Source organism: Pongo pygmaeus, chromosome 10 (genome assembly GCF_028885625.2).
Source record: "Pongo pygmaeus isolate AG05252 chromosome 10, NHGRI_mPonPyg2-v2.0_pri, whole genome shotgun sequence".
Taxonomy (NCBI): Eukaryota; Metazoa; Chordata; class Mammalia; order Primates; family Hominidae; genus Pongo; species Pongo pygmaeus.
In genome coordinates this window covers 19,427,501-19,900,000 of record NC_072383.2, presented here as the reverse complement: position 1 = coordinate 19,900,000, position 472,500 = coordinate 19,427,501, and the positions used below count along the sequence as shown (strand labels likewise).

The window sequence follows — 472,500 nt, the reverse complement described above, 5'->3', positions numbered from 1 at the left end:
TCTTTCTGAGCACACAACCCTTCTTTCATAGCTCTTGGTCAAATGAGAGGAGGGAAAGGGAAATAACCTATTTTGAAAGCATACCTCAGGGCCAGGTTCAGGATCAGGTAACTCTATTTCCTCTTTTTGTTTGTTTGTTTGTTTAAACAGGGTCTCACTCTGTCGCACAGGCTGGAGTGCAGTGGCGTGATCTTGGCTCACTGCAACCTCCCCCTCCTGGGTTCAAGCAATTCTCCTGCCTCAGCCTCCCGAGTAGCTGGGATTACAGGCACGTGCCATCATGCCCAGCTAATTTTTGCATTTTTTGGTAAAGACAGGGTTTCATTGTGTTGGCCAGGCTGGTCTTGAACTCCTGGCCTCAAGTGATCCTTCCACTTTGGCCTCCCAAAGTGCTGGGATTACAGGCATGAGCTACCACGCCCAGCCCCTATTTCCTTTTTATACAGATGAGAAAACTCATCTAGGATATCTGAGGATGATGGCTAAGTAAACCGTAAGCAGGGTCTCTAGTCTGGCTCATGCTGTTATCCCCAGCACCTCACTGAAGAATTGGTCCCTGGTAGGAAGAGAGAAACAAAAGAAGTGGAGGGATCATTGTTGCACAACTGGAGCAGGGAGGAGAGAAAAGTGATGAAGTTGTGGGTGACCCCATTGCTTGAGCAGTGCTAGTGCAGGATCCTTCTGTGTTGTAACTGTGTCTTATGCAACTTAAACCACATGGAACACAATACTGGAAACATGGTGGGTGCTCAAAGGAGGTTTTTCTAATTAATTAATCCAGATTAGCAGCATTTAAAACATAAGTCTAGGCCGGATGCAGTGGCTCATGCCTGTAATCCCAGCACTTTGGGAGGCCGAGGCAGGCAGATCACAAGGTCAGGAGTTTGAGACCAGCCTGGCCAATATGGTGAAACCTTGTCTGTACTAAAAATACAAAAATTAGCCAGGCGTGGTGGCGGGCACCTGTGGTCTCAACTACTCGGGAGGCTGAGGCAGGAGAATGGCGTGAACCCAGGAGGCGGAGGTTGCAGTGAGCCGAGATGGCACCACTGCACTCCAGCCTGGATGACAGAGTGAGATTCTGTCTCAAAAAAACAAAAACAAAAAGAGTCTGTTATTACTGTCGCATTAACAGCTCAGAATTTGGTTAATTTTTTTTTTTTTTTTTTTTTTTTTAGACAAGGTCTCATCACTCTGTTGCCCAGGCTGAATTGCAGTGGCCCAATGCTTGCTCACTGCAGCCTTGATCTCCTGGGCTCAAGTGATCCTCCCATCTCAGCCTCCTAAAGTGATGGGATTACAGGCATGCGTCATAATGTCCAGCCCTATTCTCTCCTCCTCTCTGTGAGATTCCAGATCCTTGTAATCTTGGGAGACAGAGAGATAATAATCTTTTTTATTAAAAAACAAGATATTTATTACATATGTTTTCACTCAGCAAAGATTTACTACGTGCATAACACTCTGCTAAGTCGTGAGATGCCATGGGGATACAGTGGGGGACTCACAAGTTTATTAATGCTACAATAGGGAAGAAGCTAAAGCTGTGAAGTACACGATAAAGGGATGTTTTGTCCCAAGAGGCATAAGGCAGTCAGGAAAGTATTTCTTGAAGTAGTGAGGTTTTAGCTGAAAGGTAGGTAAGATTTCCTAAAACAAGGGAAAGGGTGTGTGGGTGTGAGTTCATGTGTGCCTGAAGGGAGATTGTCTCAAGCAGAGAGAACACCATGTCTTTTTGATCAACTTGGATCTCCACATTCTTTTTTTTCTTTGTTTTTTGAGACGGAGTCTCGCTCTGTCGCCCAGGGTGGAGTGCAGTGGCGTGATCTCGGCTCACTGCAAGCTCCGCCTCCCGGGTTCACACCATTCTCCTGCCTCAGCCTCCCGAGTAGCTGGGACTACAGGTGCCTGCCACCACGCCCAGCTAATTTTTTGTATTTTGTTTAGTAGAGACGGGGTTTCAGCGTGTTAGCCAGGATGGTCTCGATCTCCTGACCTCGTGATCCGCCCGCCTCAGCCTCCCAAAGTGCTGGGATTACAGGCGTGAGCCACTGCGCCCGGCTCCACATTCTTTTTATGTTTTATTTTTTAATTTTATTTGTTCATTTTTGAGACACAGTCTGTAATTTTATTTTTTATTTATTTATTTTTTTGAGATGGAGTCTTGCTCTGTTGCCCAGACTGGAGTGTAGTGGTGTGACCTCAGCTCACTGTAACCTCCACCTCCCAGGTTCAAGTGACTCTCGTGCCTCAGCCTCCCTAGTAGCTGGGATTACATGTGCCCGCCACCACGCCCAGCTAATTTTTGTATTTTTAGTAGAGATGGGGTTTCACCATGTTGGCCAGGCTGGTCTCAAACTCCCAACCTAAGGTGATCCATCCACCTCAGCCTCCCAAAATGCTGGGATTACAGGCGTGAGCCATCGTGCCTGGCCTGGATCTCTACATTCTGTGAAGCATGAGCAAGTACATAAAGTCAGATGACTGGTATGGTTAAGTTCACAAACTGAGCCTCCTCATTTTCTTTCCCTTTAAATTGTGGTAAAACGCACATAACATAAAATTTACCATTTTAACAATTTGAAAGTGTACAATTCGGTGGCATTAAGTACATGTATTCATAATGTGCAGACATTCATTCATAGTGTGCAGACATCATGACCTCGTTAACAAAACCTTTTCTTCATCTCAAATGGAAACCCCATACCCATCAAGTAGTCACTTCTCATTTCCCTCTTTCCAAGCACCTGGCAACTACTAATCAGCTTTCTGTCTTTATGAACTTGCCTATGGTGGATATTTCATATCAATGGAATCATACAATATGTGGCCTTTTGTAAATTCGTTCTTCACTTAGCATAATCCTTCCTTCCTTCCCCCTTCCCCTTCCCCTTCCCCTTCTGCTTCCCTTCCCCTTCCCCTTCCTTCCCTCCCTCCCTCCCTCCCTCCTTCCTTCCTTTTGATGGAGTCTCACTCTGTCACCCAGGCTGGAGTGCAGTGGCACGATCTCGGCTCACTGCAACCTCCACCTCTTGGGTTCGAGTGATCCTCCTGCCTCAGCCTCCTGAGTAGCTGGGACTACAGGCATGAGCCCCACATTGGGCTAATTTTTGTATTTTTAGTAGAGACAGGGTTTTGCCATGTTGGCCAGGCTGGTCTCGAACTCCTGACCTCAGGTGATCCACCTGCCTCAGCCTCCCAAAGTGCTGGGATTACAGGCGTGAGCAACCTTGCCCGGCCTAGCATTCCAGAGATAACTATATCCTGATTTTGCCATTTATCCTTTTCCACAGGTCTTTATATTTTTACAATGTTTATGTGTCCATATATGTGTGTGTGTATTTTCATGAATATTTTATGCTTATATAGATAAAATTACATTGTATGTATCCTTCTGTCACTTGCTTCCTACCCCTAGCCCACTAATCTCACATCTGTGTGAAATTTTCATGCTGAGACATGTCACCCAAGTCTGTTTATTTTCAGTGCAGCATAACCTTTTCATTGCATGAATATACAAAAGTGACACAGTTATCTATTCAAAAGGCAAATCTGGTCCTGTCAATCTCCTACTTAAAATACCTCAGGGCCGGGCGTGGTGGCTTAAGTCTGTAATCCCAGCGCTGTGGGAGGCCGAGGCAGGTGGATCACCTGAGGTTGGGAGTTCGAGACCAGCCTGACCAACGTGGAGAAACCCCATCTTTACTAAAAATACAAAATTAGCCAGGCGTGGTGGCACATGTCTGTAATCCCAGCTACTCGGGAGGCTAAGGCAGGAGAATCGCTTGAACCCAGGAGGCAGAGGTTGCGGTGAGCTAAGATCATGCCATTGCGCTCCAGTCTGGGCAACAAGAGCAAAACTCTGTCTCAAAAAAAAAAAAACAAAAACAGGCCGGGCCTGTAATCCCAGCACTTTCGGAGGCTGAGGTGGGCCGATCATGAGGTCAGGGGATCGAGACCATCCTGGCTAACACAGTGAAACCCCATCTCTACTAAAAATAAAAAAAATTAGCTGGGTGTGGAGGCAGGCTTCTGTAATTCCAGCTACTTAGGAGGCTGAGGCAGGAGAATTGTTTGAACCCGGGAGGCAGACATTGCTGTGAGCTGAGATCACGCCATTGCACTCCAGCCTGGGCAACAAGAGCAAAACATATACATATTTTTTCCAGCTGGAGCTGGAAGATTGCTTGAGTTTAGGAGTTTGAGACCAGCCTGGGCAACATAGTGAGACCTTGTCTCTACAAAAAAATTTAAAAATTACCCGGGTGTAGTGGTGTGAGCCTATAGTCCCAGTTACTCAGTAGGCTGAGGTGGGAGGATTGCTTGATCCCAGGAGGTTGAGGCTGAAGTAAGAAGTCAGCCAGGATCATGCTACTGCACTCCAGCCTGGGTGACTCAATGAGACCCTGTTCACAAAAAAAGAGAGAGAGAGAGACGGCTGGGTGCGGTGGCTCATGCCTGTAATCCCAGCACTTTGGGAGGCTGAGGTGGGTGGATCACCTGATGTTGGGAGTTTGAGACCAGCCTGACCAACGTGGAGAAACCCCGTCTCTACTAAAAATACAAAATTAGCCGAGCGTGGTGGTGCTTGCCTGTTATCCCAGCTACTCGGGGAGCTGAGGCAGGGGGATTGCTTGAATGCAGGAGCCGGAGGTTGCAGTGAGCCGAGATGGCGCCATTGCACTCCAGTGTGGGCAACAAGAGCAAAACTCCTTCTCAAAAAAAACAAAAAAGGAGATACAAACATTAGCTGGGTGTGGTGGCACATGCCTGTAATCCCAGCTACTCAGGAGGCTGAGGCATGAGAATCACTTGAACCGAGGAGGCAGAGGTTGCAGTGAGCTGAGATCGTACCACTGCACTCCCGCCTGGGCGACAGAGCACGATTCTGTCTCAAAAATAAAGTAAAATAAAAGAAAATAAAAATAGATTTTAAACAATATATTCTTTGAGGGTTTCATCAGACATTTATGAAGATTCTCAGTGAGTTCTATTGCTGGCTGTGACCTTCATTGTTCTCTTCCGTTCAACCTGATGCCTGATGCACCTTCTGATCCTTGCTCCCTTCTGCCTCCAATCCTCAAGCTTACAGCCTTTTTACTGCTTCCAGATTTCCACTTTCTTTTCTTCCTTTAAATTTTTATTTCTTTTACTTTTGTAAAAGGAGGCAGATGTGCCACGGATTATATGTTGTTTCCACAAAATGTATCTGCTGAGTCTACTTTTGGTCCATCCACAGGAATCTTAGGAGAACTGGTTATTGTCTCTCTGAAAGCAATCACAGTCCTTCCTTGAGTCTCCCAGAACATTTTAGCCCAGATGGTGTTAAGAACCAAAGCCTAGGTGTTCTCTTCAGATCAAGATAGTAGACAAGATAATAGACTTATGCTATGCTGGTATTATGTTTTTAGGGCTAGGTTTGATTTTAAAATGTAACTGTGGCCAGGCGTGGTGGCTCAAGCCTGTAATCCCAGCACTTTGGGAGGCTGAGGCAGGTGAATCACAAGGTCAGGAGATGGAGACCATCCTGGCTAACACTGTGAAACCCCGTCTCTACTAAAAATACAAAAAAATTAGCCGGGCATGGTGGCGGGCACCTGTAGTCCCAGCTACTCGGGAGGCTGAGGCAGGAGAACGGCATGAACCCGGGAGACAGAGCTTGCAGTGAGCCGAGATCGCGCCACTGCACTCCAGCCTGGGCGACAGAGTGAGACTCCGTCTCAGGAAAAAAAAAACAAGAAAAAAATAAAATAACTGTGTAAGTTGTCTATTACAATGTTTTAAATCAACTATGAGTCATTCCAAAAAAACAAGCAAACAAACCAAATCACTAGAAACTCAAAGGAGAGCCTGTTTTATGTTGATGTTCCTGAGATTTCCTCAGAGATGATACATTCACACTATCAAATTCTTCCAGACCATTTCACAATAAGTTTTTACTTAGCATCCTGACCCATGACTTTCTTTTTGGCATGCCGATCAGTCTTCCTTCAAAAACAGGTTCTACATGATTGTGTGCTGAGCCTATTCCTGAAATAATTATCACTTTGTTTTACCAAGTGAGCTTTAGTCAGGCAACTGGGGATGTGCTGGAGTGTGTCCTCTTAGAAATACAAGTGAAATGTAACAGATTGCCAATAGCTATATTTTCCAGAATGGCTTATTTATGGTTTTCCCTTTAAACTTGGCTTTGACTCAACTCAGAAGGTTTTACAGCTAACATTTAGAGGTCACTTGCGGGGCAGAAGGCATCATCAGGTTGATTTTAACTGACTAGTTTATCTCCAGTTTCTGGCCCAATGGGAAACTAAAAATGGAAATTTACTTTCTGCTCTTTATTCTAAAACAAAGACGTGATTGCTTGCCAAAAATAAATCATAGAATGTGGAAGTGTTTAAAGAAGATCCAGAATGAACATTATCGTGTATATCCAGGCTTTTCTGTGAATGAATAGTATACATGTCTCTTTAACAAAATGGGATCCTGCAGGACATATTGTTTTATAAACTGCCCTGTTTGCTACATATACAGTGAACAGCTTTTCATAGATTAACCACACCATACAATAAGGGACAACATGCACCAGATAGTCTCTGGTTTATTTAACCAGTTCCCTGCAGGTGACATTTACTTTGTGAGGTGGATGTTAGTTTGTGGGATATTTTTTGCAGCTTGGCTCACTCAACACCCATTTCAACTCTTTTCTCCTTGCCTTTCTCTATTCTAAAGTCTGGGAAGAGAAACACTTGTTTTCCCAGACACCCCGATGGCTAGGGTGGCCATGTCATTTGGTTCTGGCCAGTGAGAATATAAGACTGTGTTGAGACCACTCAATATGACATAGCACACCTGCTCACCAAAATGTGTGTGGATTTCTCCCCACCAGCCCACCAAGCAAACCTCCAGCAGATTCTCCAGCGCATACCAGCTAGGTGTCCTCTAATTCAATTCTGACACTACATACCTGGAGATAGTGTCCGTTCCCATGGGTGGAAGGATCAGCCCCACTAAAACTGCCTCCACTTTAGATGCCAATCACAAGTCCGTGCCACCCCAGACTTTCTGACTGGCTACAAACCAGGACTACCATGACCCTCTCCTTGGGTTTGATTAATTTGCTAGGAGGGCTCACAGAACTCAGGGAAACACTTACGCTGATGGTTTATAATAAAGGATACAGATGAAGAGATGCATAGGGAGAGGTATGGGGTAAGGGGTGCGGAGCTTCCACACTGTCTCCAGGAACCTCCACACATTCAGTCATCTGGAAGCTCATCAGAACCGTGTCTTTTATGGAGGCTTCATGGCATAGGCAAGATTGATTCAATCATTGACCATTGCTGATCAACTTAACTTTCGGGCTTTCTCCCTTCCCCACAGGTCTACGGGTGGGGCTGAGAGGTCCAACCCTTTAGTCATCCAGTTGGTTCCCCTGACAACAAATCCCCAACTAGAGCCTATCTAGGAGCCCCAGCTACGAGTCTTCTCATTAGCAGACAAAATACACTCTTTGGCTAAAAGTGGTTGCTCATTCCTGTAATCCAGCACTGTGGGAGGCTGAGGCGGGAAGATTGCTTGAGCTCAGGAGTTCGAGACCCACCTGGGTAACATCACAAGACCTCGTCCCTATAAAACAAACAAACAAACAAAATAAAACCACATGAAGAAGAAGAAGAAGAAAAGGAAGGAGGAGGAGGAGGAGGAGGAGGAGAAGAAGAAGAAGAAGAAGAAGATGAAGAAGAGAAAGAGGAAGAGGAAGAAGAAGAAGAAGAAGAAGAAGGAGGAGGAGGAGGAGGAGAAGAAGAAGAAGAAGAAGATGAAGAAGAGGAAGAGGAAGAGGAAGAGGAAGAGGAAGAAGAAGAAGAAGAAGAAGAAGAAGAAGAAGAAGAAGAAGAAGAAGAAGAAGAAGAAGAAGAAGAAGAAGAAGAAGAAGAAGAAGAAGAAGAAGAAGGAAAAAAAGAGAAAAGAAAAAAGTAAAAAAATAAACAACAACAACAGCAACAAAAAAACAACAAAAGAAACAAAAACCTAACTAGGTGAGGCATCATTCACCTATGGTCCCAGCTACTCAGGAGGCTGAGGTAGGAGGATTGCTTGGACCCAGGAAGTCAGGAAGTCAAGGCTGTAGTCTGCTGTAATTGCTTCACTGCACTCCAGCCTGGGTGATGGAGCAAGATCCTGTCTCAAAAAACACTCATCACTATGGAGATTCCAAGAATTTTAGGAGCAGGAAACCAGATGAAGACCTAATATATATTTCACAACAGCACAGAGACATAAAAGGAGACAGCTGATAATGCCTCTTCGGCTTCCCGTTCTGCACAGGTGGCAATGCCTGAGTTGGGGCAATCGCTGCTGATAGAACAGGGAGAGAGGAGCTTGGCTTCTTCATAGCACCCTGGAGTCTCCAGCAAGCCCTGCACTCCCTCCCCACGTTGGACTTCTTATGGCATGAGATAAGTAGGCCCTGCATTTATTTATTTACTTACTTATTTTATTTTATTTTATTTTTTGAGGCAGAGTCTCGCTCTGTCACCCAGGCTGGAGTGCAGTGGTGCAATCTTGGCTCACTGCAGCCTCCTGAGTAGCTGAGACTACAGGCGTGTGCCACCATGCCTGGCTAATTTTTGTATTTTCTGATAGAGACGGGGTTTCGCCATGTTGCCTAGGCTGGTCTTGAACTCCTGACCTCAGGTGATCTGCCCGCCTTGGCCTCCCAAAGTGCTGGGATTACTACAGGCGTCAGCCACCGCACCTGCCAGGCCAGAGATAAGTAGACCCTGTATTTAAACCACATCTAAAACAAACTGCAAAATGCCTCTGGGTACTCACCAGGTGATTTCTTGGAGATATATTCCCAGAAGTAGAATTGCTGGGTCAAAGAAGATACATTTGTAAGGCTTTGGAAAGGTTTTATCAATTACACTCCCACCATTCCCATATGAGTACACCCCTTTCGCTACATCCTGCTAACTCTGTACATTATCACTCTTCTTAATCTTTTCCAATCTGATGGGTAAAAAAGGATATCTCATCATTTTAATTTGCATATCTTTGATTACCACAGATACTGAGCATCTGTTCATATGTGTATCCAATGCTTGTATTTCTTCTTTTGTAAACTTCAATTTAGGGAATTTGACTAGAAGCAGCTGCTTCCCTCATCTTTGCTTGTGGACAGTTTGAGGGGATATGGCTAGAAGCCAAGGGGTTTGAAATGTTAGCAACTCCATTATGTCCCTGCTATTTTCCAGAGGGTATTACAGGCATTAACTCTGTCTCAGGCCTGCTCTTTGGCCTGCTTTCAGATGCTGCACAACCCCCAAAACACTTGGCAAAAATCTAGGTGAGAAAAAAAAAAGCTGGGGTTCCTTCAGCATCTGCTACTTAAGGCATATATGCTGAACAAGTTTCTGGACAGCTTTGGTTGCTACTTCAAACACAGTGTGACGAATCTTTCATTTTCTTATGTTGGGTAGACCCAGATAGCCTAATAAGGCAAAGAACAGTAATTTCTTTATAAGCAACACAAATGCCTCCACATAAATCACACATTTCAAGTAATATGATAATTTGGATAGATAACATGGATTTTTTTCGTGGGCGCTACTCCATTTTGACGTGGAATAACAAGTCAAGTCTTCATCGATCTTTTTTTTTTCTTCTTGAGATGGAGTCTCGCTCTGTCGCCCAGGCTGGAGTGCAGTGGCGCGATCTCCGCTCACTGCAAGCTCCGCCTCCCGGATTCACGCCATTCTCATGCCTCAGCCTCCCGAGTAGCTGGGACTGCAGGCGCCACCACCACACCCGGCTAATTTTTTGTATTTTCAGTAGAGATGGGGTTTCACCACGTTAGCCAGGATGGTCTCGATCTCCTGACCTTGTGATCCGCCCGCCTCGGCCTCTCAAAGTGCTGGGATTACAGGCGTGAGCCACCGCGCCCGGTCGATCCATTTTTAACTCACGCTTTTGTAATCACCCAGGGCTAATAAAAATAAGTTTTGACTGGATATAAGGGCTAGATTCTAAGTCCGTTACACCTGGGGACAGAGGCAGGGCCAAAAGTATGTGCTGAAGCTGACACAGAAAAAAGAGAACAGAGAATCTAGAGAGACTCTGGCTGTCTATACCTTTGCATGTATAGTCTCTGCCTTTCCAAATGATTTTCCGTGAGTGATTCTCAGCCTGCAGGGCCCAGGGGGAACCTACAGGCTCAGGCTAGCATTCTTAGACACTGGGGCTTTCACTTCAGGAAGCAGACTACCGGCCGGGCGCGGTGGCTCACGCCTGTAATCCCAGCACTTTGGGGGGCCGAGGCGGGCGGATCATGAGGTCAGGAGATCGAGACCATCCTGGCTAACGTGGTGAGACGCCGTCCCTACTAAAAATACAAAAAATTAACCGGGCGTGGTGGTGGGCGCCTGTGGTCCCACCTACTCGGGAGGCTGAGGCAGGAGAATGGCGTGAACCCGGGAGGCGGAGGTTGCAGTGAGCCGAGATGGCGCCACTGTACTCCAGCCTGGGCCACAGAGCGAGACTCCATCTCGAAAAAAAAAAAAAAAAAAAAAAAAGAAGCAGACTACCGCCGGGCGTGGTGGCTCACGCCTGTAATTCCAGCACTTTGGGAGGCCGAGGCGGGCGGATCACCTGAGGTCAGAAATTTGAGACCAGCCTGGCCAACGTGGTGAAATCCCATCTCTACTAAAAATACAAAAATTAGCCGGGCATGGTGTGGGGCGCCTGTAATCCCAGCTACTTGGCAGGCTGAGGTAGGAGAATCGCTTGAAACCGGGAGGCAGAGGTTGCAGTGAGCGGAGATCATGCCGTGGCACTCCAGCCTGGGCGACAAGAGCAAAATTCCGTCACACACACACACACACACACACGCAGACTACCGCTGATTTGGAAGTGGCAACAGCGATTGGCATCTTCCTTGGGAAGATGGGCTAATAAATTTTTGTTTTTTGAGACAGGGTCTCACTTTGTCACCCAGGCTGGAGTGCAGTGATGCAATCATGGCTCACTGCAGCCTTGACCTCCCACGCCCAAGCAATCCTCCTACCTCAGCCTCCCAAGTAAGTGGGACCACAGGCGTGCCCCACTACGCCCGGCTAGGTTTTTTTTTTTTTAATTATTTATGTTGTGTTGTAGAGACAGAGTCTCTGTATGTTGCCCAGGCTGGGATGAGCTGATATCTTCTATTTGCACCTCCAGATCTCACATTTTTCAGCTGTGCCCTGTCACAGGAAGCCAACCTGTATGGACTATATGGGTGGTTCTCAAACTTTTGGGGTCTCAGGATTCTCACATGCTTAACAACTATTGAGTATCCCAGATAGCTTGTTTGTGTAGGTTACATCTATGTGTATTCACTGCAGTGGAAGTGAAAACTGAGAAATGTTTAAAATATTTACTCATTCATCTAAAATAACAATAAACCTGCTATAACTTAATACAAATAACATATTTTTAATAAAAAAAACCTCTATGTTCCAAAACAAAACTGAGAAGACAGACACTGTTTTTCACTTTTATAACTTTCTTTAATATCTGGGTTAATAGAAGACAGATATTCACTTCTGCTTCTGCATTCAATCTGCTGAGATATCACAGGCCATGCAGCCTTTTGGAAACTCCACTGTTCACTATTGAGAGAATGAGTAAAAAAGGCAAATAACATCTTACCATTACTATGAAAACAGTTGTGACTTCATGGGATTTCCTGAAAAGGCCTTGGAGATCCCCAGGAGTTCCTGGCAACACCCAGCAGAACTCCTGTGACCTGTGAATCCTGTTGGGTTCAGCCAGTGGGAGCCCCATTAAGAAATTGTGACAAGGGGCCCGGCGCGGTGGCTCACGCCTGTAATCCCAGCACTTTGGGAGGCCAAGGCGGGCGGATCACGAGGTCAGGAGATCAAGACCATCCTGGCTAACACGGTGAAACCCCGTCTCTACTAAAAATACAAAAAATTAGCCAGGCATGGTGGCAGGTGCCTGTAGTCCCAGCTACTCGGGAGGCTGAGGCAGGAGAATGACATGAACCTGGGAGGTAGAGCTTGCAGTGAGCTGAGACTGCGCCACTGCACTCCAGCCTGGGCGACAGGGCGAGACTCTGTCTCAAAAAAAAAAAAAAAAAAAAAAAAGAAATTGTGTCAAGGAAGCATGCCATCAGAATATTTATTCTCTTGGCTCAATCCTTGTAGAGACTGCTCACACCGAGGCTGGCTGTGTCTCTTGAAAAGAGTGTAAGGGCTTCTCTCAAATGATTGTTTCCTATGGATTCCAGTTACTCCTCCTCTCTTCCCTTTGGGCCTAGGAGTGAAAACAGCTCTTGGATTATCAATCTTCAGTCCTTCTATACTCTGTGCATACCTTTGGTAAATAACCACTCCTGAGTTTATCCCCACAAATAAAACAAAAATCCAATAAACAACACAGAGACTTACTATATGCCAATTCTCAAAGTGACTAGAACTCAAAGTGATGTTAGACTATCAGCATTAGTATTACCTGGGAATTTATTAGAAGGTAAATTCTTGGATCTCCCTCCAGATTGACTGAATAAGGTATTTTAGGAACGAGGCCCAGCAATAGCAAAGTTTTAAAAGGCCCTTCCGGTGAGTCTGATGCCTTCTAAATTGTGACCAGTTTTGTTTGTTTTTTGAGATGGAGTTTTGCTCTTGTTGCCCAGGTTGGAGTGCAATGGCGCGATCTCGGCTCACTGCAACCTCCGCCTCCTGGGTTCAAGCAATTCTCCTGCCTCAGACTCCCAAGTAGCTGGGAATACAGGTGTCTGCCACCATGCCCAGCTAATTTTGTATTTTTAGTAGAGACGGGGTTTCGCCATGTTGGTCAGGCTGGTCTCGAACTCCTGACCTCAGGTGATCTGCCCGCCTTGGCCTCCCAAAGTGCTGCGATTACAGGTGTGAGCCACGGCTCCTGGCATGTGACCCAGTTTTAAAATGCTGATTAACGGCTGGGCGCGGTGGCTCACTCCTGTAATCCCCGCACTTTGGGAGGCCAAGGCGGGCAGATCACGAGGTCAGGAGATCGAGACCATCCTGGCTAACACGGTGAAACCCCGTCACTACTAAAAAGACAAAAAAATTAGCCGGGCGTGGTGGCAGGCGCCTGTAGTCCAGCTACTCGGGAGGCTGAGGCAGGAGAATGGCGTGAACCCAGGAGGCGGAGCTTGCAGTGAGCTGAGATTGTGCCACCGCACTCCAGCCTGGGTGACAGAGCGAGACTCTGTCTCAAAATAAATAAATAAATAAATAAAAATTAAATGCTGATTAACTAAGATGATTAATAACGGTGACCTGGTAAACTTAGAAACAATTACAGTTAGATGAGGTTAGCCTTAGTGAATAACGGCTAATGGTAGCAAGTATTTATATGCTGCTAGACACTATTCTACACTTGATGTGTTAACGTATTTAGTCTTTACAACCACATGTTGTAATAACTCTTAGTAGGCTGTTATGGTTTGAGTATTAGTCCACTCCAAAACTCATGTAGAAATTTAATTCTCAATGTGGCAGGGGACTTTGAGAGAGATGACTGGATCATGAGGCCAGGGATTCATTTATTCGTGGGTTGATGAATGAATGGGTTATCACTGGAGAACTGTCAGCTTTGTAAGTGGAAGACAGACCTGAGCTAGCGTGTCAGCATGGTGACACGCTCTGCCTCTCATTGTGCATGATGCCCTGAGCCTCCCTGGGACTCTGTAGCGTACCCACCAGCAACAAAGCCCTCGCCAGACATGGCCTCTTGACTTTGGACTTCTGTCTCCAGAACTGTAAGAAATATATTCCTTTTCTTTATAAGATACCATTTTAGGTGTTCTGTTATAAGCAACAGAAAACAAACTAAGACACAGACCAATTTCGTGGAAAAACTTAGGTTTAGGAAGGATGAATACCTTGGCCTGAGGACACACAGTAAAAGTGGCAAAGCTCAGTTCCAACTCAGGTAGCCTAGCACCAGCCTCTGTGCTCCTCCCCACTATACAGTGAGGCCGCATGGCAGCAACAAGGGCGTTCTGGAGGAACTCAGGCTTCCTGGCAACAGAGTTGGTGGAGGGTCCCTCCTGCCAAGCTAGAATAATCGCCTATACTGTTTCCCACACCAGAAGAATGAAGATGAAGCTTCTTCTAGGGAAGGGCTGGAATGAGTGAGCCTTCACTCAAAGAGATTGGGTAGGCTTTTCTGAATCTAGTTAATAGAGGACTCGAGGGACTTTCCAGTAAGCTGGTGAGTCACTGAGTGCAGGGACATAGCTGGGGGTTCTATCTCCTGTTCTTAAATGTGTTGTCTCAGGCTTGAATTACATAAACTAGTCCTGCTGTATTTTCTCCATGCCCTTCACCCAGCCTTTTTTAAATTTTTTTTATTTTTTATTATTTATTTATTTATTTTATTTATTTATTTATTATTATTATACTTTAGGTTTTATGCTACATGTGCGCAATGTGCAGGTTAGTTACATATGTATACATGTGCCATGCTGGTGCACTGCAACCACCAACTCGTCATCTAGCATTAGGTATAACTCCCAATGCTATCCCTCCCCCCTCCCTCCACCCCACAACAGTCCCCAAAGTGTGATGTTCCCCTTCCTGTGTCCATGTGTTCTCATTGTTCAATTCCCACCTATGAGTGAGAACATGTGGTGTTTGGTTTTTTGTTCTTGCGATAGTTTACTGAGAATGATGATTTCCAATTTCATCCATGTCCCTACAAAGGACATGAACTCATCATTTTTTATGGCTGCATAGTATTCCATGGTGTATATGTGCCACATTTTCTTAATCCAGTCTATCATTGTTGGACATTTGGGTTGGTTCCAAGTCTTTGCTATTGTGAATAATGCTGCAATAAACATACGTGTGCATGTGTCTTTATAGCAGCATAATTTATAGTCCTTTGGGTATATACCCAGTAATGGGATGGTTGCGTCAAATGGAATTTCTAGTTCTAGATCCCTGAGGAATCGCCACACTGACTTCCACAAGGGTTGAACTAGTTTAAAGTCCCAACAGCAGTGTAAAAGTGTTCCTATTTCTCCACATCCTCTCCAGCACCTGTTGTTTCCTGACTTTTTAATGATTGCCATGCTAACTGGTGTGAGATGGTATCTCATTGTGGTTTTGATTTGCATTTCTCTGATGGCCAGTGATGGTGAGCATTTTTTCATGTGTCTTTTGGCTGCATAAATGTCTTCTTTTGAGAAGTGTCTGTTCATGTCCTTTGCCCACTTTTTGATGGGGTTGTTTGTTTTTTTCTTGTAAATTTGTTTGAGTTCATTGTGGATTCTGGATATTAGCCCTTTGTCAGATGAGTAGGTTGCAAAAATTTTCTCCCATTTTGTAGGTTTCCTGTTCACTCTGATGGTAGTTTCTTTTGGTGTGCAGAAGCTCTTTAGTTTAATTAGATCCCATTTGTCAATTTTGTCTTTTGTTGCCATTGCTTTTGGTGTTTTAGACATGAAGTCCTTGCCCATGCCTATGTCCTGAATGGTAATGCCTAGGTTTTCTTCTAGGGTTTTTATGGTTTTAGGTCTAACGTTTAAGTCTTTAATCCATCTTGAATTGATTTTTGTATAAGGTGTAAGGAAGGGATCCAGTTTCAGCTTTCTACATATGGCTAGCTAGTTTTCCCAGCACCATTTATTAAATAGGGAATCCTTTCCCCATTGCTTGTTTTTCTCAGGTTTGTCAAAGATCAGATAGTTGTAGATATGCGACGTTATTTCTGAGGGCTCTGTTCTGTTCCATTGATCTATATCTCTGTTTTGGTGCCAGTACCATGCTGTTTTGGTTATTGTAGCCTTGTAGTATAGTTTGAAGTCAGGTAGCGTGATGCCTCCAGCTTTGTTCTTTTGGCTTAGGATTGACTTGGCGATGTGGGCTCTTTTTTGGTTCCATATGAACTTTAAAGTAGTTTTTTCCAATTCTGTGAAGAAAGTCATTGGTAGCTTGATGGGGATGGCATTGAATCTGTAAATTACCTTGGGAAGGATGGCCATTTTCACGATATTGATTCTTCCTACCCATGAGCATGGAATGTTCTTCCATTTGTTTGTATCCTCTTTTATTTCCTTGAGCAGTGGTTTGTAGTTCTCCTTGAAGAGGTCCTTCACATCCCTTGTAAGTTGGATTCCTAGGTATTTTATTCTCTTTGAAGCAATTGTGAATGGGAATTCACTCATGATTTGGCTCTCTGTTTGTCTGTTATTGGTGTATAAGAATGCTTGTGATTTTTGTACATTGATTTTGTATCCTGAGACTTTGCTGAAGTTGCTTATCAGCTTAAGGAGATTTTGGACTGAGACAATGGGGTTTTCTAGATATACAATCGTGTCATCTGTAACAGGGACAATTTGACTTCCTCTTTTCCTAATTGAATACCCTTTATTTCCTTCTCCTGCCTAATTGCCCTGGCCAGAACTTCCAACACTATGTTGAATAGAAGTGGTGAGAGAGGGCATCCCTGTCTTGTGCCAGTTTTCAAAGGGAATGCTTCCAGTTTTTGCCCATTCAGTATGATATTGGCTGTGGGTTTGTCATAGATAGCTCTTATTATTTTGAGATACGTCCCATCAATACCTAATTTAGAGTTTTTAGCATGAAGGGTTGTTGAATTTTGTCCAAGGCCTTTTCTGCATCTATTGAGATAATCATGTGGTTTTTGTCTTTGGTTCTGTTTATATGCTGGATTACATTTATTGACTTGCATATATTGAACCAGCCTTGCATCCCAGGGATGAAGCCCACTTGATCATGGTGGATAAGCTTTTTGATGTGCTGCTGGATTCTGTTTGCCAGTATTTTATTGAGGATTTTTGCATCAATGTTCATCAAGGATATTGGTCTAAAATTCTCTTTTTTGGTTGTGTCTCTGCCTGGCTTTGGTATCAGGATGATGCTGGCCTCACAAAATGAATTACGGAGGATTCCCTCTTTTTCTATTGATTGGAATAATTTCAGAAGGAATGGTACCAGTTCCTCCTTGTACCTCTGGTAGAATTTGGCTGTGAATCCATCTGGTCCTGGACTTTTTTTGGTTGGTAAGCTATTGATTATTGCCACAATTTCAGAGCCTGTTATTGGTCTATTCAGAGGTTCAACTTCTTCCTGGTTTAGTCTTGGGAGGGTGTATGTGTTGAGGAAATTATCCATTTCTTCTAGATTTTCTAGTTTATTTACGTAGAGGTGTTTGTAGTATTCTCTGATGGTAGTTTGTATTTCTGTGGGATCGGTGGTGATATCCCCTTTATCATTTTTTATTGCATCTATTTGATTCTTCTCTCTTTTTTTGTTTATTAATCTTGCTAGCGGTCTATCAATTTTGTTGATCCTTTCAAAAAACCAGCTCTTGGATTCATTAATTTTTTGAAGGGTTTTTTGTGTCTCTATTTCCTTCAGTTCTGCTCTGATTTTAGTTATTTCTTGCCTTCTGCTAGCTTTTGAATGTGTTTGCTCTTGCTTTTCTAGTTCTTTTAATTGTGATGTTAGGGTGTCAATTTTGGATCTTTCCTGCTTTCTCTTGTGGGCATTTAGTGCTATAAATTTCCCTCTACACACTGCTTTGAATGCATCCCAGAGATTCTGGTATGTTGTGTCTTGGTTCTCGTTGGTTTCAAAGAACATCTTTATTTCTGCCTTCATTTCGTTATGTACCCAGTAGTCATTCAGGAGCAGGTTGTTCAGTTTCCATGTAGTTGAGCGGTTTTGAGTGAGATTCTTAATCCTGAGTTCTAGCTTGATTGCACTGTGATCTGAGAGATAGTTTGTTATAATTTCTGTTCTTTTACATTTACTGAGGAGAGCTTTACTTCCAAGTATGTGGTCAATTTTGGAATAGGTGTGGTGTGGTGCTGAAAAAAATATATATTCTGTTGATTTGGGGTGGAAAGTTCTGTAGATGTCTATTAGGTCGGCTTGGTGCAGAGCTGAGTTCAATTCCTGGGTATCCTTGTTGACTTTCTGTCTCGTTGATCTGTCTAATGTTGACAGTGGGGTGTTAAAGTCTCCCATTATTATTGTGTGGCAGTCTAAGTCTCTTTGTAGGTCACTCAGGACTTGCTTTATGAATCTGGGTGCTCCTGTATTGGGTGCATATATATTTAGGATAGTTAGCTCTTCTTGTTGAATTGATCCCTTTACCATTATGTAATGGCCTTCTTTGTCTCTTTTGATCTTTGTTGGTTTAAAGTCCGTTTTATCAGAGACTAGGATTGCAACCCCTGCCTTTTTTTGTTTTCCATTTGCTTGGTAGATCTTCCTCCATCCTTTTATTTTGAGCCTATGTGTGTCTCTGCATGTGAGATGGGTTTCCTGAATACAGCACACTGATGGGTCTTGAGTCTTTATCCAATTTGCCAGTCTGTGTCTTTTAATTGGAGCATTTAGTCCATTTACATTTAAAGTTAATATTGTTATGTGTGAATTTGATCCTGTCATTATGATGTTAGCTGGTTATTTTGCTCGTTAGTTGATGCAGTCTCTTCCTAGTCTCGATGGTCTTTACATTTTGGCATGATTTTGCAGTGGCTGGTATCGGTTGTGCCTTTCCATGTTTAGCGCTTCCTTCAGGAGCTCTTTTAGGGCAGGCCTGGTGGTGACAAAATCTCTCAGCATTTGCTTGTCTGTAAAGTATTTTATTTCTCCTTCACTTATGAAGCTTAGTTTGGCTGGATATGAAATTCTGGATTGAAAATTCTTTTCTTTAAGAATGTTGAATATTGGCCCCCACTCTCTTCTGGCTTGTAGGGTTTCTGCCGAGAGATCTGCTGTTAGTCTGATGGGCTTCCCTTTGAGGGTAACCTGACCTTTCTCTCTGGCTGCCCTTAACATTTTTTCCTTCATTTCAACTTTGGTGAATCTGACAATTATGTGTCTTGGAGTTGCTCTTCTCGAGGAGTCTTTGTGGCGTTCTCTGTATTTCCTGAATCTGAATGTTGGCCTGCCTTGCTAGATTGGGGAAGTTCTCCTGGATAATATCCTGCAGAGTGTTTTCCAACTTGGTTCCATTCTCCCCGTCACTTTCAGGTACACCAATCAGACGTAGATTTGGTCTTTTCACATAGTCCCACATTTCTTGGAGGCTTTGCTCGTTTCTTTTTATTCTTTTTTCTCTAAACTTCCCTTCTCGCTTCATTTCATTCATTTCATCTTCCATTGCTGATACCCTTTCTTCCAGTTGATCGCATCGGCTCCTGAGGCTTCTGCATTCTTCACGTAGTTCTTGAGCCTTGGTTTTCAGCTCCATCAGCTCCTTTAAGCACTTCTCTGTATTGGTTATTCTAGTTACACATTCTTCTAAATTTTTTTCAAAGTTTTCAACTTCTTTGCCTTTAGTATGAATATCCTCCCGTAGCTCGGAGTAATTTGATCGTCTGAAGCCTTCTTCTCTCAGCTCGTCAAAGTCATTCTCCATCCAGCTTTGTTCCGTTGCTGGTGAGGAACTGCGTTCCTTTGGAGGAGGAGAGGCATTCTGCTTTTTAGAGTTTCCAGTTTTTCTGCTCTGTTTTTTCCCCATCTTTGTGGTTTTATCTACTTTTGGTCTTTGATGATGGTGATGTACAGATGGGTTGTTGGTGTGGATGTCCTTTCTGTTTGTTAGTTTTCCTTCTAACAGACAGAACCCTCAGCTGCAGGTCTGTTGGAGTACCTGGCCGGCCGTGTGAGGTGTCAGTCTGCCCCTGCTGGGGGGTGCCTCCCAGTTAGGCTGCTCGGGGGTCAGGGGTCAGGGACCCACTTGAGGAGGCAGTCAGCCGGTTCTCAGATCTCCAGCTGCGTGCTGGGAGAACCACTGCTTTCCTCAAAGCTGTCAGACAGGGACATTTAAGTCTGCAGAGGTTACTGCCGTCTTTTTGTTTTTCTGTGCCCTGCCCCCAGAGGTGGAGCCTACAGAGGCAGGCAGGCCTCCTTGAGCTGTGGTGGGCTCCACCCAGTTCAAGCTTCCCGGCTGCTTTGTTTACCTAAGCGAGCCTGGGCAATGGCGGGCGCCCCTCCCCCAGCCTCGCTGCCGACTTGCTGTTTGATCTCAGACTGCTGTGCTAGCAATCAGCGAGACTCCGTGGGCGTAGGACCCTCTGAGCCAGGTGCGGGCTATACTCTCCTGGGGCACCGTTTCCTAAGCCCGTCGGAAAAGCACAGTATTCGGGTGGGAGTGGCCCAGTTTTCCAGGTGTCGTCTGTCACCCCTGGAAAGGGAACTCCCTGACCCCTTGCGCTTCCCGAGTGAGGCAATGCCTCACCCCTGCTTCGGCTGGCGCACGGTGCGCTCACCCACTGACCTGCGCCCACTGTCTGGCACTCCCTAGTGAGATGAACACGGTACCTCAGATGGAAATGCAGAAATCACCCGTCTTCTGCTTCGCTGCGCTGGGAGCTGTAGACCGGAGCTCTTCCTATTTGGCCATCTTGGCTCCTCCCCTCACCCAGCCTTTTACTTTGTTTTAGGTTGACTTTTCACTGTAAATAATTTTAAAATTAAATAAAAAATTTAAATTTTCTGCTTTTAAAATACCAGTCATACGCTGTAAAGATTTATTTTCAACCTATCCATGAAGGATTTGATCCATTTTTCAGAAACAGTTCTGGGAAAACTCCTTCCAAATTAGCATAACAAAAAAATCATTTGTTCCTGCATTAAGTGAATCAGTTTATTCCTTACACATTCACACAGTTGCTCAAAAGTGAGTCTCTCTGCCATATGCCAAATCTATATAAAACTGTTTTGGGCTAGGCACAGTGGCTCATGCCTGTAATCCCAGCACTTTGGGAGGCTGACGTGAGAAGCTCGCTTGAGCCCACGAGTTTGAGACCTGCCTGGGCAACTTGGTGAAACCCATCTCTACAAGAAGTACAAAAATTAGCTGGGTGTGGTGGCGCGTGCCTGTAGTCCCGGCTACTCGGAAGGCTGAGGTAAGAGGATCGCTTGGGCCTGGGAGGCAAAGGTTGCAGTGAGACAATATTGCGCCACTGCACTCCAGCCTGGGTGACAGAGCAAAACCGTCTCAAAAAACAAAACAAAACAAAACCTTTTTATGGGTAAAGTGAGAAGTATGCACAAATCAATAAACTAACAAATATTTTAGAGGCCAAATAGTCTGGGACAGCTTTCTTCAAATCAGTACACAGAAACATCTCAAGGGTTTGTGAACAAGAATAATTTTCATAATTTTCTTGAACTCAGTATCTAGTTACCTTCTCTCTGATTTCCTGCCCCAAGGCTCCAGAGGTCGTGTGATGAGTTGTTTTTTTTTTTTTGAGACGGAGCTGAAGTGCAATGGCATTATCTCGGCTCACGACAACCTCCACCTCCCAGGTTCAAGCGATTCTCCTGCCTCAGCCTCCCGAGTAGCTGAGATTACAGGCACGTGCCACCACGCACGTCTAATTTTGTATTTTTAGTAGAGGTGGGGTTTTACCATGTTAGTCAGGTTGGTCTCGAACTCCTGACATCAGGTGATCCACCTGCCTCAGCCTCCCAAAGTGCTGGGATTACCAGCATGAGCCACTGGGTCCGGCCCCACATGAGCTCTTCTTTACACATGAAAAACTTACTTCTCTGAATCATACTTACCTCAGGGTGTAAAATCCTCCAGGGTGGTGACAAGTGAATGACTGTAATGTCCAAGGAACAAGATTTCACAGAAATGGATGGATGGAATTAGAAATAACTAAAGTCATTAAATTTAACATATCATAATTTATTGTGACAAAGTATAAGAAAAATAAAGTAAAAATAAAAGTTCAAGAAGAAAAAGGAATGATGTAAAATCCCTATTAAAAAAGGTATAGGGCCGAGTGTGGTGGCTCACGCCTGTAATCCCAGCGCTTTGGGAGGCTGAGGCGGGTAGATCACCTGAGGTCAGGGGTTCAAGACCAGCCTGGACAACACGGTGAAAGCCCATCTCTACTAACAATACAAAAAAATTAGCCAGGAGTGGTGGCAGGTGCCTGTACTCTCAGCTACTCAGGAGGCTGAGGCAGGAGAATCACTTAAACCCGGGAGGCAGAGGTTGCAGTGAGTTGAGACTGCACCATTGTACTCCAGCCTGGGCAACAACAGTGAAACTCTGTCTCAAAATAAAATAAAATAAAGACCGATGTAACAATTTATTTAAAAAGTCAGTATTGGGCCAGGCACGGCGGCCAATGCCTGTAATTTCAGCATTTTGGGAGGCCGAGGCGGGCAGATCACTTGAGGTCAGGAGTTAGAGAACAGCCTGGCTGACATGATGAAACCCCGTCTCTACTAAAAATACAAAAATTAGCTGGGCGCGGTGGGCAGGCACCTGTAATCCCAGCTTCTCGGGAGGCTGAGACAGGAGAGTCGCTTGAACCCTGGAGGCAGAGGTTGCAGTAAGCTGGGATTTTGCCATTGCACTCCAGTCTGGGGAACAGAGCAAAACTTCATCTCAAAAAAAAAAAAAAAAAAAGGCAGTATTGACAGTATGACAGAACTTGCATCCTTTTCTTCTGTTTTTTTTTTGTTTTTTGTTTTTTTGAGGCTGAGTTTTGCTGTATTGCCCAGGCTGGAGTGCAGTGATATGATCCTGGCTCACTGCAACCTCCGCCTCCCGGGTTCAAGCAATTCTCCTGCCACAGCCTCCCGAGTAGCTGGGATTACAGGCACCCCAACCATGCCTGCCTGAATTTTGCAGTTTTAGTAGAGACGAGGTTTCATCATGTTGGCCAGGCTGGTCTTGAACTCCTGACCTCAAGTGATCTGCCCACCTTGGCCTCTCAAAGTGCTGGGATTACAGGCGTGAGCCACTGCGCTTGGCCCTTTTCTTCTATTTGAATTTACGAAAAGTTGTAGATGTCAACTTGAAAATGTACAAGGAGGTACGGAGTTGGTTTTTTTTTGCTTTTTTTAGAGACAGGGTCTTACTCTGTCACCCAGGCTGAAGTATAGCGGTGCAATCACACCTCACTGCAGCCTTCATCTCCCAGGCTCAAGTGATCCTCCTGCTTTGGCCTCCTGAGTAGCTAGGACTACAGGCATACACCACTGTACCCAGCTAACTTTTTTATTTTTGTAGAGACGGGTTCTCACTACGTCAGCCAGGCTGGTCTTGAACTCCTGGCCTCAAGTGATCCTCCCATCCCAGCCTCCCAAAGTGCTGGGATTACAGGTGTGAGACACTGCACCCAGCTGAGTTTTTAAAAACAATTTAGAGGGTATGCCAGCAAAAAAGGTTATGTTTCATTTTTGATCACCACAGCAGTATGAATGTCATCTTTCTATAAACTGGGGGTAGGTAGGTATGAGGGACTTGTAAAGCCATCAACCCCACGGGATACTGAGCACTAACACAGCCATCAACTCACCAGGATAGTGAGCACTAAGAACTTCAGAGCAGGCTTCCAAGCCTCTGGGAAGTAGCTCCCTCATGCTGATTTCCCCACCTGAAGTAAAGGCCATGCCAACCTGTCTGCCTTCCTTTCTATTAGTCTCTACGCTTCCAGGACTGTGTGTGCACCACTCCAGTAAGGGGGAGTTAGATAAGGTGAACTCTAAGTAACATGAAAGGTACTGATCTAATTAAAAATTTTGAAGAACTAGTATTCCTTTTTGTTATGGCATGTAATAAGCATCTGTGCTGACTTACTGTTTTTGTGTTTTTTTTTGAGACAGAGTTTCGTTATGTTGCCCAAGCTAGAGTGCAGTGAGTGATGCGATCTCGTCTCACCACAACCTCGGGTTCAAGCGATTCTCCTGCCTCAGCCTCCCAAGTACCTGGGATTACAGGCACGCGCCACCATGCCCGGCTGCTTTTTGTATTATTAGTAGAGACAGGATTTCACCAGTTTGGCCAGGCTGGTCTCGAATTCCTGACCTCAGGTGATCCACCCGCCTCAGCCTCCCAGAGTGCTGGGATTATAGGCATAAGCCACCATGCCAGATGGACTTACTGTTTTTGAATAAACGATATTCATCTGGCTTTCTGAAATGTTGACAAGAATCACAACTAGTTCATGCTGTTTCTCCATATTTCCTAGGCTTCTAGGGATCCCAGCAAGGAACATTTTCCCTTCTTGGAATAGTTAAAAAATGTTGTGCTTAATAAAACCAAAGAGACACACACACACATATACTCCCTTCCCACAAAAACCCAAACAAGGCTGGGCGCGGTGGCTCACGCTTGTAATCCCAGCACTTTGGGAGGCCAAGGCAGGCGAATCACGAGGTCAGGAGATCGAGACCATCCTGGCTAACATGGTGAAACCCCGTCTCTATTAAAAATATAAAAATTAGGCCAGGCTCGGTGTAATCCCAGCACTGAGAGGCTGCGGTGGGTGGATCACGAGGTCAAGAGATCGAGACCATCCTGGCCAACATGGTGAAACCCCATCTCTACTAAAAATACAAAAATTGGCCGGGCATGGTGGCTCACGCCTGTAATCCCAGCACTTTGGGAGGCCAAGGTGGGCGGATCACGAGGTCAGGGGATCGAGACCATCCTGGCTAACATGGTGAAACCCCGTCTCTACTAAAGAATACAAAAAATCACCCAGGCATAGCGGTGGGTGCCTGTAGTCCCAGCTACTCAGGAGGCTGAGGCAGGAGAATGGCGTGAACCTGGGAGGTGGAGCTTGCAGTGAGCAGAGATCGTGCCACTGCACTCCAGCCTGGGTGACAGAGCGAGACTCCGTCTCAAAAAAACAAAACAAAAAAATACAAAAATCAGCTGGGCGTGGTGGCGGGCTCCTGTAGTCCCAGCTACTTGGGAGGCTGAGGCAGGAGAATCCCTTGAACCCAGGAGGCGGAGGCTGCAGTGAGCTGAGATCAGGCCTCTGCATTCCAGCCTGGCAACAGAGCGAGACTCCATCTCAAAAAATCCCCCAAAAAACCCCCAAAATGAGCCTGTAATCCCAGCTACTCAGGAGGCTGAGGCAGGAGAATTGCTTGAACCCAGGAGGCAGAGGTTGCAGTGAGCCGAGATCACGCCACTACACTCCAGCCTGTGCGACAGAGCAAGACTCCATCTCAAAAAAAAAATAAATAAATAAATAAATAAAAATAAAAAAAAAACCCCCAAACAAAACCCGAATAATAGCAATTGTTCCCCAACACACTGACAAAAGATCTGAAACAATCATTGTATCATGACTAAAGGGAAATAATAATTTGGTGACTATTTCTTTTGAGAATTTTCTGTGTCAGCTTTAGAGAGAGGTAGTATGTGTAAACATGTTACACATATGTGCATCGACACAGAGAGGTGTCCATTTTAACTTCTGTTTTCTTTCATCTCCCAATATACATTGTATCTATTTTCATTTCATTGTGTTTGGAGAAGAATTTTTATACATTTGCATTTTGAATTAAATCTAAATCCTCTTTAACATAGGATGCGGAGGAAAAAAAGACTGACTAATGCCAATTTAGTTTCAGCCATTTTATGCAGGAATCCAAAAGCATCAAATTTCCGTGTACTCTGGGAACAATACATAGCATGAACAAAAGGTTACAGAGGGAAGAAAATGTAATTGATTCTGAAGAGCGTGAACATCTGCAAAGAATGTATTGTAAGAGAAAACGATCTCTGAGGGTCCTACTTACGATGAAACGGTTTCTAGCTACCCATGTCAGACAAATAGCTGCCTTACACACCTCTCTCAAAGTCCAATCCCTAAACAGAGCAGGACTACTGATGCTTGAAGTTACTTTCTGAAATATGGAAGCAAATAGAAACGTGGTAAAAGACTTCACAAAACTAAACTCCTCTAGTGGTAATGAGCTAATGTAATGTACTTACAGAAAAAGTCAGAAAAAACTATAGTCTGGTCAAAATTCTGTCATTGAATTGTGGCCAAGTCAATTGATCTCTTTGAGCCTCAAGGTCCTCAACTTTGAAATGGGAGGGTTGGACCGACAAGGATCTTTTAAGATGTTGTCTAGGATTATTAATTTTATAATAATAATCTGCTAATTTTACAGAGTACCTTTTCTTCTAAAGGGCTCTTGAGTCTTAAGACTTTCAATTTTGGATGGAAAGAACAAAAATTCTAACACTGATTTAAGAACATCAACATTTATTTAACATGATAAAAAAGAAATGAGATATGAACATTTGCATTTAAACAACAGTAAGTAGCCTTTAATACATTACATGTGCTCATTGTATAATATATACACAATGAACATAATTACATTTGTACACAAACTAAGTACTGGATTTGAAAACCTGCTTATTGCTGTACACATGTATTCCAATGAAATATAAGCCCAGTACTTCAAAATACCTACATTTTGTTTTTTTTTTTTAAGAAAAGATAAGCAGTAACATTTGTGTTTAAGCTGACAGGAGTGTGGCAGTAACTGCTGACATTGCAATCTGACCAAGAAAGAATTATAGCAGAAAACAGGACATACTTCACTTAGCAATAAAATGGCACATTTTAAATATATATATATAAAATTTTTACAAATCAAGTGTGAAACAAAAGCACTGCAGTAGCTAAAATGGGAAAAAAAAAAGAAAACAAGCTTCATTGGAAATAATAACTAACTTTAGAAAATGAAAAGCAAAAAAATATATATATAAATTCACCTAGACTTAAGAAACATCGACATCTGGAAATCAGCAACTAAGTAAGCTCTGGCAATAGACTGCACATTAAAAAGCACCTTTACTTATGTGCTCTGAAATCATAGCAGCAAGCTGGTGTCAGAATAATAACCTTGAGATTACGAAGTGTACATATGGGCCATTAAAGCTGTTTTGGAATAAACATTTTCCAGAAGTGATAAAATGATGCTCTGTGACCAAAAGCATCAGAACTATGAATTTCATAGATTTAAAATATACTGTACAATATCTTCTTACACTGCTGAAGTTCCATGTCTTTAGCTTTGAATGGTTTCAACAGAAGTCAGTATAGCTGAAAAATAAGAGAGAGGAAATTACTTTGACACCTGCAACGTTAATTAATTACCATTTCCCAAAAGTAACTCAGGGTGACATTCTATAAGAACAGAACTGACAAGCATGGCCATGAAAATCCTAAAATACAACACAATCAAAGGATATTTTTCTTCATTCCCATAGCTTAATTCACAAAGCAAAGAAACATAATGCAATTTTTTTTTTTTGAGACAGGGTCTCACTATTGCCCAGGCTGGGGTACAGTGGTGTGATCCTGGCTCTCTGAAACCTCTGCGTCCTGGGTTCAAGTGATTCTCCTGTCTCAGTCTCCCAACTAGCTGGGATTACAGGCATATATCACCATGCCTGGCTAATTTTTGTATTTTTAGTAGAGATGGGATTTCACCATGTTGGCCAGGCTGGTCTCGAACCCCTGGCCTCAAGTGATCTGCCTGCCTTTGCCTCCCAAAGTGCTAGGATTACAGGCATGAGCCACTATACCCGGCCTCACAAGGAAACATAATGTAATGCAATTCTTCTTCCTTCCTCCTCCTCCTCCTTCTCTTCATTATTATTATTATCATCATTTTGGAAACAGAGTCTCGCTCTGTTGCCCAGGGTGGAGTGCAGTGGCATTATCTCAGCTCACTGCAACCTCCGCCTCCCAGGTTCCAGCAATTCTCCTGCCTCAGCCTCCTGAGTAGCTGGGACTACAGGTGCCCATCACCACACCCAGCTAATTTTTTGTATTTTAGTAGAGATGGGGTTTCACCGTGTTGCCCAGGCTGGTCTCAAACTCCTGAACTCAGGCAATCTGCCCGCCTCAGCCTCTCAAAGTGCTAGGATTCCAGGTGTGAGCCACTGCACCTGGCCTTCTTATTATTTTTGAGACTGAGTCTCGCTCTGTCACCTGGCTGGAGTGCAGTGCCGCAATCTTGGCTCACTGCAACCTCCACCTCCCGGGTTCAAGTGATTTTCCTGCCTCAGCCTCTAGAGTAGCTGAGAGTACAGGTGCATGCCACCATGCCCAGCTAATTTTTGTATTTTCAGTAGAGATGGAGTTTCAACCACGTTGGCCACAATGGTCTCGATCTCCTGACCTCGTGTTCTGCCTGCCTCGGCCTCACAAAGTGTTGGGATTACAGCCGTGAGCCACTATGCCTGGCCAACATAATGCAATTATAAATAGCAATACAGAATAAAAAATGTACCGCTGGCAACGGCAACCCCCTTTGGGTCCCCTCCCATTTTAGGGGAGCTCTGTTTTCACTCTATTAAATCTTGCAACTGCAAAAAAAAAAAAAAAAAGTACCAAACATAGAATCCAAAACATCAACAAAACGAACAAACATTTGCATAACTCCACTAAAATATGTAATAATTATTGAGCTGCCTACATAGTAGTGTCATTTGTAAAGGTTTCCTAAATCCTGCCAAAACCACTAGTTCAGAAAGATGGCATATGTGTAATAGGAAGATATAAAATAATACAAGTTTTCATGCCTTTAGTTATTTGTGGTGGTTGCATACCATGAGACTACAAAATATCCGACAATAATCATACCTCATTAAAGTATGCCACTGCTCTTGGAATAAGAGGAAAACAAAATAAAATCCTATAACAATTTAAAGAACCCGGAAATATACTTGAGTTTTAACTCTGAATATCCTTTATTATTGGAAGGATATAAACAGTCATAATCTGTTTATTGAATCAAAATATTATGTGAATGGCTCTTAATGTATACATTTTTCTACTAAGAGGTCATCAACTCTTTACACAGATGAAATCAAATGAGTTCAATGTTTATTTTTCCTATGTTTTGTGTTATTATGTCACCAGTAGCAACAGTCACCATTTTTTTTTTTTTTTTTGAGACAGAGTTTCGTTCTTGTTGCCCAGGCTGGAGTGCAATGGCACGACCTTGGCTCACTGCAACCACTGCCTCTGGGTTTAAGCGATTCTCCTGCCTCAGCCTCCCAAGTAGCTGGGATTACATGCATGTGCCACCACACTCAGCTAATTTTGTAATTTTAGTAGAGACTGGGTTTCTCCATGTTGGTCATGCTGGTCTTGAACTCTTGACCTCAGGTGATGTGCCTGCCTCGGCCTCCCGAAGTGCTGGGATTACAGGTATGAGCCACCACACCCAGATTTTTTTTTTTTTTTTTGAGACAAACTCTTGTTCTGTCACCCAGGCTAGAGTGCAATGGTGTGATCTTGGCTCACTGCAACCTCTGCCTCCCAGGTTCAAGCCATTCTCCTGTCTCAGCCTCCCAGGTAGCTGGGATTACAGGCGTCTGACACCATGCCCAGCTAATTTTTGTATTTTTAAGTAGAGATGGGGTTTTACCATGTTGGCCAGGCTGGTCCTGAACTCCTGACCTCAAGTGATCCACCAGCCTTGGCCTTCCAAAGTGCTGGCATTACCGCACCTGGCCTCAACAGTCACTTCTAAACATATTAAATTAAAAGGTTAAACACAGCCAGGCGTGGTGGCTCAATCTTATAATCTCAGCACTTTGGGAGATTGAGGCGGGCAGAGCGCTTGAGCTCAGGAGTTTATGAGACCAGCCTGGGCAACATGGCGAAACCCCTACTCTACAAAAAATACAAAAAATCAGCCAGGCTTGGTGGCACAGGCCTGTGGTCCCAGCTACTTGGGAGGCTGTCGTGGGAGGATCACTTAAGCCCAGGAGGGCAAGGCTCCAAGATCTCACCATTGCACTCCAGCGTGGGTGACAGGGTGAGACCTGGTCTCAAAAAAAAACAGAAAAAAGGCTTAAACACAAGTGACAAAGGCAAAACACAGGTAAGACTATAACAATTAGGTTATTTGTAACTCTCCAGCAAGCACTTCAATCCTGCACAGATACCAACCGACAAAAACAGAAGCCTCTTTGAGGTTCCAGGTAGACATAATCTCAAATAAAAGTTACAAATATGGGCTGGGCGCGGTGGCTCACACCTGTAATACCAGGACTTTGGGAGGCCGAGGCTGGTGGATCACGAGGTCAGGAGATCGAGACCATCCTGGCTAACACAGTGAAACCCCGTCTCTACTAAAAATACAAAAAATTAGCTGGGCGTGGTGGTAGGCGCCTGTAGTCCCAGCTGCTAGGGAGGCTGAGGCAGGAGAATGGCATGAACCCGGGAGGCAGAGGTTGCAGTGAGCTGAGATCGTGCCACTGCACTCCAGCCTGGGCGACAGAGCAAGACTCCATCTCAAAAAAAAAAAAAAAAAAAAGTTACAAATATGAAAAGACAACAAAAAACTTTGGGCTGAAAAAAAGGGCACAGATTATAGTTCCTACAAAAAGGTGTGAAAACAAGTAGATTCCAGAAAACAGGATGGGAGGAAATATTTGCAAACTATGCATCCAACAAAGGACTAATATCCAGAATCTGGAAGGAACTCAAAACAAATCAGCAAGAAAAAAAAAACACCAAATAATCCCATCAAAAAGTGGGCAAATGACACGAATAGGCACTTCTCAAAAGAAGGTACACAACAATGAGATGCCTCCTTATTCCTGCAAGAATGGCCATAATTGGCCGGGTGCAGTGGGTCATGCCAGCACTTTGGGAGGCGGAGGCGGGCGGATCACAAGGTCAAGAGATCGAGACCATACTGGCCAACATGGTGAAACCCCATCTCTACTAAAAATACAAAAATTAGCTGGGTGTGGTGGCACACGCCTGTAGTCCCAGCTACTCGGGATGCTGAGGCAGGAGGATCGCTTGAACCCTGGAGGAGGAGGTTGCAGTGAGCCAAGATCACGCCACTGCACTCCAGCCTGGTGACAGAGCAAGACTCCATCTCAAAAAAAAAAAAAAAAAAAAAAAAAAAGCTATATTTTAAAAGTCAAAAAACAACAGATGTTGGTATGGATGTGGTGAGAGGGAAACACTTCTACACTGCTGGTAGAAATGTAAACTAGTACAACCACTATGGAAAACAGTGTGGAGATTCCTTAAAGAACTAAAAGTAGATCCACCATTTGATCCAGTAATCCCACTACTGGGTATCTACCCAAAAGAAAACAAGTCATTACGTGAAAAAGATACACGCACATGCATGTTTATAGCAGCACAATTTGCAATTCCAAGGGTATGGAACCAACCTAAGTGTCCACCAACCAAGGAGTGGATAAAGAAAATGTGGTTTACATACACCATGGAATACTACTCAGCAATAAAAAGCAACAAAATAATGTATTTTGCAGCAACTTGGATGGAGCTGGAGGCTATTATTCTAAGTAAAGTAAGTCAGGAAAGGAAAACCAAGTATCATATGTTCTCACTTATAAGCTGGAGCTACACTATGGGTATGCAAAGGCATACAGTGTGGTATAATGGACTTTGGAGACTCAGAAGGGAGAGGGTGGAAGGTCGGTGAAGGATTGGGTACAACATACACTACTCGGGTAATGGGTGCACTAAAATCTCAGACTTCACCACTATACAATTCTTCCATGTAACCCCAAACCACTTGTACCCAAAGCTAGTGAAATTTAAAAAATACTTGAAAAGAAAGAAAAAAAGGCTGGGTGTGGTGGCTCACACCTGTAATCTCAACACTTTGGGAGGCTGAGGCGGACAGATCACTTGAGCTCAGGAGCTCGAGACCAGCCTGGGCAACATGGTGAAAACTCCATCTCTGCAAAACAATTAGCCTGGCATGGTGGCATACACCTGTAGTCCCAGCTACTCAGGGGGCTGAGGTGGGAGGATTGCCTGAGCCTGGGAGGTCAGTCTGCAGTGAGCCATTGAGCCATGATCGTGCACCACTGCACTCCAGCCTGGGTGACAGAGTAAGACCTTGTCTCGGGGAAAAAAAAAAAAAAAAAAAGGAAAGAAAATAAAAGGAATATTTTGAGAATGTAAAAATCAAAGAGGCTAGGCACAGTGGCTCATGCAGTGTTCAGGAGTAGCTTGAGTTCAGGAGTTTGAGACCAGCGTGGACAACTTAGTAAGACTGTCTCTACAAGAAAATCAAAATATCAGCCGGGTGTGGTGGCGTGCACTTGTGATCCCAGCTACTTGTGAAGCTGAGGCAGGACGACTGCTTGAGCCCAGGAGGTCAAGGCTGCAGTGAGCTGTGATTATGCCACTACACTCCAGCATGGGTGACATCTCTGAAAAAAGAAATAACATTTAAAAAAAATTAAAATTAAAAAAAAAAAAGCTGTTAGTACTAATGCTTATAATGTCTCTATATGTTTTTGCTGCTTATAATTTTCTGTTCAGCAAAAAATGGTGGTAATCCTAAAGCACCAAACTTTACTAGATATGGTAGATGCTGTGAGAAAGAAAATGTAGAAAAAGGCATAACATTCTTACTCTATACCAGAGCTTTTATAAAAAGTTAAAAAACTTTTAGAGTATGCTATAAGTACTAAATTATAGGTTAAAATTAGCAATTGTCTAGAAAGTTTAAAAGTAAGAATTCAGGAAATTATTCTCAATTATAAATCTGTGCTCTAAGGAACATTGTTCAAGAAAGGATTCCTTCTTCTCCCTGATACCATCCATGGTTTTAGTAACTACCTCCCTGACTTAATAGAATTCAATTACTTAGAAATAATATCAGATAGACATTAAAGATTTTAATATTCCATCAAGTTGGCTGTACCATAAACATTTCATTGTCATTTACAATAATTAGCAAATTCCCAGTGGGCAGACATGTCACCCTAACTGTAAAAAGCATTACATAGTCAACGTGTAATGACTTAAACAGAATTCTCAAGTCAGGCTATGGAAAGGAACATTAAGTAGAAGCACAGCTGCACAACACTGCAAGTCTTGGCACAGGCCATACCCTCCAAATTTTGTTGTTTTTCTGGATGATGAAATGAGACAAAGAAAATGCTGTCACACAGCAAATCATCGGAGGAGCCAATGTTAGCAATCTGTTACCGACCCTGGTTCCAAGATATGCCTACTTGTTCTGCCAACTATCTCTATGTACAGTCCAGAACTAATCTCAGTTTTGATTCACTAAACCAACAGATGAGTCATAAAATTCAAGTAAAAAACTAAAGCACAAACGCAAAGGGAAATGACGTACTTCTTCTGAGACTACACACACATGAAATGTGATCCTTCTGTGAGCTGCGGCTGAGTGGATGGAACTGGCGATGCCGAGGACTCAGGAGATGGGGACAGACTTTTCACTAAAACACACAAAGAAAATGAGAGAAGATAAAAATCTTTAAGACACATTTGGAGAAGTAAATCCTGATGCTGTAATCCCACAAAAATTAGAACATGTTTTGAGAAGGAAGTAATAGATACATTTGGTTCTATTGTGATTTTCTTTTTCTTTTTAAATAATTAAAAACAAATTTTTATTAATTGAGATGGGGTCTCCCCATGTTGACCAGGCTGGTCTTGAACTCCTGGCATCATGAGATCCTCCCATCTCGGTCTCCCAAAGTGTTGGGATTATGTGCCCAGCCTGTCATTTTCTAATCTGCAATCTAATTATTCAGTATAAAATGTTTCCTGATGACTATTTAATTTTTTTTTTTTTTTTTTGGCTGGGCGTGGTGGTTCATGTCTGTAATCCCACCACTTTGGGAGGCCGAGGCAGGCGGATCATTTGAGGTCAGGAGTTCGAGACCAGCCAGGCCAACATGGTGAAACCCCAACTCTACTAAAAATACAAAAATTAGTCAGACGTGGTAGCTCATGCCTGTAGTCCTAGCTACTCAGGAGGCCCGGGTAGGAGAAGTGCTTGAACCCAGGAGCCAGAGGCTGCAATGAGCTGAGATTGTACCACTGTACTCTAGCCTGGTCAAGAGAGCAAGACTTTGTCTCAAACAACAACAACAACAACAAAACAAAAAAAACCAAAAAAATACAATTTTTTTTTTGCTTTGAGGTTAATTTTCTGTTGGAACTTTTCTAGTTCTATGCAGCTAAATACTACGGATGATTTAAATGTTGTGGTTTTAATACTATCATAACACTTTGATGCAGACCTGCTGCATAACAACCAGAACTGGCCAGTGACAATTTTTTTTTTTTTAACAAGTGAGACCTCCTGTGCACACTACCTTATTTATTTATTTAGAGACAGAGTTTCATTCTTTATTGCCCAGGCTGGAGTGCAGTGGCGTGATCTCAGCTCATTGCACCTCCACCTCCCGAGTTCAAGCGATTCTCCTGCCTCAGCCTCCTGAGTAGCTGGGATTACAGGCATGGCCACCATGCCTGGCTAATTTTGTATTTTTAGTAGAGAGGGGGTTTCTCCATGTTGGTCAGGCTGGTCTTGAACTCCAAACCTCAGGTGATCCACCTGCCTCAGCCTCCCAAAGTGCTAGGATTACAGGTGTGAGCCACTGTGCCTGGCTATTTATTTATTTTTTGAGACAGGGTCTTGCTCTGTCACTCAGGCTGGAAAGCAGTAGTGCAATCACACAGCTCATTGTAGCCTCAACCTCCTGGGCTCAGGTGATCTTCCTACCTCAGCCTCCTGAGAAGCTGGGTCTATAGTGCCATCCCGTCTGGCTAATTTTTTAAAAGTATTATTTTTAGTAGAAATGTTGTCTTGTTATATTGCCTAGGCTGGTCTTGAACTCCTGAGCTCAAGCAATACTCCTGCCTTGGCCTCCCAAAGTGCTGAGATTATAGGCGTGAGCCACTGCACCCGGCTCATACTGCCTTGTAAGTGATAGAGGCAAAGGAAAAGGCAGTGCTTAGTATTTGTTACAAGGGAACATGACTGATAACATAAATTTATAATTTATTTTAAATAAAATTTATTTTATTTAAACTTATAACATATACATGTTATATTTATATAAGATACGGAAGATGTTCTACCCAGAACCCCATGCTTTTCCTAAGAAGAATGGTCCTGAATACTTGAATTTCATCGTTTCTTACTCTTCTGCAAAAGGGCAGGAGTGGTGGCGGGGTTTTGTAGGAATGGCTTTTTACTTATGGACTACAAGAAGCAAAGCTGGGCAGGGCGTGGTGGCTCACGCCTATAATCTCAGCACTTTGGGAGGCTGAGGCGGGCGGATCACGAGGTCAGGAGATCGAGACCATCCTGGCTAACATGGTGAAACCCTATCTCTATTAAAAAAAAAAAAAAAAAAATACAAAAAATTAGCCAGCCGTGGTGACGGGTGCCTACAGTCCCAGCTACTCAGGAGGCTGAGGCAGGAGAATGGCATTAACCCAGGAGGCGGAGCTTGCAGTGAGTGGAGATCGCGCCACTGCACTCCAGCCTGGGCAACAGAGCAAGACTCCATCTGAAAAAAAAAAAAAAAAAAAAAAAAAAAAAGCAAAGCTGGCTAGGCATGGTGGCTCACACCTGTAATCCTAGCACTTTGGGAAGCTGAGGTGGGTGGATCACCTGAGGTCAGGAGTTCAAGACCAGCCTGGCCAACATGGCGAGATCCTGCCTCCACAAAAATACAAAAATTAGCTGGGCGTGGTGGTGGACACCTATAATCCCAGCTACTTGGGAGGCTGAGGCAGGAGAATTGCTTGAACCTGGGAGGTGGAGATTGCAGTGAGCTGAGATCACACCACATCACTCCAGCCTGGGTGAAAGAGCGAAACTCTGCCTCCAAAAAAAAAAAAAAAAAAAAAAAAAAAAAAAAAAAAAAAAAAAGAAGCAAAGCTGATAATATGCACTAATTCCCATCCCCGCCCCCAAAAAATCATAAAGAAAAAGAGTAAAAGGGCCGGGCACGGTGGCTTATGCCTGTAATCCCAGCACTTTGGGAGGTCGAGGCGGGCTGATCACTGGAGGTCAGGAGTTCCAGACCAGCCTGGCCAACATAGTAACCCCCATCTGTACTACAAATACAAAAAATTAGCCGGGCGTGGTGGCACACACCTGTAATCCCAGCTACTAGTGAGGCAGAGGTTGCAATGAGCCAAGATAGCGCCATTGCACTCCAGCGCTGGCAACAGAGGGAGACTCTGCCTCCAGGAAAAAAAAAAAAAAAAAAAAGAAAAGATTTGTGAAGAGTCCAAAAAAATATGAGAGAATAGAGCACAGAACAACTTGTTTTTTTAAAATGCCATGGATAATAATTTTCTACAATTAAAGGAACAGCCAGATATGGATTACAGCAATGCTGGAGTAAACAAACCCATTCTATTAGTTTAGATATTAAATCCTCCACAGTTCCCAATGTGGCAGGCTTGTGAATACTCTGAGAATCTAGCCCTGAGAACAGATAGATTTTCCAAGTACTGAAAGATTTTCTTTTCTTTTCTGAGATGCAGTCTCACTCTGTCACCCAGGCTGGAGTGCAGTGGCGCAATCTTGGCTCACTGCAACCTCTGCCTCCGGGGTTCAAGCAATTCTCTGCCTCCTGAGTAGCTGGGATTGGAGGTGCCTGCCACCATGCCTGGCTAATTTTTTGTATTTTTAGTAGAGACGGGGTTTCGCCATCTTGGCCAGGCTGGTCTTGAACTCCTGACCTTGTGATCCACCTGCCTCGGCCTCCCAAAATGCTGGAATACAGGTGTGAGCCACTGCGCCTGGCCAAAAGATTTTATTAGAAAAAGTTTACTCTATGTGTTAAAATTGAAAGGAAAAAGCAAAACCAAAGCCAATGTGTTGGTCCCTCTGCCAGGGTAGACTCTGTGGCAGGGGCTGCATCCCTCCTGAAGGTACACTTGGGGAGGCAAACGTTGACTCATCTGTAGTCAAGGTACTTAAGTGATTCCCTTCTTAGAATCTCCCCATGGAAAATAAATTTAGAAGTTCAGAGGAAGCACCAGGTAGAAAATTATGAAGTGTATACTATTTACCTGCCATTGTTTGATTTCCTCTAGAAACCTCAGGAGTTGATTCGTAAGAAATAACAGTTTCTTCCTGTTCGTCAACACTGTTCTTTGTATTTTCTTCAGGATGCTCTTCTGGTTTATGATTTGTGATCTGTGTTTCATCTTGAGGGCTGATGAAAATAGATTGGTATTTAAAAATTTGTCACTATAGAATACAAGTAATTTTTCTTCTTTTTTTTGTTATAAAAGATGCCACCACCTATGTTTAACAACTAACATTTTCTTACAATTAATCTTTTCTTTTGAAAGTTTCAAACAAAAGAATTAGAGCAAATAATAAACCTGTATATTCATTTCAATAATTACTTGGTTTGCCAATCTTGCTTCATCTAAGCCCTAAAATCCTTGCTCCCTAAACCATTTAAAGCAGATTCTACATATGATATTTAATTTGTAAGTACTTCGGTACATATTTTTAATATATTAATGCCATCAAATATCCAGTCAGTGCTTAAATTTTCCTGGTGCCTCATAATGTCATTTTAGAATTAGAATCAGGATCCAAACAAGATCCATATATTGCCCGACAAATTCCTTAAAGTTTACTTTAATCCAAAACAAACTGCCCCAGATTCCTTTTATTCTTTGCCATTTATATGTAAAAGAACTTGGTCTATCTGTCCTATATAATTTATCACATTCTGGATTCTGATGATTGTATCCCTCAAGACTTTCTATAAAGTTATATGATTTTTTTTTTTTTTTGAGACGGAGTCTCACTCTGTCGCCCATGCTGGAGTGCAGTGGCGTGATCTAGGCTCACTGCAAGCTCCGCCTCCCAGGTTCACACCATTCTCCTGCCTCTCAGCCTCCCGAGTAGCAGGGACTACGGGCGCCTGCCACCATGTCCGGCTAACTTTTTGTATTTTTAGTACAGACAGGGTTTCACCGTGTTAGCCAGGATGGTCTCGATCTCCTGACCTCGTGATCTGCCCACCTCAGCCTCCCAAAGTGCTGGGATTACAGGCGTGACCTACCGTGCCTGGCCAAAGTTATATGATTTTAGGGCTTATTCAAATTTAGGTTTTGGAGGGGCAAGTAACACTTCATTAGGTGGGTGTCATGAACTATTGCATTAACAGATTGTTTCTTCTTGTGATGTTAAAAATGATCAGTGTGGCTTGGTGCGGTGGTTCACGACTGTAATCCCAGCACTTTGAGAGGCCAAAGCGGGCTGATCATGAGGTCAGGAGATCGAGACCATCCCGGCTAACACGGTGAAACCCTGTCTCTACTAAAAATACAAAAAAAAAAAAAAAAAAAAAATTAGCTGTGCGTGGTGGCATGCGCCTGTAGTCTGAGCTACTCGGGAGGCTGAGACAGAATTGCTTGAAGCCAGGAGGCGGAGGTTCCCTCCGGGAATCGAGTGCAGTGGACCGAGATTGCGCCATTGCACTCAGCCAGGGCGACAGAGCAAGAATCTGTCTCAAAAAAAAAAAAAAAAAAAAAAAAAAAAAAAAAAAAAAAGAAATATAGCTAAAAGTAAAAAGAAAATCACCATAATTTCTGGAACTCTTATGAGACAGCTTAGAATTTTGACCAATGTCAATCATTACCTGGGAAGACTGATTTCAGGACCCCCCCGACAGATAGCAAAATCTGCAGATGCTCCAGTCCCTTATATCAAATGGCATAATACAGTTGGCCCTCCAGATCCATGGGTTCTGAATCCATGGATATGGAGGGCCGACTGCATAGGCAGCGCTGAATTGTTTACTCTGCTACAGCTTTTTGACTTTTTTTTTTTTTTAAGGTATTTATCTCTCTTTTTAAAATTTTTTTGAGACAGGGTCTTGCTCTGTTGCCCAGGCTGGAGTGTAGTGATATGAACATGGCTCACTGCAGCCTTGACCTCCCATGTTCAAGCAATCCTCCCATCTCAGTCTCCTGAGTAGCTGGAACTACAGGCATGCACCTGGAGTAAGGTATCATTTATTGAATACTTCCTAGGTGCTAAGCACAGTGTAAAGTGCTGTACATGTATTTTCTTTTTTTTTTTTTTCCTTTTCTTTTGAGATGGAGTCTCACTCTGTCGCCCAGGCTGGAGTGTAGTGGTGTGATCTTGGCTCACTGCAACTTCTGCCTCCTGGGTTCAAGCATTTCTCCTGCCTCAGCCTCCCAAGTGGCTGGGACCACAGACATGCACCACCATGTCTGGCTAATTTTTGTACTTTTAGTAGAGACAGGGTTTTACCATGTTGGCCAGGCTGGTCTCAAACTCCTGACTTCTAGTGATCTGCCCCCGTTGGCCTCCCAAAGTGCTGGGATCACAGGCATAAGCTACTGCTCCCAGACACATGTGTTTTTGTGTTAATCTTTACAACACACCTGTCAGATACATACTGTTATTATGCCTTCTTTTTTTTTTTTTTTTTGAGATAGAGTCTCACTCTGTTGCCCAGGCTGGAGTGTACTGGCACAATCATGGGTCACTGCAGCCTTGAGCTCTTGGACTCAAGTGATCTTCTCACCTCAGCCTCCGAGTAGCTAGGACTACAGGCACATGCCACCATGCCTGGCTAATTATTTTTTTTCAGAGATGAGGTCTCATTATGTTGCCCAGGCTGGTCTTGAATTCCTGGGCTCAGGTGATCCTCCTGCCTTGGCCTTTCAAAGTGCTGGAATTTAGATGTGCACCAGTGTGTCCAGCCCAATTGCCATTTTTACAAGTGAGGAATGTGTGGTTTAAGAGGTTATATAACTTGCTCAAGATTCTATAGCTCCTAGGTAGCTAAGCTGGGGTTGAAATCCAGTACTTTTGACTCCGAAGTTCACCATTTTTAAGCAGTTACACAGTTTTGTGAATGATTCATTTGCTTTTCTTAAATATTACCTGAATGTAACATCCTCAGGCATTTTTTCTTTGTTTCTTTCTTTATCCATCATTTCCACAGAATTTACTCCATTTGGCTCAGGTTCAAAAAGCATTTCATATGCAATGTTTTCAGTTTTTTTTAACTGTAGAATAAAAAGAAAAATTTTCAAAGAATTCTTATCACATTAGATTAGCATATCTAAAATAATTCCAAAATAAAGTTTATTAAACAATCACGGCCGGGCGTGGTGGCTCACGCCTGTAATCCCAGCACTTTAGGAGGCCGAGAAGGGCAGATCATGATGGTCAGGAGATCGAGACCACCCTGGCTAACACGGTGAAACCCCGTCTCTACTAAACATACAACAAAATTAGCGGGGCGTGGTGGTGGGTGCCTGTAGTCCCAGCTACTCGGGAAGCTGAGGCAGGAGAATGGCGTGAACCCGGGAGGTGGAGCGTGCAGTGAGTGGAGATCGCGCCACTGCACTCCAGCCTGGGTGACAGAGCGAGACTCCGTCTCAAAACAAAACAAAACAAAACAAATAAACAAACAATCACACTCTATCAAATATTTCCTGATAATAAATTTAGGTTCAAGTATATTAATAATATTAACATTCTTTACTACTAGGATGCAAAAAGTTATTTGTCTAAAGAGATGACGCAGGCCGGGCACAATGGCTCACACCTGTAATCCCAGCACTTTGGGGAGGCCGAGACAGGCAGATCACGAGGTCAGGAGTTTGAGACCAGCCTGGTTAACATGGTGAAACCCTGTCTCTACTAAAGACACAAAAAATTAGCTAGGCGTGGTGGCACATGCCTGTAATCCTAGCTACTTGGGAGGCTAAGACAGGAGAATCGCTTGAACCTGGGAGGCAGAGGTTGCAGTGAGCCAAGATCGTGCCACTGTACTCCAGCCTGGGCGACAGGGTGAGATTCTGTCTCAAAAAAAAGAGATGGTGCATATTGCTAAGACCTAGCTGTTGGGATATAAGATTCCTTAACTGGGATTAATGATAATTTAATCTAGCTGTGATTGATTATGTTTTAAATTTTCAGTTAATGCATTTTTTTAAATTTTTCTTTTTTTCTTTTTCTTTTTTCTTTTTTTTGAGACCGAATCTCACTCTGTCCTCCAGACTGCAGGGCAGTGGCACGATCTCAGCTCATTGCAACCTCTGACTCCTGGGTTCAAGCGATTCTCCTGCTTCAGCCTCCCGAGTGGTGATTACAGGCGTGTGTCACCATGCCCAGCTAACTTTTGTATTTTTTAGTAGAGATGGGGTTTCACTATGTTGGCAAGGCTGATCTCGAACTCCGGGGCTCAAGTGATCCACTCGCCTAGGCCTCCAAAGTGCTGGGATTACAGGTGTGAGCCACTGTGCCCAGTCGCATTTTTTTTTTTTTTTTTTTTTTTTGAAACAGGATCTCACTCTGTGGCCCATCTCTACTCACTGCAACTTGGGCTCAGGTGATCCTCCCACCTCAGCTTCCCCAGTAGCAGTTGGGACTACAGGTGCATGCCACCACACGTGGCTAATTTTTGTATTCAGTAGAGGCAGGGTTTCACCATGTTGCCCAGGCTGGTCTCAAACTCCTGGGCTCAAGTGATCCGCCTGCCTCAGCTTCTCAAAGTGCTGGGATTACACACACGAGCCACCGTGTCTGGTCAATTAATGCATATTTTGATGTGGCTGAATACATCAATCAAACTAAAGAAAGCTTCTTTTTTCTTTTGTCTTTTCTTTTGAGATGGAGTCTCCCTCTGTCGCCCAGGCTGGAGTGCATTGGCACGATCTCGGCTCACTGCAAGCTCCGCCTCCCAGGTTCACGCCATTCTCCTGCCTCAGCCTCCCCAGTAGCTGGGACTACAGGCGCCTGCCACCAAGCCTGGCTAATTTTTTTTTTGCATTTTTAGTAGAGACGGGGTTTCACCGTGTTGCCAGGATGGTCTCGATCTCCTGACCTCGTGATTCGCCTGCCTCGGCCTCCCAAAGTGCTGGGATTACAGATGTGAGCCACCGCGCCCGGCCAGAAAGCTTAGTTTTTCATTTAGCTCTGTGGTCTCTGTGACTGAAAGAAACATACTTTATTTTCAACCTTACCACTTGATTTAATCTTCACAAATCTATTCCTTTGGAATACCTTTCATAAAATAATCTCGCTACCTCTTTGCTGAAGTCCACATTTTGGGGTTCGGTTTCTTTTAGTTGAACAATTTCTGCTGCAGGAGTTTCATGGTCTGGCTTTACATCATTTTCTCTAATGACAGTGTCCAGTTCCTTAACATTATCATCCCTCCTTCGAGTCTGCTCAAAAGACATATAGCATTTTTATACTTATACTGTGCATGCATGTATATTTTATAAATAGTGCCTGTTAATTCTGAAAATAGAACAAAGCTGGATCTTCACTCATGAAGAAGTTTTCCTATGAAAACAAAGAAAATTTATATATATAGCACTATTATTCCACACATTTTTCTCAACTCTTTTAAAAAAAAACCATTCATTTTGTAATTTGTAGAATGTGCCACAATTCAAACTGTTGCTTTGTTTAGTCTCCATTAGCAATGCCTGCACTTGATTAGGTGCAAAGAGGGGATGTTCATTAGGACAGGAAAGCATGTTCAGCTGATGCATTCAGTTTATGCCATTATAGACAAACTTTTAAGATACTATTGCTAGGTGACAAGTGTCTACAAACAGGGAAAGACCAGACAGAAGCTACTGAACAGGCTGGCTAGGCTGCTGTCTCTGAATTTATAAAGAGGGGCAAAAAACAAAAAGAAACAAAATGGCATCCCTTTATAAGCCTGAAGTTGAGAGGTGATGGACAGCACACTTGGAACTTTATTTAGAAGCTCTCTCTCCTGCTACAATTTAGGTCATGTTAAATCAGGACACAGAGCAAGACACATTTTATTGAGAGGGGAATTGGGGACTATCTTGGTAACCTGCATAGCATTTTACATTTGTTGAAAACCCTTTTATTTTCTTAGTGTCTCTAAGGAGTCGAGGCAGCTGTATCATCACTGTACAGTTGAAGACATTAAGTCCACAACTGGTCCACGGGCATCCAACATGTAGTTTAGCTCTGGTCTCTTGAACTCAGGGTTATTTACATTTTACTTAGCTGTCTTAGCTTATTATTAGGAGAATTAAATAATATAAAATAACTATCCATACTGCAGACCTTTTAAGATCTATCAATCATGTAACTCTGATTTCCAAAATTCAGTGATATTAGATTTACACAAAAGAATAATCAAATGCAATTCATATACCTGAGTAGTCCTAAATGGATTATCCCTTAAATTTGAAGGGCTTTGTAAGGGTGACTGGTCTGAAGCACCAATAACATTTAATCCTTTTTTCTTCTCCCTCAGGCACGCTTGTTGATGTCTTCTTATTCTTTCCATTTGCTCTTCCACAGTCATCCTAGGTCGAGTACTTTCAGCCAAACAGAGCTGCTCCACTGCACTTCTTGGTCTTTCCTTCAATGTAAAAATGAACATATCAATATATAAATGAAAACTTCTGAAAAGTATGATGGAATAAAAAATGTTGTAAAGTGCATTTATTTATTTTGTTTTCAAAATCACAAGAGGTTTTGAATGTCATTTAGATATCACCAGAAAGGCACATGAAATTGCTATTTGATCCTTAACTAGTAATTGGTGATGTATGGTCAATGACAGAAACAAAAAGAGACGATATTATAAGGGAGGAGAGAGAAAAGAGGAACAAAAGGTATTTTTTTGGCTTAAAAAAAAATATGGGCCAGGAGTGGCGGCTCACACCTATAATCCCAGCACTTTGGGAGCCTGAGGTGGATTACTTGAGCCCAGGAGTTTGAGACCAGCCTGGGCAACATGGTGAAAATCCGTCTCTACCAAAAATACAAAAATTAGCCAGGCAGGTGTGGTGGTATATGCCTATAGTCCCAGCTACTTGGGAGGCTGAGGTAGGAGGATGGTTTGAGCCCAGGAGGTGGAGGTTGCAGTGAGCTGAGATCACGCTATTGCACTCCAGCATGGGTGACAGAGCCAGACTCCATCTCAAACAAACAAACAAACCCCCATAATTCAGTTCCAGTAAATCTGGGTAAAACAAAAACCACCACCACCACCACCACCATAAAAGGGCAGGGCAGGCTGGGTGCAGTGGCTCACGCTTATAATCCCAGCACTTTGGGAGGCTGAGGCAGGTGGATCACTTGAGGTCAGGAGCTCAAGACCAGCCTGGCCAACATGGCGAAACCCTGTCTCTACAAAAGTACAAAAAAATTAGTCAGGCATGGTGGCTCATGCCGGTAGTCCCAGCTACTCAGGAGGCTGAGGTGGAAGAATTGCTTGAACCCAGGAGGCAGAGGTTGCAGTGAACTGAGATTGTGCCAACCTGGGCAATGAGTGAGAGTCTGTCTTAAAAAAAAAAAAAAAAAGAATATAAAGAATATGGCAGCTCTGGAGCAAGCCAGTCCCATGACCCTGAAACAGAAAATTGCATAAAACTTGACCCTGAAACAGAAAACTGAATAAAACTCAAATGAGGAGAAAAGCAGGGGCACAGTGTCTAAATATTAGAGATTTCTTTTATTTTGATGAAAACATAATGTTTTAAGTTGTACATTTACCGTGAAAAGACTAATAAAACAAACACCTCTAGATATTTTCTTTCTCATCAGTAATAAAACTATGAAAACACTTATTTTCTATAAATCAGTCATATTTGAAAATGCTTAGGCCGGGCGCGGTGGCTCACGCCTGTAATCCCAACACTTTGGGAGGCCGAGGCAGGAGGATCACGAGGTCAGGAGTTAGAGACCAGCCTGGCCAACATGGTGAAACCCTATGTCTACTAAAAATACAGAAATTAGCTGTGCAAGATGGCAAGCGCCTGTAGTCCCAGCTACTCGGGAGGCCGAGGCAGGAGAATCGTTTGAACCCGGGAGGCAGAGGTTGCAGTGAGCTGAGATCGCGCCATTGCACCTGGGCGACAGGGAGAGACTGTCTCAAAAAAAAAAAAAAAAAAAAGAACAACTTCCTGTTCTTCCACCCAGTCAATGTGAAGATGATGAGGATGAAGATCTTTATGATGAACTATTTCCACTTAATAAGTGGTAAAATATATTTTCCCTTATGATTTTAATTAATTTTATTTATTTATGTATTTATTTTTTGAGACAGGCTGTCACTCTGCTGCCCAGGCTGGGGTGCAGTGGAGCAATCATGGCTCACCTTGACCTCCTGGGCTCAAGTGATCCACCCTATCTCAGCTTCTTGAGTAGGTGAGACCACAGGCACAGGTCACCATGCCTGGCTAATTTTTTTTGGTAATTTTTGTAGAGATGGGGTCTCCTTATGTTGCTCAGGCTAGTCTTGAATTCCTGAGCTCAAGCAATCCTACAGACCTGGCCTCCCAAAGTGCTGGAATTATAGGTATGAGCTACTATGCCTGGCTTAAACCTGCTAGTATCTTTCTGCTTGATTTTATATTTGTGTGTGTGTTGTTTTTGTTTTTGAGACAGAGTCTCACTCTGTTGCCCAGGCTGGAGTGCAGTGGTACAATCTCGACTCACTGCGACCTCTGCCTCCTGGGTTCAAGCGATTCTTATGCCTCAGCCTCCTGAGTAGCTGAGACTACAGGTGCCTGCCACCATTCCCGGCTAATTTTTGGATTTTTAGTAGAGACAGGGTTTCACCATGTTGGCCAGGCTGGTCTTGAACACCTGACTTCAAATGATCTGCCTGCCAGCCTTGGCCTCTCAAAGTGCTCGGATGACAGGTGTGAGCTACAGCACCTGGCCTCTGCTTGATTTTAACATGCACTTTTTGTAGTCCTTTTTCTGTAGACTTGTTATTTTAGCTTTACCATTTCCAATGAAATCTTCCAATCTATAAACAATGCCTAACTCTCTGAATAAACAATAGTATTACAGAATCATGACCATTAATGTTAATGCTGATATATTATCTTTATTCCATGATAATTATTTCTATAGATCTTTATAATTTCGTACTAATTGAAAACATTACATTTCCTATATATAAATGCAGCTGAGTTTTTTTTGGCATATACTTTGTAGTTGTACTTTAATATCTTTGAAGAACAGCTAGCCTGGGCAACAGAGAGAGACCCCGTCACTACTAATAAAAAAGAAAAAAAAAATTAGCCGAGTATGGTGGTACATGCTTATTGTCCCAGCTAGCCAGGAGGCTGGGGTGAGAGGATCCCTTGAGTCCAGGAGTTGGAGGCTGCAGTGAGCTATGATCATGCCACTGCACTTCAGCCCAGGCAACAGAGTGAAACCCTATCCATTAAAAAAAAAAAAAAGACTAGCTATATATCTTATATGTAGTTTCGGTCTTGTCTTATAGCTTAAAATCATCTCATACCAAATAGGTAGAGTATTGATAAAGATAAAAAGTAGAAGCATTTTTGCAGCCCAAATTTCTAGAGAATACTTGAAGAAAGGGAGTTAAGTGTTCTCAGCATTTTCCAAAGAACAAAACTAGACTGGTTTGGAGTTTGAATTAAATGAATCTCAGATGAAAATGTAAAATATAGGATTTATTTTCTAGTTCCAACTCACATTTCTCAGAGTAACCAGAGGACTGGCAAACTCTAAAGCTATTAATACCATAGCTAAAAGGCCCTGCAACCTCATGATAGCTAGAAAATCCACTAACTTTTGGGAGGCCACAGGACACATCTATACCTCTCATCGAGAAAATTCTTAAGAGGCATCAAGGAGTGTAGTACAGTGATGAGAGAATAGATTCTACAAATTGTGGACTACGACTATGACTCCATGTCTAGGCTGATCAAAAGAAACTTAAATTAGGTGTTGACTAGGTCTGTCCTCTGACATGCTAATTCTTTAAACAAAATTTTAAGGCCGGGCGCGGTGGCTCATGCCTGTAATCCCAGCACTTTGGGAGGCTGAGGTGGGCGGATCACAAGGTTAGGAGATCGAGACCATCCTGGCTAACATGGTGAAACCCTGTCTCTAATAAAAATACAAAAAAAATTAGCCGGGCGTGGTGGTGGGCGCCTGTAGTCCCAGCTACTTGGGAGGCTGAGGCAGGAGGATGGCGTGAACCTGGGAGGCGGAGTTTGCAGTGAGCTGAGATCACGCCACTGCACTCCAGCCTGGGCGACAGAGCGAGCCTCCATCTCAAAAAAAAAAAAAAAAAAAAAAAAAAAATTTTTAAGAATAACTAAGATCGGGCTGGGGGTGGTGGCTCATGCCTGTAATCCCAGCACTTTGGGAGGCTGAGGCAGGTGGATCACGAGGTCAGGAGATCGAGACCATCCTGGCTCACACGGTGAAACCCCGTCTCTACTAAAAATACAAAAAAAATTAGCCGGGTGTGGTGGTGGGTGCCTGTAGTCCCAGCTACTCCGGAGGCTGAGGCAGGAGAATGGCGTGAACCCAGGAGGCAGAGCTTGCAGTGAGCCGAGATCATGCCACTGCACTCCAGCCTGGGCGACAGAGCGAGACTCCGTCTCAAAACAAAACAAAACAAAACAAAACAAACAAACAAAAAGAATAAAGAATAACTAAGATTACTAAGTTTTTCTTTGAGTATGCAAAAATAATTTTGATAAGACACTGAAAATGAAAACATGTAAGAAAGCAATAAATAGGTGTGAGAATCTTCCTAGAAGTTAATTTCCAGTTAAATACCGTTCTTAGATCCATCATCTTCTTAGTTTTCCTCAAGGTTACATAGGAAGCTATTGTTGAAGATTCGGGTGTTGGTGATTTTGCTCTTGGAGGGACTACTCCAACAGGAAAGTGGGAACCTAAAAATTAAAACAGCAGTAAGTTTTACAAAACATCTTTTATACAGCATTGCTTTCTTTTAGCTTACTTAATTTCTGACACTTTAAAATCAGAAAGCAAATTTACTTAAAAAGAGTCAGGCTGGCCTGGTGCGGTGGCTCACGCCTGGAATCCCAGCATTTTGGGAGGCCGACGCAGGCGGACGACCTGAGGTCAGGAGTTCGAGACCAGCCTGACCAACATGGAGAAACCCCATCTCCACTAAAAACACAAAATTAGCCGGGCGTGGTGGTGCATGCCTGTAATCCCAACTACTCGGCAGGCTGAGGCAGGAGAATCACTTGAACCCGGCAGTCGGAGGTTGCAGTGAGCCAAGATCGTACCATTGCACTCCAACCTGGGCAACAAAGAACGAAACTCTGTCTAAAAATAAAAAAAAAGAGTCAGGCTGGGGGTGGTGACTCACGCCTGTAATCCCAGCACTTTGGGAGGCTGAGGCGGGTGAATCACCTGAAGTCAGGAGTTTAAGACCAGCTTAGCCAACATGGTGAAACCGTATCTCTACTATAAAAAATACAAAAATTAGCAAGGCATGGTGTCAGGCGCCTGTAATCCCAGCAACTCAGGAGGCTGAGGCAGAAGAACTGCTTGAACCCAGGAGGTGCAGGTTGCAGTGAGCTGAGATTGCGCCACTGCACTCCAGCCTGGGTGACAGAGAAGACTCTGTCTCAAAAATAAATAAATAAATAAAAATAAAAGAGTCAAAGTCAGTCAATGATACCCAGATAAATTTACGATTATATTTAAAAATAAAATTCTGTTCACGTCTGTAATCCTAGCACTTTGGGAGCCTGAGGCGGGACGATCACTTGAGCTCAGGATTTTCAGACCAGCCTGGGTAATATAGTGAGACCCTGTCTCCACAAAAATTGAAAAAAAAAAAAAAAAAATTAGCTGGGTGTGGTGGTGCACACCTATAGTCCCGGCTACTCAAGAGGCTGAGGTGAGAGGATCACTGCAGAGGTTGCAGTGAGCTGAGATCGCACCACTGCACTCCAGCCTGGGCAACAGAGCAAGTGAGAACTTGTCTCCTTAAAACAAAAAAAAGAAAAAAGAGAAGAAAAAATTGTACAGATTAACTGATGACATTTTTAAGAACATTAATTATAAAATGCCCTCTTTTGGCCAGGTGCTGTGGCTCATTGCCTATAATCCTAGCACTTTGGGAGGCTGAGATGGGAGGATTGCTTGAGGCCAGGAGTTTGAGACCAGCCTGCTCAACACAGACCCATCTCTATTAAAAAAAAAAAAAAAAAGCCTTCTTTGTCATACTGATACATCTCTATCGTCATCCTAACAAGTTAGCTCAACCTAAATGTTCTTAATTTCTGCTTGGCTTTAAGAAATCATACAATATTGCCTCAAAGTATCCACTAACAACGTTAACAATAGCTAACTATAGGTTCTCATTTTCACTTTACCTTCTGTATTTTTCTTTTTTTTTTTTTGAAATGGAGTCTTGCTCTGTCACCCAGGCTGGAGTGCAATGGCACGATCTCGGCTCACTGCAACCTCTGCCTCCTGGGCTCAAGCGATCCTCCCACCTCAGCCTCCTGAGTAGGTGGGACTACAGGCATGTGCTACCACGCCTGGCTAATTTATTTTTTTGTAGAGACAGGATCTTGCCACATTGCCCAGGCTGGTGTCGAACTCCTGGGCTCAAACCATCCTCCCGCCTCAGCTTCCCAAAGTGCTGGGATTACAAGAGCATGCCACTAGGCCCAGCCAGTCTTTTTTTTTTTGAGATGGAGTTTCGCTCTTGTTGCCCAGGCTGGAGTGCAATGGCGTGATCTCGGCTCACTGTAATCTCTGCTTCCTGCATTCAAGCGATTCTCCTGCCTCAGCCTCCTGAGTAACTGGGATTACAGGCAAACTATACCACCACACCTGGCTAATTTTGTATTTTTAGTAGAGACAGAGTTTCACCGTGTTGGTCAGGCTGGTCTGGAACTCCTGACCTCAGGTGATTTGCCTGTCTCGGACTCCTAAAGTGCTGAGATTACAGGTGTGAGCCACTGCGCCCTGCCTCGGCCAATCTTTTTAAGTGAAGCATTCAGTCCAATTATATTTGTTGTAATTGCCAATGTATTTAGATTTATTTGTAACAATGTATTTTTTTGCTTTGCATTTTCTCCAGCTTCTTTTCTTTTCTGGATTATCTTTCTCTCCTTCCAGAGTCCTGCTGTGTTGTTCAGGTTGAAGTGTAAGTGGCACGATCACAGCTCTCTGCAGCCTTGACAATTTCTTTTATCTTATACCCTAGCATGCATACTTAAACTTATGAAAGTCTAAATAAAGTTAATCAAGATTATTACCATGATTCAGAACAAAACAAAGATGTTAAAGCATATTAATATCAATAAACTTCCTCCTCATTTATATGCTATTGTTGTCAAATAGTTGTATATGCTTAAAAAAAAGCTAAACACATTTTTTACTTTATAAAATAGAGATGAGGTCTGGTTATGTTGCCCAGGCTGGTCTTGAACTCCTGGACTCAAGCAATCCATCTGCTTCGGCCTCCCAAAATGCTGAGATTACAGGAATGAGCCATCATTACCAGCCCATTTAAAGTCTTTGTTGTGGCCAGGTGTGGTGGCTCACGCCTGTAATCCCAACACTCTGGGAGGCTGAGGCAGGCAGATTGCTTGAGCCTAGAAGTTTGAGACAAGCCTGGGCAACATGGTGAAACCCTGTCTCTACAATAAATACAAAAATTAGCCAGGTGTGGTGGCACAAGTGTGTAGTCTCAGCTACCTGGCAGGCTGAGGAGGAAGGAGGCTACAGTGAGCCATGATCGCACCACTGTACTCCAGCCTGGGCCGACGGTGAGATCCTGTCTCAAAAACAAAAAAGACTTTGAATAAGGAGACAGGATTAGGATGAGAAAGAAAACGTGTATACATATTAAAATTTTAAGATGCCAGTATTTTTAAATTAAAAAAATGACATTAGATAACCTAGAAAAATATTCTGACAATGAAAAAAGCTACGTGAACATTACTATCACTTAGGTGTTTCTTGTTTGTTTGCTTTCGTTTTTTTTTTTTGAGATGGAGTCACTGTCTAGGCTGAAGTGCAGTGGCGCAATCTTGGCTCACTGTAACCTCCGCCTCCCAGTTCAAGTGATTCTCCTGCCTCTGCCTCCCGAGTAGCTGGAATTACAGGTGCCCGCCACCACACCTGGCTAGTTTTTGTATTTTTAGTAGAGACGGGGCTTTGCCATGTTGGCCAGGCTGGTCTTGAACTCCTGACTTTGTGATCCGCCCGCCTCTGCCTTCCAAAATGCTGGGATTATAGGTGTGAGCCACCACGCTAGGCCTCGCTTAGATGTTTTTCAAACTTTACTTAGTGATCCTTTAATAGATTACAAAAATCAGTCCAGTGGGTTATGATAAGCACTTACTTTTCTAAAAAGTTTTACATTTTGTCACACTTGCATTATCTCTGCATAAATACATACACATTCTTTCTGGCGAATCCTTTAAAAGTGGCAGATGCTTTTGTCCTACGTGTTTCAGAATTCACATACTACATTCTACTACACAACCACAATATCACAATCACACTGTTAGCTAATATCTAGACCATGTTTAAATTTCCACTAATTGTCCTACTTTAGAGATTCTTCTTTTAAACCATGGTCCAATCAAGTTTCAAACAGTGCGATGTATCTATCTGTTATTTTTGTGTATGTGACGGAGTCTCACTCTGTTACCCAGGCTGGAGTGCAGTGGCACAATCTTGGCTCACTGCAACCTCCAACTCCCGGGTTCAAGCGATTCTCCTGTCAGCCTCCTGAGTAGCTGGGACTACAGGTGTGTGCTACCATGCATGGCTAATTTTTTGTATTTTTAGTAGAGACAGGGTTTCATGTTAGCCAGGATGGTCTCGATCTCCTGACCTTGCGATCTGCCTGCCTCCACCTCCCAAAGTGCTGGGATTACAGGCGTGAGCCACCGTGCCCAGCCAAACTTTTGTATTTTTAGTAGAGACGGGGTTTCACCATGTTGGCCAGGCTGGTAGAGTTTCCATTTCTTGGGAGAGTTTTTTTTTTTCTGTTTTTGGTTGTTGTTGTTGCTGTTGTTGTTGATTTCCTGACCTCAGGTGATCTGCCCGCCTCGGCCTCCCGAAGTGCTGGGATTACAGGCGTTAGCCACCTCCCCCCAGCCTATCTATCTTTTTAATCTAGGATAGTTCTCTCTCTACTCTTTTCTTTAAGCAACTGCCTTCTAGAAAAATGACCAGCATTAAGAAAAAAATCAGAGTATACATTACAGAAATATTATTTCAGAATTTACTTTGTAGAAATTGTGTGAACATTTATTTCAGCCATTAATATCTTATGCATAATTTTAAACATACACACAGAAAAGACCCTGTCCAGGTGTGGTGGCACATGTTTGTAATCCCAACACCTTGGGAGGCTGAGGTGGAAGGAATGCTTGATCCCCAGAGTTCAAGACCAGCTTGGGCAACACAGCAACACCTTGTCTCTACAAACACTTAAAAAATTAGTTGGGTATGGTGGTGTGTGCCTGTAGTCCCAGCTACTCGGAAGGCTGAAGTGGGAGGATCACCGAGTCTGGGAGGTTGAGGCTACAGTGAGCCATGTTTGCTCCAGTACAGCAGCAGCTCAGGTGACAGAGCCAGACCACATCACAAACAACAAAAACAACAAAAACCACCAGAAACAGAAAAAAAAAAAAAGAAAACTCTCCCAGGAAATGGGAAACTTTAAAGTTTGACACAAACTTATTTCTCAGTAAAACCTAATCTGATGTGATGTCTTTTATTTTTATTTTTATTTATGAGACGAAGTCTTGCTCTGTTGCCCAGGCTGGAGTGCAGTGGTGCGATCTTGGCTCACTGCAGCCTCCACCTCCTGGGTTCCAGTGATTCTCCTGCCTCAGCCTCCCGGGTAACTGGGATTACAGGCACGCGCCACCATGCCCAGCTAATGTCTTTTATTTTTAGCATTTATTTGTGCCACTCGGAATGGAATATTGTAGAAATAGTGTTAAAAAAAAAAAGGGTGCTGCCTCATACTAGCTGAGATGACATATATCATTTATGGGCCATTTTATCTTTTAATATCTGAAAATTTCTTAATTTAGAAACTCATCAGAGTCCAAAGGTTTCAGATAAAGGGTTGGACTCATATATGAGTCAACATGTAAATGGAATCTACTACTATTTTAGCAGTAAATTGTCTTCAAAAACAAAAAACAAGAGGTAAAACATATTACAAATGCTGACCTTTAACAACTGAAGTTTCTATCTCTGAAACAGGTTCTGATTTTTCTTCTCCATTAGATTCATCAACTTCTGCCACTGTTGTTAACTCTGGTTCACTCTTGTAGAGTCTATAATCTGGACCCTTGAAAGGAAGACATGTAATTACCCTAAAAAACTGCTAAAAGTTTCTTTTAGAATGTTTACCGCTAAAGACACAAATCAAACTCTAAAAATTAGTAGCTCTAGTGAGCCATCTGGGATATAACGCAAATAATACCTATGTCACAACTACATGGAAAGAAGAAATTTGAGAAATTTTTGAGTGGCAAAACTTTGTTTTAATATTAAGAATATTTCTGGCCGGGTGCAGTGGCTCACACCTGTAATCTCAGCACTTTGGGAGGCCAAGGTGGGTGTATCACCTGAGGCCAGGAGTTTGAGACCAGCCCAGCCAACATGGTGAAACCCTGTCTCTACTAAAAATACAAAAATTAGCTGGGCATGGTGGTGTGTGCCTATAATCCCAGCCATTCAGAAGGCTGAGGCAGGAGAATCACTTGAACCTGGGAGGTGGAGCTTGCAGTGAGCTGAGATTGCTCCACTGCACTCCAGCCTGGGAACGAGTGAGACCCTGTCTCAAAAAAAAGAAAGAATATTTCTGTTCCTCTTAGGAACAAAGTCACATTTTTATGATGGAATAATTGAGGGCTAAAAATAACTATATTAATTCAATAAATTTTCATTCACAAGGTAGTCTTAGGCCCATCCAAGCACTAAAATTCCTGTCACAGACATTTTGTTGTTCTCAAATTAGCTCAATTCTAATTTCCTTTTTCTCTTTGCTTATTATATCCTATATTATTTGCTTAACCCTAAACGTATTTCCCATTTTCAGGGGTGACATCTCTCCTTAGCAACATCCACATCTTTGAGTAGTTTTCCTAGACCAAAATGCCCACATCCCAGCCCCTTTACCATCCCTAGTAACGGTCTTTTTCTTTCTCACTTCTTTCTGATATGAAGGTATAATTTTGCCTCCAATACCCTAAAATGGTATATCTAAAATATGGCTGCTTCATCATGGGAAAAGTTACCACTTTATGAAAGTATGAAAAGTGCTATGAAATTATAAAATATTAAAATTATAAAAATATTAAAAATGAGAATAGCAAAACCAAAACAGGAAAGACACAAATTATAAAGTCATATATAAACCAAAAACTGCTGGCTAAAAATGAGGTTATAAAGGTTATAATAAAAAAAAAGTTTGAGTGTAAAATAAATTAATTTTCAAAAATGAGAGGACATGTACGATTGATTATTCTGTGGCTATTCCAGCCACTTACACAGTGAGATCCATTTCTTGGATATCCTTGAACTTGATACATCTTCTTTTCTTCAGGCAGATGAACTGGGCCCCTGCTATAACAGAGCAAGGAGCTGCTATCACTGGGCAGAGGGGGGATTATGGGAGGCTGCTCTGTAAAGTCATAGGACCGAGGAAGTGGAGGACGAGGTGGGACTACTTCCTCTTCCTAAAGATTGTAGAACAGTCACCTTATTTAGATAAGCAGATTGAATTAAGCATATCTAAATTATTTGCAATGGTATATTAACTTAAATTTACTTTAAGATACTAAAAGGGACACTGCCAAGCCAAAAGTCTAATAATGAAAAGTAAAATCAAAAATTTTTATCATAGCCAATAATTGGAATTTAACATATAATTACATCTGATTCTTTCCTGTAACATATAGGTTAGCTTCACACTGAAACTCAACATTGAAAGAGATTACTATTTAAAACTAATTACTGGGTTTCATTTTAATACTAGAAGGAAAGAACTGATTTTAAAATCCTATTCTTATATTTTCACAATTTATCTTATTTATTTATTTATTTGGTAGAGATGGGGTCTCGCTATAGTGCAGTGATTTGATCAAACATAGCTCATTGCACCTTTGAACTCCTGGACTCAAGGGATCCTCCTGGCTCAGCCTCCCGAGTAGCTGGGACCACAGGCACACCATGCCTGTCTAATTTTTCAATGTTTTATAGAGATGGGGGTCTTGCTATGTTTACCAGGCTGGTCTCAAACTCCTGGGCTCAAGACATCCTCCTGCCTTGGCCTCCTAAAGTGCTGGGATTACAGGCATGAGCCACTGTACCTGGCCCCCCAATTTTTAAGAGAGGAAAAAAAAAAGTTATCTCTTTGACTGGTTTTTATACGAAATTCAAAATAACAGATTCTTTTGGTTAGGTTGACAGTATCTCTTTGTAGTTGTAATTTCTTTATGCTATGCATGACACACAGCCAACTTAACTATCGATCATCCTATAAATTTTACATAGTATAACAAACAATGATAACCATTCAAACATTACTTAGATTAGAAAAAGTATGACAATGTTAAAATTCTAACATAGATAAAAAGCAGAGATTCCATTTTTTTTGCATTAAAAAAGGGAAGAAAAATCACATATTAGAAGCACCAAATTACCGATCCAATAAAATTTCAAGATTAAAACAATATCTGTTCAATATATTTAAAAAATATTTTTGTTATTAAGATTAGAGAAGACAATTACTTCTAGTTAATCTCTTAAGCATTAAAAGTAATTTATAATTAGAAAAACAATCCAAACTTACCTCATTTTTGTACTTAACTGTTGAGAAAGGCTTTGATCCTATCATACCTAGGAATATTAGAAAACGTAACTGTATTAAACATATCTTTCTAATACTATAAAAAAAGAACAATTTCTTTTGTTTTTTTGAAATGAAGTCTTGCTCTGTTTGCCCAAGCTGGAGTGTAGTGGCATGATCTCAGCTCACTGCATCCTCCGCCTCCTGGGTTCAAGCAATTCTTGTGCCTCAGCCTCTCGTAGCTGGGACTACAGGCGTGCGCCACCACGCCCAACTGATTTTTTTTATTTTTAGTAGAGATGGGGTTTCACCATGTTGCTCAGGCTGGTCTTGAACTCCTGACCTCAAGTCAGGCCACCTGCCTTGGCCTCCCAAAGTGTTGGGATTACAGGCGTGAGCCATCGCGTCCAGCCAAAAAAAGAACAATTTCATGTATCTTTTTTAAATTTATTTTTATTTTTATTTTTTGAGACAGAGTTTCACTCTGTCGCCCAGGCTGGAGTGCAGTGGCAAGATATCAGCTCACTGCAACCTCTGTCTCCCAGGTTCAAGCGATTCTTCTGCCTCAGCCTCCTGAGCAGCTGGGACTATAGGTGCACGCCACCATGCCTGGCTAATTTTTGTATTTTTAGTAGAGACGGGGTTTCACCATATTGACCAGGTTGGTCTCGAACTCCTGACCTTATGATCCGCCCGCCTTGGCCTCCCAAAGTGCTCGGATTACAGGGGTGAGCCACTGCGCCCGGCTTATTTTTTTTTTTTTTATTGTTTTTCACTCTGTTGCCCAGGTTGGAGTGCAGTGGCGTAATCTCTGCCTCCTGGGTTCAAGCGATTCTCTTGCCTCAGCCTTCCAAGTAGCTGGGACCACAGGTGCGTACCACCACACCTGACCAATTTTTGCTTTTTTTTTCAGTAGAGCCGGGGTTTCACCGGGGTTTCAACATGTTGCCATGTTGGCCAGGCTGGTCTTGAACTCCTGACCTCAAGTGATCCGCCTGCCTCGGCCTCCCAAAGTGCTGGGATTACAGGCGTGAGCCACCATGCCTGGCCCATTTCACATATTTTAAATGAAGTCTTCAGTTTCTAATCATTCACTTACTGTTTTCAGAATCGGAAAGCAATTACATTAAAAAAGCAACAAATATTTAAACAAGAGTATGGGGAAATGGGTTTTCTCAAACATTACTGGTATTAACATAATTTGAAATAATCCTTCAGGAGGGCAATTTGGCTGCAGCTATCAAAATGGAAAATATGTGCTTATTTCTCACCTTTTAAAATCCATTAAGTACTAACATGTGTTTAGTTGTATGTATTAATAATGTTCATTATGGCATGGCTTATGACAGCAAAAATAAAAAACTCTGGAAACAACATACATTATCCATCAATATGGAAATGGATAAATATATTACAGTTCCCTTATACAATGGATTCTTATACTGTATTGTTACGGAGAAAAAAAGAAAATTATTGAAAAATAGATATAGGATGATCCCAGTTCTTGTTGTGGGGATAAAACTTCTAAAGTGTAAACATTGTGGGTATTTATGATTATACACACAAGACAGTAATTATTTTTGTTTAGGTGTGGCTGACAGAGCTTTCGCTTTTTACTTTATAAATCTGTGCTCTGATTCAATGTTAAGAGTGCCTGTTCAGAAAAATGCATTAAAATAACAAAAGAAACTCAATTATATATGTCATTCCATTTAGACATTCAGTCATGTGCCACATACCAATGTTTTGGTCAGCAACAGACTACATATATGACAGTGGTCCCATAAGATTATAATGCAGCTGAGAAATTTCTTTTTTTTTTTGAGACAGTTTCCCTCTGCTGCCCATGCTGGAGCACACTGGCATGATCTTGGCTCACTGCAACCTCCACCTCCCGGGTTCAAGCGATTCTCCTGTCTAAGCTTCCTGAGTATTTGGGACTACAGGCATGCGCCACCATGCCTGGCTTTTTTTGTATTTTTAGTAGAGACAGGGTTTCACCATGTTGGCCAAGCTGGTCTTGAACTCCTGACCTCAGGTGATCTGCCCGCCTCAGCCTCCCATAATGCTGGGATTACAGGTGTGAGCCACTGTGCCCAGCCAGAGCTGAGAAATATCTATTGCCTAGTTGTTGCCCTCATGTCAGAGTGTAACACATTACCTTTTCTATGTTTAGATATACAAATAACATTGTGTTACAACTGTCTACAGTATTCAGTACAGTCACATGCTGTGCAGGTTTGCAACCTGGGAGCAATAAGCTATATACCACATAGCCTAGGTGTGTAGTAGACCATACAACTAGATTTGTTTAAGTACACTCTGATTGCACAACACAATCACCTAACAATGCATTTCTCAGAATGTAATCTGTCACCAAGTGACACATGACTGTAATACTGTGGTCAGTCACAAAATAAAATGCAAAGCTAATTTACCTATTTCTGTAGTACCTCTTTGCTGCTTATGTTTACTCAGCCCTTCCATGACATCTTGAATTCGCCAAAGTTCTTTCTGAATCTGTGCACGCTGAATTCCTGCTGATTCCGTCTATCAGTAAAAATGGATAGACCATATATAAGAAAAAAAATCATTCACTGAAGTTAAATGATTATATATTAATTATATAAATTATATTTAAAAATGCAAATTGCAGTGAATTAAGTGTTATGAATATTTAATATGATTGATGTGACTCTCCCAATTTTGCAATTCCAGTGGCAAATATAAAAGACTGAGCAGAGCAAGAAAAATATTTAATTTTCATACTTAAATATACTATTTTAAATCTTTCCAATAAGCTTTGTCTTGCGTTATTTATGATACCAGGAAGGCATATTGATTGAAAGGGACCAAAAATGGAAAATACAAACAGAGAGAATGAAAACAGAGCAGAAACAAACCCCAAAAGAAAAAATAATTTCTGGGAGGGGGAGATGTGGCAGGGCATTGGGGAATGGGTGAGAAATGGAAGGTGTACTAACTTCCTAGGTTCTAGAACATAAAAACAACAACAAAGGGACAGCTAACAAAATATATCAAGATGAATTTTGACTGACAGAGTTTAAATGTATTTTTTTATTTTTATTTTTTTTGAGACAGAGTCTTGCTCTGTTGCCCAGGCTGGAGTGCAGTGGCAAGCTCTCAGTTCACTGCAGCCTCTGCCTCCTGGGCGCAGGTGATTCTGCTGCCTCAGCTTCCTGAGTAGCTGGGATTACGGTGCGTGCCGTGCCATAATTTTTGTATTTTGTGCAATGGCACAATCTCAGCTCACTGCAACCTCTACCTCCCCGGTTCAAGCAATTGCCCTGCCTCAGCCTCCCGAGTAGCTACGATTACAGGCATGTGCCACCACACCTGGCTAATTTTGTATTTTTAGTAGAGACGGGGTTTCACCATGTTGGCCAGGCTGGTCTTGAACTCCTGACCTCAGGTGATCCGCTCTCCTTGGCCTCCCAAAGTACTGGGATTACAGGCGTGAGCCACCGCGCCCGGCCAATTTTCTTACTTTTAAAATTCCACATCATGCCCTCAGGTTAAATACACTAACTGAAACCAAAATAAGATTACATTGGTTTTCTCCGAGATTCTATTAGAAATCTATGACTCTTATTCATAAATAGGGTAATAATAACACCATTCTGGATAATAGTAAACACTATTCTAGGAACGTAACTTTATTTTTAAAAACAGGCAATGACATACAAAAACTGTCACATTGCCTAGAACAATATTTTCTTTGGCTGAGTATCAGTTATTAATGACTATAGATATTAGAATATAATCAGTATTGCATCAATATGCTAAAAAAGTCTTCTAAGGAGTAGAAATATGTTTTCAGCCAGGCACAGTGGCTCACACCTATAATCCCAGCACTTTGGGAGGCTGAAGTGGGCGGATTGCTTAAGCTCAGGAGTTCAAGACCTGCCTGGGCAACACAGAAAAACCCCACCTCTGCCAAAAATACAAAAACTTAGCTGGGCGGGGTGGTGTATGTCTGTGGTCCCAGCTACTTGGGAGGCTGAGGTGAGAGGATCACTTGAGCCTGGGGGAAGAGGTTGCAGTGAGCCAAGATCGTGCCACTGTCCTCCAGCCTAAGTGACAGAATGAGACTCTGTCACAGGGAAAAAAAAAAAGCAATGTTTTCAAAGTCTTCCAAGCACTTGGGAGTTGATCAAAAGATTAAAAAAAGAAAAAGAAAATGAAAAAGAAAAAACTCAAGAAAAAAAAGTCTATAAGCCTAAAGACTATGAATTAATGCTGCTCCAAAAAGGCACTACATAACCTAAGTTATCTAGTTTTCCAAGCTACAGCCTGGAAGCATCAAAAAGTAAAAAAAAAGAAAGTACTCATGCAAGAGCCAAACACAACGACAGCCCAGAGATGTAAATACTGACACAGAGGATGGGAAGATCACTATAAATAACAGATCCTTGCACATCTATATACAACATGTATTACTTTTATAAAATTTAAAAGATATATATATGTATAGACACATTTTTGCCAATCTGAAAGGGTATACAATGCAAATCTAATTTTTATTTTATTTGCATTTCTCTGGTTACTACTGACTTTGAACTATTTTTCTTTTTCTTTCATTTTTTTTGAGGCTGAGTCTCACTCAGCCACCCAGGCTGGAGTGCAGCAATGTGATCTTGGCTCACTGCAACCTCTGTCTCCTGGGTTTAAGCAATCCTCCTGCCTCAGCCTCCCAAGTAGCTGGAATTACAGGCGTGTGACACCATGCCCAGCTCTCCTTTTTTTTTTGTATTTTAGTAGAGATGAGGTTTCGCCATGTTGGCCAGGCTGGTCTCGAACTCCCGACCCTCAAGTGATCTGTCTGACTTGGCCTCCCAAAGTGCTGGGATTACAGGCATACGCCACTGTGCCCAGCCAACTCTGAACTATTTTTCAAACACCTGTTAGTAATTTGAGTTTTCCTATGATTAGTTACTCATGTTCTTTGTATGTTTTTCTAATGGACTATTTCTCCAAATCAAAAAGAAAAACTTCCTTGCAAATCTAGATAGTTATCCCTTGTTGAATTTTTGAGGTCAAACATACATCCTCCCAGTAGGTCATCTTTTTAGTTTGTCTATGTTGCCTTCATTAAGGGTAAATCTTTAACTTTGATAAAACCAAATGTTGTTCAACAATGCTCTCTTTCTTTCTCTCTCTGCTTTGTGGATATTTATGGTCTGCTGCTAAATTCTCTATTCTGTTCCATTGGTCTATTTTTTCCTGTACCATGTTTAACACTATAGTTTTGCATTATGTTTCCTTGTTTATTTATTTAACAAACACTTATATAGTGTGTTTTATATGCCTGGTTTTATTCTACATGCTGCAAAAATATAAACATATTTATCCTCATAATAATCTAGCAGGAGTAGGTATTATTTTATTTTATAGTTGTGGAAACTGAGACCCAGAGTTGTTATGTAACTGGTCTAAGGCTGTATATGCAATGTTATCATTCATAGAGTATGACTTCTCGTTCTTTTATTTTTTTTTGAAATGTCTTAACTACTTGTGGTTTTTATTATACCTTAAAAATATTAGAGCCATTTCAGAAATGTCTTTAGAAAATTCTACTGGAAATTTGGTTGGAATAAAATTGCATTTACAGGAAGAATTTTCATAGTGATAATGTTAAATCAGACCATCCATGAATATGGTATACCAATTACACCTCTCCATTAATTCAGGTCTTCTCTTATATCCTATAAGGTTACTAAATTTTCATAATAAATATATTTTTTGGCAGGTTAAATCTGGGATTGGCAAATTTCTGTGGCCTGCAGCCTCTTTTGGTATGGCCTGTGAGTTACGAACAAATTTTACAATTTTTAAGAAGTTATAGCTGGGCACGGTGGCTCATGCCTGTAATCCTAGCACTCTGGGAGGCCGAGGCGGGCAGATCACCTGAGGTCAGGTGTTCAAGACCAGCCTGGCTAACATGGTGAAACCTTGTCTCTACTAAAAATATAAAAATTAGCCAGGTATGGTGGCACATGCCTGTAATCCCAGCTACTAGGAAGGCTGAGGCAGGAGAATCACTTCAACATGAGAGGCGGAGGTTGCAGTGAGCAGAGATCACACCACTGCACGCCAGCTTGGGCAACAAGAGTGAAACTCTGTCTCAAAAAAAAAAAAAAAAAAGAAGTTATAAAATAACAAAAAACATTAAATAATATGTCACAGATCTGGCCTTTCACAGAAAGTTTGCTGACCTCTAGTTATATCTTAGGTATTTAAAGCTATTTTTCTAGTGTATTTAGCATCTCATTTTTGTAGCTGATTTCTTTTTTTTTTTTTTTTTTTTTTTTGAGATGGACTTTTGCCCATCACTCAGGCCGGAGTGCAATGGTGTGATCTCCGATCACTGCAACCTCTGCCTCCCAGGTTGAAGTGATTCTCCTGTCACACCTCCCGAGTAGCTGGGATTACAGGTGCCTGTAGCTGATTATTGTAGCTGATTACTGACAGTGTAACTTCAGTGTCCAATACAGAAGTCCCAGCCACATGTGGCCATTTAAATTTAGATAAACTGGGCTTGGTGACTCATGCCTGTAATCCCAGCACTTTGTTTTTTTTTTTTTTTGAGACAGAGTCTCCCTTTGTCGCCCAGGCTGGCATACAGCTGCGTAATCTCCACTCCACTGCAACCTCTGCCTCCCAGGCTCACGCGATTCTCCTGCCTCAGCCTTCCAAGCAGCTGGGAACACAGGTGCCCAGCTAATTTTTGTATTTTTGTAGAGGTGGGGTTTCACTGTGTTGGCCAGGCTGGTCTCAAACTTCTGGCCTCAAGTGATCCTCCCACCATGGCCTCCCAAAGTGCTGGGATTATAGGCATGAGCCACTGTGCCCAGCCGATCCCAGAACTTTGGAAGGCTGAGGTGGGAGGATCACTTGGGCCCAGGAATTCAAGGTTTCATCTACGATCATGCTACTGCACTCCAGCCTGGGTGACAGAACAAAACCCTGATTCAATAAACAAGTAAATAAATTTAGATAGTTAACATGAATACAACTAAAAGTTCAGTTTTAGTTGTATAGTCACAATAGTCACATTTCATATGCCCAACAACTACATGTGGCCAGTACTATGCTGGACAGCACAGATGGAGGGCAGCTGAATTTCTGATTCACCTTACTAATCTTTTTTTTTTTTTTTTTGAGATGGAGCTTCGCCCTTGTTGCCCAGGGTGGAGTACAATGGTGCGATCTCGGCTCCCTGCAACCTCCACCTCCCAGGTTCAAGCGATTCTCCTGCCTCAGCCTCCAGAGTAGCTGGGATTACAGGTGCCCGCCACCAAGCTCGACTAATTTTGTATTTTTAGTAGAGATGGGGTTTCACAATCTTGGCCAGGCTGGTCTTGAGCTCCTGACCTCGTGATCCTGGCTAATTTTGTATTTTTTAGTAGAGATGGGGTTTCCCCATGTTGGTCAGGCTGGTTGGTCTCGAACTTAACTAATTTTTCATTCATTGTATTGATCTGTCTGTTAAGTCCATGCATTTCCAACTAAAATATTCAAATTTACATTGGGTCATAAGCATGACGTAACTTTTATTATTTTCTTAAACATATATTATCTGCGTTCCTCAGAGCAACATTTTAAGACAAGTATTATTATTTCTTTTTCTTTCTTTTTTTTTTGAGATAGAGTCTCGCTCTGTCGCTCAGGCTGGAGTACAGTGGTGCGATCTCAGCTCACTGCAACCTCCACCTTGTGGGTTCAAGTGATTCTCCTGCCTCAGCCTCCCAAGTAGCTGGGATTATAGATGCCTGCCACTACACCTAATTTTTGTATTTATAGTAGAGACAGGGTTTCGCCATGTTGGCCAGGCTGGTCTCGAACTCCTGACCTCAGGTGATCTACCCACTTCAGCCTCCGAAAGTGCTGGGACTATAGGCGTGAGCCATTATGCCCGGCCAAGTATTATTATTTCTATTTTATAGATAAGAAAACTAACCCTTGGAACTAGGTCTCAGATCTGTTTGCTTATTACCTGGATTCTTTATAACAAATGGTGCTGTATCTTCCCCTATTCTAATATGTCAGTCAACTCAACAGGCCAAATGTAATTTCACAAAATGAGAGACATTTAATACAGAAAGGATTAGAATAATTTTATTAAGAAGATAAAATATTGGCTGGGTGCAGTGGCTCACGCCTGTAATCCCAGCACTTTGGGAGGCCGAGGCAGACGGATCACCTGAGGTCAGGAGTTTGAGACCAGCCTAATTAACATGGAGAAACCCCGTCTCTAAAAAAAAAAAAAAAAAAAAAAAAAAAATTAGCCGGGCTTGGTGGTGCATGCCTGTGATCCCAGCTACTCGGGAGGCTGAGGCAGGAGAATCGCTTAAACCCGGGAGGCAGAGGTTGCGGTGAGCCAAGATCACACCATTGCACTCCAGCCTGGGCAACAAGAGCAAAACTCTGTCTCAAAAAAAAAAAAAAAGATAAAAAATTCATTATTTGATAAATCCATATATTTCAACATCTCAATACCAAGTGACACAGATGGACCTGTGAAAGGATATTTAGGAAACTGTAGAGCTGAGACCGATAGGAGCACAGAACACTCCAGGGCTCACCATGTGCCCAACAGAACAAAGAACTCTTAAACAAGAGGGGATGGTCTACTTTGTGAGATAGTAAGATTCCTGTCATTAAAAGTATTCAAATCCAGGTCTCAGCTAGCCAATAATGTAAAAACTGTTATGGGTATGCGTAAATCTAACAAGGTGGATTGTACAGTACCAGTAAAAACAGTTAAAACAATATAAAGAATATTATACTTTTGTACCTGAACTTCACCAAGGTGATCCAGCTGCTCTTGCATCTGGTTCCTGGTAACAGTTACATCGTATTCTAACTTATCATATTCTCTCCATGCTCGTTCCAATTCCTAAAACCAAAAAGTGTTAATTACTTTAATGGGGAAAATGTGCTTTTATGGTGTTATCACTCCAATTGTAACTTTCTAGATTGTAGAAAGTCATATAGTTTATACTTAGCAAAACAGGAATTTTTATAACCATTTTTGTCCCTTTTTAAAACTCAATTCAACAAAAATTTACTAAGCAATGTAAGTATTATTGTGCTGCTGTTTATTTCCTAAAATGTAGAAGAGGCATAAATAAAGCATTTTCTTATCTGTCTTCATTAAAAGTTCTCCATGAATGAAAATACTTTGTATTTTAGCATATTGGAATTTCAACAACATCAGAGGCTTGACATGACTTTACTTACAATAAGCTTATAGTAATACAATAAAACAAATGAATTTAGCTAGCTATTTAAACAATTCAGTGAATCCTGTTTGTGAAGACTCAATACAGACACTATTATCCATCTGTACTTTTCTCCTGTGGAAAAAAAATCACCCCAAACCAATAATATCACAGAGAAGATTTTGATGTTTGGTCTTTAACAGCTTGTCATTTGTTGAATATAGAATAATTCTAGAGGTGCTTAAAAATACATCATCTGTGAGACGCAGTGGCTCACATCTGTAATCTCAGCACTTTGGGAGGCTGACGGGGGCAGATCACTTGAGCTCAGCAGTTTGAGACCAGCCTGGCCAACATGGGGAAACCCTGTCTCTACTGAAAACACAAAAATTAGCTGGGCCGGATGACTTGTGCCTGTGGTCCTAGCTACTTGGGAGCCTGAGGAGGGAGGATCGCTTGAACCTAGGAAGCAGAGGTTGCAGTGAGCCGAGACTACGCCTCAGGAGGCTGAGGCAGGCAGATCACGCGGTCAGGAGTTTGAAACTACCTGACCAACATAACGAAACCCTGTCTCTACTAAAAATACAAAACAAAACAAAACAAAAAAAAATTAGCCAGGCGCAGTGGCAGGCGCCTGTAATCCCAGCTGCTTGGGAGGCGGTGGCAGGAGAATCGCTTGAACCTGGGAGGCGGAGGTTGCAGTGAGCCGAGATTGCGCCATTGCACTCCACCCTGGGTGACAGTGCGAGACTCCAACTCAAAAAAATAAATGAATAAAGTAAAAGAAAAAAAATAAAGAGCTATCTTATTTTGTATATTCTGTAACTAACTTAAAATGACTTTAGAAAATTTAGGTGATTGGCTTGGTGTGGTGGTTCTCGCCTGTAATCCCAGCACTTTGGGAGGCTGAGGCAGGTGGATCACTTGAGCCCAGGAGCTCGAGACCAGCCTGGGCAACATAGAGAGACCCTATCTCTATGAAAAAATACAAAAATTATCTGGGTGCGGTGGCGCTTGCCTGTGGTCCCAGCTACTTGGGGCAGGGCTGAGGTGGGAGGATCGCTTGAGCCCAGAGGCGGAGGTTGCAGTAAGCCAAAATTGTGCTACTGCACTCCAGCCTGGGTGACAGATGAAGACCATGTCTCCAAAAAGAAAAAAAAAAAAATTGAAGCTATCTTGCCAGTCTTTTTTTTTTTAATAAAAAAAAAATCTTAGGTGAAGAAAAATTATTCAAAATGTACTGGGAAAACAGATGTGTGCCATCACCCCTATGCCCGGCTAATATTTTGTGTGTGTGTGTGTGTGTGTGTGTGTGTGTATATATATAAAATATATATATATTATATATATATATATATTATATATCATATATATTATCTATATTATATATAGATATATATTATCTATATTATATATAGATATATATTATCTATATTATATATAGATATATATTATCTATATTATATATAATATATTATCTATATTATATATAATATATTATCTATATTATATATAGATATATTATCTATATTATATATAGATATATATTATCTATATTATATATAGATATATATTATCTATATTATATATAGATATAGATATATACTATATATATTATATATAGATATAGATATAGATATATACATATATTTTTGGTAGAAACAGGATTTTGCCATGTTGTCCAGGTTGGTCTCTAACTGCTGGTCTCAAGTGATTCCACCAGCCTTGGCCTCTCAAAAAGTGCTGAGATTACAGGTGTGAGCCACCACACCTGGTCAGCAAATTCTTTTTACATGAATAAATATGAAAATTAATTTCCTTTAACAAAAATTAATTCTAGCCATGGTTTATTTTGTGTGCACCACAAAAACTGCAAATTTAAATAGTGAGTCTTTGATGGCTTTAGGGAGGGTAAATGAAGACAACAGATCCAATGACAGCCCAGTGGCTAAGAGGGTATTACAGGCTAACACCTAAGCTCCCTTGTGGAAATGCCAGAGTTCAGGGTAGGCTTAACTGCACTGCAGAGGCATTTAAGTATAAGAACATTTCAGGATGGTAGGAATCCTTCTCTTTCTTAAAGAAAGATTAAAAATACAGATTGAGAGCTAGACATTCCTTTATCAGTATTTTAGAAGTGAAGAGGCACAGTATACTTTCAATTTTCCTAACCTGGAGAGTCCTGCCACTGAACTGGCCCAAGTCCTGTAATCCTGCTAGGCCTACCTGTTTCTGTCTTTACCTCAGCTCCTCAAACATGATTACCAGGTGGGTAGGAACACAAGACAAAAGAGGACAGTGAGGAAAGGGCAGCAATGGCACAACACATTTCCTCCCAACATCTGGCTGGGTATTTCATTAAAGAATTTACTAGATTATATGAGTACCATGCTAATAATCTTTAAATATGACCTTACTTACTTGTGGTCAAGAAGCTAACATAGCAAGATAATTTAAAAGGGCTAACACTTTTCAAATACACAATTACCTTAAAATCTCAAGTACTTGCCACAAAATAGTGCTTTCAATAAAAAGTAGAGAATGCCAGGCTATACAGTTAAGAGAATAAATGAAGGCCAGGTGCGGTGGCTCACGCCTGTAATCTCAGCACTCTGGGAGGCTGAGGCAGGTGGATCACAAGGTCAGGAGTTTGAGACCAGCCTGGTCAACATAGTGAAGCCCTGTCTCTACTAAAAATACAAAAAAAATTATCTGGGCTTGGTGGTGGGTGCCTGTAGTCCTAGCTACTTGGGAGGCTGAGGCAGGATAATCGCTTGAACCTGGGAGGTGGAGGTTGCAGTGAGCCGAGATGGTATCACTGCACTCCAGCTCGGGCGACAGTGAGAGACTCTGTCTCAAAAAAAAAAAAAAAAAAAAAGAATGAATGAACTCTTTTTTGAGACGGAGCCTTGTGCTGTCGCCTAGGTTGGAGTGCAGTGGCACGATCTCGGCTCATTGCAACCTCTGCCTCCTGGGTTCAAGTGATTCTTCTGCATCGACCTCCCGAGTAGCTGGGATATTTGGGACTACAGGTGTGCACCACCACGCCTGGATAATTTTTTTTTATTTTTAGTAGAGATGTGGTTTCACCGTGTTAGCCAGGATGGTCTCGATCTCCTGACCTCATGATCCGCCCGCCTCAGCCTCCCAAAGTGCTGGGATTACACCCATGAGCCACCCACGGCCGGACTTCTTTTTTTTTGAGATGGAGTTTCACTCTTGTTGCCCAGGCTGGAGTGTAATGGTACGATCTTAGCTCACCGCAACCTCTGCCTCCCGGGTTCAAGCGATTCTCCTGCCTCAGGCTCCCGAGTAGTTGGGATTACAGGCATGCGCCACCACATCTGGCTAATTTTTGTATTTTTAGTAGAGACGGGGTTTCTCCATGTTGGTCAGGCTGGTCTTGAACTCCTGACCTCAGGTGATCTGCCCGCCTGAATGAATTCTTTCAATCTGGAACTATATGGATGAACCTCGTAAGTTAAAGGAAGCCAGGCAAAGAGTATATGGTTACACTTCACATAAAGTTCAAGACTGAGTGCAGTGGCTCATGCCTGTAATCCCAGCAGTTTAGGAGGCCGAGATGGATGGACTGCTTGAGCCCAGGAATCTGAGACCAGCCTGGGCAACATGGTGAAATCCCATCTCTGCAAAGTATACAGAAATTAGGCATGGTGGCGCATGTCTGTAGTCCCAGCTACTTGGGAGGCTGAGGTGAGAGGATCGCTTGAGCGAGGTGGAGGTTGCAGTGAGCCGAGATTGTGCCATTGTACTCCAGCCTGTGTAAGAGACTTTGTCTCCAAAAAACAAGTTCAAAAATAGGCAAAACTCATCTATAGTTTAAATGTCAGGTGCTAGGCTATAGCTACTCAGGAGACTGGACAGGGGGAGGATCACTTGAGGCTAAGAGTTGGAGGCTGTGGTGTGCTACGACTGCACCTGTGAACAGCCACTGCACTCCCATCCGGGCAATGTAGCAATACCCTGTCTCTAAAACAATTTAAAAAAATTAAAGGAAAAGAAAGAAGAAAAGAAAAAGTCTGGTAGTGTTCCTTTTGGGAGAGGAGCCTCTGGCATGCTAGTAAAATTCAATGTCTCGATATAGATATTGGCTAAACTCCTAAACTGTGTGCTTTTCTGAGAACATGTTATATTCCAAGAAAAGAAAAAAATAGTGTGCGTGTTGGGCAGGAGGAGGGATTGCTGCAGAGTTTTCTAGAGACACGGTTTTGCTCTGCTGCCCAGGCTAGAGTGCAGTGGCATGATCATAATTCACTGCAGCCTTGAACTCCTGGGCTCAAGCGATCCTCCTGCCTCAGTCTCCCAAGTAGCTAGGACTACAGGTTTGCACCATGTCCAGATAATTTTTTAATTTGGGGTTTCACCATGTTGCTCAGGCTGGTCTTGAACTCCTGGGCTCAAGCAATCTTTCCAAAGAACTGGGATTATAGGTGTGAGCCTCTGTGCCAGGCCAGACTTTTTTCTTACTCTGTCACCTGGGCTGGAGCGCAGTGATGTGATCTCAGCTCACTGCAGCCTCAACTCCCCAGGCTCAAGCAATCCTACCGCCTTGGCCTCCTGAGTAGTACAGGTGCACACCACCACGCTGGGGTATTGTTTTTTAATCTTTTGTAAACTTGAGGTCTCACTATGTTGTCCAGGCTGGTCTTGAACTCCTAGGCTAAAGCAATTCTCCTGCCTCTGCCTCCCAAAGTGCTGGGATTACACATAGGAGCCAGCAGGCCTGGCCAAGATTTTTAAAAAAAAATTGTCTAAGTTTAGGGTATGGAGCAAGTAAATTTTAATAGTGCTTACTTCTATATAGTCTGTACTGAGACAAGACTTGGCCACTGTGTCGGGGAGAAAGTGAAGTAGGTCTAAATACTTAATTGTAATGAAATCCCAGATTTCCAAAAAAATCAGTTAAGGATTTTAATATTTAGCTAGACGGCTATATAGCAGTTATATACTATGTCCTTTATTAAGAAAGGATTAACGGCCGGGCATGGTGGCTTACGCCTGTAATCCCAGCAGTTTGGGAGGCTGAGGTGGGAGAATCTCCTGAGCTCAGGAATTCAAGACCAGCCTGGGCAACATAGGGAGATCTCATCTCTACAAAAAAATTCTATTAAAAAAAAAAAAATCAAAACTAATGATGCACTTCCAAGTTTTTAATATGAGGAAAACTTTCCTTTTCTTATCTAAAATCAATGGTAATTTACAACAAAATCTACTCAAGGGAATGGTTACACAATACACTAGACACAAATCTCAAATTGTTTTCTCTGTATTTTACTGTCACATTGCCTCTTTTCTTAATAATCAAGTAAATATTGTAAGACTATAGGTGGCTATAGTAAAAAAAAAAAGCAAATAATTACTATTATTCTTAGAGCTAATAAAACTAAACTGTTTTACTTCTGGTTTGCTTCTCAATTAGGGTTTCTAAGTTTTAATTTAAGAAATGTCAATTCATTTTTCTGCTTTTCATTAAAAAATAAAAAACCTGTAACTTTGGAAAAGTATTGACATAGGTTTTTAATATCAAAATGAGGGAGAGGCAATAGATGTAGTGTAATTATTCATTAACTTCCTAATTTAAACTCAAACATCTCTTTCCAACTTTAAGTAAAATTACAAATTAATGCCCACCACTATATCTTGGAAAATTAAAGCCTTATGATATTTAAATTAATTTTACTGGTATATTTCGAGGATCAGGCAAAAAAATTAAAACGTTAATTTTTTGGTCACTAATACCCCACCATAACAGTCCTGCCAACTGGTATTAGAAGCAGTTGATTTTTCAGGTCAATCAAAAGAAAGTTATATCTGATTTATTCATTTTTTCATTTTACCTTCAGGATGTAGAGATTTCCTGGCTCACATTTGAAGAATGTGCTTAACTATTTGAGGAGTTTTTAAAAAAAGATTTTTTTTTTACGAATTTATACTTGTCATGTAACTGCTTCTCAAATAAAATCACTGCTTATTAAGCACATGGCATGCATGCCTCTTACTACACTATCTAATGACTACACTGGCTGTTTTTAACCTAAAAAGATGTTTACATTTTATTATTATTTTTTCACTTAGCCTCGACTTGAAACACACTAAAAAGATGTTTAAAAGGCCACCAAATCAAACTGTATAAAGTGAGGCTCAACTATCAGCCACAATTATAAAGCTATTCATGTTTTAAATTTCTAGTTTATGACCACAATTGTAGTCATTCTATGTTTTAGCTATTTGTAATCTTTAACTCTCATGTTTAGTTTCTTCTCTAATGTTTTCTATGAAACAAAACTATCTTCTCATCTCAAAGAAAGTGCTTGCTTTTTATTGTTAAAAATTCTAGATATAATAAAAATAGAAAGGCTAGCACACAGGGGAAGATTTAAATAAATAACTGTTACTACGCCACACTTCTGTTGGCTTTTTTGTGGATTTTCTTTTGTTTTGTTTTTTGAGACACGGTCTCACTTTGTCGTCCGGGACCTCTCTGGGCTCAGGTCATCCTGCTGCCTCAGCCTCCCGAGTAGTTGGCACTCCAGGCACATGCCACTGTGCTCGGCTAGTTTTTTTTTGGTAGAGACGGAGTTTCACCATATTGCTTAGGCTGGTCCCAAACTCCTGGGCTCAAGTATTCTGCCTACCTCAGCCTCCCAAAGTGCTAGGATTACAAGTGTGAGCCACCACACCAGCCTGGGGAAATCAAAAGTTGGTTCTTTGAAAACAAAAACAAGACTGACAGACTGTTAGCTAGAATAATAAAGAAAAAAAGAAGATCCAAATAAGCACAATAAGAAGCAACAAAGGTGACATTACAATGGATCCCACAGACATACAAAGGATTCTTAGAGACAATTACGAACACCACTATGCACACAAACTAGAAAATCTAGATGAAATAGATAAATTCCTGGAAATATACAATCTCCCAAGATTGAATCAGGAAGAAACTGAAACACTTAACAGACCAATATTGAGGTCTGAAATTGAATCTGTAATAAAAAACCTGCCAAACAAAAAAAGGCACAGATCAGATGGATTCACAGCTGATTTCTACCAGACGTACAAAGAGCTGGTATTAATTCTACTGAAACTATTCCAAAAAAATAAGAAGAAGGGTCTCCTCTTTAACTCATTCTATGAAGCCAACATCACCCTGATACCAAAACTTGGTAAAGACACAAAGAAGAAAGAAAACAAAGGCCGATATCCCTGATGAACATAGATGCAAAAATCCTCAACAAGATACCAGCAAGCCAAATTCAGTGGCATATCAAAAAGTTAATTCACCATGATAAAATAGGCTTCATTTCTAAGATGCAAGATTGGTTCAACATATGCAAATCATAAATGGGAGTCACCACATAAACAGAAAAACAAAAAACATATGATCATCTCAGTAGACATGGAAAAGGCTTTTGATAAAATCCAGCATCTCTTCATGATAAAAACCCTTAAGAAATAAATCCATACTGAAGGAATATGCCCTAAAATAGTAAAGGCCATCTATGACAAATATACAGCCAACATCACACTGAGATGGGCAAAAACTGGCAGCATTTCCCTTGAGAACTGGAAAAAGACAAGGATGCCCACTCTCACCACTCCTATTCAACAAAGTACTGGAAGTCCCAGTCAGAGCAATCAGGCAAGAGGAAGAAATAAAATGCATCCAAATTTAGGAAAAGAAGTCAAATTACCTCTCCTCACGGACAATGTGATCTATACCTAGAAAACCCTAAAGACCCTATCAAAAGGCTCCTACAACTGATAAATGACTTCAGGAAAGTTTCAGGACACAAAATCAATGTACAAAAATCACTGGCATTTCTATACACCAATAATGTTCAAGCTGAGAGCCAAATCAAGAATGCAATTCCATTTACAATACACACATACACACACACACACACACACACTCCTAGGAATGCATCTAACCAAGGAGGTGAAAGATGTCTATAGGAAGAACTACAAAACACTGTTGAAAGAAATCATAGATGACACAAACCAATGGAAAAACATTCCATGTTCATGGATTAGAAGAATCAATATTGTTAAAACGGTCATACTGCCCAAAGCAATCTACAGATTCAATGTCATTCCTATCAAACTACCATCATTTTTCACAGAACTAGAAAAAAAATTCTTAAATTAATATCGAACCAAGAGTCCAAACAGATAAAGCAATCCTAAACAAAAACAAAGTCAGAGGCATTACACTACCTGACTTCAAACTATACTATAAGGCTACAGACTAAAACTTCATGGTACTAGTACAAAAACAGACGCAGACCAAGGGAACAGAATATAAAACCCAGAAGTTAAGCCACACACCTATGGCCATCTGATATTTGATCAAATTGACAAAAATAAGCAATGGGGAAAGGGCTTCTTATTCAATAAATGGTGCTGGAATAGCTGGCTAGCCATATGCAGAAGAATGAAACTGACCCGTTACTTTCACCATATACAAAAATTAACTCAAGATGGATTAAAGATTTAAGTGTCAGGCCTCAAACTATAAGAATCCTTTAGCCAGGCTTGGTGGCTCATGCCTGTAATCCCAGTACTATGGGAGGCCAAAGTGGGCAGATAACATGAGGCTTGGAGTTCGAGACCAGCCTGGCCAACATGGTGAAACCCTGTCTCTACTAAAAATACAAAAAGTAGCCAGGCTTGGTAGCAGGCATTTACAATCCCAGCTACTTGGGAGGCTGAGGCACGAGAATTGCTTGAACTTGGGAGGTGGAGGTTGCAGTGAGCAAAGATCGCGCCACTTCACTCTAGCCTGGGCAACAGAGTGAGTCTCTGTCTCAGAAAAAAAAAAAAAAAAAAGTATAGCAACAAAAACAAAAATTGACAAGTGGGAGCTAATTAAAGAGCTTCTGTAAAGCAAAAGAAACTATCAATGGAGTAAACGGCCTATAGAATGAGAGAAAATACTCGCAAACTACGCATCCGACAAAGGTTGAATATCCAGAATCTATAAGGAACTTAAGCAATTGAGCAAGGAAAAAACAAAACAACCCTTTTAAAAAATGGGCAGAAGACATGAACAGACACTTAAAGGAAGACATACAAGTGGCCAACAAGCATATAAAAAAATGCTCCATATCACTAATCATCAGAGAAATACAAATGAAAATCACAATGAGATACCATCTCACATTCATCAGAATGGCTACTATTAAAAAGTAAAAAAAAAAACAAAAAACAGATGCTGGCAAGACTGCAGAGAAAAGGAAATGCTTATACACAGTGAGTGGAGATATAAATTAGTTCGGCCACTGTGGACAGCAGTTTGGAGATTTCTCAAAGAACTTAAATCAGAACTACCATTTGACCCAGCAATTGCATTGACTGGGTATATATCCAAAAGTATATCCAAAAGAAAGCAAATCTTTCTACCAAACATACACATGCACTTGCATGTTCACCACAGAACTATTTACAATAGCAAAGACATGGAACCAACCTAGATGCCCATCAATGGTGGACTGGATAAAGAAAATGTGGTACATATATACCACGGTACTACACAACCATAACAAGGAATGAAATCATGTCCTTTGCAGCATCATGGATGCAGCCAGAGGCCATTATCCTAAGTAAATTAATGCAGGAAAAGAAAACCAAATACTGTATGTTCTCACTTACAGGTGGAAGCTAAACGCTGGTACTCATGGACGTAAAGATGGTAACAGTGAAACCGGGGACTACTGAGGGTGGGGAAAGAATGGAGGATAAAGGTTGAAATCGAGTACTATGCTAGGTACCTGGGTGATGGGCTCATTCATACTCCAAACCTCAGCATCACACAATAGACCCAGTTAACAAATCTACACGTGTACCCCCAAACCTAAAATAAAATAAAAATAAATAAAAAGTATAGGGACACTGCTTTACATGTTTTCCTTGTGCTAATCCTAGTTTTGTGTACTTTTGTGGCCTACCAGGTAAGGAGAAGATGTTTTCAGAATCACAGCTTTGATCTACAGAGATGCTAATGTTATACCCCTTATGCTTGGGGCTTAGATTTGAACTAGTGCTATGAATTGACTGTGAAAGATTCAGTGAAACCCTTTGAGATTCTGCCAGCAAAAATGTAATTCAAATTTAAATCTAATCAACATTCACTGAGTGCCAACCATATGCCCAGTATGATGTTATGCACATGCTAACATTTGCAGCCTTAAGCTACAAATATAAATAAGTTTACATAAAGGCACAAATAACATAGTTTGTATTCTATGCAATAAGACTTGTCTTAGAAGAATATATTCTGAGGGTTTGTCATAACTACTGATTATCGTTGAAGGCAAGGAAAAAGAAACCAGGAAAGTGATTACATAAGACAAAAACCAGAAAAAGGGATACTCAAACAAGATCAAATTTTATTTTATTCTATTCTATTTATTTTATTTTATTTTATTTATTTTATTTTTTTGAGACAGAGTTTCGCTCTTGTTGCCCAGGCCGGAGTGCAATGGCGTGATCTCGGTTTACCGCAACCTCAGCCTCCCGGGTTCAAGCGATTCTCCTGTCCTAGCCTCCTGAGTAGCTGGGATTACAGGCATGCACCACCATGCCTGGCTAATTTTGTATTTTTAGTAGAGGTGGGGTTTCTCCATGTTGGTCAGGCTGGTTTGAACTCCTGGCCGCAGGTGATCTGCCCGCCTTGGCCTCCCAAAGTGCTAGGATTACAGGCTTGAGCCACCGCACGTGCCTGGCCTATTTTCTATTTATTATTACTATTTTTTTTTTTTTTTGAGACGGAGTCTCAGTCTGTCGCCCAGGCTGGAGTGCAATGGCACGATCTCGGCTCACTGCAACCACCGCCTCCCGGGTTCAAGCAATTCTGCCTCAGCCTCCTGAGTAGCTGGGATTACAGGCGTCTGCCTCCACACCTGGCTAATTTTTGTATTTTTATTAGAGGCGGGGTTTCACCGTGTCAGCCAGGCTGGTCTCGAACTCCTGACCTTGTGATCTGCCCGTCTCGGCCTCCCAAAGTGCTGGGATTACAGGCGTAAGCCACCATGCCTGGCCTTCTATTATTAACGATTTTGTTTTAGAGACAGTGTATCACTCTATCACCCAGGCTGGAGTGCAGTGGCACAATCACGCAGCCTTGACCTCCTGGGCTGAAGAGATCCTCCCACCTCAGTCTCCTAAGTAGCTAGGATCACAGGTGTACACCACCACGCCCAGCTACTTTTTTGTTTCTTGTAGAGATAGGGTCTCCCTAAATTGCCCAGTTTGGTCTCAAACTCCTGGGCCCAAGCAATCCTCCTGCCTCAGCCTTCCAAAGTACTGAGATTACAGGCGTGAGCCAGCACTCCTGGCAAAATTCATTTCTATTAAGATATTTTTAACAAATTTCCCATCTGGGTTAAAGTTAACCTTGAGATGGAGCAAATTTTAAGCCTACTGATGAGATTTAATTTATTAATCCCAGTTGACAAGGAAAGGGATTCCCTAAAATCGGAATTTCAAGAGCAGATACCAAATCATTAAATAGTTTCCAACTAAATGTCTGTAGAGCCTACCATTTTGATTTGACTCAAGGTGTCACAGAGACCCTGAGCTTCTCATTAGCTTGGCATTGACAGTTTAACCCCATTTTCCCTTTCTAATCTCACATTTTCTATCTTCTCACAGGAATCCTCTATCCCAGTCAGGCAGTTAGTTCTATTTCCTCCTTTTCCAAACATGTCTCCTACGTTCTCATCTTTGCTGTGGCTTAAGATGTTTTTTATTATTTGAATAAACCACTCTTCATTTCTCTTCTCGTTGTATCCAAATCCTACCTATCCTTGATTAGCTTAGTACTACTTCCTTGTAGACAGTATTTCAGGTGCTTATATTTTCTTTATGACTATATTACAGAAATCCATGTAGATCTAAGTCTTGAGAAATGTGGTAAGAAGATCTGGATTTGAGTTTTAGGTATATTATTTATTAGCTTTGTAACCTTGGGTAAGTCATTCAGCTCAATCATTCATCCAATGTGAATGAGACATAGTTTCTTATTTCAAGATACTCATAATGGAAAGGATATTAAATTTTAAAAAAGTCTATAAACATGACAATATAATTAAGACTCAAATGAGACAACAGAAATAACAGTATTTTAAAAACGGAAATAGAAATATAAGGTATTTAAGAATTCCTCAAACTAAGTTTTCAGTGATTTTAAAATCATGGTATATTCCTTTAAAAATAGCTCACGTTTGGAATTCAGGGTTCAGAATAGAAGCCAAGTTGAGATTCTGGGATCCTGCTGGCCTGGAAAGACTCCTCTAAATTAAGCTATACTGTCTGTGGCCCTTCTTAAAAGATAGCTGCTCCCTAGCCCATTGAAGGTACAGACAAGGGTTTGGGAGCAGTTTTATATAACATGGCAGTTTTTCCTAAGATTTCTCTTTCAAAGAGCTGCTTGGACTGGTGCTCTTACTATGTTTATAGAGATGACCACATCATAGGACCTAAAGCCAGCTGTTTAAACTCATAAAACACTCAATTTATAAGCTGCAAGTTAAGACTTTTAGATTTGGTAATTCCAAGAGACTCACAGTCCTAGTTACATGACTATGAGTTACAAGGTTCTGTTACGTACATTTCTTTCTTTCTTTTTTTTTTTTGAAATAGAGTCTCACTCTGTTGCCCAGGCTGGAGTGCAGTGGCATGATCTTGGCTCACTGCAACCTCTGCCTCCTAGGTTCAAGCAATTCTCGTGCCTCAGCCTCCCAAGTAACTAGGATTACAGGCACCTGCCACCACGCCCAGCTAATTTTTGTATTTTAGTAGAGACGAGGTTTCACCATGTTGGCCAGGCTAGTCTCGAACTCCTGACCTCAAGTGATCCACCTGCCTCGGCCTCCCAAAGTCGTGGGATTATAGGTGTGAGCCACCACACCCAGCCTTGCTATTTATATTTCTATTGATTGATTGATTGAGACAGAGTTTCAGTCTTGTTGCCCAGGCTGGAGTGTAATGGCGCGATCTCAGCTCACTGCAACCTCTGCCTCCCGGGCTCAGATGATTCTCCTGCCTCATTATAGGTGCATGCCACCACACCTGGCTAATTTTGTATTTTTAGTAGAGATGGGGTTTCACCATGTTGGTCAGGCTGGTCTTGAACTCCTGACTTCAGGTGATCCACCCACCTTGGCCTCCCAAAGTGCTAGGATTACAGGAGTGAGCCACCGAATCCAGACTACTTATTTTCTTAATGCAATAAACAGGAGTACTTATCTCCCCTGTAAAACACTCATTTCACAAAGGACAAAATGTTTGACTGGGTGTGGTGGCTTACACCTGTAATTGCAGCCCTTTGGCAGGCCAAGCCAGGAGAATCACTTGAGACCAGGAGTTTGAGACCAGTCTGGGCAACATAGTGAGGCCCCATTTCTATGAAAAAAAAAAAAAAAAAAATCTAGTCAGGTGTAGTAGTGCCAGCCTGTAGTCCCAGCTACTTGGGAGGCTGAAGCACTCACTTGAGTCTAAGAGATTCAGGCTACAAGTGAGTTATAGTCAAACTACTGTACTCCAGCCTTGGTGACAGAGTGAGACCTTGTCTCATAAGTAAATAAATAAATAACAGAATGCCCGCTAATTAAATAATCTTTTAATTTTATGTTCCTAAACAGAAGCACACTAATAACAAATTAATGTTTTCTGCTATAATAATAAAGAAGAATCCTAAAGAGAGCCCAGTATTTAAAAAAGAGAAGAAAATAGAACTACACATTTAAGCTACTTTTATTAGGGGAAAAAAAAATCTACTTACGGCAGTGGCTCGAGAAAGTTCTCGACACGTACTAAGCAGTCCATTTTGTAAATCATCCCTTTGTAACACCACTGTCTGAATGGCTGCTGGGTTATCTGCATGCATTTCTATCTCTTGGCTGGCTGATAGCAAAGCTTGCTCAAGCGTGTACTATTATAATAAAAAGAATTACACTTAATGTTCTGCATCATTGTATTAATTCTTTTTACTTATCAGTGTCCTGATAATAATCATATTAAGTAACATCAATTGTAGACAATAAACATAATTGTCCTACTTTCTCCTTGTGGAGTTGCTGAAGTTTCTCTTCCAGAGCATGCACCACTTTATCTTGTTCACATAATCGGCTTAACTTGGCCTAGGTTATAAGAGAAGATGTCTTGTTAGCAATTTTTTATTTTTTCTGTAACTGGAGGTAGGCAGTCATTATATGACCAAAAATCTTTATTTCAATCAATAAAATAAAAGTTAAAATATAGCTTATAAAGATAGAATGCTTAAAAAATAGGCATGCAAGCATTTTGCCTCTACAATCTGCTAAATAGGTTAAGTGATATATGCAGTCCTTAATTAAAATGCTTACTGGATTCTATTGTTACATATTTAAAAAATCACACTCTTAGATTCTTAGAAAATAATATAAGCAATAGATCACTTCTAATTGAAATACAAATAAAAATATTATTAATGGAGAAAAATAACTTTCATCAGGGTTTTAGTGTTTAAATTCTTAATATTACCCTAATTTCTTAATTATGAAAGTACAAGAAAGTATTCTAATAAAATTTCAATAGTACAATAAACCAGTTTTAATGTTTCAAAACGAAAACACTGGACAAATTGGAAATATGTCCCCAACTTTATGGCATAATGACACATAAGCAAGAAATTTGAAACTTTACCTTCTTTGCCATTTATCTATTAAAATAACTACCTTATCTTTGTCAGACAACAAGATTCAGCCTACACAAAATGAAAGGTGTTAAAAAGAAAAAGTGGGGGGCTGGGCTCGGTGGCTCACCCCCGTAATCTCTGCACTTTGGGAGGCCAAAGTGGGTGGGTGACCTGAGGTCAGGAGGTCGAGACCAGCCTGGCTAACATGGCAAAACCCTGTCTACTAAAAAAAAAAATACAAAAAGTTAGCTGGGCATGGTGGCGTGCTCCCGTAATCCCAGCTACTTGGGTGTCTGAGGCATAAGAATCACTTGAACCCAGGAGGTGGAGGTTGCAGTGAGCTGAGATCATGACACTGCACTCCAACCTGGGTGACAGAGAGAGACCCTGACTCAAAAAAAAAAAAAAAAAAAAAAAAAAAGAAATGAAAAGAAAAGGGGGTATAATGAGGGAAGAATGTATGGCAAATCAGCAATCTAAAATATGATTTAAAAGAAACTAAATTTAAAAAGGAGTAGTGATAAAATTTCTAAAGGCCGAACTTTATCTGAAAAACATAGCAATTCTTCGTCTCCAGTCTCCAGTCTTCCATAACTTTTTTTTTTTTTTTGAGGCAGGGTCTCACTCCATAACCCAGGCTAGAGTGCAGGGGCGTGATCTTGGCTCACTGAACCTCTCCCTCCTGGGTTCAAGAGATTCTCATGCCTCAGGCTCCCGAGTAGCTGGGATTACAAGCGTGTACCACCATGCCCAGCTAATTTTTGTATTTTTAGTAGAGACAGGGTCTTGCTATGTTGCCCAGGCTGGTCTCAAACTCCTGGCCTCAACTGATCCGCCCGCCTCGGCTTCCCAAAGTGCTGGGACTACAGGTGTAAGCCACCGTGTCCAGCCAATCTGTAACTTCTAAAAATCAGAAACAGTTTTTACTTTCATTTAAGTGATGCTTAATGCGTTGGACTGCTAACAATAGGGAGCAGTGGGACGCAGAGGGCAGGGAATAATAATTTAGAGCACACACATAAAATATGAATTTATCTGATGTCACTTTGGAGGACTTTGGAGAAAGAAGTTTTTTGGTCATGCTTATTTCCAGTGTTTTTGGCAGAGAATACGACAGAGTACTGACAATACATATCATACTAATACTTACATCAATATCTACTTCTTCAGGTCTGTATTTGTATAATGTGCCTCTACCTTCATCTTGTGACAGCTATAAGAAAAAAATCATATAGCAACTTAAAAAATCTTATTTAAAAATATATTTAGCCTATAATTAATACTTTGGATTTATATTAAATATATATAACATAACAAAAATGGATTTTAATGATTCTTATACTTTTAGAAGTTTAATTCAAACACTGATCAACAAAGTAGAAAAATACTTAACAGTGATATAATATGCAAGATACGTACGAACGATGTATGTAACAAGCTTGTTAAACATAATAATATGCTGGTCAAACAAAACTAATACAGTATCTTACATTATTGCTTTTAAAGACACACATTATTTTAATAAAAAAATTGACAAATACAATCGTAGCAACTGTATCAAATCAAATACTTAAATTAAGCATAGTTCAACAGTCAAAACCATCCTTCACGGTATACACATAATCACACACTGTATATGTGTACACTCAAATGTCAACACATCTTAACAAAACCTATAACATATTGTATACATATATATAATATATAAACACACATACACAATATAGACTTATCTTGCTCTTCTGTCTTAAGAACTAAAAGATAATGAAGGAAAAGGATGGGTTTAATTGAAAAGAGGAAAATCATTCGAAATCTCATAAAACTGAAAGCCTATGTTATAAACTATGGATAGTCAAATTTCATAACAAGTTTATGTGTGTTAGTTGACTCCATTTATGTTACTATATTGTAAGGAATTATTCAGTGTACTTAAATATCCTTTCTTCAGCTTCTTCCCAGTATATTTTGGTTAAAAGATATTTTGGTTACTTCTGATCGTGCTTAGCAAGATTTCAATAGCCATCCCAGTCAGTTATACTACAGATAACATCATAGCCTCTGCAGGCAATACTTCACTATTTTTCTTGTCTTTTGATTTTTATATTGACTGTGAGAAAATAACAAAAACACAGTAGAAAAAATTTAAATGGGGCTCATTGCATGTTTACTAAATGGCACAATTTTTTCAAGGTGGAGTTAGAAGTAATGTGTCCCAATTATATTCCAGTTTAGAAAACTAAATTTCATATATGCATAATACATAAGAATGTATAAATGACAATTCTATATGTTTTCTCTATGAAAGAAACTGCTTGACAGTTACAGCTTTAAAAGGAAGCATTATTTTAAACAGGAGATAACTTTGAATTGATCTAGAAATGTGGGAATCAGGAGAAGGTTAAAAATATAAGCATTCCAAACATACAATAATTCCTGGATTTATATTTCATTTCAAGACATTACTTTCACATACCTCATGCAAATGAATCTGTGACTATTTAAGAGTATGCACAGTGATTGTTAAACCACAAAACTTTCATAGGAATGAATATGACATGAAAAATGAATTTAATGACTAAAGTTAGAATACTCTTACACTACTCAAAATAAGTATCCTCAGGTGTGTCCTGAGAAGTGTCAACTGTCATTGTAAATTAAAGCACCTAGATCCAAGAAAATAATTTATATTCCTATCTGGAAAAAAAGTAATATAAAGTAAGTTTTAAATAGGTAGATCTATGATAAAAAATGTAAGACAATGCCAAAATTCCATTTTCATATTTATAACAAATTAAAGATGAAAGGTCATAAGCTACTAAAAGTTCAAATATAGTTTGCTTAATATTTATTTATTTATTTTTTGAGATGGAGTCTCGCTATTGCCCAGCCTGGAGTGCAGAGGTGCGATCTCGGCTCATTGCAACCTCTGCCTCCAGGGTTCAAGTGATTCTTCTGCCTCAGCCTGCAGACTAGCTGGGATTATATGTGCACCATCATGCCCAGCTAATTTTTGTATTTTTAATAGAGACGGGGGCCATGTTGGCCAGGCTGGTCTCGAACTCCTGACCTCAAGTGATCCTCCCATCTTGGCCTCCCAATGTGCTGGGATTATAGGCGTGAGCCACCACACCCGGCCGTAGTTTGCTTAATATTTAAAGTTAAATGCAAAACAGCTTTACTAGACTACAGAATCTGAATATAACTAGCGGACAGTGTTTCATCTAGATTAAAATATCAAATGTACCCTATATCTCAGAGTTAACAGAAAAAAATATTAGTATATTAAAGTGAAAACTTAGTAATTTATAGTAAATCTTTAGGATATTGATATACTATTTTTATTTGGGGACTCTTATTGCAGATTTATTTTTACATCAGTTAGCATATCATAATAGAGAAAAATGTCTACTGTAGTTACAACTTTAGAGTGATATATCCTTTATAGCCATATAAATATCATATCAATCAGATTTTTGTGGTATTTCTACTTTTAGTACCACTGAAATTTTTCTTTAAATCTTTTATCAAGTTATTCAATAAAGATATTCATTAGACATCAACTAACCAAATCCTTAAACCTCTCCCCACACATTGCTTTTACGACAGAAGAAAAGCATAAGAAAACAAAATTTTTCCTTAAACAAACAAAAAACGCCTTCATAGAACTGAAAAGGTTGCTATTTCGTCCTCAACATGAAAATCCTGACCCCTCATCCCAACCCCCGGCCCTACCAAAAAAAAAAAAAAAAAAAAAAAGTAAATTTCATGAGCATTCTGGTTAATTCAAGTTTTGCATATTTAAGTTCATGGTAACACTGTTTATCATTTTTTTCAAATACACCTTTAGCCAAAAAAAAAAAAAAAAAAAGGTTTGGTTTGAATACTTCATTCGAAGTACCTTAGCAACACTAGAAAAGCAAATGAAAAAATGGGCTATGTAGTAATTACATAAACTGGTGCAGTGCTCCAACTTCAGGTTGAGGAGTGTATTATATAGATTTTATTAACTACATAAGGACATGTGTTATATTTTATTTAGGATGTCGGAACCTTTTAAAGTATCTGATAGTTTCTTTTTTTATAAAGCTGTCTTGGCATTAAAACAAAGTTACTCATGTTAATTAAAATTTAACTTCAATATCCCTTAGGTATGTGGACTATATACATTTTAGAGTATATGAACATAATACATAAACTCCAAAAAGGAGTTTTGGGGAAATATTTTAAAATTTGATAAAATTAGACATTATATCCATAGATGGCAAAAAATGCTCATAGGACTATAGGCATTTGTTGATATTGCATCTTTTAGGACAAATTACCTATCAGGTGATTAATTTCACTGGTATTAATCATGTTATAAAAACTATGGTCCTAAAATGTAACTGTGAAAGGTGGTGTAGAATACAGAATGCTTAAAAAAAAAAAAAAAAAAAAAAAAAAAGAGATAGTATCTCATTCTGTCACCCACCAGGCTAGAGCACAGTGGTGTAATCGTAATCACAGTTCATTGCAGCTTCGGACTCCTGTCTCAGCCTCCTGAGTAGCTAGGACTACAGGTGTATGCTACCACGCCTGGCTAATTTTTTTATATTTTGCAGAGACAGGGTCTTGCTTTGTTGCCCAGGCTAGTCTCAAACTCCTGGGCTCAAGCGATCCTTCAGCTTTGGCCTCACAAATTGTTGGGATTACAGGCATAAGCCACCTCACCAAGACTGGATTCAGTTTTAAGTCTTTTTTATTTGACCAATTTTAAGAAAATTACTGCCTAGGTAATTTCTTGAGTGTTCTCCAAGGAAGAAAGATGCAAACATTTCCAAAAACTGAGTGGCTATGATTCAGAATAAAATAGGTTATAAAACATTTTGCCATTGTATTTCTAGCTAAATATCAAGAACTTATTAATACAACATTGTCATTCAACTTCAGAAAAGCAAACTGTAGCAGTACATTTTCCCTGGATAATAACATCATGAGGGAAACCTGGAGAAAAATAAAATATAATTTCAGTTTGTGCAAATTTATAAACACAGTTTAAAAAATGTGTCAGGCTGTCACTTTAATCTATTAAGGATGCCCTGCATAATAATTAAGTCCTTTACTAGTGGCTGAATAAAAATAAGACAGTTTGAAGACTCCCTAGCCTTAACAGCACTGAGAGTTAACACTGATTTCCTGGTAACTGGTGACTCAGCCATGCCCAGGCAAGGCTGCTGACATTAGACATTCAGATCTTTCTGTTCTGTACAATTTTAGTTTTCTTTTACATATTAATATAAAGAAATATTTATACAAATCTATTGCTCTTTCAGTATTCAAGGTCAGTGATGCTATAATGTGCCAGTCTCAGACATCTTCACTTTCCCCCCCACCCCCAGCCCTTCCCATTTCAGATCTTCACATTTTGGGAAAACCCCAATTAGAACTTTTAATGCAACTGAATAATTTAAACTATCAGACTTCTGCATCATGAACCATGAATGTTGAGCATTATATATTAAAAAAAGCCAATCAAACCAAACAGGAAATCCAGGCTACCATTCTCATCTAAAATATGCAAAATGTGATAAAAACATAACCTATTATAACAAAATCCCTTTGATCTCATGTCAATTTAGCATCATATAGATGATGATATATTTTACTGACAGCTTCAGACACTGCAGAAGGTATCAGTTTTGGAGTAAGTATTAAGACTCTCGGTGTGGTACTTTGGAATAGAGTACCAAGGTCTATAATCTGGTGACTTTAAGAATTGAAAGATTCCATTTTCTTTTGATAAGTAAAGCTGTTTAACTTTAAATATTTAATAGCTTGTTAATCTCTTTATTGCAAATTTGAGACTATTTTCAGTCATCTAATAATATACTTTAAATATTTTGAAAACTGTGCTGAAATACAAGTCACCCTCTGATCAACTGTATCCATTCCTCAGTTACATGGCCCTGTGATGCAGATCCCATGGCAACTAAACCAAACAGAGGCCTTAAAAGCCACTGTGAGCTCAAAGTTGTTCTTTTTACTAGGTGCCTTATATATTTTAATCAAAATATATATTCATTTTTCATGTTAGTTAATTTTCTTCTTCTGCATGATTTTTAAAGATTGTAAAGGTCATACGCCAGAGTAATTTGAGGGTGTTGAAGTGGAAGAAGCTGATGTTGAGAAACACATAGCTAGAAACATTTAGACCATGAGATACACAAAAATTTGATAGAAACATATATGACTTCTTTTGCAGATCTGCAGATTACTAAGGTTCCTAAGTTAAAGCCAGCCAACTCCATGACACACATTTTGAATAAAAAACAATAGGGTAACTTATGATAGTCTTGACGACTGCTTGAGAATGGTAAGAATACAGTGACAAAATACCCCCGGTATGTTAAAAAGTGGCTATCTTTAAGTTTTACCATACCATGGTACAGAAACTAGATTTAAATAACGCCCATACAAATATAACGTATTCTTAAAACACTAGGTTGGGGGAAGTTGTGGAGGGCTACCCCTGAAAGTAAATATTTTTACAAAGTCTTTTCCCTAAAAAATAGGTATAATGCTTTTAAAGTTAATAAAACCATATGAAGATCTAGTAATTTTGCAAATGTACTGCAGACCTCCAAGTACATATCAATCAAATACTCTGCACAAAAACTTTAGGAAAATGGCACATTTAATATTCAACAGCAAAATGTTCAGCGAAGCCATGCTAAGAATACTGCAGCATCTTGAAAAGCATGGATGAATTGTGGTTTTCCAAATAAACATAAACAAAAAATAAAATAAGAAAAACACTGATGTCATGAGTAAATCTGAGAATAAATCAAAACTGTCACTGAGGGATTTTGCAGATGATAAAGCAGTATCATTCACTGTCCAAGACCTTACTTGCTGGTACAGTTGGGGTCTTAGCGCCGAGTTCTCAATCATTGTGTGAACCATGGTGATAATAGGTTCATTTTCTTTCATCTATTTCAAATCAGGAGGAGCATACAGCAAACATCAGTTTACAGCATAGCTAGATTTGAAAGACGACACTGTAAATATAGCCTCTACTTTAATATCTTCCTAATAGTGCAGTTGTTTACATTTTACCCCATGGTTGTACAGATTTAATTCATATAAACCATTTCAAACAAGTATTAAATGCTGTGAAATACTTCCAAGAAAAAACTACTAATTGCAACACTGTCACAACTAGTTCTACTTCATACATACAATCACAATATAGTCAATTAATGAATATTTCTACATATACTAAAATAGATGATAAATCATAATTCAAAGGGTAAACTAAAGGGCGAGAACCTACACAATCAGGAGAAAAATGGTATAATTTAATTGATTATGAATTCAGTAATAAAGCTGAAAATGATATTCAGTTCTGTGTAAGGTGATAAAACATTAGTTCTCTACAAATATTAAAATATAATATACTGAATGTGTCACTTAATCACATATTTTATTAAAGGTAATCTTGACATTTATAGACACTCTATTTTGGATTTTCTCACAGTATAATACCACATGTAGAATTACTCAAGGATATGCAAACTAAGACCTATTCAGCAGAGACTTGGTATGTCTCCTCAGCTTCTAAAAAGGAAGTCTGAAACCAAGCTTAACATTTCCAGCTATGTTGTACTTAATTACTGCCTCTAGAAAAATATTTGTTTTAGCAGGCTCTGTACTTGAGTTAAAGCACTCAAAAGACCATCATGATGTATATAGTAAAAGGCCAAGAAAGCTTTACCATTTGTAAGTAGACAGGTCTGTTTATAATGGTAATTTGTAACATTTACTTTATGTAATTTTCATCTTTCATATATAGAAAATAAGCATTTCTATCGTGGTTGACAAATGCTACTTTACTGATTCAGCTAAGTCTACAACAAAAGTTCATTAATCTCAAAATTAATAAATATTAATATAATGTAAGAAAAAACTAAATCTTAAAACTTTTTCTAGACAATTATATTTTCAGTCTAATTGCCAATAAAATTTGTTTAGTTATCAAATTAGAAACCTCTTGTGACTGGTTTAATCTACTTTTTAGTCAATTAAGTGATAAAAACACATGCTTATCTTTTAACAATATCCCAATTAAAAGTTTCATTCAGACTAGACCGTTTATTTTTAAATCTCTGTGCCTACAACTGCTTTTTGGAAGTGAGGATATTAAAAAAAAAAACTTCACTGAAGAATAAATTGACAAATTTTAGTTGTACATCAATGACTTTTGACAAAAGTATTCATATATGTAACAATCAAAACATACAGAATGTTTCCATCTACCCAGGTAGTTCCCTCATGTTACTTTACCACCAACCTGATTAATTAATTAATTTTGTCAAACTTATTAATTAAATGTAAGGGTATTTGGAACAACACATCAGTTAAACAAAAAATTCTTACTGTTATGGTGATCTGTTGCCCAGATTGGAATGCAGTGGCCCTATCATGGCTTACTGCAGCCTCAAACTCCTAGGCTTAGGCAATCCTCCCACATCAGCCTCTCGCATAGCTAGGACTACAGGCACATGCCACCATGCCCAGCTAATTTTTAATTTTTTGTAGAGACAGGGGCCTCATTATGTTGCCCAGGCTGGTCTTAAACTCCTGGGCTCAAGCAATCCTCCTGGCTCATCCTTTATAATTGTTTTGGGGGAGCCAGGAACCTCGCTCATAAGAGATGGTGAAATCGATAAAGGTTGTGTTCTGTTTCACTGACCGGCCGTTATCCCATCTCTCTTCCTTTCCTTGGGTCTGCCTATTCCTCGAGACACAATGATATTGAAATTAGGCCAATGAATAACCCTACAATGGCTTCTAACAGTGCAAGTGAAAGGAAGACTTGCATGCTTATCACTTTAAATCAAAAGCTAGAAATGATTAAGGTTAGTGAGGAAGGCATGTCAAAAAGCTGAGACAGGCCAAAAACTAGACCTCTTGTGGTAAACATTTACCCAAGTTGAGAAGGCAAAGAAATAAGTTGTTTAAAGAAATTATAAGTGCTACTCCAGTCAACATACAAATGATAAGAAAGCAAAATAGCCTTGTTGCTAATAGGGAGAAAGTTTTAGTGGTCTGAAGAGAAGATCAAACAGCCACAACATTCCCTTAAGCCAAAGCCTATTCCAGAGCAAGGCCCTAACTCTCTTCAATCCGATGAAGGTTGAGAGAGGTGAGGAAGCCGCAGAAGGAAAGTTGGAAGCTGGCAGTTTGGTTCTTGAGGTTTATGGAAAGAAGCCATCTCCATAACACATAAGTGCAAGGTGAAGCAGCAGGTGCTGATGGAGAAGCTGCAGCAAGTTATTCAGAAGATCTAGTTAAGATAACTGAAGAAGGTGGCTGCATTCAATGATAGATTTTCAATGCAGATGAAATAGCCTTGTATGGGAATCAGATGCCACCTAGGACTTTCATAGCTAGAGAAGGGAAGTCAATGCCTGGCTCCAAAGCTTCAAATAGAATCAAACAGGATGACACTCTTGTTGGGGGCTAATGCAGCTGGTAATTCAACCTGAAGCCAACGCTCATTTACTATTGTGAAAATCCCGATGTTAAATCTACCTTGCTTATGCTCCAAAAACGGAACAACAAAGCCTGGATGATAGCACATCTGTTTACAGCATGGTTTACTGAATATTTTAAACCCACTGTTGAGAACTACTGCTCAGAAAGAAAGATTCCTTTCAAAATATGAGTGCCCACTGACAATGAACCTAGTTACCCAAGAGCTCTGATGGAAACATATAAGGAGATTAATGTGGTTTTCACGACTGTTAACACAACATCCATTCTGCAGCCCACGGATCAAGGATTCATTTCAACTTTCAATTATTATTATTTAGGAAATGCATTTCATAAGGCTCTAGCTGCTACAGATAGTGATTCTTCTGATGGATATGGGTGAATTAAAGAAGAAACTTCTGGAAAGAATTCACCATTCTAGATACTAGATATTTGTGATTTAAGAGAGGAGGTCAAAATAGCAACATTAACAGAAGTTTGAAAACACTGGTTCCAACTCTCATGAATGAGTTTGAGGGGTTTGGAACTTCAGTGGAGGAAGGAACTGCAGATGTGGTGGAAATAAAAAGAATCAGAAGTGAAGCCTGAAGATGTGAGTGAATTGTTTCAATCTCATACTAAAACTTGAGTTTTAGTATGAACTACATCTAACTGCATCTTATGGATGAGCAAAGAAAGTACTTTCTTGAGATAAAATCTACTCCTGGTGAAGATACTGTGAACATTGTTGAAATGACAACAAAGCATTTAGAATATATAAACTTGGTTGATATATATATATCAACCAATATATAAACTTGGTTGATAAAGCAGCGGCAGAGTTTGAGAGGATTCAGTTCAATTTTACTTTTTTTTTTTTTTTAATTTTTTGAGACAGAGTTTTGCTCTGTTGCCCAGACTGGAGTGCAGTGGAGTAATCACAGCTCACTGCAGCCTTGACCTCCCCTCCTGGGCTCAAGCGATCCTGCTGCTTCAGCCTCCCAAGTAGCTGGGACTATAGGCATGTACATTTTTAATCCTGGCTAATTAATTTTTTTTTTTTTTTTTTGCAGAGACAGGGTCTTGGTATGTTGCCAAGGCTGGTCTCAAACTCCTGGCCTCATGCAATCCTCCCACCTTGTCCTTCCAAAGTGATAGGCATGAGCCACCATGCCCGACCCCACTCCAATTCTGAAAGAAGTTCTACGACGGGCAATATGTTCTCAAACACCATTGCATGCTACAGAGAAATGTTTTCATGAAGAGAAGAGTCAATTGATGTAGCAAACTTCATTGTTGTCTTATTTTAAGGAACTGCCACAGCTATCCCAACCTTCAGCAACCACCACCCTGATCAGTCAGCAAGCATCAACATCGAGGCAAGACCTTCCACTAGCAAAAAGATTAGGACTTGCTGAAGGCTCAGATGATCGTTAGTGTTTTTTAGCAATACAGGATTTTTTTTCTTAGACATAATGCTATTGCACATTTAACAGAATACAGTATAGAGTAAGCATAACTTTTACAGGCACTGGGAAACCAAATAAAAAAAAAAACCCACGCCCAGCTAATGTTTGTAGAGATGGGGTTTTGCCATGTTTCCCAGGCTGGTCTTGAACTCCTGAGCTCAAAGCAATCCACCCGCCTTGGCTTCCCAAAGTGCTGGGATTACAGGCGAGAGCTACTGTGCCTAGACTGCATTCTTTTTTTTTTTTTTTGAGAGGGAGCCTCTCTCTGTCACCCAGGCTGGAGTGCAATGGTGCCATTTTGGCTCGCTTCAACCTCCGCCTCCCGGGTTCAAGCAATTCTCCTGCCTCAGCCTTCTGAGTAGCTGGGATTACAGGTGCCCACCACCACACTCACCTAATTTTTGTATTTTTAATAGAGACAGGATTTCACCATGTTGGTCAGGCTGGTCTCTAACTCCTGACCTAAGATGATTCACCCGCCTCGGCCTCCCAAAGTGCTGGGATTACAGGCATGAGCCTGGCCTTCAAGTTCTTTAAAAAAAAAAAAAAAAAAAAAGAATACACATAATTCACTTCTGGTTTGAATATGAGAATCCTAGAAACCATTTTAAGAGTGGTGTTAACAGTCTACATATTGTGTTGTGAGGAATCAGAGGAAAGACTAAATAGTACACGTAGGATGTTTTAAGGATTCACTTGAAATGAGTTAAATGCTTTGCTTCTTGCTTTAATTCCTTCTTTGAAGTAATAGGTAACACAGATTTACATTTAATTGTTAAATTATAAAGCTATTATAAAAGGCAGATTATTTCATAATAATAGGAATGAAAATGTATGATTCAGGCATTACACAATTTTCTTTTTTTTTTTTTAAAGTTTAAGGGTTTTATTATCAAAGTCTTGTAAAATAATTTCAGAAATTGTACATCAACATGGCACAGAATGTAGCCTACTTTTGTTTTTACTGCACAAAGTGGAGCTTGAAATGTCTGTAACAAAGAAAGCAGTTGCCTAACTACTTTGCATATATAACATGAAATCACTGTGTGCCTAAGACTACTACTGCAGTAACACAAATTTATCGGTTTTATACAACTTGAGATTTTATTATTTTTTTTCAGACAGAGTCTCACTCTGTCGCCCAGGCTGTAGTGCAGTGGCACGATCTAGGCTCACTGCAACCTCCACCTCCCGGGTTCAAGTGTTCTCCTGCCTCAGACTCCCGAGTAGCTGGAATTACAGGCGACTACCAGTAATCTTTTTATTTTTAGTAAAGACAGGGTTTCACCATGTTGGCCAGGCTGATGTCGATCTCCTGACCTCAGGTGATCCGCCCGCCTCGGCCTCCCAAAGTGTTGGGATTACAGGTGTGAGCCACTATACCCAGTCAAATTTGTCTTATTTTAAAAGCATATGAAGGTCAATTTCCAACACTGAGTTTAAAACAAATAAATTAATGAAAGAGTGGAAAATTCAAAATAAGGGCAAGAGATGAGTTTTTTTTTTTTCTTTAAGATGGATTCAGGATAGGTAGATTGCTTTCACTGATGTAGATGTGGAATAAATTATTTCAGGAAAAAAAATTCCCAAACATCTTATGAAAAACTATACAACTCTACTTCAAAATATACTATTTACTCACTGCCAAAGACAGTTTTACTTGAAATCTTGTTTCTGTAATTAAACCCTAATTAGCCATCAAAAAAGGTTAGTGCATAATAACCATTCAAAGTCAAACCAAAATCACAAACATTTTGCTACAAGGCTTAAAGGATTATCTATTTCTTTTTTTTTTTTTTTTGAGATGGAGTCTCGCTCTGTTGCCTAGGCTGGAGTGCAGTAGCGCAATCTCGGCTCACTGCAATCTCCGCCTCCTGGGTTCAAGTGATTCTCCTGCCTCAGACTCCGGAGTAGCTGGGATTACAAGCATGCACCACCATGCCTGGCTAATTTGTGTGTGTGTGTGTGTGTGTGTGTGTGTGTGTGTGTGTGTATGTGTGTTTTTTAGTAGAGACAAGGTTTCGCCATGTTAGCCAGGCTGGTCTGGAACTCCTCACCTCAGGTGACCTGCCCCCCTCGGCCTCCCAAAGTGCTAAAATTACAGGCGTGAGCCACCGTGCCTAGCTGGATTATCATTTCAAATGCTCATTTCCAGATGGAAATGTTAATTTGTCATGTCAACAAACAAGACCATAAGTAGATCCATCATGTTGGAGGATTTTAATGACATTTAGGATATTCTTGCCACAATAACATGCATTTCCTACATGGCTCTATTATGGCAACGAATAAAATTCTGTAAGTACTATAAATGAACTTAATAAAGGAAATCATATGACATAAACAATCTATTCTTGCTGTAGATGCATGTAGCTTTTCATTTTTGTTATGAAGCAGCACCAACAGTAAAATGGGTTACACCATCAGATTTCATAAATTCACAAGAATTGCTTATGTCATACCATTTTCTAAAAGCTTTTTGATGTAAATAAGTAATATCAATAACAAGAGCTTTATAACCATTAATAACTCAGAGCTATATGCATCTAGGGTTGCGATGAACAAATACAACATTCAGAAATCACACAAAGGAATGACACTGATGCATGTATACAGCTGGATTCCCATAGAGGCAATATTCAGTCACTCATATCCATGTCTTCCTCATGATGATCATTCCCATTCACTTTGGGTTCTCCTAGTGAATCACCAGTTCCCTTTTCCACAGAACGTTTCTTTGTTTTAGGAGAACCTGCTTCTATTGCTTTCTTCTCTTTTTTTCTCTCTCTCACTGTCATACCCTTGTTCCTCTTCATCATAAACTCGTGTAACTTTTACATCTGTATCACTCTCTGATTTTCTTTCCCGGTCCTTTTCCTTACCTTTACTCTTCTTCTTGCTTGTTGAGCGTTCTCTTTCATCCCTATTTCTTTATCTTTCTTCTTCTTTTTATGTTTCCCAGGGGATGGTGAGAGAGACAATTTTCTTTTAGGAGACCGAGACTTTTTAGGAGATCTTGTTCCACTCCTGCTTCTTCGTTGTTGTCTCTCTGTTTGTACTTCTATAATGTCTAGCTGTGCTGTAACTTTCTGGGGGTGTTTTAGAACATTTCTTTTGTCTTCTTTCTTTTTGTCTCTCGTTTTTGATGTGCTCCTTGAACTTCTACCTCTCTCTCTGGAATAAGATCTTCTGTGTCTTGGGCTTTTGAATCATCAACGACTCCTAGACTTACAATGTAATCACTCTCTCGGTCTGCTCCTTGATTGTGTCTAGAAGATGAGAGTCCTCCTCCTCCTAGAATGTGATCTTGAATACCTTCCTTCTTCTTTATCTGGTTCTATAGCAGCCGAAATTAGGGAGTGTGCTTCTTGTACTCTTTTCATAGCTTCCTCTATTTTTTTTTGAGACAAGAGTTTTGTGCTCGTTGCCCAGGCTGGAGTGCAATGGCACGATCTCGGCTCACTGCAACCTCCACCTCCAGGGTTCAAGCGATTCTCCTGCCTCAGCCTCCTAAGTATTTCGGATTACAGGCATGCACCACCATGCCCAGCTAATTTTGAATTTTTAGTAAAGACGAGGTTTCACCATGTTGGTCAGGTTGGTCTTGAACTCCTGATCTGAAGTGATCCACCCGCCTCAGCCTCCCAAAGTTCTGGGATAAAATGCTTCAACTTGGGATCAACAGTACTCATAAGCTTCAGCAACTGATCTGTGGCAACAGACTGAGTTCAAGTTTGCTCCAGGAAGCCCAAGTGCAGCAAGGGCAGGAACAAGAGTAGGAGCCCCCAAAGCAGCCAGTGGAACAGCTGCTTTGAGTAAGTGGGTTAGGAGTAGGCAGGAGCCCAACACCAGGCAGAAGACCTGCCATTGCATTAGCTGGTGCCAACAGAGACAAGCCTCAGCCTTATCAGGAATAACTCCTTCTGCATATGGTACGTTATCAAAGCTCTGTCAAGGAATACAGTGTTTGTCAGACATGGTGCGACAACCGCTGAGTCTGGATCATGGAACTTAACGAGATTGAGATTGGCAAAGGTGAATTATCCGGCGGGAAGAGGTGTGGTTCGTCGATCTTGCCTAGGAAACCGAAGAGAGTCCGCATCTGCTCAGAGCTAGCGCTCGGGGAGATTAGTCACCTATTACCTCGATGCCGCCGCCTCCACCGCCGCCACCACCTCCGCTACTGTGCCCGCCGCTGGGGCCCGGATCCGCAGTGCTGGGGACGATGGTAGTGTTGCTCATGGCGCTGCTCGCGTTCTCGCTCTTGCTTTAACACATCAAACACACAGCGAGGAGGGGGAAGAGGAACCGGTTCATGGGAGGTGGGTATCCATTGCTACAGCCTCTGCTGCTCCAGTCGCTGTCGCCACCTTTTCTCCACCCCGCTGCACGCCGCGGGGGAGGGGAAGAGAGCACGCTAGTTGGAGACCACGAGAAAACAAACGGCCACCCCCACCTCGCCTCCAACCCCACAATTTTCATAATTAACTCTAGCTGTAAATAAGAAAACATACGCGGCAACATCTTGGAAATACACTTAGGTAATAATGCCGGTGTATTTCTGTTCACAACAAAACACATTTTTACTTGAAATTTCTAAGTCCAAATGTTTAGAAAAACTATCTAGAAAATCTGATACTTAATCCTGGCCTCTTCAGCAGTTTTGAGGTCTGTTGGGCGAATATGGATAACTTGATTTTTTTTTTTTTTTTAGACGGAGTATCGGACTGTCGCCTGGGCTGGAGTACAATGGGGCGATCTCAGCTCACTGCAACCTCTGCCTCCCGGGTTCAAGCGATTCTCCTGCTTCAGCTTCCCGAGCAGCTGGGATTACAGGCGTGCGCCACCAAGTCCAGCCAATTTTTTGTATTTTTAGTAGAGCCACCACGCCCAGTCTTCAAATAGTTTTTTTCTTTTTTTGAGATGGAGTTTTGCTGTTGTTGCCCCAGGATGGAGGGCAATGGCGCGATCTTGGCTCACTGCAACCTCCGACTCCCAGGTTGAAGCGATTCTCCTGTCTCAGACTCCGGAGCAGCTGGGATTACAGACATGTGCCACAACACCCAGTTAATTTTTTGTATTTTCAGTAGAGACGGGGTTTCTCCACGGTAGTCAGGCTGGTCTCAAACTCCTGACCTCAGGTGATTTGTCCGCTTTGGCCTCCCAAAGTGCTGGAATTACAGGCCCCAGCCATCCGTGCTGGGTTTTTTTTTTTTGAGACAGAGTCTCGCTGTCACCCAGGCTGGAGTGCAGCAGTGCCATCTTGGCTCACTGCAACCTCTGCCTCCTAGGTTCAAGTGATTCTCCTCCCTCAGCCTCCTGAGTAGCTGGGATTACAGGCATTCATCACCCCGTCAGGCTAATTTTTGTATTTTTAGTAGAGACGGGGTTTCACTATGTTGGTCAGGCTGGTCTTGAACTCCCGACCTTGTGATCCGCCCTCCTCGGCCTCCCAAAGTGCTGGAATTATAGGCGTGAGCCACTGCGCCCCGCCTATCGAATAACTTGATTTTAAAACCCCATCATCAAAAACCATTGAATTATATGTAATTACATCTGCTAGGATCTTGTGCAGAATTTCCCAACTGACACCCATGGGCTGGAAATGGGTTACAAGGTGTGGGGACAAGGACCACTTCAGCTTCAGAAGGCCTAGTCTGGTTCCTGCAGGGCTAATGCTCATGACATCACCTCCTGCTTATTTGTTTCAAGGTGCTGTACAAATATCCTCACTTTCTACGTGTCCACACATGAAAAAAGGCAGCACCAAGACAGTGCTTGTTTCAGAAAACCTAGACTTCTTTCTTTTTTTCATTTCTAACTAAAAAATTTAAAAAAAAGAAAGAGAGAAGGGGTTTCGCCATGTTGGCCAGGCTAGTCTCGAACTCCTGGGCTCAAGGCATCCACCCGTCTTGGCCTCCCAAAGTGCTAGGATTACAGGCATGAGGTATCACACCCAGCTGACTTTTCTCCTTTCTTTGGTGTAGTTCTCATATCTGGCAAAAGAAAAAAAAAGGCCCCCCCATAAAACTACCTATGGGGATTTAAAACCTTTACAGGTCTGGGCCCTGGCAATTCTTATTGGGGACTGGGGGAAAGAGAGCCTTGAGTATTGTACTTTGTTTTTGTCTTTCGGAAGATTTACTGTCAGTTCTGAGAAGTTAGGCTTGTGAACCATGGTCCTATCCTGGCACCAATTCAAGTAAACATGACTGCCAAAGAATTTTTCAAGGTCCAGATGAGTTGATATCAGATACTGATCAAGGTAATTGCACAACTATCAAAGATAAAAAACTTCAAATTAAGTAAACACAAGTATTGGATCTAGATTAAAATATTTTCTTGTTGTCTATGTATAAGATATAGCATTAAGAGATTTTAACCCCCTTTTAATAGCTGATGTGCAATGGCGCAATCTCAGCTCACTGCAACCTCCACTTCCCTGGTTCAAGCGATTCTCTTGCCTCAGCCTCGTGAGTAGCTGGGATTACAGGTGCCCACTACTACGCCCGGCTAATTTTTGAGTTTTTAGTAGAGACTGGGTTTCATCATGTTGGCCAGGCTGGTCCTGAACGCCTGACCTCAGGCTTCCCAAAGTGTTGGGATTACAGGCATGAGCCACCGTGCCCGGTCAGTTACTCTTTTTCTTAAGAGATGGGGTCTCGGCCATGTGCGGTGGCTCACGCCTATAGTACCAGCACTTTGGGAGGCCAAGGCAGGTGGATCACTTGAGGCCAGGAGTTCGAGACCAGCATGGGCAACATGGTGAACCCCCCCCCCCCTACAAAAAATTAGCTGGGCATGGTGGTGCAGGCCTGTGGTCCCAGTTACTTGAGAGGCTGAGGCAGAAGGATCACTTCAGCCTAGGGGGTTGAGGCTGCAGTGAGCCATGATTGCCACTGCACTCCAGCCTGGGTGACAAAGCCAGATCATGTCTCAAAAAAAAAAAAAAAAAAGGTCAAAGAAAGGATATCTTAAAAAAAAAACAAAAACAACGGGGTCTCACTATGTTGCCCAGGCTTGAGTGCAGTGCTTATTCACAGATGTGATCCCACTACTGATCAGCACGGAAGTCTTGACCTGCTGCATTTCCCACTGGGCTGGCTCATCCCTCCTTAGGCAGCCCAGTGGTCCTCCGTTCCCAGGAGGTTGCCATATTGATGCTGAACTTAGCGTGGACACCTGATCAGCATAGTGCACAAAAGCCCACAACTCCTGGACTCAAGTGATCTTTCTGTCTCAGTCTACCTGGCAGCTGGGACTATACAGCCTTGTGCCACTGTGCCAGCTACTTTAGTAGCTTTTAAATGTCTGTTTCAAATCTATCTCTGGAGAAATTAGACCAACTCTGAACTCAGAAAAAATAGGATATTCTAACTCATGAGGTAAGATGCTCCTGAATCATTTGGGGAGGGGGAAAAGAGATGAGTAGTGAGCAGAGCCAAGGTGGTCATTCATATAATTCATCCTTAGGAAAAATTAATTCTCCATACTCCCTTTAAATATAATAAGTGATTAAGCAGTGGCTTAATTGCTCTCTTAAAAGTTTATATAATAATCTAGAGGCTGGATGCGATGGCTCACGCCTGTAATTGCAGCACTTTGGGAGGCTGAGGTGGGTGGATCACCTGAGTTCAGGAGTTTGAGACCAGCCTGGCCAACATGGTGAAACCCCGTCTCTACTAAAAATACAAAAATTAGCTGGGTGCGGTGGCGTGCGCCTGTAGTCTCAGCTACTCAGGAGGCTGAGACAGGAGAATCAGTTGAACCCGGGAAATGGAGGTTGCAGTGAGCCGAGATGGCGCTGCTGCACTCCAGTCTGGGCAACAGAGCAGGACTCCGTCTCAGAAAAAAAAAAAAAAAATTCATACAGAACAGTGCTGTCCAACAGAACTTTCTGTGATGATGGAAATGTTCCACATCTGTGTAGTTCAATATTGACTACTTGAAACGGGGCTAGCGTGACTGAGGAAATGTTTTTACTTATATATATATGTAACTACAAATTTAAATAGCCACATGTGGCTAGTGGCTATCATATTAGATACCAGGTCTAAAAATTCTACACCAGTAGGCTGGGGGCAGTGGCTCACATCTGTAACAGCAGCACTTTGGGAGGCCAAGGTGGGAGGATCACTTGAGGTCAGGAGTTCGAGACCAGCCTGGCTAACATGGTGAAACCCCGTCTCTAATAAAAAATACCAAAATTAGCTGGGTGTGGTGGTGGGCACCTGTAATCCTAGCTACTCAGGAGGCTGAGTCAGGAGAATCACTTGAACCTGGGAGGTAGAGGTTGCAGTGAGCCAAAATCATGCCATTGCACTCCAGCCTGGGCGAGAGAGGACCAGTAAAGCAAGTATGATTTTCCCCATGATCTGCAACTCATTTGCAGAAGGGGAAACCTTTGCTCAAGCTGTCTTGTAACTTAGTTTACTTGAGTCTGAATTCTGTGCTAATAGTTCCTTTTTCTTGAACAGTCTGGGTGGATACAGAGCAGAGCTTCTGTCCTTCACTGTTAACTAAGAAGACCCATCTCTTGCTGTCATTTTCCATTTAAGTGGAAAAGGGACTTTTTCCTGAGTTCTTAATGACTTCTTCAGAAAAGATTTTTTCAGTTGGGAATCTGTCTTAACAAAAGCAAAAAACCCCACAGCGTAATCACAGAATACTCCATTTTCTCAAGAATGTCCTCCTGTGTCTACATCAATAAGCTCTTAAGATGTGCAGCAAAACTAAAAAGCTAAAGAATTTGACATGCCCAGGGTGAGGCTTTAGGGAATGTGGGGGTCTTTATAAATACGTCATTTAGATAATAACAATGTAAATTTGCCTTCCACTCTCTCTAGGCACATCTGAAAGTCCAAGAACCTGAGATTGAAGGGTATGCTACCTATTGAAACCACTCTTCAACAGGAAGCAGGAAAATTTGAAGTGACTTCAGTAACAGAAGAATGTAAATAAGTCTCTTTATAACTGAAGGGGTTATTGAGATTACTTCAGAAGTTTTAAAGTAATTTGAATAAATTATCATATGTTTTTCCTATAAGTAAAACCTGCAAACATTACTATTGTTATATAGTCATAAGAATCAACAATATTTTTAAAGATATAGCTAGACTTTATAATATTTCCCCTTTTCTTCAAGGAAGATAGATTATGTACTTGTGGTGTATTTGAAAGCAAACTTTGAAGGCCTGGGCTAGTGCCATTCCAAATAACTTACTTACATTTGGCTACGGATAAGTTTTACAGATCTGATTTTTTTTTACTTCAGTAGCTTAATATATTTTCCTTGTTTAATGGCCTTTTCCTAATCACCGTTTCTTTAATTTCAAGCAAGGCTACTACTATGTTTATCCCTGGCATCCACAGGAAACAGGAAATATTAAAAGAACTCAAGATCAATTAAACAAATCTTTTACTGTGAACATAAGGTTTGAAATTGTCACATTTTCTTCTTTGCAAATATTTTAAGGATACACTAAAATCTACCATTTTTAAGTGAAAAAACATTCCTGAAGTGAAAATCTTACATCTCTGTTAGTCAAAAAGGTACTTGTTCTTGCCATGGATAAATCTATTCTAAAATATACTTGAATTTTGTTTTATTTTTGAGACGGAGTTTTGCTCTTGTTGCCCAGGCTGGAGTGCAACGGCACGATCTCGGCTCACCACAACCTCCGCCTCCTGGGTTCAAGAGATTCTCCTGCCTCAGGATCCTGAGTAGCTGGGATTACAGTTATGTGCCACCACGCCAGGCTAATTTTGTATTTTTTTTTTTTTTTAGTAGAGATGGGGTTTTTCCATGTTGGTCAGGCTGGTCTTGAACTCCCAACCTCAGGTGATCCGCCCGCCTCGGCCTCCCAAAGTGGTAGGATTACAGGTGTGAGCCACCGCATCTGTCCAAATTTTAAATCAAAATTAAAATAACTTCTAGATAGAAGGATCTGGATTTTATCAATGGTTAACTGTGTTCTTACAAAGTTACAAATGGCACTGAGTAGCTGAATTCCTACCATTAATTCAAAGATTTATCAGCTTATGTTTCAACAACATAATGACACCTTTAGGTCAATTTTAGAAATGTTTTTGGCATTTATATTCAACCTTATTTCCTTCTAAGTTTTGAACAAGAATTCTACATTGTGGGCATTAGCATCATGCCTTATCTTTGCATCCTGAGTTCCATAAATCTTTGCAGAATGAATAAACTTGCTGAAAAATGTACATAAAATTAAGACACAGGCAAAACCTACTGTAAAATTAAGACAGAAGCAAAGCCTGGTATAATGAGCTACTTTTATAATTTTGTAACTGTAAAATAGTATTTATAATATTTTGTAAATAAAAATAGGATTGTATAACTATTATGCATTTTAGAATAGGTAGGGACATTTTGTTTTCACTTTGCTGTCTTGTTAGAACCATAGCTAGAAGCTGATATTCCTCCGGTAACAAAGACAGCAGCCTGAAACTCTAAGAACAGAATGACCCATTAATTTTGAAGGAAGTTAAAACAGAATTTTTAAAAGATGAAAGAAAATCCAGTAATACAAGGTTTTCACCCTAGCTTATGATTTTGGGCAAGTCATGGAATCTGATTTAATGGGGATAAAGGTAATTGGTCCGTATGCCGCAGAGCCTGTGTATGTGAAACAAGTGGGATGTTGTATAGGATGGTGCTTTGTGAACTGTAAAGTGATATTTACACAATAAGGTTGAACAGGCACTACACAGGTACACCATGCAGAGAACGGAGTGCTTTGGAAGTATCTGAGAAATGGTGAGTCACTGGCTGGAGAAATGGGTTTATGGGGGAGGAATTATTTCACAAGTTGTGGCGTGGTGGTGGAAGACTGAAGGCTTAAATGACAAAAAGAGACTTTTTTTTGTAAGGTAAAAGGAGTCTGTGAAATTTCCTGAGTTGGCTAAAAGACATAATGTGGCAGGAGCTTTAGGAAGATTAAATGAGCAACTGGACCTAATTTCAATTTCAGCAGTCATAGACTTCCCATTTACCGAGGGCTTACTAGTTCCTCTTACTGTGTTAAGAAATTTATAGATATTACCTCAGTTAATCCCTAACAACCCTTAAAGGTTCACATTACTACTCTGTTACAAATGTGAGAGTGGAGGCTTATAGTTAACAAACTTATTATCCAAAGCCAGGGAAATTAAGATGAGGAATATCCAAGACTATTATACAATAAAACGGGATACATGACGAAATCTAGATGTGAGACCAGGAATACTGCTATGTGCATGCAAAGATTCAGGAGAAGCATTACAGAGATTTGCTGGCTAAATGATTTGCTGACTAAAGATTCAGGAGAAGCATTGCCAAGATTTGCTGACTAAATGGTAATGAGGGATCTCATATACATAAGGTGTTATGGTAGCCTTTGTTCTCCTGAGCAAACACCATGCCAACATGTAATCAGCTAAAAAAAATCTGTTCAGACAGTTCTATAGAATCTCATGATTTTTCCATTTTCAGTGAAATTGTTTTTAAAGTACATTTAATTCCAGTTTAAAGTTATCAGTTTAACATTAATACATGCTGATGTTGGGCAGACAAGATTTTAGGAGAACATAATAGAACTCCAGGCACTTGTCTGACTTAATTCTGTCATGTTCACAAATTTGGAAAATCTCCATCCTTACAGTGATGGAGCGGCAGGTAGGATGCCAAGGAGGCTTGTCATACCTTCGGTCCTTCCAGGTATTCTGCCACTTGTTTTTCTTCTTCTTCATCAGTCAGTCAGACTGTGAAAGACTGGTGTCAGGCTGTCCCAGCCATAGCCTGTAGAGGAGACTCTGCTTCACTTTCTCTATGTGTTATCCTCTTTTCCGCTGGGGGTTTTAAGGTGCCAGCCTTAAGTTCCTGGTCTAAGCAAATAGTAAAGCAAGAGTGCTGATGGCTCTCAAAGCCCAGTGAGTTCCTTCTGAAGGAAGATGTATTCAATAAATGCTTGTGACATGACCAAAGTTAAGAGCAACTGATATTCTGAACCATTTTTTTTTTATTATTTTATTTTTTTGCTTTAGCTTTTTGGTCAGGGACTTGAGGGATAAAGATGACAAGCTTTGGGCCAGGTGCGGTGGCTTACACCTGTAATCCCAGCACTTTGGGAGGCTGAGGCAGGTGGATCACCTGAGGGCAGGAGTTCGAGACCAGCCTGGCCAACATGGTGAAACCCTATCTCTACTAAAAATACAAAAATTCACCAGGCGTGGTGGTGGGTGCCTGTAATCACAGCTACTCAGGAGGCTGAGGCAGGAGAATCACTTGAACCTGAGAGGTGGAGCTTGCAGTGAGCCGAGATTGCACGACTACACTCCAGCCTGGGCAACAGAGTGAGACTGTCTCAAAAAAAAAAAAAAAAAGACAAGCTTTGTTTTGGGTACATTGAGGATGTGCTGAAGGCAGGAATTTCAAATGGAGATCTCCACAGGCAACTAGAGATACATAACTGAAACTGTGGAGAGGTGTTCTGGACAGCTTTTTTGCCCCTCTCCACATTTTTTTTCCCAGCTATTGCTGAGTCAACCACTTTGTGTATAGGAAATCCACATAGGCATAAACTCAATGTGGTGGTGAGTTAGTCTCACAGGGCAACCCTTCATCAATGGAGGATGGGAGCCAGCACAAATGCTTCCCACTTCTATTGTTCACTTGGGTAATTCTGCAGTGTTTCTACTCATTTGTCAACAGGCGTCAATCAGTCCCATAAGGCCCAAGTTGCCCATGGCAGTTGATAATATACCCCTTCCTTCCTTGTTTACTCTCTTCTCTCATACCTTGATATCATTTCCCAAAGGAAACTCCCTGCAAATGAACCCACACTACAAACTCTGCTTTCTGGGAGAAACCCAGCAGGGCTAGAAATGAAGACTCACACAGTGACAGCTAGTAAAATGAAGAACAGATGAAAACGAATTCTCAGTTGAGAGGACACCAAGAGACGGAGATCTTCCCCAGTTAGCACTGAGATAGGTTAAAAAAAAAAAAAAAGCTAAAAAAATGGGACAGATTACTGCTAAGAACAGACCCATGATAATAATGTAAGAGCACTAAATAGGCCAATTTAAGAGACACATATTAAATTCTAATCTAATCCATTATCCATTTAGTCTTACAGTTCTGACATTATTATTATTTCATATCCTGCTCAAGAATTTCCTGAGTTTTATCTCTGTCCCTCCTACTCCTCTTCTTTTTTTTGGAGATGGTGTCTCCCTCTGTTGCCTAGGCTGGAGTGCAGTGGTGCGATCTTGGTTCACTGCAACCTCTGCCTCCCGGGTCCAAGCAATTCTCCTGCCTCAGCCTGCCGAGTAGCAGGTGGTACGCACTACTACGCCTGGCTAATTTTTTGTATTTTTAATAGAGATGGGGTTTCACCATGTTGGCCAGGCTGGCTCAAACTCCTGACCTCAGGTGATCCACCCACCTTGGCCTCCCAAAGTGCTGGGATTACAGGCGTGAGCCACTGTGCTCAGCCCAAAAAAGATTTTCTTACCCTCCTCACAAGAATTTGATAATTGTTTTTAAAAAAATGTACTGATAAAAGGACACATACGTAGGTGCTGACTCTGTTGACAATCTATCCCCAATCTACTGGATCTCCAAATAAACATGAAATGTTTTTCATTCTCAAAAAAAAAAAAAATGTACTGGTAAATTATGAAGAAGGATTTGGCTACTGACTCTGGCAAACCTTAAACATTTTCATGCAAAAAAGAATACACAGGTATGCCTGAACTGTATTTTTTTTTTAACTGTACTATGGCAAACTGATTTGTCATGAAAAACTTCCTGCTTTTCCATGACTTTGAGGATAAGGTCCTTTAGCTATCTGATGTTAAAAGAAGAGGCTGGTTACTGCAGTAGAATATCATAATTCTAGGGGGTTGGTACATGTTTGGTTTACCCACAGTAGGGAGCATGCTTACCAAAAGCATGTGAAGCATTGCTCTTAAGTCTCTGGATCCTTCTGCACATCTCCACTTACATACTTTGTAGTCACAGTTCCTAATATCTCACCTTCTGTTATCACTGCCTACTTGAAAACCTGGCAGGAAGGTTATTAGGGAAAAGGAAAAGGGGAATATCATTTAAGTTCCCTCACAACTGCTCTTCAAACACTAGTAGGGAATGTTAGAAAGAAAAAGAGTAAGAAACAAATGGAAGGAAAAGCTAAAATAGAGGTGAGGAAAATGGAGGGAAACACGTTCCAACTTCCCCATTCCTATTAACACTCCTTTCATGCCTGGATCAAAAAAGTGCTACCTCTTCACTCATGGAGAGTTTTTGACTGCTTCCTGTCTTCAGCTCCTGGTCTAGTTTCTAAACGCTAATTTCATTCTTTTGCTCAGCCCAACCAGTCCTGGTCCAGGCTACAGGAGCCAAGAACTAGAAACTAGTGTAGATCTAGTAAGTGACAAGACTGAGAAACTTCAAGTCCCTACTCCCAGTGTTAGATCTGCTGAAGAAGGCATACATGTTCCTAAGATCTGAGGTTCGCACACTGAATACATTTTTTTTTTTTTTTTTTTTTAATTTTTGAGATAGAGTCTTGCTCTGTTACCCAGGCTGGAGTGCAGGGCATGATCTTGGCTCACTGCAACCTCTGCCTCCCAGGTTCAAGTGATTCTCGCTCCTCAGCCTACCAAGTAGCTGGGATTACAGGCACACACCACCAGGCCCGGCTAATTTTTGTATTTTTAGTAGAGATGGGGTTTCACCATGTCGTCCCAGGCTGGTCTTGGAATCCTGACCTCAGGTGATCCACCTACCTTGGCCTCCCAAAGTCTTGGGATTACAGGCATGAGCCACAGTGCCTGGCCACACTGAGTAATTTTTTTTTTTTTTTTGAGACACAGTTTCACTCTGTCGCCCAGGCTGTAGCGCAGTGGCGTGATCTTGGCTCACCGCAACCTCTGCCTCCACCTCCCGGATTCAAGTGATTCTCCTGTCTCAGTCTCCCAAGTAGCTGAGATTACAGGTGCCCACCACCAGGCCTGGCTAATTTTTGTGTTTTTAGTAGAGATGAGGTTTCACTATATGTTGGCCAGGCTGGTCTCGAACTCCTGCCCTCAGGTGATGCACCTGCCTTGGCCTCCCAAAGTGTTGGGATTACAGGCGTGAGCCACTGCGCCCAGCCACTGAATACATTTTTAAGAGACATGTTTTCTTCAGTGTAATTAGGGTGTGTGATACTGTTAGTCTGGTCTTCAGATATAGCACAGGGTAAAATACTATCTTTCATGGCCTGGCTTGGGAATCTAACCACCAGGGATACTATTAAAAATCCTTAATAACCAGTAGGGTACAGGAGCCAAAACACCAGTGTGTTCCTTCTTCTCTATCTTACAACCAAATATCATCAAATGGTTTGGCTACAATCAGCTCCTATGGAAACCTGTTACTCCAGTTTCAAACAAATGACTTATAGTTGGCTCTGTGGAACCTTTTAGGGACTCCTAATCATAAAATGATTGCTCAGCAGGGCAGCTTATGCTTGATCTGCCCTGTTAAGAAAAAAAATTTTTTTCAAAATTTTCTTTTTCCCTCATAAAATAAACACCAGCCACTATGGCACTTTCAAAGAACTACAACAGGATATTTCATTCTTCAGGGGAGGAGACCCCACTTTAACTGCTGATAATCCGAAATTTACTTCCAACCTCCTGGCAAGTACACAGCAAGGGCAACACTCTACTTATGGCTTCCCTCCATCCCTATTATATTCTGTTAGGCAGAAAAATAAACATGGAAAAAGCTAATAAATGTTAAATCCATTCAGTAGATGCATTTTAGGATGAAGCTGGCAAGTTTCACTTAAACTGTAACCAAAAGTGTCTCCAATATTCAGCAACAACTAAGCTGGATGAGAAGAAAATGAGTTACTGATATATTATGTATTTATTCATTCTCTACATAGAGCATGGATGAGGTACATAAAATATATAGTTGGGATTACTGTATGTATACAGGTTCTAGTTTGGGCCTATGCTATCTTAAAATTCACAAAAATGACAAATAAACCAGGGCTAGTCTTATATAAATGTGGACTTTGAATAATACACTAACTGGGCTATGGAAGCATAAACAAACTGTAATAGTGTACTTCATAATGAAACAAAAAACTGAAGAAAATTCTACCATGTAATTAGTATATCTATTGTTATTTTTAAACCACTTTAATACATGATTCATCCTCATAAACGGTGACAGTGAGAATCAAATTATATTGCTGAAGTTATAGGCACCAGAAGTCAAGATATTTGGATTGCCTGTTTAACATGTAAATCTGTAGACTTTCAGATAAGGCAATTTTATTTTTTATTTTTTATTAAACATTCCAGTAGCACCAGAAATGAGCTGACCTCTGAAGCAACTATGAGAATACTCTTTGGGTCTATGTTTTTTGTGAATAGTGACAGCGATTAACAGAATTTAAAGAAATTACAGTTTTGCTTTTGATTATTGTAATACCTCACAAGGGGCAGGAGGAAAACTACATTTTGTTGCTGGTCTTGGGTTATTCTGATGATTTATTAGGGGAGGCAGAATAAGTGTTAGAGTGAGACTAGATTAGTACATGTTCATTTGTTATGATATATAGTATAAAATGTGACCAGAGCCTTTTCCTCTTTTAGATTTTATAATTCACTCTCAAATTTGTGGTTATAAAAAACTGATGAATCAATTCATAAATCCAGGGAACCAATAATCCCTACAAAAACAACAGACCTGGTACTCTAAAATGTTACGCTACTGGCAGTAACAAGATTAAAAGCTGGAAATGTTTGAGCTGAATGAAAAATTTTATTAAAATTCAAAGTTATCTAAATCATAAATTTTTAATAAAATTATTTAAAGAGAGATTTTCTTTAGGAAACCTTAAGGGTACATACATTTAAGTATATCTGAGTTTTTGGGCAGTCTCCACCATGTTTTCATATGCTGTCTAATTATTACCTAAAAATGGCCCAATTTTTGCTATCAAAATATTCTTACTTCAAACACAAAGTATCATTCAAACAATTCTGTAATTCTTCTCATTATCACAAACTTCAAAAATTGAATAGCTTTACTTCAGATAAATTACTGGAAAAGCTTTGGTGACATGTTGAGAGAATAGAGAAGATCAATAACACATGGGGATGTTTAGAAGTCACTGGCAGGACCACAAGCATGGAGCAGTAGAAAAGGTTCAACAAAGCTTTCTTTGAGAGGAGTGATGGGAACGTGAACCTCAACGAGACCTAGGTCATTTAGGTAAAGGGATAAAACACAATCTTGACCTGGGAAAGTGATTGAGGAAGGGCATCTTAGCATATGGTGGTGTTTTTGATATATTTACCTGTCCTTTTCTAAAATTTTCTGAAGTTCTATGTCTCTGCAAGCTTTGATTCAATGAGGTCAGTAATAAATTACAGTAAACCACAAGGTTTATTTTCAGAGATGCTGGGTAACTTCAGATTCATGTTTATATCATTGTTTTTTAAACCTATTTTTTAGGACTATTTGCAGCTCTAAATACAAAGGAGTTTTTTACTTCCCATGTATCTTAGCAGCTTTCTGGCAGTGTAGAATTTTGAAGGAAGATGCATTTTTCTAGTGCATAATATACAAAGTGCATAATATACACTGTGGTTAAATTTCAACAGCCTCAATCTCTGGATTGAAGATCTGGAATTTGGATACATGAAATGCTGATTTTTAAAGCATTCCAGCGGCCAAAATGCTGATAAAAATGTTTTGTGGAAAATATATAAATTTTATATTAACAAAAGTGTGTTACTTTTAAAAATTAAAATAAGGAAAATGATTTAACACCTTTCAAAGGGTTATCCTAATGCAAAATCCCTCTTTAAATACAACTAATTTAAAGTAGCACATTACTGTTTTGTTTCAAACAGGCAAATATAAATATAAAAGCATTTGTCTTATTTTCCACAGTAACCTCTTTATTTGATAAAATAGTCAAGTTTGGACATACTGAAACAAGTTAGAATAAGTTTTGGCTTGATTTATATAAAAAATGCATTCAATGAAAGAAATTATGTCTAATAACAAAAAATTCCCAACAAATTAAAATTAAATATTAATAGAGCATTTTATAAAAACTGAGTCACTCCTTGTTCAATGCCACTTTCTCTCTTTTTTTTTTTTTTTTTTGAGATAGAGTCCTGCTCTGTTACCCAAGCTGGAGTGCAGTGGTGTGATCTTGGTTCACTGCAACCTCTGCCTCCAGGGCTCAAGTGATTCTCCTGCCTCAGCCTCCCAAGTAGTAGGGATTACAGGTGCGCACCACCACGCTCGGCTAATTTTTGTATTTTTAGTAGAGACGGTGTTTCGCCATGTTGGCTGGGCTGGTCTCAAATTCCTGACCTTAGGTGATCCACCTGCCTCAGCCTCCCAAAGTGCTGGGATTACAGGCAGGAGCCACCACACCCGGCCCATTGCCATTTTCACTTTTGAACATTCACCTCAACCAGGCACACCTGGTGCCACCACTGAGGTAATGCTAGGAATGTGAGCCTCCTATAAAACTGGCTTTACACATGTTGGCAAAGACCAAACATTGGAGGTACACAGCAAACAGGGAATAAGGACAGGCAACTGCAAATCATCTCCACTACACACTTCACCCATCTTCCTTCCTCCCTTACTCCCTCCCTCTCTCTCTTTCTCTGTCTCTTTATTTTTAAGACAGAGTTTTGCGCTGTAGCCCAGGCTGGAGTGCAGTGGTGCATGATCTTGGCTCACTGCAACCTCCACCTCCCGGGTTCAAGCAATTCTCGTGCCTCAGCCTCCCGACTAGCTGGGATTACAGACGTTCACTGTGACGCCTGGCTCATTTTTGTATTTTTAGTAGAGGCAGGGTTTCTCCATGTTGGCCAGGCTGGTCTCAAACTCCTGGCCTCCCGTGAGCCGCCTGCCTCAGCCTCCCAAAGTGCTGGGATTACAGGCATGAGCCATCGCATCCAGCCAACTTCACACACCTTTAACTCCCCTTTAGGAATACAGAGCACACTACATTCACCCTCCTTCTTGCCTTCCAACAAGACAATTCACAGCTTGGTGTCTGTTCCTTTAATTAGGTCAGCTCCAAGCTGAGATAAGCCTCAAGGAGTAGGTGTTTTAATGGGATAAGAAGAAAGAAGTCTAGAGAATTTAGGCTCTCAATTTCAGGTGACCCAGCATTTGTATCCCTCTTTACCTCCACACCTGTCCTTTCTCCTTGTTTATTATGGAATTCCTGAATCCACCTGGTCAGGGATTTCATATTCTATCGCTTGTAAAAGTCATGTTATTAATTCAACGTGACTGAAATAGCTGAGAAGCCTGAAAAATTGTATTATATTTAAGAAGTTCTATTAAGTATTAAAAGTAAGAAAATCTCTATGAATCCCACCTGATGATCCAAATATATGGTGTTCCTTTGGAGATGATGTGAAAGAATTTCATTCTAGTAGGCACCAATTAAGAAAAAAGGGACAGAGAAAGAGGATGTGGAATTCAAGAAAAGGTCAATTTTGGAATAAGAAAAACAGGTAATTTACTACAACCTATTATATCACAGTACACGACAACTTTCACGCACATGCTCCCCTGTAAATGGTACTGCTGACATATTAAATTATAGAATTAGATTTTGTTTTGTAAGAAATTAAGTAGACATGCATATGAACAATGAATTAAGCAGAAAAATTCCTTAAAATAGCTTTAGCAAACTGTTAGAACTTTTACACGTCAATTATTTCCTCTAATATAGTACTACTTCTTTCAATAAGATCTTTCTTATATAACCAGAGCTATAAACCCTTTGAGAAACGGTTATGTGTTCATTCTTTTCATTAGAAATAAAAGACATTTTAAAATTAATTTTTAACATTTAAAAGGCAGTATTATTAAAGCTATAATGAATTTTTAATTTATTGTTTTATTGGAAATTATAGGACTTCTCAATATTTGTTTTACCAGATATGGAAATCACAGTATTCAGTGAATAACAACATGAAGTTAATGCATACGTGAAGTATTGTACACATTGCCTTCCTCAAAACCAAAAGCCAGTGGGTGAGCGGGTGGGTAGAAGGCTAAGAAGAAATGCACCCTACCTGTATTTTCTTTCAGTAATGTATAAATAAGTTGAATTCTCAAAGGGTTAATAGGAGATTCTAATGTTGTCACTATAATGATGGTATGGGCTCATGCTCAACACTAATGACGCTGATCATATTGACTAATGAGTAGTTCAAAATAAGAGATGATGGCAGACGACACAGACAAATCTCTCCATAGCTGACCTTTGGGCTGTGGGCCTCAAGCTTTAGCTGCATGAGCTGTGCTAACGTATGCTCCCGGATACTACTCAGTTCGGCTTGCTGCCGTCTCAGCTTTATTAGCAGCAGCGTAAGCTCCTCTGGCTGAAGGAGTACAATTTAAGAATCCAAACAGTGGAAAACAGATTAATTGTTGTCTTAAGTGACAGATATTAAACCAAGATTTCTTGGCAAGTTTCCTCTTATGGTTGACATCAAACATAGTGCCTAGGCACTATGATGATAGGTCCTACATAAATGCATAGATATCTAGAGAAATAGAAGGAACAGTGTTACTTTAAAAGATACAGCAAAACAACAGTAAATTAAGGCATTTTCTCAGAACTCATGAGAATATTTAAATGTTAAGTACAAAAAAGCACAATGCCAAAAAAACATTACAAAGGTCTGTATATAAGCGCTACTAAAAAATTATTAAAAGATATTTTACTAAGATATCTAAAAAAATTATATCTTTTCCCAGCAATAGTACAAATACCTGCATGTCCAACTTTCTAACAGAACGTACATAAAATAATTAAAATAAATGTAGGCCGGGCACAGTGGCTCACGCCTGTAATCCCAGCACTTTGGGAGGCCGAGGGAGGCGGATCACAAGGTCAGGAGTTCGAGACCAGCCTGAGCCCCACCTCTACTAAAGACAAAAAAAAAAATTAGCCAGGCGTGGTGGCACACAACTGTAATCCCAGCTACCTCTGAGGCTGAGGCAGGAGAATCGCTTGAATCCAGGAGGCGGAGTTTGCAGTGAGCCGAGATCACGCCATTGCATTCCAGCCTGGGCAACAGGGCGAGACTCCATCTCAAAATAAATAAATAAAATAAAAGTAAAACTTGGATATCTTCACATTATTAAACTTGGGATCTGGGTTCTATTAATTACTTCCCAGTTATATTCTGAAATGTCACTGTTAGTGCTTTCATTATAGCATTTTTTATGACCAAAAGATCAGTTTTATTTTTTTAAGAAAAAGAGAGTTTCCATGGGCACATAAACCCTCCTTCTTCACTCTGGGAAAAGAAGAGAACCTTTTTTTGGTTCCTGATTGGTGACTGTGATCCAAAGGAAAACAAATTTTCAACGGTGGATGAAATTCCTTAATGGGCCAATTTAATATACTTTTCTTAGAAATACAGTAAAGTATGCTCATTGGCAGTCTTACAGCCCATAAAATATTACTCGGTATTTCTCTGATCTTTGTTATGATTAACAACTGAAAGCAGGCCAAAGGCTCTCCTCACTTGAGTGCTGCAATGTACTCTTAAAAATTCCAGGCTAAAAAGTATTCCCGAGATTGGTTTGTTTTGCCTACACGACAGCATTGCACTAGCTCTCTTCTGTTCTGTTTATTTGCTATTGCTCTTTATTTTCCTACAATTCTTTTCAAAAACAGAAATCATTTTTAACCATTATCCAAAATCATATTAAAAATTATTGCCCTCAGACAGAAAAAGTGTTAGCAGAAGTAAACTACAGTTACTATTGGATTCCTTAGATAAAACTGGGTATCCACAGGTGAGACAACAGTTTTTTACCGTATATTAAATGGTCAAAGAATGTTTGGTGTGTAAGATTTAAATAAACCATGTAAGAGAAAAAGAACAGTTGCTTTTGTTCTGATGCCAGTCCTATCTTGTGACCTCATGACGCTAGGATAGTCCTTGTTTTATGATCATCATCTCCAACACTTGAGGTCTTGCCAGGGAGAAGGTAAGGTGGGGAAAGGGATTTAGATATTCTAAGAACCCAGAGTGATACCGCAAGAAATACTGAAACTCTGGTTTATTATTTATGGAGCTAAACAGATTAAGACATTTTCAAAAGGATGAAAGATACCAATAACTTTATTTAGATTTTGAGGCCAAATAAAGAGGCACATTTGACCAAAGAAAGTAGGAGGTGGTAAATAAATTTTGTGCTAAATATCCACTAGAGGGAGCAAGGCAGAAGAGAAACATTTGTGGTATGCTATTTAGCATTTACTCTATGATTAATGACTATTTGTCAGGCCAACAATCTAATGTTTTAAGATTCCCACATTTAAAAGTTCTTAGTCTTAATCAAATAATCTTTGGCAAATAAACTGCAGGAAGTTTAAAGCAAGGAAATATTTCATTTTATCTAAACGTGTAAAAGATAAAATAAAACAATGTTTTTACAAAACACGTAAGATGAATTTGATTACTGCAGGAAGAGAATTTTAAACAATGAACAACTATACACACAGGTGCTAAAATCACATCTTTACAGAATCTGAGTTATCTACTGACAATAAAGCCAGTGCCCCTGATAAAAGAATACCATTAAAATAAACTGAAGTGAGGAAAAGTCATCTTTTCTCTTTAACTAGAAGAAGTGTCCTCCTAATATAACTCCTTTCCAATGAACATAACACTGACAATGAAATGATAATGGTAAATACTTGCTCTGATCAAACGCTTGTTACAGACTTTCTTTTTCTGCTGATATGTAAATCAGTTTCTTTTATTAACAGCTCTAAAGAAGTTAATCTAAAAATTCACATGAAAAACTTAATATGCTGGTAGTTTGACCACAAATAACTGCTTGCTGGATTTGTTCACTAATGAATTACTGCAACTTCTGTTTTAAGGATAAGGGAATGAAAGTAAAGAAACCCACCTAGTTTATACAATAAAGTTTCTTTTTTTTTGAGACAGAGTCTCGCTCTGTTGCCCAGGCTGGAGTGCAATGGCAGGATATCGGCTCACTGCAAACTCCGCCTTCTGGGTTCAAGTGATTCTCCTGCTTCAGCCTCCCAAGTAGCTGGGATTACAGGCGAGCACCACCATGCCCAGCTAATTTTGTAGTTTTAGTAGAGATGGGGTTTCAACATGTTGGCCAGGCTGGTCTTGAACTCCTGACCTCAAGCGATCCGCCTGCCTTGGCCTCCCAAAGTGCTGGGATTACAGGCATAAGCCACCGCACCTGGCCGTAAAGTTTCAAAATATAATCTTTTATTTGGCCAGTCAGACACTTAGGAAAAGGTATCCACTAAAACACTGAAATGGCTACATAAGTCCAAATTCTTCTGATGAGCGTCTCTTGCACAAAAGCAGTAATTTTTTCTTTGGGAGAACCTCTGAAAATTCAAACTTAAAAACTATGTTAGATATGTACCTTCCTGTGCAGCACATAAATAAAACATGGTATGGTAAATAAAGATATTACTCACCGTTTTCCCTTGGAGGCTCTGGGGACTAACAGACTGTAAAGTCAGGCCAGCTGGCACTGACCTTCTGTCAGGCACATAGACATGCTAGGAAAGTAAAGGCACAATGTAATTCTGTGGTAAAGTTTTTTTTTTCTTATCAATGTCAGCAAGGAGAAATCTTAAATTCCTATTATGAAATACCATTTAAAATTGCTATTAGTGCTTATGAAAGATGATAGAGACTAAAATTTCTTGACATAAAATACTGATGTGGGGCTGGGTGCGGTGGCTCACGCCTATAATCCCAACACTTTGAAAGGCCAGGGTGGACAGATCACTTGAGGTCAGGAGTTCGAGACCAGCCTAGCCAACATGGTGAAAACCTGTCCTGTCTCTACTAAAAATACAAAAAATTAGCCAGGCGTGGTGGCGTGGGCCTGTAATCCTAGCTACTTGGAAGACTGACGTGGGACAATTGCTTGAACCCGGGAGGCAGAGGATGCAGTGAGCCGAGACAGCACCACCACACTCCAGCCTGGGCAACAGAGCGAGGCTCCATCTAAAAAAAATAATGATGTGGATGAGCAGAGTAATTCTCTTTTTTTTTTTTTTTTTTTTTTTTTTGGGGCAGAGTCTCTTCTGTTGCCAAGCCTGGAGTGTATGGCGAGATCTCAGCTCACTGCAACCTCCACCTCCTGGGTTCAAGAGATTCTCCTACCACAGCCTCTCAAGTACCTGGGATTACAGGCGCATGCCACCATGCCTGACTAATTTTTGTACTTTTAGTAGAGACGGGGTTTTTTCACCATGTTGGTCAGGCTGGTCTCGAACTCCTGGCCTCAAGCAATCCACCTACCTTGGCCTCTCAAAGTGCTAGGATTACAGGTGTGAGCCACTTGCCCAGCCTGAACAGAATAATTCTAAAATCTGGTTTAGAGGTTCTCAAAAACTCTTTGACCTCAGGATCCCTTTATATTTTTAAAAAGAAAATTTAGCGGCAAGAGTGGCATTGTTTTACAGTTTTGCAAATCTTTAATGTCTGGCTGGATTCTTGTATCTGTTTCTGTATTTAATCTGTTGTGATAATCTCTTAGTGGAAGTATGTGAAGAAAATCTACCCTCAATATATATAGTTGGAAAAAAGGAAGAGAATTTTAATAGTTTTTCTTGATAATTATAGATGTTCATCTTTGACACTGCACTATAGCTCAAAAAAGTGATATTTTTTTAAAGGTTAGTTACAAAGTGATATCTGAAACCTTATCAATGAACTTTGATACTCTGTTACATTAATATCCACTGGTCTATTTGTACTTTAAATGAATCTTGTGATATCAAACACTGGTCATCTGGAAAATATTGGTTCAGTGAGTTATGCAATGTTCTGAATGTTGACATATGTCAGTATACAATATAAAAACATCACAACTATTAATATCACCACCAATCTTTAGACACTGGAAAGCTGTCAAGTTCAGGGTGGCAGATACACGATTTCCAAAATTCTATTTTTTGCTTGAAAACTCAAACGTTGTCATCAGTGACAAATACTGTCAGTTGTTTTCCTTGAAGTGACAGGATAGCATTCACTTTGAGAAAGTGTGTCTATCAAATACCACGTTTGAATATTGATAGTTGTCTTTTGTTCAAGTAAAAATGTGTTTCACAATAAAAGGAACTAATTCAGCTTGCAACTCCGTCATGTGTTTTACTGTGAGACAACCGTTAGCACTTTGTTATGCCATAGAAATGCTTTATGCATTTACCATTTCATCACAACAGTAAAACAATATGTAACAAAATGTTAAGGTTCAATAAAATTATTTTCTACTGTTTCATGAATGAGATTTATAAGTGAACCTGATACTTTATTTTTTACTTCAAGTGTGTGGCAGTGAAGGCTACAATGACCACTAGCATAGTCTGGAGCCACTGCCTTGATTTATGCTGAGGTGCCAGAAATTTTACTCACCATCGCTTCTGCACTACTAGAGCAAATAGGAACACAATGAATAATGCCTTATTATGATTATAAAAATAGTTTTGACTCCCTGAAAGGGTCACGGGGAGGGAACCCCCCACAGGGGTCCATGCACTACACTTTAAGAACCACTGATCTAGATCAAGGAAGAGGATAGGATAGTTTGAAAGAAAAATTTGGCAATTTTGGAGAAGTCTTTTAGGAGGAGCAGTGGTAGACAGTTGGGAATTGGATAGAGAATATAGATTCATCTCATATTTGCTGTCGAAACAGATGATATATTCTGGCCAAGAACATGAAAAATACTATTAACCATGAGAGCATGTAATTTAGAGCCAATTGTTACACCATACACATTAAGTTGTCTTAGATCAGATTTTTGTTGTATATTGCTACTATTTTTATCAATCATGATTTAGTCTTTGGACAAAGTGAGGAAACACTGAACTTTGTTATGATGGAGTTCAAAGTGAGCTTTTTTTGTGAGGCAAATTAAAACTTTCTTTAAAGGAAAATTCCTGATTAATTTATTAATTTTAACAAATGCTTATTTATGGAAATATCAAGCAAATGCTTAGGTAACAATGCAGCTGAAGGGTTCAGCCTGTCACAAGGATAAGAAAAGAGCATTTTAAAACAGTATAAAGCAATAACTTATTATTACTATTTTTTGAGTCAGAGTCCTGCTCTGTCTCCCAGGCTGGAGTGCAGTGGTGCAATCACAGCTTACTACAGCCTCAACCTCCCAGGTTCAAGTGATCCTACGGCCTTGGCTCCCCAAAGTGTTGGGAATACAGGTGTGAGCCACTATGTCTGGTCAACAAAGCACTTTGAATTCACTTCAAATAATCTATACTAAGCAATGCTTAAACCAACTTAATATACGAAGTAAAACATGATCTCCATTTTTTAAATGTATACATACCATTAAGCTCTAATATTAAATCGAGTGTTGAAAGAGTTATCTCAATATGCCATATATTCATTGGTTAGAAGATAAAGTTAACACTTTTATCCTCATGAACAACAGGATGAGCTTGATACAAAATTTCAGGTATGCCAGAAGACAGTAGGTGTAGAATTTCCAAGTGTGTAAAAAGCCAATAAAAATGAATGTGGTCTAGGCCAGGCACAGTGGCTCACACCTGCAATCTCAGCACTTTGGGAGGCTGAGGCCAGTGGGTCACTTGAGATCAGGAGTTCAAGACCAGCCTGGGCATCATGGTGAAACCACATCTCTACTAAAAATACAAAAATTAGCCAGGTGTGGTGGCGCATGTCTGTAATCCCAGCTACTCGGGAGGCTGAGGCAGGAGAATCGTTTGAGCCTGGGAGGCAGAGGTTGCAGTGAGCTGAGATTATGCCTCTGCATTCCAGCCAGGGCAACAGAGAGAGACTCCATCTCAAAACAAAACAACAACAACAAAAACAAAACAACAAAAAAATGCATGTGGTGTTAACCTACATGGAGAACTGATGAGATATGGTATCAAGCACAGAATACAGAATGCATCTGCTCAAAAGAACTGCTCCTGTGTTCCTGAGAGATGAAGTGTTCCAATTAGGTGTTTTTCATACATGAGATCTTAACGTTGTAAAATATTTTTATTTATTTTTTAAAACAAAAAAGAGCTGCCTTGCTTACTTTCTCCCCATTCTTTTGTCTCTCACACTTAAAATAGTATACTAGAAGGAAAACACAGCATTTATAAGGTAGTGAGTTAACAAAAAATCAGCAGCTATTTTACCTTAGGGTGATGGGCCCTGTGTCTGCGGTCTATTGTCACATCTCCTCTCTGAATTGGTGAAGACACTTCTGATCTGTAAGTTCGTTGAGGGGAGTATCCCTGATAAGCAGCTATTGACCCGTGGGAAGGTGATGTGGGAATAGAGTGCATTGTCTGGTCAGAAATATTTACCATGGTTTTGGGACTACTCAAAGTACTGTGTCGAGGGAGGGTGCTCTGTTTGTTATAAAACTGACGCTGCTGCCATTCGTAGAGCTGCCACATTGTGTCATCTCTCATGGACCTCCGTTTCTCCTCCGCTCCGGGTCCTAATGTCTTGTCATGAGTAGAAGGGGTTACACTGCAGATACTTTCAGGCCTTGTCTTGCTGTTTCTTGGGAGTGTTCTATAACCTTCAGGGTAGCGGGCCATAATCTGGGCTCTGTGACTTGGCATATTTCTTGGTAATGTTTGGTAAGAAATTACTCTAAAATAAAAAAAAATTAAAATGTAAACATGAAGGAGAGTTATTTTCCAAATTCTAAATTAGAGTACATTTCTTTTGTTCAGTAAGTAAAATATACACTAGAATGTATCTTTTTTTTTTTGGAGACAAGAGTCTCGCTCTGTTGCCCAGGCTGGAGTACAATGGCATGATCTCGGCTCACTGCAACCTCTGCCTCCCGGGCTCAAGTGATTCTCCTGCCTCAGCCTCCCGAGTAGCTGGGATTACAGGCGTCCACCACCATGCCCGGCTGATCTTGAATTCCTGACCTCAGGTAATCCACCCACCTTGGCCTCCCAAAATGCTGGGATTTACAGGCATGAGTCACCGTGCCCGGCTTAGAATGTATTTTTTTAAAGATCAAAATATTATACAAGGTATAAACTATTAACAGATTTTAATCTTTTTATGAAATTCAATTTAACACACTTAATACAAGATAAACAGCATCTATATCAATTACACAAAAGACTATTAGTTCCACACAATGTATAGTTTGATTTAAAGATGCAAGAGTATTATACTTCATTTGAGAAATAAGAATGTTTAAAATCTAATCTCAATTCTGTCACTATATTTTATTTGTTTTTATATAAATAAACTCTCATTTTTATACATCTCATCAGAGGACTAAGATTTCTATGTATGGATGAAATATGAAGTGAGTTATACCCATAGAGCATAAAGACAGGAAATAAATTACTGCAAGTATATGTTGACTATTCTGTTGTATGTTTTCTTTCAGGAAGTATGGTTATTTATGGGAGTAAATACATCAGTATATTTGGTTTGAAGGAATAACTTCCTTTCATAGCTTTTCCTAACTTGAAATATAAAAGTGACTTGGAGCTGACGCTCAGAGTTCTATTAAAGATAAAATACTTAAATATCACAATATTTCAGATATAAAACTGCAATCTCATCAATTTTGCAATGTTTCCAGCACAGTAATTAATATTCCACTTCATAGACGGTAGAATATTTTTCAGGAGGCTTTTTAAAGCAATCTAACATTATGCATGCAAAGTATAATTCTTTTAAAATGCTAATTTTGGGAATTGGATATGTAATTGCATATTACTAAGCACAGAATACTACCATTTCCAAAAATGAAAGAATACAATTTCAGTTTACTATTTTTAAAAAAACCACTTTGGGTGGCTCACACCTGTAATCCCAGCACTTTGGGAGGCCGAGGCGGGCAGATCAAGAGGTCAGGAGATGGAGACCATCCTGGCTAACATGGTGAAACCCTGTCTCTTCTAAAAATACAAAAAAATTAGCCGAGCGTGGTGGCGGGCGCCTGTAGTCCCAGCTACTCAGGAGGCTGAGGCAGGAGAATGGCGTGAACCCAGGAGGCCGAGCTTGCAGCAAGCCGAGATCGCGCCAGTGCACTCCAGCCTGGGTGACAGAGCGAGACTCCATCTCAAAAAAAAAAAAAAAAACAACAAAAAAAAACCACACACAAAAAAACCACTTTAATAAATATACTCTTTTGAGTTTATAAAACTATCACAGTGCCAACTTCATACTAGGTGAAATTCATGACATAAAAAAGATTTTTAAAAGTTAGGGGAGAAGTGAGCCAGAAAAAAAAGAATCAATTAAAAACTACGTAAAGTTAGCATTTGTGTTTCCCTATTATCTCTTTTTTTTTTTTTTTGGAGACAGTGTTTTGCTCTGTTGCCCAGGCTGAAGTGCATTGGCGCAATCTCAGCTCACTGCAACCTCTGCCTCCCAAGTTCAAGTGATTCTCCTGCCTCAGCCCCCTGAGTAGCTGGGACTATAGGAACCAGCCACCATGCCTAGCTAATTTTTTGTACTTTTGTAGAGACAGGGTTTTGCCATGTTGCCCAGGGTGATCTCCAACTCCTGAGCTCAGGCAATCTGCCTGCCTCAGCCTCCCAAAGTGCCAGGATTACAGGAGTGAGCGCCTGGCCTCCATTTCCTTTAGATACAGAGGTGTAGGTATAATTCAAATTCTAAACACAAACATACATATTTTTTTTTGAGATGGGTTCTCACTCTGTCACCCAGGCTGGAGTGCAGTGGAGTACACTGCAGTCTGGTCCTCCTGGGCTCAAGTGATCTTCCTGCCTCAGCCTCCTAAGTAGCTAGGACTACAGGTGTATGCCACCATGCGTGGCTAGTTTTTTATTTTTCCCAAACGTAACTTTTTAACCACCACCAGCACAAGAAACATCTAGATTAGAAAAAGTAAGATTAGGCTGGGCGTGGTGGCTTGCGCCTGTAATCCCAGTACTTTGGGAGGCTGAGGCAGGCAGATCGCTTGACGCCAGGAGTTCAAGACCAGCTTGGCCAACATGGTGAAACCCTGTCTCTACTAAAAATACAAAAATCAGCCAGGTGTGGTGATGCACGCCTGTAGTTCCAGCTACTCGAGAGGCTGAGGCAGGAGAATCGCTTAAACCTGGGAGGTGGAGGTTGCAGTGAGCTGAGATCGTGCCAATGCACTTCAGCCTGGGCAACAGAGCAAAACACTGTCTCCAAAAAAATTATTATGTGGAAGGGTTGGGACTCCACAAACTCAGGTTTCCTCATCTCTTCTTTCAATGTTTAGTTAACAACTTTTTCCTTATATTACATGGGCTCCTACTGGTTGTGAAAATGTCAGAGATACTGGTAATTACATGGACCAGAAGGGATTAAATATTTGATGGGAAAATTATTTGACCATACTCTTAATAATCTGGGAATCCTTCCCTGATAATCTGGATATAAGAGCTCTCTTTTGACCCAAAGACCTGTCAGTAACAATGCACAAATACTGATATATTATAGTTACAAAAAGATTTCAGGCTGGGTGCAGTGGCTCACCCCTGCAATCCCAGCACTTTGGGAGGCCAAGGCAGGTGGATCACTTGAGGTCAGGAGTTCAACATAGCAAAATCCCGTCTCTACAAAAACTAGAAAATATTAGTTGGGCGTGGTAGCATGCTCCTGCACTCCCAGCTACTCGGGAGGTTGAGGCAGGAGAATTGCTTGAACCTGGGAGGCAGAGGTTGCAGTGAGCTGAGACTGTGCCACTGTACTCCAGACTGGCCAACAGAGGGAGGGCCCTGTCTCCAAAAAAAAAAAAAAAAAAAAAAAAAAAGATTTCATTGTGATGAGGTGTGATGAATTGAGTGCATTCTGGACTATGAGTCACCCAATTAATAAACTGCCTGCATAATTTGTGTCTATTGGGGTAGTAAAATTATGTTACCTTTATAATAAGAGAAAATCTCATGTTAAATATACCTTCTCTTTGTGGGTTAAAGCATCCAGACGGGATATAGTGGGAAAACAGTAAAACAGGAAAAGTGGTTGATCAAAAATCAAGAGAGCCAAGTTTTGATTCTTGCTTTCCTATTAAGTATTTAGACCTTAAATGAGTTACATATTCTGGGACTTTCAGAATATTGGGGGCAGGGTAGGGGAGTAGGGGAGAAAAGACCAAGATATTATATATATATATATTTTTTTTTTTGAGATGGAGTCTCACTCTGTTGTCCAGGCTGGAGTGCAGTGGCATGATCTCCACTCACTGGACCTGTCTCCCAGGTTCAAACGATTCTCCTGCCTCAGCCTCCCAAGTAGCTGTGATTACAGGTGCCTGCTGCCACGCCCAGCTAATTTTTGTATTTTTAGTAGAGACGGGGTTTCACCATGTTGGCCAGGCTGGTCTTGAATTCTGGACCTCAGGTGATCTACCCACCTTGGCCTCCCAAAGTGCTAGGATTACAGGTGTGAGCCACCACACCTGGTCCAAGAGATCATACTTGGGGTTACAGAAAGAGCTTGTGGGCTAAATAGAACTAAAATGCAGGTCTCCTACCTTCTAAAGCAGCACTCTTTTAACTATGCCAGTGATCCCTAAACTTTTTGATTTTTTAAAAAAATCCCTCTATTTTTAAATTTTGCCAAGATATGAGTATTATTTTTAAAAAGCCATACTTATCTATCACAATGACCTAGTTAAAAATAAAAAGGTATTAAAAATTAGGAAGGATATAATCTTATCACACCAGAGAGCCCTTTATATGCTATTAAAATCTAGCCAATGGCCAACTGAAACTGGGATCCTCTTTTCTCATCTAGAAGATGACTTCATCATAAACTTATTCTAGAGCTCTAAAAATCTATGCCTTTTTTTGTATTTTAAATATTTCTAATTCTTTCAACCATTTCTCCTCAACTAAATTTCCTTCATCATGGTGGTTGTTCTTCAGGATTTCAATGTCTCTACTCAAAAAGAAGTTGTTCAAAATTGAACAAAATGTCTCCAGACAAGAACCGCTGCATTCAGGCCAACCATCCAATGCCTTCGGGGTGGAGAGAGGGAGAAAGGTACCCAATTGCTCTTATATAACCAGTATAAAGAGTTCAATTCCTTGAGGCTTTCCCTCCACGGGTATTTTCTATTTTGTTTCTGCTTGGTCTTCCTCCCCATCTTCACCGTCTCCTATCATACGAAAGCCAGAAACTGGAAAACATCTAGAGCTGGCAATCCCATGACTATTTGCAAATATGTCAGCTAGGGAAAGCTGACTCCATCAAAGAGACTGCCCTAGTACTAAAGCAATTTACCCTGACACACCTTGGTTTATTTGGTCATTCATAAATTCAAGAAATACTACAGGAGGCTTAACATGCAAAAAGCTAGAGATTAAGCACTGAGCTATATCATAGAAAAATGTAAGGAAGGGGACATACACTATCAATCTAAAACACACCCAAAATTGCTTAAAAACTAATATCTAAATTATAGTTCAAAAATATAATTACACTAAAACACTTTTGTCAAGCGCTCTGAAGTATTCATAATGTTTGGCTTGGACCCTGTTATAGAGATGTATATTGAACCTGAACTGTCAACTATCATATGATCATTAATAGCAGGATATATATATTTTTAGTCAGCTTCACTAATTAATGACATTAAAAGGCACTTCTGTCATCTTTGGAACCACATTTGGGGAATTTTAATTAAAAATTAAATTATCAAGCAAATTTATTTTTATCCCATATATTTATAGCACTTTGAGACCTGTTTTTCAAAACTACAATTCCCTTTAGTGACTTTTTTCCCCCAAAGAAATTCAAATTAAGCAAAGTGTGATTTACTTTTAACTGAAAGCTTAAGAAATGAACACTCTAAGCTCCTACATCAGATTTAGTGCCCCATTGACCAGCAGCTGCCTGTCAAGCACCATAAAAGCCCTTTCCCTGTGATTCTGCCATGCAGAACAATGGCTTAAGGACCATGCATCTTAACAGTGCCTGCCACTCAGAATGAAACTTTAAAGCTTTGTTCACAGACGCAGGGACCTACTATTTGACTAAATATTAAACCTTTTTCTTCCTATCAGAACTTTAATAATAAAAGACTTTCATAAAGCTTTTTAAAAAATGATTTATATATTGAATTACAATTGTTTCATTCCACCAATAAAAAATCATTTCATTATAAAACACTGCAACTATTTTTATGATGAAGTTTATATCATAATGTAGATGATATTTTCTTATGATCCAAAGTGGACTCAAGCCATTTCAAAAGAACATCTAAATAACAGTATTTATAAAAACTGGCATAACAGTTAACCCAAAAATGTAGGAGGAACCCAGAGAAAATCTTAGCTCAAAATAACCTAAAACCAGCCTTCAGAAGCTGTTGGTCTATGTCCAAAAGAAAGAAGTCACTGAAAGCCTTCCTGATATTAATTATACTCATAAAGGAACCTAAAACTAGTATTTATACTTAACAATTTTTAAAAATCCTCTAATTTCCAGATATCTGTTGACTCTCTCTATACACTTTTAAACTTAAGGAAGTATGATTTTTGGGGAAAAGTGATTCTTCTTTGAAGTAAGATTTAACTTGGTGAGCAGAGACTCAGCAATCTTCTGATTTGGATTTTTATCATTTTCCTGAAAGTGATTACTTTCCCAAGCACTTCCAAACATCGTTTCATTTTTTTCCCCCACAGATCTGCTTCCTGCTTCTTTTCTGTCTAATCAAATTGTATTATTTTCCTGCTAGTAATATATGAGCTTATTCATGTCTGTCATTCCATCCAACATTAAGTAATCTAACTTTTATTCATCTGTGCCTTAATTAATTCTTTTATTTATGATTTTGGTCAATCTGGTAAGTGAAAAATAATGCCTAATTGTTTCTTTAATGTGCAATTCCCTGATTACTGGTAAATCTGAGCATTTGCCAGTTTCCTTTTTAAAGAACATTGACAAATAAGATTATATATATTTATGGTGAACAACATGATGTTTTGAAATATGTATATTGTGGAATGGCTAAACCAAGCTAATTAACATATGCATTACCTCACATAACCCATGCAACCACTATCTTCTCTTTTCCCAAATCTTTTCTTTGCAGTAAAAGGCACCAAATCACCCTAGTTGCCCAGGCCAAAAAGGCAGGGTGTCATTCTTGATTTCCTTCAAGAAACTTCCAGATTGGAGTGCAGTGGTGCGATCCTGGCTCACTGCAACCTCTGCCTTCCAGGTTCAAGAGATTCTCCTGCCTCAGCCTCCCCAGTAGCTGAGATTACAGGTGAGCGCTAAAATGTCTGGCTAATCTTTGTATTTTTAGTAGACATGGGGTTTCACCATCTTGGCCAGGCTGGTCTCGAACTCCTGGCCTCAACTGATCTGCCCGCCTTGGCCTCTCGAAGTGCTGGGATTACAGACGCAAGCCACCTTGCCCGGCACCAGACTTAATCTTGAGCAAGACGAGTTTGCAATCAAGCACATCAAAGCAATTAACTAGACTTGTCAATTATATCCTGAATACATCCTCTTCCTCTTCTCACTTCAATCACTTAAGTAACTTTTGAACTTTCTCCAATTTATTATCCAGATTTCTGAGACACCAATCTGAATATCTCTCTCCTAGCTTATGTCTCTAGCCTTGTTCTTCACTCATTGTTTCCCCAGTTACAACCAAGTCATACTGGATTTCTTTTGATTCTTCTGTTCTCTACCAAGCCTGGAGCTTTGCATATCTAAGCCATAATATGCATGTTATTCTTCGTATCACTGCCTGTGTTCTGCTTCCTCTACAAAGGTTTTCCTGGACTCTGAATCCTTAAGATTGTGCTGTCGTCCCGCAATGTGTTCCTACAGCACCCTGGTCTGCCTTCATTGTATTTGTCACACTAAATTGCATCTACTTATTCAACTGTCTCCTCTACTAGAGAATTATCTTTGTGAGTATCTGGACTGTATCTTTTCATTATTTTACTTTGCGGTCCCACAATTAGCATATAGTAGTTGCACAGTAAATATACTAAGAAAAAGTGCATGCAAAAATGAATAAATGCTCATATAAATACATTTACTTTTTATTTTTTTAGAGTTGGGTTCTCACTGTGCTGCCAGGCTGGAGTGCACTGGCGGTCATAGCTCACTGCAGCTCCCAACTCCTGGGCTCAAGCAATCCTCCCACTTCAACTTCCCCCAAGTAGTTGGTACTACAGGCATGCACCACTATGCTTGGCTAATTTTTAAACATTTTTTTACAGAGATGGGGTCTTGCTAGGTTGCCCAGGCTGGTCCCAAACTCCTGGATCAAATGATTCTCCTGCTTTGGCCTCCCAAAGTGCTGGGATTACAAGCACGAAAAACTGTGCCTGGCCTCGAATTTAATAGTTATGTGCATTCTGATTTAAAGAAAGCCCAATAATACGACTGGGAATTAGAGAGCAGTAGGCCTTTGCTGCCTCCATATTACTTGTCTCAGGAGATCCTTGCATTGTACCAACCTGCAGAAACTGGTAATGGAGGACAGTCAGAGAAGAGGTGATAATGGCAGGGGACAAGACAGGGGTGGGTTGAGAGGACAGGGCTTGCTCCCTCCCTCTCCCAAATAAACTCGATCTCTACCTGTAACCCAAGCCTTTCCTTGAGCTTGGCCAGGTAGGATGACTCCTTGCCACAAGCAAAGTTGGGTGACAGAACATAAGAGACAGAGAATAAATACTTATATCTGATCATCATAAACCAAAGATGTAGTAATGAAGCTATAACAGCTAAAACACAATTTAAACCAGTATTTTAATCAGTAGCTCAGAAACCAATCTCCACCAACACAGCATCAAAAAAACCTGGGTTCATAATGACAAGATAGACACTTACCCCCTGGTTTCTTCTTCATGACCCCTTCCCTTCTGGATTTTAATCCACTGTTCCAACTGCTGCATTGAATTTGTTCTCTGTATGACTCGATCAGCCTCTGTGTATAAGGGCCCTGTATTGGGGCGATTTCCACCTCTAAGATCTGCCAGGCTAACATTGACTATTTTGTTCTCTGAACTACTCAAGTTGATTGGTCTGTAGTGTGCAGTCTGAGCAGGGCATGCTGACCCACTCTCATATTCAGATGGCAGAGAATTCAGCTTTACACTATTAATTTTTGTTAAGGGTCTATCTTGACCATCCTTCTGAAATCCGTATTTTTCAGCTTCTAATGCCTTTTTTTCTTCAATTTTGCTCATTTCCTTGTTTTTTTGATTGTTTTGGATCTCTGGTTTAATTAGCACTCTATGGTTGGGAATGTTATTGGTTTCTTTAGTTGGTGCATTTTCAGATGTAATCTTGTCCACTCTGAAATCAGAGAAGAAAATCATAGTAAATCACATGAAATAATGCACATGTTACTTCTGGGATTCAATCTAGGAAAAATTATACTTTACGGGGGGGGGGGGGCAAGGGGACTGGAAAGGGTCACAAGTCTACACAAATACCCAATGCTGTGATATTAACATTCAAGCACAACACCAGAATGTATAAACAGAAAGGGGGAAAAAGAAAACATAAAGAACTAGAGGGTAAAAAGTGATGTGTGCTCCCACCATTAGGAATCTGAAAATAAAGCAAATTAAGATTGCCTTATGACAGTTAAACCACAAAATCTACACTTCAAGGACCACAGTAGATAGTCCCTTGAAAGGAGCAACATGGCTCCCAGCCAAGGTTAGCTCCTTGTTGACTCATGAGACAAACATGAGTCTGGTTGTGGAAATGGCTGCAACAGGAAATCATAGTCTGATGCTATCAAAGATCTGAACCATATGATTAACTCCTGTTGTTTGTATTCAAGAGGAACTCAGTATGATTTTAGAGCTCTTGGAGTCTGACTGCACATGTCCGGCTTACAACTCTGTTCTTACTAGCTGTGTCTTCAGGCAAAGTACAGAACACTTAAAGTGCCTATGCTTCCTCTTTGGTAAATGGGTATGATCGTGCCACCAAGATCAGAGCGTTCTTGTGAGAATCAGATGAGTTAATGAGTGGCTGGCACAGACCTTATTACCATTATAATTCCATCACATCAAGCAATCTTGGGTTAGAATCTGGCATCCCATGTCCACCTGGCCACTGAAAGAATGAGCTAGTTAACAGCATGTGTCTAGGTCACTTGACAGTTGTACTGCTCACTATTCTAGCTGCCATATCTAGTTCTTTCCCTGAGCCTAATCACTTCCAGACTCTGAAAAGATCAAGCTGAGTGTCTGAACCTGCACGAAACTGCCAAGATCATGCCACTCTAGGAGGCCTCTCAGGAGCCAGCCAACCCTCCATATTCCAATAAATAAAAATGCTTCTATCAGAAACTAGGTGTGGTAATGCTGCCAATGTTTATGATGTGTGGAAAAGATGTAGATCTATATACATATATCTGTGATCAACTATGGATGAAGATATCTAGAAGGTTTGGAATATGGTCACCAAGGAAAACAATTAAAAAAAAAAAAGGTGACTGTTTTTCTTGGAGTAAAGTTATGAACCATCCATATATTTAGGTTAGATATAAACCATAGCTTCTAGATTGGAGGCAATATTAGACATTGGGAAAATTTACTAAGATAGACTATGTGCTTCTTTCTCTTGAAAAACAGAAGTTGGCCAGGTGTGGCCGCTCATGCTTGTAATCCCAGAACTTTGGGAGGCCAAGGTGGGTGGATCACCTGAGATCAGGTGTTTGAGACCAGCCAGGCGAAAATGGTGAGACCCCTTCTCTACAAAAAATAAAAAAAAAAATTAGCTGGGCTTGGTGGTGGGCATCTATAATCCCACCTACTCAGGAGGCTGAGGCAGGAGAATTGCTTGAACCTGGGAGGAGAGGTTGGAGTGAGCTGAGATCGTGCCACTGCACTCCAGCCTGGGCGACATAGCGAGACTCCCATCTCAAAACAAGAACAACAACAAAGAAGGCAGAGAACATTTACACTAAAAGCACATGTATCCCTTGCTATTTGGGAGGGTAAGAATTTTAACATTAAACATAAAATAACTGAAAAGATTTTAAAAACATATTTACTGTAGTCTATGTAAAGCTATTATTATTACTGTCATCATGATTATTATCATTATTATTTGAGATAAGGTCTCTTGCTCTATAACCCAGGGGGGAGTGCAGTGACGTGATCTTGGCTCACTGCAACCTCAACTTTCTGGGCTCAAGTGATCCTTCCCTCTCAGCCTCCCGAGCAGCTGGGACTATAGGTACATGCCACCACACCTAGCCAATTTTTAAATTTTTTTAGAGATGGGGTCTCACTGGTCACCTAGGTTGGTCTTGAACTCCCGGGCTCAAGCAATCCGCCCACCTTGGCCTCCTAAATTGTTGGGGTTACAAGCGTGAGCCACCGTGCTCAGCTTACAGCTATTATTTTAAATTAAAACTGTGGTCAATTTTTTTTTCTTTTTCCCCAAGATTTATCATTGAAAAAGTAGTCAAAAAGACACACATGATGACTTTTCTCTAAATGGAACAAAGCTGACTCAGAAAAGTATGCTAAGGTACCATAAATAATATAAAACTTGTGATCTAATTTTAAAAAGTGACATTTAAGTTATTGCAGAAAATACACTGAGATATATAAAATGATAATGGGCTTAGAGATGAAAATTATTCAGAGAATCCATATTATACTTAGATTTTTTTTTTCTTTTGGCCATCAATGATCTGCACACTAGGAGACTATGACATTATAGTGAACAGGTGAAAAGTTAGGGAAAATGAACTCTCAAGTTAAAAACTGGATGTTGTATTAGAGTGATACGCTCTGATACATATTTTAAATATTTGAGCCATACAGCAAAATGAGTGCATTAGCTTAAAACCAAGCAAACAAAATCTTTCTATACTTATTTTCACTTTGAATGACTAAATCTAATAGGGTGGGATAAAAATGCCAACAACTAGGAGTAGAAGAAAACACATAATTTCTACAGGATAACAGACGCTAAGCTGGGCACACAGGTGGTATTAATAAATCTTATCTGAGTAGATTACACTAACAAAGATGGCTGAAAATTGTATAAGCACATAACTAGTGAACTATCAGGTTGCCAAAAGCCAAGCCAAATAATTGTCATCTTTATCATCCCAAATTATGAGTAATTATTAGTTTTTAGAGTGGTAAATTTAATAAAATAAAGTAGAAATATGCTGAAATTCTGAGAAAAGTATAATATACAATATTGAAATTATTTGGACATAAACATTTTAATTATTATACAGATTTCTGTATTCTAAACAATTCCCTAAAAATTTTGCTTTGAAGTTGAAAGTATTAAAGTTTTCTTTTTATTCTGATTTTTTTTTGACAGGGTCTCACTCTGTTGTCTAGGCTGGAGTGCAGTGGCACAGTCACAGCTCACAGCAGCCTCAACCTCCTGATTCAAGTGATCCTCATGCTTCAGCCTCCTGAGTAGCAGGGACTACAAGAGTGTGGTACTACGCCCAGCTAATTTTTGTATTTTTGGTGCAGATGGTGTTTCATCATGTTGCCCAGGCTGATCTCAAAATTCTGGGCTCAAGTGATCCCTCAACCTCCCAAAATGCTAGAATTACAGGCGTGAGCCACCATGCTTAGCCTGAAGATTTTAAATGAATTCTCTTCACCTACACGTTTTCTCTTGTTATCAGTGCTAACCACCTCATCTTTATTCTACTCAGGTAATTTTTACACATGCAATTCCAAAAATAGATTTTCCTTCTATCTGCTCTCATCCTGGAATATGCATGTGGCAAAAACGGTTTTTCTTAAAAATAGATGTCATAGAGCTATATCCTAGACCCTCTTTTCTTTTCAGTTTTTCCCCAGCTCTAATTACTAGTGATTGAGTAACTTGATTTAGACCTGATATTTACAAAAATAGCACAAAAACACAGCATCAACCTAAGTCTTTTAGCCAAAAAGCCAAGACTTTATTAAAATGCACACTAGAATAAGAAAAACAAAGGACTAGATGTATACTGTAACAATCCCTAATTTCCTGAGAAGAGGGAAAAAAGGCTAAACTTGCACATTAGCATCTTTCTTACATAAGATACGTGCTCAGCTGTCACTGACTGGAAGAAATTAACTTGCATCATTATTTTTTCTTCAAATTACAGGAATATATATATTTTTAAAAAGCACATTATACTACTTGTATTTATGTAGTCTGAGAATCAGATTTCCTCTAACTAGCTATACTGAAAAATATTAAAATGATTCGTATCTTCAAGCAGGGAAAAACACATAGGTCAATTTTAACAGCACTTATCTATATTATCAAGGAATGTGAGTAGTAGAGTTTCAATATAAAAAAGGTACAATTCACCAAGAAGTGGATTTATTTGGAAACAATCTAAATGCTTGACGAACTATTTTCTGGAGATATTCATTACAAAAACAATAAAAATTAATCAGAAATGTTGAAAAAATGAAACTTTCAAAGTTTCTTACTGTAATTCATTACACTTTAGAAACATCAACACACTATTATAGAAAAACACAAATTAACTTCATAAAAATAAACTCTCTTCTAAGATTTAGAATCTTAAATTCACTATCTGAAAGGATAAAAATCTGTGTAGCTTTAAGGTAACAATTAAAAACGTACTCACCGGAAATTAAAGGTAATTCTGTAAGAAGAAAGAACATTCAGTTTGAATGTTAGGATTCTGGATTCACCCCAGTACACTGATAGGTGAAAATGAATAAAGAAGAAAAAGAAGAAAAGTGGAATAAAAATGTAGGTGGTATTGCAAACTAACAAAATGTGTATTAATTTAATTCAGAACAGGAATTGATCCTTGCTTTCTTAGGAAAAAATGATTTCATACCATGACTATTAAAATGATATGTACTATGACAGTGAAATACTTGCAAGGCATGGAATAAAATGGAAGTGGAAATCACCATTTTTTCTACAAGCCTTTACCTTTTCACAGGTTCTGTCTGTACTAGGGCAGCATCTAACATGGCTTTCATCCACAACTCCATTTCCTTTCCTGTATCAGTGCAGAAATAATAGGTCCGCATGTTTGGATGGGCTGCCTGATTGAAAATGACGCGATCATTTTAAATAAAAATATAGGATTCTGTAAAAGAAAAAGAAAAAAAGATAAGTGACTCCTGATATAGAACATTGCTATCAAATTTCAGAGAAAATAGACTTATCTTTTATATGAGATATGGAAATCAATCAAGAAAAAATATAACTATTAACTTGAAAAATATATATTAATTTTTTCCCCTAATTCTACCCTCTCTTTTAGTTGTGTGCACACTCTAAAATTAAAAAAAAAAAAAAAAGTGCATGGAAAGGAAAGGAGGTGAGAATGAAGTACTTAGTGGTGCCTCTTCCATCTCCACATTTCTAGCAATTTCCATTTACTGCAATTCACACCTATTTTTTTTTTTTGAGACAGAGTCTCACTCTGTTGCCCAGGCTGGAGTGCAGTGGAGCGATCTTGGCTCACTGCAACATCTGCCTCCCTGGTTCAAGCGATTCTCCTGCCTCAGCATTCCCGACTAGCTGGGATTACAGGCATGCGCCACCATGCCCAACTAATTTTTGTATTTTAGTAGAGATGGGGTTTTGCCATGTTGGCCAGGCTGGTCTCGAACTTCTGACCTCAAGTGATCTGCCTGCCTCAGCCTCCCAAAGGGCTGGGATTAGAGGTGTGAGCCACCACGCCCAGAATAAGAATATTTATTCTTGAATAAATATTTTTTATTCAAGAATATTCCCAGCAACCAGCAACAAAATTAATAGAAATGTACATGTTATGGCATTTCCCTCCTGCGTTAGCAATTTCTTTAGGCCTCAAAAGGCACTGCTGTATTTTATAGAATCCTTTATAGATATCTACACCCAAACACAAAAGATTTATAAATGATCCGAAATGGTGTTTTCTTTTTGAGCTGTTCCTTAATAAACTACTCAAATGTTCTATGTTAAGATAATTAAAACCACCTACAAAGTGTTACTGGACTCCCTGAGTGGGGTTTTGGAAAAATAAAGACCACTGCCCATATTTGTGATCAATGTAAGGAACACTGGGCTGGTGTCAAGATGATCCAGTTCTAGCCATGACTCAAGACACTAAGAATCCCCACCCATGCTCGCCATCAGTCAAATGGAAATATTTACTAGATGATGTCAAAATACCCAGTCTAGCTTTAAGTTCCATGCTTGTGTTCAATAATTGTCTATAAAGTTTCTACTTACCGTTCTGATAAGCATTTGCATCAATGTCAGCAAACTTAGGAGTAAAGCAGCTCATACATTCAGAGGAAACAATACCGCAGAAGAGAGAAAGTGAAACAGCAATTACTATTATTGTTACAGATAAAATTAAAACTGAACCAAATAATTGCAGAGAAAATATACTTAACATGCATGGTCACTTTTATTGCTATTTTAACATTGTAGTATTTTTTAAGAGTCTAAAAACGCAGAAAAAAGTCCTACAAATAGCATAAATTGATAAACATTTGCTAAATTGACAGGCAACAAAAAAATTTAAATTCATGGCCTAATAATAGTGCTAATATCATGCACCTCTACATGTGTGCTTCATAAAGTTATAATTTTAAATTTTCCAAGTGTTAACTTTTGTTATAACATCATAAAATATTTAATTATGTTTCTCTGGTTTATACTGTTGATAAAGTTTATTTTGATAAAGTTAATTTAAATATGAAGATACTCCCCTCTTACCCTTAGGTCTTCGCTCAAGTTACATTACCTTCTCATTGAGGCCGTCCATCACCCAACCCCTTAACCTCACCACTATACCTTTCCTGTTCTTTTTCTCCATAGCTCATGTAACAATTTTCTTTTTCTTTGAGCCAGAGTTTCGCTTTTGTTGCCCAGGCTGGAGTGCAATGGCAAGATCTCGGCTCACTGCAACCTCCGCCTCCCAGGTTCAAGCGATTTTCCTGCCTCAGCCTCCCAAGTAGCTGGGATTACAGGCATGTGCCACCATACCTGGCTAATTGTGTATTTTTAGTAGAGATGGGGTTTTTCCATGTTGGTCAAGCTGGTCTTGAACTCCTGACCTCAGGTGATCTGCCCGCCTCAGCTTCCCAAAGTGCTGGGATTACAGGCATGAGCCACCATGCCTGGCTATTTTTTTGGGGGGGGTGGGGGGAGGGAGGGAGGGAGTCTTGCTCTGTCGCCCAGGCTGGAGTGCAGTGGCATAATCTCGGCTTACTGCAACCTCCGCCTCCCAGGTTCAAGTGATTCTCCCACCTCAGCCTCCCCAGTAGTAAGGACTATAGGCAAGCGCCACAATGTCTGGTTAATTTTTGTATTTTTAGTAGAGACGAGGTTTCACCATGTTGGCCAGACTGGTCTCAAACTCCTGACCTCAGTTGATCCTGACCTGCCTCGGCCTCCCAAAGTGCTGGGATTACAGGCGCGAGCCACTGTGCCTGGCCTGCTCATGTAACATATTAATTAGCAAAAGTTGTAAATCAGCTGAAGTCCTTAGTATTCTTTAAAAGTGGTGGGAATTTAAAATTGAATCAATTTTATAATGGTACAAACATTTTCATTGTTAACCAGCAGCATTTCCCCCCTCTTTTCCCTTAAAATGAAATTTCTGCAAGAACCTTATAGTTCTTACTCTAAAAGAGACTGAAAAACTAGGTGACCTCTGAAATTTATTTTAGCCATAATCATAAAGCAAAGAATGCAGAAGGATTTTTGAAAACAAAAATCTCCAAAAATAGCATTGAAGACCTCTTACTTGAGAGTGATCCACAGACCAGTAATACCACAAAGATTGGGGGGTACTATTAATCAAGGAAGGGGATCTCAGGTCTGCTTGGATTTAATAACAGCAGATTTCACATCTCGACTTCAGTGTTCTCTGTAAAGGACCTGATGATCATGATGTACTTAGACCCAAGAACATCTTTGCAATTATTCTCTAAGTTTTTCAGTAAAGGTACATATATGTACCTTTATTAAAAAACACTGTTGTCTCTTATAGTACTCTTCCTCCAAATTTATTATTAATAATTATTAATACAGAGTCTCACTCTGTCACCTAGGCTGGAGTACAGTGGTACAATCTTGGCTCACTGCAACCTCTGCCTCCAGGGCTCAAGTGATCCTCCCACCTGAGCCTTTTGTGTAGCTGGGACTACAGGCACACACCACCACACCTGGCTAATTTTTGTAATTTTAGTAGAGTCGGGGTTTTACCATGTTGGCCAGGCTGGTCTTGAACTCCTGGGTTCAAGCTCTCTGTCCGACTCGGCCTCCTAAAGAGCTAGGATGACAGGCATGAGCCACTGTGCCCACCCTATTAATAATTTTTTTTTGAGACAGGGTCTTACTGTGTTGCCCAGGCTGGACTGCAGTGGCGTGATCATGTCTCATTACAGCCTTGACCTCCCAGGCCCAAGTGATCCTTTCACCTCGGCCTCCCAAGTAGCTGGGACTAGCCACAATGCCCGGCTAGTATGTTTGTTGTTTTGTTTTGTTTTGTTTTAGAGACAGGGTCTCACTATATTCCCCAGGCTCAACTCCTGGACTCAAGTGATCCTCCCATCTTGGTCTCCGAAAGTGCTGGAATTACCGCCACTGTGCCCAGACCCCAAATTTATTATTAAAAAATTCAAACATACAGTAACCTTGAAAAAATGTATAATAATCACCAGGACATCCATAATTATATTCATCAATTATTAGCATTCTGACATGTTCATTTTATCTAGAACCATCTCAAAGCACAGACATGAAGACACTTGACCCCTAAATATTTTAGCATGTGCTTCCTAATTAGAGGGACATTCTTCTATACAACCAGAAGACCATTAATTAATATACTTTAAATATAAAAATCATTATAAGATAGCTTTTTTGTAATAATCTATGGCTCAATATCCATTTTTAACCAACGCAAGTTTTGAACACAGAATTAAAAACTGTATTATTTCCTTACCTTAAAAGCATATTTGCGATTAATGTGATCTTCAGAGGTAAGCAAAGCTATTTGAAAACTAGGTAACAGTATGCTTCCCAGGATACCCTCTTCTTTCTCATCTAAGAGATAATTTAACATCTGATTAGAATTTTAAATGTTCTCATGAAGCAAAGTTTTTCAAGATCTATTTTTGCCAAATCAAAAGGTTCTTGTATATAAATGAACTATATTCATGTTTAGGCAGGCCTTTATAAGGTTTTAAATGAAAACATCAAATAGCACAATTAATTTATACTTTGGTATATATACTGCATTCTACAAAGCCCCTTTACATGTCATTCACTGAAAAATATACTGGCATGTAAGTAACGGCATTAATCCACCCACATCTCTGATAGGATTTAAATGCCCAACCATTCTATCCTCAGACAAATACATGGCTTTCTTGGTTACATCCTTCAGGCTTTGCTCAAAGGTCTCACCAATGAGGCTTTCCTTGACTACTGTATTTTAAAATGCTATTTATTTAACATTTTCTCTGTTCTCCTTTCGGAATGTTACCATTGCCTACTCTCAATACCTCTGCCATACTATATGTTTTAGCTGTTTATTTGCTTATTATCTTTTTCTCCATGCTAGAATGTAAGTTCTACAAAGACACTTAGAATGACAGTGGTAGTTGCTCAAAAACATTTGTTGAATAAATGAAGACACATGTGAATACACAGTTGAACTATGCTATATAAATTATATGCTTTTAAAAACATTTAACTTTGAAGGTTTGCTTTTACTAATCATTCTGATATACAATAGCGTGACTAAATTACAGGCCTACAAGGCAAGCACATAAAATATACCTAGGAAAATGATAAACATTAATCTTGACACAGTATAGATTCATATTATTAACTTGCTGCTTGGGGGCAGAGATGTTTATGAAACTTGAAATATGTACTTCATTGTTATAGACCTATAAGACAAGTTAATAAAGCGGTGTCATCAGGCTAATAAACTCACCAATGAGAAATCATAAAAGGGAAATAATTCTTTTTATTATGCTTGCTGTGTGTGATTTCTTTTTCTTTTTCCTAATTATCAAAAACTTAACAAGCAATTTTATTTATTTCACCCTCATTTTCAGAGTATCTGGTGAAACATCCAGAAGGGAAAAAGTTACATTAAAAGGAGGCTTTTTTCAATAGCTTTTCTCATAGCAATGGAACAAAATTTTGTTTTTACTATTCTGTGCTCATTCAGGTACGATTCACTAATGCGTAAAAGGATGAATGGAAGTACAGATTTAGTCCAAAAGGTTAAAAGGAGTTGGAAAGCAGTCATGAATTACAGAGAATGTGACAATTTAAAAGAATAAGTCAAACCCTAATTTTGAATCCAGTTTTATGTTTTATGTTTATATAAAGGGTATAGTCAGAAACAGCACATGAGGTCATCTTTATTAAAAAATCATTTTAACCAGATAATACATCCTTCTATGTCCCATAATAAAATAATCTTTCCTAAAGTTGCTTCAGAATAGACAGAGGCACTAAAGCACAGGGTGATTTCCCTAGATTACGTGAGGTTGTTTTCCTGCCTAACACTAACTAGCTGTGAAATCCTAGCCAAGTTATTGATGCTTAGTATCTGTTTTATCACCTATAAAATTGAGGGTAATAGGACTTACCTCAAAAGATTGTTATGAGGGTTAAATGAGTTAATACATGTAAAAAACTCAGCAGAGAGTGAAACATTAAATAAATATTGCCATTATTATATAAAATCAAAGACAGTGCGTGTAAAAAATCTTCATCTTCTATCAAATGACTATCCTGAGTTCTTCAGCTTCTTAAACTGCTTCTAATCATGACATTCTTCTGTTTAGTTCTATATCAAGCCTGACCGAAGCACTGTCCTAGTTTCTATTACCTAGAGAGACTCATAGACTGACAGAGTAAGTACTCAGTAATGTTTGTAGAATGAAAGAACTCTCCATGGGGTCAGCCGAGGCTTTTCTGAGACTGCATGGCAGCCCATTTTCTTTTATCTCTGCCATATCCTTCTTTCACTTTGCCACAGCTGATGGTTCCAAGAACAACATTCTCCAAAAAGCTTTCTACATGTTAATCTCCATCACAGAATTTGCTGCCTAGGGAACAAGACCTGGGACAAGAGCCGTAAGAATCTCAACATTTTACTGGATTCAAGTGACATTTGAGATTCCCCATTTCTACTTAGTTTTAAAGATATTTGGGAATATCTTTAGCAAATCAGTTATTTTCTCTGTTTTAATTTCCATTATCTGCAAAACACGGACTGATCTCCAAAAAATTCTGACAACACACTTTGTATGTCAGTAGACTAGATGCTTTAAGAGATGGAGAAGAAATGAATGGGGCCACTGCCCTCAGCGTTTAAGAGAAGAGGATATCTGAGTGGGGGCAAAAACTCGTGATTAAGAGAATAGAAACTAACGGTGTCAGCTCTGGAGTCAGAGTGCCTGAGTTCAAATCCTGACTGTGCCATTTGCAAATTGTGAGACCTGAGGTAAGCACTTTGTGTATCAGTTTCCCCTTGTGTGCAATGAACATAAGATTCCCCACATTATCAGGTAGCTGTGAGGGTTAGATGAAATAGATCATCTATATAACTTGCTCAGCACAGTACTCAACCAATAGTAAATATACAAAAAAAATATATAGGCTATTATGATCTCACTGAAATCTGATTATTTTAACTTAAAACCTAACATTTCTTATTGATAAAATAGTAAAAATGTATAATATCATATACTTCTTTCCAACAATCTGCAGAGCAGTCATCTGAAATGAGTTAAATGGTATTTTTCTTGTTTCTACAGTTTCTTCTTTTTTATATTCCTCGTGTTTGGGAAACTACTAAAATTAATAAATACATTGCATATAAAATGCAGGTGGTTAATAATAAGGAATCTCAGACTCAGCATGGCTTGTTTTTTTTTTTTTCCAACTTCTATTATAGGTTCAGGGGTACACATGTGGATTTGTTACAAAGGTAAATTGCGTGATGCTGAGGTCTGGAGTACAAATGAATCAGTCTCCCAGATAGCACAGTACCCAGCTGGTACTATGGTCAGCCCTCCCCTCTCTTGTGCTCCCCAGTGTCTACTGTTCTTATCTTTATATCCATCAGCATGGCTTCTGATTCACTTTTACATTTTTCAAATATGATCAAAAGCTTTCCTATTATAGTAAAAGTGATGAGTCCCACCTTTCCCTAAGCAACAACAATAGCAAATTACAAGGAATTCAGTGGTTTTTGTTGCAAATTAACATCAATAAATTCTTGGCTGGGCATGGTGGCTCACACCTGTAATCCCAGCACTTTGGGAGGCTGAGGTGGGTGGATCATTTAAGGTCAGGAGTTTGAGACCAGCCTGGACAACATGGTGAAACCCTGTCTCTACTAAAAATACACACAAAAAATTAGCTGAGTGTGGTGGCGCGCACCTGTAAACCCAGCTACTTGGGAGGCTGAGGGACAAGAATCACCTGAAACTGGGAGGCGGAGGTTGCAGTGAGCCAAGATTGCACCACTGCACTCCAGCCTGGGCAACAGAGCAAGACTCTGTCTCAAAAACAAAACAAAACAAAACAAAAAAACCCCCAACAAATTTTTGTATTAGAAATTTAAAATATTAGAAATAATAAACATTTCTTGTTATAAGCAGTCCATAAATATACTGAAAAAGAGATGAAAAGAGAAATTATAAGCTTAAGGATAATGCCTGAAATACAACTCCTAACTTTCTGAAAGAGTAAGAAAACCCCTAAGGAAAATTGTAGAGTAAGCTTAGCATTTAACTAAAGACAATACCACAATTGCAGGCTAAGGAACATCTCTATGACAAAATGCAGTTTTATAGGGTTGGTTAATTCTGACTCAGCAGTAATTCTCAACTACAGTTTGCAGATGGAAACAATTCTAGTAATTCCAAATTTTGAAGGTTAACGTATTATAATGCTTCAATACACAACTATAAATTTTGCTACTGGTCTTAGGGCAGTCAAAAAATGTAAAAACTGCTAATCAGTTCTAAAACTCTATTATATCTCATAAGTTATACTTCTCGAGAAAAGTCATAAATTATTAATTATGGGTTGACAATCTAATTCTTTCATGATGGTTTACAACCAAAGTTTAAAGTAGAGAAGAAAGAGAGATTATCCAGATTCATGATTTTATACTATAGCTGAGGCAGATTTTTCTGGAGAGTGCCCCCTAGGTATGCCTTTCATTGGCAGGTAACAACTTTGTAGTATCTTGTAGTATCTAAGAGATCCATGTGGCATATGAAACATCTCTGGATTTTTATTTAAAACTGAATTAATAATTTACTAACCAGAGAAAGGCTATCAGTGTTTGGTCAAAAAAAAAGTTCAAAATGAAATTTGTATTTCACTTTTTTCATTTGCCATTACATGATAGTAGTCCCTAATATTCTAATATCATTTGCTGGGGAGCAGAATTGGGTGCTTGAAGGACCCATAAGCTAGATCTGACAAAACTGACATGTGAAAAGAACCTCCTCAAACTAAGGATTGTATCTATTAAGCACCGAATTAAAGAGTAGCATTATAGAGCAAAGATTAGGGAAGCTGAACCAAAACTCAGACCAAACACGGTCTGAGGCACCATATTTACTCTACCATGACCCCAAGACTAAGAATGATATGTCAAAGAAGAAAAAATCTGTTTGATACTATTTGCTGATAATAAAATAGCACACAGAGTTACAGTACTTATTTTTTTTTAAAGTATCTGATACTTATATTACATATCAATTACAAAATAATACACTAAGATAGTAGGGTAAACTTACCTCTATAATAAAAGAGGCAAAGGTCAGAAAGCACAAACCAGCGTTTCTTCCACAATTTCATGCCAGTACTGTCCTAGATTAAATCAGCATATTTAAGGATTATTTTTCAAACAATAAAAACTCACATGTGCATTTATTTATTTATTTATTTATTTTTATTTTTTTGAGATGGAGTTTCGCTCTTGTTGCCCAGGCTGGAGTGCAATGGCGCAATCTCAGCTCACTGCAACCTCTGCCTCCCGGGTTCAAGCGATTCTCCTGTCTCAGCCTCCAGAGTAGCTGGGGTTACATGCGTCTGCCACCATGACAGGTTAATTTTTTTTGTATTTTTAGTAGAGACAGGGTTTTACCATGTTGGTCAGGCTGGTCTCTAACTCCTGACTGGGGTGATCCACCTGCCTTGGCCTCCCAAAGTGCTGGGATTACAGGCTTGAGCCACTGTTCCTGGCCTTGTGCATTTATTTAAACTTTTAAAACAAGGTATGTTTGATACATGTGTAATATAACCTAACTAAAAGGCCAATTAAAAATTTGGAGGTAGTTTTCTAGGGCCTTAAGATATTCCCAACTAGACTGGTCTCCGAAAATACCATCATGCAAAAGGAATATATTAAGGCAATTTGATTTGGCTTCGTATTTGTAAGCAATATGGAATTCACTCTTCTCAACACAAACATCTGCTAGGATGAGAATAATGTAACCATGCAGCAGTGCATGCATTCTGGTAAACCAGATTTAATAAATATGTTAATCTTCAACAAGAAGAAAAATATGTGGATTGAAATTATTCCAAAGGTAATGTGATTTAAAATGACTGTGAATAAAGAAACCTTAATATACAAATATGTTTCATAAACATTTTTCTTCTTACCTCTATAGTTTGCTTATCATGCAAAAAAGAGACTATTTGGCAGCTATTTCTAAGTAATTTAGTTCATTAAAATATCAGGCTCAAACAAAATCAGAATTTTAATAAAAATTACTTTCCCATATGCAATGTAGCAAACTTGGAAGCAAAAATTAAACAGATACCAAAAAAAAAAAAAAAAGAAAAAAGAGGCCAGTTTGGATGTGCATTGATTATTTCTAAATTTATTTCTAGCTGTGAGTAATGACTTTAGAATTATAGAAATTAACATGGGTAAAATCTTTCAAAATAAAAGATTTGGCCTTAAAATTGACAGCTATACCAAAAAAGAGACCAAAAAAAAAAAAAAGAGAAAAAATTAAATGGCAAATGATATCTTCAATTTTTTTTTTTTCCCCGAGACAATCTCACACTGTCACCCAGGATGGTGTGTAGTGCTACAATCTCAGCTCACTGCAACCTCTGCTTCCTGGGTTCAAGTGATTCTCGTGCCTCAGCCTCCCGAGTAGCTAGGATTACAGTCATGCACCACCACAGGTGGCTAATTTTTGTATTTTTGGTAGAGACAGGGTTTCTCCACGTTGGCCAGGCTGGTCTTGAACTCCTGTCCTAAGGTGATCCACCCACCTTGGCCTCCCAAAGTGTTGGAATAACAGATGTGAGCCACCACACCCAGCCATCTTTAATTACTTAATTATATTCTTTCTTTAGTACGGATAAGGGACACTGTAAACAAATATGTGTCACACACATATTACAAAATAAACACTTTTTTTTTTGGAGACAGGGTCTTGCTCTGTCACCCAGGCTGGAGTGCAGTGGCATGATCATACCTCACTGCAAGCTCAAATCCTGGGCTCAAGCAATCCTCCCACCTCAGCCTCTGGAGTAGCTGGGACTACAGGTGCATAGCACCAGGTTAATCTTTTTTAAGTAGAGATGAGGTCTCACTATGTTGCCCAAGCTGGTCTTGAACTCCTGGGCTCAAGTGATTCTCCTGCCTCGGCCTCCCAAAGTGCTGGGATTACAGGCGTGAACCACTGTACTCGGCCCAAAATAAACACTTGTTAGAGAAGCTACTTGGTAATACTTTTGCAGTGCTAAATTAACCAAGAGATCAAGAAATAAGAACAAGAGCTATTTTAAATAAGGAATGCCATTAGGCTATTAGGCTCAGTTTTGCACTGAAATAGCTGATCATAATTTGGACTTATTAGAAAGACTAGCTGGAAAATACGGAGAAAATTTTCTATTAGAAACTGGGCTGGGTGTGGTGGCTCACGCCTGTAATCCCAGCACTTTGAGACGCCAAGGTGGGTGGATCATTTGAGGAAAGGAATTCAAGGCCAGCCTGGCCAAGGTGGTGAAAACCCGTCTCTACTAAAAATACAAAAATTAGCTGGGCAGTAGTGGCACATGCCTGTAATCCTAGCTACTTGTGAAGCTGAGGCAGGAGAATTGCTTGAGCCTGGGAGGCGGAGGTTGCGGTGAGCTGAGATCACACTGCTGCCCTCCAGTCTCGGCAGGTGACAGAGTGAGATCCTGTCTCACAAAAAAAAAAAAAAAAAAAAAAGAAACTAAATGTGCAAAAACCTTTTAGCCTGGAAAGCCTAAATATCAGGTGGTTAAAATATAGTCAATGATCTTTCAATAAAAATTATGACTCTTAATAAATATCATTCGGTCACCTGAAAGCAATTAGCAATATTTAACAGAATAAACTGACACCAATGAACTAATATTTAACTTGCTTTGTATCATCTGTACGTATGTAGAATCAGAGAGAAAGAAAAAAGCCTTGAAGATTGAGGATGTCACCTCAGTTATCTACCAGTCACTTATCTGAAACCTAGCTGCAAACTGGGAAGTAAATAGCCTCTATGTAATCGAAATGATGTCAAAATCCAAGGAAGTAATGTACATACATCTTTACTAATTCCAAAACTAATAAAGTTCCAAAAGAACTGAGATAGCAAGTTCCCCAGTCAGTGCAACAATATAAACCCCAACTTATCAGGACGCCTGAGAGTAAACCCTGTACGAGCAAATTAAAAAGAAAAGAAAAAAAAAAAAGCCATAAAACATAAGAGGAAGAAAGAATAATCTCATATTATAGAATCAAAAATATGAAAAAACTCAGAAAAATCTGAAATTATTGTAAAATTTCTGTATAAAGGGGGGAAATATACAACTGTATATTTCTCTAACAATTTTTATATCAATAGAAAAATACCCTTGTATTAATATTTAGTTATTTCAATTTTGACATTTTAAAAATATTTCTGTCAGGATACTTTTACCATGCCATTTCTAACATTTTCATACAGCATATATTTAATTTTAAATCTAGAAATACCCATAACAAACACACAATCTCTGTTGTAAGTAATGTCCACTCCTTTTTCTGTCTTCACTGTTCCCTTGATATTCTTCAGGGGTAACAAGCAGTCAAATAACCTGCATGGCTTCTCCATAGTTACTTCTTAATTTTATGATTTTATAGAATTGTCTTAGGTACATTCAGTTTAAAAGGTTCCTTCTAATTCTGTCTTTTGTTTCATATCAAATAGAAAAAAAAAAATACCTGTTTATAAAGCCAACCTCGTCTGACAACCGGTGCATTAGGATTCCTTTTAATTGAATTTGACCTCTTTCCAAAATTATGAACTTTTTTTGAAGCTCGTGAAGTCTAAATAGAAAAAGAGCATGACAGATAATGTGGTATTAATGCCTAGAGATTTGAGCTTATTTTCCTCTTAAAATTTAATCTCTTTTCAGATTTTCCCAAGACTTGCAGGACTTAAATCTTTTCAGAAAAATTATTAAAATTCTGCTTTTGCTGGGTTAGTTTTTTGAAGTGTAAGAATTCCGCACCAAAAATTTTTCCCCCAGGATATCACAAGTTTTACAATCTTTCCTTTAAAATCTGGATAGGATATACAATTTTTAGAAACACAGAGTATGTGGCAGTATTTTGTCCTACCTGCTATATAAAATGAACAGATCTTGAGTAAAAACTGTTAACAAATCTTTAAGAATAAACCAAATGACAGAACTTTTCCCTTTATATCTGCATTTAATAGTGCACGTTCAATTAAAGAAAGTTAATAGCACTCAGTCTGAGGAGAAATATACAGATATTAAATATAAACAAATATATCACATCAAGTCAAAACAAGACGGGAAGGATCTGCTTAATGTGATGTACTGTTTTCTTTTTTATGGACAACTCTGAACTTAAACTAGACAGATGGGGTTTACTGGATTCTTCAAAATACACATAAGGATATACAGTCTTTAAAAATACTGCTATGGTTACCATGAAGATTTATTTTGGCAGGAATCATAGTGGTGACCAACAAACATGAAAACAATGAAGCTATAAAGTAACATAAAATTATCTCTTACTTTTCTACTTGTTCAGAATCTTTGGAAATCTAGCCTACTTCATTAGAATTTTGTTTTGGGAAGCTTTCATTAGTATATAAGAAAATTTTAAGGCCCAATATCAACAAAATTTTTCCTAAAGCATGTTTTCTTGATAGATTTTCGTTTACTTTCAAACAGGTAATGCTTAAAAACAGTATAAAACTCAAACGACACAAAAAGATACATAAAGATCAACCTACTCACTCTTGGGCTCCAGCACCCAGCTAGCCCCACTTGCAACTGTGTGGCAACCAATATCACTGTATGTGTGTGTCTATCTATCTAAAATAATTGTTCTCATGATTAATGAGTATTTTTCTGAAATGACTGCATATTTTAATATCCACTCTTCTGTTCCATTATTTCTTGGAGCTCACTATATAAACCGAATGCCTATTTACCCATACTGTTGTTAGTGTGCTGTGTTATGAAACTTTCTGACCTTTGGAAATCTGTAGGTGAAAATGGTGTCTTTTTCCGGTTTTAATTAGTATTTTTCATATTACGGATGAGGCTGAGCATCTTTTTTCATATATTTAAGAGTAAATTCCATTTTCTTTCTTGAAAACTGATTTCATATAATTTTTCCATTTCCAAACTGGCTCATAAGCCCTTTTCTTATTGATTCACAGCACTTCTTTAATTATAAGGAAATTATTCTTTAATTGTTATATGAATTACAGATACTCTGCATGGATAATAATTACGTGTGGTTGAATTTCTCATTATTTTATATTGCTACTTCTGAGTTTTATGTCATATTTAGAAAGCCTATCTGCATTCTGAGCTTTTCTTGTTTTTTTTTTTTTTCTCAAATCTTCCATTGCTTTTTTCTTAGTTTTGTTTTTCACATTTCAACAACTGATCCATCTAGAAAATTTTTGGTGTAAAGTGTGAGGAACAGATTCAACTTTCTTTCAAGACAATGACCTAGTGGCTCTCAATCCATTCATCAATTTCTCCAGATTTTAATTAAAATATACTCATAAAGCATTATGCTCAGTTAGCCTGTTGGATTTATGTTACTTAACAATCAGAAATTATTTATATTATTTGAAAATTTATATTCATTTATAATCTCCTAACAAAATTTTATTTCAAAAACCTTAACTGGCATCTAAAATACTATTATTATAATTATCTATTTCCTTACAATAAACATAATTTACTATTACAATGGTTTTGCTGAAAAATGTTTTCTCAATCTAAGCATTCTTATAGTCAGATAATTTGATTTCTAGGCTATTACATGAATAATCACCTTTAAAACTTAAGTGTGTCCATTCTCTCTCACAAATATCAATATATTTCTAAAATTATTCCAAATTTAAAAATTTAAGTCACTGAATTACAATCTTATTACTTTGTATTTCAGGCTGTTGCTTCTTATATCAATTACCTCCAAATTCATGTAATAATAAAAATGTAATTATTATTCTATACTTTTAAGTCCATTATGGTTAACGGTATAGATACTGTTTACTCCTTATCAATAATTAATATAAAGCAAAATAACTTACTCTGCCTACAGGGCTCATTGGATGCACTGCATAATCTGAAGTCACGTTATAGTTAGAAGCTTCATTTATCATACTTATTGGTCGTTCCTTCTTTTCTTCAGATGTCATGGTTGCAACAGTCCTGAAAATATATGTCAAAATGCTAGAACTTGCTGTGTATGTAACCCACTTTATAATTACACTTCTCTACAGTTAACAATGCGAGTGTCCTACTTTTTCACAGTACTTGGATCCTAGTTACTCTAGAGTCAGGCCTTAATACTTACAACAACTTTAAATACAGCTAACACTTTTTCTAAGCCAAAAATACATTATTATCATGTTTATTTATTATTATTTTTTAAGACAAGAGTCTCACTCTGTTGCTCAGGCTACAGTGCAGTGGCGCAATCTTGGTTCACTGCAGAATCTGCCTCCCAGGTTCAAGTGATTTTCCTGCCTCAGACTCCTCAGTAGCTGGGACTACCGGCACGCGCCACCATGCCCGGCTAATTTTTCTATTTTTTTAGTACAGTTAGGGTTTCACCATGTTGGCCAGGCTGGTCTTGAATGCCTGACCTCAAGTGATTCGCCCACCTTGGCCTCCCAAAGTGCTAGGATTACAGGCGTGAGCCACCGCGCCCGGCCTATCATGTTTATTTATAATAGGCATTATTGCAGATATTCTACTTGGTCATCCAACTGAAAAATTAAAAACGATTATAAGATTATTCTAATTTTAAAACAATAACAATTTCAGTAACTAACTCTGTGAATAGCTTTATAGTATAATACATGCTTTGATGCTTATAAAACTCTTGTGAAATAGTAATTACCACTATCTGATTTAAGGATGAGAAAACTGAGTTCAAATTAGTTTAATAATCTAACCATTTACACGGTTTCTCTAAGCTTGCATCCCGGGTTCCTGAGCTTACTGCGTTTGAAGTACTATAAAAACAGCTTCTGAAATTACATTCTTCATGAAAAAAATGTTTAAGTCAGGTTTCTATATGACACATTGTGAACAGCTGGCATTCTGTTATTATACTTGACTACAAATGTCCAGATAAGAAAGCTGTTAAATTGAAATATAAATAACAGCAATTTCAAGGCTAACCCAATTTTGAATACAGGCATTCCATGAAACTCTTTACTTACTGTTCATTCACTACAAAAATACAATTGTCCTGTGATGGTTGTCCTGTGACTGGATGTTTGCAGGTCACTTTCCTTTCATTATGGCTGAAAAAAGAAGAAAAGAAAAACAGAACATGTAGGTATTTAAAATGCCCATTTATTTATTGTAACATTAAAGTTAGTCTACAAAGGAAATGAAATTCAAACTCCCAGCCTTTTCTTGTTTTTGTTTTTGAGGCGGAGTTTTATTCTTGTCGCTCAGGTTGGAGTGCAATGGCACGATCTCAGCTCACTACAACCTCCGCCTTCTGGGTTCAAGCAATTCTCCTGCCTCAGCCTCCCGAGTGGCTCGGATTATAGGCACCCACCATCACGCCCAGCTAATTTTTTGTATTTTTAGTAGAGACGGGGTTTCACTATGTTGGTCAGGTTGATCTTGAACTCCTGACCTCAGTTGATCCACCCGCCTCGGCCTCCCAAAGTGCTGGGATTACAGGCGTGAGACACGGTGCCTGGCCACCAGCCTTTTGAGATTCCTGACTATATCTTCCCTACTATCTATTGGGAGTGTATATGTGTGCAAATGTTACTTATATTTTTACAAAAAAGTTAAATGCATCCCTTCTCACTCTGGCCTCAATCCTTTTTCATTATTTTATAAACAAAGGTAAGTTGTAGGCCAAGTGCCGTGGCTCACGCCTATAATCCCAGCACTTTGGAGTGCCAAGGAAGGTGGATCACTTGAGGTCAGGCGTTCAAGACCAGCCTGACCAACATGGTGAAACCCCATCTCTATTAAAACTACAAAAATTAGCCAGGTTTTGTGGCGTGTGCCTGTAATCCCAGCTACTCGGGAGGCTGAGGCAGGAGAATTGCTCGAACCTGGGTGATGGAGGTTGCAGTGAGCTGAGATTGTGCCGTTGCACTCCAATCTGGGTAACAGAGTAAGACTCTGTCTTCCAAAAAAAAAAAGGTAAGTTGATTTGGCTGTTTGGCTCTTTACCCTGCATTGTAAAATACAATGATTACTGTATTTTATACTTCATAGGTGGGTTATGAAAAGTTAAGTATGAGTGTCTACCTACCTCCACCGTTTTATGGTCCAACATGGGTGCATTACAGAGTACTAATGCCAAATTCATAAATGGAAAGAAAACCTAACAGTACTACTATATGGGCACCAGTACCTTAAAAAAATAGAAGGTTCTGAAACAGGAATAATTTACAGTGTTTCTGTTTTACAAAATAACCTTTATATAGATAATGTAATGAGATTAATTTTTTGACACTTGAGGAAGGTATGTTGCAGAAAAAAAATGAAATCTGAAGGAGAAGCAAAAATCTCAAGTAAATGAAATGTGGAAACAACAACAAAAACAAAGAAAAATCTGTTATGTCTACTGAAAAAAATTGCTTTGAATTGTTATGACTATTTTTGGAGAAAAAGATGTTTGCCTAATAAATAGTATTCTTTCTTGGTTGAGTGATAAGATTAAGGTCTTCAACTGTCTTTCTGAATGAAAGAAGGAAAAAAACCCTATTTATTTAAGCCAAAAATACTAGATGCTCAAAATAACATGCAATATATATTGATATATTAAATAGTCTATAATAATTTTTATCAGGTCATATACAATAATCTGTTAACAGAGACCTATCATTGACATGCCTGACATTAGAAAATTTACCTTGTAAGGTCTGTATTGAATATTAGTTTTCTTTTGTTAATCTTAAAATATTAGTACACGTGCTCTGTATGGTGATAAGTCTATAACCACAACTGCAAACTTCCAGGTAAATTTCATATGCTTAAATTCTTTTTCCAAATCCTAGTTTTCATATTTTTTTGGGTAACTCAATACCCTGAAACTTTATCCATTAAATAAAATGGAAACGGTATTAATATAAAGATATAAAGTTTTTGAAAAGTTCCATATGGACTATTGTAAGAGTAGAATGATTAATGAAACACAGTGTTTCTATTAGTCCTTAGATCAAGTGGTCTAAGAAGCACACAGAGGCATCTGTTAATATTTAGAACCATGTTAATAGATACAGCACTTGGCACCCTGGGAGGCGGCTGGCTCACTGTTAGGTCCTGACCATTGTCCTTGGCACAACAGAGGAGTGACTGCTCAGGACCCACAGGAAGGGCAGGGAAGGGAAGACAATGATTCTAGCCTTTTCTCAATTCTACCAAAGCCTGTCTCCTGTATTATTACAGATTCTGTGTTTTCATCTTAGATCTGCCATTCTTTTCTGCATTTCACAAGTTTTTTTTTTTTTGATGGGCCTCAAAATTCAGATCAAGAGAATCATCAGTTCTGCTATAACGCTTGCTGGAACTGTTTCAACATGATTTGTATGTTAAAGGAACAATCTGAGCGTAACACAACTTGGCACTTGCTTATGCATGATTTTATCTGTGAGAGACTCTAGATGGATGCAAAAAACTGGACCCAAGAAAACCCAGCCACATAGGAATACACAACATGTATATCTGCACACACCTCAAACATGTACCAGCTACTTCAGTTCACTGCCTGTTTTATGAAACACACCTATCCGCATCTGGTGATACAACTTTTTTTCTTTTCTTTTTTTTTTTTTTGAGACAGAGTTTTGCTCTGTTGCCCAGGCTACAGTGAAATGGCGCAATCCCAGAGCACTGCAACCTCCGCCTCCTGGGTTCAAATGATCCTCCTGCCTCAGCCTCCCAAGGTAGCTGGGATTATGAGCGTGTGTCACCATGCCTGGCTAATGTTTTCCATTTTTAGTAGAGATGGGGGTTTTGCCATGTTGGCCAGGCTGGTCTTGAACTCCTGGCCTCAAGTGATCCATCAGCCTTGGCTTCCCAAAGTGCTGGGATTACAGGTGTGAGCCACCGCGCCAGGCCTACAGCTTTCAATGCAATTTCAGATAACCTTCCTCCCAACACTTCCCAATAATTCACATGCTGAAACCCTTTCAGCACCCAGTTACTTTCACAAGCAAACTGTGGGTCTTTTTCAAGGCCAAATGTCATATTTATTATGCTACCATTTTTATTCGGTTCCTATCTTTATTCCTATGTGTCACTAATGAAGTTTTTGAGTGGTGTGCTCCTAAATCCATTTTCCCCCCAAGCCCTGTGTCTTTTGTTTCCAGATTGTGCATGATGAGGTGATTTTTAGGGACACACATGCTATATTTTTGCAAAACATATTGCACTACTAAATTACAAACTAACATATCACTATCCTATTAAAAATGCATTAGAATTTTAACAGACACTGAAACAAGGTGTCACTTAAAAAATTCTTGCCAGATATTTTATGCTTAATAAAAACTGAAAATAAAAAAAGTATTTAAAAAAATTGTATTTCTAGAAGAATCCTTATAAAAAGGATAAAATTCACGTCTTTATTTTTTTTTTATTTTATTATCTTTATTTTTTGAGATGGAGTTTCACTCTTGTTGCCCAGGCTGGAGTGCAATAGCACGATCTCAGCTCACTCCAAGTTCCGCCTCCCAGGTTCAAGCGATTCTCCTGCCTCAGCCTCCCAAGTATTTGAGACTACAGGCATGCACCACCACGCCTGGCCAATTTTGTAGTTTTAGTAGAGAGGGGTTTCACCATGTTGGTCAGGCTGGTCTCAAACTCCTGTCCTCAGGTGATCCACCCGCCTTGGCCTCCCAAAGTGCTGGGATTACAGGTATGAGGCTCTGCGCCCGGCCAAATTCAGGTCTTGATATAAGACATACCTATGGTCACAGAACAAACTAATTCCCACCTTGTCTCTGTAGTCACTGTGGCCTAGTAGGAAGTCCAAACTTTTCTAAATACAATGCCAGTGTTTACCTACTCTTACTTCCAGACTTTTAATGTATAGGTCTAGACAAGTGGTTCTCAATTGGGTGATTCTGCCTCCAGGTGAGCATTTGGCAATCCCCGGTAACATTTTGAATGTCGTAACTGGGGAAATGTTACTGGTGTCTAGTGGGTAGAGGCCAGGGTGCTGCTAAACATTTTATAATGCAGAGCAGAGCCCTCCATGACCAAATAAACCTCCAGAAACGTCAGCAGTGCTGAGAGTGGGAAGCCCTACACTAGGCTATCATAACCCTTAAAATAACTGACTCTACTGAATAAGAAAAGCAGTATTTACTATTCGTGTTCCTGTATTTCTCTAAACACAACAGAGGTAGCAGAAAACAATGGCAGTTGAGAGCACAGTTTCTGAAATCAGACTACATAGATTTGAATCCCAGCTCCTCCACTTAATAGCTAGGTGATCTCTGGCAACTTTACCTCTCTCTGTCTCAACTGAATAAAGGCAGCTATGTCACAGGTTATTCCTTCATTTAGTCAACATATACATGTATATACACACAAATATTTTCATAAATATAAGATCTATATAGACATATATTTATATACAGTAGTCCTCCCTTATCTGTGGTTTTGCTTTCTATGGTTTCAGTTACCCTCAGTCAATTGCCATCCAAAAATATTAAATAGAAAATCCCAGAGATAAACAATTCATAAATTTTAAATTGTGAGTTGTTCTGAGTAGTGTGATGAAATCTCTCTCCATCCTGCTCTATCCCATCTATGATGTGAATCATCCCTTTGTCCAGTGTCTCTAAACTGTCGATGCTACCTGCCCTGTTAGTTACTTAGTAGTTGGCTTGGTTCTCAGATTAACTGTTGAGGTATTGCAGTTTTTGTGTTCAAACAACCTTTACTTTACTTAATAATGACACCACCCCACCCCCCAAAGTACAAGACTAGTGATGCTGGTGTGCTGTTACACTTTTATTAGTTATTGTAGTTAAACTTTTACTGTGCCTAATTTTTTAAAAAACAAGAGATGGGGTCTTGCTGGGTTGCCCAGTCTGGCCTCAAACTCCCGGGCTCAAGTGATCTTCCTACTTTGGTTTCCCAAACTGCTGGGATTACAGGTATGTGTCAGCATGCCTGTCCCATTGTGCCTAATTTATAAATTAAAATGTATCATAAAGCAGTGAGAAAAACATAAAAAATCCTTGCCCTCATGGAACTTACTTTATAATGGAGCTGTAGAAAATAATAAGCACTTGATAAATGTTATTTACAATTATTATGAACTGCAGGACGTTCAGTATATGTCATCATTATATTAGTATTTGGTCAATTATTTAAATTAAAAGTTTAACTTCATGCCTACCCATACAGTCACGTGTCACTTAACTATGGTAATACATTTTGTTTGTCTGTTTCATCATACTCAACTCCAACTATGATGATACATTCTAAAATATATTAGGTGATTTTAGTTGTGTGAATATCATAAAGTATACATACACAAAGCTAGTTGGTACTGCCTACTATAAAAATAGAAAATATATTTATATATAAACCTAGGCTATATAGTATAGCTTATTGCTCCTAGGATAAAAACAGGTATGGCATGTTACTGTATTGAATACTATAGGCCATTGCAGTATAATGTTAAGTATTTGTGTATCTAAATATATCTAAACATAGAAAAGGTACATTAAAAAGTATGGTATTATGCCTGTAATCCCAGCACTTTGGGAGGCCAAGGAGGGTGGATCACTTGAGGCCGGGAGTTCGAGACCAGCCTGGACAACATGGCGAAACCCTGTCTCAACTAAAAATACAGAAATTAGCCAGGTATGGTGGCGCACGCCTGTAATCCCAGCTACTCTGGTGGCTGCAGCATGACAACTGCTTGACCCCAAGAGGCAGAGGCTGCAGTGAGCTGAGATAGCGCCAATGCACTCAAGTCTGGGCAAAAAAGTATGGTATTAAAGATTAAACACTCTATCCCTCAGGCCATAATGCAGTGATGTGAACACAACTCTCTGCAGCCTCAACCTCCCAAGTTCACGCTGTCCTCTTACCTCAGCCTCTCAAGTAACTGGGACTAAAGGTGCACACCACCACACCTACCTAATTTTTAAAATAGCTACTTGGGAGGCTGAAGCAGGAGGAAATGTTTGAGCCCAGGAGTTCGAGTTAAAAGGAAGGTGTTTTTTTTTTTTTTTTTTTTTGACAGTCTCACTCTTGTTCCCCAGGCAGGAGTGCAATGGCGTAATCTCGGCTCACTGCAACCTCCCCCTCCCGGGTTCAAGCTATTCTCCTGCCTCAGCCTCCCGAGTAGCTGGGATTACAGGCGCCTGCCACCACACCCGGCTAATTTTTGTATTTTTAGTAGAGACGGGGTTTCACCATGTTGGCCAGGCTGCTCTCGAACTCCTGACCTCAGGTGACCTGCCCTCTAAGTTTCCCAAAATCTCCCTGGCCATCTTTCTCAAGAATCTCACTACTCAGAGATAGGAGATTCCATGTCTAATTCAACCAACGGCAAAATAAGTGGGACTACTATGGTGAGCGAGCTAACGCCAGTCAAAATTCACAACTTTGTGGCCGACCTAGAGGAAACTGAATAAAATGCAGTTATATTATAATAGCAAGGAAAAAGGGGAAGGAAGAGGCTATTAGCTAGGAAATATTCTGTTTTCTTAGACAAAGCAACTTACATATGGTCCAAAGAAAATATCTGCGCTAGCATATTCAAAAGTAGATTTCTCTTGTTTTATACGGTAAAAGAAGAAAATGGTTTTACTAGTTTCTTGCTTTGGGAAGGTAAAATGGTAATTCAACCTGAACTTCAGACCTTTAGAGATTTTGTTTCTACCTTCAGAAAAATGTTTTAATGTTTTGGCTACACAATGACTACCTTTCATAATGCAATTCTTCCTTGTGGGAGCATGTGTTTTTGGTGGGGTTTTTTTTTTTTTTTTTTAAATCTCTATTTCATGGGCAACTTCAGTGACAAAGCAGTTAAAATCCACTCTGCTTTTTAATCCAAAATCCACTCTGCTTTTTTAAAAGAATATTGAAATTGCTATTAACATATTGCCAATAACAGCCAATACTATTCTTCTGAGTGATACATTACAGTCAGGCAAAGCAAGCTTTATTATGCAGTGTTTCATATATGTAACCATGGTAATATCGTTGAAAATGTATCTACTGTGCAAAACGAGTAATACATATTTTAGAATCCCACAGAAGAGATTTCAGTTGTTTCTTACTAAACTCAGATGTGAACCCATTTATATGATTTGCTCTGAATCATGTATTTCCCTTAAGGGAAAAAGAGAAAGATTTAATTTAGTTTAAGAAAAATAGAATAGCATAGTGGTTTGGCAGCTGCCATTTGGCAATTCTTCTGCCACTCCTGGCAACAAAAGCCAGTATCATGACTTGGACTTTTATAAAGGCCCAACCCACAAAAGCTGCCACATATCCACAATAATGTTAGACTGGAGTGGGGCAGAAGAGGTGTGGAAACTATGGAAGCTATTGTATTTCTCTATGAAGAAAACTATGCAGCAAAAAGCTCAGATGTGTGCTTTTAACTTGTGTTTTCAGTATCCTTCTAGTGAAACCAAAAAGAGTACTATAATTTTTAACTATAATTTACTAGATTCTCAAGTTGGCCTTAGTTTCATTACTCTATAAAAAACAATTACACTCTCTAGCTTGCCTTAAAATTGAAGAGCTCTCATCAACAGAAATCACACAGTGTCTTGTAATTTTGCAACTCAAACAATCAAATCTTAATTAGGTTTAAAATACATGTTTGTAGCAGCCATTTAGTTATTAAATCAATTCAGCCTATGCTAGTCAAGTGATTTAAAAATTATTATTAAATATAAAATTTCTTAATGTTTTACATAGATAACTTTTAATTTGCTTTCATTGTAATAAAAAGGAGAAAAATATCCTGTTGAAATCTGGCTGCCACAAAGACTGTTTCTGCAATTTATTTTTAAACTGAAAATACGCTGGCATAGAAAATTGTGCCTACAATTAAAGGCAATGTTTTAAGAACAAAAGAAAAATATTAAAAGTGCTTTGCCTTTCTTGAAACTGAATTCTTGAGTCTTTTTTATGTGAAGCAATAACCACTGAGTTAGCAATCTCAAAGATTGTAATTTTTTTTGAGGGGTAAAACATGAAAAGTATATATTTCCTTTCCCCACATTTAGTTCTAAATGCCATTTGCCTTTAACTTAGAACTAACTGCTTCCAGACATCCTGCTCAAACCTCAATGTTTCATTTACCCACCATCTACAAATTCTCCTTAAGGTCTTAACCCTTTATTTTCTATTCTTTCTCCTCTCATCATTTAGAAAACAGATAATTTCTAATTTCTTGGGGGAAAAGAAGGGATTAATCAGGTGTGAAAACCTCACTCATCCTCACCTCCAGCAATAAATATTATGATCACCACCATAACAGCTACCCTCAAGCATTTCAGTGCTACTCACATATTCAGCTGTCATATAATGGCCTTGACAATCCTCACAGAGCCCATTTGAGGTAGGTGTTAGTATTTGTAGTTTATGAATACATAAACTGAGGCTCATAGCATTTAGAAGGTTGCCAGAAGTCATACTCCAAGTAGGAGTGCCTCCAAGGCTTGAGCTGCTCTCCTTTTCAGATCCCAACCTTTCAACAGCTGCCCCTTTCTCCAACTCTTCCACAGCCAATGAGACTTCTCAGTTCTGCCTTTCATCTTCTGTTCAACGACACTAGAACAGAATAAAGCCATATTTTCCTTAGAGGCCCTTTTCCTTCTTCCGCTGACAGCAGATGTGCCATGCACATGCTGCCTCTCTCACTGCTCCTCTTCCCTCCTCCTCTCATCTCACTGCCTACCATCACCCCAGGATCATTTCTATCGGAAGCACAGTAATGAAAGCTTTCCCAATTCCAGTTTAATTTTAAACCCAATGCCTCTCATCCTTGGAAGCTTCACAATCATTTCCTACTCTTAGCTGTTCAGACAAAATTACCACCAAAACAGATTTAGAAATGTTACCTCACATTTCTACCATTACAGGTATCAAATAATTTAAATACAAATAATAATTGTAAAGCATGTGTTGCACCCAACAGGAACTGAAAATCTTGCTTGACTCAGAGGAGATGACTTAAACCCCAGTGAGAAAATATGAGTATGATGTAACACTGTAAGTACAAAGCTAAAACCATTATTATAGAATTAAGAACATTAAGGGGAAAAAAATTAAATGTTCAAAACATAAAAAGCTCACGTATCAACTCACCTGTTTTAGGATTTGGTTTTTCACTGATAATTTCTAAGTTATCTTTCTTAAAAACTCTCTTAAATAAAACCAGCATACACATTAAGAATCTACAAAATGGGCTGGGTGCGGTGGCTCACGCCTGTAATTCTAGCACTTTGGGAGGCAGAGGCAGGTGGATCACCTGAGGTCAGGAGTTTGAGACCACTCTGGCCAAAATGGTGAAAACCTGTCTCTACTAAAAATACAAAAATTAGCCAGGTGCAGTGGTGCCCATCTGTAGTCCCAGCTACTAGGGAGGCTGAGGCATGAGTATTGCTTGAACCCAGGACGCAGAGGCTGCAGTGAGCCAAGATCGTGCCACTGCACTCCAGCCTGGATGACAGAGTGAGACTCTGTCTCAAAAAAACAAAAAACAAAAAACAAAAAACAAAAAAAGGAACTTACAAAATGAACACCTTTTAATGAATTTAAAGCAATTTTGAAAGTAATGTAAGAATGATTCAATTAACACCATGCTAGTTAAAAACAAAATGTACCTATCCCATCCATCCCGAGTATTATGGCACAGTTACATTTTAGATCACTTGATAAATTAAAAGCAAAAGTGCTTAACATAATTTAGATAATTCTTTCACCTGTAAGTAATTTGAGTGAATCTGAACTTAACCATTTAAGAAAATGGGAAGGTTAACTGGTACTATACGGTTAAAACAGAAATATGATTCTTAAAATGTACACACTAATTTGCCAAAGTAATTTTCTGCCAAGTATTCAAGAATTAAGTGATATTGACTGCTAATAACATCTCAGCCACTGTGCAGGCGCATATGGTTCTAAGACTCTCTTTTTTTTAAAAAAAATTGTATGTATTTATCTTTACAATTTATTTTTCTTTTCTTTCTTTTTTTTTTTTTTTAGACGGAATCTCACTCTATTACCCAGGCAGGCTGGAGTACAGTGGTGTGATTTTGGGCTCACTGCAACCTCTAACTCCTGGGTTCAAGCGATTCTCCTGCCTCAACCTCCCAAGTAGATGGGATTACAGGCACCACCACCATGCCCAGCTAATCTGTGTATTTTTAGTAGAGACGGGGTTTTGCCATGTTGGCCAGGCTGGTCTTGAACTCCTAGCCTCAAGTGATCCACCCGCCTTGGATTCCCATAGTGGTGGGATTACAGGCATGAGCCATCACACCCAGCTATTTCTACAATTTATTTTTCAACTGAAAAATTGAGACAGTATGTATTTATCATGTACAACATGACTCTCTTAACAGCATCTGAATCCACCTCATTGTAACAAGACTCTTCACTATTGAGTCTATCCTCCAAGCTGAGCTTCAACTTTTTTCTGTAGAACAGGAATCAAAACCAAAAAACCAAACCAGCAGCACAACAAAACCCCTACCTCTTTAAAAGGATAAAGTATCTGGTTACACACCAAGGCATATTAGCTGGATCTAATAGAGTCCTCACCATATAATAGCTGAACTTGAATGTGTTAGTAGAATCAGATTTCTTAAAAACAAATAAATTATGTCACTTCCTTGCTTTAAATAATTGTTGGCTCTCTACATCATCTTTAATGTGAAGTATAATGGCTTGCATACAACTATAATTTAATGAATAAGGAACACTGACAATGTGATCCAAGGTTAAAGTTTACTGTTGAATGATATATGGAAAAAGCACTTATAAAGCCACATAACAGAATAAAAATGCTCACAGGGTATATTTTAGTGGGTTAAAAGAATACTTACTCGAAAAGTTGCAGAGTCACTTGTATAAAAATATTGTGTCACAAGTCTTACTGACTTTCAAAATATAACTGGGCAGAACCCTAACTCAGAAACATTTCAATAATCAGAAATATTCTTGTCATCTAAAAGCAATAACATGGCATTCAAAAATATACATAGCCTGTAATCCCAGCACTTTGGGAAGCCGAAGTGAGAGGACTGCTTTAGGCCAGGAGTTTGAGGCTAGCCTGGACAATAAAGAAAGGCCCTGTCTCTTAAAAAAAAAAAAAAAAAAAGAAATTAATAATAATAATATTAAAACTTAGCCAGGTGAGGTGGTGCATCCCTGTAGTCCCAATTACTCAGGAAGCTGAGGTGGGAGGATCCCCTAAGCTTAGGCGTTCAAGGCTGCAGTGAGCTACGATGGTGCCATTATGCTCCAGCCTGGGCCACAGCAAGACCCTGTCTTTAAAAAAAAAAAAAAAAAAAAAACTCCCTAATGAATGCTAATTTGTAATATTTTATTGTAACATGCATTATATAGAAGTTTATTATACCTTTGGGAAGGAAGCAAAAGGCAAATTAGAAAAAGTTTAAGTATCCACTCTTTTGCGTGTGGTCACACTCCACTTTAGAAAGTTAACCAAATTATAACCTATACATAAATTACCACACAATTTGAAGAGATCCAATTATTTTATTGTAGATAAAACACATTCTTTCCAATAGAGTCAAACTGACAGAGTAACAGTTCAATTCAAAAGGGAAAAAACTGCTAATCACTTATTCCTTATCGTGCAGTATTCATTTTCATATGCTGCATGAGCTTTAAACAATTTCTTCAAGAATAAAAAAGTAGCTGACTCATAAGTCAAATGATATTCCTATGATACAAAAAGATTTTGTAAAAAACGGTTGGCTTTCTTTCAAAATAGCTATCTCGTAGCATAACAAATACTTTTATTCATTCTATATGTGCTAGGCACTGGTGACACAGCCTTAATAATATTACAAATACAAATAAACAAACATGAAGAGTCACGTAACCATAAACAAAATACAAAGGGGAAACCGATTAGGGATTGATCTTGCTTAGAAAGGAAAAGAGCAGAGAAGGCATCCCGGAAGTGGCTACCATTTGAATTGAGCCTGGTGGAATCGGCGGGATTAGTCAGATGTGGCTGGAGTTCAGCACAGACTGAAGCTGGCTAGGGCACAAAGAAATGTGGTTGAAAATCTAGGCTTTGACTAACAATATGTTTATGTATATAAAATGTGTTATATAAGTTTTGAAACAATGTATTTGCTCCCCTCCTAGGTTTTCTTTTATTTCAATTCCAAAATAATATATTTGTTAAAACTCTGAAAAGGCCCAAATAGTAATGCACTTTATGTGATGCAAACAACACTTAATTTAGGTTCAGTTTAGTCAACAAATCATTACCCTCAAGCACTGAGAAATTTCTCACTTGCAGATGAGGCACGAGTGGGACAGAAATCCAACCCAGAATAGCAGGGTAAGTAACCCAATTCCTATAGCAGTGACATTGTGAACAGAGTGGGCAATAACTAGAGACATGGGGGGAAATCCAATGGCCATTACAGGACACTGTGATGGCAATATTTTACTCTGGAGACACATTTCCTTCCAGCAGAGCACAACGCAGGGCATGCTATCAACAGGCTAGTTAACTAGCAGGTTTTGATCATCAGAGTGAAGATGGAATCTCTACAATGCAAAGATCAAGATATCCTCCTCAGGTATTTAACTTGCTTTGCCAATTCATTTCTTCGTGTTGAAATTATTTATTAAGCATCCTATATATACAAGGTTTTGTACTGTCTACCACAAGGAAACAAAAATATAGTTTAAGACTATAAGGGCCTTAAGAAATACTATTCCATCTGAGTTTACTAGGCTAAATTTCAAACAAAGAAGAGTAGCACAATTACACTTTTTCAAGCAGTGTATAGTATTGGTGGAAGGTGTTCCTCAAAGCATACCTTATTCACTGGAAAACAGACAAGTGCTGTTTTACTGCTTTATTCTTGAGTAAAATTTTTAGGTTAATTTCAAGTTATCCCCACAGCTCTGCTCATTGCCCTCTTCTTTTATTGTTTTTTTTTTTTTTTGCCAGATTTAATTTCCTGTTCATACAAAAAAAAGTTGAAATGGTTTCTCCTCACTTGAACTTTAGTAGCAACCCATGACCTATGATGTCATAATGTCTCAAAAACATCTTTGTTTAAAATGTATACTGAATATTCCAATTCATCATCACCATAGTAACTTACCGATTAAGTTTAAAATACAGACTTAAAGCCATGTTAAAACATTTTCAGTGGATTCAAGATAAATTTTAAAAGGGAACAGAAATATTCCTCTGTATAGTTAAATTGGGTAGAATCTTAGTTGGAATCTGAAAATTCTGCAACTTAAGGAAAAAATTGTGGATCTTAAATTAGGACTGTCAAGTCAAATAGAGCAAACTTGAAACCCTACTTCTATATTTCTATGCTTCTAAGTATAGATGTATAATATACTGGGAGTCATAATATGAAGCAGTTAGTGTTAATTCCTAAAACTTGTTATTCTTCTCACATTTACATATAAAAAGCTGATTTAGATCACTTCAATACCTAACTATATTATTCACAAAAAATATGTACAGCAAGTCATTCTTCAACTGCTTCAGAAAACTGAAGTGAAAATATTTAACATATTTAGTAAGAATTTCCATATCATGTTTTCCTCATCTAGACTTGAAAACTAGAGTGGCAAACAAACAAAAAACTAGAGTAGCACAATTATAAGAAAAAAAACTATTCTCTTTTTATTCTTTAAGAAAAAACTTTGGAAATTCTTCTAAAAGACCTTGAAATCACAACGCTGCTGCTGAAAATGCAAGAAAACAATTATGCCAGAAATGGCAAAATGTAAGACTTTATAGGCTTTTGTTTGTACAATATAAATAGAATGAAATTACAATAATATCATTAATCCCTATGAAATAGGGAAAAAGAATTTATAAGCAAAATAGCTATGTCTAAAATCAAAAGAAAAAGCTTACCCAACATAACCTACTTCTTAAACGAATGCTTTTAAAACAACAAAATCAATTTACATAGTACAATTCAAAGAAACATGAATTGATATTATTAATAATAAATCTTGCCTGGCCTCTACAATTAACAGCAGAACTCTTAATTTCTTTAAAAAATTAAGAAACTTCTTAATTTCTTTAAATGCTAAATAAAATATGATCTGTAATATATAATCTCCTGCCATTATATTGCTCTTAAATTTTAAGTCAATAAAGATTCCTACTTTGAATCATATCACCGAAATGGCCCAAATAATTGAAGAATTAAAGACATAGCAGCTTCTATTAATAAGTTTAGACTAGTGTTGATATACCTTAAAAAAATTATATAATGCATACTGTTAGTACCTCCACAGGAACATCTGAGGAATTATTCATCTAATTATCTTTGGAGGTCTAGGGGCAAATCAAGCATCTTCTCTGAGTAAGTTAAAAATAAGGAACAATAAGATTTTAAATAAAAATCTTTAGGTTTTAAAGCAATTTGTGACTACTATGTATTCATGTAGCCTAAAGTTAAGGAGAGACTAAGAGGAAGACATTTCCAATGCTCAAATCTTAAAATGTTTAAGCATTTGCAAACCTAATGAATATACTTATATTTCTACAACAAAACAATACTTTGTTTATAAAAATATTTATAGTATGTAAATCCTTTGCACTAGACATTGTGCCTGGCACCAGAGCTACAAAGATTATTTGCCATAGGATCATTAACTGAGGAAAAGGACTACTGTTCACTTAGCTATTAGCTATTTATTATTAATACATTAAAGTAACAAGAATTACTCACCAGCCTGCATCAAAATCACTTCTTAAAAGGATATTCAATTATAGGCAAAAAGGACACTGGAGTAAAAATAAGACTCAACTGCTTTGTCTTTGAGCTGTTCTCAGTGAGCACTGTGGAGATGAAGCACTGAGGAAGTACACTGTGGTTGTGAGGCTGGCCTGCCACTCTGGAAGTCTGACACCAGACTGACGTCACATTCAAACATGTCATTGCAGCCGCAAATTAAGCCAGCTCCTCCAGGAAGAATCTGTTGTGATTATGCATGCCTTCCAGCCATAAGAGTAAAATATGATTTCAATTCCCTTAAAATTGGCATATAGCATAGGATAAAACACCAAGATATATGGCTGCAAATAGTTACTGAAGAAAACGTTTACTGAGTATTAAAATAACCTTAGCTCTAAATAAATGCAAATTTCTTGTTTAAACTGTAAGCACACCAACTAAAATGACTCTAAAAAGTTTTTCCTGTTTTTTCCAAGATGATATATATTTGTTTCAAAAATTCAAGTAATAAAAGGTATATAAAAGGCTAAAATTGCCTGGAATTCCACCACCCAGAAGTGATGATGATGGTTGCTCAGTTTTATTGATCACTTACTATGTTAAGCACTGTACAAGTTCACGTGAGCCTCATAACCCAACAAGATAGATTCTATAGTAGTCATCTCCATTTTACTGAAGTAACTAAGGCACAAAGTAGTTAAGTAATTTGCCCACAGTCACAATGCTAATAAGTGATTAAATAGGATTCAAATCCAGGTAGAGTGCCTGCGCTGCCCAGACATTTGATTACCAAGGTATACTAACTAGCAGAAAAGATAAGAGTTGTTAACATTGTGGTGATATCATTTCAAACCAGAGTTTGTAATATAAACAGGTATTTATTCAACAGAAGGAAATAAAACTATACATATTGTTTTGCAACATGCTTTCTTTCACTCAACAATATGCTGTGGACAGGTTTCCATGTTAGCAATTACATTCCTAACTTTGCTTTTGTGATGACTGCTCAGATATCTTTGTGCTTTTCTGTGTTTAGCTATGTAGGATAATTCTCAGAAGTGGAACGGATAGGTCAAAACACGTGCATGTTTTCAACATTTACACACACTATCCTCCAAAAAGAGGTAACAATGTATATTTGTACCTCAGTGCATTAAATTTCTCCTTTCCCCACATCTCAGCTCATATTGAATACTGACAATTATTTTTCTTCTTTGCAAGAAAGCCATCGCACTGTTTTAACTGTGTGTGTCTATGTTCCAATTTAAAGTGAGGTTAAACCTTTCTTCATACGCCTATTCACACAGAAGGCAGTACAGCTTAAAGGTCAAAAGCACATCAGCTATGAAGTCAGATGACCCCAGTTCAAGCCCAGCTCCTTCTCTCAACAGTTTTCTGACCACAGGCAGGTTACTTAGCCTCCCCGTGACTCCATTTCCTTACCAGAAAATAAACATAATAATGTAATACTCATGAGATTTTTCTGATTATTGTATGAGAAAAACCATGTCAAGCAATTAGAACAGTACTTACCACATTGTAAGTGTTTAAACGTTGACTGACATTTAGTGGCTGACTGTATTTCTTCTACAGTTCATGCCCTTTACCCAAAATGGGGATTTTTAACAGTGTATGGGCAAACCATTTTACAAAACATATTGTACATACCTTGTTAGAATGCTACTGATATAAAAATTTTTAGATACCTCAATCTGAGTTGTCTTACAACTAAATCTAGCACGCAACATAACTGGTGCTAAAACAAATTCCTTTCATATGAAATTGCTGTAACAAAAATTAAAAATAGCACCTCAAGTTGAGAAAACAAAATTATTTCATCATGTAATTTGAAATATAGATAAGCAAGCCAACACAGTTTGCTATAACCAGAAGGATTTGCATATGTTTTAGAGAAGTAGTGATTCATGATCTTTCTCATTTTTTTCAGTGAAGGCTTTGCTAGTTTCAAATATGTTCAAGTTTAAACTCCTCATACAATAAAAGAAAACAAATCCATTCTCAGAAACATGAAAAAGAAGTCAATGAAACAACTTTTCCACAGTTCTAAAAGCCAAGGACAGCCCCCTTTAAAAAACATAAATCAGAGAAACTAAAAGATAATAAAAAACATAAACCATAACCTATAAACACTGTATGAAGATTAAAATATAGGAAGCTTACTATCTTTACCCCCAAATCAATTTGATCTTCTATTATATAATAAAGGCTTCACTGTTCTCATCAGACAGCTGTAACAAAACACCTCTAAAAACTTACTGAGAAGGAATTTTGTATTAACCTGGCAGAGCTGGTTTAGGTGTATTCACTGTTGTATATGCTATAAAATCACCCCATTTGAAGGCAGACATTTTTGTAATAAAATTGCAGCACAATGTTTGCATAATCACACAGTGGTATGGTGGTTCTGCATATGGCTGCCAGGAGAAAAACAATACATCGAATCAGCAGGGATGTGTCAAGAGACTCTGGAAGCTTATGAGGGATACTAACAAGCATCAAGTCAACGAAGTGTTTGGTTTATGAAGTTACCAGCAACCCTCCACAGCTTCTCTAGAACCTGTGAAGGTCAGGCCCTTTAATACAGCCACCGTTTACAGAAGGACTGCCACAGGGAAAACACAGTTGTGAAGGGGGGCATAAGATAAGGTCCCTACTCTCAAGGCCCTAACAGCCTGAAATGACAGTTTAATAAGAAGGAGAAAGAGCTGTAAACAGATCATTATAACACAACCTCATTTGTAGAGCACAGAAGAGGAAATGGCTAAATGCCTGGGGGAATCTGGAAAAGGCTTAACAAACTGACAGCTGACCTGACTGTTTCAAGAGGCGATTTCAGTTAGAGGTAGCAGTAGTTATAAAAGCGCAAATCTAAGATGTAATCTAAATTTTACATTTAAAAAGGATGTCCTGTTAAAGAGAAACTATTCATTTAAGGAAAAGAATAGGTTACAAATAGGGCAATTCTCACAAGTTCCTTGTAAAATTCTGCCCAGTTTTCCCCAAATGTCACTGATGGCAAGTTTAGCTTTCTCAATTCTGCCCAAACCACGTTCTAGGAAAAGAAGCTGAGGTAGACTGGGGATCAATGCTCCACTACTTCGTGAGAGCTAATAAACTTCTTTAAATCAAGGGGAATCCTAACTCTCAATTAATCCTGATTCTCTTTTCACGTTATCTCTATACTATTCGTCAGGAACAATGTTTCATTAAAAAGCCACAGAAAAAATCCAGTGAGGGCCTCCAAAGTATTCTCCACCAAATAACATGTTTCAGCACATTCCTCAGCAATATTTGTGATAATGACTAAAGATGTAATTGTGATATTTGTAATTTTTCAGCCTTTATGTTACTTTACTTCTCAGTGCCATTTAAAACTTTGACCACTCTGTTCTTCAAAGTGCCAGCTTTGACCTTGACTTAACCTAGTTTCCCAGCATTCACTCTAGTAAACAGGCTTATGTTCAAACAACTAAATCCAGCACTGAGGTGTTCTGAATACCATAAATTGGTACCAATTTACTCATCACACATATTCAAAGTAGTTCTTTTAATGGGTAAGAAACAGATCTTCTACCAATCTCTTTTCCATACAGTACCTAACAGTGCTGTACAACATGATGCATGCAAATGTTTCATCAGTTGACTACTGATTTTTATTGCCTAGGTCATTTAATACAAATTGTTCAGATCAGAAAAATACTAGTATGAGAAAAGCACAACTGCTTATTAAATCCCAAGTTTAAACAGAGGCAAAAATTAAGGATAATGATAACCTCCTTTTCCCCTTTTTCCCAAATTTCCAAATTCATTTATTTTGGTATAGCACATACCATTTGTTCATGACTTAAAAAAAGAAAAACCAAAGTAACACTAATTACAAAAGTCAATTTTAAAATAATTTGAAAATATGGTGTCTTTCTCTCTCTCATATCCTCATTATCTTCTGCTAAAAGTTGGTAATCAGGTAAGGAGTAAATCAGCTTACAGAAATTAAACTCTCACACCTAATGCTTACCTGAGGTAGGTTTCAAATATCCCATGAACTTACGGCACAGGTAACCACTATATAAACTGAAGTAGAGTATAAGAATAAACTATGCTACCAAAGAAGACAATCGACGTAGGTATGGGGCCAACAACTTCTAAACACAATGTTAGTCTAGTCATCCTCATTTGATACTGACATAATAGTTCAGATATTTTTCATCCACTACCCAAGAAATGTTCAAGGGTTGCTCCATACTATCACCTTGGTTTTCTTTTAGAGGTGAAATTTCACTACACAGCAACTCTTAGAAAAAGTAACTGGAAGAGTTGAATGATTTAAGAATCAAATGAATCCATAAACACCTGCTTAGGAAGAGACCATTTATAACGAAAAAGCCCTTCATACACTAGAATCTTCCTCCTCAGAGAGTGACAACTTCTAAAATACATTTGCTTACTAATGTGATTCAGAACTATTTAATTTGAAAATATCAAGTTCTCAAGTTATCAATGACAAAGTTAGCCCTCTAAAGCCAGTTTAATAAGAGACTTAGACATTTTTTATTCTCCTTATTTCTTCCAAATCCTTTCTAAATTCTTTCCACTTCTTGTACGAGATTAGTAGCCACAAGTTCCTCCTTCTGAACTCTGTCATAACTTGCATATCTTACTAATTTACATTACTCAGGTCCAGCTCAAATGTTACCTTCTCAGAGAGATCTACCCCAATCTCCCTCACTCAGGTAGTTCCAGTACTACATATTAGGAACAATCAGCATAACCAACAAAATTTAGAGACATGGGTACTTCCGTCTCAAATAATCTGTTAATATAAACTATCTTGCACAATAGGTGGAAAGTATGTACTCATGGAGACTGGACTAACATCTAATAAGTTCATTCATACAACCAAATACAAACCAAAATGAGAAATACAATCTAAAAAGCAGCAATTATTTGAGCAATAAAACTAATCCTATTTCTTCCCTGTGTCCTTGTTTTCATATGGCATCTCAGCTTCTGAGCTATAGGAGAAATGTGTGGTTATATTTATATCTCCCTTGGCATATTTAAACTCTATCTTTGGGTGCTTAAAGACAATTTTTCTCGATGGAAAAAAACAGATTGAGTGGTGATTCTTTTAATGGAATCTTTACATTTTCACCTTAATCACTACAGTTCTAGAAAAATTTCCAGTCAAAGAGTATATATGCAACAAATGTAGTATGAAAACTTAAATTTACTGATTTTATAATTAAATATACAGTAGTAATAAAAAACTAGGTTTGTAAAAATTTGTGCCTTATGAAAGATAATCTTCAAATTCTAGCATAATAAATTCTGATTCAAGAACACGTTGATGAATATGAAATCATAAATATGATGAATATAAAATTAACTCAAGCTTTATGAGTAAATATTTATGCATACATATACAAATATATATACATATATATGTGTACATATATATAAATTTAGTTGTAGTTTCCTTACCTAGGTCCTAAGTATAACCTTTTGGATGAATACACATTTTTTTTAAATTGACAAAAATTGCACATATTTATGTGAATGTACACTTGTGAACGGTAGTTTGTGACTTACACTCTTAACTGTATATAAAATGATTTTCATTCTGAAGGAAATGAAATCTAACTCGTTTTCTACAGAGTCTGATTTACCAACAAAATATCTATTATTCAAGTACCAACAGTCAATTCTACACTTGTACCATCTGCTTGGAAGACACATGGTATGTTTTTGATGCAGGAATAGAATTAAACATATGATAATGTTACTAGTTTCATTATCATCAAAAAAATAGGCCTCAAAGAAACTCCTACAATGGTTGCTTTGTGTGTTAGCTTAATTTACTTATCAAGAAACTCCTGTTTACCCTTTTGTAGGGAAGGAAGAAAATACCCATGTTTTAAAAAACCACAGTACAGGACAGACTGTGTTACGGAGACTCATGATTAAGACACAGCCTTAGGACCTCAAAGACAATTCTATCTCTACAACGGACTCAATGAAAGGTCCTGAAAACTTCGTAAGTTGTCCTTTACTCACCATGATATTGAGAGGTGACAGCGTGGTGGCAGCCCTCGCTCGCTCTCAGCGCCTCCTTGGCCTCGGCGCCCACTCTGGCTGTGCCTGAGGAGCCCTTCAGCCTGTCGCTGCACTGTGGGAGCCCCTCTCTGGGCTGGCCGAGGCCAGAGCGGCTCCCTCTGCTTGTGGGGAGGTGTGGAGGGAGAGGTATTGGCGGGAACCGGGGTGTGCGTGGTGCTCGCGGGCCAGGTAAGTGCAGGCTCGGCGGGCCCCGCACTCGGAGTGGCCGGCTGGCACCGCCAGCCCCATGCAGTGAGGGGCTTAGCACCCAGGCCAGCAGCTTCGGAGGGGGCGCCAAGTCCCCCAGCACTGCCAAGTCCCCCAGCACTGCCAGCCCACCCGCGCCGTGCTCAAATTCTCACCCGGCCTCAGCTGCTTCCCCACAGGGCACGCAGGGCTCGGGACCTGCAGCCTGCCATGCCCCAACCTCCCCTCCGCGTGGGTTCCTGTGCGGCCCAAGCCTCCCCGATGAGCGCTGCCCCTGCTCCGCAGCGCCTGGTCCCATCAACCGCCCAAGGGCTGAGGAGTGCAGGCACATGGGCGTGGGACTGGTGGGCAGGTCCGCCTGCGCCCCAGTGCAGGATCCACTAGGTGAAGCCAGCTGGGCTCCTGAGTCTAGTGGGGACTTGGAGAACCTCTATGTCTAGCTAAGGGATTATAAATACACCAATCAGCACTCTGTGTCTAGCTTAAGGTTTGTAAATGCACCAATCAGCACTCTGTATCTAGCTAATCTGGTGGGGACTTGGAAAACCCTTATGTCTAGCTAAAGGATTGTAAATACACCAATCAGCTCTCTGTGTCTAGCTAAGGGATTGTAAATACACCAATCAGCACTCTGTGTCTAGCTCAAGGTTTGTAAACACACCAATCAGCACCCTGTGTCTAGCTCAAGGTTTGAAAATGCACCAATCAGTGCTCCATGGGGACTTAGAGAACTTTTGTGTCTAGCTCAGGGATTATAAATGCACCAATCAGCACCCTGTCAAAATGGACCAATCAGCTCTCTGTAAAACAGACCAATCAGCTCTCTGTAAAATGGACCAATCAGCAGGATGCAGGTGGGGCCAGATAACGGAATAAAAGCTGGCTGCCCAAGCCAGCAGTGGCAACCTGCTTGGGTCCCCTTCCACACTTTCGCTCTTTGCAATATTATCTTGCTGCTGCTCACTCTTTGGGTCCGCACTGCCTTTATGAGCTGTAACACTCACTGCGAAGGTCTGCAGCTTCACTCCTGAGGCCAGCGAGACCACAAACCCACTGGGAGGAATGAACAACTCCAGACAGGAGGAACGAACAACTCCAGATGCGCCACCTTAAGAGCTGTAACACTCACCGCCAAGGTCTGCAGCTTCACCCCTGAAGCCAGTGAGACCACGAGCCCACCAGAAGGAAAAAACTCCGAACACATCCGAACATCAGAAGGAACAAACTCCGGACACACCACCTTTAAGAACTGTAACACTCACCGCAAGGGTCCGTGGCTTCATTCTTGAAGTCAGTGACACCAAGAACCCACCAATTCCGGACACAATATTGCATAACAGACACAGTCATGTGGTCTCATGTCAACAACTCCAACCAAGACCATCTGACTGCCAACATCAAGTTTTACTGGGGTATGGCTATTTGCCCTTAAAACCAAACAAAAACTAAATATTTCTCTGCTATGAGTGACTTAAAAAACAAAAACAAGTTTTAAATTGACACACTTCTACATTCATATTTCTGATACTGGAGGGCAGATTTCTTTGTCCGTTTTTACACTTCATTTGTATAAATTCCTTTGTCAACAAGTTTTTTCTTTCCTTTTAAATGAAACCACTTATGCTTATTTTGGAAATTTATTGAAAATGTTACACATACTGCTGTCTAGTGTTTAAAAAAAATCACATAAATGGTTTGAGATTTGATTACTTGGCTAATAATAGATTTTTCATTTGTTTAGCAAATATTTAGAGTGTAATGCTTTTTCCATAAAATAAGCATTTTTTCTAGATCCTGTAGGATAATTAAAAAATTAAAAAGAAAAAAGAGAATGTCTAGGTGTGGGTGGGTAAGTGGAATAGATAAGTACAGAAGTAAAATACAAGTGAGAATATTAGATATGCTACTGCACAAATAGACTTTGGCTGCCTAGATCAGAATTCTGCATCAGGTCTTAGGAAAACTATTGTACGTCTCTGTGCCTCAGTTCTTCCTTCATCTCTAAAATGGGTCTAATAACATCTTCTTCACGTAATTGTTACAATGAAACAAATGAAAACATTAAAAGCCTTACAACAATAGTGTCTGACATATAATTAGAGGTCATTATGCAATAGCTATTGTTCTAAAAGACATGTAGATCAGAAAAAAACAGAGAAAAATATAAATGGGCTTTGAGTGTGAATCCTATAAAGGATAGGTAGGATCTGGAGAGCAGAAAACAGGAAGTCATGATGCAAATATATTGGGGTAAAAATGAAATGGTTAGTTTGGCTTAGTTATAATGCAATGGATTAGTAAGGTATATGAAGAGCAGGACTAAAAGGTTGTGAGTGTTAGACAAAGGGACCTGGTGTAACATAGTAGGCCACAAACAGCTACTAAAGAGACAAGGGTTATAATCAAAGGAGATTTATTAGCAGAGGACCATAAGTCACATGGAGGGTTGGCAAGGGTTTGGATTTATCACAAATGCCCTTGAGAAAGCTGATTTTCCCATGAAGTAGTTTCACTTACTGTGATGCGGGGCTTATACTAAGGACCCACCACAACAATTAAAAGCACTAAGCTGGGATCTTAGTGGGCTCCCATTGTCCAGAGGTGATGCAGTGAATGACTACAGAAATGAATATGAAAGAAAATGACATGTGATATGAACTTGAAAACAAGTTTGACTTAGCTTATATTACTGTTTAGATTTTGAATGAAACGTTCTCTTATAAAGGTTTTTGCAAAACAGCTGCTACTGAACTCTAAACCTGGTTAACCTTCAACAACTGCTGCTGTGGCAGAGATTGGTCATTGCTATCCACTGCCCATTCTTTTTTTCTTGCTCAGCTTTATTTAGAGAAGGAATGCACCCTGCGAAAGTACTACATTTCCTGGCTTCCCTTGCAACCAGGTACAGGCATGTTAATTAGGCATAGCCAATGAGGTGGGGGACCTTTGGAAATTAATTCATTTGCCCTTCTGATTTTTATACCTTCTGGACATAATGAGAGCCATTTCAGAGCATGAATTAATCTTGAGAAAATCACTCACATTCTAGGACAGTAAAGCAGGAAAATGGAAGGAACTCTGATTCCAACCCTGGAATACTTATCTCTGGGACTGCTTTACTTGAAAGAATAAACTACTCTGTGTTTAAACTACTCACAGAAGCTCTTCAGCTTAAACTAATTACTGGCATGGGGAACAGGATTAACTCTACAAGAATTAACTATTATTTAGACCCTGGGGCTGAGGAAGCTTCCCTTCCCAGAGGACATGAGAAAAAAAAAAAAAAAAAAAAAAAAAGAAATCACTAGAACAAAATTGGGATTCTTTCCAATAGGAAGAAAGTTGGAAGGAAGAGTGGATAGCAATTTGGTAGGCACCAAGAATGGTCTATCACATTCTGTGACCCCCAAAAAAGTACATTTAATCAATGGAAATGTAATTTAAAATGAAAAAGCCAGTTCTGTGTATTAAGTAACTGAAAACATTAACAATGAGCAACAAAAGATTAAGCTGCCAAAACTTTAAGTTCTGCATTAACAGAAAACATCACAAAAGAGGTACTGGAAACTGGAAGGATATAACCGACTTCCTTATACAGTAAAATTACTGTCAAGTAAAAAAAACTTAAAAATTGCTATCCAGAAAGATTCTCCAATTCTAAATAATCTGTATAACTCTTTGATTCCTAAATTGGTTAAATATTTCAAAAATGTTACCTACATATTAGATATAAAAGACAAAACAAGAAAGGCATAAGGCATAATAATTTAAATAACAGAGCACATTCAGTTCTTAAATACTGTTCTTAAAAAGTATGTTCAGATGACTGAAGATCAGACATAAAAAATTATGACTATCCAAACACAAACTTTAAAAATGGACCAGTTTCACAGCTTTTCTTTGAAAAATTTCATAACAATATATGCTAGTGTTACCTAACTACAACAAAAAATTCCAGATTGTTCATAATTTAATTTGGAAGTCCAAGAGTCAGTTCAGGATCTCAGCATAAATATTTAGTGTTGACAGGAATGTAAATGGTGCAGGTGCTATGGAAAACAGTTTAGCTCAAAAAGTTGGACACAAAATTGCCATATGACCTAGCAATTCAACTCCCAGGTATATATACCCAAGTAATTAAAAACAGGTATTCAAACAAATACTTGTACATATATGTTCACAGCAGTACTATTCATAATAGCCAAAAGGTGGAAAGAACCCACATGTCCAATCAACAAATGAATGGAAAAACAAAACGTAGCATTTACAAATGATGGAATATTATTCAGCCATAAAAAGGAATGATGTACTGATACATGCTACAACATGAATCACAAAACCATTATGCTAAGTGAAAAAAGCTAGATACAAAAGATCACATCTTGTAGAATTTCATTTATAAGAAATGCCCCAAATAGTAAATCCGTAGAGACAGAAAGCAGATTAATCTTTGGAACTGGATAGAGGTGCTGGTTGCATTCCACTGTGAATGAATGTATTAAATACCAATGAACTGTACATTTTAAAACGGTTACTTTTACACGATATGAATTTTACCACAATTGAAAAATAGCTAACGTAGCATTAATATGAAATATGTAAAGATCTGAAGGAAGATGTGCATTGGAATTTAATCAGTTCTAGTTAGTAGGATTTTGACTTGCTTTAATCGCACAATTTTCTACAATTTTTTCCCCTGACTGAATATATCCTGGGATGATCTTCATTACTTCTAGCCCTCTAAGAAGACTTAAAATGTGAGTCTACATTCAGATTAATCCCCACACTCCAAATGGAATTGTCAAATTGCACATCCAACTTGTTCAGAAGACAAACAGGTTAAAAAGCATTCTGATCTAAACCACAAATGAAGGAGATCCTAATGATTTACAGTTATGAAGATCCTTGAGGAAACTTTTTGGTAGGTTGGGACCCTCTAACATCACCTTATAATGCTTTTGTTGCTTCTCATGAGAAAAATGGGATTAACAGATTGTTTCCTACTGTCTTGTTCTTCTACAAGGATCAGAGTGGTCCTCTCAAGAAGGCAGACCACACAGCATAATGTAACGAGGGAAAATAATAAGCAATAACTGCAAATTCTGTACTGAAACTCCACAAATGCTAAAACTAAAACCCCCTATTTTCTAGAATTTCACTTGTTTGCAAATTTTTCAATTATAAAAGAGAGAGAAAATTAAAATCCTACCCTCACATGTTTTAGATGTAGTAAGCAAATTCCGCCCTGGTCCACAATTTCTGCTCTGAGGAACGTTATGAAAAGGGCTACATACTTCTCTCCTGTGAAATGGAAGCTGGATGTGGCTCTGACACAGGCAGTAGGCATTGGTTTATCATCTCTCCCCAAAGATGGAGTAAAAAGGAGCAGTTTTGTGGCCGTGAAATATTGAGACTCTCACCTTTGGGAAAGCGGACTGAAAGTAGCTGTAAAAGGACAAGTACTGACGGGCACTTCCTATTGTATGGAATCAAGGGATTGCAAAAACCCTTTCCACTGGTATCTGTCCTTCATTGTCTTAAAACTGCCATCCCATTGTGGCTAACAGAAGAGATAACCCCAATTTTAACAGATTCTTTTTTCCCCTTTTTATGGCAATGAGGTCTTGCTATGTTGCCCAGGCTGGAGCAGAGTGGCTATTCAGTCACAACAATAGCACACTATAGCCTTGACCTCCTGGCCTCAAGTAATCCTCCCACTCCAGCCTCCTGTCAGCTGAGACTAAAGGTGCACACCGTCATGCCTGGCTAAAACACTGATTTTTTCCAAGTAAATGTCAAAAAAATTGCTTTTAGAACGTGTATACTGTATCTATATATTTAAAGCCATATGCTTTTGAAATATCACTATCATTATGTAATGAAACGTGATTTTTATTTCATTAGAACACCGAATGATGGTCATTGAAAATGCTTTAAGCAGAGACAGTCACTGAAGCAAATTGTCTAAAATTCTGTAACTTAGTCATATTTATTTAGAAATATTTTATTAAACTCTCCAAAACTGAAGGCCATTTAAACTTATTTTATGCAACAATTTTTAAAAAAATTGTTCATATGGCCCTATTTGGTTGTAAACAAAGCAGGTGTTCCTTGGGATAATGTTTTACCATGAAATGCAGAAAATTGGTTTATACCATGTAAGAGCAAAACCCACTGATAATGGGCAAGTGAGTGGGAAAAGAAGTTAATGGTAGAACTCTGTCCAGGAAAACAACAAAAACAAAAAAGAAGTCATTCAATTAAACCAGACTTCCAAACTTCATCATCCCTGGACCTCATTGAACTTCTGAGTGCCACATGTACTATTAACAATACTTGAGAGTTATTTTATTAAAAAAGCAACCTAGTCTCATCCTAAGCAGTATCTGCAAAATTGCAGATTTTTATTCAAAAAATAGCTATAGTTTTCTAACACACAATATTAAAATGAGAAAATTTCATCCACTTACTACCTTGTTACACTGTAATTAACTTTAAAACACTTCAGTATAAACAGTGGAAGAAGACAGTTAATATATTAAATATCCTATTAATGATTCACATTCAAGGAAACCTAGACAACAATCACACAGGCACTACAAGTATCACTAACTAATTCTGTAACAGAGGGTTCATTAATTAGCATAAGGGATGTTGGAAATATTTTTTCACAGTGAGATGAGTGATATTCAAAGTATGTGGTTGGTTCTCTAGTCTTTACATAAATAAGAAACAAGATCCCTGGCTATCCTGGAAGCAAAACAACTTTGGAGTAGTGGTCCAGCAGAGAATTTTACTTGGCTCTTCCTCCCTCACAGTGAAGGATTCTGCTGCTTGACCCCATTAACCGAGCTGATCCCTCTGCCAGAATATTATGTTTTGAGTTAATCTTTGATGTAAGGTACTTGCTGGAATGCCTAAAAAGAACAGAGAGGGACTCTATTCTTATAGGAACAGTTGAAATGACCATTTTTATACCTATTACAAATGCTCACAACATACCTAAAAATCATTTTATATACTATTGGTGATATGTATACCATGCTTTGGGAAACACCAAATTAAACCTGTACAAAGAAAAAGTGAGTAATCTAAACATAACAAAACAAACAAGTACGGCTGTGGATTAAAAGTCCCAGATTTCCCAGATAAGTTACTGGTGTTCTAAACTACTGGTATAAGATCTCACAACGAAAACAACTATCTAAACATTCCAAGAGTACCCTACTTATTTTACTCTAATACTTTTTAAAAAAAACAAAAGCATTTTAACAGCTGAAATTAAGAGGCTTCTTTCATATCTGATGGATTTTATGATCACTGTCCACCAGGTGGCAATTATGATATTGCTTTCATTACCCATGTATGCTTGAATAACAGAGGTAGAGTGTGTGTTAATGTCTTGGCAACCCTAGAGACAACAGCAGAGCACACATTTCCACTTAGGAGCCACGGGTTGTAGCGGGAGGCACTCAGCAACATTTTGGATACATGGATCAAAATTAGGCTAGGCCTGCCTAACTGCAAAGCTATCTGAATGGTATCAGGTTTGACATCACACAATAATGAAAAAAAAAAAAAGACAAAATTTCACTCACATCTATTGTTTCTTCCTTCTCCATAAAACAATCAAATCCTTACTTAATAATATCCCTTGGATTATATGAGCTGATTCACTGCAAAAATTTAGGCCAAAATTAAAGCAAACTGGCAGCTACCCCCCCAAGTGTGGTGTTCAATCGAGTGAATGTCTTTGGCAGGGTAAGCAGAGACTCCACCACCTCCTACTATATTACACTTCACCAACTGCACATATTTACAGCATCCGCCCAGCTCTCAAAGGCATTTGAGCTTGTCATTCCAGAACTAAAGAGTAGCTAAAAGAAAACCTGATGTGCTGACATTTCAAAAATCATTTACACATCCCTGCGGGTCTGACTCAAACATATTTTCTCCGGTACTGACTTTCCACTTCCTCTGATTTATGTATTATTAATTGATTGCCTTTTTATTATAGGCCATTTCAAAATCTTCATAGGAAGAGGTTGGTTATGACTAAGTTGCTATTTCAATCAATAATCATTGAGTATACACTGCAATAAGGGATGGTGAGTGCGAGGTGTCCGCATGTGTGAGTGCACTCTGTAATTCCCAAAGCTGAGAACAATCAAATCATTAAATTAGGCTCTGCTTACATTTGCAAAGGGAAACTGTACCAAGATTTTTACAAAGCACAAAATTACTTGAAGCATAAAACAGAAATTGTAGACACTAGGAAATGAACATAAATATTCCTAAATCCAACCCATCTGTAACTCCAAAGGATTAAAAAAAATGTAGCTTTGTTTGAGGATCTTTCTTTGATAATCTCAAAGAAAGCTGGACTGTGGGTGCTTGTGTATAAACATATATAAGTATGTATACAAATATACATATTCATAAATATACATACATATATATACACACATATATATATTTTAGAGACGGGGGTTTCGTTATGTTGCTCAGGCTGTCAGGCTGGTCTCAAACTCCTAGGCTCAAGCAATCCTCCTAACCTCAGCCTCCTGAGTAGCTGGGACTACAGGCACATGTCACCATGCCTGGTAATATTTTTAAAAGTTAACTAAAGTCAATTGTTTATTCAGATTCCCTTAGGTTTCACCCAATGCCTTTTTCTGTTGTAGGATACCACATTATATTTAGTCATCATGTCTCCTTAGGCTTCTCTTGGCTATGATAGTTCCCCAGACTTTCTTGTTTTTGATGACCTTACTGAAATAAAGTACGTAGTTTTGTTTGTCTTTCGTCTTACAGACTCCATCCATTTCCAAAGTTAATGAGGTGAGCACCTTTTTGCCCCATGCCGTTCAGTGAGGTTGTGTCATACATTTGTAATAGGCTCCTTCGTCATAGTCTGCATTCTACCTTGGGATCTCCTTTGACATCCCCGAGGATTTTTTGCATACGGTCAGGTTTTACTTTTTGTGTTGTAAACTTCAATGGGTTTTGACAGACAGTGTCACATAAACATAATTACAGTATCATACGGAATAGTTTCACCACCATAAAACTCTCCTGTGCTTCACCTATTCAACCCTTCGTCTCATCCCCTAAACCCCTGGTCTTTCCACTCTATAGTTTTGCCATTTCCAGAACGTGTATGGGAATAATACAGTATGTAGACTTTTTACCTTGCCTTCTTTCACTTAGCAATATGCATTTAAGACCCATCTATGTCATTTTTGTAGCTTGAGAGCCCATTTCTTCTTACTGCTGAATAATATTCCATTATTTGGATATACCACAGTTTATTTATTCATTCACCCATTGAAAAACATCTTGGTTGCTTCCAGTTTCGGCAACTATGAATAAAGCTGCTATAGACATTCAAGTGCTGGTTTTTGTGTGGACATGTTTTCAACTGATTTGGGGAAATACCTAGGAGCATGACTGCAGAATCATATGGTAAGACTATGTTTAACTTTAGTAAGAGACTGCCAAAATGTCTTCCAATTTTGCATTCCAACCACAATGAATAAGAGCTCCTGTTGATTCACAATCTTGCCAGCAGTTGGTATGGCCAGTTTTTTGAATTTTAGCCATTTTAATGGGTGTGTAGTACTATGTCACTGTTATTTAATTTGCAATTCCCTACAGACAAACACGTTGAGTATTTTTTTTTGTATGTTCATTTGCCATCTGTGTGTTTTCTTTGGCAAAGTGTCTGTTCAAATCATTTGCTCATATTTTAATTGGGTTGTCTATTTTCTTATTGAGTTCAGATATTTTTAATGAAGGAATTATGCTTTCTGTTAAAATTCACATAATTTGCTAGACAATAGATTACAAATAAATTTCAACAATTTGTCTAGGTCTGCATTTCACGTAGGAACCAATAATAAACTACTCAACTTTTCAGTTTTCTTTTTAAAAGCAGCACAGAAAAATGGAATCAACCCAAAGGTCACAATCTCTTACAGAGAAGAGATTAAAGATATTAAGGTACATTCATAGAAATAGTGCACACCATAGCTTTTAAAATGCTCACTATAAATTCTGACCACAATTTGGCTTTATAAAACATCTAAAGTTGTATTGTTTAAAATGAATCACGAATGACATAGCTTGTCCACTACCAGCACTCTAGCATACATCTGTGTTTCATTTTCATACCTCTGTCAAACTTAATGATGCAGACTGCAAGCTAGTTGACGTCAGTTAACTGATAACTTTTCTCAGGAAGTATTGGGCGTTTCATCTGGAAATGTGGCTAACAACTATTTAAAGACAATTAACTTTATTTTATGTAGAAATTATAACTGCATTCCATGAACACATATGATTGATGAAAGCATTTACTCAAAGCTTAAAAAAAAAAGAAAAGAGAAAAAAGCAATTGGAGAGATTCTTGGAATTTCTCTGTGTGAAATTGTTTCTTTTTCTTTTTCTTGGGGGGCGGGGGGGTGGTGGGAGCAGTTTCCAGCATTTTATTATGAAAAGTTTCAAGTATAGTTAAAAGTTGAATTAATTGTATGGTTAACATCTATAATCATCTAGGTTTTATAATTACATAACATTGTATTTGTTTACCACACATCTATCTACCATTCTTCTATCAACTAATCTTTTGTGTGAAACTGTTTTTTGAAAGAAGAAAATAGTTTTGAAAGTATTAACTGTTGTTTTATGGTATGCTTGAGAAAATCAGAAAGGTACTTCTATTGTTCCTACTTTTTAAATGACTCCCCCATCCATACCCACACCAAAACCAATTATATAAAGATCTTGTATCAGTTATTTTTCTCTGAATGACACCAGAAATTGAGCCTATACATTAGGTACAGAGAATAAACTTCCCCTCTGAAAAATCCATGGGAAAAGATTCAATTAAAGCCTAAGATTAAAAGCAATTTAACTGTATTTTTAAAATAAAGGCATATGTAAAATGTTATATTAGCATGCTTTTAAAATAATAACTGGTAACCTATAAGTATTCAATGTATAGTAACAAGTCTCTCTAAATTATGATTGCCAATTCAAGGGAAGAACTTAAAAAAAAAAAAAAAGGGAAACAAGAGTATTTGGAATAGCATACATCCAAATAATTCACAAATCTTTTATAATTGTTTCCCAAAACAACACACATACACACACATATATTCAAACACAAAAATAAAAAATAAATACAGTCCTACAAGATTAAAAATAGAAGTGTAATCAACAGAATTGTTACTAAAATGTTTGATTCCATCCCAAATTTGGAAATATAATTTAAGTCTTATTCACATATACAGTCATCCCTGGGCATGCTTGGGAATTTGGTTTCAGGACCACCTGCCTATATCCAAATCACCACCCCCGTGTAAACCCAAATCAGTGCATATGCGAGTCCTTGTGGAGCCCATGTATATGAAAAGTCATCCCTTAGTATATGCAGATTTTGCATCCTGAGAATACTGTATTTTCAATCCTCTTTTGGTTAGAAAAAAAATCCACATATAAGTGGACCAGCACAGTTCAAATCTGTGTTGTTCAAGGGTCAACTGTAGTTTTTTTCTCAATAAATAATAATTATTTGTGGGCTTTTTTCTTTTTTAAAAATGTAATAACATATAGAGGAAAATGTAACAGAACAGTGATCCCATTGCCCAGGATAATCTGCTGATATACAAAAATAAGTAAACACAATATATATATATAATTAGATAATTCAAAGCTATCCAGGCAACCTTTCTATCAACTGTTTCAGATATACAAATTATTGAAATACTCCTCCACTCCTTTTTACTGGAGCAAAATCAATCATACAACTTTAGACATGTTTTTTACAGACAAAATATTTTATGGAGAAACATTTTTATTCTACAGGATTTTTGGATATTGCTGCAAAGATCATGAATTTATAAATACAGACTAATATGTTCTTATCTCTTATTCTTGTTGTATCTAATGAAATTTAGGTTTCTTTCATAAATGAGAATAGAATGTTATCTATTCAAGAGTTTAGCATTCAAATCTTTATCCTCTATTCTTGCCAACTAGATTAAATATACGGCATCACTTTTTAAAAAATCACTGGCATCTTTGACTTTTTAAATTACAGGGAAAGTTAAGAGCTAGAAGTTAAGCAAAAATAACTCCATTTTCTCATGGGATACTGGAAGAGAAAACATTTTGTGCAAACATTACTGGTAACCTGTTATAACTCTCTGTGGAGCAATGTCTCAGATGTATCTAAAACAATGCTTTTTGACAATCCTATCCCTCTCTGATTAATGTCCCCCAGCCACAGAGAAGCTACTGATTTTTCAACTATTCTTAAGCTTCAAACAAGTCCCAGCAGATAATCTTACTTTCTAATTTACTGAAATAACTTAAATCATCTCACGTCTTCTCTCAACCACCTGTGGTAGCCAGCCCCCAAGATGGTATCCAGCAATCTTGAGGCAGTCATCCAGCTACACTGTAGCAATTTCCTGACCCACAGAAACGTTTATTGTTGTTTTAAACACCGTATTTTGGGATGATTTGTTATGCAGCAATAGATAACTTAATGTAACCCATTTAACTATTCTGAAAGCTTGTAAATATTGTTAAGTCCTCAAATTTAAAAAGCACACTTCTTCCCTCAGCTCTTTCATCTTTCTCCTTCTGTCAAACTCCTCCAGAGAGTCCACACCAATCATGCTACTGAAACTGCTTTCTTAAAGGTCAATCAATATTCTCATCATTGCCACATTAATGATCTCTGTTTCTTTTTCATACTGTTGATGTCTACGCAGCTTTTGACGACTGGAAATCTTTACATTCTTGGCTTCCACAGCACTGAATTCTCCTTAGCTCTGACCCAGGGAGAATTTTCCCACTTGGACTAATTTTCCAACTTCCTTCATGGGCTGTATTTTTATTCATACCTGTTGAACATTTTTATTCTGATTTGCATCCCTACCTTATCCCACAATTGGCATAGTGACAGCAACAAAAGCAACTGGCACAATTAAAACTGATTAAGCACTTAAGTGCTCAGGCCGTATGCCAAGCTCCTATCACACATATCATGCTGTACATATTTAGCCTTTCCATTACTCCTTGGTGCCTAAATATATTCTGCAATTCTGGGTAACCTAACTGCTTTATTCAATCTTTCCCTTTTTGGGAGTAAACCGCATTCCACACGTGTAATTCTCTTGTTTACTATCATATCAGTCATCTCCCTGGCATACAGAATAATGCTTAACACATAGTAGGTGTTTATGGAGCACAGAGTGAAATATTTGTTGCATGACTGAAAAACCCCATGTATCCCTTTTAATACTGTATTTTTGATTATAATACGTTTAAAAATCATAATTACAACATGGGGATGAATCCTTGGCGTTGCCATTTTGAAGGTCAAAACCAGTCTAATATTGGCCATTGCATTTACTTAATTTAGACAATATTGTTGTAAGGCAGTCTCACTGCTATGACTATAAAACATAATCAAAATAACTACATCAATAATTACAGTATTGAGAAAAGAAGTCATGGAGGACTTTTTCTGGAGAGAGAGACAAGGAAAGAAGGATTAGAAGCATCCCAGGTTATGTTTAACATATTAAGAGGTAACAGTAGCAGGCAGACAATCAGCAGTAGATCTGGAAGATAGTAATCACATTTACAAGAAAATATGATAGGAAAAACCTATGTCTCACCTTCATTTTCTCCATGTCCTAATAACAGTTCTTAGCCCACAGCCATCCAGGCAGTGAATCCCTTAGGTAGCCTAGGCTCTGCCCTTAACAGAACTTTTTTTTTTTTTTTTTTTTGAGATGGATTCTCGCTCTGTCACCCAGGCTGGAGTGCAGTGGTGTGATGTGGGCTCACTGCAACCTCCACCTCCCAGGTTCAAGCAATTCTCTTGCCTCAGCCTCCAAAGTAGATGGGACTACAAGTGCCTGCTACCACGCCTGGCTAATTTTTGTATTTTTAGTAGAGATGGGGTTTCGGCATGTTGGCCAGGCTGGTCTCGAACTCCTGACCTCAAATGATCTACCCACCTCAGCCTCCCAAAGTGCTGAGATTACAGGCATGAGCCACCGCACTCGGCCAACAGAACATTTAACCACTAGAAGGATCACATTAGTTTAGGAACTCTAAGAATCACCTATATTAAGATGAGTTCAATGTTACTCTCTTAGATTTTTTCCGAAGACAGCTGTAATAAAAAACCAAAGGAAGCCTGCCTATTTTGCTGCAAAAATTTTGTACAGCAAATTGTCTATTATACCACCCAGTGTTCCTAAATAAAAACCCACATGAGAAATTCTATTCAAGGAAAAACTGTCTCTCCAGATAAACCAAAATGCCTCTTCTTTCTGACAGCATGGTAACTTATATTTCCCTTTTACAATGGGAAACGGAGCTAAAACTGAAGTTCAATTACAGCAATGTTACTGACTTCTATGTTTAGCAAGTTTGTATTTTGTGATTTTCTTTACTTCTAAGCTTATCTATATTGTATTGCTTATACTTATCTTTTAAGTTTTCTAGAAAAAAACAATAAAAATAAATGTAATTCATACCCAACTCAACATTATACAACCTTTTCTAATACATCTTATTTGTAAGTTGGGGGCTGACTTGTTGTTAAATTACCATTTTACCTTTGGAGACACAAATTTAGTCAGAAAGCCAAAAGTCAGTGCTTCTTCAAGCTACTGATATTATATTTACCATGTTGGCAATTATTAAGTGCCTATTATAGCTCATGTTGGCTAGAACAATTTTTTAAAACTTGCTGAATTACTTGAGACTAAATTTAAAACTGCTAAAATTTTTAAAGGGGTCTCAGAGTAGAACAGGGCTCTTTATATGGCTTATTTTATGAAACGTTCCCAGAAGAATATGATTATATGATTTCAAATATAAGAATGCTTTACAATTTTTAAAAAACATAACTTGAAGTGTGAGGGGATGCTGTTATCCAAACTACTATATGCAACACCCCTTACCTCCACACACGAGGATAAAATGTTAGCTGTTAACATGTCAGAGCCATATTTCCCTGGCCATTTCTGCACGCTAGAAAGCACTAAACACTCAATAAATAGTTACTCAGCATCTGGATTCTATTATAGCTTCCATATTATTTATAACTCATAACATTTTTATATTTTACATTAAAAAAAACTTTTGGCTAGCTGGCTAACCTAAACCAGCTTAAACTGACAAGGAAGTTCCAAGTATTGCAAAAGAAGAAATAGTTTTTAGTAAGAAGATACATTTTAGGGCAATTTTTTTTTTTTTTTTTTTGAGACGGAGTCTCACTCCGTCGTCCAGGATGGAGTGCAGTGGCACGATCTCGGCTCACTGCAACCTCTGCTTCTCAGGTTCAAGTGATTCTCCCGCCTCAGCCTCTGGAGTAGCTGGGATTACAGGTATGCGCCACCACGCCCAGCTAATTTTTTATTTTTAGTAGAGACGGTGTTTCACCATGTTGGCCAGGATGGCCTCGAACTCCTTACCTCAGGTGATCCGCCCGCCTCGGCCTCCCAAAGTGCTGGGATTACAGGAATGAGCCACCGCGCCCAGCCAATTTTTTTTTTTTAAGGAAAGAAATATGCTGCTTTCAAATGAAAGGCAGCATCTACCCATGCAGATTGAACGATGTGATGAACAATTGATGGTTTTCACTTTCAGATGGGCTCTTAACGCCATCTGGCAGACAACTCTTTCATTTGCTTTCATTCTCCCTTTAGCAGCTATTCTAAAATTTTTGTCACTCTCCTTAAGCCACCATCCTAATCACTCCCACGCCCCAAGCAAATATTTGTTGCCCTCAAATCTTAGGGTAGTTAAGCCCACCCTCCATCATATGTCCCTGGATCTATTTTCTTCCTAGCATCCCTGGCACCTTGTCCTAACAACTGGTTCTTCTCTTCCCTCCATCTTCAACCTTTTCTCTCTACTGGCTCCTACGTACCAGCTGAAAAACACACTTTAGTCACTCCCATTCTTTGATGTTGTTGAATTTCTCTTTTCCTTCTCAGTCAAAAAGGCTATTTGTACTTCTTACTCCCTCCCTCCCACCTCTTTCCCTCCTCCATTAACTGTAATCTTAATTCTATTCTCCCTATTGCCTCAGCAAAGGTCACTGATGTCTCTTTAACTAACAAAGTCAAAGGGTCCTTCTTGGTCCACATCTCAAAGGACTGATGTGTAGCACCTGAGACAGTTAACACTCCCCTCTCCTGGTTTTTCTAATTTCAGTCCTCTGGTTCTTTTATGCTAATCACTTCTGCTAGGTCTGCTCTGCTGAATTATCATTCCTTTACCCAGCAGCTAGACATTTGTTTCTTTTATGGTTCTACCTCCAAACCTCCTTCATTTTACACACTCCATCCTTAAGTGGTTCAATCCATTCCTTATTAATCTTCTTATCATTCAACAATACTGATGTTTTAACTAAACCTTTACATTCTAAATCTATTGCTCTGATAATATTAGTATTATCATAATTATTATTATTTTGTTGTGTAGAGCCCTATATCCAATTTTTGCTTCTCAACAAAAAGAATATCCTATCTATATTTCAAACTTAAAAGGTCCAATCTTTATTCCCAGTTAAACCTGTTTTTCCCCTGAAAATGTCTCGTCTCAAACACAATTCAAATGCCAGAGAGAATAGTTCTCACTCTCACATTCGCTACCTGCCATCCCAGTTCATCAAACCTAACATTCTATCTCCTTAAGCTACATTGTATCGATCTATCTCTATTTCTGCTGCCACAGTTTAAATCCTTGTCCCATTTTCAACTGTACTATTTCAAACATTAAGGAATCTATGCCCTATCTCCTCCTCCTTCAATTTGTCCTCCACACTGCTGCAAGTTTCTCTCTCTAATATGCAATTTGTCCTGTTCTGCCCCCTTACTGAAACCCTTAAAAATGACCCTCACCAAAGCCTGCAGGATTGTCTATGCTCCTTAGCATGGCATACAAGGCTTTTCCAGATGTGCCTTCCTCATCTGCCTGTGCTCCCTGCCCCCAAGCACCTCACATTGAATACTCTAGCAGCACTGAAGGACCTGTTCCCTGAAGACATCTATAATCTTTTGGGCTTGCTGTTCACTCTTGTCTAGAGTGCCACACATCCCTGCTTTTCTGCTTAGCAATTTTTTTTTCAAAGAACCCATGCTTAGCAAATGCTTATTCATCCTTCAAAACCCAACACAAACATAATCTGCTCTGAGAAGCCACCCACACTCTCATATCCTTGGGCAGAAGAAATCGTTCCCCATCCATGCTGCTGCACACAATACACATACTTCTCTCTCACTGTATGCAGCACCTGCTCCAAAGGGATCAGTCACCATCTTTGAAGATTTATGTCACCTGGGTCTGGAATGTGTAAATAATCTCATGTTTGTTTCACTATCTGACATAAATGATATTCTTATAGACCCTATTTCCCCTATGTGGTAGATCAGGAATTGTCTGAATTCTTGGAAATCTAGTATAGGTACTGGAACAAGACTGAAAACAATTCTTCAGTTTAGAGATTAAGAATTTTGGAGTTACATAGATCTGGGCTTAAATTCTAACTCTGCCACTTACAGTCTCCGAGAGCTTGAAATTAAAAAAAAAAAAAAAAAAAAAAAACAAAAAAAACAACCCACTCTCATCACGTTTTCCTCTTTCTGAAATGGGAATAATATCTTCCCTGTAGATGCTGTGAGGATATGTTTGATGAATTTATGAACATACTGGTCATGCAACATTTCAAAAGTTATAAATATTTAAGATTAAAGCTAAACTAATGAGCATGGATTAATTTTTCTTTTTTTTTTTTCTTTTCTTTTATTTGAGACAGGGTTTTGCTCTGTCACCCAGGCTGGAGTCGCACAATCTTGGCTCATTGCTACCTTCGTCTCCTGGGTTCAAGCAATTCTTGTGCCTCAGCCTCCCGAGTAGCTGGGATTACAGGCACCCTCCACCATGCCTGGCTAATTTTTGTTATTTTTAGCAGAGATGAGATATCACCATGTTGGCCAGACTGGTCTTGAACTCCTGGCCTCAGGTGATCAGCCCGCCTCGGCCACTGAGTGTTGGGATTACAGGCGTGGGCCACCACACGCGGCTGATTAATTTTTCAAAACCTGCTTACATTTACTTGAAAGTAATGTTTTAACAGATGCCTTATATTTTTGTTTCTCTTTTGACTTTGGCTGATTGGCTGATAGCTGCCCCATGTTTAAATTTTTTTTTCTTTTTTTTTTTTTTTTTTTTTAGATGGAATCTCGCTCTGTCTCCCAGGCTGGAGGGCAGTGGCGTCATCTCAGCTCACTGCAACCTTCACCTCCTAGGTTCAAGCGATTATTCCACATGATCCCAACTGTGACAAAGACTTAGCAGATGTGACTGAATTACCAGTCACCAACGTTGTGGTAATTTGTTACAGTAGTCATAGGAAACTAATACAAGCCTCCGTTAAATAAAATTTATAGAAGATCATTAGTTTGGACTTAGCTCCTGCACCAGGCTCAACAGACCAAACCAAAATGTAGTTACTCATGCTGAAGTTCACACCACCAAGCCAAAACTAAGTTGTTTATCTGACCTTCCAAGAAATCAGGAGAGGAATGGAGATAACAGCCAAATCCTCAAACAGGCCAATTTTAGCTGGCATGATAAGGCAGTACCTCCTGCTTTAAACTTTACAAGGAAAGTAACTTTGAAACAACCAATCTGCTTTTTGTTCTCTGTTTCGGCTTTCTTCAGCCCTTTTCTGTCAATAAAACCAACCTCCTCTGCTCCGCTCATCATAACACTCATTCTATTTCATAGGATGAGGTCTTATCTGATTCTAGAATTGCAAATAAAAGCCAATTAAGATCTTTAAATTTTTTTGTGACTAGGTCATTTGATATCTTCTATTGACTTAAAACAATAGAAATTTATTTTCTTTCAGCTCTAGAGGCTAGAATTCATGCCAAAATCAGTTTTAATGGGGAGATATTAAGGTGTTGAGAGGGATTCCACAGTCCGTAAAGGAGAGTAAATTCGTGTTCGCCTCTTCCAGCTTCTGCATGCCTTCGCTTGTGGTCAAATCACTCCATCTCTGCCTCAGGAGTCACACTGCTCTCTGAAATCTCCCTCTGCCCACCTCCCCTTCTAAGGACACTTGTGACTGCATTTGCCACTGCCCTCCCCACCAAGATCAAGGAAAACCTCATCTCAAAGTCCTCAATTTAATCACACCTGCTAAGTCTTTGCCACAGAAAGTAGCCTTCACAGGTTCTGGGATCAGAATATTATCAGTACAAATCCTGAAGTGGGGGAGAATTATTCAATTTGGTGGGGGCAGGGTATGTGTTATAAAACCAAAGAACAATGTGTAGGGGCAACTCTCTATCTTATTCATATCTTTGGTATATCTGTAATTTTTTACAATAATTATTTCATAATTTTTAAGTATTAAAAACAAGAAAAAGAATATAATGTAATATTCCTCCATAAACCCTAGACAATACCTCCTTAAGCCTTAAAATACATGGCTAAGTTTCACGTTAATGTCTAGATTTACAGCAGTAACTCTATTGAATGTCATTGTTAAAATTTATAAATAGATCAACTCTTCAAATATAAAAAAAAATTGCTTCCTTAAAGAAGAGTTAAATACTCTTTAGAGTTAATACTCTTAGAAAGTGGAGAAAAGGCAGTGAAAATGACAATATCTCTGACCAACCAGGAAACATATACACTGATTAAGTCTCCCAACATTCACATCCTTTGCTCTATAATTTCTACTTCTTACTAACCTTAGTAATCCATCCCCCAGATAAATTTTGCTGGCTAGATATTAACTGCTGCACTTCTTCCTTTCCTGACAACTTGACCTCAAAGGGAAAATATGTTTCTGATATATACTTAAAAATCATACTTTCTTATTGACTTCAACTATAATTTCAGATATTTATTCTCAAGGAAAATGTATAGCTCCAAAAAAATTATGCATAAAAAAAATCATAGCTCATCTGGAATGGAAAATAACCCAAAGATGTGTGCTAGACAGCAGACAAGCTGTACACCAGACATCAAGAAGAATGGGAGAAGATTCCAACTCCTAAAATCCAGAACTCTTCCACTGGAAATCATTCATGTTAAATGACAGCTAATGGGAAAATTTCCATTTGTATTAATAAGTCACAGGTCCTCTGTTCTGGATTTACAGTCTTTTACCTTTACAAAGTAGATTTCGGACTTATACTTTTAAAAATGTCAGAAATAAAAATCTCTGAATATTTGTAACATTTTACTAAGACGTACCGGGGACTTCAAAAAATCTGTGGAAAAATGAAATTAAAAGATAAATATCATAAACTAATCCTTAACAAAAACTCCATTAAGGTTAAAAAACTTTTGTAAATGAGAATATCAGCCATTTAGTCCATCCCTAAATAACTGAGCCCTAAGAATTTAACCATGTCAATGTAGTCTTTTTCACGTTATTAACTGAATACAAATGAACATCCTTTAAAGATTTTTTTAACATTAGGAAACAAGAAGTCAGAAGAAGCCAAATCAGGATGATGAGATGGATGCCTCATGACTTCCCACAGAAACTCTCACAAAATTCCTTTGTTTGATGAGAGGAATGAGCAGGAGCATTGTTGTGGTGGAGAAGAACTCTGTGAAGATGACTTCCCAGACATTTCTACTAAAGCTTTGACTAACTTTCTCAAAACATTCTCATAATAAGCAGATGTTATTGTTCCTTGGCCCTTGAGAAAGTCAACAAGCGAAATGCCTTCAGCATCTTTCAAAATCGTTGCTGTGATCTTTGCTCTTGACCAGTTCACTTTTGCTTTGACTAAGCCACTTCCACCTCTTGGCTGCCATTGCTTTGATTGTACTTTGTTTTCAGGACCATACTGGTGAAGCCATATTTCATCTTCTGTTACAATTCTTCAAAGAAATGCTTCAGGATCTTGATCCCACTTGTTTAAAATTTCCACTGGAAGCTCTGCTCTTCTCTGAAGCTAATCTGGGTGCAACAGTTTTGGCACTCACTGAGTGGAAAGTTTGCTCAACTAATTTTTCAGTCAGATTTGTGTATACTGAACCAATCAAGCTGTCTATGGTGGTGGCTCCTATTTTTACTGTTAACTGTCAGTCTTCAATTAGGGCATGAACAAGATTTATTTTTTCCTTGAAAACTGATGTGGACGGTCTGCTGGTGCAAGCTTCATCTCTAACACTGTCTTGTCCCTTCCTAAAATGAGTTATCCATTTGTAAACTGCTGATGTCTTTGGAGTGTTGTCCCCGTAAACTTTTTGTGAATCATCAATGATTTCACCATCCTTCCACCCAAGCTTCACCATAAATTTGATGTTTATTTTTGCTTCAATTTTAGCAGAATTCATGTTGCTCTGATAGGAGTTCTTTTCAAGCTGATGTCTTATCCTTCTTAATGCCTCAAACTAGGTCCTGTTCAGACATGCTATAACACATTCATACAGCTTTATTTTGGTGTAAAAAAATTTATGAAATCCATGCCTAGTTTTATCACAATATCCATTTTCCATAAATTTTTGAAGTCCCCTCATATTTTTCACTATTTCTCTCTGAATTGCGTATTCAATTTCTAGTACTTTATTTTGAGATAAATATGGCTACTAAACCACCAAAGTATCAATTCTACACTAATCTTAATGGAAACTCAATCTATCTCCATCCTCAGGGACAATCATATTGATGTCAAATATTTGAGGCCAACATTCGATCTGCCGAGTATCCTGGGGTCAAGTAACCGGCCCATCTCAGGCTCTTAAGTAGCTAAGAATAGGAAGTCTTGCCCGTAGATCTATTAATATTTGTATCCTCTCTTTTTAGAATAAACAATGATTTGAGAACATGTACAGTCATTAGGTTACAGCAAAGAAAACTGCTATTTAAATTAGGTTTCAAATTTCACAGAAGTGCCAAAAAATGAGAGCTTAGCTGGAAACCAAATCCAACTATCAATTTTTCAAAATACAATTTAAGAAAAAGTCCCCTAAAGTAGGTGGGTGGGCCAATGGAGCAGACAATAGGTATTCTAGTTCTATGAGTATGATGTGTTTCAATGAAGAGGCAGAAGGTTTAAATTCAAGTGAAAAAATAAACTTTTTTTTTTTTTTTGAGACAGAGTTTTTGCTCTGTTGCCCAGGCTGGGGTGCAACGGCATGATATCGGCTCACTGCAACCTTCGACTCCTGGGTTCAAGTGATTCTCCTCCTCAGCCTCCCCAGTAGCTGGGATTATAGGCGCCTGCCACCACGCCCAGCTAATTTTTGTATGTTTTAGTAGAGACAGGGTTTCACCATGTTGGCCAGGCTGGTCTCGAACTCTTGACCTCAGGTGATCCACCCGTCTAGGCCTCCCAAAGTGCTAGGATTACAGACGTGAGCCACCGCACCTGGCCTAGATAAACATTTATTGAATGCCTACTTTGTGACTAACACCATGCTAGGTTTTTTAGAGTATGAGAGGAGGTTCTCTAGAGTAGAGAATGAGTGGAAACTTGTGAGAATTATCGAAGTCTTCACTCGGTTACTATTTTATTATAAATATTTTATGTAGTATTCATTGACTACACTCCTAGTGGCTTTCAAAAATGCCATTTTAACTTATGTAACTATTACAATCACCTTATGTACTAATTATACATTTTATATCTCATTACCGTGTAATTCTAAGATTACAAAATAGAAGATAAAAAGCAAACTGACAATCTTTCCTTCACTTATCCAGATATTTTAATATAGAAATTCATAGTTACAATTACTGAAATGCTTGCCAAATGTTTAATATTATGTATTACAGCTTTTCCTTTTAAAAGTAAACCATATGCCAGAAAAAATTAAGTTCTTATTCAGTAAGGTTCTGAATAAGATATTAAAGGGCAAGAAGTTCTGCTATGAACAATCCTTTACGGTCTATTATTCCCCAAACGTACTTGACCACAAAACCCATTTTCATCTACCACTACTTAGGATCTTTAAGCACTACTGAGATTCATCAAAATTAAGGAAATAAGTATTCCTTAATGGGTAGATGTTAAGTTAAATGAGTAGATAAATTTAATGATTTGGAAATGAATAAGATATATAGGTATATGCTTAATATCTAGAAACCTGGCAAAGAGACCCTTGCCATTGGTAATTTTTCTTTCTGTATTCTTCTTTTATTTTCCCAGTATTTCTTCACACTTTTCTTTAACAGATCTTCTATTCATTATTTCTCTTCTATTGATCTATGAAGACTTATGATTAAAGGTATCTAGGACTAAAACAATAAGAGAAAATAGTATAAAATAGTATAACAATACAATCTTGCCATGAAAATTTTGTGATCATCCAGTTTACAGTGAATATGAGAGAAAGAAGTTAAAACCACATCTGTCACCATTACATAATACACATAGAATATGTATTTCTGAGATTAGTTTCAAAGACTACAGAGGACTTTATAGATTTTATACACTTGAAATATTTTAGTTAAAAAAATTTAATAGAATTTGGAAAAGCAATACTTGTTTGTTTTCTTCCCACAATGGCTATTAGCGAATGACTTATCCCCTCATGAATCTTTGTCACGGTCTGTGAAATAATTTTATTACTTTAGAAACTATAAATGAACCACTTTATTGCCATGGTAAAGTATTATACTAAAAGTAAGTAGAAATAAACAAGGTATGCATCATGTGCAAGGTCAAACAAGTGAGTCAGTATAAAGAAGTGGGAATAGATTTCTTGAGTCCTGTCACCCAGTCCTCATCTCTAAACGCTAACCCTCCCTTTTCATGAATATATAAACTTAAGTATACACCCACCTCCTTCATATGTGCCAATCCTGGAAAATGGCATAGTGGGGGAAGTTCACAAAATAAAGATATTTCAGGAAAGCCTCACATAATTGCCTGGCATTTGAAGGTACTAAGCTTTCAGTAGGCTCTTCCTATTGTTCCCACCCCCCACATCATTTTTCTAGACCTCTTTAAAGCACCTTATATGCGTCAAATTCCCTACCTGACATTTATGTGTACTAACAAACATGATTTTCCCCGAAGGAAATAAATATGGTAATTTTATGCTTTTTCTTCAAATCTTCAAAAAATATAATGGTTTATCTCCAGCAGAGTAATGCTATTTTAATCTCCAGGAGAAGACTCTGAATATTTCGTTGCCAAGTTTACCTATTATAAATACATAATCAAAATCATGTTCATCATGAAATAACAATGTATAGATTTTAAATATTACATAATATTATAAGAGCATAATATGGAGAAAATGCATAAAAATATTGCCCTTTAACTTCATGGTAAAACATGAACACTTTGGATTTTTAAAAAAATCACAAAACATTTAAATAAGATTATCTTCCTATTGATCACCATAATATGAGCTCAGAGAAAGTAACAGCCTAAACTGGCAAAACTATTATCATGCAACTCTTCTGTAGCTAATTCAGTAAATAAAGATAGAATTCTAAATATGAATACAGAATAATTGTAACACCTTTTATTTTACAAAATGTTGTCAATTTCATTTTATTTTAGAATAGTTTATATGATCAACTGTATTACACAGCAAACTTTCATTTTTGAACGACCTTTTTAATAATATGTGTACATATTACTGTAATACACCCTCTCATTTTCTTTAAAGAATTTTTGATCTTATGCAAACTGGGTCTTACCTATTACTTTGGTAGATACAGTATAGAAATGTGAAAGCAAAAACTGTAATTTCATTAAGATGTAAGAACAAAAATGCTAAACTGTCCAAAAAAACAAATCCTGAAGTATCTCGGCACATAATTATGCCAGCATTATTCAAAACAAGTCAGCAAGAAAATTTGTGGAGAACATGAGAGTATCATCATAGCAATTTATGAACTTGTCACCTTTCTGAAGAATAAGATTTAGACTGCAGAAACAATTTTCTCCCCATCTCGGCTAAGTTGCTTGCTACATAAAGCTTCAGCATAGTACAAAAAAGCAGCAGATATAAGTAAATACATAGACTAGCTAGGAATAACTGACCGATTAGAGCAAAATAGAACAAAACAGCCAATTAACTCACCAAATAGCCTTTTGCTAAAAATCTGCGTTCTTTTCTTTGTCTCAGGCTTCTGGTTTCTAAAGACAAATTACATGCTTTCTGACAGAATGATGACACAGGGGCACACCGTGATCTCTTTTCTGCTCTTTCCACTGTAAGAAAACTGAACCACACCGCAGTCTCCAAGAGTAAGTACTTCATATGAGCATGCTCAGTATCTAATTTAAATGACTTGGTATTTCATCTCAGCATGTGATGACCTACATCCAAATAAACTCAGAAAGGTGCAAATTTAATAAAGATCATTAACTGACAATAAACTATACAGAACTACCAAATGATAACTGATTTGTTTTTAACTTCATAATCTTTGTGGTTCATTTAACTGGAAATGATTATTAAATAACAATTCCTTAGGTTTCAATATAGAATTAACTATGTCAACATAAGAATCCCAAAATGCTAGAATGAATTGGAAGTTGCAAAACATCCAAGGTGTGATCCCAAAATGTAAATAGGACCACTGATAAATTAAACAAACTATAAACTATCCTCATTTCACTTTTCAATCTCTTATTCTGTTCTCTTGCCTGTTCACCAAGTAAAACAATCTGAAAACTATGCAGTGGTATTTTAATTTCTCCTTTGGAAATATTAATAAAGACTAATAAACTGAAATGTTCGATCTATTTATTAAAATGTTTGCTATCTTCAAACTACAGTGATAGGATTTTTCTTATCTGTTGTTTACATATTAAATAATTGATTTATAGATTATATACATCACCCAAATATTGATAAACCTATACAAAAATTTTTAAAGAATGTTGCATTTTTGAGAAAAAGTTTTACAAAAATGGCACAAAAATCAGCAAAATATTCTGTGTATGCATATTTATGCCATCAAATACATAACTCACCTAGTTTGTTAAGTAAATTGGTGCAATGGTCATTAGTTTGGGATGATGAAAATATGGTCAAGAAGTTTTCTCCTCTGCTCCATTTTAATTTTCCTCCATAAACCTAGATCTGGTACAGCCCCACTAAAACCAGCCAGACAACTCTTTCACATCTACTTCCCACTTTCACCTTGGGTAGACGAGCAAAAATAGGAGGTGTCTGAACACTTGACATGCGCGCCAAGCTCAGGATAGCAAGTCACTGACAGAGTGGGGCTGACCCATCTTTAAATGTACCCATATGCTAATTAGTGCTTTTCCCTTCTTCCCAACCCTTCCTGGTCACCTCTATTACTTCCCTATTGTAAATCACCCTTCTATATAAATGTCTCATTTTTGAGAACAATAGTCTCACAATCCTCTACCCTCCTGCCTCTTAACGTGGAGGGTGTGGGAAGGTAAGAAGACATAGGAAATAGCCATCCCATGGAAACAGCTAAGATAAGGCCCTTCCTGGGACAAGGTTATCAAAAGGTCGCAAAAATTAAAATGTGTCAATACACATATGTTTTGTGTCTCTAAGTACTGTATGTATGCGGGGGGTGGTTCTGTAGAAAGAGTAAGTTACCTACAGTACTCAAAGAAAGCTCTATGATTCCTAAATGAGAAAGTGAAAATTCTTCACTAAAAAGAAACAAATAAAAAATCTAACTGTGATCTCTAAGTATTATTTGAGAACATGTTATATATGAGTCACGGTACACTGCAATGCACAATGGAAACAAAAATGAGTACAACTATCTCTGCTTTTAAGAGAGTTCAACTGATAGGAAAGACTAGGCAAGAGTACATATAACTAATCTAAGTATTACAGCAAAAGACAGGTGCTTTAGTGTTCTAGAGAGTTTAGAGGAAAGAGAGAAAGCATTTGAAGGAAGGCAGTTAGTAAAGTCTTTGCGAGAGGGGTGAACTTTCTGAAATGCCCAGGTGAATACTAAGGATCTAGACTAGACAGGAGAGGAAACGGCCAGGTCAAGGCTGAGATGTGGCACAGTGGAGGACCTGGGAACTGGTGGTGTGGAGACTGGAGAACTTGTATTGACAATGTGAATACTAGAAAGTGACGGCTGTCAACACTGGGAAGAAAGAAAGAGATAAAAACTAATTATTCTGTGATGGAATCTGGAAGCAGATGGCAAGAAGTGTTCTATATCCTGGATAATGGAAGAGTGAGGGAGTCAACTCTAAGAGATAGACAGAAAAACAGGTAAATGAGGACAGGTAAAGAGGTGGTAATTCCAGCCACATCGGCATAGTACTTACTCATTTCAAATTCACTTTATGAATTCCTCCATATCACTAAATTGCACTCTAACATGCATTTCCTGTCTCCTATACATCTAACTTAAGTGTTCTGATTTAAAATTGAGATCATCTTGTAATTACATATATCCTTTAAACTTGAGGCCTTCTTTTTTAAATCCTTATATATCACTTATTCTTTAACTTACTGATTTACCCTTTCTCTACCAGCAAAACCTGATATAATGTTTCCCAAATACTACCCCAGTGAGAATGAATGTTTAAAAACTCAACCAAAGATATAACTCATTTCTATGACAATTGAACATCCTCCGAAGACTTTATACAGTTTTAGTGCATTTGTCCTAATGCAGGTAGGACAGTGCATTTGTACTGATGCATGAAGATGGGTGGATCTTGCTCATGACTTAAACATATCTGCCTTCCATCTGACACCTAACCAAAGGGAGGGAATGAGAGGAGCAAGACTGGAAATGAATACATGAGCCTTATATGGCAATTATCATTATCACATCATTATCACCCAGAGATCACAGTTTGTTAGGGTTCACAACTGGAGTTTGTTAGGGTTCACAATTGGTGTTTATACATTCTATGCGCTGAGTCTTACACTGCAATCTGTTGTTGTTTTGTTTACCATTGGGTTATAGCAGAATCATTTGTGAAGCTGGAGAACAAACACAAGCACATATTCTCAGGGTCCAGAAACCTTTCAACCTGACCTTTCAGTGGAGCCAGTCTGTAAAACCTCCCTAAATTTTGAGTTTGCTCTGATTAAGAGCCACTGCTCTAGACGCTCACCAGTTCACAGCCTTTCAACTTATGAGTCTTGTTTTAAGGTGATGAATGACAGCTAGCACTTACATAATGTCTCAAATATATGGTTTCATTCAATATTCACAAATCCTCACATAATAGATCTTATTAACATTCTACCTGGTAAACAAATCTGGACACAGAGACTCAGAGGCTTATCCAGTGTCACACAGGTAAGTGGATAGAGTTGAAATGTGGACCCAGATTTTGGAATTTTTTTGTGGTAACAGAAACCCATGGTCTAAATGTGACCTAAAAGGCAGTGAACTTAGGAGGCAAAACTACCAAAAATAATTTTCAATAGTAAAGAAATATGGAAAAAGGTAGGGGAATAGTGGAGAGTAACTGTGAAGGGAATAATTAAGAATGAACAAAAAGTAATGAACCCAAGGCAAGTGGTACTAACTCAGCTTTTATTTAGTTTTATTGCAGTATAATTCACATTTCATTAAACCCACCTATGGTTAAGTGTACAGTTCAGTGACTTTTAGTGAATTTACAGAGTTGTGCAACTATTACCACATCCAGTTTTATAACATTTCTATCACCACAAAAAAATTCCCTCATGTCCCATTTACAGTCAATCTCCACGTCCACCACCAGCCCTAGGCAACCACTGATTTGTTTTGTCTCTATAATTTGCCTTTCTGGGAAATTCATAAAAATGGAATTATACAATGTGTAGTCTCTATGTCTGGCTCTTTTAGGCAGCATCAAGGTTTTAAAGTTCAGTCATTGTATACCATTTATCAGTCAGTTATTTCTTTTTATTGCTGGGTAGTTTTATTGTATTGATAAGCACATTTTGTCTCTCCATTCACAGTAGTTGACAGACATTTGCACTGTTAGGCTATTATGAATAATGCTATCAACATTTTAGTACAGATCTTTGTGTGGACATGTTTTCATTCTTAAGATACTTAAGTAGTAGAATTGCTTGATCAAATTTACAATTAATTTTCTCCAGAAACTGCCAATCTCTTTCCAAAGTGGTTCTAACATTTTATATTTCTATTACCAGTGTAACAGAGTTTGAGTTTCTCCACATCCTCTGCAATACTTGATACTGATAGTCTTTGATTATAGCCATTCTAGTGGGTTCCTCAGTGTGGTTTTAATTTGCAATTTGCTAATGTCTAATGATGCTGAACATCTTTTCATGTGCTCACTGGCTGTTTGAGTATATTCTCATGTGAAATATATTTAAATTTTTCCCTCATTTAAAAAATTGAGCTGTTTGTCTTTTTATTATTGAGTTGTAAAAGTTCTTTAAAAATTCTGGATATGAGTTATTTGACAAATATGTGATTTGCCTGTACTTTCTCCCAGTCTGTGACTTGTCTTTTCATTCTCTTCAGTGTCCTACACAGATAAAGCAAAACTTCTAAATTTTGATGAAGTCTAATTTATCAATTTTTTGTTTTGTAAATCTTTAATCGCATCTAAGAAATCTTTGCCAGACCCAATGTCACAAATAATCTCTTTTTTCTAAAAGTTTTATACTTTTTGTTTTTGGACTGAAGAGGAAGAAAAAGCTAAATGAAGTTCATGCCTGATAGTTTCTATTTTCTTCTCCAAGGTATGATCTGCTAGGAATGAGGAAAAGAGGAGTGAGACAAGCATTCTGAGGTGAGTAATCAAAGATTTGGAACATTTGTTATGGGGAATAGGAAAGCTACTGGATAATGAAGACAATCAGCTTAGAATATGCTGTTTTGTCAACCAGTATTAGTCACCAAGAAGTGAAGCTAGTCATAGGCCTGCATACAGATACTGGAACTTCCATTAAATCTTCTATTCCCAGGAAGAATGAAAAGGAAATCTATTCAGCTGGAAGGATAAAGGATAAAAATTTTTTTTAATGTTTAAAATTTTTTTTTATTGGTATATAATATCTATACATATTTAAGGGGGACGGGTGATACTTTTGTTGCTGCATGGAAAAGTGTAATGATCAAGTTAGGTTATTTGAGGGGATCCATCACCTCAAGTACTAATCATTTTTCTGTGTTGGGAACATTTTAGGTCTTCTAGCTATTTATTCAGAAATGCATTTAATACATTGTTGTTAACTATAGCCACCCTACTCTGCTATCCAACATTTGAGCTTCTTCCTTCCATCTAACTGTATGTTTGCACCCACTAACCAACCTTTCTCCAGCTCCCCTTCCCCCCATACTGTCATCATTCCACTGTCGACCTCCATGATATTCATTTTTTTAGCTTCCACTTAAGAATGCAAACACGTGCTGTTTGTCTTTCTGTGCCTGGCTTATTTCACTTAATGACCTCCAGTTCCAGCCATGTTGCTGCAACAGACATGATTTCATTCTCTTTTAGTGATCCTTTTCAAAAAGTTTGAGATTTCACCTAACTTAGAGAATAAAATATAGAATCAGCTACACACAGCTTCAGAAAAAAAGCTCAAGTCGTAGAATGTGCTTTTCCTCCATGGCTTCTGTGGTCATCAGGTTTAATGCTACTTTTTGCTGGGACTTGGTATCTCAACAAAGAGTATCTTGCACTACAAATATTTACATCAAACTTTCTAAGTGTGGTTGGCTACTGAGCAACTGCAAGCTCCTAAGATCACACTGCCATGTATTCATGAAACAAGTCTGAATTTTAACCAACCACTGGGGAGAAAAACCAGTGGCAACAGGATCTTGAAAATGAGAAATAAACCACAAGTTAGAAACAGATGCTGCCATCACTGCCACCACTTCATTCTTCGGGACAAACCAGTGACACTCCTCAGTACAACACACTGACAATCAGTCATGAAGTACTGACACTACATGTTGTTGATAAAAGATTTTTATTTATATTTTATTGCTTTCTCACCCAGATATATCTACAGTAGGCACTTTTTCAAAAAAGAAAACAAGCATTTTGATTTTTAAATATTCAATCTTTAGGAAGATCTCTACCAAATCAGGAGCTTATATTTGCAAGAGTCTTAGGCAGAGGTATAAATTCTGCATAATAATTTGTTACTGTCTTACAAAAAAGAATTGTAAATTTTAAAACACATTTCCATAAAATAACTGTAATGATCCAGTGACTTTTACTGCAGTGATAAATCCTTAGCATCTACTTAGCATATGGCAAGATAATGAATAGACCTAATTATACATTATTTTGGCATTCAAGCTGTCTTTTGCTATAGACAATGTTTAGACTATAAGAAAATCTGTCATGTTTTGCTAGAAAAACAAAAAAACAAAACCATACATGAAATAATTTTGCTGCTGAATAACGGTCTTATAGAAAAATTTTTAAAAAATATTTCACTATGTAAATAAAAAAATGGGGATGAGGTATAATTATTCCTGCATTCTGCTAAAAGACAGAAAAATAAATATTTCTTAGTGCTCCTTTCCCCAAAATCAGAATAGTCACTTTTTTTTTTCCCACTCTGCCTAAGGATACTGTTAATCAGATAGTTAATACCTTAAGTATTAAAAATTTGTAATTCAAAAAAATCTGCTCCCTTTGTTCATTCACACAATCATTCATTCCACAAGTATCTACTAAGCATTAACTATGTACCAGACACTGTTCTATGTATTACACATAACAGCAGTAAAAAGGTGTATGCTCTCATGGAGCACATATTCTCATGGGGGATGAAATAAAGACTACATGAGATAGTGGAAAAGGGTTATGCAAAGAACTAAGACAGCTTCAATGACTCAGTGAATGGATTGTCAGGAAAAGCCCTGAGGGGGCAACAATTAAGCACTGACTTAATGTCACAAAAAGGGGAAAAGAAATCTGGATAGAGAGAGTGGACAGTTAGTTTAAAGGCTCTAAGCCTGGCATATCTGAAAGAGATGAAAGACGGCCCCTGTGACTAGAGTATGGTAGGGTGAGAGGAAAACAGTTGTAGAAGCAGAAAAGTCAACTGGGGTTAGACTTGTAAGTCAGATAATGAACTTTGTTTGGATTTTATTCTAAGTGCTATAGAAAGCCACTGGAAGACACTGACAGGATCTGAATTACATTTTTATATTTTAAGAAAATGAATCTAGCTAGTGTGGAGAATGGATTGTAAAGGGTCAAGAGCGGAGAAGCAGGGGAAAAGCAAAGAGGCTGCCACAGTTGTCTGAGTGAAAGATGATGGTGGTAAAGATGAGAGGTGTGGCAGAGATGGAGAGAAGTGAGCAGATTTGGGATACATTTTGGAGGGGAGGAAGTGTCAACAGGGCTCACTGATGACAGACTGGAGGGGAGGTGGGGTGATGTTAACTGAAGGAAAGAGAAAAATTGAGAATGGCTGCAAAGGCAGCAAAGTTCTTTTCTCCGACTGTATATATTAGACACTATATGAAGAGGTCAGTGAATGTGGAGATCAGGAAAAAGGTGGACATGAAGATTTATGGCTGACTGGCATACGGTGTACAAAGAGCCTTGGAAGTGAACGAGGTGACTTACACACACACACACACACACACACATACACAACACCGGATAGACTCTGTGACTTCAACAATGCCAACTGTGTACCTAGTCCTATGCTCGGTGTATCTTTGGGAAAAACAGATCTTTGTCTTCAGGGAGCTTCTATCAGAGAAGACAAGTGCAAACATAATAAACGATGTAGTACATTAGAAGGTGGTAAGTGCTATGAAAGAAAAAGCAGAGTGTGGCTTAGGAGTGTGGTTAGGGTAGCAAAATTAAAGAGGGGTCAGGATAAGCATCATTCAAAAGGTGAGACATGAGCAAAAAGGGAACAAAAAGGCAGATGAAAAGGTCAGTGTTAAGACCCTGAGGCAGGAATACATAACATCTTCCAAAATAAGTATTGGCGACATATTTGAAAAACAGCCAGAACAGTATGGGAGACTGGTCTGAATGGGAGACCAGTAGGATTGGAGCAGTGAGAAAAGGGCCAGAAAAGGAATGGTCATGAAAGCAGCATGAAACCCAGAAGGGTATGATGTCATAGAAGTCAGGAGAAAAGGGTGTTAAGGCCCAACGATGCTGAATGCTGCCAAGAAGTGAAGTAAGCTCTGAACAGAGAGGTTCCTAGTGTTGGAAGTGCAGTGTGGAGTCAGTGGGGAAGAGAGCTACCTCTACAGAAGGGCAGGGAAGGAAGTACAGATGGCAGGAGGTATATTCACTTTTAAAGGTAATAGGACAGGTTGGCTGTTGGGATTTAACTAAATTCTTACTCTATCACAGCCAGTGAACAAGGATTTGAGATTTTTAATTGTGTCAACATGGTCAATCAGTACTGGAATCCAAAAAACTCATTTTATTTTCTCATTCAATTATAAACCATGAAAAAAAAATCACTACTCTATTTCTCTAAAAAAAAAAAAAAAAAAAAAAAAAACAGAAAACAAGTTAAAAACTCTTATATATAAGCCAGAGTAGCAGCTTTGGCAGCAACACAATAGCAGCCACCATTTGTTGAGATCCACTCTGGGTGTTGTGGATACATTAATCATCTTTTGTTTGTACAGGAATATTGTCACAGAGGTTTTACTATTCATACTGTGTATGAAGAAAGGCAAAACAGGGTTTCTCTGCTAAAAAATGGCAGGAAGGGATTAGAAGGAGCTTATGCTTTTTCTACTTTGCCACAGTGTTCCTCTTTTATTCACACCTGCTCAGAACAAGAGATCACATAGGGGTAGGTTTTCTTCTTGCTTTGTAAGAGACACTCTTGCTAGCGAGATATGATATTTTTTATTCTTTATGACACCAGGAATTATGTTAGTTACCTTATGCTCTATTGGAAAAATTACAAATTACTTGTTGACTGTTTGTGGTTCACATTTTTTCACTATATGCATTTAACAATACACAAGATTTTACAGTCTAAAGATCTATGAAAAATCTACTATTAAATTGTCTTTATGTGTTAATTGAAAACATTTGATTGAAAGTTAATCCTTAAAAAATGCTTAATTAGTACTGACATATAAAATATAATCTCTGTTGACAACTGAGAAAGGAAGATGACAGATTTTTCAAAAAGTTTAGAAAAGATTAATGAGACCTCACATTGTATAAACAAAATATTCTTCAAGAAATCAGACTCAATAAAATACTGTTCAATGTCACGGAAAAAACATAACTATTGCTTTTTGAAAATTGAAACTAGATACACTTCAATCATCTCAATTAGTGTAGGTAAGGCAAACACCAGATGCTCATTAAACAAAGTTATTTAACTGCAACAAAGAGAAAGATGGCAAAGTAAACAGAATAATCAATAGAGAATGGCTTCACAAATTGAAGTTCATCTGTAGTATGGAACACATCATGCAGCTGTCAAAAATAATAGGCAGAAGTGTGTGTACTGCCATGGAAGATATCTATGATATACATACATTATTTTTGTATGTATGTGTATATATATATATCTCATAGATATATACCTAAAAGGCAGGTAACAGAATGGTATATGTCGTGCTGCCATGGAAGATATCTATGATATACATACATTATTTTTGTATGTATGTGTGTGTATATATATATCTCATAGATATATACCTAAAAGGCAGGTAACAGAATGGTATATGTTAATAGCCTAGATAAAGGCTACTTTCACTTTCTTTTTTTGTTGTTGTTTTTGAGACAGGGTCTCTCTCTCTCTCTCACCCAGGCTGGAGTGCAATGGCACAATCTCAGCGCACTGCTGCAGCTTCCACCTCCTGGGCTCAATCAGCTGAGACTACAGGTGTGTGCCAGCACGCCTGGCTAAATTTTTGTATTTTTTTGTAGAGACAGGGTTTTGCCATGTTGCCCAGGCTGGTCTCGAACTCTCGACTCGAGTAATCCGCCTGCCTTGGCCTTCCAAAGTGCTAGGATTACAGGGATGAGCTATCACTCACCCGGTCTCTTTACTTTATATCCTTTTGTGCTATATGAATTGTTCTGACAAGCATGTATTAGTTACGTAATTAACAATTAAAAAAAAAGAAAAGAAATGGGGGAAAAGGGGGTTGTGGGAGGAAGGGAAAGGAAATAAAAGGGGAAATAACAGGAGCCAGGAATAAGATGACAGGTACATGTGCTAGCAGTGTGGTATGGAGAGATCTGGAGTGTGATGGTTCAGGTTCAAGTCCTAGTCCTGTTACTAACTTTGCGCAAGTTAAACTCCAAGGTTCAGAGTTTTTGTTTTACTGAATAGTCTTACTACGGTAAGACTATTTCTCACCCTACAGAATTATTGTGAACATTACCATGAGAAAATTTTTGAAATGTGACAAACACAGTGTCTGGTACAGTATAAATGCCCAATAAATGGTAGCTATTTTATGTTTTGAAATTAAAATGCTAAAGAAAACAGCTTTACCTGTAGATAATTTGATTTTTATACCTTAAAGTATATTTGATATAAACCCTTTTCATTTGTTTTAATAAGCAGGTATTAATGATGATCACAAAGCCAATTCAGTAGAATATATGCTGGTGGTACTACTAGAAATGTATTTCATCTGAGATTTCCAATTCCAGCTTTACAAGTCCCTAGAGCACTTGTCCTTGTTCATACAACTCTGAATCCTAAAATCTGTGCCTCTTATCTAGAAATTTCAATATTCAATTTGTCTGTATAATGAAACTGGTAAATACCTGTACCTCCTGAAGTCATTCTGCAGTAGAGAGGCAAAAGGGGGATACTAATGAGGGGCATATTCTCTAGACCATTCTTTCATATTTAAAAAAATCAGTTGGTAGGGATGTAAATTTGTACAACCTCTATGGAAATCAGTGTGAAGATTTCTCAATGAACCAGAAATAGAACTACCAGGTGATCCAGCAATCCCACCACTGGGTATCTATCCAAAGGAAAAGAATTCATTATATCAAAAAGATACATGCACTTGTATGTTTATTGTAGCACCATTCACAATAGCAAAGATACAGAATCAATCTAACTGTCCATCAATGGAGGACTGGATAAAGTAAATGTGCATATAAACAATGGAATACTATTCGGCCATGAAAAAAGAATAAAATCATGTCTTTTGCAGCAACATGGATGGAACTGAAGGTCATTATCTTAAGTGAAACAACTCAGACACAGAAAAGATAAATACTGCAGCTCTCACTTATAAGTGGGAGCTAAATAATGTGTACATATGGAAGCAAAGTATGGAATGAAGGGCAACGGCGACTGACATGGTTTGGATATTTGTTCTGCCCCAGTCTCATGCTGAAATGCAATCCCCAGTGTTGGAGGTGAGGACTGGTGGGAGGTGTTTGGGTCATGGCGGTGGATCCCTCATGGCTTGGTGCTGTAGTAGTAATACTGAGTGAGTTCTCATGAGATCTGGTTGTTAAAAGTGTGAGGCACCTCTCTCCCTACAATTCTTTCTTTTAAAGCTCCTGCTGGGAGGGGGGAGGGATAGCATTGGGAGATATACCTAATGCTAGATGACGAGTTGGTGGGTGCAGTGCACCAGCATGGCACATGTATACATATGTAACTTACCTGCACATTGCGCACATGTACCATAAAACCTAAAGTATAATAATAATAATAATAATAATAAAAGAAAAAAAAAAATTCAAAAAAAAAAAAAAAAAAAAGCTCCTGCTCTGGCTCTGTGACATGCCTGCTCCCACTTTCCCTTCTGCCATGAGTAAAAGCTCCCCAAGGCCTCCCCAGAAGCAGAGTAAATGCCAGCACCATCCTTGTACAGCCTTGCAGAACCATGAGCCAATTAAACTTCTTTTCTTTATAAATTATCCAGCCTCAGATATTTCTTTACAGCAATGCAAGAACAGCCTAATACAGGGACTCAGAGGGATAGGAGGGTAGGAGAAGGGTGGATGATGGGAGGTTGCTTGGTAGGTACAATGTGCTGGGAGGCTGTCTGGTAGGTACAATGTGCGTTGCTCCAGTGATGGATGCACACTGAAGGCCCTGATTTTACCACAATGCAATATATATCAATGTAGTAAAACTGCACTTGTACCCTATGATTATATACAAATTAAAAAAACAAAACTCTAAATCAGAATAAATGTCCAAGTATAAAATTCATATCTAACTTTCCATTTGAAGTAAGAAATTGATTAAAAATTTAAACTCCCTTCTCACAACAACCTAATTTAATCAACATTATTTGCTTTTAAAATATTGGCTTCATGTGTTCCCAACATGGGGTCTACTGAAAGCTCATAAATTATCTTAATAAACAAAGTCTTACCTAATGAAACAACATTCTTGTGAATCTTACTATATTCTGCCTCTCTTCTAAGTATTAAGACTTTCCTTCTTAAAAAATCAAAACCACATTAACATTGCACCCTCTTATGTTTAAAGTTGACTCACATGCTACTGTCCTTGGATTTATGCACCTCATAAACACTCCAAAACCTAATCTACAATGTAAAAGTCTAAAATCTGAAACGGGGGTCAACAAATTTATTCTGTACAGGACCAGATAGTAAATATTTCAGGCCTTGTGGACCGAACAGTCTGTCAAAACTATCAACTTTGCTATAGTGAGAAAGTAGCCACAGACATTACATAAACAAATGAGTATAGCTGCATTCCAACAAAGTTTTATTTACAAAAACAGGCAGCAGGCTGGATTTGGTCCACAAGCCACAGTTACTGACCCCTAATCTAAAGTATTAGTTAAGTAGAATGTCTGTGATAGTCTCATCACTCCTTAAAAGTTTAGTACCACATGCCTCTGATCAATTATTTACTAGATCAATTTCACTTAATTAATGATTAGTTTTACTAATTTGGTAAGAATAAATTCTTTTCTTTTTTTTTTTTTGAGACACAGGGTCTGACTCTGTGGCCCACGTTGCAGTGCAGAGGTGCCATCTGGGCTCAATGAAACCCCTTCCACCTCCCAGGTTCAAGCAATTCTCCTGCCTCAGGCTCCTGAGTGGCTGGGACTAGAGGCGCATGCCACCACGCCCAGCTAAATGTTTTTTGTATTTTGAGTAGAGACGGGGTTTCAACCATGTTGGCCAGGCTGGTCTTTAACTCCTGACTTCAAATGATCTGCCTGCCTTGGCCTCCCAAAGTGCTGGGATTACAGGTGTGAGCCACTGTGCCAGGCCAAGAGCAAATTATTTTCTATTCTTATAGTTTCATTAGGGTTCTCTTTAATATTTAATTTTTCATAATTCCATATTTCATTAACTAAAGTGAACTTAATCAGTCTTTCCTCATGAATCTCATTTTCTAAAATTTGTCCTTTTTACACCTTTGACTTCTCTCCAAGTTTCCTATGAAAAGTAGAAATGTCAGCACTTCTCTGTAATTAACTGCTTTTATAAAATTCAAAAATAAAGCAAGCATTTACATGTTTACTTTTTCCTTCATTAAAATTAAAAATAAAGATACTAAAATTTTTTTTAAATTCAAGTCAACTGTTAATAAAGATATCCTTTTAAAGTATGGTAGCTAGCCTCTAAGATGACCCTCAGTGATCCCCAGCCTACACACGGACTATACAAGGGTATACACACCCTTGTATAGCCCCCTCTTGCAATGAATCAAGGCTGGCCTTTTTCACCAATAAAATATGACAAAAGTGACACCCAAAGCTAAGTCATAATGGCAGTGCAGCTTCTACCTTGCTCTCTTGGGCTTGGTCACTATGGACAAAGCCAACCACCATGTCATGGGTCACGCAGCCTTGTGCAGAGAAACCAACTACCCACACTCAACTTGCCAGACACGTGATCCTCCAGCATGAGCTTTCAAGCTCGCAGAGACTAAAGCCTTAAGCTCATAAGGCTCATCCAACCTCATAAGAGAACCTGAGCCAGAACTACCCAACCAAGCAGCTTGAGAATTCCTGACTCACAGGAACAGGGAATGTTAATAAATGATTATTGCATTATGTTTACGGGTGATTTGAGAAAACAGTTGATATTCCTGTATCTAATTAGGTTACAACCTATCTTATTTTGTATAACTGAATATTTTGGTTCTTGGCAGCAGCAGCTGAAAAACAATCATCTGTACTGCAATAAGACGAGTTTAGGGGACAAGACTGACAACAACAACAACAACCAATTAGGCCGCATGGTAGAGATGGATGCTAGGCTGTTCATTCAACAACACTCAACATTAACTCAAAGCATTCAGTGTGGGAAGCTGTGTGTCAGGCTATTAAAGTATTAACAGTTTGATTTCTACATACTGGTCTATGACCCACAGTTATATGCAAGAAACAATCCCTACTTCACTCCCATTCTTGCCCATGTAAATCTCACTGTTTCACAGGGCACTGTGTTTTTAAATCTTGGTCTGACCCATTAGTGGATAATGAAATGCAGTCAACAGGATGTTTGCTACCAGTACTTTAAAATAACAAAACAGAAGAGAACGTATAGGTGGTAAAGGGAAGAAAGTATTTTCATTTTAGTATTATATAAAGTGGACAGTGGGTCATCCAATAATATTTATTTCTTATTGTGAGTCATGGTCAAAAAAATTAAAATAAATGACATAAAATACCAAATATGTTTACATCATAGGAAACTAATTAGTCACCACACTCGTCCAGTCAGCTGCCAGCTCATTTTCCTTTTCCAACTTCTCTTTTGCATGCCCTTTAAATAGCTAGGCTTCACTGCTCATTTTGTTTTCACACTGATATTTTTACATTCCTGTGAAAACTGGCTCTGGCTCAGTTGCTTTTTTCCTAATCTCAGTTCTGCTTATCTTGAGAGGGCTGAGAATAGGAAAGTTTCTTCTCCTTTGGGACATCCCATTTAAAACACACCTAATGGTTGTCTCACAAGAGTAAGGCAAGCAGTAAGAGGAAGATCAGATAGGGAACTTGCAATAACACTGAGATAACTGAAATTTCTGGCCAAATGAATCATCTTCAGTTCTCCAACATGCTAGAAATAATTAGATATGCTGGGCTTTCAAGGTTAATTTTTAACTCTAGAATGTCCAAGCAATAAATCTATTTCCTATTAAGACTTTTAGATTGTTATCATTCATGTGCAGCATGTAAAGCTCTCTGATTGCATGAAGAGGGCCACAGATGTAGTACACATCTTGAATGCAGTAAGTTATCTCCCAGCTTTCTCTCCTGCAGCACCCGGCACAGTGCTTTGCATTAACCTGAATAAATGAGTATTTTTTTAAAAAAAATTATTTGGGGAATTGAAAGACCAAAAAAGGAAATATTTATCCAACTGATAATTCATTTACTTATTTGCAATGCTTCAAGAGAAAGGCATTATTATCCATACGGAAGTTTTCCTAGCTTTAAACCAGTATTTCTATCCCTGAAAATATAATTACCAGTAAATATAACAAAATATTTCCTAAAACTTTTTAACAAGATGAAGGAGGATTTCAAGATTGGGTTTTTTCTATCAAAAGGTGAAGTGAAGCTGACACTAAGAGTAAGAATTCAAAGAGTAAGACTCAGCTGAATAATAACTTTTAAAATATACGACACAAGGAGGAAATGAAGATGCAACATGTTGTAAGCAGATTTCAACAATTAATAAAGAAACAGATTAATGTCTTTGGAAAAGCACAGAAAAGCAAGTAACTAAATTCCACTAGAATGAGATCAAGAATAGAAAGTGGGGGCATTAAATCACAAAAGCTCTAATGAAAGGAAAATTCTGGCTGTTCTCAAAAGAGCCTTTTTCTAAGCAACATTCCCATTTTTATTAATTTTTCAGAAAGGAGTTATTTATGTCAATAAAATTTTAGCAGTTATGTCACGCTAGTCCTATCATTGGTCTACACAAGACTTGAGAGCAGTCTGTTTAATGGTCTGAATGCATGAATATGTTGATATGTGTCAAATTTATTTTCCTAACCCATTCCTGAGTTGCAGACTGGTATACCAAACTTCCTGCCTGAAATTTCCATTGGCTTTCCCACAACCATCTCAAACTTAACCTACCAAAAACGAATCTCTTGTTGATCTCCCACCTTCAATCCACAACTCCTCCCTGACCCCCTGCCCTTTCCTCCAAAAGAACAAATATTTTTTCCTATTTCTAAGCATGAAATCTCCATTCAGCTGCATGAATCACAGGGCTGCAATTTATTCCTACCTTCTAACCCAAGAAATCCTATGTAGTCTATCTGCAAAATCTCCACTTCAAATGGTCTACCTTCCTCCATCTCTGCTGACACTTTCTTCATCTATTTACCATCTTTCTTCATTTAGACAAATGCAATAGCTGCTTTTCTCCTTGTTTCTACTCTAATTCTCACATCATTTAATTCTCCAAAAAATGCCAAGACTTCAATGAAGCTACTAGGTCCTGCACAGTGTGGCCCCGGTCCCCCTCACCAGCCGTGGCAGGAGGACCCCATCTTGCTTGCCTAGTTCCAGGCACACTGGGTTCTTTTAGACCCTGTGAGTCTCTTCAACCTAGAAGGTTCTTCTCTGGTAAACTAAATATATGTCCAGTCTCAGGTTCAATCCATTTAAACACACTTTATTGACCTGTGTAAAAACTTGTCTAATGTCTGTCTTTCCTCTATGTTGACAGTTGCAAGAATTCAGGGACAGTGCCTGTTTTATTCATCACTGTGACCCCAAAAGTTACCAGAGGTCTTGGTGCATAATAAAAGCTCAATAAACATTGGTCATTGAAAGGCTTTCTTTTACATCTAATCCCATTTACCATTAAGTATATATAATGCCTTTATACATAAATTATAAATGCAAACAGACAATGACAAGGTAAAATAAAAAATGAATATAATTTGAAAAAGGAATAGAATCTAAATCAACATAATATGTATTACAAATCTGTTCTTCTGTCTTTAGGGATTACAAGTTTATTAATACAGTACTTTCATAAGTTGAATCTGCAAACTAAGACCTTAAAGGTAAACAAGCATCATGGTCTGATACAGTTATTCCGTTGAAATATTTACTCTAAGTTGGCCATTGCCAGAAGCATCAGTAAAATTTCAGAACCAGGAACATCATTTCTAATCTAATATGACTGAAATCTTTATATGAAAGAGAGATTAATGAAATTTTTAATATTTTAAATTCTTATCTTCCTATATTTTTCTTTCTCATACATTCATTATACTAGAAGTATAATTTTTCTCTTTTCAAAGTGAAAATAACATGCTGACCTGTAAACAGATTTTATTTATGAAAAAAATGTATTAAGATAAGATGAAAGAAAGAGGAGGGAAGTAACAATTTGGGGGGAAGGTAGGAGCAGAGAGGATTGCTGACTTTAAATTGCCTTTCTAATTCTACTTCAAAGTCCTTATGTCCTTAATATTAAAGTAAAATTCTAGTCTGCACACTTCTTTACACTCAACTCTATTTGTACCTGCTCTTGACAACCTAGTAATGTTCAAACCTGCATATGTATGAAGTGGCCACACTTTCTTTACCACCCAATCGACTTCATTTTTTTCTATTTTTCATAATGACCTCGATGAGAATGGCAATGTTCTGACAGGTGGCAGACCAAAAATGGTTTTCATTGCTTGAAGAAAAAAACACAAATATGTAAGTAATTTGTCAAAGAATCTTAGCAAACAAGTAGTCATTTCTGTGAAGCTTGGTCAGCTACCACTTACTAGGCACTTTATCTGAAGAAATGTTTCTCACCCAACTGGGAAAGAAACATAAATTGAAACAGATCACATTAAAAAAGAAATTAAAATGGCCTAGTTTCATTTTCATAAAAATATGTTCTTGTATGTTACCTTTATGGGTTCTACACTTCAGTAAGGTAGAAACACTCATCTCAATTACCATTCTTTTCCTACTTCTCTAAGTGTTCCATTTAAAATCATCAGATAGGAACACAGAACTTATCTATATTCTAGTCCCCTTCCACATTAAAAAGATCTGACTTTTATATCCAGTAGGATATTGCAGAAATGGCAAAACTTGACCTCCGAGCTAGGTCACTGAAGCCCTTGTGGCTTCTCTTTGCTTTCTCTTGGATCACTCACTAGGGGTAAAGCCAAGCACCATGACAGAAGAACTGAAGCCACCTGCTAACAACCTGGATCAACCTGGAAACAGTTCCTCTAGCCCCAGACAAGCCTGCCTCTTAACTGTAATTAAGACCAACATCTTAACTATAATCTCCTAAGAGAACCTGAGCCAGAACCACCTAGCTAAGTCATTTCCGTAATTCCTGACTCACAGAAACTGAGATATTAAATACTTACTGTTGACTAAGACACAATATTTCCTCAGTTTTCATTCATCATGTGTACTACCAATTTGAAGTTCAGTGTATCTAGAAATTTTAGATTTAGATAGGAAAACACTTTGCAATCCAAACCTGGAGTACAAAAAGTCAGATCTAGACATAGCAAAAGCGGGCTTTTGGAACTCCATTTGTAAGACCTCACATATGTTAACTTGCTTCTAACGGCCAGACTGCTACTAGACAAGGCACTTTAGAGTACTGATAAAGACAGTCATATAGAAGATGCTCATTATATGCTTGATATATCAGTGAACCAATAAATGCAGCTGGAATAAAAGAAACTATAATGCCATGGGTGGTTAGAGTCATAGTACACACATCTTTGTAATTACTTATTTACAACATCTCTTTCAACCACCAGAGGGCAGAAACAGCATATTGTTATTCCTTGACCTTCTGATTTAACAAAGCACTTAGAAGCAATAAAAGATAAATTCTGCACAAAAAGAGAGAGAAAGGAACGTTTCTTAATAAATAGGAAGATATTAAATTCTGCATACAATGCCCAAAAAAGCTTATAGATGAAAGCTCAGTTAGAATATAGGACTTCAAGGGATGGATACGAATCATAAATGGTATTCTAAAAAAGGAAGAAAGCAAAAAACAAGAGGTTGAGAGCTTTGGGTCAGTTTCAAAAAAACATGACCAGAGGGAATGTAGACTGGACTCAATTTCAATCTAAACTTTTACTCTTACTCCATTTCTTCTAGCTACTAATTAGAAAGTAGTTGGTATTATTCTATAGAAAAAAGTAAATTTGGTATACTAAATTCAAGCTCATTTTCAGTTATTCACGTTATTACAATCCAACTTTCTTGTTCTATTTCATTAAAATGAACATCACTGTGAACCTGCCAGGAGCTATATCTACTGCCAAGTGCAGTGCCCAGAAAGAAATAATCACCCTCACTGTGGCCAACTTAACTTAGACCTATTATCTGACTGCAGATGTGACAATGCCCTTTGATATTTTATTATATATCAAGTACTTCCCAACTGCTCTGTTATTTTTAATGGTACCGCCCAGTAAACAGTTTATTGAATTATATTTCTATATATCGTCATTTTCTACTGAATTTAAAGGTTACTCCTAACAAAATTAGCACAGCCATTTTCCTTTTTCTTCAAGTTACCTAACTAAGCTAGAGCCAGGGATAACTAGCTTTATATTAGTATTTTATGGGACCTCTGGCAAATTATTTTGTATCTATGGGTTTATGGTCTGAGTCCTAAGACATATATGTGGTTGGCAAGTATATTTATAAGCCTAGAGAGACAGATAACAAATGAAATGCAATCCAAATATTTCACAAAGGATATTCTTATGAAAGAGACTGAAGAAGATAAATGTGTTAATTCTTGATTAATCTAAAAGGCATTAATAAAAATACCCCATCCCCTCAACTACAATAAATAACAAGATTTTATATGTATGTGTGTGTTATTAATTAGTTAATGGCCATCCTTGGAACAACTTGATCTTCATTACTTTTTGGTTCATTGGGCCCCTACAGATATGGAGACTCCCAAATTATTTGCATTCTTTAAGATATGTTAAGTACACAGGCATTCTTCAGGGGAATGGGACTCTTCCAGCCTCAAATAACAGAAAATCCAATTCAAATTAGCTTAAGCAAAAGCAGGGAATGTACTGGTTCAATAAATTTAAAAGTTCAGGAGTAGATTCAGGAACGGCTAGATCCAGAGACTCAATTAATATGATCAAGTGTGTATCTATCTGTCTCTGTTCTTTACCTCCTACCCTTCTCTCTCCTCCTCCCAGGCCATCCCTACCCCTCCTCTCTCTGTCTTTCTCTGTTATTGCCCCATGAGGACAGCTCTAGGCTGACATCTTTACAGCTTCAAATCCAACATAAGACATTCTCGTTCTCCAGAGCTTAAGGAAAGTCCCAGGATCTAGTATTACTGGTCCAGCTTACATAATGTGCACACCCTGGTCAATGACTAGGATCAGGAGGTATAGAACAAATACTGACCAGACCTGAGTATAATAACAAGTACTGAATAAGGAGTTTTTCTCCAAGGTAAATGTGAGTTAGATTCTCAGAAGAAACAGAGGATGGACAGGGCACAAAAGAAATGTTCACCATCTCTGCATCACAGTTTCAAAGAGGTCCATTAATCTCCTCTCAAAAGTTAAGAACCAATGTTAAAAATTTCAGTTTCAAAGAGGTCCGTGAATCTCCTCTCCAAAGTGAAGAACCAATGTTTAAAAAAAAAAAAAGGTATAAAGAAGTACATTTCTAAAATGTCGATTTAAATCTAACCCTGCACTATATTGCTCACAAGTAACTGATACCTTAATCAAATGCAGTGCCTTACTCTGCTTCCTCAACTTGTAAGCACTGCATTTGCCTCCACTGACTATATAACAATCACTTCTTGACGTACTGTTTTGTCTTCTGACTGTGGCTTCCAGGACCTGCATTAGTGGAGTTCTACCTCTCTGATATTTATAGGTATTCCCCAGTGTCCTCTCCTCTTTTTCTATCTTATCACTTCTATTCAAATAACTCTCAAATATTCATTTCCAGGCTAAAAATTCTTTGAAAAATTCAATTCCCGCATTTTTAAAAACCAAATGTAGATCTCAAAACCTACAGCCACACCCAAAATATTCAAAACAAACATCACTTATTCTCCAACAAAATCAGCCTTTTCTACCTCTCAATCTATCTGTGAAATAATCTGATCATTCAGACCTTCTGTCTTCCATGAAGACTTCCTTCCCCTCTCTCCTCACAAGACGGGGGTATGCTTTCACAGCACCCTACTCACTGGCATAGTACTTATCCCATTTCATTGTGATGACTAGCTTACTTACTGAGCTCTTACACTAGAATATAAACTCACTAGCAAGGGCATAGCTGTATCTCACATGTACATCCTACATGCCAAGTACAAATAGCCAGTACATAAAAAGTCCCCAGCAAATGTTTAATGAGAAACAGGCAGAGGGATTCATTTTTATTAAAGATCTGCCAGCCATAAAACCAGATTTTCGGGGGTTTACTATTCAAATAGACTATGGCTTGATAAATAAGGTCTAGGCAACAAGACTGCTACCAAAGTTTATACAGCAAAAAGTCAAGGAATAGAGTGAAAATTTAAAAACCACTACTTTCTTCTTATCTTTTTCACACCCATTCCCTGAGGATTTTTAAGATTACTTTAAAAATAATAATGGTAGATATTAAACACTAGGAAACTTTGTTCCTCCAAAAGACTAAAAACAACAGTCCATCCATAGGCACCAGACGTGGTTTCTGTAGAGGCCTTAACAAATTTTTCCTTATAAGACCAGGCACAGTGGCTCATGCCTGTAATCCCAGCACTTTGGGAGGCCAAGGCAGGTGGATCACCTGAGGTCAGGAGTTCAAGACCAGCCTGGCCAACATGGTGAAACCCTGTCTCTACAAAAAAATACAAAAATTAGCTGGGCGTGGTGGTGCACACCTGTAGTCCCACCTACTCGGGAGGCTGAGGCAGGAGAATCATTTGAACTTGGCAGGCAGAGGTTGCGGTGAGCCAAGATCACACCACTGAGCTCCAGCCTGGGCAATAGAGCAAGACTCCATCCCAAAAAATAAAAAAAGAAAGAAAAGAAAAAAATCTTTCCTTGTAAGTATCAAGCATCCCAGCTGCTGTTCCTTGAAACACCAAGAGATGGCCTTTTGGGGCAGAGCAGACTGAGAACAACTAACTCAATCATTGAAACCCAAACCACTTGCTTCTCAGTGACATGCCTCTTAACATTAAAGTGTCATTACAATCTGAATTTTGGTTTGAGAAATTCATTATTATCAGTTTCTGTGACACTCAACATATTACTTAATATTCTACATTTTCTCACCTGTAAAATGATAATAATTATCCCACAGGGTTGTTGATAATAAGTGAACATGTAGGAAAAGTACCTAAAGCACAGTTGGTGCTCATGAAAGAGAAGATGATAACAGTGGCTCTCTGGCACTCATAGAGGAAACTAAGGTTTGCTGGCTTCACTAAGCTGACACCTCTTTCCAGAGTCAGCTGATAATGATAACAGCTTTCTTTAATCTATACAAGGGAGATACTATTTATACTCATCTATCTATCTATCTACGTAAAATACAATAATATTTCCTTTTCATGACCCCTTAAGTTGTATATAATTTTAAACAAACTTGCACATTGAATTCATCCTTGCTGTTTCCCCCACTCTCCTTTTAATCTCCTTTAAGTTAACCATGTTTTTGGTGTTTATTTTCACTAGTGGTTTTTAAACTTTAATTAGCAACAGCTCTGTTTCATTGCGCTTCAGAAATTTAACTTTCAAAAAACATAAACTTGCTTTGTTCATCTGTGACGAAATGACAACAGCTTTGTTTTGTGGGACGTTTAAACATTATTCTCTTTGATTTTCTTCTTAAGACTGTTCACACTGACACCAAATAGTTGCAGTCTGTGTTGTTTTAGTACATTACACATAACCTTAGAAACCTTATCCTATTCAGTATGGCATTTGACAGCAAATAAGAAAGTTAAACATGCTGTATTTCTAATATATTACTTATACTTGTTGGGTTCAGTACTTATACTTATTTTTTGTTTATTTCTAAGCAGCAGACAAAATGTTTCTGGTATTTTATTTCTTCTCCACTACTTCTGTATAATTCTGATGGCAATAATGCAAGGCAACATTAATTCAATGTAAAGCAGGCACTAGAAATATGATGAGGGGGAAGAGGAGGGTCTAGTCAATGCTACTTCGTCTTGCTATTGTTAGAGTACTCAAATTAAGTTAAAAGTACATTTCAACTTCCATTATTAACTATAAGCAAAATTACAAATAACATGGACATTTTCTTAAAACCACCTTGGTTCCATTAAACTTTGTCATTCATTTTAAAGTTCCCATATACAACATCTTTGCAAGAAACTGAAGCTTTTCCTTTAGGAAAGGATTGATGGAAAGGATTAATCTATGAGAATACAGCACAATCAAAACATCAAAAATGCCAAAACTGTCTCACTGGCAAAAATAAAAGAAAGAAAGTAATAGCTTGGATGGGAAAAAACAATCTGCTTCACAGCTCAAATTCTAGAAATGTAAAGAAAAAGTGCCCTCATCTGGCCAAACAAAAAACTTAAAATTTTAGGAGCATGTGTTAATTCTTGCTCAAGAGTAATTTTCTGGGCTTTAACTGGTATATAAATAAGTCTTAAAAAGTAAAAATAAATAATAATCCAACAACATAAATTTTTGCTGCCTTTAAAAAATATAACTGTTTGCTGCTAAAAATAACTACTTAAACCGTAAGATAGAAAGCAAATTATGTAATATACAATCTCTTGAGAGCAAGGACTATGTACCAGTAATCATCTTTGAGCTCCCCCAGATCTAGACACATAATCCTCAGTTTTATTTCTGATGAAGCTAATGAATGTAGTCAAATTGTAGTTGAATACAAATTGTCCCAATCAGCAAAAACATCCTTGACATTACCCATTACCTTACCTTAGTTGTCTTAGATTAATAATTTGTTCTCTAAAGGGCTTTTTTTGAGTCAGAGTCTCACTCTGTTTGTTACCCAGGCTGAAGTGCAGCAGTGGTGCGATCTCAGCTCACTGCAACCTCTGCCTCCCAGGTTCAAGCAATTCTCGAGTCTCAGCCTCCCGAACAGCTGGGATTACAGGCGCCTGCAACCACACCCCGCTAATTTTTTGTATTTTTAGTAGAGACGGGGTTTCACCATGTTGGCCAGGCTGGTCTCAAACTCCTGACCTCAAGTGATCCACCCGCCTAGGCCTCCCAAATTGCTGAGATTACAGGCGTTAGCCACCATGCCCGGCCCTAAAGGGCTTTTTAAAATATCAAAATAACCAATACAGCCACATTAATGTTTTTTCAGCATCACCTTTTACTATATTGAGTTAGTGGTATATTAAGACTTCAAAATCTTTATTTCAATGTTATACAATTATTGTGCTTTATTCAACAAGAGATTTCAAAAACTTTAAAAGATAACATGTTTTAGGTACTGTTGTTCTACTTCATTTAATCACATTATTTTCCTTTAATAATCTTATCTTAGGCTAAATTTAAGTTCCTTTACAATCTAGGCAGAATTCAATTCTAATTCATACCAGTACTGGTCTGTGGCTATCCAATGTGCTATAGTCTTCCATTTCGTTATACCTAGTTCAGGTCATCTCAAGTAAATAGTGAAATGTTACTACAGAGTTCTTTTTAATCTGATATTTTCCATTATATTAGAGAATCTAAATTGATTTTTTTTTTTTTTTTTTTTTACAATTTCAACTATCTGCCCATCCATGTAAAACATATAAAACTTTAGAATGGTGGTTTTGAACACTGACGGTGCACTGTGGAGTTCTTTAAAAACAGATCCCCAGGCTCCACACCAGAGGTGTCTGACTTGGTGGGTCTCAGGTGAGCTTAGGCTTGAAGCTGTGGCTGATGTTTTTTAGGAGCCGTAGGTGAATATAAAGCACAGTCTCAGGAATCGGCTTCGGAATATAGTTAAAAAAAAAAAAAAAAAAACTATATATTTCAAAGATATATATTTTAAAAATATTTATATTACTTCTATAACAAACCATTCAATTTTAAAAACTCGTATGACCAACATATTTTAAATCACCATTGTATTTGCATGGGTCTTTAAAAATATAATTGCAACAATCACTGTCAAATTTTTTTTGGCCAAATAATTAGTCATCATATTGGTGAATTTCTAAAATATACTTGCAGATGTAAAATTATTTGTGCATCAACAATAATAACAAGGTGCCTTTTAAATACCATTAATCCACAGTATCTGACAAAATTGTTCCCTATCTGCTTATTGCCAATTTAGAACTTCCTGGATTCATCCACAAGGCAAATCTCCCTACATTTTTATTATTTTTCTGTGTGAAGTACCCCAGATTTCATATGCCTCAGCCCTGAGGATGACTCCCCTCATGGGTTAAATAGAGGGGTTTTCTGCTGGGCCTGCAAAACAGTCTTGAGAATGAAAATACCCTTGATTACTGTCAAATGACCTAGTCTTTCAGAGTAAAAATTTAAATCCCAACAGTGATTTAAAGTCTATATTCAGCTGTTAATCCCTTTAAGACTCAAAGAGCAGACACACACAATAAACCTTTAACCGGACAGTTTGAGATTTGCTTACTACCTCTGGCATTTCCGTGCTCTAAAAAATAATCACCAGCATACTGCACCTTGATACAAGGTACAAAAACTAAGTATCATTAATCATGTGTGTGCTTTGAGAGCAGCCTGAAAGACTTTTGTTTATAAGTCTTTTCATATAAATTTATCCTGTTAGCCAGGCGTGGTGGTGCATGGCACATGCCTGTAGTCCTAGCTACTCAGGAAGCTGAGACAGGAGGATATCTTGAGTCTAGGAGTTGAAGTCCAGCCTGGGAAATATAGCGAGACCCTTTCTCTTTAAAAAATATTTTTCTAATTTTTTTCAGTATCTCTAATTTTTAGCTAAAAAAGGTTATTATTGTGTGTCCTTACAAATGAGAGGCTTTCAGCTACTTAATTAACTCACCTGTAATTACTGCAATAAACCCACCTCTCCCCCATATACCAGGAAAAAATTTACGCTCTAAACATTTATATTTAACTAACACTTCACTGTTTTAGCTTTTTCTTTTTTGAGACGGAGTTTCTCTCTTGTTGCCCAGGCTGGAGTCCAATGGTGCAATCTTGGCTCACCGCAGCCTTTGCCTCCCGGGTTCAAGCAATTCTCCTGCCTCAGCCTCCCGAGTAGCTGAGATTACAGGTATGTGCCACCATGCCAGGCTAATTTTGTTATTTTTTAGTAAAGACGGGGTTTCGCGCCATGTTGGTAAGGCTGGTCTCAAACTCCTGACCTCAGGTGATCTGCCCGCCTCAGCCTCCCAAAGTGCTGGGATTACAGGTGTGAGCCACCATGCCCGGCCAACACTTCATTCTTTTGTTCAGTTGTTTTTTCAGGTTCCCCTCCAGTCCTTAGCCTTATGCAAAAATTTATAAAATTGAGATCACAGTGCGACACAACTGTTTCTTCTGTTTCAATATAAATAATACATACTGTTAAAAAGAGGCCCTAACAACAATGTATGGGATCAAAAATGGAATAATAAAAAGAGTATTAAACAATTGTTATATAAAGCAGTCAATTTCACATTTTAAAAAACTGCAACTGAAAAACTAATTTCCCAGTGCAAAGGAATTAAATGTCTCGCATAAAAACATAATGTAATCATGTATGACTCAGGAATTTCTGAAAGAGGTAATGTGTATCTGCAATTAAAATAAAACAAATGCAGAATCTCTCCTCCTTTACCCTAAGCATTTGATTTCTAATCCCAAGTAGAATAAACCAACTAGGACATACATGATTTCTAGGTTTCAACAAATTAGACTAACACATCCAACAGCACTCCACCAGCCACTATAAATATTTCTACTTCTACTACTTTGTGTTTTGAGAGTTGTTTGTTTTTTATTTTTGTTGTTGTTTTAAAGAAATCAATCCACAGACATCACTGCATATTAGCCCACAACTCCTCTGTAGAGAATAAGGAAACTAACACCCAGTAAGGCAGACTAAGGACACAATAAAAGCAATGAAGTCATGAGCTGAATCTCAGTTTTGCCATTTTCTGCCCAGGACAGATCTCTATCAACCAGAAAAATCCTGGATCTCTCACTAAAACGAGGTAAGCAGGTTCCCAAAAGCTACGGAGTATTATCATTCTACATTTTCCCAACACCGTCATATTTTAACTTATTTCATTTTATCAATGTTATTACTTCAATCACGAAAACTAAGAATAAAATTAACTACCTACTTGGAAAACTGCACACTCCACTTCATGTAGCTGCAATGCCGCACCTGTCTCTCTAACTTGTGACTTCTTTTATTTTCCACAAAATTATGCTGGCATAATCCCTGAATATGCTACGGTCTTTAATGATGGGATCAGTTTGATGTTTCAGTGATCTCTCCTGCATTTACCTAGGGCATAATGAATTCTGAACAAAATGTAATGTATAAGAGAAAAATCAAACCAATTTCTGTGTTGTACTCATTTATAAATATGTGACTTGCTACCAGTGAATGCATCCTCAATTTTTTTCACGTCACAGTACACAAAGGAAATGACAATACTTGGGCAGCACACTGGAATAACAGACCAAGGAGATTTCTGAAACGTGGGTGGGGGTGAGTGCTCAATGGTTCCAGAAACCTAATCACAGCACACCAGGAGCCGTGGAAGCTGTGTGCAGGAGTATGAAGATGATGACGCTAATATCACAACCTCAACTGCCATAAGGAACAGTATGCTCAATTTCAAAGCCAGAGGTTATATTTCCACAGTGAACTCACAGAGGTATCCAATTAGTCACACAGAAGCTGATCATCAGCACTGGCTACATCACAGAAAAGTAATAATGGCAGAAAATATTCCTACCACTAGAAAGCAAATCAAGTATTTTTGAGTAGGGAAATCACCTCTTACTGATCCCTAGAATTAAAAATGCACCTATAAATTATAATTTATCAAAGTAAATAAATAGATAGCACAGGCCTGATTATCCTCAACTATAAACTGGAAATGAGGTATAAAGGAAACCACTACTTGGGCATGCCGTAGTTCAAACAGGCTCCAGGTCAACTCTTGGTGTGCTTTAAAATTATTATGATCATTTAAGCAATATTACCAAAAGAAGAGCACAAAACTTCTTCCCGAGGGACAACACGGCACTGTGGGTGTATTAGATGTGTTGCAGTGGGAACTGATCCAAAGGCTTTGACGCCTTCAAAATGAAACTTGTCTACATAACAACTGCTTAGCCTCCCTCATCTTTAGTTTCCTTATCTATCAAATGAAATATCATCTTCCTTATAGGTTCTGTTATGAGGATTACAGATAATACATGAAATCTGGTTTCTACCACACGTGTCTGATAGTCATATGCACTCAAAAAGAATAACTGTAATCACTAGTACTATTTCGTATTGAATTTTTAACACATCATTAATTAACATATCTCTGTTCAATATTTTTAAAAGCTACATAAATAACAATGTATTGTATTCTTGAAAACCGATAAGAGACATTTTAGGTGTTCTTACCACAAAAACAAAAGATAAATATGCGGGGCCAGTGCAGTGGCTCATGCCTGTAATCCCAGTACTTTGGGAGGCCAAGATGGGTGGATCACGAGGTCAGGAGATCGAGACCATCCTGGCCAACATGGTGAAACCCTGTCTCCACTAAAAATACAAAAATTAGCTGGGCGTGGTGGTGCGTGCCTGTAATCCCAGCTACTCGGGAGGCCGAGGCAGGAAAGAAATTCGCTTGAACCAGGGAGTTGGAGGTTCCAGTGAGCCAAGATCACGCCACTCCACTCTAGCCTGGCGACAGAGTGAGACTCTGTCTCAAAAGAAAAAAAGATAAATATGTGAGGTAATGCATATGCTAGTTAGATTGATCTGGCCATTCCACAGTGTACATATATTTCAAAACATCATGTAGCATATGATATATATATATTATTTGTCAATTTAAGTAAATACAGAAAGTTAAAAAAAAATGCCTTATGTCTCAAAATAAGAAGGTGATTTCCTCTTCAGTTTTCTTTCCTGTACCTAAGCTTCTATCAAGGAGAACACTTCAGTTTGGTACAAGACTTAATACCTTTACAACACTTGCTAATCTTCTGTTAATGAAGAGAAAGGCAGGCATGGTGGCTCACGCCTATAGTCCCAGCTACTTAGGAAGCTGAAGCTGGAGGACTGCTTGAGTCCAAAAGTTCCAGGCTGCAGCATGCTATGCTGATAGCGTGTCCATACTAAGTTCAGCATCAATATTCTGAACTCCTGGGAGCGGGAGACCACCAGATTGCTTAAGGAGTGGTGAACTGGCCCAGGCTGGAAACACAGCAAGTCAAAACTCCTGTGCTGATCTGATCAGTAGAGGGATTGTGCCTGTGAACAGCACTACACTCCAACCTGGGCATATAATAAGCCTCCATGTTTAAAAAAAAAAAAACTACTTATCTACTTTCTTATTTATTTTAAGTAATAGAGAGAGAGGGAGGGAGGAAGGGGGGGGAGGGGGAGACAGAGAGAGAGAGAGAGAGAGAGTCTGGAGAACTCCCTCCAAAGCTATATAACATTCTATCTTGTTATCTCATGGTTTAATAAAATAAGTCAATTGTTAGACATTTGTGTTATATTCACTTCTCACTATTTTGAAGGTTATTTAATTTTTTTTAACATCTAGACCCAGAAATAGAATTACAGAGTTCAAAAGGGATTACCTTCTGCCTCTTAATACGTATTTCTTAGGCAAACCTATCTTCCTGAATGAATACTGAGGTGTGGGGTACAACCCGGGCAGAATCCTACTGATTGTGAAACTTTGTTGGTTGACTTCCAATATACTTTAATTGAATCTTGGTACTAAATATATTTGTTTAAGAGAATTTAAATTATAAAGAAATCAAGAACGAACTTTTCAAAATTATTTCAAAATAAGGGAGATTTCTTCAGTCACAGTTACTAAGCAAAAGAGTTTTAGCAATGTATATACACTTTACTGTTTCAAATTTTCTTAACAAAACTAACACATGTGTACAGTGCACATATATAATTTTTTCCCACAAACTACAAAGGATTTAAAGTGTAAAAGAAAATCTCTTCTGCTTCATCCACATCAAAACCCAATAAAACCTGGAAGTAATTATTGCTAACATTTTCTTCTGTATCCTACCAGAATTTTTATATAGAAAAGCATAAATAAATAAAAACTTTATTAGTATATAACATGCTTTAAAACTTGCTTTTTTCCTCTTAATATTAGATGTTAGCACATACAAATCTATTGCTACATATAGTCTACTGTTCCATAATTTATGAAACTGAAAAAAGTCTGGTTAATTTCTATTTTTGCTATTTTGTATGTGCTGTGTGTATAAACAACATTTCAATGGCCATCCTTATAAACAATATGGAAGTTCAACCCAGTATCAATACTGTACTATTAAATTTGCAGGATAAATCTCCAGGTATAGAACTGATGAATGAGCATTTTATATTTGACTATTTTCACAGTTTACACTCGATCAGTACTAAAAGAGAGTTAACTATTTCCCTCTGCCTTCACTAACATAGGGATAGTCCCACATTGAAATCTTTGCCAATTTGATACAGGAATAAGATACCTCATTCCAGCTGGCTTCTAAAAAATTGGCCATTTATGTTTCTTTTTGTCTGACTTTCACTGTTCCCATTTTTTATTCACATTTCATATTAGCTTGCTCATTATTTTCTTAATGGGAATCAACTATTTTAAAACGCTACATATGCAAATAAAATTTCTCTCACTACAAAACAATTTGAAGACTGGCTATAGTTTCCCTGTGTTGTATGAATTGCTTGTTTAGATTCTTGAACTTATTCATCTAAATCCAACAGAGATGACTGCATGGAGATTTATGTTTACATACATAAAACTATTGTACAGATAAAAATACAACCAAGTGGCCCTCTAGCATGGAAGAGGCTAACAAAGACACAGTGGCATGTAAATAATAAAAGGCCTAGGGTAAATCTAATTCTGGTCTCAGCTCTGCTACAATAAGCTGAATAACCTAGGTGTCACCTTAGCCCTCAAAGTATCAGCTCATCAGTCAATAAAATGAAAAAGTTGGGGAGAATGGTCCCTAAGCCTGCTTCCAAGTGTAAATCCCATGACTCTAAGAGCTCGCAATGTTTTTCTTAGAGCATGAGACACCTATAGGACAAAATGAAATAATTGGTTATTATGAAGTAAAAAATAAATAACATTTAAGTATATGTTAAAAATAAAATTCAAATCATATTATAACAAGATTAGCAACATGATACTACCCATGTTTGCTTTTTTAAGTTCTCAGAATATTAGAAACTTGGGGAAATATACACACATAGCGAATATATTCAAAGAATTAACTTACCACCTCCAGTGCGATTTTCTGGTAATCATTTTAAGAGCAGTTTAGCAGGAAGAACAACAAAAAATGAAACCTATTCAAGAGCCCACTGCTATTAAAAGCTCCTTGTTGCCAGAATAATACCATGCCCCTTACAGGCATTTACATTGTTTTAATTTTTCAATCCTTGTATTAAAGATATATCTTAAAATAAAATTAGATTTGTAGTTGGGTTTTCATGGTTCTACTCATGATATTATTAAAAACAAATCACTTTTCTCCCATCTGAAGAATTATTTCTGTGCTATGATGCCTACGCTTATTCATTTTATAGTTTTAAAATTGTGCTTAAGAAAAAATTGTCTCAAACACAAATTATATGTAGGTGGAAAATCATTTCTATAGCAACAGTAGCTTCAGTCTGAGTCCTGAAAGGTAAAAACCTCCTAATTCCAATACTTAAAACCTAATGTTTGATTTTTGATGGTGGCTCCTAATTTTTTATCCCTACTAACATGAATTGTCTACACCACCATCATCCCCATGAGACCTGGCCAAATTCAAATCCTTAAAGGAGAAAAATACATGATGCCTCTTTAAATGAGAAAGTTAATCACAAGAAATCAAACATGACACCTTAAGCTATCCCCTAGGCTGTATTTCTCTTCTTTGTCCTGTTCCCTGGAGCCAAAGGGATTCGTGGGATAATGACAGCTTCAAATAGTGAGTGATTTGAGAATCTTTGAGGTCTTACTGCTAATAAAAAGTATTAGTACCATGTCATTACTGTATCTGGGGGAAAAAAATAAAAAGCACTGCTCCCAGCTAGCATTGGTTTCGTCCCCACACTCAACTGTGTCTGGCTCCGATAATGGGGCACATTTTTTTTGAGAATCCTTTCTTTACTATTCTGATGGGCAGAGATTGAAAACTGGCAACAAAAAGAAATTAAAGCTGTACTTTTTCATAAACAGATGGCAAAATTTTATGTGTATGGGTGTATGCATACAAGAAAGGGAAATCAGTAGCAATTTTCTTTAAAAAAACCTTTTTTCCCATTCTATTGCTCAGGTGCAAAACATACCTGAGACACGAGGAGAATGATCACCACCACTGCTCTAACAGCCCAAAAGCACAGGACACACTGAATATGGTGGAGTAATGAATATAGTGTTCATGAAATTCTGTGTTATTTTCCTGGCTCTGCCATTTTCTAGCCATGTGACTGTAGCCAATTTGATTTATCTGTGCTTCAGGTGTATCATCTGAAAATAAGATTAATGATGGTGCTCTCTTAAGGGTTACTGCAAAGATCAAATGAGTTAGTATATATAAGAGAACTGTGCCTGGTAAATGATAAGCACTTAAGCAAACAGTTGTCTCCATTGTTTTGTTTTGAACCATTCTAACAGGTATGCAATGTACATAACTGTGATTTTAATTTGCATTTCCCTAATGACTACTGATGTTGCGCAGATTTTCAAGTATGTATTTGCAATCTGTATATCTTCTTGAGGAAGTGACTGCTCAAATCTTTTGCCGCCCCCCGCCCCGGGTTTTTTGTTTTCTTATTGGTGAGTTTTGAGAGTTCTTTATGTTACTTGGGTATGATTTCTTTAACAGATATATGAACTGCAAATACAGTCATGAACGACATAATGACATTTTGGTCAACAACAGACAGCATAGATAACAGTAGTCCCCTAAGATTATAATGGGGTGGAAAAATTCCTATCACCTGGTTAAGTTGTAGCCATCATAATATCATACCACAATGCATTACTCAACTGTTTGTAGTGATGCTGATGTAAACAAACCTCCTGTGCTGCCAATCATACAAAAGTATAACACATACAATTACGTATAGTACATAATATTGGATAATGATAAATGACTGTTAATGGCTTATGTATTTACCAAACTTTTCTTTTTATTGTTATTTTAGAGTGTACTCCTTCTACTTATAAAAAAAAGTTAACTGTAAACAGCCTCAGGCAGGTCCTTAGGGAGGTACTCTGGAAGCAAGGCATTGTTATCACAAGAGATGACAGCTCCATGAGTGTTACTGCCCCTGAAGATCTTACAGTGGGACAAGATGTGGCGGTAGAATACAGTGATACTGATGATCCTGACCCTGTGTAGGCCCAGGCTAATGTGTGTGTTTGTGCCTTAGTTTTTAACAAAAAAGTTTAAAAAGCTAACAAAAAAGTTTAATATAAAAAAGCATACAGAATAAGGATATAAAGAAAACATTTTTGTGTACTTGTGCAATGTGTTTGTGTTTTAAGTTAATTGTTATTACAAGAGTCAAGAATTTTTCAAAATTGCAAGAATTTTAAAACATTTTAAAGGGCCAGGCATGGTGGCTCATGCCTGTAATTCCAGCACTCTGGGAGGCTAAGGTGGGTTGATTATTTGAGGTCAGTAGTTCAAGACCAGCCTGGCCAACACGGTAAAATCCCTACCTCTGCCGAGGTACCGCGACTGCACCCCAGCCTGGGCAACAAAGCAAAACTCCATCTCAAAAAAATTAAAATTGTATATCAATACAAATAAATCCACATAAATTTTAGAATAGCTAAATCAAGCTTTCTTAAGCTTGGTAGATCTATATTTACAGGTGGCTATTTTTTACAGGGTATGAGTGTCTCTTCACTTTTATATTAAAAGAAACATTAAAATCTTCCCAGAGGCAGATGAAGAAACTGATTATCTTCATCTTCCTCAGTCCTTTCATCAAAGTCTTGTCACAGAATGTAAATGCTCACTCCCTCTCTCAATTGATTTCTTCTTAACAATCACAGTCTTTTCAGGAATAACTGGACATCACAATCCTCAAGCTATTAATAAAGTAGTCTCTCTATAGATGCCCCTTTATAAGTCAAGTCAAGGTGTCTGGGGTTTTTCTCTGAAGTAGGGGATGGGAAAAAGCAAGGAGAAATATCTCTATCACAATTAATTACTATTCTCATTTTACATACCAAACTGCAGAAAAGTTTTCACTTGATTAAAGATTTTATAAACTTCTTGCAATTGTCTTATTAGTCAAACACCAAAAGACACAATGGTAACAGACTACAACTATAAACAAGAGTTTTACAACTGTGGTTTAATAAATGTAGGGGCTGTGGCACAGTCATCCTCCCAAGTAATTCAACTACCCTGCCCTCTCAGCCAGGTGGGCTGCTTACTTTGAACCAAAGTATTTAAGGAAAGACAGCAAGTTTCAAAAAAGTATGTCATCTCCAGAAATGAAGAATGATAAGTCAGTTAAGTATAAAATTATTAGAGAAGCTGGGCGCGGTGGCTCATGCCTGTAATCCCAACACTTTGGGAGGCCAAGGCGGGCGGATCACGAGGTCAAGAGATGGAGACTATCCTGGCCAACATGGTGAAACCTTGTCTCTACTAAAAATACAAAAATTAGTTGGGCATGGTGGCAGGTGCCTGTAATCGCAGCTACTCCGGGGGCAGGAGTATTGCTTAAACTCAGGAGGCAGAGGTTGCAGGAGTGGAAATTGTGCCACTGCACTCCAGCCTGGGCAACAGAGGGAGACTCTGTCTCAAAAAAAAAAAAAAAAAAAAGTTCTGAATTGTTACACTCACAAGTCTCCCTCACACAATTAAAAGTTTTCACCTCACCCATTCCTACACTGTCAATTCTTATTATTTATACACAAAATACCTGCAGAAATGTCAATACTCAAGTACAGTTATTGTACAAGGTTTTTTAACTCAAAGAAAAAAAAATTCCATATAAGCCATCCACATATTTTTAGTCATTCAGCAAAGGCCAGACATTTTGATTTTATCAACGAATAAAAATAGGTAAGAGAGGCATTTCCAGATACTGAGATTGGGGTTTCTACCTGATCTGGTTTCACACCTTATTTCCTGGTTTATATGTAGGCTGCTGCCTAAAAATGGTTAACTCAGGGCTAGAGGTTACCAGGCAGCTCTAGGACAGGTAGACTACACATAATTAACAACAGATAATAAGTACTGACTAAATATGAATTTGTTTCTCTCATATATTGCCTTTTCTCTACAGATAGTGATTAACATTCATTTCTTAGCACACACCATTGAGTCGGGAAGGAGAAGAAAATGACAGAAACAGTTTACAAAAAAACACTGGAGAAAAGTTACACAAAGTAGATGAGAAAGAACTGCAAGTTATCGGTAATGGCCCAGAAAGATGCTCAATCCAAGTCTAAGAGACTGTGGCCCAATTAAATCCTGACCTGGTTTTTACCCAGGCCATTTCCCAGAAGCCAATGATGGTTTGCAGGATAAAGAAGGAAGACAAAGTTTAGCAAGACCTTAACTGAATCAACACATACAAGGTCTGAAAATGCTTATATGGGTTCTTCCAATCACATATTTCCTGAATTTATGTATTTTGTTTAACATTTTAATGCATATGAAATTTGGCTCATTTTAGATTCAATGTGTGCATTTAATGTGGTAGCTTGTTCTCATAGGCAAGATGGCATTAAATCACTGGTGGATCTTTCAATCAGTGCGTCAGGAGGCAATATTAGAAACAAGCCTACCACTGGTGGGCACAGCCAACTTAGCACCGTCCTAGAAGTGAAGACCAGAAGATGCTGGAGGCTCTGCCAGTACTAGGCAGGGAGAAAGGGTTCAGATTCCTTTCACTGTCAGCGGAAGCCACCTAGGCAAGCAACACTAACTTAATTTATCTATGTTGGCTTTAGTTTACAACCCTCTTTTTTTTTTTTTTTTTAACTTGACAACCTTTAAATAGCAATTAACAGACCTTTAATTAAATTCAAAGATTAAAACTCAACATTGTTCCTTAAGTTAGCCACCTGGGTCTAAACTAACTACATTATTAGTAAAGCTGCTAAGCCAATTGCTGATTTTTCCATTTTTCTTTAAGGGTAAAAATAAGGAAAATATGCCACATGTTTTCTAGGACTACAACAGAATAAAATAAATCAGTAATTTGTTTTCTTTGATAAATTATTTGAATATCCATCGTGTGCCAGTAGCTTAAAGAATATTACTCTAATCCTGTATGGCAGCTGATTAAGCTCACTTTACAGAAAAAGAGAAAGAAACTCAAAGAGGTTATCCGACTAGAATCAGGGCTGGAATTCAAAGCTAACCCTGGCTGATTCCAATGCCCAGCTCTTTCCACTTCACCCAGTTACCTCCAGCATATTGACTCATTATTTCACCATTATTCATTTACCTTTTACTGTGTTTCTGACCATAACACATTCTTAGAAGGAATCTTATAATTCAGTATTATCCATTACTATTACACTCATTTGAAGAGCCCCTTCTTATTGCTGTTATTATTTGTAGTAAAGCATTACGAAAATCAGAATGTGCACATATGTGTGTTGCAGGTGTATATATGGGAGGGGGGAATGCATGGGAAGCTGCAGAATTTTAAGTGAATTTAATATTCAAACACAGGCAAAAATACTACTAATCGTATCAAATTTTATTTCTCCTACTGAGTTTATTTTTTTTAAATCACTGCAATAAACTGCCTTCAATTTGGGGTCTTGTGGTTTCCAATAATGTATTGGCCACATATGATTTGTTTCATCTGTGGCACAAATAAGATACAATTCATTTTGGTTATACAAACTCTGAAGCTTTATTTTGTATTAGAATGGCCTATTTATACATAAAACATAATATTTTTTCCACCAACTGAATCCAAATACAGAATTTCAATAGAATCTCTAAAACCGTAAAGTCCACCAAAAAGAACACCTCAAAAGAAATACAGCAAAATGGCAGCCAGAAAGTGATTCCTTCTTATTATCTAAGAATAGCTTAAATCCTAAAGCCAAGCTGAAGTTTATCTCTATTTAAAACCCATGACTTTATGACTTGAAATCTATGTTTTGAAAGTAATCAAGAACTCCTTCTGGGGACAGGATGGGGATAGGAACAAATAGAAGCTCTCAACCAGTAGTTGAAGTAGTTTTAGTCTCTCCACTAACCGATATACACATTATACTTTCAGACTAGAACAGTAACGCAGGCTGTGATTAAATATGGAATTATCAACTAACAGAAACTAGACTGATTCACATACTACCAGGGGTGCCTTATGGAAGGCTGAGGGAACTATGAAAACCACCAGCCATTCAATGACAAGTAGAAGAGGAAAATATCAAGTGGTGTGTCACTTTCCCCAGCGGACATCTTACGACACTGCATTCTTCTCCTTCGCCAAGCTGATCATAGTTGTAATTTTATGTTTATTTATATGACAACTGTTTAATGACTACCTGCCCCACTAAAATGAAGACTCCATAAGTACAATGACCATGTCTATGTTCACTCACAACAAGAAAGCCCAGTAAAGAACACACCACCTAGTGCACAGTAGAGGCCAAATAATCATCTTTGGGTTGAGTGAATGAAATTAATGAAATAAATGAGATAAAAAAACGTGGACAACACAGGTCAAACCAACAGGGAAGAGATAGGATTTCAAAACCTGAAAGCTGTCAGCGTAACTAAGAATCACGCACACACAAAATTATCCCAGCTCTGCCCACAACCATGCTTCCAAAGCAAAAAAAAAAAAAAAAAAAAAAAAATTAAGCCTCAAAAGACTTGCAGAGTGTTGTTAGCAAGTATGATGCCAACATTAAAATCAAGGCTTCTTTCTGCATAGGTTCCTAAATCAAACAAGCGACTGCATCTGATGTCACTTTTATATATCATATAAGTAGGCTATGTTCAGTATCCCTTTTGAAACTGACATTCTTTTTAGCTCTCTGGCTCTATTCTTCTTAGCTCCCAGAACAATGTGAGATCAGATTACTGCTCCAAGGTTACTCTGGAGATTGCTTTCTTCACTTATCTATACAAAGCATGGATTGCAAAAAGGGAAACAATCCTTAACAGATACAACAGGTAAATAATGAGGTGGGAAAGGTGGGGCACGGGTGTGTGAAGAGTATTAGTTTGCTAATGAAGTGTTAAGTCTACAGGGAGTAGTTATCATCTGTCTCGATGAATATATGTTTAGTGACTTTAATTTTTTATGTTTTTGGTAGCAGAAAGATAATACTTAGTAGTTTTAAAACCAATGGCTTATTTGGAATTTGATAATTTAAACAAATATAAGGTGGACTATACATTAATAGGAGTCACAAAGATTGACAAATCAAAGGTCAGATGATTCACATAGTTAGGGAAAAATAAATTTATGTTGCCATGGTCATTACTAGTTTCAAAGAGAAGGTGGAAAAAGTGAAATACATAAGGTTTTCTTTAAAATTCAGTTTATCATTATCTACATTATTATAGTTACAAACATGGAAAGTTGATACTTAACTAGTAAATTGCAGAGAGTACAGAAATCATGATCTGGAACTTAGAGCTGGCAGCCACTGATCTTTGCATAGGTGCCAGGAAGGAAAGTTCCTGGATCACAGCCACTAGTCAGTTAAGGTATAAAAGGACAAATTTGGGATGTAGCAGATCACTTAGGTGTGATAATCAATAATGTGTGAAAGATGAGTACAGGCACAAAGAACCCATAGGAAAAGACAGCCACAGACACTCAAATAAAAAGAGGCAAAAGCAGGGATAATGAGGTAACACTGTTATCTTTGGCCATTTAGTTATATAACATTAGATGCAAGACATTTAGAACCACGACGCGTTTAAATAACTACAATATGTTTCAATGACGTCAGTATTACATGGAAAAAGTCAGATAAAATTCAGTCAAATGTTAAGTTTAAGTTGAACTTTCTTCAACCCTGCTCTAATTTAAAACTTTTTTTCCCCTTTTATATAAAGAACTGTTACTATTTTAGAAGCCCACACACAGTTTATTGAAAAAAAGAACATTATGAGAGGCAGCATAATGTTACTGAAGAACAGGGACTTAGGAGCCAGATCCCAACTCTACCACTTACTGCCTGTCTGACCTTGGTCAGTTACTGCCTTCTTTTTGCCTCAGTTGCCATCTATAAAATGAAATGAAGTACAATAAAACCATTTTTTTCATCAACCTTGTAACAAAATGACAAGGAGGAAAACAAGGTTCAAGGACTTGCTGAATGTCCTTTTGCTTAAAGTTGAAGTTTCTAAGAACCTACTGACAACATTAAGTAGGATGTACTGTACTTTCCCTTTTGCGAACCTTCTTCAAAACTGCTCATTGTGTAACTATGATGAAATTGCACCCCCAAAGTGGTCTGGCCATTTGAATAGTTTGACCAAAATACAGAGGTTTTAGAGCATAAATGATAGTACAAACTATTAAGTGTAGGAAGTTCCCCCAAGTGAATCCTACAGAGAAACTTCCCAGTCTTGGTTAAAGCACAGGTTGAACAGGTATTACAGGTTTCTAGTTTAACTCTTTTCTGTACTTCAGACCTCACCTCTGAATGTCAAAGAGCCTATCACTGCCAATTTAAAACTGATTAAACAAACACTCTCTAAAAACCTGTAAAATGATGTCTAGGATGCTATAACATAAAAAGTTCCTATCCAGAAATAAGATTCTTTTGATCCAAAATGTAATTAATAAATTAAAAAAAAAAAACTAGAGTACACAGAAAAGAGGTGAGGTACTCATATCCTTGGTTTCTAAATAAAACAACAAATGTTTACTGAGCATCAGGCATGTATCAACTGCAAAGATGCACGTGTGTAAGCTTTACATAAATAGTGCTGTGATCATGGGGTAGACAGTATGTGTTTCTTACAAAGCTATTTACAGACTACTAAACAGGAAAACCAAACAGTATGCAGCACTTCTTTGAAGACCTGCAATATATCCACTGGTGGGATCGTCACCTCCACCCCATCACGAAAAGAAATTTTCAGCAGCTCCAAAACTCTAACTCTTAAGGTCTTCTATATAATTTGAGTGGGTGAGTGTCCCAAAGACTGGGGTCTTCATGAAGGACAGAGCAGGGTATTTTTGCTGTTGCTGTTTTATTTTGGGGAGGTTAGTTGGTTTGGTGAGCTTTGTCGAGGTTAGTTGGTTGCTTGCTTCGAGGAGAAAAAATAGAGGGAAAATGGAGTTGAGGTGGGGAAAAAGGGCAGGGAGGAAGAATGTGTTTACTTTGGAATATCTTCAATTGATAAGTCTGTGACATCCGCAAGTAGAAATGGAAAAAAAGGGTTTGAAGCTGGGGAAAGAAGACAGCCAGAGATAAAACTTCATGAGGTATCAACTGTGGCTGTGGATGATATATATTGAGAGAACAAGGCCACTCAGGGAGAACAGATATCGAGAATAAGCACACATGAAGGATACAAGCAAGCAAGGTCACCAGCATTTAAGGTAGAAGATGAGCCAAGGGACAAGACTGAGTTGTCCTCAGAGAAGCAGAGATTCCACTGAGAGCAGTGCTGAGCGAGGTAAAGAAGGGGATTTTAAAGGGTGGGCAATGGTGCCAAGAAAGAAAGATGAACATCATAGCCACATTCAAAAGGTGTCAATGAATCTGGCTATTAAAAAAATAATCTAGAAAGGCCAGGAGCAGTGGCTCACACCTGTAATCCCGTCACTTTGGGAGGCTAAGGTGAGTGGACCACTTGAGGTCAGGAGTTTGAGACCAGTTTGGCCAACATGGTGAAACCCCGTCTCTATTAAAAATACAAAAATTAGCTATGGGGACACACGCCTGTAATCTCAGCTACTTGAGAGGTTGAGGCAGGAGAATCGCTTGAACCCGGGACGTGGAAGTTACAGTGAGCAGAGTTTGCACCACTGCACTCCACCCTGGGCAACAGAAAGAGACTCCATCTAAAAAAAAAAAAAAAAAAAAAAAAAATCTGGAGAGCAAGAAGTGGGGAAAATATCAAGAACGAGGGCAAGTTAAAAGAAGCCCTTTCAGAAAGGGGGTGGCTTAAGCAAGTTTTCTGATTTGAAGAAATAAAGTGAAAAGAGTGTTACCCAAGTAACATCCTAAAGAGCCTTGGTCGGGGGTGGAAATCAATAGCAAAAGGGGAAGAAAAATTTCTCGAGAGAGAAGAATAATGGTTACCCCTTCAAACAGAAAGAATGGAAATAAAAATGGAAGAAAATTCTGAGTTTGGTCGGTAGAAGGAAAAATTTGGAGAAAGAACATTCTTGTCAGCCAACTTTTCTCTATTGAGAGAGAAGGGTGTGGTTGTATAACCTCTACAGAGGTGGTTAAGAGGTTAGGGGCCATTTAAAGAGCCACTGAGTGTTTACTGAGGACTCAGGTGAAATCTGGAAATTAGAAATTTGTAATGGTCCCAAATGAGTTATTTTATTTTTCCCAAGAGAACAGGAAAGAGCTAGATAGATAGGAAGCCCACACTGAAAAACCAGTAATAAAATCACAAACAAGAAGTTAAACACAGTTTTCCAGGACACTGAAACTCATCAGTGATGGACAGCAGGGATAACATTTGAAGGTACATAACCTTCATCTCAGACAAAATAGACTCTCAGGGCCTCCACGGTATGGCAGAAAAGATCAAATGAAAGTGAATTCAGGCAGGGCGCGGTGGCTCACACCTGTAATCCCAGCACTTTGGGAGGCCAAGGCAGGCGGATCATGAGGTCAGGAGATTCAGACCATCCTGGCTAACACAGTGAAATCCCATCTCTACTAAAAATACAAAAAAATTAGCCGGGTGTGGTGGCTGGCACCTGTAGTCCCAGCTACTAGGGAGGCTGAGGCAGGAGAATGGCATGAACCCGGGAGGTGGAGTTTGCAGTGAGCTGAGATTGTGCCACTGCACTCCAGCCTGGGCGATAGAGTGAGACTCTGTCTCAAAAAAAAAAAAAAGTGAATTCAAATTCTGGATCCCGGTTAACTAGCCTTGATGTTGCACTGGCTACTTTTTTTTGTGTCTTAAGTTTCTCATCTGCTTAAAAGGGGGAAGGGACAATTTACAATACCTACCTTTGTCAAATTATTTTAAGTATTAAAGGAGACAATATATAAAAAGAGCCAACAATGTTTCTTGACACTTAAAAGGCACTAAATAAATATTAGGTTTTTTTCTCTGCATAAAATGAAGACAGTAGATTAGTCTAGAGTCCCACCCTACTGTAAAATTCTGTCTTAGATTTAGTTGTGTTAGCCACACCTCACACACTTTAAATATTGTGAGTTACTTTCTACCACCACCATCACTGCCCTTTATAATTATACCACTTTACTTTCATTGTCTCATTAGTCCTGACAACAACGCTCTTAGGTAGACACAGCACTTAGCTGCCAGAGCCTATGAGCAAACTGAGAGGCAGGGAGATTGAATGACTTGTTCGATATCAATTTAATGTTCATTAGGTTATCTTTGTTCAATAAAGTTGCTGAAGTTCATTAAAAAGAAAGATGGCCTGTCTCTGTAGCGGACAACAGGCTCTCTGTCCCCCCATCTTTTTTTTTTTTTTTTAAAGCTAACTTACTTCTAATTTCATTTATATCTTATTTTCATTGTGCTTTAATTTGTCAACCATATCACATGTCTTTTTTAAAGGGTATAAGGTAAATGCTACCCATAAAATAGAGAATATCTAACATTAGATAATGTATGTAAAATTAGCCAGATCAGTACCTAGCATAAAAAGCACCCAATAAATATTTGTCGATGTGCACAACAGCTTCTGACTGAACCCTAAAAATTCTTAATAATTTAATACTTATGAAAATCTTTGCCTGCCTTCTATGTTTACATGTATATTTCACTGGGGGAAGGCACATTATTTCACTGTTATCTCTACTATCCACTGAAATAAATAATTTTTAGATGAAGACAGCCCCTAACATATATAAACCTAGTATTCCATGGAATCCAGAGGAATCAAAGGGGTCTAGAGATGAATTCAGAAAACCCACTAAGTTGGGTAGAAAATAAATTTTCCTTTATCTTCACTATTCTCTAACTAAAATTTAGCATTTCCTTCCATTGTGGATGCATGCAACAAGCCACACTTGTATTAGCAGTATCTCTGATTTGTCACCAATAGAATTTAGATATTTCATATCCAATTACAGTTACTGCAGATACCCGCTTTAAAAAGAAACATCTAATGTGAATATAATCAAGATTATACTTCTTTCCCCTGAAGGAAAGAATATTCGCAGTTCTGTTTTGAAGTTGGCATCCACATACTCAATCTTGGTTAATCTCCCAGAACACGTATGTTATAGTAAATCCTCTTCTTTCAATGCCAAAAAGTTTTTGCTCCTAGAAATGGTTTTACTGGTATCTTCTCAATCTATATCTCAATATCTGCTAATCCTGGAGAGCAAGAACAGCCAACACACTTTAGAAAGTGAAAGTCCTATTTTAAATCTATAGACGTTTGGTTTTTACTTTGAGCAAAATTTTATCATTACATCAGTTTAAAACGGTGGTTCGCACCCTTGGTTGGCTGCACACTGGGATCACCTGAGAAGCTGTCAATTATAATGGAATTCTGTGGGGATGCCCACAAATATGAGGGGTGGAGACACGGAGATGGGGTGGGAGAGGGGTGCTGATTGTGCGTTTTAATAAGCAGCTAACCGGTAAGTCTGTTAGTTCTTAACACTCAAAGGGTTTTCTTATAGATATTAATATTTTTGGAGAACGTATTTTGTCCAATTCAGATGGAAGTTTTATGACATTCACTGAAGTGTTTTTCCAGCGAAGAACCAATGATTAACTCAAATAAGCTGTGTGGGGAACGGAGAACAAGCACTTGGGAGCACAAGTGAGGGCAATTGGCACATTTCATTTTCTCTTCCTTTAAAATAATGGAAGTAAAGAGTGGGAAAAAAAAATACATGAAGTTTTACTACTCCCTTTCTTCAGAGAAATGTTCTAATGCCTTTATTCAGAGAATGATCTGAATATTTCTAACTTAAAATATTAATATAGCTCTACTAAGAAGGGACATGAACTTCTAAAAACTCAGATTTACAAAATAAAACAGTGTTGGACATTTCAATAAAAGATTAAAAGACTAGTGTTTCTATAATAAATCCTTTGATTTAAATGAAAACTAAACCTTACTCTTTTGTTTTATAAAGGTATGCTTTTACTCTTACTAATACTGTTATTATTGATTCTATTTCCATGTTTATCCATAAAATCCTTGAGTAACAAAAATTCTTAGGACAATATTGACATTATAAGCCTCTACACCCCTACAAATTAAAATTTAATATTAAAATGTCAAAAATCTGAAACTCATACATTGACACAGCACTGTTTATTATTATATAAAAAAGTTTCATCAGTAGCTGACAAAAGAAGGCTGAAAAGGCAGGGGAATTATCATCGATATATATATATAGTTTTTCTAATAATTACTAAAAAGATGTACATCAATATTTAATAGTAAATACTCAAGACATATTAAGTGAATCAAGTTATCAATGTGTGAACTATAATCCCAATTCTCTTATTATATAAATGTATAGGAAGGAAACTGAAAGAATACATGTCAATAGTTACATATACAGTGGCAGAGTACAGGTATTAATATTTTTTGGTGTGATATTCTACATTTCCCAATAGAAGCACATATTCCTTTATATTCAGAAAAAAACATACTTTTTCAAGGAGTATATTGTTGTTATGTCCCATTTGGTTGCAATATAACAACTTAAAGTTAAAAAGTTTTTGGTTTAAAAAGAATGAAAGGAGTAATTTATGACCCAAGGTATAATTTCATACTATAAGACAGATGATGATGATGATGAAGAAAATGATAGGAATGGGATGAGATGACTATCAGTGTTCAATAACATGAACTTTATCTTAAAAATAAGAACACTAGACTTCTATGACTACATGTCATAATAAATAATTTTAAGAGAAATAAAAGAAAAAAACTAAAACAAAAAGTTATTTACTCAATACATACTAAAAAACAGATTTAACAGTGTAAAAATAAGTCCATGGATGACAGATAAATAACAATATGTTAACTAAAATGAGAGCTATATGGGGGCCCATCAACAAATAAATCACAGAAGCCAACTACGCTCTACCACAAGATTGTCTTAATTCCATCATCCACAAATTGTCATCCGAAGAACCCACATCAACTTACTATAATAAACAGCTTACTATTGCCAATTATACGTAATTATGTATGACCATGCATTCCTGTATATACATAAAGAATGAATTCACTGATGCATTCCTAAAGGCCTTGCCTATCTCTAAGGGTTTCAAATACTTTGAGTATTTATTTCAATTTTTCAAATTAAAGTTTTTATTTACCTATACCTGACATTCTTTGAACTGAAACCTGCACACCTATGGTAATTTGTATACCATAAATGGCTTTATGAAAATTTAAACATTTAATCAGTCTAGAAAAGACATTTTAAAGTTTAAAATGTATGTTATTCATCCCTGAAAGTAATATTATTTTGGAACTAAGTGAACTGTGCACAATTTTAAATGAAACATTTAATAACAGAATAAACAGAATAACAGAACAGCAGAGGTTAAAATTATAAGTCTGTAGATGCGTAAGAAAATGTTATAGGAATCATCTACTGAGAAAAGCAGACTACTGAATGGTATCTATATTATGGGTAAACTATATGAAAATGTTTGATGGTGAGATTGTGGGTAACTATTTTTAAAAATATTTAAGACTATGAATACATCGTTTCAACTGAAAAGGGCAATAAAAATTACAGATAAGGCAACTTTTCTAAGCCTAAATGCCCAATTTACTTCTTTTGGGATCCAGATTTTAAGTAAAGGAATAAAGAATAAAATGGAATGCACAGCTGTTTGCTTCTAGGAATACAAACAGGAGGAAATAAACAGAGGGAGGCTAATGTCTTTGAGACTGGGCTAACTACTTCATTCCCAGCTGTGTTTTAATCTGTCTTACCAAACAATAACAAACTCTTTTTTTATGACAGAGGCTGAGAATTTCCATTTGTGCCCAGCAAAAGTTAAAAGAACATTAGAAAATATTTGAAATGTTAGATTCAGTAATTTGTCTGGTCTTATGTTCCAAGTTGCATAACATCAGTTGAATTATTCAGGAGTTAAACAATTTTAATTTTAATTCAGAGATGATGATAGAGATGTCTGATCACTTACAAATTAAAATATACATATACAAAATATGTATACTTAAAGTATACATATACAAAGAATGAACAAGTTAAAATCACACCCAATTTACTACAGTAAGAAAATTAAGTCACTAATAAAGCAAGCTGGTATATCCTGAGGTCAGCTTATGCCACTGGATCATAACTACAAACAGGTCTGTTCTCTACCCTTCAAAAACTACACAAGATTTCTACTATAGCCACAGAAATCAGGAAAGACAGGGATACAGCCAGATGGCAGTGAGGTAATACTAAAGCAGGTGAAATGTCTTTTACAGCAAATTTTAGGTACTAGTGCTTTTTTGTTCTTTTAAATGGAAAACCATAGTCAGTGGAAGCTCAGAACCTGAAAAAAAAAAAAAAAAAATCAAGAAGAGGACATCCACGGAATGTACTGAAAGTAGACATTCTTCAAGCTACCAATTTTCAATGCCACCAGCATAACACAGCCACCTTTACACAGGACGCTTGATTGTAGGACATACTCTAAGTTTAAATCTAAGTTTACAAACTTAAATTTTTTTTTTTTGAGACGGAGTCTCACTCTGTCACCCAGGCTGGAATGCAGTGGTGCGATCTCGGCTCACTGCAACCTCCGCCTCCTGGGTTCACGCCATTCTCCTACCTCAGCCTCCTGAGTAGCTGGGACCACAGGCACCCGCCACCACGCCGGGCTAATTTTTTGTATTTTCAGTAGAGATGGGGGTTTCACTGTGTTAGCTAGGATGGTCTCGATCTCCTGACCTCGTGATCCACCCACCTCGGCCTCCCAAAGTGCTGGGATTACAGGCGTGAGCCACCGCGCCCGGCCAAACTTAAATTTTTAAAACTTGATTATAAACTAGATCCAAGTTTATGGCAATAGCTGTATTAGTTGACATGAGTAGAGGTTTTTTAAAAAGCTGTCATAATAGATACCATATATGTTACACAAAATGATGACTAATTATTCCAGAGTTAGGCATCACTTAAATCTTCCACTGCCTCTTTTTCAATCTGGTGAATTTTTAATAATCTGATGACCTATTGTTTATATTGTACATGGCAGTTTTATCATAAAGCACAATTGCTAAAAAATCTTTTTGGGTAGAATGCCGACCCACCTGATTCAAACTTGAATCCCAGCTTTGCCAGCCCTGTAAGGTTTAGGGTCATTTGCAAGATTAAATGGTTGCACAGTGACAGGTATATAAATGCTCAATAACTGATGGGTAGATTGGTATGGTGTATGCAATAAATGACGTATACATATAAAAGACCCAGCAGAGTGCTTGGAACATAGTTAAGTGTTCCATAAACAGAAGATAATACACAAAACAAGTGGACAAAAATTTAAAACCAGTAAAAATAGTTTCTGATTTAAGTAACTTTTCTTAAAATCTAAAAAAAAAAAAAACCTGCAGTATGTTATCTCTACCATGTAGCACCATACCTAGAAAATGGTAGATATTAGAGAAATTTTGTTGCATTACTAAATAATGACTATCAACAAAATAAATTATGAAGTTCACGAAGAATTTGTAGACTGCTTATTTCCTCTTCGTATCCCCAGTGCCTGGCAGATTATCTGACATAAAGTATTCGTTTAATTTCATCTTTTCCCACTCAACCAAAAAGTACATTTATTTGAATTTTTAAAACTTTTTCTTTGTAATTTTAAACTCAGCATGAGGGTTTTGTGTTTACACTATAACATATACGAGGGTAAGAGCCAGCTGTGTGTGTGTGTGTGTGTGTGTGTGTGTGTGTGTGTATGTACCTATAGATATAAAAACCATATATATGGGTTTTTTTGAGACAGATTCTCACTCTGTCACCAGGCTACAGTACAGTGGCTCAATCTCAGGTCACTGCACTCTGGCTCCCGGGTTCAAGTGATTCTCCTGCCTCAGCCTCCCAAGTAGCTGGGATTACAGGAGTGCCACCATGCCCAGCTAATTTTTTTTTTTTTTGTATTTTTTGTTAGTAGAGATGTGTTTTCACCATGTTGGCCAGGCTGGTCTCTAACTCCTGATCTCAAGTGACCCACCTGCCTCGGCCTCCCAAAGTGCTGGGATTACAGGCGTGAGCCACCGTGCTGGACTTGTACAGTTTCTTTAAACTACATTCCCAATATACAGTCAATGCTTAACCTAAATGCATGCATTTTTTCATGTTCTGTAAAAGAAGGAAATTCTTATGATGTCAACATCATAATCTCTTATCAGAGTTCACACCAAATACATGCACGATGAGGCCATATAATGAAAAATTACTGCTGGGGAGCTCTATTTTAAGAAACAGTCTCAGACATGACAAGTAGAAGCAGCAGCAGAGTAAGGTGATCACAGTAAAGGGGCTAACATCAATGTTATTTTAGATCCTAGAAACATTTAGTCTAAGTGGCATACTGAACTTTTGCCTCCTTTCTTACTAAAAATAAAACATGAAAAAAAATCAGTGTCCCATATGTATATAATTTTACCAATAATACATGGGTTTCACCTGAGAAATACTCCATAAAATCAGTTTTCTAAAGTAAAAAGCCAACTTTTCACACTGCTCCATGAAAACCTCTTTAATTATTTCCTCTTGTGTCTCACAGAAGAAAAAATGACTGGCTTGATCACTCCCTAAGGATAAAAAAAAAAAAACAAAAAAAGGAAAAAAAACAAATCAAGGAAGTGCTCCTAACCTTTTGACCACCCCCAACAATTCAAGAACATACTCCAGGGCGGTCCCTGCAATAAGAACTTTGTGTAATAACTGATATAGGAAAGCTCAAAAAGCAAGATTATAAAACAGAAACTACTTTTTAACACAAATAATTCTCTCAAAAAGCAAACAAAAATAACACATAGCAATTATAAAAATTACCTTCTCTGAACTTCTGGGTTTGCCTGTTTAATCTATTACAGAGAAAGGGGCTACTTAATGTATTCTTTTCAGGAATGTCTCCGAAGAAAAAGATCTTCAACCACAGATGAGTTATTTTTCAGAGTCAGTGATATAAGTTATTTCTAGGGGTATGCGTATATTCAGGACAATAAGGTATTTTCATATTCAAGTTCCACAGAATCCTGAAATGGTCACTCTTCTTCCCCATGTGTTTGATTTATTATGAGGATTATGAGAAAAAAATTATATCTATAGTAAGAACCTTGTAACCTAAGTGAAGACCCTTGTAATCTTAGTGCAAAGTAGTAACAAATTCAAGATAAGGACTAATAATATTTTATGTCCAAGACTATGGTTCACACTTTAAAACTGTTACCTTCAATTGCAGAGGAAAACAGATTCCATTTGATTCAAAATAGGTCACATTTAGAGCCCTAATACCAATGATTCCTAAGCTTATACAAAAATTCACAGGTCCTCAAACTGCACTAGAAATGGCTGACTAAAGACTAAGCAAAATGCACACATACAAAAAAGGGACGTCAAGAAAAAACAAGGTTTGGGGACTTAATAGAAAAATCTAGCTTTCTTCCATTCCCAGCAGGCTCCTTCTTACTAAATAAATGGACTTGAGTTCATGATTCAGAAGCATATAATAGGAGTGTTTTTATGTAACCTCATAGTCAAAACAGGTTTAGGATTGTATGAATTTACTTCTTGCCAGGTAAAGCAGTTGATATTATAAAAACATACTTATTTTACATAGAGCTTGTGAGGTCTTCCCAGTGATAATGAGCTTCCTGATGAAGACTAAAAATTCCTATGTACGTCTTTCGAATAATCTGCTTCAAGACAGGCAACTGAAGGAAATTGTGAGTAGCACTCTACTCCACATGCACAACTCCTGTAGTATTCCTTCCTACGTTTCTGACTCCCTTATAGCTTCTCACCCCGTTCCTCATTTTCTTTCTGATGCCTGAGTCCCACCGGTGTAAACCGAGTTTTGACCTAATACTGACACATACAGAAAGGTTTCTCAATCTTATCTGGCTTTAACTTAACATCATTAGACATTGCTGGGGGCATATGAAATTCTTCAGGGCAAAGCCTGTCATTTCTCTGTACTCAAAAGACTCACAGACTGTAATTAGAAGGCACTCAGTGTGGTCTGATGCCTTTATAAAAAATAACATTATATTTTAAATCACAAAAAAGCCAATATAAATATGTTACTAGTAGATTCCAGTTTTTAAATCTAAAAGACACACCAAACATTCTGCTTCCATCAATGAATACAAACAAGTACACAGAAAAAGTGAAAGGCATTTAATTAGCCTATTTAACCATTCTCACTAATAAGAGATGAGTCACCTTTATTCCAATTACTTCTTCCAAAATTATGAAGGCCTTTTATTGGGCATTTTCCTGAATAATTTCTCACTCAATTTGTGGTACATACTGAAATCTATTCCAGTTTCTTGTAAGTCAAAGATTGAGGGGAAAATTGATTATCCATTGCTGAGTATTTTGGTTGTACACAATTTTAAAACTAAGTATCTTTTAAATAACCAACAAGAAAACAAGGAAGAGAAGAAAGAAAAAAATAAGGTATAAATAAACCTAAATATACCAACAATCATAAGTTGACTATAAGTTAAAAAAAAAGTTTATAAAACTGGAAAAAGATTCATTATATGCTATTTTAAAAAGACACACCCAAATATACAGATAAACAGATTTTTTAAAAGGGTAAAAAAAAATTAGAGTAGGTAATGCTAAATAAAAGAAAGTTTATATATCAAAATCAGACACAACAGATAAGGCCACAAGTATTACCGGAGGTAGAGGTCCCCTCATGATAAAAATGTTGGCTTCATTCTGATGGCATATTCTACACTTAACAGAACATAACAATTCTATACTTAAATGCATCTGATAATATAAATTCAAAATAAAAGGACAGAGTACACAGAGAAAACAAGAAGTCACTGCAACATTTGAAAACTATAATATCCCTTTCTTGGTGACTGATTCTAATCTCATACAAACTCTTCCAGAGTACAAAAAAGTGGAACACCTTCCAACTCATTTTCTGAGGCTGGACCAACCTTGCTATCAAAGCCAGGCAATGACAGTACAAGAGAAGAAAATTACGGGGCAATTTCACTTTGTTATCATAAATATCAAAGTCTTAAATGAAGTATCAACAAACCCAATAGAACAATGGACAGATGATTTTAGGGGGGTGAAACTATTCTGTATGATACTATGATGGTGGATACATGTCATTTACATTTGTCAAAACTCAATGAACACACAACACCAAGGGTGAATCCTAAGGTAAACCATGAACTTTGGGTGATAATAATGTGACAATGTAGGTACAACTGTAACAACTGTATCACTGTGGTGCAAGATGTCCACAGTGGGGGAGCGGGTAAAGGTTTGTGTGTGTGTATGCGTAACAGAGAACTTTATGCATTTTCTACTAAATTTTGCCATGAACCTAAAAGTGCTCTAAAAAATACAAACTTTATTAACTTGGAAAAAAGAGTACTTCATGACCAAGTTGGGTTTATCCCAACAATGTAAGGTTTACCATTAATGGTTTAGCATTAACAAGAGTATTAATGCAATTCATGTAATTCACTGAATAAGCAAACTAAAAGAAAAAAAAATCTCAATGAAAGCAGAACAGTTGATAAAATTGAATACTTCAACTCATAATAAAAGTTCTTACCAAACTAGAAATAGAGAATTTCCTTCACCTGGAAATGACACCTTCCAAAAATCTTCATCAGATATCATTCTTAGTGGTAAAAATTAGAAACCTTCATTTTCATATCAGAGCTGTAGTTGCTTCTATCACTGTACTGGCAATACTAGCCAGCAATATAAAGAAATGTAAAGATTGGAATGGAAAAAGATTAAAGGACTGGAAAAGAATTAAAAAAAAAAAAAAAAAAAACCTGTGATAATTTACAGAAGACTGACAAATATAGTAAAATTAAGAACTCTGTTCATCAAAAGATCTCTTGGAATGTGAAGGTAAGCTACAATGTAGGAGGGTAAATTTGCCACACATATTATGGACAAAAGATCATAATAAACAAAGAAATTCCCAAAATCAAATACACGTACTTTACAACTTCAATTACACTCCTATTTACAGATCCTAGAGAAGCCCTTTGACATAAAAAAAGGTTCTTATTTTAAGCTAAGTATCATGTGCAGTGCTTATTCATCTTATTTTCCCTTATGTCTGACAAATGTTACATTCATTTGGCATTTAATTAAATTGTCATAATGAAATAAAACATATACTCAAAGATTTTAATTATTACCATCATATATAAGTAGTATATAAAAAATATCATTTGACCCCAAGTTCTACTACTGCTACCTGCATAAAACAAACTGACCTGCATTGCATGGGCAATTTATATTATATAGATTATTTTAACCTGCCTTGCTCTTTTCAAAGAAACAAATCTGACCAAAGGACTAAAGACAAGAAAGTAATTGCTATTAATTATTCTTCATGTACAGTCTCTATCTATGAGCCTAGAGTCAAAAGCTTTTCCTAAATTATTTCCAGGTGTTTCTGGGAATTTGTAAAATCTTCCACTGCTGTCCTGCTTACTTTGTTGCCTATTAGGCAACTTTGTGGTTTAAAGATTATGAAATTTTGGTCTGGTTCATCACACAGTTTGAACTTTCAAAATGACTAACAGCAAAAAAGATTAAATATTTACATTAAAATATCTACTGTTAATACCAATGTAAAAAAAAATGTGGCCAGGCGCGGTGGCTCACGCCTGTAATCCCAGCACTTTGGGAGGCCAAGGAGGGCGGATCACGAGGTCAGGAGATCGAGACCATTCTGGCTGAAACCCTGTCTCTACTAAAAGTACAAGAAATTAGCCGGGCGTGGTGGCGGGCGCCTGTAGTCCCAGCTACTAGGGAGGCTGAGGCAGGAAAATGGCATGAACTCTGGAGGCGGAGCTTGCAGTGAGCTGAGATCCTGCCACTACACTCCAGCCTGGGTGACAGTGCAAGACCTCGTCTCAAAAAAAAAAAAAAAGTATGACCAAAAAATAGAAAATGCTAATCTGAAAATCTTGATCCTTAAATTTTTTTTTAAGTCCAGGTTCCAGGCTTAGATCTTTGAATTTTAGACTTGACAACAGTATTACTTAAATTAAATCACTGTCCTTTAGTATTTGCATATATCATTAATGTTTTCTATCTTTAAAGAGTTTACATTTGGAAAATGCCATTTCTAATAAAAAAAAATTTAAAATATTCTGAAAAACCATAGTGAAAATATGGAAGCTGCTAATGACTATGTATCTGCTTAGCATGTAAGCTACTAAGAGTTCACAATCTACCTACCCAAATACCCTTTAAGGAGCACAGGCAGAACCCAGAAATTCCTGGGCTGACCACCACTCTTGGCCAAATGAGTCACGGCCTCTGTCTGTAAGTCCCAGGGTCACCTTTCTCTAGGAGTCTACTGAAACTAAATTCAGCAAACCTCTCAGTGCCCAAATTAACTTTATCTCCAATTCCTCTCTCAATCCATCTACTGACCTGGCATTAACCCTACAAGGCTTTGTTTTTTCCATCCCTGACCTAGTCTACAGTCCACCTCTATCTTACAAATTTAACTACCTATGGAAATGGTGCTCCATAATTAGCAAACTCCTCTATACCCTCAACCTCTTTTCAAAGCATTACCTTAGTACCTTGGCTGTTAAGGACTTTCCCCCATCAGCTGTCCTACTGCATTCTCTCAAAGAACAGATATTTATTCCCCATTCCCCCAAGGTCCTTCAACTACCTGAGCCATCCATTCTCTTAATCCCAGAACCCTGTCATACCCATAACCTGGCACATCTAAAATCATGACTTCAATGATCACACTGCAACACCAAACCTCCAACTTGCAGTATACACGTTTAACTACTTCCCTGTGGGAGTTCTCTGGTCTTGGAAGAATCTCTATCCCAATCTATCAGATCACTTTTTGCTCTACGTCCCTCCTTCCCAGCCTGAAGTCTAACAGTTCAACATTTCAACAAATCTATCATACCCTAACTCTCCTGCTCATCTGTCTTTCACTGGATTAATCTAGAAAAACCCTTTGTGGCTTCAAGCTTTCATTTTCCTTGAGCTCCTACTGACCATGGGCCTCCCTCAAGATTCCATAAATACCCAACAAGTGTCTGCAATGTACCAGTGACACAGCATTTAAACACACTGTATTTTAACAAACTGCTGACTTGTTTATTACAAAATATTTATTACAAATGTTCAACAGATATTTATTGAGCATTCCCTAAGAACAGAAAGGCACTATTCTTAACTGTGAGAATTTAGCAAGAAAGAGGGTCAGAGGAGGTCCCCACTCTTGTGAGGCTCATATCACAAGGCAGAAAAAAAACCACGTTAAGTGAACAAGAATTTGAACCAGTGATAAGTGCTACAGGGAAAACAAAACAGGGTAACATGACAGCAAGTGCTTGGTCAGTGGGTTTTGGGTGTGGGCAGAACAGGGGAGGTCATCTACTTGAAAGACTTCTCAGAAGCACACTGAGACCTAAGATACCTTCCTCCATTCCCCAAAACAGAATCAGTCAGATCTATTTTGGACCTTAAACTGACACAGCCCCAGTGAAAGTACCAAACCAACTAAACAAGGCATCAAAAGAAAAAAACATAATAACTCTATTCTACAGGAGTTAGGAATTAACAGTTTTAATAAAGAGGGTCATCCCATACATGTCCACATAGATTTCTATATAATCTAAGGAGTACATATATGATCAGCAGTGTGTCCAGGATCAAGTGTAATCCCATATTTGAGACTGAAGAACCTAAACTTTAGCTGGGTTCAGTAATTTTTTCAGCATGTACTTTACATGGATTACAAAAATGCCTCCATCTTCCACCTCTCCTTGTATCTACAACCTTGTACAATGTTAGTCTGCAACTCCTCCTATCCAAAGATGGAGTCCATTTCTCCACTTTTTGAATCTGAACCGACCTTGTGACTGTCTTTGGCCAAGAGAAAGCAGTAGAAGTGACACTGTCCCAGTTCTGAATCTAGGCCTCAAGAGACCCTTAGGTGCTTCTGCTCACTCAGGTGGGTGCCTGTCTTCATCAACCACAGCAAGCCTGGGCCTAGCGGATGAAGCCGGAACCTATTAGAGGAAGAGTCATTCCCATCATCCTGGATAAGGCCATGCTAGACCAGCCAAGATCGGCAAAGCCTCTTACCTGACTAGCTGATCTCAGATAACAGCAGGCCCCACAGAAACTAGAGAAAGAAACAAACTGGAGAAACTGCCCAGCCAACCCATGAAAAGTATGCACAATAATATATAGTTATTGTTTTAAGCCACTGAGTTTTTTTTCTTTTTTCTTTTTTTTTTTTTTGAGATGGAGTCTCGCTCTGTCGCCCAGGCTGGAGTGCAGTGGCGCTCTCTCGGCTCACTGCAAGCTCCGCCTCCTGGGTTCACACCATTCTCCTGCCTCAGCCTCCCGAGTAGCTGGGACCACAGGCACCCACCACCACACCCAGCTAATGCTTTTTGCATTTTTAGTAGAGATGGGGTTTCACCGTGCTAGCCAGGATGGTCTCGATCTCCTGACCTTGTGATCTGCCCACCCTGGCCTCCCAAAATGCTGGGATTACAGGCAAGCCACTGAGTTTTTGAATGGTTTGTTATAGAGCAATAACTGATACAGAAAGATTATAATGATTTACCTCTATTCAACTCTGATAATCTATTAATTGTCTCCATTAATGTTTTTGAGGAACTGAAACCAATAATTGTGAAATATTTCAATTTCAGGGTCATCTTCTGTAATGAGGCTTAAATAGCAGGCCAGAAAGGAACTGTTATATACAGTAAAGACTCACAACCCCAAAGGACTTTACTTCTACTACCAATAATAATGTTTGTTTCCTTTCTAGAGCTTCTTTTAGAAAACCTGCTGAGAAAGGAATAGCAGCCAGACTTTCATAAGAATAATGGAGGGGAGGGGCTGACTTGATATTGTAAAAATCCAGATGACTAGATATGAAAGAGCCTGAGATTCTTCTGTTAACAACAACAAAATAACTAGCTGATTTCCTTTTATTTTCATCCTTCTTTTCTAATACACAATTTTTTCAGTGAACTATTTCTGAGAAATGCATCTACTTTTCCAAATTCTCAAAAGAATTTCATTTCTTTTTTGAAGTCTTCCACCTTCTTCAAGAGTTTAAGTAATTAAGTTTTTGAAAGTAGATATTATACATGTTACCTCCTCTTCTCATTCATCTGGGTAAGCATAAAAAGTTTACTGACTTGAACCGAACCAGGCCTGTCCTGTTTCCTACTCTGTGGGGTTGTCCTGAGAATCAAATGAGAAGAAGAGAGGGTTCAGAAGGAATGTGACCCGCTAGGCCCATCGCCCACACGTAGTGTGGTCAGGGGCTCTGCCTGTGTCAGCCAGCAGTACGTGCCTGAGCATGCCTGATCTCCAGCACCTTTGCAGAGCCTGAATATTAATACATTTAAAATAACTTCACGGACATGGTGGCTTACACCTGTAATCCCAGCACTTTGGGAGGCCAAGGCGGGTGGATCACTTGAGGTCAGGAATTCGAGACCAGCCTGGCCAACATAGTGAAACCCTGTCTCTACTAAAAATACAAAAATTAGTCAGGTGTGGTGGTGAGTGCCTGAAATCCCAGCTACTCAGGAGGCTAAGGCAGGAGAATTGCTTGAACCTGGGAGGCGGAGGTTGCAGTGAGCTGAGATCGCGCCACTGCACTCCAGCCTGGGCAACAGAACGAGACTCCGTCTCAAAAAATAAATAAATAAATAAAATAAAATACTTCAAAAGCTGGCTGCAGCTGCTCATGCCTATAATCTCAACACTTTGGGAAGCCAAGGCAAGAGAATGGCTTGGGCCCAGGAGTTCAAGATCAACCTGGGCAACATAGTGAGACCCCATCTCTAAAAAAAATAATAAATTAGCTAGGCGTGGTGGCACACGCCTTGGTCCCAGCTACTCGGGAGGCTGAGGCAGAAGGATCACTTGAAGCCAGGAATTCAAAGCTGAGGTGAGCTCTGATCATGCCACTGCACTCCAGCCTTGGGCAATACAGTGAGACCCTGTCTCTAAAAATAAAATACAATATTTCAAACCTGTTTAATTATACAGTTGCAATCCCAATTTGAGGCATTCGTTTCTTTTACTTCTCTCTCCACCATACCCCTTTACTGATAAAAATTCATTCTGCAATTAAATTCATTCATTTGCAAAAAAAAAAGAAACTACAAAGTATCTTTTTCAAACAGCAGCAACACCTTCATTCAAAGTTGTCTTTTCATAGGTCACTCCTGGGTATACTATCCCACATACTGCCTTTAGTATTGCCTCCTCACACTTCAGTTCCACTCACCTACGTAAGTGTCCCTAACGTTACAACACCCTGAATTCTTCATTCCTGTAGAATATATTCAAGCTAAGTCCTGCCTTTTATTTGCAGCCCCAAACTTTCTCTTTAAGGAAAGCTCTCCTTAGTACCACTGTCTAGGCATTTCACCAAGAAACTGATTTCTAATTCCTAAGTCACAAGGCTTTCTTAAATAGAAAAAAGAAATACGTACATTAAGTGAACACTACACTATCAACAAATACTCATTGACTTACGTGTAACAGTTCCTACTTTCAAGAGGTGTAAAATCTACATAAGAGGAAGACTAAATGATCACATTTCTAAACCACTCTGAGCAGGCCATGCATTTTAAGTTGTTTTTCAGCATAAATGATATTGAGGCATATTCTCTTAGAACCCCAACGGCATAAACTTGGAAAACATATACCACGTATTTTATCTCTTTATATGTAATGTTTCACAGGTTTTCAAAGTTTGTTCATATAAATTAACTCACAACATCATAAGCCTATTAAAATGGGCAAGACAAGAATTATCCTCTCCATTTTACATGAGAGAAAACTGGTATTTAACAGTATCAATTTTATCAAAGTAATACAGCTAACTAAGGTAAGAGAGTCAAGGTCTAACCCATTGCTACTTCCCACTTCACCACAATTCTTGGTGCCCACAGGCTTATGAAGATGCACACACTGTGGTCACAAAGCAGAGAGCATATTCCTGTTGGCAACTCTAACTGGTCTAAGGCATATTATGTTCTGAACTCCTTAACTGCCTAAGTGGGTGCACACTGGGCTTTCCACTGGGTTGCAGGAGAAAATATTTAGTACCTCTATTTACACTTATTTTTAAATAACAATTAAAAAAAACAGCTTTACTAACATGTAAGACACAGATTGACAGCAATACATGTATATAATTTTTAAATAAATACATGTATAATGTTCATACTTGAGGGTGTATACTCAAAAACTGTTTATTTGTAGGGGTGCACAACCAAAATATTTTTGAGATGTCTACTAAGCTAACTGGCCTAGACATCAAAAATACAAATAAATACCTAACATAAATCACTAAGAAAAATAACTCAATAGAAAAACACAGAAAATATATGAAACAGGAAATTTACAGAAGAGATTCAAATGGGCAATAAATATTGAAAAAGATGCCATGCGTGGCTGAAATCAGGAGCATGTAAATTCAAACAAGAAGATACCATTTTTGCCCACTGGACTAGCCAAAACTTAAGTACAGTAATACCAAGTGCTGGCAAGGATACAAGTAGGATAAATAATTAAGACTTTTTGGAAGAAAGTTGTCTAACAGTAAACCAAATAGGAAAACCAGAAATTAATCTGAATGTGATTGGCAAATGTCTCCAATGATTTGGCCAACCCTAATTCTCAAAGGAGTTTAAGAAGTGAATGTATTGTTATCATTTGGGGCTTTTTGAATCATTATGCAGTCAGTTTTGCATAATGTGTCATATTATTACTTTTGTAGGTTTTTTGTAGCTCCACAGACTTACTAAAAAGTATTATTTTTCAATCTAACAATTACACATTTAAGCATTTCCAATTTTTTGAACTCTACTTACGGGGTTTAGCAGGATCTTACTACAACTTACCAAAGCTCAACTATGAATACGGCCTATTTCAGCAATTCCACATCTAAACAGTTGTTTTATAAAACAACTATTTTATAAAAATATTTGCATGTGACCACAAAGATTATGTTTAAATTTGATCACTATCACACTTCTAGCAATTGGGCAGGGGGCGGGGGAAATAGGAAAAAACCTCAATGTCCAACAACAGGAGTATAACAAAACCATTAAGGCATGTTTTACAGTTACTGAAAGAACGATATTGACGTTTAACTAGTACTATGAAAAGACCTAAGATATTTATTAAATAAAAAGTTAAAGAATAGTACACATAGGACAATCCCATTTTTGTTAAAATATTTATGTATATATAAGTATGTACATGCAAAGAAAGAAGAGTAGAAAAATGGACGCTAAACTACTGACACTTATAACCTCTCAGGGAGCAAAGTATGGGGTAGAAGGGAAAAATCACAAAAGAGGACTTTACTGCATCAGAAAGAGTAGGAACATCTTCCTACAAGTCCTCTTGGAAGGCAGAGGGCTATAGTGCTACTCTTATTCAAATACTGCCACTGATAATAACTACTAACGATCACAGAGTTAGTCCAAAGGTCAAATCGACAGTTCAGTCAAGCACTTAAAATCTCTGTCTTTCTCTCACACACACACAACACACACACACACACACACACCCCTCACACAAATACATATGTGAGATATCTGTCTACACACTCATATAACCCAAGGCACTACTATCTTGATTACCAGCATAGGTTCTTTGATCTTCATGTTTGAACTCTGCTACAGCTGTGTCATTCATCAGTGGGAAACAGCAGCCCTGGTGTAAAATAAGTGTATTGTGCCAAGTAATCTAGCCTAAAGATACCAATTATTTCTATCTTTTACTACCAAGTATATTAACTGTCAATGTGAAACTGGAATAAACTAAAGATTAAGACTAAATTTACTCAGGTATTCAAATGTTTTTAAAATATTTGGGCTTGCATTCAAGTTCACGACTTACTTTGATTTTCTAAGTTTGCGACTTTATGATAAAAATTAACAGATATTGAATTAGTACTGGTAAACACACCAGTATATCCACTTCCTCACCTAAATCCTTGCATACATCACTAGCTTATCACAATATGCTTTCCCACTGATCCAGAAGTTGGTCTCCAAATTCTTTTGAATACAGTGCTTCAAACAGTTATCGCTAAACAGAGTTGCAATGCTGGCTGAAACTTATTTATCATCTCTGGTTGTCCATTACATTATGTCCCACACTCCTTGTATTTGCACTCCTATGTAGCTCTCCTCCCACTTCTGACTTTGACTTACATCAACCAGGACCACATGGGCAAGCATGATAGAAGCAGAAGTTTTATAAGTGTCTGAAAACTGTGGTCTGTTCTCCTAGGATAATTCCTCTTAGAAGCCAACTGCCACGCTACAAAGAAAACTTGAGACAGACTAACTGATGAGAGGCCACGAGGAGAGACGCTGGTGTTTGTTCCAGACCCATGACCTCAGTTATACTGCATGGAACTGAAGACCAGCACAGCTGAGCCTAGTCAACTTAAAGAAAAGTGAGAAATTAGAAATCATCACTGCTTTAAGCCACTGAGTTCTGGCGTAGTTGTTTATGTAGACATGCATAACTGAAGGACTAATCTGTGTTTCAAACCGTCTGAATCTCTAGTAATAATCCACACAGACTCTCCATCAGTTACCTTTTAAATTTCATCTATTCAATCAGAAGCACTTACTGCAGTTATGGAAAAATGAAGGTACTTTCATACATTCTTATATGTTCTCAAGTGAGAACATAAATCTGCACAAATTTTCTAAAGGGCAATTTGGCAAATGTTAAGTAATGAACCATCTAAAAAGCTCATGTATTTTCTCAATTCCAATTCTACAAAAAACAGACATGCATACAAGAGTATTCATATAAAATTTTTTCTCACAGCAAAAACTCACAAACAACAAAGCCACCTGGAAGTAGAGGAATAAATACCATATATTCCTAAGACAGAACATCATAGTTATTAAAAAATCTTCTACTGAATAAATATATAATGATATAAGGATACTAATACAGCTAATGAAAATAGGATTTGACACAGTATTATCAACAGCAATAAGACTCAAATCTTTAAAAATATATAGACATATTAACTGTCAATGTGAAACATTATACATGCATAATATATGCATATGTGCCACATACATAATTGCACATATAATTATATAATACACACATTTGCATCTATGCTGCATATATAATTATGTATTATATATGCATAATATATGCATATAATTGTACACAATAATTATATTAGTAGAAATTCTCTCTGCATAACAGGACTGTGAATTTTTATTTTCCCCATCTTTATACTCCTTAGTATTTTCCAAATGTTCTATAATAAAAATGAATTGCTTCTATAAGAAAAAAACACTTAACATTATAAAACAGGTTAAAAAGAAGCATACACACTAAACGTATACTTTTATTATTTGATTTGGAATCATTCTGTGGTATTTCTTTACTAACTTTAAAAAAAAATGCCATCAAGCAAGTGCCTGCAAGGTGCAGAAAAAAGGAAATCCTTGTACATTGTTGGTAGGAACATAAATTAGTGCAGCCATTATGGAAAACAGTACGGAAGTTCCTCAAGAAATTAAAAATAGAACTACCATATATGATCTACAATCCCACTTCTGGGTGTATACCCAAAAGAAATGAATTCCCACCTCATAGGAACATCTGTGCTCCCATGTTCACTGCAGCATTACTGACAATAGCCAAAATAAGGAAATACCCTACACGTCCATCAAGAGATGAATGGATAAAGAAAATATGATGGAATATTATTCATCATATTCTTATAAAAAATGAGACCTTGCCTTTTGTGACAACATAGATAGAACTGGAGGACATTATGCTAAGTGAAATAAACCAGACAAAAAGAAAAATACTGCATGATCTTACATGTGGAAGTTAAAAAAAGTTTTTAAAGTAAAATACATAAAAATAGAATAGAAATGAGGGAGGATGGGAATATGCAGATCAAAGTGAGTACAGAGTTACAGTTATAGAAGATGAATAAATTTAGAGACTACAGTAGAGGACTGAGATAATGTATACTGGAAATTTGCTGATCGAGTAGATTATAGGTGGATATGTTAATCTGCTTGACTACTGTAACGATTTCATTACATACATCAAACATGTATACCTCACATTTATACACTAAAAAGCTATTGTTATCAGACTACATCTATATTGTGACAGAAAACAATCGCTTTTTCCAAATAAATACAGATGAATTTTCCACAGAGAAAAAATTCACACTAATTTTAACATGTTATATAATTTATTTGTATTGTGAAAATTGGGCAAGGAGTTATTTCTTTTCAAAATTTTGTCATAATGTCCTATTTTACTGAGTTTTATATTTTATGTTGAATAGCTTTAAAAAAATTTCTTTAGAGATGGAGTCTCGCTCAGTTGCCGAGGCTGAAGTGCAGTGGCATGATCATAGCTCACCTCAGCTTTGAGTTCCTGGGCTCAAGCAATCCTTCTGCCTCAGCCTCCTGGGTAACCAGGACTACAGGGGTACAGCACCATGACCAGCTAATTAAAAAAACAATTTTTTTTTGTAGAGATTGGGGGGGTCACACTATGTTGTGCAGGCTGGTCTTGAACTCCCGGCTTCAAAGAATCCTCCTGCCTCAGCCTTCCAAAGTGTTGAGATTACAGGCGTGAGCCACAGCACCTGGCCTTAAGATTTAATAATATGCAACTTCAACCACTTTAGCAAAAGTTGGAATTTTCACCTTAGAGGCAAACTTTTTTAGAGCATGTCTATCCAAAGACATGCTCTAAAAAAACAATATATAAAACAATATATGCTCTAAAAAAACATATATAAAACAATATATGTAAATAATCCAAGTTATTTGGAAGGGATAGGGAACAAAAACCACTCCCCATGTAGACAGCATCATAGCAAGCACACATTGGCAACATTACTCAAGCACTGACAACTGTTTAGGAATTACTCTTCAAGTGGCCAGTAATTTCAGAAGCACCAGAGAATCCCTGGCCTCACCTAGCAGGGTGAGGTTTCCACCACAGTGAAGTTCTACTGCCACTTGTGCTAAATTAGTTTCTTCAAACTCACTTGCTCAGGACAGCCAATCTAGGATTGGCTTCTACTCATTCTTCCTCAAAATTCAGCACTTTCTCTTCATCCTCCCTGGTCCTGGCCTGAACCATCCCGAATAACTTCAACTATTCCTTCTGCAACACAAGGCAAAAAGCTTCCCTGAATATCACTGGCACCATTACTTCTTTTCTCAGAAGTTTACAGATGCTCAGGTTCATTGTCTCCCTGGCCTTTAGGCATTTTGCACTATATTATAAGAAGACCTCTGATCTCTAGTCTTTCACATCTTGACTTCCAATGATGAACTGGGCCTTCCTCTCTAACTGTATGTTTCTGGATGGCTTGCCAATATTAGTGCCTTGGTTCTAGCTAAGGACAGACAATGACTGAAGACTAGCAGGCCAGTGTCTGTTCTAGGAATAGGCATGCGATCCAAGGTAGTCAAAAGTCCTTGTCCGAGATTTTTTTTATTTGCAACTAGAGAAGAAAACTTACATTTTAGGTTAAAAAGCTAAACGGGTGTAATTTGGGGCTACACGTAACCATTTTTTTCTGGTTAAAGAGAAGCTTTCTGTGGCGGGAGTGGGGGGAAGCAGGTGAGGAAGAGCCTTGAAGAATTCACTTGCATCACTCTTGCAATCAGTGTGAAAGCAGTTTCCTGGCTGGGCACGGTGGCTCCTGCCTATAATCCCAGCACTTTGGAAGGCCGAGGCAGGTGGATTACCTGAGGTCAGGAGTTGGAAACCAGCCTGGCCAAACATGGTGAAACTCCCATCTCTACTAAAAATACAAAAAAATTAGCTGGGCATAGTGGCAGGCCACCTGTAATCCCAGCTACTCAGGAGGCTGAAGCAGGAGAATCACTTGAACCCAGGAGGTAGAGGTTGCAGTGAACCGAGATTGAGTCACTGTACTCCAGCCTGGGCAACAGAGCGAGACTCTGTCTCCAAAAAAAAAAAAAAAAAAAAAAGAAAAGAAAATAGTTTCCTTTTTGCTTATACTAGTTGGCTTTGGGTCAGTGACTTTTACAACAACAAGGGTTGTGACTAGATGACAAATGAGAAGAAAAAAATGCCCTGGGATGTTCAGATTTAGGTAAAGAGGCTTGCTTTTCTTACAATTTGTTTTAGGGCTTCATTTCAAACACCTAATTGTCTATTACATGCCAGGCACTGGAAGTATAAAGATGGCTACAGTATAAGACTATCTCTGCCTTCAGAGAACTAATAGTCCAAAAGATTCTCTTGGTGTGGGTGGCTTACTGGCCACTTCAGAGAATAATTCCTAAGTAGCTCAGAGAACACTCCTTAGTGGCCAAGATGTTCCCCCAGTGGCACTGAAATGTCTATCATCTGTACCTCATGAGGACCACTTTATTTCTTTCGGGTTTCTACCGGACCCACTGATTTCAGTATTTTAAAATTTAGTCTACATTCACTTCTTCCATACTAATCACGATAGTACAGACTTCAGTAATATAATATTTCCTTGTTTTCTTGAAACCAAAGTAGACTTAAAAAGTAGACTTTTTGCTTAGAGGATTTATATATAGTCTAACATACTATAAAATGTACTTATTTATTTACTCTGACATTCTCTCCACCATCATCCCACTCCCCAGACGGGCAGAATTCTTTGGTTTCTTTCATTTACTGATGTATACTAATCACTAAGGCACACAACTATGAGTTCAAAATGTATTCAAGAGAATTGAAAGAACGTATGAGTGAGTGACTAATTGGAAGACCTTGCCACTGGGACTGAGATAATCATTAAAATCAGTTGGCTAAACATTGTTATCTATTGGATGATAAAGAGCAGCTTCTGCAGCAGCTTTCTATAAATTGCCACACCATACCAACCCCATCCCCCAAGTCTTTCTTTAGATATGGCAATGCTTTCACTCAGGTTGTGGTCCAATCTCAAGACCAGGAGGCTATTTGTTCTTCATCTTTCCAGTGACTTTACACTGCTCTATTCTGATCCACTCTGCAGGGGTTCGGAGCTTAACTGTGAGAAATGCCTCTCCCAGCAACCCCCACAATGGGCTAAGGCCTTTCAATATATGTAGTCAAAACATTAGATATTCTTCATAGCATTTATCACAGTCTATCTTACATATTTGTATGATTATTTTATTACTGGCTCCTCCACTAATTCAACTATAAAGTTCTTAAGAGTAGTGTCCATGTCTGTTTCATCCATAAAGCTTAAAGCACTTGGCACACAGTAAATATTCAATAAGCATTTGTTGAATGAATAAATAGATGGATGAATATGAAGTTCCCAGCCTGAATCTATAAATAGGTAGATAGTCATTTAGGTAGCTGAGATAGGATAGGGGAGTGGGTTGTGTTTGCTTTCTATGAGGGGAGTAAGAAGATAATGTCAGGAGTCCTTTGTGAAAGTCGGATTTTAGCCACCTAAAATGCTATGTCCTCTCAAGCAGCTCAAAAACCAAACCACCATTAACATGTCCACCTGGGGCTCCCCCTCCCACACCTACTCCTTTATTCCGGTCAAGGGTCTCATCATCATTCTTGTAGCCACTCAGACACAAAGGCCTTGAGGAGCTTTTGACCTCTTTTTTTCTGTCAACCTCCTTGCTCAGCAAGACTCCTAAGGCCTGTCAGCTTCTCTTTAACATCTTTGATCAATGGCCTCTTTCCTTTCCATTCCTGCTGCCACAAACTTAGTTCAAATAACTACCCAATTATGGCAACAGACTCAGAAATGGTCTCCTTGATTCCCAGTTTGCTCCTGTCCAATCCATACTGCCTGTATTAAAATCTCCCTAAAAACCTTCATGTTGCATAATTAACGCTATACTAAAAAGCATCTGCAAAGGCTTGCCCAGAAAATAAAAACCTCAGCCTGACATTCAAAGACCAGACACAGCATTCCTAGACTCACCTCCCATCACCCTAGCATTTTCTACAGAACCATCATTAACAAGCATAGTTAGCATTACTCATTACACATATTCACATATTATACATGTTCCCAGCCCCATGAATGTATCCTTCCAGTCTTATCAACCCATCTGAAAGTGAATCCCATCTATACCCTCAGGCCTAGCTTAACTCCCACCTCTTCAAGTCGTTCCAGGACTGCCCAGCCTAGGCTGCCTCTTCCTCCTCTGCATTCTCATGACTCAAACTAGTATCTTTTTTTTTTTTTTTTAGACAGAGTCTTACTCTGTCGCCCAGGCTAGAGTGCAGTGGTATGATCTTGGCTCACTGCAACCTCTGCCTCCTGGGTTCAAGCAATTCTCCTGCCTCAGCCTCCCGAGTAGCTGGGACTACAGGAGCCCGCCACCACACCCGGCTAATTTTTGTATTTTTAGTAGAGACAGGGTTTTACCATGTTGGCCAGGTTGGTCTCAAACTCCTGACTTTAAGTGATCCGCCTGCCTCAGCCTCCCAAGGTGCTGGGATTACAGGCATGAGCCACCGCGCCCGGCCTAATATTTTTTTACACCACTAACTCTAACTTACACATACACATATACACATAACTTTTCACCCTTAACTTCATCTTATATTTATCTGCTATTTAAAAAAATGAAATGGTCACAAGAAAAGAGCATCTGCTAACAAATTCAAAGAAATTCCATCTTGTATAGGACAGACAGGTCCTATGTAAGGCCCTGTCTCCAGGTCATCGACTCTTCAACTCTCCCAATACTTTTTGTGTTTTTGTATTGATCACTTCCTATCCCTTCCTAAGTACAGGCCAGCTTTGAGAATAAGAAGAAACGAAGGGGTCTATCCAGATTAGGGAAGAAAAAATCCCTTGACAAATCCAGAAAGTGTTCTTAAAATGCAACCACTTGAGTTGTGGGGACTATTCTTTCCCCATCTTGATTAACTCCTTAAATAACTAGGAGCCAGCATCATCATCATCACAGATACCACTTCTTTAGAGGCTGATTAGATGCTGGGCATTAGACTATATCACAGGAAATACAAGGAGGATATTGAGCAAACCTGGCCCTGAGCAGTGGTCCTGGGGCTAAAAATAAAAGAATTCCACAACAAAGTCTACTGAGGCTGGAAGTCCTGGCACCCCAACTTGAAAACGAAAGAGACAACAACAACAAAAAGGCTATTGTGAGGATTATTGGAGTTTAATGCTATGCTGAAGTGCCTAGTACTAAATAAGTCTATGTTCCCCAAACCATCTCCCTGTTTTAATATACTGCATATTTATCTCTACACTACAAACTCCTTGAAAGCTGAGATCATAGTTTGTAGTTGTTTTGTACCTAATGAATTAGCATAAAGTGCTTTATCAATGTAAGGAATCACATATTAACAGTCCAAAACTCTTTTGTTATAAATATGGAAAAGAAATATAATGCCCACAAAGTGTTCTAAAGCATTATATAGCTCTAGTAATAAAAATTTGGTTATATTATTATAGAAAGTATAAAACAGTTTTTGGCCAGCTGTGGTGGTAATCCCAGCACTTTGGGAGGCCGAGGTGGGTGGATCACTTGAGGTCAGGAGTTCGAGACCAGCCTGGCCAACGTGGCAAAACCCCTTCTCTACTAAAAATACAAAAAATTAGCCAGGCGTGGTGGTGGTGGGCACCTGTAATCTCAGCCACTTGGGAGACTGAGGCAGGAGAACTGCTTGAACCCGGGAGGTAGACATTGCAGTGAGCTGAGATCATGCCAGCCTGGGCAACAAGAGTGTAACTCCGTCTCAAAAAAAAAAAAAAAAAAAAAAGTAAAGTATAAAACAACTTTAAATATCAAATATATAGTTAATATATTCTAATGTTTTTTATGACACTTGTTAGATTCCCCATCTTCATTCATATTTGGAATTGTGAAAATATGAAGAAACAGATTTTTCTCCTTACTTGCAACTCTAGTTTTGGTAAATTTGGAATTAGTATACATTAGATCCAGCTATTGCAGATATTGAAACAAAACCTCATGCTCTATTTGCATATCTAAAAAAAAGTTCAATTTTCAGAACTTAGAATTTTAAGTTAAAAAGAGCAGTATGAAAACATAACCTTACAAAATTTGCATACTATTTTACCCCCGCAAATATTGTTTTGATCCCCAGTCCTGCAATGACCTTTAAATAATCAGAATAAAGTTTCTCACTATTCAGAGAGCCTTAAGATTTACTTGGCACTCTAAGTTAACCATCTTAAAGCTTTGAAGCACAAAGGAATAGTAAATGACACATCCATTTTAAGTTACCATGGCCTGTCATTACAGAATCATTAAGCAGTATTTTCAAGGAGTAAGCAGAAAGCTTTATAACTTTCTGTATAAGATTTCTTTCTGTGCTTTATGGGCTAAGTTATTTGCTTTCTCATAAGAATACGGAATATTTAAAGCCACACTTTATAAGTTATAAAATTCACTTATTTTCAGCAGTCTTCATAAAGATAACAGCATAAATTAAGTTATAAAAAAATATGAAAATTCAATAATCAAACTCAAACTCTGTGTAATGTATTTATACGCACAAACACACAGTAACATAATTAAGAGGCTGGCTAGCTTAGGGTACATAGAAAAATTATTCAGAAAAAAAGTATTAAATATCTTTAAAGATAAAGATTTTTGGCCAGGCACCATGGCCCATGCCTGTAATCCCAACATTTTGGGGGACCAAGGCAGGAGGATTGCGTGAGCCTAGGAGTTCAAGATCAGGCTAGGCAACATAGGAAGACCCTGTCTCTCTCAATCAATCAATCAAATTAGCCAGGCACAGTGGTACACACTTGTGGTCCCAGCTACTCGTAAGGCTGAGGTGGGAGGATCGCTTAAGCCCAGGAGGTCGAGGCTGCAGTGTGTTGTGATGGAGCCACTGCACTCCAGCCTGGGCGACACAGTGAAACCCCTCTCGAAAACAAACAAACAAAATAAACAAGTAAGATTTTTCATATTTTACTGTTTTTTGGCCAAATGGACGTAAAGGAAAATACATTCTCTATATTACATATTTTTTTATCTAGCTGCAAACTTGTATTAAAGAACCAATTTCAAAGTGTATAAAATAAACTGATTATCTAACTCAAACCTATACAACTCTTACGTTGATCAGGTCCTTTGTTGACATTAGCAGTACTGTTTACATGAAGATATGTATACAAACATTTTACAAGGAAACGTAAGCACAAAAAGCAGCAAAAGAAAGTACACATAACCCTGGCACTACATACGTCACACTTATCTGTGATTTTCTATCCAAAGCTTAAAGAGGGAGGATAAAATAGTTAAGAAGGATAGAAAAGCTAGCTTTCCATATTTCCCACATCATCTCTGCTTGGCATTGTGAGTTCCTTGTTTTCCAGAACATTATAAATCCCAGAACAGTATAAAATTCAAAGAAATTTAGAAATGGAATTTAGAGGTTGCCTTTTCCAGGTAGCCTAATTTAAAGATGTGAAGACTGAGCTCCAAAGTCATTAAGGTCAAGACCACAGTTCAGTTCCTATGACTTCCCCACTACAACCCTCTCCTCTTACCACCTACACAGATGCAAATGTCAATACCAAAATATAATCAAGAGATAAATTCTTTCTGGTAACCTGCCATTTTTAACACCAACCAACATTTGCCCAGGAGAGGAATAATTTAAGAGTTATATGTATTTCACTTCAGAATGGAAGTAGAAACAACTCAAATTCTTTAGGTCTCCCTTCTTGCATTGAGAACTTTCCAGAACACAGGATTAGGAATAGTCAAAGGGCTGACATGTCTTTTATTGGCATTCCTATCTTTCCACTTCCCATGTGAACAAAATCCACCCCGATTACCCTGTAACCTCCTTTACATACAATTTGATCAATAACTACCTTTCTTCATCTGAGAAAGAAACGACAATGAAAAACTATAGCCACAAACACGAATCACTTTCCTACTTCAGACTCCTATCTTTTCCTCCACTCTGGATATTCTAAATATAGTTTATGTTCCTGGGGTTTCTCATCCTGCTGTCTTTGCAAACTGTAAGTTCCAAAGGCTTGTTTCTGCTGTTTTATTATGTGTGTGACAATGGGAGTAGTAATTCTGACTACTTCATGAATGAATAATGTATGTGAAGGTACTCTAAATTGTAAAGTTTAAGATAAAAGTAGTACCCCTATCCTATTAGAATGATAAATAACAATACAAACAAGTAAAAAGTTTCTAGGAAATTACAGTGTACATTAGGGATTTAACTAACCTTAAAAGAAATTAGTCTTCTGACATAACCCAGAAGATAAAGCAGTAGCACCTAACATTCGGTACATCATATATTTATCAATGGTTAGTTTTTTTAAAGTTTAATGAGTGATATGCAACACTATGCTCAATTTTAGGAGAAATTACTTCCATAATATTATAAGTTATTTATTGCTACTTTTGGACACAATTACTGGCGATGAATACCAAAATGATTAAAACCTACAAGTTTAAAAATGTCTTTAAAGTTATTATAGCTTTCTTAATATTGTCATAATTTTCCAGAGAAACCTACTTAGGCATTAGACCTGGCACTCAAATAAAATTCTAATTTGTTTAAGTAAACATAAAAGAAAACCTAATCAAAATGGCTCATAAAACAAAAGAAACTCACTCAATGTCTTCCTAACAGCTTAGTTCTAAATTAAAACATACATACTCAGCCCACACAGAAAAAGATTCTGTACTATCAAATAAACATTCATCCAAGAATGCATGCAAAGAAATTAAAATGTTATTGAAAATTGAAATGTTACCTCTGTTTTTATAAGATGAGCTAGGCTTAATGTACAGTAGTCAAAATTACATTGAATAAATGACCTGAAATGAAAAAACTTTTTCTTCACATATACCATACTGCTAGTTTGACAAAAAAAGAAGTATCCCTTTTCGTGGCAATATCAACTCACTTTAATTTAGGATGGAAATAACCAATAGAAAAATATTTGATGACTGCATTTCACTCAAGTATTTTTTTAGGCCATCTAATAATGTATAGTATAATCTCCAAAGAAAAGATTTCACCCAAAAATATTCACAGAAGGACCATACCATGAAACTATTCCATTCCTGTATCTTCTGCTTTCTCTATTTCTACATCCAAAAGCAAGCATTCTTAATACTTATAAAAAGCCCTTGACGTTTTATATAAGTATCTTTCTAAAAGATTAAGGAACCATACAGGTAATTATAATTTACTGGAAGTATAATATGATCTTAAAAATGTCATAGTAAAAATAACTTTCTAGGCTCACTGAAATAAAGGTAACTTTAGCTAGGTATCTGTTATTGTTAATAAACTACTGAAGTCTTAACCAAGTTTGGCATTTCAGCATTCTCTTTCATGTCTCAGTTTATTAAAATTAAAGAACAAATAAGGTTAAACAATAAAAACAAACTCTTAGGCAAATAGTTTCTAACATAAAAATAAAAAGACAAAACCACCTATATTTTCCTTGGGGGATTAAAATTTTTCCTACATGATGTTGACCTCCAGCTTTGTATTTGTCTCCAAGTAGTACTAAGTTATTAAGTTTGAACAGAAATTAGTTTAATATTCTAAAGAATTGGTTTTAAGATTGGGACTGACTGGTCATCTTTTCTCTCAAGCTCTACTAAAAGCCTTTTTTAAACATACCAATAAAACATCCTGACTTAGACATATTTAAATAAACTGAGGCAAAAATACAAACAATGCTCCAATATATGCTCATGAAATATTCAGTAATTATTTCCATTTTTACTCCCTGACCGTCATTGTTTATCAAATTGTGCCTAGCTTTACATCACTTTTGCCACCTACAAACAGCCCTGGTCAAAATATATATGAACAAGGTTCACTTAAAAAAAAAAAAAAAAAAAAAGATGTTCAAAGCTCAAAGATTTTTTTTGTTTGTTATCTCTCAGCACAGATAATCAAAGATCAAAACTTTAAGTACCATATAGCTAATGACCAAAGACTATAATCCTCTATTACCCAGGAACATACACAGAAGCACCAAAAAAAAAAAAAAAAAAAAAAAAAAAAGGTAATTGTGGTCATATTCTGATGAAGCTGGACAATTCCAAAAGAAAAAAACGAAAAAGATACAAAATTATTTGTAAAAGTGGCCATAAATGATCTAATTTCCAAATCAATGAATCGATGAATATTCCAGGCAAATAACATTAGAAAACTAAGAGTGCCATTTTCTTCTCTCAAAATTCTGACACTATACAAAATAAAGAATACAGTCACCATTATATGATAAACTTTAGAAAATCATGATCAAGACTGGGCATACAACTGTTCAGCTGAGGAGTAATCACAGCATTCTAATTACGAAGGAAAAAACGAAAGTCAAAAAACTCACTTTATATAGTATCTTGCACCTTCAAAAGTATATGCTTCTTCCCAGCCAGTAGGCAAATCTAAAACAATACATATATTACAATTAGTATTACTTCAATGATAGCAAAATAACTCTCAATCCATTTTAATTATTCATTTTCATTTATTAGCTGTTTTAAGTAGATTACTAACAAAAAAAGTGTTGAGCTGGCAATACAATAGATATCATTTTTTGAAAAACAGCAATTCAAATTTAAAGCCACCAGAAAAGTACCCATAATATTAGAGATTATCTGACCTGAGTACACACTGTAATATATCAGCGTGGAGAGGAACTATGTTCTGGCACCCAAGAAAGCAAAGGGAAGCCTTCTAATCCCAGGTGGAACACTCATGAATGACTAGCAAAAAAAAAAGCTGTGAATAACAGGCAACGCCTGCCTCTTCTTGGGTATATTGTGTCTATTTAAGACCATATTTTTCAGCTACACAAATGAATCCATCTAGGAAGTGTCACCGAAGACAAGGCAGAACTTCCTAACTACTTAATTAATGGAAAAGAAATGGCACCGAATACTTCCGTGTGTGCTTCTGAAAATTTGACTAAGAGACGTGAAGTTTCAAGTAGTAAAGTTGGGGATGATTCAGGTGAACAATGGTATCATTATGTGCTACATATTACTTATTAATGACAAGTTGTTTGGATTTCATCAAAATACCTCTTGGAAATAAAAACAACCGATGTGTGTACAAAACCAGAGTCCAAGCAAAGTAAAACCAAACCAGAAAAAAAAAAGTGAAATCACATTAGAGAATAAAATTTTTCTGTGGCGTGAATGTTATCAAATCTGTGGGGGTAACTAGGACACATATTTATATCACACATAATTCCATATGATAATTAGTCTAAATAATTTAAATGCCATATTGTCTTTTATGGAATAAATCTGTCATTATCCATAAAAGCAAAGAGGCCATCAAAGTTGGAATATGCGTGTAAAACACCAGAAAGGTATACTGAAGCAAAAGCCTGCACCGGGGAATTGAGAAACATGATGGTGTATTAGTCAGAAATGCCTTAAAAATGTAACCTCATCATGCTTGCTACACCAGCCTTTCCTTTCTTCCTCCACTTTTTTGCAAATTTGGAGACATTAGTCACTTCAGTGAACTCCAGCATTTCACAGAGAGGCAGGTTTGTTCAATATCCTGGCAACTTTAACAGATTCACGGAATGTCAGAGTCGGAGAGAATGTACCCCAGAGGCCAGCTCTGAGGACTGCTGAAACTGGCCTCGCCTTCGACCCAAACTGCTCTCAAGCCTTTCCAATCACCAGGACTAGAGGCAGGCCAGTAAGAGAACACATGTTACATTTCAAAGACAAACAAGTCACGAATGTAAACAAAGAATGATAAAAGAAGCCCAGACCAGCACAGAAACTACGAGGAGCCTTTTCCAGCTCCACTCACACTTAGCATTCAAACAAGCTCCCAAAGCCACCCTAGAGAGCCGCTTCCCCACGGACCCCCTCCAAACAGGGCCCGGGTGCCCACATACGGAACACCCCCTCGCACGCCCACCGCCTCCTGGCAGTCTGTGCAACCTCCGTGCGGCTGGCGGGGACTTTAGATCCGGATCGAGAGCAACTGAGGCTGCGAACGCCTCCTCCGGCTCCGGCTGCTCCTCCCGTGGCAGGAGTGAACGCGCCAAGCGTTTCCCGAGCCGTTCCCTGTCACAGAGAGGATCGCAGCACCCCCGAACTCCTCTTCTCTTCCTCCTCCTTCATCAGCCACCTACCCACAAGTCCCACCTAAGAGGAGGAAGCTGCACGGCAGGAGGCCGTGAGGAGGAGGGAGGAGGATGTGGTTACGTTATCCCGGCGGGCGATCAGGGTCCGGGACTGCAGGGAGGGGAGTGGGTAAGGACTGCCTAAAGATTGCTGGGGGGCAAGACCGCAGCTGGGGGTCACCGGGGAGTGAGTAGCGGCCGCGGAGGAAAAACTCAGGACTCCAGGTTTCAGGGAGGGGTGCGCCGCCACTCTAGGGTCGCGAGGGTCGTCTAGGCTGGGATGGGGGGAGAAGGCGCAGGAAGAGGGCGCCGTCTCCAAGTGCTGATGAAAGGCTGAGGAGAAAAGAGGCGCCCCGAGACTGCAGAGAACTCCCGGCGGCGGAGTCCCCGTGGCCCCTCTACCTGCGGCCGCTCCCGCCCGGCCTCCGCCCCGCCTCGCCGCCTCCCGGGGCCCGCGGCGCGGGGCAGGTTGCTGGGAGCCGGGCGGCCCGGGCTCTGCCGCCTCCTCCAGGCGGAGCCCAACTCCGCTCGGGCCCGGCGTTACCTGTGCTCTGCCGCCGGTGTCCGGTGACCACCGCCTCGCCGGTGACGGGGTGCAGCCAGGTGGTGCTCTTGGCCTCCTCGCTGCAGGGGTGAGAGAAGGGGCAGACACGGAGCGTGAGAGGGGACGCGGGGGCGAGCCGAGGGGCTGCAGGGGCACAGACCCGGGCTCTCCCCCGTCTCGCCAGCCGCCCGCCTCCTGCCCTCCCGCCCCTGCGGGCCCCCGTGCCGTCCCCGGCTCTTTACTTGATGAAGAAGACTCGGCCGCCCCTGGTGATCCCGTAAGTCCAGGACCGGGGCAGGGAGATCCACTCCAGGTTCAGATCCGCCGCCATGTCTGATCCCCAGCCGCCGCCGCCGCCTTCTCCTGCTGCCGCCGCGGCTGCCGAGGGAGGAGGGAACGAGCGAGCGAAGGGAGCGCGGAGCGAGCGCGGCCGGAGCGCGCCTCCCCGGCCCGGCGCGCCCCCGCGCGCGCCCTACCCCCTCGGGCGGTGCCCGCTCCGCCGGCCCGGCAGGGTCCGGCCCCCGTCGCCGCCCCTCCGCATCCCGGCGGCCGCAGGCCGGCCGCCCTGCCGCGCGCTCGGGGGATGGGCAAGCGGCGCCGCGCCCCAGACCCCTCCCTCGGGCCCCTGCGGCGTGCCCGCCCCCTCCGCCGCGCGAAGGTTCCGGGATCGATTAAAAAAAAAAAAACGCGTCCTGCCCCCAGGGCTTTGCCCGAAGGCTTCCCATCCCAGGGAGCGATCAAAGGGAGCCTAATAATGACCAAGCCCCTGATTTCTGTCTTTCAAACAACAAAAACACAGCGTCTGAGCTTTGTTTTATAAGAGCTGTTGGAGAGCCAACAGATTTTTCCAATATATTTATCGTTTTAAAATGGAAAGCTGTTTTTATTAAAGCACACGAAAGGCCTTTCCTGTTTGTTTGTTGTGTGCCAGATATCAAAGGTTGGACGTGATACGTGGCCCCATGAAATATGAGTGGATTTAGACTTGACAAAACAAGTTTTTTCTTTTCCTAGGCCCCTTAAGTCATATCTTATAAAAACTCGTCTTTTTCTGGTACTTGTTTTTAAAGATTTACTTAACATCAGTGTGGATTTTTACTTGCCCTGTCTCCAATAGATTACAATAATAGCTTATTTTATGGAGTCCTTGTGACGGTGTACATTTTTAAATCTTCACAACTATATATATATGTGTATATATATATACACACACAATCTATAAAAAATCCCCATTTTACAGATAGGAAAAATGAAGTTTAAAAACACAGTAGTTTGCCCAGTCATAGTAATAACTGCCAAAGCCTGGATTCAAACTGGCTGTAGGATTTCAAAAGTATATTTGTATAACCTCCTTGCTGTACAAGCCCACTTTGTTTTACTGCGATTCACTTTATTGCTGTTTGCAGATCTTTCATGTCTTACAAATTGAAGGTTTGCGGCAACTCTGCATTAAGCAAGTCCTAGCACCGTTTTTCAACAGCATTTGCTCACTACATGTCTCTGTAGCACATTTTGGTAATTCTTGCAATCTTTCAAACTTTTTCATTATTGTACCTGTTATAGTGATCTGTAATCAGTGATCTTTGATGTTACTGTTGAAATTGTTTTGAGGGCACCATGAACTGAGCCCAAGTAAGACAGGGAGGGACTTAATAAATGTGTGTGTTCTGACTGTTCCACCAACCAGCTGTTCCTCTGTCTCTCTGCTTCATCTTGGGCCTCCATATTCCCTGAAATCAAACACTAATACTTGCCTAATAATAATGGCCTAATATTGAAATTAGGCCAACCAGTAACCCTACAATGCCCTTTAAGTGACCAAGTGAAAGGAAGAGTTGCATGTCCCTTACTTTAAATCAAAAGCTAGAAACAATTAAGCTTAGATGTATCAACAGCCAAGAGAGGCCAAAAGCTCGGCCTTGTGTCAAATGATTAGACAAGTTGGGAATGCAAAGGAAATGTTCTTGAAGGAAATTGAAAATGCTACTCTAGTGAAAACATGAATTATAAGAAAACAAAACAGCCTCATTGCAGATAGGGAGAAAATTTTAGTGGTCTGGGGAGATCAACCCAGCTACAACATTCCCTTTAGCCAAAGCCTAATCCAGAGCAAGGCTCTAACTCTCTTCAATCTTATGAAGGTTGAGAGAGCTGAGGAAGCTGCAGAAGAAAAGGTTGAAGCTAGCAGGGATTTAAGGAAAGACACCATCTCCATAACATAATAGTGCAAGATGAAGCAGCAAATGATGATGTAGAAGCTGCAGCAAGTTATCCAGAAAATCTAGTCAAGGTCATTGAAGGTGGCTACACTAAACATATTTTCAATGTAGACAAAACATCCTACTATTGGAAGAAGATGCCATCTAGGACTTTCATTGCTAGAGAGGAAAAGTCAATGCCTGGCTTCAAAGCTTCAAAGGGCAGGCTGACTCTTTGGTTAGGAGATAATGCAGCTGGTGACTTTAGGTTGAAACCAATTCTCATTGACCATTTCAAAAATTCTAAGGCCCTTAAAAATTATGCTAAATATACTCTTCCTGTGCTCTATGAATGGAACTACAAAGCCTAGATGACAGCACATCTGTCATGGCTTACTGAACATTTTAAGTCTGCTGTTGAGACCTACTGCTCAAAAAAAAAAAAAAAAAAGAAAAGAAAAAGTGATTCCTTTCAAAATATTTCTGTTTATTGACAGTGTACCTGCTTACCCAAGAGTTCTCCTGGAGACATACAAAGAGATTAGTGTTGTTTTCATGCTGGCTAACCCAACATGCATTCCACAGTTCATGGATCAAGGTGTCATTGTGACTTTCAAGTTTTATTATGTAGAAAGTACATTTCATAAGGCTATAGCTGCCATAGATAGTGTGTCCTTGGATGGATCTGGAAAAAGTAAATTGAAAAAATTCATAATTCTAGATGCCATGAAGGACATTTGTGACTTAAGGAAGGAAGCCAAAAGATCAACATTATCAGGAGTTTGGAAGAAGTTGATTCCAACCCTCATGGATGAGTTTGAGGGGTTCAAGACTTCAGTGGAGGCAGTAACTAGAAATGTGGAAATAGCAAGAGAACTAGAATTAGAAATAGAGCCTGAAGATGGGGCTGAATTGCCACAATCTCATGGTAAAATTTGAAGGGATGAGGAGTTGCTTCTTATGGATGAGCAAAGAAAGTGATTTCTTGAGAGGGAATCTATTCCTGGTGAAGATACTGTAAACATTGTTGGAATGACAACAAATGGTTTAGAATATAATATAAACTTAGTCGATAAAGTAGTGGCAGGGTTTGAAAGGATTGATTCCAATTTTGAAAGAAATTATACTGTGTATAAAATGCTATCAAACAGTATCACATGCTACAGAGAAATCCTTCATGGAAGGAAGGGTCAATCAATGCAGCAAACTTCACTACTGTCTTTAAGAAACTGCAACAACCGCTCTTACCTGCATCAACACTAGCCTGACTGGTCAGCAGCCATCAACAACATTGAGGCAAGATCCACCATCGAAAAGATTAAGACTTGCTGGAGACTCAGATGATCCATTAGCATTTTTTAACCATTAAAGTTTTTTTTTTTTTTTTTTTTTTGAGATGGAGTCTCACTCGGTTGCCCAGGTTGGAGTGCAGTGGTGCAGTTTCAGCTCACTGCAACCTCCCTCTCCCGGGCTCAAGCAATTCTCCTGTCTCAGCCTCCCTAGTAGCTGGGATTACAGGTGTGAATCACCATGCCCAGCTAATTTTTGTATTTTTATTAGAGACAGGGTTTCACCTGTTGGCCAGACTGATCTCGAACTCCTGACCTCAGGTAATCCACCTGCCTCGGCCTCTCAAACTGCTAGGATTACAGGCGTGAGCCACCGCGCCTGGCTAAAGTGTTTTTTAAATTAAGGCATGTACATTTTTTAGCCATAATGCTATTGCACACTTAATGGATTACAGTATAATAAATATAACTAACATATGCACTAGGAACCAAAAAAATTGTGTGACTCACTTTATTGCTATGTTCACTTTATTGTGGTGGTCTAGAAATGAACCAGCAGTGTCTCCTAGGTATGCGTGTAGTTAAAAAATAAGTCTTGTTGGCCGGGTGGCTCACGCCTGTAATCCCAGCACTTTGGGAGGCCGAGGCGGGCGGATCACGAGGTTAGGAGACTGAGACCATACTGGCTAACACGGTGAAAACCCGTCTCCACGAAAAATACAAAAGATTCTCCGGGCGTGGTGGCGGGCGCCTGTAGTCCCAGCTACTCCAGAAGCTGAAGCAGGAGAATGGCCTGAACCCGGGAGGCGGAGCTTGCAGTGAGCCGAGATCGCGCCACTGCACTCCAGCCTGGGCGACAGAGCGAGACTCTGTCTCAAAAAAAAAAGAAAAAAAAGTCTTGTCTCCCTTCCTCCTGCTTTTGTTCGTTGAACAAGGGCAGATTTCACTGCGACTGGGATCTTCTCCCTTAATGCCATTTAAGAGTAACTGCTTCTTCTCATTGTCTCTGGTCTTTTACCACACTTGGAATCGCTTTTGCATCTTTGCAGCAAGATGACTCATTCCAACAGGATGCACAGTACAGTAATAATAGTACTACTTAGTATTCTTATAGCACCTAATTTTGTGACCAGTTTTGGGTGTTTCTGGAGCATGATCTCATTCATCTTCTCAGTAACTTAAAATGGTAAATAATATTTTTCAACAGTTAAGGAAACTAAGGCACAGAAAGGGTAAATGACCTCGGACAAAGCCATATCCAGCAAGTCAGTTGGGGCCTGGATGAGAATGCAGTTTCACTGAACTTTTTCTCCCATACTCTGATTCCCCAAGGCCATTCTGTCTTCAGTGAAAAGGAGTCTGCAATTACTGCTATAATTTTCCTGTCCATCTGCATACACAAGGGCGAAAAAATAACATCATTTTAATGTTTTCTCTTTTGGTTCCTTTGCATTCTCCTCTTTCATTTCACTACTTATTACTTCTTGACATCTTGTCTCCTGCCTAGTCTCCGGAAAAAAAAAAAATGACTCCTTTTTTTTAATCAATGAATAGCTAGCAGGAAATGTTCCACGTTAGCGTCAGTGGTCACTGGATATAGTATAGCAAGAAAATCAAGAGCTACTGACTTTGTATTATGTTGTCATTGCAAATAAAAAATCTAAAGTGAGTCTTTTAATATGATTATAACTTTGCAATTCTAGTACCAGTTAGTCCAGCTATAGCATTTGAATTTTTGACGGTGTACTACTGGGAAGCCTGTAAGTTGACCATATGCAGTACTGGTATTCCTTTTAGCTCTAAATCTTTTGATACTACAAGATTCATTAGTGCAAGGCACATTTCAAAAAGCAATAGAAATTCACTTCATAAAAACGTGTATCTTAAGAAATCATATTCACAGTGCTTAAATGGCAGTCTAGAATCTTAAGTACAATTCTATAACGTGCACCCAAATTTAGGAAAAGCAGTAAATAAAAAACTTAGTGACACATATACAAAAAGAGGCATGCTTCTGATTTGGGGAAATAATTGCCCTTAGGACTTCCAAGAGCCAGTAAAAGCAGCCTCAATATTAGAAAGACGGGCACTATGAATAATTTCCATCCTTAATGAATAAAATCATATTTTTCTTAAAATCATTCTAGAATGCCCTCTCTCTGTAACTACGTCTTTATCTAGTTCTGCTTTATCTTGTAGTTGTGTGTATATGTGAGTCTCCTTCACTGTAGTGAGGTAAGAATCGTGCCCTTCCCATCACAGAATCTCTGCAACCTTGAGTCAGCACTAGAATGGTTACTGAATTTAATTTTCTTCCCAATGCTTCTACCTCCCAACAGAGTTATTTCCCAATAACATATCCCCCTTTTTTTTATCACCTCATACCTCTTCAATAACTGATTCAGATATAAACTCATATCTAACCTCTGCTTTTTATTGTTTTTTTTCATATTTCCATCCTATGAGACTATTCAATTTCTTATATCATGATCTGCCTTTTGGAGCAGCATTATCCAATGACTATCACAGCACAGCCAAAAAAAGAGGAGGTTTAACAAGTACTGAGCACTAAAAATAAACGTCACTCGCTCCATATACGGAGGAAAATCCTTGTTCTAAAGAGCTTACAGTTCAGACAAAGCAGAAAAACACACATAATAACAAGAAAAACGCAAAGTTAAGTTTCCTAAAATATGTGAAAGGAAAAAGAACAAGGTGATATCTGAGAAAGCAGCTAATCAATTTGTTTCCTTTTTTAAAGGGAATGGGAAAAATTTATGAGTTCTAGAAAATGGAGAAAGAGTCTCATGAGAGAGAAGATAATGCCTTTTACTATTAAGAAGCATCTATCATTCATATATATATAAATGTTTATTAAAACCTACCAACAAACTTTTGGGACTTTTATGTGGTTGTCTTTCCAAATATATTTGTGATACCTCATATATAACATTATTGCATGATATACCTCATATATCACATGTTGTATTATTAATTCACAAAATAAGGATTTTTTTTTCTTTTTTTTTTTGAGATGAGGTCTCACTCTGTTGCCCAGGCTGGAGTGCAGTGGCATGATCTCTGCTCATTGCAACCTCCGCTTCCCAGGTCCAAGTGATGCTCCCACCTAAGCTTCCCGAATAGCTGGGACCACAGGTGCACACCACCAGGCCTAGCTAACTTTTTATGTTTTTGGTTAGAGACGGGGTTTCATCACATTGCCCAGACTGGTCTTGAACTCCTGAGCTCAGGTGATGCACCCACCCACCTCGGCCTCCCAAAGTTCTGGGATTACAGGTGTGAGTCACCACACCCAGCTGACAATAAAGAATATTGTAAACAGTTCCTGTAACTTTTAACTAGTCAACAGTAAGGTGTTACATACCATCAAAAGTCTATAGTGAAGGACAAAATATATGATCCAATTAGTTTAGTGGAAATCTAGGCAGAAAGACTGGAGACTGAGGGTCTAAGGCAGAGAACAAAAATAAAATCTGGAAATCAATTTATTAAAGCTTTTTTTCTGTTAAGAACTGGATACAGAGAGATACAAATAAAATTATTTCTTTCACTCATTCATTCAACAACCATAGGCTGTATAGGGTTCCTACCATTCTGCTGGGTGTTAGCAACTAAAAGACTCAGCTTACTTTGGGCAGCTTAGAAAGGGAGATGGAGATGTAAGTATAGTGTGGGAAGTAGCATATCCATCCTTGTCATAGACTATAAATCTTCTGTAACAGTTATTTTTCAAGGGTGTCCCGTGAACCATTCAAGGTCTATCCTGAACTACAGTCTTTTAATGTTGATGTTTTGGAGTGCTCTTCAGTTGTGAAAGGGAGAATTGAAAGAAATATGTAATAGCACTAGTTATTTTGCTGCTGGCTGATCTCTTGACTACAGCAGGGATTCTAGACAAAGTTTAGGGCATCTGCCTGGAGGCATGGAGCATAAAAGGGAAGAAGATGGTTTAAAATGTTTTCAAAGATCTTGCATCTGAACCCTTGGACCTGTTCAAATTAAACACCTCTTCTTTACCTCAGTCAGGGAAACTGTAATCATCTACACCTCTCTTTGCTATAAAAGACAAAGAGCAAAATTCCAATAGCAGAGAATTAAGAAAAGAAATATGTTGATTCCCTATTTAATAAATGGTGCTGGGAAAAGTGGCTAGCCGTATATAGAAAGCTGAAACTGGATCCCTTCCTTATGCCTTATACAAAAATTAATTCAAGATGGATTAAAGACTTAAACGTTAGACCTAAAACCATAAAAACCCTAGAAGAAAACCTAGGCATTACCATTCAGGACATAGGCATGGGCAAGGACTTCATGTCGAAAACACCAAAAACAATGGCAAGAAAAGCCAAAATTGACAAATGGGATCTAATTCAACTAAAGAGCTTCTGCACATCAAAAGAAACTACCATCAGAGTGAACAGGCAACCTACAAAATGGGAGAACATTTTCGCAACCTACTCATCTGACAAAGGGCTAATATCCAGAATCTACAATGAACTCCAACAAATTTACAAGAAAAAAACAAACAACCCCATCAAAAAGTGGGCAAAGGATATGAACAGACACTTCTCAAAAGAAGACATTTATGTAGCCAAAAGACACATGAAAAAATGCTCATCATCACTGGCCATCAGAGAAATGCAAATCAAAACCACAATGAGATACCATCTCACACCAGTTAGAATGGCAATCATTAAAAAGTCAGGAAACAACAGGTGTTGGAGAGGATGTGGAGAAACAGGAACACTTTTACACTGTTGGTGGGACTGTAAACTAGTTCAACTATTGTGGAAGTCAGTGTGGCGATTCCTCAAGGATCTAGAACTAGAAATATCATTTGACCCAGCCATCCCATTACTGAGTATATATACCCAAAGGACTATAAATCATGCTGCTATAAAGACACATGCACATGTATGTTTATTGCGGCACTATTCACAATAGCAAAGACTTGGAACCAACCCAAATGTCCAACAATGATAGACTGGATTAAGAAAATGTGGCACATATATACCATGGAATACTATGCAGCCATAAAAAATGATGAGTTCATGTCCTTTGTAGGGACGTGGATGAAGTTGGAAATCATCATTCTCAGTAAACTATCGCAAGGACAAAAAACCAAACACCGCGTGTTCTCACTCATAGATGGGAATTGAACAATGAGAACACATGGACACAAGAAGGGGAACATCACACTCTGGGGACTGTTGTGGGGTGGGGGGAGGGGGGAGGGATAGCATTAGGAGATATACCTAATGCTAAATGATGAGTTAATGGGTGCAGCACACCAGCATGGCACATGTGTACGTATGTAACTAACCTGCACATTGTGCACATGTACCCTAAAACTTAAAGTATAATAATAATAATAATAATAAAAAGTAACTGAATTGAGAATTGTATATCTTATAAAACTTTGGGTCATTTGTAGATACTTAGTAAACTGTTAGTGAAACCTCACTTTAAGAAATGTTTCTCTTAAATGTTAAAAAAAAGTATTTAAATTAAGAGTATATAACTAATTAGGATTGTATATTGTTCTCAAGACACAAAATTATGCAAAAATTCACATTTATCAATACATATAGCAAAACTGACAGTAAATGTAGTCACCTGTTCCTTGTATGCAAATAAAAGATGAAGCTAAAAAAAAAAAAAAAAAGAAATATGTTATAATGCAGGAGCAGGAGTCAGGGTAGGGAGGGGGAACATTGAGTCAGGAGTCTGGCTGAATTTTATACTTGGCCTTGCCATTAGTTGTGTGACTTTAGACAAATCTTTTAACCTCCACTTCCCACTCAGACCTCTGGATCCTCATGTGGAAAGTGAGGCCATAGGTCTATTTAAGACATTAAATATGACACTTTTTCCCTCTAAAGTCCTGTGCATGCCAATGACTGAAGTTGGGGATGTTTTGTCACAGTGAACAGACATGAGTAAGATGCCTGATCTATACAATTGTTTAGGATTTTCTGCCACTTAGATGGCTTGTTAATAAAAAAGTCTGGAAGAGCAATTTACACATTTTTTTGCCACAGACACTTGTATTTCCCTTGTACAAAGGGCTCTATAACATAGACATTATAGCACGTTCTAAGCAAGAAAATGGGCTCCTCATAGATATTATATGCCATAGCCATTAAGTGGTAGACTTAGGGCTTGAACCACCTTCTTCAGACATTAGGTTTTAACTTTTGTCCACAAGACATTCCCTTCTGAGTGAAGCTTCATTCATTGTGTCTATTTCCCCAGCCCTAGTCACTCTTCTACCCACTGCAGTTGTTATCTGCTCTCACCACTCTCACTGTGCCTGCTCTTCTGGGACACCAGTTGCCCTGCTGTAAGCTACCAAGTCCAGGGGTATTTCAGTTCTGAGCTTTTCCAACCTTCATACTGTATTGACATAGTCACCACTCCTACTCCTTGAAACTCTCCACTTTTTGGTCTTATGGCACCACTTCCTGTAGTTCTCTTGCTCTTGTGGCAATATTTATCAAAGTGTGTTCTATAAATCATCTGCAGCCGAGTCACTGGAGTTGCTTATTTAAATTCATTCCTGAGCCCTTCCCCAGACCCATTCAACCAGAGCTTCTGAGGGTTAGACAGAGAAATTGGCATTTAACAAGCACTTTGGTGATTCTTATATATACTAATGTATGAGAACTACTGCCCAATAGGATTATAATTCCTAAATCTATGTTTCCACCCTAGACCTGTCTGCTAAGTTGAAGACCATATATCAAATTTTCTTCTAGACATGTTTCTTCTGGAACATTCCTTCTGGATGTTCCTTAAGTACTTCAAACTCAACATGCCAAAACAAGTCACTTTTCCTCCAAATACTTTCAACACTCCATTTACCCCCTTAGTGAATGTGGTACCAGCATCCAACCAAAATACCCACATCAGAAACTTCAAAATCATTTCCCCACAACTAGTCAGTTAATAAATTGTATTATCTGTCCATTAAATATATGACATGATTATTTCTTCCTTATTTCCACATCCTAATATGAGCAGTCATCACTGCCACCCAAATGATCTTTTCAAAAATGCAAATCTAATTATGTTTCTTTCTTGCTTAAAATCCTCTCATGACTCAAAACACTTACAGGATAAAATCCCAAGCCTGTTGTTTGTCATTTGAGGCGCTTCCTGATCTAAGCCCTGCCAGCCTACATGTTAGCCATATGGAATGGCCCACTGATCTCTGAACCAGCCAGGTTCTTTCAAGCCTCTGCACGTGCTACCCTCTCTCTCTCTAAAATGCCCTCTTACCTGTTTATGTAACAAACGCCTACCAGTGTTTAAATTCTTAGCCCAAAATTTACTTCTGGTATGAAACCATCCCTGATTCCTTTGGACCAATTGATAACTTCTTCTACCATACTCACATATCTTCACTACTGAAATATTATAGCTTATATCTTTTTCTCCTCCTTAAACTTCCTAAATGAAACATTTTATTTATCTTCATCATCTAGCATTCAATAAACATTATTTAAGTGCATGAAGAATAATACTTAACATTTACATAATGCTCTATATTTTACAAAGCACTCCATATTTGATACTTATTTCTGCTTGTATTACTGTGACCTGCCAGTGAGTTATGGTTCTATCCTTTCTTAGATTTAACACTCCGTTCAGCTTTTTATAGACTGTCCCATATAGAAGAGAAAAAATGGCATGGGCCCAAGAGCAGCATAGCAGTATATGAAAATAGCTGCTTTCCATAGAGCTGTTTACCTGGCTTAAAAATTACTAAGGATTTATAGATATGTTGAGTAAGACACTGAAGGACAGAAGGAATTCAGCATTATATAAATATTATATATATATATGTATATATATATATGGGACCTATGGTCCTTCATTTATGTACAAATTCTTCCTAGAGAAAGTAGTATTGATAAAAGTAATGTGTAGTACTTAGAAGATAAAATAAAATTTAGCTACATTAACTGGAGGGGAAAACGTGTAAATTTATAATTGCTGAAGATGTGTGTAGCTGTAAGTGACAATGGCTATCAGATCTCATGCCCTAAGCCCAAGAGATAAGTGAAAGAGTGAAGGAGACTCATTTTCTCCCTCATCATTAGCATTTTACACAGTGCGTGAGTACTCTCTAAGTAGACTCTAAATGGACTATTTTTGTTTAATATTTTGGGTCAGTACTTGCTTAAAGCAAGAAATTTTTTCCCATCTGACAATTCATATCTTTTAACAGAAAATCATACACACACACACTTATTTGATTTTAACCAATTTCCCTCAATTTCCAATTCAAAGTTTGATCCAGTTACATGTGGGATTATATAAATAATATAATGCAATATCTTTAGTTAATTGTAATGTATTTTATAGCTCAAATTAAGGAAAATTTAATGCAAATGCAAATTTGTGCATTATCATAGCATTTGCCTTGTGCATAGTTTGTATTCAACAAATGTTTGGTAACTGAATGAATCATAAAATAACAGTGTACAGTGCTAGGGGAAAAAATGGAGACTTTTGAACAAACTCCTCTGTCTTGGATACATTTTTCTTAAAACCAAGCAGTTGTAAATTCAGAAGTATCTTTATCAGTTGAATTTCTGATCTGAAGAACATATGTGTCCGACCTAAGAAAATCAAGAAAAAGTTATGAATAACTACAATAAGAAATGTGAACAGATTTAAACTGAAAAGGGCTGAGAAAATGAATCATATCAGCTTAAATTTCTCTTTTTTTTTACAATGCCATGTGGGGTAACAGAGGGAAGAGGAGAGATTGAGCTGTGTGGGAACTGTTTTGGTGAAAGTCTTGCTGTCCACTTCAGGCCTGCCCCACTAGGATTATGGGAGAGCATAGACCTAGAAGACAACATTGATTGGAGAGTCAATGTGTTATTCTATTTCAAATTATGTCACCCTGAGCCCAACTTTACCATTTACATAAAGTGGATAGGATTCACTATTTGTGTTTTTTCAGAGTATTTTAAGAGAGTTTTTTTCACAACCTTGATAAAATAATGATTTTAAAATATTTATAATTGTCTTAACATTCATCATTGACAAAATGCAGGTAATTCTGTTTGCCAGCAATATTTAACATGTTCAGAAGATCAGATGATAGTCTTAATATTGATGGAAATAAAACATTCTTTTATGTTCATAAGCAAAAAATTTGGTGCTAAATATTTTGATAGCTGGAGAAGTTCTGTCTATACTATTACTCTACAAAACCTTTATGACATTTAAGTAGAGTTTTTTGTTTGCAATTTTTTCAACCACTTTAAGTAATAAACACTTTTCATGAATCTATTGAATGTTATACATTAGGCTAGAGATACTGGAGATACAAAGAAATATAAATTCAGGTTTTAACTGAAGGCATTATCGTCAAGTTGATGTGAGAAACAGTTGGGAAGAGAGAAATAGACAATTATTGTATCATCAATAAATGGCATGATAGGTACTGCACGAGATGGAAGATAAAAGCTTGTAAAAAGGGCATCCATCCTTGACTGTGCGGAGAGGTGGTTAGGGAAATCTTCCTAGAAAAAGTGGTACCTGAGTTGTGTTGTTAACTATCATCACCTTTACAGGTATTTCTTGAAATTCATAAATTACATTTTAAGCTAACTCTGCCCTCCTTCCTTCCTCCTCCAGTTCTGGTAGGATATGAGATACAAGAGGCCTGGGGCAATGAATGGTAGAAATTGCTAACATCAGTTCTTCCTTATTAGATCTCCACTCATTTTTAAATGAACGCATTGATGCCTGAGCAAAATACATATTTCCCAGGCTCCCTGTATCTAGATGTGAGCCCTAGGATTGGGTTCTGATAAATGAGAACAGATAAATGTATGGCAGGTTATGGAAAGTTTCCTTAAATGATGGTTGGCAAATAACTTGGTCCTGCTTCTTTCCTTCTTCCTTACCTGCTGCTTGAAGTGTGTATAGGAAGGGTGTAGCTCCGTCTTGGATGTTGAAGACAAGGGCCACACCCTAGGAATGGTAGAGCAGACACCTGGATACAGCCTGGGTCCCTAAGGACTTCAGGCAGCAGAGCCAGCATAACTGCTCTGGACTACTTCCTTCAGACTTACAAATTAAAGACAAATCCAATTCTATCTTGATTAAGCTAATGCTATTTGGAGGGCAGTCGCCACTCTCAGTGAAACTTAGTCTTATCTGATATATCTATCTTGTTCACCAGGACTTAGCACAATTGCTGGTACATGTCAGATGTTCAATAACCTTTTTTGAATGAATGAACGAATGTATGAATCCCCACACACACATTCAAAATAACATATATAAAAGTGGCCATATGCCTCAGTAAGTCTTAGATAAACCAGATTTTCTCGTTGCTTACCTTGTTTCCTGAGAGAGAGGCAAACACAGAAGCTGCTTTAAATCATTCTGGTAATTAGACTGTCAACTTCTTTGATAACTTAACTGGAACTATAACAGTCAAAAGTTAGTTGACCTTCCAAATGTTCCTACTACTTTACTCTCTTTATAGACTACCCATTACAAATATATTATTGCGACCAGAAAGCAGACTTGACAGAAAACTTGAAGCAAAATAGGTATCTTTGCCAACTATGCACTGACAGACATATATTGTGATTAAATTCTGTCTACTCAGCTCTCAGTGAGAGGCTCAGAATATCAACAACGCCAATATTAACCAAATTCTCCCAAACACATACTCTGTAGAAAAGTACAATTAATAATAATAATGATTGGCTGGGCGTGGTGGCTCATGCCTGTAATCCCAGCACTTTGGGAGGCCGAAGCAGGTGGATCATGAGGTCAGGAGTTCAAGACCAGCCTGGCCAAGATGGTGAAACCTCGTCTCTACTAAAAATACAAAAATCAGCTGGGCACGGTGGCAGGCGCCTGTAATCCCAGCTATTCAGGAGGCTAAGGAAGGAGAATTGCTTGAACCTGGGCGGCAGAGGTTGCAGTGAGCCGAGATCACACCACTGCACTCCAGCCTGGGTGACCAAGTGAGACTCTGTCTCAAATAACAATAATAATAATAATGACTAGGAATAAGACAAAATTGTCAAGAAGATTTAAATCATATGGTTTGTTCTATATATAATGAAGTCTAAACATTAAAAAAAAACCATTAAAAACCTCCCAAATTGTTTCAGTCCATTAGTTGGCCATGAGTTTTTATTAAACATTTCAAGATGGAGCCAAGATCATTAGACAGAAAGATCTAAGCTTCATGGAACTTTTGTGCAGATTATTTTCACTTTCTATCTCTGTAAAATGGCAGCATGTTTGCCCTCCACATTTCATTACGTGTGTTGAAACAGATAACATCTTAAAATAACTTGACCTGCTCAGATAGAAATGTTTTAAAATAGGCTGGGCACAGTGGTTCACACCTGTAATCTCAGCACTTTGGGAGGCTGAGGCAGGCGGATCACCTGAGGTCAGGAGTTCAAGACCAGCTTGGCCAACATGGTAAAACCTTGTCGCTACTAAAAATACAAAAATTAGCTGGGTGTGGTGGAGAGCGCCTGTGATCCCAGCTACTTGGTAGGCTGAGGAAGGGAGAATCACTTGAACCCGGGAGGCAGAGGTTACAGTGAGCCGAGATCGTGCCATTGCACTCCAGCCTGGGTAACAAGAGCAAGACTCTGTCTCAAAAAAATAAAATAAAATAATAAATAAATAAATAAAAAGAAAAAGAAATGTTTTAAAATAAAGATGGCATTTTTCTAGAGTAGAGAAGAAGGATAGGTAATTGAGATTAGTAGTAATTTACATGCAGTTCCCATCTCTGGGCAGTTCGCTGTGTTTTTTTTCCTTTATAGTTCATTACTTATTTTCGAAATGATTACTCAAGAATAAACTTGGAGCAGCATTTGTTTCCTTCTTAAATGTTGTATATGAGAACTGTCCCCTATGAAATTATACTTAATTTGGGGATGGAAATGAGTTGCTTTTACAAACAGTTAAACAAAATAGAAAGGAACCACATTGTACTAAGATTCTGATTATCTACGACTTGCTTAGAAGCTCAAAGTGATCTTTCAAAGTCTTTCTTTTTTTCTGCTCAATACCTTCATTATAGGAAACTGTATTGGATAAGCCTTTCTTTTCACACCAGAAGAATTTGTCATCAAAAGGAACTTTCTCTTTTCCAGTCCCTTCATACTTAAAGGTTAATGGTTGCAGTGCTGCAGGAGTAACTATAATCCAATGCAATTATGAAGCAGAATTAGAAGGAATGGCTGAAGGAGACCACTTGATAGAGATGGGTTAAAGAAAGGGGCCAAGTATTTCACAGAATGAAGAATCTTCATCAAGCAATTAGAATGGCTCTCAAACTTGTTCCGAGATGTTTATGTACTTAAATCGTAGCCTCTTGGGTTGAATTGAGGAAAAACTCATAGAATCAAATTGCTATGGCGTGAATTGGCCTCATTTTCTCTACTATCTTGCTTTACAGTTAAGGTAGAGGCAGCATCAGCTACATCATTTGCAGTGCACACTGCAATATGAAAATGTTGGACTTCCTGCTCAAAAATTGTTAAGCATTTCAAGAAGGCAACAGCAGAGCAGTAAATAAATCACAGGTCCCTCTGAGTACAGGGCCCTATGTGACTGTTCAGGTTGAATGCCCATGAAACCATTTCTGAGAAGAGGTCAGACAGGGTTAAATTATTTGCCCTTAGTGATACAACAGCTTAGCAGCAGAGCTAGCCTCCTGATTCCTTGTTTAGTTTTTCTTTTTTTTCCTCTGCATTCTATTATTTCCCCATATCCACTTCATGTTTAGCTTAGAAGAATGTTTATTATTCATTCATTCTCTTTAATAAATATTTCTTGAACATGGACTGTGTGGCAGACACTATTAGGAATTAGGGAAACAGTTATGAGACACAATTCCTTAAGTACTGGGTGTAGAAAAAGAACTTGAGGGGGAAATATACCCATTTCTATAGAGGTTATAGGGAAGGTGGAACTCTAATATACTACTAATGGGAGTTAAAATAGATATTAATTTTCTGGAAGGCAACTTGACCATATGAGACAAATGTCTAAAAATGTGTATACCCATTGGCCCAGAAATAACACTTCCTGGAATTCATCCTAAGGAGATAATAAGAGATGTGGGCAAAGTGATATGTGAAGAGTTATTCATCATAGTGCTTTTTTTCCCTTATAAATGCCCAGGAATTTGGGTTTTATTGGGCACGTTTTGGTATAACTAGGCTATTAAACAATGCATGACATTAAAAGTGTGGTTTTAGAAGACCATAAACCTGGGAAAATGTTCATAATGTATAATTGGTGAAAAAGAAAGGCTTAAAGTAATATGGATAACATGATACCTATTTTGGGGGGCAGGTTAGAAAATATGTTTGTAACGAAGAAAGCAGAGGAGGACATATATCCAACTGTAAGCAGTGATAATTATTATTATTATTTTTGAGACAGAGTTGTGATTTGTCACCCAGGCTGAAGTGCTTTGTCACCCAGGCTGGAGTGCAATGGTATGATCTTGGCTCACTGCAACCTCTGCCTCCTGGGTTCAAGCGATTCTTCTGCCTCAGCCTCCCGAGTAGCTGGGACTACAGGTGCATGCCACCACACCCGGCTAATTTTTGTATTTTTAGTAGAGACGAGGTTTTGCCATGTTGGCCAGGCTGGTCTCGAACTCCTGTCCTCAAGTGATCCAGCCACCTTGGTCTCCTGAAGTGCTGGGATTACAGGGATGGGCCACCACATCTGGCCAGTGATTAGCTTCTTGTAATAGTCTTTCTCTTTGTACTTAGTTGTATTTTCCAATATTTCCTTATTGAGCATATTTTGCTTTTATAATAAAACATTTTAAGCTCTATCTGTATCAAACTATGAAAATCTGTGTTGTCTCAAATGTCTAGAGAGGAAGGCCGGCAATTCTACATTTCACCATGGGAAAAAATTAATGCTTAAGTTTCACATGTAAAAGCTCATGGTAGACTTAACTAAATATCTATCATGAACGAATGAATTAAAATATTCCCCATATAGTGGAAAGAATCCTTACCAGTCATATAATCTAATCTTCCAACTAAAGTATAATTTGGCTCTATAATATACTTGATAAGTGATCTAAGCTTACTGGATTTAGAGATAGATTTTTTTATTCATGGAAAAACTGGATCTTAGCTAAATTATAACCAACAGAAGCCAATCTGGAATCAGAGCATCAATATTTGGTAACTACTCTGGTCATTTAGGTGTAATCGTGCATGGTAAAGGCAAGAGTGGGTTTTAGTGAATAGATGCTCTTTGAAAAATAATTCTCAAATTGAACAATTGACTTTTGGCCACTGTATTTGCTCTTTACTATGTCTAGTGTCATCATTCACCAGAGACTTTATCTTTTTTTTATTATTTAATTAAGTTAATGAATTCATTTTACTTCAGACAGGGTCTCACTCTGTCACCCAGGCTAGAGTATGGTGATGCAATCACAGCTCACTATGGCCTCAAACCTCCTGGGCTCAGGTGATCTGCCTTAGCCTCCTGAGGAGCAGGGACTATAGGTGCATCCCTCCACATCTGGTTAATTTTATTTGTAAAGATGGGGTCTCATTTTGTTGCCCAGGCTGTTCTCAAACTCCTGGGCTCAAGCGATCTCCCTCTCCTCAGCCTCCCAAAGTGCTGGGATTACAGGCGTGAGCCACCATGCCTAGCCAAGAATCTATTTTGAAATGCATGGTGACATAGTTTGGATGTGTGTCCCCTCCAAATCTCATGTTGAAATGTGATCCCCTAGTGACAGATGCTTGGGCTGATTCCTCATGAATGACTTGGTGTCATCCCCTTCGTAATGAGTGAATTCTTATTCTATTTGTTTATGTGAGACCTGGTTGTTTTAAAGAGGCTGGCATCTCTCTTTCTGCTTCCTTTCTTGCGATGTGACACACCTGCTCCTCCTCCACTTTCCACTATAAGTCAAAGCTTCCTGAGGCCTCACCAGAAGCCAAGTGGATGCTGGTGCCATTTTTGTGCAGCCTGAAGAACTGTAAGCCAAATAAACCTCTCTTCTTTATTACCCAGGCTCCGTTGTTCTTTTATAGCAACAGAAAATGAACTAACAAACATGGATAGGAACATTAGTAAGACTTCTAGCAGAGCACTTTTATAGGTTCTTATCTAACAAATCCTATCCATAAAAATACCTAGGACAATAGGTCCATTCAGAACCTCACTCAGTAACTTATCTTTACATTTGTAATTGTATAGATAAAAAGTATTTTTATAATCATTATATTTTGTGAAGTAAAAAGGCAACTTTCAAAAATTAATATGAAGTTAAAGAAGCCAGATACACACACACACACACAGACACTGGTAGTCTGGTGCTATTTTAATCTCAATTTTATTAGTAAAATAATATGCAGAGAAAAATTTCTAGAAGGATTATAAGAAAATGTTAATATTAATTATCTTTAGGGGGAAACATAATGAAATTTCAGAATAATAATAAAAGATTTCTAAGATCTACAGATGACAGTTCCTTTTGAGCAATATTGAATACAACACACTACCAGAAAGAAATTGGACAAACCACAGGAGTGTGCTGCCTAAAAGAGGACCTTGTGCATTAAACAGGGTCATTCCTTTACTCTAATATCTCATATTCTTTTCTTTCTTTCTTTCTTTCCTTCCTTCTTTCTTTCTTTCTTCTTTTTTTTTTGAGACAGTCTTGCTCTGTCGCCCAGACTGGAGTGCAGAGGTGTGATCTCGGTTCACTGCAACCTCTGCCTCTTGGATTCAAGCGATTCTCTTGCCTCAGCTACTGCCTCCTGAGTAGCTGGGATTATAGGTGCCCACCAGCACGCCCAGCTAATTTTTGTATTTTTAGTAGAGATAGGCTTTCGCCGTGTTGGCCAGGCTGGTCTTGAACTCCGACCTCAGGTGATTCACCTGCCTCGCACTCCCAAAGTGGTGGGATTACAGGCGTGAGTCACTGTGCCTGGCCTAAAATACAATTTTCTATTCTGCTATCTATGTTGCTGCTTTTTGCCTGAAAATACCACCAAATACACTAGTGGATCTCAACTTAAAAATATTTTTTTCAACAATGTTATTGATAATTGTACTTTTATTGTCCATTGATTGAGAAAAAGTATATATATATACTTAGATTATTTGATCTCTGATCCCTGGGCACTATACCTGCTCCATGCCCCATACTTCCAAGAGTGGTTTGGGAAATACTGTTCTATATCTTTTAGTGGTTGATACATAAAGTTGACTTAGTACATTGTGCAATGATGGTGGTAAAATTACTTTTTCTTAGAACAGTGACTACTAAAATGTACAATAACAGAATTTATGTTCTGTAGCTTAGAACATACTTCTTATTTTTAAATTTTTTGTAAAGATGGAGACTTGCTGTGTTGCCCAGGTTGGTTTCAAACTCCTGGGCTCAAGTGATCCTCCCACTTCAGCCCCCCAAAGTGCTGGGATTACGTATAGACATGAGCCACTGCATCTGACCCATACTTTCTTTTTCTTTCTTTTTTTTTTTTTTGAGACAGAGTCTCATTCTGTCACCTACGCTGGAGTGCAGTGGCACAATCAATCATAGCTCACGGCAGCCTCCTACTCCTGTGCCCAAACGATCCTCCCACCTTAGCCTCCTGAGTAGCTGGGATTTTTTTTTTTTTTTTTTTTGAGACGGAGTCTTGCTCTGTCGCCCAGGCTGGAGTGCAGTGGCTCGATCTCAACCCACTGCAAGCTCCGCCTTCCGGGTTCACGCCATTCTCCTGCCTCAGCCTCCCAAGTAGCTGGGACTACAGGCACCCGCCATCACGCCCGGCTAATTTTTTTGTATTTTTAGTAGAGACGGGGTTTCACCGTGTTAGCCAGGATGGTCTCAATCTCCTGACCTCTTGATCCGCCCGTCTCGGCCTCCCAAAGTGCTGGGATTACAGGCGTGAGCCACCACGCCTGGCCACCTGGCTAATTTTTGTACTTTTTGTAGACACAGAGTTTCACCATGTTACCCAGGCTGATATCTAACTCCTGGGCTCAACTCACCTGTTACCCAGGCTGGTCTCAAACTCACCTCGGCCTCCCAAACTGCTGAGATTACAGGCATGAGCCACCACACCTGGTCCCATACTGTCTAATTCTAGAAAATATTCTGAAAATTTTTGTTCACTACTAGTCTCCTGGGAATTCTCTGAAACCCACACAATTCCTATAGTATTTGTTTTAACAAGCTACTTGACTTTTTTTTTACAATACAGTTAGAATGAGCTTATGCCTTAGGAATTGTATCTATGTTAGATTACTCTCCCTCAGTTTTCCCTGCCTGCCTGTCAAAAAGCAAAAACAAAACAAACAACAATAAAAAGTCCGTTTTTAGCATCATTGTATCTTTCTTCTCCTCTCTCCCTAGCTATCAGAGCTCATGATCCTTTTGGACTTAGTATAGTTTAATCTCACCACCAATTTTACTTTTTTTCCCCTCGCTTTACTTCAGTACCAATGTAATCCTACGGACTGCTGGTGAATTTTGCCAAATCCCTCTTTTTAAACCATGGATCTAGAGAATACAGAAGAAAAGAAATTTTTTTTTAAAACTTGTTGCTGTTTTGTTTTGGAAGTGGCAGCTCAAAGTAGACTCAATAAATTAATGTTATTTTTCCACTTAAAATTAACTCAAGGAGAACTTTTTCAGGGATAAATGATGCTCACTAAGTGGAAGATGATAAGCAGAAAAGGGGCCTATAGAACAATGAAATCTATCCAATCATACAAAAAACTTCAGAACCTTGTGTTTACTTCAAATCTCTCTTTTTTTTTTTAATTTTTCTTTTCTTTTTCTTTTTTTTTTTTTTGGAGGCAGGGTCTCACTTTGTCACCCAGGCTGGAGTGCAGTGGTGCAATCTCAGCTTACTGCAGCCTCCACCTCTCGGACTCAAGCGATCCTTCTGCCTCAGTTCCTCAAGTAGCTGGAACTACAGGCATGTACCACCATGCCTCACTAATTTTGTATTTTTTGTAGAGACATGGTTTCATCATGTTGCCCAGGCTGGTCTCAAACTCCTGAGCTCAAGCGATCCACCCACCTTGGCCTTCCAAAGTGCTAGGATTACAGGCATGGGCCACTGCACCTGGCGCAGATCTCATTATTAATAGAACAAATTGAAAAAATTGAGAGGTATTGGTAAGATTTTTAACAAACAGCAGGCCTATGAAGCAATGATAGCTAATTATATAAATAAAGACTATAACCAAAATGTGAGAAAATGAAACACTGAAGATATATAGAAACTCAAAGAAATAATTAATTTAGCCTTATCCTTTGATAGGTAAGAATAAAGGAATAGTCATCAAAAGAGAAAACGGAAGAGACATCAGGACCTTGGATTCTATGCCAGCATACCAACTTCAGAAAGTGACATTAGGGAAAGATTTTACATTGATGCATGTTTGAAGTTCGGAGGAAGGAAAGCATGAGGAACAGATGTATTCTTACTATTTTTGTTATCTTCTGGATGGAATGTTACTTGATTATAGCAATCTCCTCTTACCACATCCCAATCTTTAGCCCTAAATATTATGAATAACCTGCTTTTTCCTGTAAAATGATTATGATTAACTAAAACTCATGCTACATTTTACATATTGATAGTATACATTCCTGCATAGCATAGCAGAATTCAGACTCTCTTAACTTAGCAATCAAGAGAAAGATTCTGTCACATAAAAAATAAGAACACATGCCAGGCATGATGGCACAAGCGTGTAGTCCCAGCTACTTAGGAAGTTGAGGCAGGAGTATCACTTGAGCCCAGGAATTTGAGGCTGTAGTGAGCTATCATGGTGCTACTACACTTCAGCCTAGGCGACAGAGTGAGACCTCTGTCTCTAAAAATAAAATACATAATAAAAACACTGGTTCTTCAAAAAGTTAAATATAGAATTACCACATGATCCAGCAATTCTGCTTTACTTCTAGGTATATACCCAGAAGGACTGAAAACAGGGACTCAAACATACCTGTACATCAATGTTCAGAGCAGCATTATTCACAGTAGCCAAAAGGAAAACAATCCAAATGTCCACTGACAGACGAATGGATAGACAAAATGTGGTCTATGCATAGAATAAAATTATATTCCATAGAGTGGAATATAATTCAGCCTTAAAAAGGAGTGAAATTCTGATACATGCTACCACATGGATGAATCTTAAAAACATGATGCTGGCTGGGCGCGGTGGCTCACGCCTGTAATCCCAGCACTTTGGGAGGCCGAAGCGGGCAGATCACAAAGTCAGGAGATCGAGACCATCCTGGCTAACACAGTGAAACCCCGTCTCTACTAAAAATACCAAAAATTAGCCAGGCGTGGTGGAGGGCGCCTGTAGTCCCAGCTACTCGGGAGGCTGAGGCAGGAGAATGGCGTGAACCCGGGAGGCGGAGCTTGCAGTGAGCCGAGATTGTGCCACTGCACTCCAGCCTGGGCGGCAGAGCGAGACTCCATCTCCAAAAAACAAACAAACAAACAACACATGATGCTAAGTGAAATATGCCAGATTGTATGATTCCACTTATAAGAGGTAAATGGAATAGTGAAATTCATAGAGACAGAAAACATAATAGAGGTTACCTGGGGCTGGGGAAGAGTGGAATGTGGAGTTATTGTTTGACGGGTAAAGTTTCTGTTTGGGATGATAAAAAAAAATTATGGAAACGGTTGGTGGTGATGGTTGCACAGCGTGGCGAATGTACTTAATGCCACTGAATCGAACACTTAAAAACGGTTGAAATAGAAATTTTGTGCTATGTTTATTTTACCATGTTAAAAACACATATTAAAAAATAAAGGGGCCGGGGTCGCTATGGAGGAACCAGAGATGCAGCTCAAGGGGAAGAAAGTCACGGACAAGTTCACTGAGAGTGTCTACGTCCTGGTGAACTGTGGCCGTCTGTGGCCCTGTACCGGCTGCAGGAGCACATGCGCCGCTCCCTCCCCGGAGCTGGCCCAGCGCAAGGCAGACATGCAGCGTTGGGAGGAGCAGAGCCAGGGAGCCATCTACACCGTGGAGTACGCCTGCAGCGCCGTGAAGAACCTGGTGGACAGCAGCGTCTACTTCCGCAGCGTGGAAGGTCTGCTCAAACGGGCCATCAGCATCCGAGACCATAGGAATGCCAGTGCCCAGGGCCACAGGTAACTCCTGGGACCGCCCACCCCTGCTGCCACTCTCAGCCGCAAGGACTGTCTCTCAGCTGCGCTGGGAACCCGCTGCTTCTCGCTTATTAGAAAACTCTTTCCTCTTGTCAAAAAAATTAAAAAATAACATAAAATAAAATAAAGATAGGCCGGGCGCGGTGGCTCATTCCTGTAATCCCAGCAGTTTGGGAGGCCGAGGCAAGTGGACCGCTTGAGGTCAGGAGTTCGAGACCAGCCTGGCCAACATGGTGAAATCCTGTATCTACTAAAATACAAAAATTAGCCGGGCTTGGTGGCAGGTGCCTGTAATTCCAGCTACTCGGGAGGCTGAGGCAGGAGAATAGCTTGAACCTGGGAGGCGGAGGTTGCAGTGAGCCAGGATTATGCCACTACACTCCAGCCTGGGCGACAGAGCAAGACTCCATCTCAAAAAAATAAATAAATAAAAAATAAAAATAAAAATACCATCAGTATTTAACCACCACATTTTAAAATTTTAAAATGTGCCATAGCTTCATACCAGAAATAGCTCTTGTTTTCAAACGTGCATTATAGTTTATATTTCTAAGCATAAATTTAATTTTAGTTTTATGTGTTTTTTAAACTTTGAGACAGACTATTGAACACTCTGCAGGGGAAAAATGTTTCATGCTGTTAACCAAACAAAGCTAAGCAGAGTTCTTATTAAGCTAACTTTAAAAAATCTCCATTGTATAGCATGCAGCCTTTTTCAAATGCAAATGACTCCAGACCTTTTAGTAATTCCTTGACCCAGTGTTCCTCGGGACACTGTAGACTATTACTAACCAGCCACCTTCACAATATAATTGGAGGATTGGCCACCACGACTGATTGATTGATAATCTTATTCCTTGTTGTTTGTTAATTATTTTATTCTTTCTATAATTTATGGATCAATCTAACACTTATTTATTACCAGGATTGTGCCAGTCACTATTCTGGGTGCCATTCAATGTCCTCATGAGCTTCCTATGCCTAGACATGTGTAATCTAAAGTACCTTCTGTTTACTATTATCCCTGAGCCTGTCCAATCAAAGGCTTGCCTCATTTCCCAGGGATCCATGTCACCTTTTGTATAAAACACATGGGAGGAGGGGCTTCTCATTTGGGATTGGCAGAGTCTAGTGTTGGAAGGAAGATCCTCTCTTCACCCACTGTTTACAGACCTTTTCTCCTGGGCCGTCAAGCAATGGGGAGTTTGCTTTTTCTGTAGTGCCACAGGTTCATACCACAAAACTATCTCTACTTTCCATTTAAGTGGATCTGGGGCATCTGGGCCAGAAATGTGGGATATACTGTTCTTTGGGACTTCTCTCTCTGGAATCCTGTTTTCCTAAGAGAGGAATCTCCTTGGCTATTGAGTCCCAGAGGCTTACTCATTTATTTATCAAAAATATATGGAGTATCTTCTAGAATCTGTAATATTTCTTTTTTTTCCTTTTTCTTTCTTTCTTTTCTTTTTTTTTTTTGAGATAGAGTCTTGGTCTGTCACCCAGGCTTGAGTGCAGGGGCATGATCTCAGCTCACTGCAACCTCCGTCTCCCGGGTTCAAGCGATTCTCCTGCCTCAGCCTCCTGAGTAGCTGAGATAACAGGCGTGGGCCACCATACCCAGCTAATTTTTGTATTTTTAGTTGAGACGGGGTTTCACCATCTTGGCCAGGCTGGTCTTGAACTCCTGACCTCGTGATCCACCTGCCTCGGCCTCCCAAAGTGCTGGGATTACAGGTGTGAGCCACTGCGCCCAGCCTAGAACCTGTAACTTTTTTTTTAACCAGGTCCTAGGAATATAAAAATGAATAAAATTTTTTCCTTGACGAGAAAAACTAGGTACATATCACCCTAACAAAAATTCACTGGGATAATGATACGCTATCAGCATCAACTGAGTTACAGCAATTCCAAATACCTACTGAGTGCTCATTATGCCAAGTATTGTTCTAAGTATGTTACATGTATTATCTTGTTAGATATCCATAACAAACTTACGAGATTGTTACTTACATTCTTCCATTTTATAGATAAAGGAACAGGGAGTGGGTCCACAGTTATACCACTAAGAAATGGCATAGCTGGGATTTGCACCCCAGCAGTTTGGCTCCAGAGTTGGCACTGTTAGTCACTATTCTATGATGAGTCTCTAGTGTTAGCATAAGGCAGTAGAGGAGAGGCCTCTCCTGTGAAAATCACAACATAAGTGCTACTTGAGCTGGGTCTTGATGGTTGAGTCACATTTCATTAAGTACCAGGTAGACATATGTATGAGGGGGGCAGAGGAGGAAAGGAGGAAGGGAATGCTGCACATATGGTTGTATAAGTTGTGCACAATGATGCCCAGCTAAGAAAATGCAGGCAGGGGGCTGGAATCTATAGCCACTCTGCTCATTGGGCTGTGGATCCTGGGATGGCTCTTCACCACCTGGGGGAAAGGATGCAATTCGCATAGAGGTACTATATATTGTTCTTTCCATCTGGGTTCTGGGAGTCGTCTTGTGGGATTGATAAACTGTAGAAAATGTAAACTAGAAAAATTGAATTTAAAGGCTTTTTTGTGTTTGTCTTCCAATTCTTGTCTCATAATTCTAGCACTTCAGTACTAAGTGTCATCAATGCTGCCTTCCTGTCATAACTGGGCCTGCCTGCCCCTCAAAATACCCCCCTATTTCAAAATTAATTCTTCCTTCTCCCTAGCCATAAGAACATTTCCGGCCGGGCGCAGTGGCTTACGCCTGTAATCCCAGCACTTTGGGAGGCCGAGGCGGGCAGATCACGAGGTCAGGAGATCGAGACAATCCTGGCTAACATGGTGAAACCCCGTCTCTACTAAAAATACAAAAAATTAGCCGGGCATGGTGGTGGCCGCCTGTAGTCCCAGCTACTCGGGAGGCTGAGGAGGCAGGAGAATGGCATGAGCCTGGGAGGCCGAGCTTGCAGTGAGCTGAGATCGAGCCACTGTACTCCAGCCTGGGCGACAGAGCAAGACTCCATCTAAAAAAAAAAAAACAAAAAAAAACAAAAAAAAAACAAAACATTTCCACATTTTATTTATTTATTTCTATTAAAAATTTTTTTTTCAGAGACTGGGTCTCATTTGTGGCTCAGGCTAGAGTGCTGTGGCACGATCATAGCTCACTGTAGTCTCAAAGTCCTGGGCTCAAGCGATCCTCCCACCTCAGCTTCCTGAGTAGCTGGGACTATAGGCACAAACACCTGGCTAATTTTTTTTTTTTTGTAGATACAGGGTTCCTTTCATTATGTTGCTTAGGCTGGTCTTGAACTCCTGGAGTCAAGCCATTCTCCTACTTGTACCTCCCAAAGTGCTGGGATTACAGACATGAGCCACTGCTTCCAGCCTATTTATTTATCTTTAAGAGACCAGGGTCTCTGTCACTCAGGCTTGAACGCAGTGGCGCAATCATAGCTCACTATAGCCTCGAACTCCTGGACACCTTCTGCCTCAGCCTCCCAAGTAGCTGTGCTACTACCCAACAGTCCCATGTTTTAAAATATAGCTTGGAACTGACTGGTTTCTTCATAGTTTATGTTAAGGTATGAATGACTTATAATCTTCCTTTAAATGCCAAAAAGAGATTGTTTAATGAATAAAAAGAACATCCAGGTAGCAAAGTTTTAGGCAGGGGAAGATGTTTTTGGATAGAGGGAACAATTAGCTTGTGGGTAAAATTCAAATGCCTAGCCACCTGCGTTCTGTTTAGGTTCAAGAACCTTGCAATGTAGTTCTCTTACTTGGCCTCTCCTTACAACTCACCTTGGAAATATACCACCAAGTGTGTGTTTTAGATTGTCTCTCTTGCTCCTCCTTCAGGTCCCCTGTCAGTTCTGTTTCTTTGTTCTTCTGCGAGTTGGGCCATTGCTCTGTTGACATTGACGACTGTCCCTAGCTTACATATCCATGGATCCTTTTCCTAGATCCACACCAGTAAAAGTCATCTCCAGTCCTAGCCATGTCCCAATTTGGGTAGATGGACCCAGACCAAGAAGATTTTTTGAATATTCACCATGATGACCTGTCTCACCCCATGACCTAATATTAATTTAATATAAACACCACATTAAATAGGGTTGTGTATAGGTTGTTGTCCATAGCACTATAGTAAGGTTGTTGTTCTGGGAAGCCCAGAAATATTCTGTTGGCTTCTCCTCTCTTAAAGGTCTTCTTTTAAAATGCAAATACTACAAGTGTGAATAGCACTTTCAACTAATTTACACTGAGGTGTTAGTGACTTTTTTGATGGCCTTTTTTTTTCCTCTGGAGGAATTTAGCCAGGGAGATTAGAGCATGGGACAAGGGAGAAAAAAGAGAAGGAGAAAGAAAGAGACAAGAAAAAGGAAGAGGAGGAATAAACATAATTGAAATTGAATTATGCCTAAAGTCTGACTTTATCCTGTGGATACTTTTTACTTTGGGGACAACATTTTAGAATAACACCTAGGGAATGTACATTACTCATTAACTATACTTCTAAGGAAACCAAGGAGACCTACGCAGGTTTCCAAATGCACAATTTTAGAAGTACTGATCCAGACATCTCATCGTATTTGAGGCAAACTTTCCTACTTGGTAAATAAGAAACAAGTTTCCTACTCATCTATTTCATGGACCCTGTGAATTCTTTAACATTTGCGAAATAATAAAAACTTTTTCTCAAAGTGTGACAACATTATGTATGCCTTTGGACATGTTTGATATGAGAAACACATTTCCTCTAAGCTATCTAAAGAAAAAAAAATCTCTTATAAACAGGCAAGGTATCTCACAGAACTCAAGGGCAAGAAATGCAGCCACATTCCTCAAGGGACTGGAGCTGAGGACTGGAAAGTTGTCAGTGACTGAGGCAACCCTTGGGATATTTTTTCTTTTCCTGAAACTTATCCTCTTCCCCACTACACTTTCACCATAGTTGTTAATTTTTGTTATCTCTACGTTTCTACTCCTTTTTGTAGAATAGCTTTCCTAACTCCACTTCTATATGGCACATCATGTACGGTTGCCAGATTTGGCAAGCAAAAATATAGCATGCCTGTATTTTATCTGGCAACTCTAAAGTCATGCCTAGCCAATCAAGAGCCCTCATTTCCTGAATCTAGCTGACCTATAACCCAGAGCTCATTTACAAGACTCTCTGCATCCTTATTCAAAAGGCAGGAGGATGAATCTAATTAGTTCAGCTTGCGCCACTGTCCAGACCTGATCACATCTTGTGTTGCTGGAATTAGTGACAATGACAGTCACAGGGCCCATCTCTTAGTTGGGAAGCATTGTTAGAAAAGGGAAAAGTGCTGATAATTCAGCTCAAAATGTTATTGGCTAGATATAAATGGAGGCCCTAAGTAAACATTGCTATACATACAGAAGTTGCTCTTGCAAGCTTCTTGAGGTCATAGACGAAGTTTTATTGGTCTTTGCATGTCCTGGTGCCTGGCATCTGGTGCTCTATACCTATTGGTGAATTGTGTTAAACAGGAAAAATTTCAAACATTATTCTATTAATTTGAATATCTGACAATGTGGAGGGAAACCAAGGCAACTTTCCAGAAGTGGTGTTCTAAGTGGCTGACCATGTTGCTTTTAGTGAATAGTACAATAAGGCATCAAATGGGGACCTGGCATCAAGAGTCACTGAAAAGCTCAGTGACTTAAAAATAGCTTAAATATTTTATCCTCAGCCCATTTTATCAAACAGATATCTTTTAGAAGATAAAAACATTACTCCAGCAAGATTAATATATTAGCCAATCACTAAGAGGATAATTATTTTATTAAAATTTCAGATTAAATGCTCTTCTCTTAATAAACTTTTTCCCTTTTATAGTGGGCCATTGCTCTTTTATTTTCTTTCTTCTCTTTAGGCTGTTCATAATATTCTTTACATAATGATTAACCTTTCTTTCAGGTTCCTTAATGCATAGTAGTAGCTAGCGACTTTTTACCTATTACCTATTGCTTATATGATGCTAACTAAAGATGGGATAAAAACCATTTGCCTTAGCAACATCTAAAGCAGTGATGACTAAATGCCATGGTACCATAATTTACTTGTTATGGGAGATAGAACACGGAAAGAAGAAATTAAAGTGGGATCACATGATCTAGGCTTGAAGACACATGATTTAGGTTTAAATCTCAGCTCTACTTGTAACTCACTGTGATGCCTTAGGTGTTTCATAACGTCTTTAAGTCTTGGTTTCTACAAAGCAAAGATAAATATGGCTGCCCAGGCCACCTGCCAGAGTCATTAATCAAATGAGATAATGTAGGTGAAAGAGTTTTGTAAACTATAAGACACTTCACAAACAAGTTTTTTTAATTGTTATTATCCAATAAAAGATGCTTATAAGTCATATTAATGTCTAAGAAAAAATAGCATTACTACATTGATGGCTACTATGAGCTAGAGGTATAAGTTATACAGATAGAATTATTCAAAGAAAAATAAATATGTACTATCTTTTCTTTTTTTTTTTTTGAGACAGTCTCGCTCTCTTGCCCAGGCTGGAGTGCAGTGGCACGATCTCAGCTCACTGCAGCCTCCGTCTCCTGGGTTCAAGCAATTCTCCTGCCTCAGCCTCCTGAGTAGGTGGGATTACAGGTCCATGCCACCATGCCCGGCTAATTTTTGTACTTTTAGTAGAGACAGGGTTTCACCATGTTGGCCAGGCTGGTCTTGAACTCCTGACCTCAGGTGATCCGCCAGCCTTAGCCTTCCAAAGAGCTGGGATTACAGGTGTGAGCCACTGCGCCCGGCCTGTACTATCTTTAAGGACAAAATTTTCCTATTGCTTATTATTTTTTAATGTATAAGATGAACAGAGAGCACACTAGGCTTGAGGGAAACACGAGCCCCTAAAACAACAAAAAATGTGGGTAACAAAGCCTTAATGATTTTGGTCTTTAACAACGGTCTGCCTTGATAAGCGTGGGAGTCTTTGAAACCTCCCCTGTTTAATTTCTATGCCTGTGTCACTGTCTCATCCCATATCCTCATTTTTGTTGGACTCTCCACACAAAAGGCAGGGCATAGGTGTTTGTACATCCTCTGCCCCACATAGAAATATCAGTATCTACTCTCTTCTCATTTCATTTTTCTCCACGATCTTAAGCCTCCCTATTTAGAGAAAATGAGAACTAGCTCTTCCTCACAAACGATGGGAGACCTGTGGAAAAGCAAAGCTTTCTCTACTGCTGAAAACTCCTTTCTTCTTATAATGAGTGTGGGACATATTGATTTTATCTGCGGTGATTTTTAGGCCCTAACTGGGGCCTGATACACATTGGTGCCCAATAAACAATTATCGAATACACAAATTGATTGACCGTAGCTTGCCTGAATTATTATATTCTCAAGATAGGATATCAATATCTTTTTGCTAATTAATCCATTTAACTATATAAAGATGATATTATAAGGACTTTGACGTTGGAGTTGTCTACAGCTGCAATTCCTCAATATACACTAGTTGTGGCACAGAATACTATTATTAAATCAAATACTTATGACTTGCCTCACTTGGGAAACACTTGTAAATATCCATTTTGAGTATTGATAAGGCAATGTCTAGATCCTCTTTTGTATTACTGGTTTTATTATTTTTTGTCATTTAAAATGTTAAAGTCAGTTGAATTCATGTCTAGCCAAACTGAATTGAATTTCAAGTCTATGCTGTTAAGTTTGATTAACATTTACAAAGGAAAAGAAAGCAGGCTATTTCCAGGCAAGTTTTATGTTTACAAGTTGTGGAAAGATCGCCTATTTTAACCAGTGGAATTGATCTTGGAGTGATGAACTTTTAAAACAAGATGGACTATGGCCAATTAGACCCAGAGATACAGAAAATGAATTATAAAAACAAAATATAGGAAAGATAGAGTTGCATTGATGGGCAGCTTTTAATAAAAAATTTAAGCACTCTTATTATTCTATGAATTTGGTTAGATTCATACACAAATTTTGTACTTGGAGCATTTGAACTAGTTATATATCAGGTTTGCTCATCTAACTGCAGAGGCTGAAACTGCTTGTCATTTTATGATACTTTATTTGTTTCATGCTGTTGTTCACCATCACCATCAAGGTTTATAGAATTCTGCCCTTGTTTATAGTGTCCATCTTCTTTCCTTATTCTTGCCAGAAAAAAAATTAGCTGCACCTTGTTGCTCTCCTCTGTGCCTTGCCTCTTGCTTAGGTCCCAAGTTTCTGCCTAACTGGTTGGAGGAATACTTCTGGGCTTGCCACTGTAATTTGTTTAATCAGGTCCAGGTCATGGGAACAGAGCAATGACTCTGAGAATGATTTGCCCTCAGCTGAGGTCTGGCCACCCTAGAGAATAGACTTCATGTTATGGGAACAACAGCATCCTGTTTCAAAGCATGGGACACGTAGCCCTGAGAAATCATTTGGGGAAAAGAATTTGAAAATTAACCTGAAATTTGGGGATGCTGGAACAAAATACCTGCCATGCTTGAATGGCAATTGCCATTGGTCATGTACTTTGCCTCAATTGTCTGGCCTTAGTTAAAATGATTATATTTTCTTGTTGCTTCTGTTTCAGATGCAAGCACATTCATATATCAGTCAAATCTTTCCTTTTGGATACCACTGAAACCTTTTCTGTATTATAATTAAATTATAATTATTAACTCTTTTATCAGAATAAAATTTCTCTAGCAAAGAACTAGATATAACAATTAAAAAAAGTTATAGGCCAGTCGTGGGGCTCATGCCTGTAATCCCAGCCCTCTGGGATGCCAAGGTGGGTGAATTACTTGAGCTCAGGAGTTCGAGACCAGCCTGGGCAATATGGCAAAAACCTGTCTCTACAAAAAATACAAAAATTATCTAGGCATGGTGGCACACGCCTGTAGTCCCAGCTACTTGCGGGGCTAAGGCAGGAGGATGGCTTGAGTCTGGGAGGTCAAGGCTGCAGTGAGCCGAGATTGTGCCACTGCACTTCAGCTGGGGTGACAAAGTGAGACTCTGTCTCCAAAAAATAAAAATAAAAATTTAAAAATTTATATTATCAACCCACCTTATTAATTAGACGAAAAAGAAAGAAAAAAAATGTTATAATGAAGGGAACATTTTGACATTCTCCAAAGATGTCTCTGGGTATTAAAGGCAGACCACTAGAATAATGGTACAGTAACATAATAGCTCTATTCTTTTTCTACCCTCATGTTTGCTCACATATACAGTAGACTTAGTAATTGCATAAATGTCTTTAGCCTCAATGTGCTATAAGGGTTTTGTAAAATTATATCTAAGAACCACTTTTGTTCCATTTGGAACTTTCCCATGGAAAGTAATTAAAGTTTCCTTTTTTCCCCCACAAACTTTTTCTTAAAGTATTATTTGCTGACCCCAAAAGGATTTGGGAAACAATAATGGATATTTACTTAAAGTGAATGCTGTGGAACATGTGAATAAAAACAAACTTGAGCTATGGTAATATTCTTTGGATATTACAATTTTAAATATGCTCCTGTTGGGCACAGTGGTTCACATCTGTAATCCCAGCATTTTGGGAGGATGAAGGGAGAAGACGGTTTGAGTCCAGGAGTTGGCAAGTAGCCTGGGCAACACAGTGAGATCTCCATCTCTACAAAAAAAAAATTTTTTTAAATTAACCAGGTAGGCTGGGTGCAGTGGCTCATGCCTGTAATCCCAGCACTTTGGGAGGCCGAGGCGGGCGGATCACAAGGTCAAGAGATCGAGACCATCCTGGCGAACACGGTGAAACCCCATCTCTACTAAAAATACAAAAATTAGCTGGGCGTGGTGGTGCGTGCCTGTAGTCCCAGCTACTCGGGAGGCTGAGGCAGGAGAATCACTTAAACCTGGGAGGTGGAGGTTACAGTGAGCCCAGATGATACTACTGCACTCCAACTTGATGACAGAGCAAGACTCTGTCTCAAAAAAAAAAAAAAAAAAAAAAAAAAAGAAAATTAGCCAGGTGTAGTGGCACTCACCTGTAATCCCAGCTCTTGGAAGGCTGAGATAGGAGGATCCTTGAGCCCAGGAGTCCGAGGTTATAGTGAGCTATGATTGTGCCATTGTGCTCCAGCCTGTGTGACAGAGCAAGACCCTGTCTGGGGGAAAAAAAAAAATGCTTGCTTATTTTCAGTTGAAAATACTATTAAAATAAACTTTGCGGCTGGGCGAGGTGGCTTACACCTGTAATCCCAGCACTTTGGGAGGCTGAGGCGGGTGGATCATGGGGTCAGGAGATCGAGACCATCCTGGCCAACATGGTGAAACCTGGTCTCTATTAAAATAGAAAAAATTAGCTGGGCGTGGTGGCACGCACCTATAGTCCCAGCTACATAGGAGGCTGAGGCAGGGCAATTGCTTGAACCTGGGAGGCAGAGGTTGCAGTGAGCTGAGATTGCACCACTGCACTACAGCCTGGGTGACAGAGCAAGACTCCATCTCAAAAAAAAAAAAAAAGTTTGCCATATGCACAGGATTCCTAATGATTGACTTATGATTGTTGCAAATCCAGCTAGAACATAATATTTGGAAAAATCTGGTCTTTATTGGCAATCCAGTCAAGGGTGGGGGTTGGTGTGGTAAGACATGAGGTTCTCATAACACAGTGGCCAGAGGAAAAGAAAATAAGTCTTTTGTGTCCTTATCACGTTTGTGTATAAAAAAAAAAAAGAGCTGCTCTAAAAAATTGCGTAATAGAAATAACTCATAGTTAGAGCTTTAAAAGATTGCAATATACAGGACATGCATGTCATTTAATTATGCACTGATTTACCCGTTCAGACATGTCTTTGCTGTCCCTGGGTATTCATTAGAAGTTCAACTATAATTACAATGAAGATTTTAAGTACTTAGCAACATACATATATAGCATTTGTATAATTACATGGAGCAATAAAGTTTGTTTTAGAGTTAGATACGTGCATATAAAACAAATGACATTTCCTAAGATTATGCTTCCATGTATTAATTTTCAGCTGGAAAAAAGACATAACTTTGCCTGTAAAAATCTATTTTTTCCCACCAGTTCTGAAATTTAGTGTATTAGGTAATCGAGTTTTATCAGAATGCATGCATGTCAACTGTTGTTTAACTTGAGGGTTACACGTAAGCTCTTAGGCAGATTTAAAATATGATAAGCTTATTGAGACAGTATCCAAACTGTTTTGCCCTCCTTTGGCAATCTTTCAAAGGCTATATATATATATATATATAAATATATATATATATATATATATATATAAATATATATATATATATATATATAAAGTCCCCTCTCTTCCTTCAACTCTTACTGAATTGGTTAATGTTCCCAATATTACAGAATTCGTAGTATACAAAGAAAGTAGACCAAATAATTAAATACTAGCTCTGTATTGCAGGAACAACCAGAATTCAAGATAAGAATAGAGAAACTTCTAGGAGTCTTTCTTTTCTTTGTGAGTAAGCCTACCACACCCATCAGAAGATGGCAAAGTTCAATGGGTGAATAAGTACAAGCTTCCCTCGAAACAGTGGCTCGCAGATTTCTTTTCAGTGACTCTTTTACTAACAAAATGCCGCATATCCCCTACCCTTTTTCCTGGTAATAAGTGCTTTTCTTTTCTTTCTTTTTTTTTTTTTGAGACAGGCTTTCACTCTGTCACCCATGTTGGAGTGCAGTGGTGCCATCATGGCTCACTGCAACCTCAGACTCCCAGGCTCACATGATCCTCCCACCTCACTCTCCTGAATAGCTGGGACTGCAGGTGCATGACATCACGTCCAGGTAATTTTTTAATTTTTATTTTTAGTAGAGACGAGGTCTTGCTATGTTGCACAGGCTGATCTTGAAACCCTAGGCTCAAGTGATCCTCCAGCCTCCCAAAGTGTTGGAATTACAGGTCTGAGCCACCATGCCTGGCAATAAATACCTTTCTGAAGGCTACTTCTGAAGTGGTTCATAAGCCAATCCCTTACTAACTTAATACCTCCCAAATTTAACAGCAGTTTAATGCTCCAAGAATACAAACATGAAGTCTCTTAGGAATAAGCCAATAAGTTTAATTGTAATAGGATAGTGCTTGAATGTAAGAAAATAGGGAAATACAAGCCTTTAATGCCTTTCTGTCTACAGAAGGGAAAACTTATATAGAAATAGTTATGCTTTAAAAATGTTAATGATGCTATTGCGGTGGTAATCTAGGACTACGGGTCCTGATAGAAATTCTTGATGGTTGGAAAAGGGGATAAAATATTCTAAACCACCAAGCACTCCTCCTTGCAACTCCTTCACAAGTGGTGGGAAGGTGTATTTGTCTTGGGGTTTACCACCTTCCTTTGTTTAGAGAGGACTCATGTTTCATGAGTGAAGTATTTATAAATTAATTAAGCAAATAGCAATTTTTAACGGTGGGTATTTGTAAATTAAGTGCCCACAATTACCTTTGGGGAAGCCCATTGATAAAGTCATCCCCAAATAGATACTAAGTCTGCTGAATTCTTTTGGGGGTAACTGTCTCTTGGAAGAGACTTTGGTTACATGACCTGGCTCTGCCTCTTCTAGCAGAGCCTGAGACAGGGCTTGGGGATATGTTATTTGTGAGAGGACTGATAGAAAAGAAGAGCTTTTATCTTGAGAATGTTAAATGGTTTCTGTGAACATGCCAGAAGCCTGGGGCCCAAAGAAAGAGTCCACCTGAAGAGTCCCTTTGAAATGACATGCCAATAGACTCTAGGTTCTAGGATGAACATCTCACATCCACATTCATATTTTCATTTTCTTTATTATAATCCCTTGCAGCTTTTTCAAGCCTTAGTAAAATATGCTAAAATGTTGCTTAGCAGTATTTTCTGAATTCAAGGTGTGGGGGGAATCCATTTCTTTCTTCTTTTTTTTTTTTGAGAAGGAGTCTCACTCTGTTGCTCAGGCTGGAGTGCAGTGGCATGATCTCAGCTCACTGCAATCTCCACCTTCTGGGTTCAAGCAATTCTCCTGCCTCAGCTTACTGAATAGCTGGGACCACAGGGGTGCGCCACCAAGCCCGGCTAATTTTTGTATTTTCAGTAGAGATGGGGTTTCGCCATACTGGCCAGGTTGGTCTGGGGGAATCCATTTCTATGTTTTTGGCGGAATCTGTGTCTATATTCTGGGGAGATTAAATAGCCTCCAGCCAGCATGATCAGTGGAGAAATCTGATGTAGCAGCCCAGAGGGAGTTGACCCAAAACACCCATGATGGATTTGTGAAACATGAGAATTTACTATCTTCATAAAACCTAGGGGAGGGACTAGACTGCATTCCCTTGGATGAAGGCTCTTATCCTTTTTATTTAGCAATTATAGAGAAAGGTGACCCACATAGGCTAGTGAAGTTGTGCTGTATAATTCATTTTGTAAAAGTGTATGAAATTTAGTCAGGCATGGTGGTGCACACCTGTAGTCCCAGCTACTCAGGAGGCTGTGATGGGAGGATCACCTGAGCCCAGGAGCTCAAGGTTATAGTGAGCTATGATTGTGTCACTGTGCTCCAGCCTGGGTGACAGAGGAAGTCCCCATCCTTAAAAACAACAACAAAAAAGAATGTAAGAAATAAAATCCTATGTCACCCTGATGAACTAGTATCTGGTAGTAAAGTAAGAGGATCATGTTAGATAATTTCAGAGCAACTTGGAGGATGAAAAAAGGAAGCTTTAAATATAAAAGTCTGGCTGGGCACGGTGGCTCACGCCTGTAATCCCAGCACTTTGGGAGGCTGAGGCGGGTGGATCATGAGGTCAGGAGATCGAGACCATCCTGGCTAACAGGGTGAAACCCCGTCTCTACTAAAAATACAAAAAATTAGCCGGGCGTGGTGGCGGGCGCCTGTAGTCCCAGCTGCTCGGGAGGCTGAGGCAGGAGAATGGCGGGAACCCGGGAGGCGGAGCTTGCAGTGAGCCGAGATCGCGCCACTGCATTCCAGCCTGGGCGACAGGGCGAGACTCCGTCTCAAAAAATAAATAAATAAATAAACAAATAAATAAATAAATACAAATAAAAGGCTATTATCTCTCTGCTAAATGCAATACTTTACTATTGTGTAAGAGCATATGCAAAAAATACACAGGCATACCAAAAGAATAATTTTAAGTGCATATTAATAAAACATCATAAAAGGACTATGGTTTGCTCATTATGGTGGGAAATGCACACACACACAAAAAGCTAGGAAGCACGTTCCTGCCCTTTAGAAGTTTACCATTATAAAGTCCAAAACACATATGACAGACCAAAGAAAGCATGAGCAGAAATCTGTATCTGTTTTCCAAACAGGACATACCACTCTTGACCGCAATGACGAGGAAGGCATAGAACGAGGTGACCACTCTCAAACCAGATTTGGAACAAGTAAGAGGAGCCGGCAGTGGCAGCTCTTCAGAAGAACGGTGGAGATTATCAGTGGGATCCAAGTGGGCCCTCTACTTTGTCAGACACATTTGTTTCTCCTCAGCAGGGAGGAGAATGGAGCAGTCCACTGAGGGAGGGACTATTTAGTACAGAAGTCCAGAGCAGAAACTCTAAAGCCATACTACCTGATTTCCAACTTAGGCAAGTGACTTCATTAATCCACCTATTTTTCTCAAGAGATCCCCTTATTTTCAAGGACAATAATCAATCTAGATGAATCACTAAAGTGGTGATGTTTTATGACTTGCTTTAAATATTTCCACCCAGGTATAGATGAGGTCTTATGTGATGATTCTGGATGCAATTGGTTTCTGCCTACTCTGGATTCATTTTGAAATTAAAATTAATCTTGGTTGGGAGAAATGGAATTATACTAAGGTGGCTTCTTTTCCTATAATTGAGTTTAGGCCTGTGTCTTTCTAGACCTAGGATACAGATGGACTCATGGGCCATTTCCAGGTTGATTAGGAGCAAATATGTTGGCTATAGACTAGTAGTGCCATTAGAATGATTTCTGTTGCCTCTATGGTGTTTCTGCTGTAGCCTACCACCCAGTGACATGGCAGTCTTATAGAGTGAAGGGAGCAATGGCAGAAGAAGAGCCAACAGGTATTTCTATGATTGGCATAAGACAGAAACTGTGTAGTCCGGTTTATTGAGAAGCTTTATAGGGCCATGTTGGTTTGAAAGTACTAAAAGCAGTATTCTGCAACACTAAATGCATTCTCTTGAGATCCTAAACTGCCTTTAAAAAAAAAGTGATGTGCTATTAAAAATTGTAGCAAATACATTACATTTAATTTCCTTCTTTTTAAAAAAAATTTAAAAGACAGGATCTTGATCTGTTATCCAGGCTGGAGTGCGGTGGTGTAATCACAGCTTACTGAAGCCTCAAACTCAATTCTCCTGCTTTAGCCTCCCGAGTAGCTGGGATTATAGGTGCAAGCCCCCACACTTGGCTTAATTTCTGCCCTTTAAAAAGAAAAAGTATGGCAGTGAAATTGTTCTGTACTACATAAACTTTGTTTAACAATAGTCAGTTTTTTCTGTAGTATAGTACTTTCCTGAGCTGACATTAAAATGTGAACTAAAGACTGGGAAAAGAAAGGTAGGAGAAAGGTGGATAATAAAAAACAAACAATACTACACAGGAAAGGGCTGGATATAAAAATATGCTCCAAATACTTTTAACAAAGTGTAGTTTTTGTTGTTGTTGTTTTGTTTTGTTTTTTGAGACAGGGTCTTACTTTGTCACCCTGGCTAGAGTGCAGTGGTGTGACCTTGGCTTACTGCAACCTCTGCCTCCTGGGTTCAAGCAATTCTCCTGCCTCAGCCTCCCGAGTAATTGGGATTACAGGCCCCCGCCACCACGCCCGGCTAATTTTGTATTTTTTTTTTTTAGTAGAGACAGGGTTTCACCATGTTGGCCAGGCTGGTATCAAACTCATGACCTCAAGTGATCCACCCACTTCAGCCTCCCAAAATGCTGGGATTACAGGTGTGAGCCACCATGCCCAGCCAAAGTGTAGTTTTTATACTTGCAATATTTCAGGTAAGAGTTCTAGGAACTACACAAAGATTCAATGAATCATTGTTCGACTTTTCCTGAAGATAGCACTATCCTTAGTTTTATAGATGGACAATCTAAACTACATGTTAAAAAAGAAAATCACTGCAGGTAACAAAGCCAGGGCTCCTGACTCTTGGTTCCTGCTTCAGCCACTCTCTCCTCTGAATAAGTTCCAACAGTCTGGAAACTTTGATCTAGAATCTTTTGTCTAGACGTTTCCCAGAAAGAAATTACCCTTAGTATTGTGCATTTATCATGGCTAGGATAAAAATCTGCTTTTGCATTCTGCTACTTTTATTTGAGATGGACATGTGAGACATTGCAAAATTCTGAAATTTACCAATAGTGGTGGTTCAGTTACCTGGTCTCATTTGAAGTGTCTTTCTTTCCCATATACAGAGTCTGTACTGTACTCAAAACTTCTTAATTTCTCATTTCTTTGAGCCCCTTAGAGCTAAGAAACTAGTCTGCTAGGAAGTTTCTCCCTCATATGTAATTACAACATCCTGAGAGAACTTGAGATCAAGTGGTTGGGGATGACCTGAGCCCGTGGACAAACCACATGATGTCAAGATTAGGTCCTCCAGAGTTCTCTTCCTTCTCAGCCCAAATACTGAATGGAGTATGGAGCAGCAGATTTCTTAAATTAGTAGCAGATTATTTGAAGTTAGAGTCACTTTAGTGCTCAGTGGACACAAGGTACTCCTTTGGCTAATTTAAAGTCTTAGGCCTGGCTGAGATATGCAGTAAAAACAGCAAAATTTGTTTTATCCCTTAAGATCTCAAAGGTCTGGCTGGGCAAAGTGGCTCATGCCTGTAATCCTAGCACTTTGGGAGACCGAGGAAGGTGGATCACTTGAGGCCAGGGGTTTGAGACCAGGCTGTCCAACATGGCAAAACCCTGTTTACTAAAAATACAAAAATTAGCAGGGCATGGTGTTGCATGCCTGTAATTCCAGTTACTTGGGAGGCTGAGGCATGGGAATCTCTTGAACCCGGGAGACAGAGGTTGCAACGAGCCAAGATCGCGCCACTGCCTTCCAGCCTGGGCAACAGAGCGAGACTCCATCTAAAAGAAAAAAAAAAAAAAAGAAGATCTCAAAGGTCTGTACCCTAAGGTTCTTTCTCCTTAGTTGAATATTTCCTTGGCCTGAATAAGGAAAACTATAACTAAGTAGTAAATTGTAGCAGTCTGCATCTTTTTTTTTTTTTTTTTTTTTTTTTTTCGAGAGCAGGTACTGTTTATTAACCGACCAGCTTAGAAAAATAATCATGGTAGACACCTTAGTTCATTCTTCTAATAAGCCTGTTGATCTGGTCCTCCCTGTTGCCAGCATCTCCACCTTCTACAAAATGGGTGGTCTTTTTCTTCATTCTACCTTGTGGAGAAGACAATTTGAAGGGCCACAGGAAGTTATTTGCCTCTTTGAAGCCTTTTCCAACAGTATAGATCTCATGAATCAGATCCTCCATGCAGATGATGCCGTATTTACCAAGAGATCGAGCAATCAAGGCGTTATCTGTCAAAGCAATTTGCTTCTTATTGATTTTGCCATAACCACGCTTGTAGATTAGTTCATTTACCGACTTCAGATTTGGGTACCCCCACGCAATATATGGCTCTACAATCCTCAGCATGTTAATGGAAGCCTTGTTGAGCTTCACAAAGGTTCCAACGAAGATTTGACGAAGGCGAAGAAGCTGCAACACCTTTTGGACCTTTGGGCTCACGCCATTGATACCTCTGATTCTGATGACAAACGCCAATTTGGGTTCTGCAGGTACACAGAAATTGCCAGCTTTTCTTGCCATCCTCGCCTTTCGAATTTCAGTTCTGTACATCTGCCTATATTCCTTGTGATAGTGCTTTGCTTTTTCATAGATAAGCTTCCTCCTTGCCTTTCGAAGCATCTTTTGGGCAAACTTCTTTCTCAGGCGCTTGATCTTCAGCTCTGTGAAATTCCTTCGCTTTTTCTTAAAGGTTTCTGGCACAGTAGGAACCTTCTTCTTCTTCTTTTCTACACCCTCCATGGTTCCAGCTGGAAAAAGAGCACAGTCTGCATCTTGTGGCTGCTTTTACCCTTGTAGAGATCCACCTGGCCAGCACATTTGTTTACAGATTGACATTGGTGAGTTTTGAATGGTTATGCCAGGCTCAGTTGGTCCCTGCACTTTTGCTGAGTGGTCCAAGTAGTCAAGAGATGCCTCCTGGAAGCTACATACAAGTACATACAAAGTAGAGTCTCTGTTTCTATAGAAACATGTGCTCATCTCAGGACAAAGCTGCCAGGAATTATAGTCACCCTTCTACATGACTGAAAACTCAAGGCTTCACTCCCATGCTGTAGACAAAAGCCATCTGCCCATCTGTTAAATCTGTGTGGCTAATATAAGCCTCTACAAACCACTGAACTGAAAATGCCCTGCCATAAGCTGAAGTCTAAGTCCCTCGACCACCTGTTCTTATCCTACCAAAGGCCACTCCTGCATGCTTTTTTCCTTCTCCTAATTCCACCACGTATTCTCTTTGATTTATCAATGTTACTAGCCAGTACATCAAATTTTGGGGTCTCTGTAGAGGTCCACAGTGTCCTTCTTTTCCTTCTGGCTTCTGAACGAATTGAGAAATAAGGTAAAAGAATAAGAGAGATAAAACGTCCAAACTTTGCCATTACCCATAAAGCTTTAATATAAAAACCAAATGGACTTCTTCATACTTAATCCGATTCCACAATGAAAGTCACAACCATGCTGGACCTGGAGACCACATGAATATTTTACTTTGCCACACTTGTTGGAGGTGAAGAAGGCAGCAGTAGTAGTTCAGATTAGCCTTATCATGTTGTACTGTTTCATAATTCAAAGAAATCTCATTGTGTTGAGAAATTTGGGATTCAGCAGGGATTCAACAGTACCTGTTGTCTAGAATAAGAATATAAGTCAAAGGAATCTCTCCTTTACCCTCTCTTTTGAAGTTTAGGGTGTAACGACTGCTTTCTGTTCATTACAGCTTTGTTTCATTTTTCCAGAAACACTGGTTAGATCTGTTTTAAATCAGCTGCCAATCAGCTTAGCTACAACTGGTAAATAATGTTGTTCTGCTGAGGCCTGGTTAGACTTCTAGAGGAAGATGAGTGGCATCTCAGCTTCGAAGAACTGGTTTTTATTGTTGTTTTTGTCATTGTAGTTGTTATTGGTGTTTGTGGTGTGTGTTTGTGTATGTGTAGGTATGGCAGTGAGAATTTTATAAGAAGTTTTATAAGAAATATAAATTTTATAGAAGAATTTTAAAAGAAATACCATTTTTTCTTTTTTGAGACAGAGTTTCCCTCTCTCGCCTAGGCTGGAGTGCAGTGGCACTATCTCAGCTCACTGCAACCTCTGCCTTCTGGGTTCAAGCAGTTCTCCTGCCTCAACCTCCCGAGTAGCTGGGATTACAGGTGCCCACCACTATGCCTGGCTAATTTTTGTATTTGTAATAGAGATGGAGTTTCACCACGTTAGCCAGGCTGGTCTCGAACTCCTGACTTCAGGGGATCTGCTTGCCTCAGCTTCCCAAAGTGCTGGGATTACAGGGGTGAGCCACTGTGCCTGGCCAGAAATACCTTTTTAAAGTTGTGAGAGCATATCTTTGGTCATGGAAATGTGCCTTTGGCTAGCAAATGTGAGATAATTAAAGGCATGGGCTGAAGTTTACTAGGGAAACTAGGAAAGTATAAGGATATTGGAGAAAAAGAATACTCTGAAATAGAAGAATACATATGGAAAAACAAATGTCTAACACTGAAAATTCAGAATTTGCTAAGAAAATGTGACCTAACCTTTTTTAAATATAGAGAAAAGAAACTAAGAAACAGTAAAGATTTAGAAATATGGTTTAGAAATATGGTATCATATCTTATGGTCATAAGAAAAAAAACCTGCAAATAATTGAGCAATAAAATCAGTATTCAACTTACATAAAGGCTGAATTAGAAATTTTTTTTCACAGTGAATGAACTAAGGAATTTTGTGCAACTGTGTAATTTAAAAAGACAGCTTTTTTTAACTTGCAAAAACACATTATGATAGAGGTTATAAAGTTTATTATTATTTTTATTTTCAGTAAATACCTTTCTATCCAGATGTAAATCTTTCTCTTAAGTGAAATCACATTAATTCACAACCAATAATTATACCTAATAATAGAAAAACATATGGTAAAACTAAATGCCGTTAATTTATAACATGTTCCTTTAAAAAGCCATCCTTTGAAGTTTGTTTCAGAATTAAAATAGGATTACAAAGGAAAGGCAAAAAAGAAATATTCAAAGTTGAAACTCAGGCCTGGCACTGTGGCTCATGCCTATAATTCCAGCACTTTGGGAGGCCAAGATGGGAGGATGGTTTGAGCCCAGGAGCCTGAGACAAGCCCAGGCAACAACATAGTGAGACCCTGTTGCTGCAAAGAATAAAAAAATTAGCTAGGCATGGGAGTGCATGCCTGTGGTCCCAGCTGCTTGGGAGACTCTGAGGTGGGAGGCTTGCTTGAACCTGGGAGGTCGAGGCTGCAGTAAGCCATGATTGTGTCCCTGCACTCCAGCCTGGGTGACGGAGCAAGATCCTCTCTCAAAGAATAAAATAAAATAAAATATAAAAAATGGAAACTCAAAGAAACCTTTTGTCTCCATTGATAACATTTTGCAAGAACCACTTTTAGAAAAACATTGGCAATTTAATGTTTGAATTTGTGGAAATCCATTCATTATGCAATTAAATATTTTTGACTTTTCAAAAAACGTTTTTCACTACAAAGTTTGAATTATCTGTGGGAAATAAATGATATATATTTGAAATTCATAGATTATCAAAACCATTAATTTTAATTTTCTTTCATATGAAATCTTTAGAAAAATAAATTGAAAAAATTTAATATTAAACTTACTTTCTTATCTAACCCCGTAGTGTTGTCATAAAATTAAGAGATAATGCAATATCAACCCAAGTGTTTTACTCAAGTTGATAATAAATTGTGCTGAAAAAAAAAGTTGCAGTTAAATAAATTAGGGAAATTCTGGATTGAGTAAAATTAAACAGGCTTTTCTTTTTTAAAATATTGCAGAGGTTTTAAAATGCTAATAGACAGTAAATGAATATCTAAGAGATAAACAAAACATATTTCCCAACGGGTGTTATTTGATTATAGAATATTTATTCTCAGAGTATCTGTCAGGTCTAGCACCATGTGCATATTATATAACTATTTTTTTTAAATTTAGAAATCTGTGAACAAGAAAAAAGGGACCTAGATGACATACAAACTGTTAAATACATAATCATTGTCAAGTGTGGTAGTCCTTAGTGCCCCTTATAAATATCCAGTTCTCCTCTCTCTCCTGAGATATCAAATACTGAATTTCCTAGCTGATGAGTTTTGAGTGGAAGTCATGTGAGTCACTTCTAGGCTGTAGCATTTACATGGTAAGGCACACTCCTTAGAGCTCTTTTTCCCTTGACCACCAGTTTTGGTGGTGATATTCCAGGTGGTGGCTACTTGTCAGCCTAGGTCCCGGAGTGAGGAGACCGGATCACCACAGCTGACTCTTAATGGCATACAGTAGAAGCAAGGGGGAAATCTTGATTGTTTTAAGTGCTGAGTTTTGAGGCTGTTTGTTATTACAGCATAACCAAACTTATACTGACGGCTATGCCAAATGTATTTTTAAAACTGGAAAATAAAGTCTTCACTGCTTAGTAGAAAGAGAACTAGGTCAGAATCAGAGCCTAGTTAGTGGCTAGACATGTCAGAGCAGAGAAGGCAATGATCCAGAGGCCGGGCAGATACACCAAGTTGGCACAGATGGTCAGGGAGGTGTGAGCTACAGAATGAGTCACCAGGAAAGTCATGGAACAGCCTCAGTAATTGAGACTTAATGGTAAGGAGGCCTGATGTGACCTAGTCTTTGAAGATAGGCCCCAAACCTGGGGATGTGGTCATAAAGAACAATGCTTATTTTCTAGAACAATGCTTGCTCACTGTCCAAGCAGATTAGATGATAAACCCATTGGCACAGAGCTTATTAAATAATCTCTGACTAGGGATATCTTTAATTTTGGATTAGGGGTGGGGCTGAATCTACAGATGAAAAATAAATGGCTCAAAATAAGAAGAATAGTGGAAGGGAGCTAAGTGAGTCATTACAAATGGAAGATTTTGTGAATGGCTCTAGGGAATAGAAGAATAGATTTTGAAATAAATGTTAGAACACTGAGTTTCTATTGGTTTTACACTTGTTAACTCTAAGACAGAAATGATTTGGCTTTGACATGGTTGTGCTTCTTTCTTAAACTGTAGGATACTTGGTCATACGTTCTGGCTAGAGGTCTCTTCATGAACTCTAGTTGCACTCCTACACACTTGATGGAATTGGGTTGACTTGACAAAACAAGGCCATTTATGGAGCGGTCGTGAACGCATATGTATTCGTTTTCTAGGGCTGCCATAATGAAGTACTACAAATGAGGTGGCTTAGACAAAAGAATTTTATTGTCTCCCAGTTCTGGAAGCTCACAGCCAAGATCAAGTTGTCAATAGGGTGTTGAGGACTATCTGAGGACTGTGAGAAAGAATCTGTTTCATGCCTTTCCTCTACCTTCTGTTTTTCTTCTGGTAATTTTTAGTGTTCTTTATCTTGTAGAAGCATCACCCCAATCTCTGCCTTTTTCTTCACGTGGCCTTCTCACTGTGTTTATGTGTCCCCAAGTTTCCCCTTTTTATAAGAACACTCATCATATTGGATTAGGGGCACATTCTATTCCAGTATGATCCCTTATTAATTAATTACATGTTCAAATACCCTATTACTAAATAAGGTCACATGCTAGAGTACTAAGAGTCAGGACTTCAGTGTATGAATTTTAGGGGAACACAGTGTAACCAATAGCATCATGCATTAAAGGAGAAGTTGTTTCTCTCACCATACCTATCTGTTCCCTTTTTTTTTCTTTTACCTCGCCTCTTACAGAAGTATTTACAGACTTTCCTGGGCTGCAAGCTTTTTTGAGGTCAGATACTACACTTTTAAAATCTGTCCAGCTCTTAGCCGGGTGCGGGGGCTCATGCCTGTAATCCCAGCACTTTGGGAGGCCAAGGCGGGTGGATCACCTGAGGTCAGGAGTTCGAGACCAGCCTGACCAACATGGAGAAACCCCGTCTCTACTAAAAATACAAAATTAGCCGGGCGTGGTGGCGCACACCTGTAATCCCAGCTTCCCGGCAACTGGGGAGGCTGAGGAAAGAGAATTGCTTGAACCCGGGAGGCAGAGGTTGCAGTGAGCCGAGATTGCGCCATTGCACTCTAGCCTGGCAACAAGAGTGAAACTCCGTCTAAAAAAATAAAAAAAAAAAGAAAAAGAAAAAAAAAAGAAAAAGAAAACTCTGTCCATCTCCTGACAGGAATTATTACAAAGTAAGGTCATCATATCTCACCTGAACTGGTGACTGCAATAGCTTTCTGACTTCTCTCTCTGCTTCCTCCATTTTTGGTTTACCCATTGTGATTCATCCTGAACAAAATTTTTCCCTCTTTAAAAAATGTCCTTCACCAAGTGGTCCACCTGGAAAGCTCCCATTCACCCTTCTACTCTCAGATCAAGCACTACTATCTCCAATGCCTTCAATGACATTCCCAGGCAAAATCATGTAACTGATTCCTCTTTGCTTCCATGTAATACTGTGCATACCTTGTGGCAACAAGTAGGCACTCAATAAATGTTGGAATGAGTATCTGAATTGATAAAAGGAATAATTTATAAGGCAAATCCTATAAAGTAATTTTAGGGAATATTTTCCTCTTTCTGTTTGTACTGCTAAATTAAATGGATCATGCTTTAGAATAGTCTTCTCATGTTTGTATCACTTGTAACTCTGAAGAAGTACCCATAAATTTTTAAAAATGTAATTCAGAAGCAACACTGCATCAATATAAAATGTACAACTTTTTATCAGGCTAAGAAAAAAAAAAACTACAGGGTCCTTGAATCTTCTTTAAAATAATGATGTGTCTTCTACTACCATTATCAATGTATCTACCCAGAAATGCTATTAGTATCACTTGACAAATCAGAAAACATCTCCAAAGAAAGGCCCTGGAATGTAACCACTCCTTAACAATCTAGGCCATGATGATCAGGCGTCAACTCTTTGGGTTAGGCACATGAAAGGAGGTGGATGACAATCAAATTGACAGAGTGGACTAAGACAGTGAGTAGAGCAATTCAAGGACGTGCTGAAAGCAATTTGAAAAACTCCCTATAGCAGAGTCATTAGGGACAAGTAGGAAACTATTGTTGCCAGCAGAGTCAAATTACAGATCTTGAGGTTTAGATGGTAAAAAAGTGGATTATCTCACCTATGAGAAATACTGACAGCAAAGTCCAGGGGCAGCCAAGTCTTCCACCCTCTAGCTGCTACCCAGTCTTATGCCATTGCTTTTCATACACGCTTCTCCAAAACATCATCTCCATTTGCGATTCACATTTTCAATTCCCTTTTACTTTCATTCATTCCACTTCGGTCTGGCTTCTAACACAACAACGAAAATGAAAGTGTTTTTCTAGGTCACTGCTGGCCTCTTACCTGCCAGAACTCACGATTCTTTTCTGTCTTTAACTCAGTCTTCTGTTGCGGTCCACATCGATGATGAAGACTTGAAACTCTCTGCCAGGCCTGGTGGCTCACTCCTGTGATCCCAGCACTTTGGGAGGCCGAGGCGGGCAGATCACCTAAGGTCAGGAGTTCAAGACCACCCTGGCCAAATGACAAAACTCTGTCTCTACTCAAAATATAAAAATTGGCCGGGCATGTTGGTGGGCGCCTGTAATCTCAGGTACTCAGGAGGCTGAGGCAGGAGAATCACTTGAACTCAGGAGGCACAGGTTGCAGTGAGCGGAGATTGTGCCACGGCACTCCAGCCTGGGTGACAGAGTGAGACTCTGTCTCAAAAAAACAAAAACAAAAACAAAAAAACTCTTTCTTTCTCAGTGTCCCCATAGTCCTTTACCATTCTCCATTTCCATCATGGGTTTCTGTCTTTCTACTGATGCCGTAAATGTTGGTGGCCCCACCAAATCCACTGGTCTTCTCACTCTCGTTATCCCATCCCTTCCTGGGTAGTTATATCAGCACCGATTTCTGCTATTATACCTGCTCATGACTTCTCCAAATTTCAGAGTTTATATCCTATTGATAGTCGTTACCTGAAGGTTTCACAGGCACCTGAAACTCAACCTGTCTAAAATAAACTCCATACCCTATCTATGATTTAATTGGTTGGTGACATTAACAGTCTTCCAGTCACCCATGCAAAGGGCTTGGGAATCACCTTGGACTACCTCTTTCTTAGTCTCTCTATCTCATCACTCACCAGTGCTACTGATTGTAATTTCTAAACTTTTCTTGAATTTGTCCCCGCCTCTTGTCTATCATCACTGACTTAATTCAGGCCTTCATCCTCTGTGATCTGAAATTCTGAAAAGCCTTCCAATCCCTCCTCTTGTTTCTAGTTTTATCTTTTTAAATTGGTCCTTCACAGAGAGGCCAGTTATCTAACTAAAACACAAGTCCAAACATGTTGTGTCCTGCTTGATGCCCACAAGGGGCTTAAATTCCTACCTGGGAGTCCTTGAGGTTTGAGCAGCCAGAGCGTCCAAGGAAGACTCAAGGGCTCAAGAAATGACTACTAGCAATCTCACTATTCTAGCAACCTGTGCAGTTATACTGGTAGATACCTGCTATGCACAGTATAATGTTTCTCACCTGCACCTTTACTTATGCTCTGCTCCAACTGCAACCTGGTTAACTTCTAGGCATCCTTTAAAATAAACTCAGGGGTCTCTTCCTCTGGGAAATCCTCCTGTCACTTCCCCCAAATACCTTGTCTCTATATCTTCTAAATACTGAATGAAAGTATCTATCTGTCTTTGCATTTTCCACATTAGTTCCACTCCTTGTGGAGAGGGACTATGGCACAAAGCCAAGTTGTACAGAATCAAGGCTCTGATATAGTAAAGCCTTGATACATGCATGGTGAAGGTTATTGTGAAGGGGGTCGTTGGTTGAGTTCTTGGAAGGATCCGGAACCTAGATAAGTAATTCTTTATTTTCACTACCTCACGTTCCATTGCAATTTTTTCATATATATATGAAAGCAAAAGAAAGGAAGAAAGTCACAAAGGGCTGTCTGAGGCACATGATTGTGAAGAGTTAAAGGGAAAATCCATTCTTCTGCTTTGTGAGACCTCTCAAGCTAAAGTCAATGAGCCTTTAGAAGCCAAACATGCAGCTAACAAAGGTGAGCTCATGGAGAAGCCTATGAACAGTTGTTGGTTCTGTGGGTCCACAGTCAAGTGTCTGGGGCCACTGTTAGCAAGCAAGACCGAACTAGAGGAAAAATGTCTATGGGCATGCAGTGATGGTGCCGGGGGAGAAGTAGGAGGAGAAGTGAACAAATAAGAGTTTCATTAGGAAGATCAAGAGATGACAGCCTTCTTGGGTATCTAAGCAAATAGCCCCCAAAGAGATTTTAAAACACTGGATTCTAAGGGCTAGAGAGTTTTTTGGGCAAAATAATTAAATCACTGAAAAAGAAGAAAGAAAGAAAGAAACCTCTTGAGGATTGTCTGGCTTGCAATCATGTGTACATCTCTTTTTTTTTTTTTGGGACAGGGTCTCACTCTGTCGCTCAGGCTGGAGTGCAGTGGCGTGATCTTGGCTCACTGCAACCTCTGCCTCCTGGGTGCAAGCAATTCTCCTGCCTCAGCCTTCCAAGTAGCTAGGATTAGGGGGGTGCTCCACCACACCTGGCTGGCTAATGTTTGTATTTTTAGTGGACATGAGGTTTTACCATGTTGGCCGGGATGGTGTTGAACTCCTGACCCCAAGTGATCTGCCCACCTCAACCTCCCAAAGTGCTGGAATTACAGCTGTGGGCCAGCAAGCCCGGCCTAAATGGGCCTTTGAAATGTGTAGAAGCTTCTACAGGGTCACCTCTTCCTTCCCATTAAGTTATATCCCCCTAAATTATATAGATGATTTACTGCCTCATGGGAGCAGTATGTATGAATGTCTAGATTCCCTCAGAGATTGCCCTGCCTTTAAGAAGTGTTGGATCTTGTGTTGGAATTCTTGGATAAAGATCTTAATATTCAAGATATGCATTAGGTTTCTTTTTAAAATTAAAATTAAAATTTTTATTTTTAAAATTTATTTTTTATTTTAATAGGTTTTTTGGGAATAGGTGTTGTTTGGTTACATGAATAAGTTCTTCAGTGGTGATTTCTGAGATTTTGGTGCACCCGCAACCCAAGCAGTGTACGCTGTACCCAATGTGTAGTCTTTTATCCCTCACCCTCCTCCCACCTAGATATTTGTTTATTTATTTATTTCCTGGCTTATTCTGCAGAAGATTTGAGGCTGATTACAATAAGAATACATAAAATCATAATAAAATATAAACAGAAATGGAAGGATTAAAGAAAATAATACATCTATGAAAATAATAAGGCCCAACAAAGTTGCTTTACTGATTCATTCAATCTTCCATTCTTTCATTCGTCCACCAAATATTTAGTGTGTAACTACTATTACTAGCCATACAATGGGTTCTATTGGCTTTGAGCTTCTTGGGAAGCCAAATTAACAAGGGAAATATGATCAATTGCATAATTTTTATTATTAGAAAGGAGGAAACACATAGTTTCCTTGAAGAAAATAAAACTTTCTTTATTACTAAATTTTGAAAAAAAAATACATGGCATTTGGTGTCATTCATAATGAGTCAGAAGATAATGCCCTCAACAACTTATAGCAGTAAATGTAGATTAGTTCTCATACATGTACTAGGTAGAGGTGGCTCTTTGGGCTGGTTCTAACAGACCAGAGACTGATACTTGTGTAACAGTTATATATACCTAACTAATAAACTTAGTGGTAGTTTAGTGCAAGGAATAGCACTGTTCCAGGCTTACCAGTAATGGAATAAATTACTTATGTCTCTTGCATCTTAATTATAAATTGATCATCACTATAGTCATACTATTCCACCCTTTACAGAGTTGCTATAAGAATTAAACAGAAAGTGCTTTGTAAATTGCTATACAAATGCTATTTCTTTAAAACGATGAGCCATTTGACGGTAAGAACTATATCTTATTTATCTCTGAACTCCAACATCCCATCTCCTCACCACAGGAGTAGGCAAGCAACATGTGCTTATTAAGAAAGCAGGAAAAATTATAGAGAAAGGCAGAACAGACCCTCGTCTTATGCCCCTGGAGATTATTTGACTACTTACATTTTACTAAATTATTAAACTTTTAGTTTTCTGAGTATCAAAGCTAGCTCTGTCTAAAGATCCAAAAGGTAATGAAAAGCACAAAGGCGCTGCAACTTGTTTTACGTGGAGGCTGGAAAATCTCTCCTGGGTGGTGGAAAATAGTTCCATTCAGTAAGACAAGGGCTTAACCTGCCGGGCGCGGTGGCTCAGGCCTGTAATCCCAGCACTTTGGGAGGCTGAGGCGGGTGCATCACGAGGTCAGGAGATTGAGACCATCCTAGCTAACACGGTGAAACCCTGTCTCTACTAAAAATACAAAAAATTAGCCAGGTGTGGTGGCGGGCGCCTGTAGTCCCGGCTACTCGGGAGGCTGAGGCAGGAGAATGGCGGGAACCCGGGGGGCGGAGCTTGCAGTGAGCCGAGATCGCGCCACTGCACTCCAGCCTGGGTGACAGAGCGAGGCTCCCTTTCAAAAAAATAAAAAATAAAAAAAGACACTGGCTTAGCCTGAAGTCTGCTTTCTCTTCATGGAAAAACTCAACTGAGAAAACCTGGTGTACAGTTTAAGTAGCAAACTAGTGTAAAGGTGGTTTAAAAAATCGTGTCTTCTTTTTTGCATATAAAACAAAAACTGGTTATTCTGGAAAATTTTGACTATATATAAAAGAAGAAAATTTAAAAAATTAAAATCATCCAGAACTTGAGCATTTAGGGGTTGTCATTTTAAACATTTTGATGATTATCTTCCAGTGGTTTTTTTTGTAAGAATAAATGCACGCACAAATTTGACATCATCATGAATACACTATTTTGCCACCCTTAGTCTCCATATGATTAAGGATTTTTTTATAAAATGATTTTTAATGGCTCCCAAACAACTCAATTAAATCAACAAGAATATTAGTTGCTAAGATCTACTGAGCACTTGCTGTGTAGTAGAGCTATAAATACTTAAAATACTTGTTTAATCTTCACAATAACTCTGGAAGGTTATTTTAACATGAGGAAGCGGAGGCTTAGAAAATTTAAATAACTTTCTCACTGTCTCATAGGTAGTATGTGACTTGAACCCAAATTTAGGTTGCTACGAATACTGAGATTTTAGTCACTATGTTATTCTACTGGTTCGTGTATGGACGTAATACAGTTTATTTAACCAGTTTTACATGCTTGGACATTTAGATGGTTGCCAATTTGGTGATATTAAAAAATACTGTGATTTCTAGTAAAATTTATATACACAGGAAGATTGTTTCTTTAAGCTAAATTGCTAGAAGTGAAATTGCTCAATCGAAGGAACTGGACGATTTAAAAAACATATTTTAGCTGGGTGCGGTGGCTCACGCCTGCAATCCCAGCACTTTGGGAGGCCCAGGAGGGCGGATCACGAGGTCAGGAGATCGAGACCATCCTGGCCAAAATGGTGAAACCCTGTCTCTACTAAAAATACAAAAAATTAGCCGGGTGTGGTGGTGGGCGCCTGTAGTCCCAGCTACTCGGGAGGCTGAGGCAGGAGAATGGTGTGAACCCGGGAGGCAGAGCTTGCAGTGAGCCGAGATCGTGCCACTGCACTCCAGCCTGGGTGACAGAGCAAGACTCCATTTCAAAAAGAAATAAAAATAAAAATAAAATAAAGAAAAAATAAAAATAAAAAACCTATTTTTTACTTATTGCCAAGTTGCCCTCCAGAACTATTGTAACAACTTACAATACCTGGTTTCCTGAAATCTCCTCAACACTAGATATTGTCTCTTCTTCAGTCTTTGGCATAAAGTTTTCAAAGTATGCCCAGGGAAGTAATAATTTTATAGTTTTGAAGGAGTAGGAGATTGTCCTTTTTGAAAATTGGGAAGACTAGATCTTGATTATATCTACATGATATTGTACCTGAGAAATTAAATCAGTAAGTAGTTTGGTGAGAGTCAGAGCCCTAAAATCAAAATAGACTTTGAAAATTTATGTCAGCAAGAGTTCTTCACCGTGATTTATTTAACTTAAGAACTTAAAGCTGCTAAAGGCACCAAGAGGAAGATTTGCTCCATGTTGGCTGAAGGGAATGTTAATGGCAATGCATTCTCTTTGTAGTATTTCATGTTATTCTGTGAGATTATATGTGTGCGTGTATGCGTGCACAAACTTGATAGGAAAATTCAGTTATTTTTAGTTCTAGGAGGTGTATATTATAAGAACAAGATTACTGTTTGATTATTTATTTATTTATTTTTTGAGACAGGGTCTCACTCTGTCACCCAGGCTGGAGTGCAGTGGTGCAATCTCAGCTCACTGCAACCTCTGCCTCCCAGGCTCAAGTGATCCTCCTGCCTCTGCCCATTCACAGGAAACTATACAAATGAATGCACGGTCTGTCACCAAAGAAATGACAAGCAAGACAAACACACATCTAACTGGCCTGCTTTTGTTCACTACATAATCATCAGTGATATTGCCCTAAGTAACCAATTTCTGTGTCTCCTCTTGAGAATGCATATGGCAGTATATTTAAATGGTTACTTTTTGTTTTGTATGATTGCTACTTTATCTTTGTAATAAAGTTGTTAACATGTTTTGATGCTTTGTGTTTAGCTTTTATGTGTGTATGTATATATATATATATATATTTAGATGAGGTAGAACAATTACCTCTGCAACTACAAATGGATTGGATTGCTGGTTAAAAGCAGGACATTTAAAAAGCAAATGTGAAGATGGAAATTGTAATATCGATCAGGCTTACACTTTAAGAGAGACACGCTGTATTGATCAAGCCCAGGATAAAACAAGTCATACTGTAAAGTACTAAATGTGTCTTTAAATTTTATCGAGCGAACTGACAGGGGTACGCAAAATGAAAGCCATATGCAGAAAATTCTCTTCAAAGTCACTGGGATGCAAGTTTACTTTTGTTTGGCAATTGAGGGTCCCAGTGGATTACAGCTACAGATTAAAGTATCAGGAAAAAAATGAAAATGTAAAGGCGTAGTAATTTTTTTTTTTTGTATTTTTCTTTTCTTCTTCTTCTTCTTATTATTTTTAAGAAAGCATTATTTACTTTTGGGATTTGCTTTTGTGATAGGAAGAATGACCAAATCTCCAATGTGATTGCTTTGCAGGATACTTCTGTTCTATGGCAAGTTATAACACCATTTTGAAATAAAATTTTGTGAATCTAAAAATAAGGATTCCAGATTCTTTCATCAATATCTTGCAGCTCCTGCCTTCAAGAGGTGGAGTCTATTTTCCCACTCCTTGAATCTGGTCTTGCCTTGTAATTTGCTGCGACTAATAGTATGTTGCTGAAGTTACACTGTGTAGACACTAGACCGTCAGTGGAGCGCCTGCCTTTCCTTCTTGGAATGCTTTGATCACCATGTAAAGCCACCTAGCTACTGAATGATGAGAAACCATGCAGAAAGAATGGCTTAGCTATCAGCCAGCACCAAGGCCCAAGACATATGTGTGAATCCATTTTAGATCCTCTGGCCCCAGGCAAACCACCTGATCAATGCAAACACAGGAGTAATATCAGGCAAGACTAGCAGAAGAGCAGCTCAGCTAACCCACAAAATTATTAAAATTAATAAGTTGCCTTCTTAAGTCACTGATCTTTGGGGGTGGATTCTTATACAGCAATAGACAACTGATATGACATAGTAACAAATATGGGTGCAGGTCAGTAACATTGTCTGATAACATATTCTAAAGAGGATTTAAGAATGCATCTAAAGAACTTGATGTCCTGGTTAGAAAGCTGAGATGATATGAAATCTTTACATCAGGCATGAGCCACTGAGCCTGGCATGTTATATGCCTTCTTATGCACAACCAATGATACTGCAACTGATGGTACTGCAAATGCTTTTTATTTTTGCTTAGTTTATGGTATATTACGGTATGCAGATATGAAGAAGATCTGTTAAACAGATGACTCATAGTAACCAGAAAGCAATGATAACAGTTAAAATCAGTTTGCAAATACTACTAATGTAGGAATGTCTTCAATGATTGTGTAAGAGCAGTGGTAGAGGGGAAAAGCACCAAAGGATTGGTGGCTTATGGAAAAGTTGTTGCCAAGATATATTTAATTAGTCATAATGTGAGGTATAAGACAAGCACTAGCAATTATAAAGATTCTAACATCTTTGCACACAGTATTAGATAATGCCATACAAATTTCAATTTTATTAAAGCTTAAACTTTCAATCATAGGCTTTTCAGGATAATTTGTAGTGATATGGGCACTAAGTTCTAGAACCTGAACAAGCTTATGTTTGTTTGGAATTCAAGGTCCAAAATGAGTTACAGCTATAAATTAAAGTGCCAGCAAAGAAATGAAAACAAACTTTAGACTCAATATACAAACTAACATAAATCTCATTTTTTTGAAAATTTCAGAAAATATCTGACAAAATGATTCCTCAGGCATATGGGATTTTAGAAAAGCAATCACTTAACATGCCATAATTTAATAATATATGTTTGAGAATTATTTTTCCACCAAACAATGGCAGCCCGAAGAATCTGTTTACTGATTATCTCCACACTGAACACATAAATTAATGTTTGTGGATAATATTACTTATTAAATATCGAAATGTCATTTTTCTTTCAAATGCCTTTTTTGCTTTCCTCAGATGTGTTAACTTGTCTTTAAGCGGGCCACCATCGATTTGCTCAACTCCAGGAATACCTGAATCTAGACAGGCCTTAGTGACTTGTTTAAGTAATGGAATATGTTGAAAAGTATCTTTGGAGTTTCTGAAGCTAGGTTATAAGAAGACTTGCAGCTTCTGCCTACGCCTCCTGAAACATCCACTCTTGGACCCCTGAGCCACCATGCAAGAAAGTTTAGTCCCTGCTGGAATGACCTCATGGAGAGGCTCTGAGTCTGTATGGAGAGGGACACAGGCCTAGCTGAGCCTACCTACTCCCTGTGCCCACTAAAGCGTCAGGCATGTGAGTATGGTCATGTTGACCGCCCCAGACCAGGTCATCTGTCAGTTGAGTACCACCGAAGAGTGACTCCAGTTAACAGCTACGTTGACCAAAAGAATCAACCAGCCAGATTTTGCCTCAATTCCTGAATTTCAGAAACTGTCATTTTAAGCCACTAAGTTTTAAGGTGGTTTGTTACATTGTAATAGATAATTAGAACACTGAAGAGTAATCTGAGACAACAAGGTAAGCTATTAGAAAATTATTACCACTTCCAACTATTTATCTTGTGAATCAGGCAACAGAAATGGAGAATACAAAATACAGAAATAAACTGGGCATCCTGTCTGGTTTAAGACTACATGTCTAATTTAAGACTATAGTTCACATTAATAACTTCCAATTTTCAATTTCTTTGCATTTATAAAACAGCTGTATTATCATTGATCACTTGTATAATTAATACGTATTATACATTTGAATTAAGGATAAAATTTTGCTAACGTTATACCACTTTTAATCCATTTTATACCTTGGGGTCTCTAATAATATTCTATTTGGAATATTCTATTTGGGAAATAGTATTTGAGCTTAAAAATCTTGAAAACCACCAAACAAATATTCTTAGTGTTTCCTTCTAGCTCTAATATTAACAAAACGTGTTGCAGTGGGCATAGTGAATTTTGAGTCACAATCTATCAAGGGTATCAAAAACATTTTTCTTTGTGCTTAGACATGGCATTTGTCTTAGAAAGGAAAGCAGAATCATTTGAAAATGGCACTTGCCCCAATAGTGGTAAAATCACTTCCATTTTATGAGCATTTATGGCTCATTTAAATCTCAGTCCACAGAAGAAATTATGTAAGAAATGTATGTTTATTTTTCAATAACCCAATTTAATTTCTATTTGAACACCCACTACTCCAGCATGGCGGAAACTTAATTGTGGTCAGTTTCCCCATTTCTTTTACCTCCCTTTCCTTGGATTGCTTTAAAGACCTGGCATGCTTACTTAGTTCTAAGCCTTCACAGCTGAAGAAGACATTTGATCACACATGCATCTCTAGATACCCATTGTCCCGTCTTGTCCATGTATGTTATGAATTGAATGTTTGTGTTATCCTCAAATTCTTATGCTGAAGCCCTAACCCAATGTGATGGTATTTAGAGGTGGAGCCTTTGGGAGGTAATTAGATTTAGATGACGTTATGAGAGTGGGCCCCATGATGGGTTAATGTCCTTACAAGAACAATAAGAGAAACTGGAGCTCACTCTCTTTCTCTCTCCACCATGTGAAGATGTAGTAAGAAGGTGGCCATTAGCAACCCAAGAAGAGAGCCCTCACCGGATACTGACCCTGCTGGCACCTTGATATTGGACTTCAAGGCTCCAGAACTGTGAGAAATAAATTCTTATTATTTAAGCCATCCAGTCTATGGTATTTTGTTATGGCAGCCAAAGCTGACCAAGACAGTGTACATTGTCATGGGTGCATTCTTCATTCCTGTCTGAATGAAATCCTCTGGGCTCTCAGCTTTCATGCCTTTCTAGGGCTCTTGGGAGTCACATTCCACTCCCATGTCTTGCTGATATTTGTAAAGCTCTGAGGAGGCTGTTAAGACCCTCTCTTGCCAATTTCTAAGAAGCTACTCAGAAAATAGGGCTCAAGTCTCCTTTGCTCTAAGATCCCACATATTTTTCCGGGTTTTTTTTTAATTATTATTATACTTTAAGTTCATGGTTACATGTGCAGAGCATGCACGTTTGTTTCATAGATATACTGGTTTTTTGTTTTTGTTTTTTTTATGTCAAAGGAGTTGGGCTCTAGGAAAAGAGTACTGGGTTACTCTCTTCTGGGTCCACTCATTCCTCCCTTTGTTTTCTCCATCTCTCCATGCCAAGGAATCTTGTGATAGTCAGGGGTGTAAGTGAAGGGCAAGCCTTGCTCTTACTCTATGTTTTCTCCTAAATTTTTTCTATGCCATGAGTCCTTACTATTCTACAGAGGTTCCCTGCCTTTCCAGTCTCATAGTGTCCTTACTATGCCATTTTTTTCATAGAATCCTTAAACTAAAGCAAAGAAAGAAAGAAACAGCAAGGAAACAAACAAAATGCTAAGATCCTAACATTTCGTTTATTAAATAGGTTCAAAAACTTAATAGTGGTAGTTTGTGTGGTGTCCGATAATTCAAAAATTTACATATCTCACAACACGCCTGTTCATGAAAGCACTTAGCAAACTGTGGGTTTAGGCTACTGAGACAAAAAACCCAAGACGACTTCTTTCTCTGCTGTTATATGCCTTCCTTTTTTTTTTTTTTTTTTTTTTTTTTTTTAGACAGGGTCTTGCTTTATTGGCCAGGCTGGAGTGCAGTGATGTGATCATAGCCCACTGCAGCCTCAATCCCCTGGGTTCAAGCCTCAGCCTCAGCCTTTTAAGTAGCTGGGACTATAGGCTTATACCACTACACTTGGCTAATTTTTAAGCTTTTTGTAGTGATGGGGTCTCACTAGATTGCCCAGGCTGGTCTTTAACTCCTGGGCTCAAGAGATCCTCTTGCATTTGCCTCCCAAAATGCTGGAATTACAGGCATGAGCCACTGAGCCTGGCATGTTATATGCCTTTTTATGCACAAAAGCTCAGAAGGGTCTGCTTTTGAGTACTATTTGGCAGTAGTGAATGGTGTGGTTTTGGGAGGAGAACAGGATATCGTGGAAAGTAAAGGGCATAAAAACAAATGGTTTGGTTAGGGAATCAAGAGCCATTATAAGTATTACTGAAACAAGAGATATATTATAGAAAAGGGAAGGAGCTTGGATTTATTATAGAAAAAAGAAAGAACAGCCGGGCACGGTGGCTCGCATCTGTAATCCTAGCACTTTGGGAGGCTGAGGCGAGTGGATTGCCTGAGCTCAGGAGTTCAAGACCAGCCTGGGCAACATGGTGAAACCCCATCTCTACTAAAATACAAAAAATTATCCGAGTGTGGCAGCGTGCGCCTGTAATCCCAGCTACTCAGGAGGCTGAGGCAGGAGAATTGCTGGAACCTGGGAGGCGGAGGTTGCAGTGAGCCGAGATCGTGCCACTGTGCTCCAGCCTGGGCGACAGAGCCAGACTCTATCTTAAAAAAAAAAAAAAAAAAAAAAAGAAAGAAAGAAAAGTAAAAAGAAAGAATGTGGTGAAGTGAAGTTTTGGAAGTTTTTGGAAGGGGTTTTGGAAGTTTTTGGAGGTTTGGAAGTTTTTGGAAGGGGTAATGAGAGTGATGGAGAGTCTAGTGAATCTGTTACATGGGTGACAAGTCAAAGACTACAGAAAAGCCCAAGAAGCCCAAGCATGCAGCTAACAAAGGATGAGCTCATGGAGTGGTCTATGGACACCTGTTAGCCCTGTGGGTCCACAGCCAAGTGTCTGGGGCCACTGTTAGCAAGCAAAACCAACTAGAGGAAAAATGTGTCTACATGCGTGCAGTGATGGGGCTGGAGGAGAAGTAGAAGGAGAATTGAACAAATAAAGAAGAGTTTTATTTAGGAAGATTAGGAGATGACAGCTTTCTCAGGTATCTAAGCAAATAGCCCCAAAAGAGAATTTAAAATATTAGATTCTAAGGCTGGAGAGTTTTTTGGGCAAAATAATTAAACAAAAAACCAAAAAACCTCTTGAGGATTGCCTGTCTTGCAATTATTTGTACCTCTTTCATTGTCATTTATTAATGTCCTCAACAGGAATGATTAGCATGTCAGTTGCAAAGAATGAGAGCGATCAAGAATAAATGGTGTAAGGAAATTACTTTCCTTCAGTTTATCAACATAAAAGGAAAACTTCAAATGCTCTGGTACTCATGGCAAAGGCAGTTGGTTGTGATACTGTCACATTTCCAGACAAATTGAGTCTATGAGTTCTATTTAAAACTGTAAAAGCCACTGGGCATAGAAATAACTTGGCTTTTGATCTTAATTACATAGAGTCATATTGTAGTGTAAATATGAATTAAGCATTTGTAATTTTTTTTTTTTTAAGACAGAGTCTTGCTCTGTTGTCCAGGCTGGAGTACAGTGGAGTGATCTCAGCTCACTGCAACCTCCGCCTCCCAGGTTCAAGTCATTCTCCTGCCTCAGCCTCCTGAGGCTACAGGCACATGCCACCATGCCTGGCTAATCTTTGTATTTTTAGTACAGACAGGATTTCGCCATGTTGGCCAGGCTGGTCTCGAACTCCTGACATCAGGTGATCCACCTGCCTTGGCCTCCCAAAGTGCTAGGGTTACAGGCATGAGCCACCGTGCCCAGCCAAGCATTCGTATCTTTAAGTCACTTTAGTGGTACTAAAATGTTGGTAATCTGCTGGTTTAATGCTATAGTCAATTGTAGTGATGATTTTTGGGTTGAAAACCATAGCCTGTAGTTCTCAATGCCTAAAATCCTGACAAATTTAAACAGACTCTGTAGAGAATGTACATTAGTCAGCTAATGCTGGATGACAAACAATCACAAAATCTAGTGCCATAAAACCATAAGTATTTATTTCTTGTTCATTCATTTGTGTGTCAGTTCTAGTTCAGCTTCTTCAAGCTCTGGCTGAGGGTTGGGCTTGAGTCTCCTTCATGAATATTCCTTTTGGGACTTGGTCTACAAAGTAATAGCTATCCAGCAGAAGCTCTTTTCATAGCAATAGGAAGGAGTGAAGGAGGCAAACTCAATCACACAGACATTCTAGCCTTGGCTCTCATCATGTATGCTAACATCTTATTGGTTAAAGGAAGTCACATGGCTAAATCCATCAGTAGGGAAGTGTGTTCCTTCTATGGAGAGGGGAAGAATGAACATTTCCTTAGCAACAATCTAATTTACTGTGAGATGTTTATATATTGCTATTATTCCTAAAAATTCTTTAATTTCTTAACATTTCAAATTATATGTTTGTATTTAGTTGCAAGTGAGAGAAAACCCACAATAACAGGAGCTTAAACAATATAAAATTTTATTTCATACATATAAATGACGTCCACAGGAAAGCAAGCTAAAATGGCATGGCATCTTTATAATGTTCAAGAATGCAGCGGCTTCTCTTCAGCTCTATTCCTATTCCCAGGCCGCCTCCTGATCCAAGAAGGCTGATCAAGTTCCAGCCATCAAGTTCATATTCCAGACAGCAAGGTGAACAACAAGATGAAGGAAGTCACATCTCTTCTCTTCCCAGAAGTTGCACACAATTCTTTCGCTTACATCTTATTGGCCAGAAATTATTCACGTAATTACACTAGCAAGGAAAGTTAGAAACTTAGACTGTATTCTTGGAATTCTCCAGGTATCTACATTTGCTGTAAAAAATAATGGATTTTATAATGTTAGTACACTATTAGAGAAGAACAGCTGTTGGTGTAAACAATTGATAGTCTTTGCCACAAATTCCAAAGAAACTACATTCTTATCACTACCTAGCCTTTCAATGAGATATTTTATTTCTTCTTCTAAGTTCTTACAATAAAAATATGATTGTTAACAAAGACACCATAGATATCATCCCTTAAATTAAAGTTTGGAGTTATTTTTAGTTACAGCTGGCAAGCTGCCAAAAGGAAAAAGGGAGATGGACTGAAGTTTCTAATACGGATGTCAATTCTCAGTGGAATTATCCAGCTCTACTACCTTCCAAGTTGATCCTGAGAATGGATTCCAGGGACAGCCATTACTTTATCTTTACTACTGTAATATGTTAATTTCAGTACATGAGTTCTTGCTTGAAAGACTTCAGAGAAGAGAACATTTCCTGTTATGAATAAATGGTTACAATTTGAATTAACCCACAGACATTGATGGATCACTGCTTTTTGTCATGATCATTAACCTGTAATCAAGGTTATCCAAGATCTGTTCCCAATATACCTTTCTAGGTCTGTCTCCCCCTACTCTTTTTCATGTATTTTTATAAAATTTATAACATGCTGAAAAAATGTCAAGTATTATAGATGACTTTCTCAAACAAACTAGATTAATTGTGCCACCCAAATATATCCTGTATCTTACTTTTTTGCCTGTGCTTCAGTAGAGTGACCCACGTCATACCTACTATAAGCTTATCCATTAGTTTAAGACTTAAACCAAAATCTTTCTTAAGAAAGTCTCTCTAGAATCCCATAATCAGAAGTGATTTCTCTCGAAAGTCCAATACAACTGTATATTATATTCCCTCCTTCCTTTATTCATTCATAATTAATATTTCTTGAAACCTATTATGTGTCACTGTGCTAGGTCTCATTTATAGCATTTATAGTCTAGTGGAAGGCATTAATCAAATAATATATTCCTTATGTAGAGACCATGACCTATCTCACATTATACTGCTATTGTTCATCTTGCTTACTTCCCCAAGCACTGAAAACAAATGGAAAAGCTGTGTTTTATCGTGTGACTACCCTTCTGACACCTAGTAATGTGCCTTGCATTGTTAGTTAAATGTTCAGCAGCAATATTCGATGAATATTTCATGTATTGTCTTACTCTTCACCCCGGGGGAAGCAATTCAGAGGACGTATGTTACCATTAACTGCTGTAGAAAAATTCATTTGAAATGGAAACACTCATTTAAAAATATATACATATGTCTTCATAACTGGAGTGTTGAGGATGGAGAAGAACCTATAAGATGAAAATCCAGCGTGTTTGCCTTATTAGAAATGCAAATGTCTACTGAAATATGATTATGAGAATATGAGGTGTCCAGTGTCCAGACGTGCAAAAATCACATAGATAAAAGCAAGTTTCTCTCTAATCTTTCTTTGCTTTGTGTAATCAAAAGACAGAAAGCAAACTATAAATAAATGATATTTAGGCAGTTTTAGAAATGTTTGCATCCTGCTACAATCACTGCTATAATAGGTTTTCTAGGCTCTGCAGCATTTTCCTTGTTTCCTGCTTATTCAGGCTTCAGATCTGTGGAGTGGATCATAATTAGGAATCTACTGGTTCTTTCCCCAACTCTGATTCAATTAGCCATATGTTACAGGCAGCAAACACAGTGGCTGTCAAACTTTAGCAATTACCAAGGGGGTGGGGGGAGAAAGTTTGTGGGGTCAAAACTGTGAACTTATAAAAAGCTCTTGAAGTAAAGGCAAATCTTAATAGTGGAGCATTAATCAGAATTTTGTCTGGCCATTCTTTAATCATCTCACACGGACCAGCTCTGGAAATAGCAGCCTTTCATACACGTGGGACAGAAGTGTTGAGCTCTCAGAGCAAAGGTATCAGAAAAGGCAATGAGTAAATATGCAATTCTGTTTACATTCTTCATTCCAACAATGAAGAAAAATCAATAGGCTTACAGAATATGGCAATTGTCCTTTGAAATGAGGGCTTTCTGAAAGGTACTTTTTCTAGCTCATAAGGGCTGATTCCAAATAAATGATTTACTCTTCGTGGAGTGCTACATGCTTAATGAGGGCTGTGCTGGGTCAGACTGGAAGTGGAAAATCCTTGGAGGGTCACTGTTAAATTCATTGTATCGAAAAGGCAGAACATTCAAATTTAAACATTTGACATTCAAAGCTGTGTTAGTTCAGAACGTCTCTGCTATATGCTGATTTGTTAGAGAAAGGGGGTTGGAAGTCCTGGGGTAGATAACATTTAAAAAAATAGTTGAAAGAAAATGAGCATTGAAGCATGTCATTCTTGAGGAAAAACTCACATAATTAGGTAGGCTTTGTGAAGAAATCTACTGCTTTAAAAAGAAAAAACCTATTAATTTTTTGGCTAACCTACCCATTCATGCTCTTCTCCATAGAAGGAGGAACTGAGTTACAATACAGCCACACTCCGTTTAAAATAACATTTATTCAATAGCGGGTCTGCCTCATAGGCTTACCTCCTCATAGAAAAGGCCTATTATAAATCCCAGTAATTTTCCCATGAGTTCTACAAAGAGTGTTTCTTCGTGGTGGGTTTGAGTACTTTATCCACTATAATTTAAATGTCTCAAATGATGTCACTTCAAACTGTTTCCCTCAGGAGGTTGCTCCAGTCTGAAAAACAGTAAGATATTTCTGTAGTATTTAACCTGGAATTTATTTTTCTGTCATCAGAAATAGGTCCTTTCCCCACCAGCTTTAACCACTGAACTTTGTTCAAGAAGCGAGTGTGCTCTAGCATAAGAAAGGTTGTTATCTTTTCTTCATAAAATAAGTGACTTTTAGCTCAACTGTATTGAGTGCATTAAAATTCCCATTTGATTTATTTTGCTCTAGGTATGTATCCATGTCTATGGACACTAGTTGAGATTTTGGTCCAGGAAAAGCTGAGGTTTGGTTGGGGGAGGGTGAAGGTGAGTGGAGAGGATTTTAAAGTGTAAACTTTTACTCTCTCATATCAAATAGAAATTTTAAAAAAATATTGAGAGGGTAAACATTCATCTAGTGGAATAGAAACTGAAGAAATCAATGAAGCAACAGAATATAGGTGTGACCTTTAGACTTTTTTCTTTTTGAGGTTAACAAAGTGGAAAAGCATCTTGCTAAGAAGTCAGGGTACAAAATTCTGACCCCTATAAGAACATCTACCATAACACTTTAGCTTTAAGTACTTCTATTTATTTATTTATTTAGAGACTGCATCTTACTCTGTCACCCAGACTGGAGTGCAGTGGCACTATCATAGCTTACTGCCGCAAACTCCTGGGCTCAAGTGATCCTCCTGCCTCAGCCTCTCCAATAGCTCAGACTACAGGCCTGTAGTGGCCTAATAATTTATCATCACTCCTGGCTAATTAAAAAAACTTTTTTTTTTTTTTTTTTTTTTTTTTTTTGTAGAGACATGGCCTCTCTAAGTTGCCCACGATGGTCTTGAACTCCTGGGCTAAATGCTTCTTCCTCCTTAGCCTCCCGAGTAGCTAGGACTTCTGCATTAATTTTAATAGCTTAATTGGAATGACGAAGTGAGGGTTGCCAGAGCCAACACGTTAAATGCTTGTCTTGGGTGGCAGGCAGCTCCATGGTGAAGAGAGAACTCACTGGGCTCCATTGCTCCTTCCTGTGATGGGCTACCACACACGGTGAGGATCTTTGCTGCTAAGTCTCTCATCTGTTTCAAGTGTGTGTGCATATTGACAATTCTCCTAAGGAAAGCAGAGCACTCCTACGGAGGTCCTAGAGGGTACATACAGCAGCTGATGATAACTTTTTTTTTTTTTTTTTCCTACTAGGAGAGTTTTAATTAAAACTACATGTGGTTTGAAATGTTTGCTGTTCTTTCTCTTCTGAAAATCCTTACAATTCATTTTGCATAAAAAGAAGAATTCTAAAGTCTTTCATTTAAATAGTGAGATGATAGCTTCAGTAAGAATTGCTGTGTTGCGCTTTCATATATGATTACTGAAAGCACAATGCAAAGGCCAGGGCTGAATTTAACAGGCCATTTGCTGCAAGTAGCAGTGTCACTGGATACCACCAACAGGTTCATGTGGAAGGTTTTTTTAAAAGGTTTTAAATTTTGCAATTAAAACATATACAGGCCGAGTGCAGTGGCTCATGCCTATAATCCCAGCACTTTTTGGGAGGCCAAGGTGGGTAGATCATTTGAGGTCAGGAGTTTGAGACCAGCCTGGCCAACATGGTGAAACCCCGCCTCTACTAAAAATACAAAAATTAGCTGGGAGTGGTGGCAGATGCCTGTAATCCTAGCTACTCGGAAGGCTGAGGCAGGAGAATCACTTGAACCCGGGAGGCAGAGGTTGCAGTGAGCTGAGATCACACCACTGCACTCCAGCATGGGCGACAGAGTGAGACTCCGTCTGAAAAAAAAAAAAATGTGTGGTCTAATAATTTATCATAAGGCATGTAACCACCACCCAGATCAAGAAATAAAATCTTCATTGCAGCACTGCACTATTCACAATAGGAAAGACATGGACTCAATCTAAATGCCCATCAATGACAGATTGGATAAAGAAAAATGTGGTACATGTACACCATGGAATACTATGCAGCCATAAAAAAGAACAAGATTCACTTTGGGAGGTTGAGGCAGGCAAATCATGAGGTCAAGAGATCGAGACCATCCTGGCCAACATAGTGAAACCCCATCTCTACTAGAAATACAAAAATTAGCTGGGCATGGTGGTGCACCCCTGTAGTCCCGGCTACTTGGGAGGCTGAGGCAGGAGAATTGCCTGAACCTGGAAGTGGAGGTTGCAGTGGGCCAAGATCGCGCCACTGCACTCTAGCCTGGGTGACAAAGCAAGACTCCGTCTCAAAAAAGAAACAAAAAAAGAACAAGATCATGTGTTTTGTGGGAAGATGGGTAGAGATGGAGGCTATTACCCTAGCAAACTAACACAGACACAGAAAACCAAATACCACATGTTCTCACTTATAAGTGGAAGCTAAATGATAAGAACTCATGAACACAAAGAAGAAAACAATAGACACTGGGGTCTACTTGAGGGAGGAGGGTGAAAGGAGGGAGAGGAGCAGAAAAGATCACTATTGGGTACTGAGCTTAATACCTGGGTGATGAAATAATATGTACAACAAACCCTCACAACATGTGTTTACCTATGTAACAAACCTTCACATGTACCCCCAAATCTAAAATAAAAGTAAAACATCCTGCCAGCACCCCAGAAATCCAACTTACATTCCCTTCATCTTCCCTTGGCTATTATTGTAATCACCTTCTGGCTTGCTTTATAGATTTATCTCTAGGCATGTGTTGCTAAACTCTATAGTTTAGTTTTGTCTGTTTTGAATTGTATAGTGAGAAATTACACAATATAAATGCTTTCATGGCTGGTTTCTTTTGCTCAACATATTTGTGAAATTTACCCAGGATTTTATTTTAACTGTAATTTTTATTTTTCAGTATTTTTTAATCTTCCATTATAGAATTACACCTACAATTCATTTATCAATTTTACTGTTAATGGGCATTTGGGTATTTTTAGTCTGAGGCAAAAACAAATAATACTGCTAAGAATGTGCTTCTACACGGCGCTTGGTGCACATATGTACACATTTCTGTTATATCTGTTCCTAGGAGGGGAAGTGCTAGATCTACAGTGTGCTTGTATTCAATCCTTAGATACTGCCAAACTCTGCTAAGCAGATTGCACTAATTTTATATGCTAAACAATAGTGAATGCCTCAATGATTGGTATTTTCAGTCTTAAGTTTTGGCCACACTGATAGGTTTGTAGTGGTACTTTATCTACTTTTAGTTTACATTTTGCCTGAGTTTACATTAACCAATGAGTTTAGTACCTTTCACATGTTCATACATTCATTGACTATTTGGATATCATCTTTTGTGAGTTGGCTGTTCAAATCTCTTGCACATTTTTCTATTTGGTTGTTCACCTTTTTTATTATTATTGGTTTGTAGAATTGTTTATATATATTAAAAATATTGTCTCCTACTCATGGCTTACTTTTTACTCTCTTATTGTTGTCTCAATAAACTTGATATAGTAACTTTAATTAGTCTTTCTTTTTATGATTTTGCTTTTGGTGACCTGTTTATGAAGTCTTTTCCAATTCTATCTAGGTCATGAAGAAATTCTACTAACATCTTCTAGAAGCTTCAGAATTTTGTTTTTTCACACTTAAATTTGCAATCTCTCTGGCATTGTTTTCTCTGAATGGCATGTGATTAAGTTTAGAGTCCATTTTTTTTTTCACCTGTGGGGATTTCCAATGTTGTCAGCAACATTTATTGTAAAGTTATGCTTTCCCTACTGTTCTGAAGTGCCATGTTAATTGTAATTCAGGATCTAGATATGAACAGGTCTATTTCTGGAATTTTGTTTTCATTTCATTGTTTTATTGTCTGTCCTTTAATCAATACCATATTGTGTTAATTATTTTTACATGTAGGGTGTATCAATGTCCTGTAGAGTAAGTCCTCGCATCATGTTCTTCTTCAAGAGTATCCTCACTATTCTGAGTCTATTGCATTTCCATATATTTCCATTTTGGAACCGGACTGGTCCAATTGCATTTTGATGCATTTTCATTTTAGGACCAGCTTTTCCAATTCCATGAAAACAACAACAAGACAAATATACAAACACATAAATATAAACACACACATAATATATATAAACACACATATATAAAACAAATTTAAAAATGGGTTAAGATTTTAGCTGGGATTGTGCTGACTCTATACAGCAGTTTGAAGAAAATTGACATTATATTATTGAGTCTTCAAACTCATGAACATGGTATGTCTCTCCTTTTGTTTTAGTCTTTAATGTCTCTCAATGTTTCATAGTTTTCTGTATAGTGGTCTTATATGTCTTTTGTTAGATTTAATATTTAATAATTTAACATTTTTGGTTTATAATAAATAGTATCATTTAAAAATTTTATTTTCTGTTTATTGTTGGCATAAAGTAATGTATTTAGGAGCCTCTGGAGCTTCTAGAATATAACAGGAGAATATTCTTCCTGACCTGAAGTAGGAAAAGGAATGCATTTATTTACTTGTGTAGCAATTTTGATGAACTGTCTTGTTAATGCTAATTTTCTGTCATTCTTTTGGCACTTCTGTGAACACACGCACGTATCACCTGGGTTTTATTTCTTATTTCTTTCTTTCCAGTCTTTCCCCTCATTCCCCATTCCTCATTTTCTTTCCCTTTTGTTTTTCTGTATTAGCTGGGCTCCCTTTCTGTTCTGGTGGCTACCTTCTTCCAATGTTGAAAGGAAGTGGTAACGATAGACATACCCATCTTTTTCCAGATCTCAGCAGATAGCTTACACCGTTTCACCGCTAAGAATAACGCTTGCTGTATCTTTCCTTTTCACACTCTTTAACAAAATAAGAAAATTACCTTCTATTCCTAGTTTGATGAGAATTTTTATAATGAATAGATTTTGAATTTTATCATAGTATTTTCTCTATTTATTTAAATGATCATATGAATTTTCTCTTTTCCACTAATGTGATAAATTGCACTGACTGATTTTTAAATCTTTGACCAATCTCGCACTTTTGGAATGAACTCAGATTTTTATATTTTGTTAAATTTGATGTCAGAATTTTGTTTAGGATTTTTTCAATTTGTGCTCTGAGTGATATTGACTCAGACTTTTTCTTTCTTAAAGCGTTTTTGTCATGGTTTGATATCAACATTAACATAATAACTTCAAAAATAAAGAGAAATAGTGCCTCATTTGCTGTTCTCTAGAAAAGTCTGTTTAAACGTTTGGTAGAATTTACCAGCAAACCATCTGGGCCTGTCATTTTCTCTGTGGGAAGGAATTAAATTGAGAATCCAGTATCTTTAACAGGCCATTTAGACTTTTTATTCTTGTCTTAGTTTTGGTAGCTTGTGCTTTGTCCATGTCATCTAAATTTTATTTTATTTATTTATTTTTGAGACAGAGTCTCACTCTGTTGCCCAGGCTGGCGTGCAGTGGCATGATCTTTGCCCCCCGGGTTCAAGCGATTCTTGTGCCTCAGCCTCCCAACTAGCTGGGATTACAGGTGTGCACCACCATGCCCAGCTAATTTTTGTATTTTTAGTAGAAACGGGGTTTTGCCAGGTTGCCCAGGCTGGTTTCAAACTCCTGGCCTCAAGTGATCTGCCCGCTTCGGCCTCCCAAAGTGCTGGATTTTGGGCGTTAGCCACCGTGCCCAGCCATGTCATCTAAATTTTAAAATTTATTGACATGAAATTTTAAAAATAATATATTCTTTCTTCTTTTGTAGAGATGAGTCTCACTATGCTGCCCAGGCTGGTCTTGAACTCGTGTTCAAGTAATCCTCCTGCCTTGGCCTCCCAAAGTGCTGGGATTACAGGCATGAGCCACTGTGTCCGGCCTGTAATATCTTGTTACGATCATTTTAATGTCTGTATGAGCTAAAGCAGGAGTCAGCAAACTATAGTTCTCAGGTCAACCTGGCCCATGGCCTGTTTTTGTTTGGGCCAGTGAGCTAAGAATGGTTTTTATATTTTGAAAGAGTTATTAAAAGCAGAACAACAACAACCAAAGCACAAGAATATGTGACAGAACCCAGTTTCTGCTCTTAGCTTTAATATTTCCTTAGTTTAAATTTGTGATTTAATTTCCTATTCTTTTTTTAGCTTCTTGAGAACCCAGTTTTAATAAATACTATATTCTGCATGTAGTAGAAAAGGACAAGTTTGCTATGCTGTTATTCAAATCTTCTATATCCTTACTGATTTTTTTGTCTTTTTATTCTATTGGTTAGTAAGAGTTGTGTTAAAATCTGCCTCTTTTATTGTGGATTCACAAATTTCTTTTTGTAGTTCTGAAATTAACTACTCTTTTTGAGGTCATAGCATTAGACACATATAAATTTAGAGTTGTTACAACTTCCTGATGAATAAAATCTTTTATCATTATTAATTGGGATGGAAGGGAAGTACATTTTAAGCAGTAGCAACATTCTAACAAAGATAAAAGAAAATGTAAAACATATTTTGGAAGAGGAAATAATATGATTTAATTATATTGAGAGGTCTACTTAGGGGAATAGAAAAAAGGAGACTATGAAAATAGAGGGGGGGCTTTATTTTGGTTTGCTTCAAGCATCAGAGTGAGAAGTTTGTATCTAAGCCAATCATACATTTTTGAATCCAGTTTTTTTCACCTAAATTCAAGTTTGTCACAATCGTAAGCAGTAAGACTTTGGCTTAAGGCTTTATACATCTTTATGTATCTTTACCTAAAATAAGTAATCTTAACCATTTATTGTTAAACATCAAATTTTATAATTATTCTACCATCTTATTTCATTTTTCTCAAGAAAGGAAAGTAGATTTTTATAAACAAAAATAATGAATAAGTGTTCATTTATTATCCTTTCCTGAAAATATTCATGCTAGCTTTCCTTTGTTTTCTTCTGAACAATGACCTTTGAAAGAAAATAACTGGTGGAAAAACAAAGTGAAAATCTTGCCTCAGAATTTGGCTCAGTGTCAGAGTGATGTATGCTCCAGTTTTACCTTAGAGACAGAGAGTGGCTGCAGTGCGATGCTGATTTGGTGGGTGGGCTAGGTTAGGGTTCAGGACCCATTCAGCTGAGCCGAAGTTGCAGTGTGACTTGCTCGGCCATGCTGGGCTTGAAGGTGGCTAAAGGCAGGAATGGTGGGAGGTGCAGCAGAGCAGGCTTTAGGGCACACAGATGTTCATCTAATGGCCAGAAACTGCTCTGCCCTTTAGACTAGCCTCAACTTCTGGCTCACCTCACAGCCATCAAATCCACAGCAACCATATCAGCAATGATTTGTCAGAGACTGAACTGTTAATTTTTATTTCTCTGAATAGGACCTCCCATCTTCCCAACCTTCTATTAGTTGGTACTAAGGATTCAGAAAAAGGCAGGTCCTAGCTGGGACGGGATGCTGATGTCCTTATCTGACAGGAGAGGTATCTATTACATGACTGGCTTTGTTCCCTGCTCAACCACTTACGTGTAGTGAGGCCACAGATAAATCACTTTATCTGTCTCTGCTTTCATTTCTATATCTGTAATCTGAAGATAATAGAGTTATACCTACTCCTTACACACTTTAGTGACATACTTGTGAAGATAAATTGAGGTTGAATTGTAACGTGTCTGCAAAGTCCCAAGAGCTTTGGGAATAAAGGCTATCTATAAATAAAAATGTATTATGAATGTTTGAATTTTAATAAAAGCTTTTATATTTTACCCTCATGGCACTTTAGAAAGTCATAACTGTTGAATATTGAACAGATCTTTTTTTTTTCTCTCTCCACCCTGCCTGAAATAACACTTTCTAAACTAAGTTAGATCCTGGGAGATATCCATAAAGAAGATAAAGTTTGTTTCTGTGCTTCCAGGTTCCCCATTTTGCCCTGTTTTCCTTCTCAGGATGATACACTTACACTGCTACTCCAAATGGGTTCAGGACTTTCAATGACTTTTTACCCCCATTAAAATACACTCTCAGTCAAAAATTTAATAAACTTATCCATTGGGGTGGACTGACAAGCCTAATGTGTTATCTTTCAGTATTTTTAATCTTTTAAACCAGGACATTCTTTAGCCAAAGGATTTAATCTAAAGTGGGAAGTTTGGATTTCAATCTAAGTATGGAGTGGAGGCGTTGATGCTGATGGTGACAAGGAAAGAAGGCAAGTAAGTTGGAGCTTCTTTTTTTTTTTCCTTTTTTTTTTTTTTTTTTTGAGAAAGAGTCTTGCTCTGCTGTCCTGTTGCCCAGGCTGGAGTGCAGTGGTGCCATCTCAGCTCACTGCAGCCTCCGCCTCCCGGGTTCCAGTGATTCTCCTGCCTCAGCCTCCTGGGTAGCTGGGATTACAGGCACGTGCCACCACACCCAGCTAATTATTGTATTTTTAGTAGAGACAGGGTTTCACCATGTTGGTCAGGCTGGTCTCGAACTCCTGACCTCTCAGATGATCCTCCCACCTCGGCCTCCCAAAATGCTGGGATTACAGGTGTGAGCCACTGCCCGCGACCATAAGTTGGAGCTTCTGAAATCTTACCAGATAGGTACAGGCATTAAAAAATAACTCCAATATCAAACACTTTATATATAATCAGCCATAATTAAGAACACTAAGGAAGGCAACCCTCACTGAAGTTGATACTATTTGCTCCATTTTATAGATGAGGGTACTGAGGCTTGAAGGAATTAAATAACTGTGAGATCACACACCTAGAAAGTAGCTGATCTGAGCTCAAATAAGCTTGCTTGATTCCAAAGTAGTTTTCTTGCCATGTAGAATAACAGAACAAATCATAAATATGTAGAACTATGGCTGGGATTAACTCTGGACTCAACTTCTTTTGTTCCTTTGATGCTAGTCAAGCACACTTTTTTTTTTTGGTGCTAGCATTCTCCATGTCTCTGAATGTAATTTTTTTTTCTTTTTTCTTTTGGGACGGAGTTTCACTCTTGTTGGCCAGGCTGGAGTGCAATGGCATGATCTTGGCTCACTGCAACCTCTGCCTTCCAGATTCAAGCAATTCTCCTGCCTCAGCCTTCCAGGTAGCTGGGATTACAGGCATGCACCACCACGCTCAGCTAATTTTGTATTTTTAGTAGAGACGGGGTTTCATCATGTTGGTCAGGCTGGTCTCGAACTCCTGACCTCAAGTGATCCACCCGCCTCGACCTTCCAAAGTGCTGGGATTACAGGAGTGAGCCACCGTGCCTGGTCCTTGACTGTAATTTATGCCACTAAAATAGACATCCCTGTTCTCTGGAAATAATTACATTGCGGTAAAATGTCAAAATAGATCTTTGGTATATTCCAAATGCTTTTCAGTATATTACTAAGTTTAGTAATACATGTGTTTTAATTAAAAATCAGAAAAACGTTGCTAATGCTATAATAATGCATTTATGCAGAACCCAATCTGGAGGCCCTTTCTTTATCAGCAATTTCTTTGATGTGTGCAGCATTTCTCTTGAATCTCTCTCTTGAATAGTGTATTTTCTTAGTTCCCTTGATACTTCTTCAGCCAGTTTCCCTCATATTTTTTTGCTGCTGCTTCTTTCTCTTTAACGTGTGTGTCTCTCAGAACTCTTGTATCAGAATTCTGCTATTTTTTTTCTATTCCCAGTACTCCTTAAGCATGCATCATTTCTTATAGCCTCAACTACAATCTTTATGTTGGTTTTCATTTCTCTCCAGCATGAATCTTGATTCAGGCAATTCCAGCTTAGATTTCCATTCATTCTTCTTGCTTTTCTGTATACTTATGCTCAACACACACACACACACACACACACACACACACACACAGAGTCACCCATTCAGTCCAAGCTCTGTGTTGCCCATGATATGGTACATTATTATAACACAGAATTCCTCATCTTTGCATTTTCTCCCTATCATATCAAAAAGTTAAAATGGCAGAGATATACATGAAAAGTAATTTCCTGATAAAGTTAGTGATACTTACATACTGAAGTTTATCAGTAAAAATTAATAACTAGTATTAACTAAGTGGAGCCATTATCAAGCTATAAGTGTATCATTTGGTTTTCTTATGTTGTCTTCTTCTACCCATGGGTTCTCTCTACTCATTTACAGTTTTTTGTTCACTGTCATTTAATGACTCAGCTGCCTGTCAACAAGAGTATTAATTGGGGCCATTCATGACGTCGTCTTGTCACATCTGCTCACTCCACTGCCATTACTCTGGTCATTCGATCTTTGATCCAGCACTCTCCCTAATCTAGATAAATTTTAGAATTTTTCAGGCTTCACGCTGTCAAATTTAAAATCTCTGGTATTATCTATTAATATCCTTCTCCCTAACTCTGTCCTAAAGTGGAGGGACAGTCCTCACATCATTAACTGCCTATTTTTCTTTTAAAATTTGATGGCTTCCATTTTCCCAGGACATACTGAAATTATTTAAAAGAGAAAATTGTTTAAAATATGTTTCATTACAAATTGTGTAGTCTATTTCTCCGCATAGCAAAAATCTTATCAATTTTCCCTTCACAAGCATTTTTTGCAATAAAAAATAGTTTGCAAATGATCTTTTGTAGTTTCACTTTCATCTCTAGAGTATTCTATCAGTTACCCTAATTGTGAACAACAGAAACTGACTACCGTTAGCTTAAACCAAAGTACATTTATTTAGGACCTTGGTGGTTGGGGAAGGGGTGGATATGGTACTTGCGTACGTGGGGATAACAGGCTAGCAGGCTGCAAGGCAAGGCTTGGGAACAGAGAGGAGTAAAAGGGGACTTAGAAAACCAGGAAGCAGGAAGAACAGAACCATCTCATGGCAAAACTTGTCTGGTTAGCGCACCTCTTCTCTTTTATTGCCACTGAAATGCAATCATCTCTACAATGTTTTCTTCATTCTTGTATTATTCACTCAATATTCATAGTCCCAGAAGAGAGAGAACTGATTGGCTGGAGTTAAGTCACACAACTGACCCTTGGGACTACCAGAAAAAGGATCTGGAACACTTGGTTTCCAAAGACGGGCAATTGCCTTCATTGCCATGGCCACATACAATGAGGAAGGGGCATTTTCCCAGAAGGAAATCAGCGGAAGGTGAATGGATCGGGCAACCAGTAAAGACCAACTTCCATGAAGGAACTAATATTTTTTGGTTGAGTTTTTCAACAGTTGAAATATTGTAGGGAAGGAGAGTCTAAAGAGAACTTTATAAATCACAGGAAAGAATAATTTGTTTGTTTGTTTTTTTTTTTTTGAGACAATATCTTGCTTTGTCGTTTAGGCTAGAGTTCAGTGGTGCCTTCACGGCTTGCTGCAGCCTCAAACTCCTGGGCTCAAACCATCCTCCCCCTTCAGCCTACCAACCAAGCCCAGCTAATTTTTCTTTTCTTTAAGATTTTTGTACAGATGGTTTTGCTATGTTGCCCGGGCTGGGTTTAAACTCCTGGCCTCAAGCAATTCCTCAGATCCTGGGATTACAGGTGTCAGCCACTGCCTCCGGCTTTGAGGAAATAATCAAGGAAATAATTTTAAATAACAGTATGTCTGCCCAACAAGAATTTACAATAGTATACACAAACAAATAATTCCAAAGTGAGCATAAGAGATAGTCTCTTTGTTTTTTTTCATTGTCTTTTATATTACATATAGGGTGCTGCTGAGACGTAGAAAAGGAGGAGAGAGGAAAGGGAATAAATTTGAATGGGAGAAAAAGACAAGAGAGGCAACGTGGGGAACAGATATGGGTGTGTCAGCATTTTACATGTGTCATCTGCAGGTCTAATTCTAGTTTTGTGGAAACTTAGAATTGCTTTTCAAACCTTTCAGAGCATCTGCTTTACCTTTTCTCTGTCCAACTTCCATCTTTCTCTCTAGCAGCTAGGGTTTTCTGCATATTGGTTCAAGCATTCAAACTAGTGAAAAAGCCACATATTTTTACTCTCCATTCTTAAGCAATTTTTCTCCCCATCAGAGCCAGTTTGTGCACGCTGTTCATGGGCTCCAGTGGTAATAAAGATTCATTTTTCATAAGGGAACATCAAAATTAAGAGAAGTGTAAAACCATTTAGCATCCATCATTCTTTTTTATAATTAGCAAGAATGGGCTGAGGGCAAGATAAAGCATATGTATATTTCTGACATCTTTTCTTTAGATTCCTTTTTTTTGGACACAGATGACAAGGCAGATTTGGCTGTTTCTTGTCTAATTTGACAAGCTGAATATTGTCAGGCAGATGTCTTCATTAAGTCTGTGTAGGAAGAGGGAAGAGAATCAAAGGGAAGAAGTAGTGAGCTTTCCTTCTGGTACTCTGGATAGGGGTCTGATATCTTGCAGGGTGATCTGTGAGTACAAGGGTAGTGTAAAGTGTTTTGTGTAAATTTTTTTTTAGGATTAAAAATACCAGTGGCAATCATCTGTTGGGTCCTAACACCTCGTTTTGTAGTCTTGGAGTATGCAGTGTTATGACTCACTTCAGGAAGCAGTAACAATTGGGGTATTTAGGTCAGGAAGCATAGCAGAGGGGTATATGGTGAGGTTACTCAAGGTTGGGGAAACCTGAAAACGAGTAGGTGTAACATCTTCACCAGTAGTGAGGTTTGATCTAAAAGATATCTACCAGTTAAGTCATTTCTGTAAATACTGTCTGTTTAATTTCAACCTTGTTCATTCCGTGCAGAGGAGATAACTATCTGATGGTGAGCTCTTTTGCCATTTAGTATTCCTCTTTTCCTTTCCTCTATCTCTACTGTCAGTTGGAAGCGCAGCAAAATCTTCCCTCTGTCATTTCTTACATTTCATTTCTTACATTTGCTTCTTTTATGTTCCTAAAAGCTTTCAAATCCCCCTTCTCAGGATTTATTCCTATTTTTGGTTCTTTGGTTGTTTTCAACTCATCTCACATCCCTCACATAGATCATATTATAACGATTCTTTAAGAAGCAAAGCATCTTAGCAACTCCTGAGTCAGTTTTCTTTCTGTAAGCAACTAGGTTACCTCAGCCAGACTGGGTGAGAAAATGGCATCACAGCAAGAAGCTTATATTGTGCTAGTTAAGTACCAGCAATGACCAGTAGCATGCAATCAGAGACTGGAGATGAAAAAACAGTGCGGCTATTTTGGACAAATTTCTGCTCTATTAATTCAGTTATACATTGTGATAACTAATATGCATCCATGACCATTGACAGCAGGTGATCAAATTATGCCTCTCAATCATCACGATGATCTAAGACATTATAAAAGCAGCAGCTATAAAATGCCATGTGCTATTTGAGTAACCAGAGAATCAGGGTTAAGAAAATAGTGCTGCCAGGAAGAGCCACTGTTCTTTTCTTTCCTCCTTTCTTCTATGTTTTAAGTGTTGGTTCCTTTCCAAACTACTAGAAAAATGCCTACTGTACATTCTAAGCACTGTCGTCTGACACTTCTTCCCCTCCCCAGGTAGCACGAATCTTCAGAAATGAAGTAGAGAAAACGGCATAACACTTTGGAATAGCACAAGGATATGGATCAGGGAGCATTGTCGCATTTAAAAATGAATGGACTGATAGGAGGAGGGATGAGGGAGGGAAGGAAGTAATGGACAATGACCACTCATGTTAAAACACAGCACATACAAATATGAGACAAAATAAATGTAAAGGGTTTTCACTTAAAAATACTTGTAATATGTCAGAAAACATTGATCAATTTGTCAAACAAAAGATTAAAGATAATGCACTTATTAATGCATTTAATAAAAAAGAATTTATCGAACATTCATATGCCATTCTTTAGTTGCTGGGAGATACAGCAGTAGACAAAGCAAAGTTTTTACTCTTATGGTGCCTATATTGCAGTAATAGTAAGAGAAAACAATAAAGAAACAAGTAAGGGCCGGACGCGGTGGCTCATGCCTGTAATCCCAGCACTTTGGGAGGCCGAGGTGGGCGGATCACCTGAGGTTGCAAGTTCAAGACCAGCCTGACCAACATGGAGAAACCCTGTCTCTACTAAAAATACAAAATTAGCCGGGTGTGGTGCTGCATGCCTGTAATCCCAGCTACTCGGGAGGCTGAGGCAGGAGAATTGCTTGAACCTGGGAGGCGGGAGGCAGAGGTTGCAGTGAGCTGAGATTGCGCCATTGCACTCCAGCCCAGGCAACAAGAGTGAAACCCTGTCTCAAAAAAAAAAAAAAAAAAAAGAAACAAGTAAATAGATAGCATGTTAGTTGGTGAGGAATACTACAGAGAAATAAATCAAGAAGGGGCAAAAGGAGCAATGGTAGTGGTGAAAAGCTAGCTATTTTACATAGAATTCTTCAAAAGAACCCCTAATGAAAAGATGGCATCTGAGCAGAGGTCTGAAGGAAGTGACGGAGCCATCTATGTGGATATGTGGGCAAAGAAAGTGCAGGCAGAGGAAACAGCAAGTGCAAAATCCACAGGGAAAGACCGTGTTCGGTGTATTTGAGGAAAAGCAATGAGATGCTGTGGCTGAGCATGAGGAATGTAAAGGAGAGTGATAGGGGATGATGTCGGTAGATAGGTGGGTGGGTGAAGCAAGGCAGATCAGATCATGTAAGTACTCATGTAGAACTTGATGCTTTAGAGAATCTTCTGGCACATATACACCATGGAATACTATGCAGCTATAAAAAGGATGGGTTCATGTCCTTTCCAGGGACATAGATGAAGGTGGAAACCATCATTCTCAGCAAACTAACACAAGAACAGAAAAACAAACAGCACATGTTCTCATTCATAAGTGGGAGTTGAACAACGAGATCACATGGACACAGGGAGGGGAACATCACACGCCGGGGCCTGTTGGGGGGTGGGGGGCTAGGGGAGGGATAGCATTAGGAGAAATACTTAATGTAGATGATAGGTTGATGGGTGCAGCAAACCAGCATGGCATGTGTATATCTATGTAACAAACCTGCACATTCTGCACATGTACCTCAGAACTTAAAGTATAATAATAAAAAAAAAGAAAAAAAAAGAAAATAAATCTTCTGGCTGCTATTTTGAGATTATACTGTTGGGGCTGGGGACAGGACAGAAGTAGGAAGATGGTATAATAATTAAAGCTAGAGATGATGTGACTTGAACTAGATGTCACATCAATTGAGGTAGTGGAAAGTGGTTGGCTGTTATAAATGAAATTACTGTGAACATTTATGGACAAGTCTTTGTTAGAACTTAGGCTTATGCTTCTCTTGGGTAAACACTCCGGAGTAGAATGGCTGGATCACACGATAAGTGTATATTTAAGATTTTAAGAAATTGCCAAATTGTTTCCAAAGTGATTGATCCAGTTTACATTCTCACTACTAGTGTGTGAGAGTTCTAGTAGTGCCACATCCTTACTATCACTTCTTACAGTCTTTTTTATTTTGTCAGTTCTAATAGGTATGTAGTGGTATCTCATTGTGGCTTTAATTTTCATTTCTCTAATGACTAATGATGTGGAGTGTTATTCCATGTGCTTATTTGTCATCATACATCTTCTTTGGTGAAATGCTGTTCAAATCTTTTGCCCATTAAGAAAAATTGGGTTGTTTGTTTTCTTATTGTTACTTTTTAAGAGTTCTTTATATAATCTGGATACACATCCTTATTAGATGTGTAATTTACAAACATTTTCTTTCAGTCTTTTGCTTTTTAAAAAAATATTTTTATTTTATTTATTATTATTATTATTTTTTGAGATGAAGTCTCACTCTTGTCGCCCAGGCTGGAGTGCAATGGCGCAGTCTTGGCTCACTGCAACCTCCACTTCCCGGGTTCAAGTGATTCTCCTGCCTCAGCCTCCTGAGTAGCTGGGATTACAGGTGTGCGCCACCACGCCTAGCTAATTTTTGTATTTTCAGTAGAGACGGGGTTTCACCATGTTGGCCAGGCTGGTCACGAACTCCTGACCTCAGGCGATCCACCTGCCTCAGCCTCCCAGAGTGTTGGGATTACAGGCATGAGTCACCAAGCCCGGCCTAAAAAAATATTTAAACAATGACTTTTGAGGAGCTGTCGTTTTAAATTTTGAAATAAAAATTAAAAAAGGAAAAATTGGGTACTGAACTTAATACCTGAGTGATGTAATCATATGTACAACAAACCTCCGTGACACATGTTTATCTATGTAACAAACCTTCACATGTACCCTCAAACCTAAAACAGAAATTTGAAAAAAGAAAAAACTTTAAAAAAAAAAAATGAAGAAAAAAATCTGGGTTCAGTACCCAGTCTAGGATCACATGCTGTACTTAGTTGTCACATTTCTTTAGTCTCATTTTATCTGGAATAATTCTTCAATCGGCAGTAGTTGCTCATGTCCTTGACATTTTAAAAGAATACAGGCCAGTTATTTTGTAGAATGCTTCTCAGTTTGGGTTTCATGTTTCCTTACGATTAGATTTGGGTTATGCATTTTTGGCTGGAATACTGTAATACAAAAGTGATATTGTTTACTTCTCAGTGCATTGTATCATGAGACACATGAATTTGATTTGTCTTAATACTGGTGATGTTAACTTTGATTACTCAGTGAAAGTGTTCTCCATTGCAAAGTTTCTATTTTTCTCCTTTTAATTAGCAAGTATTTTCTGGGGAGATAGTATACTGTAGGACTATGTAGATCTCTGATTCACCCACTAGTTTAAGTATCATTGATGACTTTGGCCTAAGTTGATTATCAGATTTGTCATATAAAAGCTTTTTTTCTTTTCTTTTTTTTTTGAGACAGAGTCTTACTCTGTCACCTGGGCTGGAGTGCAGTGGCACAAACATGACTCACTGCAGCCTTGACCTCCTGGATTCAAGCAACACTCTCACTTCAGCCTCCCAAGTAGCTGGGACCACAGGCATGCACTACTACACCTGACTAATTTAAAAAAAAAATTTTTTTTTTGGTAGAGACAGAGTCTCACTGTGTTGCCCAGGCTCTTCCTGTATTTTCTATATTAGTATGAATTCATGCATTTGTATTTCTTTTAATGGGCTTTCATTTAATATAATTATTTTCCTGCTGAAATTTTTCCAGATTTGGACACATAAGACATTTTCAAATTGGCTCCTGTGGTTTTTTTTTTTTTTTTTAACTTTCTTATCATTTTTGAACCAATTCCTTACTTTCTGCCATAATAAGATATGGTTCATCTTATACTTTCTGAGTCCCAGGCTGGAATTAGTCATTTCTCCAAAGAACCCTGGTTCTTTTCAGTGAAAATTATAGTTAGAAGTCAAAATCTGGGCACATTTTCATTGCTTTTGGGAGGTGATTACTTCTAGGATTTCTCAGAATACAGTGCTGAGAAATATGTATGTATGCACGCATATGCACACCTATACCATTAATCTATTTCTTTACCTCTCTCCCTCTTTTAAAATATATACATTAAATATCGTATGTTAAATATCTAACTACAGCTCATTTTCTTTAGAATGAAAGTATAGTGTCAAAGTGCCATGTTAAAAAGTTGTAAGTATGTCTTGGAGATATTGCAGGTTTGGTTCCAGAACCACGACAATAAAATGAATATCAAAATACAGTGAGTCTTATAAAGTTTTTGTTTTCCCAGTGCATATAAAAGTTATGTTTACACTATACTGTAGTCTATTAAGTGTGTAATAACATTGTGTCCAAAAAAACCCAATGTAAATATTTTCATTAAAAAACACTTTATTGGTCAAGCACGGTGGCTCATGCCTGTAATCCCAATACTTTGGGAGACCGAGGTGGGTGGATCACTTGAGGTCAGGAGTTTGAGACCAGCCTGGCCAATATGGTGAAACACCATTTCTACTAAAAATACAAAAATTAACTAGCTGTGGTGGCATGCACTTGTAATCCCAGCTACTTGGGAGGCCGAGGCAGGAGAATCGCTGGAGCCTGGGAGGCAGAGGTTGCAGTGAGCCGAGATTGTGCTACTGCACTCCAGCCTTGGTGACACAGCAAGACTCAGAAAACAAAAACCAAACAAACAAAAAAACAAAAACGCTTTATTGCTAAAAAATGCTGGCAATCATCTGAACCTTCAGCAAGTCATAGTCTTTTTGTTGGATGAGGGTCTTGCCTCAACGTTGATGGCTGCTGACTGATCAGGGTAGTGGTTGTTGAAGATTGGGATGGCTTTGGCAATATCTTAAAACAGGACAACAATGAAGTCTGCCATACTGACTGACTGTTTTTTCTCACGAAAGGAAAACACCCTTCTGCTGCCTTATCAGCTAAGTTCATGAAATCTTCTAAACCTTTTATTGTCATTTCAATAATGTTCACACATCTTCACCAGGAGTAGATTCATCTCTAGAAATCACTTTCTTTGCTCATCCATAAGAAGCAACTCCTCATCCACTCAAGTTTTATCATGAAATTGCAATAATTCAGTTACATCTCAGGCTCCACTTCTAATTCTAGTTCTCTTGCTATTTCCACCACATCTGTAGTTACTTCCTCCACTTGTCTTGAATACCTCAAACTCATCTATGAGGACTGTAATAAACTTCTTCTAAACTCCTTTTAATGTTGATTTTTTTGACTTTCTTCCTTGCATCACAAATGTTGTTAATGGCATCCTAGAATGATGAATCATTTCCAAAATGCTTTCAATTTACTTTGTTCAGATCCATTAGAGGAATCACTAACTATGGCAGCTATGGGCTTATGACATATATTTCTTTCTTTTTTAAAAAATTTCCAACTTTTATTTTAAGTTCAGGGGTACATGTGCAGGATGTGCAGGTTTGTTACATAGGTAAACCTGTGCCATGGTGGTTTGCTGCACAAATTATCCCATTATCTAGGTATTAAGCCCAGCATCCAGTAGCTATTCTTCCTGATGCTCTCCCTTCTCTTGCTACCCTCAGACAGGCCCCAGTATGTGTTGTTTCCCCCATGTGTCCATGTGTTCTCATCATTCAGCTCCTACTTACAAGTGAGAACCTAAGGTATTTGATTTTCTGTTCTTGCATTAGTTTGTTAAGGATAATGGCTTCCAGCTCCATCCATGTTCCTTCAAAGGACATGACCTCATTCCTTTGTATGGCTGCATAGGGACTCCATGGTGTATATGTACTACATTTCCTTTATCCACTCTATCATTGATGGGTGTTTAGGTTGATGGGTGTTTAGGTTGATTCATGTCTTTGCTATTGTGAATAGTGCTGCAATGAACAAAGACAAATAATTTATATTCCTTTGGGTATATATTCAGTAACAGGATTGCTGGGTCAAATGGTGTCTCTGCCTCCAGGTTTTTGAGAAATTGCCATACTGTCGTCCACAATGGTTGAACTAATTTACACTCCCACCAACAGTGTAAATGCATTCCTATTTCTCCACAACCTTGTCAGCATCTGTTTTTTTTTTTTGTTTTTTTTTGGTTTTTTTTTTTTTGGCTTGTTAGTAATAGCCATTCTGACTGGTGTGAGATGGTATCTCATTGTGGTTTTTATTTGCATTTCTGTAATGATTAGTGATGCTGAGCTTTTTCTCATGACATACATTTCTTGAATAAAAAAACTTGAAAGTCACAATGAATTCTTGATCCATGAAGTGCAGAATGGATGTTGGGTGAGCCAGCATAAAAACATTAATCTTCATGTATATCTCCATGAGAGCTCTTGGGTAACCAGGTGTATTGCCAATGAGCAGTAATATTTTGAAAGAAGACTCTTCCTGAGCAGTAGGTCTCAACAATGGACTTAAATATTCAGTAAACCATGCTGTAGACAGATGTGCTGTCATCCAGACTTTGCTGTTCCATTTATAAGAGTAATTCTTAAGGATTTCCAGAATGATAAATGAACATTGGCTGCAACTTAAAGTCATCAGCTGCTTTATCTCCTAACAAGAGTCAGCCTGTGTTTTGAAGCTTTGAAGCCAGGCATTGACATACCTCTATCTATGGAAGTCCTAGATGGCATCTTCTTCCAACAGAAGGCTGTTTCATCTACACTGAAAAATCTGTTATTGAGTGTAGCCCCCTTCATCAATGATCTTAGCTAGATCTTCTGGATAACTTGCTGTAGCTTCTCCATCAGCACTTTCTGCTTTACATTGTACTATTATGTTATGAAGATGGCTTCTTTTTTTTTAAACTCATAAGCCAACATCTGCTAGCTTCAAACTTTCCTTCTGGAGCTCCCTCACTTCTCTCAGCCTTCCTGGGATTGAAGAGAGTCAGGGACTGGCCCTGGATTAGGCTTTGGCTTAAGGGAATGTTTCGGCTGATTTGACCTTCTCTCCAGACCACTAAAACTTTCTCTATCTCAATAAGGCTGCTTTGTTTTCTTATCATTCATGTGTTCACTGGAGTAGTACTTTTAATTTTCTTCAAGAATTTTTCCTTTGCATTCCCAGCTTGGCTAGCTGTTTGCACAAGAGGCCAAGCATTTGGCCTGTCTCGGCATTTGACAGGCCTTCCTCACTAAGCTTAACCATTTCTAGCTTTTGATTTAAAGAGAGAGACATGGGACTCTTCCTTTCATTTGAGCGCTTGGAGGCCATAGTAGGGTTATTACTTGGCCTAGCTCCAATATTGTCCTGTCTCAGGGAGTAGGGAAGCCTGAGGAGATGGAGAAAGACAGGGAACGGCTGATCAGTGGAGCAGTCAAAACACACACGACATTTATTGATTAAGTTCACTGTATTATATGGGCACAGCTCATGGTGCCCCCAAACCTCTACAGTAGTTACATCAAAGGTTACTGATCACAGATCACCACAGATATAATAACACTGAAGAATTTTGAAATACTGCAAGAGTTACTGAAGTGTGCTACAGGAACATAAAGTGAGTACATGGTGTTGGAAAAATGGTGCTGGATAGACTTGCTTGAGGCAGGGTTGCCACATACCTTCTGTTTGTAAAGAACACAGTATCTGGAAGTGCAATAAAGGGAAGCACAATAAAGTGAAGTATGCCTGTACTTGAATTGCCCTTTCCTCCCCCTATGCCCTCCTGCGTGTTTATGTTATTCTTCTGAAATATAACAAGGTTCACTTGTTTTAGTTTGCACTCCCTCTTAGGAATAAAATGTATTCGTTGTTATTTTATAAATATTAAAACATGAACATGGTAATTGTCCAAGTGATAAAAATGATAGGGAAGTATCACTTCTCCCAAGTTTTCCATCTTCTATCTCAGGAGTATGTTTTTTTAAGGTTTAAATCTGACTGTGCTCTCCTTTGTTTAAAACGCTGTCATCACTTGTCCCAAATCCTGGAAGTGTCTGTATGATGTGACCTGCTTATTTCTAGCTTTGTCCTGTGCTGTGCCCCTCCTTGCTCATTGTGCACACAAACTTTCTTTTAGTTCTTTGAATGATTCTACTCCTTGCTTTCTTATGACCTTCTCACATACTATACCCTCTACCTGCAATACCTGTTTCCTCCTCTTATTAACTGTGTTAATAGCAATTCATGCTTTAGGCCCAAATTAAAATGCCATTTTCTCAAGGAAACCTTCTCTGTCCTTGTCTCTTCTTGCCCAGTGAAAAATACAGCAGATTAGATCTCCCTGTCATTTTATCCTCACAATGTTTCCTGCATAGCACAGATCACAGTTTGCCATTATAATGTTTATTTGTTGGATTACTTTTTTTTTTTTTGAGACAGAGTCTTGCTCTGTTACCCAGGCTGGAGTGCAGTGGTGAGATCTTGGCTCACTGCAACCTCTGCCTCCCAGGTTCAAGCAACTGTCCTGCCTCAGCCTTCTGAGTAGCTGGGATTACAGGCATGCGCCACCACGCCCAGCTCATTTTTGTATTTTTTGTAGAGATGGGGTTTCATCACGTTGGCCATGGCTGGTCTCGAACTCCTGACCTCAAGCAATCCTCCTGCCTCGACCTCCCAAAGTGCTGGGATTACAGGCATGAGCCACTGTGCCTGGCCTGTTTGATTACTTGAATCATGGCTATCTGGTCCACCATGCTGTAGGGTCCATGTGCAGCAAATATTTGTTGAATTAATAAATGAGGAGTAGAAAAAACTGTGAAGTTTCGTATGTGTATTGCGGCACTATTCACAATAGCAAAGACTTGGAACCAATCCAAATGTCCAACAATGATAGACTGGATTAAGAAAATGTGGCACATAAACACCATGGAATACTATGCAGCCATAAAAAATGATGAGTTCATGTCCTTTGTAGGGACATGGATGAAATTGGAAATCATCATTCTCAGTAAACTATCGCAAGGACAAAAAACCAAACACGGCATGTTCTCACTCATAGATGGGAATTGAACAATGAGAACACATGGACACAGGAAGGGGAACATCACACTCTGGGGCCTGTTGTGGGGTGGGGGAGGGGGGAGGGATAGCATTAGGAGATATACCTAATGCTAAATGACGAGTTAATGAGTGCAGCACACCAACATGGCACATGTGTACATATGTAACAAACCTGAACATTGTGCACATGTACCCTAAAACTTAAAGTATAATAATAATAATAATAAAAAAGAAAAAACTGGGAAGTTTAAGTTAGTGTGTAGTTTCAGAAAATAGATGACTTCTTATCTGTAGATATTTGAACTGATTCACAGATACTTTAGTTTTGTTCACAAATTTGTATTTATTTGTCCCATCATAGTTGTACGAAATCTCTGTGGCCTTGCATAGTCCATAATGGAAAGCTGAGGTCTGATTGGCACCTTCTAAACCATACCTTTTACATAACAAAATTATAGGAAAAAGAGACACTTAAGAACAGAGGGGTAGTTAAGTGAAATAATTACGGTATTTTCTTATTGCTAAGTATAGGAAGCAGACAGAACAAAGTGAGAAGAAAGCCATTGACATAACACACATCAGCTATTTTGCTATATGACTGAAACGCCTTTTCATTGTTTTTTCCACGTTTTCCAATATGTTTGCAAATATGCTTATAGATTTTGTTTTTGTTTTTGCTTTTTTTTGAGGTGGAGTTTCGCCCTTGTTACCCGGACTGGAGTGAAATGGCACGATCTCGGCTCACTGCAACCTCCACCTCCTGGGTCCAAGCGATTCTCCTGCCTCAGCCTCCTGAGTAGCTGGGATTACAGGCACCCACCACCACTCCAGGCTAATTTTTTGTATTTTTAGTAGAGATGGGATTTCACTCTGTTGGCCAGGCTGGTCTCGAACTCCTGACCTCAGGTGATCTGCCCGCCTTGGCTGCCCAAAATGCTGCGATTACAGGTGTGAGCCATCGTGCCAGGCCTTTATAGATGTTAAGACAGAATAAATGCCTTTAATTCGTATGATTAATATGTATGATTTAATCCATGATAAATCAAAGCAACTGTTCCATTTTCAAACATCAAGTTAGGTTAAGTGCAGAAGAATTTGACTGAGAAGCTATGGGAGCTTAAAGATGCATGGCCCTTCTTTCCATGGGTCATTCCAAAGTCCTGGAAGCACCCTAGCAGGATGTTCACACAACCATCTAATTTTGTAAAATTTGCAAAGTTTCAGCTGCAATTGGTTAAGATTGCTGCCTCGCTCAGACTTTCCCTCCTCATGCTTACCCTGGTGTCTGGCATTTGGGGGATGCAGTTGGCAGTCACTTCTGTGTGTAATGAGGCATTTCTTTGAAAGAATGACTTCTAGGAAACTTCTGCTGTTCACCTGGTATTGTGACACATAGGGGCAAGACCAAAAATCATGTTGTGATATGCGTGTCCCAAAGCACCCAGCCCTGAGGTATGTGCGCAGTAGAAAAGAAAAAATGATTTAAAAAGATGAAGCCAGAAACTAGTCTGTGGAAAACTCTTCTAATCTTCAGAAATGTGGAATTAGAAGCAGAGAATTCCCTTATTATTACCTAATCAAAATGGCTATTCTTTCCTATCAGGAATATACTTAATAATGCAGATTGTACAGAGGTAAATACACTATATTTTTTCTGTTGTTGGATGAGAATCATGCAAGATAAAATTTATCTAATTCTTGTGTTCATACTTTACAAACTTTAGGAGTATTACAAATAGTGATCATGTCTCTTGGCATACTGCAGAGTACACCCCAATATGTCAGACCACTTACAGTGTCTGACATATTGTGTCCTTATAAAGTTGAGCAGTTATTAGCCAGATGCAGTGGCTTAAGCCTGTCATTCCAGTTACTCAGGAGGCTGAGGCTGGAGGATCACTTCAGCCCAGTAGTTGCTAGCCTGGGCAACACCGAGAGACCCTGTCTCAATCATAAAATAATATAAAATAAAGATGAGTGGCTCTAGATGACACAGCACACAAAACTGCTAACAATGCAGCAATACACTGAAAATAAGTGCTCAAGTGACATAATTCTTACAAACACCCATCAACTTAGTCAATATATGTAGTATAGGAGTAGTTTGATTATATTTAGGTAGCTCAATATAATATGGCAATAATTTAAAACTGTATTTGAATTCCTCTTGTGTTACACTTAATTTTGCATGTTTTTCCAGTGTATGAAGCCAAAAAATAGGGAAAACGCATCTATTAGAGAGGTTTATTGGGCAATTAATAAAATATTATGCTATTTTTCTGTCTTAAGTGATGCTTAATGTATGTATTGTTTTTTTAAATTGTATTTTGTTGCAATTTATTTCCTCTTTCCAAACATATATTCATTTTTGTTTCTAATTTTTGATATGTAAATTTTTGTTGTTTTTCTTAAAGGGTACCTCTTCAAGCTGGACCACTTCAGGCCCCATAAAATTGACTCCCTGTGGTTAGATAAATTAAAAATGTTTCTGTCCTGTGAAAGCTGGGTATAGTGAGCCACCTTTTCGAAAGTACTCAGACAAAGAAATGGTTTTTCTGGTAATTATCAAGATAATTAAACACATACACACACGCACACACACACACACACACACACTGCCCTTCCTCAACTTTGTTCTCCAATATTTACCAGATAATTCTATCCGTTTTGTGCGTGAATTCAGCTTCCATTTATGTTGTGTATGTTTGAATTATAAATGAACAGAAATTGAACTATAACAAAAAGGAAGAACTTTCAACCACCCCATCCTTCCATGATGGGTCTTCTGAAATTTCCTTTGCCAAAGGTAGGCAGCATCCTCCAGAAGAGAGGTCAGAGCTTTAAGCCAGCTCAGAAAAACAGAGAGATGGAGCAGGATCGAGGACTCAAACAGAATAAGTGAACGTTGGGAAAATCCTACATTATAGAAATAGATAACTCTCAGTATTGGTTTTAAAAATATAGCTAGATAACACCATGCCTGTAGAATACAAAAGGCAAATACATAGCTAGAGCTTATCAGATGCCTAGGAATAACCCACTGAATACACAAAAGCAAAAAAAAAAAAAAAAAAATCACTGACTTTAGTTTAAGAAATTATAAGAGCCAGAGGCTTAAGCATCTATGTAAAATAAACAAAGGAAATAAAAAGAATAGAACACAAAAGATGAACCAAATGGAGGGCATATCATTAGGTGGGAAGCTCTCTTGAAATTATTTGAAAAGAACAATTAATTCTCTCCTGACAAATGTGCCGTGGGAAGCCAAGGCCTCTGGTACTGCTCCTGTTTTTCTCTAGCCTCAGATTTTGGTCTCCCTGCCACGACGCTCATATATCTAGTGAGCAGAAACATTGTTCTTCCATAATTCCCACAGAGGCTTTGCGACTGGATCTCTTTGAGGCTACTACCTACCTCTCCTTTTGGGGCTTATTTATTTCTGCTTAGATACAGCTGGGAGTTGCAATTTCCAACTGGCAGCTCAAGTGTCTAAAGCTCTTTGATGTTTTCATCATTGCAGAAAAATTAAACTAATCCACAGATTATGAAATACATGCTAGAAGAGCACTTGAGAGAAAAGATAAAGAAAAATCCCCAAATTGAGAACAGAGTACAAAGTGCTAAAGTAGTCAAGTGTTGTTGAGAACTCCAAAACAGCATAAAAGTCTACCAAATACAAACTCCTGAAACTTCATCATTGTCTCTTACACATATTTTTACTATCCTTTGGAACTTAAAAAATAATACGATTGTTTAGCGTTTTTGACAGACACCAAGCAAACAGAATAAAATGTAAAACTAGTATTTCAAAAAATTGATAATTCTGAGCTGCATTAAGAAAGAAAGTATTTTAGCAAAACATCCCAAAGTCTCTGCTCTACAAGTTACCTCCTCTGGAGAGCTGTAATAATATGACCTGTTCTGCTGAGTGTCACGTGATGCTTGTTTTGAAAATATTTTGCATTTCTTAGATGAAGGGCACGCTTTAACACTTCAGATTATAATAACATGGGGTTACATTTCAGCTACTTCAATTCACATCAGTCTCACAATTTGGCAGAAACATTTTTCATCCAATCTGCATTTGTTCTGGTCACCCTGAGAATTCTATTTTTAGAAAAAGGTCTTTAAAAAGGAAGCACAAACACAGAGTTTTAGAATATATTATCTTGAAACCTATTAATGTTTTTCAGATTTCTGTCCTATGAGATGCTAGTTAATTTTTACAGAGGGTCCTATCTTGCCTGAACTGGAAAAGCAAAAAAGGAAACAAAAGAAAAAGCAATACAGACCAGTAAACTCAGGGAAATCTTTTCTCTTCTAACTCTTTTCTTTCAGGAGCAGAGAAAAAGTAAGGGTGGAGAATTATTTGTAGGATTATATTTCGTATTTTGATTTAAATCTTACAAGGCCTGTTTATAGAGAAAGAAAAAAAAGACCCTGACTACCCAGAAATGCTTATTAAATCTAACAGCACACCTGCTACAGATTAAATGCCAGTAGCTCCTTGACTCATAACACTTTTGACATCCCAATATCTCTCTGCACCGAAGTGTATCACTTTTATTGCAGTAAATCAGAAAAACATGGGAGTTAGACACATAGGTTGGTTAAAAGCAAACAAACCTAAACAATTAAATATTTTTTGAGAAAAAACTTTGAGCTTGCAAAGCTTACGACACTTGTCATAAAACACGGCCCTGATTCTTTTGATAACTGCGTGCATCAGTGCTTAAAGAGCACTGGAATGGTACTTTCAGTGGAATTTTAAAAAAAGAAATCTTACCTTGTGATCTCAAAAGAGTAAGAAAGCTCTCTTTTGCTAAAGGGAAGTTCTTCTAGACAGATACTTCGCCATGGTGAGGTATTTATTGTAGCTTATTTTTATGAATCCAGCAGCCTCAGCTCAGAGGCATTTTTGGAGAGACTAGAAGAGGGTCCAGTTAAGGACTTAGACCTGAGGCAAAGGGGAGACCGATGAGGGAATCAACAGCTGAAGGTGCAGCAGCTGGTGGAAAGGCACTTTATTTGGGAAGGCGCTGTTCTTCTGGGAGGCCAATCAGGCTTATAGTGAACGACTGTGGAATTTAGAGGCTTGTGAATGTGGGCAGGAATCAAGGCAGGTTTCAGAAAAAGGCTCCAGTCCTGTTTCGTAAATGGAGGGCAAAAGGGAACCCTGAAACTGTAGCCAGAACTTGGCCCTGGACGACAGTGCTGGAGTGGGCACATCTGTGGTCTAGTGGCCTGGGGCATGCCAGGCAGAGGACATCAAACTTAGAGCAGGAAGATTCATTTCACACTCTGCTGCCTGGTACATCTGAGGCAAGCCTAGTTCTATATAGAACCTAGGCTAGATTCATCCCTGGAACTTCAGTTGTTGGTGTCAGGGCCTGCAGCTGGGAAACTGGAGGAAGTTTCTGATAAATCCACTTGTTTTTTCTCTCTCAATCCACTTCTGTGTTATTCTGATCTGTTTTTCACCAAGAAGTCAGAGAGGTCCTTCAAAATGTGCCTCATTATTTGACCCCAAACCTGTTCAAATTCTGTCAATGTATTCCTTAGGACTTTAGGCTAACACCAAACCTTAACGTGGCCTACCAATCTCAGTATGATTGACCTTTCCTAATTCATCTGGCCACTCTCCCTATTAATTTCTGTCCTTCAGCCATAGTGGCCTTTTCCTAGCTGTTTAGTGCCCATGCTCCATCTTTACAGTGTCTATTCTGCCTGAATTTCTTTTCCCCATTCATTTGCAGAAGAAACTTGTCCTGCAGCTCTCAAGCCACAAGTCACTTCTTTATGGAAGTGGAGACTGGGTGAAGTAGGATTTCTTTCATTTTCAAAGCAGTTATCACAACAGTGATCAAATAATTATGTGTATAATTAGTTGCTTAATGTTTGTCTCCCCTGCTAAGACTGAAAGCTCTACTAGACTAAGACCACTTTGATGTTGCATTCCACTGTACACTCAGTGCCTACTGATTAAAGACTTTTTGCAAAGTAGGTGCTTAGAAAATAGTTACTGAATAATTGAGTGCATGAAATAAGGGATGAGCATCTCACCATCACATCTTAAATCACAATGGGATCCTCTCTGCACATTTACAAGGCCAGCCCACTGTAAGGATCAATCTTGGCCAAACATTCTATCACATGACATTACAACAAAGAGTGTAGCATAACAACAAAACAAACCATATCGATGGCTTGCTTCATTTACTAAATTTATTTTTCCAAAATTCTTTTCTTAGAATTTCTTGGACTAAAATATTATTTTTAGAGAATGAAGGAGAGAGAACAAAAGAGGCAACAAAATACCACATCAGTCTTCAGGAATGGATAAATCAAATTGAAACCAGCCCAATTTCCCACAGAGCTGATATTTTTGGATTTTTTGAATAAACATAGAAATTGGTCCTCCAGGTCTTAAGACATGAAACTTATATTTGTCTTATCTGAGTTCCATCCTCAGGAAACCAACCCTCAGGCAAGGGACTGAAACGCACCAGAACACTGCATCCGTACGATGAGATGCCTGACCCCCCATTAGTCAGGATTGCCTCCTTTCCCCTTCCTAATTCCTGTTTTCCAGCACGTACTTACATTCCTCCCCCTGATACATAAAGCCCTCAATTTCAGTTGGTAGGGGAGACAGATTTGAGACTGATCTCCCATTTTCCTGGGCTGACATCACGTGAATAAAAAGCCTTCTTTCCTGGCAATCCTCATCTCAGTGATTGGCTTTCTGTGTGGCAAAAAATGACCTCACCCCTGGTGTTTGGGTAACAAAATGAACACTCTGTGTTGGTGGCTTTTTCCATGTTCAATCATGAGCTGCTAAATTTAAAGCAGCTTTCCACAAAATCACATCAGTCAACAAACTGTTACTCTCATCAACCTAGAAGCTTTGGAATGTTATAAGAGGCCCTTATCTTACCTCCCTGTGGTAATACTGGAGTTGAAGTGCAGCAGCTGACATTATCCCAGTCCACAAATGGAAAAGGAAAGTGTGTGCAGAGTTTCCTGACAACTCTGCTCAAACACTGTCAAAAACTACTGCATGTGTTGTAGGAGTTGTAAATAGCGATCAATTCAAACTCTAAAATATCTCTTGAATCTGTTCTCTCTTCCTACTTCTGTTCATATCCCTACTTTCACTACCTTGATTTTGACCCTTTGTCATTCCTTGTCTGGCTATTTTTTTTTTTAAGATGGAGTTTCGCGTTGTTGCCAGGTTGGAGTGCAGGGGCACAATCTTGGCTCACTGCAACCTCCACCTCCCGGGTTCAAGTGATTCTCCTGCCTCAACCTCCCAAGCAGCTAGGATTACAGGTGCGTGCCATCACGCCCAGCTAATTTTTGTATTTTTAGTAGAGATGGGGTTTCACCATATTGGCCAGGCTGGTCTCGAACTCCTGACCTTGTGATCCACCCTCCTCTGCCTCCCAAAGTGCTGGGATTACAGGCATGAGCCACCATGCCCTGCCTGTCTGGGCTATTTTTAACAGTCATATTTTTTTTCTACCTTTTACGTTTTCTTTCTCTAATCCTTTCCCCCACCTCACAGCCAAAATTAGCTTTCTAAAATATAAGTACAGTCACTTAACTTTCTTAAAAAGCTTTTATGACTCTTGTTTACATGAGTGATTTTAAAACTTAAAAATAACAACTAAGCTCTTCTTCCAAGTTAAAAATCTAAAAGAGATACATAAGAGAGAAGAAGTGCAGTGAGGTGGAGTAGGGGGGCCAGAAACTTGACCTTTTGACCCACCCTGTGCTTCCATTAGGGCACTTTTGGGAACCTAAAAGCCTATTGAATGAAAAATAGCTGGCCTCATAAAAGCCAGTCTCTTTGGACAAACATCCATGAGTCTTCATAATCTGACCACACTTTATTCTTCCAAAATAACCTCTCACTAGGGGTTACATAATCCACCCACTCATAATTCTCCAGTACTCCCATACTCCATGTGTTTTCATTCATTTCTACTTGGCATATTCTGTTAGTGCTGCTTGGAAAGGTCATACTCTGTTGGACAATTTCGGACTTAGTTTGAGTAAAATCCCTTCTAGAAGTCTTTTCAGACTTCCCCAATCAGAACTGGTCTCTCTCCACCACTCAACATTGGCTCTGTACTTAACCCCATCACAGCACTTAGCACATTGTATTGTCTGTCTTCCTACTTGGTGTCAGAAAATATTTTAATTCATCTTGATAAAACTAGTGTCTTCCTAACACAATGCCTGGCTTATAGTTAACGCATTTGCTGAATGCAAGTTGATTTTATCAGCCTTTCTCAGGAAATAAAATTCCTAGGGATGGATTCAATATAACTTTTTCCTCACCACCATTTCCTTCCCTATCACGAAACATACCTACACACTTAAGATATTGTTTTTCTTTTCTCCCTGATTTTAAGTGTGATATTATGATTTACAACAAGAAGTATATACTTGGTCTTTGTAGTTTCCTGGCACACAGCTCCTATGAGTCTTGGAATTTGTGAAGTGGTTGGTGTCTTTTGTGTGCTAATGAGATGACTGGTGGCTGGGGCTCCTGGAAAGTGTCCAGTGGGGGCTGGTTGCCAGAGTGAACCAACCACGTGATTACAGGCTTGAAACTTTTAGCCCCACCTCCTGACCTAAGGGAGGTGAGCAGAACTGGTGATTGATTCCATAGTCAATGGCCAATGATTTAATTAACGATGCCCAGTGAATCCTCCCCAAAACCTCAAAAGGAGAAGGTCTGGGGAGCTTCCAGGTAGGTAAACACATAAAAGTGCTGAAAGGGTGGCAAATCTACTGGGGGCATGGAAGTTCCACATCCCTTCTCACATACCTGAGCCTATGCATCTCTTCTATTTGGCTTCCTGAGTTGGATCCTTTTTATAATAAATGGGTAATGGTAAGTAAAGTGCTTTCCTGAGTTCTGTGAGCCACTACAGCAAATACTCAAATCTGAGGAAGGGGTCATGGGAACCTCTGATTTACAGCCAGTTGGTCAAATTACAGGTGATAACCTGGAGTATCAAGTGGTGGTGAGGGGCAGTCTTGTGGGAGTGAGCCCTTAAAACTGTGGATCTCCAGGTAGATTGTGACAGAAGTTAAATTGTAGGACACCAGTTGGGTCTGCAGAGAGTTGGAATATTGCTTGGAAAACCCCACTCATCTGTTGTCAGAAGTGAAGAGAGTTTTTTCTATAAAACAGACATTTGAATACAATTATTATGTATCAATTTTAAAAAGACACCCTTTCTGAAAAGAAATAGATGTTTTAGAAGATGATGTGGTTTGGCTTTGTGTCCCCACCCAAATCTCATCTTGAACTGTAATCGCCACGTGTTGAGGGAGGAAACTGGTGGGAGGTGATTTGATCATGGGGTGGTTTTCCCCATGCTGTTCTCATGATAGCAAGTGAGTTCTCATGAGATCTGATGGTTTAAAGTGTTTGGCAGCTTCCCCTTCCCCCTGCTGCCATGTAAGACGTGCTTGCTTCCCCTTTGCCTTCCACCGTGATTGTGTGTCCGGAGGCCTCCTCAGCCATGTGGAAGTGTGAGTCAATTAAACCTCTTTTCTTTATAATTTACCCAGTCTCAAGTAGGTCTTTATAGCAGTGTAAAAATGGACTCATACAGAAAATTGGTACTGAGAGAAGTGGGGCACTGCTATAAAGATATCTGAAGATGTGGAAGTGACTTTGGAACTGGGGAATGGGCAGAGGTTGGAACAGTTTGGAGGGCTCAGAAGATGACAGGAAGATGTAGGATAGTTTGGAACTTCCTAGAGACTTGTTGAATGGTTTTGACCAAAATTCTGATAGTGATATGGACAATGAAGTCCAGGTTGAGGTGGTCTCAGATGTTGTATTAGTCCATTTTTTGCACTGCTATAAAGAGATACCCAAGACTGGGTGATTTATAAAGAAAAGAGGTTTAATTGACTCACAGTTCCACACAGTTGGGGAGGCCTCAGGAAATTTACAATCACGGGAGAAGCAAAAGCAGACATGTCTCACATGGTGGCAGATGAGAGAAGTGAAGTGCAAGCACAAGAAAAACTGCCACTTTTAAAACCATCAGATCTTGTGAGACTCCCTCACTATCACAAGAGCAGCATGAGGGAAACTGCCCCCACAATCCAATAACATTCCATCAGGTTTCTCCCTTGACACATGGGGATTACAATTCAAGATGAGATTTGGGTGAGGACCAAGAGCTAAATCATATCAGATGGAGATGAGGAATTTATTGGAACTGGAGCACAGGTTCCTTTTCTATGCTTTAGCAAAGAGACTAGTGGCATTTTGCCCTTGCATTAGAGATCTGTGGAACTTTGAACTTGAGAGAGATGATTTAGGGTATCTGGTAGAATAAATTTCTAAACAGCAGAGATTCAAGATGTGACCTGGCTGTTCCTAAAAGCGTTAAATCATATGTGTTCACAAGGAGATGAACTGGAATTAGAACTTATGTTTAAAAGGGAAGCAGAGCATAAAAGTTTGGAACATTTGCAGCCTGATCATATGGTAGAAAAGAAAAACTCATTTTCTAGGGAGGAACTCAAGCAACGAGCTGCAGAAATTTGCGTAAGTAAAGAGAAGCTGAACGTTAATAGCCAAGACAGTGGGAAAAATGTCTCCAGGGCATTTCAGAGATCTTCATGGCAGCCCCTCCCATCACAAGCCCAGTGGCCTAGGAGGAAAAAACGGTTTTGTGGGCCAGGCCCAGGGCCCTGCTGCTCTGTACAGCCTTGAGACATGGTGGCCTGCGTCCCAGTTGCTCCAGTTCCAGCTGTGGTTAAAATAGGCCAAGGTACAGTTGGGTCATTGCTTCAGAGGGTTCAAACCCCAAGCCTTGGTGGCTTCCAGGTGGTGTTGGGTATGTGGGTATGCGGAAAACAAGAGTTGAGCTTTCGGACCCTCCACCTAGATTTCAGAGGATGTATGGAAATGCCTGGAAGTTCAGGCAGAAATCTGTTACAGAAGTGGAGCCCTCATGGAGAAGCTCTACTAGGGCAATGCAGAGGGGAAATGTGGGGTTGGAGACCCAACACAGAGTCCCCACTGGGGCACTGCCTAGTGGATCTGTGAGAAAGGGGCCATCATCCTGCAGACCCCAGAATGGGAGATCTACTAACAGCTAGCACTGTGCACGTGGAAAAGCCACAAGCACTCAACACCAGCCCATGAAAACAGTCTCAGGGGCTGTACCCTGCAGAACCACAGAGGCAGAGCTGCCCCAGGCCTTGGGAGCCCATCTCTTGCATCGATATGCACTGAGTGTGAGACATGGAGTTAAAAGGAGATTATTTTGGAGCTTTAAGATATAATGATTGCCCTGCTGGGTTCCTGACTTACTTGGGACCCCTAGCCCCTTTGTTTTAGCCAATTTCTCCCATTTGGAATAGGAGCATTTACCCAATGCCTATACCCCCATTTTATCTTTGTAGTGACTAACTTGCTTTTGATTTTACAGGCTCATAGGTGGAAGGGACTTCCCTTGCCTCAATGAGACTTTGGACTTGCACTTTTGGATTAATGCTGAAATGAGTTAAGACTCTGGGGGACTGTTGGGAAGGCATCATTGTGTTTTGAAATGTGAGAAGGACATGAGATTTGGGAGGCACTAGGGGTGGAATGATGTGGTTTGGTTCTGTGTCCCCACCCAAATCTCATCTTGAACTGTAATCCCCAGGTATAGAGGAAAGGACCTGGTGGGAGGTGATTGGATGATAGGGGCAGTTTCTCCCATGCTGTTCTTATGATAGTGAGTGAGTTCTCATGAGATCTGATGGTTTAAAAGTGTTTGGCCGTTCCCCCCACTGCCTCCTGCAGCCATGTAAGATGTGCTTGCTTCCCCTTTGCCTTCCCCCAAGATTGTAAGTCTCCTGAGGCCTCCCCAGCCATGCAGAACTGTGATTCAATGAAACCTCCTTTCTTTATAAATTACCCAGTCTCAGGTAGTTCTTTAAAGCAGTGTAAAAACGGACTAATATGAAAGACATTAATATTTTCTTGATTGTTGGACCAGACTTTGGGTCACTAAAAAGAGTCTCATGAAGTCACTTCTGAAGAGCTACTGGAGGAGAAAATGTAACAGTTTGTGTTAAGCCTTAAAATAAAAGGTATTTTAGATAAAGATGAAGAGAGACAGAATTTTTCTTCCTTGCATGGAATATAGTGAGTATGAATTCCTCAAAACCCAAGACTTAGATATGTAAGGAAGGAAAATTATTAAATTGTTTTTTAAATTCCAATCTGATATCTCTCTAGAGACTCTATTCTTCCCAATGGAAGTAACCATAATTTTAGTCAATTTCTGGCAGTCCTTCACTTCATTTTACCTCACTGCATTTAACTACTCTCATGGCCCTGGGCCATGGTCAGTAGTTGTACACGCTGCCATCTGTGAGATTGTCCTGTATGGTTTCCAGACTTAGTCCCGGCTTTCCAGTAGTTTCCATCGAAATACTTATGTTCTTACTAATCCCCAGCTGTATGACTCAAGGTCCTTATGGAGCACTATGCCCTTGTCACGACCACAAAATTCCTTCAGAGATCTTCATTCTGTCAACTAATTCTGTGCCTTCTGTGGGGGCTGTTGTAAACCTAAACCAGTTTGGTCTTGTACAGCCTTAGATTATTTTAGTATATAGTAGTAGCAACCACGAAATTGTGTTACTCTCCAAAAATTATGCCACAAATACAGACTTTACTGAAAAAAATACTTAATAATGAACAGACCGCAAAATATTTATACTAACTGTTCTGTAAGATTAATGAAGTCCTAGCTCTCTGTTCTTTTGGGTGCTCCAACTACTTCTTTGTATGAAAAGTTTACATGAAGTGTTTACTTGAATGCAACAATAGCCAGAGGCAGCAGAATCCTGTGCCTATAAGTTGGCATATGGAAAGCGGGAATTTTCTGACTTAGTGATTGGACACAGGTTCATTTAAGGGTGAAGTTTTCAGGTGTTATCCTTAAGGAGACAGATTATAAATCTGGGTGGATTTTCTCATTCTGTTCATTGAACAAATTATCTTGAAGTTCATTAATTTCCACAATGGCACCCCATTTTTAATATTTATTATGCCAACTAGAAAAGCTTCTAATATTGATGGAGACATGGATAGCAGAAAGTGTATGTTCATACTGGCTGTCTCTGGAGTGTGAACTTTCTGATTGGAATGCCAGCTGACTACTCCTGGGATTTTAGTTTGTGATCTGGGTACCTAACCGAACCTTGGGTTATAATTGAAACCAAAATGTATGTAATATTACATTGGTTATGCTGAAAGATTTCAAAATATGTTGTAGATATGCAAAGGCACAGGAAAACTTGAAAGCCTTCCACACAATTCTGCCCAGTGGTTTTGCTTCAGGTCCTCTCTGTTCTTGGCATCCCAAACAGTCCTTTGTCTTGCTGACCTCCTGTCAGAAGTGCAGAGAGCTTCTGCAAGGTTTCACCTCCCAGAGTTTTGGGCAGAACATTTGCACAGGATTTCTTTGCTCTGATCTCTAAGTAGGGAAATCATACATAGCAGAAAAATAATTTTACAAAATGCAATAGTAAGCATCTGGTACATAGTAGGAGCTCATTTAGGATTATTGTTTGGATGAATGAATGATTGAATAAATGAAAGTGTGATATTAAAAGACCTCATGTTTGTGGATAATAAGACACAGGCAAAGGCATGGCAACCTTATGCATACTAAATACATCTAGGTGATTGACAGAATTTGTTTCTGTAGAAATGATCATAGAGAAAACAACACACTGCCAAAATCTGATGAGACAATTAAGACGAAGGGTCTACAGTGACTGCTTCCCATCTGTTCTTTTGAATATGAAGTCCAGAATGTCTGAGGCATCCTGATGGGGACAGAGAACTGCTATTCTGACAATGGAGATGGGGAGAAAGCCATTAGAAGGCTTTTGTCCTGAGACTCAGTAAACAGAAAGGCAGAAGTTGTTTGCCAGAAGAAATTTGGAAATATTTACTGAATTTTAACTTTTATGTTGGAGTAAATTTATTCTTTAATTTGATTTTATTCTTATGAAACTATTCTAGGAATAATTTAAATGGTCAAATAATATTAGAATGCTTATAACAACAGAAAGTTTCCTCTCTCTTTTTTTTTTTAAAGCATCCTGTTTTTATTTCATTGATGTGATAACTTCTCTCTATGGGGGTACTAGAGGGTTTTTTTGTTTGTTTGTTTGACACTTTCTTCTGCTTCTTGGGTTATAGAAAGCAGAGGTAATCCACTTTTCCTTTTTCTTTTTTGACCACTACTTTTATATCAAGGCTTTCGTTACACCCAGTGATCCTTAGCTGTCATATATATATATAGTCATATATACATATATATGTACTGTCATATATACATATATATGTACTGTCATATATACATATATATATCTCTATCTATCTATATATAGATATAGATATGGATAGATACATAAAAAATATATGACATCAGGCTGGAGACCCAGGAGAGCTAATGTTCCAGTTCCAATCCGAAGGCAATCTGATATATATATATATATATAAAAAATATAAAATATATATAATATATATTATATATAAATATATATATTATATATTATATAAAATATATATAATATATATTATATAAAATATATATAATATATATTATATAAAATATATATTATATATTATATAAAATATATATAATATATATTATATATACATATTATATATTATATATAATATATAAAATATATAATATATAATATATATAAAATATATATATTATATATTATATATAAAATATATATAATATATAAAAAATATATAATATATTATATAAAATATATATAAAATATATAATATATTATATAAATATATATAATATATATTATTTATATAAAATATATAATTATATAAATATATATATTTATATATATATTTAATATATATAATATATATTATATAAATATATATATTTATATATATATATTTAATATAAAAATATATATAAATATATATTATATAAAATATATAATATATAATATATATAAAATATATATTATATATTATATATAAAATATATAATACATATAATATATAATATATGTAATATATATTATATATTATATATAATATATACTATATATAATATATAGTATATATTATATATATTATATATATTATATAGTATATATTATATATATAAAATATATAATATATACTATATAATATATATAATATATTATATATAATATATTATATATACTATAATATTATAATATATAGTATATATAATATATAATATATAGTATATATATAATATATACTATATATTATATATATAGTATATATAATATATAATATATAGTATATATAATATATACTATACATTATATATTATATATATAAAATATATATAATATATAAAAAATATATATCAGGCATATATATTTATCAGAATATATACATATATATACACACATATATATATTGCCTTCAGATTGGAACTGGAAGTTTGGCTCTCACTGGGTCTCCAGCCTGATAGCTCATTCTACAGATTTTAGACTTGCCAGACTCCATAATTGTAAGCCATTTCTTTGTAATAAATATCTCTTCCCCCATATATATGCATACATACAGCATTTATGTATACACACATACCCCTATTAATTTTGTTTCTCTTGAGAACTCTAATTAGTACAGCTTCCTTCCTTACCTTAATTTCACCCTTCTTCTCATTCATTCTCCAAATTGCAACACCCAGTTTTCTTCTAAAACTCAAATAGGGTAATTTCACTTCCCTGTTCTAAAGATCTACAGCACCTGCCCTAAAGTCTTGCAAGGTTCTAAGCTATCTTTAAAACTTTATCATCAACCCAACAGTTTCCTGAAATGCTGTGGTCTTTCTCCTTCTGTTCTTTGCATGCGTGGTTTCTTTTGGGAATATTCTTCTCCTTCTTTTCCATCTGGAAAATTGATCTTCATCCTTTAAGTCCCAGCCCAAATGTCACTCTTACATGAAGTGTTGCTAATGCTTTTTCTCTCTCTCCTGAGTTAAGGGCCTTTATCCCCTCCAGCCGCTCAAAGCCTATACCGTAGTACTTACAGAAAGAAATGCAACCAAAATTGATCATATTGCATTGGGATTATTTATTCATGTCCCTCTTTCTCATTAAACTCTGAGATACTTCAAGGGAACCTAGTACATAGGAGGTATTCCACAAACATTTATGAAACAGACTACGAGAGCTATAGCTGCAATTTCTTCAGCACTTTTTTATTGTAGTTGGAAGATGAATGACAAAATATGAACTGAATTCATTGCAGTTGAATTTAAATTTTAGTTCCGCACATCACAGTTGGCAGAGCAAAAAAGGAAGACTGCTTTTATATTTTCTAGTACAATTATTCCCCCTTGCCACCCCCAGGGGAGGAGTGTCCCCATTAGGTCCTGCCATCTTGTTCTCTTGCTCCTGATTTAATGTTCTAACTGTCTTAATGTTTTAAGAGTTTCTATTGTATGGATGCCTTAGTCTCTTTTGGAAATTGATACTTTATAAATAATAAATAGCCTAAGCCAGCTTATTGCTTCTTTTCCCAAGAGGATTTACTTGTAAAACACTAGTTGCCTTCTCTTTTTTGAGACTTTAAATATTGTTTAAAAAATAAAAGGCCAGGCCGGGCGCAGTGGCTCATACCTGTAATCCCAGCACTTTGGAAGGCCGAGGCGGCGGATCACCTGAGGTCAGGAGTTCAAGACCAGTCTGGCCAACATGGTGAAAAGCCGTCTCTACTAAAAATACAAAAATTAGCGGGGCGTGGTGGCGGGTGTCTTTAATCCCAGCTACTCAGGAGGCTGAGGCAGGAGAATCACTTGAACCTGGGAGGCAGAGGTTGTGGTGAGCCGAGATCACGCCACTGCACTCCAGCCTGGGTGACAGAGTGAGACTCCATCTCAAATAAATAAATAAATAAAAATAAAATAAAATAAAATAAAAGGTCAGAAAAATATGCTTAAGGGGAGAATGAATACAAACTACCACCTTCTTCTGATTTTCTCAGATCCCACCTTTCTCCCCATGATGGAGATTCATTGTAGGGTGGACTCCAGAAGTTAGACGAAGTAATATCAGGTAGGCTCTTTCTTGAAATTATTCCTCACTCGACACCAGGCTTTCATAGTGAGAACCAAATTGATCTCCGGCTTCTGAGCTCTGAAGAAATTGATGCCTTTCCACCCCACAGCCCTGGGCAATGGATTTCTCCCTGCTGTCCAGATCATCACTGCAGCAGCTATGTGGGATAGGGACTTCCGGAGCTCTGCTTCATATTTTTTCTCAGACTCCGATTTCCAACAGTCAGGCTGAGTTTTCTTCAGTCTCACAAGAAGTTTACACTTCACAAAGTCTCTTGCTGCTTCTTTTATTTCCCAGATATTAGTGATTTTTGGTGTCAGTTGTCTTTTCTTCAAATTCAAGTTAAAGTTTCAGTCCTTTGGTAGTCGGTTCTTAAGGCAACAGCTGTGCAAACGAAGCCTTTTCTTTGTTAGGGACAGTGTTTGCAATAGAGAGGGAGAAGCTGTCAACTACTTTATTAAGGCAGATTCTTAATAAAGTAGTCTGTTTATTTTAGGGAGCCATTCAATCTCTTTGTATATTTGATTTTTTTTTCTTTTAAAGTTCTCAGGTTATTGGATTCAGTGAGCTTTAAAATTCTTTGTTAATCCCAACATGTACCTCATAATCTTTTCAAAAGGCTTGTTATGAGATAGGTCACCTGAGAAACCAGGAACAAATGCAAACTATGGCAGGGCACCACCATAGAATTCTTTTATGTAGCTTTGCTGGTAGGTATGCTGGATAAAGCTTTTCTCTTAAAACAAGACTGAATGGAAGCAATACAAACTACCTAACAAAGCAAAATAGCAGCAACAAAAAAGACTTCTTTTTATAGTTTCCAGAAAAAAAAATTGCCAAAGCTTCTGAGAGAATATTGGAGTCTATTATTTTGCATCTGTTGTGGTCAAAGTTGATAGCAACCAGTTTCTCCCCAATTCAAGTTGTACAATATCTCTATTCAGGATCATCCTGAGAAACAATAAAAAGCAGCCTCATGGCTGGGTGAATAATAATCAAAGGGAACTTGACATTTAGTATGCTTTTGGTTAATTATTACTCTAAGATGAAACGTGAAGTTAAAGTTTTGGTTCAAATTTATTTCTTCAGCCTGGGCAACAGTAGTGATACCCTATCTCTACAAAAAAAATTGTTTTTTAATTAGCTGGGTGTAGTGGTGTGCATCTGTAGTCTCAGCTACTTTAGAGGCTGAGGTCAGAGGATCGCTTGAGCCCAGGAGTTTGGGGTTACCGTGAGCTGTGGTCACGCTACTGCACTCCAGTCTGCAGTAAGAGTGAGGTTTGGTTTCTAAAAAAAACATTTTCAGTCAGGCTCTGCTGGTATTTTGCACACTGTTTCTTTTGGTATTAGTTTTTCCTGTGAACTGAAATTTAAGTCCTTATTTAGAGAAAGAAAAGCAATTAACTTAATGCAACACCCTGTAAATGGTACTTTTATTGGATATAAGTAAAGTTGGTAAATAGTTTCATGCTCCTTTTATTGTTATGTAATTTAGTGCTGAGAGAAAAAAATTGCTTTGGTCAGAACTCTGTAAATCTTTTCTTTCTCCTGCTCAAAGGGAGATTCAATAGGTGGAGCAACAAAAGCCACACAGATGGCCTCATGCAGAGGCCAAGCAGAATGAAGGTCACGGTTGCAGAAATAACACAACAAAACAATGAAGGTGGTAGTGATGAGGGACAGGATAGTCTGGGTTAAAAAGTAAACTGAGACATAATAACATTTTATAGAGTTTATTGAGCAAGCAGTGATTCATGAATTGGGCAGCTCCAAATCAGAAGTGGTTCAGAAACTCCACTGAGGGAATGCAAAGGAGAGGCTTTTATCTGAGACACTGAAGTAAAGCAAATAAAATATTTGATTGATTACAATCATCCAGTTGCCTTACAGTAATCCTCCCTTATCCTTGGAGGATACGTTCCAAGACTCCCAGTAGATGTCTGAAACCATGGATAGTACTAAAACCAATATATACTCTGTTTTTTCCTATATATACATACCTACAATAAAGTTCTATTTATAAATTAGGCACAGTAAGAGATTAGCAACAACAATAAGATACAACAATTATAACAATATACTGTAATAAAAATTATGTGAGTGTGGTTTGTCTCTCAAAATGTCTTATTATGCTCTACTCATCTATTTTTGGACTGTGAAACTGAAATTATTGAAAGCAAAGCTGAGGATAAAGGGGAATACTATATTTGATTTATCCTTTTGGGAAATTTCTAGTTATATAATTTTAAGTTTGTTGGCTGTTTCTGATTGGTTGAGCTTACATTCTCTTTTTCTTTAATATAGGCATTTAACAGAAATAGTTCAAGTTAAGTTTTGCTTATGTTTGCAAATCAAGCAAGGCTTAGCTTACTTATGAGGGCTATCTGGCTTTGTCTGCTCAGGGATTTTTTCAGTCTGTCCATTTTAATTTACTTTAACATCTGTAAGGTCAAGGTAAGGATTCAGCTGTTTTCTGGCCAAGTATTAGCCTCTTTTCTATTCTAGTCTTCTAAAAAAGGAGAGAGAAGGAAAGTCTATTTATATATCCTATGAAAATTTCATGCATATTATAAAATATTTGCTACTTTTCCTTAGAATCAGACCAGTGTCATCAGATAGAATAAACTTTCCCTTTTACTCATGAGAAATGAAATAATTATTACCATCTAATGGGTATCTAGCATGTGCTTGGTACACGGATAGGTACAATGTATATATTACCTGATTTAAACTTCATAATTTATATTTATTTCATTTTATAAAAGAGAAAATGATCTCAGTGAAATTATAAAACTTGCCTAATGTGGTGCAGCTAATTAAAAGTGTTCACATCCCCTCAACATACACTGTAGATTGAAATGCTCTTTTATATGAACTTAATGTAGCAATAAATCTTGTATTTCCTTTGCTTGAGAACCAGTTGTTGAAGAGAATAAGCATTTTAAACTAAGGGATACATGTAATCCTTGTAGACTCCAAAGGAAAAACAAATTGCTTTTTCTCTCTTCTTTTACACTCAACATATAGAATACTTCTGTGACCAGATGTGTTGCGGTTCCCCCCACTGCCCACCAAGCAATTCTTCTGAGGAAACCAGTTGAATGTCCTATCATCCAGTTCAATTCTGACACTATCTACCTGGACGTAGCATCAGAGCCCGTAGGATAAGGGCATAATCTCACAAGATCACATGTCTCCACTTCAGATGCCAATCACAAGTCTCAGGTTGTGACCTGTGCTTCTGACTGACCTGCCGTAAATCTGGGTTCTCAAGACTCCTCTTTTTGGATTCAGTGATTTGTAGGACGGCTCACAGAGCTCAGAGAAACACTTCACTATGTTGACTGGTTTATTATGATATTACAGAAGATACAGATGGATAGCCAGATGAAGATATGAATAGGGCAAGGCATGGGGAAGCAAGGGCTTCCAGAGGGTACCCTGTCTGGGCTTGCCACCCTCCTGGCAACTCCACACGTTCGGCAACCTGGAAGCTCATCAAATCTTGTTCAAGGGTTTTTACAGAACTTGAGCTCCCCAGCTTCCACCTCCATTTCCCAGAGGTAGGGAGATGGGGCTGGAAGTTTCAGTCCTCTAATCACTTGGTCTTTCTGGTGACCAGCCCCTTCCTGAGTGACTAGCCCCTTCCTGAGGCTATTTAGGGGAACCACCTTAAGTGATCTCATTAGCATAAACTCAAGTCTGATCAAAAAGGGCTCATTATTGTAACAAATTTCCTATCACTTAGGAAATTCTCCAGTTTTTAAATGCTCTTTGACAGGAACAAGGGACAAAGACCTAAATATATGTTATATTATACTACTCAGGCCCAACATTCTTTCAATTTAATCATTATTTATCGAGTGTCTACTATGTTCTGCTCTGTAAAAACAGGTGCTAAGGATATAGCAGTTAATAATAACTAATAAACTGTGCAGTTTTGTCACATAGTCCTGAAAAATTATTGCATTATGTACAATGCAATGACATTTGACTTTATAAACTTACTTTCTGAGCAAAATAAACAAAGGGTCTTCAAATTGTTATCTACCCAGTTGCATTTCACATTACATTCCAAATCCAGAATGTATAAGAATCATAACATCTAAGAATGACATTGGTACATACTTAACTCAGATTATGTGTACATTTCCATAAGATTTCTTCTTTTGGCATTTAGTAGTAGACCATCAAAGTAAAAATATAGAAAGTTTATTTAAAAAAATAAAAAGCATTATTAAGGAGAAAACATTTTCCTTTCACCTTTTACATGTGGTTCTTGGGGGCCTGCAAATAACAGTGGCAAAAGCCAGATTAACAAGAGAAAAAATATTTAATTCTGTAAGATAGTTCACAAAGAAATCTGACTGTGTGGCTAGGGGTGGTGGCTCACGCCTGTAATCCCAGCACTTTGGGAGGCTGAGGCGGGTGGATCACCTGAGGTCATGAGTTTGAGACCAGCCTGGACAACATAGTGAAACCCCCTCTCTGCTAAAAACTACAAAAATTAGCCGGGCATGGTGGTGCACACCTGTAGTCCCAGCTACTTGGGAGGCTGAGGCAGGAGAATTGCTTGAACCTGGGAGGCGGAGGTTGCAATGAGTCGAGATTGTGCCACTGCACTCCAGCCGGGGCAGCAGAGGGACTCCATCTCAAAAAAAAAAAAAAAAAAAAGAAATATGACTCTGTGAGGTGGTTAGAATTTGGGGCTTATATACTAGCTTAACAAGGAATGAGGAGGGGAAGAGGGGCACTTCTGGAAGAACAAATGACTTTTAGGAATTATAAATGGATCCTTAGGAGACTAGATTGGGGATATGGTAGTTTTAGGCCAATGTCTGTTTGGGTGATTTCATATTCAGGTGCTGTCTTCTCATCTTTGTGTAGCCTTTGGTGATGAGTCTTCCCTGGCTGTGAAACTTCTAGTTGGGGGGTGGGGAGCATTTATGACAGTTGGGGAGGCTTTGCTTTTAGGAAGTTAAAGGGAATTCAGAAAAAACCTCTTCCTGCAGCTGTTGATTCTTAAATGTCTTTAGCTTAAAATAATCCTTATGTCACTGTGGTATATTCTGGACCCCTTCAGCATATATATTAGTCACCTTAATAAACACTGCTGTTAGTAAAGGATCTACAAAAGTGTCTAAGTACTTATTTATTAGTGAATTCAGTCTAATGATAGGCAAATTTTTGTTTGTTTTGTAATGATAGGTCAGATTTTAAGTCTGCATGGAAAATAAAACTTTTTAATGAATTTATTATAGCTTCGCTAGTGCCCTTTTCCTTTGTTGGTACCACAGTACAAAAAAGATGACCTTTTCTAGCGATGTTTTGCATCAGAAAGAAACATCAAACCTTTTGGAAGTGAGATTGTTTTTAACATGTTAAAGATTTTGAATTATTGCAGAGAATGCAAGGACTGAAGCAGAGAGAAGTTCTTAATTGATAATATACCCAGTGGGGAGCCTATCCTTTTAAGTATAACACTTCAGAAGCTATTGGCAGGGGGCAGGGATGGGAGTTTGGGAGAGGAAAGAATGCTTTTAAATTTTTGAGTATTTAGTTGAAAAATGATGTCATATATTTGGTTGTATTGAAGCCGTTCTCACAGGGTTAACAAGAATTCTGAACAGAAATATAGTTACATTAAACATTAACCAGGTTGCACTTGACCCACTTCCTTGTAACCAAAAGTTGTGTTGCACTAGACACTGACTGTTTGCATTCCCGTGGTTCCTATAGACAGGATTTCTGACATTAGAATCAGAAGGCTTTTACTTAACATAGATAGAATTTGTGATGTTAGAATCATAAGGATTTTGTTTAAGAATTGCATACAATGTTTTTTAGGTCCCAAATTCCAGGGAAAAAGCTGACACCAACCAATTTGAAGATCCTCACAGAGGAAGGGAAATAGCATGAGAATACAGTTTGTATACAGTCCTCCCTGTCTAGGACTTCCATCTGCGATCTTTGACCAATCAACAATCTCTACACTTCAGCCCACTCCAAAATCCTTAACAACCTTAGCCCCAGACTCCTAGGGGAGACGGAATAGAGGTTTCCTCCCATCTTCTCATCTGCAGCTCTATGATCTTCTGTAACCCAGTGTCTCAGGGCACTGACTTGCCATGCCTATTGGACACTGGGCCTATTACAGTTCCAGTATGTCTCATATATCTTCTTGGACCGTTTTTAAAATGTTTTTAAAATGAGACAATGTACAGTACAAATTTGGAATAATTTTACAACATATTAAAGTCAGGTAAGAAACAGACAAGATACAGGGAATTAAAACTTACCATAAAGCCTCATTATTTTTTTTTTTCTAGAATAGGGAACTTCTCCAAAATGTATTTGAAAATCATTAAGAACTCAACTGAGACAGTGAATTCAATGATCCAGTGAATCAAAGAGGCCACAGTGATTAGTTTTAACTAATTCTTTGTTTAGGTCAAATTGAACAAACAGCCTTCCTATGAGGTTTTGATATTGGATTTTTTTTTTCACTGTAGGAATGCAGAATAATTGATATCTCATATTTAAGTTATAAGAACTGCTTGAGAAATTTGAATATTGAAGGAAAGACCTTTGGAATTTGAAGAGCTATGCCACTAACAACAGACATACATATAGTTGTTCATTTAGCAAAGTACACCATGTGGATGCTACATTTGGGCGGAATTTTGATGGGTGCATTGCAAAGTCTGACTGAAAGCAATACATGTTTGGTGGTGATGTTAGTTCTTTTAATCACTCCTGATGGACCATCCATATCTTCCTATGTCCACATGTCCAATGCAGAGGAGAAAAGATTATTTTCCTCACCCATTGTTAGGTTCATTGCTGAGACCCCTATAACAAAAGACAGACTAACAAGTGGAAGGCATGCAAATGTAAAATTTATGTGATATGGGCACTTTCAGAAATGAATGATAACTTGAAGAAACAGAAAAAACTGTGTATTTTTATGGACAGTTATGCAGAAGTATGATTGGAAGATAAAAGGATACGATCTAATAGTAATAAACTGCAGGAACAAGCAAGGCCTGTTTTTCAGTTTCTTCTTGATATTTCTGTGCCTTTGAGGACAAGGATGTTTCTCTTTGGGGTATAGGGAGGAACGCTCTAGAATGAAGGTCTTATAACCTACTTTAGGGAAAGACCAGAGAATTTCTGCTTCAGTGAAGAAGGAGCGAGAGGAAGGTGAGAATGACCTTCCTCCTTCTGCTTTGTCTTCAAATGCCACATTTTTGGGTAGCATGTCTCTAACCCTGTCACTGATAAATAAGGCTATTATTGATTTAAAGACCATTTGAATCAAATTGTAGGACATTCTGCCATTTAGTAACTTTTTAAGAGCCCCGGTAATACCACAAGCAAATACATACATTAACATATATTACTTAATCAATAATACATACATACCATCCTCCTATTTACTTTGAGTTCCAATGCTACCTAAAATGAAAAGTTTTTAATGCATTTTAGGAGCTGAAACAGAATTCTGTTTCCTGTGTGATACAGAAAAATAAGAGCAAAATTGAGCTTTTGATGCTTCAGGCAATCATAGATTAATGAGAATGTGAGTTCTTGGCACTAGGAAGGAGCTCTGCATTTAATATTATCTCTCATATTTGAAGATGATGCTTGACAGCTTGACCATGATGCCAAATAAAAAAGAAACTTTCCTGTTTGCAGAGACTATTTGTGTTCATTAGGGTACTAGCTAAGTGGCTATAACTTGAAGACCTCAAATAAAGTGGTTTAAACTAGAAAAACGTTTATTTTTCTCTTACTTAATAGTCCAGAGATAGGTGAGCTGTCCAGGACAAGTAGACAGCTCTTTTCCTGTCATCCAGGGACCCAGGGACCCAGGCTTCTCCCATCTTTAGTTGGTATCATCCTTTAGGATGTCTCATGGCTGCCGTGTTTAAGTTCCAACCGCTAGAAGGGGAAAGAAGGACAGGGCAAACAGATTCCTTTTAAGGTTATGACAATATTGAACTTTACCTGAGCCCTGTGATTCTGGAAAACAGCTATGATTAAAGAAATCCTGCCACCCATTGTGTTCTGGGGAACAGCAGCTTACTGCAAACAATCTCCTTACCCATGACTTTGTTAAGAATCAAGGATGCCCGATATGGTTTGGATTTGTGTCCCTGCCCAAATCTCATGTTGAATTGTAATCCTCAGTGTTGAAGGAGGGGCCTAGTGGGAGGTGATTAGATCCAGAGGGTGGATTTCCCTCTTGTTGTTATTGGGATAGTGAATTCTCACAAGATCTGGTTGTTTAAAAATGCGTAGCACCTCCCCCTTCTCTCTCTACCTCCTGCTTCAGCCATGTAAGATGTGCCTGCTTCCCCTTCGCCTTCTGCCATGATTGTAAGTTTCCTGAGGCCCCTCTGCCATGCTTCTTGTAAAGGCTGCAAAAACTGTGAGCCAATTATGCCTCTTTTCTTTATAAATTGCCCAGTTTCAGGTTATTTCTTTATAGCAGTATGAGAACAGACTAACACAATGCCCTTCTTGTTTTCCTACGACAAGGCCAGACACGGACCTTCCAAATTCCTATTCTTTGCCTTTGAAATGATCAGCTGGACTGTTTTCTCACCACCAATCAGTGGAAACAAAATGCTTACTAACCAAACCTTTGTTAAGATTTTCTCCTTCCTCTAGTCCCCTGATCCCTTGCCTGATTTAAGCTTGAGTCAGCCATGCAACCCTTCCTTAAGGATCTCTGCCAAAAAAATAGACTGGTCTCAGGGTAAAACATCCCTGGATGTACTATCTGATCCTTCCATACTTTCATCCCACTTCTCTACATCTACATCTTTCTGGTCTTGTTTACTTCTCTTTAGACAAGAAAGACCCTTTTTGCCTAAAGCTTGCAGATCTTATAGTCAAAATGTTCTCCTTGTTGCAATAGTCCCTCTCTTACTCTTTGCAAAAGTCCTTTTGAATCAAGTCCAGATTTGTTTTTAACTTGACAGATATAAACCAGAAGTTCCATTGGTTGGAGCCTAGCTACAAAGGGGCCTGGGAAGAACACTGTCTAGGTGGACAACTAAATCCAGCTAAAACTCAAGAGTTCTATTATTAAACAAAAGAATCAGGTAATATATATTAGAAGACAATTGCCAGTATCTGCACTCTCTTCTCACAGTAAGATACTGTTTGTAGTTCTACATTTCTTCTCTCAGACTGGTACTTTTGGACAAAATAGGTAACTCAGAATCTGCCTGTCCCTTGTCACTTTGGTCTTCCTGTCAGTTTCCTGGCACTTGACTACTCTGCCATGTTTCTGAAAATGTGTCAAAATGGTCTTTCTTCCAAGCAAAACGCTTAGGGCTTCTCAAATTCAGCTTAGGACTTAGAGCTTCTAAACTTCTGTTTAAAACCTAATCAAACTTTGGAAAATGTGGTTTTTTTTTTGGTGTGGAAACAGCTGGGCTTTGTCCTTACTGTATATAATTATGGAGGCAGAGCAATCCTACCAGGCAGCCCTGGTTTTTAGAGATGGATGGCTCTGGTATCAAATCCTGGCTCTGCCAGTTACTAGCTGAAGAGCCTTAAGTGTGGTATATAACCTCATGAAGGTTTGTTTTCTTCTCTATAAGAGTACTAAAATCTATATTGTAGATTTATTGCAAGAATTAGAGATAAAATTCAAAAAATGTCCAGTATAATGCCTGGCCTTGGCATATGCTAAAAAAATGGCAGATGCTATTTTAACTACTTGATACAACTTTTCTTTGGAATTCTTCCATTACATATCTTCCGGGTGCCTCATCATTGTGCATTGCTCTCCCTCGTCTGATTCTACACCCACATTTCATATTTCTAGATGTCATGCTTTGCAGTCCTCAGCATTTTTGCTTGTCCTCTTCTCTGCTATCAAAATTACCTAATTTGGGTTTAATTCTTTCAAGATTCTAATTTCTGATTTTAGATATACAATTTCTTTTAAAAAAGTAATTCTGCCAGGTTGGGCAACATGGCAAGATCTCGTCTCTACAAAACTAAATAAATTAGCTGGGTGTTGTGGCATGCACCTGTAATCCCAGCTACTCGGGAGGCTGAGGCAGGAGGATCCTTTGAATTCAGGATGTTGAGGCTGCAGTGAGTCATATTCACACCACTGCACTCTAGCTTGGGCAACAGAGTGAGACCCTGTCTCTAAAACAAACAAACAAACAAAAAATTCAATTCTGGTATTCTGGAACTACAACAAATAGGAAGGATGAGTTAGATCTTTGGTTGTTTTTGAATTGCATCATTCTGGGCTTCTGGCCATCAGAATTACCCAATGATATTTTCTAAAGAATCCACTTATTATCTATTTTCTGCACATATTAGGAGCAGTAGAATTCCATTGCTCCCACTTACTGAGAAAATTCCCACAAAGATGTTTAAGTGGTCAAAATTCATTGCATATCTTGGTAGCATGCATTTTGATGGAATATGCACAAAGTAGTGATTGATATTAGTTGCAGAATCCACTCCCCTAAAGGGAGAAAAATGGAATCACTCATATTCTTTCACAGTGCTGAGATAGTATCTGTGAGTGAATGCACAAGATTCTTATTTCAGGTATATATGGCTTTAAATTTATATCTACAAGTCATATTGTGGACTTCCTTATGTGTTCATTTGGTATAGATTATTAGAAGTTTGAAAGTCCTGTCAGTGAACTTGTTTTTCTAAGAATAACCCTTAATATTTGAGTTCTTGCCAAATTCAGTCTTAATCATTATGCAACAAAATATTCTATGTCATCTGTTGGTATGTTTACAAGGGAATGAGCATAAGCACATATGTATTTACAACCAAAAAATTAATCTTAAAAAAAGTCACTCTAAGTTATGGGGAATTCTTGAAGCTTCCAAGTAAGCCAAAAGACAAGTTTCATATAAGGAGGTTCAGTAATTTTTGTTGCATTTGATGAGAATAAAACAAGACTTCACATATTACTAGCAGCTCAACTTGGTGCTAAAACTAAAGTTTCCCTGATGATGAAGCATTTTTGCCTTTCCCTAAGTCTTAGTGCAGGATTTGAGGAATAGGGATCTAAATAAGAAAATGTGTTGAGTAAGTTTCTGAGATGGAGGAGAAGGTTGCAAGAGAATAACTGAATGGTTATCAGACAATATTTGATGTCAATGTCTAAAAATTATTCCTCTGCCACATTCCCTTTTGGAGAGCCTACAGGCTAACTGGTGATAGTTCCAGGAGTGAATACATTCAGAAGTAAGTTTATTTCAACCACAAAAAATACTCCTTTCCTCCAGTCAATGTCTTAATATCTTGATGAGATTAATTTTTTTTTTTTTTTGAGACAGGGTCTCACTTTGTCACCCAGGCTAGAATGCAGTGGTGTGATCTTGGCTCACTGCAGCCTCAACCTCCTGTGCTCAAACGATCCTTTTGCCTCAGCCCCCAAAGTAGCTGGGACTACAGGCTCATGCCACTATGCCCAGCTAATTTTGTGTATTTTTTTGTAGAGATGGAGTTTTGCTATGATGGCCAGGCTGGTCTCAAACTCCTGAGCTCAAGTGATCTGCCTACCTTAGTCTCCCAAAGTGCTGAGATTACATGCATGAGCCATGGTGCCTGGCTGAGATTTGATTTTTAAAATCTTTATAATATGCTTAAAATTATTCCTTCTCTCCATCACCCTTGCCACTAAGTCCAAGTCACCATCTTCTCCAGCTTGGATTATTGCAATGGTTTCTTAACTTGTCTATCCACTTTTGTATTTTTCCAAATTATCACAAGGTAGCTAGAGTCATTTCCTAAAAACAGAAATCAAATCATGACACTCTTCTCTTTAAAATCCCTCAGTGGTTTCTCACTGAACTTAGAGGAAAATCCAAACTTCGTTCCATGTCCTACAAGACTGAATATTCTGGCTTCTGAAGGTCTTTCAGCCTTGGCAGCTTTTCTTACTGAGCATTGCTCCAGACCCTTGGGTCCTTCATTGCTGTGAGTTTGCTGAGTGCTTTCCTGCTTTACCTCTGCTCTCTGCTCTCTCCCAGTCTTCACAGGGCATTTTCCTCATTGCAGTTTAAACATGAGCTCCTCAAGGAGGCCTTTTCTGATTACCCCATCGAAAGTAGGCTCTCGTTTCTCTGGTGTTCTCAATCATAGCACCCTGTCTCCTTCGTAACTTTTATCATTATTCGTAATTACATACTGATTTATTTGTTTATCATATGTCTCCCCTACAAACGTGTAAGCTCCCTAAAATGCAAAGGCCATATGTAACTTATTCACCACTCATTATTCAACCCTTACAACATGCCAAGAACATAGTAGGTGCTCAATAAGTAGTTGTTGAATGAATGGAATGAACAATAATACACAAACAAATAGCTATTGGACCTTTATTATGTGTTGGGCACTTGGCCTACCAAGATAATAATATTTCACCTTTATGAGAAGCCTGTGAAAGAGATACTGACATCTCTGGTTTACCAATGAAGAACTGGAGGATTAGAGAATTTAAATAACTTGTCCAAAGTTTCACAGCTAATAGGTGACAGAGATAGGACTCAAACTTAATTCAAGCTTAAGAGTCATGCTACTGTATTAACTACTACTGTCTATCGTTTATTTTGCAAATATTTATTGAGAATATAAAGTGAATAAAACTACTGGGAAATAAGGAGCAGCAGTAGTAATAGTTGTATGCTAACTGACATTTGAAATACACTTACAGATGAAATTACCAGATGATATTTGCAAAGCAACCTGGAATCAAGCACAGCACCACAGTGTACTATACAGAGGGATTGCAGAGTCAAGACATAATTGAGAGCACCCAGTGACTGATAGAAGGCTCTGCCACGAAGAGTTGTGGATGTGGTTTGGAGACTTCTCTGGCTGAGCCTGATCTGCTACTAGAGAGGAGACAATGGTGCATCTTAACAAATGACAATGCTGCTTCTGGTGTGATAGCAGCAGACTCAAATCAGGTTTTCAATCTACTTTTAAGGAAACAAATGGTAATGTATACCTTATAAATGCTTGCAGCCTTTGTGGATAAAATGTCCTTTCAAGCCATTTGGAGATGTTCCACAGATCTATGTTGTTATGGTGATGCAATGGAGCAGCTGTAGAATAAGATTTGTAAAGAGAGAACAAAATCCAATTCTTAAGGCTTACAGTCTGTCCCAGCCTAATTTATTTCTCTTTGAAAACATGGGGAGGTTCTTGGGGAATTAGAAAATGTGAAAACATTGAGAAGTTGCTCTAGCCTTTAGAAAGCCACGGGGCAGACTATACTAATACACCATCAAATTAAATCATGAAGTTCCCTTCTAAATTTATCAGTATTAAAGAGGCACCTTCAGAGTTTCTCTAAGAAACAGCCACATACTAATTAAACAGCAGAAAGTTTTGCTTGAGCAAAAGGTTAAGATGCTTAAATATATACTTTTCCATGCATCTCTAAAAATCTTGGATAAAATAATTATTGTTTGTGTCAATCATTTATTTGCTCTTAAATTCCTTTTATTACATTTAGGTTGAGAAATGCTTCATACAAAAGCACATTTCAATTAAGTTTATTTTAACACCTCCATTTAGGTGTTCATTTGTAAATAGAAATAGGACATTTCAGACACTGATTGGACTGATTAATGGCACTCATCAGGAAGAACCAAGGGATCATAATTAAACACCCAGAGTACATGGTCTGATGGTTTTATGTTGTATAAATTATGCATGAGTTTGGCATTTATATTTCATGGAAAAATTACAGTGCTGTTTCCTTAATGCGTTGTCTACATAAAGAATATTATATGTGTGTGAATATGAATATGAATCTACAATTCCTGATGTACTTTTTTTTAATAATCAAAAATTTCAAGCAAAGATTCAATAGTTTCAGCTCAACAATGCAGGAGGTTCCACTTCTCTCTACTGGATGCTCTACACTATTCACCCTTTCAGAATAGCCAACTATTTAACATAGGAATGAATCTAGACACTGTTACCTTTAGAGGCAATTTCTCCTGGAGTTGTGGATTTCACAGAATATAAAGAGACAGCCAAAGTAAGGTGAAAATAACCACTTTTGGAGTGCAATAGAGTAGCTATCTTTTTATTTTTCTAGATACGAATGTGGAAAATGAAACCAACTGTTATTACTGTTATTTCATGTAAGGACATAACTATAAAATTCAAAATGGAATATATTACCCTTTACTAAGAACTCTCTACATTGTGCTTATTTCTCTTATCTCACCTCCAAACTCTAAAACTTATTATTCATAGCATGACACCAACCTGTGGGCCAACCTTTGGAAATGACTGCTTCACGGGTCATTAGCCTTTACTTCCTAGGTAATATTTACATATCATTGGCAATTGGTAACACCAGGGTCATATCACTTTTATGCCCGGTCTCTTAGGACAAAGCCTCTAGGTTAGCTATTAAAAACATGAGACCTGTCTCAAGGTCTCCTTTATGTGACTCTCTACTTGCTAACGAGACCCAAGCCACAGTGGCCTTCTTTCAGCTCTTTGAATGTGTAAGACCTCCATGCTTCAGAGTCTCAGATACTGTTCCTTCTGTCCATACCATTCTTTCCAGCATTCTTCTCCTGGTGAATACCTCCTTATTCTTTAGGAGTCAGTTTAAATGTTTTCGTAGTGACCATCCCAGACAACCCATCTCAAATAGGTTTCCCAGTTAGGCTTTCACCTGTAGCTTCGCTCTGTTAAACTTACAATTAGCAGACTTTAAGAGCCCCGAAAGCATAGTGCTGGATAGACTTGTCTTCGTATTCCCACCACCTACCATATGCTTGTCACATAGCTGATGCTCCGTAAACACTTGATGAATAATTAATAATTATTTATAACAAATTGATAATAACAATTGCTGTTACCATTTATTGAATGCAGACTTTATTTCAGGTACTTTATATGGAATCATTGTTTTTAACTTTCACAATAAGTCTGAGAGGTAGTTCTTTCTATGCTTGTTGTATGAATAAAGAAACTGTGGTTCACAGGTTGGGATTTTTGTCCATGGTTGCCCAGACAGTAAGTGACAGTGCTAGAGGTTTTTTTTTTTTCTTGCTCTAAGTAGTATTTGGCCAGGCATGGTAGCTCACACCTGTAATCCCAGCACTTTGGGAGGCTGAGGCGGGTGGATTGCTTTCGAGCTCAGGAGTTTGAGACCAGCCTGGGCAACATGGCGAAACCCTGTCTTTACAAAAATACAAAAATTACCCGGGTGTGGTGGCACATGCCTGTAGTCCCAGCTACTCAGGAGGCTGAGGCAGGAGAGTCACCTGAGCCTAGGAGGTCAAGGGTGCAGTGAGTGGCGATGGTGCCACTGTGCTCCAGCTTGGGCTACAAACTGAGATCTTGTCTTCAAAACAAAACAAAAGAAAAGTATAATTTGTATAAATTTAAGGGGTATGGTACAAGTGTAGTTTTGTTGCACCGATATATTGTGTAGTGGTAAAATCTGGGCTTTTAGTGTAATCATCACCTGAGTAAAGTACATCATACCCATTAAGTAATTTCCTATCCCTCACTCCCCTTCCACCCTCCCAAATGGAGTCTTCAATGTCTATTATTCCAAATTCTATGTCCATGTGTATATATTGTATGAGAGCTAGAGTTTTAACCTAACTATGTCTTGTTTCAGAGTTGATGATCTTGGCTCTATCACGCTAAGGTATTTTTTTACTGAAGAACAAGGAATTATTAATACACAAAGATAATTTCTTATTTTCCAGCTAATTATTATAAAAAGCATCTATTGATTGTTTTGGTTCTCCATTGCTATATTAAAAAATAACCAATTAGTGTCTTAAAATAGCAAGAGTAATGTATTTGTTTTTAAATCTGCAATTTGAAGGGGGCTTGATGGGATAGTTCATTTCCGCCTCACATGGTATCAGTTCTGGAAGCTTGATTGTGTCTAAAGGATCTAGTTCCTAGAAGGCTCACTCATATGGCTAAAGTTGGTGCTTGCCAGGACTAAGCTGGGCCGTCAGGCAGGGTCTTGATGGCCGTCAAGGTGGCCTCTCCACGTGGCTAGGGTGGGCTTTTCACAACACGGTCTCTGGTTTTCAAGAGGGAATGTTTCAAGAATAAGCATTCTAAAAGGACAAGCCCTGATGTGCAAGTCTCTATTTTCATTATGCCAACGAATGCACTGTTGGCCAAAGCCAGTCAAATGGTCAATCTCAAAGTCAAGGTCGGAAGGGACTACCCAGGAAGGTATTGTTCACTTGGAGCAAGAGATACCAAAGAAACAATCTGCCACATTGCTTGTCAAACCAGAATGGTAGAAACAAAGCTCTTTTGGTCTCATTTGTTTTTAGTGTTTTTAGTCTTTGTTTATTAAAACATGAAGTGATAGCTGACTCACAGGTGGTCACTTCCCCAGTTAATAGTCTTTTGAGAAAAAACACAACGAAACTGGAGAGTTTCTTTATCCTCCTTGCAGGACATGTGACGGGATGTGGCTCGATTCTTCCATCGCCTACTGCGCAAACCCCTGGGGGAGCATGCAGACAGGCAGGTGCAGAGGCCGTGGGGAACGCTTTTGGGCTCCAGCCCCACGGCAGCATCTAGGGGTGGGTGTTTGAGACTCCTGAAGCCCATGAGGGCCTGTGCTTTTTCAGCTTTGCCGGCTGCAGACGGCTTGGGTTAATCAGCTCAGTAGAACCTCTGCCTTACGGCAAGGGCAGAGGGCCAGTGTGACAGCTTTCTGTATTCTGAGTGCTTGCCCAGTGTACCCGAAGAATTGGATCACATGTGGGCTTAAAGGATGAGTGCAAGATTTTATTGAATGGTGGAGGCGGCTCTCAGCAAGATGGAAGGGGAGCCGGAAGTGGGGGTATGGAGTGGGAAAGTGATCTTCCCCTGGAGTCCCGCTGTTCTGGCGGATATTGAGACGCCTCCTCACTCCTTTGCTGCTGGGCCTCCCTGCCACTCTCCACTGCTCTCTGCCGCTCTGTTCCTCTGCTCCTCTGGTCATACTGAATAGGAATGGGCCCCTAATCTAATATGACTGGTTTCTTTATGAAAAGGAGAAATTTGAACACAGATATACATACAGAAAGAACACTATGTGAAGATGAAGACAGGGATCATGGTGATGCAGCAGAAGCCACGGGATGCCAGGGTGCCAGCATACCACCAGAAACTAGGAGAGCAGCATGGAGCAAAGTTCCCCTCACAGTCCTCTGAAGAAACCAACCCTGCTGACTCTTTGATCTTCAGAGCTGTGAGACAATAACGTTCTCTTATCTGAGCCACCCAGTTTCTGGTACTTTGTTACAGCAGCCTGAGTAAACTAACGCAAGCACTAAGGACTGTCACAATCTCTAGCATCTCTTCTATTTTCCTTTAAAAGTACTTTTTTTCTTTTAAGTTTTCCTTTTTGTTTTCATCCTGCACATAGTGTATACTTGAGCGTTAGTATTAGAGACAACCTATTTTTTTTTTCCAATGTAAGACTGAAGTTATTTACGACTCCTTTTTTTTCCTTCTAATTAGATCCAATTTCTGCAAATATTTCCTTATAACATCTCTTGCATTCTCTCACTTTTCTCTCTTTTGTAATTTAAGCCTGTCTCCTCTTACATGGCAGAGTGATAGGTTGCTACTTCGTTTCTTGGTCTCAATTCATGCCTTGCTGCTATTCATTTTACATATTCTTTTCAAAACAGCCTACTTCAAACACCAGTCTCTATACATCATTTCTCTACTCTACTATGTCTTATTATTTTCTAGCCCATTTTTCCTATCTCTGGGTTTATTACCTCTCTTCCTCTCTCCTTCCATACCTCTTTCTACCTCTGTCTGAATTTTCATTATGACTGGGCGTGGCTCGTCTGACCTAGCGGAAAATACCTGATGGGTTGCCCATTGCTATGCTCATCTTAGTAATTTTTCCTTGGTGCTTTTGCATGATTTTCTTATACAGAATGTTCTCTCTAATAATTTCTTTAATGGTCATCTTAGAAATCCTTTTCCCGGGGAACCTTAATGGATAACGCCATCCATACTACTCTTAACCCCCTCAGCAGTTATTTAGTTTACATTATTATTATTCTTGATATGAGCCAGGCATTGTGCTAAATGGTCTATATGAATTATTTAATATACTTCTTTTGCCAGTACACTAATTAGATAGTATTACTCATATTTTAAAGATAAAAGTTCAGTGAGGTTAAAACCTATTGAATCTTTTATAGCTAGTGAGAGTGATGATGATTTTACAGAAAAATTAATTTGGGTATAATATATAAAAAAAAGTGCACCAATTTTAAGAGTCCTTGAGGAACTTTGACATATATACATAGGTGTGAGTGTGTCTGTGCACGTGTGTATATATAATCTCCCTATAATCATCATCCCAACAAGATATGGGATATTTCTATAACACGAAAAGCTTTTCCATGTCTCTTTACAGTGAATCCTCCACTCACAGGCTCAATGACCCAATTTCTGTCACTACAGATTAGTTTGCTTGTTTTAAAATTTTGCATAAGGTCAGGTATGGTGGCTCACACCTGTAATCCCAGCACTTTGGGAGGCTGAGGCAAGTGGATCATCTGAGGTCAGGAGTTCGAGACCAGCCTGACCAACATGGTGAAACCCCATCTCTACTAAAAATACAAAAAATTAGCCAGGCATGGTGGTGCGTGCCTGTAATCCCAGCTATTCGGGAGGCTGAGGCAGGAGAATCACTTGAACCTGGGAAGCAGAGGGTGCAGTGAGCCAAGATTGCACCATTGCACTCCAGCCTGTGCAAGAAGAGTGAAATTCCATCTCAAACAAATAAAATAAAATAAAATAAAATTTTGTGTAAATGGAACCATATGGTATGTTCACTTCGGTTTCTGGCTTTTTTTGCTCAGCATCATGGTTTTGAGATTTATTCATGCGGCATGTACATTAGGAGTTCTTTCCTTTTAATGCAAAATAGTATTCCATTATATGGATATAGCACAATTTGTCTACCTATTCACCTTTTGATGTTCTTTGGTTTCCATTGTTTGGCTATTTTGAATAAGACTGCTATAAAAAATTTTGTAGAAGTTTACATGTTTACAAGTGTTTTTATTTCTCTTGGGAAAATGCCTAGGAGTAGAAATTCTGAGTCATATGGTAAGTATATATTTAACCCCCATAAAAAACCACCAAATTAGTTTTCTAAGTGAGTATACCATTTCACAGTTCCATCAAAAATTTATCAAAGTTCCTGTTGCTTCACATTCTTGCCAACATATGGTATTGTCAGTCTTTTCAATTTTAGTCATTGTAGGGAAATGTAGTTATAGCTCACTATGGTTTTACTTTTCATTTCCTTCATGGTTAATGATGTAGGGAATATTTTCATGTGCTTCTTAGGCATTCATATGTCTTTTTGTAAGTTTTTATTTAAATATTCAGCCCATTAAAAAAGTTAAGTTGTTTGACTTCGTGCTGAGCTGGAAGTGTTCTTTATACATTCTGGGTTCAAGTGCTTTGTGAGACATATCAGTTATGAATATTTTCTCCCAGTCTGTGCCTTGCCCTTTCATTTTCTTGATGATATCTTTCAAATAAAAAAATCATAATTTTTTAAAGACTAATTTATTTATTTTCCTCTTCAGGGCAGTGTTTTTTGTGACCTGTTCAAGAAAGATCTGCCTTTCCCAATGTCACGAAGAAATTTGGTAGGCTGTATCTTTCAAGAAGTTTGTTGATTTCATCTAATTTTTGTAATGTATTGGCATACATTGGCTAATAATATACCCTTAAAATTGTCAAGAATGTGAAGGGCTGAGATTTTACCCTACTTGCAACTTAAGTTTATTTGCTATAGTTTCATGGATGATGCAGAAGTCAGAGATGGAGAGTTCATTACTCACAGCAATAGCAGTAATTAAAGTATCAGCATTTTTTCAGCAGTTCCCCAAACTCTAGTTACCACAGGGTGACACTAAGAGGGCCAATAACACCTGCATATGCAGGAGGTTGTATTACAGAAGGGAACACTAATTCTTAGGGAAACCTAGAATTTCATAATGATCAGTAATCATACCTTCCCTTTGTTCTACATGGTGTCACTATCTGTATCTTACGAGGCTGTGAGAAAACCTGATATTACTATCAGAATCATTGCTAGAGAGTTCACTAATTAGCATAAAGGTTGCTTATTTAATATATTTATAAATACTCAAAGAACATTTATTATATGCCAGATCCTGATCTAAGCAATTTGCAAATATCATCTCTTTTAATTCTCATAATAACTCTACAAGGTAGGCATAGTTATGATTCCTGTTTTACTGATGAAAGAAAAGAGGCACAGAGAGTTTAAGTAACTTGTTCAAGGTTATGTGGCTAGTAAGCGGTACAGACAGATTTGAACCCAGACAGCCTGACTGCAGAGCCTATATTCTTTATCATCATACTGTGCCGCCTCTGTTAGAAATCATTGTTTGTTGGTGAAATAAGTGGTATTTAAAATATGTTTGTTGACACAAAATCATATATAGACACCTCTATAAATGTTGCGTAACAATATTGCATCATAATATTACATATTAATAAGAACTAAGAAGCCCATTGACCTAAAGCTCTTTGAAGAAGCACTCAGGCCGAGGATTCCATTTAATCCATCTAACACTTAATGGAAAATGCTGTTGTCTAATCCAAGTAGAAGATTAGCTGATTCTAATGCTAAAATATTTCCACATTCTTGCAAGACAGATGTTTGATGGCCTAACATCTGAGATGGGACTTCACCAACCTTAGAGGTTGTAAGGCATTTTTAGTGCCTGTTTCCTAATAAAAATTTGCATTTGCCAAAATATTTGGTCTGAGATTTGCCTTTATTGTAACATCCTATCTGTTGGTAGGACTGTGGATAGAGTTCTCATCTACTATTAAGTGCCAGAGATAACAGACGTTTACCAAAAAGAAACAGAGAATTCTGAAAGCTTAATTGGCTTTAGCTCAGTTAACAGTGTCATGTTTGTCTGACTCAAAAGGTCTATGCTTTTGTCCAGGTTACAACTAGGTTTTAATAATCCTCCATTTTGTACTTTAGAAAAATACAACTCAATTATTATTTTTTTTCTTGAAAGAGCGTGGCAAAAAACTTCCAATTGTGCAAATGGCTAAGAGCGAAAAGAAAGTTTCATATCTACCCCGTCTTAAAGTCTTCCTGTGTAGACAAAACCACTGTATTTACAATTCTTCCAGAAGTATTTTATGTGCATATAAACATATGTTTTTAATCTATTTTAATTGTCTTTTATGTGTCATCTCGTATCCCCAAATACATTTTGTGTTCATTGAGGGAACATCGTTTATTCCATTTCTTATTCTTCTACACTGCTCAATGTAGTTTCTCAAAAAGAGAACTCTCAATAAATGTGTTTTGCTGTTTTCAGTTTGGGTAGGATGAATGACCAAGAACGGAGAGATTTGTGTCAAATTAAAGGTGATGTTCTGGCATCCAAATTCTTGAAAACATCAGACTCTTAAGTGAAATTGTACACATACCAATTATAACGGTTAACTTTAATCAGAAGTGCTTTCATTTACGTATTCATGACTATATTCTAAATATTCCCAAATTTCGGCGGCTTTAGTTACAAATGAGGTCATGTTACCATATATCTTTATTTTGTTAGCTGGCTGATTACCACTTGTACAACCTGTAAAACTCCCTAACCATTCCTGGGATTCACATGTGTTCACAAAATCACTCTAGCGCTATTGCATTTAAGTCTTTTTGAGAGCTGCTGGGCGCAACCTGCCTTAGAGTGACCTCTGTGCAAATGCCACTTCTCTATCCAGCATACTTTCTTACAGTGCTCCCCAAGCTGCAAAATCTCCACATTGCCGAAGACTACTGGATTCCTCTCCATTTTTACTGCAACACTGGAGCCATGCTATGTTGTTTGCAGAAATGATAAAATACCCTTTCCTCAGCTCTGCCTTGAAGATTGTTAATCTGGTGCTAATCTCACAAAGTTCTTCGTGTAAACAGCCACTTCAACCTTTCTCTGCAGCCTTTTTTCTGTATTATGGTTCAGAATGAGTCCCTGGGGCAGGGTATTAAATGAACTAGATACTAGTTCATTTTTTTCTTTCTTTTTTTTTTTTTGACCCAAGCATCCACACACAAAACTGTTCTCTTCTGTCCCTATTTGGCCCCTATAAATGGTTGCTGAAGGAGGGATGGGTGTTGCCAACCAAACAAATCCAATCTCAGCTGTGTAACATTTACCCTAGTTGGTTTATCTAGTGGAAATACAGAACATGGTTTACCAAAATGCCTGGTATAAGGCTTTATATCCTATTTGATGACATTTAGAACTCTATATTTTGGACTATCTCTAAAGCATCAGCATTTTTCTTAATCTTCTCAAGTGAGGAACCTTTGAGCACTGGGTTGTAAATAACTGTGTTTTCGTAGTTCACATATAAAGCATTATGCTGAAATCAATGGGCACACACTCTGAATACTGATTTGATAGAAATGCTTCATTGATTTTACTAGAGCTAAGCCAAATTCATTAACAACTTAGACTCATTAGGAAGGCACCATTAATTCAAGGAAAAATGATTAAATTCTTTTATTGTATTTTACAAAGCATTACACATTAATTAGAATTTAGTATATTTGGTTTTTAGACTCTTTCCATTTCTTCTATGGATCTTTACAGAGAACATATTTGTTAGTTTGCTTTTCAAATATTTATTTGTGTTAGTCACTATGTTAAATTTTGTGAGACTACGTGAATTGCAGCATGGGTTTTCAAAATCCTTTATCCTCTTGGGTGAAGTGCTTACTCTCCCCTCCTGGAGTTCTGATTTAATTTATTCCAAATTTGGAGAGCAGAAAAATGGTAAATTGGAGATAAGAGACTGAGGTTCCTTAGAATAATGCATCAGCACTATTGCAGTCAGATGAAGGAGCTTCATCTGGCTCTGGGCAGAGAGAAGCAGTTTCCCTTTGTCCCTTCTTTCTGCAAAGGAGACAGTGGCTGAGATGAGTGAGAAGTGGAACTAGGGCGAAGAGGGCAAGTGGGTAAGAGAACTGTGAGAAAAAGAAAGAAACGGAGAAGGAGACAAAGAGGAGAGCCTGACATCCCTTTGAGCTGGGCTCAATAGGGACTGGCAGTGCCTCTAGGAAAACAAAAAGGGCTCCTTTTACCATCTTTGGAAGCTAGATTTACCTCTGATCTTCTCTTGGTAAAATTTACTTTTGGGCAATGGGCTGCCCAGTTGAGGCAGTGCTAAGAGATCTAGGGTTTTTGAAGCCCCCAAAATCTTTGTCAGAATCCCAAAGCCACCCACGTAGGTCAAGTGAAAATCGTATGCTAACCATGCAATTGTCTTTTAAATGAAATTTCCAATGCCTTCCCTTCCCCCTCCCCACCAGATTTCCAGCTCTAAACCCCTTCTTTGTAGAAATTCTGGAGGCTACTGCCCTTCCAGCATTTAATGGCACAGCCAAAGGATTATCCTGTATGCATAAAACACCATCCCTTTCTTTTTAGAGCACACACTTTTGAAAAAAAGAAAAGGCATTACACAAATCACTAAAATAAAATCAGAAAAAACCCTTTTCAGGAATAGTGTTAGAAAAGAAGACAGAGATTTGAAAGATATTGTGAATTTGACTGATTTGAAGTAGGGGTCAAAGGAGGAAGAATGAAAACCACTCTGCAGCTTTGTGTCAGATTGACTGGAAAGTTAGTATATCATTAACAGAAATAGATCATGTGGGTTGGGTGTCTGAGGGGAGAATAACAGGATTCCCACTAGGGAAATGTCGAGTCAAAGGAGGAGAAGGGACAGATTGGGGGAGAAATAAGGTGGGCACGCAAATATTTGGATCTGGATATTAAGAGTGTTCTCAGCTAGAGACAGATTTTGTGCCATTCTGGATGCAGGTGAAACCTGAAGCTCTAATAGGATAATTTGTTTAGCTGGTTAAGGGAGAAAGAAAAGATACAAATGAAACACAGAAGAACAAGGATAGCAAAACTTTATCAAAGCCAAAGGAGAAGAGAGAGAAAGAAGGATGAAGGAATCAGTTGTATAAAATGTGGCTGAGAAATTAAAAAGGTTGAGCTCTGAGTAAAGTCTGAAAGTGGTCATAAGTGACGATAAGGAGGTTATTGGATGGGAAAAGGAGCCAGCTTGTGTTGGAATAAGGAGTGAATGAGTAAAGAGGAAGTAGAGGCAGTGACTGCTAATTTCTAAACGACTGAACAAATGCCTTGCATGAATCAGTGTATTTAAAAGTTTGTGTGATTTATATTTCAAAGCTCACCAATGGTGAGCAAGATGAGACATTTAAAAGGTTTTCAGATGCAGTGAAACAATAATTATTCAAAGGTTTTCAGATGTAGTGAGATAATTTGTCTATGAGAGGACAGTTGGTGTCAGAATTCTTTTTGTGGAGAGAGAAAAGTTAAATCGTCTATATGTTAAGGAATAATAATACATGAAGAATTTTTTTTTTAAATGAGGCAATGGTCTCTATCCTGTGTGTGCACTATTTAGATTTCTCTGAAATCCCTAAGATATAGCTTATATCTTTAGAGGAAAGTAAATTTTATATTATTTTATAACAGGGTCAAAAGAGGTAGTTTTTATTTCTAGTTTCTTAATACAAAATTAGATAACTAGATCATTTATTTTTCAGTATCATCTTTTAGAGAGTAGGTTTCCAAGGTCTTAATACTTATTAAGTAATAGAGCTTAGTATAAATGAGGATTTGGAAACATCTTAGATTTCTGAAAACAATCGGAAGATTAATGTAGAAGAAACTTAATTAAAAAAGGAAAAAATTCTAAACGTTTAGCTGCTCTTCTGTGTCTTTGAGTTGAATTGCAAATATACCATGATGAGAAGAATCTAATTTCTCATAATTAGTTAGAAGACATTTAACATAGCTCTAGGAAAAATATAAACTATTTTAAAGCATAAGAACATATCAACCTTATGCATAGGGAATCTTGATTTTAGTGAAATCGCTTTGGTGTGTTTGAAATCCTTCTCTTGAGTATCACACTATCTAATGTGTTATGCAATCAAGGGCACATTAAGAATTGCAGAGGGCAGGATTATTTTTCCAGCCAGACATCACGTGGATAGAGAACCTAGCTGGAAACAATATGAGAATTCTTTTAAAAGAATTTAAAGCAAAAATAGTCTCACTATTGATCTTTGTAGCATGTAAGAAAGCTACAGGGCTCATCTTAATCTTTTTTAAATCTAAGTCACAATTCAAAATACTGAATAGATATGAAAAATGTCATTTCCCATGCATACACTGAATAGGATCTATAGGATCTTGAGTGTACTAAGTTAGGAAAAATTTTCTTTGCCCGAAAGATATCTGAAAACACTGATTACTTAGTTATTTTTTGAATAATTACTAATTTTATTAATAATATTGGCACATTTTTTACAATTGTTGACTGAACCTCCCACTAATACAGAACACAGAGCTTTAGATGATTTGGGGGAAACACAGCAACTTGATCAACTGAATCCAGTGCTTTCCAAGCTGGGGTCTATTTTTACAGGGAGGCAAGTATTAGCTTTCTCCTTCAATATGGCACAAAGTGAAGGCATCAGATTTGTTTGTATCCCAACTCCCCTCTTTACTACTGTGTGACCTGGCAAGGTTTTTTTTGACCATCAGTTTCTACATGTAGAAAATTAGGAAATATGTACCTTACAGGATTATTGAGAGGATTCAATGACAGATGTGTAGCTCCTGACTCAAAGTGATTGTTTTTTTGGTGATATTTCATGCATTTCTTTCCTTTTTTTTTTTTTTTTTTTTTTTTTGAGACAGAGTCTCACTCAGTCACCCAGGCTGGAGTGCAGTGGTGCAATCTCAGTTCACTGCAACCTCCACCTCCCGGGGTCAAGTGATTATCCCATCTCAGCCTCCCGAGTAGCTGGGATTACAGGCACCTGCCATCATGGTTGGCTAATTTTTGTATTTTAGTAGAGATGGGGTTTCACCATGTTGGCCGGGCTGGTCTTGAACTCCTGACCTCAGGTGACCTGCCCACCTTGGCCTCCCAAAGTGCTGGGATTACAGGCGTGAGCCACTGCGCCCAGCCGGCATTTATTTCTTTTTTAAGTAAATAACTGAAAACAGAGAGTGCTATACAACTTTGTGTCAGGCACTGGAACTTAGTGTATGGTTTTCTACTTAAACATTTTTTTATTTTTATTTTTAGACAGAGTTTCTCTCTCTCTCTGCCACCTAGGCTGGCATGCAGTGGCACAATCTTGGCTCACTGCAGTCTTGACCTCCTGAGCTCAAGTGAGCCTCCCACCACAGCCTCCAGAATAGCAGGGACTACAGGTGCACAACACCACGCTCAGCTAATTTTTGTATTTTTTGTAGAGATGGGGGGTCTCACTATGTTGGCCAGGCTGGTCTTGAACTCCTGGGCTCAAGCACTCTGCTCACCTTGGCCTCCCAAAGTGTTGGGATTATAGGCATGAGCCACTGCGCGTGGCCATGGGTTTCTACTTCTAATGTGCCCCATTGCTGCAGAGTCCATCCTTGCTTTTTCATGTACAAAAGAGACTCACATAGCTCTTGGGTTGGACCATATAAAATTCCTGATATTCAACATTTTTGACCTATAAAAATGACATATGATTTCATATAATTCAACCTAATAAATTCTATTTAAACCATAAAGTCCAACTCAGATCCTAACATCCAATGTGAGACTGAAGATGAACAGTTTCCCGGACCCAATAGTCGCTCTTCTTTTCCTATCACATTTCCTGTCCTATTTATTCTGACGTTTCCTCCATACTATTTTGTACTGTTGGCAGTATTTTCATATGAATGTGTCTTGCCTTCTCAACTACTTTGTACGTTCCTTGAGGCAGCCTGTTGTCTGTTCTCCACTGTGGTGCCAGGCACAGTGTTGCATATAATATTTGCTGGGTAAATTTTTTAAATGATGCTAATAATAATTAATTAATTCATAACTATTGAACTGACTGAGAATTAAAAATTTATATTGTGTTTTCTTTTAACATTTAACCTTTTCATCCACATGTCTAACATCAAAGAAGGAAAGTTCTTTCATTTTGAGGAATCTTCTGTTGCTAATGTATGCAATGATAATGCTGTTCTTGGTCCACATAAAGGTTGCTACTGATTAGTAATTCAGCATGGCTCAGGTTATTGTTCCACTAAAGGTCCTGGAATTCCAGTAATCATTATGCTCTCTCCTTAGGTTCCACTTGGATAAAGAACTAGAAGAGTTGGGCCGGGCATGGTGGCTCATGCCTGTAATCCCAGCACTTTGGGAGGTCGAGGTGGGTGGATCACTAGGTCAGGAGTTCAAGATCAGCCTGTCCAACATGGTGAAACCCAATCTCTACTAAAAATACAAAAATTAGCTGGGCATGATGGCGTGCACCTGTAATACCAACTACTTGGGAGGCTGAGGCAGGAGAATCACTTGAACTCTGGAGGCGGAGGCTGTAGTGAGCCAAGATTGTGCCACTGCACTCCAGCCTGGGCAACAGAGCGAGACTCAATCTCAAAAAAGAAAAAGAAAAAGAGAAACAAGAACTAGAAGGGTTAGGAGGTTAGCCAAGGTGAGTAGAACAAAGTTAAATTAACTAGTCCATGTGAGGACAGATCCTTTGTTGTTGGTATGATGTATATTGTGTATTGAATCAACCCCAACAGCCAAACACAAACACCATACACAGCTTATTTAGGAAAAAATGATATTTTCCTTTGGAATTCTAATCACATATCTTCAGTCAGAAATAAGGGAGGGGGAATCAGGGTTAGTGTATGTTGCAAAGGGCTGGAGCTGGCAGAAGGACTATGTTATATAGGGTTACATTTGGTAAAACTAAGGACACATGTTCAAATCAAGAGACTCAAAAGAGCTTCAAAGTCAAAGGAAACTGCCTAAGTGAGTCACCAAAATAAGGAGCAAGACTCAAGCCAGGGCATTGTTGAAGCTTGAGGTGGCCAATTAATCACACATCTTTTGACTCTGGGTTTATTTTATTAATAGATATGAATTTGAAATGTGCCTTGTGCCCAGGGCCTAAGTGGATTCCTGCTTTTTCTCCCAGGGAATCAGACTGATTTAGCCTGTGATAGGCAGAGCAGCTGGGCATCTCCAGGGCAACCCGTGCACTTCATGGAGGGGAGAAGGCCTGCAGTTGAGAGAACAAAAGCCACAGAGGATAGGCTGCCTGCTTTGAACAGCTCTTCTCTGAGGCTGGGCCATGAATGATGCCACTTCTCTTCCTATGTGGAGAGCCCAGTGAGAAGTATAGAGAAGGGAAGATGTTTCTCCTTAAAATTCAGCCAATGTCACAACTTCTAGTTTCAAGCCTGGGAAAAATTCAGGGCTAGGGAGAGAAGTCCCCTGCCCTCTCCTCCCAACCTAGTGAGAACGAACTTGAAGGTTTGAGGAAGAAGGCTGAATGTAAAACTGGCAAACAGTCTGGACAAATGCCAGAGAGAAGTGCTTGGCTGAAGCCAGCACTTAAGGGCTTCCTGAGGAATAAGTGTGGACTGGCTGGCCTCAGAATAAAGGACTGAGACAAAGCAGATGCCAGAAGTCTATTGAATTTTCACTTTGTTGTTTCAGCATCCTCTTATGCTTAATGTCTTCAGTCTTCTGCTTCTGGCTATGATGAAGTTACTGATACAAGGCTAGCCTCATGCCGTCGACAACCATGAAACTGAACAAAATACATGTGGCAATGCTTTCCAGACTGTGGAAAACAGGCAATGCAAGATTGATCCCTGAAAGAAAGAAAACTCACAAGGTAAGACCCATAACTGACCTGAATGTACCTGGGAAACATTTCCCAACCACAGCACAGGGGGCTAGAATTCACAGTGGTGATGTTCTGCTTGAAGAGATCAAGGTTAGAGTTCAGGACAGCAGAAGCAGTTGGGACAGGTGGGTACTGAAGAGGAAGAAGCTGTGTACAGGTACAGAAGTTGGTATGGTGGTTCCGCACCAGTCCTGATTGAGGACTAAGCTGGATGTGGGCTGGGTGAGACTACGCAAGGCTTATCAGAGAGCTGAGGCTTGAGGTTGTAGGATTGAGGGACTAGAGATACTAGTGCTGGGGACTTGGAGTTCCAGCCCAGCCATAGGAGAGAAATCCAGTTAACATTTCACTAATATTTATGTATTTGTTTATTTATTTATTTATTTTTATTTTTGAGACAGAGTCTCACTCACTCTGTTGCCCAGGCTGGAGTGCAGTGGCATGATCTTGTCTCACTGCAACCTCTGCCTCCTGGGTTCAAGTGAGTCTTGTGCCTCAGCCTCTCAAGTAGCTGGGAATACAGGTGTGTGCTACCATGCCTGGCTAATTTTTTTGTATTTTTAGTAGAGATGGGATTTCATCATGTTGCCCAGGCTGGTCTTGAACTCCTGGTCTCAAGTGATCTGCCTACCTTGGCCTCCCAAAGTGCTGGGATTACAGGTGTGAGCTACCACACCCGGCCATTTCACTAATATTTATTACAATCCTGCTAAGACCTCAGAAAGGCCTCTAAGAACCCAGCCTAGGGTACAGCCTAGAGTACACCTGGCATAATAGAGTCAGTCTATGACCAAGCCCTGATAAGATCAGGAGGATAGCCTTGAAAGTTGAATTCTTCCAAGTTAGAAGGACTTGGAAAAAATATCTTTCACTTCCCACAGATCCTTTGTAACAAAGCATAAAACTGAGCATACATCAGCTCATCAAGCCCATCATATATCAGATCCTCAAGTAATTAAACTGCCTTAGACAATGCATCAATTTTTCAAAGGAAGATAACAGAATCCAGAGTCTGTACAATAGTTTATCTACACTATCCAGTCTAAAAAAAAGTTCCTAATGCAGTTTTAAAGACAGGACCATGTAGTCCAAAATCAAGAGCGAATTCGAAAATGACCCATATTTTAAATTTAGCAGGCGATGGTTTTAAATGGACTATTATATATATGTTCAAAGAATGAAAAGAAAAACAGATAAGATATATTAGCAAAGAATTTTAAACTATCATAAAGAACCAAACAGAAATTCTAGAACTGGAAGCTAAATTAATGCAATGTAAAATTCACTAGATGTCGTTAACAGCAGACTGGGGGTAGCAGTAGAATGTTGAAAGACTTCAGAATGAAAATTCAGCCAAATCACCTTTGGGGTCTAAATTTCCTCAGTGACCTATGCTGAAAAATTTGGAATCATTTAGGAGATTATTTGCTCTTTTATTGTTTATACTCCCTAAGTCAGTAGGACCTATTGATCTTCTCTTCAAAATATTTTTAATATGGTGTTTTTGTCTCCATTTCCATTTCTACTTCTCTAGTTCAAGGTGTTTCCCTTTTGTGCTTAGATGACTGCTGCAGACTAGCGTTTCAATCACGAATCCTTTCAATTCATTTTTGGGTTTATCTAATCTTGGTCAGTGCTGTAATTATTTATTCATTCAACAAATGTTTATAAATCAACCACTCTGTTTATGACTAATGTCTCTATTCTGTTCTGAAATCTTTAATAGCTCCATTTTTCCTTAAATACAAAGCTAAATTCTTCTGTTTGGATATCTATATTAATTTCCTTGCCTCTCCAATAATGATTCCAGTCGTATTTTTATTTGTCATAGACACTGTGTAGACTTTTGGCCATCCAACAATGGAACTCTCCTTATCTATGGGGAATCTCCAACCTTCTGAATCAGAGCTACCCTCCTGCTGTAGACGCTGCAGATACCAGATAATCACTTTTCCTGCCTCCTTGCAGTGCCATCATGTGTCACAGCACGTGATCTAGACTCTCCTTCAGACATACTTCTAGACTCTCTTAAGACAGACATATAAAATGAAAGGACGCCACAAAATGCAAAGTGAACTGAGGTGATAGTGGCAATACCCACCCACTTTCCAGAGGCATCAGTGACAGTACTTTGGGGTCGACAATGCAAACTCATGTGTCTATGCATCAATAGCTACAGTGCACCTTTCACCAGACCAGTTTTGCATTATGATTTTGGTCATTGACTCTGGCTGCTTAGCCTCTAAACCTGGCCCTATGTTTCTCCTGAAGATTTTATAAACTATCCAAATCCTTAAATTAGCCAGAGCTTTCTGTTGTACACAGCTAAGGATCCTGACTGAACACATACATACATTCCCTACCCTAGATAGGCCAATCAATCCTCTTATCCCAAGAGCATGCCAGGCTCATCATGGAATATCTGCTTGGCCACAGTAATGTTAATCATTCAAAATTCTTCCTTTTTCCCGTGTCTCTATTCAAGTCTTGCATACATTCAACCTCTGTTGCTTCAAAGAGACTTTTGTGACATTTCTGGACCTTAACTGTCATTCTGTCATCTATACTTTAAACCTTAACATTAGGTAATATATAAGCCAGGCATGGTGGCATGTGTCTATAGTCCCAGCTACTGAGGAGGCTGAGGCAGGAGGATCACTTGAGCCCAGGAATTTGAGACCAGCCTGGGCAACATAGAGAGACCACATCTCTATAAAGAAGAAGAAGAAAAAAGCCAGGCATGGTGGTGTATACCTATAGTCCCAGCTACTCAGGATGATGAGGTGGGAGGATTGTTTGAGCCCAGGAGTTCAAGGCTGCTGTGAGCTATGATTGCACCATTGCACTTCAGCCTGGGTGACAGAGTGAGACCCCCCTCTCTAAAAAAGAAAAAAAAAAGGAAAGAAAAGAAAAGAAAAACTCTAAAACACTGGGTAATACAATCTTCTGCATTCACTAATTTCCCTCTATCTTGAATGTAAGTTGACTGAAGTGATTGCTGGGCAGGCCCTAGATGCTTGTGTTCCTCACCATGCTTAGCGCTGTGTTCAGAACATTGTAATTATTCATGCATACTAAAAGAGGATAAATTTTTATTAAAGACTTTGCTTTTATTTAGTATTTCATGAGTAGAGGCAAAATCCTGATAATGTTAAAGCATGTTAGCCTTTGGAAAGGAAGACGGCACTATTAACTGAAACTGTCTGACATGAGTTCTTTGCCTTCTTTCTATCCCTATCTTACTATTTCCTTAAGGCTAATTAATCCTTCTCTTTATTATTCCTTTCTAAAGGTAACCTTTGACCCTCTTTCAAATATTTTGAAATCTTCCTCTATTAATATTTTTATCTCCCATAATCTTTCTCTCTTGTTACTTCTTCCTTGTATTAAGGTGATAACAACAACTCTCACAATCTGTTTCTCTCTTCTAAGACATTTTCTTTTGGAGAGATATGGTCTCACTATGTTGCCCAGGCTGGTGTCAAACTCCTGGTCTCAAGTGAGCCTCCTGCCTCATCCTCCCAATGGGCTGGGATTACAGGTGTGAGCCACCATACCTGGCCTATTTCTGTCTTCTGTCACCTTCAAAGTTGCTCAATTCTTTTCATCTGTTTAAGACTAGATTAATAACGCAGTGATCTTGCTGAATACTTCACCTTTTCCCCCATCCTATCACTTCAAACCTTGCAGACAGACTTTTTCCTCATCTCTTTAGTGAAGCTGCTGTCTTGATGGTTATCAAAAATTCTCCTCTATCAGTCAGTATGGGCTTGATTTTAGCCAGAATCTCAACTGCTGAAAATCTCAAAGGTGTGCTTCTCATGCATGTTGTATATATGAGTTGTATATATGACCACCACAACATTGCAGGTGGGCTGGGGGCTCATCTTTGCTCTGAGACCCAGGCTGATGAAGCAGCCCACATTTGGAACATGGCAGGTTGCCTTGGCAAAGGAAAAGGGAACTCTGCCAAGTTTTGCACTAGAAAACTATGTTTTCTGGCCTGGAAATGTGACAGGTAATTTGTGCTCAAACTCATTGGCCAAGACCAGTCACACAGTGCCATCTGACCAACGGGGTCAGTTGAGGTAGTATAAAACTACCATGTGCCCAGAGAAAAAATAACAAAAATACATTTGTTGAACCTTCCAAGTCTCCTTATTATCAAATCAGATAGATTTTTGTCTCTTTTCATTCTCCATTATTCTTTCTCAATGTTTGATATTATTGACTTATTTCTTTTTACAACTAATAGCACGCTGTATGAATCCAGCTGAGTGTTTTCCCAATACCTCAAACTCAGCATATACAAACATATATTCAGCAGCTTGCCTTCCTTCAATAATTTCTTCCATCTGGTCAGTTTCCAAGTCCTATCTATTTCCATTTGCCTAGTATTTCCTGAATCTGTTTCTATTCTCCTTGACCCTGGAATACAGGATACCAAGCAAGTGTCATTTTGGCTGCTTTTATCCAGACCTGCCTGTCTTCGCTGTGTCCTACCTCCCCCTGCCAGCTCAGCCCCTCAGTGTTCTGACCAGGTCATTTGCTGTATTAAAATTTTTTTTGTTTCTTACAAGACAAAACTTATTATTTTGTGTTCAAAGTCTTCTAGTGTCTGATTATAACCTATCTTTTTAGAATTTTCTCTTAATTTTTCCCATAAATTTCAGACCAGATTTCACTTTTTTCATAAAATCATCTTGATTATATTAGCTAAACATGAACTTTCTGTCCTTTGTAAGACTCTGATGCTTTTTAAAGATCATGGCGCTTACCATACATCATATTATGTCTACTAATTACTTCTTGCTTATGTTGTAGTTTCCTTTTTACACATCTCAACCTTAATATTAGGCTTTATTTCTTTGTTGGGAAGGACGTCTCCTGAAATTGGATGTCAGGTTGTAAGCTGCTCTACCCATCTTAATTTTCTTTTTACCTGTCAGTTGCCTAGGACATTACTTTGCACACTGGTAGATGTGGGATGTTTATTGATGAATGAATGACTTACAAATTATTCTCTTTTCTCTAAGCAGTGGTGGAGACTTGCCCTGAACTTCCCACACTTGTTCTCTTAATATTCCCTTGAGCTCACTGGTGTGGTTTTTCACATGGCCTGCTGGGTTCAAGAGTTTAGTCTGCATCTGTGGAATGGCGGTTTTGTCTAAATGAAGTTAATTGGCTCATGCAGAGATCGAATCCACAACCTTGGCCTCATTAGCGCCTTACTCTAATCAGTTGAGCTTTCTGGTCTGATGTTATGAAATATCCACAACAGACATAAATACAGATATGATTTTACCAGCCTCATGCTTTTCCCTGTGTACTATGGCGAATGTGAAAATTAGTTGCCTATTGAGCTTGGACAACTGGTTTAAATTGAACAGTGGAATTAAGAAATATAATTTTGAATGAATGAATGAATTTAATTGGGTCAGAATAGGCTAATTAAAAGCAATGGAGCAGATTGAGCCTTTGAAATACTAAGAAAGACAATTTCATGTGATGTTTTACACCTTGCTGACTTCTGAAAAAATGCCAGACAACTACCCAGTGGGGCTTCCAAACTTTTGAAGAAACATGCCTAAATGCCAAAAAGTGGTCCGGCACAGCAAGAAGCTTCTCAAAAGCCCTAGCTTGCCAGCTGTTTGTTGGAACAAACTTGAAAGCAGGTGCAGGTTGGTAATATTGGGTTAGGGCCAATCTTGAGACACAACCATGAAGAGCAGCTTTGATGGGGTTGTTTGTGATACTCATAAGGTGGCAGTGCTTTAAAGTTGAGTGCATGCTATATCAAAAGTACCTCAGGGAAATAAAACATTAAATAACAAAGTTGACTGCTCGTGCTCTGGGGTAGGAATGGTACCCAATGGGGAGTGCTAGGGCTGACTTGTCTATAAGCTATGCTTCGTCTACTCATGGCAGACAGCCCAGGGCAGTTGAAGGGCCAGATCTCAGTTTAACTCCAAAATTAGAGGTAGGAGCCCACATAAGGAATCAGGCATCTGGGGTCCAATGAAATGGATTTTTAAAAGCCATACTATTATTTACTTGTCTGCTACATGTTTAAAACTGTGTTTATATTGTAGCTTCCTGAAAACAGTTTATTAATTAATATTCTTAATTGGAATTTTCAATATTTATCATGGACACAGTAGTTTATCTGTGTGCCACCTTGTTACAGATTTAGGGTGGAATTAAACACATCTAAATTTGATGCAGCATTAATTTTGCTTTAGGCCAATAATTGCCAATTTTCCCCTCATGTACTTGAAATATTGAAAATTGATGTATTTTAAGTAGTTTTATTCTGAATCTGGAGCTCTGAGGGCAGCAGTGCTATCTCTGAAGTATCAGCTTATGTATTTGAGGGCCCTTTTAACAAGTCAAAGAGGTTTGTGATGGAAAAATGTTCATTAAGCCCAGGCCCTGGGGGAAAAGGTCAGTCCAGGTTATTCAGAGAAAAACATTTAAAAGGGATCATGCAATCTTAATGAAATAAAAGGAATTGTCAGAAAGTATTTTTAAACAAAAGGATAAAGTTTTGGTGAAAATGTTGAAATACAGCAAGGAAGATGAATGTCTTTCCTTGTTTCTTACAATGAGTAGATTACATAACTAAGGAACAGTCTGACAACCACACTGCCTCAAATGTAATTTCTTTTAATTAGTTTATTTTTCCTGATTATAAAAGTAACCAATGTACATTGTAGGAAAATCAGACATTCCTAATATAATTTCAAATAAAATGCCGATACATTTAAAACGAAAATGGAGTAAGACCAAAGTTAATGGATTTTACTCTATCCTTTATACTAAATGCATCAAAAGATTCTTATGAAGAAAGCTTATGCTTCAAACGGAAAGAAGCAAAATTTGACCACACCAGTCCTTACCTCCAGAAATCTCTATTGGCTGGTATTGATTCAGTTTAGAAGTGGAGAATAACAATCACAGGTAGTTGGGCCTGAGAACTAAATTGTGGACATTGGCTTTCTGTCTTCATGTGATTCTCACAAGAATTTCTTTCTATTTCAACTGCTCCAGACTGTTCTTTCTGGGCAGAAGACAGGCAGAGCTCTGCACTCACAGCCGTGTCCCCTGTTAAGAGACTACAGAGTCATCCACTTCGTGTGCACTCGAATGTTCTCCTTCAAAAGATCCAGACAGTCATTGCTTTTAAAGTGGGCCTGATGCTCTATAACCACAAAGCAGTTTCTTCTGAGCTGTGCTATTTGATGGACCAATTTTATTTTTAAATCTACCCAATGAATTAGGTGCTGGAAAGAGAAGCAAAGCATTTTCTATCTGAAAGAATCTTGCAGCGATTTATTAAACACATCTATAAACCAATAGTCTACGTAGAATTAGCATAGAATGAACAAAATCTATTTTCACTGAACTATAAATAGTAGGAAGTCTTGTAAAGGACCAGAGGTCAGGCTAAGAGTTTTCTAAAATGCTATGTTTTTAGAACTGGCAGATATTTTGTTGAAAGCTTTCTCTCTAACACTTAATCTAATTATGAGTTAATTGAGACTAAAACGACTTTCAGTCTTAAAGGGGTTTAGATTAAAAGGCTTTACCTGAACAGTATTTTTTACTGAAAATAGGGATGTCTTTGTCTTTAGTTTTCTTAGAACTTACTTCTAAATTGCAGTGAGACACTGCTAATATACCTGTATTTTCAATGAGATGTTATAGCTCAGGGTCAGAAGAGTAAGATAAAATAAGAATAATATTGTTCTGTGGGGAACAAGTGCAAATGAACCAGTTTATTAGCTAATCAGTGTTGCTTAAGAGAATGTCAGGAGTGGATTGTTCCTGTGACTTTAATGGTAATTCATCTTTGAGACACTTTCAAGTAGTGAAACTATGACTCCTTTGTTTTGAGATAAAAATAAAACAAAAATAGGCAGATTCCATGTAGTATGTATTTGCTTTATCTCATTAATGAAAGGAGCTATTGAATGTTTTCTCTTTACCTTGAGGTAGCTTTGGTAAGTATTTAGAAGTTTAGAATAAAATACTGTCATGAAAAAGTAGGAATGATTTATATGATAAAAATGTTTGTTCTAGAGTAATCCTTTTAGCAAGACGTCTACACAATAAGAAACTCTTAAACTACAGCTCATGTCCAGCTGTACTCTAAGTGTCATTCAACTATTCTAGAGTAGAGTTGGCCCTTTGTATTTGTGGGTTTGTATCTGTGGATTCAACCAACCTTGGATTGAAAATATTTGGGGAAAAAAAGATGGTTATGTCTCTGTTGAACATGTATAGATTTTTTTCTTGTCATTATCCCCTAAACAATGCAGTATAACAACTATTTACAAAGCATTTACGTTGCATTAGAAATTACAAGTAATCTAGAAATAATGTAAAGTATATAGGGCTATATGCACAGGTTATCTGCAAATACTACATCATTTTATATAAGGGACTTGAACATCCATAGATTTTGGAATCCTGCGGGGTCCTGAACTAATTCCTCACGTATCTTGACAGATGACTGTGTAACTTAAGGGGCTAAGTCAGGTGTGGTTGATGATTTACACTTCTTTTAAATAAATGTTGGGCAAATATTGACTTCACTTGGGAACCAAGATTGGTCAGATTCCCAGCATATAGCCTGATTGTAATTGATTTCCTACTCTTTGTATTAAGGAAGAAACTTTGCTGTTTTTGTTTACCTAAGTAGCTGGCTTCCTGTTTATAGAAGGCCAATTTTAAAAATCGTAGCTTGTATCTGGCTAGAATTTATCTGGATGAAAGCCAATGTGTGTACATGATGAATACTCTGAAATGGTGCAAACAAGATCACTGGAGTCTGATGATTAGCTCCCCAATTGATTTTTACAAATGCAGTAATAGAGAGCAACTTTAGACTGATAAACATAAACAGGTACACAAAACATCAAAGGCAAAAACAAATAAGCATCTGTAAAGCAGATAGCAAGCAGGTCTGAGTGTAATAAGACACAGACCAATGGTTTACAGCATAATTATCAGACAGTCACATTTTAAAGGTTTCTAGTGAGAAATATCTCACTTTAAAATAGTTTATAACATTTGGCTGAAATGTATAGGAATTTCAGAAAAGGTGACACTATGCAATTATCATAGTCTACCCTGGTGGCAAACTCTTCAGTGGCCCAGCACTTCATCTACAGGATGAAATCCAAACTGCTTTTCATAACCGAAAGGGTTCTGCCTGATTTGTCCTCAGCCTTACCATTTTGGTCTTGGTCTTTTTGCTTCTAAAGGGCTTCCCTTAAACTCACTTTTTTTTTTTTTTGGTCCAGAGAAAATCCTACACTTTCCTTAAGACATTTCACAAATCTACTCCTCTGGGAATTGTCCCCTTGTCTTTTTGCAACTATAAATCATAAAATTCAGTCATTGCATTGATGACTAAATTTTCGAGGGCCGGGCACAGTGGCTCACCCCTGTAATCCCAACAATTTAGGAGGCTGAGGTGAGGCAGGAGGGTTACAAAAAAAGTTAAAAATCAGTGGGGCGTGGTAGCTTGCACCTGTGGTCTTAGTTACTTAGGAGGCTGACGGGGGAGGTTCGCTTGAGCCCAGGAGTTTCAGGTTATAGTGAGCTATGATTGCGTCAATGCATCCTAGCCTGGGAGATAGAGTAAGACCTTGTATCTAAAAGAAAGAATAACAATAATTAAAAAAAGGTGGGGTCTTTAGATGGCGATTAGGCATGAGGGCTCTGCTCTCGTGGATAGAACTAATGCACTTATAAAAGGGCTGGAGGCAACTAAGTAGATCCTTTTGCCCTTCCATCCCTTTCACCATGTGAGAGCACAGTGTTTGCCACCACTGGAGGACGCAGCAACAAGATACCATCTCAGAAGCAGAGACCAAGCCTTCAGACATTGAATCAAATCTGCCGGCAGTTTGATCTTAGACTTCCCAGCCTCCAGAACTGTAAGAAACACATTTCCATTATTTATAAATTACCCAGTCTATAGTATTTTGTTACAGGAGCAGGAACGGCTTTAGACAAAACGACAATAAACACTTCTGAACAACTTTTGCTAGATACGTAGACCAGCATCTTAACGTTTCTTTTAGAGTGGTGTATTAGAAAACTGATTGATTTAGCCTTTTTCTTTAGTACTCTCACCAGAATTTGATGAAAACTTGACTAGAATGGTGAAGAACTGCAAGGTTATGTTTTTTTTTCACTAAGAACTCAGTAACTTTGTGATCTCATTTTTTCTCTTCCATTGCTTTTGGAACACATAGGCCTATTTCCATAAATTTTCCTCTCAATTTTAATGTTAACCAATTTTTCCAATATTGTAAAATTCTTTTTAAATCCTCAGTAGAAAGGTCTGTTGTTTACACTCTTCCTATTTTACCATTAAAGGCTCATGCACAAAAAGATATCTGGATTACCGCTTTAATATTTATTCAATAGTTCAGGAGGGAAGTATATATCCATATCACTCTTACTTGTTTTTGCCATTTAGCCATAGCCTTTGACAGCACTAAAAAACAAAACATTGATTTTCCCCCTCTGTTTTTGGGAGGGAGTTGGAGGCTGAAGGAGGAGAGGGAGCAAGTGGCCTTCTGAAGCAAGTTCAATCAATGAAGACTTTCAGGAAGCAGGTTTTTCCTATATGCTTTTAAGCCTTCTCATGTAATATTCAAATCCCTCTTAGAGGGAGAGGAATACATGAGTTGAAATTCTGTTAAAGCTGCATGGAAAGCTAGATGAGGGGGCCAAAGAGAAAAAGCATACACTCCTATTCTTTCATTTATGAACTTTAATGTGGAAAAAAATGACAATTATAATACACTATATTTACAGGGCCAGTTCTTTGCAAAGCACTTCGACTCATCTGATCTTCACAAGAAAGGAAAATTCATATGATATATTTTCTTAGTCTAAGAAAGTTTTCTGGTTGTCTTTTCTCAAACAGAAATGAAAAGATTACTAGGGTTCTTTCCAGTTGAAAGATGTAGAAATCTACAAAATTAGGATTGAGGTGAGGTTCATATTGAATTGTTCTCCAAGGCAATTTCATTTTTAAAAGATTTATTTGATTACTTTTAAATTTATTTTTATTTATTTTGTGGATATGAGGTCTATGTTGTCCAGGCTGGAATTATGCTCCTGGGCTTAAGTGATCCTCCTGCCCCAGCCTCCCAAGTAGCTGGGATTACAGGTGTATGCCATTGTGCCTGGCAACAGGAAGTGGGCTCTCCTCAGACACCAAATCTACTGAAATCTTGATCTTGGACTTCACAGCTGCCAGAACTATAAGAAATAAATTTCTGTTACTAATAAATTACCCAGTATGTGGTATTTTGTTATAGCAGCAGAAATATTTTGTGTCTGGTGTGAGGTAGGACTCCAATGTATGTAGTGCATACAATGTATGCACATATTTGTACATACAATGTATGTACTAATTTACATATCCACTAACAGCATACAAGGGTTCCCTTTTGTCCACATCCTCTCCAACACTTGCTATCTTTTGTATTTTTGATAATAGCCATTCTAATAGATGTGAGGTGATATCAGATATATGGTTGGTTTCTGGTGAGGGCCTCATGCTGTGTCACAACATGGCGGAAGACATCATAGGGCAAGAGGGTTGAGTATGCTAGATCAGTCTCTCTTTCTAAAGAGAAAGCCACTAATGCCACTAATATAAAGCCACTAATGCTCCACCCTCATGACTTCATCTAGCTTAATTACCTTGCAAAGGTCCCACCTCTTAAATACTATGGTCAGATTTCCCACACTTTTAATGCTGTTACAATGGAGATTAAGTTTCAACATGAGTTTTAGAGAGGACAGACATTCAAACCATAGCATATGTATGCATTGTGGAAGGGCTAAATCAAGTTCATTAATATATAAATTATTTCACATACTTATCACTTTTTTTGTGGCGAGAACACTCAAAATACTCTCTCAGCAATTTTCAAGTACACAATGTGTTGTGTTAACCAGTAGTCACTATGTACAATAGATCTCTTGAATTATTCCTGCAGTCTAACCGAAATTTTGTATCTTTGGACCCACCTTCCCACAGCCTCTGATAACCCCCATTCTATTCTCTGCTGCTATGAGTTACACTTTTTAGATTACACATATAACTGAGGTCATGTGGTGTTTGTCTTTCTGTGCCTGGCTTATTTCACTTAACGCAATGTCCTCCAGGTTTATCCATGATGTTGCAAATGACAAGATTGCCTTTTTTAAAAAGTCTGAATATTATTCTCTTGTGTATGTATACCAAATATCTTTATCCACTTATCTGTTGATGGATACTTAGATTGAATCTACATCTTGGCTATTGTGAATAATACTGTAATGAACATGGGAGTGCAGATGTTGCTTTGACATATTGATTTCATTTCCTTTGGAAATGTACCCAGTAGAAGGATTACTGGATCATATGGCAGTTTTATTTTTAATTTTTTGAGGAACCTCAATACTGTTTTCCACAAGGTATGTACTAATTTACATATCCATTAACAGCGTCCAAGGGTTCTCTTTTCTCCACATCCTCTCCAACACTTCCTATCTTTTGTATTTTTGATAATGGCCATTCTAATAGATGTCAGGTGATATCTCATTGTTTTAATTTGTGTTTCTCTTTTGATTAGTGATGTTGAGAACATTCTTCATATACCTGTTGGCTACTTGTACATCATCTTTTGAGAAATGTTTATTCAGGTCCTTTGCTCATTTTAAAATCTTATTTGTCTGTTATTGAGCTGTTTGAGTTCCTTACATATTTTAGAATTAACTCTTTACCAGATGTATGGTTTGTGAGTTAATTTTTGTGTCTGGTGTGAGGTAGGACTCCAACTTGATTCTTTTTCATATGGCTGTCTAGTTGTCCCAGCACCATTTGTTAAAAAGACTATTTCCTACTAAATTGTCTTGGCAGCTTATTGAAATCAACTGACCATAATGTCAAGGTGTGTTTCTGGACTCTGAATTCTGTTTAATTTGTCTGTATGGCTATCCTTATGCCAGTACACCATTTATAATTTGCCATCTTAAAGATTTGTTAGCATATTTGTTTCATATTCAGTTTGGAGTCTAACAATTTTGTTTCCTTCTATGAGACGGATTTCTGAAAATGCTATTCTAAGTAAATGGATTATGAAAGAAAAATTTTTTAATACAGTAATTTGGGGTTATTTTCATACCCCAATTGCTCCAACATGTTTAAAATATAAGGGAATGTCCTTAGGGAAGGAACATCAAGCCTAAAGTAAACATGTCAAAATATTATGTTTTCTCATAAGAGTTTTTAAAACTATGGTATTATTTGCAGCAAATAAAAACATATAGGTCACTTGTCTAAAAGTATGCATTCCTTGGAAACAGTAAATATATTTTTAGATTGGTTTTGTCAGTATTCAAACTATTTAAAATTCTAAAAAGTAATGATTTACATTCAAAGACTATTTCATACTCAAGAAGCTGAAGCAGATATTTTGTAGGGAAACTTGTAGATTACTATTGTTAGAGTAGGTAGTTAGGCAGATGTGAGCAGGGCAGCAGAGGCCACCCCATGACGCCCTGCTCATCCCAGGAATGTCAGGCAACCATCAGGTGACAGTCAGGCAGTTGTTAAACTATCTCTCTAAAATAATAATTGGTCACAGTCAGCACCAGGGAAAGGCAGTCTCCCTATAGATAGAAAACATCTGAAACTGGCAATCAGCAACTTCCCAATAGGATCTCAGGATTTGGGTGAGTGAGCTCAAGCATGCACACTAAGAGGCAAAATGGAGTTTAACTGGTATATGACCTTCCTCTAGGAACACTTGACTAGTAAGGGAAAACGTCTCAAATGAGCATGTGCACAACTGTAGTAAATACACTGTGCATGCAGCCACTCCTAAGTGCTGGCAGGCCACTACATTATGAACAGCACACCCCAAGGGAAGAATCAGGGCAGAAGAAACACAAACCTGAGAATCATGCCAATGTAAAAAACCCCAAATCAAGGGTCACATGGGACACATCAAGTCACCTGCCTGGCCCTCTTCCAAGTGTACTCTACCTCCTTTCAATCCTGCACTAAAACTTTTTAATAAACTCTCACTTCTGCTCTAACACTTGCCTTGGTCTCTTACACTGCCTTATGCCCCTTGGCTGAATTTTTTCCTCTGTGGAGGCAAGAATCAACTTATTGCAGGCCCGTACAAATTTGCCACTGCTAACTTCACTGGTGGGAATTAGAATCCTGTTTTACTTCATTTAGTCTTTAGCTACTTAGTACTTACCAAGCACTGATTACCAAGGCCCAGTTTTTGCCCTTGTGGTCTTAATGATTAGCATGGAGAGATTGATATGCATTGAAATGGTTTATTTTTAAATGTTCTGCTACTAGTATAAGTTTTATAAGGAAAAATTTGAAAGATTTTAAAATGGACAAAATTGTGTGTTCACTTGCTAAAAAAAGTGTTCTCATTGGCATACTCGATTTATTTAGAATTTGACATTTTGTTTTGTAGAGCTTTGGGATTTTTTTTATCCATCCATCCATCCATCTGTGCATCCATTCATGCAACCATGCTTTCATCCACAACTGTGTGCATGTATCCATCCATGCATCCATCTATCCATCCATTCATCCATCCATCCATCCCTCCATCCAAATTGAGCACTTTCCATGTGCTAAGCACTGCTGAGTCCTAATGACACAAACAGTGAGTAAAACTGATTAAAAAAAAAGCCCTGTTCCTATGGAGCTTATATTCTGGTGGATAAGGCCTTAAAAAACAAAGTGAAAGAAATATGTGAAATATATAGAACATTACATAATAATGGGTGTTAAGAAGAAAAAACCCACAAGGAATAAGGTTAGTGACAGGGTTCCGAACACACTACCCCACAATATGGCACTTTGGCACATTGAATATCTTAAGCTGAAGAAATGTGGGAAAGGCTCTTACTTTGCCTTCTCTTCTGAAGCATGTCTTAAGTCTCTCCTGTGAGTGCCTTCCCTGGACCTGAAGGAAAGGAGAATCCTTATCTCTGAAGAAGGAGGAATGCTGAAAGGAATATGAATGAACAGATCTTGCTAAATTTCCTACAGCTTACTATCCTGAAAGTCATACTGTTCTGTCCTATTGTAGCAGGACCAGCTGCAGACAAAACTCCTCAGACACAGAGTTAAAGAAGGAAGTGGTTTATTCGGCCAGGAGCATCAGGCAAGACTCCTGTCTCAAGAGCCGATCTCCCCGAGTGAGCAATTCCTGTCCCTTTTAAGGGCTCACAACTCTAAGGGGGTCTGCATGAGAGGGTCGTGATTGATTGAGCAAGCAAGGGGGTACGTGACAGGGGCTGCATGCACCAGTGGCCAGAGTGAAACAGAACAGATCGGGAAGTTTCACAACGTCTTTTCTATACAATGTCTGGAATCTACAGATAACATAACTGGTTAGGTCAGGGCTCGATCTTTAACTACCAGGCTTAGCTCAGGCAGGCCCAGGACTGGTTTCGGGTCTGGTTCCTAGACCAGGCAGGGCTACCTGCCTTTTGTTTCACTTTTCTTTTCTTTTGAGTATAAAACAATATAAAACAATATGAGAGGGTCTGTCTCTCTTCTCTCACTATCGTGTTTTTCCATAATGTTCTACTCTTCATCAAACCTAGTATAAAAATGCTTAGGCTTAACCACATAGTTGGGTCTTCATTTCCTTGTGAAGGCTCCAGTGTCCTGTAAAACTTATATTAAATAAATTTATATGGTTTTCTCTTGTTAATCTGTCTTTTGTTAGTCTAATTTACAGATTCCCAGCCAGACAACCTAGGAAGGTAGGAGAAAAAGGTATTTTTTTCCTTCCTTAGATTAGGAAGTGTGTATGTGTGAGTATGTGAATGTGTGTACAGGTGGAGTGTGGTTGGTGAAATATTTTGATGAGGTGGCTGGAGAAGGCCTCACCTAGCAGGTGACATTAACTGTCCAGTCAGTCTTGAGGTCTAGACCTCTTCTGGCCCTCCCTCTTCTGCTTGTCATTTCTGTCTTTTTGGAGATAGGTGTTCTATGGACACTCATTTCACCAAATAAGGTGCTCAGAGTTCTGCAAACATGATTTTAAAATATTTTAGAAAGAAGTTGCTATTTTAGAATTCTTTTTACATTTTGAAACATTGTTTTGACACCTTAGAAAATAATTATTCAACTTTTAGTAAAGCTGGGTGACTATTACTTGGACCTTAGCCTCAACTTTTTTTGTTTTTCTTTAAGCTTTAAAAAAACTGCCAATCTAGAAATCTCATAGCTTTCTGGGGGCAATTTGAATTCAGCTTTAAAGGTAAACTGCTCTTTTGTTTTGGGAAAATCTCTTGACTAAGGCTTTTAGATATGTAATTGAAGGCTTCTTTCAAATGTTGTCCTTTTTTTCCCACCTTTACAGTTGGGGAAGGCCTAAAGGTGGTGTGAGATAAATGGAAGCAGATGTTTCAGATGGAGATCGTATTCTGTATAGTCATGAAATTGAGTAGATCCTTCATGTTTTCTTTAGAGAATTTGTTTTCCCCTCTAAATGTAGATCCTATAGTCTCTGAAAATGATTGTTCTTGTGGAGATTGCATGTGTACTGTTGATACAGGAGTTAAGAATAAATTACTTAGGTAGATAGGATACTGGAGTTCTCGGTAAGGTTTTCCTTTTTAATGAAAAGCAGTGCCAAATCATTTTCTAACGAAGAGCAGCCTGTAAAATTGAGCTGCAGACATAGATGCTGGCAGTTGTGCCAATCATGTTCAAAATGGCGGCTCCATCTTCCCTTTTCTCTTTGCCATCCACGTGTACAGCGGAGCAGACAAGATGATGCTGGTCAAGTGGAAAGTCCATTTGCATAAGAAGATTAGGGTGGGGTGGCCTGCCTTCCCAGAGCTATGTAAACATCATACCTGATTGAACCAATCTGTGTGCCCTACGTAAATCAGACACCACCTCCTCAAGCCTGCCTATAAAATCCGGCGAACTCCACCCGGCCTTTTCCTCAAAAGCCCTTCTTTCTCACTAGAGAGAGAGCTGTTTCCCTTTCTCTTTTCTTCTGCCTATTAAACCTCCACTCATAAACTCCTTGTGTGTGTCAGTATCCTAAATTTTCTTGGCGTGAGACGATGAACCCTGAGTATTTACCCTAGACAATGAAGCTGCTTCCTTCTCACTCATGCCATGGTCCAAGTACTTGTCAAAGATTAGGAGAGATACCACTTCAGTAGGAAGAATGCACAGGCAAATGGATACCTCAAATTCGGGGAGGGGACTCTAAAAGGGATTTGACTGAGATTATTAAAGTTTACTTTTCTAAACTGTTCTGTTGAAGGACCGCAAATAATTTTATTAACAATCGAATAACATAGACTTTAGGAAAATGTGCAAGTATTGAATTATAATGGATTGTTCTTTTGCAACTCTTAGGGCAAGACTAACTTCCAGTGGGTTGGAGATGGAATATCTCTTATAAATTACTGGTGCAAGAGATCAGTTCTGGGGCAGAGAGATAAAAATTTTTGGAGGCAAATATTTAGTTATTCTCTTTGAGTGAGACAACAGTTTTGCTTGTAGACAGGTACCTGAACCTCCTCTGTAGTAGAAAAGATGAGCAGGCCTCTGCACCTAGAGAAATGATGGAAATTGTCAGAAGTGTTTGAACCAGAGCAACTCCATCTTGAATAGGGGCTGGGTAAAATAAGGCTGAGACCTACTGGGCTGTATTCCCAGGAGGTTAGGCATTCTTAGTCACAGGATGAGATAGGAGGTCAGCACAAGATACAGGTCACAAAGACCTTGCTGATAATGCAGGTTGCAGTAAAGAAGCGGGCCAAAACCTATCAAAACCAAGATGGCAACAAAAGTCACCTCTGGTTGTCCCCACTGCTCATTATACACTAATTATAATACCTTAACATGCTAAAAGACACTCCCACCAGCACCATGACAGTTTACATATGCCATGGCAACCTCAGGAAGTTACCCTATATAGTCTAGAAGTGGGAGGAACCCTCAGTTCTGGGAATGGCTCACCCATTTCCCAGAAAACTCGTGAATAATCCACCCCTTGTTTAGCAAATATTTAAGAAATAACTATTAATATAAGTATAATCACTGAGCAGCCTAAGCTGCTGCTCTGCCTATGGAATAATCATTCTTTATTCCTTTACTTTCTTAATAAACTTGCTTTCACTTTATGGATTTGCCTCAAATTTTTTCTTGTGCGAGATCCAAGAACCCTCTCTTGGGGTCTGGATCCAGACCGCCTTCCGGTAACAAAATCAGGCAAGAGTTCTGAAATTGAATTTTTGTTTTAGATTCTAAGAGTGACCACTTCAAATAGCAGTTGTTGGAGGAAAAAAAAACTTTCTCTACCTTTTTAGGTTCTGTGGTTGGAGGCCTGTATATTAAACTGACAAAAGACAGATCAGCAAGAGAAAAGACAGATTTTTATGCAGAAGTTCACAGAAAAACATGACTCAAGGTGGTGGTTAGAATTTGGGGCTTATATACCATCTTAAACGGAGATGGGGAAGGGCAAAGGGACACTTTTGGGAGAAAAGATGACTTTTCAGGTGAGGGGGTGTGGAGAAAGGGCATTTATGAAAAGAAAAATGACTTTTTGGAAAGATGAATGGTTCTTAGAATAGATGGGAGATAGGATAGTTTTGTAACAACGTCTATTTGGGTGTGGTGCCAACTTCTCAACTTCCTCTTAAGGAAAGATTAGAGTTGCTCTCAGAAAGGGTATTTATAAAAATTGAGTTGTTTGGGGGGCCCTGCTTTTAGGCAGATGAGGAATCTCAGTAACTCAAAAGCCATCAGCTCAAAATAATTTTTTTATGTCATAGTAGACCCCATTCGCAGTTCAAGCTACACTGTTTTGTTTGTCTCTTAGTTATCCTCATGTATCTGTTAAAAATGCTGGCCTGCCTTTGAGCTGTGAAGAACTGGGGACAGAATTCTCCCGTGCTGAGGAAGTAGGAATGCAATTGTCATGCAAGCACAAAAATAGATAGGTGTACATAGCAGCAGAGGAGTTTTCTCATAAAGGAACTGGCATTAATAATTGACAAGATATGTGGGGATTTAATTTCTGAAACGGAGAGCAGCAGGAGTCTGAGCTATTATTTGACATTTTTAAAAGTTTCCTTATTTTGGTATCTCGGTTTGTGAGATCTATGACATATTTATTTAACAAATATTTATTGAAGTCTTAATATGTGCCAGGTACTGTTATGTGTTTAAGATATATCAATGAGCACAGCAGAACCTCAAGGAGCATACATTCTAATGCAGGAAGATGGACAATAAAAAATAAATTATTCAGTATGTTGGAAGGTGATTGGTACTATGGAAAAAAGCTAGAGCTGGTAAGATAGGGGAGTAAATAGGACGATGAAAATGGGGTGAGGAGTTGTTGATTATGGCCTAATATGGTTTGGCTGTGTCCCCACCCAAATTTCATCTTGAATTGTAGCTCCCATAACTCCCATGTGTTGTGGGAGGAAGCCGTTGGGAGATAACTGAATCATGGGGGTGGTTTCCCCCATCCTGTTCTCATGGTAGTGAATAAGTGTCATGAGATTTGATGGTTTTATAAGAGGTTTCCCCTTTCTCTTGGCTCTCATTTCTCTCTTGTTTGCCACCATGTAAGATGTGGCTTTTGCCTTCCACCAAGATTATGAGGCCTCCCCTGCCATATGGAACAGTGAGTCCATTAAACCTCTTTTTATTTTTATTTATTTATTTATTTATTTATTTTCCAGATGGAGTCTCACTCTGTTGCCCAGGCTGGAGTGCAGTGGCGCGATCTCGGCTCACTGCAAGCTCCGCCTCCCGGGTTCCTGCCATTCTCCTGCCGCAGCATCTCTGAGTAGTTGGGACTGCAGGCGCCCGCCACTATGCCCGGCTAATTTTTTGTATTTTTAGTAGAGACAGGGTTTCACCATGGTCTCGATCTCCTGACCTCGTGATCCGCCCGCCTGGGCCTCCCAAAGTGCTGGGATTACAAGCGTGAGCCACTGCACCTGGCCTAAACCTCTTTTTATTTATAAATTACCCAGCCTTGGGTATGTCTTTATTAGCCGCATGAAAATGGACTAATACATTGCCATTTAAAATAGGGTAGTCAGGGTTGGCCTCATTGAGAAGGTGACACTTGAGTGAAAACTTGAAGGAATTGAGGGAATCAGCCACATGGATACCTAGGGGAAGTATTCCATGCAGAGGGAATAGCCAATGCAAAGGGCCTGAGGTAGATATGATAGACTGAATAATGACCTCCCAAAATATGTTCATTTCTTAATGCCCAGAACCTGTGAATATTACTTAATATGACAAAAGGGACTTTGCAGATGGATCAAATTAAAGATTTTGATATGGAAGATTATCTGGATTATTGAAGTGGGTGCAAGGTAATCTAACTCTCCTTATAAGAAGGAGTGTGCAGGAAAAGCCAGAATCAGGAGAAGTAAAGGTGGTGATAGAAGCAAATGTTGGAGAGATGCACTCTGAAGAGGGAGGAAGGGGCCCTGAGCCAAGGAATACAGGAGGCCACCAGAAGCTGGAAAAGGCAGGGGAATGGACCTTCCCCTCCGAGCCTCCAGAAGGAACCATCCCTGCTGGAGCCTTGGCTTTAGTCTGGTGAAATTGATTGCAGACTTCTAACCTCCAGACTGTGAGAATACACTTCTGTCGTTTTAAGCCACAGAGGTTGTGGTAAGTTGTTAAAATGGTAATAGGAAATTAGTACCCTCTGACTTTGACCAAAATTGTTCAAGCAATAGAAAGTCTAGTGAGACTGGGGGGAGAGAGTGGTACCAGAAGAAGTCAGAGAAATAAAAGGAATGGAGAGGCCCTCCTGAATTCAGTTAAGATTGTTGTGCAGAGGAGTGAAATGAGCTGACTTTTACAGTTCACTATGTGTATGTGTGTGTGTTTTGGGGGAGGATTTGGGAGGAGCCATAGGTGGTAGAAGTGAGGTAGTTTAGAAACCTATTTCATAATCACGTATAGAGATGATGATAAACCAGATCAGGCAGGTACCAGTGGAGGTGGTGAGATATACTTTAAGATAAGGCCAACAGCATGTCCTGATGAATTAGATATGGGATCTGAGAGAAAGAGAAGAGTCAAGAATGGCTCCAAGATATTTGGCCTGAGCAATCAAAAGGCTGCAGTTGTCAGTCAACTAAATTTAGGAAGACCATAGGTGGAACATAGATCTAAAGTTTAAGATATGTATTAGATATCCAAGTGGAAATCCAATTAGGGAGTCCTACAGGTTGGGAGTTCAGAGGAGGTACTGGAGTGGAGATACAAATATGGCAGTTGTTGACAATATAGATGCTGTTTAGGTATGAGATTAGATGAGATCACTGAAAGGGTAATTGTAGGCAGAGAAAAGAACAAGAAGGCCTAAGCCCTGTAATATTCCATCATTCAGAGGTTAGGGGTAGAGGAATGATTGATAAAGGAAACAAAGAAGGAGCAACCAGTGGTGTAGAAGGAAAAACAACGACTTTCTTATCCAAGTGACAACAAACACTTGCATTCTGAAAGGAAACACACAACACTCTAGAGCCCAAAGAGGAAGGTCACTGTTGGGAGCTACCTCTCCGTGGGTCTCTTGTTTTTGCACATCTGTGGGCAGAGCACAGAGAGCCCTTATTCCAGATTATCTCTTTAAGAATATTTGTGTAGTGAACAGCCTTGAAAGATAGAGATAGTGTTTCCCTCTGTAGCAGCGAGCAGATTTATTGCCCAGTATAATAAAGATAATGCCTCCCTCCACCGCAAAATTCAGGCTGGTTAGCTAACTCTTAGGATAAAAGATTGGGGATTCCAATGCTTGTGTTTCATCAGATGTGACATAAACCCACCTGGGCCCCTCTGCATGGCCCTTGAAGGACTTGAGGGTGGAAAGGGAACTGACAAATACGAATCTCATGCTTCTTGCTGTGCTGTGAATAATAAAGTCCTTTGTCTCTGACCCCATAGTCTCATGTCTTCTGCCAGCATCTATGAAACTGTGGCAGGCTAACTTATTAGCTTGCAAGTAGAGTAAAATCCTTTCACAGTTCTTGAGAGTCATAGTTCTTCGATTATCTGGATGTGTTGAAAATTGCCCTGTTGCACAGCAATATAAAAACACTAAATAAATGGTGTACTAACAATTTTCAAGGATAGCCTTTCTAGAATTTACCACATACCTTACCATTTTCTAAAAGAGAAAAGTTATGAAATAATTTTTGATGTTTCTGGGCTTGATGTGTGGTTGGGCCCCAGAGGCCCACTGAGTTACACAGAGTTGTCAGTGTCTTTGTGATTCTCAAACTGTCCTTTATGTAAGAATCACCTAATATGCTTATGAAAAATGTGCTTTTCTGGGCCACACCCTCAAAGATTCTAATATGCAGCTCAGAACCTTACCTTTTAAACAAATCCTCAGGTGATTCTAATGTAAGTGCTTTAGGCCCCCACCTTGAGAAATTCTGCTTTATATAAAATGACTCTGGATTAGCAAGGGCCTGACCTCTTTTGGTTGTATTTTATAGTTGCCTACCCCCTTTTCTTACTGTCATTTGTAAATTATTTTTGCTAAATAATTTCTAGCAGTTTTTATCCTGTTTGATATTTCTGTGCCCTAAGAAACACAATAGCCAAGCCTGTTAGAATAGTGTCTAAATAAAATAGCTTTAAATGAAGATAGAGACATTCCATTGGTGCAACATGTGTGACCTTTGGTGCAAAGCTCTTGTAACTAGATTTGAGCTTTTTAGAGTAATTTTATTTTACTTTTTTGATTAACTGTGTTTCAGAGATATATGCTGCCATATAACTGCTATCTGGACAATTGATTGAATTGATTCCAATCCTTTCCTCAAGAGAATTTAAAATAGCTTTTACAATATTTACTGATAACCAGTAGAATTTACTGATAACTAATCCTTCCCCAAAATAATTTAAAGTATCTTTTATATATATAATATATAATATAATATATTATATATTTATAATATTATATAAAATATAATAGATAATATAAAAATATATATTATATATAATAGATAATATAAAAATATATATTATATATTATAGATAATATAAAAATATATATTATCTATAATATATAATATAAAAATATATAATATATAATATATAATAAAAAATTATATATAATATAAAAAATATAAATATATATTATATAATATATATAGAATATAGAATACATATAATATATATAAATATATATATTTTTATATTATATATAATATATATATTATATATATAATATATAATATATATAATATATATAATATATAATATATATTATATATTATATATATAATATATAATATATATTATATATAATATATATACTATATAGTATATATATTATATATAATATATATTATATATATAATATATAAATATATACTATATAGTATATATACTATATACTATATACTATATGTTATATATACTATATACTATATAATACATACTATATACTATATATAATATATACTATATACTATATATATAATATATAATATATATTTTATATATATATTTTTTTGAGACAGAGTCTCATTCTGTCACCCAGGCTGGAGTGCAATGACTTGATCTTGGCTCACTGCAACATCTGCCTCCTGTTTTCAAGCGATTTTCCTGCCTCAGCCCCACGAGTACCTGGGATTACAGGCACGTGCGCCACCATGCCTGGCTAATTTTTGTATTTTTAGTAGAGATGTGGTTTCACCATGTTGGTCAGGCTGGTCTTGAACTCCTGACCTCATGATCCGCCTGCCTCGGCCTCCCAAAGTGCTGGGATTACAGGCGTGAGCCATTGTGCCTGGCAATAATGTTAATAAAAAGTAATAAAATAGATATAGAAAATCAGATCTATGGAAAAATGGAGAATGCAAAATGATGTCATGTGGATTAAGTCACTGCCATACTGAACGTCATACTTGCTTGTGAGATTCCTGGCAGTCAGTGCAAAAGGGGGAATGCAATTAGTTGCATGCTTCCTCTTATTTAAAAGCAAGAAGCACAGGTCTTAGAAAAGACAGGATTTTTTTTTTTTTCCTGGCAGCATATCCTAGAATACATTTATCTGAGGGGCTTTTCTTTTTCTTAAAATTTATTTTTTAAAAATTTTTTTAATTTTTACTTATCTGTTGTGACCTTCGGGAAGGGGCTTTTCTTTGTAGAAGGTATTTAGTGATAGGTTCGATAATCTACCCAACTATTTTTTTAAGTAGCAACCGCATAGGCAAACGTCTTTTGACTGTTTCTTATAGCAATATTTCATGGAAGCTTAAGGTGTCATTAAAACATAGCTCAGTCAAAGCAATGCTGTGAGGGGCTGAACTCCTGTGGTCCCAGTATATATCATTTTCATAATTTAATAAAGCAAGGTGTAACTGTGTTTAATTTTGGAGAAAAAAAATGTTTGCTGAGAAAATGTTCACATTTCTCTCCTGGGATGAATGACTGATGTAATATTTCTCAAGGAGACAATTTAACTATGATACATAATGTGCCTACTGCTTTGACCCATTGGGTTAGTTCGTCCATGCTACATTACGTTACCTTTCTTACAGGAATCTGCAAATACTTTATGTGAATCCTAGCTAGTTGGGGCTTTTGCTTTGTAGACTGTTGTTCTGCTCACCAAATTGATTAAAACCTGCTTACTTTAAACCCAAGTCTTAAAACTTTAGGGTACTCTTGCACTATTATCATTTGTGCTTGTGCTATATATTTTGAACACATCATTCATCACACAGTCCTTTGAGGCACTGCATAAAATTACCACTTTGACTATAAGACAATATGTTAGCCAACTGTGACTAAAAAGGTGTTTAGATACTAGCTGTCAGCATGGTTTGAAACACCCACCTAAATATGGAAATTGTGGGAACAGCAAAAAATCCAATGTGCCTCTAAACACAATGTTAAAGAAATACTGACTGCCAATATCGGTCAAAACAGAACAATTTTAGAAAGAGAAGAACCAGCGTATAGAAATTGGTAGTAAGTGGAAAAAAGGTAGGCATGTGTCTTTATTTTTAAGTATCTTGCTTACTTTGGAAATAGACAATTGGTTACATAGAACTTTATGATGTGTTGTATCAAAAATTTTTGCTAGTTTCAGACTTTTACTGCTATAGGTAGAAATGAACTCTTCTGTCCACAGTAAATTTTTGTTGTTGTTGTTGTTGTTAAATGTATTTTAAAAATAATTTCCTTTCTTTTAAAAGTTCTTTTAAAAGTCACCAACCAACTTCTTTTTAGGGTATGGAGTTGTTTTTTTTTTTTTAATAGGTAGAATAATATTTGTGTTTTTAACTGGAGGACGAGCACAAATTATCTCATATTTCTACTTGAGCGAGATTTTTTGTTATCTTAATATGCTTTTTACCATTCACCAGCAAGCAGCATAGCAACCAAGATAATTATATAAACACTCTATGTAAAAATATTCTATCTAAATCTGTGTAATTATATAATAACATAATATATAAGCTATATTTTCAGACTACCTCTCAGAGATTGCAAAGCTCTTATACAGATGTGTTCTGGAACATATAGGAATCTGAAGGCAAGAGGGAATTTTAAAATTGATGGCAAGGTTGAAAACAGTCTGTGTTCCAGATCTCTCAATTGTTGCCTTGAATATGAAAATATTATGGCAAGAGAAACGAGGTATTTGCCACTTCTCAAGAAAATTTTATATGCCCCCAGTATGGTCATCTGAATCAAATGATTAAACATTCTCATCAAAAATTCTTACCCTCTGAGTGAACAGGTTGGATATTTTCTAGGATGCTTGACTGGGCATTAAAGAACATTTTGGGGTTGTCATAAGTGGGCAAAGTGGGGACTTACAGTGGTGGTGAGCATAGCTTCCAGCAGCTAAACACATCCTTCTACATGAGTCTTTGCTAATTCTTGGAAGCCAGGCCAATTGGAAAAGAACACCAGTAGGCCAGAGAAAAGTAGAGAATCAAAGTAATTAACAAACATAATGGTTTTATAGGTGACTATGATTGAATGATGAATAAAACCCAATATAACTAGTAGAAAAGCAAGCTGCTTTTCTCTTTTCAGTTTTTGGGATGTATTGATCCTATCATTAGTTGTCATTCATGAATTGAAAAAGGAAAGGGTGAAGGTTAAAAAACAAAAGCCCTTGGCATTTGAATAGGAGACTCAAACAGTTGGGAAAAGTAATGACTCGACTTGATTTTCCTTCCTCTGGCAGCTTGGTGTTGTCTTTGTTTTTCCCTATTGGCTTTGTATAAAAAGTAAAACTCTTTAAAGCCAAATTATGCTTAAAGATACATAAAGTTGCCATTTATTGAGCACTGCTACATAATTTTTAATGAAGACCGTATCACAAATTATCTTACAATTGTATTTGAGCAATTTTCTATGTTATCTTGATATGCTTTCCACCATTCATAGAAATGGAGAAAAATATAAAAAACAATGTGTACAAATAAAGTATTAAGCAAAAGTGTACATTCTACCTTGTATCCTATTATCACTGTTGGTTGGGCATCCTATCCTATCCCCTGCCCCAACTACTCAGATTGATAAAATTGAGGGTAAGTGCATTTAAGAGGCTTGCTCAAGTTCACATGGCTATTAACTATAGTGTAGAGATCCACACCCAGGTTTGTGTCTAAATGGGGTATTTAAATCCAAATCCCAAGGCTGGAATTCTTTCCATGAATTTCCTAAATAATGATCTCATACAGCTTTAGCTTGATTGATTAGCTTGGAATCAGGCAGAATGACTTCATCACAGAGCACTTATAAAAAGAAAAGTAGTCAGAGACTGGTTTCATCAGAAGTGTTTAGAAGAAATCAGATTTACTCCAAAGGAAAGTTCAAAGGGTTCAAAAGTTCAAAGATCCACAGGAAGGAGGCTTTCCTTCCAAAGGAAGGATTTATGTTTGGGACAAACGTTGCTGTAGGGCAGTGTTTCCTAAATTTACCTTATTATAAGGCTCTCTTGGGGTGCTTGTTAAAGAATACAGAGTGTTAGACTTCTCGCTGAGAGAATCTGGTTCAGTAGGCTTTATGCAGTAGGGCCCAGAAATCTGTATTTTAACAGCGACCCTTCTTCTCCACCCCCCAAGGTTGTTTTATGATTAGGTAAGTTTGGAAAATACTGCTTAAAAAGGATAGCTCCATGTTCTGAATGCCCAGAATCTAACAGAGATATGTCTTTTAAATAGAAGTTAGAAAAAGAGTACAAGTATAACAAAGATTCATCAAGATTATTTTTAAAGGTAGCTGTTAATAGCCAGCTCTGTGAAAAAAAGTCAGAGTAAATGGGATTCCATTAAAATAAAAGATAGTATACATATTATTCAGCGCTCTCTCAGATGCATGTGGCCCAAGAGTGGCTCATTGAAAACCAGTTTAAGCAAAAAGAACGGTATGGGTGTAGGGTGGGATATATTGGTTCACAAATGTGGGAAAGATCTAAAGGCTTAAATAATGTTTGGGTTTGGCTTCCTGATTGCTGTGCCATCTTCAGGGAAGGTTATGATTGGTCAGCACGAATCATCTGCCCACCCCTATCGTGCGTATGGACTGTGATTGACAGTTATGTGCACCACATGAAGAAAAGAGCAGAGTTCTTCAAAGAGTATGATACAGTAAGAGAAGGAATAGGGGATGAGATCTAGGGCTGTGGGATTAAAAAAACAACCAAACCAAACATCTGCTACTCTTCACACATGTCATTATTCCTTTCCCTTTATTTTGTGAAATATTTAAGTATTTTTATAAATTGTGACATTGGCTACTTAAAGTATTGTAAATAAAATTAAATATTGTAATTAGAGATGTATATACAACTCCCAAGGTGGCATTTTGCTGTACATTTCCTGCAGCCCAGCTTGAATTGACTTTGCTACTCATTTTTCCATTACCATGGAATAGAGAAAGAATATGGCCTATAGGGCAACTAATGAGCCTCTGCAGGACTTGCCCAGCTCCCAAATAATGAATACATCATTATTTCATTCCTTTGTACATCCAAACTTCCTTAAATGACCTGTTTGAAATGATAAATTATCTCTGAAAATTGATTTCTTTCCAAAATTAAAAACATCAATTTTGTTAGAGATTTCCAGCGATGTTTCAAAAAAAAATTCTGTGACTTCCTTGCCTATCCATTAAGTCTTCCTCCCAAAAAAGGTTTCATTCTCGGTAGTTGCAATAATCAAGCAATAAAATAATGTCTGAACACCTTTTACTGAAAAGTTGAGATTTAAAAAATATTGTAGCGTACTAAAAAATATCGGTTATGTTGGCAGCTTTTTAAAGGAAAATATCCTCCTTTGAAATCAAAGATGAAAGAGACAATGAAGGAGAAACCATTAATTCATCCACTTAACAAATCTTAAGTAAAAAGCCCATTATATGGCACATTATAATAAGCAGTTTCATTTTGGGAGTCTTGGTACATGTTTCTCATTATCTGGGGTAAGATAAGTGTGTCTACAATATTGATTCTCTAAGTCTCTCCGAAATTGGTTGCATAACAACTTTTTGCTCAATAAATTTTGGAGACTCCTGGGATTGTTGCCTTATCAGAAACATAGGTAGGCAAAGTTGATCTTTTGCACCAGCTCAGCAATTTTTTGGCACTTTTTCCTTGCCTTCTATTCCATTTCCCTCTGATCTAGGCCTTGCAAACTTTTTGCCCTGAGTGCTGTCCCTTTGGTGCTTCGAAGGACCTGACCACTAGCACTGTATAGTCCTACTCTCCTACGTTGTCCTATCTTCCAGAGTTACCCCTTGTTATCAGTTGTGATAAATTTTGGTTGGTGTTGTAAAATGGCATTATGGTTAGGAATATAGAAATACATGAATCCTATCAAGTTTTCAGGTATTTTTTTTTTCTCTGCATTCCTAAAGAGTTTGCAAACATTGCAAAAAAAAAAAAAAATCAAGAAAATGCTTTGCTCACTGTGCTAGGAGGAAGCTCTGGTGAGCTCAGCAGGACTTGCTGGCTCAGGCTGGAGGACCAAGGAGCTTCCTTCTTCTCCAACCTAAACTAGAACCTTGAGTATTGCTGCCATATAATAAAGGACTTCTATTAGTTAGGATTCTTCAAAAAAATTCTTTGTATGATGGTGGCTGAGAAGTCTCACATTTGCTATCTGCAAGCTGGAGGCCCAGGAAAGCCCGTGTTGTAGTTCTAGTCCGAGCTCGGAGGGTAGAGAATCAGAGGGGCCAAGATGTTAGTTTTGGTTTGAGTCCAAAGAACAAAGAACCAGAAGCACCAATGTTTGAAGGCAGGAGAAGACAAATGTTTAGTCTCCAGAAGAGAAAGCAAATTTGCCCTTTCTTAGCCTTTGTGTTCTATTCAGGCCTTCAAAGGATTGGAAGATGCGCACCCCCATTGGTAAGGGTGGATCTTCTTTACTCAGTATACTGATTCAAATGTGAATGTCTTCTGGAAACACCCTCACAGACACCCCCAGAAATGTTTTATCAGCCATCTGGGCATCCCTCAGCCCAGTCAAGTTCATGCATAAAATGAATCATCATGAGGCCCATTTAGCACACTTCCACTAGGTCTGAGAAGATGCAGCCAGGGAGAGACAGATGGATTTCTGGTCTCCCAGGAGGGCCTCCCTGGCTGTCTTGTGGGATAACAAATCCTTAAATGTGCCTCTAAGATTTGTCTCCCCTCCAAGAACATGTTTTAGAAATGGTTTTGAACATGGAGCCTCTCCTAATAACCATGAATTGTTCTGTACTAGCTTTTTCTTCACACTGCACAAACCGGTATTAGTAGATTAGACTTCACTTCTGAAGTGCTAGTTGTAGGCATTTATATGGCACTCTTCAACTCTACAACTGTGGTGCAGTACAGAGGGATGAAGCTGGAAGGCAGACAATGTACCTAGCTCCCCTCTGCTCCACACTGCCCGTTCACTATAGGCAATTCACTTAGATTCTCTGAACTTCAGTTATCTGACTTAATCTAAGAACACTATTACTGAAATATCCTTCTGAAGGCAAGATAAACTTAATGTTCCTACCATCTACAAACCCTAAACCTCTTAGGCAGGCTTTTCAGGATCCCAAAGTGTGAAGACTTTTTTTTTTAAATCTACTTACTTAAAAGGGATTGAAAATAAAGGCAGAGGCTTCACCTGTCTCTAAAACTTCAGAACAGATTTCCCAAAGAGACTCGCTTACATCACACTCTCCAGGCTTCCTGGGAGAACAGATGGAAAGAGCTCTTAGACATGAAGCACATGCCCTTGGGACAGCAGGATGGAGATACTGTAACCAGAAGAAACTGACTGTGGTCCCAGTTTCTGAAAGCAATGTCTCAGGTGGCAAGTAGCTTTAAGAGGGCCAAGGTACTCGTATCTGCCTGTAGATGTGGTTTGGCAGGAACAGTGTTTCTGGGAACAGTGAAGGGTTTCTCAGGAAGTAAAAGGCAAACAAAATGAAGCTCAGTGGAGGAAATTCCTTCCTGACTGAAAGTTCATCTGACATAAAATTCTATCTATATAAATCTGTTTTGGAATACCTTCTTGATCACCTTGAGAATTAGTGGGGACTTAGAGAGTTAGCGACTCCTGCTCATAAACTCATTGACTAGAGAAAGAAAAATTGTAGAAGAAAAAATATTTCTAAGAATATTCATCATTTGGAAAAACCCCAGTGTATAAACATGCCTTTGAAACTTGCACAGAGAGATCTTGTTTAGTTTCTAATAAGCAAGGTATTGGTAATAGAGCTGAGAAAGGCAGCCCCATCATTACCAATGCACTGCAACCCATGCCCCGGGCCTCACCTGTCTATGCACACACAGGTTCATACTGATGCCAATACCCACATTTCTCTGACTCTTGCCTTCATCTGTTCATGTCTAGGTGTCCCTGGTTCTTCTCTTCTTATTCAGTTATTTCTAGCCATATCCAGTGTGTCTCACTTGTGCTTAAGATAAATTCTATTGACTAAAGACAAGGCCAAATCTGCCACATTCTGCTTTCCCTCTCTGGTCCTCTTGGTCCCTGTGGCCACGCTAGGCGCCACAGCTGCCCAGCTACTGTGGCTTGAATCAGCAAGACTACTCCAAGGGTACTCAGCGAGAGTTGCCTGATGCTCCCAAAGTGCCCACCCTGAGGTCTCCAAGCAGCAAGGTTAGAAATGGGGAGGAGGCTTTTGTCCCTTTCTCAGGGTCATGTTGTTAGCCATTGTTACCTGTTACCTGGATACCAAATGCAGTATGCTGGCTCTACCCTGGGAGTTTTAGAATCTCTCATTTAGCCTGGGCCTGCAGTCTGTCTCTATAAAATGGCTTAGTATGAGGACTTGGGGCAAGACCTGGGAATTGGAGAGATGACAGATGTTGCCCTCTTCTCCTCTCCCTCTTCCTCTGTATATGTCTTTGTTTTTCCCCCCCATGTAAGCCATTTTTTCTTTTTCAAATAGATGCTTACTGGCCAACTGCCCCATTTTCTCATACATATGCCTTGAGGAGTAAAATCCTGAAATTTGGGACCCCTGCTTTGCTAATTTATTGTGTTTATTGCTATACTCATTTATGCAAGCTCTCTTTATTTAGGGTTGCCAGGTAAAATGCAGGATTCCCAGTGAAATTTGATTTCAGATAAATAATGAATCACTTTTTGAATAAATGTGTACCAAGTGTTGCATGGAACATACTTATACTAAAAAAATCATGGGTTACTTATCTGAAATTCATATCAAACTAGGTGTACTGTATTTTTCTCTGCTAAATCTAACAACTCTAGTTTTTATCACTCTGTTTTAGTGATTTAAAAATATTTAAAAAGCTTTTTATGATCATATGGATGTAAGTTTTAGAATCCATTCTTTTTTTCCTATAAGCTTTTCTTCAGCCATAAATTCCTCTACCAGAGGGCTTTTAGAAATCTAAGCCCAAAGGTTGGAAAGTTGGCTCTCATAATCAAATTTTTTCGCAGAGTTGAGAACCTTGGCTTGGAAAGCAGTGATCATAAAATTAGAGAGGGAGGGAGATATTTAATCAAGCATGTGGAGGCTATGAGGCCTGGGTTCCAACAGGATGAGGAGGGTGATTTGAGGAGATTGGAGGTCTTGGGTATTTTCCAACAGATCTTTGGAAGTCAGACCTTTGGGGTCATCACTCATGGCCTCGGTTATTGCTCAAAGCAGGTGTGACCTGACCAGAAAGAGTTGCCCAAAGTTAGAGAACAATATACACACGACATCAGTGAGAAGAGCACACTGGCAATTCTGATAACAGCTACATCTCCCAAGTTTTAATATTCTGTGTTGAAAAATTCTGAACAAAGACTCTGTGGATATATATAAAATGACAGAAAATACTTTTCCCTTAGAGAGAGATGAAAATAGAAATTGTGCCTTGAAAACCTTAACCTAAGAAATACAGTCTTTATTGATCTGAATTGCTAATGCAAAAGTATTGTGTTTTTATTTTAAAATCTCTGTCTCTGCCTTAAAGTTTTTCATAAATATTGTAGCAGAATATTAGCTTTCATTATTTATGAATCTGTTGAACTTTGCAAGGATTTTCTGTCAGTTAAAGGATAACAATTTTAAGGATAGTTTATTTTCCATCATAAATAACCTAAAAGGTCATTCGGTATTTTACAATAACATCCAAAGAGAGTAGATATTGAGAGTAAGTATTCGAAGCTAGATAGAGGAGGCAGAGCAAGATGGCTGAATAGAAGCCTCTATCAATCATCCTTCCTGCAGGAACATCAAATTTAACAACTGTCTACACAAAAAAAAGCACCTTCATAAGAACCAAAAATCAGGTAAGAGATCACAGTACATGGTTTTTAACTCCATGTCACTGAAAGGGGCACTGAAGAGGGTGGAAAGACAGTCTTGAATTGCTGACACCACCCCTCCCCCATCTCCTGACAGCAGCCACATGGTGCAGAGAGAGAATCTGTGTGTTTGAGGGAGGGAGAGCACAGCTATTGTGAGACTTTGCATTGGAACTTAGTACTGCCAACACTGGGCAGAAGTCAGCTGATGCCCATGGAGGGAGCATTCAGACCAGCTGTAGCTGGAGAGCAACTGCCCATCTCAGTGGTCAGAACCTGAGTTTCGGGAAACCTTGCCAAAGTGGACTAAAGGGCTCTGGATTCTAAATAAACTTGAAAGGCAGTCTAAACCACAAGGACTGCAGCCCTTAGGCAAGTCCTAGTGCTGTACTTGCCTCAAATTTGGGGGGCACATAACCTAGTGAGACAGCAGCTGGGGTGGGTAAGAGAGTGCTTGTGCCACCCCTCCCAGGCAGCACAGCTTGCATCTCTGAAAGAGACCCCTTCCTTCTGCTTGAGGAGAGGAGAGAAGAAAGAGGACTTTGTCTTGCAACTAGTATACCAGCCAGCCACAGTAGAATAGGGCAATGGGTAGAGTCATGAGGTTCCCATTCCATGCCCTAGCTCCCAGACCACATTTCTGGATACACCCCGTGCCAGAAGGGAACCTGTTGCCTTGAAGGGAAGGACCCAGCCCTGGAAGGAGTAATCACCTGCTGACTAAAGAGCTCTTGGGCACTGAATCATCAGTAGCAGTAATCAGGTAGTATACACTGTGGGTCTTGGGTGACACTCTAAGACTTTCTGGCTTCAGCTGTGACCCAGCATATTCAAAGCTGTGATGGTTACAAAGAGAGACTTCTTGAGAAAAAATAGGAAAGAGTAAAGTGGACTCTGTCTTTCAGCTTAGTTACCAGCTTGGCCACAATGGAGAAGAGCATTAAGTAGGCTCTTGGTGTCTCTAATTCTAGGCCTTGGCTCTTGGCCAGCTTCTGGGCCTACCCTGGGCCAGAGGGGAGCTCACTGCCAGGAAGACTGAGTCCCAGGTTTAGCAGCATTTGCCCCAAGCTGACTGAAGTGCCCTTGGGCCTTAAATGAGCATTGGCAGTAGCCTGGCAGTACTCCCTGTGGGCATGTGGCAGTAGTTGTCATGGGGAGAGAATCTTCTGCCTGGAGAAAGGGGAAGGAAGAGTGGGAAGAACTTTGTCTTCTGGTTTGGGTGCCATCTCAGCTGCAGTAGGATACAGCACCAGGTACATTTCTAAGGTGTCTGACTCCTGGCCCTGGCTCCTGCATGGCATCTCTGGACCTGTCTGGGGCCTGAGGAAGCTTGCCATCCTGAAGGGAAGAACACAAGCCTGGCTTACTTTGCCACCTACTGATTGTAGAACCCTAGGTCCTTGAACAAACACAGGTGATAGCCAGGTAGTGGTTATAGTGGGTTTTGGGTGAGACCCAGTTCTGTGCTGGCTTCAGGTCAGTCTGACACAGCAGAGACCCAGTGGTAGCGGCTCAGGGGTGCTTGTGTCACTCCTTCCCCAGCTCCAGGCAGCTCAGCACAGACAGGGAGAGACTCTATTTGTTTGGGAGAAAGTAAGGGAAGAGAATAAAAGTCTATCCTTGCTAATCCAGAGAATTCTTCTGTATCTTCTCCAAGACCACCAACGTGGTATCTCTGCAAGTCTGAAGGAACCATAGCATTACTAGGCTTGGGTTACCCTCTAATGCCCATATGACTGCAGTAACCAAAAACTTAGATCATAACACCCAAGTCCCTTTGAATACCTAGAAAGGCTTTCCAAGAAGGATGGGTACAAACAAGCCCAGAATGTGATGACTACAGTAAATACCTAACTCCTCAATGCCAGACACTGATGAACATCCATAAGCATTAAGACTATCTAGGAAAACATGACATCACCAAACTAACCAAATGAGGCACCAGAGACCAATCCCGGAGAGACAGATATATAAGACCTTTCAGACAGAGAATACAAAAATAGGTTTTGAGGAAATTCAAAGAAAATCAAGATGACATGGAGAAGGAATTCAGAATTCTATTGGATAAATTTAACTAAGATATTGAAATAATTAACAAGAATCAGGCAGAAACTCCAGAGCCGAAAAGTGCAATAGACATACTAAAGAATGAATCAGCCTCTCACCAGCAGAATTGATCAAACAGCAGGAAGAGTTAGCTTGAAGACAGGCTATTTGAAAATACACAGTCAGAGGAGAGAAGGAAAAAAATAAAATAGAGTGAAGCATGCCTACAAGATCTAGATCTAATAGCTCCAAAAGGCCAAATCTAAGAGTTATTGGTGTTAAATAGGAGGCAGAGAGAGAGAGAAGAGACAGTTAGAAAGTTTATTCAAAGGGATAACAACAGGGGATTTGCCAAACCCAGAGGAAGATATCAATATTCAAGTACAAGAAGGCTATAGAACACCTAGCAGATTTAACCCACAGAAGACTACTTCAAGGCATTTAATAATCAAACTCCCAAAGGGCAAGGATAAAGAAGCCTAAAAGCAGCAAGAGAAAATAAACAAATAATATGCAATGGAGCTCCAATGTGTCTGGCAGCAGACTTTTCAGTGTATATCTTACAGGCCAGGAGAGAGTGGCAGGATATATACAAAGTGCTGAAGGAAAAAAAAAAAGGAAAACCTTTTACCCAAAAATTGGATATCCAGTGAAAATATCCTTCAAATATGAAGGAGAAATAAAAACCTTCCCAGACAAATAAAAGCTGGGGGATATCATCAACACCAGACCTGATAGGAAATACTAAAGGGAATTCTTTAATCTGAAAGAAAAGCATGTTAACGAACAACAAATCATCTGAAGGTACAAAACTCACTAGTAATAGTAAGTACACAGACAAGCACAGAATATTATGACACTATAATTGTGGTGTGTAAATGACTCATGTCTTAAGTAGAAAAATGAAAAGGTGAACTGATCAAAAAGAATAGCTATAACAACTTCTCAACACATAGTAAAATAAGATATAAATAGAAACAACAAAGACTTAAAAAGCATGGAGACAAAGTTAAAATGTAGAGTTTCTATTAGTTTTATTTTGCTTGTTTATATAATCAGTATTAAGTTATCAGTTTAAAGTAATGAGTTCTAAGATAGTATTTGCAAGCTTCATGGTAACTTCAAATCTAAAACACAATGGGTACACAAAAAATAAAAAGGAAGAAATTAAAACATACCATCAGAGAAAAATCACCTTCAGTAAATAGTAGACAAGAAAGAAAGAAAAAAGGAATATAAGATCACAAAACAACCAGAAAACAAATGACAAAATGGCAGGAGTAAGTCCTTACTTATCAATAGTAACATTGAATGTAAATGGAGCAAACTCTCCAACCAAAAGACATAGAGTGGCTGAATGGATACACAAGACCCAACGATCTGTTGCCTACAAAAAACACACTTCACCAGTAAAGACACACAGAGGCTGACAATAAAGGGATAGAAAAAGATATCCCATGCAAATGGAAACAAAAAAGGGGCAGAAGTATTTATACTTATATCAGATGAAATAGATTTCAAGACAAAAACTATAAAAAAGACAAAGAATGTCATTATATAATGATAAAGCAGTCAATTCAGCAAAAAGATACAACAATTATAAATATATATGCATTCAACACTGGAGCAACCAGATATATAAAGCAAGTATTATTAGTGCTAGAGAGAGAGGTAGACCCCAACACCCCACTTTCAACATTGGACAGATTATCCCAGCAAAAATCAGCAGAGACTTTGGACTTAATCTGTACTATAGACCAAATGGACCTAAGAGATATTTACAGAACATTTCATTCAGTGGCTGCAGAATACACATTCTTCTCCTTAGCACATGAATCACTTGCAAGGATAGACCAAATGTTGGGCCACAAAACAAGTCTTAAAATATTAAAAAAATTGAACTAATATCAAGTATCTTCTCTAACAACAATGGAAGAAAACTAAAAATCAATAACAAGAGAAATTTCAGAAACTATACAAACATATGGAAATTGAACAATATGCTCCTGAATGACCAATGGGTCAATGAAAAAATTAAGAAGAAAATTGAAAAATTTATTGGACCAAATAATGGTGGAACCACAACATGCCAAAACCTATGGGGTACAGTGAAAGCAGTACTAAGAGGGAATTTTAGAGCTGTAAGTACCCACATAAAAAAGTAGAAAAATCTTCAAATAAGCAACCTAATGATGCATCTTAAAGAACTAGAAAAGCAGGAGCGAATCAAACCCAAAGTTAGTAGAAAAAAATAAAGATCAGAGCAGAAATAAATAAAATTGAAATGAAGAAAGCAATACTAATGATCAATGAAACAAAAAATTGGATTTGATAAGATAAACAAAATTGACTAGAGCTTAGCCAGACTAAGAAAAAAAAAGAGAATACCCAAATAAATGAAATCAGCAATGAAAAAAGGGACATTACTGCTGATACCACAGAAATTCAAAGGATCATTAGTGGCTACTACAAGCAACTATATGCCAAAAAATTGGAAAACCTAGAAGAGATGGATAATTTCCTAGACACAAACAACCCACCAAGATTGAACTATGAAGAAATCTAAAACCCGAACAGACCATAACAAGTAACAAAATCAAAGCTGTAATGAAAAGTCTCTCAGCAAAGAAAAGCCTGGGACTCAATGGCTTCACTGCTGAATATTATCACACATTTAAAGAAGACCTAATACTTATCCTACTCAAACTATTCCAAAAAATAGAGGAAGAGAAATACTCCAAAATCATCCTGTGAGGCCAGTATTGGGGTATACCAAAACCAGACAAAGACATACCAAAAAAAAAAGGAAATTATAGGCTAATATCTCTGATGAACATTGATGCAAAAATCTCCACCAAAATACTAGCAAACCAAATTTAACAATACATTAGATCATTACATTACATTAGATCATTTGCACTACATTAGATCCTTTCATTACAATACATTAGATCATTACATTAGATCATTTAACGATATGTAAGATCATTCATCATGACCAAGTGGCATTTATCCCAGAAATGCAAGGATGGTTCAACATATGCAAATCAATCAATGTGATGCATTGTATCAACAACATGAAGGATAAAAACTATATGATAATTTCAATTGATGCTGATAAAGCACTTTGTAAAATTCAACATTCCTTCATGATAAAACCCTCAAAAAACTGGGTATAGAAGGAATTACCTCAATGTAGTAAAAGCCATATATGACAGGCCCACAGCTAGTATCATACCAAATGGAGAGAAACTGGAAGCCTTTCCTCTAAGATCTGGAACAGGACAAGGATGTGCACTTTCACCACAGTTATTCAACATAGTACTGGAAGTCCTAGCTAGAATAATCAGACAGGAAAGAAAAAGAAATATAGGAAATCCAAACTGGAAAGGAAGAGGTCAAATTATCATTGTTTGCAGATGATATGATCTTATATTTGGAGAAACCTAAGGACTCCTTAAAAAACTATTAGAACTGATTAGTAAAGTTGCAGGATACAAAATCAACATACAAATATTAGTAGCATTTCTACATGCCAATAGTGAACAGTCTGAAAAAGAAATAAAGGGAGTAATCCCATTTACAATAGCCACAAATAAACATCTAGAAATTAACCAAAGAAGTGAAGGATCTCCACATTGAAAACTAAAATTGAAGAGGGCATAGAAAATGGGAAGATATTTCATGTTCATAGATTGGAACAATCAATATTGGATTGGAAGATTCAATGCAATTCCTATCAAAATACCAGTGACATTCTTCCCAGAAACAGAAAAAAAAATTCTAAAATTTATATGGAACCACAAAAGACCCAGAATATCCAAAGCTATCTTAAGCAAAAAGAACAAAACTAGAGGAATTGCATTACCTGACTTCAAATTATTCTATAGAGCTATAGTAAACATCATGATACAGCATAAAAACAGACATATAGAACAGTAGAATAGAATGCAGAACACAGAAAGAAATCTGTGCATCTACAGTGTACTTATTTTTGACAAAGGTGCCAAGAACACACATTGGGAAATGGACAGTCTCTTCAATAAATGGTGCTGGGAAAACTATATCCATATGCAGAAGAAGGAAACTAGATCGTTATCCCTCACCAAACACAAAAATCAAATCAAAATGGATTGAAGACTTTAAGACCTCAAACTATGAAACTACTAAAAGAAAACATTGGGGAAATTCTCCAGGACATTGGAGTGGGGAAACATTCCTGAGTAACAACCCACAAGCACAGACAACCAAAGCAAAAATGGACAAATGGGGTCACGTCAAGTTAAAAAACTTCTGCATAGCAAGGGAAACAACCAACAACGTGAAGACACAACCCACAGAATGGGAGAAAATATTTGCAAACTACCCATCTGACAAGGGATTAATAACCAGAATATAACAGGCGCTCAAAAAACTCTATAGAGAAAAATATCTAATCATCTGATCAAAAGATGGGCAAAAAAATCTGAATAGACATTTCTGAAAAGAAGACATACAAATGGCAAACAGGTATATAAAAATGTGTTCAACATCAGTGATCATCAGAGAAATGCAAATCAAAACTACAGTGAGGTATCATCTCTGTCCAGTTAAAATAAATGGCTCTTATCCAAAAGACAGGCAATAACAAATGCTGGCAAGAATGTGGAAAAAAGGGAACCCTTGCACCCTGTATTTTTTTTTCTTTTTTTTTTTAAACGGAGTCTTAGTCTGTTGCCCAGGCTGGAGTGCAGTGGCACGATCTTGAATCTTGACTCACTGCAACCTCCATCTCCTGGGCTCAGGTGATTCTCCTGCCTCAGCCTCCCGAGTAGCTGGGATTACAGGCATGCACCACCACACCTGGCTAATTTTGTATTTTTAGTAGAGACGGGGTTTCACCGTGTTGGCCAGACTGGTCTTGAGCTCCTGACCTCTGGTGACCTGCCTGCCTTGGCTTCCCAAAATGCTGGGATTACAGGTGTGAGCCACCTCGCCCAGCTCCCTTGCACTCTGTTGATGAGAATGTAAATTAGTTAAACCACTATGAAGAACAGTTTGGAGGTTCTTCAAAAAACTAAAAATACAGCTACCATATGATCTAGCAATCCCACTGCCAGGTATATACCCAAAAGAAAGGAAATCACTGTATCAAAGAGATATCTGTACTCCCATGTATATTGCAGTATAATTCACAATAGCCAAGATTTGTAAGCAACCTACCCATTAACAGATGAAGGAATGAAGAAAATGTGGTACACATACACAATGGAGTGCTATTCAGCCATAAAAAAGGATGAGATCCTGTCATTTGCAACAACATGGTTGGAACTGAGGGTCATTTTGTTAATTGAAATAAGCCAGGCACAGAAAGAGAAACTTCACATGTTTTCTTTTTTTTTGGTGGGAACTAAAAATTAAAACAATTGAACTCATGGAGATAGAAAGAATGATAGTTTGCAGAGGCTGGGAAGGGTAGTGGGGGAGCTGAGTGAGAAAAATTGTTAGAAAGAATTCATAAGAGCTAGTATTTGATATCACAATAGAGTGACTATAGTCAATAATAATTTAATTGTACATTTAAAAATAACTAAAAGAATATAATTTTATTGTTTGTAACACAAAGGATAATGCTTGAAGATATGGATACCTTATTTATCCTGATGAGATTATTACACATTGTATGCCAGTAACAAAATATCTCATATACCCCATAAATATATATACCTACTGTGTGCCTGCAGAAATTAAAAATTTAAAATAAGTTAGAAGAATTGACAATTACTTTAAAAATAGTTCATTGATTAAAAAAATATTGGAAGTAAAAACCTGAAATCTAATTAGGGTTAATATGTATTGAAAAGTGGTTAGTTTTAGTTAATACCGTTTCCAAATTTCTTCTTATTTTGGCATAATACTTCCCTTTTTTCAAGGAATTTTTTTTGTGTGTTTATAGTAATGTATTAGTGAGGGTAGAGGCCAGGTTGCTCTAGCAAAAAGACTCAAAATTAAAGTGACTTAAAAAATTATAATGCCTTAAACAAAATAGCGATTTCTGTTGGTTTTTCCTTCTCACATATAAACTTAAATGTCTTGGACCAGGAGGTCACTTTACTTTTCTCAACTTATAGCCTTCATATGTGAGTCGAAGCTGGCTGCCTGTCTTAGCCAGTGGGCTGTGCAAAGGTGTCAAGGGACTCCTGCTTAAATGTTTTGAGGGCAAGACTCATTATTTTTGCTTATATCCCACTGAATAGAACTTAATCAAATGGTCACAGCTAGACACATGGAACACTGGGATTTATCTGGGGCCATTTCAAAGTACTATTCCCCCAGTTTCTGGGGGACTGAAACTAACAAAAAAAGTAAGTTTCTGCTTAAACAATCTCTGTCTCACTCTGTTGCCCAGACTGGAGAGCAGTGGCATGATCTCAGCTCACTGCAACCTCCACCTCCCGGGCTCAAGTGATTCTCCCATCCTAAGCCTCTTGAGTGCACCACCACACCTGGCTACTTATTGTATTTTTTTGTAGAGACAGGGTTTCACCATGTTTTCCAGGCTGGTCTCAAACTCCTGGCCTCAAGTGATCCACCTGGCTTGGCCTCCCAAAGTGCTGGGATTATAGGCATGAGCCACCATGCCCAGCCAAAACTAACTTTTAATAACCTTTGCTTTCTGATAAAATTTTATTTTGATTAACTTTCCTTTAAGATAAAAATAAAATTAATTCACCTTATATAACATTATAAATAGTATTTGTTAATCAGGAAATTTTTGAAATAATCATGAACTCCAAGTAGGATATGGTTAGAAAAGTAAAATTGTCACCCTACATGGAAAATAAGTTAATATCAAGGTTTAATCTTAGATGGGGGTTTTACATGCTTATATTTCTATTGGATTTACAATTTGATGCAGTTTTTTTTTTTGTTCAGAGGCGTGGTATACTGAAAGTGGTTTTCAAATATTATGTCACCTAAAGCATTTGACTTTTTACTCCAAAAATACTGACGTAATGGAAACAACTCTTATGAACCACTATTTCTTTATACTCCTAAATTATATAATTTGGCTTGTATCATAGACATTTGGTGACATGCAAGTTGCACTGTTGAATGTGGTGGCTAAGATGAAGGGTTTTTGGTACCTCTGCAGGCTGGATGACAAGGTACTGCTCATGCCACCAAATTGATTAGAGCCCAGGAGATTCAATGGAGAATAACGAACAGAGCTTTGACATCTTCTGTGCTGTTTTCCTAGCTTCCTTGCAGATAGGAATTACCAGGGGCACTTATTAAATATTTAACTTTCCAGACCCCTCACTTGGAGATTCTGATGCAGTGGTTGTAGGTGGAGCTTGAGAATTTGTGTGTTTAACAAGTGCCCCAGGGACGTTTAAAACACTGTGCAGTGATAGACTTTATCCATTGTGCTGAAGGGATAAAGGGACTCCTCTGCTCCAAGTGATGGGGTGGCAAGCTGAGTGTCACTACCCCGTGCCTTCTGAGGCTCTTCCCCTCGCATAGGAGAGCCACTGTCCACTGTATGCACTACAAGAGGCACACCTTTGGTCTTAGAACTGTATCATAAGATGGCATATAAATGTTTTTTCTCTGGTCCAAGATCCACTATCTGAGAGGAAATAGTTTCGTGACTATGGATGCAGTCCTAGCTGCCTTACTTCCACTACAATCCTGAAATAGAGTGACAGTCATTAGCAGTAATGGGAGGTTCACAGATGATTTACTCTATTGTGAAAGTAAAGTAAAAGAATTCTTTACTCTCTAGATTTCTTGGTAACTGGAATATTTTCCTTTTCTTTCTTTTTTACTAATAGAAGCAGGAAAAATAATTGTTTACCCATTGAAACTTTCTAGCTTTTCTCTGGGCTTTGAATAGTTCAAGATAAAGCTAGAGCCCATACTAGGATAAAAATAGCTGATAAAAATCTGCTTGGATAAGCAGATGTGTGAAGATCTTTTTTTGTTGTTGTTGTTGTAATCTGAACTGAAAAACTCTTGCTGTTCTAAGATTCTGTATCCTTGATCACCAAGATGAGGCACTATTTAGAATCTGATTCTAAGCAGGGGTTATTACATAAATATTTACAGTTTTGCTCTCCCAGTTCCAGCATATATATGTTTCACATAGTTTTGGGTATAGTTCCACAGAGTGGGTTAGCCATAAGCTTTCTAGTTAATTCTAAATGGAACTGTGCAACTGTGCCATGAATAAAGAGCCTAGAGTCAATAGTGAGAATTTTTTCTAAAAACAGCAGAATTTAGCAATAGTCTGTAGTTACATGGAATAAGTGGCTCTAAAAACACACCAATATTCTTGGAATATATGCTTGAGGCCACTCAATGGACACATTTTCTGTTCAGTGTGGCCTGAGTACCAATTTTGCATGATATAATAGCAAACTAAATATCAGGAGGGACAGAAAGAGTTGTTTTGAAACCTGTTATAAAGTAGTCACTTATATATAGTAAATTACTGGAAATAACAAGTACAATTTTACAGACTGCAAAATGGATAACCATGAGTTCCATGGATGCAGGAGTTGTACGCATTGTGTTAATTATTGTATCCCTAGCTCCTGGTACATAATTGGTGCCTAGTAACTTTTTCTTGCATAAATCGGGAAATGAATGAATAGGCATTCTTGTTATATTAGAGGCTTATATGCAAATATTGTTCTTAAAAAGGAATGAAGGGTCTTGTATTGAAATTCCCTTATAATCTGTCTTGGCCCACTTTCTAGAGGACTGAAAACTACTGTCATCTATAGTAATGATGGCCACATCTTTTCTGGAGAAACAGTGGCCATTCAATAAGTATAGAGCAATAGTCTGCTTTAATTCTCCTTTCCGCCATTCCTAAAGTTTAACTTTCTTTTCATTTCGACTGCAAATTGCCGAGAAAGAAATAATAGAATCATAGGAGCTCATAGGTTTGAAAGAATCCTAATAGCTGTCTAGTAGTCCAAACATCTTTGGACTACTGGAGTCCAAACGCTGGAGAAATTTTACATCCCACCAAGTTGCCTGGCTGATATTTATCTTGCCCTAGGGATTGGCAGAAGTTTCCCATCTCTTGAGACAAATCATTCTCATCTTGTGTAGCCTAGATTGTTCAATTGATTTTCTACAGACTATGCTGAACATCTTTCTTCTAAGTTCTACCTATAAAGACCATATGGAACAAATCTTTCTTCCATATGACCGTTCTTTATACATTTGCATACAACATTCATGACCCCACATGGGTCTTTTCATAGCAATTATGATAGTTGCCATTTATAATACATCAGGTCCTATGCTAAGTACTTTACAGGCATCATTTCATTTAACCTGCACAATAAACCCACACGCTAGGTGCCACCATGATCTTCATTTTGTAGTCTTAGAGAAATTAAGTAATTGCCCAAAAGTCATATAGTTAGGAAACTGCAAAACTGAGATTTGAACATGTTTAGATTGGAATTTCGTTTCAGGTCTACTTGACAATGAATTTCCCACTATCTGTTTGAGAAGCCCTGGCTGCTTTCTGTTATCGATGGCTAAATCGGTCCTAACAAATACACTTGCCAGTTTGCATTTTGCAGCATCCAGCTTCCTCTTACATTTGGAAAAAATGTTTTTTTGTTTCCTGTCTCCAGTTTCATAGCCCTTTTCCTTTTCCACTAGATTCTTAAAGATCACTGAATGTGGTTTCAACTACTTCTGACAGGAACAAACTGTGTCTACAAAGCAGAACAAGTAAATTCCCACTCTGCCAGGCTGCTAGGCAGCATTTCAGGGTGGCATGCAGCCATTACTATACCAGCTCCTTCTTTCACTAAATATAAAATGTATATGCTGCTCCACAGGGAGAGGGGGAATAGTTGGCAAGGTGAGAAAGGGAATGCATTTCCTTTGAGTTGTATCATCTTATATGAATTCATTCTCTTGTGGTTTAGAAAACAGACTTATTAAAGTCTATTTTCTGAGCAATTTTTGGTGTTTCTGAGACTATTGTTTGAGTATTTTACAACTTTGTGCTGATTTGATATGGACAGATCATCCCGGTGTTTTATCAGAGAAAGTATAACACTCCAGCCGACTTCTGTTCATAGACCAAGACAAATTATCTGAGAACATGGGAAAAATGAGAGATCCTAGAAGTGGGGAAAGAGGAAGCATATTGAGCCACAAGAGTTAAAAAAAAAATCAAGCACCCACATACACAATAACTACATCTTTAAAATAAAAATATGGAATCCGAAACATATCTCTAGTTCTTCTTTCTCCAGGATTTTCAAGCCTAGTCAGAAAGTAGCCCGTAGGCTACCTTAAGCATGATTATATTTTCCTGGTTTTGATCCACTCCTATTCACCTCTGATCTCATGCATACTTAGACTCAGGTTATTTCAGCTTTCTTGTGATGTTCAATTTCTTTCCTTTTTTTCTACACTGGCTGCTCTCATTGATATCTGATATAACATTATAAATAGTACGCCGAGGTATTGGCTGCCCACCAGGCTGAACAAGGTGGACTGGCTGTGACTGCCAGTGCCTGACATCTAGGGAAGTAACACTGCTTCGCAGTACCAAAGTCACCTTGCTACCCTCTTCCTGGGCCCCAATCAGGCCAACATGTGCCTTACAAAAAGCACAATTTAGGGTCAAGTTGGATTTTCCTCCTCCTCCAGAGACTATAAAGAAATAAGAAAAAGGGCATATTGAGATTGAGCCAACTCTTATTACTGCATTGGAAAGCAGGTTTGTATATCAATTATAATTCTCCTGTTATCGTCATCTAATCATTTATTGCTTATTACTCTTATCAATTTTGCCAATGGGTTAGCTTGGTCTGGAGGAGAAATTGGAAATCCAACTGATTTTCTTAGCAAATTTTGTGAAATGGTGGGGAAAAATCTGGAAAATAAAGTACTGGTTACAAAGAGATTTTACCATTATCCATGGGCTTTGCTTATCTGTGCCCTCCCGATCACGTACTACCCCAGATAATTGAAAATGTACAGTGTATGCATAACCGTGTCAGCATGCAGCAAGATGACACAGAGTGAAACAGCAGGTTTGGGTGATGTGGTAGATTGGTCTAAAACAACGCAATAAAGTCAGATAGCTGAAAACAAATTCAAAAACAAAAAGATAAAGTTACTGAACAAAACAGAATGCAAAATTAGTTTGGAAATATAATGGAAATAAATCCTTGTGTTTAATATTCAGTGTGCAGACCCATAAAAAGTCAATTAAAGGTTTAAAATTTCAGCACTGATTCATATGTCACTGCTTGTGTTCTTAAGCCCTGGTGCAGAAATGAGGTGTGTTTTTTTTTTTTTTTTTTTTTAAATCCTTTATTCATGAGGTCCCTTAGGCCTGCCATGCTCATGAGTCCATCAGTCAATCGAAAAGAACTGTTGGAAATATCGTAATAGTCCTCCAGATCTAAGAGATGCAACACAAAACTGTGTTACGGCCAATACAATTGGTATAATTATTTTTAGCTCCAAAAATTATGGACTTCTTTCTAGCATGGTTTATTTGCAGTCTCCTGAGACAGATAGCAACCTGTAATTTTATTCATTAGTTTTCCACCCCTCCCAAGGGAAAAAAAAGTTAAATGCTAGGAAGCTGACATGATAAAGATAGCACAGCGGTTAGAGGGTTTACTCCAGCAGGAAATAACACTTAACTAAGAGGCTACATGCAAAATTATTTCAACTCTAAATTCTGATTTTGTTTAAAGTAGAACGTATTATTTCCTTCCTTCGCTGGGGGTTGGGGTAAAGGGAAGGTTGGACAGTTGATGACTGTTTAACACATTCTGGGCAACGAAAGCAGAGCTCGAAGACTCTGGCCACTCCCTAGGGGATGTGGCTGGGGCAGTCTTTGAAACCCCACATCTCTTGTCCTCTTCTCTGCCTCTCTTAGCTGTACCAGGGCAGAAAAAGGGGGCAAGAGAGCAGCCGTGCTGATACTTTCCTTCCCCAATCTCAGACCCCTGTCTTTACCCTGGTTCTTTGCTTTCTCAGCATGCTAGGAGAAAGGAGAGGGATAATGATGCAACCTGGGGTCATTCCATGGAGACTGAAATTCCAAAAGCAGTGAGAGGGGCTCTGAAGAGCAGTCACTCACGGGGTCACCTCTCAGTTCATTATTATTTTAAAGAGGACAAGAGTGTGGTAGGACTTGGAGATCATGCGAGGTTGTAAGGGGTGAGAAGTGCCAGGTGAGGTCAGCTCACAGGATTATAAAATGATAAGCTTGGAAAGATGTAAGGGAGGCATCTTCTGTGAACTGTTTTGCTGATGAAAAATTTGTTTGTGGCTAAAGGATTTTCTTGGAGGCTATGACTTTCTTGATGTTTCAGGAAAGTAAGATTGAATATTTATGGATAGGTTTTGATGTTATGAGAAAAGGTGCCAGCCCTTTCATATTTTGTTTGGACTTAGAAAGGAGTGTTCACAGTGAGGAGAGCGTTGGGTGTGTCCGCTCTCTCCATCACCATGAGGCATTGTGGGAGTTTTGATAGATCCTTCTTGGGCATTCAACCAGGTTAATATCTTGACTCTAGATCTTATCCAAGCAATCACCTTTCTTCTACTTAGAGCTTTAATTTTGGGCAGACTAAAAGAAAGCTCCCTGAGCTTTAATTCCCGTTTGCATTAGTGCATTACTATAGATACACGTGGCAGGCTTACTGTGGAAAGCAAAAATGCCACCTCACACTGCCCAAACAGTAGGATAACTTTGCCTTTCTCCATCTCCTCCCCTAGTTCCCCAGGAGAGATTTAGAGGGAGGTGGTGGTAAAGGCATTAAGCATCTATCTTTTCAAACTGCCAGTTTTCCCTTAGTCCCATGGTTTTGTATATAATTGGAAGAATTCCTAGAGCAAACTAGGGCCAGCGTAGTAACTCAATCATCCCTGAATTTTATTGGTCAGACCATTACAGTTCTGTCTATGACACTGAGATTACAAAAGCTCCAGGGCATGGACTAGGTCTTCTCTTCTGTCTTATATAATATTAAACTCAAAATGCGCCCTTGAGAAATCACAAATACAAATAAAATGAATATAATTTAATATAAATGTCATTCGGCTACTATATATAGATAACAATAATGGAAAATTTAAGGAAAGTCTTAGTTAAATCTGTAAGTGAATTTATGATTGGAGCAGAAAAATTATCTCCCATGGATTTCTCATTTTAAATTAGTGTGACATTTCAGTAAAATACTGAACAGGATCCAACTGGATCTTTTAATTAACTCTTGGGTGGGATTTACTTGGGGCCATGCTTGGGAGTGAATCCCAGGCATAGCTTAGCTCTGTATAAAATGTGGCAATAGCTTCTAGAATTTGACCAAAACGTATCATTTGACACCTGTGTCCAATTAGTTCTCAAAATCTGTAGCTTCTTACATTGTATTCCTGGTATTTATTCCTTTCTGTTTAAAAAGAAATCAATCATCATCACCTAGGTCTAGAATTCTAGGGCCTGGCAGGTGCAAGAAGCCATAAGTATCATTTAAAATTTTACAATAATTAAAAATGTTTTTATATTATATTCATTATATTGAATAGAACTCCCAACTTTTTATACCATTTATTCATGTCTGCATGAAACTCGTATGGTGTCTACATCATACTACAGTATCAGGTCTTTCAAAAGACATATTTTTAACAACAGTTAAAGGAAATTTTATTCATTAGTTTTTATTTTATTCATAAAATAAATGGCAGTTTTTTTTCCTTGATGCTTGTTTTTTAGGTTGTGTATGAAACTCTTTAGAGTTTCATGTGGCTTTAAGGCTATTAATTGGTCTCCAAAGCAATCCAACTAGCTTTACTTGTCCTTAATTACCCTTTACGCCTCAAATTTAATTGACTCAGTGTTCTTAGTCTTTCATAAAGACAATTAACTACTCCTTCTCCATTCTCCTTGGTTTACTTTAAAAAATTACTTTTAGGTGACCCTTTTTCCTCCTATGCCCAAATGGATCCTTTAATTAACTCTTGTGTGGCCTTAACTAGGGGCCATGCTTGGGAGTGAATCCCAGTCATAGCCATTTCTGACCACAGTGCTAAATTTTCTCTGCCCTTGGCCGGTATGTAAGTCTTTTATTTTTTTATTTCAATAGCTTTTGGGGCACAAGTGGGTTTTGGTTATCTGGATGAATGCTATAGTAGTGAATTCTGAGATTTTAGTGCACCTGTCACCCAAGTAGTGTACATTGTACCCAATTTGCAATTTTTTATCCCTTACCCCTCTCTCAACCTCTCCCTTCTGAGTCTCCATTATACCACTCTATATATCTTTGTGTTCTCATAGCTTAGCTCCCACTTATAAGTGAAAGCATATGGTATTTGGTTTTCCATTCCTGAGTTACTTCTCTTAGAATAATGGCCTCCAGCTCCATCCAAGTTGCTGGAAAAGACACTATTTCATTCTTTTTTTATGGCCGAGTAGTATTCCATGGTGTGTATACACCACAATTTCTTTATTCACTCATTGATTGATGGGCATTTAGGTTGGTTCCATTTCTTTGCAATTGGAAATTGTGCTGCTCTAAACATAAGTGTGCATGTGTCTTTTTCACATAATGTTTCTTTTCCTTTGGGTAGACCCAGTAGCGGGATTGCTGGATCAAATGGTAGTTCTACTTTTAGTTCATTAAGGCATCTACTTACTGTTTTCCATAGAAGTTGTACTAATTTACATTCCTACTAGCACAGTATAAGTGTTGGGATGTAAGTCTTCATCCACTTTTTTTTTTTCTATAAAGACAAGGTTTTACTCTGTTCCCCAGGCTGGCCTCAGGTGATCCTCCCATCTCGGCCTCCCAGAGCATTGAGTTACAGACATGAGCTACTGTGCCTGGCTGACCCATTTCTTGTTAAACTTGAGACACCATCCACCTTTAATGACCTTGAGTAGTTAGTTCCATTGCATGAATCTGGTTCAGGCAAAGCCATGTACATTGGAGGGAACATTTGTATAGTGCTTAGACCAGCATCTGGTATCTTTTTAAGTGCTATGCAATTGCTAAATGCATAAAAAAGTCACTTGTGCCCTATATGTACTTGGTGTTCCAGACCAGACTGGTTTGCTTATATTTGTCTCACCCTAATTAAGGCCCTTGTTGAGGGCCATAGCTAGAAGGTGCTGAAGCTGGCTTGCACTGGCTTACCAGTCACTTGTTAACTTTTCAGGAGTTTTGTGAACTGGTTGTAAAACATTGCAATAATTAAAAATTAAATTAATGAACTTGTAATTAAACAACTTATTTTAAAAAAATGGGTAATAAATACTCAAAGCTTATCACTTCTTAATGGTTTTACTACATTCTAATATTATCTATGTGCTTGAGGTTATGTCTATTGTATCTGTACCATGGATAGCACACAGCCACAGGGCAGCTCACTGCCATGGTTGTTTGTTTCAATGGCTGTTCTTCAATAGATAGAAGGTGGAAACCTCAAGATGTTTTATATATTACTCTATACCAAAAATGCTTTTCTAACAAATACCATTGTTTTTTTTCTTTTTAAAAATTGTTTAATGTATTATACGTACAATAATGCATAAACATATAGGTATAATTTAATAACTATTATGTAGTAAATAAATATCCATGAAACCACTACCTAGGTCAAAAAATAGAACACGATTAGAAACCACTTGATACCTCTCCCCACATAGAGGCAACCACTCTCTGGACTTTGTAATAATCTCTTACTTGTATTTCTTTATAGTTTTGCCATGCATTTCCATATAATTTCTCACCATAATTTATTTCTGTTTTAAAATTTTATGTTACTGAAATATAGTATGTGTATATCTGGCCTTTTTCTTTCCAAATTTTTGTTATGTGCTTCAGACATGCTGTCATTTGTACTGAAAAAAAAATAATCCTTTAAACCTTGTGACAAGTGGGCATTTGATCAATTTCAATGAACTCATACCACTAAGTGGAGGTGAAATTCAAAGGAGATGGTCGACAGAGGGGCCCACATACATCTCAGCTATTTTTTTTAAAACCCCAAATTGCCCTCAGGCTCCTTCCATTTTTTCTTCTGGAAGCGAGGCCACCAGAGCTCAAGCACCCAGCCACTTTGTACATCAGCTACATTACCCGTATATTTGCTCTTCCCTCATTTCCTCTGAGCTCTCAGAGCGAAAGTCCTACAGAGATATGGGTCCCACTGCAATCTTCCAAGGGTGATACCTGGCTAGTGGGAGTTGGCCTTATCTTTGCGGGGGCCAAGTAAGCACTTGGCATTTCCTTGAAGGCTGCCAGGATTGCTGCTCGGGATGCCTCCCTTCCCCACATAGTTCCCCACATAGGGACAGGCCTGCTCTGGCTGGGCATATGTAGGATGGAAGCAGCATGTAAAAGCCATGATGGGTATGGGTGGCAGGTCAGCATGCTGGTCAGTGTGAGCATGGCCTCTTGGTGGGGCCAATCCCAAACTCCTTGAGCCAGACTTCTATAGTTATTGAAGGGAATCTATGTGAAGGAGGTGGAAATTTGGGAAGTTGATGTGCATAGGTATTCAATCGTCAAAAAGGAGTCCTCCTTTAGCATGAGAACAGAGCCCTGGAGTCCCTCTGGTGTTCCAGGAATAACCGTTTAGCTTCTAAATTGAGGAAACGTTATGATGTTCTCAGGGAAGTTGCTGGGGCAGCTTCAGGGAAGCCGGCATGTTGTGTAGCCCTCAGCGGAGTTATGACAAAGGCCTTTTCCAATGATTAAGGAAGTAACTTGATGTTTTATCATTGTTTCAACTGTACTCCTGTGCAATGGCCAAATACTAGCCCTGGGTATACATGTGTGTGGTGAGGGACAGAATCCATGTACTCTAAGGACTCTTAATTCCTTCTACTGGCTTTCAAAAATGCACAAATCTTTCCTGTTATGGGTGAAAAAATCAAAACAAAACACATTAACTTGACTCGGTTACAATTTCTAGCTACCGTTTTATTTTTCTACCATTGTTCACAGAAAAACTGCAAAAATAAAAGATCCAAATTGATAGCCTCAATCTTCTTACTATCGGCATCCTTCTCAATCCACTTTAATCTGCTTACTTTCCCAAAAAAGTGAAGAAGGCCCTGAAACTAAGAATAGGACACCACAGAAAGTGAGCTATTGGACAACAAGCAGAAGTTCCTGGTAAGTACAGATAAGACTGATGAAATAAAGATGAATGAAGACAAACGGAGAATCCACCCATGAGCTTCTGCACACATCTTAAAAGGAGTACCAAAAAGTGCAAATTGAGAAAAAAGGAGATTAAAAAATAAAATAATATTTTTTGTCAGAATGGACAAAATATATAAATGATAAGATTGAAAGGGACTATGAAGTGCCATGTTGAATAATATTTTTTAACATCTTACACCAACTGTATCACTGATGAATTTCAGAAGATGATGAATACAAAGAATAAAAAGTTATTCAAAGGAAAAGCTTCTTACCTATAAAGGAAAATAAATAATATTGGTTTTAGACTTCCCATCAACATCACTTGATACAAAAAATAATAGTTTAATTACTTTAAGTTATAAAGGGAAAGATTTGATCCTAAAATTCTATTCCAGTCCAAGAAAACATTTCTAGAAACAAAAAATTGTCTCTCATTTATCTTTATGAAAAATTTATTTGAGACTATATCTAAAGAAATAAAAATAAATCTATGAGAAAAGAAGGTATGGAATCCAAGGAATATTAAAACTTGTCTAGTAATATGATGAAGTCCTAGGATGATCCAAATTATAGCATGAAGCCCAACATTCCAGAAAGAATGTCTTTAAAAAAAAGTAAATTGTATTACAAAATTTTATTGTCAGGGCCAGGCGAAGTGTCTCGTGCCTGTAATCCCAGCACTTCGGGAGGCCGAGGTGGGTGGATCACTTGAGGTTAGGAGTTTGAGACCAGCCTGGCCAAAATGGTGAAGCCCAGTCTCTACTGAAAATACAGAAAAAAAATTAGCCAGGTGTGGTGGCAGGATCCTGTAATCCCCGCTACTCAGGAGGCTGAGGCATGAGAATAGTTTGAGCTCAGAAGATGGAGGCCACAGTGACCCCAGATCACACTACTGTACTCCAACCTGGGTGACACAGTGAGGCTCCATCTCAAAAAAAAAAAAAAATTGTTGTGAAGACATTGTGTGATCTTCAGTGAGATACCATCTCACGCCAGTTAGAATGGCGATCATTAAAAAGTCAGGAAGCAACAGATGCTGGTGAGGATGTGGAGAAATAGGAATGCTTTTACACTGTTGGTGGGAGTGTAAATTAGTTCAACCATTGTGGAAGACAGTGTAGTGATTCCTCAAGGATCTAGAACCAGAAATACCATTTGACCCAGCAATCCCCTTACTGGGTATATACCCAAAGGATTATAAATCATTCTACTATAAAGACACATGCACACATGTGTTTATTGCAGCACTATTTACAATAATAAAGACTTGGAACCAAGCCAAATGCCTACCAGTAATAGACTGGATAAAGGAAATGTGGCACGTATACAACATGGAATACTATGCAGCCATAAAAAAGAATGAGTTCATGTCCTTTGCGGGGACATGGATAAAGCTGGAAACCATCATTTTCAGCAAACTAATACAGGAACAGAAAACCAAACACCACATGTTCTCACTCATAAGTGGGAGTTGAACAATGGGAACACATGGACACAGGGAGGGGAATATCATGCACTGGGGCCTATCAGGGCATGGGGGACAAGAGGAGGGAGAGCATTAGGATAAATACCTAATGCATGTGGGGCTTAAAACCTAGATGACGGGTTGATGGGTGCAGCAAACCACCATGGCACATGTATACTTATGTAACAAACCTGCATGTTCAGCTCATGTATCCCAGAACTTAAAGTAAAATAAAATAAAAAATTAAAAAAGTAAAAAAAAATTGTGCGATCTTATTGATAAGATAATGATTTGTTGTACTAATCACTGGAAAGAAGACAATAAGAAGCTCTGGGAAAAGTGACTCTTAAATCATAATCCCAATGTTGAGCAAAGTAAAATGTGACATGAATTTGGTAATTGATGGATTGTCAGACAAGAAATCTTATTTGATGTTGATGTTTGGGACATTTTCTTTCCACACAGCTGAGAGTTAGGGCTTACTGGGAAGTTCCAATGTGATAACATTTGAAGGCACCCAACACGACACCTTGTATATAGTAACGGCTCAAAGGTTAGTTCCTTCTCTATTACGCCTGCCTTAACTCCTAGCACTTCCTACTGCTTTTTGCCAAAACCTGTATTTTAAATAAGTACGACTTCCAAACTTTGTAAATGATGTTTCAATCATTTAAAAAATCGTTTAATTTCCCTTTAGGAAGAAGTAACAGCAGCTTGGCCAGTTATAAGGAAATCAGATGATTGCTTTGGATTGCACACGAAGTTCTAAAGGTTAAATAATACTCAGAAATTTTTTTGGGGGGAAATTCTTGATACTGTCAATACCTTAAAAGAATAATGTGGTGACTGAAAATACAATATTAGAACACAAATACCTGTTCTCTCTGAAAGAAAAGCAGTATACTCTAACAGATCAAAGTGATACATTTATGATTGCTTTACTCTTTCTCCTTTCTTTACAGCAAAGCATATATTCCCACTGCTCTGTAGCTATAGACATTTCAAGGAGATTGGTGTGTTTCAATAGGTTTCCTGTCCTTCCTTCAAAAGAAGCTGAGTGTATGAAAAATTCTGGGCAGATCATTAAAATTGTAATAATATCCCAGTGTGGAAGATGAAAGGGAAGAACTCTGCCTCATGCTGGATTTATTTTTAGTGCCCAATGGGTGTTTTTTTGTCTGGTACTTGGATCAGGTCACCCCAGAAGGAAATGATCACATTAACATTGGTGTTTGCTGTGAGGTATATTATTTAGTGGGACTGTAACCTTTGAAACATAGATGAAAATGAATGGAGATGATCCTGCCTCAAATTCCATTTATTGAAACCAGCTATTTTGGCTAGTGATGTGCCTGACAATTCAAAGTAAACTCATGTCTTTTGAAACAATTTATTGCCCAATTTCAGATAGCAATCTATTGCCTGATGCACGCCGGACCACATGCAAAGTATCTGTTACTGGCCCGAGAGTCTTAGAGTCATATTTTATTTGCTTCCACATCAATAGAACCCTAACCTCACGTCAGAATTTTCTACAAAGGCAAAGTCAATAAGGATTGATATCCTATCTGCTAATGAGAGGCAGGTCGGTTATTGATGATTGTTATTTTGAGAGAATCCCAGAGCTGCCCCTCCTCCTGGCTTCTGCCTCACTTTTCTATTCTTTCATTTCATTAGAGCCTCATCAGAGTGAGATTTGAGGAACACGTAGGTGGCAAAATGCAGGGAAGCTAATTTGAATACTTCAGGAGCTTTGGGAAAAGGTTTATGAGGAGGAAGTTATCTAGAAACTAGAAATCTTCATCTGATTTCACCAAGTGACTTCATCTAATGATTGGCTTTGAATGTTCACATAAGAACAGTATTTTCACAATAACCATTAAAAAAAAATCACACAACCTAAAATGTTAACAAATGTTCTTTTTGCTAACTTTGCAATTTCGGGAAAGATACTTAACCTCATTCAGCTTTAGCCTCATTTATAAAAATAACTGGGAAGTAATAGCATCTATATCACTGGGTGGTGGGGAAGATTAATTGAGATGAACTATGAAACATATGATACCTGTGCATATTAAATATAAATCTAATATTATATATGATCTGAAAATTCACAGGATTAGTGAAGAGTAACAAAAATGTGGGATCTTTTAATTCTACAAAAATACGCGGAATTTTTCTGATGTCAGATTTTAATTTAAAGATTTGTTAAATGCTCCAAGACCATTTAAAATTTTAGTAGAAGACAAAGTTTCACCAGATTTCTTTCTGGAACTGCTGCATAAAATGCTAAAGTGGCTTTGATGGCACTTACACTTCCCTTTGTTTTTTCTATCTATAACCACCCTTCCCTCTTCTCCACCTATTGATAGGTGCCCGCTGAAGGTTTTGACTATGAGACCTTTAAATCCATCACCTATCTGTACAATAAATTTTGGAGGAAAACCCAAAACAAGTCTTGGGATTGCCAATCCTATTTAATCTAAAAATACTAGAATTCTATTAAGTAATTTTTTTTCTTTCTTTCTTTTTTTTTTTTAGACGGAGTCTCCGTCTGTCACCTAGGCTGGAGTGCAGTGGCGCAATCCCGGCTCACTGCAACCTCCGTTTACCAGGTTCAAGCATTTCCTACCTCAACCTCCCAGCTAGCTGGGATTACAGGCATATGCTACCACGCCTGGCTAATTTTTGTATTTTTAGTAGAGATTGAGTTTCACCATGTGAGCCGCCTGCCTCGGCCTCCCAAAGTGCTGGGATTACAGGCGTGAGCCACCGTGCCCGGCCTCCATTAGGTAATTTTTAGGACTTTGTAAGTAACAGAGAATGATCTCTGAAAAAATGTAAAATGCTCCTCAGCTGAAGTATTGCATGTTTAAAGCTTTAAAGCATGTGACTATATATCTTAATTGACAAATTTTCAAAGGCTTTTATTTTTTTAATTTTATTATTTTATTTTATTTTGAGATGGAACCTCACTCTGTCGCCCAGGCTGGAGTGCAGTGGCATGATCTAAGCTCATTGCAACCTCTGCCTCCTGGATTCATGTGATTCTCCTGCCTTGGCCTCTCAAGTAGATGAGATTACAGCTGTGTGCCACCATGTCTGGCTAATTTTTGTGTTTTTAGTAGAGACGGGGTATCACCATTTTGGCCAGACTGGTCTCAAACTCCTGACCTCAGGTGATCCGTCTGCCTTGGCCTCCCAAGTGCTGCGATTATAGGTGTGAGCCGCCGCACCCGGCCTCAAAGAATTTTATTCCTATAATTAATTTCACTAGATTATTTTCTAGATCAGGCACAGTATTTTTATTTGTTCTCTATCTCTTTCTCCTGGAATTTTAATTAGAATCATCTTGGTCCTCATTATTTGAGTTCCCATACGTCTTAACAGCTCCATATTTTGCATCTCTCTGTCCTCTCTGCTCCATTCTAGGTCATTTGTGTGTGTGCCTGTGTGTGCTAGTTCATCAATCTTCTCTTCAGCTGTACTTTATTTTCAGTTTAGCCCATTGATTGAGATTTTAATTTCAACATTTGATGTTTCCTTTGTATGAGTTTTATTTCAAATATAACTTTCATTTTCAATAATTTATTTTTGATGAGTGATCTCTGATTTTATCATCTGTTTTAATTGTTTCGTAGGTAGTCATTCTGTATTCTACAGCTGCAATTACAGTATCTGCAGCCCCTGGATCTGTTGTTTCCTCTCCTTTCCTGTCAGTAGTGGCTTGTTTTCAAGTGTGTCTGGCTGACATATATTGTGAGCTTCCTGCTTACTCTTTATCAATGGCTGTTCTTTGTGCCTGAACCGAACACTTGAGTAGTCGTTGTGTAGATTTCCTTTTTTTTTTTTTTTCCCTGTGGTTGGCACCATCAACGTGGGACTACCTAAACTCTACATGTCAGAACCAGGCTGTTGTTCTGCGACTGATATTGGTCCAAGGCTGGCTAATGGCTCAGTTTCCAGACAGCACTGCTTCCCTCCATGAATTCTGCTTGTCCTGAATGTCTGCTGTCTGTTCTGGCCCAAGTGACTTTCTTTAAAGAGAGTATGTTTTTGGAAAATGCTCCTACTTCTATGTGACTAGCAATATTTCAAATAGTGTGTTGCTTCCAAACTTTAGTTGTTCTGTGGAGGGATGTCCCCTTGAACCTCCGAACCAGGCATATTGTTGGAAGCAGAAATCTGTTATATCACACACACACACACACACACACACTTTACAAGCAAGCTGAGCGTGCTATACCTTACTGTCAGTAGTTTTTTGAGTGAGTACATTTTAGATAAATGACATCTCTCTCTCTCGAACTCACCATTTTCCTAACTGTTAATTATAATACTACCCGCTAAATCTGGAACAAAATCAGATTTTTCCAAATAAAAAGATACTTAATATTTGTTTATTATTTTACCTCATAACATGTATATATATTCTTTTGTATATACTAAGTTTTTCATTTATCTGAAAAGGGATAGGTACACAGGATCAAAAAGAAGACATGGAAAGAATTGGTTGCCATGTACCTCACATGAGGATGAGTACATATTAGATAAAATGACTTAGATAACAGTAAGAAGAAAAAAAGAACATGTGGAAATAGGAAGATTACCGGATGAAACAGGATCATATGAAGGCTTGGACTATTTCTATAAAATGGAGAAATAAAAACAGGTATCTTTCCAAAGCATCAGGCTACCCAATTAACTGGGAAAGCTCAACAATGTGGATCAGCTATGAGGCCCACCTGGGGTAGGGGCAGCATCCTCAGAGTGATCCAGGGTTTATGGGGCTGTGTAAACAGGTAATGAACTTTTTTCCAGGAATCAAATCAGCTTATATTAAATGACAGATTGAAAACTTCAGTAAAACTACTGAAATATTTTACATTTGAAAGTTTACAATATCACCATTCCCTATAAAATACTCATCTCCACAAGCTGTAAATATAAAAAATCATATTTTGGGCTGGGCGTGGTGCCTCATGCCTGTAATTCTAGCACTTTCGGAGGCTGAGGTGGGAGGGTCACTTGAGGCCAGAAGTTCAAGACCAGTCTGGGTAACACAGTGAGACCCCATCTCTATTAAAAAAATCTTCTTTTGGCTGAAATAACTTTTCTGTTATACTCATTAATTCTGTGCTATGCTTCAGGGTGGCACAAGATCATGTTCTGAGAGGCGTGTCTTTTATTTTTAAGTACATAAAAATCCCAGCAAAATGGTGCTTTGGTATAAAAAGGGAGAGCTCATAATCTAGGGGTCTAAAGTTTGCACTTTTTCTTTCTTCCAAAACAAGTTCTCAAAATATATCAAGGTCTAAATCCATGGGAAGGATTATGGTACAATTTGCAAGAAGTTGTCTTTCCAAAATGTTAATCATCATTCTGTAACTGTTCTTTAAAAATTTTTTTTTAATGGATCTAATTTTCACTAGGCAATGTCAGTTGTATAAGTACTACGTGCTATGTCCCAAGGGACTCCCAGGCAAATAGGACACACATCCTCTGCCTGTAGTTTGCTTATAGTCTGCAAATCATAGAGAAGCAATTAAGCTTCAGGTTTTATGACACATGAGGAGCAAAGAAAGGGCTATGTGATTTGTATTTGTGCTTTGAACAAGATAAGACCCAGTTAATAAACATACATGTAGATATGCTTATAAAGCCTGCATGTTAATAAAGTTTGAAAGGATATGCAAAAATATTAACCATGAGTGGTAATTTGTGGGTGGTAGGATGATGTATGGGCTTTACTTTCTTCATTTTTGTCTGTTGGAAACATTTTCTGTAATAATCACAAATGACCTGTTAATCCTTAAAATGCTTAGTGTTCAAGCATTCGACAAGAAAATCGCAATGACCCTTATAGGTAGGAATTAAAGTGTTGTCTTTTAAATTGTGGCTCTCAGACAGACTGCATGCTTTTTGCTGTGGGTAAATGGTGAGTAAATTGCCACCAGTCAACAACAACCTTAGTGGAGCTTAAGGCGATGTCATGAACAATTACAAGTGTGATAAGTACTGCACTATAATAGGAAAAGTACAGATTTTATGAGAGTAATAATAACAGCTTCATGTTAAATATTTTTTTAAAAATGTAACCTTCACAGTAAGTCTATTAAGAATGCATGTTTTTTACATATGAGAAAACGAAGACTTAGAGAGGCTGAATTAACTTACTCAAGATTATATGGTTATGTTAAGTGTCATGAGATCTAAAGCCTAATTTCAGGTGGTTTGCCTGAAGGGCAGTGCGTGTGTGCACATCTGTATCTATGTCTCTACATAATATCAGTGGCAAGCTGCTGTGCTAATTGTGTATTTCTTTCAGATTTACTGTGAGGTTAAATATTTCAAAATTAAAAGAAAGATTACCAAACGAGGAAGAGTTGGGATTCAAATACAAATCTAACACCGAAAATCACATACTTAACAAACTTGCTGCAGTCATTTTGTTACAAGTAATCTCTCAGTTCTTCAGGCATACGTATCATTTTATATGAGGGAATAGGAACAACATATTAATATATGGTGAAATATTAAGTATGTAAACTTACTTTAAAAGGCTCAATTTTCTTGTAGCCTCAATTGACTATTTCGAAAGATAGTATACCTACTTTGGACCTTGGAGCATTTGACTTCTAAAACCTATTTTGTATCTCTTTTCTGAAGTACCTATTTTGTATCTCTTTTCTGAAGTACCTATTTTGTATCTCTTTTCTGAAGTGTGTGCAATTTGACTGATTGATTTGTCATTTGAGAAGTATTTATTAATCACCTACCATATACTCAGTTCTGGGGTAGATATAGCTAATATGGAAGAGTTCAAGTTCAAAATATTCTACCTTTTAAAGCATTTACAGCCTGGCAAAGTAGACATAATACATGTAAAACAAGAATGAGCAACACCAACACAATTATATAAGCAGAAATTTGATATAGACTAAGTTCTCAGAAAAGTAAAAAGACAAGTCAACGTGGTCTTTAGTAATCAAGGAATGCTTCATGAAGAAGGCGATCTTAGAATTGCTTTGAAAGCTGGTTAAGATTGGAAAGTTTAGAAAAGGGCATTCCAATTAGAAAAAATATAATCAATGGCACATGAGTATGTTGTGTTCATGGAGCCATGATACAGCCTTACAAAGAGGGTCTATGATAGTGGGATGAATTCTAAGCTGAGGGGTCTATTCTTGTTATTACAGGAAGAACAAGCAAGTGAACGTTATACTTATCAGAGTGTGGCATGATGAAGCTTTCTGTCTGGAAATCCCCATTTTCTACGTTTATTGTTGAGGCTCTGTCAGAATCACTTTCATCGGGTTGGGTTTTTGTGTTACAATCACAGCTTATAAGAAATCTGCACGAATCAGTCTTTGTCAACTTGTTACTGCACTCACTATGCGGATGTTGTCAAATGCCTCATGTGCTACATCTCTCGGGGCGTCTATGTTGGGGACAAGGAGCTTCTCTCCCATGTTTTTGATTGGATGGGAGAAAGTCCCACGGTGCATCACTCCTCATATCTCTTTGCCTCTCACTGAGTGAGTTAATCAGATTGGTGATTCTGGAAGAAGGACTGGGCAAGGATAGCTCATTTCCTGCCCCTCCTCTTCTTTTTGGAAGTGATTCTCCCCACAAACAGAGTATGCGCCCAACTGCCCTCTGCCATTCTGGGAGCTCAGTGGTAAAGGATCAGGCCCTGCTTCCATTGGAAGCCCCTGGGCAGGGAAGACTGAGAAAGTCTGTCTAATTCTGCATTCAGTGTTTATGCCTACCTGTGTGCATGCAGAAGTCACATTCTAACATCAGCTTTATCAGGGATTATCTTGTTTAAGTTTCATTGGCTTATTCCTTTACTCCTTTCTTCCTTATTTTTGAGTTGCAATAAACCCTGGGTAGGAAAGAGGATTACTACTTATTGAGCCTCCTCAATGCCTCATCATCTTACAAAGGCAATGCTCATATTTTGAACATTAACAACTGTGGAATCTATGTCTTACATTTCCTCTCTCTGATTGTTCAAAACCAAATTTTTACTAAAGTAGAACCACTGTATATGATTTTATAGTCTCCATATCTGTGTTTTATTCCTTCCTGATATTGTATTTGCATTCTAACATATTTTCTGTAGTTCTAATTTTTAAGTCTATAGTGAACTTTTTTATTATATGTGCTTTCAATATGCCACTCAAATATTTTTGTGGAATGAGGCCAAGTTTAAATAATATGGTACTTCCATGATGTATTGACAGGCCTGAGAGATTGGCAGCTGGATATAGAAAATGAAGGAGAGAAGTTTATTAAAAGTGATTGAAAGTCTCATGTAAGTGACTATAAGAAGAAGGTATTACAATGAGATGGTGAGACAGATGGCAGGTGGTGGGGCTCAAGAGAGGAGCTCAGGAAAATGAAAAAATGAAACAAAGTGCTAAAGAATGAAGAGCGAGAGAGAGAGAGAAAGAGAGAGAGAGAGAAAGAGAATAATCATATGTAGCTTCAGAGGAATTTCCATAGTTGATGTAAAGAAACAAGTGAAACCAGAAAATAAAATGAAAAGGAATCAGACAAAAGGGGGAGAGAAGGAAGAGAAAGTAATGTCCCTGAAACTGTGGGAAGATTCAGGTAGTAAAATGCAAATGCCACATGTTTTGAAAACTGCAAAACAAAGTTTCAGGAGAATGATGACTCTAAATCTTTTACTAGGCAACCGGCTCTTTGAAGCATTTATCTTTCAATAATTTTCTGATTCCAGAAATATTTATATGACACTCATTATAATACCATGTAACTTGTGCTTTACATATGATAAGCAATATAAAGGACTTGATTGATGAATCTTGGTAGCTGCTATGTTGTGTAGGGTTGTATCCCCGAAGATTTTCTCCCAAATTGTAAGGCTCACTGCGAGTGCACAGAATGTGGGTGCACATACACAGCTGGGAGTGTGTGAGCAGGGAGGATATAGTCAAGCTGGCCCCTCTCCCTCCTTACTAAAGAAGAAACACTTAATTCTGTGGTATGCACAGTCATGCCAGGAACTCTGACATTCCCGGGCGTATTGTTCAGTTTGTTTAGAGAGCATTTCTTTGATTTTAGGCTGGGGGAAAATGCTCCTGCTGCCAGTCACTTTGCCCATGTGGGCATGTAGGTGGGTGGGTGGGGGTGGGCTGACTGTGCAGCTGCTCTGCAGACAGTCCTCTGATTGATCACTTGATTTCTGCCCATTTCCCACTCTGATTCTGAGTTTGGAGTTTCGCTTGAGCTGTGCTGGAAAGAATGGCTTGTTCCTCCCCTGCAGCCTTTTCCTCTGCTTGTTCTTGACTGCAGCCTGCCCCACTCCCCACTTTCCATCTGCACAGTTCCACCTGCTTTCTATTTTCTAGAAATCATTCAAACTCTCAGTCTGCTAAATGATCACTCCTTCCTCTTGGGGCTGCTATGAATTTATTTTCTTCTTTGTTTTACACTATTGTCATTTCAATGAGATCTTTGGAGGGAGGGGCTGTAAATGTTTACGTGTTCAATCTACCATCTTAAACTGCAAGTCAATTCTCAACTTCAGTTGCCAGGATCCCCACTTGTCACTGTTCCTAGTAGACTTTTGAAATATATTTATTTCTCAAATTGCATTTATGATAAATTATGATGATAAACATATATTTTCCCTTTAAAAGCTCATTATGAAAGGCCAAGCAAAGCTTCTGATCAGCATGAGGTAGACTGTGACATCAAGCTGAATTGACACAATTCCAGCAAAAGACAAGAAATTTGATGTTTTTATTTTCTAACGTGGGTATTGTTCCTGAAAATATATTATTGATGTCAAGAGCTGATTCAGATTCCCCACATATTTATCAAACAGTAGTTATGTTTTATGCATGCTGCTAGACTCTGGCTATATTCATGGACAAAATAGATGTCTGCCCTCATAGTGTTTATAGATTAGTGGAGAGAAAGGCACTAAGGACATCCAAGTATAAATTAAATTGTGATAAGCCCTTTAAAGGACAAGTGTAGGTTACTACGAGGAAGGATAATAGGGGTGAGCCCAATTGAGTTTGAAGGATCAGGCAAAATCGTTATTTATGGAAGTGACTTTTTTTTTTTTTTTTGAGATGGAGTCTCGCTCTGTCTCCCAGACTGGACTGCAGTGGCCGGATCTCGGCTCACTGCAAGCTCCACCTCCCGGGTTCACTACATTCTCCTGCCTCAGCCTCCCGAGCAGCTGGGACTACAGGCGCCCACCACCACGCCCGGCTAATTTTTTGTATTTTTAGTAAACACGGGGTTTCACCATGTTAGCCAGGATGGTCTCGATTTCCTGACCTCTTGATCTGCCTGCCTCGGCCTCCCAAAGTGCTGGGATTACAGGCGTGAGCCACCGTGCCCGGCCTGGAAGTGACTTTTAAGCTGAAATGTAAGGGTTTAGCTAGGCAGAATAGCAGCGGAGGTATTGGAGGTAATGCAATAGCAGCTCAGATGCCCAGTGTGGTAGAGTTGGACCAAGAACAGCAGAGGAGTGGCTGGAGAAATAGGTGGAGACCAGATTCAAATCATGCGGGGTCTTGGATTATATCCTAAGAGCTTTCAAAAGGTTTTACTTTTGGCATTTACCTTATCTGGTTTGTACTTTGAGATATTTTCTATTTTCAGCTTTGTGAAGAATAAATTGGTAGGTGTTACTATTGCAGTAGTACAGGTGAGAGATGATGGCTAGAAATGGTGATGGATACTGAAAGAGGTGAATGAATTTGAGATGTAGATTGTATGCTGAAATGACAAGAAAGTAATGGTTGTGGTAGGTTTAGGAAGGGGAATTGTCACAGATGACTTTTAGATTTCTGATTTTGGCAGCAGGTGAGATTGAGGTGCCATTTACTGAGATGAAGAATATAGAATAAGAATGAGTTTTGGGGAGAAAAATTAGGAGTTCAGCTTCTAATTTTTACTTGTGAGGTAGACAGATCCAAGTGGAAATGTCAAGTAGTCAGTTGGATGTGTGGATTTGGATCTGAGAAAAGAGATCTTGGCTAGAGATGTAAATTTGTAAATTGTCACCACATAGACGTTATGTATGGTGGCATTACATACCTGGAGAAAGATGAGAAACAGGCGGGCCCAAGACCAAGCTCTGAGGAATCCCCAAACTAAGAGGCTGAACAGATAAAGAGAAGCTCGTCTGAGAATTTGAAAAGATCCAGAGAGGTAGGAGTCAAGTTTTGCAAGAGAAGAGAGTATTAAAAAAAAGGAGAAATAAACGATAACCTCCTTAAAATACTCCTAAGGGGTCTTCTGAGTTTAAGGATCCACATTACAGTTTTCCTTTAAAAGGGTAAGGCGGGGGTGGGGGAAATTGCACTCTGATACCAGAAGGAGAAATTCTGGGAGTAGCTGGGCAGATGGTAGTTGGTCTTGGGATTGTTTGTCACCGGTTGATAGGAGGGCAAGCAAAAGGTATGTGTTCCAATGCTCTGACTTATCCAGTACCTTTTCTCTCTTAAACATATTTGCATCATCATGTCAACAAAGATTATGTTAATATATTACTTGAAAAATTGTTTTAAAGGCAACACCATTGGAAAATTTCTTAAAGAGAATAATTTCTCTTCCTATTCCTGTCTGGACCAAGGACATCAGCTTGAGAACAATAGGAATAGTTAATGCAAGTAGTTTTTGGGGAAAATAAAGCATTTTAAACTCAATTTTTCTGAGTAATTATCTATATTATGTGAATTACTCAGATAAGAACTTAGGTCTTTGACCATGTGGAACTGAACTTTAATTGAAAATGGAGTGTCAACTTGTGCTGAGTCCTTCTTCCCCTGCCAGCTTAACATGCTTAGGGAGATGAAATCATAAAGTATTGTGAACATTTTTCTGCACACTGTTTTTTCAGATCAGCATTATGACCAAAGATTACATTTCTAAGTGTTTTGAAGTTGTGCAACTATGAGAGAAAATATTAGGTTGAACCAAAAAAATTTGTCTTGTAAAAAATGATCAAACATAGGCAATTTCATATGAGTTAACCTAATACTTGATATGTGATGATTGGTTTATTCCAGAAGTGGCTTATTGTTGTTGTTGCTCAAATAGTCTTTCTTAGGGACTGTGAGCTGTGACAAATTAACTTGTGCTAAATTTAATTTTGTAGTACTGAACATATTATTGTGAATTTTCATCTCCCTATGTACTTTGTTTATTAAATGGCCCTAGACAGCTCTAAGAAAAGAACTGAATCCAGAATATAGTGAATAGTTTTCAAATTTTACTTGCCCTCTTCTAGTTCTTTTCTTATACCTAGGGTTTAAGTGGATGGGATTTAACGGAAGCTTATCTTGTGCCTCAGAGTTATTTTTCACTATGCTTTTGAGGAGTGGAAGAAGCAGCTTGGAAAGATTCCCTTGGCTGTCTTGAAGCATAGTAGCTATCCTTTTATTACCCGTCTCAGACCAGATGATCTTTAGCTATTTTATAAGAAATTTCATAAAAGAACAAATTTCCAGGGCTTAATGGTGGCCTACTGTAGGGTCTTTCATTCTCGGACAGAATCAGCTGTCATACAGTTTATTTTTAAACTTAACTGATGCTGGAATTGTTTTTATAGCTGCCAGGTTAGTAAAGTTTTTAAAATTATGAATAGATTCAATATTCATTAAATTAGACAGATCTTTCTGTTTGTAGGTATATACACATGAAAGAAATGATTCGGAGTTTTATTATTGGTGTAAATAAGTAAGTGGTATTCTAATTCACAGAGTTTGACTCATTTTTACTTGTGTGACATATTTTAAATCTGAAAGACTATCATTGGAAAATAAATGAAAAATCAAGTGAGTAAGGCCTATTAGTTCTTTGCTTTTATATATAGGCAAAACATTAGAAAAAACAGATTTAGAGTCCTAGGACTGCTTTATAATCTATGGATTCTAAAATGAGGTACACAGTTGTATTTTCTTAAGTTTGTATGTGTGGTATCTTTTAGAAGCTTGGGAAAACATAGAAAAGAATAAAGACAATACCCCTATAATTTTACCAACAAGAAATAGAACCTATTAACGTTTTTGTGTGTTTTGTTTTCACATATGTAATAAAATGTGACCATTTAGAGTGGCTCTATTTTTTCTTTGTATTTTCTTTCTTTTTTTTTTTTTTTGAGATGGAGTCTTGCTCTGTCACCAGGCTGGAGTGCAGTGGCGTGATCTTGGCTCACTGCAACCTCTACCTCCTGGGTTCATGCCATTCTCCTGCCTCAGCCTCCATAGTAGCTGGGACTACAGGCACGCACCACCACACCCAGCTAATTTTTTGTATTTTAGTAGAGATGGGGTTTCACCATGTTGGCCAGGCTGGTCTCGATCTCCTGACCTCGTGATCTGCCCACCTCAGCCTCCCAAAGTGCTGGGATTACAGGCATGAGCCACTGCGCCCGGCCTAGAGTGTCTCTATTTTTCCTTTGCTTTGCTACTAGTGAAAGATAGTACACAAATATTTCTTCTTATCTTCTGGAAGGGGTTGAGGATGAAACCTTCCTTGCACTCAAGAAAAGGAAAGTTATTTAAAGAAATTGCTAAAGTTATGGATTATGGACTTATGGGACTTCACAGTTTATTATAAAAGAGTAAGAGTAAAAGAGTAAGAGAAGGGTAATTTTTAGGGAGACATGGAGTGCCACGGGAGGAAGCCAGGCAAAAGTAGGATGGGTTGGGGAGTGTGTGGTGTGGAGTAATGGAGAAGTGAGGAAGAGTCACAGAAAAGTATCTGGTAAGATGAGAGGTGAGTGACTGAGAAAAGTTTGTCCAAGAAAGGAGAGGGCTTGATTCCTGGGAAGTACCAGATGAGTGGACTGGACAAAGAGATTACTGGGGGCAACAAAGATTCATAGCAGAGGTCTGAACTACCTCTTCATATAACTTGATTATGACTTCCGGATTAGCATCGCCCAATCTGGAGTGGACCATTTCCTTTGTATGATAGGTTGATAATATGCCCAGCAGAACTTGTGATTTGGAGAGTTAGACAATACATAGCTCATGATAGGCATCTTTTAGCTATTTGATACCCATGGTTAGGTACCCAGTCTCTACAAAAGCCCAGAAACATGCTAGACGCTACTTTTTGAAGAGCGAATAGTTCTCTGCTGTGAAGTTCTTCTGCCTAGCTCCAGAATCCAAGATGTTAGCATTGTGAATCTTTAAAGAGCTTTCCAAAGAACCTACCATAAAATACAGCTCTATGGGATCTGCCAGGTAATACGTTCCGCATGGCAAGGCTGCTAGTACCAGTCTGAACCTTTTGCAGAGTTGTCTTTTGTCCTGGGCTTCAGTTGAGAATGGCAGTTTTCCAAGTCATCTGATAAACACATTGGAGTCATATTCCCAAGTACGGTTTGTATTGTCTCCAAAATCCAAAGGAACTTACCAAATGTTGTGGCTCTTACCTAATAATGGTAGTGAAAGCACAGCAGTTATCTTTCATCTTGGGTGTGTTTGTAGAGAAATGTCTCAGCATGCCTGATATGGTTTGGCTGTGTCCCCACCCAAATTTCACCTTGAATTGTACTCCCATAATTCCCATGAGTTGTGGGAGGGGTCTGGTGGGAGATAATTTGAATCATGCTGGCAGTGGCCCCCATACTGTTCTCACGGTAGTGAATAAGTCTCACGAGATCTAATGGGTTTATCAGGGGTTTCCGCTTTTGCATCTTCCTCGTTTTTCTCTTGCTGCCATCATGTAAGAAGTGCGTTTTACCTCCTACCATGATTCTGAGGCCTCCTCAGCCATGTGGAACTGTAAGTCCAATTAAACCTCTTTTTCTTCCCAGTCTCAGGTATGTCTTTATCAGCAGCATGAAAACAAACTCATACAATGCCCCAGACTTCTAAACCCCTGAAATATTTGCCAGTGTGCCAGGCCACTGAATCTGCCTTCTAATGCCCCTGTCCTATCAAGGTATCCAGAGGACTCACCACTTCCTTCTCCCCAGGTTCATTTAACATAATATCAGCAATACAGTGGATTAACATGATCTATAAAATGCTCAGATGATCAATGTCCTTTTGGTCTTTGTTAGTACAGGGAGCAGGGGCATTAACAAAGTCCTGGGGCAAGGCCATGAATGTGTGCTGCTGTCTAACCCAAGTGAACGTAAGCTGCTTCTGGTGGGAGATTGAGAAGAACTTTTGCAAACGAATAGCTGCATGCTATATTCCAGAGACTGTTAATTTCTTAATAGGGTATCTTAATTAAAGATACCACATCCTGCACAGCTGCAATGACTAAGGCTACCATTTAGTTAAGTTTACTGAAATCCACTATCATTTCCTATGACCCATATGGGTTTTGTAAGGACTAGACTGGTAGAGTACAGAGGAATTTACTGGGGACCAGCCAACCATCTTGCATTCCTTAAGACATTGAGGGTGACACCAAACTCCCATTCCTCCCAGGAAGTAGTATTACTTTGACTTACAGTGTTGTATGGGGAAGGGTTAGATTGAAGCATACAAGTTGCCTTTCATACCATTATGGCTCTTATTTCATGGGTTAGAGAACAAAGGTGAGGATGAATGCTAAGTGCATTTATCCTAACAATGCACGCAAAGATTCAGAAAATGACTACAAGAGGATTCATGGCCTGTAGGAAGGTCTTGGTCCCGACCTCCATTTGCTACCTTGCCTTTGTAGACTCTCCTCCTAACAGTGGGGCTATGATGGTGCTTTGAATCTCCTAATAGTATCAGCAAAGACTCTGCAGCCAACAGTACTTACATAGTCTGGGCATTGTCTTTATTCTATCAAATATCCATAGATCTCCTTGGAGAAGAACTGGGAAAATTGATAGTCTTTATAGTTGCGATAGTGTCACAGTGTCCTTCCTCAAGGGGGTTGAGAATCTCCTTCCATCAGTGGACTTTGGGTCTGAGAATCAGCTCAGGTCTAGAAACTATCTCACCCAAAGGAACACGATGATCTTTTAGCCATTGCCACAGATCTTTGTGAGTTGGGGTTCTCTGATGCCATTTTAGCCTTGTTGCTGTTACAGTTATTACATCTACCTTGCCTCTGATGATTAAATATTGCCATCTGGCTGTTGCAATTCCAGATCCTATCATGCCCATTAATACCAGGGAGCCCAGGTGCGTAGCATCATTATTACCATCAATTCTAGCATACAGAGAACAGCCAGCACTGAACTTTTCAATAATGCCCATGTACCTGTCACTGGCTCACTCGTTATTTGTTTGGTGAAGGGAGTGTCCTCTGACCTCCTGAGGGACATAAAGGTGAACCACAGCTGGTTGGTTCTCTGATGTTACGTAATGCATACATTCTAGCATGTTCACCTTCTGAGCCTTGACTCTTTCCTCAATCTTCTGCCAAGGTAGTTCTGGTATGACATCTCTTTTACTGTAGGACTATCTTTTTTTCCTAGCTTCAAGGAATTATTCTAGCAAGAGTTAGGACCAATTCCAGGTGTCTTTTCCAGGATGCTCAATTCTGAGTCAAACTGAGTCAAGTTGGATAAAGAAAAAAATTTCTTTATCCAACATTATATTGTACCTCCTTTTGTTCAGTACCCTCAAGATTTGTTCCCAGGCATGTTCTTCTAGTTTTTCCCATTATTTAGCAGGCAGGTCCTACATAGCAGGCTATGCTACGACTTTGCCCTAGTTATTGGCCTGGAAGCAATCAGGAGAAGTGGGGGCAATTCTTGAGGCAAGAATTATCTGCTGTGGGTGAAGCATCTGTTACAGGTGAGGATTTTGCATGATCTGTAGACAAGAGAAGGCAGGGGAGTTGGATGACTTCTTCTGGCCTAGAGGGTTTAGGGGATCCTGGGGACCCATGTTTCAAGTGCATCTAACCATGTGTCCACTTCCCAGTTTTCTGAATCCCATTCCTTTTCTATCAGAGGACTTTCCTTGACTTACAGGGATTCCGAATTCAGAATTTTATTATAATTGCTAATCTCACTTTCAGGATCTGGGCTTAATATTCAGCAGTTGACCTTTTAGCTGCAGGATTTGAGTCTCTAAATGCTATTATAGAGGCTTTTCTTTCAGTTTTCACATTGTCTTCTGATTGGATGACCTGAGCCTCAGTGTTTTTCCTTTAGTGCATCAATGGCATTTAATGACACCAACTAATCAAATATTTCACAGTCCTTATAATATCTCCCAAACTCTACTGGTACTGCATAAACTAGTGTGTCCCTTTTCACCTTAGCCTGACCCTAATATATAATAGTTGAGGGTCTTTGTAATTATGATGCCACAGCTAACCACAAGCTATCACTCTCCACAATTTCTAGTTCCGGAATCCATTAGAAGATCTAATTCGTAGAACCATTTCTGCTGCCAAATGTCTCAGTAGGGGTTTCCACAGAAGCCCCCCAAAACAAAGACTTGGTGTGACTAGTTGATGGGATTTTAGGCAACTCCAATAAAGGCTGACTTACCAAGACAGCTTTGTGGGTAACTGAAATTTAATTCTTGGGGGGATACGAGGAGTAGGTACAGAATATGTGTCTCAGAGTTATCTTACTGAAGGAGCAAGAAAGTTGGAATATTTATACAACAGTGCTGGTAAA

The 472,500-nt window shown here is 38.6% G+C and overlaps 2 protein-coding genes, 1 long non-coding RNA gene and 2 pseudogenes across 15 annotated transcripts; 2 read left to right on the top strand and 3 right to left on the bottom strand.

Moving 5' to 3' along the window:
* Positions 1 to 26,042: 26,042 nt before the first annotated feature.
* On the bottom strand, positions 26,043 to 268,745 carry PLEKHA5 (pleckstrin homology domain containing A5). Of its 13 annotated transcripts, XM_054442315.2 has the most exons (31): positions 268,451 to 268,695; positions 268,209 to 268,288; positions 265,898 to 265,955; positions 146,996 to 147,079; positions 145,856 to 145,976; positions 143,491 to 143,595; positions 140,039 to 140,111; positions 135,199 to 135,299; positions 131,178 to 131,293; positions 126,096 to 126,563; positions 117,449 to 117,914; positions 113,741 to 113,824; positions 110,514 to 110,633; positions 109,619 to 109,672; positions 86,098 to 86,178; positions 80,928 to 80,963; positions 80,360 to 80,422; positions 78,593 to 78,673; positions 78,316 to 78,465; positions 64,088 to 64,189; positions 57,708 to 57,819; positions 55,273 to 55,319; positions 53,969 to 54,157; positions 52,644 to 52,764; positions 47,226 to 47,344; positions 42,820 to 43,029; positions 41,702 to 41,842; positions 39,549 to 39,673; positions 36,680 to 36,825; positions 32,967 to 33,072; positions 26,043 to 26,908 (listed from the first exon to the last, which is right to left on the bottom strand). In XM_054442315.2, exons 1-30 carry the CDS (start codon positions 268,537 to 268,539, stop codon positions 32,978 to 32,980), a joined length of 3,837 nt encoding a protein of 1,278 aa, XP_054298290.1. In that variant the 5' UTR covers positions 268,540 to 268,695; the 3' UTR covers positions 26,043 to 26,908; positions 32,967 to 32,977. The 13 variants fall into 13 exon arrangements, with proteins under 13 accessions (XP_054298290.1, XP_054298297.1, XP_063528548.1 ...); XM_054442322.2 differs by lacking the exons at positions 80,928 to 80,963; positions 86,098 to 86,178; positions 109,619 to 109,672; positions 110,514 to 110,633 and having other exon boundaries at positions 268,451 to 268,745; XM_063672478.1 differs by lacking the exons at positions 80,928 to 80,963; positions 86,098 to 86,178; positions 109,619 to 109,672; positions 110,514 to 110,633 and having other exon boundaries at positions 117,620 to 117,914; positions 268,451 to 268,692.
* LOC134740358 (serine/arginine-rich splicing factor 11-like) lies at positions 93,708 to 109,667 on the bottom strand (annotated as a pseudogene).
* LOC134740359 (uncharacterized) lies at positions 173,666 to 204,490 on the top strand. The gene is made up of 4 exons (XR_010127772.1): positions 173,666 to 183,468; positions 193,208 to 193,329; positions 197,759 to 197,808; positions 204,171 to 204,490. It is a non-coding gene; the product is annotated as an uncharacterized LOC134740359 (long non-coding RNA).
* Positions 268,746 to 291,588: 22,843 nt separating the features above from the next.
* On the top strand, positions 291,589 to 291,921 carry LOC129010480 (BLOC-1-related complex subunit 8-like; annotated as a pseudogene).
* Positions 291,922 to 309,176: 17,255 nt separating this feature from the next.
* Positions 309,177 to 309,976, bottom strand: LOC129009965 (large ribosomal subunit protein uL30-like). The gene has a single exon (XM_054443565.2). The coding sequence runs from the start codon at positions 309,972 to 309,974 to the stop codon at positions 309,228 to 309,230; it is 747 nt and encodes a 248-aa protein (XP_054299540.1). The 5' UTR covers positions 309,975 to 309,976; the 3' UTR covers positions 309,177 to 309,227.
* Between the last annotated feature and the right edge of the window lie 162,524 nt (positions 309,977 to 472,500).

Excerpts from the sequence above, each read along its gene's own strand:
- PLEKHA5 (XM_054442315.2), bottom strand. The coding sequence starts at position 268,539 with ATGGCGGCGGATCTGAACCTGGAGTGGATCTCCCTGCCCCGGTCCTGG. Across the intron at positions 113,825-117,448 it reads ACAGGGCCCATCACCCTAAG|CATGTCTATGTGCCTGACAG; the intron begins GTAAAATAGCTG and ends TTACTTTCCTAG. Across the intron at positions 80,964-86,097 it reads GACCCCAACTGTACCAGCAA|TTCTTAAGACAGAAGAGCAA; the intron begins GTAAGGTCTTGG and ends ATTATCTTTTAG.
- LOC129009965 (XM_054443565.2), bottom strand. The coding sequence starts at position 309,974 with ATGGAGGGTGTAGAAAAGAAGAAGAAGAAGGTTCCTACTGTGCCAGAA.